The sequence below is a fragment of the Zosterops lateralis genome (genome assembly GCF_965231275.1).
Source record: "Zosterops lateralis genome assembly, chromosome: 2".
Lineage (NCBI taxonomy): Eukaryota > Metazoa > Chordata > Aves > Passeriformes > Zosteropidae > Zosterops > Zosterops lateralis.
In genome coordinates, this window is record NC_139763.1 from 27,087,718 (window position 1) to 27,523,464 (window position 435,747).

General features: G+C 40.6%; 7 protein-coding genes across 12 annotated transcripts; 4 read left to right on the forward strand and 3 right to left on the reverse strand.

Annotated features, from left to right (window-relative positions):
- Window positions 1–1,992: 1,992 nt before the first annotated feature.
- Window positions 1,993–8,229, reverse strand: ATP4B (ATPase H+/K+ transporting subunit beta; the record flags this gene model as incomplete). The annotated part of the gene is made up of 7 exons (XM_083855167.1): window positions 1,993–2,151; window positions 2,325–2,414; window positions 2,939–2,995; window positions 4,286–4,485; window positions 5,288–5,401; window positions 6,563–6,691; window positions 8,118–8,229. The coding sequence occupies 7 exons, from the start codon at window positions 8,227–8,229 to the stop codon at window positions 1,993–1,995; spliced, it is 861 nt and encodes a 286-aa protein (XP_083711293.1).
- Window positions 8,230–34,024: 25,795 nt separating this feature from the next.
- TMEM255B (transmembrane protein 255B) lies at window positions 34,025–99,800 on the forward strand. The gene is made up of 9 exons (XM_083884748.1): window positions 34,025–34,118; window positions 40,830–40,972; window positions 45,620–45,682; window positions 60,925–61,014; window positions 82,968–83,048; window positions 86,937–87,022; window positions 89,801–89,960; window positions 96,260–96,403; window positions 99,182–99,800. Exons 1-9 carry the CDS (start codon window positions 34,064–34,066, stop codon window positions 99,347–99,349), a joined length of 990 nt encoding a protein of 329 aa, XP_083740874.1. The 5' UTR covers window positions 34,025–34,063; the 3' UTR covers window positions 99,350–99,800.
- Window positions 99,801–104,033: 4,233 nt separating this feature from the next.
- Window positions 104,034–144,042, reverse strand: GAS6 (growth arrest specific 6; the record flags this gene model as incomplete). The annotated part of the gene is made up of 15 exons (XM_083854479.1): window positions 104,034–104,614; window positions 107,955–108,180; window positions 108,970–109,142; window positions 110,721–110,889; window positions 112,386–112,550; window positions 117,826–118,015; window positions 118,440–118,558; window positions 118,677–118,798; window positions 120,026–120,151; window positions 122,156–122,275; window positions 123,969–124,091; window positions 128,766–128,828; window positions 129,602–129,626; window positions 143,424–143,690; window positions 143,878–144,042. The coding sequence occupies 15 exons, from the start codon at window positions 144,040–144,042 to the stop codon at window positions 104,463–104,465; spliced, it is 2,205 nt and encodes a 734-aa protein (XP_083710605.1). The 3' UTR covers window positions 104,034–104,462.
- A 46,787-nt stretch (window positions 144,043–190,829) lies between these two features.
- Window positions 190,830–362,267, reverse strand: RASA3 (RAS p21 protein activator 3). 2 transcript variants are annotated; one of them, XM_083854658.1, is made up of 25 exons: window positions 362,153–362,267; window positions 351,252–351,323; window positions 283,208–283,325; window positions 271,853–271,956; window positions 259,946–260,040; window positions 248,357–248,433; window positions 224,856–224,936; window positions 222,039–222,111; window positions 217,717–217,796; window positions 213,672–213,776; window positions 212,996–213,152; window positions 212,034–212,182; window positions 210,044–210,158; window positions 208,941–209,015; window positions 207,952–208,075; window positions 206,685–206,791; window positions 205,978–206,055; window positions 205,004–205,081; window positions 204,388–204,461; window positions 200,652–200,758; window positions 199,626–199,708; window positions 196,030–196,241; window positions 195,169–195,272; window positions 193,226–193,409; window positions 190,830–192,651 (listed from the first exon to the last, which is right to left on the reverse strand). In XM_083854658.1, exons 3-25 carry the CDS (start codon window positions 283,282–283,284, stop codon window positions 192,576–192,578), a joined length of 2,415 nt encoding a protein of 804 aa, XP_083710784.1. In that variant the 5' UTR covers window positions 283,285–283,325; window positions 351,252–351,323; window positions 362,153–362,267; the 3' UTR covers window positions 190,830–192,575. The 2 variants fall into 2 exon arrangements, with proteins under 2 accessions (XP_083710784.1, XP_083710783.1); XM_083854657.1 differs by lacking the exons at window positions 351,252–351,323; window positions 362,153–362,267 and adding an exon at window positions 320,874–320,969.
- Window positions 362,268–363,940: 1,673 nt separating this feature from the next.
- CDC16 (cell division cycle 16) lies at window positions 363,941–384,013 on the forward strand. The gene is made up of 18 exons (XM_083884688.1): window positions 363,941–364,063; window positions 366,678–366,732; window positions 367,631–367,728; window positions 368,215–368,253; window positions 369,077–369,217; window positions 370,603–370,762; window positions 371,163–371,257; window positions 371,890–372,023; window positions 373,089–373,168; window positions 374,757–374,806; window positions 375,480–375,553; window positions 377,477–377,602; window positions 378,308–378,460; window positions 379,066–379,129; window positions 379,579–379,640; window positions 381,712–381,847; window positions 382,454–382,544; window positions 383,620–384,013. Exons 1-18 carry the CDS (start codon window positions 364,016–364,018, stop codon window positions 383,883–383,885), a joined length of 1,872 nt encoding a protein of 623 aa, XP_083740814.1. The 5' UTR covers window positions 363,941–364,015; the 3' UTR covers window positions 383,886–384,013.
- Window positions 384,014–386,599: 2,586 nt separating this feature from the next.
- Window positions 386,600–413,293, forward strand: UPF3A (UPF3A regulator of nonsense mediated mRNA decay). Of its 5 annotated transcripts, none has more exons than XM_083854763.1 (10): window positions 386,600–386,934; window positions 389,151–389,257; window positions 397,412–397,518; window positions 399,451–399,549; window positions 399,636–399,746; window positions 403,154–403,209; window positions 403,302–403,460; window positions 405,314–405,474; window positions 408,582–408,656; window positions 411,761–413,292. In XM_083854763.1, exons 1-10 carry the CDS (start codon window positions 386,716–386,718, stop codon window positions 412,104–412,106), a joined length of 1,440 nt encoding a protein of 479 aa, XP_083710889.1. In that variant the 5' UTR covers window positions 386,600–386,715; the 3' UTR covers window positions 412,107–413,292. The 5 variants fall into 5 exon arrangements, with proteins under 5 accessions (XP_083710889.1, XP_083710891.1, XP_083710890.1 ...); XM_083854765.1 differs by having other exon boundaries at window positions 408,582–408,820; window positions 411,761–411,958; XM_083854762.1 differs by having other exon boundaries at window positions 386,642–386,934; window positions 408,582–408,876; window positions 411,761–412,054.
- A 7,485-nt stretch (window positions 413,294–420,778) lies between these two features.
- On the forward strand, window positions 420,779–432,330 carry CHAMP1 (chromosome alignment maintaining phosphoprotein 1). The gene is made up of 2 exons (XM_083885215.1): window positions 420,779–420,842; window positions 428,652–432,330. The coding sequence occupies exon 2, from the start codon at window positions 428,711–428,713 to the stop codon at window positions 431,546–431,548; it is 2,838 nt and encodes a 945-aa protein (XP_083741341.1). The 5' UTR covers window positions 420,779–420,842; window positions 428,652–428,710; the 3' UTR covers window positions 431,549–432,330.
- The last annotated feature ends 3,417 nt before the right edge of the window (window positions 432,331–435,747 follow it).

Consider the following 435,747-nt stretch of genomic DNA (forward strand, 5'->3'; position numbering starts at 1 on the left):
CATGTTTGTACATTGTGTTGGGCTGTGCCATGCAGTATTACAAAGTATTTGCATGATGAGCATTCTGCTAATTAAGTGTGCTTGCATTTGGGGTTTGGGCATATATTAACTACACTTTTCTACTTCAGCTACACTAGCCACAAACCTTGCTATTTGTTGTTATTATTTCTGATTTCAATAAAGAGAATAAACTCAGATGGCTAGAAGTTCAAGAAGCATTTAACTTCAGGATGGCAATCTTTGTACGTAGAGAACCAGATTTGGTGATCTTTTGATGTCAGAACACATCATCATTTGGTCAACACAGGGACACTTCCCTTTCTCTGTTTATCCCATCACAGGTCTTTCTGTGAAGCTGGTCTAGGCTGTTCTGAAGCTGTAGTTTTGCAGGCACACAATGCATAGGGAATTTGTTCAGAGCTTGTGCCCCTGCATTGCCCAGCTTAGTGCAAGCTGTAGATACTAAATACAGTCAAGCAGAGTCTGACCGTGTTAAGAGCACCAAGGGAAGAGTTCTTGGTTTTCTTGGAAATATTTGAATGTTCTGTTTGTAGACAACATTTAACCAATCATGAACGTGAGTTACTATTTTGTTATCAAAAGTGTTTTATTGTGTTCCGTGTTATTTTGGAAAGATGCACAGCGGGAGAGCTGTGTTCCAAAAAATATATAAAATTGATTTTCATTGTCTCTTAGAAGAAAGGCAAAGCCACACTGTAAAAATCAAAACGGGAAAGGCCAAGGGGAAAAAGTTTTTAAATGAGGAAGAATTTTCTTACTGTTTTTGAAATGCAGATTTTTTTCTATGAAAGGCTCAAGTATAATTTGTGGCTTTGAAGATGAAATATTCGCATCCAACTGGGGAATATTCTGGATTCTGTCTACAGGCTGGCTGTGGCTGAATGTTGCTGCAGTAGAGGAGGTGATCTGTTATATCTTCTCGCCTTCTGAAATGTTTAGGCAGTAAAGGTGTAAAACATTTCTGCTCTTGAAGATCCTTTTTTAGTGTGCAGTGTTTATTCTCTGGCTGGTGCATCCTGGACATCAGGTACATGAACATACTATGCAGACATAACAATCCTCTCTCTTTGTATTATATGTGATACAGTCAGACTTCTCAAAGTTTAGATTCACTTCCAGAATCTAAATCTTCCAGATTACTCCAAGTAACCCAAACTCATCATTGCAATACAAGGCTATTCTACTGGATAAAACAAATAAAACCATCACAAAAACAACAGACACAAAACAACAACGAAATGCCAAACAAGCAAAAACCCCAAATAAATTACAGCCTCTAGTTAAATTAATAGTTTCCTGGATGTAACTGGATGTTACAGACTTACCATTAATTTTTATTAGATTGTATACATAGAGGTAAGTGGTACAGTGAAATCTGTGAGCTAGAGGACAGATTTCAAGTTCACTTCTTTTGCAGTCGTTGATTTGTCAACTAAAAAATCTGACTCGGCTGACTAGTGCAAAAAGCCAGTGCATTGGGGTACAGATAGTTTCAGTAATTTTTACACGTCCTATACATGAGAGATTGAAAATTTAATTACTTGCTAGTATTTCATATTGATTTCTTTTTCAAGGTATCTTAATCTCTCAATAACAAAGATTGAGTATCATACATCAATTAATTATTGTGGTTTGAAAAGTGATTGAAAATGATAGTTTGAGTCTATACTTATGTTCTTTGAAGTCAGGGCTGCACCCTTTAGGAGAAACTTGTTTTGTACAAATATTTGCATGAAGGCAGCAGAACCATCCTGTAGCCATGAAATATTAAGCTATGTACATTGAGATAATCTTCATCTTTACACACTGAGAGTAGGATCTTGATTTTTAGCTCTAGAGGCCATCTTGCAGTAGAAAATATCTCTGCACTGTAATTTATATGGGAACCATAGTGAGAAAATAAATATAGATGGATGTGGTAATAATTAAATTTACTCTTCATACATTTTTCAGAAGTGTCTCTGTTGCTGCTCAGTCTTCTATTTTTAGTTTAAATTCCACTTTTCCTTCATATGGATCATGAACATCAAAAGTAATTCCAGCTCCAATGATTTTGCACACTATTTTAAGTTCTTCATTCCTTGTAATGTTGAGAAATTTCACAGCTACCAAGGGATTGCTGTAGCTGGGCTAGGAGGAGAAATAAAAAAAGAAGATTAAAAGAAGAAAATCCTTAAATTTTACACTACCAGTTTAAAAATGAGGTCTTGAAAATAGCCTCTCCAGTTCTCATAGGATTGGAAAGATACTCCATGTTTCACCTTACATAAAGAGAAAGAAAAGTTAAATACAGAAGCACCCACCTGAGCCTTTTTCCCATAGTAGGGGAAGTAGTGCAGGTTGAAGGTGCCGTTCACGGGGTAATAGTCCACCTCCAGTGGGCGAGACTCATCCTGTTTGTAAAACAAGAGAGAGAGAAGCTCTGTTGGTGAAGAAATCATCGCCCGAGGCAAATGTTGTTCTAGGGCTGCTAAGTGTGTGTTCAAGCTCAAGTTCAACAGGCTGTTTAGCACCAGTCTTATTTTTCAAATGAAAGTGGGAATCTCCTGCAGTTAGTATTGCCGAGAAAAGTAGACAAGTGTCCCTTAATAGTAGCTTGGAATTCAGGGAGTTGGACCTGCTGAGAGCCTGAGGGGGCTGTGCTGCAGTGTGAGAGTCACTACAGGGGGCTGAAAGCAAACGGCAAATGTTCTCTGCAGCCCGAAAATGCAAATTTTCAGGTGATCTAAAGTAAACTTGGAGGTTTTTTTCCTTAGCATGTCAGCTGGTGCAAGAACTTGCACAGAACTGAGAATATTTCAAGTATTTGGGATCTGATTTTCAGAGCTGCAAGTGTATTTTTTTTTTTGTCACCATTACACTTGCTCTCAAAGCCGCAGTACTTGAAGTGTGTGAGACCCAAACCTCATACCCTTACCACATATGTGCAGTTCACCCTTGGTGCGGTGCCATTGCCAGGGTAAAACTTGATAATCTGAAAAAGAAAACATATTTGGTCATCTTGGAAATAGTTTTGAGATAAAATTCAGCAATCAATTATTTGAGAACTAAGCTTCAAAGGATGCTTAATATGTTCTTGTGTAAGACTCAAACAAATAATCTCATTTATGTAGGTGAAAAACCGTTGTGGCTGGATATTTGGAAGCTGGACTCAGCATTACCTGGGATGAGCACTGCTGATAGGCACTAGGCTGACCAGAGCCAGTAACACTGCACCTCCTCCAAGCCCAGCTCATTTACCCTCCCATACCAGCTGCCCTTGCTAACGCCCAGGCAGCCAGGGGTCTCTTAAAGCACTTAATTGTGTCAGTAAAGGAAAAGCTGAATGTCCATGCTTTTGATCTTACCCTTCTTAGAAAACCTTGGTTTTGGCAGAAAAACCCTTGGGTTGGTTTGATCCTACAAAACTTGGGGTTGTAGTGGGGTTGCATCCTGTAGAGGCAAGAGTGATAGGAGGTGATGCCTCGTGGTCGCTATCCATATCTTTTCCCTGCTGGGGATGGTATCCAGTCTTGCTAAAGAAGTTTTTTGGAAAAAGCAGCTCCCCTCTCAGTTAGGGCTTGTACAGATTTTTGGAAATGCCTAAGGTGCAAGCCAAACAAAAAATGCAGTGGTTTTGTGTATCAGAAACTGGAGGGGAATTTGAGCTCTTCACTTTCTACCAAAACTGGATCAGAAGGCTCAGAATTTTACCCCAAAACAAATACAAAGTGCTTATGCCTTTGACTACATCCTGAAAAAATTAAAACACTGACAATTCCCTTTATTCCTTTCCAAAAAATGTGTTGGTGGTTTTGACCCTGAGAAAAATACCCTCCAGGTTTGAATTTTGGTTTTACAGGTTCTACTAAAAGTTTTCTTTGCTGCTTGAAGAAATAAGATACCACCTCTCTGAAACCCCATCAGTTATTGTCACATCCTGGTGCCTCAGCTGAAGGCACAGGGCTGTGGTATTGCAGGAGGAAACTCTTCTGGTGCTAGTTTGTAGGATGAGAACTCTACAGAGGCTCAAACTAAACTAAACTTGACTAAGCTGTAGAGAGTCAGTCCGGAGATCACTGCCCTATATTACTTTCATAGGAATGGTGAAAAAATCTCGGGATTTTCCTGGTAGCTCCAGAGGTCTGTCAGGGAAAAGCACAAGATTTTTGATTCCCAGTAGAAAGCAGAGTGGAACCCATGGCAGCAGAGACACAGCAGCTCCCCAGCAGAGACTCAAGCTACTCTTAATTTTTTCTGCTCAGCACCTCTAACTTGTACTTACCCTGTTCATTTTTATAATAAAACAGGGTTTTCCTTCTGGAAATCCAAAAGTTGGATCTGTGATGCCAGAGCAGTTTTGAAGCATGTCTGAGGTAAATTTGCAGGATAGTTTTGTTTTATTCGGGCCATCAAAGGTGTCCTGGATGAAGTAGGTATTATTGGTGCAGTTGATGTTCAGATGCTGAGCAGCTGGTGTATATGCTAGATGTGTGAAGGAAGAAAGAAAAAAATCCCCTCTGAAGCTTTTCATATGCAAATTATACATTCCAGCATCAGGCTGGAGATTCTGTCATGGGAGACTGTACTTCAAGTGAAATTGGGATTAGAAGGAACAAGGAAAATTTAAATTATTTAGGGGTTTGGTTCAATTTTGTTGTGGGTTTTTTTTTTTTAAACATCGAAGCAAAGCAAAACAAAAGAGATTGAATTAAGACTGGCAGCTTGTGTCGATAGCTCCATATAAAGTCAATTTCAAATATAATTTTTCTCAATATGTGTGTGAGAAACATGAAGAATTACAATATTAAGGCTCAATAGGAATATAAATGTGCTAAGACATGAACAAGCAAATGAAACACATAACCTGCTTTGACTGTATTCCCTGAAGACACCATGCTTTATGAGATTTATTATGGCATTTTGATGTTTGTAGTCATAGACAAACTAATTAGATTAATTTAGATGAGACTAATTTTGAAGACCTTTTCTCCTCCCTCTTCCTTCAGACTTTCTATTGGTCTGTTTTCTTAAGGCTGTTTAGGCTTAAACAAAGTAAAAGCCCTAAAGCAGTGCCTGGATTTTAATAGATGTGTATATATATTTGATTTATAGATTCATGAGATGATTCGCTCATCCCTTTTGGAAGATGCACTTTCCACTCAAAATCTGTGATTTGAGAAGGACAAATGTAAAAGGGAAGCACTGACTTAAGGTCCTCAGACCTAGTATGGGAGATAAGGCAGCACATTTTTTTTCAGTATTATGCAAGAAACTTCATTTTTACCTGTCAGAAAAGTGTGAAGAGTTGTCACTAAACCTTCCCAGGTTTTGTTGTCAGATACGTTGTAATAAATTTGTAGTCCTCTAGCCCCATAAACATCGGGTCGTAAGGTTACGCCTTCAGGAGAAAGAAAGGGGAAGACAAAGCAGAGGAGAGGTGCCAGGCACAGATTTGTTTATTTAAATTGAGAGTAGCAATTATGCTGCATCAAGTCTCATTTTAAGTGTATAAGATTCTCCAGCCTTTTTGGGAAGGATTTAACCAGGTAAACCACCTCAGCTGTGAGTTGTTCAACCCAAACCCTGAAGCCTGTGCTGCTACTGAATTATTTTCTTTTCACATATATGCATGCTATTACAAGAACAGCTTGTTAAAATCATTCCAGCAATTGCACTGGATTTCCCCAGGACTTGTTAGCAGTAACAGTCACGTTGGGTTAAAGAAACAGATTGTATGGCAGCATGAGAAACAGCTTTTGAAAAACCACACATAATATGTCACAGGAATTATTTTCCCAGCAAACACCAAACTTGCTCACTACTGGGAGTGGAAACTTCAAAATACAAAGGCATCTGAGAGAATAATTTTTAGGGCTATTTTTTCCCTCCCTTTGTAGAAACAAGCCATTGAGGTGTGAAGTTCTAGCAGTGTGCATTGATGTCTCTGATCATCTCCTCACTCTCTTTTCATGTCCCACAAATCTGTATTCCTAATCCCACATATTTGTTTTATTTTTACTTCCTTGACTTCTGGCCCAGCACATCCTGCTGGTAAGGTATTCCTGCTCTCCCAGAGACTTTCCATAGTGCTGGGCAAGTGTGGAAATACCTACTCCAGGCTGCTCACCCCATTGCTTCTACATCTTGTTGGGCACCCCAAAGCCCTCTCTGGTGCTTGGGGGTTTGAAATAGAAACTAGGACTTCCCCAGGGAATGATCCCTGCCCATGGGGAGAGAAGGGGACCTGCTACAGGCAGGCACTGATCATCCCAATAGCAAGATGAAATAAATGAATATATATATAAATTTTTCATATTATATGTTAATAACTATATGAATCTATAAATATATTCAAATATATTCATCAATATGCAAATAAATGTACCAGATTTTTTTTAAAGGCTGAAAGTGTTTTCAAGCAGAGGTTAAACTTTGCAGAGATCATCTGGGCAGAATTGACCTGATTTATTCCACATTAGTCTCCTCTCAGCCCTGGGCTCTGCCAATGCCTCTCAGCCCTGCTGAGTCCTACACAGCTGCTACGGGGCCCTGGCAGTACCTGGGGATTTCAGCTGGTCCTGGTAATCCGGCTCATAGGGATTAATCGTCCTCATTAAAGAATAAATGGAGAGTGCAAACAGCCCTGACATCACCACGTAGAAAGCCAGGTAATAGAGGCAGATCCACACTGTGGAAAAGAATAAGGGCAAAATTTCAAATTTTGGGCAAGGCTGTGCAGTGCTCTCTCTGCAGCCAGGATGATGCTGGCAGCAGCAGTTGTCTCCATTCCACCCTTGTTCCCAGGGAAGTTCTCCCTGTGAAGGTGCTTTGGAGCATTTTCTTTACACTCAAAAAATATTCTTATGGAAAAAAAGTATAGTTCTGTAAGGATTTTTGAAGGAGTCGGTGCTGAGCTCAGATCATTTAAAGCTTAAAGGTTATGTGGCATCTTGAAGTAATTTCACATATTAAGACCATTTATCTACTTATTACAGATGGACTAAGTGACACAGATGATGAGGTATTTCTTTGACAAACCAAAGTTGCTCCTTGTGTTATTTGGATGACAGATGACAGTACTTCAGGCGTGTTGGTTTAAGACCCATATCCTTTCACTGCCTAATACAACTGAAATCACTAACAGCAAAATGTATCATCTTGCTACTTTATTCTGCTGTGAGATAATGTAAGATTATTGATGTGTTTCCATCTGTATGTGCATAAAGTGTCTTACACATGGCTGGTGCTGTACAAGCAGCCAGTGGTTGTTTTGGAGAGGTGCTATTAGAAACCTCTATTTGTAATCATAGGTGCCTTGTAGCACCTTCTTCTCTACCACCTGGTAAGGCTCACATTTCAGTTGCATCGTCTGTAAAATTCTGGTTTTAGGAGTGGCCAATAAACTACATACACAGTCAGAAAAAATCACCTGGAAACTTGCAGCTACTCCTACAGTCTGTGGGACGAGTATGGATCTTCCTTACAATGGTCCTGGCTGCCCTTACCAGAATGTAGATCATAATTGTAGATCATCATTGCAGACACAAGTCTGACTGTGGGAAGGGAGGCTCGGCTGAAATACTTGCTAGTATAAAATACAATACGTACTGGTATGAAATACCTGCTACTGTGAAATAAATGCATGTTGGTATGGAATACATGCTAGCACACAGTGATAAGACACAAGATCTACTGAGCAGACAATAATTCAGAAAGGAATTTCAGAAAAACAGAACTTGTTTCCAAAGAATTGGGCAAACTCAGCAATTAAACAAATTTCTCCAAGTACCTGAACCCCCTTTTAAGTAGCAATGTAAAACCACACTGTAACCATCATCCCTAGCTATTAATAAGTTCCCTGTTAATGTGTTAATTTTTCTCCTTTTGAAGTATTTGGTTCAAAAACACTTTGAAATCCTACATTGGCAGAACTACATAGATCAGTGTTTTGATCTACTCGATTCAGCTCACAGAGCTGGCCAAAAAGTGGCTTAGAAGCAGATACAAGAACTGCTAGCTTCATTGTGTCCCACTCATTGGGATGACATCCCCCCCACCCCCCAGTTTTTAAGTATACCAGAAGGAAGAGAAGAATCTTGCACGTGAAAACCTACCCCAGTTAATCAAAGACCTTCCCATGAAAAGCTTTGTTTCTGGATTCCAGACAAAACGACGGAAATCTGCCATGCGTTCACTGCAGGTCTTCTTTTCATTTAAAGTTGCCATTTTCTCAGAAAATTTTCTAACAATGTGTCCTCCTTGGAAACTAAGAAATTCAACAGGTGCCCAGACAGTCGACCAAGAAAAAGACTTTGGGTTTTATACCTTCTTCTCCACTGAAGGTCACCGAGATTTCTTCCTGTGCCAATGAAAGCCCCTGCTCACCACTATCAACCTTTATAAAGGGTGTTGATAACACTGGTAAGGGAAAGTTTGTTCCTATCAAATGCCCTTCTCCTTTCTCTTGACTGCCTTAGCAGGTCAGCAGTTATGCATTTTGCCAAGCACCCATAGGGTTTCTGATTGATTCTGTGTGATAGCCTTTATCAGAGCAGATAAAGCAATGGAGAACTTGTTTCTCTCTGTGTTTTCTTTTTTATTCTTTTTTTCCAAGTAACCTGCAAGTAGTAGATACAGTTCTCCCACTACAATGTGTAGCCATTTATTGGGACATAGGGTATTGCAGGGTGGACAGTTAGAAAATAAGTAATTACTTGTTAAATATGCAACTATTTTTGGAAGCTGTTTGCTAGCAGATGGAAGGCAAGAAGGTGGTCAGGATTTAATAACGGTGAACCACATCCACCAGTCAGTGAGACAAGTGGACTGGTTGGCAAACATGGAGGTTTTCCAATTCCACATCACCCTGTTTGACATCAGCAGAGCTAGTGACACAGCAGCCAGATGGGGAATGACCAGGGGATAGATGGCAGCTGTATGACAGCTGGGGCCGCAGTGCAGCACTCAGCATGTGGATGTCCAGCTGCAACCAGTATGGAGTGGTGTCCCTGAAGAGCCAGTACTGATACTGGGACACAGCCCAACTCAGTCAAGCCAGAATCATAGAATCACAGAATGGTTTGGGTGGGAAGGGACTATAAAGATTACCTAGTTCCACCCCCACTGCCGTGGACAGGGTCACTTTCCACTAGATCGGCTTGCTCAGAGATCAATCCGACCTGGCCTTGAACACTTCAGGGATGGGGCACCCAGAGCTTCTCTGACAATCAGTTTCATTGTCTCGCCACCTTCACAGCAAATAATTTCTTCCTAGCATCTGATCTACAGCTGTTCTTCTTCAGCTTAAGGCCATTACCTCTTGTCCCTGAGCATGCAATAGGTCTCCCTTGTTTTATATCACAAAACACCCTGATGGGCCGCTCTCCCCTCTTTTAAGACCTAGACCTGGGAGCGTATGCAAAAATATTAATTATGTCTTTGGTGAGATCCAAGTGGCAACATGAGGGGCTCAGAGGGGGCGCTGGGCTTCGTGCTGCATGCTGTGTATGTGGACAGCGTTCTCCCAAGCCATGTCACCCTCATGGACTTGTTCCCTGTCTCTCCTCTGTTTTGCAGCAACAGAAACCATGAAGAAAGGAGGGCCATCAAGAGCAGAACTTTTGTAAGTACAAGAGTTCTGAGTGTAGAAGTTTCCATGAACTGGGGAACCTGGGGATTTTCCACCACCTTACAAACAGGCTGACTTGGGACTTGGTGAATTGCCAGATGCTTGGCATGGCTGAGCCATGGGCAGCATCCATGTGCAGCTGTGACATATCTGAGATTCTCCTGGAAAGTTTGTGCATGAGTGAAAATGAATGCTACCTGCCTGAAGTGGTTTATAAACCTAGGATGGAGCAAATGCTATTCTATGGGCTCTGTTTAAGGGCTCCTGGACACTGCAGTAATTTGTCAGGATACTTGTTACTGACTAGTAGGCCACTCTTCATGGCCCCACAGGAGGGCTAATCTAAGCTCATTCTTGCTTTATAGTCCATTAGGATTAATCCAGTGACCCCTTTCCTCACCTGCCCCTGCAGGGCTGCCCATCAGCATCCATCCCTGTTACAGTGCCCTGGCATTGTGGCCATTGCAGCCTGCCCTGGTCCCATTGCAGTGCCAGTCCCTTGACCCAGAGCCTTTTGTTGTGTTTAATGTATCCCAAACTGCTCAAAGGGGAACTAATGTTTGCTTTCCTTGGCTGGTTTTTTAATGCCTGCACCACTGACCTTGGGGTGGCCACCAAAGGGAAGGACAGCTGGCAGAGAAGGTCACACAGGAGAAAGGGAAGGTTGCTCAGGAACATAGAGTGGCACAAGGCTGGAGGTCAGACCGTGGCCTGGCTTCCCCTCCTGCACAGCCCAGGCATGGTGGTGGGCAGGGCTAGGCAGGACCCATTGCACTTTTTCTCTCTTGCTGACCAAGGCACCAGCAAGACAAAGCCTGGCTCAGGGAGACAAAGAAGCTCCAGTAGAAACCAATGGAGAATGTGTTTGCAAGGGTCACATTCCTGTGACCAGAGATAGCTGAATGATAGATACAGACAGGGAGGTGAAGCCCCTTCCTGTTCCCATGGTTTGCACAATTAGCAACTTGAGTAATAAGCTTGAAGACCACTTTTGCAGCATTGCCTAAAAGGTTAGATCCAGGCTGAGATGTTATCCCTTGGAGATGTTGTCCTGAGCAGACCTGTGTGCCAGCACTCCTTGGCACACCAGGCCTGGCTTTATCCCAGGCTCCTTACATGCCATTCCAGCTTGAACTGCTCCAAGTTCACCCAGTGCTGACTGAGAACTTAGTGTCAATGTTAATAAAACATTAACTTTGTTTACTCATGATAAGGACACTTATAGATTCCTCCCTCTTGTGGAGGCTGTGCAGGAGGTGGTGGTGGGGAATACCAGGAAAGACAGCTCATTGCCTGAAGCTTCACTGGAGTACTGCCAGCACTGTGATGGGGGTCAGCCTGCTGAGTGGTTCCATGGTGCTGCCTCTCCAAGCACCATGATTTCAGCCTGTCTCCTGAAGGAAGTGTTCATCCCCTGATGCCTTGGTGACTCCCCAGTGTGCAGCACAGATGGCATCAGCTGGGAGGAGAATCCATCCTGGTATAGGAAGATGTGGAGGAGCATCCCATGGGCTCCCTCCCTCATGTACCTGGGGGCTGTACACGAGGCTGGCATTAGAAGCTCATCTTCCTTCCATGGTAGAAGTGAGGTTTATACCTTTGCCTTTGGCCCATGTCTGCCTTCTGTATTAAAAAGTCAGAAGGTGACTGGACATGTCAGGCTTTCTCTGCCTTTCTCGTGGAGAGGGCAAACATTTCTCCTGAAAGTTTTCTGAAATAAAAAATTTAGTATGTAAGAGAATCCCAGTCCCTCAGATGGTGTGGCGCAGTGAAGGAACTGTCTTTGCATCCAGCTTTCTAATTTCAGAGCTTGAGGTGTGATTTTTTTGTGTGTATGTGTGTTATGGTTTTTCCTTTGCTGCATTATGTTTCACTAATAATTCCTCTCATTTGCCTCTCTCCTGTATTTTGCAGTTTGACAGAAGAAAGCACACTGGCATTTTTTCAAGCTAGGGAGCACAGTTATTCTGTGTTTGAAATAAAGACATCTGATCTGCAGCCTGAGTAGTTCAGGGAAGTAAAACAGAGAAAACATCTTGGAGTTGAACTGTTGCTCCTACTGTTTTCAGCCTCAGGGAAAGCAATAAGAGCAAGGAAGGATATAGGCAATAGTGTTGGGTTTATGATAGCACAGCATGATCAAGCAGTGGAAAAGGCAAAGCAGCCTCCCTTCAGGGCTTGGCTGGTCTCCCTTTTTCTGTCCTGCTCTTGTTTGTCAAGGGCTGCAGACCCCATCATGAGCCTAGCCAGATCCCTCTACTCCCCCTCTGCCTCCTGGGAATCCAGAAGAAATTACTGCTACAAAAAACTGCTAAACTGAATGCAAAAATAAACCTAGCAAAGCCCAGTGGTGTTTCTTTCAGCCAAATCCTGCTGTTTTGGGGCAACTTACTACTGCTTGTGATGTATTTCAGATGATTGTGAATAACAGGGTCCTTGGTAATACTAAAAATCCCATGAAGCATCTCCAGCTCTTCTGACCTCATCACCTTTTACTGAAAAGGTATCTCTGTCTGCACAGGCTATCACAGGCCATAGAGTTTCAGGTGGTATTCCAAGAAAATAAACCACATGCCCAGCTGGACACCCATCTGCAAAGATGCACCTTGGCTCTCATTACACTCAAAATCTTGTTTGTGGACAAAATGGTTCATGAAGTAAAGCCAACATAAAGGAAATTTGAAGAGTCTAATAATTTTTACTCAAAATCTAGCTGTTACAGGAAAGAATTACACAGTAAAAACCATACACACATTTTCAGCCTCTGTGCTTCTTTCTTGATTTTGCATTTCCCCATCCACTGCTTCTTGGGGTCCTAAGGTGGTCCTAAGGGGTACTGTGGGTGGCAGGGACAGCCAGGGGCAGAGACATCCAGAGACATCCCTCAACTGGCTCAGCCTTCAAACCTGGGCTGCTCCCAGCCTGACCTCACTGTGGCTGTTGTGGCACTGTCACCTTGTGAGATACTGCTCCCCTCTACCTTTTGCTCCTTCCTTTATGCCTCCTTACTTCAAAGACTCTTGAGATATGCTTAGCCAAGCTATCAATAATTTAATAACTCTTCAGTCTTACTTCCTAAGCCAGGTACCTTAAACTCTGTTATTGCCACGTTCTTTTGAACTCCTCCCAACTTGTCAGTGGCTGGGGGGTAATAAGGTGTCCGAAATCGAATGGTGTTCAAGATGTGGCCTCACCAACCTCAAATCCTCTAAAATCCATGGCAATATGCCTGCTGGCTTAAGTTTACTTTGAGATCTGACCTAATGAGAAGAATACTGCTTTGTCAGCTTGCTAGAATGATGTCTCAGCATGAGCCACTCAGAATTACCTATGGATTTTTTTTCTTACACAGCCCTATCAAGTTGCAAATTCACATGTATTTAGAGGATGTAACCTGGTGTCAGCTGAAGTGCACATTCCCTGACCATGGTGGAGCCTTGCCAGACCCTGGTGAGAAGATGACTGGTTTCTTTGTCACATATTCATAACCTGGTCCCCAGCAGGCACTGAAGGCTCCTGCCCCACCCAACACCACAGGGAGCCCAACTAAGGTCAGGAAGCCCAGAGCTGTCAGGCTTTGCCTGCACACAGCAGGTTTGCAAAGCCTTTGGCTCTTTTGCTTTGGACCTTAAGTCTGCATCAGACTATGCAGGGAAAGGTCAGCTCCTACCAGGTGAGAAATCAATACCAGTGGAAAGCATTGTCTCAAGCTGTGGCTGTTAAAATGCCACTGGGAAAATCTGCTTTTACAGATGTCTGTCTTCATTGAAAATTTTCCTCAAATATGCATGGCTGTTTCCTCCATTGATGTCAGTCTGATTAATACCATATTTGTTAAGAGCTAAACCCCCATAGGCCCTATTCCCCCTACAGATAACAGTCAAGTGTGTGTGTGTATATATTTTATATATATATTTAAAAGATTTTTTTAAAAATACATATATATGTTCCTTTTTTTCCAGGCTGATATCAGGAAGCAAGGGCTAGAAAGTTTAGAATTATCTTCCAGTACAATCACAGTGGCTCGTTCAGCTGTTAATGAGCTCACTTTAGCATGCAGACATCCTTTTACAGTCCTTGTCCCTCTGGAGCTGCTCAGCTGTCCTCCTGGCTTTGTTACAACAAACCAATGCTCTTTTTATTGATGTGGCTGTTGTTGCTGCATAAAAAGATACTTGGTCGAATAAAGCATTCTGAGCTATCAAAAAGCATATGGAATAGTGCTACACTATAAAGCATCCCAAAATCCTTTCCTTTTTTCCAAAGACTCAACTCTGACTGTCCCCCCACAGTGGGGCTGTGTGGTGCTGACCTGCACCCATACAGGCAGCACAGCAGGGTGCTGACATGGGCAGCAGCATCCACAGCATCCCTCTGGGGCTGCCCATGAAGATGGAGTGCAGGGGAATCCACCCCCAGGGTCCCCCGTGGTGACTGGCACATCACTGCACAGCTCTAGAGACCATGACCAATGTCACTTTGCACATCTCCAGAACGGGTCATGCTAAGGGCCATTTTTAAATGGTGTCTAAATGAATCAGGAAACAGCAAATATAATGCATTCAGTCTTCATCCAGGGGCAGAAATATTTCTCTTGTTCCAGTAAGTGTTGGTAAGTGGAAAAAGATCATGGAGACTTTTCCTGATAGATTGACTGTAAGTTCTAAGATCTTCAACAGAAAAGGAAGTGAGAGAAATTTGAGGACGAGTCTGAGAACAAGCAGATTTTAGTATCAAATTATCTCTGTGTTGTACCTACTTGTACGGCCATTAAGCCTAAGCTACACTGTCTTCTGAGAAAATCTTAACTTTAGCAACCTGGTATTAAATTGTACACAGTTAAAGGTGAAATAGTTCTATTTTTGGCTACTTAGCTACAGGACTTAGAAAACTGAGTCTTCAGAGAGACAAGGTGAACAGTTTTATTGGAGATACTATTAATTCAAATGTTGTCTGAATCAACATTTCAAAGGAAGGCCAAAAATTAGAAAAATTATATAGAAATTATAGAAATTACAGGAAAATTGCTATAAAACTGAGTGTTTCACTAAAACAGATCAGAAGCATTTATGGCACTTTTATATTTAGCTGTCATCCTGCTGGGATTGGAACATTTCACAACATGCCTATGCATTAGAATTTCTCTATCAGTACATGTTTACATTGATCTGAGTGCCTGAGATCAGCATCCATAATGGATACTGAAGCTTATGATCCCAAGGCACCCTCATGAAATACCACGATTTAGAATTTACTACTGCTATGAGCAGAAATTGTGAAGATACTTGTGAAAGCCAGGCCTGAGCCTCAAAATATATTCCAGTTGTTATAAAGAACTTGTTCTGTTCCTATGCTATAATACTGACTCAAATATGTATCTTTTATAAATTTATCAATTTATAAATTGCTGTGAATATGTAGCTAGACTTATTCCTTCCTAGAAATAAGTATTAAGATTGGTGGATTTGGCAGGGTGTGTGGCAAAGCTCACCAATCACCTCACAAAACAATGCACCTTCTTCTGATCTGACATGTACAGCATTGCCTGATAGCCAAACTTGAACCTGAAACCCTCAGCTGAAGAGAGAAAACAAACAGTTCAGCCTTCAATCTACCCAAATTACTTCAAAGACCCTGTTTGAGACTCATGACACAGAGTTCAATAAAATCCCACTCCCTCAACCATTCATCCTCCACTCCTGCGGGGTTACTCAGTGGAGTGAGAGACATCTGTATAACGACAGTTCTCAGAAAACTGCTGTTATCAGGGGAAAAACCAACAAAGAGAAGGAAACTAAGAGATCACAGAACTGTTCATTGGCATCTTTTAAACAAAGGAGTCTAATTTATCTTTTTCAGTAGTTTTTATACAAAGAGCAATTAACCAGAGGCACACATGGCAGGTTTATTGTGGGGGGACACAGACACAGCAGGCATTCATGAGACTCGTCAAAAACTTATTTTGGACATGGCCTTGTTTGATAATTCTAGAAGGGCTTTTTCCAGCCCTAAAACACACATGTCCAGAAATAGATTTTATCTAGTATTTTTATTTTCCTCCCTGTCCAGATTTTCATAATGTTCTAAAATTCAATTGCAATCTCTCTTCTTCAGCTGTGACAACAATAGCATCATTCAGTGCACCAGGACAACAGAGCTGAGCAGGCCATTCCTTCCCACAGCCCCAGGACAGCAGCACCCTCTTAAGTGGAGGGGTACAGGACAGAAGGTCTCACTGATGATCTTTGATTTCTGTGCCCTTGTAAACAGCTGTTTTTTCTTGACTCAGTAAAGCAACTGTAAATGCCAATACTGCAAAATGCAGTTATCGATATATGAATCATTAGCAGGTGGCTCTGAGGATGGGTAACATGATCTGGAGATTTTAGTAAGAGGTCACGGGAGGTGAGGCCAAGGTGCTCCTGGGGACACACAGCACTGTGGTTGCCTGCTGGGCTCCAAAGCTGGGCATGGGATGCAGCTGCGTGGGTGCAAAGGCTGTCGGCTACTCCTGCAAAGGAAGCTCTACAATGTTTAGCTGCTCCCCTCCAGTCTCCCAGAACTACTGCACTTGAGACTGTTTCCAAGCCCTCTTATGTCCCAGTGACGCTGTTTACCTCAGTGCACTTAATTGCCACTTTTTTCTAACCTTGGATTATTTCCAGAGAGGCGTTTCTGCTGCTGGACTGGGGGAGGCAGTATCTAGCCAGTATCTGAGTAGGTGGAGCAAATGTTCCCCTGACCTTTGGGGCAGCAACCTGGCCTGCAGCCCTGACTGGAGCTGTAGGGGCAGTGCTGGGGGCTGCAGCATTTCCTCACATGCCAGTTCTTCAGGTAGTGCAGAACCACAGGGACACTTCCCCAGGGCCCCCTTGCAGCAAGAGGCACCCTGATTACCATGATCACGTTACACCCATGTGGCCAAAAAATTGGGGAAATGTGGGTTATTTCTGGTTTCACACACATCCTCAGGGACCCAGAGCTCTGGCAGTGAGACCTGGATGAAGCTGATGAGTTTTGAAAGAGAAAGGAAAGCTCTCAATGCACCTTGAGGATAGCAAAGAATGCAGTTTTGCTGCCTGATGAAGTTGCTCATGCTTTCTCCTCACTTCTCTTTCTGTTGCTCTGTTTCCCTCCTGCATTTCATCTTCTACTTCCTTGCCTCTCCCTGCTGCTTTTGCAGCTGCTCAGAGATCCTGCTGGTTATCCCGTGTTCTCTCCCACCACATATCCCACTTGTTTTTGCCTGTGTCCAGCTGTGTCTGGTGCTGCTTTTGGTGGGGTGCTTCTGGTAGGGGCAACTGGCCTTGTTCCTGGACACAGCAACCATCTTCACATCACACATTGCTGTTGGTTGCTGGTCTTGGGGATTTCCATCTCAGTTATACTAGCTGTTCCTGGCACAGTCAGAGCCCAGAACACAGGACAAAGTGCATTACCTGTGCTCCCCATAAGCCGCCACCCTAAAGCTCTGCATAGAGGATGTGCTTGTGCTCTGCAAGTGAGAAAATGCTTGCTATGCTTATGATGAAAGTGTTTGTTGTCTAAGTGCCTGAAAAATGTGGGCTCACTAAAACTTTGTCTTATATAGAAAGTAATCTAAAATAATTTTTGGAAGTATCCAGAATGTTCCTAGTTGAACATCTATTTATATCCCCAACAGTGCACTGCAGGACTCACAGATACCAACACTCCTCCAGAGCTGCTGCACCCCTAGACATACTGGACAGAAGCAGGGTAGGTGTGTATATATACAACCTATACATACACACCCATTGCTGATTCCTGTGTAGTGTCATTCCATTGAAATCCCAAAAGTCTAGCTGTTTGGATCCTATATTGCTGGAGGTATGGGAGGGGGATTATGGATTTAGGCTGACATCACTTCTCTATTTATGCCCACAAGGAATGCATACACATGTCTGGACCTTCCTAAATATTTCTGCAAATACATTTATAAATCGATGTCACTTCAGACAGACAGACAGGAGGATCAATATTCACTATCACTCAGTGTCCTGAACAGCATTGATCCCCCTCATACCTGCACAATAGGGGCTAAAAGCTGAGCTTGTGTGGTAGCTGTTAGAAGCTGTCCTTCAAGCTACATGTTTTAAGGATGCACATGTGGAATTGCACTGATCTGAGGGATTAAGGGATAACTTGATGAATATACCCTCCTCCTAGACAGTGAGAATGGATGAGATAGCAGGTTGTACCCTACTGTCACTTCTGTCACCTGATACTGAGACCAACAGCATTAGTGAGAAAGTTCAGGGTGAAGAGGAGCAGATGGAGAAACCTGTCAGGTAATTTTTTTTAACATGGGAATAATAGCTGCTGTGGGAGGACCCATCAGCAAAATCAAACCTTCTTCTGGAGGTGAGGACCTGCTTGTACAGGTGACCTCAGCACAGAGCAGGGAGAAGAAAACCAGTCTTTTTGTACTGGTGTGTTTGACCCTTAATTGTTGGTCACCTCGCAGAAAGGACATGATTAACAGAAAAAAATCTATATACTTATTAAAACCTGTACAGTCCTTTTTACATTGAAGCTGCTTTTACTGCTACTTAGGGGACTTTGCTGTCTTAAAGCTAGGGAAATTAAATTTCTCTGCAGCCTGGTGTAAAGTACTGAGTATCAAGGTGTTATGTGCTTATGCCCTCCACGGGAACTTTATCCACAGTTCTTCTATTCAGTTGTATATAGTTTCTGAAACTGTAGCTATGAGTTCACTGTACAAAGACTGGGTAGCATTTCTTGGTGTGTATTGCATAGCAAGGAATAGGGGAAACCAGGGTGGCTTACTCTAGCCTCCAACAGCAGTGTGAAGCCATATGGAAAAGGTAAGGAAGAGCTTTTTGAGGGCAGTACTGAAAGCAGAGCTTCTTAGCATCCCTCCCTTTTGGCTCTCAGGGTTGATCTTGAACAGACTTTCCTGTTGCCAAACCAAGGCAATACAATCAGTAAATAATGTCAATCTGACTATTTGAGGAGGAACCCGAGCAGGGCATGTAAGGTATCACTAGTGCAAGTATGGGGTGCTAAATGAGTTGGACACGATCAGGTGTCCTTTGGGTCCCAGGAGCAAGGCTTAGAGGCTGGGATGTTCATATCTGAACCAGTGGTGATGACCCTCTTTTCTGGTCTGTGTCTTTCTGAGCCCAGGTGACCTTGGAGCCTACAAAGAGTCTTGGAGTCTCTGCCAAGGCAGCCCACAAATTATCTGCATATTGTATGTGTAAGTATTTTTCTATCATTTGAAGCTTCTGCCTGACAGGATCACTTGCTGCCCTGTGCTGCTTGGATTAGAAGAGACAGCTGGCAGCTGCTCCCTGCTGGCTTTCTTACTGCCATTCGTGCACTTATTGATCTCCCTCAAGCCACCCCCTCTCCTCTTCAAACAGAAGAGCCCTCCTGGATTTATTGGTTTCTGGGGCAGAGGCCTTTCAGTACCTTTGATTATCCTCACTGATGAGGCACTGGTGCATCAGGAGTATCTTCACATCTTTTCCAGTTCTGCTGTATCTTTCTGGATGTGGGGAGAAGCACACAGTATCCATCTTAGGAAACATCTGCCCCTAAAATCAATGTGTTTGTTCTCTGCAATATTACTGGTGCCTGTCGGTCATGTACAGAGCACAAAGCAGAATGCGTCCAGGAGGGGCAGACAGATATTCAATCTCATTAAATCCCAATAAATAAATGATACATTGCCTAGCAGAGCAATCTGGGCTATCAGATGTCTTTTCATAAGAAGGGAGTGTAAAGCCTTCTGTCCTGCTGGGAGAAGGTCCCCCTGCAAGCAGCATTAACATCCTGGGAGGTATCACCAGCCACTGTGTGTCACTTTGCTGAGTTCTGATGGGAAATTGCCTCTCCCTTCCTATACCTCCACAATTTCTTTAGATGAGTTTCAATTTTTTCAGGACATGTATGAATATTGTGACACAAATCAGCATATTTGATTTCTATTCAGGAAACCACCCATTATGTCATCACTTTTCCTCAACATATGCTGTATGGACTGTGTAGAGAAGAAAAGCTATCCTCTTCTGTAGAGTGGGATAAACTGAGAAACACAATCCATGACAGGAGAGGAAGGAAACTGACTTAGTTTTTACTCGATAGCTCTTTTCTGGCAATGCTTGGTTGTAAAACCTCAGTAATTGATTCTTGTAGGGATCAGTGCCAGGGTTACCTTCTGAATACTGTCTGTTAAAGTTGTTCACAGAAGATCAAAACTGATTTTGTAGATAAAAGAATGCTGAGCTGGACTGAGCTACTCCAGGACACCCATCTGTTTGTGAACCTATTGGAAAGCTGGAAAGGAACTTTGTCTACGTGCAGACTTGATGTTGTCTGTGTGAATGGTCCATCTGGGGTTTTGAAGCCAACACTCCTCAGACAAGCTGCTCCATGATGAGCAGAGTCAGCACTGGCTGTTTCCCATGTTTCTCTCTGTGTATAATTTCTCTGGTGCTTCCCAATGTGATTGACCTCTCCTTGAAACCCTTCTGCAGTGAATGCATTTACTCCCTCTCCCTTCATTGTCCGGTTGTTTTTCCCCAGATATGTTATCTTTGAGATTGCCAGCTCTTTAAAAAGTGTGATTATGTTTGGCTACTGGGTTCAAGTGTTATTACAGGGGATTGATAGGCAGCACGATTGCATAAGTCCAGCTTCAGGAGAAACAAGGATAAAAATCCCTCGGAGAGAACAAAAAGGAGAAAAGTAACCTCATTTAACAAACCTCCATGCATTCAGTGATTAAAGGCAGAGCCTTCCCAGGCAACTTCCACTTAAAGATGTGGAAGAACATCCCTGCACTGCAGACAGAGTTATCATATGAGGCTGGACATTCAGATGTTGTATTAACAGATATATTATCTGCATACCAGCTAATAATCTGCAAAAGAAAAGGGCCTAACAATTATTCATAACGTAGAGACTCTAAAAAGACATGTTTGGTGCCTCTGATGTCAATTTTGGAGTGGAAAAGAATGGTAGGCATATCACTTAGTGGGACCTCAATTTCAAAGGGGCCAAATCTCTCCCAGGTTTCAACAGGTAGATCAGCTGCAGGGAGGAGTTTCATTTGTAGCTGCACATGCAAATCCCTGTACTTTACTTACCTCACCTAACCCAAGCCCACCAGCCCTCAACCTCTGCATATGGGTGGGTGTGCCTGTGTAGATGCTGATGTGCTGTATAGCCCTACCCAGGAGATGTAAACTCTGGTTTACTTCTGCTAGGAACTAGCTCCTCTCAGGGGGATGTCAGGCCTCCTCAGAATGCACAGGTTTGTTTTCTCAGTTCAGTAAATGTGAACCTGGAACCAAAGTCCAAAATACCAGAGCATTTCTACAGGTGAGCTCAACATTTCAGTGACTGGCAGTCTGGCAAGTAGCTATCTCTGTTTTCAGCCAGCAAAAGGGCTGGAGTCTCAAGTTTCTTCTGATACAGGATGAAAAGTAATTTTTTCCCTGCAACTGATTCCTGCTTTGAGGCCTTAGAGCCTCTTTCTTCAGTGATGCCTTTTAGACCACATAATGTATTAAAGTAAGGTTTTCTAAAGGAATGAGATACCACCCCAGATAGTCTTAGAGCTCCTAACTGGCAACCTAAGCAAGCCAACATTATTTATAAATGAAAGCAAAGTAATTGATAGCAGCAATACAGACTTGGTATTCTGTTTCTCTGTCTGAAATTTCTGGCATTGCAGCACTCAGCACTGCAACTCAAAGCTGGCTGCCACAGGGTATTTAGTGATCCAATAAGCAATGTTAATTTTGTTTTCATTGAATATTTGCTATCTATTTGTGTAGCATGCTTGCAGTACTTAGGGATTTGAGGTATTTTTGCTCCTCTGGAGAAGTCTTGCCCCAGTCTTTCTTGCTTGTTTCCCAGCTTCCAGACCAGTTTCTTACATGGCAGATGCTTGCCAGTTTTTCCCCTTTCATGATCTGTAATATGAATAGAGGGATTTATTATCGCTTTCATTTATTCCTTTACTCTGCTCCAGACTCCAAGTGATGGCCTAATGAATTTCCTGGCAAGAAGACCTGTCTGTCTCCTAGGAATTTAAAAGAGAAATGTATTTACTTCAATAACTTTAAGGCAATTCCTGTCTGGTTGCATGGATGGTTGATGTTTTTAGGAGGGTTTTTAGGAGACAATGACTGCATATATGAAGGATTTCTTAAGAGTGCATTTCATAACCTGTGGCATGCACTGCTTAGACTATGCCAGAGCCTCTGGAACACGGTTCAAAATCATTGCTTCAGCTAACATCTGTGGGCTGGCAGCCACCACTACATTTTGTATTTGCCCTGTTGAGGACAGGCAGGGCAATGATTCCAATTTGGTAGCTCACAGTAACTTTGCTGTTGGGCCTGCCCAGCCATTTGAAGGTTGTTACCACATGAAGGTTGTACTGGTTCAGAAACTTCATCTGCTATCACCAGTGCCTGTAGGAACTGCTTCTGCTCTTGGCCAGTGCTGGATTGCCACAAAGTCAGTTTCAGGAAAGAGCTGAGCAGCACAATGATGAGTGGAGACACCAAAATCCCCCAAACAATCTGTTGCAAAGACAATAGGAAATCATTTGTGGCCTTGAGGCAGGTCAGTTGCAATTATAGAGAAGCAATGCAGAAGATGAAAAGCAGATAAGGGAAGAGATGGAGCATGATCAGAAGCAGTTAATAATCAGACAGAAGGTACAATTAAGAATGAGTGTTCTGTGATGCCAAGTGGAGGAAGGGAGATAATTCAATTCCAGTTGCACTGCCAGAGCACCAAAACACTCTGCCTTCCATTTGTTTAGACAGCAGGAGAGCACTACCAAATACACATCATCATTATAGAAAGAAGCACTCATTTCTCTCTTATTCACTGTGAAATTAATTAAAAAGTTATCTTTTATTTGTAAAGCCACTGTAAGGTTGGGGTCAGTTTATGTCTTTCTGAAAGCACAGTTGCTATTTGAGGAGTTAAAACAACAGAGCATTTATTTCCTGTCTCTGACATGCCTCTTCCTAAATCATTCCTCTAGCGTTCTCCTTCCCTGCCAAGGTCTTGTCTTGGCCTCTTGTCCCATATGACCCTTGGTCCCTCATGTCTGTGCCTGCCCTTGCACGTGTACACCCTAAACATCTCAGAGGTGTTCAGCCACCTGTGTTATGTGCTCTGAGCTGAAGTCCTGATGTCCCTCTTTGGCCAGGGTTCAAACATTTTTAGTGAAACACCTCTCAGAAAGCACTCACAGGCAGCATGACTGCTTCAGCCACATTTTCAGATGAGAAAATCAAAATTGAAACCTCTTGAGTAAGCAGCACCAAGTTAAGATATTCATGTCCTATTTCCTCTCTTTCCATTTGTCTTTCTCCTTGGGTTTAGGCTTTCTAAAGCATACTCTGGTTCTTTTATCCTCACATGATAAATCTGTACATGCAGGGTGCTGCATGTACAGCATGTAAGCAGCAGACTAATTCTATGTGAAGTTTCCACAAACAGCTGCCATATATAAATAGATGAAGGGGTAATATTTAGATTGAAGACCTGGTATCCTTGCTTGGTAGGGGAAATGTAGGATGCTCTGTAGTAGAACATTTTCAATAGAAGAAGAAAAATGTGTCTTTATAAATCAACAAGCAGCTTCTCGTTAAAAACCAAAAGTCTAAGTAAGAAATAAAAAATGTAACAAAATATTCTAGCAAGGAAATTTTTCATGTTAAATGTTTCATGCTTTTATTTATGTCCACTATATTTGAAAGGGTAATAAAAAGGAAGACATAGATGTCCAAAGCAGAGGTGAACACCCAAATGCATGCACATGAAGACTTTGCTCATAATTAAAAGTCTCTGAAGGCTGGATTAGATTAAGCTTTGCTGTCAACAGGTTGTCATAACCTTCCAGACTGATGAAGGCGGTTTTGTTTTAATGTGTGGAAGTCCTCTAGATTTATAAGGATTCTGTAGTAATTAAAAGTATTGAATGTTTATGTTCAGAAAGAACAACATAAATAAATCTGAATGTTTTATATTTTTATTTGACTTCTTCCAAAAGCTGTTTACATTATAGCAGGAACCTTGGTCTCATCACTTGCTTTATTCCTATAGTTCATACTGCTTTAATGTAATTTTTCGAATTAAATGGTGTTTTCCCAGTGAGCTGGAAAGGCCTTGTGTTTATCTTTGATAACAATTACATACATGAGCAAGTCAGGAATCTGATATACACATAAAATCTAACTCTAGTTTAAACCATAATAAGCCAGATATTTCCTCATGAGCTGAAGATCCTTCAAATTCTGTCCAAATTTAATTCAGACCTCTGAAAGACAGGCAGTCCAGGGACTTTTATGCAGAGTATGTGGAGTTAGGCTTTCCCCCGTGGCTTTTTAAATGTTGAGCACACTGACGAGGGATAATGTAGAGTGGTTTATACCCCCCAATGTCGTTTCAGTACCAATCCTTAAGCTGATTCTCCTTACCCTAAAAGGTTACAGCATTTCATACTGGGTACTCAAGGCCAGCTTAAAATGGCCAAAAGAACAGAAGGAATTTGTCTTTGCAGGCTGTATTTTGCGGTCACTGTTTCAGATGTAACATAGAAACATCTCAAATTGGAAAGGACCCAATAAGGATCACCAACTGCAGCTCTCTGCACCTTGCAGGACTACCTAAAACCAAGCCATATGACCAAGTGCATCACCCAGATGTGGCTTGACCTCTGATGGACGTGTTGCTCTAACTACTGTCCTGGGGAGCCTGTTCCAGGACATGACCACCCTCTCAGTGAAGAAACTTCTCCTAATCTGGACTTCCTCTGACAGCTTCATTCCATTTCCTTGTGTCCTACAGTTGAGCACTGAGAGAGGAGATCAGCACCTCCCCCTCTGCTGATGCCCTTGAGGAAGTTTTGGACTGTGACAAGGTCACCCCTCAACCTTGTCTTCTCGCAGCTGAAGAAACCAAGTGACCTCAGCCACTCCTCCTGAATCTGGCACTCAAGGCCTTTCACCACCCTTGGTCACCCTCCTCTGGACATACTCTAATATTTCTCCTCTCTTGTACTACAAATGAATGAAAATGGGGCTCAGTTTCTGCCCAGAGATGCTTGTGCCAGAGAGAGACATGTTCTAAAGGCATCCAGGAGAGAGAAGCTCTTGTATTTCTATATCTCATCACAGCCAAGGGTTACTGAGGACCTGAATCAATGTGTGCCTGCTGTTAATGGTAAGGACAAACCATTGTCCTGTTACTCTCAGGTGTCTGCTCATAACAAGGGAAGTATAAGATTTGAGGAAATAATTGCCAGCAGCTTGAAGAAAGGTTTTCCCATGTTCTGATGTTAAATAACTTTCACATTAAGGCCACAGTTTATGAATGACTTCTGCTGGTGTTCCAGTTTAGTTGTCTCTGAGTGCATTCAGGAAACCTGTGTTCAGTCTGAACCCTGAACACCATCAATGCCTCCCTTGTTTTGTTCTGATCTGTTGAAGTTCTGGTTTCCAAAGCTTTAGGCTTACCTCATTTCATTTTGCTAATCTGAAGTGTGCCAAATTCTGACATCATGTATAAAAGCTCTAGTATAGAGAAAGGGCCAGAATCAAAATCTTGAATTACCCTAAGTGTACTGTCAGAATAGAGAGCCCTTGGAACTGATGCCACTTCCCTGATGCATGCCATCACAGGCATCACTTAGCAGGAACTTGGATGCAAAGGAAATGAAAAAATAAAAGCACACTCGGTTTAGGACATAAATGCTTTTGAGTCACTAAAAAGTGATATTGGAAATGTGCATCTTCAACCTGTGATCAGGAAGCCCTCTAGGGATAAGAGCCAAGTGAATCAGTAAACTTGGTTATTAGTAAAGGAGTTGTGCAGAGAGAAAAATACCTTTAACTTGAAAGAAATTAAATCTAATTTTAACAGTGAAATTAAGGCCCTTTTGAAAGTTTTATGAAAGCTTTATGAAAGGACAAAAACCATACATGGTCTGTGAGGCAAAAGGAACATCCTATTTATCATGCTATCTGTTTACTACAATCACCTCATCTCCAAATACCATCTATTTTTTTCCTTTAGAAGTCTATGAAATCAAACATGAATCTGGGCTCCATTTGCACGTTTATGTTTGCAGGTGTTTCAGTCTATCCAGCCCACACAGTTTCACCCCTTACTCTACTTTTACTCCACCCATATTCCAGTGACTTTTTTTTCACTGTCACTGAAAAAACATGATAGGGAGTCTGATTTCCTGCTCTCATTCTATTCCTCTTATGCATCTGCTTTCATACATCCATAAGCAAAGAATATATCTTGTTCTGCTACCCAGTGCTGTAGTTTGTTTGCTGAGGAGGAACAGAACAGTTAGCTAAAAGGGGGCTCTCCCCAGTGGCTGCACTCAGAGTGCAGGCTGCACAACTCCTCTTATGCCATGGCATTTTGTCACATTTGGAGCTGACCCTCCCAATCCCCTGTGCAGAACTTTATTCCAGGGTAGCAGAAAGTTCTCCATGGAGACCAAGCAAGCTTGAAAAGCTTTGGTTTTGTCCTGCTCCTTCAGGAGCACCCTCCTTAGCTCTGCACAAAATACATCTGGTGACTTGAAGGCTCCATCTGTGGGGATGCACCGACAGGAAAGGGGTCTTATTACTGAGGATTCAAGCCTTGCAAATACCAGTCTAACTCTTGGTCATTTTAACTCAGTCTCAACAATTGCTCATGGCTAAGATCTTCTCAGCTTAGAGAGGTCTCTCTTGGTTTCTTGTGTGTGCTGTCCTATCCCGTTGAAAATACTGGGTTTTTTTGGTCTAACCACATAAGGCACAGGGACTCTGCTGCTTAAGAGACAGCTCTAAGTTCAGGAGAATTGTCTATGACTGACATCAAAAGGAAACAAAAAAATTAGAAGAAAGAGAAGTGATAAGTGCTTCCTAGACTGAGTTTATTTCTGTTATTATTCAGCATCATCATTCTGTTATTATTTCAGCATCAAAATGTGATAATTTTACAGAATACTTTGGACAATGAGGTCAAAAGGAAATACAGGAAAACATGTAACATGTTCCACTTAACCACTCTGAATATGAGGGCCTCAGAGCTGTAAAAAAAAAAGGATGGGGAAGGGCCAGGTTAGGAGAACACTATTTAAAATCTCCAAATAAAATTTTCTGCTATGCTTTTTTCCTTTGTGAAACACTTTGGGCTGCAATGGCTCTACATCTTTCATCTTCTTGTATGTCTAAACATCCATGGCAGCAAGCCATAGTCCATCTTCTGGACAGTTAAATCTCCTTTGCAGCAAGTCATGGTCCACCAGCTACTTTTAACTCTTTTTTCTTTATTGACAACAGCATTTTACAAAATAAAGTACATGTAGGACTCTGAGCTGCTGCTGAAATTGTCTTAACCCTGATGGTACAGAATGCATTTTAAAACCTGTCACCTTTTTTAATTTCAACTCTACATCTCCTCCTTATCTCCATAAGCAGCCCATGTCACCATATGCACCATTAATTCTGGTACTTTCAAATCAAGCATAAGAAATAAACTAGGCTGTAGCCCTTCCTTTGTGCTGCCATAATGAACCAAGCTAGGCATTGAGAAGACAGAGTGCTGACATTTTAACTTTTAATGGAAGAATTTTTTTCCCACGGAAAGTAACAACAGGGAATGGAGGATCATCCTCCCTTTTAAGAGTAAAGGCCAAGTTCCTCAGCTGTCTTTGAGCCAGCATGGTTACAGCCACAAGTGGGATGGTGTAGAGATGACTCTTGCAGGGCTGAAGGCACAGCTGAGTTAAGAGGTGGACACTGTAAGTCACTGTTCCAGCTGAACATCCTTGGATCTGGCACTCAGATCCCACCTGCTGTTTGCATGTCCTGTACTGTCTCCAGCTAAATTCCAGTGATTCATCTCATTCACTGCCTTATTCTGTCCAGTAGCCAGGAATCCTCATCCCGCCGCCATGACACAATGTCCTGCAGGAGGACCCAGCCTCTAAGTCAGGTTTTATGGCCTTTATTCTGTTACACCTTCATATCTTTATTAAATCCCAAACACAAACACAATTTTAAGAATTGGCAAGCTGCTTCTCTCATGTGTGAAAGAAATGCTGCAGTTGTGATCTTTTCAATGGATGTGAGTGCTGTGAAAATGCTGAAACACTGGACTGCAGGCAGAGCCTGATATCTTATTCCCCTCTAAACAGGTAGGTGTTTCCTAAGGATCCACTGGGAGAGAGAAAGAGACTCGCTCAACATTACTGGGATACCTCTCCATGGTAGATTTTCTTCTAGAACAAGCTTCAAAGTTGACCCACCTGTCTCTGCTCACCCTCTGCCTCTTTTCTCTTTTTCCCAGCTGAGCCACCCTACCACATCTTACAGAATCCACTGTTCTCCTTACCAAGACATTTTGGATTCAGAGGAAACTGCAGTGCATGTCAGAATATGGCTCTAATTCCATATTTCATTGTCTAGAGTTTATGAAGAGTACAGTGAGTTCCTGCAGTTCAAGGAGTACATCAGCGAAACAATTAGGAGATCAGTTTGACAAATGTTGCGGTACATTACAGCTCTTGAGGGGTTGTCAGTGTGGAACTTGGCTCTTGACTCTCCTCATTTTCCATTAAACTTGTGAAACTGCCTGTCAAGGGAAAGGAGAACTTTGTAAGTGAGACTTTAAAACTCAACCAAGCAAAGCTGCTCAGAATATACGGAGGAAACAACCTTGTCAGGATGGGATAAGTGAGGGGCAAGGAGCTCTTTTCCCTCACTGAGACAGCACTACACATTGTCCTTGACTTTGTGTCACTACAGCAGACATGGATGGAGGGCACCTAACTGGCATGAGAAAATGTACAGGTGTCTCACTTACTTCTGGGCTTCAAAAAACTGAATTTGAAGGGATAGTACAATTCACTGTGTTACCAAAGGAATTTTTAAGATTCTAACTAGGAAAAATAATTAATCAAGCATTATGTTAACTATTTAGAAGTGTAATTGAAATTAATGCCTGTTATAAAAATTTCATTACTACGTTTGCGTTCCAGATTGATTTACTGTTTAGGTGATGGCATAGTTTTGAAATTTAAGAGGCGTTTTCCAGAGGAGTTTCCTCATTCATTCCAAAAATTGATGATCTGTTCCTGTTTGGACTGGTATAGATATCCCTGTATAGACATTTCTACCCACATACAAATTAATGTAACTATTCACAATACCAACAAAGTTTTTTCTGTTTTTTCTTCAATTATGCTTCTGATGTGTTATTGTTGGTACCTCTCAAACACACCTTTATAAATCATGTTGCAGAGGTACATATGCAGCTTATATAATAAACTTTGACTCTATTAGTATGACAATATTTCAAAAACAGGTACTTCTCTGAAAACCTTTTCTTTACTTCAGTTTTCAAAAATTTGTTGTCTTGATATGGTTGTGAGCTACAGCACAAGAATGGTCTCCATTAAATTATCCACACATTTTATTATCTAGCTTTATTAACAAATTAATAACACAATGGCTTTTGGTATCATGCAATTGTTTGTTTGTTGTGGTGTTTTTGTAAGGGCAATGTACCTGTCCTCAGGTGTATTCTCCTATGACTTTAGATATACTTGACATTTAACTTGACTTTTATTTTGCTCTTTTCACTTTGCCTCTTGTTCCCATTGGGCTATCCCATGTCTTTACACAGCACACATGGAGCTCCTAGTCACAAAACGTGAATGCTGAAAGTTTATAGAATTCAAAAACTGACTGCATCAATTAGTGGGTGAAAAGTGTACTGAAGGCAATTAAAGAATGTAACTTGCTTTTCACAAACATATACCACGAATGAATGTGTCATTCACTTATTTTGGATGCCTCTGAACAATGCTGTAAATAGCTTTAGCTTTTCAAGTCCATTTTAAAGAAGTCAGAGAGAGTCTTTTAAATCTTGTAGTAATAAAGCATACCCTGGATACTGACTGGCACCAGGAAGCAAAATTTTTAGAGAGAATTGCCCAGAAATTGTCTTTTAATAGCCATATTTTAGTCAAATATTTAGTGGCCATTTACCTCAACCTCAAGACTACTTCTGTTGTTCCTTTCACTTCCTGCGTGATTCCCTTATACTGCTCAGTTGAATTAAGGCAATGCATTTCTCAAGGAACTGTACCAGTAACCATGCCAATAAATACTATTTATATACCAGGAATCAAGGAAATTTGTTGTCATGACCCTGTGTGACTGGGCAAGCCAGCTTATTAAGCATCCTGAATTTCACCTCAGCAATGACTGGCTTACCTTTCTGCTGGGCATTCAAATAATGAGAGGAGGAGACAGTTCCCAGATTTTTGAGGAATACAGCAATAGTCCAAGTATTTTGCTGTAGAGTTAAGTGCATTTGGGCCATTTAAGCTGCTTCACACTGGTAGTCTCTGTGACTGATTTCAGATTTCTTTACAGAGAAACACTATAAATTACAGTAGTACAGAAGACATGAAATAAGTAGCTGGAGAGTCGTACCTAGCAATGGTCCTGGAAGATGGAAAGGGCTGAGATGCTGTCTGGTATTGTTCAGTATGGTCACTAATGACCTTGGATGTAAAGTACATTGAATTAGCAGAGAATAAAAAGTTGGGACAAACTGTTGAGTATTTTGGAAGGATTGTGTTGTTAGACAGACTTATAATTCAAAATTATTTTGAAAAATAATTGTTTTGGTTGTGGAGTCTCCCACACTGGAGATATTCAAGAACTGTTTGGATGCAATCCTGTGCAATGTGCTCTAGAATGACCCTGCTTGAGCAGAGAGGACGGACCAGGTGATCCACTGTGGTCCTTTCCAACCTGTGATTCTGTGAATATTGCCCAGTCACTGTGCATCACCCTTGAAGGAAGATGTGGCCCACAAAGGGTGTGATGACACAGAGGCTAGAGGGAAGCAAAGGGAATGTCTGCTATCCTAGAAAACATGATCTGAGAAGAAAGACCAAACAGATTGATCATGTTCAAAATAAAGAAGAAAATACTTCAGGAACATACAGGATTGAAATCTCACATGTGACCAACCGCAGTTCCAAAGAATGCACTACCACAGTGATGGCCTGTAGGAAAAAGGCAAAAGTCCATCAAACCTGCAGTGTGCCACAGTAGAGGAGGAGGAGAAAACAAGGACATGATGGAGACCTCCAGGCTTATCATTGACAAGGCACTTTTTGGGTGAGAATGGAAACATTATCTTGACAAATATGCCACAAACACACATATTACAAGAACTCTTAAGAGCCCTTGCCAGCCTAACCCTGGAGTGTAGGAACTCCTTTTGGGCACAAATCTCACAAATTATTTAATTCTGACATTTGAACAAGGTACATGAGCCAGGCATCTGAGAAACAAATATCTTAAGAATACTAATTAAGAAAATTCAGGTCCAAGTTACACATCAAAATGGTGAAAAAACCCACAAATTTTTTGCTTTTGAGCCATTCAGCAACATGAATATAAAAAGAAGTACTATCACACTTGCAATGCATTGAACTGATTAACAAGGATTACATAACACATCCAGAACATACCTGTTGAGCAGTATTCTCATTGGTATCATGCAATGATACATAGATCTTTCCTCAATTTCACTGAGGTGGGGTCGGGAGACTCCAAAATTACAGTAAAAGCTCCCACTGTTAGTTTTTCAGTATGTAAGCTCCATTTCAACACATTTTTGACATGCTAGTATGTTCTTGCTCCCACTGCCCTGAGTAACAGCAATTGTGATAGCAGTAATAGAATTGTGCCTGCCAGCTTTGTGATGGGCACACACTTCATGATCAGATATACACTCCTTAAACCCAACAATATCAGTGATCTTGCCTCCAGACTGGTCTTTGTGCCCCTCAGGTGGCCTGCCTTTATCTTGACTTCTTGTTTGCAACTGCCTGATGATTGTACCTGATGTTGATCCATACTTGCAGCTGTCCTCTCCTTGTTAAAACTTCTCCTCTAAAGGACCCTATTAATGTGTAGGCATCCAGACAGATTTTCTTCCCTGCAATGCTTTTGCCTGAGGAATCACTTACCTTACCAGACATCTTGGTAGATGATCTGGCTTTGATGAACCATAATGCAGCTGAGCCCATTTTACACTTACCTCTAAGAATTTTCTCAGTCAAATTAACAGAGCATGGAGTTGCTGTTCCTCTCCCTCCCTCTGCCTTTTTAGAAGACAAGTTTCCTGTTCTCTAACAATCTCCAATAACAGCGCTTCAACCCCAACTTCACTGATTTATCAGAAGTGTTGCTCAGGCCTTGACACCATAGATACGAATTTTTTCAACATTTAGGGTAAAATTTTCCAGGACCTGTCACAGGAAACAGCCTAATTCATGCTTCCACTTCACATCAGCTAATATAATCTCTTACATTATCTTGCTTACCTTATGCTCTCGTAAATACCCTCACCTTATTTTTTCTTTTCATTGAAAACTGTGGCAATGTATTTATTCAATATTTGGAACAGCCTTCTTCTCATCCATGGCATTTAGTCACCACGTATCTTGCTTCTTTGAATCACTTCTATTTATGTAGTTAGAGAATTCTTTGTTATCTGTTACCTTTTTGTTTGTAACATCTGGTTCAGCTATATTTTTATCCATTCTTTTTCTCTGATCCTGCAGTTTCCAACCCAGCAAACTGTACTTCTACAATTTCCTGTAGGTTCATTTGTTTTCAGGTAGTTACTTATTCACTAGCTCTGCAATTATTCTTGATCTATCCCAACCTCTTTTATGGGATGTTGGTGCTATACAGGATTTTCCATTTTGGATTTAAGGTAAGTCCATGATTCTTCCACACTCAAATGCTAGGTCCATGCAGCCTCACCAACCATTTTTCATAGTTTCTTAATGTTTGCCCTCTGATACCCAGGACTGTAGGATATTCCTGTAGATCTATTCTTGGTTCTCAAGAAATTTGCAGTCAGTAATGTTAGTCATTCATCAAAGGTTATTTTCTATAATCAAATTATTTTTAAAGGATTTATAATATCCTTATATTTTATTGAAAATAATTATAGAACAGCTTCCCTTTAGTCTGATCAGTGACTGCTGGTAAAGGTTTACTGCCCATCAGACCTGATATTACATGGTGTGTATGGTGTTTGTCTTGCAGCTGTCTGGGGAATTGAACTTGCTGTTATTTACTGTTGATGAAAACTTCTATTTGCAGCCATCCTCAAACCTGAGAGTCTTTACCAGATTTTGGGGTATTTGTATCACTCTTATCCACTACCACTTTCAAACAAATCTCTTATTTGTACCATCACCATCTCTGTTTTCTCAATCTATTACTTCATTAATTTATATTAAAAACTAGTAATTAATACTATAAATACTACCTCTACTTATTTTTTTTCTTCTTTCTTCTACCTCTTCAGGTTAGAGGATGCAAAGAGAAAAAAGTGGATTCGTGTTTGGCCTTAGCTCCTGGCTTACTCATCTTCAGGGACTACAGGGATAGTACCTGACAAAGTTGTCTCATTCCATCTAACTATTTCCTGGGGAAATCTGCTAAAGACTGAAGAACTTAAATACATTTACACTTAGCAGTTGAAACAGAAAAGTTGTGCTTTTTTTCACGTAGGAGAACACAACATTAGCAAAACACTTGTATCAAAAACATTTTCCACAAAATGTATTATCTTCTCTGCTGTAGGGAAGTCAGGCAAAAGGAGCAGCAGATAACAAAACAGCACAATGCCTTTGGCTGTTTCTCCTCAGTTGTTGCTGGGCTCTGTTGCAGGCAGAAGTCACACAACCTGCAGTCAGTAGCAGCAACAGCTGGCAGTTCCTGGGAAGCAGCAGGACAAGAGTCAGGATCTGCAGAAGTAATAAAATCTGAGACAGTAAGGTTGAGAAATTGATAGACACCATGTAAGAGAAAGAACCGCCCTGCAGCATCTCTTGACTATTGACATTTCCTGCTTAGCCTACACCTGCCTTAACCTATGTCTCTGAGATGCCAGCTTTTGTAATTCAATTAGTATTTCTGGTTGCTGTTGCATTTTATTTCTGATTTTTATATATAACTATATTTTTTTAAGGAAAGAAGAAAGATGAAAGGAAAGTTCGGGACAATTCTGATCTCCACCAGGTGTCAAATTGGCCAAGAAGAAACCCAGAGGTGACGCCAAGGCGGAGACACGGGCAGGACACGTACCGAATTAAGTGGCTGAGCGCTGCACAAGGAAAGCCCCGGTCCGGGGCGGTGCGGGGCGGTCCCCCGGGGCGGTGCGGGGCCGGTCCCCCCGGGGCGGGGGCAGCTCCTCTCGCCCCGCCCCGGCCCCGCCGCGCCCCGCAGGGCGGACCCGCCGCTCCCCGGGCAGCGCCGGCGGCCGGAGCGGAGCGGAGCGAGCGGGGCCGGGCGCCCTTGGGAGATGATGGTCCCGCCGCCCGCCGTGCCGGGCCCGCTGGCCGTGCTGGACCCCACAGGTGAGCCCGGCCCCGGCGGGGGATGCGGCGGGCGGGGCTGTGCGGGGCCGTGCGGGGCCGTGCGGGGCTGTGCCCCCCAGAGCGGCGGGCAGGGGGCTCAGCCCGAGGTGTGTCGCTCGTCCTCCCTCTCGCCGAGGTGTTTAAAAATACCGGTTCCTCTTCAGAGCTCTCAGCTGCGCTCGGTGAATGCCCGTGCTGGAGACTGAACACTGGAGGAGCGGCTCGGTGCGGGACGCGGGGAGAAATAGAAATGAATGCGAGAGCCCGCGGGGGCAGGCGGGGTGGGGACACGTGTGGGCTCCTGTCCATCCTCCCGCTTCTCCTAACTGAATGGCTTGTGTCCTGAAATGCAAACACATAGGCTAAAGAAAGGTCAAGTATTCCCTTATTCCAGGGGAATTTGTTGAAGTTTAGAAAATACAGAACTTACTGCTGGGAATTGCTCCGCGTAGCGTTTGAAAGGATAAGCAGAGACTTTGCTATGCACTCGAGGATCTTAACAGCTGGATGAAAAATGTATCCGATCTAATTTTTTTTTTTGTTTTAAACTTGGAAGCAAAATTATGTTGGTATTGAAAATGTGGCCGTGGAAGATGTGCTGTAACTTAACAACATTTTCAGATAGTCATCGGAAAAGGAAGAATCTGTATGGCAGCTTTGAATTAGTGATTAGCTGCTCATTAAATTATTTATTGGTGGAACAATTGCTGCCAAAACAATGAGGTCATAGTGATACTGCATGGTATCATTTACTATAGCCATACTACACAGCGTATGTGGGCTTGTGGGATTGTTCGTTCATTTTGTTCAGTTATGGATATTTTGTAGCAGAATTGTAAACTGTTTCCCATGGTCTTGAATATATAATGCACTCGTAGAATCTTACTCAACAAATTAATAAGAAAGGTAAGAGATGGGCCCGATAAAAGCTGTTGTCTTGTGGCTTGAAATGAATGCTCTTGCATCTGGTTTAATTAGTTCAGCACTCTGGACAAGTCAAGCATTTAATCAGTAAAGGGAAAGTGATCACCAACAGCAGGTGTGAGTGTCTCTTTTAAGCATCTCAATCCGTCACATTTAATTTTGGGATGCCATGTAGGATTAATTCAATTTCACTGGCATGAAACAGTTTTTAAAACACACAAAACTGTAGCTGAGAGAGATGTGGCACTCACACACAAGTGAGTGTTGCAGTAATTAAAAAATTATAATCTAGCTCCAAAAATCTCCTAAAAATTTTCTCAATAGTAGCAAAACAGCGGATATCTTGGATACTAAGATTTGTCTATGGTGAATTTCCACTTAAATTATCTTATTGTGTGTTTTTAATGCCACTCTCTGAAACATCTCACAATTTTTAGTAGTATCCATGACATAATGAAAATGCACTATTTTTTTCCTCTTGCAAAAGATTCCTTCTTTTTCTCATAGTAAGATGCTAATAAACGTCAGGCTGGGGCATTATTTGAAAGAAGTCTTTCCATTTTGATCACCAGAACTACATTAAAGAAGAGGTATGGAATTATGTAGGGCTAATATACAGCAAATGTGATTGTAATCCCAGCTAACTGCTATATCCTATGGCGACCTTTTTCCTCACCAAAAATTATTCCACACTTTTTAACTTTATAATGTCTGAAGATCAATTTTAAAAGGAGTAGTGAAGTTAGCAAAGTATAGTTTCTTGGTCTAAATGTAGACTTTTTAAAATTCACTTGCAGGTTGTATGGAGGTTTTCCAAGGTGGAGAGGTGCTGTTTCATTCTATTTTCTCTTTCTCTTGGTCCCTGGACGCATTCTGTGCCATGGACATGTTTCATCATTAATTAGTTCATTCTTCTTTTAAATTCACTCTTTGCTTTGTTCAAATCCAGACCCTACTGTTCATCATTATACCCACCACTTTGCCATCTCATGTATACCCTCCCCATAATTCATTGGTCCATGGTCTTCCTACAAATTTAATTTAATTTAACCCCCACCCACTGCAAACAGAGCATTGTAAATACAATGGGGTTTTTTTGCAGCTGATGAACAGACAGAAGTTTTTTCTGAGTGCAGCAGAGTGTGGTCTTCAGCAGGCACTTTTTCTTTTTGTTCTCTGGAGGGTGATCTCAACTTCCTTCATCACAGGACTTTCTTTGTCCCAAGGAGACAGCAGTCTGGTGTCTCTCTTCCTTGTCCTGGTGGTGTTTTCTCACCTTCCATTGTGGAAGCAGGGCTCAAGCAGATACTTTAGTTAACAGATGTTTAGTGAGCAAAGCAGAGAACGTTTCTGTGACTGTTCCTTTTTGTGCAGGATTTAGGTCTGTGCCAGGCAAAGCACAAGCCAGTCATGTGGAAGTTCTGTTACCTCTCTGATTTATCTGCAGTGCCTATTTCTGCAGTTAATACTGCAAAAAACTCGATGCCCATGACTCAGTCAATACTTCACTGGCCAAAACTGCTGAAGATTATTGCCAATAGATGTTAATGACATATTCACACCCTCTACTGACCCCAGCCTCAAGCTAATGCTAATAAGGATATGACAAGGTTTCTTCCTACAAGCTTGGGTTTTGGCATGCTAAATATAAGAATTTTAAGTTATAATTAAATTATAATAAGGTCCAGACTAGGAGTTTAGTAATATTCATACCAAGTCATTGTTAAAGAAGTCGAAGGTAATAAATGTCAAAATTATTCTGAGAGTTACTTCAGTACTAAAAAATTGAAAAGCGAATAACCTCCATGAACTGTTTCCTGCACTCCAGGAACATTGATGTTGAAAGAAAATTCAGGCTACAAATATTGACTGCAACATTTCCTCTGCTCTTAATTTAACTGCTGTTCTTGTATATGGCCAGCCTTCAGTCCAAGCCTTGCCACAGAGTGTCAAGGAAGAAGGCTGGGCCAGGCACACTGCCTGGGCTGGAGACAGGGCTTCCGAGTCTGGCATTGGGTTTTGGCTGGCAGGTACACTAAAAACAGATCCAAATAAACTGCATAGCAACTGCTACAAACAGCAGTAAACAAAAGCTTGAAAAGTCTTGGGACCCAACATGGCTGAAATTGCAAAAGGAAGCTAATAGTGGGAACCCTTTGCAGCTGTAATTTCCGAAGATATTAAACTGCTTTGCAAATATTATATAGGCCTCCCACTATGCTGGTGGCTTATATGCAGGTAATTACACATATTTTGATGGAGCAAAGATTTTTATTGTTATGACTAAGAAAAGCTGAACAGCCATGATAAAAAACAATTTAGGCCTGATTTCTGCCGATCTTCTCTGAGCATGTGGAATTCTTTGAGAATAAGTCTTTGCATGTGCCAGCCTCTTCTCCAGAAAGGGCCTTTGTGTGCTCCTGCACATAAGGCATCTCTCCTAAGGGTGGAGTTCATAGCTAAGGACGTGGTTATTTATCAGAATTTCCAAACTGGACTGTGAAAAAGGGGGAAAAGTGTTGAAGAGTATTGCATTCATAAATTTCTTCTGGCATGTGTAAATTTAAATGTCAAAATGTAATTCATACCAAAAAATGTCCCTACAAATAATGACATCTTTTTCTATTCCGTCTCACTAAATCCACATCAGATTTACTCTAATTACAAATAAGAGCATGCTTTTCCTAAGACATTTTCCAGAAAACTCAGTCAGGACATTTAAGATCAGGTCTTTATTATTCATAATAAGAACTCAGGAGGGTGGGTTGGACCCATAGTTTATCTCCATCCAATCTTATCAACCTTTGCCAGTACAGGTGCAACTCTGAGGAAAACGTGGAGACTTGGCTCCTCAGGCACTTTCCAGTGCTTTCAAGAAGTCTTGGCTGAGGAGCATCCGCCCCACTGGCTTTGGGAAGTTTTGTGTTCCTATGTCCCTTTAGAGTATGTCTACATTGCAGCTGCAGTTTCATATCAGTGGATATGAGCACACATACCCAGCTCACTTTTAGTCTAGCGGTCTTGACTGTCATAAAACCATAGAAGAATTCAGATAGGAAGGTACCTCAGTTGCAATTCCAACCTCCTGCTCAAAGCTGGGTTAACTGTGAGGTCAGGCCTGGTTGCTCAATGCTTTTTCTGCTTCAAAACCTCCAAAGCTGGAGAGAGCACGAGTTGTTTGGACAACCTGTTCCAATGTTTGACTGTCCTAAGGTTGATTTATTTTCTCCTTATACTCAGTCTGAAGCACATTTTTGTATTTCAGTTTGTCTTCTGTCTTTTTTCCTCCTGCTGTGCACCATTATGAAAAGCCCGAGTCTGTTCTCTTGACAACAACTCAAAAGAATTGGAAGACTGCAACTAACCCTGCCAAAAGTCATCTCACCTCCAGGCTGAGCATGCTCTGTTCCTTCAGCCTCTTCTCATACAGAGATACCAGCCCCTTACCTTCTTTGCCATCCTCTGTTGAAATCATTGCAGTTAATTTATATATTTCCCTATACTGAGGGCCCAAAATTGAGTGTAATATTGTGTGGTCTAAAACGTGCTGAATGGAAAGGTGTAGTTGCTCCTCTGATCTCCTAATGATGCTCCTGTCAGTACAGCCCAGGATTCTGTTGCTAGGGCACCCTGCTGGTTCATGATCAGCTCATCATCTACCAATACTCCCAGGTCCTCTCTAGCAGAGCTGCTTTGCAGCCTGGCAGTCCCTTACCTGTATCATTGCAATGCCTTGTTCCTTCCTTTGCTCAGGACTTGGCAACATGTTAAAAACCTTGCTAGAATTAAGGCAAAAGACATCCAATGCTCCTCAAGTCCAGTCTTTTTGTCACAGCCAGCACCTGGGCTGGTCAGACATGACTTGGATGGTAAATCCATCCTGACTGTTGCTAATCACCTTTTTCTTCTGTACCCAGAAATGTCTTACAAGATAACTTACCCCACCTTTTTGGTCCCAGCATCCCTGGAACCACAGTGAGGTTGGTTGGCTTATAATTTCCTGAATCTTCATTTCCTTTTTAAAAACAGGTGGAGCATTTGCCTTTCTTCAGTTTTGGGGATTTCTTAATCTCCATGACTTTCAAAGATGATAAGGTAGGGCAAGGGTATAAGATATTACTTACAATCTGGTAGATATATTGAATGAATCATTTTTGTTTGTAGGAATGACAGCTGATTTGGAGGGCTGCACATATGAAACCTAGTTTTCCCTCTTGACCATGTGAAGCCTCCTGTATTCAACTCCACATACTTGGTGAAAAACTGGTTGCTAACAAAGAACTTCTCTGCTTCCATATGCCTAGTGACCCTCCATGGATTAACAGGGAATTGCCAGAGGAAGACAACAGAGACACAGGCTGGAGAAGAGGTGTTTGGCGAGTCTTAGGAATTATTTCTTTATCTTTAGAAGGAAGACTTTGTACATGCAGGTGAAAGAGACTTTTGTAAACTCAGTAGATGGTATTTGTCTTTAGGAAAGTTGCTTGTATTTCATACTAAAAGACTGGAATCGTTTTGACTGGTTGTTCTACTAGAGAAATGTCAGCAAACATATATATTCATTTTTTTTACTGATTGAAATTTGGCTGAGTTTGCAAACATCACTAATCTTGTTTGGCTTTTGAACTATAAACATTTAACTGAGTTACATGACTTTAAAATTGCCACAAAACTCCAGTGACTCATTGGAAATGGCTTGTTTGTGTTTTGTCTTTCCTGCATTTCCTCTGCTTTTGCTTCCAGCAGTGCCCCCAGAGCCTGACCCATGCAAGGCTGTCTCCCCCTCTCACCTCCTCATTCCTGCTGAGGGCTGCTGCCTCCAGTCTTCAGTGCAACATCACAGTCTCTGCCTTCTCCCGAGGCTGGGCAGTCAGGGAGCTTTGTGAGGCCACAGAGGGAGAGAGACTGGCTCTGCTGTGGCCAGGTTGTGCTTTCTCAGGAACTCCATCCTGCCCAGGTGCAGTGTATGGTGCCATGGCATTGCATGGCCCAATGCTTCAGGGTGATCCTGCACACTCCTGCCTTGCCTTTCAAAGTGGGAACACCAAAAATGAGGACCACAGTTTGATTCACTTGGGTGTCTTTTGTTAGGTAGAGTCATGTATTAATGGCTTTTTAAAATCAGTCTTACTAAGTCTGTGCTATGGGCTGGGGTGTGAGTAACCTCTGGCTACAGCTCCAATCTGCTGCTGGGTAACAAGGTTAAGTGCCTTGGAGCAGCCTGCAAGCTGGAGGTGAGGGTGCTGGTTTTCACTTAGGGCTATCTGGATCCAAATCCCAGTGAGGCAGAAAGGATTTCACTGAGCAGCCACTTAGAAAAGTCTCATCTTTCATTACCTGATAAACTCTATTACAGCTTTGCTTCAAGGATACAGATTTCTTACCCCAGTAAATATGAAGAGCACATTCATTTTCATGATAGCATGCAGAACACCTGCTGATCTTGTTTAAAATATTCATTTCTATATTCAGGCCAGATAGAGTCAAATTGGCACTTCACACAGGTAAGAATTTAGGACCTGTAGGATCTCACTTACCAATGTGAACAACAATTATAAATGTTACTGAAGACAAGGCATAATTATCATTGCACTGACTTACACTCTAGCTAACTCTGTGGGTTTTAATTCCTTCTGTTGTCTGGCAGCAATTTTCCTTAGGGGAGAACAACAGAGGGTTATCTACAGAAAAGATTAACAAAAGAAAATCTTTCATCATTTTGTATTTGTTCTGCCATGATTGCAATGAAAAGCTCTTTTTCTTTTTCCTCCCCCCCACTCCCTACAGGACAGTTTGCAAAAAGGAAGAAGACTTCACTTTGGTTCACAGTTGCACTGCTGGTGGTGTCTGTTTTCATACTGACCATAGGTCTGGCAGCTACCACACGAACAGAAAATGTTACTGTGGGAGGCTACTACCCAGGCATTGTTGTAAGTAAAAAACCCATTTTAGAATATTAGGTACATCCAAATAAATTATTATCAGATGTAAATGGGAAGCTCTGATAGATTGAAAAAAACCAAAACAAAACAACCAAAAAACCATTAGTCCTGTGTCATTTCACAAGAGAGAGCTGCAGCTTTGTCTTGATCTAGTTCTAGTGTACTGTAAGGCGGGGGGGTAAACTATTTTCCTGAAGTGCCCCAAAGGGGAGGCAGTTAGGGGGTAGAAGGATATCAAGGTTGCATTGCACTGCACTGTGCTGGGCTCAGGGAATTGTGTGAAAACCTGTGCTAGACTCCCACTAGTCTCCATTCGAGGTAGGTGTCTGTGTGGCTGGACAGTAGGCATGGGATAGATTTGGACAACCTTTTAGAAGTTTACTGCTTTGATGGAAGGAAGAGTCACTCTGCTCCTGTGTCTGTGTGCCAGGAATTCTGCTGTGTCCATAGCAGGGAAAGCCCTGCAAAATTGACATGTGGAGGCTTCTCCCTAACATCCTTTCCTGTAGGCTTGCATTGTTCCTGTTTCCAAAATCCTTAGTCTTATTTTTGCCTTGGAAACAGGCTGCTTAAAAGCGTTCCTCCAGTGGGCACAAGGTTTGAGCTCCTTTGACTTCTTTGCCCTCTGGTGCCTCTGTGACTTCTGGGGAGGAGTAACCCTCCCAGCCCCTGGCTGGTTCAACCCCCAAGCCCCTTCTGATCTCAGGAGAAGGGATCAGTTATATCCAAAGTGTGTAAATGTCTGGAGAAAAAAAAACAACAACAACAAAATAATAACAACCAAAAAACCCCAAATCAAAACAAACAAAAACCCCCCAAAAATCAAACCTAAACAAACCAAAACAAACATAAAACCAATCTGGTCTGAGTTTTAAATAGGAGGAATATGGGCAGCAAATAGAGAAGGGCAGAGTCAGCCAAGGGGAGGTAGAGGTGCAAGGTGAAGAAAGAAATTCACGTGCTTAGAGTTAGACACTACTTAGGTGTGTGGCTCAACTACTGCCAAAGTATGTTGCAAGGTACCATAATTTCTTGCTCTCTATGGAATGAAATGCCCAGAGAAGAGGAATATGCATCTTCTAGTACTGTGCATACACCATTAATAATTTGTGAGCTAGAACTTCCTCTTACATCTTAGTGTTATGTTGAGAGCAGGACTTTCAGAAAGATAATTTTAGGATAGTGATCCATAAGGAGGTGGTGTTTTAAAAATAGAAGAAAAAGCAGTTCCAAGAATAAGACCTTAAAAGAATGATTTTCCCTTTCATTAACCTAAAATAGATAGATTACTACTGATAAAGTTCTCTTCTTCTTCCAAAATTTGACATAAAATCTTTTGCAAGACCACATCATCTGCATTCATCCCTAGAAAGAAGTTTCATTTTTAAACTGCTGTTTTTAACAAGTGTAATAAGTAATAAACCCATGTGCACAAAACAGTGTTTAGTTTCTTGTAGGAATAATGCAATGTCTACTGACTCATGTGAAAAATATCACCTGCTAAAATATTTTTTGAAAGTCTTGTTTTCATTAATACCCAGATAAAAAAGCAAAAATTTATTAGAATACTTTGAAAACAAAACCTGTTATTAATAATTTTTCCTTTTAACTTATTATTGGAGCCAAATAATTTTCATAAAATGCAGAATTCTTTTTGTGCACATGTGATCGATTATTGAAGTAATTGAGAAAGAGTAATAGGTAATTGCCAATGTAAATGTTATCAAGATATTAAATATCACAAACATTTAGCAAGAATTAGAAGTCGTATGCCAGTCTTACATGATATCTTGCCAAAAGCCTGGTCAGAGGTGTGTGACAGCACTGTTGTGTTTCTCCCTCACTACCAGAAGTGAGTGACTCCAGTGCAGCATTGGCAGATGGATTGTCATAGAATCACAGAATGGTTGGGATGGCAGGGACTTTAAAGGTTTTCTCAACTCCTCTGCTATGGACAGGGACATCTTCCACTAGACCAAGTTCTCAAAGCCCCTTCCAACCTGGTCTTGTACACTTCCAGGGATGGGGCACTCACAACTTCTGTGGACAACCTATTCCAGTTCCACCACCTCCACAGTAAGGAATTTCTTCCTAAAACTAATCCAAACCTACCTTCTTTCAGTCTGAAGGCATTACCTCTTGTCCTATCTCTTCATATTTTCCTGTAAGGCACCTCTAGGAACTGGAAGGCAGTAATTAGGTCTCCTCAGAGCTCCCTTTTCTCCAGGCTGAACAATCCAAACCCTCTCATCCTGCTCTCATAGGAGAGGGGCTCCAGCCCTCTGATCCTCCTTGTGGCTCTGCTCTAAACTCACTCCAGCATGTCCATTCCTTGCTGTGCTGGGTGTCCCACTGAAGGCAGCACTCCAGGTGTGGTCTCACCAGAGCAGAGAGGAGGGGCAGAATCCCCTCTCACCGTCACCTCTTTCAGGGTGTACTGAATAGCCCTCAAAAGGTGCTTCTCTTCTCTGCTGACAGTAGAGGGAGCTTAGAAAACCAGCATAGCCCTGATCCCAGACTCCTAGATATACCTAAGCCGGGGGAGTGATTTATCACTACATATTTAACTGCTGGGCTCAGAGAAAAGCAAGAACATGAGGACAGACAGGCGCTAATTTCAATTAAAAATAAGGTCTGGTTCTCCTAGACTTCAGTAGTAAAATATTAATTTCACAGCTGGTAGAGAGATGAAACCTCCACTGACCTTAGGTAAGCAATTTCTGTCTTAAAAACCATGCAGAATTAACTCTGCCTTGAAGATACCTGTGAAGATGAAAAACAATATCCACTGGCATAGATTTACTTGTTTCTAGAAGTATTTACAGAACAAGTCTTCAGGGTTAGATCTATAATACACTTTGGCTTCTGGCAAGTTCCCACTGACTTCAAGAAGAGTTAAGTGCCTTAATTTCTCTGCATATGTGGTCACTTATAATTTGTTTTGAAAAAATCTTTTTTTCTAAATACATCTTTATTGTGCTAGGTATTACCTGAACTTGTGCATCCAAAGTAATTGAACATAAAATATTTCTGTGTGTAGATGAGTTAATATAATGTAACACTTTGGAAGGTATCTGCAAGCATTAGATTACTGCTTGAGCATTTATTTGGACTGCATTTTTGGAATGATCTGCAAAGACAGAGCTGGAACTGTTTCAGCCTCATTTCCTTATAAATATTATTTATACTTAAATATTTAATGTCACTTCTCTGTGACTACTTACTGTATTGTTTTTGTTTGCTATTTTTATACTCTTTCAACAGGGTCCAGTTGTCCCAGCACCATACTGACCTGGACTCCCAGAGCTCTAAACAGACAAAAAACTAGCTCATATGACTCTAAAACAATCTCAGTAATGCTGTGGCTTTCATCATGATCTCTATGGTTCTGCTCCTTCTGATTTAATTGTTATTATTCTGTGTTTGGTCATTCTTTTTATTCACATGGATATTACTCATTTTGTGTTCCCTGCATCAGCCATAACTGAGGCTTTATGGATTGTTCCTGTTGGAATGAAAAATGGGGCTTGGAACCAGATGTCATTTTGCTGTAGTTATCTTAATTTACAAAGTTGCTGTCCCCTGAACAGAGTGTCCTTGCTCACAGTTCCAAGTATCTCTACTATTTAGCTGTCAGCATGGGTGCGCTTGCCTACTCTTTCAAAGTCTCTGCTTTTAGTCCTTGTGCCTCCCTTTCACATAAATTTTCCTAAAGCACTCAAGAGCAAATCTCCTTTCCCTACATTTGCTTTCTTGAAAGCAAGTGACGGATTCCTCTTGTGATACTGAGCGAGTAAAGTGCTTGCAGGGGATTTGCTTTCTGCTGGGAGCACTTGTGCGGAACAGCAAGGAATTTATGGGCATTGCTTAAGCCCTTGGCTGGGACATGTAGTCCTTAAAAACTTAATTTGTGCTTGGAGGAGGGGCTCTGAGTTCGGTTCAGAGGCCTCATTACAGAGAGGGGCTGGAACTGTGAATCCAAGGAGTTACTACTGCTCCAAAACTTCATGGGCCCATAATAAGGAGGAGCAACACTGGAACATTAGGGCCAGCTTACTTCAGTGTCCCCTCCTCCCCTCTCTCTCCTGTGGCTGTTGGTGATACAGCTGACTGTACTGGTCCTTTTAGCATTTTAGCAAGGATTTTGTCTGGGTTGTGTGATAGTGTCTACTCATTAAAATCAAACAAGTGTAACTCTAAGGGTTTGAACTTTGGGGAACACATCAATTTTTTGAGGAAAAACTGTCTGAAATTGCCTAGAGCTTTGCAATTTTCAAAAATTATGTTGTGTGGACTAAATGTGTTTTTTTTCTCCTACTTTACTTAGTTTTTGCTTTACAGTGTGTAAAACTATACGTGACAATGGTAACAGTAGTCAGGTTATAGATGCATGTCTATACAGACTTCTATTTACTACATGACAAATTTTGCACTGAACTATCAAAGAGCTGCAGTCCTGGCCATTTCCCATTATATTATATGATTTATGTCCAACAGTAACTTCCACCTATTTCCTTCAACTGCCCCATTTAGCCCATCTGTGTGGTGCATTAGCTCAGATATCACTGTATGTGTTGGTATGTTGTCCAGATAAGCTAACCTCATGCATTTCTCTTGGTTTTGTTCTTGCCTTAGCTTGGCTTTGGATCTTTCCTAGGGATTGTTGGAATCTACCTGGTAGAAAACAGAAGACAAATAGTAAGTAACAGCCCTTTTAATTTTTCTTTTAAATTTTTTTTGCTTTGTTTTGTTTTGTTTTTCTTTTGTAATTAGACTGTATTAAATATGAAAAGCAGGGATTTCCAGTTGACTTAAAACTGCTTTGTCTGCTTCAAAATGTTAGTCATTTGTTTCACCACTTCTGGGAAGTTTTAGAGAAGCATGGATGGGCTGCTAAGTTCCTTTGTACAAGGCAAAACAAAAGCACCTTACTTTGTTTTTACTGAATTTACTTTCTTGCTAGTTTAGTGAGTTGAATTGACTGAAGGCAGAATCACTTAAGTGCCAGAGCTTGGCCACAACCATGTAAGTGGGAAAAGGATGGGAAGAGAGCAAAATAGCAGTTTGAGCAGCAACAAGCTACATGATCAGTTCCACCCTAGCAGATGGTCTCATCCTGTGCAAGAAGTTTGTCAGGAACACTTTCCTGAAACTATATGTGTTAAATAGAAGAAAAAATTCTTTGCTGTCAAGATTGCCTGGCTATGTCAGACAGGATCTGAGATACTGTATAATTTGCTTGTAGATTTAGCTTGGCTTCCCAAATCCTTTGCTTTTATTTCTGTGAGGAAGTAATAGGAAGTTCTTGGGGCATCTGGGTAAAAGAAGGTGTAAGAAGGAGGAAAGCATTTGTACAAATTCTTAACAATTTCCTTCCTCTCTCTGCAAAAAGTAACATGCATAACATGAATAATAGCATGTCTGATGGGCACTTCACAGTAGACTGATTATAGCCAAGCATTATGAAATATGATTAATTTCATAATGCAGATATTTCACTGGTATAAATCAAGATTGGTGTTAAGATCAGAGGAGGAACTGATGGATTTAGCTTGTATTTGACTAACAAGTAACTACTTTACTTACAAGTAGTCATAATACCAGTCCTTCATAGTATCACTCTTTTTTTGCATTACCTGTAAGTGCCAATAGTGTATCTGCAAGAATTCCCTTCCTTTTAACTTCTGTTTCTAGCTGAGTTTCATAAAGAAATATGATTTATAAAGCTGTGGTATTTGTCTCTGTCTTTTTCTGTTCCCTATTTCATTTTTTAAATATGTTGACCAATTTCAGGCAAATTCAGGAGGGAGGTAGAGACTTCAAAGGTGTGCAATTCTATCAAGTTTCATGAACATTCACAGGTGGGTAGAGGAGAGAATTATGACTTAGTTCCCCCATAGTGATAAAGGCTGCAACGTCAGTTCAACACTATTTCAAAGTAGAGAATCCAAATGGGACATGACCTGTGAGACAAAAATCTGCAGTAGGTCAGGGGGCATTAATTTTGCTACTAACAAAACACTTAATTAAGAACTATTGCTCCTGATTTCTACATCAGAGACCAGGATGAACAGAAGGTTCCAAGTTGCAGGTTCAGTGCTGAGCAGATGAAAATAGCTTTATTTCCACAGCATTCATGCTACCTTACTAATAGGCATAACATTTTAGGATTGTTTGATTTTTTTACTTTTTTTCTAACCTACCTTGTGGTTTTCTATGCTGCTGTCCTTAGCAAAAGTAAAATGTCTGAAAAAGCCATAAGGTGGGTAAGCAGCAGTTAAAGTATGAATTCCTTGACATGTTGTGTCATTTACACAAGGACTATGGAGACCTAAGTGTCCAGTATGCTTGGGATTAGTGCCTACTTGCATTTCCTAGCATGGAACACTGGAAACTGCTTCCTGCTTATAACATTTACAGATGATTTGGCTGTTGGAAGATTGGGTTTCTGGGGAACAGACTAAGAGAATAACTAGAAAGTTTAATTCTGCTTCTTGCCTTGAGAACTATCCACAGTGGGTCTTTTAACACTGCCTTTGCTGAGGCTGAGCTGATGGTTTTAAATGTTGTGGAAATGAGATTGAAAGGGTTTACAGCAGAAGACGGTAGTTATTCCCTGGGACATAACTGAGTATATTTGATTGGAAGGGTTTAGGGCAGCTTTAACAAATTTGCAGCCATCAGTAAGATTGTAAAGACTTACAAAAGCACAGAAATGTAGCATAAATATGTTCCTCAACCTAAAAATTAGATGTATTGCAGCAGGACAAAAGGGAGTAGAGAGGAAAAGAAATTTCTTACTCAGTTGCTTCTATTTTAACTAGACTACCTTTGAGCAGATACTACAGAATAATTTGAATTTAACCCAGTGTAGCTCTGACAATTATCTGGTCCTTGTAATGACACAATACTTCATTTTTGATTTGTTATTTAAATTGAAAATGCATGCAAATTCTATTGCACTAAGGAAAAAAAGTCTGTTTCAAATTGACCATTCTACTTAAATCTATTTCTCTTTTTGTCTTCTTTTTGTCTTGAAGTTCTATTTCACTGTGACCTGTCCATTTTAAGTCCAGGTTCTTTCATGATCGATGAAATGCTAAATGCAATATAAAATATATCATGATTAGCAGAACCAGTACAGCAAAACCCCAGCACACAGTAACTGATGAGCATGGAGTTTGAGAAAGAACAAAAGCACAGTTAGGCAGAGTGGACAATGGTTTGTTCTTAAAACATGCCATTAATAATGTTGCACTTCTTTGACCTCCTTCTTGGCATCCCAAGCCTACAGTGGGAGTTCGATGTGCTGACCAAGGTATAACCCTTAATTGAAAGGAACTGCTGCTTGAAGAAGCAGGCTCTGCCTCATTGACTAGCATGATTTCACTTCAGCTCTTAGCAATTGTGGTTGGCTCTGATATGCAAAGCTTGGCACCAGCAGAAAAAAACGTCCCTTTGACTAAAGATTTGCATTGATTTGGGATGTTTCTGACTGGCAAACAAAAGGCATTTCAAGCATAATGTGTCACTGTTCCCTTTTGCCTCTCTTGCACTGTACAAAGCAGGTTATGGATTGAAGAGCTGTGTGTAGCTGTATTTCATTCCAAGGGCACACTTAGTCCAGCCGGATGGGTGAAAAACATGATACTGCTCAAATCAAATGGATTTGATTGTAAGACGTGAAGTGTTCCCACTTGTTTGCTTGCTTGCCATCTCCTCACATTACAGTACAAAGTGTTTCCAGTTAGGAAATGAGATGCTGAAATTATATACAGGATTGGGGAAGGCTGGGTGTGCAGCAGCAGAGTTGAGCTGAGAGCAGGGAGTAGTGGTGAGGGGGTGCTGTAGCAGATTTCTCCTCATAAAATATGTGGAGGTGGCACGAGCTTACACCCAGGAATGAATCACTCCCTAAATGTGCAGTGTTGACATGACACCATGCATGTAGTTTTAGCAAACCCAATGGATAAACTGAGCAATGGCTCACAGTTTCCACTCACACGTCTCTCCCATGCCAGCCTCACCAAGCCATGCTGTTTGCAAGGCTGAAAATGAGCACCCTGAAGCTGTGGTGCCTACAAGAGTGAGGGGGGAGGTTCAAGGGCAGCATAATAGCTGCCAGGGATTTGAATGTTTGCAATATCACAGTGCTGCCTGCAAGAGCCCTCACTAGGGCTGTGGGAGCTACAACAGCAGCACAGCTGTGGCAGAGAGCAGGCAGGAAAGGCATGGGAGGAGGTATAGGAGAAAAAAGGACACAGGGAGGATGGGGTGGGGTCACTGGAGCAGGAGTGACCCCTCATGAGATGGTGAGTAAGCACAAACCTTGGTACTTAGGATGGAAGCAATTGCATGCAGCAGGTCTGACACGCAAAGTCATCCACTGCTGAGTCTTCCTCATGTTTTCTTCATGCTAAAAAGCATTTAATTTTCTCACTGACATGTCTAGGATATACTCAGATATAAACCTAGTGCTCAGCCTCGTCCTTAGCTTGTTCAGAGAGATGGAAGCAATGCTTCCAACAAAGTGGAATTTGAAAATTTTGAATGAGGAAGGTACAAACGCGGAGCTCTGCACACAGACAGAAAAGGCAAAGCTATTTATTCAGGCTTCTCAAGGGATGCGAAGTTTAGGTCCCTTAATATGCTTGCTTCCCAACCTCTGTCAACAAGAGGTAGATTTCAAATGAAGTGTTGAAAAGACACTATAGCTGAAGTTGGAGAAACAAAGCAATAATTTTCTCTTCTGTTTTCAGTTGATAGACTTCCCTGACAATGCAAGCACCCCTGTCCTGCACTGACATTGTGTGAGGTAGTATTTTAATATCATCTCTGATTATTTTCTTGACACCAGACTTTACATCTTTTTCAGAACAGAGGATTTTTTGAGGCAGTTACATGTGTGAGCCAGCTTTCAGAAGTGCCAAGCCTCTTTCACTTTTTTCAAAACCAATATATCTTGTAAATTATATCCATCAGAAAATGCCCATTTTATGTAAAGGTGATGGTTATTAATATATATGCCCTCCCCCCCAAAATACTACTATATATACACCTAATTAACTCTGTTCAAACATGTTCTGTTTCATTGGCTGTTTGCAAATCAAACATTCTGGAAGAAATCTGCTTTAGTGCAGATTTTGATCAAAGATACTAATTACTGATTGATTTCACATCATATATTAGGGTAATTAAAGCAGCTTGTTTTAATAAAGAAAGACCACTGAAATTCTGTAGAACCCCTGAGACTATCTTTGATGTTCCTGTGCAAATAAATGGAAGAAGCCTTTACTGTTGCAGGGGAAATGCAATGAAAATGTAAGGGCAATCTTTGTAATTACCAAGGCATTATTTTTCTCCTAAACTCAATTTTCTGACAAAGTTAACAGCATTCTTTCTTTTAGTGTTGATTTTCTGTATGCTCGTATTTCACACAGTTCAGAGAAAAACAATTAATGCTGAGGTAAAAGCGTTAATAATCAAAGAAATTAGTAATCATGCTTCTCTTGTTTACTAATACCTTTTCAGGCACAAATGTTTGCTAGGTTTTGTGGTGTGATCTAACTGCACATTTCAGAAACAGACAAGATTTATATAAAGGTATTCAGAACAGGTTGACACTGACACTTGAATGAGCTCGAGTGGCTCTTCTTTATGTATCTGCATTTTTTCAAAATATAACAGCATCTTATTAGCTGTTAGGTTGAAGCAGCTTATTCTTTGAGAATGTCTTCCTGCTCTCATGACTAGCTCTTCAAGACAGTAAGGAAGTGCTCTTCAGGGGCATCTTGTTCTCTCCTTATGTTCTGGAAGACACCTTGAAGGGTGGTTTAAACTAGATTCTGGAGTTTTAGTTAGCTAAAGTGCCATAAGAAAAATCCTGTGTTAAGTGACAATTATATTTCTCTTCTATAATATTGAGGATATTATGAAAGATGTCATACTATAATTCTGTCTGGTTTCAAATTGAGAATAGAGCAGCCTACGTATAGATGGCCCATAAGCATGGTGTAATCTTGGGTATTAGCTGCCTTATTTTACAGGAATCAGCTTTGAGACCCCTTTTTAACCCTTTTTGGAAGGGATTTGGAATGTGGTCTATCCATGGTAGGTCTGTGAAATCTGTGTTATTCCCTGTAATGCAGGAGAATATTCCACAGGAATACAGGAGTAGAAGTGAGAGAAATAAATGGAGATATTTTGAAGGCTAAGTTATTTCAACTGCAGAGGAAGAGGATAGGTGATAAATCAGTGGGTATGAAAGCACCATCCAAAATGAAGACAAATAAAATTAAAAGAAGTTCTGTGGGCAAGTAAAATGTAAATAAGTAGAAAAGTTGTTTCTAATAGTATAATATGCTGAGAGATATTTTGCTGTTATTAGTGTTATATATTCCATTAATAAAGACTAAGTAAAATACTTTGGATTTCTTTATGCAGTTCTTTGACCTTGTGAGGATTTCCAATTTGTAGTAAATGTAAATACCCAGCCACACAAAGAGGTCTTTTCTCTCCTTTGCTCCTTTCTCTATCTTGCTGACTCCTTCTGCTCCTCTTCCCTGCCCAGACTAAAAATACTCTCCCCTGGTTAAGTGAATAAAAAGGTTCACAGCCAAGTGAACATCAGGCATAGCAAAAGTTAACTGATGGGGCTGCATGGGTAAGGGTGGAGAGGAATCTGTGGAAGGAGGGAACAAGACTTGTCCCTTTTTCTAGGAATAATCTTATATCAACTCCCTATGGCGTGAAACCATTGTCTAAGTGTTGTCAGGGAGTTCAATGCCTGAAGATAGGTAGCATAAATTTCCCAACAGTGTTTGAGAATTTTGAAGTTCAAGGGCTCAAAGACAAAAATAGATACTTTTACTGTGTGAATTACCAAAGGAAGTGTGGGAGATGTTTCAGCTCTTCTGTGATCTAGTTCCTTATGGATTGGCATTTCATATTACATGTCTACAGGTGTATGCTTTCAGATTTTACCAGTGCAGATTCGTCAGCTAGGCATGCAAATATTTATTTATATGTAAATATTATAATATAGAATCTACTATGATATTATAACCGTATAATACATAACCTGTAATATATGCTCACACATATACATGTATGTTTTTACAGCTGACATGTCCTGGCAAATACCTGTAATAATGACATAGAAGTCTGTGCCACTATTCCACTGACATTATGTCTTTATTGCACAAAACACTTTTTACACTCTTCATAGATGTGTGTGCCAGGTTGCTTCAGCTGGTAAAGTTGCAATGGGAAGCACAGTCAGGTCTGTAGCAATCTTTGTGCTCCATCATCAGGGCTGCATCTGTCTGACATAGCTAGAGAGAAGACACCAAATACCTCCACCTGCAGCCTAGCACTGCAGTTCCTTCCCTCCCACACAGCCCTGTGTTGGTTCACTGTTTGTACCAGTCCCAGGTCCTACCCACCTCAGTTTTCTCCCCTCTTTGGAGGAAAGAAATGCAATATCGGTTACAAAGGTGAGAAATTTTGAAAGAGATTCTTTGGTTTCTATTTGAAGAGCTTCCTTTAGTTTAGTTTACTTTAGTTTACTTCTGGAAGCTTAAATTCTATAGAAACAGAAAGAAGATGCGTACCTATATTAATGAAAATATGTCTTTCCACCACATTATTTTCAATACTGCAGTTTTTAAAGGCTGTCACCATTCTTTTGAGCCAGAGACTCAAGCCACAAAGTCAGTTTGAGTTCTGTCTTACTGTGTGGCAGTCTTTTGGGTTGTGGTCCCTTTCAGATCTTGCTTGGGAACAGCACATAGGATTAACAGCATGATAAGACACTTTTTAACTGCCAGTTTGTTTTCTTGTGCTGTTTATGTAATGAAAGTGTTTCTGTCACGCAGTGGAAAACAAGAGTAAACAGTAATGCATCTGATATAAGTTCTGGTGTGTGAGTAGTGAAGAAGGTGAGGTGGGGTGTGCCCTGTTAAAAGGACAGGCAGTTTCTGAACCTCTTGTCGAAGAATTAGCTCAAATTAAATAGCTGAACATCCCTGATAGACTGATACAATCTTCCAGACTCTGCAGGTAGAATTTCACTACATGAAATCTTGTAATTTATGCATTTCTATGAAGAGTGTGTATGTCTTGAGAAACCAATGCAGTTACTGTATAGGGAAAGAGGATTTGTGAAAACAGAGAATTTGGTGTAAAAACAGTTCTTGCTGCTAAAACAGTCAGCTCTGACAGTCTTGATCAGTGTAAATTCCACCATTTTTTACCAGGAAGCATAAACTTTCATAACACATGGTATGCTACATATTTTTGGTTTATTGTTCTCATGATGCTCTGAATGGCTGTTTAAGTGATGAAATGACCTTGTTTCAGCTTAAGAAATAAAAGAGCATCCATAAAAGGAAATATGTGATGAATTCCTATAACATCAGCACTGTTGACCAGTGAATCTAAATTTGTGTCACTTTTGTTCCCTTCCTTTAATGCTGTGTTTGGCTTTTTCTTCTAGACTGAATTTGATGTCCTTAAACGTATCATAATTTTCAACTGTTCTTATCTAAGTGGTTTTGTTAATGTTTGCAAAGGGGAATTCTTATCAGTTTGAAGTGTCTACTGGACTAAGACTTGATTAAGCTAGTTCCAAAACCATTTGGATTTCTCCAGCTGTGAGATCCAGATGATTTTTTTCCTCTTTTCTGTATAAAGGTGGCCAGAGAGTGGCACTATCTGGAAAAGCACACTAGACTGAACTACCCTAAGAATCTGCAGTGCTGCCCTCAGTAAGAGTCTAAAACAGAGGGAAAGGAGTTGATCATACACTCAGCACCTAATTTAATGGGATGGAAGAAAAGTAGAGCAGCTATTAAAAAAAAAAAAAATCTCCCTAAAAGGAGCTAAAACACAAGGGGAGCAGAGCATACGCACTGCACCTCCTTGAAGTAGAGAAGGTCAGCCAGTAGGGTGGTTGGATCAATTCAGACTTGGGACAAAACACAGCAGTGTTATTTGAATGAGCTGAGTATCACCAAGATGTGCTGCTACCAGGAGGACATCAGTAACTGCAGCAATGGTTACTGGAATGATCTGGGGTTCTTAGAGGTTGTGGAGGCTTAAAAAAGCACTGATAATAAAGCTAACTCTGCACCAGGAAAAAACCAAAACTTTTAAAGTTTTTCTTCTGTTTCTTGTCTTAGAAAATGTAAACCAAGTACAGTTCAGTCTCATTTTTTAAAAAAATGTTTTAATAATATCTGTTGGACTCCAGTGAAGTCTCAGATTGTACCAAAATCCTAGGAGACTTGATAGTGCATCATCATTGATGGCATTTTAAACTGAATCAAGACAAGCATTTTACTCATCAGTGAATGAATTATCTTGAATTTAATATGTGTTCATTTACACATATATCATATTCATTCCCTGATTGCAATGTAATGGTGGCTCCAGTTTCAAAGTCTTAAGTGCACAGAAACTGCTTGATATAGGTTTTTTATTCTGTAGATTGGTCATTCTAGTAAAGATTTGCTTGTAAAACAATTTGAAATCATTTCCTAGCTATTCTAAGTCTGGTTTTGTAGCTGATATTACATTATGAGAGACGAAAGAATATATTAATCAGGTAACTTTTCCCAGTAATTTTGTTTCATGTTTCATAATGGCTATTGATTTAATTCCCACCAAGCTTTCATTAAAGATAAAAATATAGGAAAATTTGTCTTTATTTCATATAACATTTTTCACAGAAAATGTATCTTTGTATGTTTTATGAAGTTAGGAAAAAAAGACAAGATGAATTACAGAAAGAGTAAAGCAAATACATTCGTATAAGTTAAGGACTAATGCTCAAGACAACATTCCTAGAGAGTGAAAACAGCAGAAAGACCTAGGCCAGGGAACTATTAGAGTTAGCAAACAAGGTTTTATTTGGGCAGTACAATGTTAAGGCAAAACGTTTCCATGGTACCTTTCTAGGGGCAGTTTTGAACCATGGGCTTTTGTGCCCTAAAGGGAATAGCAATCAAAACCATCACACAGCCCCGGGCATGTGTCAGTGGGGTCAGATGCTGAATTCCCCAATCTCCATATCAAACTGCCACAGCAAATGCCACAAGGAAAGTTCCCAACAACTCGAGTAGTCTGTTCTTCGGATCACTAAAGAAGTAGTCCCTGTCCTAATGATATCTCTGTGCGCTTTTAGGATCTGGAGTGAGCAGACTCAGAGCATGTGCTCCCTTTCTTTTCTTACTCAACTGTGCTGCATAAACCTTCTTGGGCTGGGGGACAGCCAGGACCACTAAGTCACCCTGTTGCACATTTCCCATCCTTGGATACTTCTGCAGTCCCTTGTTGTTGTGTGTAGCCTAAATGATGAATTGTCTACAAAAGTTGAGCAGCAATACCACTGGAAGAGAAAAAGAGAAAATAATGTGCTTACTTTTTTACTGATGCCTACATATGATAAAAATTAACTGTGAGTACCTAAAATGTAACAAAAGATGTTGCAAATCCTGCCTTTCACAATTTTGCCCTTCAGGATGTGGGGAAAGACAAAAAAGATAAATTTTCCAAATGAAAATGCTACTTTGATTTTGAAAGTGGATTTTGATCTTGTTTTTTCTCTTTGGCATAATAATTTATACTTCTCATGTGGTTTCTGTATTCTTTCCCTTGTGTTTATCTAATTAATTCAACCTTTTTATGCATGTGAGGTTGCTTAAATTTCTCATGGGATTTCTCTCCTGCCTGTGTTATACCAACTGGCCTTTTCATGTTGCTGTATTTCCTAATTATCCCTGACATGGTACTGGGAAACAGCAGACTTCTTCACAGGCAGTAAAACAAAAGTCTCCTTGACCACAAACAACAAAACAATCCCAGTTCTTATGATTTATTAATTACAGCTAAAATCTAGCTTTTACTTTGATAATCCCTAGGACTATAAACTCATGGAACAGGTGAAACAACCTGTTAGTTGCTGTCAGCACTTCTGCCTCCTTCCCTTCTGCCCTGGCTATGGTGTCACCTTCTCATTTGCACTGAATCCAGTGCTCGTCTCTCTCTGCAGTCTTCTGATTTAACTCCTGATGGAGTGAATTTCACTGGCTTTGTGTGTGTTTGGGTAAGCACAAGAACTGGGACGAAGGGATCCAGCCCTTTGGGACAGAGAGCAGGAGAAAGGATTGGACAGCAGGAAACCAAACCAAGGATTGGAGAAGAAGATGCTCTTTGAGCTGATAGTGAGCAATCACACAGGTTCAAGTCTATGCCCTGAGGTGCTATTAACAACAGAGAGAGGAAAGGAAATCTGAATCAAAAGATCTCTGGTTTTGCTGATAATATTGAACAACATATGACTGGAGTTGCTGAATTCAACAGTGATTACTGGAGGCTGTGCAATGCAGAAGTAGCCATTTAGCATGAGCAAAGTGAGTCTGTTATATGTAATGTACTTTGCATTTGCTACAAGGTGATTTCAGAAACCTGAGTCCGTGCATTTTTCAGTCTCAGATCAACTTGGTCTAAATCAAGAGCATGAGGCATCTCACACAGCAGCCAGTGCTAGAAATGACGGTCATTATCTGAGAAGTTGTGCTTTTTGGTTGAAGATAGGTAAAGCCTAAATTAGAATCATGAGGAATCCAGGGATGTGCCAGAATTGAGAGTCTAGCTAGCTCCCAGAGGTATTCCACAGGGATGCTGGAAACAGCCAGAGAGGTCCCAGCCTGTAGCCAGCATGTGCTTATGCTGAGGAGCAGTGTGGTTTTCTGTGGGTCTGCTGGCAAACGCTGGCTGCAGGTCTCTGTGTGTCACACAGCAGGGACATGGCACCATCAGGGTGTGATTCAGCACACAGCATGCCTGGGGACCTGAGGTGTAGTGTTTGTGTGCAGTGTGTTCACGGAAGTTTGGCTGTAGCTGGGGTGGCCTCATCAAACCACCTCTTGGGTCTGGTCTCTGGCCAACCCTTGACTCCAAAAATGGGAATCGTTGTGGAAGGCTTAGCTGCCAAATCCCCTTGTCAGGTGCATTTCTGGCAGCTGAACAAGTCTGTGACCAGCCTCCCTGGCCACTGTGTGTCTCCTGTTGCCTTCACTAGTCTTGCTTGCACAGGAGGGTGACCGTGCAGGCAGTGCTGTTGTATGCCTACTGAAGGATAGAACGTTGTCCAAGACAGGTGATTTCTGAGAAAAAAAAAATGCATGTCTTTTCTGAAAGAAGACAGTATGCAAGGATTTAGCAGTTCAGCCTTTCACTAGTTTTGTATTTTTGAGTGTTTTCATAGTTCTGTGACACTGCTGAAGATAGGTAACAGCTCTTCAGGTAATACTGTGTACAAAAGTCCTTCATTCCATCTGCTATTTTGTTCTCCCTATTGCTAAAACCCCTCTGTTAAACAACTGTCTTTTGAGTTTGATTGTTAGGCCCACACAGTACATTTTTCAGTGTTTAATAACTGGTTTTATGGCTCCCTTGTAAATAATCAAATTATTGTATTCTATACAAGAACCAGGAGTAAACATGTTCTGATGGCAACAGCTGTAGAGAAGCCTGGCTGCACATCAATGGAATAGCAAGAGCAAAACTGTTACTTGAATAACTGTTCAAATATATTGCTCTAAATAATGAATAGTTTTCCTGACAAAACATAATGCTGTTGAAAATGGAGATAAGATGATGTGATGGATCAGTATTTTTTTTTAAAGTGCTGTTTCTTTTACCTGTCAGCAGACATTCTCTATCTTTAAATGAACTGCATTGCTTCTCTTTCTAGACAGTCCTAGGCTTGTGAACTCACTGCTCCAGCAATCACCTACTACTCAGGAAAATTAACTTTTGAATTTACAACAGATCTTCATTTGGTTGTCTTGGCAAATTTCAGACGTAATTCATTTTGTACTTGATGTTTTTATGTTTCTCACATTCTTAATAAGCAATGAGAGATTTAAGAGAGAATATAAATCTGTAATTTTATTTTAAAGAATTTTTTAGTGGTGGTCTAGTATTATTACTTCTTTTGTTGTTCAGATATATATAAGGCAATTTAAGTCATAAAAAGCTCTCAGTGTCATGTTCTGCCACTTTGGCATGATTATAAATATTACTTCAGTGAGGAAATTATATTGATTCTAAAGGGACTGCTGATTTGAGTATTTGCTGGTAGTCATGGATAAGAACATCAGGCTCTGGCTGTAAACGTTTGACTTGCACACAACTCCTTGGAAGGGTAGATGATCTCCAACATGACTGAGGAGTGCAAAGCCAGCTCCATAGCTCCTTTCTATGCTGTGATTTGGTGCACCTTTATATGTGGTCTCCTAAGGCTATATGGTGAAACTGAAAGGCCAGCACACTCATTAGGTGGTTTAAGCTATCTCAATGAGTGGAAAATCTTGGTTTGGGGATTGTAGATCATCAATAAATTGTTCATGTGTGAAATGAAAAGCCACCTTGAGGTCAGCTTCCAGTAAATTCATCTTGAGCTCAGGCAACTTGGAAACACCTGGCTTAGCCCACTAATTATTTGATTGACTGCTATGACTTGAAAAACAAGATAGAAGTATCAGACAGTAATGGCTTAATCAGAACTTTTAAACACTGCTGCTCTTTCAAATAAAGAGATCAGGATCTATGGCAAATGCAGCTGCCCCAGTGCAGCACAGCCCACTACTCTGCAGTAATAGGAGTCCACAGCCTTCTCAGTCTGATGAATTGCATGCCAAGATCTTTAGACAGCCAGATTCATGAGACATGAGACATGGCTTTCTACACTGGAGAGCCATGGAATAGCGGAGGTTGAAGGGTGATGTAGCCAACAGTGTTTTCTTAGGGTTTCAGCAAGATGGAACTGGCTACTGGGGAAATACAGCAGGTTCCCAAGATCAACCAGTACCATCAACCTCAGCCATATTTGTGTGCCCTTTTTCTCCCCATGCTGAAGATTCCCATTCCACAGCAATCCCTGTGGCAGGGCTGACTCACCTCTGATTGCATGAGACATGAGCTAAGGGGAGATTAAAGGAGTGTGTCAGAAAGCATTGTGATTCTTCTGCTTTTAAGTTGTACTTTTTGCCAATTCTCCAGGAGCTCTTATCTCCAAGTGAGTGCATCCAACCTGTGGGCTTATATGGTTGTAGTTTATCACTTGCCTGCTATTAATATTTTTGAGAAAATCACCAATGCTGCATCCCCTGGAAGTACTATTGACATTTTACTGTTCTTAACCTAACACAAGCTAAAGAGTCCATTTTTCAAGTGAGTTAGTGATGCCTTACAAATTTGTGAAAATGGCATCTAAGTAGTGCAGATTTTGTATAGGCAAAAGTATATATGAACTGTATGGATATAGTTTTGGTAATCTGTACCTAGGCATTTCAGGAATACATGTTGGGAAGGAGAATTTAATGACTAGTTAATAACCAAAAGGTTCCACATTCTTAACTGAATCCCTTCTCTATGTGCTCTATCAATAAAATAATGCTTTTCTGTCAGTTTTCAAGAATTTTTTTTAATCTGTTGTTATTAACTAAATTCTGTTGTAAATTGAAATCAACCTATCACATAGCATGTTTCAAAGGGCTCTTCTTGTGACTTTGCCTAAGACATGCCAGAGACATGACAAGTATACATTACATTACATTACATTACATTACATTACATTACATTACATTACATTACATTACATTACATTAAAAAAAACATAGCCAGAGAGTGCACGTTAGGTTCACCTAATACCCTGCAGGAACCCACTCCTTCAAACTCAGGGTGCAGAGTCCTCAACATCACAAAATCCTCCAATCTGGGAGAGGAAGGATGGTCAGCATCTCTCCCTCATCTGATGGCATTGGAGCTAACAAACCCAGGGGAGCACATTGCCAAGTGTACAGTTGGTGTTTCAAGGCTTCATCTCACCTGGCTTACAGCCCTGCACCCTTCTGCTGTGACCTCAGAAGAAGCCAGTGTCATCTCAGAAGTGTGTGCCAGCAGCACACTGGTTCCTGATGGAGATGCATTCCACATTCCTTCCAAGTCCTGTAGTTCTCTCCAGAGTGAATTGGGCAGGAAGCTCATGGTGTCTGGGGTTGTTCTAACCCTGCAGTTGCTGTCAGAGCTGCAGCACAGTGAGCAGGGGGCTCAGCATGCCCAACCTGCACAGCCTTTTTCCCCAAGCCCTCCATACCACCACTGCTTGTGCCAGACCACAACTCCAACACTGCACCATCTGCAGTCCTGTTGAGAGAGAATTAATAGTGCTTAATGAATGAAGCAGTTTGGGAGGTAGAAGGAAGTCTGAAGCTGTGGCTAATAGGTTGATGAAGACATTGTGCTGTCTGTGCTGCAGCTGGGACACTCCCTGAGCTCTGCTGTGCTCTACTCTGCCCACTCTGAGACTGAGGGGCAGGCTGGAAACCCCAGCAAGGGTAGGGGCAAAGGCAGCACACCCCAGCCCTTCCACAGGTACCAGTCCTCTGAATCTCTGATTTTGTTGTGGCATAAGCTATTTGAGATGATAAAAGATTTTTGATTGTTCACAGGCTAGTTATTAACTTACTACAGATGCCTTTATCAATTGATGTGAAGTACTACCATGCAGTAAAGCTCTAAAGATTTATGTGAGCCAATGGGAACATGACTTTTTGCCATGTCCCTATGGAAGCACTGCTGTTTTATTAAGTAAATTGATTTGGAAGAAATCACTATTGAGTTTAACTCTTGCAGCTGACCTAATTTTCTCTTGAAAGATTTAAACTTTTCTAGTAGGTTTGATGGTCTGTCAACTCAGCATCAAGAATTTCTGCCATTTTACTAGTGCATGGCTATCATCCTGACACACTGACCTAAAGTGAATTGCAGCAGTGGGAACCATCATTTCAGAATACTAGAAAAACTAGTGTAATTATTTTGCTTAAAGAATTATACTGAAGAGATTGCTCAATCTATTTTTCTCTTCTCAGTTGGTGGCCTCCATCGTGTTTATCAGCTTTGGTGTTGTAGCAGCCTTCTGTTGTGCAATAGTTGATGGAGTGTTCGCAGCAAGACACATAGTAAGTACAGTGATTTTGTCATCTTTCAATTTTGATTATTTATGTCATTTCTAGCAGGAAAGTATTTTCTTTTGGTTTATGTGTAGCAGTATATTAGGATTTTTGATGGTTCTTGGTGGAGATTCCAAACAGAAAAGTGATATAAAATGATGTCACGAAAGGCATGCTAAAAGGTATATCTGCTTAGAAAAGGAAGACATTTCAACCATGACCAACATTTGTTTCCTATTGCACAAAGGCTTCGTGAGCATGGTAAGAATTTGGAATGCACACAGTGATGAGCACCAGAAGACCTGATGGGATTTGAATATGCTATTTTATATGTTATAAATGTGTTATTTGCTGTTCTATCATTTGTGATAAATACCTAAAAAATCAATCTAAACCTTAGCTTTTTACTGAGCTTTGATTTCCAAAATCATCAGGAAATAAGGAGTCATATGTGTTAACAGACATTAGAGGTCAGATGTAGTATGCTAAATAATACAGCAAGTGTGATGGTATATGAGCCTCTCTCTGCTATGAAATACCATGGGCCTACTCATCTTTCTGCTTATGTTCTTTGAGGGGTAGCATAACTCCAGGCATCAGTGAGACCCTACTTGAATTTCTATTAGCAAATACCTCAGAATAATTAGGCTTTAGATGTTTTGGAGTATAAAGTTACAAACAGATTTATATTTTGCTGTTACTGAAGAGGGCTTTAAATCAAATGTGGGTTTCAGAGCCTTATGTGCATTGCACAAGACAAAAACATCTATTGGTATAAACAACTGAGGTGTGCAATGTGGGCAGGGATAAATGCTCTGGATTGCAGTCATATTTTGCGCTATACAGATCCTACAGAATGCTTTTTCTTGGATTTACCCTGTAGTTGGTCTGGATGACACCTGATTTAACTGTCTCTGGCTAGCATAGGCCCAGAGAGCATTTCCATGGGATCTGCTTAAAAGAGAAGGGTAGCAAATTCCTATTTAGATTCCTTACTCCAGAAAATTCAGTGGTTGTGACCTGGAAAACCACTGCCACTTATCGAATTTTTTGGATCTGTCCTGGAGTAGGTGAGGGAACTGGGGTTGTTTAGTCTGGACAAGCAGAGGTTATTTATCTGAAAGGAGGTTATAGTGAGGTCAAGGTCAGTATCTTCTGCTAGTTGAAAGTTTCAGAAGAAATGGCCTTAAGTTGAGCCAGGGGAGGTTCAGATTGGATACTGAGAGAGTGGTGAAGTATTGGAGGAATTTGCTCAGGAAGGTGGTGGAGTCACCCTTTCTGGAAGTGTTCAAGAAGTATCTGGATGTGTCACTTAGACATATGGTGTAGAGGTGATTTAGGGTTGATGGTTGGACTGGATGGATGATCCTGAAGGTCTCTAACCCTGATGATTCTGTGATTCTGTAATTTCCCAGGAACCTGACTTATTTCTGTCCGCTTTAATGTGATCATTAGGAAGTGTTCAGATGGTGCTTGTACAGTCTTACACCTTAGAACTGCAGTGCAGCTGTGCAGCCACAGCCCCCACGGCTGGGGATAGATGCCGCTTCTCTGAGGGGAGGTATTGTGTCAGGGCACAGACACAGGCCTTGCTCCTCACACCTTCCTAGGTGCTTTCAGTAGGAAAACACCAAGGCATAAAGTCATTGCACTCACCCAAGAAAAAAGCATCTTACCATCTGGAGGGCAGTTCTGTATCTGATTGTCAGTGGCTGAGTATGACTGCATCCCCTGAGCAGAGCTGGAGGCTGGAAGGGGCTGGTCACCATCCAGTCATTCCCAGAGCACTGGAGATGTATAACCCAATAACATGATCCTGCTTCAGTCACATCATGACAGGCTTCATGGAAATCCATGACCAGCTGTTAATATTTGAGCTTAGTTCTGTCTGTCACATCTGTATCTTGCTGCCTCCTTCACCTATTACAGAGCAAAGAAATACTGAGTAGCACCATTTGTTGGAAAACTAATTTGCATCTCAGCATGATCACACTCACTTCAGTTCATTCTCCTCTGTCTAATAAGGAGCTTGATAGGATCAGGTGAAGTAAAGATGTACATCACCAAGTTTCTCTGACTAACACACCTGGGGAAGTCTGTAGGGATGATAGAGTAAGTGTGCTCCCAATTAGATTTACAGTAATGGTGGGGCCTTATCTAAAGATCATGTGCCATGCAGACTACAGTGTCACTGCCACTGTGTTACATCCTCTTTGCATCACAGCTCATTTCCTTCAGGAAGAGCAGCAACACCATGTTCAGTCCACTCCCTACAGACCGTACCAGCTTTTTTCAGACCTGGATTGTGCTGCTGCCATTTTGTCCACTGCCTTTGGGGCATAACTGTTGAAGAGTTGGATTAGACTGTCCTCCAGTCAGGGAAAAGACAAATTCCTGCCATGTCGGAGCAGGTGCCTGGTCTATACTAAAGCCACAAACTTTTTTCTGAGAAATGATAGCTGAAGCCAAGCAATCTTCAGACTGACTACAAACACATCTTTCACATCAATTTGGAATAAGAAATGTGTCCCCTTTTTAATTTTGTTTTTAGCTTCATTTGAGCTGGGAAGGATGTGAAGAGGACAAATCACACAATTACAATTTTTTCTTAGTGTGTGCCTGCAGTGGAATGGAGACTATTATTGTTGCACATTTTCTCCTGCTCTTATAAAACTGTGAATAGAATAATAAAATACTTTTCTCTGTTTTATTTCCTTCCCAAGAAGGCATGAAATTGACAAAAATTCTTCCAGGAAATTGATGTATTTCAGAAAAGAGACACTTAAATTATTTAAGACTTACTTTGCTTTATAGAAAGCTCTGGATCACACAATTTATAAAATTAAAAACACTGAAGGAAATGTAGCTTGATTTAAAATAGCAGTAGCTTATTTTAAAAATAATGCAGATATAATTCACCTTAAAAAAACCCAAAACAACCAAACCAGAATCAAGTGAAATAAATCTAAGTTGAAATTAAAGTGCAGTGATGTTATTTCAGGAAAATATGGTGATTAAAGGAATTTATGTGCATTTGTCTTTGCTTGAGACATTTTGTTATTTAGCAGATGAGAATAGTCCAAGTATTCTCTTGGAGATCATTTAACAACCTCCTCTCCCCACACAGGGAGATGCCCTGTCCCACCTCAGGGACACATTCTCTGCAGTAGCTATGACCTATTCATGACTGCAAGCTTTGACCATTGCCACAAGATCTTTAGCTTTGCAGTTGTGTTCCAGAAAGAACCTAAAATAGCCAACAACAAGAAATCCAGGTATGAAGTGAGGAAATTGCCTTTTCCAGCTGGGTTTATTCTGTGATTCTGTGAAGAAAAAGCTGGGTGCTTTGAAGGCAGGGTTGCTTGTCCGCTGTGAGATATAAAATGCACACCAAACCAAGCAGTGTCAAGTTGTTCCTCTCCTCTTCTGCTAAGCCACTTCTGTGTAACATTGATTTAATTTTCAGCTGACCTAGTTTCTTCCTCTTGATAGTGATGGCTTAAGGAATTAATTAGAATAGAGCACATCATCAGGTGCTAAGCCCTGAAATGAACCTGAGAACAAACCTAGCTGAACTAGAGGATATGGAAACACTCCTAGATTTGGATCTTCACCCATATGGTGTAAGTGCAATTTGTGGACTGCTAAAGTATATTAGCTGGGTAATTACCTACTGATTTGGGAGCTTAGAAATTAAACTTGAGATATTTGCGTTCTCTTCATATATGTTAACGCAAAATACCATTTAATAAGGCATTATGTAAACTCACTTTCTTGTGAGGCACAGAAACAAGGCTCTGGGAAAATGCAGTCTTTGATCTGGGGGATGCTCATGCAAGTTGAGCTCTGGTAGGAAGAACGCCAAAGCTGCTGTATTAAGTAATGTCAAGTTGGCAGCGCTGACCTTGTGAAGAAATAGCTGCATTATGGACATGTTCTGTGTGATGAAGATCTGCTGATTTCTTTGTTAAGAGCAATTCCCTGGCAGAGATGCAGAGACCCTGCCCAGCAGTGACCCCTGCCAATCTGTGACCCCTGCCCAGCAGTGACCCCTGCCCAGCAGTGACCCTCCCCAGCAGTGACCCCTGCCAATCTGTGACCCCTGCCCAGCAGTGATCCTCCCCAGCAGTGACCCTGCCCAGCAGTGACCCTCCCCAGCCATGACCCCTGCCCATCTGTGACCCCTGCCCAGCAGTGACCCCTGCCCAGCAGTGACCCTCCCCAGCCATGACCCCTGCCCATCTGTGACCCCTGCCCATCTGTGACCCCTGCCCAGCAGTGACCCCTGCCCAGCAGTGACCCTCCCCAGCCATGACCCCTGCCCATCTGTGACCCCTTCCCAGCAGTGATCCTCCCCAGCAGTGATCCTCCCCAGCTGTGACCCCTGTCCAGCAGTGACCTCTGCCCAGCAGTGACCCTGCCCATCTGTGACCCCTGCCCAGCAGTGACCCCTGCCCAGCAGTGACCCTGCCCAGCAGTGGTCTGTGGGGCCTGGGGCAGAGGATGCTGGTGGTGCTGTGTGCCCTCAGGAGCCGGCAGCAGCACCTGCTGGTTGCACATGCAGTGACCGAGGATGTCAATCCCCTTCCCATCTTTGGGGCTTCTTGTGCAGGTTACACACACTCAGGCAAGGACAACAGCAGGGGTGACCAGCAGCTTTCCTGGCCACTGCTGCATTTTTCTACAGGGTGATTTCATGTACCCATGTAACACAGGACACAGTCTTGCATGCTACAGGCCAGATGCTCTAAAAAGCCATTTGAAAATGTTCTGAGCAAGCCTGTTGGCTTTCCTGTTAAAGAGAAAAACAAATAGTTGTGTTCCATGTCTAACAAAGTTGTTACCTTGACAACTGGTGGTAGAAAACACAACTCAAAGCATAGTTTCTCACTGGAATTAAGTTAGGTAGATTCTCTGGAGAGCAACACTAAATGCATTTTATGTTCTCCATGTTGCCACATGAGACAAAATTACACCTAATTACTTTTAATTCCATTTCCATCCTGTATGACTCATTAATATAATAGCATGGCATAGCATATACCATACAAAGCATCAAAAAGCAGCATGTCCAGCAGGTCAGGGAAGGTGATACTGCCCCTCTGCTCTGCTCTGGTGAGACCCCACCTGGAGTGCTGAATCCAGCTCTGGAGTCCTCATCAACAGAGAAAGGGTATGAATCCCTTGGAGCAAGTCCAGACAAAGGGCCACAAATATGATCAGAGAGATGGAACAGCATTCCTATGAAGACAGGCTGAGATAGCTGGGGTTGTTTAGCCTGGAGAGGAGAAGGCTCCATGGAAACCAGACAGGTTCCATCCAGTACCTAAAGGTCCCTATAAGATAGAGATGAAATTTTTAGCAGGGCTTGCTGTAATAGGCCAAGGGGTCATGGTTTTAAACTAAAAGAGGGTCGATTTAAATTAGATATAAAGAAGAAGTTATTTACAACAAGGGTGGTAAAACACTGAAACAGATTGCCCAGAGAGGTAGGTGGTAGGTGCCCCATCCCTGGAAACATTCAAGGTCAGGTTGGACAGGACTCTGAGCAGCCTGGTCTAGCTGAAGATGTTCATTGCTATTAGGTGGGTTTTAAAGGTCTCTTCCAACCCAGACTATTTTGTGATTCTGTGAAAGGCTTTGCAGCTGTATTTTTCTTTTTTTTTAGTAGAGTGGGTACTAATCATTTATAACTGAAAACTGGCACTAGTTCAGTATGATTTTTATGTTGATAGTCCATGGAGGTGAAATTGTTTCATTGGTGAAATTCCTAAATACAGAGTACTTAAGTTTGCAACCAGTACATTTTGATGCCAATGGTAAACTATCCCACAGTATTAATTCTAGTATTAGACCTTGCATAAGACTCTGAGATGGGAAGCACAGATTGCATTCCTAGAGTACCAGCCATTTACAGGGTGGGATTAGTTCTTTATTCTGAACTTAGTTCAAGGGTTGGAGCAAAAGAGGATTCTTGCAACCAGCTGAAGCCCATCTGCCAAGATTTCTCTTTTGTACTGCAAGACAACCCCATTCACATGTGGAATACACATCCAAATGCAGTTGAGTATACTTTAAATCAAAGGGCAAATATTTTGAGAAAGAATTTTCCTGGAGGGCCTGAAAAGCTTGGACCCTGATGTACTATCATTTTTGTTCCTGTTACTCAGATAGATATATTTTCCTTGTGAAGCACATTACAGCTTGGGAGTGCCCAGTCCTGTGAAAGGTAAATTAGTCAGAGGTGTATAAATCTTCTGACAGAAGTCAGAAGGAAATCTAGTAGAAGAGAAGGTATTCACATTAGAGAAGAGTTTCAGACCACCCCCACAAGCTATTTTGAAATCAGATCTGAACATAGACATATAATGCTAAGCTGTGTTAGTGGTGGGACCGTGTGGAGTTTAGTCTCTGGCTTTTATTTGGCAATGTAGGAATAGCCTGTGGGACCACTGCTAGATTACTGACTCCAGCTCTAGTATTTCTTGGTGCTTTGCCAAAGGCCTTATTGACTTGAAAATCGTTTGGAGAAAAAAAAAAAAATCCGAAGTCTGAAGAGGTAGCTTTTAAAAAATGTACTCAGAAATTTGATTTATTTCATTTGACATTGAAAAGGCTGACAGGTATGTATGGTATCTGGGTAGTCAAAGGTTCTCTGATAGCACAGGGCTTTTAGTCTCTCACACAAAAGCAGACAAAATGCAGTGAGTTGAAGTCAATGCTAAAGAGATTCAAACCATGGAGTAGACATGGTTTCGACAATTACAAATTATGGAGCAGCTTTGTCAAGGTTATGGATGATTCTCAATCACTGAAATGTTTAAATCCCAAGCTTCTTTTTGTGTAATCTTATGAAGCATATCCAGAGGTTATGAACTTCAAGCATAGTCTTGGGATGAAATTATTTAGCCTTTCTTATTCAAGAGGTCATTCTAGAGTTCTAGGGTCTTCAAGGAAGTCTCCTGTGAACTATTTTTACGGTCAGGTAGAAACTCTATTATCTCTTGTAAAACCTGTCTGTGTGGTGCCAGGACCTGTTCTCTGCTGGAAAATGTTTAGGATTTGATAGACTAAAAACACTTGAAAACCATTTACCAAGATTTCTGATCTAGGTTTGCTGGTCTTCAAACCAACAGGAAATGCAAGCTTTAAAATGAACACAACTTAATTAATATCTCTACTAAAGCCGCTGTTCCTCACGTACTGGATAACATACAAGACAACCCAATGATGAATACATTCAATATATTAATATATATATATGAGTACATATATATTGAATATATTGGATGCATCCAGGGACCTGTCAGCAAAACTGCCATCTTGCTAATGTTTTCTGGTCTAGAGCACAGATACAGGGTTTTTGTACCCACAAGTCTGAATCTGATATTTGTCTGTTTCCAGACAGATAAATATTATGCATACAGCCTGAATATACATCACAGAGGAGCTGGTAGTATGCATTAGTTTGGTTACCAGATATTTTGCCATAAGAAAAATAATGACAACCACTTTTTTTTGGAGAACCTCCTCTGATTCCCCCTCAAGTTTGCAGAGCCTCTCACACTGGCAGGAACAAAGCCCCAGTTTATACAACACCTTTTTTTTTTTTTTTTTTTTTTTTTTTTTTTTTTTTTTTTTTTTTTTCCCTGAAATTCCTTTCAGGTTTAGCCAAATAGCAAATTCTTAAAATCCCTTTTTTCCTTTCCTGCTGTGACTTGTTCTCCTGAGGGAAAAGGGCTGGTATTGTGCCAACCAACAGAAATATCTAAACCATTAGGCAGCACACACACACTGTGTTTGGATACCAAAGAGGAATTCACTTATTGATGAGAAGGGAAAAGAGAGGTTCTACATTCCTTTCCCATCTGCCCCAGTGTGTAGGACCAATGCCTTCACTGCTGACAAAACCAAGGGTTGGTCCAGGATTCCCCACCTCCTTGACATAAACACTGGTCCATTGGCTTCCCTCTTTGAGATGTAACATCCCAAACTGAGATCTCTCATTAATGTCATTGCTTTGGTCGTTCAAAATGCAGCAAAGCATTTTTTTGAGAAGCATCCTTGAGGGAAGAGTTCCATGAGGATGCAGTAAGACCATCTTACAACAATTACATGCAATAGGTAGGGAGGAAGACTACTCTTATTTTAAGTTGGGAGTTTGTACTGTGGGAAAATGTTAAGGGAATGACCCACACATTTGAATATTTGAAAGCTAATGTTAAATGCCACTGCCATTTAATTGCATGATCCTGTTGCACAGAGGCCACAATGTCAGTGTACACTGGGCAGAATTTTTAGTGCATTGGAGTAGTAGCAAATCTGGCCTTCCAATTTCCTTGGCTTTGAAAATTAAATTATTTTCTTTTAGCTTTGCTTCTAGTGTACTTAGATAGGCTTGAATTCCTTTGAGTAAATCAACTCCAGAAATAAGGAAATAGGATAGGAAATTCTACACATTTTACTGATATTATTAATCATATTATTAATGCAAGAAATAATATGAGATGTGAGAAAGTTAAAAGGATTTGATCTAAATTTAAAATTACACCGGTATTTTAGTTCCCACAGATTATAGTCTTCTGCATTTGTACATAGATTATTGGCTTCTGCATCTGTGTGGCTTCTATACATCCAAAAATCAGGTGAGTTGCAGAGACAGCATAAATTGTTCAGCAATGTAGAATAGCAGCTTGAGTCAGGGGAGATTTATTGCCTACTTCCATCTTTACTTTGTTACTTGGCAAAGCACAGGCCATGATGGAATTTATGCAAAGTGTACAAAGAAGTTAACTACACTTTAATTCTCAGAAAGGTGGGTGACAGGGGCAAAGGGCTGCAGTCTGTTCTGAAAAGCATAATCTATTTCACTCTGATGTGCTGCCAGCAGAAGATAATTTCCTTTTTTGTTTCCTATTCTCAGAAATGTTTCTAGACTAACAACAGATGTTTTTTACTATGAAAAAAATCAAAGCTTCTACACAGACATATAGAGGGGGAGAAATTAACCACCTGCAGACTTCAGATGGCAACAAAAATACTTCATAATTTTTTCATCATTTCTCAAAGGAAAAACATTGTTTTCAGTTGCTTAGTGCAGAAACTAGTGGAGTTAAAAAAAAAAGGAAAACACATTGTTTATTCATGTGAATCTGAAGTCCTTAAATTCTACTAGAGTAAAAATTAAGGGTGTTTCACTATGATTCAATTTGCCCTAGCAAAGGGTTTCATTTTCTTCAGCTTTAAGAAGAAACCATGTTGAATATGATCAATATGAATAATCATATCATGAAGCAAGAATTTCTCTGTCTGTAAGTGGATGATTATTCAGTTGCATATAATATCCACGGAAAGTATGTTCCCAAGTATTCAGCAGAGTTTAGATTGATGATTATTTATGGCTCTGTTAAGAGCTTATTAAGATATGTTGCATCGCTGCTGCTAGATTATGGAACTTCATACTTGTAATATATTTATTTAGTCTTTTATCATAAATTCCAATAAGGTAACGTACTTTTTTTCCGCCAAATCTGCCTAGAATTTTCTTGTATGGCTCAGTGCAGTTCTCTCCACATTTCCAGCCATCAGTATATCCAGTGACTATTTTGCGTCCGGGGCACTGAGCACCATGAATTTCAACATTTCTGATCTTCTGAAATGCATGTGAGCTTCAAAATGACAAGTCATTGGAGATAGGGAAAAGCTAATTGTACCTAAGCAGTCTCGACATTCATGAACCATTTTGCTAATTGTTTAGACTATTTTACTTTTAAGACTCATGTCTTTTTATTCATCTTGAGGTCTCTCTCATAGATTTTTCCCTCTCTCATGTTTTGGGTCCCAGTCCTGCAGTTCCTCCCATTTGAATGAGCCCTGTCATCCTGGCTGATGTGTGTCAGTGGGGGTCTCCCTGTTCCAGGAGTGATAGGGAGGGTTGATGGCAAATTTCTGGGCATAAACACTTGCTTTTTGACTGTTTTCTGCTCAATACCTAACATAAAAATGTTGTGCATGAAGTTATTATTACATTAATTAAATTATAATAGGGATATGTTGTGCCATGCCCTGAAAATTAAAATCAACACTGAAATGTTAATTAAGCCTCCAGCATTTTGTTTGTAGATGTAGATGTTCAATATATTTATATATTGCTTGGTTAGGTGTATTTAGTGCAGCCTCTTTTCCTTCCCTTCGCTATATAATAAATGCGAAAGATCATTATAAATTAAAGCCCTGTACATTTCAGTCAGCAGGATATTCAGCATTTCAGATAATATTTCAGATGTCTAAAGACTAATGTCTTCCAAAATGGAGATTAGTGCAGTTGGTTAAAGCATGGTGCTCATAATGCCAAGGTTGCAGGTTTGATCCCTGTGTGAGATCATTCCATTCACTTAAGAGTTGGACTTGATGATCCTTGTGGGTCCCTTCCAATTCAGAATATTTTGTGATTCTGTGATTTCTTACACATTCTGACAGCATTAAGCCAATGGGAAGGAGATGGAGCAGTTTTTCGTGTATTTGAGTTACATTACCAGAAACAGAATAAAGAGTCCTTGTGTTCTTGTGGAGACGTTAATTATTCACAAGGCACAACATCATTACAATCAAGACAGAGCAATCAGTTCGTATAACAAACCCTATAATCAAAGTAATGTAATCAATGCAAGTAATCAACTATAATAAGCAATTAAATACCTAACTACATCAAGCAATAACTAAAATTACAGCCTTGAATAGTATCAGCTAATTGCATCACTAGAAACTTGTGTAAAAGCCATCGGTAAGTTTTTTAACTACACAACATAGCTTTTACAGGTGTTGTGGGAATGTCTATAGCCTCATCTTGAGAGACATTGGCTAGCGAGACTTGAATAAACTAAAGCAGACCTATTCTTGAGCCAGGCTTGGGTTTGCTGTATTAAGGCAGGAGAGGCTTCCTCACTGGAGCCTTGTGTGGCCTTAGCCCCAGAGCAGGCAGAGCAGCTGCCCCTGAGCAGACAGGCACCATGTCACTCAGCAGCTCTGCACACACTTCTTTCCTTCCTGCCACCAGCCTGGGCCTGCTTCAGCTCCAGGCACTGCAGGCACTGAACCTCCTTGGGAATGTGCAGGGGAGTCAGCTCCCTTTTCTTTTGCCTGCTCCACTGCACTCCATCCACTTGTGAAGGCTGATGGGCCTTTCGTGGGACCAAAAGTCACTGAGAGAAAATCACCTGTTTTGAAGAGGTCTTAACCTCTCCTAACAGATCTGTTTCCATCTGAGAACTGACCTGTCAGTCCACATCAGGAAGTTTTCTGTCTATGCCCGTTGTCCAACAATGGGGCAGCTCCAGCATCTGGAGGCTTTTCATTTGACTGTAGCAGTACTACAAGAGCACAAACCTCACTAAAATATAGAAGAATAAGACTAAGGCTACCACTGCAAAGTATTTACATAAAATAAAAATCAGTGAGGAAATATAAAGTGAGCCAGAACCATATATGTGTGTTTTTCAGCCATGACAGTGTACAGATATTCTGAATATTTACTGGTTTGAAAGACCTGGAAATGACTATGTACTGCTACCAAGTATTAAGAGAAGAGGATTCTGTAGGATCCAGTCCTTCAGATTAGATATAAATCCTAAAAAGAGACCCTGGAAAGCACAATGTGAAGTAAATCTGGTTTGTGAGAGTAAAGTTTTAAGCCCCACCAGCTGCTTTTCCTATTTTCAGCACTGAAGTTGGGTTGTTTCAGCATAGCAGACAAAATAGGCAGGGTCTCTAGGCTGGAGTGCAGCATTTCTGAAAGAAGATTAGCTCTTAAATTCATGCAGGGCAGATGTAGAAGCACAAGAAAGGGTAAGTGCTGTCTGCAGTCTGCAGTGGGATTGCTCTCATGGCATGACCTCACCTAAAGAATGTAACCAGATACCCTGGCGGCTGTCTCTGAAGTGCTTAAACAACACTGGGAATGTGTTATTTGCACCAGGGGATCACTAATGTGCTGTAGTTACAGTAGCAGTATGGCATGAACAGAAGCATGTCTCTGTCTCACTCTGCATCGCTTTGGAGGGTTTGATCAACTGTACAGTTGGGAACCCTCGACTCCTAAGGCATGGGCAATATGAGTAGAAACTGAATTAACACACATTAGCCATGTCTGCAGCTTAGATAAAAAGAACACTTGAAATACCAGTTCTAGGGCTTAAAGTTTCATAATACACTTTCCTAATTTTTGGATAAATTTTGAAAAAAAAGAAAAAAAATTTAAAAAAAAAGAAAATATTCCATTCCTGACAGTCCAGTCCATTGCAGCCCTTGGCAGCAGCATGACCTTGGGGCTGGGCTGCTGCAGTGTCACAGGACTGTGGGAGTCCAGAAATGCCTCATTTGTTTTTAGCACTCACTCTTCCAAATCCCACCCAGCATGTGCTATGCACACCCAGACAGCCTAGGACTTTCCATGTCAATAGTCAAGGTGATGCTATCAAGAGGGCAAAACATCAGAAAAAGTAGGAAATGATCGCCACTATCACAGAGGAGGAAAACGGCTGAAATGCAGAAATGGAAAGGCCTGGAGGCCCACTTGATGAAGTGAAACTGAACTGGCACATTTGGATTCAAAAGCTGATTATGACCTTGGTGACTATGAGATAAAAGTTTTAATAATTCTAGAAAAGACTGTCTTAGTGCATGGTCAAAAGATGAAATAGAAAGGGATTATCATAGAATGGTAAAATTATTTAGGTTGGAAAAGACCTTTAAGACGAACAAGTTCTATGTAAACTTAACACTGCCAAATCCAGCAGTACATTTAATTTTCTAACCATAACTGTACTTTCCCAACTTGGGTAATTCAAAATTTTAAATAAATAAATAAATAAATAAATAAATAAAAGTTTTTGTTTTACAGTTTCTGTCTTTCAGCCATCTTTCCATAATGTCCATGACTTTATTTTCTAGTACCTGGACTTCCTTTTAGGGTCACAGTGGTTTTTAAACCTGAGGTTTTGTAGCAACCACAGCATTCCAGATAGCTGCCAGCCAAATGCTTACAGCCAATTTATTATGTGGGTTGAATTTCTTCATGAATAAGAGAGGTGGAGGTGCAGTGGAGACTTCTTTAGAATCGCTGGCCCTGATGGAAAGAGCACACCCTGGCAAAGGGCAGGGGCTGATGCCTGGCACTCCCATAAGAGCTGTCCCAGATATTGAAGGGAGAGAAGAGAAGCCCACTGAGCCCCATGGTGATGGTGGGCAGCCCAGGACATTGGCCTGTCCAAGGAGGCAACATTTGCTTTGGGAGCACATGATCTGTCCTGCCCAGAGGCTCCTGACACACAGTGAGCAGTGACCCCTCTCTTCCTCTATGTCCAGCTGCTGTATGAAATAGAGAAGGTTTGAAAATAATGGTATTATTTACAGAAATAAATTTTAATGACGCATATGAGGAATACTATGTTAATAACTATATGTTAACAATTAATTTACAAAACAAACTGTATGTAGCTATATGTATGCAAAAATTTGGTATCTCATGAATTATGGGTAAGGCATTCTGTTGGATTACCCAGAAGTTAAAGATTCTTTACCAACACAAGAGAAGATAAAAGTCTTAAGGAAACTAGCCATTTTAAAATTGTTATTTTAATTAGTTTTCTGACAGTTGATGTGGGTTCAATAATTGGAAATACAGACTTGGAGACTTCAGGAGGTATTGTTTCTTCTTTTTCCATATAACAATGAAATTTTGCAAGTTAAATTATTTTCTGAAAGCCATTTCTACTTCAGAAATTACAAACTGAAAACTGAATTGCAGGTTTATCTGCCAGTGAGTAAAAGCCCAAAACACATTTTTAAAAAATCCACTCCTCTTTCTGATTCTAGAGGGGCATGGTCATGTGCTCTATGTGGGAGTCACAAGGCTTGGGAGCAAACTGAAGTATAAAATGTTTTGTTCCACAAAGCTGACACCCCCTCACTGCAGTATTGATATTACTGCCCTTGGACTCAGAAGTTCCTAATATCAAACTGGTCAGAGCCAATGTGGAAACTGTTCATAAAAGTTTTTTTAAATGGACATATTTGTTTATGATTGAAAGCACAAAGATTTTTGTATTAATCACTCCTGTGAATGTGTAGGATTTTCTAGCAGTCTTCCTCAGGAGAAACCCATCTCTTTGGGAATGCTGTTGAAAAAAGATGGAGGAACAGCCCTCGATCAGAGAGAGACAGGAATTACAAAAGACGTGTAGCATTTCCTCTCATTGTTTGTACAGGGTAGGATCCAACCAACTTTTGCTTGGGCCCCCGGACAGTGATCCAGTCTGCCTGCTTTCCCAGGCTCCTAATATGCTGGCCCCTTCTTTTAGGAGCTTCTTTTATCTTTGGTCTGAAAGCTCTCAGGTTTTTATGCTCCCATGTGCCATGTGCTCCCAGCCAATGTGGGGCAGACACAGATGCTCCATCTAGCCCTCCAGAGGAGCATAAAAGCTAATTGCTTATAACTTCTATTTGTTCATTTTTGCATGCCTGTTTTCAGAAAGTTATCAGAGAGTGTGATCTTGAAGAGAATTATAATCTCCAGAACACCCAGCTGTTGGCACAAGGCTGAGCTGGCACTGAAGGGTGATGTTTCAGTTTGTTTTTAGGATTAAACTTGAAAAATCTTGGCAGCTATCCCTCTCCTATTCATTACTAGCTTTGCTAGTAAATGAAAACAACCGACAACAGAAAATTAAAACTTGACTCTAATGAGACATTGAAAACATTATTCTGGTTTTGGACTCCTCAATTTTATCTATATTCATCTTTTACATGTGACCAGGATGGTTCCTTGCTCTTCAGGCCAACTGGCGTGGTGAAGCCCACGTCCTCATCTCAAAGTCTCTTGGAATGTAAATGGCAATGTCCAAATTACTTACTGGGAATGGTTCTTGGACCATACTAATTTACAAACCATGCCCAGAAATTATTTTGGAAGAGTGATAGTTTGCCCAGGCCAAAGCCATCACCAGCACAGTTCTAACAATTTAATGGGCTTGATGCTCGAGTTTCAGCCCTGGAACATTCCCTGGCACTGATTAATCTACACCTCTCTCAATGCAGCTATGGAAGCTAAGACTAAATAAGTACTGTAATTGGAAAAAAATAGACCTCGCTGTATAATTATTTCAACAAATTATTAGCCATGTTTTGTGAAGTATGGTATATATTTCAGTCAATACAGTTTAAGCTATAACTCCGTTTTCTGGAAGTGAGCTTACACATAAGGGAGATGGAATTTTCCCTGTGTTACCCAAAATATATCTGTTCTCCAAGGAAACAAAAATTGGCATATAAAAACTTCTTTCCATACCTTAGCTAAGATCCATGCGACCTCCCCACAGACATTTTATCAAATCCACCAAAGATACTGTTAAAGGAATACTTCTCTTACACAAAAAACATACTGCAATTCTCTCACCATCAAAGAAAATGTGGGGTTTCTATTGAATGCTCTTAAAATAAAGCAATCAGCCAAACCAAAACCCTCTATATTTGGACCAAATCTTCTTCTCCTTGGCATAAAGCCTTCCCTCCTGTCTGTCTGTCATCCTCAGGGTTTAATACACATACTAGAAAACTATTGAAATAAAAAATTCAAAAGAGGGAAAGCTGCAGTTTGCCTTGTAGGGTTCAAGGCTGAGCAGTTCTGATTTGTCTGAAATTAAAGGGAAGTTCTAGGTGTCCGGGTTTTTGTTTTGTTTTGGTTTTTTGACACATCTGAAAATTTTCTAAACTTAGCTTGATGGCATTCTGACTGTACCTGCCCAGTATACAAACTCACTCAAATGTAGTTAGCTAAGGAATCATCTTTTCCAGTGCTCAGAAGGATTGAATAAAACCTGTCCATTTTTCCTTTGCATCAATAAATAAACAAACCTAAGAATACAACTACATTTTTATAGAGAAGTCTTCCTGTTTTTACCAGCTTCATATTTTGTCCTCTGTGTGCATCAGCAGAGCATTAGCCAACAGAACTTTCCCACCTGCCCATTTCCACTTAAAGGGACTTACTCAAAGAGCAGAGATAGGGAATGCATTATTTATTATACATTAATATTACACATTAGTGGGAGGGATTGAGTAGCTCTGTTTCAGTAATAGTGTTTGAGGAAGTTCTTGGTATCAAATGATATTAAATTAGTTTAAAAGAACATTGTTGCAATATACTTTAGAGTTACTCTTAATAGATGAAATGTACATATATACATGCACACACATATATAGTATTTAAAAGTGGGTTTGTTTCAACTACTATTTCTGTAAGCAGTAGAATCAAGAAGAATCAAGGACTGGTAGGTATCCGCTATATTCGTACTCTATCTGTTGTAAGCAATGTGAAATATTTTAAGACCAGTCTGTCAGGAATACTTTTATAGCTTTAAAGGATGTCTCATTTGCCTTTGGTATTAGACACTGCTATAAAGTCCAGCGTGTGCTTATGTGGTGTGACATACTGTTGGACAACTTTTCAACACTTTTTAATATCTATGTGGTGCCTTATTCATATAAACACCTTAGTAGACAGACAGACCATAACACCTCTGTGGCATGAAAATGGAAGCTTTTTACCAATGCAACATTTTGGCATCCCCAGTGTACCTTTACTTAAAAGCTGTGTGATTTAGGTGTTAAATTTTGTAGGTGTCTGGACAAGACCAATGTTATCTAATCTTTGTTATTTTTGTACACTCATTTATTTGATTGCATGTAGGGATGCATTTGGGAAACGGACTGAATGTAGAAGGCTGGCTGTACTAGTGCAGCAGGCTTGCTGTTCAAAATTGGGTGCATGAAGGAAGGTACTCCTTTGCCATGATTGTGCATGCAAGTGTAATAACTGTACTCACTGTAATTGCTCCAAGTCACAGCTCTGACCTCTTTGCTGCACAGCAATATCAAGCCATAATAGCTGCTATGGATTAATCAATCACCTCCATCCTCAGAGAACAGTGCTGCTTCCAGTCACAAGCACACTTGGATGAAAAGTGTGCTTGTCTTCTCCATCGGAGACCAAACCAATAAAACAACCATTTTTTAAGAGGAAGAAGGTGTAAGAGGTAGAAAAACTGTGTAAGCCAAGAGATCAAGGCCAAAAGTAAGGGTCTTCCTGTACTCGATGGAGGCAGATTAGACAGCTCTCTCACTGCCTTTTAGAAGATATATAATGGTGTCTGTGGGGAGTATCTTAGCATTCAGGGTCAGACTCAGCCTCATAGTGTGACATGGTGGTGTCACTCATCAGCAACCTGTAGTAAGATATGAATGCCCCGAAGGTAAGGCCAGGGAGCATCTGTCTCCAGGTGCTAAGGCATATCTGCTGAACTCGTAACTTGTGATACTTTGAGAGAACTTCTTAGTCTGCTCATAGCCTGACCTAGACTCTGACCCTTTTCACAGAATTGGAGTTGCTGAGACTGGGCAGAACCTCTGGAGATTTCTAATCCAACCACCTGTGCTTAGAGCAGTGTCAACTGGCACAGGTGGCTCAGAACTGTGTCCAGTTTGAGTATCTCTGAAGTTGGAGACTCCACAATCACTCTGGGAAACCTCTTCCAGTGTTTAATCGCCCATAGAATAAAAACAATTTCTTACTATGTTTAAATGGAATTTCCCATATTTCAGTTTGTGCCCACTGCATCTTGTCATTTTTCTGGACACTACTAAGAGAAATGTGGCTCCATCTTTTTCACTTCCCCATCAAGTGTTGATCTGTATTGATAAGGTGCATGGGTACCTTCTCTTATCTAGGCCGAACAGCCCCAGCTCTGCTTTTCTTATGACAGATATTCCAGTCTGTTAATTCACAGACCATGTCCATGGTCTCTCTCATACTGGGGAGCCAAGCACTTTATCCAGCATTCCAGATGTGTCTCACCAGTGTTAAGAGGAAGGATCACCTGGGCCTGCTGGTGGTGGTCTTCAAGGATACTGCTGGCTTTTATTGCCACAAGGACATATTTCTGGCTCATGTTTAACTTGCTACCCACCAGGACCCTCTGTAAAGCTGCTCTCCAGCCAATCAGGTCCCAGTCTTTTCTGATGTATGGGATTATTCCTCCCCAGGTGCAGGATTTGACATTTTCTTGTACTGAACTTGTTGAGGTTCCTGTGGACCCTTTCTCCAATCCAGGTGTCTCTGAACAATGACATGGTCCTGTGGTGTTTCAGCCACTCATCCAAAATTTTTATCATCTGCTAGTTAGCAGAGGGTGCAATCTACCCATCATCTAGTTCAGTAACTGAGATGTTACACAATATTGTCCTGGTTTTGACCCCTGGGGTGGACAACTATTAAGTTACCTCCAACTGGTCCCAACACTACAACCTTAGCAGTTCTACCAGCTTTCAGTCCACCTCACTCTCTATTTATTTAGCCTATATTTCATCAGCTCATCTGTGAGAATGAGAGACTGCCAGAGGCATTAGTGAAGATAAAGATCCAAAAGCAGGTGAGCAAGAATTTTCACTCATCCACCAAGCCAGTCACATCCTTGTAGAAGGTCAACAGGTGGGTCAGATGTGACTCCTTTGTAAATCCATTCTGATTACTCCAAATCATCTTCATGTCCTTGAGATATTTGGAAATTGTTTCCAAGATTACTTGTTCCATCCCTTCCCATCAGTGTGTAGTTTCCTTCATTGTCTTTCTTGTCATCCTTGAAGACAGGATGTATCACCAGTCTGTTTAAATGTTCTCTAAACTGATCCCCCTTTGGCAAGGGTGATTCTTTCTTGTGCCAGATTTTCCCACTGGTCTCCACTGTAGACCAAGGTAAAGAAAGCACTGAATGCCTAAAGAAGACATGAATCTTTTCCATGTCTTTGTGCTATGTTGCCTGCCTTATCCAGTGTTGTGCACTTATTTTCCTGATTTCTCCAATAGAAGCCCTTCTTCTTGCCCTTTGCAACCCTTGCTGGACTGAATGCCAAGAGAGCTTTGGCTTTCCTAACCCCCTCCGTGCATGCTCATGTAATTTTTCTATTTTCCCTCCTGGTGATTTCCCCTTTATTGTACTTCTCATAGACTTCCTTTTCATGTCTGAGTTACATCTGGAGCTCCTTGTTTATCCACACAGGCCTCATGCTGCCTTTACTTGATTTCCTGCTAGATTGGATTAACTGTTTCTCAATTTGGAGAAGATGAACCTTGAATATCAACCCATTTTCCTGGACCTTATTGTTTTCCATTGGCTAGATACAGAACTGTATCCCATAGGATTCTTTCAAACATATCACTGAATAAACCAAAGTCTCCTTTCCTCAAGTCCAGAGTTGGGATCCAGCTCCATCCTCTCCAGATTCTGAACCCCTCCATATCATTAGGGGCAAGGCTGCCCCTGACCTTCACATTCCTGAGCAATCTTTCCTTGTTTGTAACTATGAGGTCCAGCAGAGCTCCTCTCCTTGTCAGCTCCTTGTTCTGGCAGAGAAACTGCAATCCTCTTAGACCTCCAAACTAGATCTGTCCCTGGTAGTCATGGCTAAAGTCTAATGCTTTCCCAGGACTGTGGAAGAATGTTGACCTAGTTCAAGACATGGCATGCTGTTCATGTGGTATTTGCTTTTCCTCTAGAGAAAAAGTTACTGAAGCATTTTTTCTTACACTTGTGTAGTATAAATAAATACATTTTGATGCAGGAAGCTAACCTTTCTCTAACCCTTGAGAGTTGGTGCCCAAACTTGCTTAAGTTTGCTGGAGTAATCAGAAAGGCAAACAAGCTGATGGAGGAGCTTTATTCATTGATCTGTCTGCATTCCTGCCTAGCTCTGCATTTTAACTAATTATGTATTTTGGATCAGCAGGTTTATACACTTCACACTTCATTATCCAACAAGCAGCGAATACTCTGCTTGTGATCTGAAGTAGTGTAAATCTTCCTGCAAAATCTGGGTTATTCCTGGATGGATCTTAAAGCTTTAAAAAGTAGTGTAAGTTAATCAGCAAAGACTTCTGCTAAAAACTTAAATAGTCCTTTGCTTGTAAATTGACATGGAAAGAGGGGATGGCAGATAGCAGGTTTACATCTTCTGTATTGGATCTGGTCTGACTGACATACTGAGAGGCAATGAGCACTTGAGTGCTTTCACAGAGTTGCAGAATTGCAGAATGAGTGACTAGATTGGAAGAGACCTTCAAGATCATTGAGTCCAACCCATGCCCTAAAACCCTAACTAAGCCATGGCACTGAGTGTCACATCCAGTCTTTTTTTAAACACATCCAGGGATGGTGACTCCACCACCTCCCTGGGGCAGACCATTCCAATATTTTATCACTCTTTCTGTAAAAACTTTTTCCTAATATCCAACCTATATTTCCCTTGGCACAGCTTAAGACTGTGTCCTCCTGTTCTGTCAGTTCCTGCCTGGAGAAAGAGACCAACCCCCTCCTGGCTACAGCCACTTTTCAGGAAGCTGTAGAGAGTGATAAGGTCACCTCTGAGTCTCCTTTTCTGCAGGCTAAACTCCAGCTCCCTCAGTCGTTCCTCACAGGGTTTGTGTTCCAAGCCCCTCACCAGCCTCGTTGCCTTCTCTGGACACGTTCAAGCATCTCAATGTCCTGCCTGAACTGAGGGCCCAGAACTGGACACAGCACTCAAGGTGTGGCCTCACCAGTGCTGAGTACAGGGGAAGAATGACTTCCCTGCTCCAGATGGCCACACTATTCCTGATCCAGGCCAGGATGCCATTTGCCCTCTTGGCCACCAGGGCACACTGCTGGCTCATGTTCAGCTGCTGTCACCAGCACCCCCAGGTCCCTTTCCTCCTGGGCACTGTCCAGACACACCATCCCCAGCCTATGGCATTGCAGGGGGTTATTGTAGCCAAAGTGCAGGACTCGACACTTGGACTTATTAAACTTCATCTTGTTAGACTCTGCCCATCCAACCAACCATTCCAGATCTCTCTGCAGAGCCCTCCTACCTTCCAACAGATCAACATACGCTCCCAGCTCTTCATGCTTTTGAAGGCACAGATGGGCACAGATGTCACTAGATAAGTGACAGAAAGTTGAAAAAGTCTTTTTTTTTTTCTCTTTGTTTTTTTTTTTTTTTTTTTGCAAACATAAGTAATTCCAACACTGCTTTGGATAGACATTGGATCACAGAGGACTCAAGCTGTCAAATCCTCCCAAAACAAATACGGTCTAGTCCTGAAACTGACTGAGGTATGCACCCTCCAGCCTTCAAGGTGGCTGTTTGCCAAGGTCAGAAGCACACATTTTCCATCTGGCCAAGGATATTTCATTGTGTTCTTCCTTTATATCAGTTTATGGGAACGGTTACAAGCAAAATATGAAATATGAGCAGTGAATGCATATTTTGCAATAGCATAAATGGAAAATAAGGCAAAACCAAACAATGTAAATTTCTTTCTCTTTATGCCCTAATTTCTTCATTATTCTTTGTTTTACTTCTGGAGTTTGAAGTGTGTGTTATAAGTGGAATACTCAAACTATTATCTGTTTTATTTTGTTCTCACCATGGACATTGTTTGGACATTGTTGAAATTCTTTAAAAGGGAAATCCCTTGAAAAGAAAGTATCTTGAAAACAACCTGCAAAATAAATCTCAGTTCTTAGGTAAGAAACTGTGTCAGAAAAAAGAGTGACTGGACCATTCTCAGATCAGTAGTATTTGATGTCAGGTGTGGTTAAATGACATCAAGTGGTTAAATGCCAGAGGTGATGTCTTTTAGAGAAAAATAGATGATGCTCACATAGCTTAGTGGTGGAGTGAGGATGGAAAATGTAACCCTGCAGAGAGCCATTCTGGAAGGAAAGGCAACATAGGAGGTTGTGAGCCCTTTACTCAAGTGACTGCATTGGTTCAGCTCCACAGAGCTGTAAACATCTGCATGGAAACATGGGACATGGTGCCTTCCACTTCCTCCAAACCAATCACTTTTTGGGCTGTTTTTCTCTTTACAGGAGCCCAGGCCTCTGTATAACAAAAGATGCCAGTTTTATTCAAGTGGAATAGGATTCCTGTATGATGCCTACCAGACTGAGGTAAACAAACTCACTATGCCATGTGTTCATTTCTGCTGTGCTGGGGAGGAGAGAGGGAGATATTTGAGAACATGTCTGTGCATGTAGGTCATGGGTAGATAGACACCCCACTGTTTTTCTCCCTGCTTGTCCAAGCCCCTGATGATTGCAAATCACTAACAGTCAGTGAGGTTTTGTGTCATCATCAGTGCTTGTATCCAGTACATTACTCTGGGACTGGAATGATTCCTAGACCATCTATGCTGTAGAATAACTGTCTGGGCTAAGTTTGTCACATTGTCATCTTCCTCTAAGAAGGCTTTTGTAGACTCCAAGTGGAGTAGGAAATATCTAATTCATTTGTATCATCCAGAAGACTTCAAATCTGTGTATTTATCCAGCACAGACCAAGAACATCAGTGGTTTGAATGCAGCATTTTTATTATCTCAATGACAGTAACATGGTCAGAAAAGTGCCTATATCTAAATGGCTAGCTTTCTGAGAAATCCAGATTTAGTTTTCTTTTCCTGTTTTATTATTGGGGCAAATTGGTGGGAATGAATAGAAAAGCAGAACAGAGAACAGCTAAACAGTGGTATAACTTTCAAGAAGCTAGTTGTTCTTCATCACCATTCCTGCCATGAGTAAGAAAAGGTGTACAAAAGGGGAATGTTACCACTAATATTTCTAGAAATCTTAGCAAAGTATACAAGTTTAGCAGCTCCTTAAATCTTGCTGCTAGGGCATCCTGTTGTTGATCCCAGAAAATATATGACAAAAATATTTTACTGATCTCCTCATGTAAAGACTGACCCAGACAAACTTCTGAAGTGTGACAACACCGTTTCCTGTAAGATTTACTCCTTCCTCTTCGAAAGTGTGCGTGCACGCTCAGACACAGACATGGCCTGAGAAATGCTCCTGACTCCAGTAATAAGCATGTGGTTGGTGTCACACTGACCACAACTCCTTGCAGGTGACCCCAGCCTCAGGCTTCTGGCCAGACAGTTTTCCACAGCTCTGCTGATTCTGGGAATGTCTAAACTTGGGCCACCCAGAACTCCTTCCTCTATTCTGGAAGAAGACCAAACCGCATATCTTATAAAAGTGTAGGTAGTTTCTAATAACATTCTTGTCTGGTTGTTCACTGATTTAGAGTTAGGGTATGCTAATTCAGAGTTAAGGATCCATGGCATTTATACTTGGCTTTTGCTTTTCCAGAGGTAGCCAGGTAGTGAGTAGGACACATGCTCTGCATGTCAGGCAAACACTTAACTAGGAAAGCACATTGCTTACTGACTGCAAGTTTCCTTTTGATTGACATCTCTCAAAGTGACATCTCTGTAAGTGGTCTCCAGCTCATTTGGTGTGCCTGTTTCAGTTCTCTTTGCTCAAAGCAGAAAGATTTTTATTTTCTTGCAATTACCATGAGAAGAGAACATATCTTCAATTGGTGCTGAAGAGATAATTACAAATGTATAGGGCAAGAAAAAGCTGTGTGTCTGGTCACTGAAATGAAATAAGAGGTCTTGACATGCAGAACACCCACAAATGGCCTGTTTCCACCACCTTTGCTCACACCACACACTGATTTGTTTATTTTGGTTTATTCACTGTTCTCCTAAAAAGGAGTGTCTTGTACTGTGCATATTTTAAAAATGCAGTAATAAAAATAGATAACTAGTGTAACTTCTTGGGCCAGGAATATGTGTCTTGTAGTGTAGAAGCAGCTAAAAACATATATAATATAATGCTGATCTCCCTGTTTTGTACTTCTAGCCTGATCCATCAAAACAGGCAGACTGGTCTTATTATTGCTTGGAGAGGGAAAAACTACTTTTATTTCTTATCAGAAGTGGCCCCCAAACCATGCATCAGAGCAAACCATTTTTTAGCAGCCCATTCCATCTTATAAAACCCTCCTATCCTGATCATGAATGCATAACCAGAAAAGGATATTTTAACTCAGCATGTCCTAGGCCATTTTCATCATATACAGGAGGTCAGAACCAAAGTCTGAAGATTCACTAAATGCAAAAGCATAGGGCATCTCACAAAATGGCTGAGGTAGCACACTGTGCTCCAGGATTGGTTTTCAGCCTGCTTTGAGGAGTAGCCAAGTGGGATGGTTCAGTCACTGCCTTAATTAAGCTGATGCAGTCAGTGACAGTACGTGCTCCTCTTCTGCAGTAAACTGCAGCACAGGCTGACAGCTGCAACTGAATGTGACTTCAGGCCAACAAAGCCCTTAGGTTACACTCCAGTAAGTTCAGACACAATAGAGCAATGGTGTTGAAACAAGGTCCTGTCTCAGGGTGAGATGCCCTTGTGACAAGTGGGATGTGTCTGTATCAAACTGTGAGCTCCATTTCCAGATTGCAGCCTAGACTGAGGCTGTCCTTTTATAACCTGCCATTTTGGGATAGAAGAGGTGAATCGTATGACACACTAACCACAGGTACAGCCTTGTCCTGAACAGCAAAACAATCCCAAGGAATTATTTTAATCTCTTTCTAACATTAATTTTGTCACCCATCTTCTACCGCTCAATCAAATCCTACTAAGGACAAGTGTGGCAAGCTGGAGATCAGTTGCGAGATAAACTTCCTCTGCTGCTGAGTTTGTGTGTTTAAGGCTTTCCTTTTGCTGGGAACAAGCACATGAGAGGTACAGACTCATCAACAGTGAGTTTTAGTTTTCGTACTAAAAGAATACACAGAGCCAGGACTTAGGAAGTGAGAAACATCTGGTTTAGCATCTCTGGTGGACACTATTCCATAGGGTAACACATTGGTGGCTGAGCGAGAATTGTCTGATAAACTTGTCAAAAGCAGGCATGTATTCCTAAGCATGATCCTTCTGCTTTTTCATTATGAGGAATTTTCCATTCAGTAGTACATTTTAATTGCATTTTGTGAACAAAATAGTTCCCAGTGGTTACAGAGATTTTTTTTTTCTATCAAATAAAAGCTATAGAAAGAATGTATTTTCTTACTGCTAGTTTACATGACAGTTTCTCCAGAATTTCAAAGTCAATAAGCTAAGACTCTCAGGGAAAACAAAACAAAAAACCCCTTACATATAAAGTATTTTAATTGGTCTGTAGTGCCAGATAGAAGTGATTAATGCTTACCACACTTAACCAGTCATTAAAATGATTTTGTGTCTGGATGGAGAGTGGCTTACGTGTTCCTGCCTTTATTGTTCTAACATCTGTCCATCTCTGCAATTCCTCCTCACATAAATAAACCTTTTTAGTTTTGTATTAGAGAGCCTGTAATAAATGGTACTTATTTGCTGGAGTGCTTGAATCTTTTCTGAATTATTCTGTTTGTGGGTTTGAAGATTGTTCTTGCTGTTGTTCATACATGTTGTTACTTCCTTCTTCAGAAGAGTTTCACTGAAAGGGAAGAGCTCCCATTTATTGGAAGCTGTTCAGATAAATTGGCTCCCTTGCCATTTTCCCACTGTAACAGACTGGTTCTCTCATCCACTTCAGTGTTTGCTGTAGTGGATCTCTCCAGACCCACAGTCAGTTCATCACAGCTGTAGAGATCTGAATCTCATGGCTGCACACTCTGGGTCTCAGCAGAACAGCACCAGGCAGTGCAGCAAAGGGCTTGAAAACTCTGGCAGCCCTGGCTGCAGCCTGGTTCTGGGGGCTCTGGGCTCCATAGTGCAAATGCCCTCAGACCCAGGGGCTGTCATCCTGGTTAAAATTCCTGTGAGCTCAGGGATGTCCTCCTGGCTTCCAGTCATGAATTTTGGAATCTCAGGATCCTGCTGCACAACAGATAAAACAACTTGGCAATGTTGTAGTAGCTGGTTTTTTTGTGGTCAGTACAGTAGGATGAGTCACACAACACTGAAACATTGAGCATAAAAGTAAGTTTCTACTCTTTTGGCAGGTGACATGTCATACCTTAAACAGCAAGTGCCAGCTGAAAGTGAAGAGTAACACATGCTATTGCTGTGATCTGTACAACTGTGAGAAGTAAGTACCTGTGTGCATTCTGTGGCCTCTCAGAAATTCTTGGTTGGTTGTCCTTACTCTTAGATGGTAGGGCCTGAAGAAGTAACACAAGGAGCTTGTATGCTGAGAAATCCAGTTCCTCTGCAATTGAAGTCCTGATACAAACACGAAGTAGGATGGGAGTTGTTTATTAATGTTGGTATTATTTCAGTTTCTTTTTCTTTAAATATGTCCCTAAGCTTTTTGCTGTATGATCAAAACTGACCACTCAGTTACATCCCTGTTCAGATATACTGTTGGTCTGGCAGTGCATTTTTCCCATTAGATTTACTGAATCTTCTGCTTGTCTCACCCTTTGCACATCTCACTGTCATTGAATCAGAGAATGGTTTGGGTTGGAAGGGACCATAAAGACCATCTAGTTCCACCTCCTTTGCTATGGGCAGGGACACCTTCCACTGGACCAGGCTGCTCAGAGCCTCATCCAATCTGGCCTTGAACACTTCCACTAATGGGACATCCACAACTTCTCTGGGCAATCTTGTTCCAGTGTCTCACCACCCTCACAGTGAGGAATTTCTTCCTAATATCTAAATCTTCTCTGTTTTTGTTTAAAACCATTCTCCCTTGTCTTATCTCTACCTGCCCTTGTATATCATCTTACCATGAAACCCCTGCAATTCTCTACAGTTCACCCACAGTCTTTCTTCTTTCCCCCTCTGTATTTCTCATCTTTCTTCCTTCCTACATCTATTTTATTTTGGTTTTGCCTCCACTTCACATGCTAGCAGCCCTGAATAGTCCCAATGCTCTGTAAGACTTGGCTAGTGTGATGCCAGACATAAACATTTTAGGTGTAGGGCAGCAAGACATGAACAATCAAGCTTCTACACAAAGCTTCTGCATGAAAAAGTAACTCTTAGCCAGATGATATCTCAACTAGAGAAGTAAAATGACATTTGGGACTAGAGGGAAGGATTTATGCATGCATGTTTCTTATGCATATGAGAGACACAAAGTGAATGAAGGTCTATGGAATGGATTAAAAACCTGTGTAGTCTTTTGCTTATGTAAGAAGTGTTAAATCTGTAGATGATGGAGGTATACAAAACAAGTGGGAAAGGTAGAGATTGTTCAACATTGTTACCTTTTCTATGACAGACAGATGATTGAACATCATATTTGCAATGCAGTATATATCTAGTGAGAATGCTTTCTTCGTTGTATGCAGCTAACGCCTGGATGTTAACACTGAACCAAACAGCCCAACTCAACACAGAAAGGAATAGGGGTGTTAAAGGGATGAAAGTATTTGGAGTTGTCAAAAAAAAAAGTGACTGAAACTGTTGCTTAAAGTATAAAGTAACCTCAAGGAGCGATCAGGCATATTTCCCTTTCAGATGGAGATCCTCAGTGCCATTTTTCTAAGACATTGAGTTTGTTTGAAACACTTAGGTCTGATCACTGCTGGGACATTATTTAGTGATATAATTGAATGTGTGTGTTTTGCTATTATCAACATTCTACAGTGGACAGCAAGATCTTATGGCACTGGCATGGACAAATCCAGGGCAAATTAGCAGTCACACTGCTGTGGAGACTTGGCAATTCCAGTTCACAGGATAGTTAGAGAGAAGTAGGAGGAGGCCCACAAAGTGATTTGTTGTCAGCCATGGAATAGACATATATGAAGGCAGGATTGTAAATCTGATTTCCTCAGCCTTATGGCAGCGAAAGCTGTAGGTTTATTTAGTTAAGATGGGTTCATGGCAGGGCCCATGTGAACTCAATGGTAATGGTTCTTCAGTGCCAGAACCATGACCTGAACCCATTGATTGGATATTTCCAGAAGTTACTGTGCCTGGCTTGGTTCTTCCCAGAAACATGAACTGCTCTGCAGAGCTTTCCCTAACAACCACCTCCACTGCTGCCCCATGCACTGGGGATGGAGGAACAGAAGAGTGAACACAGACTGCTCACTTCTGGTTTCCACCGTAATCTGATGGCAATTTGGCAATTTCCAAACAGTGGAAAAACAGGCTTGGCATTTAAAAAAAAATCCAACTCAAATAGCTGCCCTAGGAGCTCATTAGTGGGCTCAAATTAAAGCAGGTGCTGGAAAAAACTGCAGGAACATGCGGTTCCAAATTTTGTAGTAGGATATTTCTGGCTTTTGGCAAGACAATGAGGTGTAACTTCATCACATGCCTGATTTTCAATAACCGATGTGGTGTAGAAATATGAACAAAGATTTTTGGATAGTACAATCCAGAGTGTAAAGATATCTTTATACTGTACTGTGTTGCATTAATTTGGAACCACAGGCACCATAAACAAATATAGCCAGCTGGCAATATCTCTCTTCCTGTGGTTGAATTAGTGCTTAAGCAACTTGCCTTCCCCAGCTTCTGAGATGCCAGCAGATTTCTAGGTGAGCTAGGAAAAAAAGCAAAGCTAGGCAAGTTTTATCTGGTAGCTAAATGACAAGGGCAGCATCTACATACCAAGATTATGTCTCTGTTTAGAGACACTGAACAAAAGATAAAGGGTCCATGTTGGTAACCACCAGCAATCAGCCAAAGTCCGGTTGGTATTAGTTGGATTACATTTGATCCTGGCCTTAGCAGAGCCAGTTTTTCAGCAAGGTTCTCCAGTTCTTCTGAGCAGTTTTTGGTGGGATCATAGATGTAGTACCTTGCCAAAGAGGAAAGCAAGCAGGAAAAAGTCAGATCCTGCAGTGCTCTGTGTTATGTGCAAAGCCGTTCCTGCTGCAGTGATGTTGTCTGCATTGTCTTTCAGTTCAGACCAGTCCTCCAGTTACTATGAATTTCTGGGCGTGAGCAGCTGTCAGGATGTGCTTCACCTGTACAGACTGTTGTGGTCCTCCACAGTCCTCAACATCATCGGCTTGTTTCTGGGGATTATCACTGCAGCCATTCTTGGGGCATTTAAAGACATGGTAAGGCTCACAGTCCTTTGCCTTAGGGCAACAAGCAGAAAGACCCTGGTGAGGGCTTTCTGCTTATTGGCATTATCAAATTAGTTAAAACCAAGGAAGTATAAATGTACAAAGGAGGTGCTTTAAATGTGTTTCCTGGGTGTTGTGGGAGCCTGGAGTGTTACGAGCCACTGCAGAAGGTGAGTGTAACCAGGTTTTGTTAATAGCTCCTTTGGGGCAGATTAAAATGAAACAACATAGTATGATCAGTATTTCTAAATAAACAGCATAGGGTTTATCATAGAACAATTTGGTTGCAAAGGAACACAGGTATGGAGCTGTTTTGGTGGTTATTATCTATAGTAATACAACGATACAAAAGTATTGCAATATGAAAGCACAGCAATGTCACCTGAGGACCCAAATGGGACAAAAAGAGAGAGAGAGAAAGTACAGGAGTGTGAGGATTTCACCACCTGCAAGCGACAAGACTTGGTTGATGTGCAGTCTTGGTTAAAGTGGTGGTTGCTGACCACATCTGTCTGGTGGAGGAGTAAATCCTGAAGATGTGATGGAATGAAGTCCCCAGAATACAACATCTCTTGGGTCTATATTCACTCTGGTTCAGGTGGGAATTCTCAGGTACCTCCCACTAGGTAGGGGAGCTTGATATAATGATGTGAATCATGGGATGCTTTGGGAGTCCTTGACACCTTCTAAGACAACACAGCTGCCCATCCTAGCAGCAGTTGAGTAAGTCCCATCAGCAGAGATAAACATGCTGAGGCCACAGGCAAATGTCTTAAATTCCCTGGTACTTCCCCGGGGGGAGGAGGGAAAGCCCTACAGCTCAGTGGTCTGTGCAAGGGAGCACAACTTAGCATGACAAGGGGCACAATCCTCCCCACAGGATCCAGCTCATATCTCACCCACAATCCATCATTCACACTGTGCCTTATCAGATCAGAGGTTTAGCCACTACAATCCAAAAGTTCACTTCCTCCATCTTAACCCAGCACCCTGGGGTCTCAACAAATGGGGAGATGTTTTGAGTCATTGTCCCTTAACAATTCAGCCTCTTTCATGGATTTATACTTTATGCGAAGCTGTTGCCAGCTGTTCGCAGCTAAGTGGGTCAAGCCCAAAATACAAGAATGGAAGAAAAAAACCACAACAGTGTGAACAAATGCAGGCAATTCACTTAGTGGCATATTTTTTTTTCCCTCCTAATTCATCACCGAATGTGTGGGCCAGCACGGGAGTCTGAGGATGCTAGTTTGTAGCTAACATTTAAAGTGAAGTCCTACATGTGACTGTTCAGCCTTGCGTAGTTCTTTTCCCTGAGAATGGGGATGAATTCTGAAATACCAGTCAAGGTTTTATTTAAACAGTTGTGTGCTCCGGACACTTCAACATCCTCTTTGTTTCACGAAGGAATGCCACCTTCTAGCTACTCCCTGTGCCACACCACCATGTTGTTTGATGTGCACCACAGCATTCAGAAGGGACCATGTGGTGGGAGGGGCTCTCCAATGAAGTGCATCATATGGCTGGACTTACTGACATGTTAAAGGTTGAAGTTGCTGTTCCTGCCATTATCACTGTCAGTGGCCACGTTTGCTAAAGCAATGCCTAAAGACCAAGCAAGAGGCTCATGATTTACTGGGCTCTCAGGAGAGTAGTAGAACTAAGTGGCCAGAGGCATGGAGATGAAGGTGAAATGCAGGAACCAAAGGGAGGTGTGATAGCAACACGGATTATTTTAGATCCATGATGTGTCTGGTGACTGTTGCAGAGGAGAAAACTGAATAGAAAGATGGGTAAAATGAAAAGAAAAAAAAAAAAAAAAAAAAAAAAAAAAAAAAAAAAAAAAAGAGAGAGATAGGGCAGGGAAGAGAAGGCAAGAGAGATAGCTGAGATGTACATCAGCACAGGAGGGAGAGTAGACTGGCAGGAAGGGGGTGCTCAGAACTGGCACCCAGTGAGCCAAGGACCCAGTTAGACTGGAGGCCATCCAGACCCAGCTATGATCAGCATTCCTTAGAAAGCATGCCCAGGTTATCTACAACATGTGTTCGGTGCTTAAAACCATGCTTAAAATAGAGCAGGGCCATATGAATTGTTTGAAATTCACCTTTGTTAAGAGTTGCAACACTTCCTGGAAATATTTCTCTGTCCAGCTGAAGCCCAACAAGCACACTGAGCTAATGCATGTAAGAAATGTGCAGCTGAGCTCTCCTTTATGTAGGGGACTCCTGCAAAAGAGTCCTGATAACAGATTGCAGCCAGTCACTAAAGAGTTGCAGCTGCCCAAAGGGAATAAAAGCAGTTTTCACGTTTTAATTCATCCCCTCCCTGTGAGAGGAGCAGAATGGGAGCAGAAAAAACCACAGGAGGAAATGAGGGGAAGAGCAGCTTGCATGTGGAGTGAAGGCAGCCATCATCTGCAGTTTTTGGGAGAGCACTGCAGCTTAGTGCTGTTAAATGTTTTCTCCTGCCTAGCAGATGGGTGTGAGTGCAGCTGTGGGAAGCGTGCAGAGAGCCAGCCTCAGTCCACCTAACATGTCTTGCTCAAGCCTAGGCTTACATGAGATTTGGGCTGATGCTTTGATATAAAGCTCTGTGCTTTGCAGGGCCATCACTGCACTGCCCATGAGGAACATGGAGCCAAGGAGATGCTCCTGGGAGAATGGCAGGCTCCATGATCTGGCACATTGCCTTGCTGGGAGGCAGAGCCTGGGTCAGAGTCTGGATCCTCTGACTGGGTAGCATAGAAGCATAGAGGGAAATTGCAGCAGCAGTGGATGTGCACCTTGACCCCAAGCTTAGCTGGAGTGAGTCTGTCAGGTCTCCAGCTAAAAACCTCAACTGAATAAGCTGTTCAGTGTCTCCACTGAGTGTGAGCAGAAAAAGGATCTCATAGTTCAAGAGAAAGATGAGTTTGTGTCAGTCACCTCAGCTTGTGAAAGTCTTACTAAAAAGCAGCAATCCAAAATGCAATAACTGCTCCTTGCTCCTGCTTGTGCTTTTTCAGGGTTCTTTTGAGCTAGTACCAGAGATAATTTGCTAATCTGCTGCTTCCTTTCCTTACAAAAGGAGTAGCTCTTGGGGGAAGACAGGGACCAAGAAAACATCAAGCAGAAGAGGAAAAGAAAGGGGCATGGGACTGAAATAAAAAGAGCAAAACCCCCCAATTAAAATATGTGAGAGAAATGTTTACTTTGCTTTAAGATTTCACCTTCTTACATAAATGCTCACTGGCATTTTGCAGGGAAAACTGCATAGCCCCCTGAAATGCCTCACAGCATTGCTTTGGGATTGACTTCCAGAAAACGCAAGGCTGAGCTGACTAGTCAAACAAAAACATCATGTTTATCTGTGGGGAATGCTGGCAGCCAACTCATGTTACAAAGGGGAGAGTTTGCAAAACAGTGCCCTTTCCTTTAAACCCATCATATTTCCTGGACAGAAAAAAATAGTGTTATTTTGGTTGGTTTAGCTTTTCTTTCTTGTGACAAATTCCCTGCAGACCCTGTCACGCTCCCTGTGGTTTTGCTGCCTACCTGAGGGCTGTGCTGGCTCAGTGGGAAATATTTCATTCTCTCCTGACCCCCAAGGTGTCAGCTCAGTGGCTGCTGTGTCACCCATGGGGCTGCCCTGTGTGATCTGCAGGGTGCTGGGGGAGCTGCAGTGTTTACAACAGGAACCCTCCTTTTAAGATCTACAGTGTGCTTGGGTATCAGACATGGAGGCAGTTACCTTAAAGTCACCTCTAACAAAAAGCAGATTAAGATATTACATCAATAGATGTAGCCAAAGTACTCAAAATGATAACACACTGTGATTATTTCTTACAGAAATTGCAGGTAAAGAATTACATGGATAATTTCACTTGCTGATGCTGAGTTAATCTAGAAACTCCCTTCCCTGGCCTGGTATTCATTTGAGGACTTTTGGATGTTTTTCTGACACACCTTGCCAAGGAATCTGCCTGCCCTGAGTTTAGGGCTGCATTAATCTGAACTACTGATAGTCCTGATGGGAGGATGGGGGGTGGGATGGGGATGCCTTTTAAAAATTTTTTAAATTAGTCTCCTTCTTGCAGTCCTTAAAGGAATCTGAACAGAATAAATAGCATTGCTTTATCCCCTCTCTTCTTCCCTCACCCTGCTCTAAAAAGAAAAGCAAACCTAACCCCTCATTACTGAGCTACTTGCCATGAGTTTATGTCTTAGCACTCATGCAACTAAAGGTGCAGTCTGACGTGAAAAGTAGCTGGAGCTCAGACATAAATGTTCCAGCAGGTCTGAGGCCAATGAGCTGACACTGTTAGCATTCCCTGGCTAGTTCATTACTCCTTATCTCTTTGACTTGGGTGTTGGTGCAGTTTAGAATGTCTCAACTTACTCATGTATTTTAGGTGAGTAATTTAACACAGAATGATTACTGGAATATTTGATAAAAGCATCCAACCAGCTTCAGTAACCGAAAATTGTTGCTGGCCCTGGCTGAGACCAGATAGCATGATAATATGATGCTTTGATTAGTAGATGTGGCGTGGATGACTCCCCAAATTTGTCTTCTAGGGCTGCTGAGATGTTCATCCTTAACAATTAGAGAGCATTGCTTTATGGCTGGATGGAATGTGAGAGGGCTGAGAGAGGTTCCCAAGAGAAGAAGCCAAAAGGAGGGCAAACAGCAGCACCCAAAGGGACCCACACCAGAAAGTTGGTGACAGATGCAGAACAGGCATCTATATTTCACATCTCTGGGTAAAGCAAGTGTTTCTTGACTAATTTATGTCAGAAGGATCTGATTTAATCCCTCCCCTGAGGGAGGAAGGGCACACTCTGGGGCTGTGGCACTGGCACCAAACCTTTGGGTCTGAAACAAGAAGGTTACCTGCTCCTCCCTACTCCTGAGGCAGGGTTTTTTCATCTCTCCCCATCATATCCACCCAGCAGGGCAGGTAGGGAAGTGGGTACTTTGTAGATGAGAGTGTTTTAAGTAGGGTGCCTTGAAGATAAGAGACTTGTCTTCTCCCATGAAATAAGCTCTCTGCCTTTGATCCCAGCCTTTCTCCATGCCAGCTCCTGAAATGACAAATTTCTCCAGGAAACTAAGGCCTAGATTTTTCAGTAACCTTATGTGGTACCTCAGTGACCTAGCTGATGTTTTCCATGTACAAACACAATTAATACACCTCTTTCTCAATCACAGAGAGATCTCACACTGTCTTCAGAGGATGCAGTGGTTTATATCTACCACCAATAAACTTGAAAGGAAATGCAAAAAAAACCCAAAAAACAACCAACCAAAACAACAACAACAACAAAAAACAAAAGCCACCACAAAAAAACCCCAACCAAACAAAAAAAGCACCACAACAAAACCAAAAAAACCTCCCAAAACCTCCCGGTTGTTGCTTTCAGCATTTGATTGGCAACTACCATATTTTATTATTTTAGTGAAAAGAAAATTCCATGCCTCTCATGTGGAGGAATCTGCTAACAAAAACAAAGGAAAGGAAATAAAAGAAATCACTTGATTTATCTCATGAAAATATTTCATAAAGCTCTGTTGCTCTGTCCTTCACAAGTTGTTATATAGCACAGGGTTTTAGGGTTTAACACAAACCCTCTTTCACATTTAGCTTTTTTTCCCCTGAAGCTGGTTTAATGTGAGCTATTACTTCTTCCTGCAAACTTCATTTTGCATTCTAATTAGAAGACATGCCAATAAAGCCATGAGAGAAGGATTTTCTGCAGTAGGAATGAGGTAAGCACATTGAGAGTGATGCTGGTGGACCAGCAGCAAATTCCATTTCTCAAGTGAGAGTGAGCTGTGAAAGAGAGCAATTGATCTGGAAAGGGAGATCAAGGTAAATCTGTGTAGGAAAGCAGAGAAAAAAAGACTTGAGGGCATCAAGTGGTTGCTATTGGAAGGAATCTGCAGCAAATGGTGAAGGACTTTGTGCTTTGTGCTGGATGAATAGGAAGAGGCAGCCAATGCTGTGTGCTGTGCTCTTCAGGGTGTCTCAGATCTGGAGTCCTGCCAGTGCTTCTGTAACTTTTGCTAGGGAAGCACCAGCAGCCTTTTTCCAAGGGAAGAAGATTAAAATAGCTGTGTATTTTTACTCAGAAAATTCATTCCGGATACACCCTCCTCTCATTCTGTCTGCTCCTTGGTTTTTTGTACTACTGGTATTGTGTTGGAAAATAGAAAGTTGTTAAATTGTCTTGCTGCTTGTGTTAGGAGCACTTCCTGCTCCAGCCTCCACTACATTGTATTGATATATTGTTGTCTTCTGTGCTCAACAGGTACCTCTGTCCCAAATTGCTTTCAGTGCTGCACCTCCTCCTCAGATCCTGTACAATCCTGCCCAGCAGATCCTGACATACGCTGGGTTCTGTCCTTCCACGGCAACAATTTCTACATATCCATCCTACCCATTGCCTCTTCAGGTACAGTGCAAAAACACACCCCTCTCACATCATCAGGAAAGCATAGGCTGCTACTCAGTACACACTTTGCAGGGGTAGGTCTTAGCTGGATCCCAGCTCCCAGGCTTGTTTGTGGGATGGCTTAGTCAGTGCCTAGTTTTCTAGTCTGTTCTCAGACTTCAGGCTTTCTCTAGATGTCCTTTGGATTCTTACCTGCTGATGAGGTAAGAGTAGTCAAGAGTAGAGAGAGAAGGGGATAGAAATACATGAAATTAATCTGAAAAGATTCATGTAAGTAGTCATGAGGATCTATAGTGACTGTTCAGTCCTGTGTCCCCTGAGAAACAGAAATATGTTGCATTACCCCAATTTCTTATCTGTACTCCAAAATAAACACAATTTTCCCCCTAGATTTCTACTTTTTCAAATAAGTGTTTTCATTTATCTTCCTTCCCCTTCATAACCTTCAGAGGCAGACACCACCAGCTGTCCCCAAGTCAGGAGAGGTTAGTAAGAAACACTGGGATCCACTGGGATGGTTAGTAAGAAATAATGGGAAAACTTAAGTCTATTCCTGGGAAAAAAAATAAAAGCAAGCCACCTCCCTGTATGCATGAACTCATTATGTTGCAGTTCGGGGAGAAGTAATTTCTGCATCAGCATATGAATTTAAAAAATCATAATAAACTTTTTCAAAGGTACAAATTGTGGATGATGGAAGCAGGAATGATGAGGAACAGCCAGAAGCTTAGCTGTCATCTGCTTCCATTGCTTGAGAGCTGTGGGCTGAATCCATTGGTCTGGAGGTCTGAGGTCCTCATGTTCCATCTAAGTGCTTCAAGGTGCTGAATTCAGACCTTCACAAGCCCTGCTCAGATGGTTGTAGTCCTTAATCCCAGTCTGACTGAACACAGGGGTTGTTGCCATGTAGGGATCTTGTACTGCCTGATAATGAGATCAAGTAGCCACCTGTCCCCTGCTGCTACTCTAAGAGGGTCCAGGCTCAGGTCCTGTTGTCCCCAGGTCATGTCTGTGTGGACATCTGGGTTATCCCATGGCATCCCAAAAGGGATGGACACTTAGATGGGGGAAACTGAATTAAGTTTTAGCTGTCCACAGACCTTGCTTGAGCTGATCTACCCTTTAGAGTCACCAGTGGATTAGCTCAGGCTAGAGGTATATGACATTCATTCCTGGTCCTCTGGTGAATCCAGTATCTCATTGAATAAATGCTTGTCAGAGAGGCAAAGTCTATAAAATAAATCAGCCAAATGGCAAAAATAAAGTGTGATAGCAGGAATGCATTTTGAAAGGATGTAACCAGCATTTCTTTTGTTTACTGTGACATGTGCCAACAAAATAATACATCCCTTACTGGTACAGTTCAGCCACAACTAATCTTGGTAACAGGCCTGCCAGCTGGGCAAGTAATGGTCCTGATTAGCTGGGCAGGGACTGGTGGTGATGACAGCAGTTGTGGGTTGTGCCAGTTATTCCTGCTAGAGAAGAACTCACTGCAGAAACAATTCCAGGCAAACAGATGGAAGCAGTGGTTGCAGTTTTAGAGGGGTGTGAAGCAACAACTCCAGAGTAAATAAAACCCCAAGCCAACCCAAACCCACAACAGCTAGGTTTGGAGCTGTATCTAGCAGGTCTGTCAGTGTATCTGCACTGCCTCAGAGAGTTAAAGGACATAAATGAGCCTTCCTATGTTGGGATGTCCCCATTCTCACTCACTAAATCATTGTGTGGTACAAATGCAGGACAACATTCTCCTTGCCAGGAGGGTTTGATCCAGGGCAGCAACCTCTGCTCACATGGAGCCCCATGGAGGAATCAAACACCTTGGTATGGGGTCTGCCAGCCCTGGACAGCTCTAAGATGCCATTGTCCAAGGGCTAGCCCTAGCCCTGGCCCTGGCCTTCTAGATTGGGGCTTAAAATTTTTTAGCAGCAAGGAATATCACTTGCCCAGATTTTTCATTTCCCTTGAAAAAGATCCATGATTATTTTATCTTGTTTTTAAATTCCAGGCACTTTAAGTCACTTAAAGTCTGAACCTGAGGAGAGCTGAGCCTAAGCCTTCAGCTGAACCACATAGACTGGCATGTGGTGGCATATAAGAGGAGTAAAATCCTCACCCTCTTGAAATCAGTCACAAAACTTGGTTTAAAGTAGTAGGATTTTATCCTGAATATTTTTCCCTACATGTATTCTTTTGTTTTAATTAATCCTGCTTGTTCCTAAAGATGGGCTACTTCCCAAGCTCTATTTATTTTTCATGCCTTTTTCAGCCAAAGCCCCATCATAGCTGAGAGCTAAAGAGGGAGACATGCCTACCTGTAAAATACTGTCTTAAGAGGAATCTGCATTTGGCAAATGAATAACACCTTGCATTTATGCAAGAATTATAGCTGAGATTAATTACATCTGAGGTAATTTAAATTTCACAGTGATGCCTGGAAACAGCAGCTACATGTAACATAATCAGTTGGTCAGGTGCTGTGCCTCACCCAGGAAGCAAAGCATCTTTTCCTGCAGAAATTCCTGTTCTGCTGTATTGCCTAGCTGTCTGCACAATGTCTATTAAAAATGACTTGGGTTACAAATGGAATCTGTCTTGTTTCACTAGATACCTTGCTACACTTAAGCAGGTGCTTAAGAACTAAAGCGATTGTGCGGCAATGCATGAGAAATTTAATCATGGGGCTTATTATGTAATACATGGCAAACAACACAAAACTGCAACGGGGTTGCATTATTCAATACTGAAGAAGTTATTTTTCTTTGTCTGATACAGCCTGCCAGCAATTTTCCAGGAACATCATCTACTGATATTTCTTTATCAGAAGAAACACAGCCTCCATCTCAGTCCAGCTCCAGCTATGGTCTTCCCCCAAATGCTCCAGCCCTCTATACACCAACTTACTGCTTGCCTGGAGAAAAGCCTCCACCATATGCACCATAGAACAAATAATTTATTTTAGTAGGTGGTAGGCTTTTATTTTGTTTTAAAGAAACCTCTGGAAACTGTGCTGTGCAGGCAGTTCCCAAAGGAACCCAGCACAGAGTGTGTTACTGCCTCTCTGCTTTTACCCACATCTCCCTGTGAGCAGGGCAGAGCCCTGGAACTGTAAGGGCAGACACATCATCACTCAGTTTGCCTGCAGTCAAATGTAGTAGAACTTTCTGGCTACTGTAAGCATGATATTTCCCTCTCAGTCCACTGCAGAATAGATTTTCTTCAAGAGGAAAAATGAAGAAAACACTCCGGATATGTGTTCTGCTTTCGTAAACCAATATCAAGAGGTTTTAGCCTGTGCTATCTGAGTAGGTAGCTGGAAGCTCTGAGAGTCAATAATTTTGGGTAGCAAGAGTTTGTTTGCTTGTAGTGTTTAATAACTCTTCTGGTGAAAGTGTACCAATAAAGTGTGGCAATTATTTTACAATAAAGTCCACTGTGTATATTTATACAATACCTAAGGCTGTGTATATTTTTAAGGAAAGGAAAACAAAAGAACAGAGGAAGAAGTACCCTACCAAGTAGTTTCCCTTTTCAAGTCTCAGATACAAAGGCTAATTCTACTGGGACTGTTTTAGCTGAACTTTGTGCCAGTCTAGTCTGCATAGTAAAATGTCACATTAATGCACTAAAAATACCATCTCCAGACGTGTATTTTAAGCTATACTTTAGTGTTCAAATTAATTCCTTTCTGGTCAACAGAGCACCACAACCAAAACCATTTTAGGTTAAATGATTCTTATTTATTTTTAAGTTAATCCAAGACATAATGCAGGTATTTTACAATGAATGAAACAGAGTAAATGAAGGGGTCTAATTACTTTTAAAATTTATTTATTTTCTCTAAAGGCTAAGCAATAATACCTTTGGCAGTGCCATTGACAGGAAAAAAGCCATGTCCCTGTTGTCTGCACTCTGCCTTCTTACCATGCACATTAGCTAGAATTCCTTCTGGCACACACCTGCCATATTTTGGGACAGAGGTACTTATGACCAGCATGAAAACCCATCTAAATGCTGCATCTTTTCACTGCATTTTGCTCCTGCAGGAAGGATGTTGGTGCTGCTTGCTCCACAGATTTTACAGTCTAGACAGCAATGAAGCTCTAGAAATTTCCTGAAATGCCAAAGAGTAATACAGGGAATGGAAGGTATTTCTTACTAACATTTTAAGCAGCTGCTCTGTATTATGAAAATATTGAAAAAAACTACACAACCAGCTTACTTGACAGTTTCCTTTGAAAGGAAGTGACACCATTAGATGTGCTTAAAATAGAAAAAAGAGTGATCATCCTTCTACATAATACTTTGCAACTTCCAAGAAATATCTGGTAATTCATGTGTTTTACCTCTATGTATACAAAGCAGATTCAGTACTGATACACATAAGAAGAGAGATTAATTTATATGGACCATAAAAGATACCTTTTGTTCAATTAAGGTTTTTCTGAGATGCAAACATTTAGGCCAGTGAGCAGTGATGAGGTGCCTTGTGTGTATTGCTGACAAGGTGAGTTTTGCAAACGTGGCTGAGAGAAACAGAAGTCAGAGAAGAGACCATTGGTTTTGTTTTAAACATTAATTTAATGCATTCAAAATGCTTATTTCTTGTGCAAATACATACTGTGAAAAGCACAGTCACTCTGATTATTAAATAAGTGAAGCCACATATTTACTTCTATTTATTTGCTATGAATACTACCAGGGGAGCCACCTGGGTTCATTTTGAGGACTCAAAGTCCAGAATAGACTTGATCCCTTTGGGTTGAGCACCTAGACTAAGTGAACAAGCATGAAATCAATGTTTCTCTTGGGTTGAAACAAGTGACTGAGAAAGAATAAAGGAATGCTTATGACAGCTACTGCTTCCTCCAAACCTTTCCCCAGTATGGTACTGTGACAGGGTATTAAAAAATTCACCTTTACACAATCCCTCTTCCTGCCTTTGCACCACCCTCCCCACCCCCACCCCCCCTTCTGTCATTCTCCAGACTGAGAAATTCTGAGTTTCTCTTCTAAACAACATTTTGAGTCAGGGTGCATTGTGGTCTATGCAAAATATGTTCACATACATGCACACATATGCAAAGTCCAGGAGCAATTTCTGCTCTGAATTAGAAAATTAAATGCTCTTGTACACATCACATTTAGTATGGAACTGCAGAGTACTATAATGTACCACAGGATTCACATTTCCAGGACCCAAAATAATTCTGGCTTCATAAATAGTGTCACTTACATTAACACAAAGGTCAGACATGTTTGTGATTCATTTATGCCACATGGTAGTTTTTTTGTGAACTACCACAGAGATTTTACAAAAATACCAGACATGAAACTATTTTGCTAGCATGTTTCATTTGAAAAGAACAAAGTAAAACAGGGCTTGTTTCATCGTCTTGGTTTAAAAATAAGTGTCTTCTGAGTCTGTATTTTTTTTCAGTGGAATTACTCCAAGTTTAATAGATGGGAGATTTTTGTGGTTGAACCCCATCCAGCAGCCCAGCCCCAGGCAGCCACTCATTCACTCTCCCTTGCTGGGATTGAGGAGAGAATCAGAGGGGTAAAAGGGAGAACACTCATGGGCTGGGATAGAGACAGTTTAACAGGTAAAGCAAAATCCACACACACCAGCAAAGCAGAACAGAGAATTCATCCACCATTTCCTGTGAGCAGGCAGGTGTTCAGACATCTCCAGGAAAGCTGGGCAATGGCACGTGAAACAGTGACTTGGGAAGACAAAGACCATCACTCTGACTGTCCCTCCCCTGCCCCTTTTGTCCCCAGATTTATATGCTGATCATGAGGCCATATGGTGTGGGATATGCCTCTGATCACTTGGGGTCAGCTGTCCCAGCTGTGTCCCCTCCCAACTCCTTGTGCACCCCCAGCCCCCTCACTGGTGGGGTGGGGTGAGAAACAGAAAAGGTCTTGGCACTATGCAAGCCCTGCTCAGCAAAGCCGAAAACATTCCAGAGTTATCAACATTGTTTCCAGCACAAGCCCAAACTACAGCCCCATACTGGCTACTGTGAAGAATATCAACAAGAAACAAGCACAGAGCTGTATTTCGGTAAAGGACTAAAATAACCATGAAAAACATACAGCAAAAAAACACTGCAGTATGGACAGTCTATTAAACAGAATATCCTCAAGATTTCCAGCTCTTACTGAAGATACTAATCTAATCTTTCTTGGATACTCCATCAAATCACAAATTGATCCAGAGTCATCAGCCGTAACATAAAGCACTTTCAGGAACACGGTGGTTTCTCTTGATGAACTAAAAAAAAGCAAAAACATAGAACTACTCCTGGGATTTCCTATCCATGAACAGTCTGCCAGTAAGTTATTACTGTCTAGTGGGAAATTTCCTTTCAAACTTGTTCCTGGTCAGACCTGACAGTAGGTCTTCCTCAAAGTATAAGTGAGTAGATCGGTTGAAAGTGATAAAGTTCTGTTCTTTTCTGCCCTACAGCATTAATGCTGATTGATTTGCTCATGATAAGATGTCATGTCTAATGGCTAATAGAGTACCTTCTTTTTTGCTAAATAAAGCAGGGATCCTTGCCAGAAAATGTGCTTGGAATAGTCTTCCCCTTCTTTTTTCTTTTCCTCTGGGACAGTTGTATCTTCACAGTTTGGTCACAGATGTCATCACACATGAGGACTATTAGACTGATGTGTCATCTCTTTATCTGCTTAGGGAAAATGTAACATGACTGGCCAAGAATAATTTATAATAGATCTTGTAGAATTAGACCTTTTTCATGCTAATCCTCTGAAGGATGGTGTAACTTTAGCCACCCAGTACTTGGATTTTGCACTACAGCATATTGCAAGATTACTCAGTTTATTAATTTGATGCAAGACAACGACCAAATAAAACAAGATTTAAGTGACTCAAGACAACCTAGGCAAAGCTCATCCCAACTTCAGAAGGATAGCTGAAAAGCTGAGTACACTTTATGGCTCTAAAACCTTTCCTGCATAAACTCCCACAGATATTCTCACCTCATGCAGTTCAGCCTGGCTAACTCTCACAACTCAAGCCTCTCTGCTCCCAGTAGGCTCACAGTGAAATGAGGCAGCCTAAAAATGCAGCAGCAAAAATATATCATCACCAGATAATATTCTCCAATTCTCAACACCTCATCATTTTCTCCAGCAGCTATTGACACACAAGCCGTATGGCTTTCAGCTTATTGAGTCTTTTCTTCTAAATGTTTCCTGCTGACCAAACTTCATTTTCCATTTTCTGTTGACCAAGAGTTTTTCTAAAGGTCACAACTGAGTCTTCTTTCTGTGGTACCAGAAAGAGAAACTCTAGCAATAAGAATAGTAGCCACCATTTGCTCTGCAGCTGAGAAGATATAAAATACTGATGTAAGCATATAAACCTCCAACCTCCAAAAAAAATTTTAAAAAACTCCAAAACAACAACAACAAAACAAAACAAAACAAAAAAACCCCACCAACTCCCCTCTCCAACAAACAAAAAACCCCAGCCCTTCCCTCTCCTCCCCCTGCCCCCCCCCCCCCCCCCCACCCGGTGTAACCTCCACATCAGGCGTAATCTGAGTCATTGTCTCCAAATAACAGAATACAGAATAATCTCAGTACAGGTAAATTAAAAACTTGTATGCAAATATTTTATTCTCTCATATTTTGCAAATCAGAAAGCAGTGTTTGGTAATAAAAAATAATACAGAATTATTATTTTTCTTCCAGTCCACACTCACATATTACCAGGTTTCCCACATTACAGATAAAACTGTCTTACAGTTTTAAGATAGTATTCACTTTCAGTATATTCTGTAGTTTTGACTTATTTAATATTAGTCTTCTGAACTATTTACAAATATATTACAATCTTTAAACCTCAAAGCAAAGAGTATTTCAATAATCAATCTGACATAAGGATCAGTAGCTTCTACATAACTTCAGTGTTTAAGAGAAACTATACACGCAGTGCAGTAGATCTGAATAATTTATATCTTTTAAAAAAAGAAAAGCACTGAAAGTTTCTGAGTATAAAACTTTTGCATTGCAGTGGTACCTACTGACCCTCCTGGACTGGAGGGCAGGAATGTGAGGTGATGTCACTGTGCCTGTAGAGAGCCTCATCTAAGTCCAGTGCCGTGTTGCTCAGCTTGAGGGTCATGCAGCCGTGGTAGGACGCGGTGACCGGAGTGGAAGTGACAGGAACGTCTGTCGGAAAGGAGAGATAAACATCTCTGACAGCTGCTTTTAAATAAATACCTACCCCACCTAGGCTCAGATGGCTCCCACTGCATTGAATTCAAGTTCACCTCTTTCCATGCTAGGGTTTCTACCTCCCCCTGCCCTCTCGCCAGAAGGCAGGAGCACAATCCCAGACGTGAGGAAAACACCATCTGCTCTGGTGCACAAAAGCCCTTCTCCCAGGCTGAACCCTTCCCCAGCTGCTGTGTGTCTGCAAGGCCTCCAGACCCGGTGAAACCATGAAACTTTGTGCTGCACAACAGCAAGGCTTCACTGCAGTGTCAAAATGTGTTCACACAGCTCCATGTTTTCCCTCCTCCATCTCTGAACCTTCTGCTTTGTTATTGGTGGAGAAGTTAGACTTTTCTCTAAAGCTCTTTGTCTTCAAAATAGCTTCCAAAGTATTATAGGGAGAATTTTATGACAGGAAAGCACTTCCCAAATGCAGCCTGTACCACTTGCTGGACTAATCTTTACCATGATTTTGCTGTGCATGAGCACAGGAAGGTTGCTGGCCTTCATCAGAAAGTGCTGGAATGCATCAGTTGAATTGGTCAGACTAATGAGACTAATTTTTACTGTGGAGATCCACAGTGATGCTCTTTTAATCAGTTTACCAGGGGCAGAAAACAGATGGCAAGGAAGAAGACACTAAGTACAATCCAATAGACTAGAGGAAATTTGTCAGTCTATCTACTAACTTCTGTAATATCATATACACACTGACGAAAACAAACAACAAACCTCCACACAGTAACATAACAACAAGAAAATCTACATGAGCTCTGTCCTCTACCCTTCCCCAAAGGTCATTAGTTTATTTACAATCCAAAGCTGAGCCAATCAAACTAGTTGTGCAATGGAAAATAATGGAAGTCTCAAAGAATATTTAACTTTACAGTGATTCAGGTAGCTAAATAAATCACTTATCTTTACATCGAAGCAAGGACAACTTGAACAATAGGTTGTCCTGTTGACCCAAGATTATATGAAATTTAAAGTGTTCTGCCTGGAGTTATGCAGGGCTGATGTGATCAGATACAGCTCAGACAGAATTTAAGACTGAGTGGGAGAGAGAACATTTGTGGGAGATCTGTAAGTCACAAAGAAATACTATAAATCTCTTCAGCTTCCTGGGGGAGAAGTACCGTTGCTCGGTAGTTGCTTTAATTAATGATGTTATCTATTTCCCATTCCTCCCCATTTACTTAAGTTTATCTGCAAAGGCTGCTTAAAGGAATGCAACACCCCTGTTGTAATACTTCAGATGAATGTAAACTAAATTTTGAGTCAGAAGGAGTTGAAGTTGTGACTTAACAGCTTGAACACTGATCTAAGGAGTCAAACAGATTGCTCTTACATGTGCCACAGGCTGACTGAAAGACAGTGTGGGCTTTTAGATGGATTTGTAAAGGATTAATTTTTTTTTTCTTTGTGTTGTAGCTGTAAATTGTGTGAAATACTTCATTTTCTATTATGACTAGAAATGGATCTGTCTGAAATGTGGCCATGTAAAGATTTGGAAGCCTAGTTTAAAGCTTCCATCACCTGGTGGAATGCATATTTTCTGAAAAATCACTTATGCATCACATAAATAACATAATTTAGGATTTACCAGAACTGAAAAGCCTGTGGAAAATGTAATACATGTCTACATGTTCCCTCTTATCTGTTGCAACTCTAAGTAGTATTTCTTCCACAGCTGCAACATTAGCTGTGCTTGGGATCGGCCTTAGTAAACATCTGAATCCAGAATTCTTTCTTTATTTGCAGCAAATGGAATAAAGACTGAAGTTTGACCACTATACTGCTTTTTCCACAGGGTATGGAAGCATGGAAAAACCAAAAACTATGGAAATGTTTTCAAAATCTGAACGAGCCAAACTCAGATCGGACCATTTGGTACTGTTACTTAACCCAGAGTGATTAATCCAACTGAAGTGCTGAAATGTTTATTTATTTGGCAAATGACAGGGTTTCTCATGCAAGTGCTGGGTTCCTCTCAATGGCAAAAGCAGAGTGCTGGCAGAAATTCCTGTTGCTAAGCACAACACATCAAAGGAGGGGCAGTAGCTAAACCCACAGCAGCCATCTGAGTCTGAGCTGCCACAGCCATGGTATCTCACACTTAGTTCTGGCAAATTTAAACCAGTGCTGCACCCAGCACAGGTAGTCTAAGCAAACCACAGAGAACTTGGGACAGTGACAGAATGGAATGATTTTCTGAGCTATGGAAGTGTCTGCTGTGCATCTGAGAGCTACTTAAAAGAAAGCAGGCAACCTCTCCTGCCTGTGAAATGGCCAACTTAGATAATTCAATCTGAGACTGGAAAATGCCACGTTTGGGATTTCAGCCTTGTTCCTGCCTGTGTGTAAATGTCCCAGAGTATGTGGCCTCTCCCTTTCAGGTGTGACTGGTAGCCATTTGCATCATCAGCATAAAACCTCTTTAAACTCTTGCTCATGGTGGAGACAGCTGCACCATGTGTCCTAGTACATGTGGCAGCTCAGCCACCCTGTTCCAGCCTGATTGCTTCAGCACCTACCAAGAGGCCAACATTTGCACCTCTCCCTTGCTTGGGCAAGTAAGGGCAAGATTTTGTTTAGCTACTGGCATCGTGTGCATCAGAGACATAAGTGTTCCTTTAATAGCATTCCTCAGCAGAAGGGACTGATAAACCTGTTCAGGCAGAACAAGAAACGAATTCCCAAATCTGGCCAAAATTCATGATTGAGGTGCAAGTTTGATCTTACCGGTTCAGAAAAGAGGAGCAAACTGCCCTTCCAGAAGAAACCCTGCTGTTGCTGAAAAGCCAGAGAAACTATAAATGGTGTTAACCCCTTGGTTGCGCCCTACATGCTCTCTGCTGGGAGGCAGTCAGTTAACTGAGTCGTGCTGTAATAAGTTTCAGGAAAAACAACTTGAGGCCCTAGTACTCCCCTCAAGGAGTGCTCCCATGGGTTCATTACATTAATGAAACTTCAGGAACCTGCAGTCCAGCTCCTATGGATTTTACCAGGTTTAAGATAATAACGCAGCTTACAGCAAGCCTTCAGATTAAATCATTCCTATTGTTGAACAAGTAAAAGCTCCTCTTCCTATTTTTGCCTCCAGCTGCCCTCAGAAGGACACAATCATTCAAGGAAAATGCAACCCCAGACCTATTATGTTCCTGCATTGCAGACAAAGCCTGCTCAAGCAGAAACAGAGGAGTCTCACAGCTTGAACAGAAAGAGTTTTCCTAACTCCCAGCTCAGCAAAGTGAGTTGGAAGTCTGTGGTCCATGGTACAAAACTGGAGGCTCACCTGGCAATCCTCCCACGTATGTCTTCGTTGACTGCAAAGAGCTCTCCAAGATGGACAGACTGTCCTCCAGCTCAGAGATGCTTAGTTCACTCTCTCCTGCTACCCCATCTACCCTCAGGGATAAATGATCTTTCTTGAGGATGATGTCTACAGAATGTTCCTTCTTATCACACAGATTTATTGCCAGTCTGGACACAACTGTGTTCTCCAAGGCCACGATGATAAACTGAACAGCAAGGGAAAGAAAGAAAAACAGGCAGTGAGCAGAAAAATATCTAGCTACACTTACCCAGTACCCGGATGAGCCCAGTGTGCCTTTTATTACAAATATTTTGCAGAGGCTCCAGAGAATTAGGCTTATTACTATTGCTGATTGTGTTCTGAGCTCATTTGCATAGATGAAAAAGCAATGAACCAGTGGGACTAATTCCTGAAACCATGTTTTCTCAGACAGAGTTCTTAGTGGGTCTTGCAGAAGTCATTATATTGCACTGGAACCAAACCAACTGGAGCTGCTGTACTATAAATGAAAATTGGCTCATGGAATTCAGTGAAATCCTCCCTGATTTACCCTTGTGGAATGCCAGAATCTAGCCCTTTGTTATAAATGCCATAAAATAGTAGCTTCAACATTCCACCGTAACTGGCCTTTCCCAGCACCTTTCCCACACCTGTAGCCTGTCTCTTGGCTACTTTGGGGCACTTACTGATGAGAATGGAAATCCCTGGTTTATGGCACTAAATAGTTTCTGTGCCAGAAAAATAAAATATGCCTGCATTCAAGATATCAGTTCTATCCTTTATCTAGGCCACACTTGCCAAGAGCTCCTCATTAGCATCTGACACACACCTGTAAGAGGCAGAATTTCAGGCAAGCACTGTTGTTTCAGACCATGCCTTGAACAGGTGGGACAAATAATGAGGCAGGCAGCAAACCTGACAACTGTTTCTGAAAGTGACTTCCAGTTACCAGGAAACAGCAAGGAAACTTCTCTGAAAAAATACTTATTTGTACCTGTTGTTTCAGTTTCTTTGTGGAGTGATAGTCAATCAGAGATAGTGATAAAGGGACAGATGCTTTTTCTGTAACTAGGGCAAACAACACACCAGTATCTGTTGCTGGTCTAATTACAGCATTTACTTCAATTTCCCAACTTGTCTTGGTTTCATTTCCAGAAGAAGGTTGCACTGCAGAAAAAGAAATTCATAGGACAATGTGTCAAATAGGTAAGCTGTTCAATTTCTCCCTGGAGAAGAGCATCTGGAGGGACTGCCACATATTTTTTAATTAAAAAAAAAAAAAATTCAAAAGCACCTGAACATAAAATTGGACAAGAAAATGGCATCAGTTTCCTCTTATTACCTTATGCATTCTGCTGCTTTTCAGAATGTCAAAGAATAACATTAAGCTTTTTTATCACAAAGACTTAGTCAAATTCCCATGGTTGCCAATCTGACACATTCAAAGAACTTCTGCAAGATAGGTCAATCAAAAACCAATTTCTGAACCAGTCTGCCCAAAGATCATTGAGAAATCTAAGTTGAAATTTGACACACAGGAAACATTTCTATGAAAGGCTGTATTAAACTCAAAAATTGTATAAGCACACCACACTTATCACCTACTCAAACTCTTCCTGATCACCAATCTCTCAGAAGTGTGACATATTTTATTTCACCTGTTGAACCCTGAATTAAACTTTCTGGTGTCTTCCTACTGCCTTAGTGCCCTTATAATTTAGCAGGTAATGCAGGCTGCAAAAAAACCTCAATCCTTCTCCTGCAACCTTTCTTCACAGGAGTATTAGCTTTGTTAGTTCACCACATCTTGAAATACAATAATCCATTCTTTATAAAGCTTAGCACTGCAAAGGAAAAAAAAAGCAAAAAAAAAGGAGAGAGAGAGAAAGAAAATAATTGTTTGAAAAAAAATGCAGGTGCTGAAGCCTTTGCTGAGTCCTGCCATCTGCACTTCACCTGCACTTTAGATGCTGCCTTGTCTTTACTTTGCAACATTTGAATCCATGTGCTAAGTAATATGACAGACACCTGGAACTCCCTAATTTACCATGGCACAGCAGAAAAATCCACATAATGCCAAACAGATGGCTCCAGCAGAGCAGGACTTACACACCACACTGAAATAGATGATCAGCATTTGTATGGGTTCAGAAATACTGATAGTTGATTACACAGATAAGCAAATGCAATAACCTAGAACAATAAGATGCCTTTCTGAGTGCTACATTAGTATGGACAAGTTTGACCTGAAACCTGTTATTACTGTATGGCAATTTCATTGGCTTCTGTCAGAGATAGGCTTAGTGCCTTTGTCCCAAGTGTAAGTAATAACACCCCATGATTAAAAGTTAATCCAAGACAATAGAAAATATCAATTATTCTGTCCTCAAGCAGTATGGCTTGCAGCTCTCCCTGTTGAGCAGGAAAAAAATGGTAAGGACTGGAAAAACCTAAGCTGCTGACAGAGAGATGTAAAGTCTCTAAGGCTGAGGATGAGCTGGAGCCAGTCTGGGTGCGAAATGTATTACTGGAGCTACACAGAAAGAACCTAATCCATGCTAGGCATATTTGCACTGGCTCAAACTATCATATATGGGCCTTCCTTCACTAAGAACCACAAGTTTAGTCTTTTCTGCATCAATCAACAGTGAGTCTGGCATACATCTAAGTTTTACACTGTTTATTAACCAGATATGGTTAATGGCAGGACAACAGGCCAGAAATAAAAAATCCCAGCCTACTTACTGTAAGTCAGATTAAACACAGCAAAACCTCGGCCAGGATAGAAAGACCCTCGTCCTGCTACAGCAAAGCATTGCATCTTTTCATTCATCTTTATGGTCTCTTGGATAGAGGTGTCCTCCCCATTCAGCCAGTTCCATGCCCGCATGCAACCATCCAGCCGAGGGTTTATCTAGGAAGATAAAGCAGTATCTTATGCCTCAACTATCGTCCAGTGAAGTGGAATTGGGTGCAAAGGAATACTGAGTTTTATTATGATACTAGACAGTAAAAATCATTTTGACATCTTATGCAATGCAAACCAACAGGTGGCAATCCCAATCCTGCAACACCAAGCAATGAGTGGTCAGTATTTCCCCAGGAAACTCCCCTGAGCTCAGCTTGACTCCACAGGCCAGAAGGGCACTAGCTAGTGCAGGTGCTGATTTGGTTGTATTGATTCTGTAAGCTTCTCTATGTGTTTCCTGTCATTAGTACAATTTATTTCTAAAGCTCTGTAGCTCTACATGGCAATGCTGGAGGCTAACTTAAGGCTGAAAATCCCAATCCCTTTTGTCATTGCAAACAGCCTGCATGACACACAAGACAAACATTGGAGCTGATCACGGTATAAGTTTTTGGGTTCTGGCTCAAGTAGGGGCACCTGCACCACAAGACCAGCACACCACTCTGTACACACCTTACCCCTTCCAGCTTCTAGTTAGGCTATCCTGTACCAAACATCAGCATTAAAATGTGAGTCACTGTGTAAAGAGAAGACTCCTTGCAAAGCCTCTAAATCAGCACCACTACCCCCAATTAACTGAAGAAGAGAGACAATTAAGCGTCTGAGCCAGGATAAAAACCTGAGGAGTTTCTAGCTCTCAATCCTAGATTCTGACTACAGCCTGAGCTTACTGTTTCTGACATGCAGTGGCCCTGAATGACTTTTTGTGAGGCACAGGAGCTGCGCACTCAGCTGCTGCACTCCTAGTCACAGAATCACAAGCTCGTCACCTCATTTAGGAATAAACAGATGCAAATTTGGATTTCAAGGTGCCAACTCTGCTTGTGGTGGACATTCAAACCAGCCTGAGCAGCAGCTATTCCAGAAACACAGCAATCATCCAGTCTCACCCAAGGAATGCCTTAACTTTTATTTATATGCTGTATCTACTTCAATTAGGAGTAAATAAAGAAAAATAAGCTTCTGTTTTTCCTTGGGTCTTACTAAACCAAAACAGCAAACTGTGATATGTTATACATGAAACACAAACTTTGGTTGCAACACAAAACGTGCCCCAGATGTTGGTTCCAGACTTAGCAGGCACAGTGGCACCCTCACACAGCAATGTGCCCACCAACCCCTCCCCTGGGCCACTCATGCTCTCCAAGCCAGCATCACCACTGTGAATTTTGTCATCTGCTCCAGTTTTGCTGTTCCCTAACTCCACAGGTGGGCTACATCTCACCCAAACTTACCAATCAAAAAATCTGGAGTCTCAACTTTGCTATATGCTTAGGCTCCTGCTATAGTCAATGGACAGAAAGCTGTATCCAGAAGGTGATAATTCCACTGTTTCAGGGCAGGTTGAACTGCTCTGAGGAAGGATCTACATTACCCCAAGAGAAGATGAAATCAGGCCCTTCAGGCATGCAAAGGAACACAAGCATTCATGCTATACTTACCGGTAGAATAAGGTCCTTTGTTTTGAAAGGAATGCCTCCTACTGTCAAATTAAGCTGATACACTCCCTTGTCTAGAGTAAACAGGTCCCCTGAGACAGCTATTTTCATAACTGCATCCCTGTTGACCTTTATAATCAAATTTCTTTCAAGTTCCTCCACAGAGATCTGAAAAAGTAAAATTCCAAATTGAATAATTCAGTAAGAAAAGAACTTAGGATCTGCAGTCTCAGCTACAGGACAGATGCCGGTGAAATTCCCAAGATAAAGATCAGACCCCAAACCTCTCTGTTCACTTTTTAAGTTACATTCCACCTTGATAGGTAAATCTACTCTAGAAAGCAGTCAGTGATTACCCTTAATGGTGAAGACAGTCCATCTACTTCAAAACAGCTACGGAAAAATGTGAGTGGGTTAAATACATGACTTTTGTAGGTTGCTTTATTCAAAATGTAAGTGCAATAATGAGTTATTAATGAGAAATTTCCTATTGAAACTGAATGTGAAAGGAAAAACTGGAAGGACAAACAAAATGTCTTTTGTTAGATCAGTGTAAAATAATGTAGAAACCTCCCAGACCCAGTCTTTGAATGCCAACCTCTTCAAAAAGTACCACAGATGATGTAACTTTTGAGAGGGTAATAAAAATGTGTAGTAAGCAATAACTTTTCTCTCAAAAAATCATCTGCAGGTTTTCCCTCCATGTCTATGAAAAGCTACTTCTAGGAAGTACTTCTATTACCACTGAAATGTTTAAAAAATCATTATTTCGATTATGACCAGACTGCACAGAGAAGCACTATAGAGCTTCTGTGGAGGGAGAGAAGGTGAAGCCCAAAGCTGATGCAGCAGACTGCTGAACAGCAGCCGAGATTCTGCTGCTGGGACATAGGTCCAGCTACCAGTGGGGTGTTCTGTGGCTGTAGCAGAAGACAATCCCAATCTTCCTGTAGAGAAGAAGAAAGGAACACATCTCCACTATTTCATAATCTTTTTCCCACTCTATGACAAATACTCCACCTACTCACTCTTCATCTGTACAGCTCCTGGGACACCCAGATGCTGCAGTGAGCTGCTCTACAGAACCAACTATCTATTTCAGAGGATATTTAGATATGCCCTTCCCTCTCTCTGCTAGCAGGCCAGGTTCTCTCTGCATTTTGACTAGCTGTCCTGAAATTGCACTCATCAGCCATTCTGAGCTCTTGCTCTGTGTCTGTAACATAAAGGAGGGTTGAGCAGGTTTGTACCTGGGCACTCCCTTTGGAATGCAGTCTTCACTAATGAAGATAAAGTGAATTTGATAGTAGAAAAGATTATTCACAGACTTTGCTCTTCTCATGAACCTTTTTTCTTTTCTTGTGGACTCCAGTGCAATCTGGTTTATACTCCTACAACACTGCACCTGATGTGTTGCCCTGTGCCATATCCTACAGGACAGGAATTTATTTGTCTGGAGCTTGCTTGTTTAAAGTAGCACCTACACTTCCAGACTGCATTCCATGGAGACACACGAGCCAGTTTCAAACAGGGTTTTATTGGGTATTGGATGGTTGTAAAGCCCATTCAGTGTGTGGGAACACAAGCCCACAGGTCCTGGCAGCCACAGCCCAGCTGGCTGAGCTACACAGGCTGTGTAGCCAAAAACTCACAAAGACACCTCTGCTCAGTGTCATGGTCACCACTGCCCTAATGCTCAGGGCTACAGAGTGCCACAAGGAGCTGGCAGAGACCATCTCCCTGCTCCTGGCACAGACACTGGGCAGACACAGAGCAAATGGGAAATGGGAAAAGCTGGCTGCAGCAGTGCCCATACTGTGAAGAAATATGGCTACTTACAGGGCCACCAGAAATTCATGGCCTTCTCAAATTTTATTAGATTGTATAGGAAGTAATAACATTAAAAAAAAAAAAATCTGAGTTGTTAGCTGCATCTGATCTTTAATACAAGCAAACCCAAATCAGTGAAAACTTCCATTAGAGAAGGGGTTAATCCCTGTGGGAATTCTCAACAGATCTCTGTCTAGGAAATTATATTCTGCCTACTTTACAATGCTCTCTGGCTGTTTAAGCTCTTGCTTCTTATATTGAAAGCTTAACAGCTGGTGCACCACCATCACATAAAAACCAAAAGAAGCATTTAGCATCCTACTCCAATTCCCTACTCTTGTGGCAAGGAGAAGCTACTTGCTGCCTGCCACCATGGCTTAGGGACATTCAGGAGGACAGTTTCATAGCTAAGGGTTCCTGTATGGTTAGCCATAAGGGCAGTCAGCTTTGTGTTTTGGATTCATACCCTGGATGGCTCATAGCACATAGGCAGCTTGTCCACTGTCTGCTGAAAAGCAAGTGGACAGCACTGAAAAAGGACAGACCCATAGTCAGCTGCAGGGTTAAAACCAAATACCAATCTTGTGATTGCTTAACTTTCAGCCCTGACATTTAACAGTACAGGTAAGTTATTATTTTTGCTAACCAGACTGTGTCCTCAGAGCAGTACTAAACTGAACACTGAAAATAAGACAAAATGATGACTGTTTTTGGAAATGCAAAACAAACAGAAGGAGAGTGCATTCTCTAGTATCATAGTTTTATATGTGCCACTTCATCCAGCTGGACTACACAGAAATAACCACATTAAAAGTCTTTTCTGAGGTTTGCTTGTTTGTGTTTTCAATGCTGGTTCAACGCTCATTTCAAAATATCTTAGGAAGAATTAAACCAGAGAAAATACCTAGGTAGAAATATTGGCCTGAAGTTTTGAAAATGCCATCATATTTCCTTTAAAGTATGCAACTTTTGCTCAAGAGATGAGAACATTGCTGGTGCTTTTTAATATATTTTGCTTTTAAACACTCATTGTTTTTCCATCTGCTGGAAGTTAAATAGTAAAATTGCTGTTTTCTCACCACCTATATGAAGTTCTCTCCAGTATCCAAAGTCCTCTGGTTAAGATCTAACCAAAACCAAGGGCTTGATTCTGTGCATACTGAAGTCCAGACTAAAGCTCATAACTGCACTTGAGCCTGGACTGTGACATCTGAAGATCATTGGGCTTGTGCTTCATAAAAAGTGAGGCTACAAAGTACACACAAGTCCATGCTTAAAATGAAATGTGTGGCTACATGTTTTATAATAGGAGACAGTAAAAAGACATCCTTAAACAGGATTTCCTAAATTAAACACCAGAGAGAAAAATGGAGAAATGCAGGAGAGGATAAAATGTAGGAACATATTTATAGTTGTATCACTCAGCCATATAGATTAAATTGCATTTAGAGGTGTGGGACACTAGATGTCAAGCAGAAGAGAGCCAAGTATCTCTAGGGTGAAAGCAAGAGATAAGATAATACAGCAGAGAAAGGAGAAATCAACAGCCCTCCAGCACACCAGGCAAGGTCCCAGGTGTCAAAGATATAAACTATGAAGTCAAGAGACTAAAGGCTCCTTCCTCCTGCTGCTGTTCATCCATGGGTAAATCCTTCTGCTTTGGGGCAGTATCAGCACTGCACAGTTTCACTTTGGGAGACAGTCACCAGAATTACGGCCATTGACCTGCTCCAGGCACACATTCCTGTGCCAGGACTGCATGATGCTCTCTCCTCTACTCCTGCCATACTATCCATGCCTCTGGCAGCTGCCCAGCCCTGTGCAGCCCACATGCAGGGCAGCACCCCTGGCTGCAGGGACACCTCTGCCCCCACCCCATCTGTGTGGGTCCTGCCCACCTGCCCCACACAGCACCCCCACAGCTTGGTCTGTACTGTCCCAAAAAGGCTTGGGGAAGGATTTCTGGGGGATTTACACAATCCCTCAGAAAACACACAGGGTGCATTTCTGCAGCCACTCAGCCAGGCAATTTCTTGGTTAGGATCATACCTGGGGATTAGAGCCCTGACCCTGATAGCTGGCAGGAGACATTTAATTCTTGCCTAAACATGACACTTTTATCATAGTGCCTTCTCTCCCTGAAGAAAGAAAACACATTTCAGCTGTATCCCCCCAGACTAATTATGGGGTAGTTTGTAACAATCTCATAATGAGGTCTGGCACTTAACAAGTATATTAGCTCCTGTGTTAAATGAATTAGCTTGATGAGTGCTGATTTTTGTGACTTCCAAGTCACCCCAGTGGCATCCACTCTGTTTTTCACATCTTCTGTCACCATCCTCTCTTTGCAGGCAATTACAATTGTCATATTTCAAATTAGCAGAACAAATCTTACCATAAAATTCAGTAGGAACTGGCTTGAAGCTATTCCTATATGTAAAGATATAGCATGTCACACATTTTATCTACAGCTTCACTGAACCTCTACAGTTCTCCATTTGGAATCTAAAATTGTTTCACTGACATTAAAGGAAGTGCACCAAACATCATGTCATCTGCTAGAAACATTACCAAATATCAGTAGTTGATAGTGAATGTATTCAAGGATGTTTTCATTTATTAATTAGAAACAATTTTTTCTCACCTTGCTTATTTCTTTAATGTATAATTTTGAGGTTTTATATACTAAAAAATGTAAACCAGAAAATGATTCACAGTTACCAGTATCTGCATTTGTCTCGTATGTGAGTTAGCTGAAAACTTCCCACCCACTCCCCAAGAGGCACATCAGCTTAAAAGTTAAAAAGAACCAATTAAGTAAGAAAAAATTAAAGGAGAGGAAAAGGCAGAAGTGAGAAAGCATGTATAAACTGCCCATCTAGTGTGGATCATACTGCAGGATGTTTTTCATGATCCTGGCACAAATGGCAACAACTGTAACACTCCCAAAATCACCAGTTGATGTTCTGTGAGAGTGCCAAGAAGAACATGAACCCTTACAATCCTCACAATCTCATGAGATTGCTGGGATGATGATATCAATAAAAAGATGCTTTAGGGGTTGCAGTGGTAGCACTGGGTTGACAGTTGGACTTGATGATTTTAGAGGTCTCTTCCGACCTTCTTTGGAATTCTATGACTCTATAATACACCCCAATATCTTTACAAGAGAAACAGTCTATTTTATATATAAACAGACCTGAAGACTTTATAAAAAGTATAGTGTAGCATAAAAATTTTGTCAAGGCCTCAGAAAATCTGAGTTCCTTCCCTCTGACTCACTTCCAGCATTCAGCCAGAGGGCATCTTCTTGAACTGTTGTGAAGTCATCTTAGCCCTACTGCATCTCAAAGGCACTGTTTGTGCAAGTGGTTGCTCTGGTTGTGCAAATTAGAGATGCAGTCTATATTACAATGGATATAAAGTATAATTCAATTTATTAGGAAAAACATCCTATTCTTCTCTTAGAATGTATAACACACTGGCAGGCATTTAATGGATAGATAGGTTGGAAAAGCATTTCCCCATGAATATACGAGGTTTCTCTGCACTTGAAGAATACATCCCAAACAAGCCAAGAAGGGGTAAGACCTGGGCAGGGGTCTGTGCTCACCGTTTGCCACATGCCATGGTTGATGAGGGGTCCGGTGCTGGTCACGCGGCCGATCCCGTTGTATTTCAGCTGCAGCTCCAGCCGTCCTTTGCGCAGAGCCAACACTATCCATGTGCTGTCTTGATGGCCTCCAGCAAAGAAAAGGATACCTTCAGGATCAAAGGTTCTAAAGTCGAACTCAGCCACAAGTCTGACCGCACAGGTGCCAAGAAATAAATTAGTTATGCAGAGTTCAAAAACCACAGAGTACTTTCCATATAGATAGCATCAATTCTAGCAGCTCTAAAGCTCTGTTAAAACATACTAGCTTTTAATGCACTCCTGAAAGCTTTAAGATGTGAATACAGCTTCTAAAGCATCAAAAATAAAGATGCTTCAGTAATTATTATAAGTATGATAAGTAAGTATTATAAAGATTACTTCAGTAATTATCCTAGCAGCTCTGTGGTCAAGGCTGCTTTTCTTAATTACTGGTTTAGATAACATTTAGCCTTACAGGACCTCATAATCCAAGGAAATAATGAGGGATGTAGGGTCAATTATCATTGTAACAACTCCCTTGCATGCATCAAAGCCAGTCAGAGCATTTCACTGTCATTCTAAATTGCCCTCACCTCGTCAGTTGTTTCCTTTTGAAGCGCAGCCTGATAACAGGAGTGCCGCTGAACATCCTCCCCAGGTGCAAGGATTTAACACTCCTTCCAACAGCAAAAGGCACACATGGTATGATGTTCTATAATCAAAACACATTTCTGAGTGCTTATTCTCTCTCCTCACACATCAGAAAGAGAATCAGAGAGTGCTGTAAAGTAAAGGTCTGTTTGCAGTTACAGCAATGAACACTGACATACCTCACATGTATTCATGTCCTGGGAAAGTTTCACTCCCCCTCTGCCATCACAATGACAGGTGTAACTCCCTGGTGAGTTGACACAGGTCTGTTCACAGAGCTTTTCTTCGCATTCATCTATATCTACACAGGACCAGCGAAGAAGAGAGACAAAAACACTGAGTTTGTTTAAACATGACAGAACTGAGGGAATGGCCTGAAGTTGTGTCAGGGGAGGTTTAGGTTGGATATTAGGAATAGGTTTCTCGCCCAGAGGGTGGTTGGACACTGGAACAGGCTCTCCAGGGAAGTGGTCACAGCACCAAACCTGACAGAGTTCAAGAAGTGTTTGGACAATGGTCTTGGGCATATGGTGTGACTCTTGGGGATGGTGCTGTGCAGGGCTGGGAGTTGGACTCTATCCTTGGATCCCTGTGGGTCCCTTTCAACTCAGCTTATTCTGTGAAATCTATTTTCACAGACAGATTCCAGCTGCCCAAAGATATACAGCAAGTCAGTGGGAAGGCTGGAAGCAGAACTCAACTACTTGTCTGCTGGAGCAGAGCCCTGGGCTTCAACTTCTAGACAAGACTTCCTCCCTTCAGGCCCCTTCTGTTAGGCCTGTACTGACTGGCTCCTGCTCCTTGCAGTCAGGGACTGCATATAAACCCTGAGTTTCTCATCCACTGTTTTCTTTTCTTTTTTCTTCAGCTATTTTTTATCTTCTTCACAAACAAATGCACACTGTGACAGCCCACAGGGATCTCTTCCGGCAGAATTTAACACATAATGCCCAACAGGACTGGTTGGAGTGTGATTTGAGTCCTTACGTTAACTTAGACAAAAGGCAGGGAACAATGCTGCTTTTGGAATGCTTTCAAAACTTACTCTGTTGAGAAAATTTGTGGCAGTGTAGCCAGAAGAACTGTGCATGGTTTCAGTACATATTAAGTTCCTAGTTCAGAGTAATACCAAAAGACAAGTTTTGATAAAAGAGCTACTGCTTTGTAACTTTTCCTGTCCTATGAAGAGAGACAGCAACATGCACAGATGCTTCTGAGCTTTCACCAGACCTTGCACTTTTTAAAATTTCAAGAAATCTTACTGCTTTGGCTCATACAGCTTGATTCAAGTCATCAAAGATGACTGCAAATTCACTGAACTCAAAGGTGACAGCAAGCTCGATGAACTCAAAGGTGACCGCAAACTGCAAACTCACTCCCAGCTAGGGAAAGGGAACAGAACTCCAGTCCAGTGTAAGCAAGATTAAAAAAGAAATAAAAGAAGCTTTTACTGAAGTCTAAAACTAAATTTCTGGGGTTCTACAGATTTAAATGATATAACAAATGCTAACATATTTCTTGAGCTTACCCTGACAAGTTTTTCTCACGTCATCGTACTTGTAGCCTGCATCGCAGAGACATTCATATGAGCTTAATAAATTTTTACAATGAGCTTCTCCACAGATGTCTGCTGATGTTGTGCATTCATCTATGTCTGCAAAACAAGCAGTTAAACAACATGACTTCAGAGGAGTATAATCACTTCACTGTTCACATGGAGTGAGCTTAGGGAAAGGAGATCTCTGTGTAATTTTGGAAATTGAAAAAAATAGTATCTCTAAGAATCTACTTTTAGGGTTAGCTAGCTATAAGAAGTGACTTTAGGCCTCAAAAATCAGTTGGTCTTTTTTAGCTTAAGCCATTAACCCCTGTTGTAAAAAGCAATGCAAAGTAAACCAGGTGAAAAACTGTAAAACAAAGCAACTACCACAAAACCAAAAAGTCCCACCTTCCCCAGTCAGGGGGGCTAAAACTGCAGGTTAAAAAAAGCAGCAGGCAGAAACTTAGAAGTGGCAGCATGAATTTTGCCAAAATGCTGAAGGAACACTCAGCCTGTGGCACTTCAGAGATTTCTGTTATGTGTCCTCAGACAGGCAAACAATAAATTTTCATATATTCACAAAGCTAAGACCTAAATCTGCTGGTCTGTAGTGGTAAAAGAGGATTGGAGCAGCCCAATTTGTCACAGAGAACAAACCATGCCAGAGAGATGTGGGGTTTTGCCATAATGAAAGGCAATGAACTGGAACTGGAAGTCCATAAAAAACCTGAGTGTTTTCCTCACATGGTAACTAATACTCTGCAGAATCCCACTGTTGACAAAACATTTCAGTATACCTAGAGTTTAATATTTACTTTTGCTTTCTAGTATGTGTTAAAACTACAATTACACATTACTCTTGTTGATTTTCCCATGTATGAGTGAACTGGCTGAGTACCCCATGAAGCTTTGCCAACAAATCAAGATGAGGGAACTTTTGTGTGTATGCCCATGATGACAGGAACAAACATAAAAAAACTCAAAATGCGATGATAAATCTGAGCTATTAATAACCACACCTGACAGTAATGTTGGCAGCTGGAAGTCACACATTGAAGCTACAGAATGCTTATATAATAGTGCTCACAGTGCTCTAGGAGACTGTACTAGGGTATGGAACAAATGTACATACACAGGAAAACCAACACATCTGTGTTTGCCCCTTGTCATCCACTTGTCCATGCTGACTGGTACCAGAGGACAATTCAAAAGTGAAGTTGGCTCTTCTAAGTTGCTGCTCCCATTAGAAAGGGATCAGTCATCACTTTTTAGAGTGGAAGTGACACAGAAACAAAATCTTGCTCTTTTTCTTTTTGCTGGTAGTATTAATAAGTTGTTCAGATCATGTATGCAAATTATTTGGAAATATGTCATCATATCCATCTCTAATAGATATATACCTGTTTTTTCATAAGATGAACATAACTTTAACAGCACCTATTGTTGAGCTATTGAGTCTGTCTCAGCATGCAGTTTCTTAACACTTTTAAAATCTCAGTTGCTTAAGTTTTGGTTATGTAAATTCATTCAACAGTTTCAATCACAAACTTCAGGTCCTCACTTTCTGTTCTCAGCTGGTATGTAAAATAGCTGCCAAACTTTGCTAGGCCCTTTCTACACCTATTAATTTTGAGTTGCAGTGAATTTAGCCATCTGTATCTATCTGAATTCATTAGCTGCTGCACACATCCAAATCTAAAAAAACAAAATAAGAAATGCACAAAAGAAAAACAAATGGCTTACATACTACAACACTGTGAGACTGGAAAGAATCATAACAACACATCTGGCCAGCACTTCCTCCTCTCAATGTTAGGATATGAGGACTGATCAACTAAACCAATTTAGCACAATCCAAGCCACAAATCCTCTGTGAATCACGTCTGTGTTATGCTTTTGAGAGCATCACGGTCCAACTGCTGACAAGCCCAGGCATGTATACTGGCTGGAGGACCCAGCAGAACTCCAGTGGAGTAAAGCTAAGAGAAGCTACCAGCAAGTTTCTGCCAGGCTAGGGAGCAGACCAGGACTGCTCAGGGCAACCCAGCTCTCCAAAACACAGACACAAGTCACAAAGTATCCCCCCTGAAGCAAACTGAGAGTCCCAGCAAAGCTTACCTTCACATATTTTGCTGTCTTTAAGAGCATAACCACTGTAGCATGAGCACCGGTAGCTGCCTAGCTTGTTGAGGCAGAGCTGGTTACAGCCGCCGTTCTGCGTTCTGCATTCATCAATATCTACATCAAAAGAAAGTGTCACAGTCAGCCTTTCACATCTGTAAATAATCTACAGAGTGAGAGTGGAATAAGCATTGGGAATGAGAAAGACCAAACAAGAAACAGTATTACAGATGATACAACATAGTGATAACAAAAAGCACACAAAGATTTCATTCAAACATTTCATTGCATATAAGCTCAAGTTTGTATAACTTCCAAAAAAACCCCCAAAAAACCAAGGGAGAGAGAAGGATCTGTAACTAAATAATATCTCCTTCACAGCTCTGAGAATACATAAAAGTATCTTTAGTCACTGTGGAGGCAAAAAAGCTTGTTTGCAGAAGTAAATTAGTTATGCATTTTATATCATATCTAAGTACTAAAATTATGCTATGGCTAGTAAGTTCAGGACAGAAGCTTTAAATAAAACAGGAACACTATATTGTTACTATACAACTCATGAGAACGCAGGAAGTTCCAAGTTCACACCTGCTGAACATTGTGAGCTTAACTGTGCCCCACTGAAGTTGGCAGCAAAAGCCTGCAAAATCCAGCAGAGCCTGGGTTTCACCCTCAGTCTACCCTACCTGCTCTTTATGTCCTGATTGTCTATGGGACTCCAGTTAGCTGATGGGTAGAAGAGCATGTCATGGCATTTTATTGGAAAGTAAGAAAATATGCTTCAGACTGATCAGTGTCTGAGCTCTCAAAGCCAACTGGATACTGACTGGCCTGCTTTCTGAGTTGATTAAATAGGATGCTTGAGTGAACCTATAAACTCATCTAAGTATTTACATGAGAAGGAAAGGCTTGGATCTCCTGCTGTCTCAGTTGTCACGATTCCGGACTGTCTGGATATGATTTCTAGTCATCACTTACTATTGGCAAGCAAAAGAGCATTGGCCCTGACAAAAAGCTTTGCAGGCAAAAAAAAAAAAAAAAACAACCCAAAACCAAAACAAAACAAAACCAACAAAAACAAACAAACAAACAAAAACCAACAAAAAAAAAAAAAAAAAAAAAACCCAAAAACAAAACAAAACAAAAAAAAACCAACCAAAAAAACCCCCAAAACACCAAAGAAACCAGAAAACAAGAGGAGAGAAGATAACTTGTAGAGAAAGCTCTGTGGGCAGCTGGAACTTCTTGCACAAATAGTTTCTGTCTGAAATTCTCTTTTGAGGTGATAGAAATACACCAATGGAATATGTGTGATTAATTGGACATGGAATGAAGTCCTACGAGCAAGGAGGCTTTAACAGACTAATTTTATCAGTTTGTGTGTCATCAGACAGACCTCAGCTTGCAGACTGAAGGTCATTATTCCCACTGCAGCGATGCTAGATGGGAAGATGGGCCAGCTTCTCTGGCTCTGCGGTCTGTGATCTGTTATACCAGGGTTCACAGCAGCAGCTGATGCAGTTCTGCTTGAAAAGCCATTACTATTCTATTTCTGCTGCTGCTTTCAGAGGGGTGGAGCAGAAAGCTGGAGAGTAACTTCTTGGATTACCTTGCCAAGACCAAGCTGAGCTCCACTAGAGTAATTTAAAAATGTTGATGTGAAAAAACTACCTGTTTCCCAGAAGGGTAAAAACACAACCAATGTGTAATCCAGGTTCAGGTCTGTGACTTTTGAATCATGCATCACAGTAACAGTGACCATTTGAGAATACAAAATATCTTTGTTACAAGAATAAGGAAATGAAATTACCTTTTTCACATTTTTTTCCCTGCCAGCCACGCTTGCATTCACAATAGAAATCCCCCTTGAGATCCTCGCATTTGACGGTCCCTTCTTCATGACAAGGATTGGGAGAACACTGGTTTGGCAAATCTGATTTACACAAGGAATAAAAAAACCAAAACAAAACAGAACAATATATTGAAGTCACTGACAACCAGGTGTTTCACTCCCATTAGAAGATGGGAAGCTTAAACAGTACTGGGGAATCACTCAAAAATACTTGCACCTAGCAAAACTATAAGCTAATTCTTAGTGCTCACTAATGTTTAGTGCCAAACAAGCTGTGCCACAAATTTTGCTAGAGCACGTGCAGTGGAATTCACTTCATTGTAAAAGGGAATGAGATACCACCCCCATATCTGAAGGACACATCACGGAAGGAACAACTCAAAGTACCTTATTTTTCTACTCTCACTAATTTTTGAGGAAAAAAAAAGCAGTATCAACTAAAGTACTCAAGAAAGGATGGGTGCTCTTTTCAATCACTTTCGGTAGTTCAACAGAGGATCTTACCAGGGCTGATAGGTTTCTGGCTAACAAAAGTTTATAAATGAATGTTTTGTTAGATTTTTCTATTACATAGAATGAAATTAAAAAAAGGAATACCCATATATCAACAGCCAAGGAATAGCAAACCATTAATCCAGTTTACAAAGACCACAATGTTCCTATGGGGATCTTTAAGCCAAGTTCCGGGATTTGGCAATGAGTTTTCTCATTGGAAAGAAGCAGGGAAGTAGTCACCACACTTTGGGAATGACTGGAGGAAAAAAATCTCAAAGTATCATGTAACTACTCACCGGCTGTAGCCACCTGTCCAAATTCACCTACCCACTTACCTGCACAACACCCAGTGACAGTGCTTCACAGAGGTAGCTAAAGGAAGGATGAGAGCATACCCTTGTTTCCACAAAAAAGTGAGCTGGTAGCTATCATGCAGTAGTAACCTGTTGACACCAGTGCTCTAGATCAGTGGTCTTCAAAAACATGAATGTATTAACTGTTTCCACAACTTTAACCAGAAGGAACAGTGCAGAATCTCTTTCTGCAGATTGCAAAGCTCACCAGTTCAAGAGCCTTTTTTTTTTTCACGTACCTCTCCCAAGCATTTAAAAGTGTCCCGTGTATACACATTAAGTGAGCAGCAGCAGAAAAGACCTGCACTGGTTTCCATGCACTGGTTCTGCTGAGCCCAATACTCTTGATACTCTGAAACTTGACTTTGTAGTATGGTAGGGAGGTTTTTAGAAGAAGAACTCCTTGTAGATTAGCAGCCCCATGAGACTTCTCAAACTAAGAAAAGTTAAGACTCCTACTTTTATCAGGATTATTTTACTTCTACCTGTCTCTTCTTAGCTTCCTCTGTGTGATTCTGTCACTGTCTTGATGAGCTGCTTTGAAAGAACTTTAACACTTCTGTGAGTGCAGGCAGTAGCAGCTCCATTTGATGTCTCATAAAGCACTGAACAGCACTTTTTGTTTGCACTGACTGTCTTGGATTTAAATCTCAGGTGGTTGAGGTTGGCAGGCATCTCCAGAGGTCACTTGTGCCACCTCCCTGCTCAAGCAGGGACACCTGCAGCCAGTTGCTCAGGACCATCGCCAGAAGGTTTTTGATTATCCCAGGGACGGTGATTCCACAAGCTCCTTGGGCAATCTGGGCCAGTTCTGGTTCACTCTTACAGTGAAATAGCATTTTCCAATGTTCAGATGAAACCTTCCAGATGTGCAGGGCTGGGGCAAAGCCACAGCCAAAGAGGCCAGGCCACACAAAATAAAACATAGCTACATGGGCTGTCTTAACATCCACCTGCCAGAACAGCTCCCAGTAAATCACTGCCCAGCTGACACACTTCTGGAGGTGGAGGAGCTGGGAAGGAGAGGCCACGTTAAGGTGGCAATGAGCCACAATAAAGTAAGTCTGTCCAGGATCTTCCTTTTCCTAGACGGATCAGAATGTGTACATTAAACAGAATGATTTAGGTATAGTAAACCAATTTTTTTTTTTAGTAGCACACACCAACTCTCCTAAATATGGCAGTATTTTCAGTCATTTGATAAGCAAATCAAGTCAACAGGGTTATGCACAACCTATCTGATATATCCACAAGTTTTTGATTCTTCCCCTTAGACTGGATTCTGACATGGCTTGCAGAGCCAGATGGTAATAGTAACACTGCCCAGCAGGGTAACAACCCATGGAATAATCCATGGATATCAACTACAGAGATTTCTACCACATCAGCATTGTCAGCTCCCTCCTGTCACGAGAGTTTGAGAATGTAAGACACACTCTTATACTCTTCTGGTGGCTTCACAGTTGTGTAATTCTGCTGGCTTCATAGAAGGTGCTCCTGACTGAAACCATTGCAAAAGAAAAAAATGGAGCTTTTGTTTCCATTCATCTACATGACAGATTTTAGTAAAGCTGTTACAAGTAGTGATGAGCACGACCTTTTCATGTGCTCTTGAGCTGTGCCTGATAGTACTTATAAAGCTCATAAGTGCAGACAGAGAATAGAACAACCAATGCCATCTCTGAAAACAATACTTTGCTTATGCTTGCTGACTGTCACTTTCAGTTCACTACCTTGTTCTGAGAATTTATTTTTTTGATACCCACAAAATGATCCATATTGAAACTTCACAAAATGCTAGGCTGTAAATAATATTACACTAAGTAATTTAATAGTAAAAAGCAGGCACATGTGACCTAACAAAAATCTCATTGTGTTTTCTAAGGCCACGTGAAGCTTCATTCCCCAAAAAGTCCTGTAGAGTTTTCCAAAGCTTTGCGGAACCAAATCCTTAATTCCTAGATGACCTGCAGGATCTCTTTTAGAAAGAGATCCAGATATGCAGAGAAAGTGTAGGTATCTGTGTGGTAAGCATCTATTTGCAAAGCAATTATACCCATTGCAGTCAGTGGAGATAGCACAATAAACAGAGTTTGAAGAAGGACTTGGGCCTCCCCAGAGCAGACACAGTTTGGTTGGGGTAATCCCTCTAGAAGCAGAGGAGATTAACTCTCTGCTAGCTCTGATGGGAATACTGCTCATATAAGCATCCGTGCTGGAAATACCTACTTTACACACTGAATCTGGAGCTGGATCCTAGCTGTAACATGATCTCAAGAGTTTATGAAATTAGGAATCCTCATATATTCTGTCTAAGATGTCTAATCACTGTCATACTTAAAATTTCTACCTTATTTCCAGAATAAATTAGTGCAGTTAATCACCCTCCAGCCCTTAGGCTGTTCAATATCTTTGAATGACACCAGGTTAAAAGAACCTTCCACAACCTTGTTTTGAGAAGAGAAAGGCTGTTAAGAAACAAAGTTTAGAAGTGTCTTGCAGGCACAAACCCATAGAGCTATATAGTCTTCTGGTAGCATCTGTGAAAAATTAGGAGGCACACTAGAATTGGCCAAGCACAAAGCCTGTCATTCTTCCAAGCACATTTCAGGCTCCTTCTCTGTTACTTCTCCTGTGAATTGATGACAGCTAGCCAAAACTCAGCCATTTAAAAACCTTTTAATATTTTAATGGGGGAAAATATTATCATTTTCTTTCCAAACCACTGCATCTGCAATGGGCAGAAATCCCTAAAAACAATTATTCAGCTTTTATTTTTTTCAGATTTTTTCATCACTACCCTTTAGACTTTCATTTCTGAGACACTAATTAGCTGTTTGGAACAATGTTCCCAGTCAATATCACCATTTTCAGCAGAAACTCCTGCTTCTTTGTTGTGTCATATGCACAAGTAAATGTAAGCACTCAGCCTCATGTCCCACTTTGGACTAGCTGGCATACTGCAGCCAACACAGGTACTACAGGTCTGAGAATTCCCAGTTCAAAGGAGTCAACATCCATAAGTGATACTGCTGCAATATGTGAGGGAAATTCTTCACATACCACTTATTAACCTTGGAATTAATTCTTCAAAAAGCTTGTTTTAATGCAGTATATAAATTTGAAAAGTTGACTAAATACTGATCTTACTTTGGTAGCACTTTTATGAACAGATGACTAATTAAACTTGATCACAATAAAAGGGCTAAAAAGAAAATCAACACACATAGATCTGATTTTCTCCACATTTGAACTGCTCATAGGACATATTTAGAATACTTATGCAGTCTTCTACGTTTAGCACTGTAAAGCTTCAAAAGGCAACTCGAAATGTATTAGAAGAATTCATTAAATTCTCTTCTCTAGTGTTAGTGAGGGAGAAAAAACTCTTCACCCTCCACAAAGTTATCAGTTTGGCTTCAAAACTGATTTGAGGTTTTAAAGGTAGCAATATTCAAAGCATAGTCACATGATGCATGAAACTGATCTCTTAATGGAAGAAGGCTGACACAAGCCTGGCTTGACTTTAAACTTTTCTTGAGGTTCCTTAATGGGGTGAGCCAAAATTAGCATTCAAGAGAATAGAAAATGGGGGGCCACACATAGTGTGCAGCCTTATGGTACCTCCTATTTCTAGTCCCTCTTGTTTCTCATATTATTCAAACCTTGGGAAACTGGTGTGAAAGAAACTTGCATTATAAAATATCAAAGCACTAAAACATGACAACAAGATGGCATTAGGCCATAAAATGGAAAAGATTTTGTTTAGTGGGATGAAGTCTTAAGCCTAGAGAATATGAAGACCAGTATTGAAATACTACCAAAAAAAGAGATGGCTGAGCTAATCCCACATCTTCAAGTAGAAGGAGAGAACATTTAACTACAATATAAAACCAAAAATGCTTACTATGAACACATGTAAGGAAATCTGGATTTCTGCTATACGGCGACCCATATTTCTTAATACAAGCTGAAAAACAGAAAATGAAATTGTTATTGTTACAATGGCGAAGGACAGCTTTCAAAGCACACAAAATGATACCCGGTCTGCAAGGATTTGGATGGTGGATGCAAAATCTATGCAATAATATCATCTCCCAGGTGCCTTAAAATTCTGAAGTTCATCAAAATCTTTTAGCTTTGATGCATAGCAGTTAAAAGCCATTTCAAGAGGATGATCACTTAACCAGATGCTACTATGATTCTAAAACTACAGTAGTAACTACTCCAATTTGACCAACTAAACTTTTTAAAATATCTAAAAAGCACATGTTTTTTTCTTTCACTGTGGCATTTGTGATCTTAAATAAAACATATTAAACATGATCAGAAAACAGTATGATGCCATGGCTATGATACAGTTAATAGAATAAGCCAGTAGTTCAGTCAGGCACCTTTTTTTTTTAATTACATTAGTTAATAACTAACTTAATTAAGAAGGGGAAAAGGTAGAAAACTACAAATTATTTCGTAACACTGCAAGTCACAGATATATATACAACATCAAGATTTTAACATGCAGAATATACATAAAGCATCTCTGTCTGCAAATGTACACATAAGTAGAAGTACACACCTCAAAGTACAATAAGGAACATAAAGTCTATCTTAAAAGTTAGCAATGCACATTTATTGCAATCAGATTTCCATCACTTTCCTTAGCAGAGACTTCAGCTGTGACAAGCTCCAGTGTTAGGCACATACCCGCACTCCCACAAAACAAAAATAAAAGCTGAAACTCACCCAAGTATTTCGGGTAAAAATATTCCTATGGAAGAAAAAAAAAAAAAAAAGAATCATATTTGCTTCTGTTTTCATGCTATTTAAGAGCTGCTGTTACTTTAGTGGTCTTGTATGGCAGTTGTTTAACAATTCCAAACACCTGATTTCCTTTTATTTAGAACCAGAAGCAGCACAGTATTACACATGCATTTTGTCATTTGAAAAGGAAAGAAATGTTAGCTCATCTCAAGGTATTTTTTGATAGCAGCTGATCTGGTCAGTGGCTGAGCATGAAGACACCCTCCAAGAGATAAAGCTGCTGCTGATGGCATGAGGTAGGGGAAGGAATTGGAATCCAGGGACAAAACCCTAGAGGGAAGAGTAGAGGATCATTCAGCCACCCTCGAAGGCATTCTGCTGATGCAGGACATGGCCAAGACATGAACACCACAGCCACTAGAAAAAGTACCTTTTGCACTTACGAGGAGTAGGCTACAACGCAACCAACACCATTGCTGTTCCACCCACACATCACATCCTGGATGCTCAAAGAATGGAGCAATGACACTTTGCAAGAGGGGGGAAAATTTACATCCGTTACTCGAAAACCAGACTGCAAAGGGCATTGCCATTCCCCTCATGATACATGGTCATGCATTGCTTTTCCCTACTTTGCATCAACAAAGTGCAGCCAAACTGTGAGAACAGCATCATTTTGCTGATGTGATGTGAATCTAACCTTGCATGTCAGAATAGTCACCCTGGTGAGGCCTTACAAGTCACATGACTGCTTGCACCAACACAGGGAAACTGCAGAAAATGCAGCTGTGCTGCATGGAAGAATGGGAGATTGGCTGAAGCTGACAATTGCATCCCATTCCTAAAAACATACAAAACTTCATGGCCAGAAAAAAAAGCAATTTTTTTTCCACCTTCATGCTGGTTTTCATAATATAAGTCACTAGTTCAAGTGCTGTTAAAATGGTAGTTGGGGCATCAAATAAAGAAAAAATTATGCATTGTATCAGTGCTTATTTTTTTTTTTTTTTTGTTTAAATAAACCACTTCTCAGCTAATTATGAAAGCTTATGCATAGTATAATTCTCTTTTATGCAAAAGGAGCAATTTCCCTGTAACACTATCTTCAATGAGACTGGAACAGAAAATAGCCTGCATTCTACAAAATTAAATTGGTCAATACAATGTGCAAGAGAAGAAACTACTTTATCTTCTCCTCTTGTTACAGATGTTTGGATTGGATCTATACAGGCATGTATAAATAACAGAGACAGGCACACATCATGATTCAGTTTGTTCTGGACTGTCCAGTGCAATCAATTGCACTGCTGTCATTTACCAGAAGAATCAATTGCTTCTCGTAAATATGCTCCAGTTACTGAAATGCACCATGCAAATATTCAACCTAAATTATGAGAGCATCACCAAAGAAGTAGAAGCAGCACCTTACACTTTTGTTAATTTTCAATTCTGACACAAGGGTGATATGTTTGGCATCTTTTGGGGTTGAGCTTTGAAATGTTTTTTTAGCTTGAAATGTTTCATCAGAGTGATGAGCTCAGAACCCACTATGGTCTTTGTTCCCTCTTTGTTTTTTTAAGGTTTAGTTTGAAAAAGACAAGCCAAAAAAATGCAGTCAAAATAAAAATAAATCTAAGCAGTCTAAGTATTCAGATGGGTGCCCATTTGTGTCTGAACACAAACTGAACTTCAACCAGCACTTGAGGAGAAAAAGATAGGAGTATGTAATAAAATATTCCAAACATTTCTTTCATTACTTCCCCTTTATTCCATGTACTTCACAAGAATGTGCAGATGTATTTAACCACCAACAGGATAATCCAGACTTTGGCAAGAACAACTGGTTTGGCACTCACAGGACAATAAATAGGAGCTTTCATATTCATGGCTATTAGCCTAATTGTTCCATGTCAGTGGTGGCAAAGGCATTTTCTCCTTGACCTCTGATGAATGAGTTGAGTGCTAGAAAAGTAGTATAGAATTTACTTTTGTAAAAGTAACTTCCAAATTCAAACTGACTGTGTATTGATTCAATGCCAGTTGAACAGCAGATAAGTGAAACTCCATGGCAGTGTACCACCACAAGCCTCATTCCAGAAAGTATGTAGCCAAGTGATTGAAACTGGAGGCTATTAATAGAAATTTAACTCTTCTTTCCCTGCCTTTCTCATTTGTTTATGTTATACAAATTCACTTCCTGATGCAGGCCAGCACTTCTCCAGGTTTACCAAACCTGGTGATACTACCAACCTAAAATAAAGACACATGCTCACAGGTTCTAACATTACTCATTCTTGTATGATTAATTTTTCATTTTTTTCCATACTCATTTTTTTCTTACAGCTGGCTTCTGTAAATACAATGACAATATATTTACATTCAGAGAAAAGATTAATCAAGAATGAAGGATGAATGATCTTACACCTTGAGAAAAGGAACCTGCTTAAACTGTAGCTCCTTTTCAAAGAACACTGATGAAAAGTTTTCTCAGTTAAAAATTCAAGCTGCACCTAACCTGATAGAGATGCACATTATTTCTCATGTGAACATTCAACTCTTCAATGTTTTCAGAATCTTTTCAGTCTTCTGTGATGTACTAAGGTTTAATGACCCCCAGATGTCAGGGAAAATGAAAATCCTGCACAGGGTTAGGTCTCTGTTAAAAGTGTGCAACTCATCTTCTTTCTACTAGAAGTGTTGAATTGTAATTTCAGGATTCTACAAAAATGCCGAGAGAAATGCTTTGAGGCTTGCTAAGAAGGAGTTGGCAAAGATTCTCTGTTACTATTTTGCTGATTTCTCAACAAGCCACCTTCAATTTCAGGCTCAATAAACTTCTCACCATCCAGAACGTCACACACTATTCACAGGATCAAAACACAGGAAGTTATTTAACTGTTACCACTAGGGTGGCAAAAACCACCACAGAATTATGTAAGTGTTAAATTTGCAGGTCAACATTTAAGTGTGGTTACCCCTTCTCCTTTAGATCTGCTTCCTAATTACTGCTGAAAATAAAAGCAGGAGCAATTGGCTTATAAAATAAAAAGCTATCAACAAATATATAAACATTGGACATAAACAAAACGTTGGACATAAACATTCTCTGGACAGGTTGCTGCACAGATACTGACTTCACCAAGCTCTCTAACCCATCTGTCCAGGAGTAATGTCCCAGTGCAGGCAAAAGGAAGACAAAGGCTGCAGAAGCTCTGACCTCCACAAGAGACCAAACATCACAAATGTAGCTTCAAAAATTCCAACCTTTGTGACTGCTCCCACCAAGAAAACTTTCATCTATTTCCACCTCTCTTCTTTGTGACCCATTAAATTTTCTGTCTGATTTCCACATATCAACCAGCATGGCTGGGATGGCAGAAGCTATGATAGTCAAGGGCCTGGCAGCAGGACACTGGCAGCCTGTGGTGCCCCAGTAACATGAATGGTCCTTCTGTAAATTACATATTTTATCTGCTGCCACTACAGGTCAAACATGTACTTTGAGCTACACCCCGGAGCTGTAACTCACCTGTGAGTTACGTGCCATGTGCCACCCAAAGTACAGCTCAGCAGAGATCTCAGGTAAAGAGGAGGAAACAGGAGAGACTGGGAAGTCCCTAACATCTACACATCTCCACCCTTTCAGTGAGATGGAAAGCACAGCATCAGGCCAGTCTCTCCAGGCAGGTCTTGGCTTGCTTATTTCAGCTCAGTTCCAGAGACCTTTCTCTTGCTGCCCAGGAGACAGAGCTGTGCTTTAACAGAAAAGACTTAAACTCTACAGCCCCAGCTCCTTTCATACAAATATATGTACATGCTAGAAGCAAGTCTTCTGATGCATTAAATGCAATTATTTGTATCCACAACAGTGTTGCAAGATCTAAGATGGCATGCTTTTATTTCAAGGTAGAGTGACAGCAAACATAAGAATTCTGTTCATGGGGCTAAGCTTTTCCTCTCCCACCTGAAGCTGGAGCTTACTATTACCCTGCTGAAACAGCCACTACAACACTTAGTCTGGATACTTAAGAGAGCATAATTTTAAAAGTGTCCTCAAAAAACTAGCACAAGCAAACAACCCCCCTAATCTCCGGGTTATTCATTTTTATATTTGGCTTTTTCCCTCCAAATGATAAGAACAGCTTCTCTGGGGATGTCCTCACAACGTTTCCCACTTAAACAACTGAAGAGAACAGCAACATGAAGGTAAGAATTCACAGCCGTGCAGTGGAAGGGGCAGATACACCTATGTCAGCCTCTCTGCCAAAGGAAACCTACATTGTGACTGTGGTCACCATCTATTTTCAACTCTATGGCCAAAGTCCATGGTGGTAAAATCCAGAAGTTAGTGTAATTATACAGGGTATGCATTAGTCCTGCTGTGTTTTCAGAGAAGATGGAAAAACACCAAATCAGAACAGGCGTTAACATGAGTCATTGTACAAAAATAGCCCTTCTGAAAACATAACAATGACCCTGTCAACACCAGGAAAATGTTCTCACTGTTGCTTTATTTTAAAGCAATTGGTAACACTGGAGACCTCAGAAATAAGGGCCTGCTTACCGCTTCTGTTTATTTTGCTTGAGTACCAGGTCAGGTAAGACCGTAAGGCACGGAATCTAATGAAAATCATTTTGAGCTCTAGAAGCCACAAGTAAAAGATGCAGTTCATAGGAAGGCTGCTCATGTTTCTGGACATCTGGCTCTTGGTGGCCCTGCTTGGACAAGGAGGATGGGTCAAAAGGCCTCCAGAGGTGCCTGCCCATCTCAATCAGTCTGTGAATCTGCGACTGCAGTGCCGCTAACACTGGAGTGTTTCACCGACTTGTGTTAGCAACAGTGATTTCTAAAAAGCACTTTCTTAGTTACCTAGTTACATCTAAGAGAGTAGCAACAACTCCCACATTATGCCCTTTTCTCATTTCTATATAATGACTCTCTCTTTTCCTCTTTCCTTCAGGACTGAATGTTTGTCTTGAGCATGGCCAGACCTCATTTATAAAAGTTCTTCATGTTTCTGCACTATGGGTTTGCATTATCCTTGAAGAAATTACTGCTTTCAACCATAATTGGCTATAACTCAGTGTTTACCAGTTTTCAACTGTTACAACCTGAGAATGCAAATCTCAGTAAGGCTCAAGAACCCTCCTCCTTTTTTAAAAACTCAGCCCTAGACTTTAGGTGCATAGCAAACCTCACACTGCATGACTGGGCCCTTCACCTATATCAGGCACTAAGCAGTTCTGCAATTCATAATTTTAAATATGTAGAACCAGTAGTTATAGAATTTATGCTCAGATGAATGCTGTGTTGCCTGCACAAGTTTTCCTTCTCATCATGAGAGACCCATCACTCAGTCAGGTTAATTTGCTTCCAATTTTGCCTTGTGGCAATCTATATTCTCTATACAAAGAGCAAAGAGAACTTCTCTCCACCGTTTGGTAAGTGAGGCATTAGAAAGGCAAGTAGATCACATTACGATCCAAAAGCAGCCTCCGAGTTTCATCTCCTACCAACCAAGTTACAGCTGCCTAGGGTAGCTTTTAGATTTTTTTGTCTATTTGTCAAGTATCCACTTCACACTGTCTGGCTATTCAGGTGCACAGAGACTGTGACTGCCCCTTCTACCAAGCTGTAAAACTTTCCAAAATAGACGCATTCAAGACCATACTCTCCAGCGTGTCTTCCACAGAGATTAGGCACCTCTGCAGAATCCTCAAGTCTGAAATAAAACCCATCTATTGTCATAACTTCCTTTGCTCTCTTCTGGACAGCAAGACTGTTTCCCAACAGCTTACTGAGGTGCCACTTCAGCAAAAACTTTCTCTGCAATGAGGAAAAGCCCACCAATGATTAGAATGCATAATTAAAGGTGAGAAAAAAAAACTACTGAAAGGGAAGAAATGACGGGGGAAAAAAGTTCATGTGTGTCACAGATACTTTACATTTTGTAAAGATGCAGGGGGCACAGAGACATGACTTCTATAGGTGGCCTGAGGCAGGGTTTTATTAGAGTAAACAGTGTGAAATGGATATAACTGGTGCCAAATACTTCAAAAAATGCTGCCAAAAAACTTACAAAAATAATTTGTAGTGTGATTCCAATTGGTTAATTGTGCTTTGAAGTTATTCTGACAGAAATCTGATCACAAATGCCTTGAGGTTCCTCCACTGCTTCAGAACTGAAAGGCTATTTTCCCTGCAGCTGCAATAATGTGCAAGTTCTCAATTTGGTGACAAATGTTCATTCAATGTTGCTTGTTTGAATCGTTAGTTGTTGCAAGAGTTACAGGATGTGTATGTGGGTAAACTAACACTTGCTCGGATAGTTTAGTCTCTGTAATTATCTTAGCCATATTTAAAACAGAACATGTCATATATCCCATCAAACATGATTTAAATATCAATAATCTCTCATAGATTCTGTGACATCTTATCCATTGAAGTTTTTCCCCTCCTTGTAATGTAATGACACTGTTTCTTTGGGTCTTGCTTATCTGCAGAGATTGCAACTCATACTAACAGCATTCAATCACATTAAGGCATTTAAGGGTTTGGACTGAGAGTGCACAGGCAAGTAAGGAATAGGGAAGTGACATCTTAGATGACACCAGGCGCTTGTGGCAGAATCTGATCTCATACTTCCCTGTAAATTATTTTAATAGTTAAGTAACTTCTGCTTTTCTGTCTATGTCCTAAATATTTTCTGGAATTGAACTAGAACTCCCTTTTCCAGGAATTAGCCAAACATGGTAGCTTTCCAGGTACATGTGATTCTGTGCAGTGCAGGCGTGACCCATTCTCCTTTTATCTCTTCACTTATGCACCCTTCTGTCCTGGCAGGTGTGTAGAGTGAAGACAACACCAATACTTGTTCTCCCCCCTGGGTATCCTCCCCACATCCCAACTTTGCCCTTCTTCTAGTTCCCACTGCTGATGCTCAAAGGAACCGGGAGAAAACACAAACCCATCAGTAAGTAAATTTCTCCACAGATGTCCATGTGTGGGGGGCCTGTAGAACAGCAGTCATAACAAAACTATAATGAAAGCAAAGATACAGAAGGGAGACCTGCTGAAAAACTTCAGATTCTCCAAGATTTGGTTGTTCATTCATTGCTTTGACAGGTAGAGCTGTGACAATCATTTCTATTTCTCTTCCAGCACCCGGCCTTCCCATCCTAACCTCAGGCTGTCCTTTCCACCGTGCTAGTCCCTGCTGGATTGGGGAACCAATCCAGCTGCAAAATCACTATTTTTCTCTGCAGACTACTTTTTTTAGGTTATTTCAATTGGTCCATGCAGTCACCCAAAATGCTGTGTAAGAAGGGTGAAAAGAAGAGGCAAAGGAGTTGCTTATCTCTACTAGGTCAGCTGAATCCCCAATGTGAAATCCACCAAAGCTTGAAAGGCAATGAGAGGAGAGAAGTAAGCCTTATTGCTATGTTCTTTCTCAGTTTCTTCAAAATCTGTGGTAGTGCTTCTGTCCTTGTTCTTCATATTTAGTGGAAAGTGACTACTTCTAGTTCATTAAGCTCACTCAGAGCATGAAACACACATGAATCACAGCTGTCAATTTATACACTTTCAATGTTTCTCTTACCTGATTTTTAAGCAGCTGCCCTAAAAAATTGTATTAGTTCCCAGTAAGCTGCTCCTTTATTTTTTATTCAAAAAAGAAAATGAAATCAGCTCATGGCCACAAAACTGTTTTCTTAATTTTTAATTGTCTTTTTTCACCTCTATCATATTTATTAAAACTTCTTGTACTGCTCTAGAAAACTTACCCTAACTTCATCTACTTTCTCCATTATCATCCATCTTGAAACCAGTATAAACACTCCCCCTTCAGTTTGTCATTCTTAGCACCTTTTTCCGCCCTATCTTCAAATAGCCCCTCAGCATAATATTAGTCCCTTTTGTCTTCTCTTGCTCCTTCCCTCCTGCTGCACAGGACATTTAGTGTATACTACTTCTGTGAAGTGGTGTCAGTATTTCCAGGTGTATGCTGAATTTTTGGGCTGCTCTCCCATGAGTGGAAACTGATACAGATCAGGTAGGTATGAGTCCAGCAGAGTTGAAGGAGTTGTGTCTACTTCCACCAACAGCAAACTTTGCTCACCCTTCTCAATAACTCTTGATAGAGCAGCATTTAGCCAATAAATGCATAACCTGCCTCTTAAGGCAGGCAGGAGTATTTTTGTCACCCTCCTGCTACTGAACACCACCACTGCCAACAAATGCTGTGTCTGTACTGCAAAGTAGATGGGTGCATCCTGATCCACAGGCCCAATCTTTTGCCTTGCAGATCAGTTAGACCCACTGGATTTTGGTACAAACCTCCTTTGTCTTTTATACCAAACTACAGGGAGAAGGAAAGAAAGGGAAGGGAGAACACCTGGTAGACACCCAGATCTCATCCCAGCAGGCTGGAATGCCACTGTGGCATATACCTGGGCACTCAGATTTTTACTTCCTTTTTCTCTCCTTCAACCCATTCCTGGACAAAAGTCTAAATATCCCTGTATTTTCTTTCTCAAAGCTATAAAGCAGGTACCACTGTGCTGGGGAATCCGTTCTTCCATGTACTGAGTCCAAGCAGATTAAAACATCAGCACAGAGTTTTCCAATAACTCTTTCTCTCCCTCTGCACCAACAGGAAGAGATTAAGAAATTTACACCAGCTATAGATCTAGCCCTTTCTCCATGCTCTGCCAAAATGTCAAAACAAATCAGTATATTGAGAAGAACTGTCACAACAAATAAAACCAGATTCTTGCCCGGATCTAGAAAGGAATATTCTATACAGGGATGATGACATCTGTATCTAAAGATGATATCAGTATTTTTCATGTCTAGACTACACAACATTCACTAAATTACTTAAAGAAATTTTACACTGCTTTACTCTCCCAGTAACTCGTCTCCTCCCTCTACATGCCTTCATACTTTCCTGATTAATATTTACAAGTGTGTATCTACCATGTTATTCTTAGAAATAACATCTAAACACTGCCTGACAAGCATGCCTTCTAAAAGATCAGAATGAAGTTTGGATGACCCTAGTCCATGGATGAAGCTCATCTGTGTTAGCAAGACCATGTTGTGTTATGGAACACATAAAAAATAAAACCAAGTGAGCCACCAGCATGCTGAAAACTGACCAAACTGACCCTTATCACACCCTATACATTGCTTCATCTGCATTTCAGCCTCTCAATAAACCCAGCCTAGCAGAAAATGCTGACATTGCTGGATGTTTTGTTAGGATCAGTAATTTTCATGACAAGATTGCTAAAAGCCCCCAAGAACTTGATCTGGTGTCACTGTTGCCCTTGCCATGAGTGGGAGAGTGGAGTAGATTCCTCTCCAGTCCCAAGTTACGCTGTGATTCTCTGCCGGTGTTTTGTGTATCTGACAAGCCATGGATTTTAATCACATTTTGGATGCAAGTCCCTCAAAAAAACCAGAATTTTCATGTGTCTGCCTATGAATCAGATGTCCATCCTGCACGCACATGGAAACCAGCTGGCTTTCCTCAGTGCTCTACTGAGGGCCAAATCCATAAACAGTAAACACAGGTGGCCAGGCTGACCTACATCAGTGTTTCTGGTGTGCCTAACAGTTTTCAATGCATTCAGGATGGTCATTTCAATGGTGAGCTGGAAGAAGAGCAGTAATTCCTCAGCAGTAACAACAGCAAGCAAGATGTGCAGGGACAGATGCTGTACTATGGTACCAAAGGATAAGAGGCTGCATTCAAACATCTTCCCTGTGCTGAGCCTTTCAAAACAGAGAAACTCCTTGCACAAGGACACTTTTTTTCTTCAGTGAAATACAATGTTTCTGAGAAGATCAAGATCTACACTCCTTTCTGCCCTTTGTTTTACATGCTTGGATGACCAGATTTTTAGAACAAGTCAACCAAATTCCAGAGTAGTTTATCAGTCACTTAACAAGCTGTAATACCTTGACCGCATACCAAGGTCAAATTTTTCTGCAGTGCTGCTCTTATAAGGCCTTGTCAACATCTTAAATAAGATAACATTCTTATCTCTCTATCCAAGATATTTTGCAACTTCATCCCATCTATCACATCTAGCATATATTTTGAATAGATCACATTTAGAAACAGTCTGCATACCTCTCATCAAGATGTTTTCCATCCTTCTTCTTTTTACCACCATATTATCTTTAAATTTTTCTGTTTGGCACCTGTAGCATAAATGAAATTACAAAACAGGAACGGTCCCAGAATTCTGCAGTAACGTTTAAGGATGCTATAATCAGCTTCATGAAAAAGGTAGGCTGTAAGACTCATTAATCCCAACTACTTGCTTTTACCATGTATAGTCATACAAGTGGCACAGAGTTTTGTTCTGCCTCTTAAAAAAAAACAAATCTAAAAATGTTTCAATTGATCTTCCTTCCTCTAGTCTGAGTGAGCTGATATTTATATTTTCCGTAACATAAAAGACAAAAGCTGCACTGCCCTGCACATGAATGGCCCTTGGGCCCGGCCTCATAGACTATTCTTAGCAGTTGGTGTAAGTAATCGCACATGTGGCAAAATCCACATTCAGGTTTCAGAGAATGTGCATCTTCTGCTGACTGCCTGCAGATGTTGCTTTGGAAAGCTGATCACTGAAACAATGGAAGGCACAGAAAAAAGGTGCTCTGGTAGAGGTATGTGACACTTCATTTCACTTACTGGTCTGTCCAGGAAATAGGTACTTTTTGTAAAATTCTTGGCTAGATGTTACAATTGGCTGCATAAAGACATGGTTTTACCTGGAAAGCATCACATGAGCTATGTTACAGCCTTGCTTCATCTTACCTCAAATTCTGGATTTGTTTTATTGAATCAGTTAATGCAATTTCCTATCACATCTTTAGGTCATAGGTCTCAAAATTAGGCCTTGAATTTCTCCTCACACAACCACAGGATAGTCAAGAATGGCAAGGTGGGTAAGGAAGACTCATATATTTCATCAGCATCTAATGAAGAGGAAAAGGGAAGAGGGACAACACTTTTGGTCTGATATCACAAGCCTTTCTTGAGACTGAACTGAGAAGCATCAAGATTGATTAACTAATCTGAAACTTTCAGTTGTCAAGGCTGCAAGACCATTGCTCCTGTGGGACAGTAAACAGCCAAATGCCTACACAGATGCTCATCTGGTGCTTTAAAGCATAAAACCTGGGAGATGCAACAGGACAGATTGCACCACTGTGTTCATCGTGGCTTGCCTGCATAGCCTCACAGAGCTCAGCACAGGGCAAAAAGTGCTGTAGCTGCTTCTGCTACAACCTAAGCAGTTAATTCCTGTGACCAGGTTCAGCAAGCACATGCAGAAATTTCAGCCTTCCAAAACTACAAGAAATCATCCTCTGTCAACAGCAATCCGTACACTTCCCTGGTCAATAAAAGCTCACTTTACCAGCATGGATCAGCTGCAGCCTGGCAATACACTGAAGAAGTTACTGTAATTCTTCAAAAAGTTTGGTGTCGTTTACAACAGTTTTTGGCTTTCCTAGTCAGGTCTGTCTCAACTAGCTTGCTTCTTCTGTCAGTCACTAGGACTGGATGTACAACAGTATCTGAAATGACAGCACAACTCCCTACCATTTAAAATACACCTCCATGGTGAATTAATGCTCTGTCCATGAAATCCACAGGTACTGCTGGAGGAGGAGTCATCTATGCCTTACAAAACAGTGAAGTCATCCAGCACAGAGTAACAACAGCCCTCATACATGACCTCTGCCATCATGCATTAGAAAGCTGCTACTGAACAGCAGCTGCTGCTTTCATATCACATACTGATTGCAAAAGGGATGGGAAGAGCCATAAATCCCCCTGATATATTACAGCCCACTTGCTTCTCAGTCAATTGAAGCAAAGTAGTGCAAGGAGTAGGACATACTGCACTTAACAAGCAACTTCAAAGCTCTTGGGAGGTTTGTGTCTCAGAAAAGGTAGGATCTTATGTCACTGCAGATCTAAATATCCTGGTGTAGAAGGACATATTAGGGGGCACAGATACTAGAAGCTCATCTAACCTTTCTTCAGGTTTTCAGGATGGAGTGAAACCTAGCAGCAATAGCAAAGGAAATGCACCAAAAAATCAAAATCACTTGCAATGACAGAAATCCAGCATTGTCCTACAAAACACACTGAAAATATGATGGTATCTTAAAGAATTTATACGTAAAAAGACTTTAAACCAAAATTATTTCACTATTGTCATTTCAGCAGGAGAACTGTGTATTCTTTACAATTTAGAAAATCAGTTCCAAATACTCAGTTAAAAATACTCCTGACATACTTGCACACTATTCTACCCTTAAACTGATTTATCAATGCATTGCCTTTGGCTGCTTTCTTGGCCAGCAGCCAGTTAGCAAAAGTAGTGACCTTAGATCACCTTTATTCCAGAAAGCTACAAAATCCCACTCATAGTCTTCCCTGTATTCACTGCTATATGATGAATATTTACATTGACTTTAAAGTTATATTACTCAACACAAATATGGAAGTAGTGCCAGCCACTCTCACCCCATTACAGTTATCCACATTCTGAGGTAGCTCAGTTTTTGCAGAACAGAGGCAAACACTGCTACATGCAGATGTGACTACACATACATATAAAAGGTGTACATTAAACACTGCCTGGGCAAGTGTTCCATATTAATCTTGAAAATAAAGACTGTCAAAAATCTATCACTTTGCCTTTGCTGTACTTCCTACTGCCTTGTGACAGCAAGCTACTGCACTGTCTATCCAGCGCTGAGGCTGCTAATGAGGCACACATGTCAAGACTTGCCTTACTGAAGCATAAAACATCTCTGCTGAGTCCCTCCCTTGCCCGTGGTTTGTGTTTCTGTATACACACACGTGCTCGCTCTCTCTCTCTCTGTCCTATCTTCTCCCTAGAGCATCATACCATTAACAGGAACATGCTGTGCAGAACTGAGCTTCAGTTTGAACACCAAGAAAATCCACTTCCCACTGCTAAATCAATGCCAGATAGTCTTTGCAATGAGAGCAGCCTATCCAAAACAGTGTTGAGAGGAGGTGTAAAGTGACTGGAGGAGTAAGCCAAGCTTAATAAAGCATCCGCACACTGCTCAAAGTGAGAAGATTGAAGTGAAAGTCAGTCTTGATAGGACTGGAAAAGACAGCTCCATGTGTGGTTTGCAGACTAACTGTGTGAATCCACAGTGTTAGAAGTGCAGCATTACCACATTCCACCATATTTGTGCTTGCCTGCTGTTGTAGTGACAGGTCCCAAACCTACTGATTCTAAGATGCTGATCAAGGTGAATTGGCCGCCATGGATTTAAGACACAGTTAGGACATTCTTCTGAGAAGCCCCAGTTGTGACATATGCTGCAGCACTAAGGGGATTTTACACACAGCTGGGATGGGAAGCTGGAGGGAAGAGCAGGGGTGATAAGGTATCCAGACAAAGCTGTATCATTATGTTGCACTGGTCTTGCTCCGTGGATTTAGACCATGGCCGAACAGGACCCTTCCACCCTGCAGTGACAGTCCTGCCAGGCCAGCCGCTGCCAGGCTCGGCTGCTCACCCAGACCACGCTCAGGAGGCGCTCCTGGCTGGACAGCCCTGACCCTGCCCTTGCGCAGGCTGAGCACTCGTGTGTCTCCAGCCCTTCACCCGATGGCCCTGGGTCCTCCTCCTCCTCCCGATGCCTTTCCCAGCCGTGCCGGTAGCTGGCATCCAGCCGCGCACAGAGGGTGGGACAAACCCCCAGATCTCCGCGGCGGCTGGGCGTCCTTACCGTCTCTGGGTCATTCTCAAACACCTCCCGGGCCTCCTCCTTGCTGCAGTGCTCCTCCACGCACTCCCTCTCCAGGTGCCCTTGCTTGGTCTCCTCGAAGATCTGGTACGCCCGCCGCTGCCTCTGCCGCAGGAACTGGGCGGCCTCCGGGGCGCGCAGCAGCACGGCTGGGCAGCGCCGGGACGGCGGGAGAGGCCACAGCAGGACGAGCAGGAGGAGAGGAGAGAGCAGGGGGAAGGACAGGCAGCGGTGAACAGCTGAGCCCGCCTGGTCGCCCCGGATCCCCCGACCCCCACCCCTCACCCCAGACAGCCCCTCCGGGGGCACCGAGCGCTCTCCTGCTCGGGCGCCGCCCGTGGGTCGCCGCGGCCTCAGCGCGGCCCCTCAGCCGCATCCCCCGACCCCGCCGCCGCCCTCCCCGCAGTGGCGGAGCCGCGCATCCCCCGCAGCCCACCCCGCCCGGCGGCACGGCCCGCACCCGCACACCCGCGGGGCGGCGGGGGATGCTCGGCGGCGTGTGCGGAGGGACGAGCCCGCCGCGGTACTCACTCTGCCAGGAGTCCGCCGCCAGCAGGACCAGCAGCAGGGCAGCCCCGAGGGGCGCCGCGGGATGCGGCATCGCGATGCGGCGGCGGCCGGGGCCGGGGCCGGGGCGGGCGCTGGCGGAGCGGCGGGAGCGGCGGGAGCGGGAGCGGCGCGGGCGGGGAGCGCGCTCCGACTGCGGGAACGCGGCGGCGGAGCCCGGCGGGGGAGCCGGGGAGCCGCTCGCCCGCCCTGCCCAATCCTCGCACGGCACCGCCGAGCCGCGCAGGGACACACCTCGCCCGGCCCGGCCCCGCGTACCTGCCCGGGAGCGGCGAGCGGCGCTCGGGCCGAGGGGCGGCCGGCGGGACGCGGGGAGACTGCGCCCTCACCGCCTGGCACATCGCTTTAATAGCTCCGGGGCTCATCGCCGGGAAGGGAGAAGCTGGCACCAAACCCAACCCAGTCCTGCCATAAATTAGAAACTTGGGTTCTCCCGCACACCAGCAGAGGTTTCCGTCAGAAATTAATTTTCGGTTTGTTCCAGTATTTGAGAATGAACTCCGCAGGAAAGAGATGAATGTCGTTTATTACCACTACGTTGCGAGCCGTGCTTTACTGTCCCTTGTCCATCGGTGGTTACACAGGACACGTCCACTGTGGGAAAGCCAGTGGTTAGCTCGGTGAGCTGTAACCTAGAGCTGTAGGCTCAGAGCTCAGAGCTGCACTTGGGCTGTCTACTGCCACTGCTTTAAAGCCATCCCTTTCATCTGTACTGCTCTGTCCGAGGGTCGATGTGACAGATTGCTCCAGTAAACACAGCTATACACTGTTCAGGAAAACTTAAGTGGCATAATTTGTTTCAGAAAAAGATCTTGTCTAGTTTAACTTTGTTATTTAGGTATATCTAATATGGACTCTGTGTCTCCACATGAATTACTGCAAATATAATATAACAAATGTATTCATATCACATATAGTTGAAGTAAAGTAGGTGAAAACAGAAGAGCCAGCCCCATTCAAAGCAACTATCCCTAGGCTGGTATCTTCTGTCTGACAATAGCCAAGAATAGAGAGATACAGGTAAGAGATATAAAAACATATAAACCACCATTGAGTGGCCTTTTCTTTCTATTTTCCGCTCTTGAAATGCAGAGGAAAAACTCTCAGGTGAAAACAGTATCCAGTGCAACCCTAACAGCCACAAATGTACTACTATTTGTTTTTACCATTCGAGTTTATAGACCTCTCTCATATTATTTCAGAACCACCCCTTTTCCTGAACTACAGAGCTTTGGTCTCTTACTTGTTTCCAAACCCCTTTGAGCTGGCATTGCTCAAAGGAGCAGTCCTTCCAGTCCCTGTTGCTTTTTCCTGTCCTTTGGCCATATCTGTTTCTTGTGCTAACATGCTGCAAACTCAATCAGAATAATCCAACAAAAATAATTAATTTTGTTTCAGATCAGTTCCCCCACTGAGTTGCTGAACAGCTGCACAAACACCAAAAGGGAGAGGCTTTCAGAGGTGACAGTGAGTAGCTGCAGGCAAAGGAGATTGGGCCTAATTTCATCAGCAAAGCTGGCCAAAATGGTTTCTGAAGCTGCAGCTGAAGGCAGAGGTTTCCTAGGACTGGCTGCCACTCTCCTCCCTCTGTTGTGTGTCCCCCAGCCCACGTCCACAGATGTGGCTGTGGCATTTCAGCTCAGTCACCTGGCAGGAAACTTCCTTTTTTTTAGTGTGTGTGTGTTTTCAGGCAGGTTACTGTGCTGAAAGAGCTCAGTGACAGCATGAAGAAGTGTGGAGTGGGATTGCAGCAGTAAATCCGTAGTCTGCTCTGGGATTGCAGCCTGAGCCCCTCCAACAGAAACCATTCCCCATTTTTCATCCTGCCTTGTATTTTTTTTATTTATACTTCTTTTCAGACAATGTGGACAAAACTACATGCAACAGTCAAGATATTATTTTATAGTAACAGTGTCCTGCTTGTTTCTTACTTCTGTTTTCTTCTTACTATTTTCAAACATTCCATGGATCACTTTTTAACCTGTTCTTTCCAAAGAGCCATGAACAAGAGGTAGGTCTGAGATCTCTTTCCTGAGTGGAAAACACTGTCCTGAGTGCTGATTTACCAGTGAATACAGAAGGTGAGGGTTGTCTTTCATGGGTGTGTCACTTTGTGTGTCTGTATATTAAATTTCACCTGTCATTTATTACCCTGTCATGTTAAGAGTGTTATCAAGTGATACAGCCAAGCCAACTGAACAGCTTCTTGCTACCAAAACAGGTTGTCCCACTCTGCCTCCCCTCTGTGCTTCCACCTTATCCCCAGATGTACAATCTTGGTATACTTTTGTCACTGATGTCACCTCTCAGTAAGTCAATTCAACTCACTCATTCAAGATAAAAGTTGGGGTTTTTTTCTAAAAGTCTTCTGATATTCTTGATTACCAGTTAAAGATTTGTCTGTTCAGATGAATTCTGTATTATCTGCCAACTGACCTCATGGCATTAAGCTTCTCAATAAAATTTCTGAAGATGTTGAACAGCAGAGATTTTTGTGGGTTCTGGAAACTGCATTATATTGTGTAATCTGAGTTTTCTTTCTTTCAGATTTATTAAATCCTTTTCTGTTTATCCCATATGATCGCACTTTGAGAACATATGGTAAAAGACCAGCTCAAAAGTTTTTTAAAATCCAAGTATCTAATATATCAGAACTATCCTTATCTAAATAAATATCACTCCTTGAATCTCAAATGGGTTTGCAAAACAAGACATCCTTCTTGGTATGCAATGCTGATTCTTCTCCAACATATCATTCAGTTCACCAGTTCTATTCGTTATTATGTTTTCCAGTAAGTTGCTTGGCACAGACATCAAACACTGATTTTGGTGAGCTCAGAAGCCTTTTCAATAGCTGTATTTTCCACCTTCCATTCTTCTGGCATGGTAGCATTTAAGGCAGATTTAAGCAATGAGTTGAATAAAGCAACAGTTTAATTTTCTTCAGAATTCACGGATTTTTTGTTGTTGTTATCTGGTCTCAGCCATCTCAGTAATCTCTTAGGGAACATGAAAAACAAGATAGAAAAATAATGCTGAAAATATTAAAACAATGTTATATGAGCTGCTTGTACTCTCAGCATGTCCCATTTTAGACTCTCTTTCAATTTTAGAGTACTCTAGACACAGAGGTTTTCAAATATAAATCTGAACCTCTAGGATTAGTTTCCACTGGTTTTTAGACACTAACCAGAAATATGTGCCAAATTTAACAAGTTTTGAGAGAAGTGACTAAAAATACAACTAGAAGGTGTTCATTAAAGATCAAAAATCTTAAAGTGATTCATTGGTTAACGGACCTTGAGAAACTTACTCCAAATTCCAATGAATATCCTTTGGTTTCTCTTCCTTAATTAGTCCCAAAAGAAACCAGTGTGTAGTATGTAGCTAAGCTGCAGTGGTGTAGCAGAAGAAGGTTTAACTGAGCAAAGTTCCTTTAGGTTCCTGCAACTAATTACATTTGTAGTCACCAAACTGCAGAATGAAATTACAATGTCCTGAAAAGAGTACATAGGCCTCACAACTTTAGAGCTGAAGAAGAAGGTGAAGGGTCTGGAGCACAAGTCTTATGAGGAGTGGCTCAGGAGGCTGGGGTTGTTTAACCTGGAGTAAAGGAGGCTCAGGGGGTGCCTATGACCACAACTACCTGAAAGGAGGTTGTAGTGAGGTAAAGGTCAGTCTTTTCACCCAGCCAACAAGACAGAGGACAAGAAGAAATGGCCTCTAGTTGTGCCAGGGGAAGCTTAGATTGGATATTGAGAAAAATTTATTCACTGTAAGAACAGTCAGGCATTGGCACAGGCTACCCAGGGAAATAGAGGAGTCATCACTCCTGGAAGAGTTCAAAAAATGTGTGGATGTGGCACTTGGGGACATGGTTCAGTGGTGGACCTGAAAGTGCTGGGTTACCAGTTGGATTTGATGATTTTAGGTTTTTTTCCAAACTTAAACAATTCAATGATTCTGTATATTCATTGTGGACAAGAGGATGGGATTCCCAAGCCTGCCCTTCCTTCCTTCTATCAGTGCTCTAGCCATGGACACTATGAGGTGCACAGTTCTTGACTTCTGAAGGACTCTCTCTTCTGTGTAAAGTACTTTTTTGACCTCAAGGAAGAATTGGTTGGACATGTCCTATGAGTTGTCTCACAATGCCAAAGTATCTCAGATTTTAGAGCAAACAACTGTGTCACATGCTCATTCTGCAATCATTTCATGTTATTTTTCCTTTGAAAGTGTTCCTAAGGTATCTTTCCTATTTTTTCTTGTATTCTCTGAGTAGGGAGGAGTAAAAGGATATGAGATTTCATCAGAATATTTAAGCAATTAAATGATTGTGGAAGGCAGCATACTTAACCAGAAAATCCCTCTGAGAGTAAGAGAGGTGATTCCATGATCCTTGACCTGAATGCAGTACAGGCTGGCCATATGCTAAATATACTCAGCACATTAAGATCTGGAACTTGCTGCTTAGTTGTGAACTATAATTCACATGCTGATGCCAGGAAATAAACCTTCCAGGTTCAAGGACATCTGAAGAAGAACTGTCATCTTGTTCTCTCTGTGCCTGTCTTGGTCCCAGGTGAATGAGATTTCCTTTCATTAAAGGCTAAAAAGGTGGCTGAAAATGGCCTTTTAGGCACTAGCAAATCCAAATTGCTTATCTGGACAGTGGCACTCCCTCTGCAGCAAGCAAGGCAACAAGCAAACGCCTGGGCAGAATGTGCCACTGCCATCCATGGGTGAACTCTCAGACTAAATGGCACTGGCCAACAGCACCAGACCTCCTGCCACAGCCTACAGGACATCACAGCTCCTGGTTTATTATATATGTCTGCAGGACATTGAAGGGTTGAGGTGGGGATGCAGGACCAGAGGGTCTGTTTTCTGTGCAGAGTCATCACTAAGCACCTGCAGGTGGGGAGACCAATGGAGCTGTTGTATTTACCATGACAAGATGTTGAGGAGAAGAAGGAGAAACTAGAAGAGAATCTTCCATAATTGACTCCGCTTTTTACTTCTTACTCCCTTTAAAAATAATACCTTTGCTTCTCTCCATTTTTAAAACAGCCTCTGTACTTCTGGGATCCAAGCACTAGATTGTGAAGTTAACTGCACTGTGGAGGAAGCCCAGTTCCTTTTATCTCACTCCTGCCTTGTCTGTTATCCAGTTGAGGATATTAAATTCAGTTGTAATAGATTTCTTGTTTGATGATTAAGCGCTTGTTGTACCATCACTAAATGTTTCTCTAGTGTCTCCTTATGTTGCCATTTTGCATTAGAATTTTGTAGAGTTTAAAGGTATCTTGATTTTCACCCACACATGACAAAGCAAAGAAGATCTCAAAACTGTAACTACTGTGGTCAGCAGACCAAAAATAACTCTAGAATGCCCCTGACAGGTAATTTACATTAACAAAGCAGAACCCCAAATATCCTACTGTCTTCACACACACACACACACACACACACACACCCCTTGATTGTATGGAAAAATTACACAAAAATTTCTTACTGAAGCAGTATCATTTTGAAGACCTGAGAATTTGTAATTTTGTTTCATCCAAAGATGAAAAAGCTCCAATAGCAGCATGTGTAGCTTGCCCAGGTGGACCTCAGTTAATTAGACAAAGTATGGGTTCCCACACTAAAAAATTAAGATTTCTTTTTCTCATTAGCAGAAACTGAACCCAGACTGCAAGACAGGAACCTTTCATGGTACAAATGCAATCCCTGCTGCTTAGAAAAGTTGTTTGGTACAACCATCTGGACCTTCTACTAATGTGCCGCTGCCGCAGATGAGCTGGAGCTTTTTGCACAGCCTGCACTTTCCTTTCTAAAAACAACAGAATTTTGAACACATCAGCTTCATTTAATGCCTGGCTGTAAAGCGAATCAAAACAAATTAAAATTGTAACGTATTTGTGATGATGAGAAGTGAAATTTGTAAGTTAACAAAAATGAGATGCAAGCCTTCTAAGAACATTTCCAGGCACTCAGCATGATGCTGGATAGTCACACAGCTCCACTGAAAGACATAACTAATGCATATGTGAAACCTTATACAAAGACACACATTGATGTAGAATGAAAGTGGTGATGAAAAAGAATGTCAGAAGGATGAGAAACTGCAACTAAAAGCAATTAGAAGCCATGCTTAGATTCAGGGTATTTTCAGATTCAGGGATAAATATGAAAAACTACTTTCTCCTCTTCCAAATATAAGTCCTTCATGGAACCATACAAACATGCGCCTTTGTTTAGATCAGACCAATATTTCTGTGTGAGAACATGAAATTTCATCCAGAGGTCTTTAATAATGTCAATGGCATAAATTTCCTCTTCTCTTGTGTGTTCAAATTAAACATTTTCTAATAAAAGCGATCACAGAAAAGGTGCCCTTATACCGCAAAATTCTTTTGAGTGATTAGCATATATACTCAAGAAGAAAAGGGTTAACTTTTCTTTCACTTTTAAATATGCTTAATTCTAGTGATGATGAAATGGATGAGAACAATAAGTAAATGTAGATTAGAGAGAGAAACAAAGACTTGGGTAAAAAATGGAGCTGAATGCATGGAGAGAAATGTAGAAGAAACATTGTTCATCTTTCACACATGTCATTTATTCAAGAAGAAATTTCATAAAAGACTCTCTAATTGATGTCTCTCTTCAATAAGGGATCCAAACACTGTTTTCTGACAGTGATGCATTATGCTTGAAGGAGAAGGAGAAAAGCTTCTTTTCCTTCAGGTGCTGGTCATGCCCGTGTCCATATGCTGAACTGAATGACCAGAGAAATACCTTGCAAGGGACCAGTTTCTATTCAGGGGCATCAGCTTTCCTGCTGGATGCTCTGCAGCTGAGACAACTGAATCTTGCTCTAAAGCATTGCACCAACATGGACGTTTATGTTTCTTCTGTTTTCTCTGACAGCCTCAACCCAGTGGAAGTGTGCTGAGTTAAAACAAGGGGCACCCTGATGATGAAGAAATTATTGTGACCTGCATGACTGTGGGGAAAGAGTTGAGAGAAAACACAGCAGTGTCAGCAGATTGAGCCCAGTTCTGACTTATACCGAGGACAAGAGTTCAACAAGCCTGAATCCCAAACCAGACTTTGAGTAGGAATGAACTTATGAGTGATGTAAACATTGCTGGTGAATGGGATTTGTGTTTTATTAGGCCATTCGTATATCAATATACTATGAGCTCATCATGGCTTCTATTCCTATGCATTCCACATGTGCTTGTGTCCTAGAGGATTTTTAGTTGTTGAATAAAGCCTAAAATAAATATAAATAAATTCAAGGGTGACAGGAGGAGGAGAAGGATATTGCAGCAAAACAGTAAGAACAAATATAAGCCCATACAATGCATTCTACCCTACAAAACCTCACGAGGAATGATATAAACACCAGGACGGCAAGTGGAATTGCTGAGATGTTACTTGAGTTGGAGCTGTCTCTCCAAGGCAGGAGGGAGAGTACTGATATCCATTGCTGCCTTTGAAAAGGGCTTCTTAGCAGATGTATGATGTATTCTTTATCATTCTCATTAACTCAAAGCAATAAACTGCATAACTGAAAAAATTACTTGTGCATTGAAAAGAAAATTGGCTTATCAGAAGTCAGTGGCTAAACTCCCAGCTGTATAGTGACAGTGAGAGACAAAAACAGAGTTTTAATGAGATATAGCTCTTGCCAATGCTTTGAGCTCTTAAAGGGAGCTCTGCTTGGAAGAAGGCAGAAGAGCTGTCACTGCAGAGCAGCTCTCAAACCCTGATCCCTGGGGCAAGCTGCTGGTGGTTGGGAAGAGTTGCCTGGTAACAAGATGCTGCTGCCTTCTCACTTCCAGCTGTTAAACTGCATTGGAAGGAGCTGAATAATACCAGAATAGAAATCTAGCTTATAATTTGTGGTTTAATGCAATGAAATAGGAATCATTTTATAGCATGTCTAAATTGTTTAGGTCACGAGTCTTTACAGCAGAGTTCTAGCAGGTCCATGTTGCAAAATGGCAGGAGGGCTTTCTGTGATCTTTTGTTGATCAGCTTCTTGCTCCAACAAGATTTGTCAGTGGAGTGCTGTAACCTCTGGTGTGTGTAAAGGATGGGGTAAAGGTAATAGCAGAAGGGATTTTTAACAGAGCAGACAAGAAATAGACATAACCAAGAAAACAAAAGTCATTTTTTGGAAAGAGTATGCAAATATATGTATAAAAATACCAACATTTATATATAATTTTTGAATGGAAAATACAATATCTGGTGTGCTGATTTCTCCATCCAAATGGAAATGTGTACATTTATCTATTGTTGTTGTTAGTAATAATCATAATCATAATAGCAAAGGTCTGAGTTTAATTCTACAACGGGTGTTCTGCTTTCTCTTCTGGAAGGGAAATTCTAGTTAGCCAGTTTGAGAGGGACTGAGATGTGAATGAGGCCTGTTAACATCTCTGTGGGAGATCAAGAAAAATGGGAGTGTGGGTCAGGCCAGGGCAGAGGGTTATCCCACTGTAAGACTGTCATCATTGAGAGAAGGAGTTTCCAGATATGTTGTTGGACAACCTGTACTGACTGCTGTGAAGTTTCCTTCTTCAAAAGTTGGAGCAAAGGAGAATGCCTACAAAAACCCAAAGCAGCAAATGAAAAGGAGGGGTGAGTCATCCTCTGAAGTTCTGGGAACAAAAGGTGGCATTGATGTGGGCTTTGACAGCAAAGGCAGTCGTGGGGCCTGCTTATATTCTTTCAAAGGGTTGTAAGCAACAGAAAGAGAATATCAGCTTTGGTTTAAATTCAAAAAATCATGGTTCCATGTGTTGTTTTAGCTGGGGTAGAGTTACTTGTCTTTACAGTTGCCAGTATGGCACTATGGCTAAAACAGTGTTGATAACTTGGGATGTTTTAGCCATTGCTGAGCAGGGCTTGCACAGCACCCAGGCCTTTTGTGCCTTTCACCTCACCCTGGCTGTAAGGGGGCTGGGGATGCACAAGGAGTTGGGAGGGGACACAGCCAGGACAGCTGACCCCATGGGAGCAGAAGGAATATCTCACTCTATATGGTGTCATGACCAGTATGTAAAGCTGGGGAGGAAAAAAGAAGGCGGGAATGTTTGGACTAATGGTGTTTGTCTTCTCAGGTCACCATTACACAAGATGTTGCTCGGCTTTCCTGGGTTGACTGGATACCTGCCTGCCCATGGTATCCAGTGCATGAAGTGGATGGGAAGTGGGAATGAATTCCTTCTTCTGCTTTGCTCACATGTGTGGCTTTTGCTTTCCCTGTTAAACTGTCTTTGTCTCAACCCACGAGTTTCTCACTTTTACCCTTCTGGTTCTCTCCCCCATCCCACTGGGGTAGAGTGAGTGAGTGGCTGTGTGAAACTGGAGTTCAACCATGACATTCAGAAACATGTTATTTTAACCAGGAATAATAGGGAGGGAGAGGGATATCTAGGTGAAGTATGACTTCCCTTTTCCATTACAGTTTGCTTTGAAAGATATGGTAATGTCACAATACATTGCTAGTGAGAGCTGATTTTGAGCCTGTGTTCTGCTAATTTTTTCAAATACTAAAACCTTCTAAAATTATGTCAAGAAAATATGTTGCATTCATGTGCAATCTGATCTTCAGGTAAATGTACCAGCATTCTCTTCTCTACAAGAAATATTTATGTTTTAGGAAGATAGTGATATTGTGAAAACAAAAAACAGGAGGCACACAAAAATAAAACCAGTCTGTACCCCCATCCATAGACACATACAAATATGCACATATATGTACCTCCATATTCCATGCATGTGTTGCCATGTTCCAACATCCTACAAACATGAATCAGATAAAATTCTTACAACAGTCCTCTGAGACAGGAAGGTATTATTCCTGTTTACAGATTAGAAAGCAGAAGTCTCAGGGAAGTTCAAAGGTAAAACCCAGGAAGAGCTGGAACTGACTTTATTTTTTAAAGTCCAAGGTGGGAGGTTTTATGTCCAAGATTCACAATACCATCTTTTCTTTTTGCTGTTTGTCTTGATTTCAAAATTTCTATGGCAAATAGAGAAAAAAAATAATGGGAAAGAATAGTATTCAAGTAAAATGAGAAAATTACTGTTTCCTTTTAAGCTGAGAGAGGGAAAATCTTTCCTTCATCTTAGCTTGTATCAGAGCCATAATTTAAAAATGAAGTGCTGATTCTTCAAAATGAAATTTAGTTTTGCTGTCATTGATGCCAGCTGGGTCTACAAGCTCTTCCACAGGAAGAGATGAACAAGGGGTTGAGAAAACCCGAATGAATTACACTCAGACTACAATAATTAAAGCCCTTCTTGGATCTTAAGGACTGGAACCAGAAAAACAATGGTCCAAGAGACCCAGTCCAGCACCAGTGCATTTTGGTGCGGGCAGTCCGGTGCATAATAAAAAGTCAGCAGCAGTTTGCTTTTAATGGAATAAATGGGGCAAAGCAGGTCTGGAAGGGCGGCAACCCCCTCTACAGACTGGTAAAAGGGGCAAATAAACCCACCCCCACTGCAGGACATGGACCAGGGCTTCCTTCAGCCTGTGGTGCCGACTCCTTGTCCCTGAGGAGTGCACCCTCACCTCATAGGCACTGCTGTGAGGCAGTGGAGATGATGTGATACTCTGATGTATGGAGAGGACACTCAGGAGGGAATATTGTGTTTCCTACATTAGCCTCCTTTAGAATTTTAATGTTTTTTGTACATTATATTATATACAATATAGAGTGACTGTATATTGTACACAGACCCATCCTAACACTGGATGCTGGCCTCTGCTGCAGATTCTTCTCTAGATTTACTCAGAGATTACTTATATTGACTCTCTTCAAAGGAAACCTGGTCACTAAGTTGTTGCCCTTTGTCTACAATCACTTTGCTTTCATGTATGGTTTGGCACCAGCTGCACCAGGAAAAGGCACATAATTACAGTTTGTTTCTAAGTTATTTGACCAGAAGTCCAAATTCCAAGTTCCAGAAATTACACATTGGTTATAACTAAGAAAAAAAAATAATCAAGTATTCTGTTAAGAAAATGGTGTTAAGCAAAGTACTCCTGAGTCAAACCTACTGCAAGAAAAATGCCTTAATATCTGAAAAAAAAAAAAAAAAAAAAAAAAAAAAAAACAAAAAAAAAAACAAGAAAGGACAGAAATTTAAGTTGTTATCTGGCTATAAAATTAGGTTCAGCTGTTTTCTTACTAGACTTTCTTATTTTTATTGTGTGCAATGTTTATATATTGTGCTCTAGAAATATTTTATTGCATAAATGTTTGGCTTAAGGGAGGGAGGAAAGGATGGGGAAAAAACCCAACAAATAATCCAGTGTATTTAAGGTATTCAGTCTGTACATATGCTTCAAGGATGATTCCAACAGTGTGGCGTACTATATGCCGGGTGCATCTGCTGCCTGGAAATGAAGCTCAGCTTTCCACAGCACTTGCCACTCTGTTGAAACTAGAAATCTTCAATATGCCAATCACTTGCACAGACACCAGCTCTTAGGGCAAGTGTAGTAAATGTACAGGAATACACATTTTGGGGATGAAGCACCCTAAATCTCACATGCAGTATCCTGAAGCAGTAGACTCACTGCATGTGGGCTGAACGAGTTATGTACCATGAGCAGAGGAGCTGCCCTTGCTGTGCAGTGGGGGGTTTGCAGCGAGGCCACCCAGTGCCTTTCAAAGCACTTGGTGGGACATGAAGGGGAAAGGTGCTGTACCTGCTGCACTGCTGCCGTCCTGTGTCTCCCATGGGCAGTGCCACACTCTAACTTCAGGTAGAAAAGGGCACGAGGCCAAAACTTTGTGTTGGGTGCCAAACAAAAAGGTAAAACCCTGGGCAATGCCACTGGTGTGAATCCTGCATGTGTTAACCCATAACACAGGAACTTGTGTGGCCCCAAGTGCATAGATCTCACACGGCTCTATAGACTCTGACCATGGTGAAGTTGATTGCCCTCAGCAGTGCTTCAGGTGTCTCAACTCAAAGCTGTGGCTGCATCCTGAGTGCCACACAAGGAGTGATTAAATCTGGGCCCAGGACCTCCCCAAGCATCAGCACACGCTTGCCTGGGGGGCAGAGGCATAGAACCTCCAACAGCCCTCTCTGTCCTTCCCTCTCTGTGTGCCCAGATATCTCCTGATTGACCCCTTTGATGACTGGAGCCACAGAGGAGCTGCAGCACAAGCTGTTCCCATGTGATGATCCCTGAACCCCGATCTTGTCTCTACCTCTCTTGCTGCAGTGTCCCCATACTCTCCCTGTGGGTAAAGGGACGGGCTCCTCTGATGCTCCCCCAGCTCCTCCTGCTGTACCTGGGAATGCTGTCTCCACCCCAAAAGGGCTCCCTCCAAGTGCACTAGGGCACTGCCTTCTTCCTTCCCTGTGTTCAGCTTTTAATATGCATCCCTATAGCATTGTGCAGCTTCCGATGGGGGCTGATAAGCAGATTGCCTTTTTTTTCCCTTTTTTTTCTGTAAAGGCAGAAAACGAATGCAAATGACATTCACTGTGGGTTTTGATGTGTGTGGCTTGATGCTTATCAGCTCAATTATACTGCAGGGAAAGGAATGGCAGGATTGTTCTCCTAGTGCTACATGGAATTTAACAAGAAAAACTGTTAAAGTCTTTGTGTTACAGTCAAGTGTAACTGGGGCCTCCACAATTCCAGAAGTAAAGTGGGTTCTCTGGCCAAATTAAAGAAAGTGGACTATTGCCAAGGAAAACATTTTTGTCCAGTTTAGCTTATCTGATGTTACCAGCATGTAGTGATACACTATCATAGAGAGTTATTTCCTCTGTTAAACATAGAAGCAAGAGCAAGGATGGATAAACAATGCATGCAAACAAACCCCAAGTGTTTAATTATTTTAGCTTACCATGACAGGAAGCAGGGGTGGAAGGGGAAGGAGATAAAATTATTAAGCATTCCTCAAAGAGCCCAGCTACCGCTTTCTATGTTGGAATTGTCTCAGAGAAGGAAGCCTGAAGCACAGAGCAAGTGGCTGTCCAGCAGCCAAAAGCTCTCACAGAGCCCCAGTCTGCTGCAAAGGAGGAGCCCTCTGAGCAAGTTGGGGGCCGTGACTCAGGGTGACCCGGATCTCATGGCCTGGGAACTGCACAGGAGAAATCAAACATCTTGCCTGCTTTTAGATGTGTCTGGAGGAATGTTTGTGTCTGATCCACTCACTCCAGGCTTTCCTCATGACAAGCAGGGAGATGCGGATACCATTAAAGGCATGGTTCATCTGACACTTCAGGTGTCTGGTCTGGGGTTAAATTATTCACACCCTGAATACATTATACATTGGTTAAAAAGAGACTATTCCGTAGTAGGTGTCTGTGTTATAAATATCAATATTTCATCGAAAGGGACTGTAGGGCTCCACAAGGTTTCTTTGTGGCAGTGACCATCAGTCTTGGTGGTGGTTGCCATCATTGTTGGCCACTGGGATCTGCATGGCTTTGCACACCCAACAGGCAAAGGGAGGCACAGGAAACCAGAAACTTTCCTTTCTATGAAAATGATCCTAACCCTTCAAACCAAATTAGTGATTTTGCACTGCAACAAGGAGTGACAAGGGTTGTCTACCCAGTTAATGCAGTTTTACAGGTATTTATCCCTTTAAGCTTGAATCCCATAGCTGAAGTATTTAGATAATTCCAGTTCATCCCAGACCAGAAGTGTCTGAGCAAATCAGAACTTACAAAAAAATTTCAAAGAGAAAGTATATGTACAGTAAATATTGCTAATTACCACTATAAATCAGTCTTAGTACAGCAGCTTTGCTACAGAGCTGTTTGTTAGGATAAATTTTTATACAGGCAAGATAGCATACAAAGGACCAAAGGGATTTTCCATGATGAAGGGCTAGAAATATGTTTGTGTGGCTGAGACGGGGGGTTTGTGTGGTGGCAACCCATTACCTCCATACCTGGAAGATGAGGAGCAGAGCTTTGGCTGAATGTCCAGAACAAGTTCTGGGTTGTGAAATCTCTGTGTGAGGGAGCAATGACAGCTCAGCTGACTTTCAGGTCTGGCTCAGGTAAGGCTGTGTCAGCATGCTGCTTCCCCTCCCATTGCTTGGAGGGTAAACTATGAATGGGGACATCATTTCCTCACTGATAATCTGCAGGCCACTGGATCCTTTTCGCACATAGAAATGTACGTTGACATGCAAAAATATATCTCCTGTCTATACCTTTTTCAGTTAAATTGTGCAGGGTGAGACACAACCTCTTCCAACAGCATATTTTGGTTCATAAACTAGGACATTCACTAGCACAGCAGCAGCAAAAAAAAAAAAAAATAGTGTTTGATAACCCCTATGTACAACAAACAGGTGTTGATGGCAAAAAACTTGTTTTGCAGAAGGTCCCAAGTAACCTCAAGGCTGAACGGAGAGCTGTAGAGTTGTCTCATTCCCTGCCAGTGATCCTGGGATGTCATCCAAATTTACCTGTGGCTTCTTAAGTTTAGTTCAGTTAAAGCTGAGAATCAGCAAAAAAAAAGCATCTATATATGTAGAAGGGAAAAAAGTGACATATTGAAGATTGTATCTTGATAGCCTACATGTAAGTCCAGAGGAACACCATAAACAACAAACACATGTAAGCATGTATACATTCTCCAGTAGTCACTTGAGAGCCACAGTTTTAATTTGTGATGCTGAAAGCCTTGATTCAGAATGACATCAGTCAACACTGAGTGCCTGTCAGAAGCTGGTGCTTTGGATTTCATTGTTGTCTCACAGTGGTGTGGAGCAATATCTTATGGGGCTTTCTGTACTAGATCCAGTCCAGACAAGCTAGCAAGACATTTATACATCTTGATTTGAGGCAGACTACTCATGTTCTTTTGTGGTGTGAAGCTGAACATCTGATTCATGAGTGGGATCCAGATCCTAAACAAGAGTTAAGAAAATTAATGCCTTTACAAAATTAAACCTCTCAGTCAAGTCCTGGATATTTTCCTCCAGATAATCCTCTAAACTAAAAATTAAAAAGAAAGAAACCAGACAAATCTTGACTCTAGATGCAGTCTAATGAAATTTGAATTGGCAATAAATTCTCCTATTTCATAAGAATGAAATAAGATAGGGAGAGTATGGTGAAATCAGCAGAAGGTATCTCTAAACCTAAATTTCTTAAAACTCATAAAAAAAAAATAATGACTCAGTGACATAAAATCCTAATCTAAGCAATCTCTTTCTCTCTTTCTTTAACTAAATTCTAGAAATTAAGCTAGAATAAGTCCCTGCAGTACAAAAGGCTCCATACCTCACAGGAATTGTTAGAGGTTTGCAATAGGCTGTGGTGGAACTCATCTGAATAGGACAAAAGGATAGGATAAACAGTTGATGGACATTTTTCCTAGTGTGCCTGTGGGCATGTCCATGTACCATCTAAAACTGAGTCTTGTGGATGCCAACAGTTCTGTGGGTATGAGCAGAGGAGATAGAACTAAGCCAAACAAGCCAACAGAGAAGCTATTCACCATTTATGTGGAGATAGAGCAGTTGCTCCCACATAGAAACAGCTCATCCCCACTTACCATGCTCCACATGCCAGCTACAGTGTCACTTCAGTTCATAACATCAGTTCAGAGCTCTTGTGAAGCTAGGAGAGGGGCATGGAGTATCCCCTGCTTTAAATGTATTTGGACAATAGGTTATTGTAGGATCCAGCTATAATATCTGCAGGAATTCTCGAGATCAGCCATCTGGGCTTGCTCAGCCAGCACTGCCATGCTCAGCAGTTTGACTGCTTTCACCCATTGCCCTGACAGTGGCACGGGCAGTGGTAGCAGAAAGCCAAAATTGAGTCAGTCTTTGCTATTGTTTCTTCATCTGTGGGAAGTGTACAGAGGGCTGAGACTGCAATCAAGATCTGCAGTGGGGAAAATGAAAAAGTCTAAGGGATTAAGAGTGGTTTGAAAGACTTCACGTTTGTTTACATCCACTAGTTTTTCCTTTTTCCATTTTCTCTGTTGCTCCAAGAGTACTGTAGCATGGAAACATCTTAGACTGGAAAGGCTAGGTCAGTCATGGAAAGATATACACTGAACAAGGTTCTGGCATCAAATAAAGGTCTTCCTACCGCAAGCAATACTAGCATGGTCAGGGTTAATTTCATGTGTGGGATTCAAACTTATGCAGCCTATTTTGAATCAAAGGACCTTTTGGCTCCCTGCAAGTAAAAATGGAGCTGATTGAGTTTTTCATCATCCTTGATTTTTTTTCATCAGAATATTTACACATTCTTGTTTGGTTAAAATTTGGGACTTTTGTGGGCCATTTGTGTTTTGCCTCTGTGACTGGCATATTAAAAAAAAAAAAAAAGCCTGAAATGTCAGTGATCTCAAGAGGAGACAACAGTGACTGTCTGAGATTACTCTAAGCACTCTCTTTCCTACAAAGAAAGAATAGAAAGTTCGTATCTACTTTTACACATAGGATAACTTATGAAGCCTTTGAGGAATTCTGTACTGGTTAAACAATTTTCATTGTCACTGGGGGAAACAGCAAAGTTTGGTACGTTGCTGAGAAATGTTTGTGCCTTTAGCATCTCCTGAAGACTCATGTGCAGTTTTATTGTACAGTGCTCCATTCTGCAGGTCGCTTCAAGCCTAATTCTGATTTTAATGAGACTAATGGCAGTTCCAAATACACCCTTTGGGAGCAAGTGAATACAGCTCATTTTGATTGACAAAAGTTAAGTAAATGTAACATTTTCCTTCTGAAAACAAATGGAAATATCTTTAAAAATGAGCTTAAAATAGATATTTACATAATGAAAAAGACAGTTCCTTATGTTCTTCCAATTTGCATTCATTTTGGTTCCTTCAACAGCAGCTATTGGGGATGAAGTAGTTGAAAAAGAGCATAAGTCATTGAATCAGAGTTAAGTCATGTAGTACCATGACCCATATATTCCTTGCATGGTTCCAAGTTGAAAGGAATGTGTGTTTCTCTGGGAACATATAGCTTGGAAAAAGCATATAGATGATAATAATAAAAAAGCATGCAGCTGAACATGGAAAGACACATCTGTCAGTAATTGCTGCTGTATTTTTTTCTCAAAATCCATCTATTTCTCATAAATTTTCATGTCTGTGCAAGCATATTAAGAGATATTGAGTGATGTGGTACTTATTGGAATCATTACAAAACCAACAAACCTGAGGAGAAAGCCAGCTTTTCAACATTCTATTTACTATACAGGACAAGCAATAGAATACACTGGTAAAATTTTGAAACTTCACAGTTACAGTGAGTAAGCACTCAGTAAGGAAAGCACAGTTTTGCAGCAGGTTTCAATTACATCCATAGTGGATTTCAGGGCAGTTACATCAGCTCCTATATGCTGGGTAAATCAAGAAGCTGATTAGCATGGATGAATGGTGCAAATAGTAGCTTGTGCTTCTTCTCTCAGTTATTTCACCTCCATTTTCTCTGTGAACACACAGATTTCTCAAGAAGTCATCAGTGCTTTCAAAATAGGCCTGTAATGAACTGTAGGCAGGTTTTGCCTGTTCAGTGTTCAGGCTGCTGATGAAATTACCTTTCCTGAGAACTCAGGAGTGTGTGATCATGTTGGCTGTATATTTAGGATGTCTGTTCAGAATTCTGTTAAATTCTTGCCTTATGCAGGCACAATTTCTATTGCACTATTCAACAGAAAAAAATAAATACTAGCAACACAAGCATTTTCCCAGTTCAATCATTAAGAGGCAGATTGTGTGGTTCGGAAAGCATGTTTTAAATGGGAGAAGGGGGAGACTTCACAAAAGATTATATGTAATTTGATGATGCTTTAAAAGCAAACTGAGAATTGGAAAAAAAATCAGTAGGATAAATATGGCCTCTATGAGCTTTTGAAAACCCCGGCACAGAGTCCTGCTGGCCTTTAGGACTACAATCATAAAATCAGCAAGCCAAATATCCTGATCCATTGCTTGTGTAGACATAATCTTCCCACCTCTTTTCAGGCCTCCTCTGTCTCAATAGGCATTCCTGACAAACCTCAGCAGTGACTGCCTGCACATCCTTGTAGACAAGCAAGGAATCCCCTGTGATGGTCTGGACACCCCAGTGATCTGTTTCATCCTGCTCTTTGACTCGGGGAGCAAGCTTCCTCTGAGGCAAGAGGCAAGGGAGGACAAAGCATAGCTCCAAAATGATGAGCTGCCAGTGGGAAAAGGGGAATGCAGAGCAGGAGATGTTTTAAGCAGATCTGAAGGGACTGGTGTGTGTGTGTGGCTGTGGTGAAGATGGTGAGGTTGTCAAGCTGCCCAAGTTGGGAATTGTTGTTGACTTCACCAGTGCTAGCAGGTGCAGCAGTGGAGGCTCGTGTGGGTGTGGAGGCTGTAAGATGCCAGCGAGGAGGAGGCGAAGCAGCCTTAGGGAGACTCTTTGGCTCTACTCCCTTTTCCTTGTCTTCCCCTTCTGTTCTCAGCAAAACCTGGAGTGAGGAGAAGAGTGCAGGAGCTACAGACAGAGGATGCAGCTGAGGTAGAGGCAGGTAGGGCAGATTCTCCTGCCCACGGAGTGTCTGTCTATGGCCATGGGCAACACAGGCTCTGGAGTTCACAGTGGCCGCAGCAGATCTGATTCCAAATATGGGAAGAGGTGGGTGGGATGAAGATTGGTTCCCAAAGAGTCCCAGGACTGGTGGAGAGCACAGTCCTTGTGTGAACACTGTGAGGGCAAGAGGCTGGTGGACATAAAGGGCTCTCGGTGGTTAAAGAGGATGTGAAAAGAAGTTCTCTGGGAGCTGGGATAGAGGGCTGGCTTTGCTGGAGCAGGATAGGGGTGCTGTAACCCACAGAACTATCAAAGGAGAGCATGCTGAAAGGGCTTCAGTTGATGGAGGACTACAGTGACCTGTCAAAAAGAAGGACAAATTCCCATCCTGTCATTGCATGGTTGGCCAATGACTTCAGAAAAATTCAGTACAATTTCCTTTCCAAAAGAAAATGTTGTTTTGAACTAAGCCTGTGCATTTCACAGATGTACCAATATACTGGCTGATACAACTCCTATTCCAGAAGAAGAATATATTATTTCTTTTTGATAGGAGGTCAAATAAAAAAGGGAATGGACTGAAACCAAATTCCAGTATATTTGTTATTTCCAAGCTCCTAATTCCGAAAAACAGTGTTGCACAACATTTTTTGCATTTTCATCCATGATTGTTCTCTGAGGGATTAACATTACAAGACACACTCATGTGGACAGCCTGGGCAAATATCTCCTTAAAAATTCCATGAGGATGAAGAACATGACTTTCTGGAAATCACTCAATGCAAAACAGTGTCCAGATTCCATTTGAAGAAAAAGACATACACAAATAAAGCACAGAAACTTTCAGACTTCAGTGGATAAATCTCATTTTGCTTTTACCTCTGCTCTCAGATAGGAAGGCTCCTGTGCTCTTAAAAACTCTATAAGCACCAACACCTCTTCCTTCTCCCTCTGCCCTGCCCCCTCTCCAACAGGATCTTCCAGTTTTAGCTTCTCACTTTGGGGTCTTCATAGCTATTCTACTCAAGGAAAAAGGGCAGGGGCTCAGCTAGAGCTCTGTATTGCCTCCACACTTCATGTTTAGCTGTGTTCTGGACTGTCCTGCACAGCTCTCTGCAGCGTAAGCCTGACCTAGAGAGCCTTAACCAGCACAAATGTGACCTGAGTTCTTCAGTGATCCTTGGCTCTGATACGTGGCCCTTGTCAGTTTAGCTGAGAAGAACCATCCTCTAAATCCTGCTTTTGTGAGAACAAATCCAGAGAGCTCCACCCTTACCAGCCCATGCTGCTGACACCAGGTGTGGGTGCTGTCAGGCAGCAGAGCTGGCAGGGTTGCACAAGCAGCTACAGGTGACACGGGAAGGAACTGGGAAGAGGCTGGGAGTCTTGGGAAAGACACAGTGATATTCCTTTGGTTTAGAGTTCTAGTTTAGTCTGGTTTTGAGTTCTGGTTGTTTTCCCTCATCTCAGGCTTTCTGGTGTTTTGGGTTTTTTAATAATGATTTATGAATTCATCTGTACATGGGATAGGCAGTAAGCATAGCCATAAAAATAAAACTAAGTGAAAGAAAAGCAAGTGCAGAGGATGGATCAGTACCTGGAGTTATAGCAATAGGATGCAAAAGGTCACAAAAAAAAACCCAAACAAAACAACATGTGAAAACAGATTTTGTTGACTCTTCTGCTTCCAGAATCAGCTTGGGTTATTTTATGGGACTTCTTTTGCTCTTTTTATAACTTTCCAGGATGGCTAAATTTCTCACTAACTCTTCAAATTCAAAAGCAAACTGTGGCAACAGGAGCACATCTGTCCCAGCAGTCACAGAATCACACACTCTTGTTTTCTCCTCCAGCACCACCAAGCACTCTAAAGTCACAAAACTGAGGTCATTGCTTGACGTTTTGCACAGTTCAGCCTGAGCATGCCTGGGACTTTGCAACATGAGGATGTCAGCTGCAAAACACCCACCAAAACCAAAATGGCCTGAGGCATCATTGTCATGCACTGAGGGTCATTCTGTGTTCCACAGATCAAGGGTAAAAAATGTTACCAAACCAGAGCATTGCCCCTAGCCCTGGGTGAGGGGGAGGTTGAATGCCTCATAAGTTGTGGGAAACAAACTACAGAGAGCCTGGGGCAGGTTCTATACCTCTTCTGGGTAGCAATTTTCTGCTGTAGTCACAAGCTGTCCTGAATTCACCTACTTTTAAGCCTACTGTAAAAATTATCCTTAAACAACAGCAGTTTTGGGCAGTGTTTACAGGAAGCATTCACAAAGTGTTAGAGCAGCAGTACCTTAAGGGAAATTTAGGTTTGCTTTTCCTCCCAGGTGGCATGTGCCAGCTATGCACAGATGAATGTGCAAAGGTACAGCTCCAGTCTGCCTTCTTCTGAGGTTCCCAACATATATCTTTTTGCCACCCAGTAAAGAGCATGTTCAGCTTTACCTCAAGCTACCTCATTGTGTAATCTCAGACATCTTTATTCCCTCAGGCATAGCCCATTGCAGCAGACCCAGTTTGGAGGAACTATCACCTCACACACCAGAGACTGCATCATGTTGTGCATCTGGTCTGCATGGTTCCATCCCTTCTAATGCTGCTGATATTCCTGTTAATCCATGCTGCTGGTGGGGGAAAGCCCATTCCAGATGTCCCTCCCTTGATCTATAGCTATGGAAGCTGGGCTCCCACTCCCCATTCCTCTGTGTCACATCAGGGTCAAGATTGTTTCATCTCAGCAAGCAGGAAGAATAGTTATTTCTTTCTGAGACAAATACTAAAAGACTCTTAATTGCCTTTTAGCCTCAATAAAGGGAAAAGAGTGAAAAATTACAATATTATGTATTTCATCTCAGGGCAACTTCATGGTTGCCAGCTTCTCCTGAGAATCCATCCTGGGCTATGGCTGCTTCAGTAGCTCCCTCTCATTCTAGCTGCAGATGTGGCCTCATTTTCTGGAACAAGAATCAACACTGTAAATGTTTACACTGCCATAAAGCCTAAGAAGCCCTCCATTTCTCAGCATCTTCAAGGTGATCACTAGTCAAAAGGCACCACTGAGCAGCCACTCCTATCTGTCAGCCTGCTCTCTGCCATGCAAAAGTCAGTGATTTCTGCTTATATGCAGCAAAGAGAACCTTATTGTTTCTGACTCAGCTCAGAGTATTTTGTCATGTCTGATTTTGCTGGAGGCTCCAGCCCCTCATGCCAAGTTATGTTATCACAGCAAGAACAGCTAAATAGCCCCAGATGGCCTGGTTGGTTCACATTAGCCTCCTAGGTTTTTAGCAGCACTGTCATATACCCCTGTTACTCTTGGACAGTGCAGAGATTGCTTTCTGGAGCCAGGTTTCTGAACAGTCTAGGTGGATGCTCCAGGGCTTCGTTCTGAGACTCAGAGGGCTTTGGCTTGGCGTGTATTTAAAGCACTCTGGGTTTGAATAAATCATATCCCTGTGTACTACCATAGAGGAATGTGGAAGATACTTTTGCGGTCATCCACAACATCTTTGTGGAGATTCTGGGGAGTAAAACAAATAGCACCCTTCCAAATATTTTGAAATGATACCTCTGACTGTGAGGGAGAAAAAGTTTAAAGAGAAATTAGGCTGTTATGAGTTATTTGGACTAATAACCACAAGTAGAAGAATAAGTTAACTTCTAAAAATATTGTTCAGCTGAAACCTCTGTGTCTGGTTTTGGGGGGAATTTTTACTGTGCAGTAATGCACACACTGCATTAAGATTAAACATTCAGCAACTTGACAGGCAGATTAAGCTCTAAGACAAAGTCATCACACCGGTGTTGTCCTGCATAAACTGAGAGACATGGCATGGTTGGTACCGAGTGCTGTGGAGAAACATCATCACCCATCATCTTTTAAGGCGGCTCATTTTATTGGTAACAATGCCAGCTGTAGTCTCAGCCAGATATCTTTTGCAGATATTCTATCTGCAAAAGTTGAACTGAAAAGATCTGCAGAGAGTTCTCTGTGTGGTGTAGTATAACAAATTTCTAGATTTACTGAAGTGTTAGGTTTGGAATTTGCTATTCAAGCATTCCTTCAATGGGACGCAACAGATACTTTGACAGCTTGTTTAAAAGAAAAATCTGGTCTCCATTATGTGTTAGTGCTATGTCATATAAACTTCAAGTAGGAAGACACCATTCTTTTAGCTCAGTTTTGGTCATTATGACTATATCCTGCCATTGATCTATATCTGGGTCTCTAAGCTGTGTCCATTAAAAGGCCTGAAAATGTATCAATGGCAGGATATAGCCCTTTGTTCTTTCATGTTGCAATCATGAGGAATTAGAATGGGATCTGGCTCCCAGGACTTTGAGCTGGCCTGCAGCTTTATGAGAGTGGCTTGTATCCCTCAATGAGGAAAGCCTTTGGAAAAACAGGCTGCCATCTGATAGCTTCCAAGCTCTGACACTGCCAAGTACAAACTATTTCTCGCTGTATGAGGCTACTAGCCATTCTAGAGCTTTGGTGGTGATTTGTAGTTGATACCAGGGTGTTCTTGGATCTTTCTGGCAACACTTCTTGACCCACCTCCTTTTATTATGTTTTGATCCCCCATCAAACAGATGTTTGATTTCCCAAGTGCTCTTGCACACTACATCAGCCCTGTATGTGCATGGTTGGCTGGAGAGCAACAGTGGGGAGGGAGGGAGAGCTCTGACCATGCTCCTCTTTGAGTGCCCAAAGCCGCCTGGTGGCCTAGGGCCCCTCAGACTCCATAAATTCCAAATATCCTTGCCACATAACTCCATAAGCTTGCATCTTCTGTGGTACGCACTGTGCAAAAGAGAGGGCTATACACCATTTTGGTGGTCCAAATGTCATAGCCAGCACCTTCCAGTGCCAGGAAAGGGTAGAGCTGGAAACATTTCAGTCCTCAAACGTGGGATATATTTATTACAGCCAGAGAACGTGGTGTCAGCTCAGTAAAGCAAGATCTGCTATGCTGCCGTAAATGTCCCTGTGGAAGTAATTCTTGCCAATAATGAGCCAAAGAAAGGTGGCAACCTTGCAATCAGTGATCAAAACTGCTTCCACTCACTTCCACTCACAACCCATTTCATGTTTTGCATTTAATGCCAACCAGAAACCCATTAAAGCTCTCAAAGTACTTGACCACTTGAATTCTAACTTGACATTTAGGCCAAATAACTTAGACCATTTTTTAAAATAATTTGCTTGCAGAAATTCATTTTTGTCCAGAACACTCATGTGAAAATTATTTAGGCATTGATTCTGTACTGAAAAAAAATGTCCTCTATAATTTTGCAATCTTTGGGGGTAGTCTAATATTGAATACTATTAATAGATTAGGTTAAAATTAAGCACCTTTTTAAAAATTAATGTCAGGAATTAAGATGAAGATTTTATTCATACAGAACAAATGCAAGGTCACAAGACTGTGCTTTTATATATATTATACTATTAAAAGAGTCACAATACCCTTCTCAGCCATTCCAGAAGTCAGTTTTACAATTAGATACTTGTTAGTGGAAGGAGAAATAATTTTGATGATGATTTTATGGAGAAATATTTTCTAATCTCAGAAAATTTGAAACTTATTTTTGATTTTTTTTTTCCTCATTTATGTATGATACTAACAGATGTGAAGAACATCACAGTAAAGGAGAATTCAGAGCAAAAGATCTTTAAGCATAAGATTACATGATGTTCCAGTGCTTGCTCAAATGGACTTGGATTCCAGAGGATGTAGGACTGACCAGCCTACAAACTCCCAAATAACAAATACTAACATATTGTTCATATATGACTGCTAATGTAGCTTTTTTAAGCCTTTTATACTTTAAAACAATATTAAAGTGAGAAGGTCATGGTGTAACACTTTTCAAAATAAAGCATTTTACTTCACTATCGGTCACAATCTTTGCATGCCACAGTCGGTGTCAGACTGATAGAGATAACGTGCAGTCTGCAAAATGTGGAAAGCAGTTTCAAAGCTGCCTTCTTTGTCAGGTGCAAGGCTCAAAATCCCAGGAAGGGGCAATGAGCAGGGCACACCTGGAGCTCAGGTGGGTTCTCCACTTGCTCTGTTTCTTGACTCTTACACGTTCATTTCTGGAATCTCCAGGTCCCTGGTTACTTTACAGCTCATGTTCATCTGCATTGTTTTCTTTTGCTCTTTCTTTTGATCAGTTTGGAAGGAAGCACTTGCTGTCACCAAGGGCTGAAGGCAGTGAGCCCTGAGCAGCACAAGTGTGGAGCTGTAGGTTGCCTGGGAGCTTTGCAGTCTGTAAAGACATGGTATATCCTCCACCACACCCCTTTCAATCCTTTCCTTCCTGGCTCACTGAAGGAACCTGTAAGGTGTGCAGGAACACTTTGAAATTTGAACACAAATAGGCAATTAAAGGGTTCAGGAGAGGACATAAGCTTGATCAGTAAAACACCATCACACTGAGCTTCTTTACATTGTAAATCTCCTGAAGCAAGTGAAGATGCAAAATTATGCCTCCTGATGGCTCCAGTCACCCCTGCATAGGAGAACGGTTCTGAATTCAGTTGCCACATGAAAGACCACTTTTTCTTTTACTTGGATAATGGTTAAAAACAATATTTGGGTTTTATGTTGCTTCCTGCCTGAAACAACACCTCCCCTGTGTGTCCCAGACTGTTGCTGCTGTATGATGGAGAAGCAAAACACAGGCTTTTGTTTTGGACTGCTTACTGGTTTGGAGGCATTTCATGCCTCATCATTAGCCAATGCTCAGGGCTCCCTATGTTGTGCACACTATTAACCAGCCAGCAATTTTGAAAATATTTTTATTGCTGCTAATTACCCTTCAGGGAGACTGTAAAACAGAGTCTTTATGGCAATCTCTGAGCTGTCCATGCCTGGAGGAAAAATATGAGAATGATTAGCCACGTTTGCTAACCAGAGCATCACAGTGATTGTGTCTATGTTCCTGTAGCTCACTTGTGCCAGGCTGCTTGGGAGATGTTTACAGCTTCCCTTCTCACAGCTATTCTGAACAGTGATACTCACATGAGAGGGAAAAGAGTCACAGTTCCTTAAATGTGTTTCTGTTTCTGAAATAAGCACTTCATCCAACCTTCCACCAGTGGACTGAAGATGTCCCAGTTTAAAATAACTACACCCTAACTGCAGTGGCTTGGTCTAAGGCAGCTGAGGGATTTGGTGGGGTACTGTGGGGAGAGGTAATCCATGCAGTCTTGAGTCCATCCAGATTTACTCCTGATGTCTGTGTCCACCCTATCACCCACGATATCCATGTGGGTGGGGTGCTGGGGAAGGAGCTGCTGTGGCTATCCAAGGGATTTCAAGAGCTGTAGCTCTGTCCTGACCTGGGCTGCCCTGCCAGGGCTGGGTCCACATGGAACCAAAACACAGTTCGCCCTCTGCTCCTTTACCTGTGACCATGTGGGATGTCCCCCTTTTTCAGTGCCAACATCAAGGATTGTAACTCCACAGCTGGCATGTGGGCCAGAGATGTGTGAAAGAAGTGTTCAAATGGCTGGGGACTAGGGGAGGCATTAAGATGCCTCCTTTTGTCACCATATAGATTCTATACCGAGAGAGAGAGGTTATGGCAGAACTGCATCATGAAGTCTCACCAGGCTGTGCTCAAGCCACACGCCTGGCCCATCTGTAGAATAGGTGTTGGCACCTGGTTCTTAGGGTCTGTATGACACTGTGAGGAACTGCAGCAAAGAGCCAGCACTGAACACTGCTGCAGCAAAGAGAGGGTTTATTTGTGTTCAGGAAGAAGAGGAAAGAAAGAATTACGCTCAAAAAAGGAAAGAGAAGTGAATAAGGACATTAGCACAATTCCTTCTAGGGGACTGAGAAAAGGAGGGATGAAAAGTAAAGCTACTGAGACAAAATAATCACATCTCTACAGCCGTGCATGCCCATGGAGAGCCTTACCAGGACAGGGCTGCCCAACATTGCTGAAAAATGTCAGTGGGCAGCACACGGCTGGGGAGTATGCCTGATCCATGCCCTGCTGCCACTCCTGCTCCTCTGAGTAAGCTGCCTGCTCCTCACTGCCCTCAGCATCCCACAAATGGAGATGCAAGTGCAAATTGCTCCTTTCATGCTTTCTCCTTGGCTGCCACACAGACACTGAAGATACCAAATGCTGGTCCCTGCCTCCACCCATGGAAACCTGGATCTGCTTCTGGGCCCAGCACAGGGAGGTTAAGGGATGGTGAGTCACCATCAAGAGGGGTGTGAATAGCACCTCGTTTTGTGGATTTGAACATTACAGGGCAAATTAGGATAAAACACTTTCTCTAAGCTTAAAATTACATATTTTTGCAGGACTTGAGTCACACTTGAGCTATTTTAAAACTCTCTTAGAATGCTTAGTTTTATTTTTCAGGAATAATAAGTAAGATGGGACAAATTAAAAGCTGTAGCCCAAGCAGTGCTGAGTTTGTGTGAGGGTCAACAGAAGATTACATTGCAGTTTTCCAGTTTGGCTCATCCTCCTTGTAGGAGACTTTCAGAAACTATCTTGTACTAGCTCTTTGTGCTTGAGGTTTTCCTTCCACAGCTAGAAAAGCCCAAGATCAGGTAGATCCCTGCCAGACTGAACTGCAAAGTGGAGTGAAAAGCAGCAATTTTGATTTGAAGTCCCATATATAAAAACCTTTCTATCCCAGGGGATCTAGAACCCAAGCAGCCTTCTCTCTTTCAGAAGCCAGAATTTTTTCGCATGAAACTCTTCCTGGAAAGATTTGCTTGCCCTGATGTGATCATACGAAGAAACTTTGTCAGTAACCACAGAAACTGAAAATCAGAATGTATCTGCTGAGCCTGAGCTCTGTTTCTGTCAGGAAACACCCTCTTTTGTTAGGTCTGGATGCCTGCTCCTTCTTCACCTGTGCTGTGTTTAACTGCCATGAGCACTGATCCACCAGGAAAGAGGTATCCAGCAACTGCCTGGTTTTATCATATCAGTTCAAGGTTGGAACCCACCTCATTGGTAGGTTACCCACTCCCCTTGATGTCTGATTCTTCTTGAGATTTGAGGCAGCAACCTCTGAGGTCCTGAGCAGTGAGCAGCTGTATTTACAAACAACAAAGTCAAATTACTGTCATCCCTGAAGTGCATTTGGCCATGTAGATGAGCAGCAATGTTTCCTGTGAGTGCTGCCAGCTGGAAATGGGTAAGAGGTGTGGGGTTAGTGGCACACTTCCAGGGTGTGCCTGCTGCTGGGATGGATACTGAAACCAGCTGCCAGGAGCCCAGGAAGCAATGTGGTAGGTGAGACTGGTGCCACAGCAGCACAGGAGCTGGGCTGGGCACACAGAGACAAAACCAGTGCTGGCTGAAGGTCTGCTGGGGTGGAAGGACACATGCACACGACACACACATGCATCTCCTGCTGTCCATGCCACACTGAAAGGACTATCCCTGGACTTTCTGGGGTGCAGGGAGTCCTTTGTGGACCAGAGACAGAAGAGCTGGGGGTCAGTTGAGGAAAACATAGCCTGATGCCTTTGTCATTTCAAGCTTTGTTCTTCTGTGCCCTTCCCTCAGAGTGTGAGTCTCATAAATAACCCACTCAGAGGGTTATCTTTCTCTTGACAGTCTTCTAGGCCTTAGATTTGAAGCCACAAAATGCTTCCAAGCAATGTCAAATTCAAGGAAAGCAGGTATCTGCTGCTAGCATTTAGCTTTTCATGATAAGCTTTCCCAGCACACAGAAGCAACATGAATTTTGAAGTTGTTGAACACAGCACCTTCTTCTGTTCACATGTATTTTTCTGGACTCTGTAAAGAGCAATGACAGAGATGTTAAAAGAAATTAATATAAAAGCTTGCCGGGAGGTAATTGAAGACAAGCCTCTCTCCTGACATGTCTCAACTTAGATTATCGATTTATCATTTGTGCACTACACACCTTGATGTTTCAAAGGCCAGGACATTTTTTGCAGCACTGCCAAAACATGAGCAAATAAATTAAATATCCACAAGCAGAAATACTATATAGGAGGTTCTGTCTCAGGAACAGCTCTACTTTTGGGTCCTGCCCAGCATGGGCCACTAGCCCAGGGTGCCCTGTGGGATAACCTCACTCAGATAAAATGATAGATTGCTACAGGGCCTTTCCAAGGAAGTTGCATGCTTGCTAGGAGCCTTTGTCAAAATGAAATCCTATGGAATCATCCCACTTCAGTTTTTGGTTTAGGCCCATCAGCATCCAAGGTTGAAGGAGCATAGATGAGATAATTTTCAGCAAGATTAAAGGAGAGGAATAAATGTCTGCATCACATTTTCTCTGGAAATTTTCTGTATAGAAATTGGAAGTCCCAGCCATAAGCACACCCAAGTCATTATGCTTTGTTTCTGGAAAACAGAGAAAATGAGAAAAACACCAAACTCTGATCACAAACCATTTGGGTACCTTCCCTGTGAGAAGCCTCTTTCTCATGTTATTCCAATTTGATATCAGCTAGTGGGGTGAGATGGTTAAACACAAATCTCCGCTTTCCATGTTCATTGAGTAGACAAGGTTCAGGCTGGTAGAGTCCTTAACAGTAAGACTTGAATGGTGGCTTGTGACCCATCTTGCCATCCTTAGAGCATGAGGATAAAAGCTGAAATCCTGACTTTAGACAATAATTCACAACAGTCAGCAAAATCAGACAAAGTTCCCGTTGACCTCACAAGGGCAGGATCAGTCCCAGAGGAGAGCGTAGCTTGCTTTGGCCAAAGGCTTACAGTGTTTAATCTCACGCTTTCCAGTGGAGACAGCCACATAAGCCCTCACTTACATCATCATGTCTTAGTGCTCTGAGGCTGCTTCAACAAAACATCTGCTGAAAAAAGCATGGAAAGAAAGGATGGGACAAAGTGGGCCCAATATAGGTACTGAGGCCACTCAAGAGTTTCAGGTGCCCACTAAAGCCACTCTCTAGCAGTAAGGGCCAAAGTGCCCCACACAGCTAAAGGTGATTCTGCAGGTGAGTCCACACAGAGGACCCGCCAGACAAGGAGCATGGGTGTGTGAAGTGAGGCCACGGGTGTCAGCCCTACCCTGCAGCTGTGGTGATGGCTGAGCAGCACCTGGTCCTGGGCAGTCCCCTGTTCCTAAACAATCTCTTTGGTGATAAAACAGTAGGGGGGCAGCAGCTGAGAGGTGTTTCTGTGGGCTCCTGGTTCAGCACGGAGGCAGGCAGTTAGACGAGGCAGTGAAGGTATTTGGATTCCCAAGCCCTTCTGTTGTGAAATTCTGGCCATAGCGAAGCCGGTGGGAATGCCGCCACTGCCTTCCACCAAACCATGATTTCACCCCATAGGTATTAGTTTTTCCTCTCCTCCCACGACCAGTGCAGATATTAGAAAACCACATTTATCAGGGTGTTGCAAATAAATACTCGTTGTCACAAACCTGCTTTCTTTGTCAAGAAGGGCCCAATGAGCCTAAGAGAACAGGCTGAAGAGCAGCAAGGATACAATGCAACAAAGCACAAATAACACAAGAAAAGACTAAGAAAAGCAGATTCAGTCCTTAGGAGGAAATAACCCTGTGTTCTGCAAAAATAATCAGCTGACATATGCAGCTTAAAGCACTCTACGAACTTTGTTTTCCTACAGTAACAAGCAATGTCTTCCTGCAGTACCCTGCACACAGGCTTTGCTCTCTGCTCAAGAAGCAGACTAATCAGATGAGATGGTTCATGACAGCATGACAGAGAGAAAAGCCTTTCCTGACAAAAGATCATTTTTTTGCTGAGCTAAGTCTAAACACAAACCAAGCTTGAGGTGAAAAAGGAGAGAGATGGTGGTGTGTGGCATGGGACCAGCAGGACAGAGATTCTTCTCTTCCTTTTGGGCTTTGGGCTTTCTCCAGCCTAGGCCAGGACATGCACCAGGTCCAGCTTTCATGTCAGGAGAAGGAGAACATTTATATTGACTAAAACTCCTTTTTTCTGTTTTTTTTTACATTCATGTGGCACCAATTCACCTGTTCATTGATAGGGATCAATGACACACATGACACACATGGTCACAAAGCACTTTCTACAGGTAACTCTCTCAGGCTGATCCCTTGAGTTTGATAATTAACTGTTTTAAGGCAGGATGGTTATCAGTGTCTGGCACTAAGAAAAATGCTGCACAGTTAACATGGCTGCTTTTTAACAGCATCTCATCCTAACCTGGAGTGCTGCCTGTTTGTGTTGGACATGATTAAAAAAAAAAAAAAAAAAAAAAAAAAGATGCTGTAGCAAGTATAAATAAACCAAAAAGGGAAGCAAAACTGATGGTAACATAAAAAAAATGGATTCGAAAGGACACTTCCTAAGTGACATTTTTTATTGTAGGACAGAGGAAATTACCTATGTTGCATATTTTTAAAAAAGGGTTCAAACTTGAAGTCTGCCAAAATATCCAAATCCCACGTGAATGCAGGGGAACACAGTCCACAGCAGCTGCCAACCCACAGGTATGGAGGGAATTTGGCTCAGTATTGCATCTGGTAACATGGCCTGAAGACCAAAATTTTTCACGGGAGAGCAATTCCTCCTGGTAAAATCTGCTGCTCTCAAGACAACTGCTGAAGATACAAATGCATTTACATGCTGCAGTCAAACATGACCTTCTTATTTCCAATGTTCCTTTCATTGATGTGCATATGAAAATATGCAGGTATGCTGAGGGCTCCCACCTGACCATGTCTGAGGACCTTGCACAGACAAAAGCTCAACACTGACCCTCTGGCAGGGCTGCAGCTTCCTGCAGTGACCCTGAAGGAACCCAGCCTAGTGAGCCAATGGGGTGTGGATAATGTGGAGCCTTTGCTCCTGTCACCACTAACTTTCTAATCCAGAGGAAAGCTCCTCTATGTGGAACATACTGGACTCCTGGAACTGGTTTGAATCCACATTTCCCATTGAGGTATTTTCCCTGCTTGGAGTTAATATCAGAGTTTGGTGATGGGAGGACAGTGTTTCAGAGAGTTAGGCTGTGAAATTTGCTCTGATTTTTTATATCTGCAATGAACAGGGGACATGAGCCATGAGCTGGGGAAACATCTCCAACACCATGAGGCACATGAAGTGCAGTGGCCAGGGTAAGAAAGTCACCCTGTAGCATGTCACATCTGATGCTAGCAGGAACATGCCTTAACCACAGCTGGTGTGATGCTCCTGCAGAGCAAGCTGGAGGTCCTCAGAAGGGTTTTCCTCATGCAAGATTGCAGGAGGCAGCTCCCCAGAGAGTTGTCCTGCCATCAGCTGCTTGGAAAGGAAGTCTTGCTGATGTAAAAGTTCAAAGGAGAAAAGCAGGTCTGTCACCTACTGATTCTTATGCAAATCAGCAAAATCCTGCTGGTCAAGCACAATGTAGCATCACGTTTTGTGACTGTGAGAAAATATGCCCAGAGCACCATGGGCTTGAGCAAGTGGGATCCATTGAGGGCTGTCCCAGGGCAGCATCACACACAAACTCATCACAGCAGAGACAGGGAATATAAAGGGAACAATCTGTAATCTCTAGGGGCTCACTCACACAGCCTAGGTCCACTGGTCATGCTCCTAACCTAGGACCCAGGTTTTTTTGATTTCCAAAGGAAAACAGGAGCAATATTTAAAATATCTTGTTTGTTTGTTTATTTGTTTTTTGTTGTTTTGGGTTTACCATTTGTTTTTTGGAGGTTATTGATATGTATTAAAACTGGAACATTCTTGAAAAATGGGATTTCAAGCTCATACAGGTGGAAAACTCTTATTCTGCAGCACTGCAGCTTGGGTCACACTGCACTGTGGGTCCTTTCTGGAGGGTGATGACTGCTTATAAAGGGTTCCTGAAAGACACTAATAGAAGACAGGCTATTGTTTGTGGAAGTAAATAAATTCAGGGAACCCACTCTGACACAAACAATTGTTTAGAAGTCAGACACAGACAACACACGGTTTGTATTTCTGGCTGCTTATCCTGTGTGGTTTGTCGTGTGCGAGCTTTTTTTTTTTTTTTTTTTTTTTTTTTTTTTTTTAGCATGGATTACTATGTCTTGCTTGTTTTGACTGTCAGTTGGAATAGGTATGCCACTGACAGACAGTGGGATAGAGAGTGCTATTTGCATCATGTTATGTGAAAACAACTGGTTTTCACACAGAGTCATGCTAAATGCTCTCTATATGCATTCTTCAGTCAGGAGTCCTCGGGGACCCAGATTTATGACAAAGTGCAGTGATACTGGAAAAACTGTCTAACAGCCCTATACTCACTTCTATGGTTAATCAGCTTTAGTATTCCTTGCTCTCCCTATTGTTTCAGGAGCTATAAGCACATAAAAACAGATACGTTGGTGAAAAGGGAAAGGCCTGTTCTCAACTTGAGAATATTGAGTATTTTTTTTAATACCAAGAAGGACTGGATCATATTTTGCAATTTAAACATTAATGTTTTATTTTCTTAAGCTGAGGCCGCCAGAATTTCGCACTTATGCAAAAGTAGTACAATTACTGTGTCTCTCCGCATCAGCACCACAGAAAAGAAGTCAAGCTAACATTAAACCTGTCCAAAGACTGGAACTTTCTACACCACACATCAGTCAAAAGCTCCCAGAGGAGCAATACCCAGCCTCTTCCATGGGGTTTTCTAGTGACAAACTTGCCAGTTTAAATTTCTATTTCTCAATGTTTTCTGAAAGAAAAATGTGCCAAAAAAGTTCTTTGGCTGAGCTCCTCCATCTCAGTGGCTGAGCGAATGTGCAGAGCCAGCACCTCTCCTGCCAGGCAGCAGCTTGGTGCCTCTCACATGCGCTCAGGGGATTCTTGGAAACTCTGTGTCCCCACAGCCAGGAAGCAGGCCGTGCTGGGACATTGTGTAAATCTTCCTGTAACTCACTGAATGCTTCTTCAAGGTCCCAAACCAGAGGGGAGGAGCCTTCCTCAGCTGACTAAGCATTCATCCATGTTCAGCTGAGAGGTAGGTGATCTTCCTTAGCCCTCACAGATCCTCCCTTCCAGTGATGCTCCTCCAGCAGGCTCCAGCTTAGGGAAAACATCTCCAGGGCTGACTGCTGTTTTAAGGATACACCATGAAGCTCTGATCAAACAAAAACATTCACTTACCAATTGCCAAAAGCAAAGAATTTCAACCAGGTTGGAGCCTTGTCTGTAGACCTGCTCCCATCCATACAATCTCTTTCCCTGTGCCTCTGCTGGGAGGGAAGCTCAGGAAGACAGAGTGCCCTTAGTTCCAGTGCAAGGTGTGAAGCATTGTGTGTTTTTCACATAAGTCTGAAGACTGGCCAGTATTAAAATCAGAGTCCATCTGAGGACAGTTCTACAGCTCAGTTCCAAGGGTGCTGGCACTGCTGACACAAAGTTGTGGCTCCTCCAGCCAGCTCCTGTCTGCTGGTAAACAAAATCTCATGCAAAATAAAGAGCTGCAAACACTTTGTTATGTATGGAAGCTTGGCTTAGTCCCTTGGTAAGACTGCACCCCAGGTCAGTCCAGCTAACAAGGGGTGAGTACTACATCTCCACAGGAAAGCAGCAGAAAGACACCAGTTACAGTGGTCCCAGCATAAATTTCCCCAGAGGGTGACTTTTTCTCTTACAAACACCTGATGTGCCTCTGTCACTGGGACCCCAAAATCTTGCATCTTATCAGGTCCAATATGGTGTATATGAGGCTCATTTTGCAATATACCTCTAACTTTTTTCAGAACCACTGAAGGAGCTTTTGGCAGACAGAGCTAACTTCTGGTGCACAAACTGGATAGCTATCACTCTGTCTGCTACCCCACAGAGAAGCTTTCCTGGCCCAGTGGCTGATTTGATGAAGGAGAGCTGGTGCTGGTCCCAGAGGAGCTGTGGGCCCAGCCTCAGTCAATGTAGAACCACATCAAGCTGAGCTCTGCAGGCTTTGCTCTCCATCTGATAGAGGCTTTGAATCTTCCTGCAGCAACTGGAGTTAACTCATAAAAGCACTGACTGTGGGGACACTCTCTCCCACCTTTGGTCTGGCTATAAAGCAACTGCTGGGGGCTGCACTGTGAGGCCTCACGGTATTTCTGTATTTCTGACCCTTTGCACCAAAAGGAGACAGCAAAACACAAACATGTTTTTGGGTCCAAGAGGTACCACCTGTGGTTCAGAAGAGACCCAGGGTGGGTGTGATACAGCATGAAAGCAATCATGCTTTTATTGCTTAAACCTGCCTAGCATGGGGCAGGTAACAGCCAGTGGCCTCATGGTGGGTCCTCAGTCCTCTTTTATTTAGCAGCATAGAAAATCTCTGTGTCAGGGATGGAAACAAGGAGGTGAAAGGGAATGAGGGGTTCCCATGCCAGATCAATTTTCCAAATCACGAGTCGCTAGTATGCTTTGGTGCTTGATCTTTTCCAGCTAGTATTGAAAAGAAGAAATCCAGTGGGGGGAAAGAACAAAAAGCCCAAAAGAATCAGGCTTCCATTGGCAACATTTTTAGAGGCCTTGAGCAGATTCTTTTTAGCTTGTTCCTAACTTTATCTTTCCCAAGATAAGGCATGGTGTGTGTAGGGGCTAGCTGCAATACCAGCCAGCTGTGGTGGCTGCACCACTGTGGCCTCCTCTGCAGGGATCTGGGCAACAGAGTTCAGGAGCTGCTCCTGTGCCGAAGACCTCCCTGCCTGAGATGGTACAACACTGCTAGGTAACAGGAGAAGGACAAACAGAAACTTTATATTCAACAGAAGAACTCTGTGAACTCTTGTGACTTTTAAATCTGCACTCTACCTCCGCCAAAATAAAAAAAAAAAAACCTTGTATGCAGCTGGATACTTGGATGTACTTGGAAGATTTGTCCAGTAGTAAGAGACTCCAGTGGCAAGTCTGTCACTTACAGGACAAATTAAAAATTTAAAAAGAAATAGAAGGGTGAAGTAGTTTTCTCTCTGGCCATGAGGTAGCACCATTGAGCTATTCCCAGCTAAACCCAAAACTAACCTGCCTCAATTTTACATGCAGTGTTTCTGCAGGCACAAGTTGCCTGTCATTTTACACTGACCATTTCAAGAGATAAGGTTTACCACTGTGCTAATTTAGTGACGAGTCAGGCTATGCCAACTTCTCTTGGCCATTTCCCTCCCTCTATGATCTTTCCAATTCCTTGCATGAAAATCAGCATTTTGTTGACTATGCTCATATCATATCCTTTACAAAATGTCTCTGGGCTCCTGGTGAGTGCTGATGAATGCAGACTCTGCCAGGCTCTCAGCTGACCAGGGCTACCCTCAGCCAGCCCCACCACACAGCTCCCCAGGGTGAGCAGAGAGAGTGGGACAGGCTCAGACTGCAAACTGCAAAGCAGGAGTTCCAAAAAATATTTACAGGTTTGAGTAGCAAACTCAGTTTGAGCTCCTAGTGGTATTTTTTGTGTAGTAAGTAATGAAAAGACAGCTAGAAACAGACAAGTCAAATCTATTCTTGGACACCTATTTATTATATTATCCACCTCTTAAAGACATTGACGAATTGGAGAAGAGTGCACTTTGCTGCCAGACATTGTCTGGAAAATATCAGATCATGGCCTACAGGACATCCACTTTCCTCCAAGGCAGCTCTCTGCATTGTTTTTATGTACTCTTGCCAAGAAAATCCACTGGTCAGAACAGGGTGAAAAGACACAGCTTGCAGAGATGGCTTGCTGCAAGCCCATTGCTCTGAACAACATATTTCCTACAGCAAAAATTATCTCAGGGAAAAGAATAGAAAAAGAAAGATTATCTTATGAAAAGCTATTTCCATCTGCACCTGTACAGTTGATGGGACTCACTCAATGGCAATCAAGGAAACACTACCCTTAGTCTTTCAAGAAGGCTGCATGAACATCAGATTAAATTAATTCTTCTGTCTTGAATGGCATTTATGTCAGGAAAAGGGAATTATGCTTTCCAGAGCTTCTAGGGACACAGACTGTGCTGACATCCAATGATATTTACTTTTCTGTAAGTTGTATTGCCGGGGCAATACAAAAATTGCCCAATATTTGCTGATGATGTATCTGATACACATTTTTGTGTTTGTGTGGGGGTTTTTTTGTTTTTGTTTTTGTTTTTTTTTTTTTTTTTTTGTGATTGATTTGGTTGCAGCAAGAGAAAGTATTGTGCTTTTGAGGAATACAGCAGGACCTTCCATGAGAATGGAAAGTTTCTGACAGATGTATGCTGGCAACTTGGAAGAAAACATGTCAGCCCCATTGACAGAGGCAGGGCAGAGAGGGGAAAATGTTACAAGAGAAACATGGAGTAAGTGGGAGATTTTACCCAGCCTACCCACTATGCTGCAGCAAGCCTTGTGCTTTATGTGACGGAAAATTATCTGTAGTTCCAACAAACACCACAGGGCTGCTGACGTGGAGGCAAGTCCTACAGGAAGGAAAACAATAGTGACCTTGGAATGTATTTTGGATGCCTCAGTCTGAGCTGGAGCAGCTGTGCTGCAGACAGCCCTGTACCATTGAAGACTAAGTGGCCACCCTCAGGGATCAGCACTGCTCAGACTCTTCAGCCCTCTGGCAACCTGACTATGAAGGTTTCCTGGGACATTTTGGAGGAATGCAGATTTCTCATTTCTTTCATAATTTTAATAGTCAACAGACATGGTGTCTTCAGACCCCCCTCACTGAAGGGCCAGCTGACAGATAGAAGTTTCATACTTCAGTTTCTGCTAATTCTCTGAATATCTTGCTGAAAAACAGTCCTCTAGGTGAGATACTGCCACAGCTCCAATAGTGCTGTTGGTAGGTCCCAAGCACAGACCTGTCTGTGGCAGCAAGAGAGTGTTACTGAATGTGACGGGGGCACCTCCACACCCCCAGCAATTCTCCTACATCTGTCTCTACTGAATTTAGGTTAACAGTGGTGGCAGTGGAGTCTGGCTATTTTTACACCTTCTGCCTCAGAGATTTACAGATGCAAGCTCACAGTGTCCAGAGGGTTTGTAGGGCCAGTGGCTCCCAGTAAAAAAAATTGGCATAGGCAACAGAGAAGTTTGGGAAGTGCTGTCCTGTGCTTATCGGGGCTTTGAGGTGCCTTTTTTTTTTTTTTTTTTTTTTTTTTTTTTTTTTTTTTTCCTTGAGATTAAGATGCCAGCTCTTAGTTTTGGTAGGATTTGAAAGGATCTAAGACTGCACAGGCCTTCCTCCCATCATGGAAATCTGAGCAGGATGCTCAGCTCCTCTGTTTCAAGGGAGCTGAACGATGACTCGCCTGACTCGAGTTTCTCAGGGGCCTTTAAAGTTGTGTCCCCTGGACTTGTTCCAAAAGCTGCTTCTTGGGGTCAGGAGCTGTACAGGCAGTGACAAGTCATTTCTGCTTCTCCTCTACTACAGCAGAAACACATCATGCTGAGGAGCAAGTGCTTGGGATTGGCTCAGGGCCCAACCAGGGAAACACCAGCAGCAGCCCTCAGGGATTCTGTGAGGTGCAATCTGTTGTATGCAGTGAAAAGAATACACATACAATCCCCTTTTGCCTCCAAAAGCCTTCAGTCCAGAGAATGGCTTAGGGGACAGGAGACAGTGGGATGCTGGAAATATTACTCCAGGTGAAGCATAATCCACCAAGGCCTCACAACTGAATCCAAGTCTTGGTTTGTTTGCTGAATATTCAAAACCCTGGAGGTAAAGCTTTCAAAACTAATTTAACAAGAGAAAGTGTTTGTGACTTGGGCTGATGTAAGTGCTTCATACACTCACTGTACCAAAAACATCTCCCAGGGCAATTTTCAGATCTCTACTGAGTGAGAGGGGAAGTCCTCTGTTAGTGAATGCTAGACTGCCAGACAGCCCAGCTATCATAAAGTATATCTGGCTAAGGAGTAAAGTATATCTGGGTAATGAGTTTTTGGCTGTGTGGCTCTCACTGCACTAGGAAGAGGTGGTTTACCTAGACCATTATGCTGAACGTTTAAAGCAAAGTTTACCTAGAGCATGCAACACCTCTCTCACTCACCCACAAAGCCAGCATGCCCTGCAGGGCAGCACAGGCAGAGATTTAACCTCCAGCAGGTTTCTCGTAGCTGAATTTGCTCTTCATTCACCCTTTTCTTCATTTTCAGTTGCAAATCGCAGGTAGTTGGAAAATGTTTCTGCCAGGTTTTAGCCCAGTAGTGCCCTCCCCAGCCTCTGAACAAACACAAGGTAGCACACAGCTCTTATCAGTGAGATGTGGCCTTTTCACTTTTTGCTGTGTAAATCTTACATCTCACCTGTGTCTGTTATAAGAGAAACAAAGAGATAGCAGGGGAGAGGAATATTGTATCTAACACTGGTTTCTTCTCTCATAGCTTTTTGTATTTGCCATAGTGTCACCCTGAGAAGAGCAGCTTGAGCCAAACCCACCTTACTGTTCAAAATAAACCTAATTTTGTGCTTTGCCTCCAGCTCTTCCCGCCAAAACCATACTTTGTACTACAAAACCAATGACCATGGTGAAAGAAGGTAAAAATTAGATGATTGAAAATGAGTGTGAGACAGACCAGCAGCAGGAATTTAAGTAGCAAATGGAGTGAGAGCATACACTCACCTGAACACAAAGCCACACATTGAAGGAAAAGGAGCATGGCTTCAGCACAGCCCTTTAGAAATAAGCATTAAAGATCACAGCCTCACCCTGCACCAGCCACAGTACAGGGGGTAAATCCTCTGTATAAGGTGACTTGGACATATGGAAAACCAGACTGAAGCTCAGTTTTTGTTTTAATTAGCATCTGCTTCTCAGCTGGTCCATGTCAACCCTAACAGCCAAGAATGAGATATTCCAGCATCTGGAGACAGACATCTCAGCTAACCAGTGCACAAAATATCCAGTCTCTGACAAATGTAGCTGAAAGCAGCCTGGGCCACCAGCAGGCAGGTCCTGCAAGCCCTGTCCCCGTATCTGCCCGAGGGAAAGGCACAAAACACTGAAATTTAGGGGTGTTGCAGAGGAGGAGCTGGGTGAGAAGTGCTGTACTCCCAGTTCCAAGCATTGGCTCAAATATCCGGCAAATATTTCTTAAGAAGGGATATCTGCAGGTCACGCGTCCCAGGGAAAAAACACAGAGCAAACAAAAAGAGATCAGCTGATCCATGCAGAGCACTGGGAGAAAGCCACACAGCCAGTGTGATTTAATGCTTCCTCTTCCAGGATGTGCTCTAGAGAGGTGCTCCATGGCCACATGTTACAGCCTCCCCAGTGCCAGCTGGGCATGACTCTGGCAAACTCCCTGAACTCACATAGTCCTGCCAGGGGTGGCTGGTAGCCTACAGAGAGCAGGACCTGCTCCTTCCAGGAGAGCTGCCAGCAGCCATCCCCCATGCCATGGGAGGGCTGTGACAGCAGCAGGGGCTATGGAGGTCAGGGATTGATTAAGGCATGCCAGGAAAGAGATCTGAATGTGTGATGTTCAGGAGGGGACATGAAAAAAAAGCTGTGGAGAAAATTTCTCCCCTGTCCCTTCCCATACCAGATCTGAGCAGCTCCCAAGACATTGGTGCCTGTTTAGCACTGGCCCTTCTCTCTCCTGCCTCGTCCAGCCTGGGAGGCAGCCCAGCTTCTCTGGTGCCTGGACATCAGCACAGAAGCAGAGGTGGTTTGCCAGCAGCTCCCTGCTAAGGACTGCACACTGCTGATAACCCCACCTGATCCCTGCAAACAAAACAGTAAGGCACAAAGGATGCTTTCTTTGTCTTAAGGATGCGCTTGAAAGTTGTTCTTGGTCAGCTGAGAAGCTCTAAAGAAGTCTCACAAGATTCAGGACTCATAAGATTGATCAAATATAGTAGTATTCTTGTTCTGCTAGTGCTTGCAAAAACAATAGAATGATACACCCAGTTCCAAATTTAGGAATGCTAGTATTCACATTGTTAGTATTTTCTTTTTTCAGAACATGAGTCCTTTGGGCCAGCTCTAATGTGGATAGGGATGCACTGTATCAATGCTGTAAGGGCCTCTGGCCTTGGGATTTCTTCTGAGCCACCCCAGAAATGACCACAGGGCCACCTGTAGCTCTGATCCTCACCACAGGAATCACTGGAGACACTGGAGACTTAAATACACAGTCATTTTCCAGTGTGAATTTAAAAATAAGGATGCACAGTTCACCAGTCAAATGTGTTTCCCTTTGCACTTTGGAAAAGAGGACAGAACAGCAAATCATGGGACCAGAGATTGTTAAAAATGAGAACAACATCCCACACATGAATATAAGAAGTACACATAAACCGAAAGCAATGACCAGGAAATTCACTACTGCTTTGGTGCTCTAGAACATAGTGGTACCACATGAGAATTGCCACTCTCCTTGTGCTGAAGCAGGAGGGATTTACCTTTCTCATCTGGCTGCCCTCTGCCAAGCAGGAATATTGTTTTATCTGGCATGCAGTACACAGCTGAAAGCACTGTGAACTCGCCATGCAAAGCTTGAACCAACCTGCTCAGATTCTGCCAGTCCAAGTTTGTTTGGGAGGGCTCACTGGGTCCTGGCAGTTTCCTGCTGCATCAGGGGCTGTTGGAGCAGCCCCAGCTCGTACCTGACCGGGAATGGTCCTGTCCCACCACAGGAGGCAAAGGAAAAACAACCCAGCTGAAGCCCTCAGAACATGGTCTGGCAAGTCAGCGGGAACCCATGATGGGCTCACATCCCACCTGTGCCGTGTGTGGCACCAGCTGAGCCAGGAACGCGCGGAGCCAGTGCCGATGTCCCAGGAAAGCGCTCCCGAGCTGCTCCTGCTCGGCATCACCCCTGAACAGCACACCCTGAGCCGGCCCGGGGCTGTGGGACTGATCCTGCAGGAGATCCTGCACCCCCATCTAGCGGCCTCAGCCGTCCCTGTGCCACCAAAGGCGAGAGGGAAAACCCTGTGAGGACATCCAGGGCTTGCAAAAAAATCATCGACTGCACAACGGGGATGAGTAAAGAGTGACAACACACATCACAACAGCTGGGATTCCCTGCTGTCACCCTGGCTGTGCTTCATCTCACCAGCTTCAGATGTCTGCACCCTAAGAGATCATGCCAGGTTCTTTGCAGTCTACAGAATGGAACTGAAAAATTTTAAGGTTTGATTAATTTCACCCTAAAGTAGACATTCTAAAAAGTGTTGCAAATCACACTTTAGAGAGGCCTTCTTTCCCCTGACTATTGGAGGATGAGTAACTTATTGAAATGCCAGCATCTACATGTGGACATCTGCAACTGAGAGGCAGATCCTGTTTTCTTTGTCTTATGACATCTTATTGAATGAATTAAAATACAAATCTTGCTTCTCATGGGTATCACAAGAGATCTGAGATTGGTTGAGTAACACACTAACAGTGCTATCAGAGTTGTGTATGAACATATTCAGCAGAACATCATTCCCCATTCCCTGCAAAAGAAAACTCACTTCTGGTTTATGCCATTTCAAAGCCTGTAATGTCTGGTTTTGAACACTCAGCCCCTGCCACAAACAAATACTCAGATGAGTGAAATTTTACAGGCAAGGATGTTGGCATAGTTGCCTGTGGCATGGAAATAATTGTCTTTGCATCCCATTACCTCTAAGCAGCACTGAGATTCTTGTAAGGGAAGAATAAAACTTCCCAGAGAGCTCACCAGCTTTGTTCTTCCTCCACTGCAGCATTGTATCACTGCCCAAGTGACCTCCTTCACTGGGTGAAGACAGTGGTGCTGTCTCAAAGACAAAAGCACCATTAGGAGCAGTCAAAAGACCTGATTTGAGGGGCAGGTGGGATGAGGGGTCCCCTAGAGGTCCCTTCCACAGTGAGTGGTGTGATTAGTGATGACAGGATTAGGGTAATGGTGAACACAAGGTCTGAGACCCCAGAAGGGGAAACAGGCTGGGCCTGCACCTTGGACAAGAGGAAGGTGCTGGTAAGTGGGGCCTGTCTCCATCTATTCTGTCCAGGCACCAGGGGAGGAGAAGAAATTGGGATAGTTTTGGAGGGGCAGGGCCAAGGAAGGAAGGAAGGAAGGAAGGAAGGAAGGAAGGAAGGAAGGAAGGAAGGAAGGAAGGAGGGAAGTCAGACAAAAGAAGTTGTGCTAACCTTGCCTGGAGAACCTGGGGAGACTCGTGGCAGCCCTGTCCTGCAGCACTCCTATGCAGGGAGCCAGGGAAGTGCCCCACCCTCCTCTTTGCGAGCCCTAGGCAGCTGCAGGTGGTCCATGCACATGTGGCTGCATGGTGGCTCACAGGGCTTTCAGCTCTAAAGAAGCACAACAGAAAACCTTCACAGCAGGAATTGCTTAGGCAGGAGAAACATGCAGAGAAAATGAATTACTGGACAGCTCAATTAAGAGAGCATCATGCAGCTTTGGGAGCCCAGTGGGCAAAACCAGTACTGATTTTTCTATTTTAGGCTGCCCATGGCCTCCTGGCTCTTTTTATATTGACTGTGTCAGGTCCCACCATAAGACCTGAGCAGGCCCTTAAACACCAGAGCACTTGGCCTTTTCCAGCCCAGGAAGATGAGTCCTGCCTCCCAATGAGGATTTTCATAGCTTTCTCCTCTTAATGAAACTGATACTATCTGCCCAGGCCTGCTAGTATCTCCATCCCCTCTCCTGTAGTCATAACTTCCAAATAAAGTAGAAGCATCAGCCATCCCTGACCCAAAATAGTTTGGGCATCAGCTACTCTTTGGTGAGATTCAATGTAAGTCCTATCAGAGGGCTCTACAAACTACTCCCTATGAGGGCTTTTTGCTTACTGTTCCCTCTTCCTGCATCTTTGACAGAAATTATACCAAGGTGACTTCTCCAAAATGAAAAAGAATGACAATATTCAAACGAAGGAGATTCAGGCCCAGATCTCTAGTGGGAAAACTAGCCTGCATTCTCACAGTCTTCAGCATGCCAACTCGAGGCAGCAAAAGGCTGGTGGGGAGGATGCCCAGAGCAGCTATCACGTTCTCTCTGGTGGTAAAGCTCTCCAGGTGGCTTGTCCTCATCTTGTCAGCTGTGCTGATGCAAGTATGTATGAGACTGCTGTAAATCTGGTTAGGTAGATGCTCCAGGTTTTTCTAAAATCTCCTCCTAACAACTCCCAATTATTTCACTGATTCATTTTCATCAGTGCTATTAATGGGATGCAGGACCATAGCCAGGGCAGGCAGCAGAATCTCTTTAAGGGGGCCTTACCACAAGAGGAGACATACCACGGCGTTGTTCTCACAACACTGCAGCGCAGCGGGAGGCAAAGCATTTGCATCTCCAGACACCACAGATGAGTCTGTCTATTTTTAAAGTTGCTTTTTTCAGCTGTGATCCTCTCTAGTCATAGGCTGTCATGGCTGCCAAAAATATAGCTTCTATGGAGAATGAGAAGTAGGAATTCTAGCTGAGTTGAAATGCACAAAAACTTGCCAAAGAAAGCAAAACACAAGGCATTTCAGGGTAGCCTTCCCTTTTTTTTTTTTTTTTCACCATTTGTATTTTCATCAATTATTTCTTTCTTCACCTTTAATTAATAAAATTCACTTCTTGTATTCCCATCATCAGATTTCTCTACACAAATGTGATGACTACAGTTTTAGTTTCCAGCCCCAGAGAAATAAATGGCTGCATTTATCCAAAGTATCTTTCTTAGTCAGTTAAATTTACAAATTCATACCTTTGGTACATGATGGCAATCCTGTGCACTGCTGTCATTTCTATGAAAACTTAACTCATTTGCCTGTAAGAGTCCTTATCTAGATAGTACTTTCGTTATGGCCTCAAGTAAACAAAAAGTGTACTTCCTTTTGACAGCTTTAGGAGAGAACAACTGTGCAACTGTGACAGAAGTTAAAGATGATTAATGAATTTAGTAAGGTAAGTCAGACACCATACAGACTCCACATTTGCAGAGAGAATTTGCTCTCAACACTAATCAGACTGATGTCATCTAGGGCATGTTTTCAGGTTAAGATTCAGCATAGCAATATTTCTTAACTAGTAAAAAGCCAATTTCTGTTTTCACCATTTCAACCTTTCTTACATCTAGCCCAGGCTGCTGGTGAGCCTTTGGTTTAATCAAGACTTCCACGTTATTTTTGCAGGCAAAGCTACTAACACCAGGCAACTTTGTGGTTGAAAGTAACAGCTTTGCACAAAAACAGTAAACCTAATGATGTTAAATTTTCAGGTAAATCAGAGTGGCTCAAAGGGAGTAGCAGAAGAAAAATAAGGATTGAAATGGAAAGGCATATGTAATTTCTTCACAAGTTAGGAGAATTGGTTTCTATCCTCAAGATCAATCTCCTAGGATCCTGTTTTATTTTAGGAATCCAGAACAATTGATTCATGACGACTCTTTGCAATCTTTTCTTTCACAGATCATATCCAGAATCTTATCCATACAGGAATTCAGTGCTTCTGTCTTAAAATTTCCTCTGTTCCTCAGTACCCACTAGAGCTTTGGAACAATTTATTTACTGTTTAATAACAGTAGCCCAAGAGCCAGAAGGAAGTGCTGTCTTCAGTCAGCCCTGCTAGCCCAGCTGCAATGCATCCACAGGTGTCTTGTGGGAAGATGCTCTTCTTTATCTCCAAGCACCACCCACTGTCAGTCCTTACACCATATCCCTCCTGCAGCACCCAGTTCCTGGACCTAATAATGGGGGCTGTCAGGATTCACACACTCTCCTGCTATCTAGGTGAGCTTCTCACACAGACCTTTAAAAAGGTGGAACAGCAGAGAGTACTGCAGGAAGAGGATGGGAATCACATAGAAGTGTTCAGGGGCCTCAGACAGCTGTCTCACACAGCCAGCTGCCTTACATATCTGGGTTCTGTCACATCACTCCTGCCCTAGCACATTGCTTCAGCAAGGGAGAAAACAGGCACAGGGAACTTCTTTGGCAGGAGTCACAGAGGGAACAGCCCAGCTTCCAACTATGTTTTCTAGCAAAACTAATTGTGCTGCTTTTCAGCCTTGGACAGAGCAAAGAAGAAAACTCACCTGATGTGCTTACTTATGCCTATGCTTTTTTATTTTTTGCTATTTTCTTCATTCCAGACACAAGAGATGTTGTCCCAAGTTTCCCAATCAAGCTATTTCTCTTGTGGGCTGGATTTCTGAATGTTTCTGAAGATAGCATTAGAAACATATGCTGCAGACAGACAGGAGACAGAGGCTAAGCAAGTGCTGGAAGCCCTGTTTTAACACAAAACCCCTCACCAAACACACTATGTTATGCTATAAGAAAAGCAGATTTCAAAGATTTCCTACTGACTTAAGCTATGTTAGCAGGAGAAGAAAATTATTGTATACATTGGATGAGACTGAGTGAACAAGAGAGCTGGAAATTGTGTCACAGTAATTTCTCATTTCTTACAAATCTTGTGTCAGTTTCCTACCTCATTTTATGTAAAATTTTGTTTTCAAAACAAGGCTTGCAGTTCCGCAGCAAAGCCCCACATTTACACAATTGTGGTTAAGTTCATCTTCACCAGGGCACTGGTGATGTGTCTTCCACCATCAGTTTGGTTTTTGTTCCTGGATGTGGTTTATCTGTTAAACCACTACTGTCACTCAGCTGGAGCACGCCGGCAGCAGCTCATCCCCACAAGCTTCTCGGAAGCACACACCTGGGTTCTGGTGAGAGACACTCACTGCAGCAGTGGGAGTTACCTTCAACATAAGCTTAGTGAGCATACCCTGAATGCCAGCCAGCAGCTTTCCATCCTGGGGGGCCATTGCCCAGCCTCCCTGGAAACACTCCCCAGGAGAATCAGTGTGTGCAGCTTGTCACACATCTCAGAGCCAGAGTTCTGTGCACAATTATCCAGAGAGGACTGGTAAGCTTCAGGACTATGACTAGCAGGGACCTCAGCAAGTCCAAGGTTTTGTCACAGAACGGGTCCTAATCAGAAGGGTGATGGTTCCATAGATCTATGAGCCAATCCATAGGCATGCAGGGTGCTGTGGGCTCAGCTCGTTCCTCCTGTCCTTTCAACATGGTCTCAGCTTAGTTACTGTGCAGTAACACAAGGAACTAGTGCAAGATGCTGACCTGGCTGAGCAAGCTTTCTTTGCTAAGGTAGTTTATGGCTGGCTCAGATGTGCAGTCTGGTTCCCTGCAGAGTCCCATGGGTGCAATGCAGACAAGAAAAGATGTGAGTGGGGATGGGAGGAGGAGCGAGGATGGGACTTGGCAGGTTACACTCACAAGGATCTCTCTCCATGGTCTCACTCTGAGCAAATGCTGTGCCAAGAGGCATGCTGGTGGCCACTGTGAATTTAAAAAGACTCCAAATGTGGACACAGTTTTCAGAAATAAATTCATTTCTTTTAATTGGCAAGTAGAACACACATTACAGGTCATTAGTATTTTATAAACAATATTAAGTTACAAATACATGTTAAAAATTGCAGTTCATGGCAGCTAAAAGCTTGGAGTCCTAAATGCATCTTTGCAATGCTTCATTACTTCCCTTTCCCCAGTCTGCTGGATGAAGATGAATAAAATATCATTTATCATCTACTAGAAGGTGGTCTACTATATATTCAAACAAAACCAAAACTTATTTCCTAAGGACATCACTAACAAACAGAGGCATTCAAAGTACTTTAGCCATCTTAAATCATATCAGATGCAATGAGGACACAGTTAAGAATTATTCTTTAACACTTGAAGCAAAGACACAGACATCTTCACATTAAACTGATCAATGCTTTCTGATCCAACTCAGCTTAAAACCTGTACTAGCTTCTACCCCACAGAGGCCTGAAGTCCATCATGCAGGCTTCCAAGCCATCAAAGCTAGACGTTTGTGTATCGGACCCTTACGCAGAGAAAAAATTATGGTGTACAACTAAACAGCATACATAAATATGCACTGAATATTTAGAAGATCTTTATTCTTCTCCTTTTGTTGGTATTAGTGAGATACACAGCTCATTCCATTTTTACTACACTCATAGTATTAACAAGTTATCATTATGCATGTTAATATACTAAATATCATTTAACAAGTCTCTTTTAAAAAGTATTTAAAAACATTTTTCGAAAAGTAGAAATCTATTTTCCAGAAAAGCAAGTGGTACTAGGATAGCATGGACTCCAGTGCATAAACATCCTTTCAGAGAAGACCCATCTTGACGACTTTCGTGCCTGGGATTCAGCATGTCTTAGCTGCCAGATCCATATTCTATTTGTCCTTCTCACTGTGGTGATAGAAGGTCATCAAAATCAGCTTACCTTGCCTTTGGCAGACTTTCAAAGACTACCATTCACTGGACTGTGTAAGAGACACGTAGCTTTGACATGAGTTCATTTCTTTCTTACTCATATTTATGAGAGTCAGTTTTATTATACTGCTGAGATTGTATCTTCAAATCCAAAGTCTGCTGAATGTGCCTGGAGAAATTACTTCGTATCTCAAAAATATCAAGAGTACCATTCAGATTTGAATTTCTATTAAAAACTGTGCACAGTTAGCAAAAATTACACTGCTGTAAAAACAAAAGGCCTGCTCCTTGGCCTGCTCAGAATACAAGCTACAATGTAGATGATTATGCCAGAGGGATTTTTCTCTGCTTCTTTTCTAAATGCAGGCATTAAAAGTAAAGTGTTACTAAGCTTTTCCTAAGAGAGCACGCAGGGGGTGTGGCATAATATACATTAATGAGGAACAAAAAACAGTAACAAACAACCATTCTAGAAAATGCTGCAATATTAGCAGCATGCTTGGTTTCCAAAACACAAGGAATTGCATGGGAGTTGTCAAGATGAAGTCCACACACCTTGATCATTGAACTGATCACTAGATTCCAAGAAACCAAAGCAAATTTAAAAATACACATGACAACTGCCTAGAAGGCAGGGTTTTATCATCTGTCAATAACCAGATGAATAAAGTGCATAGCAACTATTATAACAGTTTCTTGAAAAGAGAATACGTTTACCAAGTCTCAAAGTTTGTAAGCTTGACACTTATCCATACATTTTGCTACATGTGTGGCTTCCCTTTTGTTTTGCTATTTAGCATCACTAATCAACCCTTCAGCACTGTCCTGTGATTTCCTTTGCACTTCATATGGAATGTGCTGAGATCTCTGACTGTTGCCTGATGTATGTCTGGAAGCTCTTGTCACCAATGGGATGTTCTCTAAAAGAAAAAGAAAAGCCAGTATTATACATACAGCTTTCTGTCAAGACATGGAAAGATCAGAACAGAAAATGGAATATGCAAGAACATCTTCCCTAAATTTGATTTCCAAAGTTGTAATTGTAATGGTAATACTGCATTTTACTTGAGTTAGAACTGACTGAATTGATCCTGTTTATTGTCAGCCATATGCAGAATGCTTTATGTGTACACAAAATACAGTCATGTGGCTGTGTCAGCCACTCTTTCCATTTTTAAACCAACACTCCAAGATAAGCTGCTAAACACATGCATCTTCTGCTATTAACTGCTCAGCTCACCAGCATGGGTTCAAAATTTAAAACCAACAGTATAGTCACATTTAAATTTTATGAATGAAACTGCATTAAAAACAAGCATTAAAAAAATCCTTTCAGTACTTTAAAATACTGTTATATAAATCCTAAGTCACAGTGCTACTCTATGTATTTACAGGACCTTTTTTGGACAAAATATGGTGAAAACCAGAGCACAAGCAAGGGAAAAAACCATCTTCCAGAACTGTTCCCCTGTTTGTACAACTCATTGTACTTACTGGCTTCCATACTTTGTCTTCTTAAATTTATCCCTCTTATACTGAGCATGCTCCTGTTCTAAAGTTCCAACACCTTCAATAATCAGCTTTAGTGTTTTATATGTCTCCTTAGGGTCATCAATGATGAATGTAGAATACTCTTCCTCTTCAGGTCCATCATACACAGATTTGCTCCCACAGGCCTCTGGAGAAAAAAAAAGTAAATACAGGAATAGATATCAGGCAGGGGGAAAAAGCAAGAAAGCAGACTTAAAAAAAAAATTCAATCTGGGGTTCATACAGTTTCTTGGTTTGCTTCTGTATGACCACCACAGTTCTGTGGCTGACATCAACAGCAGAAGTTCCCTGTCCTTTTGCTGGGCTGTTGGGAGGCACAGAGGCTGTCCCATGCCTGTTCCCTCCTCCTCATCTAATACAGAAAGGGCAGCAAGCCTGGCAGCTGCTCCTGGCTTGGTGGGAAGCTGCCCTTTGCTGCACAGGCAATGCTTTAATCTCAAATGCCACTATCTGCACCCCATGCATACATTTTGGAAACTCTTACACAGGCCTGCCTCTGCTACTGTGCTGTAGGGTTGGCCTGCACAAAGTCAAGTATTCATTTTTTGGGACAGGTTCCATCCCCAGGCAGCAAGTACAGGCTGAATTTGAAAACATTACAGGCTGAAGTAGTCATGTTTTACCACAGTAGCCCTAAAAGATTCATACAATAAGCATAAGCAGAATATGCCATAACTACTGCCTGGCTGCTTGCTTTTTTGACATATGCAAAGGGGCAAGTGATACTTCAATACCTTCTGATCTTACCAGGGAGCCTTCCTGACTCAAATCTGGACACTGACTACACATGAACATCCACAACATATTTCCCATGTGATCTACTCCTGCACTGTAGCGGAGTGTATTAGAAGGAGAAAGAAGCAGAAAGAGTATTTCACTTTGTCTCTCCTTCTAGCTTTACTGCTGTCCCAGTCTCAGCTTTCAAATTCCCTTCCCCTTGCTGCACTGTCTGTGCCAGACCTGCGTCCTTTTCCCCAACACCGAAACTCGATGCAGGCTCTGGCAGCGAGGACTCGGAACAGGGGAAAGCTGGGCACCAGTTCAGACAGCTCGGAAGTGGTGAGGATCTTGAGTTTGCAATTGCACAGCAGCCAGGAACAGATTAAAGTGCTTTCCAGTCTGTGTGTTTGACACCACTAGCTTATCTCATATTATAAAATAAAGTCCTATTTAAAGATCAGTGCCACAGTGAAGGCTTCCCCGCCACTCCCTGTGCTAAACTGGGATTTCAAGTCTGGCACTGTGTACACCGGATACTTCTCTTGGCATGTCTACTAATATCAACTTCCTCTGCCATCTCTTCTTTCTTTTATCCTTTCCATCACACCTCTGCTTCCCTCAGCTCCTGAAAGTTTCCCTGCCAAAACTCCACTTTTCAACATTTCACAGCCATCTACAGGTCATCCCTGATGGGTAATTCTGAAAGAGCCTTTCCAAAGAAACCATTTGTATCCAGTCTGTTCTTAGGATCTAAATCAGGGAATGTGCATGCACATGACTTCTGGTAACACAAAACCATATTCCACTGAAACCTCAACTTTGTTGGTGCTTCTTGTAAGGATCAGTAAACCTCTGGTTCAGCACTGGCTCAGGTTTGTCAATTCAGAGCACCCAAGCAACGCTCTGTGCCTATGCTATTTTAGGATGATGTGGTTAAGACCGTATTTCAAACAACTGTTATTACGCAAAGAACTTTTTACAGACCATGAGACTACACCAAAAATAATACAACTGCCTCAAGACAGCAGAAGGGGAAACAAGTGGAATAAAGGCCACCATGTTCTAGGATATGATCTGAAAGGCTGGTGGAGCCAGGCCATCCAACTTCTCACAAGTATTTTTGCTTTGGTAAGTGAATTGGAGATGCAATGATCTTTAATCCTCACCTTGCATTTTCTCCAATTTTGGCATATACAGGTTGAAAAGAGAGTAGATGCGTTCAGTTTCTCTATCTCCATCTATATCCAGTTGTATATTTGCTGGCAGGCCTCTGTAAGGCATCAGGAAGAGAGGTAAGTTACATGCAAAACAGTGTATTATGGCACATAAAGCACTTAACAAGGAAAACAAAGTAAAATACAGTTCTCATGAAAGCCAGGAGATTGTGTGTAACAGAGCTCAAAACCTTCCACTTTTTCTAAAAAGAAGAAGACAAGTTCAAACTTCTTTATGCCTCTATTTATCCAGCATTCTTTCACTGACTTGAAAGAGAAGATTTTATCAGTATCCAGACATTTTAGTGAATTAGTCAGCTACAACCAGATGGAGGAGCCAAATCACTGAACTTCAACTACCCAGGTCTTATATTCTATGTCTAACCACCACTACAGTCTTGTTACTTCTCTCAGTTTAGATGAAAACTACTTCCTACAAACAAGGCAGTCCATCTCCATTTAAGAGAGAGCATAAGCAGCCCCATGAAAAGATCAGTTTAGAATTAAATCTATTAGCAGATAAGTGCTTCAGGAATTTACAAACAGGATATTGAAGGGATTTCAGACATTTTCATTAATGACAGATGATCAAAACCAAAGTATTTTTAATTCCACAGTCAACTCCTATCACCACCTCTAACCCTAAAAAGCCAACATTTTGATCAAGACATGCAGAATCAGGAACACCAACAGATGGCCTTTGAACACCTGCACACCTGGCAAATCTCAGTTAACTGTGCACCTGCAAGTCACCCTGCTGAGAGACATGTACCCATGGCAGTAGCTACATTGATGGCACATTAAAACCCTTACCCTGTGCAGGGTGTGCAGCCAGGGGTGTTATCTGCAGTGGCTTTACAGCAAAGCCAGTGGCCATTGAGATAGGCTGAGGGATGGTAGACAGTGAGGCGCTTCTTGTTGCACTGGCTAACTTTGGTGAGGATATCAATCCAGTCCTTGGCCTCCACACAATTATTTGCTTGGATATACAGGACTCTCCTTTCAGGCTGGATCACCTGGAACATCTGCAAATAAACCATAGAATAAAGTACCAGAATGAGTCAGTGAATCTAAGACTAGACTCCGAGTGAAGATTTATTGCAGGAAAAACACAGCATATTAAAATAATGGACCAATAAATACATTTCAACACAAAACCAAGCAGCAAATGTGTCCTTAAAAAACAAGACCTTTCACCTGGTACAAGGAGCAAGATATCATTCCTGTAGGGGAAGATTTACAAATAGCTAATATCAACTTGCTGCTTGGGTCTCAACAAGATTTGTTGTCAGCCTCAGGGAAGCAATTTTAGTAATGCTGCAACTCCAAGTTTTGGAAGGCTGACAGAGGAGCCCAGTGCTGGCCAGAAAGGAAAGCCTTGTCAGCAGAAGGCAGTAAAGAGAAAAATAAGAGTTTGGATCCAGTCTTAGTCACAGCTTTGCTTTAATACTGCCATTTTGCTGGTCCTCTTAGTACCTGTTTCAGCATGACCCTTGCCTTTTAGTAACTTCCACGCTTCTGCAGCCAATTACAGCTGCCACTAGAAGATCACAGAAATACTGCTTCTCTTTGATTGACATCAGGTGATTTAAATAATTACACATTAATTCTGTGTTACGGCTTGAACACTGAAAATCTAAACTAAGCTCTCCTGCCTGTTCAGAACAGCTTGCAACCTAAAAGGGTATTTATTTTCCTCGTCTTAAAGAAGGAAATTTTTGATGCACAGCCTTATTGGTTGATTACACTGAGCACACACTGAAGATTACTAAGCTCAAGTTAGCGATCCTAGCTGCAAATTTTGGAAAGGTAAATTTCCTTCATTTCCTCTAGCTTCTGTAAATACTTAACTTTAATGCATTTTCTTCTCTCTTTCAGGTATGCCTAAACTATCTTTTTCCCTTCTACTTCTTCACGTGATTATTCAGATCATTAGACATTACATTGCCCATATCATACAGAATACAATTTTCCCAACAGCTGGTTGGTTCCGTTGCGTTTCTTTCAAAAATAAAACCAGTGAGGTGCACATACACATAAGCCCAACAAACAACATACAAACAAACCAAACAGTAACAACAAACCAGACTCAATAAAATTGAAATTTGTCTTTGTTTGTTACATACACCTGGCTTGAATTCTGCACCTAGCTGGGCTGAGAGAATGTTGGAGACTAGTACCAAGCACAATCCTTTCCTCCTTTGTGACACTTTTAGATGTGCATCATTCCAAATAGCAAAAGCAAAACTCAAGAAACCATTGCCCTAGGTTTATTTAGTATCCCTATTGGTATCAGACATGGCATGTGAAGGAGCTGCTTGGCGTGATCAGTCCAACAGTGCCAACTACACACCAAAAGAGTCCTTTCAATAAAACTCTTCAGGACATAACTGGCAATTTGAGTTTGGGAAACAGGAATGGAAGCAAGAAAAAGGAAGACAGGAGTGTGCAGTTCAACCCCCTATTAACACAGAGCTACAAGGAAAAGAATTTTAATGTCCGGCTGGGGTAAATGGAGCCTCCTGCATTGCAACAAAGGAACAGATTTAAGGAGTATTGCTTTGTGTAAAGGGATACCAACCAAAGTGATCCAACATATGGCAACAGTTACTGAGGAGCCCACAACTGAGTCAAGAATTTCAAGTGGCTGCAAGACCTTTACTCTACCAAAACCATCACTTGCCAAACAACACAGAAGAGCCAAAGAGCACTTAAAGCCGTACTCATATTCCCAAACTGTGCTTCAGACCAATGAAGGCTACTGGCCTTACTGCCAGACAGGCAGATTTAATGAGTGAGAAAGACACACTTGGTACAATTCTGAGCACAGATACACTGAGAGTATTTATACAAAATGCGAATTTTTATCACACAGGCACCCACGAGGAATATCCATTGCAAATACATCTGCTGTGGTGTTCTGAGAATTCTGATCTTGCTGCAGTAATCTATTTATGTATGGCAAGAAAAATAGGAATATATTAGCACAAGAAGGTGGTAACAGTATTTTCCACTGTTTATGGAAAGACTGAGTCTTACTTTCTGGAATGGATGTAGTCACTTTGATTTCCCAGGTAATACTGAATTTAAGCAACCAAAATAGCACAGGGATTTTGATGTTAACAATAAAGGTGTATTTTTCTGATAATTAATCTTCACATTACAGACATTTTGAATGCTCAGTCTAGCTTAGTAGATTCAGTGCAAGCTGAATCTACTTCTCTCCACTGACAGTGAGTTTTATCTCAACTGTGTGGCTGCTTTCAGTTCAATCAAGTTAGTTTGCAGAGTGCAGTTAGCAACAGTTCATCACATGTTACAGCTGCCTTCTGATAGCCTATAGTATTTTGCAGCTGGGTTGGTTTTTGCCTATGTAGTAGAGTTATAAACACCAGAGCAAATTATAGTACAATTGAGATGTGTTCTAGAAGCAAATGGAACTGAAAGTTACTCCTCGTTTTAGCAGAGAGAGAGAGATGCTACCAGAATAATACCTAAAACTGGGAAATACCGAAGAGCCTAGAATTGTATTTCACTTTTAACAAAGAGCTGTTTGAGTAACCTAATATCTAGGGCAGGATTGAGCACTGCCTGGCATGGTGCTCACAAGCATTGTAGATGGCAGGAAAGACTTAAAGGCAGAAAAAGATAAAAGTCACAACCATTTATGTGTATAAATAAGTCTGTAGTAGATGAATGTTCAGAACTGGAAAAAACTGAGCACTTCTTTTTGTTTAATTTTAAATACAATTTTGAAGGACTAGACTCAGCTTTACAGGCAGAGGTGCATGAAAAAGGCTCCCAATATTACCCAAACTGATCAAGTCTGTTCTTACTCAATACAGAAGTTGGCAGTAGTGTTCCATGCATGAGAAATACAGCTGTATTTTATTCCCTACTGTGGCAAAATCAAAACCATACTAGCACAGTACAGAAGTTATTTTGGTACATAACCTAACCCAAATTAAATATAAATATACAAATCCATATATATATATATATATATATACACACTTTCATGAACCAATAAAGAAACCTAATAGCTAATAAAGAAGTTGTGATCCTTCACAATTATAAGCAGCAAGTTCCTTCCCACCAGAGAGGCCTGGCAGAAAGGGCAGGGACTCGATCATCTTACCTGTGTGTGACCTTACAGAGCTGACAGCTGAGCAGCAGCATTCAGTACTGAGTGTGCTGCAGATCACGAAACCCAAAGGCTGCTGACTGGGCTGTTAAGAATCTGAATGGGCTGTACTTTTGGAAACTCCTGCTACTATATACAGAACAAGCAGCTGTGGTTGTACATCTTTCAACAGAAATCCAATCCAGGTTACAAAAGGGAAAAAGGCGATTAGGCTGGTGGATCTGGAGCAGTCTAACAAATACATTAATGAAGATGACCTACTTACATTTTTCATTTTGAAGGATTCCTCCTCTAGTCTTTCCACTGCCAGAATGTTTTCAATTGGAATGCTACACAGAGGGTGATCACCTGCAGAACACACAGACACACAGATAATGAGCCACTTACTCACAACTCATCTTCACCTTTTGCCCTTTTTGTAAGGGCTGATTCAGTTTCTTTGAAGATCATTTTGACTGCATAGGAAAAGAGGGAAAATATTTCACTCAGCAGGGATTTGCTAGCATGGTCTTTAAGTATTATTTTAAGTACATTTCTGTTTTCAGCTGTGCTACCTTATGCTAGCAAACCTCTTAGAAACTGACTACTGCAGCAGGACACTGTATATTTACTGCAAAGGTGACAAGGAAATAAATCATTCCTGTCAGCTGAGCTGAACTAGTGGCTACGCAAGATCTCAAAGCTGAGTGTGAAATAATGACTGGCATGATCTAAACATACTTCCTTATCCTTCTTACTCCCTATGGAGTACATATATGATGGAAGGAAGTGGTATTTGTTGTGTACTAATGAATAGACAGGAACAATTTGCAAAAAGCAAAATCCTTGCTATTAAGCAACATTAAGTGAACACACTTTGAAAGTTCAAAGATTGCAGGTGAATCCCTGTCTACCACATCCAGTTGTGCCAGTGCTACAGGAATTTATGAACACAGGCCAAGATGCATCTGAGAATGTTCAATACAAACCCAAATTCCAGCTTGAGGTTTGCAAGTTTTGTTTCCTAGGACAATCTAGGTAACTGTGAAACTTACAGATGATGTTAATAACTGATATTAGACAAATGTTAACAAATACTTTGCTAGCTTATAGGGTATTATGCCACCCAAGAAGCTTCCCTAACTGCCCATACAGACACTAAAAAAAGAGCAAGAACATACAGGCTGACAGACACGCCTGCACTGTGTCTTCTACAGTTACAGATCTAGATCTCGGTCTTCTACTCCTACACAATCCTTATGCTTAATCTTTGCTCCAATGTATCAAAACAAGACTGGCAAACCTTCGTTACCTTTGCTTTTCTGATAGGTAAACTCATGGTTTGTCAGGCGAAACCATCTTTTCTTGAAGTTTTTCATACCGAATCGTTTTCTTCCTTGTGCTCTCTTGATCATGAACCTGGTAAACAGGGCACCAACTGTTACAAGACATGCTCATGTACGTAGATTTGTACAGATATGTATATACATACAGATATATGTCATCGCACTTGCAAAGCTCTAGGAGGGGAAACAGAGTGTTTTCTAATTATTGAGGTCTTTTTTGGCAAGGAAAAGAGTCACATTTGGATAGTTTAGTGCATCTATTAGTTAGGTCTGTCCTTTTCCCAGATCTAGATGAGGGGCAAGACAGGTAACTTGAATTGTAGTTAGTTAACTGAGCTGCAGTTTGTGCCCTCTCTGCGGTTACAAATCCATCTAAATGTTTCCTAGTACAGCAGAAAAAAGGCAGAACATGATTAGTACTGCTCTAAGCTCGACTGTTCACTCTACAAGCTTTACTTTTTTTTAAGCTGTGAGAAAGCTCAATAGGTTTAGCCTATGTTTAATAATTAAAAGGCAGGTGTAAAGCCTCAGGAGCACAGGAACTATATCCTTACATGCTTTAATCACACTCAAGCTCTAGAAACAAAATTAGGATGTTCCACAGTCTCATTTGCAATTGCACATAGGTACTGCAGCCAAAATGCAATTTCAGTAACATACAAAGTGATCTTATGGCTAGAAGGTAAAGCACCCTCATCCCTTTTTTAGCAGATTAGGGGTGTTCATTTACTGAGTTGTCAGTTATAACTAATTTCAAACTTGAATGAGTTTATTGTGAAATTAGTTTAGTGGGAAACTGTGATGCATCCACCACTTTCCTAACCACTAAATCAATCCAAAAGCTTCAGTGTGACTTTGGTGATTTCATACTGCTCAGCATCACTTTTGTTAGATAAAAATGTGTGTGCATATGCAGTAGAGAGTTGATAACAGCTACTCTACGCATTACATTAACTACTGTGCCAAATACAGAACTGTATAATGGAGTGGGTAAAAACTACTTCCTACAGAGTAGTTTTTACCAAGTAGGAAGGCACTATACAGCACAAAGAGCACACAAGAGAGAACAGTGAATGACCTGGTTTAAGATTTTTCAGTAACAGAGCTAAAATGCTTAGAACAGCTAATACTGTTTCTTGCTTCTGGCACCTTCAGTCACAAGTAACTACAATACATCTGACCAAACCACAGGTCTGCTAAAGCTCAAACAGAAACCCAGGTTCCTTCAGACTTTAACTATTTTGTAACCAGCTGGGCTGGTGCCTGCTGCTCATTTCAAGCTGTGTGGTCAAAAGTTGACAACGACTGCCTTCAGCAGCAGTTTGTTTTTTTTTTAAACTGGTTATAGTTACACATCTCTCATTCTTAAAATGGTCAGACAGTTACTGTCTTGGTCCTTATTCCTGGAATATTTGAGAAATATTTAATAACACCATGTGATTCAGGTCATCACCAGGCCCACTGGCACTAACCCTCACAATTCCAGGCTAAGGCAAATTTCAAAGGAAGAACCGATACCCTTGGGCAGGACAACATGGTCTTCAAGTTAGTTTCTAGTCGTTCTCATGCCAACACTTAAAGATGACTTAAAATTGCAAACTCCTGCAGAGCCTCTCCTCTTTGAAAAATGCTAAATGTATGTGGCAGAGCTAAGAGTACATTTCTAATTAAATTCTTAATAGTTAACATAGCCAAGACAAAAATGTGCTTTTATTTTACAGAGATAGGTGACCAGCATTCAAAGTCACAGAAGTTACAAGGTCAACTTCTTTGTTTCTAGCATTGCAAAACATATGAGAAATCATAGAAGCATAAAGATTAAACCCATTTCAGTACAAGGTGGTTGGAGATAATGTTTCTTCTCATGCTTATGGAAGACCTGAATCTGGATCTGCCTTAGCTTTACTTAGAAATATTGACATGCTCTTTTCACCAACAACAACAAAAAAACCCTAGTTCTCCTTTTCACTCTCTTCCTTTTGGAAAGAACCAGGCAGGCAGCTGTTAACAGTGATGGCATGACTGATGTCAGCAAACCCAAGTGTCAATGACTAATCTTTTCATTCAAAAGTACTTATGCTATAGATTTCCATTTGATACTCTTAATAGAGGCAAAGATAGATTAAAAACACAAAAGCAAGAAAAAATATTGCAAAGGCAAATAGAACCCCCCTAAACAGCCACTCAGTCTGGAGAAGAATAAAATCAAAGGCTGTGAAAAGTCCCAAAAGAAAACATGGCAATAATGCAAAATGTTAAAAAAAAAAATAAAAAAGACTACTGAAGGCCACTGCTTAATCTTGAGAATAATTTACATGAATACTACTTAAGAAGTGTCTAGAAAATGCACGCTCTGTTCATCACTTTCAGTAAGTTCTTCAGGATCCATACAGTGCTTCATGGTGCCCTGCCTACAGATCAAAATCCTCTATTCTCTATTTACAGAAGGTTTTTGTTTGAAGGAAAATAAAATAAAAGGTCAACATCGAGAAATGTGTAACTAAATGTTCTCTGCTGGGTTTACACAGGCATTTCAGGATGGTTAAACAGAGTACTTCCTCCCCGAAGTTAAGTCAGACAAATCTACTGCTGCAAAGGACATGCTGTCAGCCAGTAGCTACAGCAAAGCAGCAACTGCCTCTACCATCTTACCTGCATGAACTATTACCATCAACTTTCTTTACTGTTAGTTTAAGAGTCCTTACAACAGCAGCCACAGGCCGAGCAAGAAAAGACAGAAAAAAATCAGACAGGAGCAAAAGAAAGACAGAGGCAGAAAAAATGTTTTACAGTTAGAGGATAAATGCTTTAAACTATAAATTTATTTTGAAAACCAAAAGGATGATAAATGTACGGAATTCAAATAGGCAAAATTGCTTCTAAGGACAGAAGTTTATCAGAGAAGTGAACTGTCAAGGTTAAATAGAAGAGGTAGTCACGTTTTCACTGAAAATGTAGGTTTTGTATCACTTAAAACAACCATGAAGGCTTGCTTTCAAAAAATATTTGAGCTTACTGAGCTCTGACAAATTTAGATTTTTTTGCTTTCTTCCTCCTAGCTGAACGAAGTTGTTTCTACTGTGCACTTAGATGATCTTTAACAATCCAGTTTTGTAATAAAAAATGTCAACGATTGGTATCTGAAACTAACACAGCATATGGAACATACTTCCCAAAAAAGGAAAGGTACTAAAACTATAAACTGTTCCAAGTGCATGTCAAATTTTCCTCAAAATGGCCATGATAATAGTTAGCATATGTATCTCATAGGGCAGCAAAAGCAAATTCCATTTGCAGGCTTTGCTCTCATTAAGTTGTTCAGTATCTGTCTTCACAGTCTTCCACTGTCTTCACAGTGGAATTTTACAGCTTTTATTCACTGGAGTTCAGGAAAAAGACCCCAGCTTGATTTTAATACAGTGCCGATCTCAGTTTATTTTGCCTTAGCTAAGCTAATTAAGTTCTACAGGCTTCTCTTTCCTCCACTTATTTCAAAACACATTTATATTAAGATGTTTAGATCAAATGAAAATATGTTCAAATCAGCTCTAGCAACCATAGAGAGCAGAAATTGCAACACAAGAATTTTCCTACATTCCTCTCTGATTGCATGAACGGAATAGAGGTGGCAGAAAAAGAGATGGCTGCCTTACAATGGTATAAGCACATGAGCAGATTGTTTTGTTGCACATGCATACTTACCCTTCTTTAAGCAATATAGGTTGCTCTATGCTCTTGTGATCTCTTCTTCCTGAAGATGAAATTAGATCTAGAAACTAAAACATGAACAAAAAGCAGATGTAAAAATGACAGGGCCACACTGCCCAGATTAAAACCTTTCAACATTTGCATAGCACAGTTACAAGAGTGTTTGTAAAAGTTGTTAAACAGAAAGTAATGGCAGAAGCTTGAGGAATTTGGAGGTTCCCTAGGCTGTAACCTAAAAACAGTGTAAATGCTCTTAAGCAGTAGAACTGCAGATGCTCAATACTTCTTGTGATTCTTTGTTATATGGATCTTTCACTTCCTTTTGGACTAAGCAATTTTCATCACAGATCTGCAGCATTCTACAAAGTACACACATCTCAAAAGCTCTAAGCAACAGCTTATTAATCCAATCTATTTATTAACTAGAAACACATGCAAAGAAATGTTACTATTGACATGTGCATAATTTGATGAAAGTTTCTTGAATGTGAGTTATCAGGAGTCTGCTTTTCTCAATACACTTCCTGGTTTACCAACAGTATGTACTGCTTCTAGGATTCAACTTCAACAGCACAGCAGGATTTTTAGAACCTTCACATGCATTACTTACATTTTTTACTGCATCTGCATATTTCTGTTCATTGAAATAGTCATAAAATGTAGCCATGTAAGATTCCTTGAAATTGGCCTGAAATACAATATTATTATAGAAAATGTTGTTAATAGCAGTAGGTCAGGAGGAAAGCCACTGCAGATAGACAAGTTGGGTTTTTTTGGCCAGAAGTAAAATAAGTGAAGCGCTGCTTTCATGTTATACAGCACACATTCAGTAGTACCAAACTTTTATTTCAGAGGCAGCAGAATGCATTTAATATGTTCATTTACTACCATTAATAATGCATTATTCGAATGCTTCAAAACTCTGCTTTTGCTTTAAAATTTCCTCCTGACAAGAAGTATAAGAAAAAGAATTCTACTGTCTCCTACTCCTTCAAGGATTCGTAACTGAGGTACACAGCCACCCACAGTTGCCTATGTGAAACCTAACAAGACCCCAACCACCCCAAATCACCACCAGCTACAGCAGTGCAGGGCCTTAGGTACATTTATTTCAACCAAACCTCCAGAGTATGAGCAACTAGCGCTAATCTCACCACTGACAGAAAACTGAATGGATACGAAAAGGAAAGAAAAGTCCTTCCCCTTACTGGGTGACTTTTCTCAGTTCAGTTTTAAAATGGTGAAACAATCTACAAAGCACTGTAGAGCTGCTAATCATGTATCTTAGATACGTAGAGAACTGCACAGGTTCTCCTGACCATTGTCTTTCTTCCAAAGGAATGAATGAAGAGCTCTGAAACAGACTTCTAGATTGGTCACACAATTTTGCTTTACTGAAATCTAGTTAAGACAGATTTAGTTTTCCTCTAAACATGAGAGGCTTATAATCAAAACAAACATCACCACTTTTGCATGAGTCTAGTGCAACTCAAGCATTTTTAAAGGCTTAATTACAATTAATGATAAAAGATTAAAAAAATCACTTCCCTAAATTAAGCCATTAAATGAAAACAGCATACTTACAGATTTAGATTTTGATAAGCTGCCTAGCGTTTGAATGGTTTTAGAGATAAGTGTCAAAGTTCGAGAAGTCTGAGGATCCTAGGAAGAAGAACAATATTATATGGACTAGCTATTTAAAATAATGAATAGAGGAAGGTAAATTATATTTTCTCTTTCTTATTTCACTTGCAGAAGAGTAACAAAAAAATTAGAGAAGACCCCTAATAAAACACTGCAGGAAAAAAGTTGCTTTTATATTAAAAGCCGTCATGCTCCATAGGTACTTTACTGACCTTCAGAGATCCAAAGGCAATCACTTGCAAAACAAAAACAAGGCTGTCCAAATCCTCCCCACTCCCAATAAGAACAACTACTAGAAGCCTGACATGTGTTGTTCAATATCCAAACCATTTCCAACACTGCTGACAATCGATCCAGTATTAATATGATGCAGCAAGAATGAAGCAATGACCCTTTTTTCCACAGCAGCTTAGACCATCTACCTTGTTTGCCTTTAAATTTCACTCTTCTTCCAGTAAGTCCCAAGTTCTTCACATAGAAAATCATTCAACATATGCTTCACATCCAAGACAGATATAATAGATTTTTGAACTAACAAAGGTACTTCTCCTAAAAGCTTTTAAAAGAATTGAAGAAAGAATCTCGATAGACAGACTATGGTGACAGAACCATAAACATAGCTAGAAAAATACTGATACAGTACTTACTGGATGGTGTGGTGTAAGCTGAAAGAGGTTTGGAGAAAGAATGGCAGGAGCAAAGAACCTCAGGAAAATAAAGCTGCTGACAGCTGTGTACCTTACATCTAGGTCGCCTATTAAAAAAAAAAAAAAATACTTCTACTCAGCATTTCAATAATCCTCTCTGAAAAGCCTCATGAAATTATCAGAGCCTTGAGAGAGCTAACTCGAGCATGTGCTGGATAATGTATATATTTGCCAGTTACAGGATTAACTGATGATAGAGGATTTGGACCCAGAGATCAGCTAGTTTAACCCAAGGAAATGTCAATGAGACCCTCTTTAAAAAATAAGCAGGTTCACAACATAAGCTGCAGGAACACCATTCACTTTTCCACCGCACAGGGAATTTCACAGACATCTGCTATTCCATATATGCACTGAAGTATGATGAATAATTTACATAGTTTATGAAACGTTCAGCACAGAGGCCAAGTCTCAATTGCCTACTTATAGCCCTGAGCACAAGTGTTGTACAGATTCCTAATGTATTTATTCCAGCTGGTAGTTACAGAAAATACATTTTACTTATTTATTTAAACATAAAATAAAGAGCATGACAGCACAGTCAATGGCTTTCCACTTGAGCTTGCCTACTCTAGAGTGACTGTTTAAAAGCTGAACTTGTGTTACTCTCTCTAAAACTTCCCTACTGTAATCTGCTTCCCTTCATGAAAATACATAGCTTGGTTGTTTTGCTTAATTCTGGTTTTACATTGCCCACTTACTCTCACAGAGTCAAAACAACTAAGAGGGATTGGAAAGAACTATCCCTTGACAACCAGAAAACCTTCACAGCACATGGGCTCCTAGAGCAGTGAGCCTGCAGTAACTCCAATTTATAGACTGGTTTTTATTACAGATTGACATATAGGCACAAAATAATTCCACTGCATGGAATCTGCAGAATAAGCCATTACAAAATTCTGAACATTCGAAAATTGAGTATGCTTTGCAAATACTGAACCCATAAAAGATCATCATAATGATCTTTTTAAATGCTGTTTTCCTTCAAAAAGATGTTTAAGAAAAAACTCCAATCATCATCAAAAATCATGTTCTTTTGTGACATGAATAATCGGTGAGAAAATAGCATTAACATACTGCAAATATTATTTTGGATAAGCTGCTGTTCAATTACTAAATCCAACAGGGATCATGCAGACATCTAGACCACACCTGTATTTAAAAGCTATCAGTTATGTAAAATAAAATAATATATATATAAACTCACCTTGAAAACGTTTGGCAGCTGATTCTCTCAGTGAAAAGAAAATATCGCACATCACTGTAGGGCAGCTTACACCAGATTTTGTAATTACAGTAAAAATGCGATCAACATATTGCCTCAGATTTTCCTGGAACCATGGAAAGATTATGACAAAATTAGTATAATTTTCTGCTGTGGAAAGTGGTACCATTCCTGGTTTTATTCATAGTGGCATCATTAAAAGATTCCCACTTTCAACATTATACACTTGAAAAACAAACTCTCACTCATTTATTCTGTTTGGGAAATGCACATATTCAAGAAGAGTAAAAACATCGTTCCTATCAAACCAAACATTAAACGATACAGCTGTATGGCAAATCATTTCTTCTTCTAGCACTGCTTACTACATCATCAGCAGAATCATAGAATTATTAAAGCTGGGAAAGATCTCTCAGATCATTGAGTGCTATGGTTAACCCAGCACTGCCAAGTCCACCACCAAACCATGTCCCCACGTGCCACATCAACATGCCTCTGGTACATTTCAAGGGATGCTGATTCCACCACTTTCTTGGGCAGCCTATCCCAGTGCCTGACCACCCTTAAGAAATTTTCCCCCAATATGCAGTTTAAGCCTCCCCTGATGCAACTTGAGGTCTTTTCCTCTCATCCTGTCACTTGTTACTTGGGAGAAGAGGCCAACCCCCACCTTGCTGCCACCTCCTTATAGTTGAAGAGAGAGAGGCCTCCCCTGAGCCCCCTTTTCTCCAGGTTAGCCACAGGCTAAGTTATCCTTGCCCTCAGGGCAGCAGGGGAAGTCATTAACTTTCTCCAGGTATTGTATTTATATCATCATGTAAAGCTGTGATGAAATAATTATAAGGGTGGTGTCAAGAAAGCTTACAGTGTATTCTAATGAATGAAAAAATTATTTGCAAGATCAAACTTCTGAGGACCTCAGTTAAACTTGCTGGCATAAACAGACACTGTCCTCAAAATCTAATGCATACCCTGTTATTTTCCAGGTTTTCACCATCTTTTAATTTCACAGGATCAATTTCACAAGGTTTATGCACCTGGCAGATCTAGGAAAAAAAAATAGTGAACAATTGATATATAAGTTTACCTACAAGCACAAAAAGTTTTGTAAAAAGGATAATCTGTTAGCTTTTGAGATGAGAGGTAAAAGACAAAAAAACGCTTTATAAACAGTATTTTTTATTGTAACATCAAAGGCAAATTACATGTGATCTTTATTTTTTTCCAAAAAGTAGAATTAATTCATTCTATCCTTTCCTTTAACTGAAATTTTCATCACAGATCTGCAGCATTCTACAAAGTACACACATCTCAAAAGCTCTAAGCAACAGCTTGTTAAACTAACCTATTTATTAACTAGAAACATTTGCAAAGAAATCTTACTATTGATGTGTATAATTTGATAAAAGTTTTTAACTGAAATGCAGAACTGTTCTTTAGACTCTCTCAAGCATGGCTGTTCAAGAAAACACCTATTTTTCCAAAAACAGTCAACTTTGAAACTATATCCATATTCTTTAAAGCTTGACATTTTCTGATGAAACATTAAGACAAGAACAGCTGAAGAAACTGTCAAATCACTTAAAGGAAGTCTGTGGTCTGAAAGTATTGCCCAATTACAGCACCAAAATACCCACACCCACCATTCTGGACTGGATAGATAATAAACCATTGTTCCAATATGTGCATCACATGCAGAGTTATCTAAGAATAACTGTATCTCTTTATACCCATGGATGAAATGCATTACTTATAGTTTCACAACAGCTTTCTACTGCATATGCTATTTATTAATTTCTCAGAAACAATATATGCTAGTTTTTATAAACAGAGTATTGTGGTTTAATAAACAGGAATTTTCCTTCTCCTTTAGTGCAATTTGACTGTTTCTGAATTGGACTCAGCTATGGCTAACATAACATACAGGATTTTAATGCAGAAAGAAGTTATTAACAGCTATTAATAAGCATTATTCTTACAAGTATTCTTAAAATGAGAAGTAATAATCAGTATCTGTTCCCTGAAAGCCTTTACAATGACATTTAAACAAATAAACAGTATGAACTGTTCTTACCTCATCTATAATTGGCTTTAGTGTAACTTGCAGATAATGCATCCCTGCCAGTTTCATTGTCTCATCAATGCACTTGGAAGTTAACGAGTTTCCTCTGAAAATGGTGTTTGGATCTCTGGAAGTGAACAATTTTCTGTGATTTAGTCTCTTTGTAATGAACTGCTAATACATGGAAATAAAAGCAGCAGTGAAAGGTAACAGAATCCTGGGTTTGAATACACAAGCAAAACCTCCCTTTGACACCAGCCTGCCATTAAATGAAGCATTTAGTGTACTTCCAGGGTATAACAGAAAAGCAGCAGCCTTGGAAAATCCAGAGGGACTACTGAACTTCATTGTATTAGCGTTGTGTGCCCAGTGCACTATCCAAATATATAGGCTCAAATCAAAGAGGTCTACAGCACAAATGTGGGAAACATCTATTTTCACATGCTACTGAACAGTGCTAATTTGAATAAAGGAAAGAGACAGTGATTTTAGTCTCATAACTATACTGGACATTGCACACTTGCACCTACAAAATAAATGCTTGTGAGCTGGGAGGAAGAAGAAAACACAGGCTCCAATGGCACAGCCCTATTTTCTAAGGGACTTAGAGCAATGTTTTGTGACAACACAGCGCAGACCCCAGTTCAGCCCTGACAACTGTGTGGCAAGCTGGCACCTTGCAGACTCAGGTTCTCCTAAAAATCTCTTGCACAGAACTCATCTTGTACTAGACATACAGCCTCTGTGACTGATAAAGCTTCAGCCAGTTGCTCTATCACACCTCCCGGCTTAGCAATTCACTTTATGCAGATAGGTACATAGCCAATGATCTCATCAACAATACATACAATCAAAACCTGTGCTTAGTGACAGCAGATCAAACCTGGATCTGAAGTTATTTTCTTGTGCATATACACACTGATGTCTTTCCTGTTTTTTACAGCTTACTACAGTTGTACTTATTCACAAGCAGTGAGTAACAGGATTAATTACTTTGCTGGATTCATCATTTTGTTTCACAAAAAACCAGTAATCTCACTGCCTGTTACAAATGCCAGAAAACCATGAAAACAAACACCATCTTTGCTGCTTTATCATAGGAACTTGACTGGCTAGGGATCAGCAAGTTTCCTCATGCTGCACCAACTATGCTGTTTCAGCCAACCTGCAGCTCAGAAAAAACACCCCTACCTACAGGAAGGAAAACACTTGATCCCTCAGACACTCTGAAAAGAGCCAACCCACACAAAGACTTGATTTTGTACTAAGGAAGTTTTCAGTCAGTATGTGTCATTCCCCTTGACTCCCAATTGTCTCTTCTACTGTTAGTGAAGAGCATGACTACACAGGCACAAGGACTGTAGCAACAAACATTTTTTAGGATCTGCTTGGTACAAACACTAGATCTTACACTGTTGAACTATCAGCCCACCAGTAAGTCAAACAAGGAACTCAAAAGAAGTAGCTGAAAAAACCCAACTTCATGTTGTGCCATCCCACACCTAATTCAACCCCATCCTTAATCCTTTGCCCTCTAACTGGGATGATTAGACACACAGCTTGCCTTAAATATTCATGATTAGGAAGAAACTTGCTTGTTGTTTTGAAAAAATTCAACAAACACTGAGCATTAAATGATTTATTACATACTATAAAGCTGAAATGAGTTCATATGAACAGCTGAAGGTAATGTAGAATTTCAGTTATCATATATGCTTAAGACTGAGTAAAAATCCCTGGTCTCATACTAGAATAGTCTTGCAAATCATTTTCACAAATGAAAATTTTATTTTACCTCTAAAGGTAAAATAAACCAGATCTTGAGAGCGGTGTAAGAGTTTAGAAAGAACTCTGCCACTCAGCTAGGAAGGAAAGGAATCACTCTGACAATTTCTTCTGAAATTGTATATTTCTAAAAACTGAGTGGAGGATTCTAGCACTAGCCAGTGCAGCTTAGGTACTTTTGATAGCAGGTTTGTTGTTTTTTTCTTTTGGTACTTACTGAGTTCTCTTCACTTCAGCATTCGCAATGGCACTTATGAAAGGCACAATTCTGCCATAGTGTAAGAAAAGCCTGACAAGAGGTATGGCCGCTTCCTGTTTTTCTCTGCAAACTTCACCCAAAATATGTGCAGCTGATGCTGAAACAGGCTGAACAGTGGAAAATAAAAACTTTGAGAAATCCTTCCAGAAAAATCATTCTTCTTTCTATTCCCATTAGCTTCTTAATGCAGAACCCCCCCACAACAGTTGCAACGGCCAGTTACCCAAATGTCTGTATATAAGGTGGCTGGATGTTCCATCCCAGTTTTTGTGGGCTGTAAGCTCTGGTCACAAGAGGGCAGCAATTTAAGAACTATTACAGTACAGTCTGTTTTTATCTCCCATGTTTTTAATGGCTGTCTTTTCGGTAAATGTCACTTGCCTGGGAAGCAAGTGAAGACAAAGAACTCTAACCCTTCACAGTTTCAAGTCCCTGTGAGTACAGAACCCAGTTATTTTACTGAAAAAACAAAAGCACCATTACAACTGTAAAAAGTATAGATAGGGGCATACATGGTCCAAATCTCTGATGTTTCAAGATTAGTTCTTGGTTTGGGTTTTTCTCAAATATGCAAATAAACCTGTTCCTGCCCAGTAAATGAAAACAATTGATCAAACTGAAGCTAACTTGGCATTTTCACATGTAAAATTAAAAAATCACAAAGAATGTGCTGCTGCTAAACCCACTGTGTTCCTGGGTCTGCCTTCACCTACCATACAGAATGTAGATAAAGATCTCTGCAAGGACTGAAAACAAGCAGTAGGGATATGCAGAGCTTAACAAGGCTCTGAGGTCCGAAAAGGAAGAGCTGACCTTTCTGGTAATTACACAACTATGGTGCCAGCAAGATTGTGACAAATATTCAGAGACCTCTGTGAAGATGATCTGCAAGTAAACAACAAACACCACAAGCAAATTACCTCAACATCTGCAGATTTTAGCAGGACGTCTCTCAGCGGACTGTAATAGTCTGAGGAAAAAACATGGTCCTCAGTGTAAACCACATTTAACCTTAAGGAACCGAGGTCATCAGGTTTCAATGACTTGTTACCATTATCTCTGGGCTGCAGAAAATACCTGATATACAAAAAATAGGACAGAAACTTAGTGCTGAAACACAGGATTTTCTTAGGCTATTTATGAGCATTGAGAAACTGTACAGATACAGAGAGTATGTATATATGTATCAAACTCCTGAGAGTTCTGAATCAGACTTTTTTTTTTTTAATTATTTTTTAAATTAAGTTTGCCAGTCTGTTTTGCACCAACTGCAACATGGGAAGTTCTGAACATAAAGATTTATGTAGATATGATTAAAACCCCACACATTAAAACCATAGCACTGCTGATGAACTGCAGTAAATAATATAAAAACAACATACTACAACTCCCACATGCTACAGAGGGGCAGACTAAAACCTCTAATCACATTATCAAAACAACTTGTTCTTACACTTGCTAAGATTACTTTGGCTTGCTTACAAAAAAGATACAAATTAAATCTATTTAAACTTTATCACATAGCAATAATTACTCTTAAGTCTTCTGAGTAGACATATGTTTCTACTTATTTTCCAAAAGAAAAATGTCAAATACCATGCTTCATAAGAACTAGACTGTCGGAGAAATTTCAAAGGAAGTCTCAGTTCTCCTAGAAACTCGTCACCAAACTTCAAGTTACTGGCATTCCAAAGATCAACCCTGTAGTAAAAACAAATAATTTAAAATACTACTAAGAAGTTTCAAAAATAATTTAAAAAAAATCCCAACATTTTTTTCCAAATTTGTTGGAGGTTTTTCCCCTCAAGTCTACGAGTTAGAAAGACTTGAAACTGTACAGCAATGGTTTCCAAACAGCTAAGAGATAACCTTACCTTACAATTCACCTCCATAAAACATTATTGAAAAATATCATTCAGATTAACTTTTTCTCATCTGTACTGTTTCCACTGTCCATATTGAGAAAGATTCAGATGGCTGTGTGGCTATCCCAGATAATGGAAAAATACAGGTTAAATGGACACCAGGGGAAAAAGCAGAAATTTATTTAAGGACTACATATTGTCAGTCCCTGCTTTAATTTGGGATTACTAACAGCTAAGTGGCAGCTTTACAGAATTATTTCTACACGATTTTTCTCAGTTTCTAGCTCCTAGGCAGACTCCTGTGTGAAACATACATACTTACGGCACCTAAACTACTTCTGCAGAGATATTCAAAGCCGTAGGATAGTGCTACCATTTGGTAGAATCTGTGTATTGGCTGAAGCTTACACAAGTTTGGGCAGTCCCTCACATTTGGGAAGTTCTGGTATCTATCGGCAGATGATCCTTTTTTCCCTTTCATATGCTCTTCAACATCTGGATGGAAACCAACTGCACTGAGATTCAAAGCAGAAGTACTGGTGTCCAACCCAGCATGTAGGTACATGCTACCATATTCACCTTGAGGCAAGGGTTTCAAACTCCAGGGTATTTATTTCTGTATGTATTTTAGGTTTTCCCTAACAGCTATTTTTATTAAAAAACAAGATCAGCTGACTATTTTGCAGCTAAGTGACAGCTTGAATGTGCCTTAAGCTTTTGCGGGGGGAAAACAATACATGGAAAGAAATACAGGTTTTCAACTAATGAAAATTTTTAGAAGAGAAACTTTAACTTGGATAAGGTGCAAAGTTTTCCAGCTGTGGACACATTTACACAACTCTCCTGGTGTCAAGCAAGTCACAGTAGAATGGCCAAAGAACAGATGTTGATAGCCCTGTTAAAGGTTTATCCTATCTTATGCAAGAACAGAATACATTATTTTTAAATCCTCTGAGCCTTGTACGTCTCAACAGTGTCTCCTGCATCAGCTGTCATACACTAGACACATCATAAGCTCACACTGCATGCCTGCTAGGTAAAGTTCTTCAGACTCTGGTAATTTGGACAGTATCTCTGCAAGGCAAGAATTCTCCAAAAGAAAAAGACTCCTTTGAAAATTTGACCTTCTCTCTCCTTTCCCCATATTTGATGGGTTATTATCTTGCTAACCAGTTCAGACAACTAAAAGCAGCTTCAGGAGGAGAGGAATCTTTAAGCTTATTTACACAGTCAAACTTACAATTTACCAAGTATTTACAGGCTACTGGTTTCCAGTTTATCCAAACTCTTTTGAGATGCCAACTAGCAGTAACACTTTCAAATACAGACAGCTTAAGGGTTTCCCCACAGTTACAGAAAAAATCAGTGCAAAGGATCTGTACAAGAGGAACTAACAATTCAAAGTAGATCTCACATAGTAAGCAAAGCAGGCATGCAAAATCTGAAGTTACTGGTGTGCACTTGGAGTACAAAGAATAAACAGCACTTATTAAAAATGTTAATACACAGATCTCAGAGTCTAAAATATCACTGTTTCTCAAGATTTTTAAAAGGCAAAATTATGACAAGTGGTATTTTGAAACTGGTCAGATAGTAGTCACAGAAAGAAACAAACAGGAGAGAGGGGGAGGAGAAACAATGAATTCACCAGAACATCTGGTCCCCAAGTGTTGATATGCCCTGCCTACAACTTCCTACACCCACTCAAAAAGAGAAAACTTTTCCTAGCTTTACAGAGAAATCGTGAGAGACTAAGTCTCCTCTTCACCCTGTGGAATTGTATTTTTCTCAGGAGAGAAAAAAAAAAAAACAAATCCCCAAACCCATAAATTGTATGATCTGTCCAGAGGGCTTGAGGGCAATCTAACTCTCACTAAACAGTGGAGGAAGTGAGTGGGAGTGGAAGGGGAACCCAAGATGGAAACAAAAACACACTGTCCCAGAGGGGACAAAAGCTCTAAGGAGAATTTGCCCAACTGAGACTAACACTTTTTCTGCTTTTGCCTGTTATTTAAGTGCTTAATCTTTTCTGAACTATTTTGCAAGCCTCCTCTCAAACTATTCATCTCTACCACACTGGGATATATTGGTTTTCAGGAATGACAGACTTTTCTGAAACTCAGCTCCACCTACATTTGTCTAGAAAATATACTTAGCAAGTAAAACAACTGCATAATTTCATTTAGTCCAGTAGCATAAAATAGGAAAAATTGAAATATTAAACAATTTGTAACTGCTGTACACCAATGTCTAGTGTCAAAACTATCAAAAAAATCTACTAGAGAATCCTAGCTTTCATTTAAAATCAGTGCATGGCTGAGCATCATGGTTATAAAGACTAGACTGGGCCTTCTGAGACATGGTGTAGCTGCCCAGTCCATCATATACATCCCATGAAATATGGGGCATGTTACTTCATACCTGCCTATATGATGCAGAGCTTTGCAGAAATACAGTCTAGTGCTAGGACCAGGTCACCTGCTGTGCTGCAACAGTGACACCACCAAAGCAGCTCAGCACTGCACCTGGCCCCATGAGTCAGCTGTGGGTCGCCCCTAAACCAGCTACCTTTGCAATGCCTAACGCAAATGTTCTCTGTGAAAGAGCACAGCTCTTGCCTCCCTCACATATGAACAGTTTCCCTTTCCTGCCTCAGAGCCACGGCAAACACAAATCTATTAATGCTCTTGTAGTGCTGTGACACTACACGACAGGCTACACGAACCAGCAGCTGTCACATCAGAACAGCCCTCAATCCATTCATGGAAACAGATGTGTTTTGCTTGCTGGGAGTAAGCATTGTTCCCCTTTCCTGGTCTCCCCTTCTTTCCCCAGAGCCAGTTGTGATTCTGAAGGAACTACGGAACTTCCTGGGAGACGCCTCACTGCCTCTCTAGTGAGAATATATGGGGAGGGACGCAGTGCTACTATTCTTCCTCCAAACACTGACAATAAAGGAAAGGGGAATTCTCACCACCTGATGCAGAAATAGCAGTATTCATTTACTGTGCATACAAGATCACCAGATGGTCCAAGCCTCCAAGTTTCAATAGCATGTGATGGCAAGACGCATGTGACACTTTCAAGTTTTGCATCTCCTATTGTTTTCTCACCTCTCTTTATACTCATCTGTCCCCACAGACATTGTTGACTGGCCTCAGCAGGTTTTAAAATAGTACTAAGAGGGTGGCACAGGGTGGGGTGGGATTGTTTTGGTTTTGAAATCAGAATTGCTTTTTTTCCTGTGCAACTGATTTCACTTTTATCATATCAAATCTTGCAATAAAGAGTAAAGATGGAGGGCAAAAGAGAAGAGAAACTGTCTCTGCCCCAGAAAAACTCTGAGTTCAAGAGTCTCCTTTCAGGCAAGAAGGACCTTATACAAGTTGCTACAATTAAGTGATAAAATAAAATATACTCTGTAACTTAAGAGCATCACAGAGCATCTGGGCTGTCCTGGGAAACTGAGGGAGGGAGGAAAGGAGAGCCCAGACATAAAAGGCTGTGCTTAATGACAGCTGCATATTAGCATACACACAGTGCACATGAGAAACAAAGGAAAATAATAAGGATCTCTCCTGCATTGGAACCAATACACATATTCAAGACAGAATCTACAGGACAGTGGAGGTAAATAAATATACAGATACAGTGACAAAAACTCATCTTGATTTATCAACTAAAAAAACCATACTTGCCACTTTGCAAACAGAGTTTAATACAAAGTTACACAACTCTGGAAGACAACTGTGTGCTAATAATGTATTTCATATTACCTAATCTCCATTTTGTCCACTTCATCTACATCTTCAATGTCAAAATGGGATTTCTTGTTGTAGCTACTGGGTCTTGTAACCTAATCAAAAGGAGGAAACTTTTAGCACCTTGATCTGATACAAAAACATTCTGATGTAACTTTAAAAGCTTTGGAATAGCACAGCATTTTACTACCAGCAGTGACTTCAGTCCTGATACTGAAAACATTCATGCAAGTGAATAAACATACAGACTAAACAGAATACTGACTACAAAGTGGTGGTTACACAACCATTTCCAAGGTAAGCAGATACTCTATACTTTTTTTTCCAGAGAAAGATCATCTTTAATATTACTACAGCACTTTAAGTTTATGCACTTTAAGTGTACATTGACAACAGAAAAATACCATTGAAAGGAGCACCACTTTCATGATCCATCTAGGGAAAGAAAAGGGCAATTAATATTTGTGTTTTAAATACAGCTGTACAACAGATGCCCTGAGGCACTCTGCAGAGCACGGGGGAGGAACCACAACCACCCTTAAAAACATTTTGCAGTGTATCCAATTAAAATTGGGAAATTCTTCCTGTTCTGATATCCTGGAAGTCAATTTAACCTGCCCACCCAACAAATACCAAGCAGACCAAGAGACCCTAGCCTGTGTTATGCATATCAGAATATAGAAGCAGCTGCACAGTTCACCAACCATATTTGCAAGACTGATTAACAGGAAAGCACAGGCAAAGAAAAAAGGAAAAAACTATAGAACATTAGCATAGAAAGTTTTTGTACAAACACTTCTTAAAATTTGTTTTCTACCATGATTGTAAAAACTTTGGTGGTTGTATTTTTGCACAGTGCGTCAGAAACTTAAGAAAATGGTACCCCACCCAGCTGAAACCACAGCAGGAACTGATCAAATGCAAGGGTGTATCATGATGTGTGGGTTCAGCTCTTGGTTGCACACAGAAGCTGAACTTTATTGTATGTTTGAATATGCTTGTGGCTTAATACTCCTCACCCACAAAAACTAGTTTTTATTGTAAACTTTGACTACTTGGTTTTGTACAGTACATGAGATGCAAATGGCAATTAAGGGAGGCAATGATACAGTTGCATAAGTGGAGAGGAACCAGAAAACAATCTTTGGCAGAGGACTATATACACTATATATACAGAGGACACATATACTATATCTTTCGTATTTGTGTATGTATGAGGCAGGCAACATTTTCCAAGTGATACGCAAAAACTAAAAGGTGCTACTAGCAGCACTGGAGAACAAGTGCTCCAGACTAATGGAATCAAATGCACCTGGTAAGCCCAAGACCACACTGGATTTAAACACAGTCTACAGCTTCAGCAGTTAAATACAAATTTCCTCACTCTAGCCTTGCAAACACTTCACTGTTTCTGCGAAGTTCTCTACAGGCCTGCAAATGACAGTTTCTACTACCATTGTGAAGCTAATGGTGCAATTTTAATAATGAAGCAAACTTTAAGGTCTCTTACTATCTGTAACACAGGAGTTGTTCCAAAAAGATTTGCCATAGGTGTAATTTATGGCATGTCCCTTCTAGGTAAACACTTTCTCATAAATTTTGCTGGAATCTGCATGTATGATATGTCTCTGTTTACCCACATGACTACTTAGTGCGCCCATCAATACAGCTCAAGAACGTTATTCCAAAAGGGATAGCTGTATGGAACTGCAGATGAAGAACTTCACAGTCCACAGTGCTAAAGTAGCTGACCCATAACATTGTACAAAAAAGGGGGCACAACTCTGCTGTGTTGGTCCTTTCATCTGGGAAAGCTGGCAAGCCATTAATCAGCCACTCAGGTTTTTTCTCAGCACATACAAATTTAAAAACAGGTCCCCAGCACTTCACTCTTGAATTCCTGTAAGATGACCGTTTTCCTGTGGCTGCACACACAGCTCCATGCCATGCTGCAGCTGAAGCAGTGGTGAAAATGGCTCCTAATTATCAGGTGCAAGTTTCACTCACCGCACCCCTTAAATAAGCCCTTCTATTTCTCAACAATAACAAACAATAAGCTATCTTTCATTTAGAAAATTAAATCTGTGTGACTTTTTGTTTGTAGAAAAGAAAGTAGCCATTCACTGTCTTTTACAGAACAGCTTCATCCTTAGAAGCTTGGACAATCACTGTGCTAGCAGGCTGCAGAAAAGCTGATGAAGCTGTTCAGAAGCAGAAAGTGACACCGCTGTCAACAGCATGAATCTCTCAGCTCCACAGGAATCAGAGCTTTGCATGCACCAGCCACAGGTCTGCCCATGTCTCATTAGTGAATTTATTTCCCAGTCATAGCAGCTCTACTGAACCTTGTTCCTTGAACACGTTTAGCCTAATATGTCCTAACTATTCTCAAAATGAGATAAATGATGGCTCTGTCTACACTAAGGGTATGTTTATATTTCAGAGCTCTGGCTGATTCAGTCATTTCCAAGCTCTGCTCTTCCCAACACAGGATTCATTTTGCTCTGAGTTAGCAGAAAAAATGGGGTGTGGGCTTGAGTTCAGGTTTTGCTTTTGCTGGTACTTGCACATAACCCAGCTCTCACATTAAGGCAAGCTAAGCAAGGCCCCAGCCCCCTCCCTCCCAACTCTAGCTGGAAGATGCTTTGTTTCTCTCCTTCCTCTCCCAGTATGGCATCACCTGCCAAGTTCAGTTCACTGTTTCTGCAGCACACACAAGGCCAAGCAATCAGGTGAAGTTTTTGTGGCTTACAGTCTGAATTCCCAGATTGCATTCTCATTAAAAAGTTCTCACTAACAGGCTCCTCCAGAACTGCCTATATCAAAATAAGGTAGCTCATTTCAGTTAATTTACATATAACATCACTGCCAAAGACCACAGTTCTGGGCCAGGTGAGGAACTGAAATCCTGGGTGAACACACAGACCCCTCAGTGCAGTTTCAGCACTCGGTCTCACGGGATCTGTGCCCCGCTAACTGTGCCCATGCAACAACTCCACAGAGTCGCATGGAGCCAGGGAGCACAAAAGCTCACTGCAAACAAGGCAGCTATATCCTAGGATGAGACAGGCTGAGCTATCCTGGCCTGCCCTCATGGCTTCCAGCCCTTCAGGCACTACAGAAAGTGCTCCTACCAATTAGCAACTTGCTAAATCTGTTCTGTGTATCCAAACACATTACATCAACAAGAGCATGTTTCTGCTGGTATGACAGACTTTAGATTGGTCAGTACAACTATTGGCTTCTAGGCAAAGACAGTGGTTTGCAGGAGAGGGAAGACAATGTCAAGAATGACACGTGTGCTTCAGATCTGCACAGTGCACTGGCACTTGTATGGCTCCTCTCTTCCCAGCTCCCCTTCCTGATGTGGCTGTGGCCCAGAATTGATTTGAGAAACCACATCCCTGGGTGCCATCCCTATGCCAGCAACAATTTCTAATGCAAATGTGACCTGAATGATGCAAGCCATGCGAGCAGAAAGGGCTTTTCAATCTATGTCAACTGCACTGTGCTACTCTAGCTTTTTTTCATCAACTTCATAATTACAGATATTTTCTTGAGGTGTCTACTGAAATAGAGCAGTCAAGCATAGACCAGCACAGTGATATCCAAGAGAAAAAGAAAATGATACACATAATTTAGAAGACAAAATTAAAAGTTTCAATAGAGATCTAAATTATAGACACATGCACATTTATGTATGGACACACCGCAATTAGAGCTACTCTTGCCAGAAAAAAACAAGATGAGGAGTTTCATATAAGTTATACTTTATCTTAACTGGACCTGTTGAAAATGCTCCGTATTAAATAAAGCTATAGAGGTTTCACCCACTTGGAGAAAAGGCACTGGTATTGCAGCAGACTCAGTAGACAGCCAGAACAACCAGTTTAAATGTATTTTTCCTCTGCAGTTTTCAGTATTCCTAAGGAGATAACCTTCCTCCCATTGACTGGGAAAGACAGGGTGGAGCAGCTATATAAACACAGACTAGGAACAAAATATAATTTCTCTCTGTGTGTGGTTTGTTCAAGTTTTTTAAACTCATTTTTAAATGTGCTTTTTGCAAAACTCTAGTGGGATGAGTTGTGATTAAAAGTAAAGCCTATTGCTCAGAAGTGCCCAACTTGAAGGTTTTCCTACAGAACACTAGAGGTGAAAGCAGGATACTGCTCCTTCAGCAGACAGCCAGTCTGAGCTGGGGTACTTCTTTACCCTGTACCATGCTTTGAAACAGTCTTCAAAGATGACAGCTGGCACAACATGGAGCAGGATGCTGTGCCAACTATCCACAGTATAGTATTTCAGCTTATCACCCATTCCTTTGAAATACCAACCTCAAAATAAAACACTTCATCAAAATGTGGATTGTTGGTCTTCTTTTTAACTTTAGTCTTTTTGGCTTCTGATCTGAATAAAGGAAACAAAATAAACAAAAAAGGGGTAAGAAACAACATGAGTAAAAGTGTGATCCTAGAACAGAGCCACTGAAGAGGAAATAGCCATCCACTTGATTTGTCTGATAAAACTGGAATGCCATGTGGCTCCAGCACAGCAAGGCACAGACACTTGCACACATTTAAGAGAGAGATCCAATGCATTCCTATTTCTCTAAAGTGGCAGTAATCACATTTTGTTATCCTATTTTAAACACAACTCCTTAACCCTTATTCTATCACTTGCTTGACATAGTAGAATCTTTTATCTTTACAAACCGGCAAGAATGGGGCTCTGAGTAGCAACATTTGGAGGATGGTCTCAGTCTTGACATGACTCAAAAATTCCTCATACTCTAAAAACACAGGAGACAAAGACTAGCAATACTAGTCTCACAGCTATTTCTGTGATTCATATTTTATAATTCTGGTCTGAAAACTCAATCACTGCTTTTCAGTGACAATCAAAAAATCCAGAATGGTTTCTTCAGTAAGAATATTTTTATTGCTGTACTAGCATTCCTTTCCCTGCAGCACCAGCAGCACCCAGTTAATATGGTGGTGAATTATTTTGACTAGTGCTGAGCAGAAGTCTCTATTTCAACTGTTCTGTAGGTGTAAGATGAGGCAGAGCTCTCCTCCCAACCACTCAGCAGGCCTGACCAAGTTCAGCACTGCCCATTCATCCCCTAAGGGCTATGCCATCCGCCTGTGCCTGTCTTTGAGAACACAGACATTGACTGCTTGGTGCTGGGCTCAAGCCAGTCAATGCATTTCTCACAGGCCAGCCAACAGCTGTTTCATGGTTTCCAAATGTTATGAACCTATGCTTGATTTGTTCTCACTACCTACAAGAGAAAAGCTGTGTGCTGTCCTGTGTCACCATCTTACCCTACAGCTCTGCAGGCATAGATAAAACAGACGCAGATGGAGAGGCACATCAGCCATGTGGAAAACTGACCTACTAAATAATTTCATTCCAGAATCTATCATTCATTTCTCATGCACCAAAGCTGCTTAGATAGCTCCTAACTGCTTATATTTATTTGACAACTCTGTGTATTTCACAGAGGTCAAGTAAAGCTGGGTCCAATTCTCAGTGCTGCTCCAGACTTCCCATGTGAAAGGAATGGGCCTGTCCACCAGTATACAATATTTTTCCATCTACAATACAGGCACAGAAAGAGTTTTGTTCAGGAAGTCTGATGAGTCTAAGTACAAATCACATAATAAACAGCAGCATGTTTGTTGAAATCTTTATGCTTGTCATTGAATAATTGCAGCTGAATAAAGCAGCTTTCCTAATCTAAAATGAGAGGTACTGGAAAATCCAGAGAGGAGAAATGATGTAGAGATTAAGAATATCCCACTATTCCTAGGAGAAGCTGAGAGATAAGAAAGACTAATCTCCTCCAGGACACAGGACAGATTGCCAACCCCATCTCATCAGTCACACTTGCCAATCAGCCTCTTTACTGATAAACCCATCTGGGAGGGGGCTGGGAAGCAGGATGTAGAACGGGAGGCGATTATGGCAGCACAATTATTGAGCAATTACAAAGCAGTGAATGGGAATAAGCTGCATGCTGCTCGCTGGAGATAGGGGGCAAGCCTTCTCCCCCCCACCAAAACCCAGACAGGAATAGGATAAGGCTATGCTCCTTATTCTGAAGGGAGTACATTATCAATAGTCATACATTATCTAGACTGGGGGACATAGGGAAGCAGACAAAGGTAAATTTGGACATTCAATGGTTAGTCAATCAATTTCCTCATAGTTTCAATAATAGCTATCCAGCCAGTCATTTGAAACAAGTTACAGGCTTAAAACAGAGAGTACAAGTCAAACGTACAAGTCCATTAACAGAAATAAAGCACAACACACCTAGACAAAGAAGCAGAATACAGACGGGCTCAAAGACTTCTCCGCATGCGAGGTAAATATTTGTCAAAAATGCTTCTTATTTATAGTATTTTTAATAAATTGTAGTAAAACATTATTAATAACCCATGCTACCAAATCTGACTGAGATCACAGCAGAGCTGTTTTGTTTCCAAAATGACACAGACATAAAAGATGACTAGATAAGCAGAAAAAAACAGTGACATCCAACAGTACAGGAAATTTTTATAACAGATGGGAAAATTGAATCCCAAATTTAAACTGAAAAGTATTATGCAAAATCTCATCACTAAAACCTCATTCCAAATTTTATCCATGCTATTATGTCTGCATATATCAAATTACAGGACTGAGCCACTGAGGGTTTTTGACACGCACATTAATTTGTCACACCTTGAAAGTGAAGACACTCTAAATATTCACATGCAAACGTGCATACTCGGCAAGATGTTGATGTATTCACATTTCTCTTCCACCCTGCCCAAAATCAGGCAATGAATTTGCTCAAAAACTGGCCTCCAACTGTGAGGTGAGAAGATGCATAAATTAAGACTAACCACAAATTATATACTCTGGGATATTCAAATTATTTAGAGATTATTCAGATCTTTACATAAATCAGAACTGAAACAAGTCTCAAATTACTCATTCTAGCATAATTCAGTAGCTCATACACACACCCACCCCAACACTTAACACATTCTAGCAGTGTCTAAATACTCCCAGCTGTCCATTGGAGAAAGCAAATTTCTAATAGACAAAGGAAACAGAAACCATCCTTGTAAAATGGAAGCTCTTGACAGTGCAATACTTGCCTGGAGGGTCCTGCTAAGGTAACGGTGGCATAGGGATCACATTGTCCATTCACAATGGGCAGCCCTTGGCACTCCAAAACTCTGGAAAAGAAGAAAAAGGAGACAAATAAATTAATTAAATGGAAAGAAACTGGAGTAAAAATAAAAGTGAAGCATTTTTGTAGGGCTTTTTTTCATAATACTTTACACTAGGGAATTGAAATATCACTAATATCACATTTAATTTATACCTGAACTTGAGAACACATTTTGTTCTTAAATACTAACTTTAGTAAGGGGTAAAAATACTGGTAAATTACTGAGAAACCTTAACTCAAAGGAACCTTATTATGCAAGCACAGCAATTTAAGGTTAATGGAGTAGGAGTCTGCTGTCAAGATGGAAGCTGTCAGCACTTTAAAATTCTGTGACAACTTATTCACCAAAATACATAACCAGAATTTATTCTGCAACAGAAATATAAAAAACCCACACAGACAAATCTCAGAAGTAGTTAAGTAATTTCTCAGAATAACATTCATGAAGACCACAGTGCTTCTGCAAAATTTGGCATGGGCTTATTTGTAAAGTTGTTTTAATTACAGACAAGGAAACAATATGACACAGCCATCCTTCCCCATGCTTAGCAGCTCTGCACTCAAGTAGTAGCAGAGACATTGGAGGGACAAAATGGAACAAATTGGGGTTTGCAGCACACAATGGTGGGAAAGCCACCCTTTTGCACTCTCATTTCAACATCTCTTTGGGGAAGAAAATAAAAAGAATAATAATAATAAAAAAAAGAAAAAACCCCAACACAACTACCCTCCAAATGTGAAAAAATGCTGCATGTTTCAGAAGTTAAAACCTACTGAGGAATGCAGCACCAGATGGAAACAAAGACAGACAAGCCAGTTTCCAGGACTCTCCTGCCCACAGCAAATTCTGCTTCCAACAGGTAACCTGCTGGGCAAATGTATTTGCAGAATTTTACCTGGAAAATTTCAGCAAAGACAAACCACAAAGCTCTTTGGGCAAGTGAGTCATACTTTCATTGCAATGTAAAATATCATGCAAAATTCTGGGTGCTGTGACATCACATGCAAAGTAATAGCCATTTTACTGTTTTCAGTGATGGTAACTTCAATGCAAAAGAATAATAGGATGAGCAAAAGAGAAAAATTCAGTAACAGATAGTGCTCCACAATTTCATCCACAAGGCAAGTTATTTGGTAACATATAGTGTACACTTTAAATACAGTTTAACTACAGGCCTATTATTATTTACTCTCCATAAAGAGAGAAAAAAAAGTAATATTCTGTATCAATACAGGAATCATTTTTGTACCAGAGAAGGTACAATCTAGATAGGTTCACACAGTACTACAGGTAGAAGAAGACTGAAGATCACATTAAGGGGCACACACTGGCATCTGAAATGATACATTACATTCATAGCTGAATTGTCCTGCCCATGGTCCCTCAGAATGAAGGCTAGGTAGCTGTCTTTCAATACAGACAGCCCCCAATAATGCACCGACTCACAGGTTTCTCAATTGCACAGCTCTAACATCGCCAACTCCTCATTGCTAATTCACTAACACTAGTACAAAATTATGTCCTGTTTTCTGGATATCCAAGTGGAATCCTAGATCAAAATCACAGAGAAAGTTAGGAAAAGCCTGGATCGCACAGGCCATGTGCTGCTTTAATGTCTGGACTTCTATTATTTCACTGCAAGTTTACCACCCACAGAGACAGAATTTAGAAGCCTCTAAGCCACCTAGTTTTAGCAAATATCTGATATTGCAGAGTGCTACAACACAAACAGTGAAATTCAAGCCACAAATTCTATCCTAGCACCAGCTGAAAATACATGCTGTAACCTTCACAAACTCTCAACATCAAGCAGCACACAAAACACAGTTTGGTTGCCTCAGTGCAATGCATATAGTGCCATTTGAGATGACTTAGTTTCTTCCACCATCTCTCGGTGCTACTCCAGAGAGGCAAGAGGTACCCATGAAACACAAATTTGGCAGCTCCACATCTCTCAGAGGCCTCATAAATAGACCAGATCCCTATTTACAAGCAATCAAATCCTACTCCAAATTCACCTAGCTTACCTTACAGAGGAAGTGTAGAATAAGCTTCTTTTTTTTTGCAGTAATTTGTAATAATACAAATACTCAAAATTTTAAGGGAAATACCACTTTTTAAACTTAGAAAGGGCAGATGTAAACAAAGAACATTACAGCCTTCTGACAGAATATCTGTCAGCGTAGGAAGAAAAAACAGTAACAGCAGAAAATTTTTATGGAGAGACAGGTGCAGCTTGATTTTCTTACAAGTAAAGGACGGACCTTTAAAGGACAGTCCTTTTAAAGTACTTTCCTTTCAGTGGTCTTTACACTAGTAGGATCACATTCACAGCAGAAACACTTTCCTAGTGGGCTACAGCAAGACTGCTGGTAATTCTTTTAGGATGGCAGATGTAGCTTGCATACATTCCTATTTAACAGAATAATTGTACACCAAGTGTCAGTGTCAAACCAAACTCCTGGGTTCCAGTGCTTCCTTAAAGCAGTCTGGAAATTACTTAAAATGAAATAGTAAATCAATGGCTTTATAGCAGTCAGCCAATTTTCTGCTGCTGATGAATGGATTCCAAGTGAGCTCTCATCCATCCAGGAAGAACTATGTGAAATTTAAACAGAGCATGTGGCCAGAGAGAGTATGACTCCTGTTTTAGTAAAAGCAGTTTTTCACAAGAAAGAAAATATTAAGTGATCCTAGAGAGCATAATCTTCACTTGAGGACTTACAGGGTTTGCAAATGACTACACAAACGAAACAGAAAATATATTAAAAAAAAATCACAGATGAATTTGAATGATATAAAGTGTGAACTCATCCAAACAAAAAATATGTATACACTAACTGTACACACGGACAATGACAAGATCTATTCTAATATTGCCACATTGGAGAATTTAAGGCTGATTTTGTGGGTAGCCTTTTGTTATCAAATCCATCATCAGCAATCGTTAAAAAGGCAAGCAGTATCACCAGCTGGTTGGAGAGAACACAGCAATGTACATCATTGGGCAGCTACGATTTGAATCGTGTGTGCTCTCCAGAACACATGGAGAAGAACAACAGATGGCTTCTAACCACTCATAGCTCTCCCAGGTCAGTACTCTCCAGCTCAGAAAACAGAAGTTATCCATCCACAAACAGCTTACAAAATCATGAATGGTGTGAAGAACATTTCCTCACAAAACAAGAATTGTGGGGCACATAATTTTGAAATTACCAGGCAGAAGGTTTAAAAATAAACAAAATGAAGTACTTTTTCCACACAATGAAATTGCAAAACTTATTGCCATGGGGTGTCATGGAGGCTGAAAGAATATGTGGATTAAAACCAGCACTACAGAAACTCATGGAGTATAGGTTTGTAGGCAGCCATTGAAGCTTCATGGTCCAGAAGCCTCCTTCAGCTCAGGAAATCCCAAATTGGTGATCAGGAAGAGAGCAATACGGGAGCAATCATACCACTTGAAGCATCACTCACCAGTGAGCATCAGTACTAGGCTAGACTAGAGGGGCATTTTACACAGTAGGGTAGTTGTTCTGTTCCCTGGAGAAAAAGCAAAAACAATAGGAAAAAAAAGAAAAAGAATAAAACAAAATACACAGATGTTCTTGTGCAGTCATAATGACTTAAGAGTAAGATGCTTCTTTGTGTGCAGCTGGAATAAGAAAAGCAAAAACAACCTTGAAAGAAACAAAATGTGGGAAAACAGGAAACAGACACCGACAGACATCACAAGCCTTTCAGGTAATTTAAAAGCAGTTATTGTTTAAGAATGTTGAAGAAATTGGGCATAAGACTGAAGACTTAGGATTTTGAGGAAGGAAGGCTGTGACTGGAGAGATGCTCGTTCTGGTTCTTGTCTCTTACAAAGCATTATGAGGAGAAACAATAAAATTCAACAATGCACAGGTCTGTTTGACTCATGTTAGAACACTCCTCAGCTATAGGATACTGTAATGTTAGGGCTGTTTTTGTTGCAGTCATTTTCTTCAGTCATGGGAAAGTTGCTAAGTCAATGCTTGTCTCTCCCAGCCTGGTACCAAAACACTGGCTTTACTTGGCAAGCAGGAAAAGAGCTAGAATAAAATGTCAGCTACTTAGAGACAATAAAATGGAATCTCAATTATGTCACATGGCCATCACATTATTTAGACTGACAGTTCATATCTGGATTAGATGAAAAAGAAAAAAATATGTAATAAAGGTATGATCTTGGGAAAGGGGAGCATAGTGGGAAGCAGTGAACAAAGCCAGTAAAAATAAAATACCCTTGCTCTAGTCATCTGCAGAATTAACTTAACTTACATGTACTAGAATAATGGAAAAAAGCCTAGACAATCAAGATTATTCAAGAATTACAAGTCAACTTATCAGACCCCAGAGGATAAAAAAAAAAAAAAAAAGTCTGGTGGCTGCCAGATTCTTGTCTACCCAACTGGTAATTTCTCACCATTAGCTGTCTGGAGCCCAGATGGGGCAAAGTGAGCCATCCCTCACAGCTTGCCTGGCTGGGCAGAACTAAGGTTATAGGTTATAAGTGCTGGGTCATATGAGAAACCTCTCAATGCAGCTGCCTCACTGTATTTTGCTTGTGGTTTATAAAATTAATAGGTTTCAAGAAACAAGACAGTTCAGTTTTCAGTGTGGTTCATGACCAAAACTTCAGAAGAGTAAATAAGCTATGGAAAATTCCCAGTGGGTAAGAGAAAACCTCAAAAACCTAAACTTATCATAAGCATGCCCTTGTGTCTACAGAAGCCAAGAGGGTGACAGAAGCAGAAGGTCTTGAAAAAAAATAAAGAGATTTTTCAACAAAGACTGAGTAGCTCATATCTGACAGTACAGGCATTTCCTCTGCCTCTGAGTTGCCCACTAAGTGCTGTAGGCTGTAATTTCTGACACAGCCCCTACACAAACATACTGAAAAACAGGCTTTACACAGGTGAGCAACATCAGAATGATCCAAGCCCACAGGCATTTCATGCTCCTGCCCTGGAACTGCAAAAATTGTTTAGAAATTACAGGCTTTGTGATTACTTCAAGATGCATATGTGTCATCAGCCTCTTTGTGTGCCAGAATGGCCAAACGAGGCAAAAACAGACAAAAAAGAAACCAGAAGGGACATAGCCATTCTTAAAACTTGTACGCGTATTTACTGTTTTTTCCAGAATAAATCACCTCCAGTCTACCAAATCAGGCTTAGTTGTTTCCCCACTTTCAGCCTAGCGTAGGGACCAGCACACCACTCCCATTCTCCTTCTCAAATCAGATGCCTCAAGAGAAAAAAATATACATAATTTTTTCAATACAATTGCTTTCTATTGCTGTACCATATATTTTAATTGCTTGGTTTCCGAGATCAGTATAGATACTTAGCAAGTTTGCCCATCTATCTTACCATTCCTCTATTTCCATCCTCCACTTGTTCCACCTCTCTTTTATTTCTTTATATTAAGACTTCATTCCATCTCATATGCACATTTTTTCAGCCATACTGGTTCTGCTCTGCATCATTTTAAATACAAGAGACTTCCTCCTTGCTTGCTCTAGTGATCTAATGATTACTTGAACACTCAGAACTTTGTGAGGTAAGCCTGACCAGACAAGTACCAAGTAAAAAGCAAACTTGTGATAGATTTGTCAGAACTGTCATCAAAATAATGCACCTTTGGCTTATGCTAAGTACTTGTTTGGTAAATCACATTTCCCAGAGCTGGGTATATGACTTAGCTTCTTCAGTCTCCCTTGATCTCTTGGTTTCTTTTTTTATTTCCTTCCCAATTTTTCTTTTCTACTGACTAGAGTCATCTTGTAACATATGTACTATCCTGAGAACTTTGTCTTCCAGGGGTAACAGAACATCTCTAAATAGTCTCTCCTTGTGATTGGGCTTCTCATGGTGCATAAAATAAGGCTATTACTCTTTAATTTCATCATGGAGCACTCCAGTCATTTTTCCTAATCTGATAACAAAGATGTGGTGTCCCTTCCTTGCAATATTTAGTTCATTCCTGAATCCTTTTCTTTTGGTTCAGCTTTGCACCATGAACTGAGCTGCTTTCTCATTCCCAGTGGTTTAAGAGGAACTTTGCTGTAATGCTGCATGACAGACTTTCATGTACACCTTGGCCAACTTCACACCTGGGTGGGCACGTGGTAGCTGCTCTCAGACCAGTGAACTGGCATACACCTTCCACTGCAAGCAGGAATTATTACCAGGGCTCCTTCTTATTCCCTTTATCATAGCCTTAATAAACCAGTTATATTCACATGTTTCAGAGGGGCTCTGTCTAAACATAATTCAGACAAAGTGTATTCACCACTAATAAGCAGAAAGGTGCCACGTCTAGCTAGGAAATTCCCTGAATCATAAATTTTTGGAGGCCAGAAGAGTGTGTCACTGTATGACTGCTCTCATAAGTCTTCATCTCCAAGACCGACTCAGAGTCAGGATCCTGGGTTGAGTCTGACAAAATGCTGTATCTGTTTGTGCACCTTCAGATAAGCCTTGCACTTCCTCTTTGCTTCCACAAAGTAATCTATTGGATGTCCACTGAGGATTCAACATAAACACACAACCCTTTTGTCAAGAGGCTGACAAAGTGGCCAGTTTCTTCTGAAATAAGACAAAAAAATTACATTTACTCAATCCTGGTTTTAAATTCCACTTTGTCTTCATCATCAAAAATACAATTATTATGCCCCAACCCTCTCAAAATTTCTTTACCAATCCATATTCTGACTTTGACTTGCGCCTGTCCCTAGGAAATAAGGAGGCTAAGAATATGAAATCCACATATTGAATCAAGTCCTTGTCCTCTGGATGATCATGTGAAGCTAAAGGATCATGCCCACTCCCAGTAAGTGAACTCCAGTAAAAGATTATTTCAAAGGTGCCTATTCCTTGACTTTTGGAAGTGATCTATTTGTACCAAAACAAGATTTCCTACTATTCTTCTCACCTGAATGTTGTTTTGTACTGGGAACAGATCAGTTTCCTCTGACAGCAGTTCCCACATCCTGGGAATTGCCTGCAATGATGTGCCCTGGTTCACCTTCAAGCTATGTCCCACACAGACACAAAATGTTACAGTGCTGCCTAGTGTCTGGTGACCACTGACCATGCCACCATGGCAGAATGAAGCAGGGAAAGGAAAGGATGGGACAATGTCCAAGTAGATATAGCCATACTGAACAAAATATACATCAATACTTGCTTTATCATCATGATTTTTCAAGACATTTTCCCATAATATTATTTCATCTCTTCAGAAAACCTGAAACCAGAGTATTTATCCAATCCTCATCCACACTGCTGCTCTCCAGTCTAGCCTCCCACCACTCTCACTGCCCCTCCAGGAAAACCATTCCCCTTGAGGAACTCCAGCAGCACCCTATCTTATCTGGATAACACCCTCCTCCTCTTGAGTTTATTTTGGTGAACAAACAAGTTATAAAGCAAAAATAAACACTTGCCATCTTCTTAACATTTGAGAGGATTAACAGTTCACTGGAGCTACTTTCCCCCCCCCTTCGTGTGGCAACTCATTCTGCCACAAAGGTCTGTGGCATTAAATGAAATTCTGCCCCATTCAAACAAATGGGGCTGCACCTGAGTCAGCAATTTACTCACTGTGTATTCCCTTAGAATAAAGACTTTTGCAGCATTTGAGGCATTGACTCTGAAATATTTACATACAAAGTATATTTATACGCTCAAAATTACTCCTATTTTGATTGACCTTAAGGACATCAGAGGAATAGGCTGTACAGGCAACTACTTTGGGTTTTTTCCCCTTCAGAATACTCTCCAAAGCCTCTACAGCAAAAGCACAACAGAAACTTTGAAACTGAGATTACAGCTGCAACCCCATGTAAGCACTACCTTTTCTTTCCCATTTCCAGTTCAGCTGAAAATTGTCATAGTCCAACAAATTTAAACATGTTCTTAAACACACGTTACTCTGAACAGATTCCTTCCCAAATATTCATACAAAGCCAACAAGTAGCATATAAAAAGCTAATGAGCACAGCCCCTACTTCCCCATTCTACCAAATCCTACTACAGATATTACAGTAAAACTACATCCAGTGCAAAAAATCCTACTTAATTAAATATAAGGAAGAAATACTGTTAACACATATGCATCCCTAAAACCAGTATTACTTCAAATAAACTGCAAATTTCTCATGCCCTTAAACATTACACATTTCTTAGAAGTTTAAAAACAGACTTTTTTTTCTGTTATTAATATAGGAGCTATCCTCCATACTACAGTTCAAAACATCCCATTTGCTCTCCAATATCAACTCTAGAAAGACCTTTAAAAGCACACATTTACAGAGCACCATCTGTACTCTGCACTAAAGAGAGCAGACTAAAATGTGTCAGCCATCCTGTTCTCGCAGGACAAGGAGTTAATCCATTTGTAGTTAAGCCAGTTATGAGCAAATTACAGGAGAGTTTCCTAAAAACCTCTTCAGAAAACTCCTCAGTTATGTCAATATTAAAAAATGGTTAAATTATTCTCTATGACAGTGCCCTGAGGATTTAGTACAGACACAAGCTCACTGAAATTTTGAACTACACTGATGTAGTGACTATTCCTGGCACTGACATCATCATTTCCTTCTGCCTTGGTCTCAGACTGGCAACTCCAGCTATTAACAGGGAACAAGAACAGGAGACAAAGGAGAAAGGCTAAGCAAGAAGTTATTTCTAGTACATGCTGATATTCAGAGAAGAAAAAAAGATGCAAATAAAAGTTAAAGCAAAGCAAGTAAAGAATATGAAGATCATAATAGGATAGCAAAACAAAAAAGAGGTACAATCAGGAAAGAATAAATGTGCTCAATGATGGTACTATATGGATTCTTGTAGGGGCAAGTGACGAAATTTGAATTTCATGTAGTATGGCAAGAAGTCAAGGAATGGGTCAACACATCAAGGCAGCTGCAGAAGCACTCAGGTTAATGCAGCATGGTGAGAAATGCAAAAGGAGTGGAGCACAAAACAGCAACAATTACAATACACAGCAAATTATTAGAGTCCAGCTAGCAGCTTTAGCTGAGCTGACTGTGGCCTGTGGCAATCCTAAATGGAAGCAATGATATCCTGTCTGTACAGGCTGATAAGAAAATATAGAGGACCAAAAGGCACCTTGGGAATCAGAGGCAGAAAGGCTGTTATGGCTAAATAATGAAGCCAGACCATGACACAAACATCTCCCATGTCATTTTTATTTGCTTGGAAAGATATATGGTTCTCAGTGTTCTGTATGGGAAATATAGGTTTTATGGAAAGAAAACTGCAATGATCTCTGACTTAAGACCTGTCCAAGCTTAACCTGCTCCCAAGCAGGAGCTGCGGGCACACAGCACAATCTCTCCCCTCAGACAGCACTTGCATGTCATTGTGTACATGTGCATGAGCACGTAAGAAAACAAAACAAGCTGCATGAATGTGTCCTGATTTCTGCCCTCCACCAGCCAGCAGAGGCTAGAAAGATCTATAATTATTAGATATTTGATACCCACAGGACAAGAAGGAAGACAAAATGAAGAAGGTATTGGAATAACTGACACTCATCCCTAAGAGGGTGTGATACAAGGCAGAGCAAAAGTTAACAAATCACTCAAAAGCTTTTGAGTCTACTAGCAGGAATCTGATTATGAAGTAAAAGATAAGGAAAAGGTTAAAAGCAGAAGCTTTAAAGAATTTACAGCAGAGAGAAGGAAATAAGGCACCCTGGTGAGGAGTGGGTAGGTGTAGATATGTGAGTGGGGGTATGCAACTCTAAGAAACAAAAGAGACAAACAGAAGCAGCTCATCCTAGGTCTTTCCTACCTAGCTGGTGAGCAAGAGTTTCTTCCCAAGTGCTGAGTATGGTCATGTCAAACAGATATCCCAGGCTGGCCACAGACATAGTATTTTAAATAAAAATTTAGACATGCTGGTGAGTGACCTGAACTGACATGTTCTCCCTGAACCGGGAGAACGTGAAGTATAACAAACTGGAAAAGAGCCAGTTTCACATACGCCATGACACATTTGAATCACAGGGCCCAACCACCCAGAACTCTTGGGCCAAGAGGATGCTAAGAAGCATTTTTTGGTGATGGGGGATGCACAGAGGAAGGGAATACAAGGGAATGAGATGGCTTAGTGAAAGCAGTAGCACCAACAAAATGTAAACCCAGATCATCCCTATCCAATCCAAGTATAATGATTTTTCTACTAAATAAATTCTTGAATACTCTTCCACAGAGATTTTCATATCATATTTAATTTGAAATAGTAACAAATACACCTTTCTAAATTAAAACAAAACAAAAATAGGTTGCAATTTATAAAGAAAAGAAGTAATTATTTGTGGAACTAGAAAGCAATCAAAGGTGCCTTCGACACTTCACAGAGGCTACAATCTTCTGTAATGAGAATGCCTTGGCACACTGGAGGTAGGTGGAACCTTTAATACTTTAAAAACTCAACTTGAAACAACTCAGAACAACTCTTGATTACATTTATGTGAATAATCAGACTATCTGGGATCTTGTTAACAATGGTTATTAAAGGGCAGTGATCTTCATTACATGTCACAATACCTTCATTAGGGAATTCAAATTAAATTGATTCATCAGCCCTGCTGAGATCTGATGGCAGTTATGTTGCCAACTAAGTTCCAAAGTAATGCTGATACACTGAATTTGTTTTGATAAGAGAACTGGGCTAAAGTTATACAGATTGTGTCAGAGTGAACATAAAAATGCTCTCCAACTAGAATTCACAAAATAATATTAATAACTTGACTCTGTCAGGACTAACATATCTAAAAAGATGTAAATGCATCTCATTGCAATTACGGAAAATGCAGTAATCAAACACAGGAGGCAAAAAATAAAAAGCACACAGTATTTAACATGGAAATCAAGCCACTGTATCCTCAAAAACTGCCCTTTATTTTAAAAAAAGAAACCCAACCTAAACCAGAAACATTCAATTTAAACCAGATACACCAAGTCTGTAAAAGGCGGGAAGCAGAACAACAGAGTCTTCTTCAGTAAACCAAATAGCAACATACAGATCAGGCTTGTTAACTTTCATTTACCTAATTTTTTTACACTGATGCAGATAGAGCTATTCGTAGAATAGTATGGGTTGGAGGGACCTAAAAGATCATAAAGTTCCAACTCCCCTACAATGGGCATGGACACCTTTCATTAGACCAAGTTGCTCAAAGTCCCATCAAAGAAGCACAATCATCATAAGGATCAAAAGGCACATTTTGTAATACACTTTCCTATGAAATTAACTGAAAAACTTCTATCAAAGTCCCTGACTTGGCAAAAGGAGAGATTAAACAGGATTCATAAACCATTTATTTCAAAAACAGCTGTCACAGGAAGGTGACTTGCCTAATTCAAATCATTCCTCCGGTCCTACAAGGAGATGTCCAAGTGTTCTGTGCCTGAAGGATCAAACTGTGAATGTAATACAGAAATTCCATCAGGGATGTTTTGTGGCCATTCTGAAACCAAAGCAAGTAGGTCCTGCAGACAATATCTTCCATTAGCAGTGAAACCTCCCTAATAAAGCATCGTCCTCTGCAATGCTACAACTATAAAGCACCAGACTCTTAAGACTCTCCACAATTTTTAAGACATTAGGAAAATACCTACTACTCAGCAGTAGGACTGCCTACTACTGAGTCATCATGGAGCAAAACCCAGAAGGTACCTGGAGAGGAAGACACACAGTTCTAATAGAAGACACAATCCCTTCGACCTGTCTGACAGGAAAAAGCACCAGTTGCGATTACCTGCACAACAAAAGCACATCCACCAAATGGTAAACCTGGTAGCCCCTACCAGGAGCTAAGCATTACACAAATTGTAAACAATTTCCCCTGGCACACTGTCCCATTTGACTTTCTCTCTGAAAGGTCAGTCATGTCATAGGTTTAGCTAAAACTTATGATATCCCATCCAAAGAAGAATGTGCTTCACCAAGTGGTGGTTATACCATTGCTTGTAGAGCACTATGCCTCTAGAGATGAAAAGCAATGTAAAATGCTCTTTATTAAAGTTTTTAGTGGCTTGTCACATCATCTTATGGAAAAACAAGATGCAAATTAGGGCACAGTCAGACAGGCATGTTGGTATAACCAGCTGTAATTAGTAGCCCGCACCAGCTTTTTAAATTCCAGTTATTGCAGAAAGAGTTCATACTGGTGTTATGTTTATCCTCATAGTTTGGGGCAAAAAGGGATCTCAGAGATCACACAGTCTGACCTCTTTTGAGACAGGGATGAAAGCTTACACCTAGTAAATTGTGAAAGAAGTTCATGATGCTTACTTCATCTTGAGAGAGTATTTCTGAAGAGCAATCGAGGCCTAACTTGAAGGAATCACAATTATTAAAATATCCTGTGTTCCACATGAAATTGTGTGCCGATTAATGATTATGACAGAAACAAACACACACAGAAATAAACTCCCCACCTCCAATGGTTTTACTACTTGTTTCCCACTAGTCTTGAGTTTCCAAATATTGGTTATCAATTATGGTAAGAATAAGTAACCATAAGTTCAGAAGGACTCTCTTTTAAATAATGTGCATACTGAGATTTCACAGAAAAGACCTCTCAGACCATCAAGTCCAACTTATCACCTAACACCACCACATCAACAGACCACAGCACTCAGTGCCACATCCAGTCTTTTCTTCAGCACCTCCAGGGATGGTGACTTCAGCACCTCCCTGGGCAGCCTTTTCCAATGCCCAATCACCCTTTCTGTGAAGAATTTCTTCCTAATGTCCAGCCTAATCCTCCCTGGCACAGCTTAAGCCTATGCACTCTTGTCCTGTCACTAGTGGCCTGGGAGGAGAGGCCAACCTCCACCTGGCTAAAGCCTCCTTTCAGATGGTTTTAGAGAACGAGAAGGTCCCCTCTGAGCCTCTTCCTCTCCAGACTGAGCAATCCCAGCTCCCTCTGCCACTCTTCACAGGACATGAGACAGGACCCCAGACCCTTCATCAGCTTCATTGCCCTCCTCTGGACACATTCCAGCACCTCAAGGTCCTTCCTAACCTAAGGAGCCCAGAACTGGACACAGTATTCAAGGTGCAGCCTATATTGTTGGATTCAGCCCATTGATCCAGCCTGTCCAGGTCCCTCTGCAGAGCCCTCCTACCCTCCAGCAGACCAACACATCCCCCCCTCCTGGTGTTATCAAAGCTTTTCTTGCACAAATCCAGCAGTGAATCACATATTTACCAGCTCTTCTATTTTCCCTGTAGCTCTGCCATGACCACTTCTGAGTTTAACAGTATGCTTTTTAGCCTGGTCTCCTAAAGATAAAAGCTTAAGAGAAAATGCTTTCTGTCTATACTTGTCAATCAATCTCTTGCTGACATTCTTTTTTTAGTCAGTTGGCATCTTCTACAAAATTTGAATAAGTGGTAGAGATTTCAAAAGATACTCTAGTTCTACAAATTTACTAAACTCAACGGCTACACAGAGAAGAAAGCACCCCTGGATATCCCTAGGGAAGCAAGGGCTGCACACAGCAGTTCTCAGCAGCTTCTGACTGAAAAGCACATAAATAGAGTCTCCTGTCACACTCAGACACCTTTTATAAATATCACGTTTGGGCAGGTGGGGCATAAAACTGGACAATACAGCAGTGACTGTCAAACAGCTGAAAGGGTAAAACCATACACAACAAGTACATCTGCAGTTGTACACAATCTAGCTGAATTGTTGCCTCTGTCTGAAGCTTGAATGAAATTATTACAAAACCATCAGCCTGGGAGGAGATGAACAGTAAGGTAAGTTAAAATTAATTGCAGACATTACTGCCTCCAAAAGCACAGACTCCTCAACAATTTCTGTGCTTACTGCAGCTTCTTTCAGAGTATTTCCCTTTTCTCTTAGTGTTTATGAGAACAAAATGATTAGAGAAACTAGCAACCTATCTTTTAGGACAGAAAGGAGTGGGACAGTGAAAATTACATGTCTCAAAGTGCCATTAAATTAAAAATGTGTATTGAAAGATTTTTAAATCTCACTCACAAGTGTTTTTTATGTTACAATTATATAATTGGCAAAATAGGTTAATTTTTCAATCTTCTCTTACTGAAATTTCCAAAAAATGGCATCCAAGTCAAAGGTTTACCCCAAGACAAACAAGTGGGGGACATACAGTTGATACCAGGTTATTTTAGCACTGTGGATTCTGGAAAGTACTCAGTCATAGCACATAACTAGTTGCATTCTCAGTACAATAATGTACCAAGAAGCATGAACATGATTCCAGAGGGAATAGGGGAAGTGATACTTTCTCATTATTTCTACATCCACTGTATGACTTTTTGCAATAACTTCCTCTCAACAAGTCCCTCTGTGAACAATGAAGTTAATTGCAAGTGTTTCCTAGGTATTGTGTACCATGTCTCTACTCTCTGTATAACTGAAAAAAACAAACAAACAAAAAAAAACAATGAAAAAAGAAATCATCCAACCTCAACACCTGGGGCCCTGCAACTTCCTCTCTACCCTCCAGCTTCCCCTATTTCTAGCCTAGCTTGATGTGTGTCCCTAGTTCCATTTTGCTACCTAAATATCATGTTGTCAAGTGTTACTCCTGGAGCAACAGATAAAAATTTTGCGGAGACAACCATGATTTGTAATTTGTGCCTCATCACATTGCTCCTTTAAAAACTTCTCCAGCATTGGTTTTGGATGGTGCCTGCCACAGAAGCTGTAGAAATCCCAAGAGTCATTCAGAAAGAAATAGGGTACAAGCTCACCCTTGTATTATGCTAAAATAGCATGTACTCCAAAGAACCTTTTGATATAGGTCATGTTGCAAGACAGCTAGCTGGTTTTCCTAGGGCCCCACCTCAAATGTAATCGAACTCCTCCAGCTGATAATCGTTAAAGGACATGAGTGAAGTAAAAACTGCACACATTTGGGGCACTGACAGCCTGCTGAAGGTGCTAGCAATCCACAATTCTCAAAATCCATGCACCTTTTACAATGGATACTACAGGAATGCTCTCTAATGCCCCGGAAGCACCCTAACACTGTGACCTCAAGCACATTTAGAAATTAAATCATTTACCATAAGGATTTATGCTTGACTAATTTGCCTCCACTTATAATCCCAGTCTGTGTCTACTCTGTGTAAAACAGAAAGTAGTCACATTATTTACACAGCAGCATTTACTGCTGAAACAGAATGGCTTAAGACTTACATTTGACTCTTTAATTACAGAGTTTTATACCTATTCCAGAGAGTCATGTGATGACTATGCAATCTCAAAATGGTGAGCACTTTAAAACATGTTCTCTGGAGGAGAGTCTAATCGAAGTTGCCGTTGATTGGGATTACAAATAAAATTACACTTGTATGTGATTTGCATAAAGAATTTTGTGAATAGAGGAGAAGCACTGAAGAAACAGAATACAAAAACAAAGAAGCATGAAACAGACTTCATTTAGTGGGAAACAAAGCAGTAGCAGAAGACAGTATTTCTATATATCAGAGGTCTAATGGAGAACAATTGAAACTTGATTTAGGCTGCAGAATAGTCAACAGAGGCTATGGTGGGGATGAAGAAGCACAGCAGAGACAGTTTAAACTCAGTGTTATGAGAGCTGGGAAGAAAGAAGAAAAAATTGATTCACTATGTTAAAGCCTTATAAAGACACATATCTCTTCCCCTCTGTACTCCCAAAACCCACAGCACTACAGCACTTCATGATAAAGGTATCAGATACTACATGATTTAACCTCTGAGCACATTCCCCCCATCAGTTTATTATGAAACCCATACAAGATTAAAAGCATGATCAAGCTGCAATCCTGCAGGAAAAGGCACAGCTTGATGCAGAGCTTGCTCTCCAGAGAAAGGAGATTGTAACACATTTAATGGATACATGAGTTTATTCAAAATGAAGCCGTGAAACCGCTTTATGCCTTCATTAGCATTTCTTCCCAGGAGCAAACAGAAGCTGAAATTTTTCAAAATACTGTGAGTTCACCTGCTTGATGCAGGCACTAAACTGGCCTTCTTGTAGTCAGCAATACCTTTTTTTCCCCTAATTGATGCAGGTCATATTTTAGGCAGGAATATAAACTTCATTTGACCCTGAAGCGAGTTCAAAGCTGGCTGCAGGTCTCTGCAGTGGAATGGAAACGTCTCTAAAGCAACACAAATGTATGTTCTCTATACTGGAAGCAGCAAACCCAAGAGGGCTGAGTGGGCCATGGACCCATTCTGGATGTAGGCAAAGAACACCAAGAGCTGTAACACCACAGGAAAAGCAGCCACTGCCAGCTCTGGCCTCAGGCTACCTCCACACCCAACAGGAGCTGCTGCCCTGCACCACACCAACATAACCATCAAGAGCCTGAAACTGAGCACTACTGTCTCACAGAGTAACAAAACATTGCCTCCATGAAGAAAGACCTCCTGGTTCCTGCTGACACTTTGGCAGAACACCAGCTCCAATTTCTAAAAGGAAAATACTGTAGATGGCACATCACACTCAAAAGAGAGGAGCAAACCCTCCTCTACACCACTGACAAGTAACTAGACTTCACCACCACCTATTAAAGAAAACCAAATTACTATGAGAGATTAAAGAAATTTCATCAGTGAGTCCATTAATGAGTCCAAGTGTTTTCTGCATTAAAACTGAATTCAGAAAAAACAAACAAACAAAACCCTCTCAACAAAACAGCAGAGTATCATCTAAAACTTCACTGGTCACTCTGCCTGCACTCCTGCTTTCTGCTCTTAGCAGCACTAGAGAGCACCACAAGAGACGCCAACAAAATTTGGTCTTGAGCATCAATAGGTAAATACAGCCATGCATTTCCAAGCTTTCTCTTTAATCCAAGAGATCCTTTAGACAAATTCTTTGCCTATTCCTGGTATTTGATTAAGATAGTTATGTACTAGAAAGTAAACTAGCTCCAGCATAAATGAGGAAAGCAGGAAACTAGATAGTAAAGGGAAATTCTCAGGTGACTCAAAGATGATGCCTGTATGTTTACACAAATGCATTTAAGCATATTCTATGATTGAAGGACTAGCTACACTCCTGTAGTTTTTACAGGTGTCTCCAAATGCAATCACAGGAGGAAACAGCAAATCTGCACCAGACAAGATGGGATCATGTTTTCCTCTTATGCTTTAGATTAGGATCCAGGCTGCTGACCCAAAAGCAGGAGTGGCCATTATCTCAGCCCTTTCAACCAGACTTGATATATATAAAACTTTGCCCTTCATGAGTTGTGACAACAAAACCAAAAGGCTGAGCCTCTGAAATTTTCAAAATTAAGCATCATTTACCTTAACCTTAGAAACATCGTATTGCATAAGAGACTTTAAAACAGCTACATAAAGTCAATCTGGTTTAGGGCAGTGATTGTCAACCAGTGAGCAGCAGTGCTCATGGACAAGGAAATTCAGATCTATAACGTGAGCAATCAGAGAAGAAGATCAAATGCTGTTCACTGCATGCTCTGTACTCTATTTATATGGCAGGAAGGCTTGGGAACCATCACCAAGTCCCAGGGCTCCCACCCCTACAAAGAGACCTTCTGCTTTAACCCACACCTGACAAATAAAACCTTCTTCCTTACCTCCCTCTCTTCCTCTTCAGAAGGCTTTTAAAGCCCACAGATCAGTCACTGTTCTTTCAATAATCCCTGAAGTGCTTCTGTTAGAGATGTCATACCTACTTATTGTCTCCTTTCCTGCTTGCCCTTGTAAACTGCCCATTCAACTTTGTTCCACATGGTTGGAATAAACCCTGTGGAGCCCTCAAGAGAGTTGCACAGCACTTAATTTGTAAATTAATGCAGAGCAGCCACGTCTTCCATACCAGAGCCACAAAAGCTTCACTTACCAAATAAAATTTCAGCATTGATAATGTATTTGTAGACTTATGAATTGTTTACTGGAAAACTGTGTTACTACATATGAAAGACAGCAGTGGCCTCTGAAGCACATATGTTGTTATTTAGCCATATAGATTTACTGGGTGGGAGAATAAAAGAAGCAGAGGGGAGGAGGGGTGAGCTCTCCAAAGCAGATGTTTCCAAGCTTTTTTAAAACTAAGAGACAAGACATAAGACAACACTTGAAGGAGCAGCTGGGGACACTGAATAAATACAGACATTTAAATGTGACTAATTACATACACATGCTGGAATTCTCAAAGGATGATCAGGGAGCCAGGCTCCCAGCTCACTCTGACTTTCAACAGGAGTTCAGTGGCCTGTTCCTTCAGGCATGCTGCAAGATGTCATCTTGCTAAATACAGAACACTGCCTCTAAATGTTGCCTCTAGTAGCTTAACCACAGCAAAGCCTACAGATTGCCACAAAGTCATCTACAGGAGCCCTCCTCTTTATTTAATAAATACAAATGCATGTATCTGCTGTTCCTTGCCTGTGTGGCTCTGACAGATGAGATAAAGTTGTCTGGACAGCCCAGAGGCTCTGGGGAACCATCTTTCTGTGCTAAACACAAATATGTTGCCCAAAAACTGCTCTAGCAACAGTAGGGAAAGGTTTACAAAAGGTCTATGGTTCCTTTCCAAGTACTTTGGTTGTAAAGCAGGAAAAGTTTCTGTATATGGGAAGTGGTGGCTCATAAAAAAAATTTAGGGAGAAGTACATACCACCGATTTTCAGACGTATTCATGTAATACAGCTAGACACACACTGTTCATTGCTTAGTTCAAACACTTCCACCCAGTATGGCTGCAGAAAGAGACTCTTACCCTGGTCATTTTTCATCCTCTGCATTACAGAAAAAGAAAAGTGCAGTTTCTAGGAGACACGGGATTAAGGCTTGTTTCAGCTTAAAAAGCATGAGAAGAAAAAAAATAAAATACAACATTGCTCAAGCAGCTGCCAGCAGCTGTGTGTCAGTACAAAGAGGTGTGTATGGACACGAGCACCCGGAAGCATGGGAAAGTCTTGACCACTTCTTTCCATGGCCTATCTTAAAAATGTTCATAAAATTACATTTTATGTAATAAAATGATATTTTATTTCTGACACATAGATTTCTGACAGGTGACAAACAGGAAACAACATTCACTTCACAGCCAGTGGAAGGTGAGGCCAGATGTTGGTAGTCACAACAAGCAGTGGCTGACTATGCAGAGGGCCAGGGAAGACTGTGGCTGTAAAAAGTGTAGAGGAACACAGCAAGATCTTTTGTGAGTGAAAGACAAAGGGGAGAAGCCAGACCTACTGAGTAAGACTTTCTTTTTCCCTGCACTGAAGGTAACTCACTACATGGCACAAGAGTATTTAGTACAAATGCAGCTACAGGAAGGTACCAAACCACAAAGTCCATGAGCATGTTGTTTTTTATCTGACACACTTGGGGAAGGCTCTGTGGTCAGCAGGCTGTACATCTGCTCTCTCTGTATGGTGTGAACATACACATCAAAGTCTGCATCCCAAGTCCTGTAACTGGGATACAGGAGACTTATGGGGGCCAGTCACAAGGACCACCAGGTTTTGCACCAGGTGCCACAGGGGGAGACCACAAGTAGCAAAATCTTCCCAGAAGGAACATCCAAAGTGAGAGTTGTGGTTTTTACAGAGTATGACAGAAGACGTTGCTGGGGGACACAAGCAGTGTGAGCGTGGTGCTTACATCTGCACTGTCAATATAACTTTTAAATCCACTAATGCTTCTCCTTTTAATCTCTTTTGCAGGGTTTCAGTCCCTGAAGAGATTGTGCTGTAGCAGCTGGCTGAGACTATGGCCTCTGATGAAGCACAACAGCTTAGTGGTTTAAGACTAAATGAAAGTACTGAATGCTTCCTAAGGAAAAGCTATTAGGTAACAGTTTTTGAACTGAATTGTTTGCTTCCTCTTCAGGGGCTAAGGAAGCACACTTGCCTTTTGCATTTTTTAATAATCTACTACTTAATATTCAAGAGCTCAGCACTCAAATATTTTAATTCGCCCTTCCATTCAGATGAATTTTTCCATCCATTCATCCTGCTGACTGTTCACCACATGCTCCACAGGCCTGCAGGCTGGCTCAGCCCCAGATGCTTTCCAGGCTTTCTGGAATGCAGAGGTGGCAGTAATATGAACAGGCTCAGAGGGCACACTGATAAAGACCTGTGGGTAAGCTCATATCTTCTGGAGAGGTAAAAAAGTTTCCTAATTGGGCCAAGTCTTCATTTAGCCTACATACGTGGTCTTTGAAAACAAGCACTACTCTGGGGCTTAAAAAAGCAAGTGTCTCTAAAGTATTTTTAAACAGCTGCCCTCTGGATACAGCTTCTGTTCTCCCTGCAAACCTGAACTGTTCAACCAATTATATGTATGAGGTCATCTGCAGGGTATTGTTTATCTTTGTAGCTAAATGCTTCATTTAAAAAAAAAAAAAAAGCTATTTTTTTTTAAATGAAGTCAAAGAAGTTCACAAGACAAGCATTAGATTAATCAGAACAAGTCAGTTTTTAAGATGAAGTGACTCTAGATTCTTGCACATATTTTTACAGCCTTGTCTTATTCATTCACTGTAACAGCCACAAGAGAGTCACAAGAAAATCAGCTATTTTCACAATACTCAATTGGAAGCTGCACTTCCTTCCCTAAAATACCTAGTGTTTGCTTTTCACTCATGACCTACCTCTAAGAAAGGTTCTGCCTCTCCTGCCTTTGCTGCTCTCCTCACTGGCAAATTCCAGCTATATAGACATTTAGCTGAGCATTGCCTAATTACCACACTCTTTTCTTACATGCTGAAGCACTAGAACCAAGATGTCTATGAACAAACCTGAAAGAGATTTCAGATCATGTTAAGAAAAATGTTAAGAGCTGCAGTTTGCTGTAGACCTTCCTGAAGCAAGCAGTGTGGCATGAAGAAAATGCTGGACTACATTCTGAAATGCTTTTATTCCCCCCCGATGTACTCATTCCCCTTCATCATTTCTCTTCTTCTTTCTCACAACTAAGACACATTGCCATGAAAATCTGCATCAGCAGAACTACATGCTCTAGAAATATCCCTCTTTCCCAATTTTCTTATTTGAACTGCTAAGCTCTACTGTCACTTACCACTTAAATAACAAATAAATGTGGAAACTAGACAAAGCCAGAGTGTCCAGGTCAGATACCAAAGAGAAGGTGGCAATAGGAAAAGACAGTTTCAGCAGACAAAAGCTTGCTTGAGCTCTGATTCTCAAATTTTGTTTCTAAGACACCTGGGCTCATTATGATTCAGTTGTTAAACCTCATGATTTTTCTACACATTGCAGCTAATACACTGAACAATACCTAGCAAACCATGGTTACAGAATGCTTCACAAACCAACCTAAGTTTTTTTTCTCTGCATTATAGAAAGTTAATGAAATAGTCTTCAAATCAAGAATTTCTAAGCTAAAATTTGAATAAGTTCTTAAAAGTTGTCTGGCCAAATGAATAGAAAGCCAGAAAAATCACACTGTTAAAGTAGTCATTGCCTTAGTGCTATTCATGAAGCAAGAAGCTGCACATATCACATATTAAGAAGGACCTTTTCAGATACCTATTGCTAGCATTTCAGGAAGTTCACTGAAAAATGCATTGGTACTGTAATGTTAGCAGGTCCCACTTACTTGAAGACAAAACCTTTAAAAGACAGCTGGCTGTGGTATGACACACTCTCTCAGAATAAAATAAACAGAGGCCAAAACTTCTGAAGATTCTTCAGTACACCACCTAACTATTCAAAACAGATGAGAGCAGAAGGGAGTTTCAATTAACCTATGTTTGCAGAGTCACAGACATCACAGGATCTCAACTCACAATTAGGGTTCAAAGGATATGGACAGAAGGCTCTGCGGCTGCATCACATCTAAGGAGTGCAATATACACTTTCAGAAAGGCCAAAGGAAAAAAACCTCAATGTGGCAATCAGGACAACTGTGCTCCTTTTTCCCTCTCTGAGCACACTATCCTCCAGGCTTGCTTCAAGGAGAGTCCAAGCTCAGTGACAAACACATTGTCCTGTATGTCTCACACACATACACCCTTCTCTGACAAAGAAATTGCCTTTTCCCACTTTCTATTTCCTCCCTGTCCTGCAAAGCCTTAGGACCAATAGCAATACAAACAACACTTAAAAGATGCCAGCCTAGGACTTGGTAGATAGAGGTTTGAGCTCTGGTTCCTCAGATTGTGTGTGACCATCATCACTTGGTCATATTCAAATTGTGCAATGGAAAATGACATGAGAGTCCTCAAGCAGCAGTTAGAGGAAGGGTGGGCCCTTCAGGTGGTGCACAGCTATACTGACATGGCAATTTTTGTTCTCAAAGAGGTACAGCTGTGTTCCAGCAGCATTGTGCCCTGGTTAACAAGTTCACTGGAGCTCAGAGCGCACACAGCAATTTACAGCAAACTATCCCCTGGTATTTGCTCTGCCTCATCACAGTAGACTAGAGAGAGAAAGGGTTCAAGTGTATCTGCTGCAGAGCTCTGCAAGGACCTGCATGGCCAGAGGGGATATGCACAGGCAGGCAGGACCACTTAGCCCAGCATATCCTCCTATCAAGAGTGGGCCTAAAGTGCTGGAGGTCACCATATGGGTCACCTGCATTTGTGATGTAAAGACTACCAGGACAAAGCCTTAGCAAGGCAGCAACAAAATGATAGTAAATACTGGTCTGAAAATTCAGCTGGTCAGAACATTCCCAGCAGAGAATTTATCATATTGACATGATTGCCAAACAGCTAGAAGTGTATGATGCCAGCAGTCTGATTTTGACAGCTCTTCTGCCAGAGGACACAAAGCATTCCTCATAGAAGCCAACCAGCTCTGCCACTACTTCTGAGATAACCTGAAAGGCTTTGATGTGGCCAGAGAGCAGTGATCTTCCAGACCCCTCCTCAGAGGACAGAGAAATTTTTACTGCCATTTGAGTCCTGTGGCATCTCTGTTTCAACTTGAATGAGACTGAATGGCTGATTCTGAGGCTGCCTTAGTAAGTGATAGCAAAATTTTCTTTTAAGTCAGCTCTGTAACACACTCTCACCACACAAGTTGTGCTACAAATTTACTTAGCTGGTTATGTCCTTAATGCAAATTAGGAGGACATTAACATTACCCTTTGATGTCTTTTTAGTATTTATGCCATGACTAAATTGGATAAGGGATTTATTAACATTTAAGACTATTAGGAAGAAAATAACAGATTACGTGGAAAGAAGGAAAAGGGGAAAAAAACCTCACACCCTATAAATTCAAAAGATATTTCTGATTAAGAACATTCAATGTCCAAATAAATGTGTTGATTCCTCCAGCTATTTTTAAATGAAGCACTGCACTCTGTTTGCAATCAGTGTGTTTCTCATAACTTCACAGCTGCATTTCGAGTCCTACCGTGTTGCAAGCTTATGGCAGACAACGCCAGTGTCTGTTATGACTTCACTCAGTCTCAGCTCCAGGTGGACCTTCCCCTGAAACACACCAAAAACACCATAGGAAAAGTTAGTTTTATGCATAGGCAGGCACACCATTCCAACTTCAACCAAAGCAAGCCAGTTTGTGCAAGTAATTCCAGAAGAATTACTATTACAATTTAATCTGAAGATAAAATAAGAGCTGTATAACTAAGGTCTTTCAACTGGCAGAGAATCCAGACCAGTAGTCATGCAACTAAATTTGGGTGCATAATTCCCAGCATTATGTTATCTCTATATGTTGTACTAATTGAAGGTTATGGAGTGTCCACAGTCGGACACAGAAATGTTGTGTTGAAGTTGTAATTAGCATTTTAAACATTAAGCAAGTATCTACAAGACTATAGTTAAAAATTATATCACAGAACTATGTTATAAATTAACACCTATACATTTTAAATAGGATAAAAAAATTATTAAGCAATATAAATTGCAAGCCAAGTATCAATAAAACTATATTGAACAGCTATTAAAAAAAAAACCCACATAAAATGTTCAATCATGTTGCTAGCATTCACAGCATCTACTGTTACAGTTTCCAACTCCTTTATCATCACATTTTTTTATTAAGACATGGACCAAGATATTATCCTTCAATATGCTAAGAATATAAAGGCAAACATGAATACCAACTGTATTCCTCTGAATTATTCCATTATATTTCAAAATGTGAGTAGCCACTCCCACTGACAAATACTCAGCATCACTTTTACAGTGTGTATACAGTAAATGCAAAACATTTTGTTATTGACCAAATCTGACATGCCAGCAGTGTCCAGTCATCTTCTACAAATTATCATAGCCAAAACTGAGCCTTTCATTTTCATTACTCTCCCCTCTACCTTGTACTAAAGGATGCTAAAATCCGCCCTGCTAATTCATCACAGCTCTAATGTGGGTATCAACTTTACCTCAAATCACACAAAATTCTTTTGCCACCCCTTTTATAAGATCTTTACTCTTTTTGCACAGGACCAAAACTCCTGCCAGCAACTTCCCTATCTTTTGTGACTAATTACTACAACCTCCTGCTTTATGGAGATGTCTGTCCTGGGCAACAGAGGAGAGTGAAGATGAAACACTGGCCTCAGGGTTTTTTGTGTTTCAGTGACCCAGGTATTCTTTTTCACCCTGTCAGTGTGTGCCAAAGTCAGCATCTGAGATTGGCTTCCAAACTGAAGGCTATCCTCATACATAAGAGCAGGACTTCTCTACACAAATGCATAAAGCCACTTCTAGAGCCAGCTCTTAAGGACTCAGTACCACTGCAATGCCCACTGTAGCTGTACATGACAAGGGCTGGGCACATAATCAGCTAAGAACTCTGCTTAAGCAGAACAGATTTCTTGCTTTTGTTTTACTATATTTTCCTTACATCTCAATATTCTCTCTCCCACTGGGTGCATATTCTGTTACAGGATCTAAACCATTAGTCTCTGGAGAATAAATTTATATTATGAACGTGTAAAATCCACTACTGCTATCTTTGTCGATATCCTGCTAACTACCAGAGAAATCAACATTAATACAAGTTTTGAAGAAATTAAGAGACAAGAACAAGAGATTTAGCAACTTCAGAGAAAATATCCCTTTGCAGAAAAATACCAATGTATACAGATGTTTTTACAGAAATATTCCTGCTGGTCTTAAACAAAAGCAAGACTGACCTTTCTCAGGAAAGAATGCTTCAATGCACTTAGATGAGCCTGAGAGCGAACTTGAAGTGGCCATTTGCTCAACACAGACTGAATAAAATGGAAGCTCCCTATTTCAGAAATTAGGTTGAAAAAATATTTTTAAAAATAATCCGTATTTCACGCATTTTTCTAGCTACATTAAGCATAAAATGATAGTGCTGCCTCTTCTGGGCTAAAAGCCATTTTTTTCTTGTAGCTTTCATCTTCCTCTTGTGAAAGCTTTGAAAATGGTCAGCTGCTCAAAAAGTGACTCCAAGCTTCCTACAGCAAAACAGAGGTCGTGGGATCACTGGGACCAGCAGCCTACAACTATTCCCAAAACTACTCCAGTGTTTTACTTCCAGCTAAAAACTCACATACCTTGAAATGAGGCTACAGTAACACACTTTCGGGCTTAATTTACAGAAAATGTTACTCTTACATAAACAGAATGCTTTTCCCCAAAACAATTATACTATTATGCAAAACATAAGGGATTTGTCTGAATAAATGCACTCCTGAGAAATGGCATTAGTTTGGTTTACAAAATACCAGATAATTCATTTTGCAAAGAGAAGAAAGAAAACTGCAATAAATCAGTATCATAAGATCAAAAGTTAATCTAATCAACAAGAAGGTCAACTTATTATGGATGAAATGTACTAAAGAAACAGAGAATTGCCATGATCTTTGACTGACAGTTTGTAAAAAAAAGTTTATATTTTTATTATTAAAAGAACTACTGTAATAATAACTATAGTCTCCTATTGTAGTAGGTCTGCAGAGTTTACAAGCAGGAAAGATTAGACAAAGCAACAGAACAAAAAAAAAAAAAAAAAAAAAAAAAAAAAAAAAAAAAAAAAAAAATTCCCTTTTACCAAAAGCTGGAAGAGTGGCTTCATCCTGCTCAGAGAGAATCCCTCCTTCAGAGCCAGTCGGCTCAGTCCTGCATTATGAGGTTATTATGCTTTTTTCCCTTTAGCAGAGAAAAGAAATTCTGAGAAAAAGTCTGGAGGTTTGACAATTCTGAAGCAGCATGTATTAATTACTCAAAACATTTCCACTAACAAATATATTTCAGGGTGTTTCTAGAAGCAGCTATGGTTATTAGCATAACCTCCTTTGGAAGGGTAGGACCCCTTTTCAAGGAACAAGCTGAAGGAGGGCCAGTCCAACTGCTGAACACTTCCTTTTCCATCAGCTCTGGCTGATAGGGAGGGTGGGTTCACAGGTGGCACCTCCTTCCTAACCACATCTAACACCATATAATGGGGACAGCCAGTTTCCAGTTTGCAGTTATTGATTAAAGAAGCCATTGGATGACTGAATTTCTTGTAGGGAAGCAGACAGTACTCAAAAGGACCATCAGTAACAAAAAAAACTTTTGAAAGGCCTTACTGAGGAAAAAACAAATTATACTATACTTGTTAAACAGAACCTTTACTACACACTCTGTTATCTGAAAACTAAACTGAAACTGATTGCAAGTTGGCAAAGAAAAGAAAAAGCAGACTCAAAGTTCTGGTTTTATAGATACAGGAAAAGCCTGTCTTCAACCACCTCCTTTCTGCCTGGAATGCAGCCATGAGTCACCGTGGATTGAAACACCAGAAAACAGTTATAAAGCAAATAAAAGTACACAAATCCTACCTAACTGTATCATGTTTCCAGCAGTTGCAAATTTGTGGTTTAATTTAACCACAGTACTTTGAAGGAAAAGAAAATGCATGACCACAGATTATCCTAAAGTTACTGTTATGACAAAGTTCAGCCATCCTGAAATAAAGCAGTTTTAGCATCTTGAACATGACCTCAGAGGCAGTGTTTGCGAGGTCACCAGGACACCACTGGGAGCACTGTCAGAGTGCACTTAAATGCACACATTTTGCCCCGGAATCTGACACACCCCACATGAACCAGTGACTGTAGGTTCAGATGCAACATGCAACCTAGCTCAAAACAGATGTAATCTGGTTTTTCAGAGAAATATTTATGAAAAAGTACCGACAAATACCAGGAACTTCCATGCCTATCTGAGGCTCTAGAAGGTACAAAGACTGTCAGTCTGCCTAAGTTCAAGACAGGAGCCAAAGCTACCAAATTTCCTAAATCATTTTAAAGCAAGTATCAATCAGACCTCCATCATTTTTGTTATTGTCATATTTTTAGAAATCTTTCACTTTTTACAAACATCAAAGGAAAAGATCAAGTCTTTACTGCTGATTTTAAACAAAACCAGAAAATACACAGTCTGCTTGAATATTAGGTATCAGGTCCAAAGTCTTAATATCCAGGGCTCACACAGCATGATAATTTGCTTCTACCAAAAAACAATAGTTGGTATCACAGGAACTCCTAAATAAGGTATTTGTTTACTATTCAACCTGCTGGACAAGAGGTTTGTAGTCACCCACGTTTCTACTTCTCACTAGCCAACCCAATTTTGCTGGGAATTTTCCTCTCCAAGGTGGGAGTGCACCTGGATTAAAGTTTTTCCAAACATTTATTCCCTATGGGGACACTTTTCCCAACACAACTCAACTCTGCTCATTGCTCAGTAGTGTGGAAAGAGAGACTGGGACTCACTTTTGGCTCCTTACTCTTTATCCTGCTGGTAGAGTGTGACTGCAAGAAGTTTCACGCCAGCTCCTGGAGATGGAGGAGGGAAGAGATGTAACAGACATGAGCTGTAGGGGAGGACAAGGCCAAGCAGGTGACATGAAGCACAGCTCATGACTGACTAATGCCAGCACTGCTTTTTTTTGGAATCTCAAATTCAGGATTGTGATAACACTGGTGTGTGTTCCTTTATTTTTCCTTACTCCAAATTGTCTGGAAAAATGAGCATTGGAAGAACTCGGCGCTGCACAGAGACCATTCCAAACTAGGGAATAACCTTGTGCCATTGCTTTGTCAGTCTTTCCAAATTTTATTTCCAGGATATGGCAAGTGTTATTGGGCAGATTCTGTCTACTCTAAAACCTTTTTAGCCAGCTTCCTGAGAAGTCACTTTCTGCCAGCAGTAAAACTCAAGAGCAAACAAGAAAACTGAGACAAACCCTAAGGGCTCACTAAATGCTGCCCTTGAGGGAATACGAGAGGAAAGACCAAGGGTACAGCTACTGCTTTAGGTAGATCCAGCCCTGCAGTATTATCAGCAACCTCACATAAGGTCAGGCCTAACAGCAGGTTTGAAAGCAGGAGAAGGAAGGAGTTTGTTTGTTGTCTACATTTGCTGCTCATAACAGCTGCTCCTTCCTTTAGCAGAGGGCAACGGGCGGCTGGGAAAGGTCCCAGGATCATGCTAGAGATCACAGCCTGACTGCTGGACCAGAGTGCAGCTCACAAGGAACTGGAACAAAACCCAGCTAATGGCTGAGGAGAGTGCAACAATTCTATTCAGCACTGCAGGGATTCATAAATGCTAAGCAAAGCGGAACTGATATCTGCTTGCTCTCCATATGTGCAAGAATGTCAGAATTGCTCAGTAACTGGCAAACAACCTCACATGGCATTATGTTAACCTTCCTGTTTCTCTTCTAAAGGAAGAATACTGCCATATGGTCAAAATCCTTAAAATTAATCATGTTTTCTTTTCAAATAGTTTGATGGGATATAATATATACATGTTGCAAGTGAAAGGGTTTCATTTCCCCAGATAAATTATGTTCTGCAGATACAAAACCCATGTATGTTACTTTAAAACCATGCACACTCATTGTTCAGCAGTAGGTGCTCCTCACCACATCATGTTACAGACTAGCTATTGAAGAGTAATAGACCAAAACTTGATTGGCTGCCTTTGTGCTGCTAAGTCTGAATACTGTGCTCTTACATTCATATAGGGAGGAAGTCTTGCCACAAAGCAGGATCTGGTCAATAGCTGCTCTTTCCCTTTACCACAAACATTATTTATCCTAGCTGATGCATGGTTCAGTTGTCTCAAAAAATTTTGTCAATAGGCATTTAGCCTTGAGAATCTCCCCACCCTACCAAAACAGACATGTCATCTCTCTTCAAAACAACTAAAAGATAGAAGCCTAAATGCCACTGTTAAAAATATAGAGGGTAGCACCCATTTATTTCCTGTGTGTGGTAGAAAGCTGATACCAAATCTAGAAGCAGCTTCTTCTTTCTACAATTTGCATTTACCCATGCTTACAGTAGATTGTACAAAATGCATCAGTGACTCATTTTTATGCTAGAAGTGTTTTCATTACCTACACAAAGATAGTAAATATCAGTGTTGGACAGTGGGCATGCAATGCTCTTAATTGTTCAATGGATAATGTAATTCTATCAATTACTGGAGTAATTGATAGAAACTACCCTATACAGTTGCTCCCAAAGACAATTATATCTTGTATCTTCAAACACACATTCTTAATTAACAATTAGCAACAGAGCCATCACAGTCCAACACTACTTGCTCCACATATACAAAGAGCAGTGATATATATATATAGAACAGGAAGCAAGCAGACATGAGAGAGACCTTGGAAATTTCAACAAGGTGAACAAAAATAACAAAGTAACACTTCCAGCTTCTTCCACAGATCTGGGATAAACTTCTCCATCACACTACACTGAATGAAGAAGAGCTAATTAAGAAGCTTGTGGTGAAACCTTGGCTCTGATGAAGTCATGGCAAAACTCCCACCCCCAGAAGGCCAAGATTTCATTCACAAAGCCAGACACTTAGGATACAGATTCAGCATTCAGGGGGACGGTGCTGACAAAAAGGACATTTTTTTTTTGAGGAGCACACCATGCCTTAACTAGATTCTTCTATCTAATATACAGGCAGCAGCATTTCAGAGCCAGTAATTAAGTCCAGCAAGACAAGAGGATTTCAGGTGTACTCTCCAAACGTACCCATAAATAATGTTTTCCACCAGTAAAGTATAATACACCACATGACACTGATACCAGTCCATACTCAAGAACAGGCATGTTTAATCAACAAAAGTCAAAGGCCGGCACAGACAAAATGCTAATGTGGAAAGGAAGAGGAAAGGCTTTTGGTGTCTGAAGAAAGTACTTAACATCAGTAGATCTTTGGCACAAAGCTTTGAGTACAGAAGGTTAAAATGTGAGACAATTTGCTTCCTCAGTGTTGGTTATCTGCCCTTTACATGTCTTTTATTTTTATTAAGTTGATAGCCAAATAGATATCTCAGACACAAAGTTCTTATGAGAAGGAAGGGGAAATGAGCAATTTTCAAATTTTTGTCAGACTTTTTCTACCCCGACAATGACTTCTTATATAAGACCTTGAGCATAACTGGCTTTGGAAAAGCATTCTGTCATTTAAAACTGAGAACTCAGCTGTAAGAGGACATGGCTATTTCATATTTGTCAATGAGGTAGAGGAAGTAACTCAAAGCACACTTGAAAAGGGGAACTTTTAAAACAAGAGCCTGCACAGGAAAACATGTCAGAATAATCTAACTCTCTCTGCAAGTCTACCCCACTTTGGCATATACAGACAACATGGTTTGGAGTATGCTGGTGTATACAGGTGTTAATCAGACTATCTCTAGATCTTTAATCACTTCACTGATTACACATACACAAAGGGTATTTTGGCAGCAAAGCGCAAATTTCACAAAACTTGAACTATGAACTCAATGTGAAAAAAAAAATAAGGGTAAAGCTACTCAAAACCAGGAAAGGCCTTTAAAAGACTGCATGTGCACTTGGGCTTAAATTCCACCGAGAACACATGGACCACTGAGAGCATGTGTCATCTACAGCCCTAGGCAAATATCTGAATCAGTTACTGTTCGGTAAACTTCCTTCTGTGAAGAAAAGGAAAATATTCATGGATCAGAGGAGAGATATGCACAATAGCATGGCAATTTTTGCTTCCAGACCTCAAAAAGTATGATAATGAGAATACAGCAGGTCTTGAAAGACAAATAACTAGTGGAAAAGAAACATGTCCCATATAAAGTATGCAATATCATGTTCCTACTGACCTCAAGCAGCTTACAATGTTGTCTCTTCTGCTACTAGCCCTTTCCCTCCAGCTGAAGTTCATAATGCCTGATTGTTCATCATCTATTTCAACGCAAAAGTTAAATCATCCTCAGTAATGGCTCAATTCCTGTTCTACTTCTCACTAAAATACCTGGGCTCATGTACTGTCAGACACTGGGCATTTAACTCTGGGCACAGTACTGAGGAGAAGGCAGGCTCCATCAGAAGATGGGAACTTAAAATTCCTTTAGCTAAATGCACACAAACCCACCTGGTTATAGCTTTATACTTTCAAAACAAGTTTCTCAGTTTGGAAAGTTAAGCCATAAATTAAACATTAATGGTTGCTGTCAACTTCCATTCTGTACTCTGTATAAGAAAACTTCCTGATCACATTTAACATTTTACTCTATATTTAAAAAGGAAATATTCAAATATCATATTTGTATGCCAAACACAAATACAAGCTGCAGTTTCATCATTTGTTCTCCACAGAGCAGCTCAAACTTAACCACCTAGAGCACAACTGCTGCTTCATCACCCATCTATATCTCAACAGCATGTGGGGTATCCACTGACATCAAAGTATGAAATGTGTTATTTTCAAACTAGTGAGAGCAAAACCAGCCAGTAAAATTTAGGGGCATTGATGTACCAACAGAGTAAAAACCTGTCAACTTCAAGGGGCAGTTACAGCCCACTGCTGAATGACACAGCACTGTGCTCTGGTAGCTACTGTTTTCTACCAACTCAGATTAGGGAAAATTCAAATGCACCTGATGATGCTGATTTCCTCACTGTGTAGGTTTGCTAGACGAAATGGTGAACCAAACCTACAAAAGGCATGTGGGTTGTAATGCCTGTTCTGTATCTGTGGGCTGAGCAGCTGCACAGTCCCACCTGTACTGCTCCATGTGAGACTGAACACAACACGCTGGTGAGATCACAGGACTCTGAGCAGCAGTCAGCCCAGACACACAATGCCCTCATTCTTTCTTCAACATTCTTCCTTTACTTGCTGTCGAGCAATAAATGGAGGTGGCATTAAAGCATCTGACAGCAATATTCATATCTATGTAGTCTGACAATTAATGTAGTCCTGCTGTAAGTAACATCCTTTTCTGCAATAAAATTTATGAAGCCATAATCTCATTCCTGACAATACAAAGCACCTTTATAAGACAGTAAGATTGTAAAACCATAAAACTAGATTCAAAGTCTCAAGTTAAACACCTGGGAAACACTCTGTGATGAAGTTCTACAACATTAACATTTATGTACTGATTTTTTGAAGTATACAGGAACTCATACGAATGAGGTACAAAAACTACATTGAATAAAATTTTAAATTCTTCTCATTAAACTTCAGATAGCTTAAAATATCAGCTTTACATCACAAATGATATTATCTGTAATTTCAAATCAGTCTTTCTGTTTTGAAAAATGAGGCACCGTGTCCCAGAAGTGGGCCACATGAAACACAGCATCCAATATCACTAATATTTGAACACTCCATTGTTTTTAAGGTGGTTTTCAGTTTCTGAGTGTGCTGGCTATTCTGTTTAAAATCTGGGTATTTTCAGACTTTGCACAGGGTAAAGGTAAGACCCTTCATAGGTTTATTATTCTTACCCAGTTTCTTTCATATCACAGCCTAATGTATTAGAAATAGTTAGAAACTCGATCTCTTCTTTCTTTTTTAACTTCTGACTGCATAACCCCAAACAGGTCACATTCTTCCTGACATTTACTCTCACTGTATTCAAAGTGTGGGAGTGACAATAGCTTACCTCAACAGAGTGCTGTGATGCATAACTAAATAACCATGAAGTGATCTACAACATGGAAAATAGTACAACAGCCACCGGCTGACAAAAGCAGAAGATGCAGGAGTTTCCTGGCATACAGCTCAATGTTCAGTCCATCAGATTACATTGGAAAAACTGCTAGAATGATAAAACTAATAGTTGGCACATTAAAACAGCCTTTGTACTAGTATTTGCATGATTCATTGCAAATGCTAGCTATTAAAAATGTCTTAAACTATTTTCTTTAAAATTGGAGGAAAACTGTGTAACATTGTACAAATACTCATCATTAGCACATGTATTCTATTTTCCCTTACAAATGAAAAAGGGCTTAGAAGGACAACTGAGATATAGCAAATGTGTAACAAACACAGAAATATTTAATTTGGCTATCTTCACTTTCATAAGAGCTCATACTAAATATTTACAAACCTGCTCCCACTATTATGGAAAATTGAGCCCTCTTGCAATCTCAACATAAAGACCAAGGAACATTTAAATAAATGGATAAAATCAGAGTATTGTGTAAACTATGTTTACACTACTTGTAATAAATGCACGAGGCCCAGAAACAGCTTTTAACAGTTGGGCTCTGCTAAGGATGCAAACAGAGGGAGTGATAAACTGTACAATTACAGAGAACCTGCTTCCAGCAAATCCTGTGCTCCTCATCACTCCAAAAGCTAGAGCTGCCTGCAGCTTACATTACCAGTGCTGCCCTAGAAAGCATCCTGGTCTAAAAAGCTTCCACAAACTCACTCTGTACAAATATTGTAACAAAACAATGCAGAAGCTTATCTAAATATTGGCTTTCTTCAACTGATAAATTACAAATGGAAAGTTTTCATATCCTACAGGAAATAAACAGCCTATTGTTCTAAAGGCACTGTCATGAGAAGCTTTGGGTTAAGACAACAGGGACACCAGGATAAACAGAATAGATCTTATAGTTAAAAGCCTGTTAAAAGCCCTTCCATCACCAGTGACACTGAAATGTGGCATTAAAGAAGATCAATATTTTACAAGAGAATGTCACAGGCTGAACAGGCTGTCCTGTATCTTGTATCATGTGCATAACAGTGTATTATTTGTGTCTTCAAACAAAAAGAAAACCTAATCTTGCATGTACTTTCACATATGCTTCACCATATATGACCACACACTGTATGTTGGAAGGTGTGTGCATTTTAAGTATCATTTTCCAACCTGGTATGGGCAGACCTGCACACAGACTGAAAAGCCAAGATATTGTGTCCAACCCTACCATACAGAAGTATCTAAGAGGCATTTCCCCTTGCATTTATCTGAGGACTATCTCCTCCTAAACAAATATTGTGGTTCAAAAGTGATCCATAATATATACTTACAAGAGAAAAAAGAATGTAACTGGCAAAGTACCCTGCTATATCATTTTGATTTCTTGCTTTGTTATAATGACTGTTTTCACAAGACCTAATGTCATAATAGAAAATAGAATCTGCTTCAAACGAAGGCAAGTACAGAAAGAGGAGTCTCACTGTACAAAAATATGTGAAGTACTAAACACTAAATGTAATTTAGGGCTGAAGTAATTCAATTAGCAGCATTTCCATGGTTTGGAAGAGGGCCTAGAGATCTGGCAAGGAATGTTTTTCACATTAAAGATGTACTTGTTGCCATTCCTGTGGCAACCTGCCAACATAATTACTTAAAGCAGTACCTGCAGATACTATTTTCAAGATGGCTCCACTCCCTGAGGAATCAACTGTTATTTATAGGGCCTGAAGTTATTTGATACTTGAGATAAACATACCCCTCCTTGTATCAGTGACCTGATAGTTCACATAGTTTTAATTATTTCTGTAGGCAGAATCTTGACCCCCAGTGATTTATGCACACTTGTAATCGACCCTACACTTATCATCAAAACCCAAACCATACTAATGGGCAACACTGCCTTTTGTAGGCAAGCAACACATCTGTCCTAGAGCTATGAAACCCACGAAACTGCCATGGCCTTGTTACAAATACTCCTTTGGCAAGATACTTGTTTAACCATCTCACCTGTACTTCTGAATCAGCATCAACATGCTGGAGTTGAAACCAGGTGTCTCTGTTATGATACTTCTGCAGATCTTCTTTCTGTATAGCTACCTTTCCTGAAATAAAACAAACCAGAAGCACAGTTTAAGACATGCTGTAGCTTTACCAAGATATATTTCCACCAGAACCAAGTTTTAAAACAATGATTTAGGGCCTGCCCTATACAAGAAAGGCTTTAGAGCAACAAAGGGGTTTTTTTGGGAATACTTCTGTACACAATACATAACGATGAACACAATACTGATGGATCATACAATTCTAATGAGCATCATTTTCCACTGAATTTTGTGAATGACTTGAAAATTCCTGAAGTCACCAGAGTGAAGCACTGGACACTATGGACAAGCTTGCAAATATGCTTATAACAAAAATGCCATTATTACTTCTCTGACACGCAATTAAACTTCTGGGAAGAAAAGCTTGGAAACTGTTGCAGAGGTTTTTTTTTTTGTGGCTGATGTCTTGTAACAATCCCAAATTAAATTTTCCATGCATATGTTATTGCCAATAATATTTCAGGATGAGGCATTTCACTGTATAGTTTTGTAGGAGAAGGGAAACAATTAGAGATGTCAAGTCACAGCAGATTCCCACATCTGCATTTTGGGGCCCTGTCAACCTCCTTCTCTCACTCCAATCTTTCAGACTTCACATTATGCAAGCCAGAGCCACCCAAGAGCTATCTCTGACTGTAAAGAAAAGCCGGGGGGAAAACCCACCCCAAAACACTGAAGAGTTTTAACTTTCATGTTTTTATACCCGTTTCACCACTATCAAATTAGCTGGTTTGGTAGGTACGGTAACAGCAGCCAGTTCCATGCTGGGAACTAAGAGCCCACATGAGAGTGAAGGGTCAATGCAGAAATTCCTGTGCTGCCCAGTCTCTCCCAGGCAGTATGTAAAGCACTCTCTGAGGGGCAATGAAACCTTTTCCAAGCGTCTTTCTTTGTATACACAGAGCTGAGCGTGGCATGCCTGAGGAGCACGTGATCCTCAGAAAGCTGCTCTGGGTTGGGTGGCTCCCCAGGCACTGAGCAAAGCAGCATATTTGAAGTGAAAGAATCCAGGGCAGTCAGAGACACTGACAAGGCTCAAGGAAGCTGGGGTTTGGCAATATGCTTGGGTAGACTTCTGCTGCTAAAGTGAGTTGCTCACATACAGTTTGCAACCACTGCTTTGTCATAAAAACACAGACTTTCTTTACCAAATGTTGTTAGATAAAACTCAACAATGGATATAGTTTTGTGGGAAAAAGATCACCAAGGCTACTAAATGCATGCAGTTTGACCAGATGTCAGTAAGACGTTACCCCAGCAAATGTTAACAGAACATGCTTGCAAAGAAAAAAAAGGAAAAACATATGATCGAAGACAACAAAAGTGGCAAACACAAAGCACTCTCCCTTCTGAAATCTAAAAGTTTACAGAAGTCCTAGCAGTAAGTTATTACACACCAGCATTCCCTCTATTTATGGCCTTTAGTTGGATAGCTTCACCCAGCCCTCCTGTTTGCTGGGCTACACCCCATACTATGCTGCAGCTGCATTCTTCTGCCACCTCAGGCTGTTTCTGATGACAGTTTCCAGAATTCCAGTCCCAGTTCTTAAATTACCCTGCCATTCTTCCACAACTGCCCTCCATAGTATCTGCCAGGGTTTCTGCTCTAGCTTTCCTATCAAAACTTCTGACCCATTATTTCTAAGTCTTGTTCATTCTGTTCTCAGCACCATCTTCTCACTGCTTGGCCTGTAGAGATTATCAAATCCATCTCCTGGCAAACATTTAACCAGAGATTAACAAGGGAGACTGTTTATTGGATATGCAGAGCAAGCCACTTGAAACTTCTTAGAAAAGCAATAATTAAATTACACAAACTGACAAAATTATATGCCAGGAATGGTAAATAAGACATCGGAACTGTGCTGAACATGTTATTCTGCTGAGAATCCATGGAACGATGACTCTGTTTTTTCAAAGTTTCTACTTTTATTCTCCAACCACAGTGGTTTGTGGGGAACCTAGTTTCTCTAAAACAGTTTGAGAGCATTGAAATGCATGACCTTCCACTAATTTCTTTGGACCTCACTTGAAATTGTTTACTTTCACTGCTTGCTATCCTCATGCCACCCTTTAATCTCTTGCAGAAATCCTCCACTCAGCTGCAGCGTTGCACACACTTTCCAAACACCGTCACTCACAATCAGTTTCATTCAGTCATCTCCCATGTAAGGAGTGCCTTGCAGAAAACTCAAGGATGGTTTCCCAATATCTGCACCTGTACATAGAGTATCTGGTGTGATCACTGCCCCCTATTTCAGCAGAGAGTTCCTCTGCTCTCTGCATCAAGGATGGCAGCATAACCCAGATGGGTCTGGCCACAAGGTGAGTACACGACTGCAGCACAAAGTGTTCACAGGCAATGGCACTGTTAACTCCGAGGGAGTTAACGTGATGATACAACTGTTTTCATTAGGAAACTGTTTGAACAGCACTGTTTGCTCTGCATACAAGCAAGTTTTATTAATGACTGGAACTTATTGACTGGGTTGGCTGTTACCCAGGTGTTTTCATTGCATACCAAATGATCCACAAAGAAGAAAAATCTACTAGGGAAAAAAAAAAGAGGGTGGCAGTAAAAAGAAGGCCTACAGTTTGGCCAGTCTAAACATACACGAAGATATATTACTGATAAGGCAGAATGCTTCATCTGCCCTATTAAAGAGTTCTCTGCATATACACAGAGGAGCTTCCCTCACAATTTGTTAATAACTCTACCTGCATCAGCCATCTCCATATGCTCATCCACCTCACACTCCTCCTCATCACCAGACACAGTGCAGGTGCTGAGCATGGTCATGTTTCTACTCTGGTCTACACAGCCACTGCTCTTCCACTGACTGACCTATGTCTGACCTGGCTCCAACTACTTCCAGCAGCACCAGAACTAGGTTAAATCTAGGCCAATAATCACAAGCTGTTGGCACCTGTCACTTGACCTGACACTACACGATAAGAACCTGTAATTCTCTTTTGAAGATAAAACCCGACATGAGAGGTCAGAAAGATTTACCACCACTTATTTAAAGGATGTTTTCCTCCTTGTGGTTCTTCAGCATGCTCCAAAACACGAGCCCATTGTCTTGCACTATTTCTCAAGACTTGGGTGGCTTCCAGACGGCATCAAGAAACTCTAAATCTTGAACCTGAGGCACCCAGCCACTCCTGCTGGTTTCCTCAGAGTGGCCTCAGGCTGCAGAGTCTGCATCTGTTTAAGCTTTTAGACACTGTATGGGAAGAGGCAGGAAACAGCCAAGCTTGTTGAACAATATAAGGTGTAATTTCAAAACTCAGTGTAAGTTACATTTTTAGAAGCTAGATTCTCAGCAATAACCAGCAAAGATGAAGTAAAAACAACCTTCTCATCTGAACTACTTTCTTTCTGAAGCCTGATGTTCACCACAACCTCAGACTGGGGGAGGGTAGGAAAACCTCACACACTCCTGTGTGTTTTCCATCCATATGGCAGCATTTTCCCTATGACTGCCACACGCCCCCCCCCCATCAGACTGAACAGATCTTCACTGGAACATTTAAATCCTAAGCTCTGTGCTCAAAACAAAGGTGCAACATGCCACAACCGAGCTCTTCCTTCTGTGAACTTCTCTTTAGGAAAAAACAACTTATCTATTATTGAGGAGACAACTTACAGATTAATAAAGTTACTACCAAGGCCCTGGATGATTTTAAAGCTGCAAATTTTGCTTTAGAATCCCTGATACAAACTGATTTAAGAGCCTCCTACATTCTCAACCCATGCAGCCCTGTCCTCTCAGCAGGGCATACTGAAACTGTTCAGGAAATCAAGCAAATGTAAAAAAACACCAAACAATGAAAATAAATACTCTGTGCAAAGAGAAAAGAATTAGAAATAAGTTTCATGTATCACATGTGGGTGGTGTTGGCATTTTTAACACAAAGGTCGTTTCAACTGACCTGTTTTAGAGCTTCCCCACTCAAGAGCCACATTAATATAGCTAGAAGACAGTAGGACATCAGTAATTTGGGCACAGAGGCAGAGATTTTGAATGGAGAAGGGTAGAATTTCTGGCTACACTGCCTGGGAAAGTACTTGTGGAAGCACTGCACCTTCAGTGCCCATCCCTCATTAGTTACAAACATTTTTACAAAGCAAGTCGATGCAGCCCACTAACTTGTCCCTGAACATGCCTAAGCAAGTCAGAGTCAATATCCCCATACAAAAACTTAACAAAATTGATAATTTGGCCCAGGTATTCTCCAGCCGTACACAACCACCTTCTGTCTGCATTACCTGTTGGTGTCAAAAGGGTTAGGTATTGGTTGAAGGATTACATCCCACCTTTTAAGAGTAATTTCCTACTTTGCAGATGATATATGTGAATGTTTATGACAGATGCTAGACTAGTAGAAGATTTCTTTACTGAAAAGGTAGTCACAGCAGCAATAGAAAGGAGCCTATCATTTTAAGAGGGCTCAAGGCCCTACCTGAACCATGATCCAACATGTCTGGATCCAGAAGTAATTTTACAGAAGCCTAAAATAAGAGTATTTCGGAAGCTCTTGTATCTTCTTTTTAGGTTATCTTTATCTTGGAATACTTACACAGTGAAAACAACAGAATTTTACACACTGATGCCAAGTGAGCTGAAATAATATATAATATATATTATATAAAATCTTTCATTATCAGTGACTGCAGTACAGTTAATTTAAAACAATGGGTTAGGTCTGAGTCACATATTAAAAGGCCCCAAAAGTCTAATCAACTGAGTCTTCTCCCAGCTCTGAACAGAGACTTTGTCTCCTTCCTATATAATGCAGAATTAGGCAATAAGTGGGCCTCAAAGCTACTTCAGAAGTTGTTTCATGTTAGCATGTTAAGTGCACAGACACACCGTGTCACTGTATTGATTTAATAGAACTGATATGAAGGTATACAAAGAAAGTTGCTTTCAGTAGTTGGAAAGACTAAGGACAAATCAGAATCAATTTTAATCAACACTTTAGGCTGTGAGAGCCTAATTATCTTGAAGCAAGAAGCATCACTGCTATTCCTGCCTACCTAGAGTTTTATAATTACCTTTATGAAAGGTTATTTGTCTTTAAATGAAAGTACAGAAACACTGACTACCTTGTTCAAGAACAGCACAAATTCACTTACCTCTTCCATAACACAGAAAAAGATCAAAACAAGCAAGCTCCCTATTTCAGAGTTACAAAGATAAAGATGAGAATTAGGGGCAACATAAGGCTTCAGAGCCTTGGAAGCAGCAGAATTACTCCCTCATGGCTCCTGTGCAGTGCACCATGAAGCACAAGCACTATTAGACCATCTGCTACAATGGGTAAGAATTTAGTGGCAATAATAGCAGAACATTTCCAGCACAGCATTAGTGCATCCACAGAGAGCACTGAGGTATGTGATATTCATGACCCCAATTTCATTTGTTTGGGTTTTTTAAACTAGTCCAAATATACTAAGACTATCACTTATTAAATCCATTTTTCCCCTTTGTGGGATTTATCTTGGATAATAAGGCAGAGAAAAGTAGGCTGTGGACAAAACATAGCTTCTATCCTTAAAAGTTACAAGCTGCAGCATTGCATGAACTATCTATCTTCTATCAGGGTTGTTTTGCTGGTCACAATGCAAGAGATCTCACATGTCTTACATCTGAATTTCTGCTCTCCCTTCCTGTTAAAAACAGCAAAACCCCCAAACAAAAAGAACCCTCATCAATCACACCCTCTGGTGTAACTCTCTGCCAGCTGCTCTCTGGGCCCTTAAAATGGCCCTACATTTGAGACACTGGGTATAGCCTGTGGTTGGTTGCAATGGGAGAGCAGTCCTGAACTCCAGACTTGCAGTCAATACTGTCTGCCTTACAGCAGGCACCAAAACCCTGAGCATGCTGCCTGCACTGAGCAACCGCCTCATTCATTCCCTCATTCTACATACAGACAATATAAAACTTGTCATCACATCAGGAGGAGGGCTGCATGAAAAGACAGTCGAGGTTCTAGCACATCATGCTCAGTAGTTTTGTTTATATCTGTACTTCTAGGATGAAGAAGAAAAAAATGCCACTTTTTGAAAGCTCAACTTTGTCTTCCTGCTCTTGGGACCACCAATCAGGTGAAAACATACTGTGAGTGCATCCTAACAACTTATTCTATGCAGAGAGTATTTACTTTAGCCTTTCTATGTAGCTGCAGAGAACCTTTCCAGGATAATTCTAGTTTGAATCTTTTTGAGACTTGTCATTGAGGAAGAGTCATCTGTTTCCTTTATTTCATTAGTAGTTATATTTATACAATACTGAGTAGATACATTACTCCCACATCATCCAGAAGTACATTACAGAAACAGTATACCACTGTTTACTGTTACTAAGCCATGGTCAGGCTAGAAGAAACCAAGGAACACTATTTTCTACTGAAATTTTGATCTCTGCTTCATGCTGTATTGGAGGATCTTTCCTGCACTTAACTAGCAAGAAGCACAGTTCATCAGGGATGATTTCTTTACAATTTTTTTCCTTTTAAACTGGTAAAACAATGAAATAAAAAAATGTGATGCTTCAGCTACATTTGGAAACAGTTACCTAATAACATTAGATGGTTTGCTTGGATGTTTGGTTATAAATTGTGGCAATTCTACAAACAGTCCTCCTCAGCTTTGGAAGTAGCTATTAACAAAGGCAGAGTTAATTCAAATATGCAAGCCTTAAATAACTTTGAATTCCAAGGTGTTTTCACTTTGTGTCTCCAAGAGCTATGATTTGGTTTCATCTACTTTAGTCCAGATTAGTTAAGCTTAACTACTTCTGAAGGCAAATTAGTTTTAGTGCTTTATGTTGCTTCACTTCATGCAGCATTAAGCAGGAAGAGAGTTACAACCTGCCAGGATACAATGGCCACAAGAATCTCAATTTGTCATACAACACATCTAATAACCTGTAATGAAGGTGACTTAGAGCAGTTAAGTTATTGTAAACGTAATTAACAGAACCACACACTAGTCTTCTCCCACTGGCTTCCTGCTCCTTCACTGAAATGCTTTACCATTTCACATCTGTGCTTTATTCAGCACCATTCCATCCCCATCAACACAGCAGCTTTTTGCTCTGTTCGGTTCCTGCTTAGTACAGAAGTTGGCAAGTCAGTTTCATGTATCTCCTACCAAAACAAATGAAGTGCTGAGGTGAAAAAAAAAAAAACAAACTGACTTAAGCAGAGGATAAATAATTGTGTATTTGTCACCTGAAGGACAGATGATATCAACTAATCTCTCACCAAAGTGTTAAGTCATTTGGTGTGGTATATTTCCTGTTTTTGAACTGATCTGTATGTTTAAGGTCACAGCCTGGCAGCCTGAGCTATTCATTACACAACTATAAGAATACCAGCTCAGGGCGTGTCACAAACATGGTTTTCTTCACTAAATCTAGCTCAGTTATTGAGCTGTGAGAAGCCCAGTTTATTGTTATTGCAGACACAGCATGTCTCATCCAACTCTAAAAAGCTGAAAAATATCAAAGCAATCATTAAAGAATAGCAGCACTATTATCCTAATATTCTTTCTGCTGCATCTAGCCAGAGACACTTTTTATCCCATTATTACTGGAGGGGCACCTATTGACAGTTTTTCAAGTTATTTCCATCTCCTCTGTGTTTTTCTCATTGTAACAACAAGATGGAAATAGCTATTCAACATAATATAGACACATATTCCAGTAAATTGGCCTACTACTGCTATTTAATCATTCAGAAACAAATGTGATTTTAAACTGCATTTACCATTGCTTTCAGTAGTATATTTCCTACTCAAAGCATCTCAACATATTATACAAATCAGTACATAAACTCTATCCCAGTAACAGTATCAATTAAACGACTTAAAACTAGTTTACTTTCACAGTAACTATTTGCTATATTTTATCTAGAAAAAGAGAAAAATAATATTTCAGATCCACTGAATTCTGCATTTTCTTGATTGTATTTGCATTTCAACCAGCATCCAAGATTCTTCCAAGACACAATTGTTCAAAAGTTGTGTCTGGTAAACTAACAAAATCCCACATGACTTAGCAATTATGATTAAGAAAATGCAAATGTAATAAGCAAACATGCAAACTCAAAAGATATCTTTATCTGCACAATCCTCGCATCCTGTATGCCGAAATACTACAGTATTTTCCAAAACATATCTGCTACACATGTTCCAGTTTGAGTTTGCTTGGCTTTTCTCGGAAGTTTATGTCAGGTTTCAGGGGGTTCTTGTTTTCCTATTCTTTCTCCCACATCTTCTGCTTTTGGTAGCTTAACCATTCTCATCTATCATACCCTGAGCTGCATTTCTGAAGTTAAAGAATTTGCCATCACAAACTTACACATCATATTTGAATAAATAAAAGCATGCCTGAGCTCCAGTAACCCTGGAAGTCTTGTAACACCAAGAGAAACTCCTGGAAACATTTAACAGTGAACCAAAAGGAATTCTGCTAACCAACCATCTTCAAAAAATAGCTACTTGCCAAATTCTCACCATTTTGACCCATATGCACTCCATTCTCTGTCTCAAACCAGCCAAAAAAAACAATGCAAAGAGATGTCAAACATGGCAAATCGCACACAGGTAAATTCACAAGCTCAGCAACATATGGACTTAAAATCAGTCTCTCTTGGATGGAAGACACAACCCCCCAGCTCCCTCCTCTGAGAAAGTTCATTGCTGGATGAGCATGAGTAACCGCATTTTCTTCGACAGAAGTCTCTCAGGATAACAGAATGTTACAAGTGATCTTTTGAATGCAAACAAAGGGCCCCTGACTGCAGAATTTGGTGGTTCAGTGGAAAAGAGCTCATTCTAGCTTTACTATGACCACCCTTTTCAGTAGTGAGGTCTTCCAAACCTTCCTTGCTCAAGCCTCTTCAAGAAAATATTTAAGTCTTAAAACTGAGCTCAAGATACACATAGAGCAACTATTGCTTTTAAATGTTACATACTTTTATCAAATTAGGGAGTTCTCATGTTCAAAAAAAATCTACTGTTGAACTTTGTGGCTGCTGACTCCCATTCAATAGGAACTACTGAGAACAGCCACAAGCAGTTACTCCAGAGTACTGTTCTCTTTCCAGAAAATTTTCCTACTACAAGCAGAACTTAGAGAGTAGCATCAAACTGACAGTTATGCTGGATTTTTTTTTTTCCTTCATCCCATTGCTATTTATTACACTTCAATACCTTTGAAATGCTTTTCAAAATATGTCTGCAATAAAGAGCGAGGGGAACAGAGAGAGGAAGAGAGTAAAAAATTCCGCAATAGATAATATGTACTGTAAAATCTCAGTGTAGACAGGAAACAGCAGTTTTGACTTCTAGTGCTACATCAACACTGACAGCACACTACATGGTTCGGCTGACACACTGGAGAGAAGGAACGGCATCCAGGGGGACTTGGACAGGTTGGAGAGGTGGGACCATGGGAGCTTTGTGAAGTTTAATGAGGCCAAATACAAGGTCCTGCACATGGGTCAGGGCAATCAAAAGCTCAAATACAGGCTGGGTAGAGAATGGATTCAGAGCAGCCCTGAAGAGAAGGACTTGGCAGTGTTGGTGGACAAGAAGCTCAACATGATCCGGCAACACGCACCTCAAATTTCCAAGTCAAGTATATCCCAGGGCTGCAACAAAAGCAGTGTGACCAGCAGGTCTAGAAAGATTACTCTGACCTTCTAACTCTGCTCCTGTGAGACCCTAGCTGGTGTACTTTGTCCAGGTCTGGGGCCCCCAACACAAGAAGGATGTGGGCTGCTGGACTGAGTCCAGAGAAGGGTCACTAAATTGAGGGCTGGAGCACCTCTCCTATGAAGACAAGCTGTTCAGCCTGGAGAAGATATGGCTCCAAGGAGATTTTATAGCAGCCTCCCAGTGCCTGAAGCAGGCTGACAAGAAGTCTGGAAAGGGACATTTTACAAAGCCTGTAGTGATAGGACAAGGGGGCCTTAAACAAAGAGTAGGTTTAGAGTAGACATTAGGAACGAATTCTTTTCTGTGAGGGTGATGAGGCACTGGAACAGGTTCACCAGAGAAGCTGTGGGTGCCCCATTCCTGGAAGTGTTCAGTGCCAAGCTGGATGGAGCTCTGAGCAACCTGGTGTCCACCATGTTTCAACCAGGGATGCTGGTTGAAACTAAATGGCCTTTAAGGTCCCTTCCAACCCAGGCCTTTCTATGATCCTAAGACCAGTATAGTAACACACCAGGTTTGCCTACCTGTGGATTCTGCAACACATGCAAAAGTTAACATTGCCATCACCTGAAGAGGGTGAAAAATGCAAACTGGATCAATCATTTGAGCATGCAAACTAAAGTCTTAATATTTTATGCATGTCCTCTTCACAAACTGCTCCCAGTACCTTTAAGATTACTCCAGCAGCTCCTGAACAATTCCCCTCCAACATCAGAGCTTGATTATTAAAACATGAACTTAGGAAACATGGAGAAAACAAAAATATTTTCACTTCTCTCTCTGCAGTTTCACATGTCTGACACATATTAAGTGGTTCAAGAGACTGTTTTTCCAAGAGAGGGAGTAAAGCCCGGAGCAAGAAAAGTCCCTGGCCCATTGATAGGTCACTGCAGCTGCTGAAAACTGGTGACACACAAGAGATAGGATAATTTCAACAATGACAACTCACCAGTTGAAAGAAGGGAGGTGTTACTTTCAAAGTACAAGGGAAATTGGACATTAGAGAGAAAAAAAAGCTTTCCAAAAGTTCACTCAACAATCAGAAACTGACTCCCTCCTTCCCAGGATGCTATACACACATGAGCTCACTTATGGACAGAGAGAATGACGACCTACTTTCCCAGCTCATATGTAAAACAATAATTAAAGAAAGAGCTTGTGTGACTGCATGACAATTTACTGTAATGTAAAGATACATGTAAAATATCTGCACCACCACCCCATGGTTTAAGATAATACATTTTATGCCATCATACAAACTCTTGCTCAACATTTATACAAACTCTTGCTCAACATTTGACAACTTCCTCTCTATAGCCTCTCTCAGATAGCTATAGCCATGGTAGTCACACACAGCTTATTTCAAAATAGATGAGTAACTGAAAAAAAAGTAAGTCCAAAGTGTTCAAGTGACTTCAAATAGAAACTGTTCCCCTCAGTAACAACTAAGCTTTTACAAAGTTTTCACCCCCAAAGAGATAAATGGAGTGTCACACATTTTGCTGCAGATGAAATGCACAGCAAATAATATCAGGAAAAGCAGGAATCTTGTCAATCTCAAACAGCCACTGGAAGTCTTTTGGAGCTCTTCTGTAGGTGACAGCTTGCTCTGATACACTCCACAAAATTCTGTCATCATTGTACTTGGGGTACCTATGGCCACCTCCTCTGCCTGTTAAGGCAGCCATCGTTTAACAATACAGGGTGCAGGCAAGTGTGAGGGCTCTGGAAAATGGCAAAATTAATGGCCTTGCACACAGGAAAAAAAAAAAGTAACATTTGCAGTAATAAATGAGGTTGTTAACATTTAAACAAGGTTTTATAGCCTGTTTTAGTTAAACTGCAATCTGCATTCACTGTCACAACAGACAGTGCTTATCTCTCCAACTTTTTTATATATAATATGTAATATTGAAGGCATTTTTGACGACCAACAAAAGGACAATTTTGAGCAGCACTTACCATTATCATCATCAGTCCTATCAAGACCCCCAACTTGTAAGACTACATATGATGTAAAAGTCAAAATCCAAGAGAAATAAGCTGTAAGGAAAGTAGCAATTTATGAACACATACCTATGATGGAATCCCTTCGAAAAACATCTCTGTCAAAAATATAAAATGACAGATGGCGAAAGGTCCGAGGAATTTCACAGTAAAAATCTTCTCCATAGAAGGGGCTGAGTGAACAAAAAAACCAACATACACAAACACATACACACATGAAAAGAAAAGGAAAATAGATTAGTGTTGGTATCCTAGACAAGCCAGTGTGTTTATATTTCATACCCAGAACATCACTCTGGACTGTGATGATCTTTCCCACCAATGAATGTGCACTTTCAAGCACAGTTCCATTTTGACTCTTCCTAAATATCTTAAATGCCCACAGAACAAGATTTTTAATGAGCAAAAAAGAACAGATACTTCTTTCTATCTGGAAAACAAGTGTCCCTTTACAAAAGGGGCAGAGACCACATTATTTGTTAATGTACAGTACCTTGAAGGATAGGGGGAGGCCCCTGCTGCCACAGAATGTTTACAGTAGAACGTTAGGATAGAGATCACAAAAGCATACACAAACAGGATGAGAAAAATACAGTATGGTTCCTGGCTTTTTTTTTTTTAAGCATTTAGTATATTTAAAATAAAATGCCTACAGCCATGGCATCTTTGCTCATCCCCTGCAAAGTTTCTTATTTAAAGTCAGATTCAGTCAACTGATGGTAACTAAGCCTTGAAGCTGGCATCATGCTTGTTACCTCAGAGCACTGAATATTTATTTTTGCATAGTGGAATTGTATTGATTTTTTTTTTTTTTTCAGTAAGACCACATTTAAAAAAAAAAAAAAAAAAAAAGAAAATACTATCTCAGTATGAAAGCTCTTTAGGGACCTAAGGGGCTTTCTTTGTATCCTACCAATTTAAATGGGGAAAAGAAATCTCAGACACCTGACAGCAACCCTTTCAGTTTCTATCAAATTACATGGTTACAGATTTACTCCTAGGAACCATAAGCATATATCAACATTATTTATTCATTGACAGGTCTACCATTTTACACAGACCTTTCATTCCAAGTCACTCATGCTTCAGTAGGTCTAAATGAGTGGATGCAATTCAAGTAACAGGGACAAATACAGCAAGCACTGCAGATGTAGACTTTAAAATAAATCTAATACCAACAGGCCAAAAGCCAGCAAATTTTTTCTTCCTCACTTAAACATCGACCTCCTTATTGCCTTGGTTGAGCTCAAAAATGAGACAGAATTGTGCTGTAGTTTAAATCACCATTAATTTTTTTTATATCAGAAAATTAGATATGCAAAAGTTATTAACAATTCCTTGGATTAGCTTTTAATTTTTTTCTATTGGAAATAGAATTTTGTCAGGAAAGGTGATTCCCTGGCTTCTTTAGGGGATGTTTTACACCACCATATGTTTTTGCTAGTATTTCTGCCTATAGGAAAAATATGCTCCCTCAAAATTACCATGTTCCCTCAAGAGCTGGCTAACAAGTCTCCCTTCAAACACAAACACACTGCAAATTAGCTAATCAGCCTGTGTTTGAAGGGAAAATGCCACATTAATTTCATGAAATCCAGAGATATCACTCAGTATCCACCAAGAACATTATTTATGTCACTACTCCACTAGCCACACGGAAGAACACATCAGATGAACAGCAAAGCCCAAGGCACACCCACAGGTTAAACTTCCACCACTGAAATGGTTTCCCACTCCTCAAAATAAATGCATCCATCAGTAAGTTACAACAACCAGTGTGAGGCTCACTCAGTCATCCCTACCTTGAGGGCAGCAAGGAAAACCTGACAGCTGGAAATGGCAGCTGGTTTGACTGTCCCAACTGCCCCATCCAACTCAGCAGCCTTTGTTACATCCTCTTTACCCATTGTACTCTGAGAGGCCTTATTTAGAAGCAAGAATTTTACAGTCACCACTTCAGGCACAAAATACCTTAATGCTTTGTTACAGGCAGCTTCAACCAAACTGGGAGCTACATGACTGTCCCAGCAGCCATGCTGCTGCTGGAAGCCCCGAGGGCCTCTGCGCAACTTTTTACGTGTAGGCTTAACTCTAGGGGGCCAAACAAATGCATTAATATTGCCCAAATACCTAGTGCATTATACATGCAAAACACTTTCATCATTCTGAGCTTTAATACTCTATTCAGCCATAAAATTGTCCTTTCTGCTGGAAGAACACGACAGATGAATTTATTCACTAATGACCTTAGAATGAAATGATACTTAATGAACTGTGGATTATACATCCATTCCTCTATCAGAAATACAAGGGAAGCTTCAGTGTACTGCAAGTCTAAATGCAATATGAGTGATCAAATACAAGTGACTTATATTGAGCATATTTTAATGATTCTAGGGGGAAGAGCAGGGAAGAGACATCAACTGGCAAGTCCCCCTATTAATGTTTGCCATTGTGTTGAACAGAGGCAGAAGTCAACTAAGATCACGGCAAAAGAAACAAGAGTCAGAATAGCAGTATGGACAATAGGAGGTACATAGCCCGGTGCACAGAATCAGAAAGAGACTCATTAAGAGAAGAAATGTTAATTCCGTGAAGGCTGACTTAGCCATGCAGGGACCATATCGGGTCACTACTACTGGGACAAGGTTCTTTAGTCTAAGCAGTGCAGTCTGAACCATCAACAACAGAACAGAAGCTTCATTCTGCTCTTGGCTTCACCCCTCTGAGATCTTGAATCCCTTGCAGATTCACAACCTCTCATCACTCAGGTAACACCCCTGGGGTGCACTGCTTCTTAATTAATTTAAGCAAGCAGATTTCTAACACAAGCATACTCCCTCTGCACTGGATAATTAGCCAGCAAAGTTTTAACTGCAAGAATACACATCAAGATAAATCCGATATGTTCCCAACCCAATCTTGTGTAGCTCTGCAGAAACAGTAACTTCTTTCTGAAGGAATCAAATGCAACCACAGAAATACTTCCAGCTTCCACTTAAATGTGTGCTTTTTCTCCATGTATCTCTTCAGAACAGTACTCGCTTTGTCTCCCACCAAGACCTAAAGAACAAGAGGTTGCAGCAGTCAAATCCCATGATTTATTTCCCAAGCTAACTCATCTTGAGCAAGAACCCCAGGGCTCCAGAATTATTTTTCCAAAAGAAGAGCTAAATCCCTCCCCCAGCATCTCCTCTCTCTGAAAAACCAGAATTTGTCGGATGGGGATTCAGTGAGGACTTTTATTTTGACAGAACAATTAATAAAAAGCAGCAACATCTGCCTACCCAGCCCTCAGGAGTCTGACAACATCCTCCAAAACAAATACTGGAACTAGCCTGGCCGAAAACTCAGAAATCTTTCAAGAACCAAGTGAGTTCAGATTCACTTACAGGTTTTGAGTTGAACTTTCCGTGTAGATGAATCAGTCCTACACTCAGGAGAAATTTTAATCATTCAAAGTGGAGGAGTAACAGTGAGGGCCTCCTCCCCAACCCTGGCAGCATAGACTGCACATGAATATGATCACAAGGGAAGGGCATAACCAAGACTAGTGCTGTCATTATTTCAGTTTCTTCTAGACTTCAAACAAGTGATAGGACATAACTGCTGAGAGCAGGAACTTGCAAGGCCAGAAAAAGTGGATCTCCCCTGAAAATGCAATTCATCTTCTTCCGAACTGAACATAACTGCATTTTCAAACTCAGCTCCTTCAGTAAGGACTGCCGAGTTTAGAACAGCTCTGCTAACTTTGTTTTAGTTTTGCCATCACAGCAACGAGAAGAGTCTCAGTGCAGGTATCAGCTAGTCTTTAGTTATGAAACAGGGCTTGTTCTTAAGTCGCTGTCTCTTGTTTTCCTGATGGGGTTAGAAATGGAGAAAGACCTGTGCCAATTTTTAAATCCTTGCTCCAAGCTTTCAGGCTCACAAGGGCCTGATTAGTCTTCTATTCCACATACTCTCACTTCACATCCCCTTTCCATTTCTTTTTTGCATCACTTTAATATGTCCTGAAGAGGAAATCTCAACCTCAGCAGTCCTTTCTCCTCAGGAAGCACAGGGCTCTCTTACTGCACAGCTTTTGTACAGCCTCCACCACCAACACACACCCTGATCAGTCTCTCCTCAGGACACTTTCCCTAGTATCCTTCCATAGCTCTCATCACAGAAGAGATAAACACAAAAAATAAAGTCAGATAGATGCATAAACAGTGCAATGGATTTGAATCTTCAGGCATACTCACTCTATCCTCACCAAAAACTTTCTTGTTCTGAATGTTCATGGCATGGGAGCAGGAATATCAAGAAAAAAAAAAAAAAAAAACACCTAGAAGAGATCCCTCTAGGTATTGTTTCACTTACTTACAGCTGTCTAGCCCTCCCCATTTCAAGGTATCCATTTCTGAATGTCTTCTAATGCATGTTTTGGCAGTGGGTATTTTCAGGAGGAGAGAGGGAAGGAGAAGAGAAACAAAAATTTCTGTCCAGATCAAGTGGAATGAAAGCAAATAAGGAAGAGAATCCTTACTTCAAACACAATAAACCCTCTAAAAAAGGGTTCAAAAATAGTTCACATCTGCATATTTTACTAAATTCCAGAAGCATACTTGCAACTTTATTTCATAGCTTCATATATCTACTGATATCGTCACAAATAATATTAATGGAGAGGAAGAGATTTCATAAAACAAATGTTAGTGTAAAAACATCTCTTTAGTTTCAGGCTGTGTTACAAAACCTCATGCTTGTTTCTCAATACTTAGGATTCGCTAAAGCAGTTTTGTTTTTGTGTTGGCACCAGTACTTCAGTGGATGAAGTGAAAGAGTTGCATGATGAATAATAATGAAACCCCTCAAACCAGAATTCTTTGTTTATGGATTTTTTTAAACTGCTTTTGTGATTAAAAGTAAGGACTATTAACATGCCACAGACAACTCCACATCCTCTGACTATTTTAAAAGGTTTAGAAATACTGAATTCATCCTGCTGCATGAACTGAACAACAGAGTTCACATCACCATGTGAGCAGGAAGCAAAATCAGTCTGTACAAAGGGGCACACTTGTTTGTTTCTACTACTAAGCTTTTTCTATTACTTGGCTAATACTTTTTACACTATGCTTTGCAGCATATGTAAAGGGAGTGGGGCAGAAGAGAGAAGGTTTATTCAAAGCAGATATAGCAAGACAAATAAAATCTGAATGCACTTCAGTCTCCTACTAGACACAAAACTGGAAGACAACAGGCAAGTTAGACAGACTCTGTAGAAGCCAGAGTCATCAGATATCACAGTAGCTTTCTGACACAATTTATTAAAAATCACTAATATTATATTTGAAGCACAGACTTGGCAGAGGACATGCAAGAGGAAGTATATGGCACAGGAGGCAACATGCAAATCCAAACATCACTTGTGCCCACTGTTGACAGTGCTGGCTGCAGTCTATCAGACACCCACTGAGCATAAGTGATTTTTTTCTCATGTCACTGTGCAGAGACACTCAGATGAACAGTGCTTTGTTACACGCATAACCAGCCCTACTGCACAGAGGAAAAAAATAAAGCAGTGTGCATTTTCTCAATCCCGTGCTCAGAAGAGACTGTAGACAGACACATGAGCTATAGTTATCAACCTCACTTGACAGTTGCTGGTTTGGCTCAATGAGGCTTACAAGGATTATGATAAATTGAAGCAGCAGCCGTTTGGCCCCTGGTCACCTCCCAAAATATTCTGTAAGACGACACACACAAACAGCAGAAGTCACATTACAGCTGCATTTACTGTTTTTTTTAAATCACTCAAAGCAGCCTACAACACCAACAATTGTTACTCACATGGGTGGCTTTTCATATAGATAAACGCTCTCATTCATAAACCCTGCCTTATGGGTCTCAAGGTTCACTTCATTCTCCATCTTCCATTAAGTCTTGCTTCCCTTACTGGCACTCTTCCCAGCTATATTACTTCCCTGCACAGCCATGCAGTCCTTGGCTTCAATATCCCTGACCAGGCTGAAGTTGTACCCCTATCAATCTTAAGCCTTTCTCTTAGAGGCTTGGGGAGTTCCAGAACTAAAGTTTATTGTCATTAGGAATTCAAGCCACGGTTAGATGCTGTCACATGCAAAAGACAGCAGACCCTGGGAACAGGCAGGAGTGAAACTGCAGAACACACTACAATATCCTCCTCAAGGCCTCCCTGCTTAAGGACTCTGGGCTGGGGAAAGTTGTTATTTCAAGGAGGTGAGCTGGCAACATAAGAATGTAGAAACAGCTAATGGAGCTAACTCAAATACAACAGCTAATTTTGGCAATGCTCCAACTAAGGGAAACAACTTTGTGTTTAAAATTTGAGAAGTGGCCTGCATCCAAGACGTTATCAGAACGCGATGTTTAGCTATGCAGCCATAAACTCCAAACACACAGGGAAAAAGGATTTAAGTAAACCTAGAATTAGAAAATAACATTAAATATGGAGGTAAAATAACTTAAAAAGTTCTGAGAGCTACTGGCTGAATTTGTTACCTGATCTAATTCTAAAACAAAGACAGAGCAACTTCTTATTAAAGAGAACATACCTTTAACTAGGAATTTACAGCACATTTCAATATACAGTCATCAGCACACTGAACACTTGTAGCTCTCATTGTTATGTTCACCAGAGACAAGTGGAAAAAACAAACAAACAAACAAAAAAAACCCGACCACTGGGGGTGAGAAAGTGGGGAAAGTGCCTATGGCTTAATTTGCTGTTTCATTCAGGCTTTGATCACTATGTTTAGCACGTGAAAAATTCCTCAGTGAAATAGTGGTGAACTAAATAATCACCAACCCGAGATGCTTGGCTCACCTCTCTAAAGCACACACTGTCAGACATTTGATTCTTAGCGTACGACAGATTTTGCCTTTATTCATATCCTTGAAACAAATTTAGAGATGTCACATTCCTTCCATTCTTCACCTATGATTTGAGAAGCTGCCTTGATTTCCTGTTGCAGCTGACACTGCCCTTTAAGTGAATGGGCACATTTGATGCAAACTGCATAGGCAAAGTCAGTTTTAACACCAACAATCCAAGAAAGTTCATCCTCAGGAAATATCTGTAGCTGGGAAACACTCCTGGATGGTGGAGCCTGAAGTAGGGAAAGCTACTAATGGGGGAGGATAAGTAGTTTATTGAGCAAAGGAAATTAATAGGCAAAATTCTTGTCAGGCTGTTTACTTGCAGCTCAGAACTAAAGAAAATTTGTAGATCTCTGCATTTAAAAAACCACAGTCTAACATGTTCTTAGGACATAAAATACATGAGTCCCTTCACGTACATATTTGCTAGGTTATATGGAATGGATCCAAATCTATTCAGTGCCTTTGTAGATGACGGTAACATAAATATTGAATGACAAATACAAAACAGAGAAGCATATTAAATCTTGGCTCTAACTGACCTCTCCCTCATATCTTATGACTTGCATGTGACCTTCTTAGAATTTAGTAAAAGCCTGTGCCAAGTTTACAAAAACAGTACTGCTTGAAGAGTTCAAGATTCTCTCCTTGAGAACCTGGATTTCTCGGTCTGACCAATTCATGCATTCACTATTCTTGCCCAAAGATCCCCAGAGAAGTGGGATGATTCTGAACTACTCACATAAACAGTGCTTTCATGTTGCTCCATGGTTTTGTTAGGAAGGCCTGCCCCAGTGGTAACTAACCCTTGTCTTGTTTCAGTCAGACACTACTAAGTTTATCACAGCAGCCCTCGAAATCTTCCAGCACAAGGCAGCAGGGCCCACCCTTCAGTTAAGCAGCAGCCAAGAGGCTGGATGGCAGGAATGATTTAAGTTCCATATTGTAATTTATGAGCCCCACCTGACTGCTGAACAGAGGAGGTAAGATTCACCATGCTGGCTCCTCTCAGTTTTTGAGACACTAATTTAGATAAAGGGCATCAAGCTCATAGAGATTCTCTTCAGAGCACTGGTAAGGGCACTTGACTGGACAACAGGATGTGCTGGTTCAATTCTTTTGAGTTCTGAATGATTCATGCCTTGTTGATTTAAAAGGTTACTGCTCTCAGCTGTCTTCTCATGCCTCTGCCACAGTCTAATAAAAAAAGAAAATATGCTGCAGAAGATTAGGACAAAGCTCAGGGAGGCAACTTCTTACACTGTCCCAGCATAAAACAGGAGAGGATGAGTCAGAGCCTGAAGGTTCTATAACAGATACTCCAAGCAAGCCAGAATTGGACATTCATCCAAGTCCCTCTGGGAAGGAGGGATAACTGTTTCCTTTTTTCCATCTGCCAGTTCTATTTAAGCTTTACACCAGGAGTAGGCCTGCATGGAAAAATATACATTTATGCAATGCCTAGTAGAAGCCTAAAGAAGATCAACTGAGGGAGAAAAAAAAAAAAAAAAAAAAAAAAAAAAAAAAGAGGGGCGGGGGGGCAAGAACTGATTCTCAACTACACCAGACATTGTATCAACTACAAGCCTTTTCATGCAGATGAAGAAAAAAAAAAATCAGAAATGCTGCAAAAGATGGACTTCTCCAGGCTAAATCTGAACAGGAAGACATCATTCCAGAATCAATAGTGCTAGGGCTGCATATGAAAGACCTCGTAATTCAGATTTTCACATAAAGTATTTTGTTTTCTATAGAATACATAAAAATAATTTTTGAGCTTATTGGAAGATGAGGGAGTTACCAGCATTAGCAAAAATACAGGCAATCCTTAAAACTTTACAGCAAGCCAGTCCTGTGCCAGACATGAAGTGATAGGAAGTATAAAACAGGTATAAACAACAAATCAGAGCCAGTGCTCTCCCCTTCAAACTGTAGGGGAGAACTGTGTCAAGCTGTGTCACACTCCAATGCCAGCCACACAGAGTTTCAGGCAGGACCCAATTAATTCAGTCAAGCATTGGCCCAGCTTCACATCCCTGTTCCCAAACATTGTGCATCACTGCATCAATACCTCCAAAAAAGGACCAACAAAAGTCACAATTAATTCTCTGCTGCTCAGAAATTACATGGCCCATAGGGCACATAAGCTTCACCTGCCCAGTAACTCACTCAATGGGTCAAATCAATCTGCACACGAGCATTAAAGAATGGAACAGCATAACCAGCTCCTCAGCTCATCCCAGAATCCTACAAGAAACAACAGGCAACTGCAGTATGGTCTGGTATCATTTGAAAAACATCTTCTGGAAGTCTATGTACACATATGTTTTAAAAGATGTAAACACAGTCATGAAAGATAAAACAGCTGTTTAAGTGTGCTTCATGAAGTAAAAGCAACTCCTACCCACAGATTGGGAAGATATCCCAAGATTACCACTCGTATTTGGGATTTTTGTCTGCTTTTCTATAATGTCCCGGGAAACACCTATATGGCTAAATGCAAAATTGAGTTGATATCAATGTCTTTAAGAGGATATTCAGAGACTGTAAAGCAGCAAGTTTTCCAAAAATAGTATTTGAAAGCAGAAGCTCACATAGGAGAAGGCAGGCTCCGACTGAAGACAGGAATTCACTAGAAGAAGAAAGAATGATGAAGGAGACCATCTTTAGTGAAGCCTTAGATCATAGAAAAGAGGTCCATAGTGGGATTTTGAGAGGTCATCTTGTCCCACTACTGTTTCAAAGCTGGAAGATCCCTATTATTTAGTTGAGACTGATCACATAGATCCCTTTCAAAGCCATCATCAATAAACACAAAAACCAATAAAATCTACTCTAGTGCTTCAGAACCTTCAACAGATATTTTTCTTCACAGTTAACCTTAACTTCAACTTCCTTCCCCACTGCAATTTGAGTTCATTATTACGTGCAATATCCATACTGGACAGACAGACTAGTTCCCGCCCTCTCAAACTTTTGTTTTGGTGGGGGGGTCTGTTTGGGATTTTTTGGTTCTGTTTAATTTTTTTATTTATATATTTATGTCTATTTCATCCCTCTTCTCTAGGCTAAACAATTCCAGAATTTTAATCTTTCCTCACAGTTACACTTTCCAAACCTCTGATCATTGCTCAGTTCTCCCCTGAATTCACCTCAATTAACAAAATGAACTTAGTCCCATCAGGAAACTAGAAACCTTCCAGTTTTGCAGAGCCCCAGTGTACCTCTCCATCTTTATAAGAAAGTCTAAAGAAAGATGGAACTTTTCCCACTGAAGGAATTATACTTGTTGCTTGTTTTTATTACCAAGAGTTTGTTTTTTCAATAGAAAAATGCTTGGATTAATTCAAGGAAATGACATCAACTATTCTCACACATCCTCACTTCTCATCTTCCATTTCCCCGTGAAGCACTAATGATCATCCAGGAAAAAAAAAATAAATCCCAAAAAGAACAACAACAACAAAACAATGTATATGACTTACAAAATCACTTTTAAAGAAACAATTGACTATTAAGTTTAGGGACACTACATGTCAGCTACAGGGGTGAGGAAGAAGGCATATGGAGCCATTTTTGGGTTTTTGTTTGTATACTACAAAATAAAAGACCATTACCATCATCACTCAAAAACACCAAGGCTTAAAGATGACAAAAATTTATGTGAAAGAACAATTAAGGAGACTTACAGGAATAAATCCCACTCACATTCCTGAGTGTGCCAGGTACTTCTGAGTGGTTGGGAGTGAGGTCTAGAGATACTTCCTTAAGTACATTATTTGCAATAACAAGACAAATAGCAAATTCCTAACGTATTACTCAAATTGGGAAAAGGGTGAGAGTTATCTCTTAAGATAAAAGTTATAAACTTGATTGTTCCTTGCTGCTTCTTTCCTCTACACTAAAAAAAGCCTTGCTTACCAGAATATATGTATATGCCCAGCCTAGCTCCCTTTATTTTCCTGATGTCTAAGGATTTTCAGAAGAAAGCATTTTAACTTTTGGTACATGCTTCTCATTCTGTTTCATTCTACATTTGACCTCTGCAGTCCCACAGGAAGTGTCCAGGATAGTCAGACAGGCATCTTATGTTCAAACCTCTCCTTTCAGTTATAGCCTCATGACAGGAAAAAAAAAAATAAAATTCTTAACTGCCTAGGGCAGCCAGACCAATGCAAAATTCTAAGCCTAGAAATATGCAAAATGAAGTTTTGTGCACCTTTTCTAAATTGAGATTTTAAAAGCTTAGGGAAGTACAAAACAAATATTGCAGAAAGAAAGGAGCACTGGTGGTACATTGTTAGGAAAACATTAATATGGGTTGCCTTGGTGAAGGCATTTTCCCATAAATACAGATAGGTATCATGACATTACTGTTTTTATGACTAGTGTTTTTAAAACTGGAAGAAGAATCCTATTCATCCTCTTCTCCCCTCAAGAAAGTATCTTTGGAATATTAAACAAACCTAGTAAGCAGAGAATGAGAAGAGTTAACAGAAGATTTATATATGGGTGTGTTACCATAATGACTTCTCCACTATTTTGGTCCTGAAAACCTCCTCCTGGTCCAGGTTTACAGTACAGTAGCAATCCCTCATCTTGTTTGGCCCTGGATATGTAGGAAGATTTTTGGCTTCACCTAAAGACAAGAAAGAAAAAAAAAAACAAAACAGAAAGATCACATATTAAAACATTGTCCATAAATTAGTCATCTGCCAAATAATGCAGAGTCAGTATTATATTTTCCTTCTCAAATATGAAGTGTCTATTAAATTTTGCAGCAGCCTCCTGTTTTCAGTACAGCAGGTCCTGACAGTAAACAGGTTTAGAGCTCAGCTAAGAACTCAATTCTCTATGGCATCCAATTTATTCACATGTATTTGGATGCAGACTATCTCCTTCCATAAAATGTTTAGGTTTTGATCAATGTTCCCTTAAGATACGAACCACACCACACAACATAGCAATCACACTTCTCAATACAGCCCACTAATTTTATCCTAAAGCCATTACCAGAACATAGCAAATGAACTGTGCAGATCACAGCTCCATCGCTCACCACGGATGTGAAGATGGGAAACAGTCACTTTAGATACAGCCAACAGCCTTAGATCACAAGTTGGACTTCAAAGCACTTTGACAGGATAATCAGCACTTGTGAAGGTGCCTAACGTCCTTGCACAAAGGTACCACGCAACTCATGAATATTCTTCACAATAAACATTTGTTTCAAAACTACAGCAGGAAGTAAGTATGTATCATTAACAACAACAATAAAATGGACAGGACTGAGGAACCCAGGGTAACCAAGAGAGCACCAAACTCAAGCGTACGAAACAAGAACAAAACCACGGTTTTCCCCTCTACATATACATTAACAACCAAAGCAGAGCACTAAATTTCCTTGGCTGACTGATAAAAATCAAAACTCTCCAACAGGAAACTGGACAATGCCCCTCATCATTTTGCTAAAGTACATATCACTTATGTGGACAAGTGATTTAATTCTAAAGACAAAACTCAGACCTAAATGTAAGCCTGAAATTCTCATGTCTTATTTACTGTCACTCTTCCAATTGCCAGAGATTATTAGCACATAGCATGGGTACTAGATCATTCTCTCCTGGTAAAAATATAAGGAATAAAACTAAAATTTCACAGACCAAGGGAACACAGGCCTGTTTGCCAGCACAGAAGGAAACTCTAAATGATGGTAACAAATATAACTTTCTATCTAAACTCTGAAGCTCAGCTTAAGTACACTTTCCTAGACACATTGTTTCTCAGTCTCCAGCGCCCAAAAAGCTTTATAGTATTAACACAATCACCATGCTTTTTTCAACCCTGTCTTCAGTAAAGACACACTTTTTCCTTTTGGCAGATTTGTTCCACAGCAATGTGATGCATGTGCCTGTAAATGCTGAAGATGCACAGCAAGGAAATGCTGAGCCAACCTGCACCCTCAGCTCAGGAAAAGCATAAAATGACACAGAACTCCATGTCTTCCTGCCTATGATCTCTTTCTGGCACGCTGTTCACACACTTTTGCTAACTGACTCATGGCACACCCTTGGAAACATCACACAAGCACATTTCTCACAAATGGCTTGTATATGGGTGACTGTATGTGCATGTTTTCTAAAGCTAACCATAGGGGATATATAGGGGCACTAGAAAGGGACTTGAAACTGTTGCTTCAGACAGTAATGCCTCACTTCAGAGTTCTTCTAAATAAGTTTGTTCTCTCAGCTCAGCTGATACAACTTGATAGCATTCTTCCCACTTCCTTCAGAGTTGTGAGACACTACATTAAAAAAAGCTGTCTCCACTGTAATCTGAAGGTGTGACTGGAACATCTGTTGGCACCCTCAGTGTGGTGTTAAACTAAGCTGAATGTTAGCAATAGTTTAACTGCAGCAGCTCCAGACAAAAATACACTGAGGATTATTGATGGCTTGCTCAGTCTGCACTGAAGTCTAGCCTGCCATACTAAACCTCCAAGTTTTATTCTTGTTAGTCTGAGTCCAAGCAAATTACAAATCAAATGCACTACTCTCATACAGATTGAGGCCTCCAAGTCTGTCTTCCCTCCCCAAGCAATCAAATTCCTATTAATTTTTCTCCATAAAATCACATGAGACCAGCCTCTTTCCTGGATAACTGGGTACAGTTCCCCAAAGAGACAGTGTCAACAGGAAGCGTTTCAATAGCAGACTGATAAGGAAGTCTTCCTCCAGGGCTGGCACACTGTTCTCACGGCTCTTCCAAGAGAGACACAAAACTTTTCAAGCTCAAAATCAAACCAAAACAGTAACATAACTTCCCTTTTTCTTTACTCTTCCACTTCCTACTTCAAGATTAATGTATCACATGAAACCAAATCTCTATTTCTCATCTTGATTTACATTTTTTAAATGTGCATAACATTCACTTAAGCACTTAAAGGTAATAGTTGTCAAGTACTCTGTAAGAACCACACTCTGAAAACTCAGTTCCCTTCTTTCTTAAAAGACTTACAATGGGAAAGCCCACAATATTGAAACCTAAATGCAGTGTGAAAGAAGACACCATTTAGACACTAGAAAATGGCTGCCTGCACAGTCTGTACAGCAAATTAAAGGTCACCACCATCACAATGTTAGAAAGTGCACAGAGAGAAGATAGAGGGAGAAGACATTTTACAGTAATTTCTTTATTCAAAATGAAAAAGACCCTGAAAAACCACTGAGACTAGAACAAGGGATTAATTGAACAACTCAATATATTAATCATGTTACTGACTTGAGTAGCTTACAAAAAAAAATACGGTTTCCTCCCAACACTGGCAGCAGCCAATGGCTGTTTAGATTCCTCCAGCACTGAGCAGTTGAGAAAGAAAAATTTATCAAGCTTTCAAGCATAGCTTAAGACGCAGCTCTCTAGCCAGACATTTTAAGTCAACAAACACGCTCTGTTAGAGCTTCAGTTGCTCTTTAGATTCCTCCAAGACAAAAAGGTTCCCTCTGTGGCACTGTTTTGCCCTCCACAATGAAGCTGAACAATTTGATCAGTATTTTTTTGGATTTGCTACCAGCAAAATGGAAAAAAAAGAAAGTCCTGAATACATGACAGTCATGCACCATTTCCATTTTCTCAAAAAAACAGAGCTAATGAGATCATTTATTTTGGGCAAGAATTTAATCATTTAACCTATCTGTGTGGAAGAGCCATCTTTACCAACTGCATTTTCAAAAGCCAATTCCCTTTTTTTTTCCTCCCCTCTTCATATGTGTGAAGTACCTGTACACTAGAGAACTTGGAGAGGGTTTGCAGAGGAAAGGTCAATACACTCAACTTTAAAACCTTTAGTTTTCCACTTCCACTAAGAAGAAATGGAATGTTTCTTAAGATGTCTAAGACCCTGACAATTTAGACTACATAAGCACTTTGTTTTGGAGCATAAGGCTTCCATTTGGAGCCACAGCAGCAGAATAATCTGTTCAAGTTTGCAATAGCTTTTCCCTCTACTCCTGCACTTCTAATTTACATGGGTCCTAATTTAACTGTGGGCCAAACTCAATTTAGCACTAAGTACTTAAACCTTGCAAAGCTGATTTAATCTATGGAAAACTTAACATTAGGTATTTTGGACAAGTCTTAAAAAATAGACTATACAATTCTGAATATGTCACTGGCTTGCTATCTTCTCCCCATTCTCCTCATAGAATTGCTACAGGGTCACTGCAGCTCAAAAATAGACTGCCAGGGCAGCACAGATAGCTTAGCTTGAGCCAGGCACAGGGAATGCAACAAGCTGGAAAAAGATGAAGAAAAAACTCAAACTTGTATTCATCTTCCTTGTTCTTTCCTATGTTGCATATTCCTGGCCTGCTTAAAACACCGGCAATAAAAGGGAAGCAAGTAAAAAGGGCTCTCCTACACATATGGCAAGGAACAGCACTGGGAGCATAACTGGTAGGAACTAAAGAAACTTGAAAATACTTCTAGGAATAAACAAATATACATACATTTCCTTAAGGTTTTGCCAGTTCAATTTTTTTTTTAAGCATCTAGTATTTTTTAATTGAATTTAGATACTTGCCATTGTGTCATCTTTGCTTCTGATACGTTTTCCCAGATGCAACTTTCAGAAAAGCAAAGACTACATGACAGCCATGTATTATATCTACCTTTTGAAACCAATTTCCTGCTCTTGTACTGCCAAATACTGGGTCACCAGCACACATCTGCCAATCTGAATGCATTAAGGCAGACTTTGTAATGCATTAACAAATTTAGCTTGCTGTTTGCTAACAGCAACAGATTTGACCACAATGGTATGAGAGAACCATTTCTCAAATTGTATCAGAAAACAAAGCAAACAGAAACCTACCTCCAAAAAATAAATCCAATAAAAGCAGCTGAGCTTTCAAGGCCAGAGCATTTGACTTCAGGGAGAATGCCAAAAGACTTAAGTACAGAAACAAAATACCTAAAACCTGAAAAGGGCATCGTATCCGAACCCACAACAATCCACTTTTTTTCTGCTATATTCAGGAAAACATTCTCCAAAGAAGCTTGCAGGGAAGCATTTCAAGAACAAAAACAGCAGCAATGTATGTCAAGAATGAAAAGCTTCTCCTGTTCTCCTTTAAGCTCTCTATCTCAACAGAGATACTAGAAATCTTGAAAAAATATCTCAAGCACTCCTTTCAAGTTTTCCTTCTTCTGAAAAAGCATCATTGCTTGAACATCCACAGATCAAACAAAAACAGAAAAAGAAAAATGTTTGTACATCCAGACCTCTGATCACCACAATTTATGCTTAAAAAGCTCTTCATGCACAAAATTCAGCATATACGTAAAATATCAAGATGACAGCAAGTTTCTAATTAATATTTAATTTTACCTGAAACATAATATAATACCACTCAACACTGATTAGAACACACAGAAATAGCTAGACTTTCATGCCTTTGCCTATCAAATTTAAACTGAACAGAAACAGTTGCATTTATGTTGAATGCTGACAAAGCAGTTCATTTTCTTGCAAATAGAAAATCATCTTTTTTGCAGATGAGATGAGGAGTAGGGGAGGGATATGACTGCAATACCTCAGGAAGAATGTACTGATAAAATAAACCCTTTTAGTATTGAAACGGTCACAGCTGAAAAACTTCCACTCGCATTAGAAACCAATTTGTTACTGAACAGTTAATGTGATAATTATATGACATTAATTTAATGTTTGAAAGCAGAATAGATGGTTACATTTGTATACAATTCCTACATGTAGATATACTGTGTGTATCTCTCAGAAAAGGGAGTTTGAATTATTTTTTTCCTGCCCAAATAGAAAATAGCAACAAAATAAAATAAAACATTTTAAATGTGAAGTTCCAAGAACTAGTGTACTCAGCATGCACCTATGGAGCTATGTAAGTAGCTTAGTGCTCTTTTGTACATCTGTAGTAAAATAAAAACAATAAATACTTTCTAAGCAATACATGCCAAGTGTCAAAAATGTTCTTTTCCCTCCACTTCTGTGCATAATTCTCACAGCCTGAAAATAAGAAAAATATGTGAAAATCAAATATTTAATAAAGGAAATTGATATATTAAAAGAAGTTTTTCTTTTAAAACAAATGAGGCTAGGAACGCTACTCGTCCAACAATCTCTTTTTGCCTTGACCACTGGCATTTATGTAAACACACATACACACAACTTTCCTCTCATGGAGAGACAGATTGCATTAGATTTCTAAACCAGGTCAAAAATAGCCATCTGTGAAGAGATTTTGATGATCTGGAAAATGAGAATTTTAGATGACCTGTTCTTAATCTAAAAGCCCTCGCATGCCAGCCGCTTTCCACGTGAAATGTCATCACATTATCAGGGAAGGCACTTCCTCAACAAAACAACACTGAAGACCCAGACATTAGCAACAACTCCTGAGCAGCTCCATACCACAGCCTCAAAACCTCAGCATTGCTTCAGCAAGCAGCCATCAAGGAAAGCACGCTATGTTAATCACAACTTTTTAGGCAAGAGTATCCTGTGGAAACCCTCTTGGCTTCAGGGAAAGAGCATCAACCCCAAATCTTATGGCATGAAACTGAAGACCAGCACCAGCTGATACCTCTACTCACAGCCTGGTGACAGGAACATTTGGCATCTGTTAAAATCCCATCTGCAGAATCCACTTCATCAATACATCCCTTGCCATGCTACTGTACTACCTCCTTTCTCCCTCACATGATTAAACTTACTCTATACGAGTTAGGAACCTTCATACAGATCCTTCTCAGATCTGGAGTCTGTTCCGGCACAGCAAACAGGCCTGTCACTGTAACAATCGCTGAGCCTAACCAGCCACAGCCTGCATGGTGAGCAGATTCAGACTCATCACTCAGAATGGCAAGTAGCCAAATTCCCTTTTTCCTATACACGTGTGATCAGACATTCCAGTTCTCCTTTTGCAGCCCCGAAAGTCCAATAAACTGTCCACATATCTTGCTTTATTTTTCTGGGTGTAACAGAAGCAGCTGAGGATATTTTCACTGGAGAGCAATGAGAAGCTGCAGGCTGACAGTCTTACTTCTCTTGTAAGAAGAATGAACAGAAAGAAGGCTTAAAAGATCTTGTCATGATCTTAAGTACTTAAGTGCTTACAGCACAAGGGCTGTTAATCAAACCCAAGGGCTGAGAGGAAAGATGCCTATAAAGCAAGTTTCATGAGAGCTTATTGCAAAATTAAGATTTAGCTTGTACAAGAGAAGAAGCATAATTCTCCTCAACTCTTTAATAACTGGTTGTGTGCTACTTGCCAATATTGTGGTCAACAGCAGGCATCAGGTTTCTCTACAGATCCCCTTAGAATAGTAATTTAATCCCACAAAATAAAAAATACACAGTCCAGCTGCTTTTTAACAAAACTGAAGCTATTCTTAGTAAAAGGACAGCTTGAAGGTATTCTACTATTTTAAAGTAGAATACTGCCAGGAAAAGGTGTTATCAAGGAGTTTACATTTGAATTCAATTTTCCTGTGGCATTCTGGGGTTAGCATTATAAGTTGCTTTGATGTGATTTTTTTTTTCATACTTCTGCAGAAGAACTGATGAATTAGCTAGACTCTGTATTGACAAAGTTAGACTCAGTTCCATGTTTTTTCAATCCAGCTTGTGTTTTGATGATGGTACTTTGCATCAAGATGTCTCATGCAACTTCCCAGCTGCATTTGATAAAGACTTGTGCGGTTTTTTTCTTACAGTTTCAGTACTGTAGGGACTGGCTACAGGTTGTTCCGAAACCTCTGAATTGTGGCCTTTGTTTAGACTGTGGCTTGTGCAGCTCTCGGTAGGTTTTTTTGTTTTGTTCCAAGGTGGGGCATTTGTGAGGGGGAGTTGTTTGGTTTGGTGACACTTGTTTTTTAAAAAAGAAAATCAGCTTCCTAAAGTTAGTAAAAGACCTTCTCTCAGCAAAGTTTAAGTCACTGAACATCTGTTGTGCGAGGCCATGAGGGAGAGATTTGGGCTGCAAGAGGGGCAGAGCTGAGAGGAAGTAAATTTAGACAGGCTATTCCATCATGGAGCTGCACTGTGCAAACAGTGAGCAATTTCAGCTATTTTTAGAAAAACAGTATGACACCGGAAATACAAGCAAATTATGTACAACATCAAACAACAAAATCCAACAACAATTCAAGTGTTCCCTTTTGAGAGCCTCTGTACTTCATAATAATTTAAGACTGTTGCTCTGTAGTAAGGAACCTAGTCATTGCTAAGGAATGAAAGTACTGTTCTCAAAAACATCAGCATACACAAAAAAAGTCTGTGGAAACAAGTATTTTTTCTTTCATTTATATTATTTACAGACAAACCCAAAAGTTGCATTACAAAAAAATAAGAAAAAAGAATTTTTATCTATGTACATACCATTCTTTTTAATTGTAGATCAAAAAGCAACAGCTGTGTGGAAAAATCAGCAAAATACAAGCAATGAAAAAGGAGTGATCCCCTCTCTCTTCCAGGACACTAATCAATTCTATAACAACAAGCGACAGCAAAAATTTTTAGAGTAGAGTAGCATAAAAAGTACAAATTTGCCAAAGGCTGTGTTTTGCTTAGTTTAGAAACTACTAACCAAAAGCAAGAATTGCTGAAAAGTCAAAAGTTTACTGGTACTATTAAGAAACTGTAACTGTTTCCTCTAATGATTCTGCTGTCTACAATGGCTCTTGCTTTAGAATTACATCTTCACCAAGCAGAATCTCACAGGATCAAGTTTAGATCAAGTTCAGTTTGGTCCTCTAGCTCTAAAATGTCCAAACCAAAATAAAACCTAGCTATTGAGAAATTGGGTGGTTTTGAGCACAGAAGTTCAAGGCAATCTTGAAAACCATCTAAGATTCAGGAATTAATTGAGAAAAGAGTGTCTTCCTCCACATTCAAAACACTCTTCCTAATAAAAAATTAATCATCATAAGGGAGAGAACAAAGTTTTTATATCTCCTCAACGTGCTTTGCTTTAGTCTTTCTTCAAGAACAGTGAAAATAGGTACTTTCCTACAATGAGATCAATTTTTTTTTTCCCATTTAAATATTCCTTATGTGTTTCTTCACATATGACAAGCATCCTCTGCACTAAGGAATAAGATAAAAGGAAACCCTTTAAGAGAAGTGTGATCATAACCTGCTCTCAGTCTACATGATTATCAATGGGTTTTGAATGAAAAAGGGAAATCATACTTTTCTAGCTGTAGTCTAAGGTGGCTGACAAATGCTATGTTACAAACAGCTCTCAGATTAGGGCATTATCAAACTCATCCACTGTATTTGTTTTACTTTAGTTACCAGGCCTTTATTTAAATAAGACTTTTTCTGGTAGAGTGGAACAAAAATAAATTCCACTTGGACATTACCAAGGTTGGTGCTTTACATGATTATAGGTGACTTTAAAACTTTATTTCACTGTTGAACGGCCTGTATTGCACAGATGGATGACAAAAATACACAAGAATTTATATAAATTATGCTAATTTCTTTTTGCTAGCTTGCAGTTCCATTAATGAAGCAAGACCAATGGCATCTCCCCCTCCAACATTTTAAGGTGCCTAAAGGCGTTTGAGCTTGACTATCAAAGCAATCACTTGCCAGCTTGCAGTGCTGTGCAGCTAAACTCTTAAGCCTGCAGATGCAAGGATACACTGCAACTGATCTGCAAACCCACTGATTTCCTCATGGAAAGTAAGAGGACAACATGCCTCTACTCTGAAGCCAGACTGGCTTAATTACAGCCACCCATCACACAGTTTGGCCCAAAAATTTCTAGAAGTGGCTACTTCCAGAACATCCACACACTGACAGAACTGGATCATCATCACCATCCAAGATACTAAACATTCCATTTATCATGCCAGCAGGCTTACTAAACAAATATCTGTCTTTTAAGAAATCTTATCAGCACAGGATTCCTGGCTCCTTGTTGAAATAAAATTTTCACTTCGAAAATACAGGTGAAGACAAACTGACTTAAGTATAGGGAGGAAATGACACTTGTAGCTACCACTGCCTTTAGCCTTGGAAAGTTTTCAAATTGCAGGCTAAGAGTGTATGAGATTATTTTTAAAATTAGCTGCAAAGATCTGCCCACAAATCTAGAGCAGTATAAAGGACCTGATTGACTAGCACTGAGCAAAATGAACTGTAAAAAAACAAACAAGAATTCCCCCATCCAATTTCCCAGTGTCCCAAGTGGTGGCTGGGGGAAGAATCTTTCAAGGAAATGAAGTTCACATGCACAAATACCTAAGCATTTACTTGTTCTTGCTTCATCTGCAGTCACAGGATCAAGTCTTCATCTCACAGTACATAAGATCCAACATCATACTCATCTCTGCACAAAGTAACTGCCAAAATGCATGGTTATGATGTTTTCCAGGGGAAGCCAGTGCAGCAGGATTAAAGAAACTTCAAAGCAACACAGGTCTGTTCTATACCAGTGGATATTCACATAGAAATAAGAGCAAGACTCAAAATTAAATTTTGGTTGCAGTTAATCACCTAGAGGCTGAGTATTCTGCAAATCTGGCAACGTTTTTTGGAAGCTGGGTATTCCCTATAAGCTGCTCATCCACACCCACAAAATTAATCCAAAGTTGAATTTTAGCATATCTCTTTAGTCACCACAGGCACGTCTTACACAGAATGACAGGAAAACTAACAACGTGAACTAGTATTTGTAACAATTATGAGTGTCTGATATCTGTGAGAATCAGCTGAAAATTGGAGACAGAGCAAGACCACCACAAAAACCTTCACAAAAAAAAAAAAAAAAAAAACCTCCAAAACACCACTATTTGGATTTCTATAGATAATCTTATTTTCTCCTACACTGGTCTGCACCTTCACCTACTTCTGGACCATTTTCCTGTCAAAACATTATTAACAACTTACAACATGAAAAATGAAGCTGTTCATAAGAACCAGAATCAAAAGTCTAATGTAGAACATTATTCATCTTTCCTTCTATTCAGGTTTTCATCTATAAACTATTACAAAGTTTATAACCATTTATTTCAGCAACTCCCAATCCTTTACTGTGTCATAACCCTAATCTGCTCTCAAGGCACAAACCAGACATTGGTCCTGAGGATATTCATAAGATGCAATACTTTGCACAATTTAGGTGCCTGCATTAACATTTACTGTTGACAGACTCCTGTGTAAGAGGATTTGGGCCATGAACATAACTTGTTTTCTGAATCATAATTTGTTGTCCATTTTTTAGATAAGGAGCTTAGCTATCTAACAGCAACATCTGGGTTATGCACTTACAACCACACTGTATATATTTTCCCCTCTCTCTTCCTACTTCTGGTCTGGCCACCACACATTTTCTGCATTAGTTTGTCTTTCAAACTGCTACTTCCCACAATGAAACACTATCCTTAAAATCTTCTAGTACCAAGATAAAGAACTTCAAGAGCTTTCACAACAGCATATCGCATAGTAGGGACTGGGAACTGCTGCTGTCCTAAAGTTGTATGAAACCTCCATTAAGTCTCGGCTCCATCAAACCCTTCTAGGTACAGATAACCCAGCAAGAAGAGTTTCTGCCCTAAATACTAAAGTCTGATTCAGGTACCATGATAGTAAGCCATCTATGTTAACGATATTTGTTATTACCACTGCTTTTATAAATCACAAAGTTCAAGCTACTACTACATTTGCAATGTAGATTTTGTTCTTAACAGTATAATGAAAGAAGCCAAGTTTAAGCAAGATGTGTTTCAGCACATTGAATTACTTAAAATTCACCTTATAGACAATTCTTTGCCAGTTACTATGAGCCCTGAATTTAGTACACTAATTTCAGTGGGACTCCAATAATATGTCAGTTACTATGACTGTAATATATTTTTCAATATAACGATGCTGCTGAGCCCAAACAGTGAGCAGTGGGGGAGCATGTAACAGGCAAGCAAGGCAACAACCTGTGGTGCAATTTATTTTTTAAACAAGATTTCAAACAGAGACTAATCTGATTGCCCAGAGAAGGGGAACATCACATGAATCCTGGCCTGAGGAACAAACCTAATGAAGAAAGCATGACTCATTGTGCAGGTAATGTGATGAGAACCAAATGCTTGATCATCCAACTTCAGTAACTATGGGAAAACACATTTACTTCTTCACTCCTCAGCACAGAGTATAGATAACACAGGTACAACACTGCAGAAAAAGAAGCAAGCAGCTGAATATAGTCATTTATTTACAAGCAATGATCAAAACTACAGACTTGAGAAGTTTGTAAGTAGCTGTGTGCTCCAAAAACGCATCACTTGATATAAGCAGCTGACATTCTGAAGAAACATCTAAGCCAAAATTACAGTATTCCCCTGCAATTTCTAAAAACATTCATATGATTAAAATTTGCATTTACAAATGCCTAACTTTTCATGAACTATCGGCAATCCTGTTGGGGTTTTATGCAAAGTATAAAGTGAGTATTAAAAATGGAAAGTGACCTTTCCTTTTCTAAATTATGCAGTGTTAATATAATGAAACTCAATTGATGTTGGTTTTCTTTCAGTCTTCTGGTTTCAGTTTACAAGTTAGTCATATCAGCTGCAGAAAATGGGGTAAAGTCACATTGACTGTGAAGTGCTCATGAAGCGTTAAATATTTTGCATACCTACTACTAGTGAAAAAGCAGAAATAACTTGTCTATTCAGAAGTGAAGGAATTCAAAAACATGAACAAGAGGAATAACGGACAACTGCTCCAAAATACATTCACAGTTTTATTGTTATATGCATCTTCAGTTTTCTGGTTCTAATACAGCACAAACTTACTCTGACTTTGCCTCAGAGGTCCAGCAGTAACAAGAGCTATACCAACGAAGAAGACATTCTCTTTCTTAAAATGCTTAATCCTACACAAATATTCATACACAATAAGGGAAGATGAAGTTTTAAAAAGGGAAGGGCAGGTAAAGGACATTTGACAGGATGGAGGTATAAATGCACAGCATTCCTAAACATAATGCAATACAAAATATATACTGAAATGCAGCATTAATCTTAATTTAGAAGTCATATTCTGAAAACTTTGCCAAATCAAACCAAGAGCCAACTTCACAGTCTTTGAGCCAACACAACTAGTTGGTGACAGTGGCTTGCTTTCATGACACACAGGTGGAGAAACCATTGCAACCAAGCTTATTCCTCAGCCCAACAACCAAAAAGAACAACACACATTTAAGTAAATTTAAACTCTCAGTTTTGAATCACAGTTATGTGGTGCAACTACTAGTCATCAAAACCCCAAAATACACAAAACCCTGGTTAACTCTGTCATCAGCACTTTACAGAACATATCAAGCAGGCAAAAAGTGATAATATACCCACACACATCAACTTACAATTCATCTTCTTCAGAGCCCAACAGAATTGAGAAAAATCATGTTTTTCTTGCTGATACAGCATGTACTAGTTTTATCTCAAATTCGAAAAATAGAAACCAATAAATCCTTTCTTATTTATTGAGGGTCACATGAAGCTATGCTATCACATGCAGCCAGTGTCAATAGGTATCTAAAGCCCAACCTACACATGTGCAATATCAAGCTGTCTTGAAATAATCTCCTCAAACCCCTGTGCAAATTCATGGCTTGCAAAAGAACAGGAGACTGGAGTTAGGGAATGCTTCTGATAATCATGTGTAAAGTGAAGCTGATTTCTGGATTATATCACACACTTTCACAGACTGTAAGGAAGTTCTTCACAGACATTTACAATAACCAGCTGCAAAAGCTAAAGCATGTAAATAGACATGCCCATCCAAAGACTATTTGTTGGATAAAAATATTCCCCTTTTTTACCTTTTAGGGTAGAACACAAGTTACACAGAGTAGATGGACACAAATCCATGTGCACGCTGTAGTCATAACTTTTAATGCTGTGGGATGGGGATGAATACATCAGAGATTTGGCTACCAAAACAAATTAATCCTCTTTGCAGAGATCACCCAAGAATGGAAAGTCATTTATTCAGCCTCAGTTAACCCCTTTCTCATTTCATGTGGTTTCAAAAGTGGTCCATTTATTTTTCCAAAGCAATACCACGCAGCAGAGCTGTTCTGGACAGGAAGTTTCCATCCCCATGCAAGAAACTGGCTCTTCTGGTTGAAGACGTGGATTCCATCTCAGTTCTGCTGCAGACTCCATCTGTGATTGTGCATAGTAAGTCACATAGCAAACTTTCATGGTTGAATTCCATTCCTCTCCAGTACTGCATAATCAAAATGCAACTTCAGATGAGACTACATGGGAGGAACGCATTACAGTATTCGCTAATGCAGCTCCATGAGAGATTGCAGAAGCTGCATCTGAGGGCCAGCAGAGCCATCTCACCCTGACCCGCATGTCTTACACCAAAGGGCTCTCCTGTGCAACATGTCAAGATCAACACCTTGGAGTGGGAAGCCTCTTGCCTGCTGTCATAACAGCACAAGGGGGGAAATCAAACACAAAGCAGAATTTACCAGTGCAGAGCAGGAGTAGACAAAGCACCCGGTCCATTAAACAAACAGGTAAGACAAACAGTTCCCATTAAGCATGACAGGAAATATCTTACTGTTACCAGTATATACTTCCAGCAGTGCTATCACATCCATACAGAGAAAAAAAAAATAAATAAATAAGGTTCCCAAGGGCTTTATTGTGGAAAGAACACCAATTTAAGCATGAAAAAGGTACTATAACTGTTCCAAAGAAACCTGGAAGAAAAACACCTTGTGACAGAAATTACTTGGATAGGAAAGACATTCTTCATGGGAAGCTGCCTGAGGTATTCCATACCAAAACAGAAAGGCAGAAGAATCCCAAGTGGAGAGAGGGTACATACATACAACAGAACCACAGAGTATCACAGACATAAGCCGAACAACTAAGTTCCCACTAAGGCAAAGTTCACCTCTACATACTCCAGCACTGTTAGATCTCAAATAACCATGGCAAAAAACACAGCATAACCATGTTGCTACCAGCTATGGAGTTAAGGGATCCAAAGAAAGACACTTTCTTCTCATCTTCCCAAGATGAGCCATTTGTGAATAGGAATGGTAATTATTTCAAAAGACATGCAGTCAGAATAGATCTTTCCTATTCTGAAGATTTTTGACTCGTGAGGGTTTCTGCAAAAGAAACTACTTGTTTCTTATTTCCAGCTCTAACTTGTTCTGAAATTATTAAACTTGCATTATAAATTCCTAAGTGAGGGAGCAGGTATACCTGCAAGCAGGAAAACAAATGCAAGTTTGCTATTCAACCAAATAAACTGCCTATAAAGCTAAGCAAAAATATCAGTCTTTAAAGAAACATCTGTATAGGTAACAATATTCTGGGTCACAGCTATTTGCTTATTTCTTGGGAGTTCTTATAGTTCTCAATCAAAGTTTCTCTCCTCTGAAAGGCAGATAGATTTCTGTACTAATATGTTCTTAGCCTACATAAGATATTCCTCCAGAGAAACAGCAAACACTATTTAATATCCTACCTTTGATAAGAAAGCTCAAAAGCAAGTATAACTGATTTTCAACTGAATTGCAAGTCAGTGTCATTTCCTGTACTCCAACACACTCATTCTGTGTCAGAAGACAAGAGTTATAAAGGGAGGTTTTAAGCAGGGAGCAGCAATGTTCTCATCTGTTTCAGTAACACTGCAGCTTCACAGCCACTTGAAGCCATCACAGGCCAGCTGACTGCTCACTGTCCATCTTCCCCCACGTGGTGCAAAAAACACGTTCACGTGCTACATAAATCCACTAAGCAGAACAGACCACATCAGCTCACAACAGATCTTGCACAGCCACTAGCTCTGACACTATAGAGGTTCCTGATGGATCTACACCACAGCCTTTTGCAAGAAATGGGGCAACAATGAGAGTGAACAGGACAGGGCTTGTGCAACTGCATGGCACTGGACATACTTCACACAGGTTTATGGGATGTAAGCTCCTGGAAGATCTGAGGCTGCAGTCTCAAGCACTTGAACTACAGACTCAAGCTGCTGGTGCTGTTCTATAATGCTGTTGATCTAAATACTCAAGCAAAAGCAACCAAGTTTCTGAAAAAAAGAATCTGGTCTACTTAGGGAAGATCCAGTTCAATTCACCATTCAACTCTCTATTACCTGACCACCACTTAATGCTCTCTGCTAGCATTGGCCTCTACACTCTTTTTACTGTTGAGGCCTTTGAAAAAAACAGCCATTAATCCTGCAAAGCTTTTCAGACCTAACAAAGTCTATCAAAATCAAAGAGAAATAAGTGAAGAAAGCCAATCTATGTAAAATAGTACCAAATCTTGGCCATTCTGTGATGCTTGAGCTCAAATAAACCAATTTTAACTTTTTTCCAAGGCATTCTTTGACAGTCAATTGCTCTACTTTCATTTATCCTTCCCTTTATTCAGTTGAATCACCACTGTGATTGAAGCTTATACTGTATGTCACCTCTTTCATGAGGTTTCTCGCTCCTTACCAAAATGAAGTCTAAAATACAATCAAGAAACCCACAAGGTAATAATGAGCTATTCAAGTGCATCCATACCCTACTTACCATCAGTAACACTGATTCTCCATTGGAAAAATTAATATTTTCCCCAAACTGGTGCCACCTGCTGAAGCATATGTTACTTCTAATTCCATACAACTCCATACTGTCAGCTGAAGAGGCCAGGTCACTGTCTCTCCATCTCCAGTGCTTTCCCTGAGGTCAAGTACAGCTACAGCCTCCAGTGGCTCAGCACACTGAAGATGGCATGGTGTGGCCATGAGTTAGTTTTCACATTGGATCAGCAGGTTCAGCAGCTCCACAGCTGCCTGCCAACCACTGCACTCGAGGGCAGAAGGGTGCAATAACAGCTCCTCTACAAGACAATGAATAGTTGTAGCAAGTGAAGTGTGTCCCATTAACACTGATTTCTCCAGCTGTATTCAAATCCAGATATGGAGGAAATATATCAGAATCACTGCTTTACCAAATACATTATAGTTCCTACTGCAAAACCACATTTCCCTCTTAGCCAGCACAGTCATTCCCTGTGATGCACATGCAAACTGAAGGTAAGCAGACCTATTAGACTGTATTAAAAATACTGTCTTGAGATTATTCACAACAGCTGTTTCCTCTTCAAGTTAGTGGAAAACAGATGGCAACATAACAAGAGCTAGATAATTTTAAAAATTAACTCTAAAACATGACACTTGTACAGGATGTCTTCCACTCATGCGTCTCCAAATGGGATAGTAAAAATAAATTGATGCCAAATGTCATTTTGCTAGTACAATATAGCATAATTAACATATCAAGAAGGGCAGAACAAAGAATACTTCAAATTGCACAGAAAAGCTGCATGTTGTGTAGAACACAAAGCTGTTGTTGTAGATTCCCTACAAAACACTGAGAATATTATTTAGCTCCTCTGTCAAACACGTACAAAGCCTGACAGCATCAAGACACCTACAAAGCATCAAGACAGTACAATTACAGGTGTGGAGAACAGGGGTGTATACTTTTTATAATCATTAGCAATTTCATTCAAGATTCACATGGGTGGGAAACAGCACGGAAAATATTTAAAGTTATACTAATTATCTCTGTGAACATAATGAGGGGATTTTATCTGTGTCAGTCTGGCTCAACTGCAGCCAATCAACTGCATTTCATGCATATTCCATATGCTTAAGAGTAGAATTTAAGAAACTATAAATACACCACTGTAACAGTTTAAACACACATTGAGCTCAATTTATTATTGAGCTACTGCATGTTGAAACAATTCCTACCAAAACATCAGCATTTATGGACAGACAGCAATGAATCCTCAATCAGTTATGCATCCACAGGACCAATTTAGAGCCAAAGGAGAAATTCTGGACAGAAATGAAAGCTATGCTTCCAACCACCTACTTTATGGAAACAGTTTACGGTAAGTGGTTATTTTTTTTTCTTCCTAATATGTTTAGCACTGAAATGCAGTATGCAACAGACCCCTGAACTACCAGCTCACATTTCAGAATCTACTAATGCCTCTGAGTCTCAAATTTAGAGTAGTGAAGAAAACAATGCTACAGCACTTCATTTTTCAGACTCCTGGAAGTGTCCACTTAAGTCTGGTATACATTGAAGAACTTACAAGGTGCAGCTTTTTTTCCCTGGCGGAAGAATTCATTTATTTTAAAAGTTAACAAAGTAGTCTCTGCCAATCCAGACAACTTTCCAAACTCCACTGCAGATCTGCCGAGAAATACACTCTATTCTCCTACTCCATTAACATGCCTGGTACGAGCCTCCACCATCTATCCTATTAACATTTCTAAAAAACTAGAAAGTAAATAACCAGAGCAGTTAGACACCATCTTTACAGTACAGCAAAACTAGTCCAAAAGAATAATTATATGTAGATATATTTGTTCATCCCCTTTAAAAAAAAAAAAAAAAAAAAAAAAAAAACAACTACCTCAAGCATAAAACAAACCATATACATAAATTGTGCCAGATGGTTAGCACATTTAGAAACAGAGATGGTCCTAAAATCAGCTCTGGATACACTCAACCCTATCACTGACAGCAAAACCCAAGCCATAGTCCCTGTGACTCTCCCACCCATTATATTTATTGCTGTAATTTGAAGCCAATGTGCCTCAAAACAGCAACACTTGTGATCAGTAAAGCATATATACAAACTGAAATATTATTCTCCACATTAATATATCGCATATATTAATAAAATACACTGCACATAGTCATAACCTGCAAAATATATACTGTAATAATAACATATCTGCTTTACATTATATGGTTTTTATACTGCATAGTCATGAGTTACAGAGATATAGAAAACCCTACACAACTTGCAAACAACTTTTAACTTTGAAACTCTCTCTGTTCAGCTGACATTTAAAAACCTTACTTTCATTTCTGACTATTTATTCTGCTAGGTTTTGATACAGCTTTATCTGAGATGAAAGCATTCTCTATTCTCTTTCAACAAGCATAATCAAGTATCACATGTTGCTAATCTTTTACTACATCATAAATACATCTAAGTGTCTGGAATAGTGAAAGTGTTTGGTGTATTGAAGAGCCAACCAGTGAAAGAGAACAATTATAGCAAAAAAAAAAAAAAAAAAAAAAAAAAAAAAAAAAAAAAAAAAAAAAAAAAAAAAAAAAAAAAGATATTTCTTTCCATGCCATTTTATCTTTCTGACTTCCATTCTAAGGGTAGAAGACTGAATTTTGCAACTTGCCCACCACATTACTCAGCAAATTTGTGATCTCAAGCAAGACAGTGAAGTTTCTGACACACTCATGTACTCTCTAGCTGTGACTGTATGAATCAACTTCCTCTATTTATGGAAACTAGGTATTAAATTAACTCTTGCCTTGGCATTTATCATCTACAAGCTTCATTCTCAAATTCATGGGATATCCTCTGTCCAGCACAGTCTGCCATTCCAAGTTGTGTAACTCCTGCTGGCATGGCTACCAAAGTTGACACATGTTCATATTGCAGAGGTAAAAAAACCAAATCAACAAACTGTTATCCTCTTGTGAAACACAAAACCCAAGTAAATTACACCCAGACTGCCATTTCCCATTATCAGATCCACAACCAGACCTGTTCAAGTGGTATCTCTTTCATTGATTCTCTCCCTTTTGTAAAGGCGAAGTAGACATAGACATATGTATTGAAAATTTGTCTTGTAGATTAGGAACTGAATTTCCAAATCTTCAACATAAATCCTGCCTATTTTTCTTCAGAAATCAGAAGTCATAAATGCCACCAGTCAGGCTTACATTTAAATGGAAGGAGATGGGGAACATGTACAGTTGATAACTGTAAAATAACCACCTAAAATAAATCTGCCAAGGAATCCAATTACATCACTGAGCTTTAACCACTTGCAGGAATGAGAAGGACACCCATTTAACAAGCTTCCTTCCTCTTTAACAAGCTTCCTTCCTCATCCTTTTGCCCCTCGACAGATCCCCATTTGAAATGCTTTACAACAACTGCCTATATCAAGTGGATTATCTAAAATAAAGTTCTCTCACTTGTTATCATTAAGAGCTGCAAATTAGCAGCACAGCTAACACCCAGGGGAAGATGTTTACTGAATAGATAGTACAGCTCTGTGGTCTTCCCAGCAGGGAGGAAAAAGCCACTTAACTAGATAAGCCCTCCTTTCAACTTCTCTCCACTTCCACCTCCCTGCTGTACCCTTCAGCTCAAAGGAGCACCTAATCTAACTTATATGGTGCCAGAATCAACACTGCACTTAAGTAAAAGAACTCTCATAAAACTCCAGCACTAACAGTCAAGCCAAGCTATAAACATTCAATAACTTACTGAACACATCCCATGGGTGCTCTCTGCTACTTTGTTTTGGGAGATCCTATACCACTTTCTTTACATAAGTTGTGAATATCCCCCCCCCCCCCCCCCCCGCCCTCCAACTGCTGTCTCCTTAATCTTTGCTTAACTTGTTTGCCTGTCATATCCCTGCTCTTACACAAGCAGGATACCCTTAAACATATGAGAATGCTTGATGTCATGCAGCAAGGAATTACTAAACCCACAAACTGCAGACTTTATGTGCATCTTACGAGAAGATAAAAATCTCTAAGCAATTTGATTATGCAGAACAAGCCTCAGATGCACTTAATAGTACTCCAGTATGTGAATTTACCATAATACACATTTAGGCTACAATTCAAAATATTTTGCATGACTTATCATTGCCTTTTCAGAAAAAAAAAAAAAAAAACCAGCAGTAACTTCTAACTCTTTTAACCAGGCAGAACTAAAGAGGAAGATGAGGAACACATGCCTATCTATAAAACACTGGTCATTACTCTCCCTTCTGTGGAAGGAGCATATTGCAAGTATTGCTGTTCTGAGACACACCACTGTGTTTCAAAGCAGCAGGAAACTTGAATGCAAACAGAACCAACCCTTTCATCTCAAGTACAGGTCTGCAGGGAGAACCACGATTGAGTTCATAAGCTAATTTCCACACAACCCTCTGCTGCAAAGACTCGTTCAACAGCTCCCACAGAAATAAGACCAAGAAGTCTCTAAAAAATCCTTCTGGGAAGGGGGAAAGAAAAGAGGCAGGAAACAAAGGAATATTGAACTCTAATAGATCTCTTCTGCTAATCAACAGAATGCTGCTGACATGATGTAAGGGCAGACTTGACACAGCCTGGAGAGAAGTAAGAGCATGCACCAGAAACTTCACAAAAATCAGACCCAGTTTTCAAACCACAGAAAGAGGGAAGAAGAATAAATCACTAAAAAATGTTATAGAATGAGAGTGAGATACTAGTCAAAGTACATGGATGAATAAAGGCACAAAAACACAGCTGCAAAAGGTTAAAGAGACTTCAAGAGAATTTACTTTCCGTCCATCCCAACAGTCTAATTAGCAATCATTGTAACATACTGTATCAACAGCTACCTAATACCTAGTGCCTCCCACACTTGCCCTTATCCACAAAGAGCTGTGGAAATACACACCACCCAATGCAAGTCACAGTGGCTGCAACAATCACAAGGGGGGCTGGCTCCCCTCACACACAGGATGCATTTTATTGCCACAGCCAGTGTTACAAAACACGCAGACCTATTTTCTGTTATTGCATCTCCACTTCCTCTTTTCACCCTTTACGATTCACACCATGGTTATCCCAGGATCAGGAACTGCAGAAGGTTTTATGTGATTTAAGGCTAGCCCAGACAAGATCTTACCCAAACACGAGCAGTGCCAGGGCGCTGAGCAGAGCCTCCCCCAGCCCTCGGGGGTCTGGAGGCCTCGGCTCCAGGCCAGCTGTGACACAGTGCAGCTGTGTAAACTCGGAGCAGGCTGCTGGGGAGGCAGCCCTGGGGGAAAGCACTGGAGGAGGCCTCACTGGAAACCCTTCCCCACTTCAGGGCTGCATTCCAGCCCAGACCCTTGTCAGAGCTCTGCAGGTTTGTCTGCACCCAGCCACACCAACCCTGACTCTGCCCTGATGACTTAAATTCTGGTATTACCTTGGACCTACTCATCACTACAGAGTTCTCTGGTGGTCACCAGGCTCTTGGTTGACCCTGGCTAACATCATGAACCTGCTCTACCCTTGTTTGGCTGCCATACCACCTCACTGGCAAGATCATTGCCCTGCCTTTGTTGTCACGCTCAGCTTCCAGCCTGCCTTTTTTATCAAGTAATCCACTTTGTGCTCTGTGACAAGTGCAATAGGATAGTCTCACATTAAATTAATCTTTTGTTCATTCAGTTCTGCTCTAAATATTAATAAAACACACTCTTACACCAGCAGGGCATTGGAGTTTTGTTACTAAGGTCACAAGGATCAGTGGAGTATTTAACCACTGTTATTCCAAACAGGGCAACACTTGTCAAGGCTAAGCAAAAGGTTATGTTGTAACATAAGTGAACAGCAGCTTTTCAAAAAGGTAAGCAGCTAAAATACAAAATTAAAGTTATTACTAAGGTTATAGCAGACTTCTCTACATTGTTTAGACGACAGGCAACTAGAACAGAAGTTATCTGCACAAAACAATGCTCTACACCAGGACCGAGACCTTGGTAGTGCAGTGCTCAGAATTCCATTACTGTTAGCTTACAGAAAGGCAAAAATTGTATTAAATACTGCAGATGAGGGACAATCTAACAAGCATGGGAGGATGGGGTACACAGGGGAAAGAGAAAGCATCAATTTAGTACCAGTTTCTTAATAATAGCTTCCTCTTTAGCTCCTATTCTTCAGAACCAAATAGAGTACTAAAGCTGTTTTTTGCTAAACTCTTCCTACACCCCTCAACTGTTTCAGCTAAAACAGGCAACACCAACTCAAGAGAAGTCAGCCTGTCCAGCAAATGTCCAGGTGTCAAAATGAAGTATTAGGCAGCCCTTGGCTTTTGACTTTAAATAATTCAATCAAAATCTCCAAAAATCCCAGAGAACAGAAATCATCATTTTTTCTGATCCTTGTAAGAAATACTTGCTCTAGTACTGCATTTCATTTCTCCCATACTGGTTATGCCAGGCAGGATTTTCACTGCAAAAGCCCCGTCGTGTCAGGAAGACACAGAAGGCATTTGACTCCAAGTGCAGATTGACAAGAACAGGATCTTGAAAGGAAGGAAGCAAGACTTGACTAGGCAGAGAAACAGAATCCTGCTTGTCCTCCCCTGTCCCTTCTGGCAGGGCTCTCTCATCACTCTGGGCACTGCTTAGCCAAAGCCAGTTGATTCCATCTCTACAAATAGCTGGGAGAGGTGCCTGTGAGGCATCTGCACTCTACATCCTAGTGGGGGAAGGCACATCACAAATGAAGTAAGAAGATTGCCACAATGGAATAACAATGGCTGGATACATAATTCAGGTCCAAGACCCTTAGCACTTCGACAAAATTGCCTTCCAGAAAAAAAATAGAATTAGATGGAAATTGGCACCATGAGTGGCAAATGCCATTTTTCTATTCTGTCCCCTACTTAAAAGAGTCAACTCTACCTTGAAAAAGGCTGGATGATTAAAGATTCCACCATATAGTAAGAAATGCAGCAAAAGAACTCAACAATACCAGAGCAGGTTTTGAACTAAATATATGGGCAGAGAACCATGTATTCCACTACAAGAACAGAATACAGATGATGGCAATGATAATAATAATAAATAAATAATAATAATAATTACACAAGTACCACCCATCCCATGGGCTGAAAGCAGTATAGTGTTTTCCTTTTAAAAGTAAATATATAATCCTGTAAAGGTAAGAATGTTGTGTACACAAAAGGACTCAAGATTACAATGAACAACCCTCATGATGGTAACCCTCAGTTTCAAGGGTTTGACTCTGGAAGCTCACCGGCACTCAGCAGACACAGGTAAACAATACAAGCCTTTTAGACACTGCTTCCAGCTGCCAGGAACATGAATGAAGACATATGTCTGATGTCATAATGTCACAGTAAGACAAATATTCAGGCTGTTTTACAGGCAGAACAGCAGCTATAGTGTTTCAGTGACTTTCCTAAATCAGGCTGTCTTTCAAATGATTAGCATAAAAACTCATCTATCATTAAGGCTAATTAGGCAATTAATGAACTTTAAAAATGACACCTGAGAAGACTGCAAAATGAATTAAGTGGGCCAGGTCAAACTTACTCTCCTATATGTTGAAGGTTTGGGGCTGAACCCCCTAATCTGGATTATTACAAGAGTGCAAACCAATTTTGTATCACAGTGATTACACTATCTACAGCTAAGCCGTAACTCCTGATATGATTCTGAAGCCTGGGTATAACTAAAGACCTTTCAGAGGCATCACTAGTACTACAGAAGATGTAGAGCAGCATCCTTTTGAGATAGTTTTAATTTACAGAAGTCTCAACCTCCTTCCCTTCCCCCTCCCAAAAGTTCTCAATCACAGCCCTCCAACAGAATTCATGTTAGTCCCCATCAACATCCAACTAAGTGCTCCATTCCTCAAAAGAAATACTTGAAACACACTCTTGATATCAAGCTATTTGTTCCAAAGATTTTACTTGAATGATTGGTAAAAAAAAAAAATTAAAATCCTGATTAAAGTAAAGCTAACCCATTGGCTCAAAATCATGTTTAGAAGCTTTATATTGTCGTCATCTTCATCCTATGCTGGCCTATTTTAGTGCTAATCTCATGTTCCCAAAAGAAAACTATCATTCAACAAACAGAAAGCAATGCAAAGCAAAAAAAACCCCAAAAGTAGCACACAGTGGCCGAGCTATGGCTCATCCTTCCCACACCCTCTTCCCACCGCAGCTGTGAAGGCTCAGTACTCCAGCACAGCTGGTTTCAGGTGTACCACAGAGGTCAGAGGAGCAACAAACCCTTTGTCAGGAAAAAAAAATAAATGAAGTATCCATGTCCAAAACAATGGCAAAATGGCAAGAAAAAATATCAAATAAATGCACATGATACCTGCACTAGATCAAAGTGCACGGTGCTTTGCCTCTGTCAAAACCCAACCTACCCAAAGAGAAATATCCCAATTCTATCTCCTGCTGGCTGATCCCCCTAGAAAATAAATACACTGCAAAATATGTTAGCCTTTCACCATGACACTGAAGACACCAATGTTATTCCTAAACAAAAGCACTGATAAATCATCAAAACTGCCTCCTCCAGAGGTACAAAGGGAAGCAAATTCCTCTCTTTAGGCACAGCTACAAAATCCTGCCTTGCTGCTGACTCCATACTCTGAAGGAAGTAGGTAGAAGCTCCTGTCCACATCCCATATTGTGGAGTTCAGGAAAGCAATAGGGAATCTGACCTAGCCCCATACCCAGTGTTTTCCCACCACACAAGTAGTGGGTTTTTCAGATCACATTTTGTAGCACTGAGTTAACCCCATGCAAAGCCAGAGGAGTTTTGGCATATCTGCAGCCTGGCACAAATTCACAGACATGTAAGCCCTTATTTGGTTCTAAGCCCTTCCTGGATAAGATATTCATGCCTGACCCCATTTTATTCTGCCACTGCATGGTCTGTTAACCACAGAACTTGCTCCTATGTGCAATTTGTATGGTTGTGCTTAAGTAGAGACCCCACCTTACAAGCACCTGGTACTTCCAATTATAGCTCAAACAGCCACCAAACATTAAAAAAAAAAAAAAAAAAGCACGTTTGACACAGTACACCTAAGCCTGAATAAGATTCCACTGGATCAGAAGAAAAATACACCTTAAATTCCAGAGATTCACTCTCCCCAAGAAAGTGAAGCCCATATTCAAGAGCATGCAGTACAAGTTATTTCCAGGACCAGATTACCAATTCCCATTACCAGAAGCAGGGCACCAGCATACCAATAATCTGCAGGTGTTATCAGGAAACTTTACTAACAACAACATTTTCTACTAGACTGTTACAGAGACTAGTTACATTTAATATTGAAGCTGGCTTTGTAAGTAATTCAGCTCAGTTTTTTTTCCACTTTCAATCTCACAACTTTCTGGAATACTGTCACAGAATCAGATGTCAAAACACACTATCAGAGTATAAGAGTTTCACTTTTACTGAAATGATTTTGCTCTATTGCAACATTCCAAATTCCCCCAGGCACATTTTATTCCCTGTCAAAAATCACAGAATCACCATTCAAAAACAGACAGGCAGGAGTATTGGTCTGAATAAAAACTAGCTTTTTTCCTCCCTCTCAGGCAATTTTGCTTAGTAGGCCTAAAAAATAAAAAGCCCTGAGGGAGTAGGGAGAGGCACACTATCTTGAAATCTAGTTCCTTCCAACTCTAACATGCAACACAAATTTCCTGAAGTCCATTCCAGGCACCACAGAGCACAGAAGTTGGCTTGACACATCAGTAGGAGAGGGAAGGGACACTAACAGTCCCCCCAGCTTTAAACAGGGCTGAATTTATGACCACTGATCACAATCTCCCATGATCATTTCTGAAGCACCTAAGCCTTTTCTGCAGCAACTACCTGGAGCTCCTGTTAGTGGGAACTCTGGTGTTCACAGTGGTCAAGCAGAGTCACCCAAGAGCTGCTGGCCCTCAGCATGCAGCAAAATTAATTATGTGGAACAATCTACAAACACGGGGTAAGACAAATATTTACAGAAGTTAGAGTAGCACTGGTCAACTCCTACCTTACACTTAGGGCAAGAAATGCTAATAGAGTACAAATGTGGTTCTTCAGGTATCTTAACAATTTGAAATTTGAATAGTACGCAATATCAGCCAAAGCCTTAAACATGAAATATCTACACTGTAAATGTGACTACAAGTTTATAAAGAGGAACAGGCCACAGAACATTTGCAGAAATAGCTGATGGGTCCTTTCTCTTATCTACCAGGGAATATTTTACACAAAACTCAGAACCTGAATATTATGTTCCTGGAGGTAAAATGCAACTTATCATTTGAGGAACTGAACTAACAGATTAATGAACCAGTGCTGCAGGGATAAGTACTCTGAAGGAAGTCTCTTAAGGACCAGACTTGGTCTAGACTACTGTGAACTTGCATAGATCAAGATGAGGACCTTACTGTCAGTTACACCAGTGCACAAAATTCACAAGAGCACAGCTCCTCTGACTTGAGCAGAGCAGGTGCAAGTTTTCTAGGACCTTTACTGCATCCCTGAAACAGGGCATAATACAGCCTAATAGCAACAATAATCACCTACAGAGCAAAATGGCTTTTGGGTTTACTAAGTTCTCAGACACGCTGAGCAGTACGGTTACCTTTATATAAGTGCAGAAAACATGAGAACCTCAAAAATGGTTCTGTACCCATACAACATGCTGAAAGACACACAGCTGCTGGAGTTTCACAATTCTGTCACTATTTTTGCATACTTTGTGGGAAACAAGTAGCTCTTCCCTCGGCTTCTTATAATATGTAGAAAAAAAAATAACATGCAACTACCTCCATGTACAACCATTTCATGTAATCAATTATATATCTGCTGTCAGGGACATCTGGAAAATAAAAATCAAAGGAAGACAAGAAACTGTACCAATCAGATTTGTAGAGGAGCGACAGTCTCAATGCTAGCATTCCTTGCTTATCTCTGCTATAATGTATTAAAAGCCCCTAAAAATAAGAGAAATATTTCCCCAATATTAAGTTCTCCATAAGAGCAAATGCTGCCATTTCAGAGAAATTCCACAAATCAAAAATGGAAGGGAAAACAGCAAGTGCATAAATGAAGAGAAAAAAAACAATGCTTCAAATGCAAGTCTCATCTTAAGAGCAGATGCTTTGTGAAGAAGTTTTTGAACATATATTGTACCACCACAGAGTTTTCATGACTAGTGACAGCAAAAAGAACGAAAGCTGCAATCTCAGAAACAACACAGGAATAGCAACATCAGAAGAGCCAACCACTGGACTATGAAGAACTTCCATCTGTTCTGGAAAACTTGGGGCAGCCACTCAGATACATAAAGTATTCATAAAGACACAATTTTTTTCAGGAAGAACAGAGCAACTACCTGCAAAAAATTAGAGCAATTCTGTTAGACAACAGCATTTCTTCTCTTTTTTACTGACTATGAACTATCTGCAAGAATGCAATCCCAATCAGTAGATTTTATGTAAATGCGGCTGTTTCGGAGAGGACGGATTGGTTTTGTTTTTAGACACAACACAACTCTCACAGTGTCAGAGCTCAATTTTCCAAGGTTGTCTTCATGCATTCTATAGCAGTCACCAGCCTTTCAAACCAAAATCAAAAAGCAACTGTAGGATGTCACACCCTGTGTCTCCTGCAAAATAGATCTAATTTTCCATTACAAACTGGTGATTGTTCCTGGGCAGGGGGAGGGAGAGAGGGAGGGAGGGAGAGACTAAGAAAGGCAGCTTTTGTACTATCGACCAGATTTTTCTTCTATTTCTACCACTCTCCTTCCTACAATTCTACAAGCTGAACGACAGCCAGATAAATCAACAAAACTATTTTTCACTGAAATATGACAACAAAGCATCTGAGAAGTTTCATAATACAGTTCAATTTCACTATTCAATTACACTGTTAAACACAAGCACATATAACTACCTTTAAGAACTCACCAATTGGTTTAAAATGCACATCTTGAAAGATGCTAAGAGAAATAGCTTTCAGAATGTTGCACTGTAGTACTCAATGAAACAGGAAATGAGGAACAAAGAAAGGAATTTCATAGATTCCAGATGTACTCTAACACCAGCTGGGAAATACAAGCAAGAATCAACTACAGCCTTGTAAAAAGCTACCACTAACTAACTGTTTTCTTCTAGAGCTCTTGAACAAAAGTAAGTAGCTGTAAACAATTTGTAAATAGAAATATTTTTAGAAGGAATTTGAAACAGTAATAAAAATAAACTTCTTACCCTCCCTCCTATTTTTAAGGAGTTTAAAACTCAGTCACTAGTTCATCTGGTTTTTTGAGTTGCTTTTTTTAAACATAAGAAATCTGTATAAACAGTCATAACAGAAGCACAACTGTAAATAAAGTACTTCAAGTTGGCCATTTTCCAATACTTAGAATATTAAAGCTGAATAAAACTCAAAAGCAAGGAAAATTTAAAAAATAATAAAGTTGATTTATACTACATGCCTTCTATGCAACTGGAACTGGATGGAATTTAAATTTGCAAACTGCTATAAAAAAAGTTATCAGTCATTTCAATTTTTTATTCCTATATATATAAATTAAAAAACAAAAAAACAGTCAAACAAAAAGAACAACCAAAACCAAAAACACTCCAGATTAAAAATCTTGGAAATAAAACTCCTTCACAAGTTCCCTTCTGTGCCCTGCGTAACACAACATCTCCAATGTTTCATCTTCCCTTTTTATGAAACACAAACTCAGGCCTTTCAATGCACACTTCTTCTAAATGGATTTTGAAATCTCTTAGTAACAAGTTTAGAGACAAACAGACAAGTATATTTCCTCCCAAAGTCACTGTAACGTATGAGAAGAAAGCTTAAGCATGCATCTTATGGAACACAGATCTGCGTCCTCCTCCTCCCTTCATCACAGAAATAGGTGTTCTTCCCAGCTTCAAGACTTTTCATTCATTTGCTGCACATGGAAGAACTGAGACACTTCACCTATTAGGAGCATATAAAAGCACATTAATATTTATGAAAATTAAGCCTTGCATCAAATGCTACCTGTTCAAACCTACCAGTCATTCTTTAAAAAGCAAAACCCTCTTACCATCACATCATACTAATCCATTCAGTGGCAATGCAGTCACAGCCACACACGCCAACAACAAGGAACAGCAAGATTCAGTTGTTGGGCTAATGAAGGGACTTTCATTTTGCCCCAGTGCTCCCTGAGAGGTAATAACAGGCAAATGCACAAGTGTCTAGCGAAGTAGAAAAAAAATGTAATGCTTCAGAGGTCTGGAATGAAAACTGAACAGCAGAAACATTTATCAGAAGCCTCAGAAGTCTTCAACATTTGTGTTCTTTCCTCAACAGATTTCAAAAATACAGATACACTATATTTTTTTCCCTTTCAGACAGAAGGGAGGAAAAAACCCCAAACAAACCTCAAAGATCTCAAACTTTCCACTGAATATATGAAGTGTTTTACAGTTGGCAATGATCCATTAAAATCTGAGAAAGGAAAATCAGGCAAAAATATTCCAGCTCTTCATAATTTTGAAGCTTTACATTTCATTTTGCAAAACTTTCACCCAGAAAGTCTTCTATAGGAGGAAAACAACATGAGAAGTTCCAGGGAAGTTCCTTTCCCCTTGGTAGAGGTTAGGATGGGAGAGGAAGGAAGTTAGATTTGTTTTGTTTTTACTCCAAAACAAAGCTTTTATTTGGCTCCTAAATTCAGTCATCAGTCCATTACGTTGAAGAAATCAGACACTTCCAAGGAACAAACACTTCATAAGGTTTAGCAAATGTCAGTAAAATCAGAAGGTTAGAATGGGCAACTCCACAATCAGATTAATAAAATATAACCTGCTATTAACTCCAAGCTTGAGTTTTTCCTTGATGTAACCACAAAATACATAAACCTCCAGTACTAGAAAGTTTAAAAGCACAGCATAAAGACTTACTAATGCATATTTTGACTATTAATATAAGCCTTAGGTGACTTGCTCCCAGAAGCATTAATAGTCCACTGGCACACACACATTATTTTTTTTTTACATATCTGGCTGAACATTTGTTGGTCCAATCAATATGAGCAATGCAACTGTCTGATATTTACATCTTTTACAGTATGAAGCCAAGTCTACAAGCCTCTGATTTTATTCTAGGCTTCTTGCTCTCACAAGAGCTAGCTGTAAGATTTATTCTCCAAACACATCCCTTTGCGAAGTGAATTGTAATAACATGAGAGGTATTAAGTACTCCTTAACAATCCAAAGTGGATTTTACCTCATCCTTCCCCCCTCCCCATCCTCCAATAAAAAAAAAAAAATTGCGACATGAGATACTCAAAGACTTAATTTGACTCAGAGAAGTATAATTACTGGCTTTAACAGAATTATTCCTAATTTACACTCCTGTAATGGAGATCAGTGAGAAAGGAAAGAGGGAATTTTAACCTGATTAATACTATCAAAGGTATTTTTGATGCAGTTTTTCAGCTCTATTTTCTAATCTTGGTGTAGGCAACACTGTCCATGAGGTCTTCCTCAAATAGAGCATCACTGCAACAAATGACTTCATATGATAGCAATGTTTGACAACAAAACCACATAAGTAGAAATTTTGATTTGAGGCAGAGAAAGGGGAGAGGGAGTTCTGTCAAGCATAAATATGATAATCAACATTAGATGCCTCAGCTTTAAAAGACAAGTGTGTGATGGATAAATGGGGCAGCATGTGTGATTATTAATTAACACCAACTAAAACACCTAAACTTTCATAAACAGCTAAGGCTCCTGAACTGAGTGTGAGATTCAAGTAGTTCCCCAGCAGAAGGTCAAAGAATATAGATATATCAGTCTGTCAGGTAATCCTCTTGCTGCTCTCACTGGAGTTTCAACATTTGTTCTCCAGGAGCAGCTGCCAAGCTGGTGTGTATTGCAACTAACAAATACATCAAGAAAACCTATAGTAAGGAAAGGGAGTGAACTGAAGAGCACAGAGAGTCAGGCAGTGTCATGATGCTGCCAGTACTCAGACATGAAAGCAAAGGATGCACCTGCTTTCCCTCACGTGCACACTCCCAGTCAAGCTCTTGTCCAGAAACACCTCTGACTACCACTGGAGTGCACAGCTCACTAAAATAGAAGAAAACTAAACCCGAAAAGAAAATTAAGTTGTATTCTTTGGTTCTGCTTTGCAAATTGAACTGGATTTTCTTTTCTGCGAGCAGAGAATCATCAGTCAACAGCAGGTGTGCAAAGAGCACTTCATGGCTGGGAGCAAGATGAGTAGGGAAGGGAAAAGACAAGACCTGCCTTCTCAGCAGCATCAAGGTACTAATTTGGGTGAGCATATCGGGATTTCATGCTTTGGACTGCAGCTACCAAACAGAATCGAAGCAATATGCAAAACATAAAGAACAGCATCAAGCAGAAAAGACACATGAAAACAGAACAGGAGAAGCTAAAACTGGCATCTAACTAACCCAGCAATTTCAGAACTAAAAATCTGGTTTTAACTAATGATAGTGAAATAGTAAAAAAACCCAACAAAACAAAACAAAAACACACCAACAAACCAAACCCAAAAACCATTGATCAGTCTGAAGGGTAATTCAATGCAATGACGTTTTCAAAAGCATTTCCTGGAAAAACAAGAAAGATATGCAGCACTTTTATGCCCTTATGTAAGAAAATTTGGCACTCTGGACACCAAACAATCACTTCCATGAAGAAACAAGAAAACACTTACTTCTCATGAGACACATTAAATACCAGTTTTTTCAAATGAACCAATTCCAGAAGAAGACCAAAAAAACTAACAAGTTTGCTTATTGACATCAGAGGCCCTGAGTAGATTTGTTTAACAGATTCACTCCTGGGAATTTACCTCTACACACTCTAAAAACCAAAACCCATGGGCTTCCACTCATATATGAACCCTTCTCTATTTAAAAGAAAGCAAGGCTATGGAATTTGGTATCAGGCTGGCAGACTCAAACACAAGCATCTTCTATTTCTTCAAAACTACATTCACTGCAGCATTTTCCTCTGCTACCTCTGTTTCCTCCTCTCACTTGCAGAAAACATGGTCTCCATTTTTGCTCCACCATGGCTGTTCTTGACAGTCCATAAACAGCCATTGCACTCTACGTCTAGAAATAGCACTGGTCCCAGACCTTTTCCACTCAGCACACTGAACACAAACTGGTCAGAACACAGCCACCCCCAAATCCAGCAATTTTAAGTAGTGAACCAGCAGTGACAAATCTGCATAATTTATTCTGCACCTTCCATGGCCTGTGAGACTCAAGCCTTAATTAGCATTGCTACAGTCAATCAGTAAGAACATTAAGTTGCCACTTTATTTTACCTATGCAACATCAGTTTAAGCTGTACTTGTTAACTTCTTAATGTGAAGAAAAGATCTTGAGAAGTCTTGAATATATTCAGGGTGAGATGCAAATAGCTTTTCTTTCTTTCTCTCTTTCCTTCTTGGTCCTCTAACTTAGAAACACCAAAAAAAACGTTGTCTTTATAAGAAACACTTCACACTTCCTAAATAATAATTTTCCATATACGTATATATATATATATACACACATTTTTATATAGTGAGAGAGAGAAAGATACCTGGGAAAAATTCTCCAATTCTAAAAATATCTATTCCACAACCTTTTGCCCCATTTAAATGGGAATAAATCCTTTTACAGTATTATGCAATGAACATATTTAGTCGTAATTACTTCTACAAGTAACCACTTAAGACAAGGCACTAAATCCCAGCAGACATTAAAAGGGACATCTTCTCAAGACAAAATGGATTTCCTTGAACAATCTTAATATTATTAGACTTAATGAAGACCTTAAATTTGTCAGGGACAAGATAAGTTTCTTTTTAGCCTGGAAAACACAGAGACATCTCTTAAACATTTACTCTGTACCAAGTTTAACGGTGGAAGCCTGTGAATACCTTCTCTTGGCAACTGACCTGCTTAAATACCAGTAAATTATCACTTAAATAAATACTCTGCCTGACTTCACCCAAGACTCTCAGTTTCACAATTTAACTGCTTTCACAGTGTCTTATACTACATAGCTCTGCATGAATTAGTAAAGAAGGCACACTAAGAGGCAAAGAGATGGCACATCTACAGACCAACCATACTCGTTTGTTAACTGGACATAAACAAGGTCTTACATTTCCTAGAAAATGGGGTGAGTTTAGAACAGGGTAAGCTATGTGTGAAGCACCAACCTACATCACGTAGGAGGCAACTCTTATCACAAATATTTCACTGCTTTGTGATTCTGATCACACTCAGTGCTATCCTTAGATAGCTTATGCTGCTGGAATTCCCGTATTTTAGACTAAGACCTCAACACCTTATAGCCATAAAATGGCCCTTCTGAAAGATGACAAAGGAAAGCTTTAGAAGCTCATGAATGTCTTAAATTGCAACAAGCACTCACCGTGCACAAGTGGATTGTTATTATCTGTCAGGTCAACAGAAAGATGAGCAAAGGGTCCTCCTCATTCTATTATAGCCCTAGTAAACTCTCAGTGTGCAATATCCTCCTGTCCCAATTACTACTTTCCAACTACCAGACAGAACTATAACAAGCTCTACTACTGCTAGAAAAAATACTATTTTAGAACAGAGCCTAATGCCGCTAAGTACTAGATTTCAGGGACATGAAAAGCTTGTTGAAGTGAAAATTCACAAATGAGCTGTTTCTTTGGATTTTTCAAGTATAAACAATTTCACAAAGTAAAATCTAGCAGCAGGTTCTCTGCTAGCCAGCATACAGCTTTCAACAGCAGAAATGTTAAACATGAGCTTTTATTTTTCCAACTGAAAGTTTAATAGTCAATGCCATTTAAGGAGAAAAAAAAGTAGCAATTAAGTATAGCATATTTATTAAATATTAACAGTACAACAAGTCATGTTGTCAAGCAGAAGGACTCTCTTTGTAGTTTTTCCAGCCAATCATCAGCCATAGAGCCTTCTGTTGTTTCCTTTCAGGTTTTGAAACACTGACTCATGGAAATATCAGCACTGCACACTTCCTCAAAGTGACAATCTTATAGGAAGTGTTTGTTTAGTCTTACATGACACATTGTTTTGTTTATGTATAAGGGATTCCGGTAAAATAATTTTTAATTAAGGAAAAAAAAAAAGACATAAGCACAACGGTTTCAGTTATGGGAAGCCAAAATAAATCAATTTCAACTAGACATCCAAACAGCACATTCATTAACACAAGTACTACTTTTTTTCTTTCTACTGTACATTACTTCCTTGCAACATGAGCAGAAGTTGCCGGGCATTAACTTCTTCCAATTCAACTAACCTCAAAAGAAACTGGACAAGAGGTAGAACAGTAACAACTCCTCTTAACACTGGTACCCACATCGACAGAGTTCACATGGCTGCTCCACAACTTCAGCATCTCAATGAGACATCTTTGGGAGATGCCACACCACTGTCAGTTTAACTGAATGAAGCAAACACACAGCTTCCTACAAAGCTCAACTGTTTCAACATTTTCAAAAAAGGAGACAGATGGCTCAAGCTAAATCCAGGCATGATTAGAAATAACACTCCACAGAACATGGAAGCACTTAGGAGATCCAGGACGTAATTACCCACCTAGCTAAATGTGGCTAATTCCATGCAGCCCATCAGTCCCAAAAGAGCAAGTTATATGAGCAGAAGAAAATGCCTTCATTTACCTGCAGCTTCTTGGAAATACAGGACAAGCCAGCCACAGCAGTACATTACATTAGGGCATTCAAACACCTGCAGGCTACAGATGTTTTGCACAGCCAAAAGCCTCCCAACTGCATCCACGTCCTCATTAAGAGAGGCATGCCAGCATGGGTGTCCACTCCATTTGCACTGATTCCTCAGTGCATCAATCCTACGTTTCACCCCTTATTCTAAGGTACACCTGTATATCAGTGTCCCCATTCAAGATTTGTCAGCAGAGGTGCTACAGAGAATGAAACATATTATCAGATCAAGCACAGAATATCTAAAAGTCAGATATCAGTCAGAGCTTGGCTATGAAACAAGCACCCAAAGAACAGAACTGACCATTTCTACAGCACGATAAATCAAAACAAATCAACATGGAGAATTACTTATCTTTTTGCCCTCAATTAACTTTTCTCTTTATTCATTGAAAGATTCAAAGCCTCCTGTCACTAGAAAAGAGAGAAAAGTACAAGATACCCATGAATGGGAAGTGCTAAAAGAAATGTAGTACTGGGAATAGCTGAAGAAACTAGTGTCCCTCCAATGCTCATCATCTTTTCAGTGGTGCCCAGCAACAGGATGAGGAGCAGTGGCCATAAACAGAAACACAGTAAGTTCCACCTCAACATGAAGAACTTCTTTACACTGAGGGTGGCAGAGCACTGGAACAGGCTGTCCAGGAATGTCATGGAGTCTCCCTCTCTGGAGACATTCAGAACCCACTTGGAAACTTGCCTGTATAACCCACGCTAGATGACCCTGCCTTGGCAGGGAGTTTGCAGCAGATGATATCCAGAGATCCCTTCCAACCCTAACAACTCTGTGAGTCTGTGACGTCCCTTCAGATCAGTCACAGGACCTTTTGCAGGGAGCCTACAAGCCTCCATACATAAATTCTAGAAGATTAGGATTGCTTTGCGAGGCCAGCGTAATTAAGAACACTCTCTCAATGCACCCCAGCAGTCCTGACCCTTTATTTTTCTGGCAATCGTCCCAGGAGCGGGTCGCTCCCGCGTTGTGCGCCCCTGAGCAGGAGCGGAGAAGCCGCGGAGCCGCCGCGGCCCCGGCCCGCGCAGCCGGGAGCGCTCGGGCCCGCCCCCTGCCGGGCGGCGGCGGAACGGCGGCCAGCGCGGGCATTGTCCTCCGCATCCTCCGGGAAACCTCCCGCTCCTACCGCTGAGCCCGGCCCCGCTGAGCCGCGGGGCTCCCGGCTTTCCTCTCCCTGTCCAGGCTAAAAACAGCGGGGATCCCTGCTGCTCTTCTACACTGATCAAGTGCTGAGCTCTGATAGGGGTTCCGCTCCATAGCTTTAGTCCGCGACATGAGGAGATTCATCGCAAGACTTTTGCTGCTGTTACTGTTCGATCTCTGCAACAATTCAAAGAAATTCCCACACTCTCGTGACTTCAATCATTCAGGTATAAGATCATCACTGCCCCCTTCTCAGAAAACCCCAACTAATCACACACAAACACCTTAGCCACAAGTCATCATCCTATACGCGAGATACGGTCTTAGTCCTTTTACTAAAAATCACCAGAGAGAAACAACCTGCAATTATCATCACTCACATGGTGTCCCGATTTCTCCCTTGTGAAAAGACCTTTTTTCCTCCCCTCCTCTCTTTGAAAAGAGACAGAGAACAAGTCTCCAACCATACTCTGTAATCTTACTGAATCTCTTTTCTGGATGTATACAAGAGCATAAAAGGAAGACGTTATTTTTAGTTTAGATGATAAAATTTTAACTCTTAAAAACTGCCATCACTAAACTACCTGTTGACAATTAACGAGGAAACGATGCTGGCAATGGTCTCTTTGAAGCGCTAACGCCACTATCCAATAACGAGATTTTCTACGTAATCTCACGTTTCAGTTTGATCTAACACGCCAATCGGTGGCTGCAAATTTACTTCCGAACGAAGGGAAACGCAAAGGGAGATTGTCCAAGAGCTCTATTAGGAAGCCCCACGCCCCGGGCAGCCCCTGCTGTGAGCCCGGCTGAGCTCCGCCGCTCCCCGCAGCCCCGAGCCCCGTCCCGGGAGGAGACCCGCTCCCTCGGCACGCGGGACCGATTGTCTCACGGAAACGAGGGATTTCCCTCCCGGCCGGCACACTCAGAACTCGACCAAGGGAGAGTTTAATCCGCTCGCTGACATCTGTCGCTTACTTTCTAATAACGTGGTTTGGAACTCGCTCAGCAGCCAGAGGAGCGATCCCCCAGGCGCGAGGGGGAGAGCTGTGCGGAGGGCACGGCAGCCCCCGCCCGTCCCCGCACCGAGGGAAGGGCCGAGACAGCGGCTCCTGCACAGCCGCCTCCGGGCCGGCTTCGCCCCGGCCCCGCCGGTGACACACAGAGCTCTGCCTCGGTCACCGCCTGCGAACTTTTAGAACGTAGCTCAGCAACAAAAATTAAAAAGAAAATAAGAAAAGAAAAAAGCACCCTAAAAAGGAAAAAAAAAAATTTAAAAAAACCAAAACACCTACAAACCCCGCGAAATGGGCCGAATATCCCGCACCGCTGGACTCCCGCGGGTGTCACTCGCCCGCCGGGCGCCCCGCGCTGCCCGCCCTGAATGTCCCCCGGCCCCGGCCGCCCCCGCCCGGGCACCGACCCCGCGGAGCCCCGCGGAGCCCCCCCGGCCCCGGGCACGGCCCGCCGCGCCGCCCCAGCGGGGCACAGAGCAGCGCCAGGGGCGCTCGGCACCTCGGGGCGCTCCGCTCCGGCGGGGCTCCCTGCCCACTGCCCCGCGCGCTCACCGATTTTAATCCTGACGCTCTGGAAGACCCGCAGCCCCTCTTCCTCCACCGCCATGGTGCTGCCGCCGCCGCCGCGCCTGACGCTCAGCAGTGCTGGAGCCCCGCCGCCGCGGAGGCGCGGGGAGCGGGCAGGAGGAGGCAGGCGAGATGCTCCGCCAGACAGGAAGGAGGGAAGGCGGCCGGAGGGCTCGGGACGCGCGGCGAGAGAGCGGGCTGGAGCGAGCGAGGCTCGGAGCGGCCGCACCGCGCAGCCCAGCGCAGCGCCCGCCTCTCCCCCCGCGGGCCCGCGGCGCCCGCCCCAGCGCCGCCCCCTCATTGGCCGGCGGGGCGGCGGCCGCGGCGCTCATTGGCCCGCTGCCCGCCGGGGCGGGGGGAGCGCGCGGGGGGAGCGCGGCAACAGCTGGAGCGCGGCCGCCCCCCGCAGCCCGGGCCCGCCGGGACCCCCGCGGGCAGCGCCAGCGGTGACCAGCTCCGGGGCCCCGCTCCAGGGCCCGCCCGGCCGGAACAGCCGCCGGGAACAGCCCTTGGCGTCACGGCCAGAGGGAGGGAGGGATGTGCGACTCCTCTTTCCCACACAGCCATAAAGAGAGGGCTCTAGCGATGCCCCGGGTTGAAAGCCATTCATTAGTGAGGAAAAGAAGACCCGTGTTAAATAAACAAACCCGTTTGGGCGCTGGGAGCAGGCCAGTCTGTCTCCTGGCTCCATTTGATCGGTGGCAAAGCTGGCTCTACCTGATTGCACAGAGAGAGCAGGGGAATTCAGATTTCAGGCTTGCATGATTGCACATTAAACAGCAAGAAATAGGACCTGTGTCAGTGTTCAGTGCCAAACTTTGGGTCTTGTAAAGTCAGTAATTGGAATACACCTTTCCTAAAGGTCTGGCAACAGCAAAGCACAAAGTTTAGTGGAGGTCTACAGACTACATTGTTTCAAAAAGTAAAAAAAAATCAAACTACCTTTGTTGCAGTCACAATCCCCCTAAAGAGGCTCGGAGCATCCCTATGCAGAACAGTCCAGCACGTCTGATAAGCACAACAAAATGCCCTTTCTCAAGCCTGCAAACAAACAAACAAAATAAAATTAAATAGTTTCCTGTTCTAGCTCTAATTTCAGGAGTGAGAAAAAGGCAAGCTCAATGAGGACAATCTATACATATATTTAAAAGCTAGAAGGACCGCAAGAAATCAGAAGGCAAATCAATCCCATGCAGTATGAAGTCTGTACCAAGAGGTGCATGCAAACCTGACAAAAACAGTTGAGCAATCCATTATTACTTGAATCATGGAAGGTATAACATGTAATAAATGCCCTTTATTAAAAAAAAAAATAAAATAAAAGGTGAGATATTGAAATAGAGAAGAGCAAATGAAAAGCTTGTAGGAAAGCCTGTGGCATCTGAGTTTTCCCATACAGGTATGGGCCTAACTGAAGGAAACTGGCAAGCTCACAGCCAAAAAAGGAAGCAGTGAGTTCTTAAGGAGCTGCCTGACTTACTGTGTCTTCCTTGTCTGCATAGCCAAGTGACATATGTAATTTGATAAAAATATTTTTACAGCACAGGACTCTAAAGAGATTTTATAAAGTACAGGCTTCCATTTACCAACATCCATGCCGTCATTCCTTCTTCCTCACTGTAATATGCCCAATGTCCTGTAACCTCATTATACCCATTCCACCATGTGCCATCCTTTTATAATGCTCTCAGCAACACTTCAGCTCCTCTGCACGCTGGTCCTTCACATCCTCCATGATACCTTCAGTGCTCCCTGCCCTAATAACCTTTAGCATTTTCTGCACCATAACCCAAACTCTGATTGTCACAATACTTCTGATTCCCCTATTTTTTCCCACCTTCCAGCTGAACAAGAGGCAACACAGCAGTCTGAACAGAAACTACAAAAATGCTGATCAAAGAGTTTGCATTTTAAGCAGGACATTGTCTCAGACTTGCTAACCTGATGTTGCCTCTTAGATGCTGGATATGACAAACAAACAATTTTGGGGTATACATATCTGTTTTAACACTCTGTGCATGCTCAGATATAAAAAAGAATATACGAAGTCTGTTGCTTTTGTTACTTCACCACCACACATGCACACTCCTTGAACATATTAGTACAAAATAAATACAAGCCCACTGGGCCACCTCACTGAAGAAAAACGGCAAGCAACTGTTACACACAATGCTGTATACAGGCACAAACAAAGAATTACAGCTATATGGAAGTAATGCTTATATAATAGGCTAATGTTTAGCTATAAGCAAATGTAAATGTATCCTGTGCTTAGGATCTTTATAAACCTTCCTCAAAAGCATCAGGGAGAAACCTGCTTCCACGCTTCAAATAGTAGGGACATCTTGAATAAAATATTTTATTTCTGTGTTTGCCTTTGCTACATAAGGATTTCAGCTGGCCTTGTTTTTCTCTTGGAAGCTTTTCTTATCTACAGAAAGTTGACCCCAAAATAGTCATTAAAAAAATATTAAAAAATCAATTTTTCAATTCTCTTCCCAGCACTTACTGCTGCAAGAGTTGTTCTCAGCAGATACTGAACAGACTATCCTTCCCAATTTGCCATTGTGTTCTTTTCAGACAGTTATGGCACTTCTATCTATACCCTTTATGCCTAGGAAATGAAAGACTATATCTACCTATAATACAGTCATTGTATGTTCACAAAAATCAAGCTATACATAAATTCCCCACCCCTTTATGTGCACCCAAATTTGCAGTCAAAGCCCACTACCTTAAATCTAATGTCATTTGACCCAGCATAAATTCACCTTATAATCTAAGGTGCTGATTTTCTCCCACACCCTAACCTCAGGTGTTACTTGCAACCTCTCCCTGTGCTAACGCTGGTCTCACAAGGATGTGTGGTGTAGCACATTTGTTGGGTAAAAAAAAAAAAATACACTGTCGTGATTCCCATTTGTATATTTTGAAAAACAAAAGTCTCATAAGCCATGGCACTTGTAAATTCTTTACCCACGATCATAAGCAACCTGATGAGAAAGCATCTCAGTCCCAAGGCGTGGTCAGGGCACATTGGCATGCTGGGCAGCTTTAGTAACACATACCTGCCCATGGCTGCACTTCCAGGCTATTTTTCAGGATAGTCTAGCTTTGCCAAGAGTGCAGATATGTCGAGGAAAACTATGGCAAAATTTAACCATAATCCCAGATTTTCCTGTGAAATGTGGTGAAGCAAGACCAACTTCCACACTTAAGCATGACAGAAACTACTAAGATGCCTACAGAATCAATTAACAACAATTGGAACAGACCAACATTGAAAAACACACAAAAAATTAGTAAATAAAAAACCAGTGTATAGCAAGAAAAAATAGGGGGGGAAAGCTGGCACCTTCTTATACATTTTGCCATGGAATAAATTAATATTCCTCACATGAAAATCTCTAAATGGCTGCTTGCAGCTCTCTGTGCTGCCCAGCTATGCTTCTGGTTTCCCACCAGATCTTTTCTGCTGAAGCTCTTTGTCAGTGCTTTTGCATGTGGTAGTTTATTTTCTGTCGGATCTTATTTTCTTGACACACTGCTGAAAGCTTGTTGCTTCCTCTATAATAAACTTGTCTCCAAATGTTATACAGTCCAACAATGTAAATGCAAGCACTGTTTCAAAATTCACATGAATATATATCTTTAAGGATGTTAAACACAGTATAAAACCAGCCAAAGAGGTGTGTGCTGCTTTTTCAATTTCTTCATTGCTGGAATGAAACCTCAGCAGCAGCATCACATATGTAATGTGTATATTACACATAAGATGTGCAGGCAACATGAGGTGTGCAGCTGCAGCAGCCTGATCAAAAAAATCTAGGCAAAGTGAAATACTGCTTTTTAAGATGTGGATGAGTCTGTTAGTGACAATGTCTATCCCAACTTTCTTCATCCAAGCCATATGGGTTTATATTATCAGCTCTTCAGAGGATTCTTGAATCTAAATTAGACTACAAAGAAGGTCATTTTCTGTGACTCATTTGTGCCAAGCAAGGAAATCATTTCCTCTCTTGATCTACATGATAGCTTTCTCTTGGGAGGAAACAGAATATAAGAAGCTCTCTAATCTCCTTTTGCATTATGCAAGAAACTAACAAAATATGAACCTTCTATCCCCAGGGTAGCACAAAGCTGCTACCTATATTTATGTGAAGGAACAACATATTTAAGACAAATCTAAGGAAATATCACTGTTATAAAAAGCAAGACTATGATCTGATGACTGAGATACTGTAAGTGAATTATAGGAAGACATAGACAGTTTTAACTAATAATATCTGTAGCAGGCCTAAAGGCAGCTACTCTCCATGTAGAGATGCTGCATGATATGACAACTACGCTGACTAGGGTGACCCTACAAATATTTTTCCCTGGTAAAGTGAGCGGAGAAGCAAAGAAGTCTTTGTTAGAACCTCTGCATTCTGTTCTCTGCCTGAGTGGTAAATCCAGACCTTGCAGTGATACCTCTCACAGGAAGACAGCAAAAGTCGCTGGGTATTTTTGCTCCTGAAGTCCTAGAACCAATCAGCTGGTCAGGAAAAGGCTGCAGTCCTTTTCCTCACTCTCCATGCATAGTGAGATATGGCAGAAATATACTATGCAAGTAGGAAATTAAGACTGAGTCTGTGATTACCTGTGTCTCCCCAGGCTAAGAGTTCACATCTGATGTAGCTACAGAGGAATGATGAAACAGTAGTGAAATTGCTTGTATGATTAGTCTGGCAGAAAAACACTCTGGCCATTACATTAGATAAAAGAAGAAAAGAAAGAGAATGATGGCAAGAAGAAACATTTAATTAGCAAAATGTTAGCAACTGTGACAAGAAAGCACAGATTTCACAATAATACAGAAGTGACAAAATTTAATTAAAGGAGAAGCATGGGAAAAAGCAGATACTACTGAGGTGGCTGTTACTGAACTCTTTGTATGTACCAGTATATATGCATGTGTGGTACACTCACACACTGGATAAAAATAGATCTATGCATCAGAATCAGGAAAACTGGGAATTGCATTGCAGTTATTACACTTAAAGAAAGCAAAGATCTCCCCTGTGACCCTGAGTACAGGAAGTAAAGCATGTCTACCTGTTTTTCTTACTAGTTGCCTTTTAAAAAAATCCCACATTTTTGCTGCTTGTTGCTGGAACACAGGGCCAGGAAGAGGCCAGAAGGGGGAAGAGAAAAATGACTTTAATTACAGGAAAAAGGGGCCAGTAAGAACTGGTTGTTACATTAGCCAAGACAATACAACTAACTTTTATGGTATATGTTTTTTAACTTTTTTTTTTCCTCTTTTAATTCTTGTTCTTCACTTCCAAAAATCTGTTGGTCTAGATTTCTCCTAAAATATATATCTATGTTAAAATCCAAGTAATTTCAGCAGCAAATACAGAACATTCAGAGTTGCAATGAAGTTCACCAACATGAAATACTTTCTGGTTAAATTTGCAAAAGCATTGTGTTCTGGGCCATATCTGTTTTTCTTGAGCCTGTAAACTTAGCTTTCCTATTAAGGAACAAATGCCTTTATCCTTCCGTAAAATACTATAATGTAATAAAACTGAAATAAGATCTTACAGAAAAACAAAAATAAAACCAAACTAAAACACTAATAAACCCTGTGATTATGTACAAGAATGAAATATGGTGAATTTTCCTGCAGTTTAAAAGGTATGCATCTATTCTCATATCTTCCACATTAACCTTCTATGAAACTGCTAAGTGAAAACAGTAAATAATATTGAGAAACAAAAACTGAACAGCGATAGGACTTGCTACTATTTTAAAAATACTGAATATGTCTGTTTACACAAGCATATAAACAACCATATTTCATGAGTCATTGCATATTGGCAGTCATAATCATAATTTTCATATCTCCTTTGCTTTTAAGTCATCAGCTCATCTGCAGTTTCTCTATTCTTTATGAGAATTAATTTGACAAAATAAGACTCCATCCTTACTCTTCAACTCCAAGGCAAAATTTCAACCCCCCTCAGTTTGGCAGCACCAGCAGTATCTGTTTTGAGGGGACTGCAAGGAGGCCTTTTACCCTATCTTCTCCCTCTTATCCATGCAGGGGGGTGTATAGCCACCCAGAGGAAAGCCATTGGGATTGTGTTATGAACATCCACCCTAAAACACACATAAAACAAACACTTCTCAGCCTCTGTGATGTGTTCCAGTTCTGTGCTATAAGCAAGACCTATAAGACAGATGCTCTGAAGTTTACATTGCCCCTGCAAAGGTTTGCATCATTCATCCCCAAGCAAGGGCACACAGCTATCCCACATGCTGCTGCAAACCTTGAACAGACTTTTCCATGTAGTCACGCCTTTAGCATGGGTCAGGTCCTGTGGTCTTCCATTTGCTCAAACACCCCATTGAAGCCAATGCTGGAAGGTCAACTTGCAAATGCCACCCTCTCTCTGTGTAGTGAATAGCTCCCATTGAACATACTGGGATTACTCATGTGTGTGAGTGACTACTAACAAGAGCAAAAGGAGCAAAATCTGGTCCTCATTAAGGACTGCTAATCTGAAAAACCTCCTTCAGTCAGTAGTAACACTCAGGCAGAGCAACTCTGCCAGTGAGAAGCCACATAGGAAAGGCAATATAGCACCGTTTGTCACTATATTTTAACACATAAAATACTGATTCTTTGAAGCATCAGTTAATTATCCAGGCATAACTACATGGAGGAGCTCTACCCCACCATAATTAATGAGCAAAGATAATCTTTTACCATGAAATACAATTACCCAAATGGTTATTTGGAGGTTTCTGGAACAGAAGAAATTTCTCTGATCTGGGAAATTAAAAAAAATCAACGCTGAATTCAAAAATAAAAATCACCCATACTTGATACCCAAGTATTTAATTACATATTATCATGGATAACTACTAATGGGCTTCAATTACGCAACCTTATTTTATTGCTTTTGGAAACATTTATAGCCACTAGATAATGTGTAGATTTAAGTCAATATCTGAATAAACAGCCTGGAAAACACATCATTTTTACCCAGACTGGGTTACTACCATGATTATCATCTGCCACCTGCTGGAAATAGCTGTGATAATGCAACTAAGTTCCACAGATGGAAAGTCTGGTCACTCACGGAACAAGTGGAAATGTCAAAAAGCAAAAATACATTCCTTGTACCCGATAGTTTATTCCTCTTGCACCCACTGGGAAAGTTTGATTTGCCCAAGAGGGATATTTGTGAGCATCCACAAAGAAGTCTTAACATGACTTTGTTTAAACAAACAGAAATTAATTTGCTATTGAGAACAACATTATCTGCCTATATCTGGCCAGAAGGCAAAATATATAGTCTGAAACTAATGCACCTAATTAATCCCATCTCAGGCTGGAATATCTGGCTTGCCACTCTTCTGGAAATGGCATGATTGCAGGTCCCCCTGCACCATCCCCACATTGTTGTTGAGTCTCATTCAAAGATATTGACCACTCTGGCTTTATGGTGGCCCATAAAACCCTCAAGGATAACAAAGCCTGCCCATTCAAGACATCTGCTCTCACTCAAAAAAAAAAAAAAGGGACAGTGTTTGTATGCAGTATTCTTTAGAGCCAGAACCTTGTAACTTGCTTCCTCTGTGCCAGCAAAACAGAATGAGTAATCCAAGTAAGCCAGAGGGTAAATCCAAAGGCAGCACTGCAGGACTGGCCTTCATCTCTCCCTTGTGCAGAACAGGCTGAAGAGTAGCAGGACACACAGGTAAGACTAGCAGTTCTTGTCAGGGGGCTGGCTTACTGTGTCCCACTGGCTGATGACAGAACTAATTGTATTGGTGTGATTTTGCAATTGGCAGGTGTCCCCAAGCCAGTAGGGAGAATGAGACAGGTGCCACTATATTAGAGATTCAGACTGGTTTTTTTAAACAAAATCAAACTCAGGCCCTTAAGCAACCAATTTTTGCATGCCCAAGAGGTTTAGAACATCAGCCAAGAGTTAGTGTTTAGATGGTTCTTGCATTCAGGGAAACAGTGGCTTTCTCTGCATACCTTTCAATTATTTCTGAGGTCAAAAAAGGAGAATAAAAAAGGAAGATGGAGAATAAAAAACTAAGAAAGAGAATAAAAAATGAAATTATTTTTGAAGGTTATCCAGGTCTGTGGGATGGAGTGGGAAAAGAAACAAGGATACACATCTCAGGACCTAATAAAATTCTAATTAATTCCTCATTTTCTCCACTAACTTGCTTTAGCCATTATAAAGCAACCAGCTGTTTATAGCAGTGAGAATTAATATCAGCCTTGAAAGCAATATAAAAAAATCTAAAACACTGAACCACACATTAGCAAGAATTAACACAGGCATGTACTGCCACAGGCCTTCTGCCAGGGGAAGGGCCAGGCCTGCAACAGCACCATGTCCCACTGCAGTGTACAGCATTCCCTCCAGGAGCACTGGCCACGGGCCATGCACCCAGAACAATGTTTCTGTCAGCATTTGCTTTCAGTTGAAAGCCTTTGTTGCTTCACCCTGCTTTGACTATTCTAAGAAGGTTGCTGTTCTTCAGGTCCCTGAGTTTCCTCCTCTGTGCTGCTCTTAGGAGTTGACACCACTCTTACAGCAACATGGTCCTTGCCTGCACTGGTAAGTGGACTTCATTGCAGCCACAAATTTAGCTATGTCTCATGCAGACAAGTTGGCTGATTTACTCCTGTAAAGCTTGGCAAGGGTCTGATATAAAGAAAATACCCAGAAGTAAAAAACCTGCCAGCCGAAGAATCTGCAACAGCCTGCACGCACAGAAGTCTGACACCTTTGCTGCAGCCATTGCTGCAGTGACATTTGTCCCCAGGGAGGCATATGGCTGAACACACACCCTCCCCTGGGAGCATATGGGGCTGCCAGGAAAATTCACCCAGCCCTCTGTCCTCAGACATGCTGGCCTCTGGCTACAGACCAGCTGTTCAGCAGCCAGAGCCTACCCCACCCAAGTGCCTTCTCCATGACCAACACCAGGACAGGGAGGTCATCACCCAGAAAGTGTCCCCCTCCTCAGGCAAAGTGGGGGACAGGGCTCTGGCCTTACCTCTGTGTAACTACTCTGTGCCATTCATCCATGCAGCAAGACCAGCCTTCCCCAGAATGCTAAGGACTGCTGCACAAGCAAACAGACCTCAGTGCAGGAGCTCAGTCACTGCTCAAGAGTTTTGTACTGCCCTATCTTCTCCCTCTGTGTTCTCCTCCCACATTAAAACTACCCAGGAACATTAGCTGTCAGTGCTAGTCTTCTTGGCAATTTTTCTGGAGATCAAGGAAATCATGTATTTTAGTAAACATAGTCCAAAAGATTTTAAATTGGATAGGTTGATATAAATATGTATAGATAAACAGAACTCCGTGTGATTATAACAATGTTTGTCCCTTCCTCTTCCTCCCTTCCCACCCCCTTTCCCTTCTCCCAATTTCTCAGACAATAAGTGGGAAACAACCTCATTTTCTTCCCTAGCCAAAAATTAATTCTTGTTCAAAACTTCCAGAAGAGGTCAAGTCTAAAGGAAGCATCTGGTCTATCTGCTTTTGTACTGCAGCAAGAGCTGTATCCCTGACATTCCCTCCCTCTGCACCACTCAGCACTGCAAGGCCTTGAGCCACTCCGGGGAGGCTTTGCTCACACTCATGCACGAGGGCACCCTTGGTGTGACTGCAGGCAGCTCTTAGATGGAAACCCCTAGGTATTCTGCATGCACAGACAGAGCACATCCCACTCATCCCAGCACAGCTTCCAGTTGTTTTTTTTATCCCCGAGTACAGATGGACTCTTCACCTACTGAGTTGGGTCGTTTGTTCGTGAGTTATCTGATAAGGGGGTGTGCTTGCAGGGTCAGAGTCACAGGATGGGTCCTAGCATGTAACTTACTGAACTGACCAAACAATAATTTGGCTTCTCTCAGCATCTTAAACACACATCCAGGGACAGGCAACAAGTGAAGGCAGACTGAGCTTGATCCTCAAACACACCCACAAGTGGCTTCCATTCTGTGGTTCAGTCTGTGCATATGTTCAAAGTCAGTCAGTGTAAAACACTTCATAGAGCAAACTAAGAAATTGTCACAACTTTAAAGCTCTCAAAAAACCCCCCCCAGAAACAAAAACAAAAACAAAAATCAAAACAAACAAACAAAAACCCGCACCAAAAAAAAAAAACAAACCAAAACAACCCCACCAAAAACCAGCTCAGGACATATTTTCCTTTTCATATCTATAGAAAAGCTTTAAAGCCTTAGAAAATATACATTCACCATCTTTCATTTTCTTCGTAAATACATCAAGTTCACGGCAAATGAAAAACTTGAAAAAGGCACTTCTGGTCATGGTGAGCAACAGTACCTCCTGTTAGAGAGCATACGATCTCTATGGGGTGTGCAATGGCAGAAGAAGCATTTTTTTACTTATTCAGTAACTGGGCAGTAAACATGAGCAGTTACTGTAGCTAGCAGCTCCTGAGTCAGCCAAAGCTCTTCTGCTGGCAAAGGGGGTGGGAGAGGAAAGGGCAGCCACTCACTAATTTGCAATGCAGTGGGAAGTAACTCAAGAATCAAATTCCTAGCAGTAATACCACCTGCAGATTTGCAGTCCTATATATTTTATGAAGAGGTTTGCTTAAAAATCAGACCAAAACAAAATATTAAAAAGATTAAAAAGCAAACCCAGAAACCTGTGAGAGCCATAGGGTGCTGAGACCTCCAATGAGAAGCTGAGCACACTCCAAGGTTAACAGGTTAACAAAGCAGTCTGGTATTGACTACCATGCTATTATGCTGCAGAAAACACAATTCTCTCTGCTGTGTGTGAAAGCTAAATGTATTTGTGTCTTAATACATACTGAAAAATCCATTTTTTGCAAAACTAAAAATATTCTTACATTCATTATCTACTCATTTCTCATCTGTTTTTAGCAAGTACCTTTTGCTATTTAAGAAATTATATGCAAGTCTAGTCTGCAGCTTTTTAAGGATACTTCAGAAGACTGCTTTGACTAAGCAGTGAAGCACCATTCTAAAGAATTCCCTGCTGTACCTCTAAGTTTAGAAGTGAAATTAGAACTAGAGGTAGGACCGATTGTCCCTGTCTTCAATCACCATCTTCTGATAGAAGAGACCTGCTGGACCTTAGGTAACTCAACATGAAGACAACCATCGAAACTGCTGAGTTTTTCTTCCCTTATGTCAAAATAAAACAAAACCCAGCAATACCAATTTCTCCCAGAACCCTGTTTAGAATGCATACATGAACAGTTTCTGAGGATAGAAAGAGAATAGGCAACCAAGAAGAAAGTTTAAAGGCACTTGCCTTCACAGAATTGAATTGATAAGCAGCTGAGAACCCATGCCAAATGATTTCGATTTCTTATTGGGCCATGTTTCCATCAATCTAAGAGACAATGTTTTTTCTTATATTTTAAGGGCTACATCAAAATCAGTAAAGTAGATAATGATGTCCTTCAGATGAGTCTATAACAGATCATTAAACATATAGCATTTAAAAGATCAAGGCCAAGGCCCTTCCAAGCAGTTTTATTTGCTCAAGAGCAAAATATAATTGTGTTATGTGCACGGTTCAATTTTATATATGTATTTGAAAAAAATGCACTTAAATTCTGTACTCTTTATTATTTTAACTGACATTCTCCACATCTCTCTTTTATATTAACTAGAAATTAAGAACACAAACAGTGGGGAAAAAAACCCCACTCTTCATTTCCTTCCATCATTTGTCTGAAAAGAAGAATATTTGCCTTACAGCTCAAAATTAGTAGGTATCAAGATTTTAATTATATGTCTGCTTCTGCTGTTTAAGCTCCATTTCACACCAAGTGTAATAAAAACCACTAATGCCTATAATCAACCTTACTTCAACCACTGATATGAAAAAGATAATCAAGATATGTATTAAAAAGAGCACTGGCCCTGATTCTGTGTTGGGTATTTGTGTGATAGATGTGTTGCTACATCCAATTGAAACACTGTGTAAGATCAACCTGCACAAACAGCCTTGTAGTAAAAAGGAATATCCCCTGGTTCATCCTTGAACAGACCAATTCTCGTCAGTGAATTTTGGCACTATCTGCCAAAGGTTCCCTCCCTTCTTCCCAGTTCTCTTATATAATGTGCATTTATCTACCTGTTTTAAAAGACCCATGGCAGCTGCAAGTTGTAATCCAAGTCTTCTCCTTAGGAACCAAGGACCTTATAAAGAAAATGCATGAACCAAAAGCAGACTTCTTTAGCAGTCTGCCAGACCTAGCTTCAGGGTGCTCTATACCATGAGGACAGAAACCTCAAATGATCTGCGTCAGCTCAAAGTCATCTTTGGAGGAGACCAAGCTGATCTCAAATGAGCTGAAGAACCTCTCTTTTATTTTTGAGAGGGCTTGAGGAAGCATCTTCACCCATTCACTTTTCTTCCAAATATTGCCTAAGAAGAATGAAAGCCAAGGTGGTCTTGGATGAGAACCAGCAGCCAGCTTGGTAAATGGCTTTTGGAAGTCTGTTTCTCTGTTTTTCTTAGCAGTCAGATATTAAGCAGATGAAGAAACGTGAAAAGGCTGTTAAACCCCAGAACTATTTCAGTATGAACACATTTTGCCCAGCTTTTGAAAAGAGCATTTTAAATCAATTAAATAAATGTTTTTAAAAATGTATTGCAGAGGAAAAGACCCCACTGAGGATTTGTTCAGAGCATTACTTAGGTGTGCCATACAATTCAAGACTCAGTAAATGTAGCCCCTTATGCAGTCCTTTACATATTTGTATGAATTATTTGTAGAATCATAGGTTCTTTGGGTTGGAAGGGACCTTAAAGATTGCCTGGTTCCAACCCCCCTGCCATGGGCTTACACCGCTGTCTTTCCTTCACCAATGAGAAGCAGAGCTGGTTTGTGAGGTATAACTGGTAATCTATTTAATGTATGAATAAAATACTCTCTGCTATAACATTCAGTTCTTGTTTTCTATTCGTTACGTGCATTGTTTGAAATGCTACCACCAGCTATTCATTCCTTTTCTGAGCAGTGATGCCATGACAACCCCCACGTGACTGGCTACAAGCATACCACAAGTCTCCAGGGCTTTGCTTTAGAAAAGACTCAGATTGGTGTTACTCACACTTTTTTCTTTTTTTTTTTTTAAAGAGCCCAGTTTCAGAGATGCTTTATTTTGTGGAAGATGCATCAAGCTTACCTGTCAATTCCACCATGTGGCAACAACTATTTCAGCTAAAATGGGACAAAGCAAAGTATGAAGAACTCAATAAAGGGGTGGATACAACTGTTTAATAAAGAGCATGTTCTTTAAGTCTTCATTAAAGAATGTGCTTACTCAAAAGGACTACAGCATCTCTCTCTTCCTTCTTAATGTGTTGTGAAAGTTATTGATGAGTAATAGGGTGGAAAATACATGTTTTGAGAATATCAAGGAAACAGATGTATAGCTTTTGTGTCCATTTAGGATATCATAAAGATTTTCACCAAATTTAGAAGTGAAAAAGATTTGATTAGTCATTTACTCCAAATCAGTAATAATGCAGGACTTTGCCCTCTTCAAAATCCATAAGCAGTGAATAACATCAGTGATGATTCAACTCCATTGCTACCTTAGGAAGATTGTATCACAATACAATTAGCTTTAATACGAAGAAATAGTTCTTCATTATTTCCAGACTGGGTCTGCTTCATTAACTGTGTAAAAATATCTTCCTTCCTTCCTTCCTTCCATTGTTCCCCTAATTTGACTTGCAGGTGGAAAGAAGTTAAAGATGAGGTAGAGAATTAAATTTGACATATTTTTCTAACTAAATTGACAATATTGAAATAAATAAATTTCTTTCTGCATGGATTAGCCTCAAGAGGCTCACTAGTGTTTATAAGCATGGCTATTTAAACAGTGGCTCTTTTAAAGCAGAGAACTGATATCAGCGTAGCTGAAATACCCTCAGCATCCACTGTTCATACAGAACTCTCCTTTGTTCAGTGTATGGAGCATTGCACTTCATATATACATGAAGGGCCAAGAATAGAGGTTAGTGATCACCGTGATATATAGTGAAGAAATGTATTTATAGAGAACAAAATATTTCCCATTACTCAATTGCTCTTGGATTAAAAGCAAGTATTAATTTCTGAGTGCAAGTGAAGAGAAAGAATAACTATCATGTTGAGTGAGGGATGGCTTAGAAAGTACAGAATTTTGTTTTTTATTATGGGATTTGCACCAAGCAGCAATTAACAAGGTCCCCAGTGACCAAAGAGTGGCCTTTTCAAGTGCCCCTGCATTGTCACGCTGGTGCTTCTAAATTCCGATTCTGGTTTCCCAGAAAATCCACTGTGCTTTCTCCTGGCACAAACACAGACTTGCTGCAGTGAACACCAGCTACTTGAGCAGAGGTACCTGCAGCTGTGGTACCTGGGGGCAGCAGGGTGATTTGGCAGGTTGTCCTGAATGACAGAGGCCTCTGGGGCCTGGGCTTTTGATCTACCAAGAGAGATAGAAATTGCTCTGAGAAAACATAAGGGTCTCTGTTTGGTGATGTGAAGGCTTTACATTGAAAGAGCTCACAAAAAATAAAAATAAAATAAAATAAAAAATTAACCAGAGCAAGAGTGAAAGGGGGAAATAGGAAGCCAGGAAGAAAACAAGGTAACATTCTTGGAGAAGACCACTGAAAAGATGGCAATGTTTAGGAATAAGTTATCATTTTCTCCATGATGCAAAGGTACAAAAAATGTCAGCGTGTTTTTATGAACCCAAGAGCAAATGCATCCAGTCTGAATAATTTTGCTATTTTCTTAATAGAAAAAAAGGAAAAGAGAAAAAAAAATTGAAAGTAACATCTCCTCTCTGCAACATTCTGCATAGAATTAAAAATAAAATGGTTCCAAAACCCTCTGTAAAGTGCTGCAACAGAGATAATGGTGGGCTTATAAATGGCAGGGTTAATATTTTAGTGGTGTGCATATAAGAACGAGACAGAAATTGTTAACAACGATTTCCAGAAAATGAAATTATATTGATATGAATTCTACAGAAGAAATCCAGTTTCTAAATCATCCTTTTGTTGTTTCAAGTTTCAAACAGTTTGCATATATACAAATTAAGAGTTTGCATAAATATCGCATTTTGTTCTTCACACTGGTGATTTGTACTGACTGGTACAGTAACAACCCTCTTTTACAAATTGTATCTCATCTTAAAGATTTTTTTTAATAACCTATTAGTATGATAATTAAAGGAACCTGAAGAATCAGAGAAGATAGCAGCAGAAGCCAAAACTCTCACAGGTTTGCCAAGTTTAGTTTTGCTATCCAGTAAATGTCAGCTACTTAGCATGATGGGATCTAGAAAGCATGCAGATGAGCCCTGTCATCATCCCCTGAAAACAGTTGGAGTTCAGAGCAGTTTCCTTCTGGGATCCCACCTCCTCTGAGATGACTGCCACAAGAAAAGCAGCCGAATGTTTTCACAGAAAGCCAAGCAGCTCAAACAAATTTCAGACAAAGTTAGAAACTGCTAAACATTATCCCAGTCAATGCTGTAAATTATTCACTCTGTTCTAAAAGCAAGGAACTTGTCCTGGTAGCATGTATGAAAAGTCTGCTATCAGGGATTCAAGCCTGATTTTTGGCTCAATCACAAAGGTGTTTCAGGAAGAGACATAGAAGACTTCTGTTACATTCAGGCAGTGCATTAGTCATGTCTTACACTGAGGGGTTTGTGTTGGTGATGTGCTTGCTGCTTTTACTTGTCAGTCTCTTATTTTTCAAATAGCAAGTATTTCTCTCTTCTTTACATATCGCTGAGTCTGCCTGAGTTGGAACAGTTCACATGTAAGTTATGAGAGAGGGAAATGTATTTCATGACAAAAAATCATTGTTTCAACTGATCCAGTGTCACTCCCTGCAGAAACTCACTCAGAGAGAAAGTGGTCTCCCCTCTTAACCTTCTCTTACTCTACTCCATTACTAGATTTTCTTCTATGGGGTTTACTTAGTCTAATACAGCTCACAGATTATTCTTCTTCTCATATGTTGCATGGCTGTGTAGGTCAGATGGAGATAAATATTATTATGCCACTAAACTACCAACTCCATCAGAATTATTAAATCTACAATGTGCTCTTAATGATTGTTTAAAAACACTAATAAGAAGAGACCTGGGAATACTTTCAACACAAGAAGTCCTTTTCCAGTATTCTTACTGCTCTGGTAGCATCCTAAAAAGTATCCTTTTGGAAGATCTGACTTATCTCAGAAGTACCTGGTCCTTTCTTACACTAGTCTTTTTATTTCTGCTGGATGCCTAATGAAAAATGCCTACCTTCTCTTAGACAGTAATTTCTGTATCAAAATATCAACACAACTGTAACCAGACTGTATGCGTTTTCTGCATTTTTCCATCATAAAGAAGACTTTGCATCTCCAGCAGACTTTAGAACAATTTTCTTCAATGTTTTCATTTCTCCACTACTCTCCTGGGCAAGTCTGGCTTTGCCAATACAATGAATCATGTGTTTAATAGTGTTACTGCTGGCTAACAAAGCAGAACACTGGAATTAAAAGATCTTCCATAATGATATGGAAGGATATTTCCAACGAGAAAGGATAAACATTTCATTTCTGTTGCAGATCCAGACAGCAAAACCATTAGTGGACACGTGTCCCAACAATATATAGCCACAAGCTGAAGATATAGTATTGGCTATTTTTCTGGGCCTTCACATCTCCTCTCAAAGGAAATAAAGAGCCTAGCAGATGGTTACAATTTCAGGGTCTTTTTTTTCCCCTCAGTGAAGTGATTGTTACAACAGGATTATCAGGATTCATGAATAGCATATTCCCAGCAATATTAAATAACTTCTTTTATCTTTATGATTATTGATGAAATCAGAGTTTCAGATTAACAAGTGCTAAAGAGTTCAAATAGCCTCCTAAGATGTATTTCTGCATAGCTAAGAAAATACCATTGCAAATAATAAGACTAGCCCAATCACCAAGATAAAGAGCAAAGAACTGAATAATAGGATGTTAACATATTCAAAGCAGAAGAAATAACAATGGGTAGCCTTGACTGGCAGTTATCCTTCAAAATCTTCCTGCTCCCAAGAGACAAATTTTTAATAAAGGATGAGAGTGGAAAATAAATTGTTAGCTAATTATCTCTGTCACTAAAAGGAAACAACAACAATTAAAAAAAAAAACAAAATCAAAACCAAAACACCAAAACAAACCCAACCAAAAAAAACCACCAAACATGAGCAAAATAGAAAATGCATGCAGCTAAACCCTGTCAAAGACTTAATTTCTAACACAGTGCCCCCCAGGCAATGGGAGCATAACCCATATAAGGACTTCAGAATTAATTTCCTTAAAATTGTTTATCATCTCACTGTGTGACATAATAATCCCCAGGCACCTTAAAACAATTTCACTAGCAAAACAATTCATTTCTTCTTCATGCATAAATTCACGTGCTATATTCGGATGTGGGTTCAATTGCTGATGTTAATTTTTTCCCCATTACTGTAAAAGTAATTGCTTAAGTTCCTTTGAAAATGAAACACTGTATAACCCCCCCACCCCCCCCCCCCCCCCACACACAGAGGTTAACAACAAAAACACCAACAGGGACCCACTAGTCTTAGGCATGCTCCTTAAAACTACAGGTCCTGATACCTCAAAGTGAGACTGGTTCTTTCTCATCCTCCTGATTTCCATACTCCTATAGAAAGAAAGGAGAAAAGAAAAAAAATGTGATCTTCTGGTATCCAGTTCTTCTTTACAATTATCCTCCTCAGGGTTACTTTGTCATGACCAGTTGACCATGTTTGACCATGACCAGTTTGCATGACTCAATGCACCAGGTTTTGGTACCTTTACACTACAGTGTGACCAGCATCTGGCGCGCTTTGCTTACAAAGCCCAGCAAACAAGGCAGATGCACTAGATTTCCTCCAGAAACCTGCTACTCTAACATTAGCCACTCAAAACTGTCAGATCTGGATGAGCAGGATTTACTATTTGTTTTGAATAGGTCTTGAAGTATATTTGGAGTGTCTAGAATCAAATATGGGGAAGGAAAGGCTGAGAAAGGAAAAGACTGAATTATTATGCTCAAAACAAGACTATTCCTTCAGCAATTCTATCCCAAGAGCCTTTTGAGGACGAGATGTTGAAGTCCAGCTATGAAAATTGTGCTTTCCCTGCTTTCCTCCATCTGACCTCTCTCTGGTTATCCTCAATTCAGCCTTTCCAGAAAAGAGATTGTGACAGTAATGTGTAGTTGGACCTCAGATAATTGTATAAATAAGTTTTTCTCTTCACCTCTCCCCCATTCCTTCCCAATCCCCTCAAACACACTTTCAGCATGGATATGTGTTCTTTGAAACAACATGATAACATCTTTTACAAATTAAAAAATGCCTCAGGATATCCAAAGAGATTCTCTCTCTTCCACTGGACTATTTCCATTTTTATCCACTGTTGACACTTTAACTTTTTTAACACTGTTTTAACTTTAGAGATGGAGATTATTAATACCTTCCATTTTAAAATCAAAATTTAAAATGCTTAAAAACATGATAATGATGGAGAGAACTAGCTTATACTTCCTCATACTTCTCTCTCCATTTGTTCATTACATCTAGTTGTTGCTTCTCTACTTAAAACAGCCTGCAGTCCCTCCAGGATGAAAACGGCCTGCAGCTGGACTTAACCCAATTCTCACTGAAGTCAATGGAAAAGTTACTATTTGATCCAAAGCCCATCAAAGATAATGGAGAGAATCCCTCTGACTTCACAGAAATCTGGACAAATCCCATCACGTGCTTGTACACTGTCCATAACAATCCCAGCTTTTGATAAGAGCCTATGAAGGCTGCTAGAGACAAAAAATATGATGATGATTCTGGAAAATATGTTGACAAATATTTACAGAACTTCTGCTTACACTGATGAAATGCATTCACTAATCATGCAGGCTGCAGCTGTGGTTGCAGGAGAGTGTTTCAGGGTCTAATTCACAGCATTGCAAAGGGCTTTGTCTCCCTGTGTCACTATGCAATGGTGAAAAAATGTGTTCTCTCAATAACAGCACTGAGCTTTACCTGATCAGTGTCTGTTGCATACTGTGTAGAGAAGGGAACAGCATGTTTTGAACACCTCATTGGGCATCCATGATACATCACTGCTACTTGTTATGCCCTTGTAAAAACAATCATTTCTTTATCCCTTCTGTACACAAAGTTGGAGGAAGACCAACTCTCTGGCACTGAAAGAGACAACTGTTTGCTGCTGGAGAAGATGTCCTGCATCATGAGAACAAAGGGAGAAATTTACAACAAAAATGACTACAAGGCCAAAAAGTAACATCAGCAGCACTATTTCCATGTAGTTATCAAGTTTCCTTTCCAGTGATAAACATGGCTAAGGATAAACTGCTCTGTGAGGACACATTGAAAAGGCAGCCTAAGGTATAATCAACACTTCAGAAAGCCATTTGCTCATCCTGTCACATGAAATCTAATGCCAGGTCATTTTCCTCCTACACTCTGTTGAAGAGAAGTTGGCTTTAAATTAGTTTTTCACTTTAATAACTGAGGGAATAAAAACAAATAGAGGGGGAGTAATGTTGCCCTACTTTAAGAAAATAAGTGAAGCAAACCTGTTATGTCTCAGCAAAGGTGTTGATCTTGCCAAGTGAGTCATTGCTGCTGACTTTACCAGTTGTTCCTACAGACACCACCGGAAAAAGGGAGACCCAAAGCTGAGAGATGAAATAAAGTCAGAGCAAAAATATAATTAAAATTTAAAAAAAAAAAAAAAAAAAGTGGAGCAGGAAGCAGGCAAAAGGGAAAATTTAATTTACTGCTCAATGGAGACCAAGCAAAATGTGCCTTGAAGATTTATCACTGGAGAAAACCATCCTAAATATATTTGATTCAGCAGGAAATTCACAACCCAGTAGGGCACAGCAAACCAGCTGACAACAGGGACAGGTTTTTGAAATGAAGGGTTTGTATAGTTCAGGTGGTGGTTGTCATCTCCTCTGATTCATTTGCAGCCAGTCTACTTCTTGATAGACTGAATATTCACCAAGCCCTAAAGTGTCTCCAAAATGCAAATGCTGCTCAGCTGAAATGACCCAGGTAGAACTCACTACACATTACTGTCACAAATATCCTGACATTTACACAGTTCCTTTTACCTGAGGCAGAGTTGGTCATGGCCACATCATGCAAATCCATATCATAGCACTTATGGCTTGTCACTAGTGAATAATATCCAGATCTGTGCAGGCATCAACAAGAATTAATTCCACTGCTGAAGCTGTGATTACACAAGGTACAGAAGAAACAGAGCATCCTCCTCCTTTCTATTCCTTCACTCTTTTCATGATTCAAATAGCAAACTCCTGTTGTTTTCTTTGGATCAACTCTGGTTTTCACCAAATCTCTCCATTAGCTAATTAAATTTGTGACAGCAGCAGAAAATTAACACAACAAAACAAAAAAAAAAAAAAACTGGATTGATTTTTTTTTCCCCCATTTTCTGCAAAGTCATGAATTCCAGGACTGTTGCAAGAGAAGATCATACAGTGGGAGCAGGGGGGAGAAGAGTAGGAGAAGGAAAAAGGGACTTTGCGGGATGCGGGTCCTTTGCTTTTTGGTGGCAAGAGACTGTTGTGAGATCAGCTCAGCTACCTGGAAAATTGCAGCCTAAGAAATCACAGAATATTTCCAAGGCATTTGAGGCAGTAGACTTATCTTCACTCTCTTCATGCTTCTCAGCTCAGTATATCAGATTTGTACACAAGAGAAACTTATAAACCAAAGTAACAGAAATCAATGATTAAGCATTTCAGACATCAGCTATGCCCTCACCCACAGTACTGCACTACTGCAATTCTGCAGGATTGGCACTAATCTGAGATAAAGTTATAGAATTGTTCCTCTTGTAAAATGTCCTAAAATTCCATATAGGCAGGAGTGTGTTTGGAAGATACTGAACAAAGTCTATTATCTTAAGAAGGACAAAAAGATTGGCTTACAAGGGCCAGTTAATGCAGATCAAGAAGGAGCAAGTCCCTGTAGCGGAGGTACAAAATTTCAGGTGAAATTCCCCCTAACAGAAGATTGACAAACACTTCACATTCTGGATTCCTAGGCAAGTGTGAATAAGTTTGATTCTACTTATATGGTTTTCCCCTCCAGTTTAATTGAAGAAAAACGAAAGCAGGAGTTGTGGAAAGTGAATCAGGAGAACTGAGTCATTTTGGATAGAATTACAAAGTCCCAGCCTCAGTATCAGGTTCAATGATGGCATGAGGATTGGCAACAAGCTGAAAAATACATGGCCAACATTGCGAGATATCCTCGTGAGCAGCGTAAATCGCAGAGCCAAAAGGTAGCCCTGAGCTTCTGTTCTTTCCTTCACAGTTATTTCTGGATCAGAACTGCTCAGAGAGCACATTTTGCTGCACTTCTGTACCGGGGATTAACTGCACAAGGCAGCCAGCCACACAATTAACAGCCTTTCACTTAATGCAGCCACTCTTATCAAATGAATCCCAGAGCACTCTTCAGACTTTATCAGGCGATTTGTAACTGCTGTAGTTTCTACATTCAGACTGTGCACCATGGAGAAATGGCACTCTCAGAAATAATCTAAAAATTGTTGAAAAAACCAGAAGCAATTGCTTACCAGTTACCTGAGAGAAACAGCCAGACACTACAACAACATTTGAGGTGACCAGAAGGGCACATGCGTTAAGGGCTCCAAAACCTACACTGGCAAAGTAACCAGGTTCTTATTTTAATCAGTAACAGAAGTAAAGAAAATCAGCAACAAAATGACTATAGGAGGTTTTAGCAAGCTTTTCCAGAGAAAGAAAACAGATTGTCTCTTGCTTTTCCATGTCCATCTAGTGGGCTTTGAGCCCTCAAAGTCAGAAATTCCCAACTTTCCTCCCACACAAACCAGAGGGAAGCTGCAGCACTGCCCATCAAGCAAGGAGCTAGCATCAGCTTTGCCTTTACCCATCTTCCCTGTTCCCTTGGGTGCTAGGCCTCTGTGGTCCTGTGTCTTTATTTTTGAGACATGTCCTCTGTCAATTGAGTTTGAATCAGTATGTGGTTCATACTATCTGTATGTTCACCATATTCACTTCTTTACCCATTACCTCTAGCCTGAGATCACTGAAATAAATATTTTTGAAACCAATACTTTCTGAACACATGTAAATGGATTTTCAAAGGTGTAGCTCATCAAAATTCGCCTGAATCTTTGGAAGACAGTAAATGGTACTTCTTCTATCCTAGGACTATCCTTTTGTCAAATCTTTGGTCCAAGTTCAAATTCCAGAGGGCTTGTTCAGGAAAGGCAAAGCAGTCAAAAGAAAAAAAAAATTAAATTGTGGCACTGAAAACAAAAACTACCTCAGCCTCTCCCCAGTTTTTGTCTGGACACAATTCTTGAATCCAGATATATCAGTTTTACTAAAGCTTCCCAAGACTGTTTAATCAGAGGCAGAAAGCAAAACGAAAAAGCTTCAACTCAAACAGTTAAGACTTGACCAAGAAACTTCCAACTAAAAGAGAAGCTTCTACAATGAAAAAAAAAAGAGGCAGCTTTAACTGCTGTGGAGGCAACATTACAAACCAAATAATTATATAAAAAGTAGTGTTGTTGCAAATCCAGGAGCTTTATAGCCAGAAAGTTCCGAAATTACGGAAAAGTAAATATATACTGCAGCCCTTCCCACATCAGCTGTTAAGTCTGTGCTGTAATTAACAGGTACTAAAACATCTGTAAGAAGTAGTCACTGGAAAACACCTTTTCCACTCATCATTTCAGAAATGGTTAAGCCATTTTGAAGGACATTTGTCTTTTGACAAATAAGCAAACATGATGCGAATACCTGCTGCAAACCTCTTTATCAGCAGGGGAAATTCAGTAAAGTTGCACATGAAAATAGGATCAGTGGAAGTATTTGGCAAAATCTGCCATAACATCTGCTGCTCTGATCTCTCCGTGATTTTATAGTTCACTTGACACCAGTCCACAGTCAAACTTTATTAAAGTACAAGTCATACCATTCCTTGTCAAGCATTTTTCTACTCTCCTTCTGTTGCAATTGAAAACTTTTTAACTAGTCATATGTATGCTTTAACAGCAGGAAAAAGTGAGAATCTTTTTTACATAAGGACATTCCTTACCAATCCAAACTGAAGAAAGAATTTATCTGAACCAGCCTTTCCACTGGCCTGACTGAAGGAAATTGCTCTGACTCTGGTGGCTCAGGCAGTACTCATGAATGAAAGAAAAGGAGAATTCTCGTTCTTTCCTCTGGAAGAGGACAACAGCTGTGTCACCAGCAAGCACTTGTCAGCTTTCTTTGCTAACTAAGCTTTGGTGCCAAGAGAATAATCCTGAAAATAAGATACATAAGGTTATTAAATCAAGGCAGAGAGAGGTTCCTTTTTTTATATTTCTCTTTTCTGTCTGGAAGAACAATTTAAAAAACATACATCTAAATGAGATGAGGGAAAAAAGAGAAAAAACATCTGAAACAAGTGTGAAAAGTAAAATGAAGGAAAAAGAAAGAGATCATGGTAATCATGGAAAGCAAAGGAACAGCTAGAACAAGACAGAGTTCCAGAAATAGCATTATTCCAGTAGTCTCCTGTGAAAGCAATTTAGGAAGTAGCAAAGAATTCTTACTCCCTCTTGGATAATGACAGCATTTGGAAATTTTACTGTCCTTAGCCTTCCTGCTTTGTCCTTATTCTGAAAGTCAGTCCTTTTCTGGCATAGTGAACCGGGAGAATAGGGATCACAAGCCCAATTTGTGATTGCAAACATCACAAATGTATCAACATATTTTGATTTCTGTAGTTTAAGTTAAAATACTGTTGTTCCTATGCAGATGATAACTTCCAGCATTAAAAAAATGGACTTGCGAGGGTATAACCTTTTAAACTACATAGCTAAACTTAGCAAAATTTGTAAACTGAACTGTAGAATTATCAGGAGTGTGTTGGACAATCAGGTGAAAGAATTCATATAGTTTAGGATGCTAGGGGTTAAGTATTCTGCAAAAGTGTAGATATTAAGGACACTATGTCTTCAGTATAGGGAAAAAAACATGAAGCAAAATGACATAAAAGCCATTTCCCCTACAATTCCCATCAAAATTCCTTTGAGATTGTAACAGCTAGTAAAAAAAAAAGCCTAACTGGGAAAATTACTATAAGCCAGCAGTAACTGTAGCATAACTAATTGATCTGACTACAATTTGGACTTTTTTTCCACATGACAATTTTCATCTAAGTATCTAAGGTCTCTCCAGCAAGGACCCAGTTGGGTGACAGTAAATACTTCAGAGTGAGATTTTTGGAAATCTTCAGAGGCTCTGAAGCCCCTAAGCCACTTGCCACAAATGGAGGAGAGTTCTTAGCAAACCAATTCCCTCCCACTGCAGCAACACGTCCTTCTTTACTCATGATTTCATGCAATTTTTGTGTCTGTCACAGTAATTGCATTCATGGAGTGAAATTACTAAAAATACATAAAATTTGTTTCAAGCTTCCCTTTTAATAGGATTTAGCAGCTAGAAACAAGAAGAAAAAACACCACATGACTGATCAACTCTCTGCATGTTACAATCTACCACTCTGTTACACAACCATTGATGTATGGTCTAGGAGGCAGACACTTTTGTTCTGAAGCACACATTCTGTATTACTAATTTTTAATTACACTTCTCCAAAAGAAAAAGTGTATTAAAATCACCAATTATCTTAGCATAGCCAAGCAGGGTAGCAGCAATTCTCTCAGAAGGGTTACAATCAAAATCAGAACTTAAACCAGTACCAGCTATTCCTGTATTTAACATAGAATTTCATCTGCAGCCATGATGGAGGCTACACTTGGATGTACTTTCTCATGTATTTTCTCCTTTGTTATTTGCAGTATGGATCAATAGAAAATGTTTGAAATGCTATTGATTAGAACATTTTCTAAAAGACAGAAGCTCTAACATGCGAGACTGTGATTTTTAGTACTGAACTAAGAGTAGAAGTACCACCTGCCATAACCAACACCTTACAGTACAGTGACTGCCACACAACTGCAAATTCCTGGCTTCAGAAAATTGCCAGTTTCCCAGGGCAGGATCCCCAAACTCACCAAACCAGAGAGAAAAGCTTCACCATACCTAAGTGCCTGGGTCAAGAAGGAAAAAGGATTCTTTTTTGCCCAAAGCAGTAGTGGGACAGTCAGTCCAATGTGCTGCAGCAACACCCATCCTAGAGTGCATTGAGTATGTCCAGACCCTGTTGGAGGAGATGGCCACTGTGCAGTGGTCAACCACAGAGCTCCATGGCTGGATGGAGGTCATCTCAAGCCACCAGCCATGACAGGAAAGTGCCAGGACAGACAAACTTCGCTTCTGTTGTGCACCTCTGTTACAGCAATCACACTGGGCAAGCATATATGTTTCCTTCAACAGTAGCTCATTTCTATAAGAAAGATTATGAACCCTTTAAGCAAGAGTAAGAAAGTAATTTAATGAACCAAAACTTCCTTTGCTATCAGAAGGAAGATTTGGAAGCTTTAGTAGCAATTCTATTTTATAATAAAAATGTCCTGTGACCTTTGGGCTGAACTGAAACACCCTGGAGATCCCCTGCTTCACGTGGTTTTAGATTGGATCATCAGGGCACAGCTGGCACTGTAAGGGGCCAGCTATCCTTAACAAGTTATATCACTGAACCCAAAAATTTCTTATTTCCTTTTCTTCTTTAAAAGCTTCAGTTTGGGATAATAATAACCTAAAACACTTGACAATATGCCACTTCCCTTATAATTAAGTAGAAATCTGACTCTCTTCAAATCCCTGGCTCCAAAGTTAAACACTTTGCTACTGAAGCACTGGTATGATTACAAACTAAATACTTGAAACAAAAGAGAACTAAAGTACCACTTATAAAAAAGAATGTCAAGAGTTACAGGAAATGTTAATCTCTCTCAGGGTCAAGTTCTTCTTTCATTTTCACTATTGTAAATCCAGGCTAGCAGCTTTATCTTCACTGCAATTCTTGTGGATATTGTAGCCTCGCATTAAAAAAAAAAAAAAGTCAAAAAACCCTGATTAACTCATTTTGACATTTTAAAGACATCTGAACTGAGATTAACTACCAGCTCACTGCCATGAGAAACAAGAGGTCACTCCTCCCCTTTAATGCCAATCCTTGTGCCTTTCTTCCATTCTGTTTGTCTTATACTTGTGCTCTTGAAATCCTGAACAAGGTCAGCTGCAGGAGAAAAAAGTTGTTTTGTTTATATTTTTTGAAAGGAGAATAGTTTTCCAGGGCTTAATTAGCTGAATCAGTTCATTAAAGATGAATTTAAGACTAAGCAAGGAAGGAAGGAAGAAGTAAAGCCACACATTCCTTTGGTAAAGTAGAAAAACATTTACTCACTGCCTGGCAGTATTTAACACCAAAATAGTTCTCCTAAGGGTTGACAGAAACACATGAAATCCAGGAAAATGGTTGCAACTCAATAATCCATGTTGGTTACCATGGAAAAGCTATGAATATAGACACAATAAGTGTTTGTCCAAGTCAGGAATGACTAATCTGGTATTCACACACACACCCCTTTAAACTGGACAAACACCAAGTATGAGTGTATTTATTTTACTACTTTTAATATTTACCACAATAAAAGGAATATTACTTAAATATTCCCAATTTGTTGGGGGTTTTTTTTAAGCAGATTTTTTTATGATTTTAGGATAAAATTATTCACCTGGATTTCCAGGCCCAAATTTAAGCAAGAACAATGAGTTGAAACCATATTGCCTGCAGTTTTAAAAAAATGAGTTGGGCCTTCTAAAAATGTTGCACTTGTATAATTGCATTAAAAGTTATGAAACTGAAATATGAATTGTGTTTATTTTTAGTTGCTTTCTAGTTACAGAACATGCAGTGTTCATGTTTTCAAGTTTTCCTTTCCTCTTACGAAGTTAAGAAACCTTCTTTTGAAGTTTTCAGTTGATGTGGCAGCAGGAACATGAAAGAAAAGGAGAGAGAGAAAGAGCAATACCATGAAAGTTGTAATAAAACTGCAACAGTGGTGATCTTTTTTATTAGATACCAGGAAAGAAAAATACTGTGAGGCTGGTGAGGCACTGGAACAACTTGCCTAGAGAAATTCTGGCTACCCTATCCCTGGAAGTGTTTACAGCCAGGTTCGATGGAGTTGAGAGCAACCTGGTCTACTGAAAGGTGTCCCTGTTCTCAGCAGGGGGTTAGAACTAGACAATCTTTAGGGTCCCTCTCAATCCAAACCATCCTATGATTCTATGGTTCTATTATCTTTGTTCCTAATTCTATGATCTTTGTTTCCAACACTTACATTTGACTCAATTCTAACTTCACTGAAGTCACCTCAACCGCTCCATGTTTTGAATGTGTTTCTAAAACTAAATTGAAATATTTTTTTTAAGAAGGGATGTAGAATTTAACTTCTATGTATTTAAAAACTACATCAGCACAAAAGAAGAGCAAAAAAAGCATCAGTGTCAGGCAGCAATATTTAGAGGTTACCAGGACAGAGTACAGCACGATGGTTTGTTTAAACCTGTGGTTTGATCTGTCCCTTCAGTATTAAAATAGTTTCATCCCACCACACATCGTGCTGTGAAGGATGGAAATGATACCTTCACCTCAGAGTTGAGGAGTTCTGGCATAAAGTTTACTGTCACACTAATCAGAGGGTCATATTTGCACCTGACACTATTCTCACTATTTGCATCCCAAGACAAGCCAACTAAGTCACCAAGCAAATCAGCTCAGGTATAAGAAAAATTGAAACTCTTCTCTTGAGTATAACAGTTATTCCACAGTCCTCAGCTACTACCACAAATTCAAGCACATTTATGTAAGACTGGACACAGAGAACCACAGAGTTCAAGGTCCAGGTTCACAAGTCAGTGAGAGGTTGGTGCCTGAAATATCATCTGAGGATGTCACTTCCTTGACAACAAGAGGTGCAAATAGTCTTTTGCTCTTCTACAGCTGAAAAGCTGGAGTCTGAACAAACATATGAGCCACAATATGTGGAAGCACAGGAGTTTGTTGGGCTACAGGAAGGCACTGTGTAATTTGTCATCCTGAAGTTCTGTTACAGCTCTCCAATTTACAAACTCATTTCTACTGGGACTTTGTGAACAGTAACTACTAAACTATACCTGGGGGAAGATACAGCACATCAGGAGAAAGAAAACCCCCATGGTGGGAAACAAAGAGCATGTAGGAAGGAAGGTGGAGATGTGATGGTGATGTGTGGTGCTACTGTGTCAGAGGGGCAGGTAATGAAAAACTCCCATGCCTGCTGTTGTTCCAGCCCTCAAACATCATTTCTAGCTGGAGCAGCCAAAGAACAGTTAAATGAGGAAGGAAAGCTGAAATGGAACATCCTGGTCACCTCCACATCCGGCATCATCCTCTGTTTCCTTATTAACCAAATATAACCCAGATTTATTTCACTGTCATATTTTCTTTCGAATCAGCAGATTCTTTATTTTTTCAATTAAAGCAAAGCTTGCTAAAGCTGCTGGAAAACACACAAGCTCAAGCACAAGGATAATGGTTACAGTATATATGTGTATGTAGAAGTGATACACTACCACCTCCTAGCAATTCCCTGGTCTGAGAAAAAAAGCAAAAGGAGATAATACTACAAAAACCATAGGGAAGTAATAATTTTCTTATATATTTAAGTAATGCTGAAATTCAGCCTGTAGAAGCTCGACATTTACATGCACTGTTAAAGGAATAGAAGAAAATCCTTCTTTGGTATGAACAGAGATGCAACTTGTGAAGTGAATCACAGCTATCTTTCTGCAGTGTTTTCTTTCAGTATTTTTTGAGACCGTTAATAACCAAAAGGAATTCAGCTACAGATGAGAAAGAGTTTTTGCTCTTTCTTACCTATTTCTTTGTTGCTCATGACCAATAGAAAATTAATTTTACATTCTGCATCAACCAGCAAATTTTGAGCCTCATTTCAATTTTAAAACTCACAGTTCTCTTCATGAATTAAATATGGCATCTAGTAATACAATCGCTACGGTAAGGCTGGAATTTTTGTTCCAATAATACACTGATTAAACTCTGCCCTCAGGAGTTTCAGCTTTCAGCATGACAAAGGTTGCTTTGATTATCCCATGTCTGCATTATCTATGTATAAGGGCTTAAGTACAGTGCCATGATTTGGGAGGCATGTGGAATCGTGCCTGTCATATATAATCTATATGCATACACACAAATTAAATCCCATTGAGCTGGATTCCCTGGTGCCTCCCCGGAGCTCAGCTGGCATAGCTGTGCTGAAAATTGGTCCCATTCTCAGGAGACAGACAATCACTTCTTGCCTCTGCCTTCCCGCCCCCATCCTCCAGCTGTCCCTCCCGGAGCCGCTTGCTGCTTCATTTGTGCACTGCCAGCACTTTATTGCGGGAACCGCGGCCTTCAAATTGCTCCTGCCACTTCATTAACACCATCAGAAACAGAAGCATTTGCTGAACAGCATAATATTGATAATTGGTTTAATTTGGTCTCACTATCTCTGCCAGGCTTCCCTGCAACAGAAGCATGCAGAGCAAGCCTGGCCAAGCTCTTTTAACAGCCTGTATGGCACAAGTTTTATTGCACTCTTAGGCTCCTTAGTTTGAAGCTTAGCACAAATTAGAATACAAATTAACAGATTCCAGTGCAAGAGAGCCCAGCCTTAACCAGGCATAGCTTGCATCTCCCAGAGGACAACACACCTTGGATTTTGGGCCAGCTGGTACAAAGCAAATGGAGGGCAGCTATAGCCTGGCCACACTCACATAAATACGTGTGAAAACACACAAGTAAAGACAGGCAAAGAGGGTGTAAACCCTCAGGAAATACTGGTTACCCACTAGTCACAGTCTCTGCAGCTTTTCTATTTTCTGTCTCTTTTGCAGTAGTTCAATCTGTCCTTTGGTACATATGTTCTCACAGCCCTGAAAGCGAGCTTCTCGTGAAAAGTGCAAATTACTTCATCTTTGCTGCTGCTCCAATTTCATAACTGTGTTTTGCAGTACCAATACATCCTGCATCACACTTTTAGAACATACTAGTAGTCACCAGCTAAAGCATTTCAGCGTCACATCTACATCCTAGGCTAGACAAAACGTGACTGGTAGATTAAACAACATGGAAAGACACACAGATTGGCAGACACACAGTAAGGATACAGAGCACCTGACTGGTTCAAACTCACTGTCAGTGAGAATTCACATGGAGGCAGCTCTATTCACTGGACTGTGTAGGACATCAGCTGATGTGAGTCTTACTGTGAAAAATCAAAGCAAAATTTGCAAATATCAGCTAAAGAAGGTATAAAACACAGATCACATTATAATGCTAGGCATGAAAATTTGCAAAAGTTTGCAAAGCTTCAGATATGGGGGAAAATAATATTCACATTTGCTGGAAAAATCAGAGAAACAAAATTCTAGCAAATGGGTGCAAGTGCATAGAGCTAGTCTGGACTTAAGATCAATTTCAAGTACTTTAGAGATCCAATCTGAATGTTTTGAACAACGAGTTTCAGGATTTGAGTTTCTGAGCTGAAGTCAGGAGCCCGTTTCCTCTAGGCTGAGTGCAACTAATAACAGCTGTAAAAGAGTTCTGGCTGCCTGACAGGGCATACTTTCATCCTCTGACCTTTCTGAGAAAAAGAGCAAGGTTGGCATAGATGTACTGGCACATTTTTTCCATCATATAACATATTATCCTGATGTAATTAATCACTACACTGTAAACACAATTTTATTTTTATGTTTATAATTTCTCAGACTGATAAACACTTTCTGCTATGGAGTTAATAAATACATACAGTTTTTGAAAATCTTGTTTGTAATTCAGAGTTCTTGTAAAAGGAAGAATATTTTGAATGATATGTTACCTCCAATACCAAAGATAGACACTGGAGTTTGACATGCTTGGGCTCCATGTTCTGTGCAATGAACATTCCCAATACAAAATACATGGCCTACATATGAAACCAACCAGGAAGTGAGGGGAAAAAACTTGGGAGCTTAAATTATCTGCCAAAATAAAATATCCTGTTTACAAAGGCGCTCACACATTTTCAGACGGAAAGCAAATCAAAAACCACAAGCCTTCTTTTGTTGGCTAAGTATGGTTCTATATCTTAATTAGATAATCAAATTTAAATAACGATGTTTGCCTCCAGTTTAGAAGTGTTGTTTTCTGACCACACTTGTAAATGGCAAACAGCTCAAGCCACTAAAATCAAAAGGGAGGCTAATTGTATTAGGCTAAAGCATGCAAAGGGCTTGACTTTACAAGCCTTTCACATACAGAACTCCGACTGCCTACAGGATCAGAGTCTTACATGTTTATCTGGGACCTTCCTAGTCCTTTCAGTTCTATTTCTTATGCTTGAAGAGCTAGGTTGCCATCTGGCATAGGCTTGCAGCAGCTGCACAAAATAAACTCAAGCAAAACATATCGGCACAGGAGTAATTAACAATTAGAGTGGGCAAGTACTGCACATTACTTTATCTAAACAAAAGCTCGTGGGGAGTCCACACTCTTAAGTACATCATGATCATGTACCACCCTTGCAGTTGCAGAATTTATTCTTCAACCTTAGAGGTCTGGAGAATGCTTCATCCAAACCATTACTCCCAAGTATATTTTGGGCTAAACTTTTAAGATTAAGTTTTGATCTTAAACTATGAATGCTCCAGTGTGTGTGTGTGTGTGAATACAAAAAATACATAAAAACTGGAAAAGCTTTTTTTATAAGTTCAGTAAAATGCCTGGATTTTTTTTGTTTGTTTGTTTACTTGAATTTTGTAGTACTTTCAAAGCTGCCCTCTAGTAAGCATTCTGTTTAACCTAAAATACAATTTGACCCAATATATGCAATTGAAGAAATAAACTTATTTTATAGAATAAAACAATAGCCAGTTCACAAGCTGGAAAAGGTATTTAATGGCTTTAGAAAGACTGGCAAATTATCAAGTATCATTATATTGTTCACAAAAGTGACTGGGATATTTGCAGATCTTTCAACGTGCATCTTGGAATGTACATTGAGCAAATCTCTCAACTAAACACAGAAAATAATTTGGGGTGGAAAAGATCTCAAAAATCAAGTCCAATTACAAGTCACAACCACATTGCCAGGTCCACCACTAAATCATGTCCCCAAGTGCCACATTTACGCATCTTGAGAATACCTCCAGAGATGGTGACTCCAATACTTCCTGGGCAGCCTTTTCCAATGTTTGTCAAAGCTTTTTATGAAGAAATGTTTTCTAAAATGGAGTCTAAACGCCCCCACAACTTGAGGCCATTTTGTTTTGTCCTATTGCTTATTGTTCTTTTGTCCTATTGTTACCTGGAAGAAGAAATCAACTCCTACCTCCTTTCAGACAGTTGTAAAGAGATGTAAGGTCCTCCCTCAACTTCCTCATTTCCAGGCTAACCCTCAGTTGCTGCTCATAATATTTGTGCTCCTGACCCTTCACTAGCTCCCTTGCTCTTCTCTGGACACTCTCCAGCACCAGTGGAAATAGTGAGGGGCCCAGAACTGAACACAGGATTTGAGGTGTGGCCTCACCAGTGCTGAGTACAGAGGGACAATCCCTGCCCTGCTCCTGCTGGCCACACTATTGCTGATCCAGGCCAGGATGACATTGGCCTTCTTGGGCACTTGGGCACACACTGGTTCATGCTCAGCCACTGTCACCAGCAGGTCCTTTTCCACTGGGCAGTTTTTCAGCCACTCTGCCCCCAGCCTGCAGTGCTGCAGGGGGGTGTTGGGACGCAAGCACAGGACCCAGCTTGTTGAGCCTTGGCCTTGACCCATCAATCCAGCCTATTCAGATCCCCCTGGAGAAACTTCCTATCCTCCAGCAGATCAACACTCCCATCCAATTTGGTGTCTTCTGCTGAGGGTGGACTCTGTCCCCTCATCCAGAATATTGATAACAATACTGAACATATCTTTGTAAGTGGAGGAAAAACCAGTTTTCTCCTTACATCAAAGAAGTACGTGCTTTCTAAGATTTAGGTAAGGAATTTTTATCCCATGAAAGTGAAATGCATAGGTCCTTTAAAGTCCAGCTACTTGTGACTTGCTTGCAGAGTGACCATGTCAATCTGACTGTGGCAAATGTGTGAAGTACTAGAAAGCGGTTTTCAAATCCTCAGTTTCTACAAGGCCAAACAATCTAACTTAGTTGAATCTAGTAGGACTAAAAGCACAGACACTGGACTGAGTTCATTCAGAAGAGAGCAAAGGCTGTTTAGATTTGAGAGACTGGACAGGAAGAGAGAGAAAGTTGCCCCATGCATGTAGCTTTGTGTTTAGACAGGACTACCAACTCTAGTCCCTTTAATCACCTCTCCTTCTCCTGCTTTGGACATTACACTAGAACTTCACACATGCAGCGACCATTACCTGTGATTCTTGTGCAGAGCAACCCTGGTCTGTATGTACAAAGGAATCGATCTCACAGGTACATCAAGTTCTACTCATATATGATAACTGATGGATTTTGGACACTTGGCATTACCATGCTTAGAGCAAATATATGTCCTTGAGCAGTAAGCCTGGACTACCCTGGACATGCATGAGGCCTAATGACACACAATCAACATCTCAAGTGCAGTAACTCTCACAAATTTCTACTGCACTGTTGAGCAGAAACATAAGCAAACATGTTAGCTGAGTCTGTATCCTGGGTGCCCAAGCAATTTATGCTGCCTGTAGAAAATGCTGCCAGAGGTGCTTTGGGTCAGGGTCTCCCTTCTAACAATGAACACAAGAGAACACAGCATCTCTGAACAGCTCCTGCCTCAGAGACCTTTGTGCCAGATTGCGATATCCCCAGTTTCACATAGAGATCAGTGAAATACTCTTTTCTAAGCCTCAGTCATTTCCTACTAGCTGCTGCCAGGCAGAAGGAGTGGAAACAGAACTGCATGTAGAAGCTGGATCTGTGGCAGCCAAGATATTTCCTGCTCCAGGGGAATTACTTACTGGTCATTTTCAAGCACAGTTTAATCTCCTGCATCAACTGGAAAATGAAATCTGATAAACTTAACAAAGTTGATAATGAGAGACAGAACCGGGTACCTCTCTGAAAGTCACTTCCAGGGTGCACCCATTCTCCTTTCAGCCATAACAGCTGGGATCTATAAAATCTCCAAGTAGGTTTTGATTAAGGTCCAGGTAGATGTCTACATGCCAAGAGGTCAGCTGAGTGTTGTACAATCAAGAAGTCAACAGGTGTTGGTCTTGCCAGAACCAAAGGAAGGCATCACACATGCCAAAGGTGAGTCAGTTAGCAAAAATTGTAACATTTAACACTAAAACACACTGAGGCTAGTTTGCTGTGGTTCCAAAAGAGTGCATTGATCTAGAGACTGGAACAATCAAGGCAGCAGTTAGAGAAAAAACCTCCTTCTTGGTACTCTTGCCAAACCAACAGAAATGCCACTTACATTCTTACAGTTAACATCCAAATAACTGATCACATTTCATCACGAAGAAACATGTTGCTATTGCCTGAGGCAAGCATAGAATCTACTAAAGAACCAAATAGGAACAAATGAAATATTAAGCCTGAACTTGACTAGCAACATTCCAGTTCCTACCATATTTTTTGGGGGGGAGGCGGGGGGGGGGTGGTGTATATTAAGAGGACAGATTATTCTATGGAATTCGTTACTTTTCTGTATTGCATCTAACTAGAAAAGTGCAACTCAGCGAATCAGGACATGATTTATCTCTCTGGCCTTTGAAGGACAGATGGGGTGCTCTTGGTTAATGTACCAAGGAATGCAGCTCAGGACAAAGACCTGAGACGGATGCAACCCTCATTTTCCATTATGCTAAAAACCAAGAGGATTTTCAAATTTATTTTCAAACAATTTTTAAATTTCCAGTATGTGTGAAGAATTCATCAGCTGCTGATTAAAAAAAAAAAAAATAAATATCCAAGGAATGGAGCTCTGTCTGCTTAGCCATGCTGAACAGGAGCTAAGGACACTGATTCTGCAAGAAGCATCCTCAGCCTCTGTGACTAATGTGACTCAATGGCACTTCAGGTATTGTAGAGTGGTTGGTGTTTGGTCCCATGAATCTAGACTAAAGGCATTTATCTCAGTTTGTTCATAACAAAAAAGCCCCTAACACTACTTGTAAGATCATCACACGCTGTGAGAAATGAGGACTGAGGAGGGCAAAACACAAGTTCCACTTTTATAAAGATTGCTGACAATGAATCCGAAGATATTCTCTCTCCCAGCTGAACCTTGGTGTCCATTTGTTTATCTTCTTTCTGGATGAAAAAAAAAATAGCCAGAAAAAACCAAACATGGCTAAGTCCTGGAATGGTCACCATATCGGCTTGAGGAATACGGGCTCAGTTTGCAAGTTGACTACTCCAAGACTCAGTGAAATCGCGTTTAACAGTGACCTCTAGTGTTGTTCGGCAGCATCTTTGCTTTTTCTTGGGCAAAAAAGATCAAATAACCTGTAATAAAATGAACCTGCCTTTATACTACAGGGCAGTATCAATGCCCAGCCTCTGTTGTGGATGAGTTGAATGCACCTCAGTCAAAGCAGAGAGGCGGCAATACGTTTTATTGAGGTAAGGTAATAATTTGACAGAGTTCAATAAATTCCATGGAATTCAAGGGTGGTTTAACAAGGTTCAGTAAGTTTGATGGCAAGGCTCACCTTATTAATTCATGCATGGAAGAAAAAGGCGGGGGGAGGGAAGGAAAGGGAGGGAGGAGAAGAGGGGGAAGAGAGGAGAGGAGAGGAGTTTTAATTCTGCAGTAACTATTGAAAGCTCTAAAAACCTCTTAAACTCCCGTTGTCATTTTCCACTTAGAAGAATAATCAATTAGTAAGTTTTCAGTTTTCTAAAAAACAGCAGAAACTCGTTCGCACACAAACCCTCAGTTGATTCGAAACTTACAGTAACACTAGAGGGCAGGAGAGCAGCTTTTAAACCCAAGTGTTGCAACTTCATCTGGCTAAAGATGTGCTGAGGAACGTCTCTTTTGTAAGGGAACAAAATAGAAATGAGGTATTTCTCTTCTTATAGACTATTTAAATCTGCTAAAATATTTTTATTACCGCATACTAGCACAAGCAAAGTAGTTCAATTTGAGCTAAAGAAATTAGTTCACAACAAAATATCCTTTCATAAACACTCTTTATTTTTAAACATAAAGCATCTCTTCATTCACTTCACTTATGCAATCTTTACTGGAAGATTTAGTTAATGTTTTTTAGGCTTCTCCTCCTCCAGAAAAGAATGTTTACATATTGTTTTATACATCCCAGTCAGTTGTAAAGTGTTCTTCAGATTCATATGCTGAGGACCACCAGGTTCTGCTCTCACAACTAATTTCCTTCATAGTCAAGAGGAACAGACTCTTCTTTGTCAAAAGTGTTTCTGCCTGCTGTACAAAGATGTGAGAATTAGTGTCTTTGAACATAGTATTTTGCAGAATCTCAATGTGGCTGAGGTTTGCAGGCACCTCTGTAGGCCATGGGGTCCAATCCGCAGTTCAAGCAGGGCCACTGGGAGCTGTTTGCCAGGCCCATGGCCTCCAGGGATGGAGGGACACCTCCAGGGACGGAGACTCCACAATCTGCCTAGGCAGCCTGTTCCAGTGCTCAGTTACCCTCACAGTGAAAAGGTGTTCTCTGATTATCAGATGGGCTCTCCTCAGTTTTAGCCTGTGCCCACTGCCTCTGCTTAGCATTGGCCCACTGGGCACCACTGACTACAGTATTTATTTATAAGATGCAGAGCTATACACAACCATTTGTCACATCAGAACATTTTTAAATGTGCAATCTGGCACTAAAACAAAGAAACCAAAACCAGTCTGGAACCTCAGATTAGGAACTTCTTAGAAGCCAATGCTGTTTTAAAATGGGGGTTCATAGGACCTCCCCAAACAAGTCTCAGGCTCAGTAGTCAGTCATGAGAAAAAGCATACTCAAGTCTCAGTCCTAAACAACACAAGTGTCTAGGGATGTAAAATAAAGAGGGGATTCACACCACGAGCACAAATCTGAGAAAATGCAAATGTGATTATGCAAAATATCAAAAGCGCCTGCAGGAATAGTCACTGTGATCTATCTAATATCTAGACAGCATGAGAGATTTCGTCTACTTGTCGTGGGAACATGTTCTAGTTTTGGTGGGGGCTTTTTTGCTAAAAAGTTTCCATGAAATAGTAAAGTGCTTCTCTGACGTGCATGCTGATGAAACTACAATAACAGGAGTTAAAAAACCAGCTGCAACAGCAGTGATAGGATATAGAAGATGACTTTTAGAGGGTAATGACAGAGACAACAACAAACATGGATATGGAAAAAAAATACAAACAAAACTTATCCTAAACATGCTACAAAACTGCTTCTCAAGGAAATCAAAGGTATACATATTTTAGCTATTTTCTGTTTCACACAGACTGCTCCTAATGCAGCCATTGATTAAATTTCTTTATGGAATTGAAGGATACAAGTGCCAAGCTATAACATCTCAGTACAAGAAAGCTGCGTCTGTCTGGTACAGTGATCTGAAAAACGTAAAAGTTGTTCTCCGGATATGATTATTTCAAATATTGCATCTTGGCAACAGGACAATCAAAGTCCTCATTTCTTTAAAAAGAAATGCCAACAACCTAGGTTTCATGTTAGCTAATCAGAAAACATGTAGTGGATTTTCTTGTCCATGCTGGTGATGAACTGCAGTGGTGAGCAGCTCTCTTCACAGTTAAAGGAAATGAGTCACAGACTGCAGAGCTGCCCAAGCTGCAGCCCGTGCAAGATATGCTAAGTCTCATAGGCAACAAAGTGATGACACTACTCACTACTTCACTGTCCCAAAGTTTAGAGGGCAAACTCTTAAATGAGCAGGCACATCAGCAGACTAGTCCCATATGGACGTCACAAACACTCTACAGCAACTGAGATAATACTTAGATATAACTACACTCCTACATGTGGAGAAATTCATTGAGGTCCTAGGGTAGACTCCATTACAACACATACATTTGGATAACTATGAGGCAGGTGCTGAAGGTCTCATTCTAGGCAGCAAAAATCTAATTAACACAAACAACAGAATCCAGAGAGCCAGTCAGCTCCCCCCAGTGCAGACACATACGCTTGATCAGCCATATTATTGATATTGAGCCACTAACAACAGAAACTCTCAGGAAAATGACAAAATCTAGACTCATGGCAAAGCAAGCCCCAAGCACCTCATCTGCCTCCTGGTACATCTAGCTCAGCTCACCACCCCTGGCTACACAGATACCACAAGTCTTCTCAGTAGAAATCTAAGGAAAATAAGATGTAAATAAAACCTTAATGAAGCAGAAAATAACTCTTACAGCTAAGTCTTACTTCAACACATACTCATACAATTTCTAAAAATGTATATAGAGGAGTCTAACTATAGTTTTGTAATAGATTTGTAATAAAAGTTTTATAGCTTTGCAATAAAAATTGCTTTTTGTGATGCAAATATTTATTTATTTCTCAGTGTTAAAATTTATCCTGAAGGTGTTGCATTTTATTGTGAACAACATGAAGAAACAAAAGAAAATTGTGTTATCTTCATTTCCTTAAAACAGATTTCTCTTTTTTGGATTCCTGAGCAAGAAAGATGAAGCACCCTCAAACTCATCCTATGCACTTCTGTTAGCTAAAAGGGAGTAGTATGGCATGAAGGAGAGCAATCAGCATGAAAGAGGACACTCTTCTAATATTAATCTCTTGGGAAAAATAAAACCAAATGTGATCTTGATCATTTTGATACAACCAATGGGGTTCAGTCATCACCACTGCAATGAGTAAAAACCTGCTGCAGAGAACAAATACCAAGATTCTTTGCTTTACAGCAATAGGTTTGCATCACCTAAGTAACTGCAAGACAAAAAATGTTCTATGAGCAATAAACCCACTAAGGTGGTGTTTTAAATTACTGACTCACATGGCCCCAAATTTATTGGCAAGCCCCAGATTCTCTTTCTTCATAGTAACTCCAGTCTCTGTCCTTGAAGCCTTCTGAGACAATCTCTAATTGCAATCCTGAGCCATACACAATCCTCACTGGACTGCTGGCAGGCCAAGTGGAGCAGGTAACTTCTTAGTTGGAGCCGTAGTCTTCCTTGAGGGAAAAAGGGCACTAGTCTGTCCACATTTCTCTAATCCTGACTTCACAAAACTTGCAGAAAGCAACTTTGCTTCTGGAGACCTGTCAAACTTACCTGACAATGGGATGAAAGATGTTTGGAAGAAGCAGGCCTGATTTACAGCAGTTGTGTAAGCCAAGCTAAAATAAGAAGCAGGAAACTTAAATAAAGGCCTCACTTTAATTGCAGATTGTGCTTTTGACAGCTCATGTAGTTCATCATGAGCAATCAAATCATAGACTATCAGGTACAGAATTGTCATGCTAACAAGCCTAGAAGTAGAAGAGATGACACAATTTCTGTATGAAAAGGCAAGAATTCTGTAAGATAATAAAGAATGCCATTAGGAGACAAGATAAAGCCAACTGCTTTCCATCCTTCTCCCCTTCCATGCATGCCACAGGTGTCCTCAGTTAATCAAGGTCAGTCTATTTCTTTTTTAGACCCACTGAAAATCAAAATAGTACCTTTTTCCAAGTTTAGCCATGCTGCAGGCAGCTGAGGGAGAGTCACACCCCATGGGTGCAATTCAGATATCCTGTCTCTGGAAAGTGGAGATTGCCAAGGGCTGCCCCTTGGCAGGTCTGCAGCACTTACACACAACATTGGAAACAGGAGCCTACGTGGGTTTGGGGTTGCAGGGATGAAGAAGAAAGACTTCAGAATGAGGGCAGTAGGAAGGTCACTCACTTTTTCCATTCACCTGAACAAAATAGCTGAGTTAGGGGCCACCTTTGAAACCTTCCTAGAAAGATTGTCATACACTCCTGGGCTCAGAGAGAACTTCTCCCACCTCAATACACACATCCATTTCAGAGGTCTCACTTCAGTTACAGTACCCAAGCCAGAAACAGGGACACTTTCCAATATCAAAGAAGACCTTTTTCATGTGCAAACTGAAAGTGAACATGCTCACTTTTACTTGATAAAGGTTACCTAACCTGGTGGAAGGTGACCCTGCCTATGACAGGGAGGTTGGAACTAGGTGATTTGAAAGTCCTCTCCAACCTGAATTGTTCTGTGATTCTATGAAATGTGCAAGCACCAAACCGACTCAGAAACAGTAATTCAAAAGCAGCAGAAAGAAGCTATGTGATAGCACCAGCATATATCATGTCTATAGGTATTTTTAGAACAAAAGAAAGAAGACATCTGAAAGTAGATAAAAATATAGGAACTTCCAAAAAGTGAGAAAGTCTTACTATGACTGTGGAGCCCTTCACTTCCTCTCAAGATTTGATACTTGAGTGAAATTTGTAAATCAATTTATTTTAACTGACTCTCCATACTCTCACCACTGTTAGAAGTATTATTAAGCAAAGCAGTAGGTATATCAACACCACTTAACCATTACATTAATTTTGCTCTCTACTGGTTTTGAATCTGAAAGAGAAACTTACGTCTTATTTGAAAGTACATAACATTCAAAATTTCCCCTGTTGACACCTAAAATAATTTTTAAGCCTCAGCCACCAGTTCACAAAGATCTTGCTGTTCACAACACGATATGTCAGCCCCATCTATTTGCCCACATTCCTACGTAACTCTCAGTGAAGGAGTAAAACCATGGAGTCTGTCCACAAGGGTGCTTTCTTTGAATGACCAGTTACTTCATGAAAGCTGATGTCAGACCAGCTTCCTGTTGAAGAAACAGGACTGGAGCCCACCTGAGCAGAGCCCCTGGAGCTGCACTGCTGTAGCCCCCCAGCATAACTTAAGCAACCATTCCTCTGAGCTCCAGCCCCAGAAATAGCTCACTCAGAAGAGCTAAATTTTCAGGAAAACATGAAAAAGCAGCACATAACACATGTTAGGAAGCAACATGAGATGATATACTCTGCTTTGACAATGTAAGAACCAAATAGATGCTAACGGAGAAATAACACTCTCTTATCTGCATTTCTGTACCTGTTTCCTCATGTTCATAGAGAGTTCCCTGGACCACTCCAAGATCCTACAGATGACAGGTCCTCTCTGTGCTTCAGAGCAGCTCCCGGTGACCATGGCTGTTCTTAACAGTCACCCATCCCCAACAAGAGCATTTTCTTCTCTTCCAACCCCCACACTTCCTGTGCATCTTTTTTTTCTTCCCCAGACAAGATTTCTATCTTAGTGGTTAGCACCAGCTCCTAATTTTCATATTTTATTTCATTTTTTGCGCATTTCATGAAGTATCAAACTCAGTTTCTCTACTGAAATATTTAAACTAAAAGAGGGTAGATTCAGACTAGATATAAGGAAGAAACATTTTATGATGTGGGTGGTGAGGCACTGGAACAGGTTGCCCAGAGAAGTTGTGGATGCTCCATTCCTGGAAATGTTCAAGCTTAGGTTGGATGGGGCTTTGAGCAACCTGGTCTAGTGGAAAGTATCCCTGCCCTTGGCAGGGGGATTAGAATTTGATTATCTTCGGGGGTCCTTTCCAACCCAAACCATTCTACGATTCTATGATTTTTAAATTTATCTTGTTCCATCTGAATTACTGCAGTTTGCTACCCTGATGTCTCACACTGAACAGAAGCCACTGATCTCTGGTGAGTTGTTATTATTACACCTGGTCTAAGAGGGAAACATGCCACATAGAACACACAAATCATGGGCTCCACCATTCAGCAGTTTCTAAATGTTATCAAAATCTCACTCAAACATCTTCTGTTGTACACAGAAAGACCAACAAGCTGATGAATACCTACGCTGTTATTTCCATACTGATTTCAAAGAGGATTTTAAACCAACAAATGCAATGAATGAGTGGAATGGTAGTACTCATTACAAGCCAGAAGTTTCTGAGAACTGTAGGTACAAAAGCTTGATTGCCTCCTGCCATGGAAGGTATTTGCACACCCAGAAGCTGTCTTTAAGGAAGTTGGATAATAACCCTCACTAGATAGGACTGTTGGATCCAAAGAAATCACTATCACATGGATTAGTTTCTTCATTATGGATCTAATGAAAAGATAAACAAAAATTTTGATTTCCCCAAGATGTTGGCTACCAATATAAGAAAATGTAGCAGACCTACAAATGCAGTTGAGTAATCCCTAATCTGTGCTACACCAAATATGCTTGGGAGAGGCAGGACTCCTAGAAAACCTCCTAACACACCATCCACCACTGCAAAGTCCCGAGGGAACATTTTCACCACACGGCTGCAGCAGCTGAAGGGAGCTCCCAGGGCAGCAGATCTCTAGGGGAGCGCTGGCAGAGATCACCATGGGATCACAGAGTGTGCTGAGCTGCAAGGGACCCAAGGGTCACCGAGTCCAACCCCGGGCCCTGCACAGCACCATCCCCAAGAGCCACCCCATGGGCTTGAGAGCACTGTCCAAAAGCTTCTGGAACTCTGCCAGGTTTGGTGCTGTGACCACTTCCCTGGGGAGCCTGTTCCAGTGCCCGGCCACCCTCTGGGTGAAGAGCCTTTTCCTGATATCCAACCCAAACCTTCCCTGACTCAGCTTCGGGCCATTACCTCGGGCCAAATTCCACAGACAATCTTTCACTTCGAAACTGAAACACCACAAATTTTTCTCTCTCTACAGTATGAGCTGTAGAGAAAAGTCCCGGGGCACGTTTATTTCAGGGCGTGAGGAGGCAGGGCCTGCGCGGGGGGGCGTCCCCGGCGGCCCCAGCGCTCCCGGAACGCCGCGCTCGGGGCGCTGTTTCCGGGAGGGAGGGAGAGAAGGCGGGGGGCGGGTTTGGGCGCTGCACCGGCGGGCGGCCCGCGGTCCCTCGGCGGCTCCGGGATTCAGGGCGGCGCGGGAGGGACGGAGGATGAACCTGGAGCGGCTCCGGAAGCGAGTGCGCCACTACATCGACCAGGTGAGCGCCCAGCTGGGGAAGGGGCGGCAGGCCCCCGGGTTTTCCCCGAGGAAAAACCGCTCTCGGCGCGGCTCCCGCAGCCAGGGAGGCCGGGGCGGGGCGGGAAGCGGTGCCGGCCTCTGCAGCGGCGGAGAGGGCGGAATTCTGTGACAATGCCCCGTTTTCCCTGGCAGAGGAAGGAGCGGTGGTCAGAGAGGGGCGCGGCGGACCGGAGGTGCTGCCTGTGCCGGGGCCTCCCGGTGGGTTTTCCCGTTCTTTCCCTCGTGCGGAGGAGGAGGAGGAGGAGGCGGGAGCCGCCCTGGGGCTGCTCTGTGGCCGAGGCGTGTTTGCAGGATCCCGCCCTCTCGGGTTGTGCAAGCTGGGCCCTACTTACCTAAGGCAGGGGAAAATGACCTCTATTGCACCAGGGCTGGTTCAGGTTGGACATCGAAAAAAAGAATCTTTTCTCTAAAATGGTGATTAGGCGTTGGAATTGACTTCCCAGGGCAGTGGTGGAGTCACGCTTCTTGGAAGGGGACATGGCATTTGGTGATATGGTTTAGTGAGTGTAGTGGGTTCTGGCAAAGGTCGGAATTGGTTATCTTGGATGCCTTTTCCAACCTTTATGATTCTATAATCGTTACAAGGGGGAATGGATTCAAACATAGAGAAGTTAGGTTTAGGTTAGATATTAGGAAGAAATTCTTTAGCGTGAGAGTGGTGAGGGTGGAACTTGAAACAGGATGCCCAGAGGAGCTGTGGATGCCCCATCCTTGGAAGTGTTCAAGGCCAGGCTGAATGAGGCTTTGAGCAGACTGGTCTAGTGGAAGGTGTATCTGCCCCTGGCAGGCTGGAACTAGACAATCTTTAAGATCTCTTCTGACCCAGACCATTCTGTGATTCTCTACCTGGTGATTAAGCTGCCCATCACGCTCCTGCAATGCTGCAGATGGCTCTTAGGAGGGCAGGGTTGTTTTCATTTGCTGATGGAGTCAGCAATTACGTTGCTGCAGGGCAAGAAAAAAGAAAAAAAGGAGGCACAAGAGGAAAAATACATAAATAAATTAGATTAAATGCAGCATCAAACTGTTCTGCTCTCCTTCCAGTTCAAGCTTGGTGCGGGCATCACTGCTGAGAAAGGCACACCCCTTAAATCAGCAAAGGCATTTCTCTGTGTGGCCAGCAAGTCTGACTGAAAGGCTGATTAGGGACCCAAGATAATTTAGTGGGTTTGATTGTTTTGGTTTGCTGTTCTCATTTGTGTTAAACTGTTTCACCAAGCTGCTTTGCCACACAGTGGTATAGACAGCTCTGCACTTCTGAGGAAGGAGCATCAGGAGGAACATGAAGTTGCTTTTTTGTGTAATAATGTGTCATCCTATAGTACTGTAAGACTGCTCAACAGAAGTCATGCAGTGCCTTGTAGGCCTGGGTTATACGTTTCTTTTGTAGTGTTGAGATAGTAATTTAAATCTCTCTTCTTGTGGACAGCTATTAAATGTGTGTGGGGCTGGTTTGTGGGGGGGGGGGGTTATTTTTTTTTCCCCCTTGGGAATGCAGATTGAAACCAAACTATTCTCTTGACAAATTTTCTGGGTATTATTAATCCCCATCAAGTAGGAAATGTAGGAACACGATAGAAAAGACCACTTAGGTGATGGAGTGTGGGGCTTTATGAGGACTGGGATACCATCAGTGTGTGCATTTCGGAACAGACTGCCAGACCTGTACTCCAAAAGCATAAAACAGTCTCTGAGGTTCTGAACAAACTCCACAACTGCAGTGGTGCAGGAGAGGAGAGAAGCCATCAAGGCTTTCTTAGTCTTCAGAGAACAGCAGAGTGGTTTGGGTTGAAAGGACCATAAAGACCATCTAGTTCCAACCCCCTGCCAGGGCCAGGGACACTGAAAGGCTGCTCAGAGCCTCATCCAGCCTGGCCTTGCAGACTTCTAGGGATGGGGCATCCTCAGCTTACCTAGGCAACCTGTTCCAGAGCCTCACCACCCTCACAGCAAAGAACTTCCTCCTAACATCTACTCTAAACCTACTCTCTTTTTCAGTTTTAATCCATTCCCTCTTGTCCTCTTGCTACATGATGGTGTAAAGTCTTACAAATCCTTGCAATGGCAGGGTATTTGTTAAGTGTCCAGCATATCCTAGGAATCATATTAGATTTCATTGCATGGAGTGGGATAAAAAGGAACTGCAAGAATGCTTGGTGATCTTCTCAGGAGATAATCCCAGCCAGTTCTGTGAGATTTTGCTTGGCACCCCAAATCTGGTGGCAGTTGTAGCTGGGTTAGTGGGATATACCTGCAGGTTCTGCTTTTTTAATGGTGGCAATCAAACTAATGACCTGTTGCCATACTTACACAGCACATCACTTTTGGTCAAAGATACCTGCATTTTATTGTAGATAAATGAACAACACCAAATTACTTTTGGATATGCCTTGGAGGTTACAGTATTGGTCCTTTTAAACTATTTAAGTTACAAAGATCTGAAATGTGAATCACCATTCATTAGAAACTACATGCACAAGATATTAAATATGAGTGATGTACAATGTATTTCAAAATTATCCAGAAAAGCTAACCCCAAAGGAATACTAATTACTTCTATCATGCTTTTACAGCAACAGTATCAAAGTGCCCTGTTTTGGGCTGACAAAGTAGCTTCACTTTCTCATGGTAAGTGGTTTATTTTTACATTGTATTTTTTAAAAATTCTTTCTGATAGTGTTCTCTTTTGGTGGGGTTTTAGGGCTGTTTGGCCAAATGCTGATGTTTTGAGTTTGGTTTAAATACATGTTAGTGGTGTTTGGAATGTCATTCTCCTAAACAGAGCAGAGCTCATCTTTCTTCCCTTTTGAACTCTGTGTTACAATTCATATTTGAACACACGTTAAGCTTTGCCTTCCTTAAGAAACAAAAAGAGCAAGAGCAACAAGAGGCCATGGTGGTTTCCCACAGGACTCAGGGTTGCTCTGGGTGACAAATGCAGTGTGGAGGAACACACTGTACATTGGGAGGGAGTTGATGCTGCCCATGACCACCAGCACTTACACTTCTTAAAGTGATTCCAGGGACTGGATCCCACAAAAGCTTTGGTTGCCAGTAAGGTAGGAGGGTACTAACTGTACTTCTGAAATTGCAACTCCAAGCTATGGAAGTCCAGTGCTTTCACTGTTGTTAGGTTCCCACTGATCATTTTATTGAGAGAGACATTTATGGGGTTTTTTTTTTACCCTATGTCCAAGAGCAGGGTAACCTGCAAGTGCTGCTTTTTTAATCTGTATCATCGTTGTCTCCTTCTCATGATACACCTCTATTATGACATTCTTTGTATTCACTGTCTAGTGCACTATCTGAGCTCTTTAAAATTAAAATCTGATTCTTTTCATTTTAATCTCTCACTGATAGATACTGTAAGTACTTTATACATATTTATAAATAAAATTTTGTAACTCAGTAAGATGGTAGAGTGGGGGAAGATATGTCTCTAGTGAAGCAGAAGTGAACATGCTGTATTAAAATGTTTGAAGTTGTATTGTAAAACAATGGTTTATAATTTGTTCTTTTACTTCAGAGGAACCACAGGATATCTACTGGTTGGCCCAATGTCTGTACCTAACAGCTCAGTATCACAGGGCAGCACACGCCCTGCGATCGCGGAAGTTGGATAAGGTAAGTAATTTTAGTCAAAGACGTGCTACTGTTACCCCTCTTTTAAGGCTCTGCTGCTAACCACAGTGACTTCACCATCACAGGATTATGTTTATAAGAAAAATAATTTAAAAAGCTGCATTTTTTAGTTCATAAGGTCCTGTGTTTAATTGGTCAGGTTTAAAGCATTGCCCACAGATAAGATCACAGAAAAGAGATGGGTCCTAGGATGTAATGCAGCAGGTATGGAAGGTGGATTTTCACTTCAGATGTAGTTGTTTCAATTTTCCTTCCACTCTGATAATGAGTGGTAAAGACAAGAGTCAAGTAAGTGTTCTTTGAGAATTTAGCAGTAGAGAAAGTGTTACAGGCTTGGTCAGGAAGGACTTTTGGTGGTGAAAGGGGTGAAGAAGCCATAGAACTGAAAAAGAGAGCAAAAGGGACTCCAGCAGTGTAAGCAAACACATTCTCTCTTTATAATTGATGTGTATGAAACTTCTCTTTCAGTTGTATGAGGCATGTCGCTACCTTGCAGCTAGATGTCACGTGAGTACACATTTTAACCCCTACTGGAAGCAAACTAAACTAAATAAAAGGCACATTTTGTGAAGATTAGATACCTAATAGGCAATGTAGATATATGTTCATTGGAACTACAGGTTTAAATTTTTTGACAGTTGATTTCATTGTTTAACTTTCAGTTGGGTCACTGAAGTATCCATTGTGGCACTAATCTGAAGAAATCCAACTCACCTTTTTTCCCAGGAAATACTCCTCTAGTATTTTGTGGGCAAAGAATGTGAACTGTTTTTGTCTCATGTCTTCATGTTTACACTTTTATTTGGTTGGTTGTAATCTGACCAGAGGAAATGTGATCCATAGTTGTATAGCTATAGTTAGCAGCTTTATACTTCTGTATAAAATGTCATACAGAAGAGGTAAAATGCAGTTCTTTCAGAAACAGAACTGAATCAATTGTTAGATTAAATACAGAAAATTGAAATAGAATAATGTGCTATTTATAGAGTAAGATTATCATGTTTAATTAAAACCTGTGTTAACTGGTTTTAGAACCACACCTGTTTCTCTGACTGCATACTGCTGAATAATACATTTTTCTGTACATGCTTTATTTTATAATTTTTGCACATTTTTATAATTTTATCATTTTTGCATATTATAGATGACCAGTAAAAGAGCTAACTGCAATTATAAAATGACAAATGGCCAAATAAGAAAATGCATGCATGAAAAACCTGCTGATAAACACTGGTTGTTATAACCTATGCCCTTTGAAACATGATGCTGTTTGTTGGTGCTTTATGTACAAAATTTTCAAAACTTTTTTTTTACATGCACGTTTGGTTAGTATGCTGCAAAAGAGCATCAACAGGCCTTGGATATTCTTGATATGGAGGAGCCAATCAACAAACGACTTTTTGAAAAGTACTTGAAGGATGAAAGTGGGTTGAAAGATTCTGCCACAGATTGGGAGATGTCACAGTCCTCAGTAAGTGACATTATTTTAAAAAATATTTTTGTAGGAATAAAACCTCTGAAGTCAGAAAGTGATTTCACAGCTCTATGAATCTGAAACTTGCATTAAAGCTTTCTTTTTCAGATAAAATAATTTTTGGAAATGTTGAATCATTCTTTCAGTCACACATTGTGTATTAGCTCGCCTGTATGAAAATAACTCAGTATGCAAAAATAAACAGTGTTTTGCAACAACTTCTTATACAGTATTTGCAGACACTTTGCAGGAACTTCATGGTCTAGCATTGGTTTTTACAGTCTTTTAGCTCTGTCGTGATAATGTAGGCTAACATTGCTTTCAGTTGGGCTGCTGGGTTCTGAGATAACAAACCAAGGGTTTTTTCTCATCCAGTTATTTTTAATGAAATTCTTCATAATCACCCAAGTGTTGTTCTCAGTGGGATATTCTTTGATCACATTTGTGAAAATTATGTGAGGTGAAGTTGAAATTTTGAAGCTCAGTGAAAAAGTTCTGTGTAGACACAGTTTAAAGAGATTGGTACAATGTGTAGACTGAAGGGTCTGTGAAGATTTGCCAGTTTCACACATACAAATTAAAATTTATTAGCTGCAATTACTGTGTAGGTGATTGACAGCATTTTCCCTGTAAGACTGAAGTAGCAAAGTGGGTTACATTGCTGATGTGAACTGATTTTGAATGCTGGTATAATTGGACTAAAGGACTATTTAGTCTGATGATAGAGTTGGATGATGTGTTAACTTTCTCTCTGCTGACACTTTTGTGGCCTTCTGACTAAACTAAATACCCATCAAGAGAATTTGGAAAGAACATCCTAGTTAATAACTTTGTAGCACAACTAGCAATTACAGGCTTTCACGGTTTTCTTTTCTGCAATATCTATGTTTTGGATTGAAAACAAGGATATATTTTTCTGTTCAGAACAACTGAGTCCATTGATTTGGCCTTTGTCATCTCTGCTGTGGTCATTCTTTTCTTGCATGAAATATGTGATTTAATGGTCAGCAAAGAAGTGTATTGCCTTTGAAAGTGACAATTTCTCTGTGTTGAATATGAAGGGAATTCAGTATAATTAGGTTCAGTATCTGATAATTCAGTATCAGAGAGCTGGATGGCAGAATTAGAAAAGGAAAACTCTGTCCTCTTTTTGTTTATTTTAAGCATGTGTTTATTTGGCAGTAGCTAACCTGACAGAGCATTCTTTGGATTTTTCTTTGAGATAGTGGAGACAACTTTTTATTTAAAGACAGCACTAGAAAACCAGGTTCTATCATACATGAAATACTTTTTACTTTCCAGGGAGCACATTTGATTTGTGCTCAAGACTAAATTACAAACACTGATTCAGTCTTTGACCACCAGTCCTGCTTTTCCACCAGATCAAGAGCTCTATATGCCTTTTACGAGGGAAGATCTATGATGCTTTGGATAATAGAACCCTGGCAACTTACAGCTACAAAGAGGCCTTGAAGCTTGATGTTTACTGCTTTGAAGCATTCGATCTTCTGACATCACACCATATGCTGACAGCACAAGAAGGTCTGGAGAGAAGTATCTCTCAAATACAAGTAAAATTTACCTGCTTTCTCAAGACCTGTTTTCCTAAATAAAATTTAAAGCAATACAATGAGTAACAGACTTCAAAATGTTAAGAATAGAAAATGTATGAAACAAGGGAAAATTACTATTTGCACAAATTTGAACTTTTATTTTTCAGTCCTGCAGTGGTAAGAGTTGAAAGAAACGCAGTAAGCAGCTGTCCTGCTTGTTAGCTCCTGAAGCTCTTCTGCTCTGCCCAGCACAAAGTTTCGTCCTTGTTATAGTCCTTGCAGTTGGGATGACCATCATAAAATCCTTTGCATCTCTAAGTTCTTGAAATGTTGCATCTTACTGTTTCTTCTGTAATATGACCACTTCAATGTTTTTTTAATTCATACAGAAAAAGAACTCCTTGAATCTCTACCTCTTAATAGACAATGTACGGAAGAAGAACAGGAATTGCTTCACTTTTTATTTGAGAATAAATTGAAAAAGGTAAGCCCCAAAAATATGGAGAATTGGTTGAAAGTCTTGGCTTTGGGTGTAAATTTTTCTTGGATCCCATTTATTCTGAACACTGAAATAAATATGGACTTTGTAATTTTTAAAAATTTTTGATGCAGTACATCTCACTTTAGGTAATACTGTAACCGTTTTCTGTTAATTGTTTTCTGCTGTGGTAACAACTTGAAATTCTGATTTATGTTTTTGAAAATTTATTTATTGAGAAACTTCTAGGTGGGGAAAAAGAATGTTAATAATGTAGACAAGATGTCAGTTACCTGAAAATATTAGGCTCTAACAACATCATTCCAGACTATACTTACCCAAAGATAAGGTGATAAGGAGCATTAAAAGTACCTATTGCTCAGTTTTAATTTCTACAGCCTACATGAAACATATTGACTATGGCAAGCGTCTTCTGTGTTCTAAATGAGCTTTTAAGTACATTTTAAAGAAGCATTTTATCAAATACAGGTTTTATGGAGTTTCGGTTAAAAAATAAAAATTTTAAGAACTTTAAAGATTCTTAAATATTCTTTTAGGACTAAAAATATTAATATTATACCATCTAATTTTAGTTTAGTTTAGTTTTTGTTTCAAGTGTTGTTTCTTTTGTCTTTCAGTATAATAAACCCAGTGAAACTCTGATTCCTGAATCAGTAGATGGTCTTCAGGAAAACCTGGATGTGGTAGTATCCTTAGCAGAAAGGCATTATTACAACTGTGACTTCAAAATGTGTTATAAGCTTACTTCAGTGTAAGTGTACAAAGCAACTTTCAGGGTTTTTTCTCATATATTGGAGTGTCATAATTATTCCTGGACTTACAGCAAATATTGTTGTTCAATGGGTAAACATACAGAACTATTTGATATGTATTGGAATATACATGTCATGTGTTATATATGTCTCAGGTATTAAAAATGTGTAGTTTGTGTCTGGCAAGACATGGTATTTTTATAATACATATCAGAAGTATCCAAGGTAAAACTCAGCTTAATCAGCTCTGTGCTGAACTTCCCTTCATCCATCCTCTTCCTTGTTCTGGTACCTTCCATTTTGTGTGCTCTCTACCTACTTCTTGTTTGGCTTTCAGAATGAACTGGTTTTAATCCATTGGTTAGTTAGGAAGTTTGATTTCTCTGGCCAATCAACAGTTACAATCTTATTGATAATGATCAAAAGTTGTTATTAATTTAAAAACTAGCATGTTATTTCTAATTTTGATGGGGGAGTATCGTGTATCAGCTGCTGCCCAGCCCAGGCCTGCGCTGCTGCTCGGGTCAGAGGGGGCAGAACACTCCCGTGGTTTGTTTGCTTCTCAGCTGCTCTGGGTCTGGACTCATGGATATGTTTCTAATGCCACAGGAAACAAAATTTTTACAGTTGCCACAACTGAGCTAAATCTGACTCTGAAGGCATACTGCCAGGTGTTAACCTCAGGAAGTTGAGGAATATTGCTTGAAAGTTGCTGTCAAATGTATGGAAAAGATGAACAGAAATGTTGTTTGCTGTCTGCTGGTTAAATTTGAAGTGACTTGCAAAACAAAAGTGTGTTTTATTCTAATTCTGATTTTCTAATTGTATATTCAGCTTGAAAGAATTTTCTGTTATCCTCTTTTGTTAAGCTAAATTAACTGTTAGATTTCTGGTTTGAGGAGAGCCTTTATTATGTTGTAAGTAGTTACCTTTTAGTTATAAATAGTTTTCTAATACCTAAAGTGGTAATTAACTGGAACATTACATGCTATACAAGCAGTTTACTTTTAACACATTAAAGTTTTTGAAATGTGCATTACAGGTTTTTTTAATTTTTCTTTTAGAGTGATGGAAAAAGATCCCTTCCATGCAAATTGTTTACCTGTACATATAGGGACACTTGTGGAGCTTAACAAAGCAAACGGTAAGGAACACAGAATTCAATACTCTTCAACAGAAGGCTGTAAAGCCCCAGTTTTTATAAAGAATTAAAGATGCCAAGAAACCCCCTTATATACCATTTGAAAAATTACATATATATATTTCCTCCTACCTGCTGTTTCAAGAAAACAGTGGTAACTGGTAAAGAAGGGAATTTCAGAGCTGACAACAGGATTGAGGGTTAGGGGGAAGTAGATGTGCAAAGAATTCATAGTCATGAGTGTTGCCATCTTTTAACCACTGGACTGTGTAGCCAGGAGGCCCGTGAGCTACGCTGCCTCATCCCTGTCATTGTGATTTCTGTTTCCAGGTGGTCTTTGTACAGTATCTGGCTGTACTTTTTATGCTCAACAATAAAATATAATAAATAAAACTAGAAAGAACTCTTCAGCAGTTGTTTATGCTTAGGTGGAGATGATTATTCTGTGATAGAAAAAAATCTAGACTCTCCTTGCCTTTGCTGTTGTGAAGGCCTCTCTTTAGTTCAAATAAAGATAGATATTATAATAAACATGCAACACCTTCATTGGAATTACAGTAATAGCTTACTTGAAGCTGGGGTGGGTTTTTCCTATTCCAGACTGCATATAAATCAAGTGAACAGCTTGAATGTCTTTAAAATCAGTTGGAAAATAGAATGAGCTCATATGCTGTGCAGTCTCTCGGGATGGTGCATTATATGTACACAAATAGGTCATTAGGTGTACTGCTACTTCCTGGTGATTCGTGAATCACCTCCCAGTTATTTTACAGTTAAGTACATCTGAAAAAGGGGCCAGTACTGTGATTTTTCTTCTAAATCTGCCTTGAGAAGCATTATGTACATAAGTTAATACTTTGTGAGCCAGTTGTAATATTTTTTTTTCTGGAGCTGAGAGTTGATACAAAGTGCTCCAGGACAATCTCATTGGTTTAAGAGCACTGTGCTCTGAAGAAATAGAAACTTTATGTGCTGAAATGCTATTTCCTTTGAAATTGCATAGGCAATAGAATTATTATCCTGTAGGTGATTACTGCTGCTATTGTTAGAAAATCTGTAGTAAGTTATTCCAGTAACTAGAATTCTTATTTTTACTAAAAAAGTAATCACTTGGAATTATTCCAAATAATATATAATAATTTATTTGCTTTTGTCCTATTTTCAGCATATTAATGCACAGGACTCTACTTTGAAATGGATCTAGCCAGTATGTTATACCTTTTAGATGTAGGAAGTTGAATAGTATTTTACCTTGACAAGGTACATTCAAGTGTAATACTACTGGCATTTATTTTAATGTATGTTAATGATGTAAGTTACAGAATTCTTGAAGGGTGGGAAATAGAGCTGCTTATATGTCTGCTTTGAAGACTTATGGGTTGTTTTGGTTGGGTTTTCTTTAGCTAATTGCAAAACTGAATCTATTTTGAGGCTGTTTGAAGCATTACCACTAAAAGAAAACATTTTGTTCACTTCTGGATTAATAATGTTAGGTGTTTTTTATATTTTGTATGGAAAGCTAAAAGACTTGAAACAGCTGAATGTTTTAGCATGTTTTAATTTTCTTTTCTTGTTTCTTCCCACAATGTAGAGCTTTTCTATCTTTCTCACAAACTGGTGGACTTGTACCCAAATAATCCTGTAAGTTGTTCTAAGTTTTTGTTGTCAGGTAGTTTCTTTTTTAGGTGAAAGCACATAAAAGTTGTAATGTATTAGTTTGAGCTACAGAATTCAGAATCTGTTTCTGGAGGAGGCTTGTAGAAATGGTTCACTCCTTTTATTTTCTCTGCACTGTAATTCCCTCATACCAAGGTTCTTTTTACAAAACTAAGTACCCGTAAAAGGTATTCAGTGTGAGTTATTTACTTTGATTAATAATTTAAAACAAATGCTACAGTAATAAATGTCTACACGTCTCTGAGCAACCTTTTCCAGTGTTTGATCACCTTCACAGTAAAAATTGGTTTTCTTTGACTTGACCTTAATTTTCTGTGTCGCAACTTGTACCCATTGCTTCCCATGCTATCACTGCACCCCTGAAAAGAATCTGGCTCTGTCTTGTATTCCCTACCAGTAAATAATCGAGGACAGCAGTAAGCTTTCCACTTAGCTCTCTTCAGGAGGATGAGTAAGGCACAGTTAGAAAGGTACATGCCAGCAGTTCTAGCTTGTCTGTAATACCAAATAATTTGAAGAGCTGACTGTGATTTCAGTGAAAATGTTCCTAACTTCTCTAATTATTATGTCTTCCTCTCTTTTGACTAAAATGAGTGTGATGTATCTAATAATATTCTATTTTGATTTTAATGTGTAGGTGTCATGGTTTGCAGTAGGATGCTATTATCTCATGGTTGGCCACAAAAACGAACATGCTAGAAGATATCTTAGGTAAGGTTTTTTCTGTTTTCCGTAGTGAATCTGTTGCTCGCTTGCCAAGTAAACATTTAATGTTCATGATTGTTTGTAACCTCATAAAGAGAAGCCTCAATAAACCGATTAGGACTTAAATACTTCTGTTGCCACCCTTTTTTTGGTATAGCAGTTTAGACCTCATACATAGAGATACTTTAAAAATGAGGAAGACTTATCTCTCCAGGCAGTCACCTTCCTGTTCTGGGCAAGTGTAGTTCCTGCAGTCACTCATGCTGCTGAGCTAACTACAGCTGTAGCTGATCAGGCCTCAGTTCTCAGCTGAGGGACACTCAGACATTTCTCTCAGGTACAGGTTTCATATCTGAAAGGGAAGAGTTATATGGAAAATTCTGACATTTGGCTGTCCAGTTCTTTCTGTGCACAAGCAACAGTGGGCTTTTTAGGTTGGATCAATGCGGTTTCCTGTATGTCTTCTGTGTGTGTAGTGAATATCAGCACTGGGGAGCAGGACTTTGCTGTGAAGTAGGGCATTTGTTCAGGTGCTTTAAGCTTAAACTGGGAAGGCATAAATCAACCTGTAAGACTAAGTTTTCCTGAGACCTTTACAGACAATATATGTAAAGATGGGTTAGTCATTTAGACGTTTTAAATGCCTGGTTATTATGAGTAAAGTATTTAAATTCCTTACAAGTAGCACTGTGAAATTCTTCAAGTAGCTATCCTGAGTGATATATTTGGTTTTGGTGCTGAAAAAAAAATATCTTTAAATGTACAAGCATTCCTAGACAGCAAGAAAGGATCTGTAGAGGTTGAAGAGAAAAACAAACAAACCAAAAAACAACAAACATCAAAATTCAGAGTAGTTCTGGCAAAAAGGAAAAGAGATCTGCTAAAAGTGAAATAGTAACAAGATGCTTAAATTTCTTGGAGAAGAATAATAGTGTAAAGCTAACAAGGCTAGGGACAACTGTGGGCTACACTATGGTTTCCAGAAAAGAAACTTGAAGACACAGTCAAATGCTCACTTACCTTTCATTGCTGTCACGGGTGGCAAGATACAAATGTTTGACTATGTAAAGTTTTGTCTCAGAAGACAGAGAACAAACTCTTTTGTAGGATCTGTGATGAGAAATAATGAGTTTATACTGTGACAGACAAAATTTAGATTATATGTTAGGGAAAAAAAAAAAGTTTTTAAGGATAGTTAAGCAATATGATAGAAGACTTACGGAACATTTATTATCTTATGTCAGAAGCTTTTAAGAAGATTGGGCACACTTGTTATGAGCTGTTTAGTTATGAATGCCCTTGCCTTCAGATGCAGAAAATAATCTACACAGCTTTCTAATGTTCCTGTCAAGTCCACCTTTCTGTAAAGTCTCCAGGTTGATGTCTTGATGCTCAGGTTGCAGTTTTCAGCTCAAGACTTGAATGACATTTTGTATATTTCTCTGGTGTACGGACTGTGATGAGACAAATGCTCATCTGCATAGCTAGCCCAATTAGATTGCAAAATTTCAACCTAAATGTTCATTTGGTATTTTCATATCCTACTTCTTAAACTTGGATTTGATAGAATATATTCATTTCAAAATGTATAGCTAGGATTTTCCAATGAGTTTTGAGTCACTACTAATGTGTTCTGTATTTTACTCAATTCAACTACTAAATAATTGTTTAGGTTCAGTGATATCAAATAATTCCTCCTGTCTGTGAACAGTAGCAGAAATAATAAAATCAATTCACAAGAATGTGTGATACTTTTAAGTACTAAATAGTTTGAACTTTTAAAATGAACTATGTTTACCACTGGTCATTACAGACAATTTCTTAATAGATACCTAACCATGTGGCACAGCATTGCTATCTAAGTAGTCATGTGAAGCAGATGAAATGTAATTTCAGATGTGTTTGCTTGTGACTTGCTGTTGTTTTTAGCAAAGCCACCACCCTGGAGCGAACCTACGGCCCCGCATGGATAGCGTATGGACATTCATTTGCAGTGGAGAGTGAGCATGACCAAGCAATGGCCGCGTACTTCACAGCTGCACAGCTCATGAAAGGGTCTGTACAATCTTCACATTTGGGAAGATTCAAATGAATCCATAAGTAATGTAGAATATTGACTTACGTCCCTTTAAACAGTAGCAATGCATTTGCAACAATTACCTGGTAGAGAACAAGGGGAGAAAAAACCCCCAAATAATTTAACCATCTGCATTTAACTGCATTATTTGGGATTATTGTTCTGATTTTATAAGTTCTAAAGTCAAGTTTTATATATAAGTAATCTAAGTTCTGCCTGCACATCATACCAGCTCATCAACTGCTGTATAGTAATAGCTTGAATAGCTCTTTGATGCTGTGTGAGGGGGTTGTAAAATGAGTCGTGAACTAATATTGCATGTAAAACTATTGCATTTGATTGTGGTTACTGGTAAATGTAATTATTTTATTGATTACTTCTTCCATATTCTATTTGTAAATTAAATATATGGATGAAATTAGGGGGAAAAAACATCAGAACTAAACTTAAGTGCTGAGAAAATGCATGTGATTGCAGAGCAGGTTACAATTAACTATTGGAATTCAATCTCTTGTTAAACACACTGGTAAAGTCTTTTAAACTTCCTCTTAAACGTCCATTCAAATCAGCTTTACTTGGATGTACATAAACATATGCAAAGATTTGGTATGACTTTATAGTTTGTGACTCCATTCTTGACAACCCCACAGAAACAAACATTCACTTTGTTTTATGGTTTTTAGGTGTCATTTGCCAATGCTCTATATTGGACTGGAATATGGTTTGACCAACAACTCCAAGTTGGCTGAACGGTTTTTCAGCCAAGCTTTAAGCATTGCACCTGAAGATCCTTTTGTTATGCATGAAGTTGGAGTGGTAGCATTTCAAAATGGAGAGTAAGCTTGCAAAATATGATCAAATACTATTTTAAACATGTATTATTCTGAATTGTAATGTGCCAGTATATCTACTAAAGTACTTATATTGAACTACAGTGTCTTTTGGTTATAGTTTAGATGGTGTTCACCTTCAGTCCTTGCTTTCTACATTGTTCTTCCTTGTTTAAGATGGAACAAGAACATAATTTAATGCTTGAGGAGCATTCGGAGATTGATGCCATCTTCCATGTGGCTGTCATTGTGTAATTTAATGCCTGAGAAGGCAACTATCTGCACACATACTGTAAAGTTTTGTACAGCAAAACATTTTATCAGCTCAGGAGGTTCCAGATATATTCTGGGGGGAAAAACCTAACCTATATAAGAAGTCTTTAGTTAATATTTTTAGTTTGATTCTGATTTTTTTTTTTAGTTTTGTCTTGTTAGCTCTTAGGGTCACAATGCAAAATATAGCCAAATGTAAATTACTGGGCTTTGTATCTAATGTCACTCATATGATGAAATAATGTCATAGAAATATTTCTTGAATACAGTTTTCTCATACTGCTAATAAAAGCTCTTCACTAATTTACTTTTTTTTCCCCCACCCCTTCAATCCTTAGCTGGAAAACTGCAGAAAAGTGGTTCCTTGATGCACTGGAAAAAATCAAAGCTATTGGAAATGAGGTAATTATTCTAATAACATGCAAGGTCATAAATTTGTAAAATTCCAGCAAATTCTGTAATAGCTTGTGACAAAATATGTTGTGTTTATTTTAAGATAAAAGTAATAGAGTATAAATTTTATTTTAAAACTGTCTTCAGTGCTCCTAGGCTGAGACTTAACATGACTTTTTCCAGTTAAGTGGAAAACAAGTTTTGTTTGGTTTGCATCAAGTTTTAATATCACTGACCCTTTAAAGAAATATTATTTGATTTAGGGAATGTAAAAAATAGAAAATGAGTTACTGAATACATGTTTTGAGCTTTTGTGTTCTGTTAGGAATTTAAAATGCTTGTGGTATTTTTCGTGTTCATAAATAAAATTCCCTATTCATTTGTTTTTTTTAAAGTAGACAAAATTTAGTTACAGTCTAGGAAGCTGCAGTTATTTGAATTGTTGCATTATTTTGCAGGTGACAGTTGATAAGTGGGAGCCTTTGTTGAACAACTTGGGACATGTCTGCAGAAAACTCAAGTAAGCAGAGAGTACTGGAGCTCCATTTCTCTATAATGCTGCAGAGATGTGTTTTCTCTCTTCTTTTTATCAAGATTGTGTATCACATGACAGCAGTGTAGAATTACCCTGTAAGAACAAGATTTTCTAAATCAGCTTGTGAAAATAATTACATTAATCACCCGTTATATCCCGTTTACTATGCAAAAGCTAAAGTACTTAATGTAAAAGCCTTTCTTTAACAGTTGATTCTTATTAGGGAATTACTTGTAGGCTTCTAGATGCTTGTATGGGTGTGAATTTTAACTCTCCACTGTCCCAGTCCTCACATACTGAAATATGTCCATTGATTTAATTAACGTAAAGCTGGGTTTGTGCCAATTATAGCTTGGATTAGTATTTACTTGGTTTTACTGAATTCAGTGACATTATAACACAGAAAGGGAGTCTTACTTCATGTTTTTAGAACAAAATTATTTAATATTTCGTTTCATGTTTCCATTCCATGAATAGAAAAAGTGCAAAGTACACATAGCAGCTTTAACAGTTTTAACATAGAGATTTTTTCTCATCCATTACTTTAGTCTGACTGTAACCAGTGCTTTCTTTTGTTCAATCAATGCAATTTTTAAAAAAATATTTTAAAATTGGTGTACACTGTAATTTTTGTTTCAAAGTTGCAAAGGAGAATGTGATTATGGTAGATGAAAACTGTGCTTCTCCTTTGGCTTTGGTAGTAATTGCTTTGTGCTTAAATTGCCAATTAGTCTTCATTTTCATTATGAAATAAGGACGTATAACAGTTACTCCTTGTGCCAAGCTCAAACAAAAGGCTTTCTGAAATCTGTTTGTGAGTATAATTGCAGGGTTTTTCAAATATTTATTTTTTTTATAATTACTTTTGTCTTTTTTTTAATTTCTACAGTAAGTTACTAACTGCTTACATCAGGCTTTGTACAACTTCTAATATTTGCTCAGGTTCAGAAATCAAAGCTAAAATATTTTTATATCCTTGTAAACTATCTTCCAAGAAAATCAAGATGAGAATTTAGGCAACTGTACATATGCTTTGACATCTTAAAAAACTCTGTAATAACTAATTTAGTTAGTGTCTGTAATACTATGGCTATTATGAAAATATGGCTATTATGAAAAACTTACTGGATATATGTTTACTCACTAGTATTATGTGGTTGAAATTTGAAAACAGCATATTCAAATACAGTGGTAGTCAATTGGACATGTAAATACTATGAGTGAAAATGAAATCATGTCAAAGGTTAGTGCAGCAAGCAAACTGTTGCATAATTTTTCTGCTTCAATTGTTACTTGATGCCCTCTAACAACTTCATGTGTTGCTCATTGCATAATTTCATCATCGCTTTAGATGTTAAACTTTCTTGTGAACAGGTGGTATCTATCTTTATTTTTTAACAATGTGGAACTAGGATGTCAAATGTGACAATTTAATTTCTCAGTATAATGTTGTAGTATACATTTAGTCCTTGTTTTATAAAATGACGAATGCAATAATCAGTGTAATTAATAGATAATTTTCAAAGGTTGGTATTTGATAGATATCATGGATATGTGTAAACCTCCTTTTCTGATAGAATGTGTTGCAAAATGACAAAGGTACCAGTGTATGCAGCACTTAAGGGTTGTGAGATTTCAGCCCAGGGAGCTTTTCTCAGTTTGAATCATGTGTGATTTAGTCTCACACTGCTCCTTTTCTCCCTTGGAAAGAAAAATGAAAGCTGCAGAAAGAAAGCCAGTGCTACAATGAGCAAAATTAAACATCTAAAGCAATTTATCATATCAAACATCTAAGATCTCCAAATGGGACCTAGCTGTATGCAGCTGTTTTGCTACACAAAGGAGAACAGTGATTTCTCAATTGCACTGAGGAAGAAAATTGTCAATATCCATGAGTCTTTTGTACATTCTATTACTATGTTCAGAGTGAAGCAATAATTTGAAAGTTCTGGCACAATTGTGTTCCACTTTGCTAAAGAAAATACCCACAGGGTACTGTAAAAACACCTTTCACCATGAAGCTTACTAATAGATGTCCTGTACTTAACCCTACCAGGAAGTACGAAGAAGCACTGGAATACCATCGCCAGGCTCTGGTATTAATCCCTCAGAATGCTTCTACTTACTCTGCCATTGGCTACATTCACAGCCTCATGGGCAATTTTGAAAGTGCCATTGACTATTTCCACACGGTACGTAACTGCCTTCACCTGGAGGGCTGGTCACAGATTCTGTTATTGACTGTTTCATTCTAGTTTGGAGCAGAGAACCAGCATTTGTTTCCAGCCTCCAAATGAGTGTTTATTTTATAATCTTAGTTTGTTTTTTCTTAAATCTTCTATATTTTATTGATTAGGTAAAAAATGGCCTCTTTGGCAAACTTTGAGTTGCAACTTATATTTTATATACGTAAGCTTCTCATGCATCTGAAATTCTAAATTTTTAAATATAATTTAAATATATTTTTTAAATATAATTTAAATAATATTTAAATTTTAAATACTTCCAACCTAGAAATTTTACAGTAAGTAAACAGCAGCATGTGTTATATCTCATGATATGTGAATGATTTCCTGTCTGTATATATGTTCTTTTCTGATTTTGTTTTTGTGTTTTACTTGCTCACTACTTCAGCCAGTTCATATGATGGTGTTATTTTGGTTGTGCACTGTTTTGCTTTTACAGTGAAGACTGTGCTCAGATAGCATCATGGAACAACAAACCAACAAATTGAACCATTGCAGACTTAAGATGTAATTGTTTTTATTTGCTGCTAAAATTTTTTTTCCTATATATAGGCCCTTGGTCTCAGGCGAGATGACACGTTTTCAGTCACAATGCTTGGACACTGCATAGAAATGTACATTGGTGATTCTGAAGCCTATATTGGTAAGTCTCTAACTTAAGTGTCTCTTAAAGTCATTGAGTCCTTTGAGAGGATTGTTATTCTTATGTCAAGGAGTGACCACTACCTAATTAACTCACAAAGTAAAGGATGTTTTTGTTTGTGTTTTTTTGGTTGTTTTTTTTTTAATGGCTAAGTGAGTCAGAACATAGCAGCAATTGCATATGATCACTGGCTTTTGTGAACATCATGACAGTAAACTCTCACCAGCATATAGAAACACTTCGTCATTAAAAATGCCAGTGGTTTCTTTTTTAGAAAATACTGATCTTAGATTGCAAAGGGAAAAATTAAACAGAGGTATGGAGTTAAGAAAACAGAGAACTAATGCTAATGTTGCTGTTGAGCAAGGTATTTTCACTGTGTCAAAACTTGTTTCTGTGCAGACAGGATAGGTTCTTCTGAGTCAAAAAATACAGCTTTATATATAGTACAAAAAGTGCTTCATAACAGTAATACATTATATTGCCGTAGGCTAAATTTTCTGTGAAAGTTTTTTCTCTGGAAAAAATCTTCTGTATTTTTTTATAAATTTCTGCTTCATTGAACTTAGTGATTTATCTGTAGCAAAAACAGTTAATGTCTTGTCAAGCGTGTTAAGAAGGCTGAAGCCTTAAAGTAAAAGCCATCTGTGTGCTCTAGTGCTTTTCCTGCAGATTTGTCTCATAATTGAAACAGATGTTTCTTTTCAATATTGTCGTGCTCCATATGTAGTCATTTAACACATCTGGAAGAACCATGCAGCCATGTGATATGCATTAATGCAAACCAAGCTGTGTGTAACTTAAACAAGAGAAAAAGCCCCTTGGAGAATTGGGAAGGGAATTGGCAATTACTTCTCAAAACAGACTTTTGAATCTGAGTTGTACTTCTTGTAATATGCTTTTTTGAGGAAAGAGGCTGCAGAACAACTCATTCAGCTTCAGTCATTAAGCAGCAGCAGCTCCTTGATGGTGTGAAAGCAGAGAATTATAGTAGTTTCTGAATGATAGTTTCTTTGAGATTACATTTTTGGGAGTATTAATTTGAAATAAACTAATGGTTTGTCTGTTTTCCTAGGAACAGAGATCAAAGACAAATTAAGATGTTATGACTTCGATGTACACACAGTGAAGACATTAAAGAACATAATTTCACCTCCCTGGGATTTCAGAGAATTTGACATAGAAAGACAAACTCTGGATGAAAGTGGCATAGTAACATTAGAGACATCAAATCAAAGGAAAAGTACAGATACCAGTCGCCCATTGGAAGAAACATTTGAGATTGAAATGAATGAAAGTGATATGATGTTAGAAACATCAATGTCAGACCATAGTACGTGACCATAAATACTGGTAGAGAGCTCATTTTGTCTAAGTGTAGTATGTTTGTTTTAGCATTTTTGTTATTGTGTTGTACTTTCATGAATTTGCTATTTTTTATATGAATTCAAATTACTATGTACTAAACACCAGGAGTTTTATAGTTCCTACTTTATAAATATTCCTTTCCTGACAGCACTCTCATGAAATCCCCACCTGAATCAAGAAGACCTCATTGCATCGAAGCAGGCCATATACATTAGTTTGAATCCAGAGTATTGGCTATTTTGCACGTCTGTGCATTACTGAACATGAATTCAAACTTTAGACACAACTGCACTTTGGAATTCAAGAGTATCAGGGGAGGAAAAGCTTGGGGAGGAGTCTGTATTTTATCAGCAATTGCACACACACTTACTGTGGAAATCTGTTGGGTCCAGGTGATCCTATTGCTTTCCTATGACGACCAGCACAGCAGTATAGAGAAGTCTGGCTCTGTCCCAGTGACAATCAGAATTGTGCTGTGGCTCCACAAAGGGAACTGAAGATGCCCAAATTTCCCTTCTATATGTTAGAAAATATGGATTGGACTTTGCATTGAGTGCAGAATTCAATACCAATTCCATATATTCTTAAACATGAGAAAATAAAATTAACAAAAATGTTTTACTTCCTAGTTCTAAAACAATTCACCCATGTTCTCCTGAAAAACACAGTATGAGCCATGAGTCTTAAGTGAAAAAGTATCCAAGCAGACTGTTGGAAAAATTAATCATTTAGGAAGCATATGCATCTCCTGGGTAGAGTCAGGTCTCTCTTCTTAATGTGGCTGGCAAAAACAGTTTATACAAAGGGCTTTCTTTTGTTTTGGAACCTGGTAATTGAGGTGTGGTGCAGGGGACTTCTTTGAGGTAAACTGGGAATTTTTCCTGGACATCTGGAAGAATCTATGATGAGTGTGTCTCAACAGCTGCTTTAACTAGGCAAGTCTCTTCCTTTAAAGGATCTTTTGATAGTTATTTTTACATCTGTGCTTATGTATCCTGAATGATTGTAACCAAGACTATGTCATGGATAATATGACCACAAAGACTTGTTGCTGCACACAGAAGGATATTGCCAATAGTTTCTCAAAGATTCTCAAGGATACAAACTCCTTTTTCTCTATAGCATTATTTTTAATCCACCATAATTAAATCTAGTTTTCTAGTAAGACATCATGGCAATTTCTAAATGGAAAGTTGCAAAACAGTCTTCTAGAGAATCAGGCCTTTTGATTACTGTCAGACATGGACATAAATCTTGCATTGTTTTCCTCTGTTACTATTTTTTTTTCATTGGTAAAACAAAATGGGTTTAAATATTGATAAAAGTTCATCTTTCTTCCTGTACTTCCCAGTTACGATCTGATGCTGTGTCAGCTGTGATAGCAACACTGGTTTATGTTATTCCTGCCTGTAGGAATCTACTGTGCTACTTCCTCAGCTGTGGTAATACAAATCCTTGTGTTACACTGCGAATGAAATCAGGGAACTGGAACAGCATTTTAAAATATTTTCTAGATCTGATCAATTCTCAGATTCAAGGAGAGCAAGCCACTGCTGTGTTATTTGTCATCAGTGGGTTGGAGTGGGAGGAAACAGATGGAATAGCAAGAATGGGCACTGCTGTAATGGCAGCCTGGGGTGACACTGTGCCTTGGCACCATTGAAGGTTTTTTGGCTGGCTATTGCTAACCTTCGTTTATTGGTATTAAAAATTACCTAGTAAGAAATGTATGCAGAGTGTCCTAGATTGTGAAGGACACTTTTGGATGTCAGAGGAATTCTTGATATGGCATGGCTTGGCTTGGCTCCAAGCCTTTTAGGCAGCAACAGTTGGGTTAGAGTTTGTGAGTTCATGATGTATGTCTCAGACAGGACTTTCAGGGAAAGTTTTTCTCTACACATTTATCTTCTGTTCAAATCCCTGCCTTTGTACTGGCAGCACCTGCTTGCCCTGGTCTCCTGCATCTCCCATTACCTGTCGTGGTACAGTCCTGCTCTTCCTAGATAGTGCTTGCTGCCTTTCTGGGTTACTATGACATTCACCCTGGCTCTAGTTAAATTGTGTATTGTCCTTGTTCTCATGAGGACTTTGGTTATTAGTTTTGGCCTGACTTGTCCCTGCCACGTTACTTAAGGCCCTGTCCAACCCGGCTTTGACCACTGCCAGGGATAGGCATCCACAATCATCCACAATCTCTCCACTCTTCCAGTGTCTCACCATCCTCACAGTAAGTTGCTTGCTAACATTTAGCCTAAATTTCCCCTCTCAGTTTGTACCCGCTCTCCCTTGTGCCGTTCCTGCCGCAGCCCGGCAGAAGGGCCCGGAGGCGCCGTTTGGAAAAGCTCTCGCCTGTGGCCCTGGGGGCTGGGGCTGGCGGGCATTGCCCGAGTGCAGGCACTGCTTCATTTTCACAGGACCTCCCTGCAGGCTGTCCTGGCCTCACACAAGTGACGATTAATGGCCTTTTTTCCTTTTCCCCACTGCTTTCTCCCCAGAATGTGGCTACCCCTCACCCTGCATCCCAAACTGAATAACACACCCCCACGGTGTCTGTGCCCTTCCCGCCCTACGAGTCGCTCTGAGGCCGGGGTGACACGGCACCCGTGAGCTTAGGGCGAGGCCGTGAGAGGAGAGAAAGGGGCACGTTTCTGTGTCTTCTCCTCGCACGGGCACAGTGGGAGCCCCGCGGAGCTCCAGAACGGAGGACGCGACCGGAGGCACCGCTTCCCGCCGGGGCTCCGCGCGATCCCGCCCCCCGCGGCCGTTCTCGCGAGGTTTCCGCGCGCTGCGGGCGCGGCGCTCCATGCGCTCGGGGCGGGGGCGGGAGGCAGGGCCGGGGCCGGGCCGAGGCGGCCGCCACCCGCGGCCCATGGACGCCCCGCTGCCGCAGGAGTCGCCGCGCCGCGACACGGACGCTCTGCCGAACCCGGCGCCGCCGCCTTCCCCGCCGTCCCCGCTGCCGCCGCCGCTTAACCCGGCGCCGGGGAAGCAGCGGGAGGAGAAGAAAACGGCGCTGAGCAAAGTGAGGGGGCGCGGCGCGGGGGTGGGAGAGGAGGGGAGGGAGGCTGCGGTGAGGAGACTGACCGAGCCTGGTCTCAGCAGGTTCGGGTGTTTATAACCTCTTCTTCATCTGCAGAATGAGGGTGTTCATTCCCTGGAGTACTGGGGGACCCCCAGCGTCAGCGCTGGAAATCGTTTCACCTTTAATTGTGAAGTCAAGGCTGGCTATTGCTGTGCAGATCAGCTTTTGTCAAGGGCAGGAGCACATCTCTCTCTTCCCTCTTTATTCGAGCGCTTTTCAGATAATGCTTGCAGGCTGTAACAGGTTGTCCAGGGATGTCGGAGTCTCCCTGTCTGGAGACATTCAGAACGCCCCTGGACGTGTTCCTGTGGCACCTCCTGTCACCGTGCCTTGGCAAGGGGTTCCAGCCCTGACAGTTCTGTCAGTCTTTGAGTACTGTGAGATTTGATTTATTCCTGGGGTTCTTTAATTGGAAACCTGAAGCACTGAAAATGCCTTTAACTCCGAGCTCAGTAAAGTTAAATTCAGATATCTAAGTACTCAGAAATTAAAACAGATTGCCTGAAGCTTGATGGCCATTTTACTGCTTTGTGTGCTAGTATCATTCAGCCAGAGGTTTCTACACCGTTTCCCAGCCTTTATTATTGGGCAGTTTAGTATTTGGGTGTGGTGGGTTGACTCTGGGGGGCTGACCTCCAGCCAGGTGCTTTCGCACTCCTCTCTCAGCAAGACCCAAGAATAAGGTATGATGGAAAAAACGAAGTGTCATCACAGGAAAAACAGGCACAGCCGAGGTAGTACCTCATAGCAGCTTCTTACAGCTTCCTCACAAAGGAAAACGGAGGGGCAGGCACTGATACTTCCTCTGTGGTGGCCAGTGGCAGGATGCAAAGGAATGGCAGGAAGCTGTGTCTGGGGAGGTTTAGGATGCCTTGAGGAAAGGGTTCTTCACCCAGAGGGTGGTTGGGCACTGGGACAGGCTCCCGGGGAAAATGGTCAGCGCTAAGCCTGACAGAGTTCAAGGAGCATTTGGCCCATGCTCTCTGGCACGTGCTGTGAGTCTTGGGGCAGGGCCAGGAGTGGGAATTCAGTGATCCTTGTGGGTCCCTTCTAACCAGGATACAGTATGGTTCTAACGTGGAGAGAATTAATTTACTTAAATGGCTAATTAAAAATTAGAGAAAGCTGTTGACAAAAAAAGATTGCAACTAAAACACCATCCCACCTCCCCTCTTCCTTCCCAAGCTCAACCTCCTCTGCTTGGAAGCACTGCAGAAGGATGAGGAATGGGGGTTGCAGACAGGACATAACCAATCCTCTCTGCTGCTCCTTCTCCCTCACACTCCTTCTCTCCTCTGGCATGGGGGACGTGATGTGGGACACAACAGAATACAGTCCTTCATGAAGTGCTGCAGGAGTGTCCTTCCCACATGCTGCAGTTGTTCATGACCTGCTGCAGCATCAGTCTCCTTCATGGGCTGCAGGCCTTCAGGATAAACCTGATTTAGTGTGGGCTTCTCTGCACAGGCTGCAGAACCCTTCAGGGCATCTCCAGTTTTGGTGGCATGGGGTCCCTCATGGGCTGCAGGTGGAAGTCTGCTCCACTGTGCTCCTTCATGGCATGTGGGGGAACAGTGTGTCTCACCGTGATCTCCTTCAAGGAACTCTAATTTGGCACTTGGAGCACCTCTTTCCCTCCTCTCCTTTTTGTCTGCAGGGCTGTGTCTTACAGTTTGTTGCCCCACCTTTACTCCTCTGTCTCACCACTGCTGTGCTACCTTTCCTATCTATTCTGAAATACCTTTCCCACAGTCACCTCCGTCTTGGCTTAAGGGGCTCAGCTGTGTCCTGGGGTGGATCCATTGGAGCTGGATGCACTCAGCACTGGCAGCCCCCAGCATCCTCTCAGAGACTGCCCTGAAAAACCCCTGCCAGGAGCAATTGAACACAGCCACCTATTACACTAAAATACTGCTGTAACAAGACTTAAAAGCTAGTTTAAATCATTTTTTAGATATACTTTATTTTTTAATGTAATCAATATCTATTAGGTTGTTGATGATTAAGTTGCAATGGTTCTCAGGCTGTTCATCAGAATATGTCACTTATCCTACAGTTTTAAAACAATTGCAGAAACTGAGTCAGGGAATTTGTGCCTTCTGTTTCTACAGTATTTAGATCAAATATAAATCTCCATTTCTTTTTTATATATGCAGGTGGTTATTCGAAGGCTTCCTCCTTGTCTCACCAAAGAGCAACTGGAGGAACAGCTGCATCCTCTACCTGCCCATGATTATTTTGAGTTTTGCACTGCTGATCCAAGGTGAGGATGAGCTGTTTCTGTAGGTTTTCAGGTGCTGAAAACCTAATCAAGGTATTTGGGACATTCCAAATCACATGGTTTTCCTCTTTTTCTTATTTTTGTTTAGTTACTGTTATGGCCCACATCAGAAGGTAGGGATAACCCAGGTTTGTGTTACTAGATCTCTCGGGGCACATTGGTGTGAAATGACACTGAATGATCAGTATTTGTAAATAAACAGTGTAGGGTTTATTACAGAACAAGTTGGTTGCCAAGGAAAACAGTTATGGAGCTGTTTTGGTGGCTATTATCTATATTAATAAAACATGAAAGCATTGCAGTATGATAGTCCAACAACATTATACAAGGACACACAAGGAGAAAGAAAGAAGGAGAAAGAAAGAAAGAAAGAAAGAGCAAGAGTGTGAAGCACAAAAGAAAGAAAACAAAGTACAAGAGTGTGAGGATCTCAGCACCCGTAGGTCCTGCAGTAAGACTTGGTTGCTGTGCAATCTTGGATGCAGATTTGGTAGGAGGAGTGGAGTGGGAAGTCCTGAATAAATGGTGGGGAGAAGATGGTGGAACATGCCATCTCTTGGGTCTATATGCACTCAGGTTGAGGTGAATATAAATCCCACCCCACTGCAGTGAGGAGCTTGATGTAAAATGTGGATCAGGGGACACCTTCTAAGACTACCCAGCTGCCCAGCACAGTTGAGTCAATTGTGCCCTGTTATGTCCCATCAGCATAGATAAATACTCTCAGATCATACAAGAACTGCCAGGCATTTCCCCGGGGGAGGGATGGGGAGCCCCACAGCCAAGTGGTTTGTGCAAGGAGGCCCAACTTAGCATGACAAGGGGCACAATCCTCTGCACAGGATCCAGCTCCTGTCTCACTCACAGCCCATCATTCACCCTGTGCCTTATCAGATCAGCGGTTTAGCCATTACACAGCTAAAGGTTCACCTACTGCATCTCAACCAAGCACCGGGGCATCTTCACAAATGAGGAATGTTTTGAGTCATTGTCTCTTAACAGTTCAGTCTACTATTTAAAATATTTCTGAAAGCTGTCTACATATGCAGAGGCAATGGCATTCCTGCCCTTTTCTTTTACACTGGAAATTTTAAAATGGAATGTTTTAAAATATGAATAGGGCATAATGTAGTTTGAAACCCTGATGTTTCTTTTAATCTTCATTGTAACAGCCTGCTTAATTGGCTGTAAGATTCAGTCTGGGGCAAACAATCACAGAATGTTTTCATGAGTTCCATTTGAGTTTACTTTCTTCTGCATATAATTTTTAAAATCATCTGGTTTTATTCGGTTTTTTCTCATGCAAAATTACAAAAGAAGAAATACTGGTTGATTTAAATTAAATCAGAATTCCTGGTATAGTTACGTAATTTACTCAGTATCACAGTGGTAAAATGCAATTCCCTTTTGAATAAATTAGTTTCCTGAAGAGAAACAAAACACAACGTATGCTCAATCTTCACGTGTTCTGAAAAAGTAAAGTATATGATCCACCTTGTCATATCTTACTGTGTGGTGAATCACTGGCTCGAGATTCTTTCCACTGCCTACAGAGGGATCCCAGCTATATATTGCTGACCATATTTCAAAGTTAAGGGTTCTCTCAGAGTCAGTTTCACAATCAAGAAGAAATAAATGTTTATTTAGAGAAATTATGACAGTTTCTGACCTAGGTAGTTGCACATAACTGTAGCAACAAAATAGTCGGTGCTTCAGCTTTTCTGTTAAGAGCACAAAGGATGTGAAGTGAGGAAAGAAGAGAATTTATTGTGATTGTCAGTCTTGGTAGTACCTTACATTGCTCTTCTGAACTTTGTCATCTCTGTTTCCAAATGGGCTTCTTTAAGGCTTCTGTCCCAGCTATTCATTTGGTAAGGGGAAAATGCCAAAGGCAAACTCTGAAGAAAAGTCAGTTCTCTCTATGTTTAGATGCACAAATACCAATTAACAATTTTAAAAATTCCAATTTTAATTTTCAAAAAAAGTTTGCATAAGAATTTTGGGAGTCTGCCTGTTAGAAAAGAGAAGGCACTGACAGCAGTTGCCTATATAAAGTTTCATTTTCTCTCCTGTGTGATGAAATTTGGATTACCCAAAAATCTTGTTGTTCACTCATTTAATTGCATCTGTGGCAGGTTACCAATGAAGGATACTGTTTTTTCTCTCACGCTGGTATTTGTCATGTTATTCTCTTGTGCCTTCACAAATCTAAACTCACCAAAAAATCATTTGAGTTTGAATTTTTCAGAATGAAATGTTTTGCACTTGCTCCTTTTTTTCTTCATCCTGCTTTTCAAAAAATGTGTTTTCAGACAAAAGATAGATTTTTTCAGAATGAGTTTATCTTGACCAGGTTTGTATGACTATAGCTTCTTTCAGCAAACTACACAACTTACACTGGCATTTTGCTGCTGTTCTGCAGTGTTGGCTTGGCTGATTATTTGTCTTTTGACTGACTCGAGATCACCTTGCCTATTTTGTCTCCTTTGTTCAAATGCTGGCACATACCCATGTATATATTTTTATGAGTCTCTTTACATTACCCACTCAGGAATGAACAATAAACTTTCAGAAAGTAAAATTTTAATCAAAGGTAATATCAGTCTTCTCTTACCCAGCAGAGAACACTTTTTGAGTATAAAGCATTGTATTGCCATAGTCTGTCATGTTATGGACAGTTCACAAGATTTCAGCAAACTCTGTGCATGTGTCTTCATGTCATCCCAGCCAGCAGGAAAAGCTACAGGACAAGGTGGGCATGTTTTCTCTGTCTTCACTGACTAGCTTTATTCTAGATCCTGTACCAGGTGCATAGTGGCAATCAATCCAGAGAATTCAGTGATAACAAAAACATGTGAAGATGAAAAGAAATACCATGTCACCCAATGAGAAGGATTTGAAGAAGCTGCTCAGTGAAAAGGATCTGTTTGTTGGAAAGGGAAAGGGGCACAGAGATGCTTTGATACAGAAGCAGACAAGTTTCCTTAAGAGCTGTAACATCTCAATTTAATCACGTCCTGTGTACCTACATCACAGAAGTTTCTATAAGCTCGTTCAGATTTTAGAACTTGTCAGAAATTCATGCCACAAATGATGGATGTTGGAAATGATTCAGGAGCAGTTAGACAGATACTTATTTAGACAAGTATTTAATCTATGAAAACCTATTAAACACAAGGTACAGGTTTGGTATTACAAAGTCCCTAGACTGCAGATATTGCAGTTATGAACTGGGTGAATTATTTGTACATTTTCCCCTTTTTAATAAACTTTCTCTTGGCATTCTCTGTTAGTTGCTGTTGGTAAGGGCATTTTTGGTCTAGACCACTAGAGAGGTCTAACTGTAGCTGTTTCTACATTTTATTTCCAAGATAATTCATCCTAGAGGACAAAACAAACAACAATATGCATATCAAATCCAGTTTCTCTTTTTTTGTAATATTTGTAATATCCTTAAATGTTACATTTAAATTTACAATATACTATTATAGGCAAGCTATAAAACCTGTACAAATTTCGTGTGATTAATGTAATTTTCACTTTTTCAGTTACATCCATTTCAGTAAAGTCATTTCAGAAAGTGATTTGTGTTTCGTTCATTTTTCAAAATCATCTGATTCACTGCATTACATTTATTTTCTCTTGCATATTGACAACAAAATGCAAACAAAACACTGTTTATGGGTAATAAAGACTCTACCTTCTTGACTGACTGTTGTATACTCAGACTTCAAATATTAACTATTTTCTCCAGATTTTTTTTTTCTTTTTTTTCTGTTTGTAAAGGTTCCTGAGCCTGTTCCAAAGATTTGACGAACCAAGTCAAGTAATTGATCTCTGGCCCTTCACGGTTTGGTTAATCTCTCTGGACCGGCACTGAGTGCTGGGAATTGTTGATAGTGTTGTGGGGTTATGAAAGGAGAGAAATCTGAACACAGGCTTTGCCTGGCATGAAAGCAGTTCAAATAGTCAGTGCCATGCCATGGGTCACAGAGAATGATGAAGCTCTTCCAAAGAGCACTCTTCCTTTTCCCTCCATTACTTCTTCCCAATTTTGTGTCCGGGATTATTGTAGGTAAATAGCATTAACACTGTAGGATGTTAGTTTGCACCCAGGACCTGCAGCACTGAAGGGGCAGTGCCTTTAGTGTTTCAAGGGAACCACCACTACTGTGTTCTGGGTGAAATAATTGACAGCCTTTGATTGACACAACTCTAGTGTTTCTGCTTTTTCTCACAGGCAAATTGCTCATTTGTAGCTATTAAAGGAAAGACTAAAATTATTTGAAATAGTGACGGTTCCACCCATTATGTGAATGACCACAGAAGATGACAAGGATCAAGGCCAGGGGATTTTAGCTTGACATGACAATGTTGATGATGAGTTATCAATTACTTTATGAATGGGTGGAGGAGTTTTTTGACTCCAAAATTTAGTTGTAGAGCTCTATATACATATAAGTATATATTTTATAAATTCCCACCATGATTCATAAGTTGATAAGTACTTTACCAAGATGAGATTGCTGGTTTTATTATAGTTTATATGTTGCTGTGTAGACTGTAAATAGCTATTTGAAATTGCATTCCTGTAAATCAGTCTTTTTACACAATTGTGTTAAAAGATACTTTGTAGAAGAAGTAAACATTTAGAATGTGTTTGTTATTAAAGTTGCTAGAAAAATAGGGACTTAAAGAGATGATAGACTAAGTGTTACAGAAATAAATGTACCCTGAAAGATTGAATACCTTTGAATGCAGAGCAGAAAAAAGAAGAAACTGTTGGAATGAATAAATATGTACACTCAGACTCATCTGGGTTATTTCCATAGAGATTGCTTCAAGTGCCGACATGTGCAGTGCATCTGTCCAAGACATTATACGTATGGAAAGCAGCATTATAGACAGGAAACATATGGCAAAATGGAACCAGCTCTCTGATGATAAAATTGAATTTCAGATCCTGAATTAAATCTGTGGTGGTGGTAGATACTTAAAAAAAGGAGACATACAGAGTTCACTGGTCCTTCCATAGGACTCAGCTGGAAGACAAAATCAGAAACAATAAAGAGTATTTTAGCCAGTAACTGCTAAATACTAAGTACAAAAATCAAGCAAGACTTTCTTCCTAGTAGGGTTGTTAGCCTCAGAGTGCCTGTAGCCCTGTGCATTCTTTGCTGCATGACCATGCTGCCGAGTTCTGAATGGATAGGTAAAGACATAATCCAGGGTGAGGAGTAGCTGCTGGAAGTCAGGTGTCTGAAACCTAGAGTAGAAGTGATATATATGCAAGCCAGTGCTAAGTATTTTGAATTTGCTAGGTTTAGTTAGCTTCCCACCTAGAGTGTTGGTTTTGCTCACTCTTAGGCACACTGCACACTTTGCTGGGTAAGAAACCTAAGACAAGGGTTTGAAACACTCAGGTGGGTTTTGTGCACTAGGCATTCTGATAGCTAACACACATGTATATGAGAACCAACTCTTGTAGAAGTGGCTCCATGAGAGAAGGAACTTAAAACAGCTAAGCATTGTCAGAGCTCTGTTGCTGCAACCTTCTACCCTGATACATAGCAACAGTAATGGACAGACAGTGCTGTGTAATTGTGCTGCACATCAATATCTTGCTGTGCTCAACCATGCTTTTATATGGTATGTTTCTGCTGTTGTATGTGAAGTTCTTGAAGATGTTAGTAATGTATAGCAACAGCCTTAGATCCCTTACTTGCAATGTAAATTCTAAATCTCTATTTTCCAGACTCCTGTTTATGCAGACTCAGTTCTTTCTTACTAAAAAGTGCATAATAACCATATTAAATGTTCCTCAGCTTTGAAAGATACTCATTCTGTTAAAGCTGAAAAAGCTAGAAAAATATTATGTACCAGGAAAAGATTATGCTGCCAAAGCAGGTGAAAGAGATGGCATTGATATACCAGCAAAAGGAAACAAGGAACGAGCAAGCCTTTGTATTTTCAGTTCTGTTTCACAGTGTGTCCAACTGTACGGTTCTAAGTTCCTACAGGAAAAAAAATCCAACTGTATGATGAAGCTGCTTGCTGTGCACTGAGGCAGAGAAGTGCCACAAAAATGTAGGAGTGGACCCTTGTCCAAGTAACAGTCCTTAATCCACAGAAAGTTTTAGTATTTTACAGAAGCTGAAGATGGAAAGAACAGTGAAGTAGTTATTTAGACTGGGAACTAAAACTCAGTTCCTCAATCTCAGATAATAATAACTGGAATGAAAAATAATGTTTCCTCAAGATTCCTGGTTTTGTCTGATGAATATTTAGCACTTCAAGTATACAATCATATCAGTCTAATGTCAGGCCTCATTTAATTTAAAAGCACATGAAACATAAGAATAGTGCTGTTGATATGACAGAGAAGGAAGTTTCCTTCTTCATGGGAGTACCCATTATCTGAGACTTTTTTACTGTTGTAGCCATTAGGCAGCGCAGAGACATTGCTTCCAGTACAGCTATAGATTGCCACAATAAAATTCCCTCCTTTACTTACACATTTTAAAATACATCTTTTAACGCTGTGTAATTATGAAAAGTGTTAAGCTTTGTCTTCTTTGAAATTGATGAGAAGAAATCTTTTTAGATCTGCTTTGCATCTTGGTGGTAATTCTACAGCCATGCTATAGCATCTTTCAGCCCTGGCCATGCCCTAGCAGGCATTTTTACAGTTACCCACTTAGCGTTCATGCAATGATGTTCCTGTCCTAGAATGTCAAAATGTACTGGGTATGTATGGATAAAATAGCTCTTCCCCTCTTCCTTGGAAGTAGTTTATCCTCTTCAAGCTGTAGAAACACTTAAGAGCTGGTATTTGCAGAGCATCTAAATGAAAAAAACCCTCTAGGTTGTTTTGGTTTTTTAACATTTCTTCTGGCTACAGGATCAAACATGAAATTGATGGGTATACAAAACCATTGGTTATTGACAGCACTGCTCTTTATGGTCTCCTCCTAACACTGTAAGTGGAATCCATATGGAGACATATTTTTAAAAGAAAAAAATTACTGGGGAGCAGTGTTAGTTTGAGCTGCCACATGCATGGATCATGTGATCCAATCCATATTTTTGCTCTTTCTCACTCATTGTGAAATCTGATTTTGAAAGATTTATGGGATTGAAATACAGTTGCAGCTGTGTGTGTTTCTTGTCTCCTGGTGCCAGCAGTGAGTTGGTCTGAAGACAGGCCACAATTGACAATGGAATTATGAACATAGATATTTTAAAGATACGGGCTTGTGTTAAGATTTGTTCAAAAACCTGATGTAGTATGTAGTGATCATTAAGTCGGTTTAAGACAAACAGCTACAGGAATTTAAAGCATGTACATGCCATGACTCACAATAACTTAGCTGATGGGTTCTAATTCATTAAATTACCTCAGTTTCATCATGGTTGTGGTGTGCCAGCCCTGATGTTTTTATCAGGCACACTAAACATTTACCCATGGAGCCCACTCTATGCCAATAAATTCTTGAAGAATCAGAATTATTTTAAGTACCTGTTTCTTTTGCTAGAAATGCTTTGGATATTCACAACAGCTGTTGGTCATAGCTAGATATTGCATGTACATTGATAACACATGGATGTCCAATGGAGTTTATTTATTTGTGTGTAATTCAGTGGATTATATTGCCAACTATTAGATTTTTTATTCTTTCCTAAAGGTTGAAATCTATTTAAATACAGTGACAGCCTGGAAGCTGCCACTTCACTGCAGACTTTTACTTAACCTTTTCTGTTTCAGTGACAAACAATTTTTCTTAGTATGCCCAAGAAGTTCCCCAAAAGCACTGCTGTTATTCATAGCTCTTAAATTGGGAAATATTAAAGTTTTGATATTGCACAATTGGAAATATATATTCTGCAATTTAGGGGGACAAAATAAACTGGAAATATTTGTGTAAGTTCAGAATAAATTTCACATTTGCATACAGAACTCTGATGTTCTGTTAGTTTTTATCATATATATAATTAGATATGTAAATGTAAAGGCTGCTTAAGGTAGCAGTTTCTTAAAGAAGATGAGAAGTACAATGTGTTCCTTCTAGTTTTATGTTTTCCCTAGCCCTGAAAAAAATAGTAAGTAACAGAAAATAAAATTGTTTCTTGTTGCAGCCTTTATCCTCATCTCTACTCAAGAGCATACATTAACTTTAGAAATCCTGAGGACATCCTTCTTTTTAGAGATCGCTTTGATGGCTATGTCTTCATTGATAATAAAGGTTGGACTATTTGTAAGATATTAAATGTATATATATACATATACCATTTCAGAACATCAGTTTGCTTCCTTTTTGCTAGTTATGCCATTATTTCCTCACTATGCAGATAATTACATAAAAATAAGCTAACATTTATCACTTAAAGTATAATAAAGTGCAAAATATATTTGTCCATGCAGTCTTGCTTGTCTGTGTGGTGTGCGTGCTTTATGTGCATTCTTGTACTTTAGACAATGCACTAGCAAGATCATACTAAGAAAATTACCTTATGCAAACTTCACAATTCATTACAGTAGTAACTGAACACATGAATATGGTTTTTTACATCTTCAGTGTTTTTGAGATAAAGTTCTGCCACTTACTTGCTTTGGAAAAAGCAAGATGAAGCCTTCAACATTTTGGTTGCCCACTTTTGAGACATGTAAAGATTGAATTTTTAGGGCCTTTGCAGACATCTTGAGTTGAGTTCTGAGAATAAGAATGATAAAATTGATTGCCAGTTTTAAAATGTTCAGTCTGCAAATGTTTGTCCAACAAAAGAAAAAGTCTGTAATAGAGGTGTGGATAAATTCACGACTCCTGCAGAAGTATGAAACTGCCATTAATAAGAAGTGTTTTAGCAAAACTTCAGCAGTTCCTTGCTTCATTTGGGCATACCTTCTGTAAAAAATAGCATAGGTTATGTAAAATAGACATAGATTTGTGGCTTTCTTGTACAGACATTTTCTGTTCTGTACACTCAGTGTTGTAGAGGTCCTGTGAAAATCATCCTGACCACTCTTTACTAGAAATGGAACTCTAAAGAAGCTGTCGAACTCCTGAATTTCTCTTCAGCATTTCCTACCTGAGATGTTTTATTTGCTTTTAATATCCCTCAGATTTGGATGATTTTTGTAGAGATGAAGAACAACACATTCCTAGCAGTGTGCATTTCCCAGATTTAAAATTCTTGGTGTTTTAAGATTAAAACTAGAAAGAAGTTATCTTTATGATTCTGCTAAGACTTGACTTTGCCTAAATTCAGCACGTTCTTCAATATTATGCTGGGTTGAAGCCAGAATACTCTGTAAAGCTGAGCTTGGACACAGTTGGCCAGTTTGACGTGATTGCTTGTATAGTTAAAGAGCACAAGGTTTGTTCTGAATTGCTCTATGGCGAGGCTTGTGGTAGTCTGAATTATGAGTCTAAAACTGAAACAAGGATTAGCAGGTTCAGTAAGGTCAACAAATGTTCTGGCAGACTGAAGACCAGTTTTCCATGGACTTGAGCGAAGTGTAATCTTGAACCTGCTGCAGGTGGAAACGAAGTGAAATTCAAACCCCACACACAGTTCTGGCTCCAATCCAAAGAAGAAGCCATTGTTTAAGGCACAACTCAAATCAAAGAATCCCTGCCAGTAAACACAGGGGGAGTTGCACAGTCCATCGTAAATAGAGAAGTTTCACACAATTCTGTGTGCTGAGTTTTCAGTTGTAATTCTGAAAAGAGATGCCTTCTTATTTTATTACATATTACTCAACTTTTTTTTTTTTTTTTTAGACTTTTAGGCAACAAAGCCTTACAAAAGCAACTCAACAGTTAGATTGATTTCCCAATAGTGCTTATTGTCAGACTGAGATTTTGTGATAGATTTTTGTAATCAATGTCTGTGAATAATTAAAAGGGAACTATAAATAATAATGCAAGAATTTTATTTTGCAACAGTAGTCATCCTCATTTTCAGTCTTGTCAGCATACCCAAATAAAAGTTGGTGTGGTTTGTTTTTTTTTAACCTCTACATGTTTTCATTACAAGTTTAGGAGTGAATTGTAGAAACATTTACTTTTATTTTCATGTAAGACTTCCCAACACATGTTTGAGTTTTGAAAATCTTACTTGAATGTAGGGAATGTTTTTGCCCCTCAAAAAATTAAGAATTAATTTCTTTTAAGGTTTGGAATATCCTGCAGTGGTTGAGTTTGCTCCATTCCAGAAGATTTCAAAAAAGAAGCTGAAGAAGAAAGATGCCAAAGCTGGGAGCATTGAAGATGGTAAACATCTTTTCTTGACATTACAATGGAAAATTTCTGTTATGCATTGCAAAGTGTTAACATAATTCAAATTTTTTTCTTCACAGATCCAGAATATAGGAAATTTTTAGAGAATTATTGTGCTGATGAAGAGAAGATCTGTGCCAATCCTGAGATTCTTTTGGGAGAGATTGAGGCCAAAACAAGGGAACTCATTGGTCTGTTTTCTTGATTTTTCTTATTATTGAGAATATTCAATATCTTACTTTTATATCTTTATGATATTACCTGCAAGACCTGACCTGTTCAGTCTACCAGAATTATAATACCACAGTTAAATATTTGTTTTCCAGGCAAGTAGTAGCAGAAACCTTTAAGTCTCTATGCATGAAATCACTTGGCTTCACTTGAACTTTTGCATGCACACACACTGGCTTCAGAAATAGACCCTTAGAAATTCTGATTACTTCCAGACGTACTAGTAGATGGAAGATTTATTTTTAAAATACAAAATAGCCGAATATTTAACCACTGATCCCTCATATTAGCTGCTTTTATTAAGAAACATGAAATGATCTCTCTCTGTTCTCACGGTCAAGATTCTGGAAAAACTCTGAAAGTGAGGCAACAACTTGTTTTCTGTATGCATGCAGCATGACTTCACAATCCTGGGGGGAATTTAAATAAGGTGAGCACTGAAATCTTCAGTGCTAGTATGCAGTTTTTAGGATGACATGGAATCTTGATGTATCTTCAAGTGATAACATGTAGAACACTTAGTGTTTCCTTAGGTGTGACAATTGAGTAGGAAATAAAATTGACCTTTGCTGTTATTTCTTTACAGTGAAAAAGTGGCCACCTCCTTTGATTAGAATCATAGAATCATTTAGGTTGGAAACTTGCTGTTCAAGAACATCAAGTACAACCATTAACTCAACAGTGCCAAGTCCACCACTAACCATGCCCTCAAATGCCACAACTGCATGTCTTTTAAATACCTCTGGGGACAGCAACTCCACCATTTCCTTGGGCAGCCTGTTTCAGTGCTTGATAATCTTTTGTGAAGAAATTTTTCTTAGTATCCAATATAAACCTGCTCAGTTGCATCTTGAGGCCATTTCCCTTTTCCTGTCACTTGTTAAGTGCTGTTTGAGAGGTGACTGGAGAGGTTTGGAACTCTGATAGTTTAGAGGAAATGGAAATAGACATTTAGATAACTGTTATCAATAAAACTTGTTTGTTGCTGTTTTAAATGGGGAAGTCACCCAGTAATTTTTATTTACCTCAAATCTTCCATGGTATTTGACAGTAGAGTAAAGGCAGTAAAAAAATTTTAGTAAGTTTGCAATTTACAAAAGGTTTACAGTTTCAAGAAGATTTATTAACTTAAAAATATTCTATAAGTGAAGATGATTAATCTTGAGAGTTGCAGATTTCTGAGTAGCAATATTAACTGAACGGAGCTTTACATTAAGATCTTTAGTGTTTCATTTCTGTTAAATCAGAGTAAATCAAACTAGTTGCTTTATTTTGCCTGCCATTCAAAGCTGTGGCCATTGCTATCAATACACAACCAAAGATTTCTTCAGCAGGTAGCATGTTTATAGCAAAATTATGTAAGGGTTTAGCTGTGTGTCCAGTCTCAAAAGTGTTACCCCTCCTGATGTCAGTGAAGGTTGTGCCCAAGACTTTGCTGGCAGAATCAAGGCTCACATGTTCAGCATTTCTCCATGTGAAGTTACTGCAAACCAACATTTTATGCATCATGCCAGATGCATTGACTGTTCAGTTTCTGTGTGACAGAGAGATGTAAAAGAGATTTTCTCTGTAGCAAGATGAAGATAAGATCTTTTTCTGGTTGGTTTGTAGACAGCAAGATGAAATGTAAAGTTTTGCTGACATGGCTCTTCCAAAAAATTTGGTAATTTATTTTCTTTTAATGATTCTTATACATTTTAAGAAAATGCTTTTTGGTTTGTATTTGCAGGAAGGCCCATAAATAAGATGGGTAAGATTCAAATTTGATAAACATTGTTTTTTTCCATTCCTCTTTTGGTAGTGTTCATCACACTGCCTCTCCCTTGAACTTCAAGTTATAATTTCTCATTAAATCTCTTGCACTACAGTCTTAGTCATGACTAGGGTCAAGTTCTGAACTCTCAATGCAGCTTATCCTTTCCCCAGACCTTCCAGTTACAATTTGTGATCTCTTTCAGCACATAAAGGTGCCCAGAGGCAGCCACTGCTCAGGTAGGGGAACTTAGGGAATAGGGGAGAGAAGCAAAACTCAGATCTGAGGGACTGGAAGGGGGCTCTGGGGATCTAAAAACTTGTCAAAAATTATGGACAGGTGGGGAGGATGGGGAGGCATGGAAAATCTAGGGATAGAGGGAGGAAAATATCGAATCGACAGTCTTCATTAGTTGTTGATTCCTACCATTGATACTTGCTAAAAAGAAACAGTGACTCCTATCAGCCTTCCCATTCATAACTGTGTAACAAAGTTCTGTTATTAATGAATGGGTTGCCCCTAGCATAACCCAACTTCAGTGCAAAAAAGTTTAAATGTTTTTGGGATATGAATTGTGTTTAGATTTTGGTGTTGTCATTTCAAATTTGTTGAAAACATTTTAATTTTTTTTTTCTTTCAAATTTTATCATGCATTTCAATAGGGAATGTTTCTCTGTGGTTTGAGGGAGAATCCAATACATAACTGTAGAGCAATTTCAAGTAGTAAACATTTTCTATTTTGGGACATCTAAAACGTACAAAATCTGTTGTAACTACTCACAGCTGTAAGTACAGGCTGAATTGAAGTCTGAGTTCTTTATTCATGACTGATAGTCATGAATAAAGAATTTGATAAGAAACATGATAAAGAATTTGATTATGTTCTCCAAGTTTTTGTAGAATTTGGGAATGGTTCAGACCAAGGTGACTTGATTTCAGAGCATGGAGACAGCTGTGTAATAAAAGAATGACTGTGTGATCCAGTACACAAGACCTTTTATTAGGAATTTGGGAAGCCAGAGCTTTATTTGATCTGCTGATACTTTGCTATGTAACCTGGGACAAACTGCTTATCTCTTATTCCTCCTGTTTTCCCATGGAAAGGTGAATACTAAATGTCAGGTAAATGAAAATGTTATATGAGACTGAAAATGTTTCCTTCATGATGTACTTTGAAAACTGGGATTGAAAAGTGCTATGTGAGATTACAGTAATGTGGGCTGTATATGAACAACAATATAGCTGGGTTTTGATGTACAAAAGTAAAACGTAGGAATAGAGTCTGAACACATCTCTATTTTTTCGGTGAAACAACCATTCAATGTGCAAGAGAGAAAAGCCATTATCTTGAGCTGAAAGGATATGATCTTTAATTAAACATCAAATAATGGTGCAACATTATTTCTGTTGCTTCTAAAGCTAACAGCAAAAAAGCAGTGAAGTGTTTCTAAAGTAGAATGATGGGAATGCCTTCAAAAATACATGAAACAAATAGGTTTATCAATGATTTAGCTCCCTTTCAGATAAAGCTAGAAAAAGGGGGTTAATACTAAAGTAAAGAAATGAGTACATTTTAGAAGTTGAACACTATATCACAAATTTTTTGTGTTTTAGCTAGAAGAACAACACCCCTTTTGGAATATATTAAAAATAGAAAATTAGAAAAGCAGGTACGTTCAGACTTTTGCCTGAAGTTCCACATTTACATTTCATATGGTTTTCTGTTGGACAATTTGCAATTAATCATTATTGAACTCTTCAGAGAATACGAGAAGAGAAAAGAGAAGAACGAAGGCGGAGAGAATTGGAGAAGAAACGTTTGCGGGAGGAAGAGAAAAGGAAGCGCAGAGAAGAAGAAAGACGTAAAAGAAAAGAAGTGGAAAAACAAAAGAAGATTTCTGAAAAAGAAATAAGGATCAAGGTAACTGAGATCAATGAACAAGGATTATTCTTCTTTTGAAGTTATCCAGAAGTTCTTTGGTATCTCAATGTTTATTTAGTGTAAAACAGCACAGTGTGGAGACACCAAACCAGTTTTGACTGGAAGGGACAGTAATGTAGGGCTTTGACTGTGCTGTTTGAAAGTGTGACTGATGGCCTTACCATGATGTGCTGGTGCAATTACAGCAGGTAAATCAAATATCTTCACAGAACTCTGCTGCATTCTATGTCAGCATTACCTGACAGAACCAAATTGTTCTGTGCCAGCCTGTTGGAAAATTATTGTGGGTTTGATCCCCATGTGGGTCATTCACTTAAGACTTGGATTTGATCATCCTTGCGGGTCTCTTCTAACTTAGAATATTCTGTGATTCTGTGTTTCTGTGAAACATAGCTGTAACACTTTTTGTCATGCAAATCTTCATTTGGCCATATGTGCAGAGACACATTTATGTTTATGCTCAGAACTGATCTATTTTAATTGTATGCTTAGCCAAGTTATAGCAAAGTCTTGCTAATTTCAGGTTGCCCTGCCTTTCAACAATCTGAAGGGATTTTAATGACATCACTTAGGAGGGTGTATCTTGTGCTATGAAGTCAGACCATATAAAACCATCTTATTTGTATAAAATTACATAGATAAAACTACTCATCTAGTTATTCATCAACCAAATTTTGTGTTATTGGAAAGGCTTTATAGGCTGTTTAGAAGAGGAGATTTGGTATAAGAATCTGTAGCATAAAGCAAGCATACACAGACTTGACTCAGATTTAGTGGTGGGGAGAAGCCACAGAACTGTGGATATCTTTCCTCATTTCTTCTTGGAAAACAGTTTTCTTCACCTAAAAGTATAAAAATAGTAAATTCTGAGGCTGAATTATGTGTTTTTCATATCTTGGCATAAAAAATAGAAGTTAATAAGAGAAGGGACTTGATCCTTAAAATATATTATCTAAAATTGCTTGTCCAAAAAGCTCCAGTATTTATGGCATATCTGTGGTGATATGACCCTGAAAGATATTTCTGTCTCTGAAAGAAAAGGAAAATATTGCCTGAGAGAAACATTATAGAAGTTTTAAATATTGGAGAAGAATAACCTGTGCTCATTTCAGAAATGAAATGGTAGAATGGAAAGACAGATGTTCTGGCTAGAATTGATATATTAGGGTAATAATTTGAGACAGTTGGTCCTTTTATAAAGGTTATGCCTGTAATACTATACACTGCTGAAACCCTGTGTGGATTGCTGTGAAAGGAACAGACTTCTTGAAAATCCTAATCTTCAAGGAGAAAATCACAAGTTTTTCCTCATCTGCAGCTGTGTCAGGAGGTACTAAGCACCTACTTCTACATGCCTGTCTATTCCAAGTAATCCATGTGACACACATATATAATAATTCAAGGAGTGAAGTATTAATCCTACACTCTTCATAGTATTGTAGAGGTTCTGCTTCTTATTTTATGGGCAATCACATTGAGTTCTGTTACACGATTTCTAAGAAACCATAGACCATAATAATGTCTTTATATTTATAACCCAGGAGAGAAGAGTAGGTAAGTGCTCTGAGAAGAATAGGTAAGTGCTTTCTCCAGTATTTTCAGCATACTTGAAAATGTGCAGTTGAATGCCTGTTAATGACTGTCACTCCTTAGTAAATGTAAGCCACTCATTTAAAATAGCTTTAAATTTCATACTTTGTAAAATACATTCCTAGCATGTAAATAAGGTATCTCCAATCTTAGCAGGTTACCAATATATTTAGCACCTGTTAAAATGTCTGTAAAATAGAGGAGAATAATTTTGCATCATAATATAAACAAATATCTCTTAGCTTCTCAAGAAGCCTGAAAAAGGAGATGAACTGGCCAGTGAAAAGCACAAAGAAAAAGGTGAAGAAGCTGACATTGAGGAAAGCAAATGGGATAAATCACCTGGATCTGGAAGTATAAAATCCAAACCTATGGAGAGCTCACTGAAAGAATTTAAGGAAAAGTAAGTAATATTTATCTTTTAGTCTATAATTTAGATCTTAAATGCTTTCATTGCAAGGCTTAAATATAAGTGGTGCATTGACAAGATGTTCTGTCACCGAAGTACCAATTTCATTCTGTGTGTGAACAAATCTCTTCCTGTTGTTTTGGTAAAAGGCATTCCATAGCAATTTACTGATCTGGTGGCAGTATTAGTGGATACAATTTGTTATTGGTGAAATGTTATGAAATCCCAGACTGGAAGGATTTCTGCATGAAAATTCAGGTCATTCAAGTCATTTAGTTGTTATTTTACCTGTTCCCCATCAAGAACTCAGGTAAGGCTCCCCTTCCATTACTCATGTCAAAGACTAAATTGGCCACAATGCCATACTTTTCCTTCACATATGGGTTGGCTGTAATAAACATATAAATATATTAGGTTAGTGGGACAATGCCAAAATAGTGAAGATGTGAATGAAAGCCTTATGATAGATACATACATGTAGTAGGCTGTCTCCCACTGCCTTTTGTGTTACATTTGCAATGGTAGGAACAAGAGGCATAGCTCAGTTCTATTACTACTGTAGCCTGAAAATTACTTATCTTACAAGTGTTTTCAGCTATTAGTTCTCTTTCTTGTCCTTTGACACCTGAGTCCCATCCCAAGCGGGATTTACCCATGAGATATGTAAGATAAATAATTAAGAAAAATATGTGTGTTCTGAATGTTCCTGAAAACTTCCATGTCCTGTTGAAATTGAAAATATTCAGCAACTTCTTTGTTGTTGATCATCAAGAAAGGAAACAGAACAGGCTCAACAGAAACACTTGCAGAGGCAAAATCAGTTGTTTGCTACTCACAGAATCTTTCAAGTTGGAATGGACCCTTAAGATTATTGAGTCCAATTGTTAACCCAGCACTGCCAAACTACCACTATAAACTGTGTCCTTAAGTGCCACATCTTATTTTTAAATACCTCCAGGGATGCTGACCCCACTACTTCCCTGGCTTTTTGTGGATTAAACTTTTGGTGGTGCCACGTAACATTGTTTACTATTGATCCTGTAAGTTTAATAAGGCATTAATGTAGATTTTGCTCATGTAAAATACAATCCATTTGGCTGCACAGCTACAGTAGGCATTACCTTGTGTTTCCAAGTGCTGATTTCATCTTGGTTTTGAGTGGGTAGGTAACAAGCTATGAGCAATTTCAGCTGGATTGAGATTTAAAGTTGAAACTACTTTGACTCAGAAACTGGTAATAAGCTGTAACTGCCAACTCTACCTGCAGGAGGCTGAATTGCCTGTTTGAAACCATGTCAACGGCTTGGTAGCAATAGCTTCCTACCACAAATCAAAATCTCAGTAGGTTCATAAGTCACATGGTCAAATACAGATTTGAAACTACACCAAACAAGGTATGGTTCCATTCCCTGTTCTTCCATTAATTTCTGCTTTCTCTGGCTGCGTAACTTTGTCTTCTACCTATACTCTACCTATACCCTGCCATTTCACTCTTGCCTGCCTGTTCACTGTGACTGAATTTTAGGAATCTACTTTAACCACACTTTGAACAGGAGTTTGTATCCCTGTTACCTGCCTGCCCTCAAACACAGCACTTCCTTCCCAACAGTAACAGACAAGGGAAGAGACAAGTACCAGGAAATACTACAGCAACAAATTGAGGGGATCTTTTAGGTTTTTGGAAGGTCATGCACTGAACCGTGCTAAGACTTGGAGTTAGTTCTGGAATAGCATATTAAACATGAAACAAAGCAATTTACAGCCACGTACCCCTTGGGAGCTAACATAGTATTTTATATAAATGCATCCATGCTACAGGTACAGGATCAGTGTAATTGTGGTGGTTCAGATGTCTGTGACAGCTGGGACTTTGCTTCTACTTGGTAAATGTGTTATGCTGACACAAGCTCAGTCTGGCGAAATGCTGAATAACTTACCTCTCATTCAGGTTCTGCTCTGACTTTCAGCTCTTCCTGAGATAAGGGACCTGCTTTTGGCTGCCCCACTAATGCCCAAGTTCATGGCAGATGCTAACACACTAATGCCCAAGTTCATGACAGATGCTAACAATTTTCACATTTCTGTTATATGAAAAAAAAAGTTTTATATATATAGATACACTTTTATTTGTATTAAATAATTCTTAATGAGAAGCATATCACTATTTGATCACTACACCATTAAAAAATCACCATCCTCTCTGATTCTATCCAGTTTCCCAAAATATGAGACTATCAAAAGTAACTTACTGTTTCAATTTCAAATATTTATACATCCATAATAAAAACAAACTGCCTGTATTTGTTCCTTTTGAAATTCAATCTATTTTGTAATCTTCCTTCATTATTTGCAGTTTTGCTATATGAGAGAAACACCCATTTGCTGAACTGGAACAATGAAGTGAATAAGAGTGAATATCAAACAGGCAGCAAAATGTTGCCAATAGTCTTTACAATATAAACCATTTACAGCATAGCAGAAATTAAATATCATGTTGTGGTAAGGTAATGGTCTTTTTGGAAATAAAGTATGCAAAGGCAGGCTGGATTACTTGGAGACACAATAAAGAAAAGCCTGGAACATAAGTATTTATTTTCACAAATGTCTTCTGCAAGTTAAGATGTCAGTAAATAATCTTTGTTATACAGAGACATAAAATTTAGAAATTGATACATGATACCTGCACAATTCCTTCAGATCCTGAATGTTCCTGTTCAAGGGAATGCTTACATGCATGACTCACCTTAACACCAGGCTACAAGAGCTAATAGTGCCGAATGTGTTTATGTGAAGGGTATAGGGGAACTATTGATAGGATTTCAAAGAGGGATAGAAGGTGAAGAATGGGCTTTCCACAACAGTTGCACAGAAGCTTGGTAAAGCTTTGTCTGCTGTTCTGAACTGAATGCATGGCCAAGGGCTGGACATACATGGGTGAGACATTCAGCATATAACCCCTGTGTAATGAGAAGAAAACAGCCTTGCCATATAACTTAGCTGCACACTTAGGAAGTTAAAGGAGGGCTTTGACTTGCATCTTTCTGTAGCTCCTTTTTGTTGTTAATTGCTTGGATTTTCTTCCTTTTTATACGTACTCATAGGTCACAAAATGATAGTGACAAAGAGCAAAGAGATTTGGAGAGAAGATTTCGAGAAAAAGAACCTGAAAGACAAAGGTATCGACTGGATGATGGCAGAAAGCATAGAACTCACTATGAGTTTGACAAGTTTATGAGAAGGAATGAAGAAGAGCTGAAATGGGGGAAAGGATACAATCAAGACAGAGGAAAGAAAGGGAACTACAGCTACAGCTTCACTGTGGAGGCAGTAGACAAACTGGGTAAAGAGGACAAGTGTGATGACATGGCATCCAAAAAGGAGCGCATAAGAAATAAGGTTCTTTTATTCATTTAGGATAATCTTTCATTAGTTAAATGTGGTTCAAGATCACAGGTTTTAACTTCTGCAAATTCAGCATAAAGATGCTTTTTCAAAAGAATACTTTATCTCATTTTCAGTAAAACCCAGATTTCTTTCTGGGTTGTTGTCAAAGGACAACAGCAGTTAAAATAAGTTCAGGTTCCAGGCTCATTCATATTCACAATATATAGAATACTTTCAGTCTTCATTTCAACTCTGTCATTTTTCAAATACTATTCTTGGAAGCCTTACATTTTATAAGTGTATTAAAAAGGGTTACACTTCTGATCTGTAATGAAATTAAAAACTGTGGCATGTTAATCTTTTAAAAATGTGCTTCCATTTCTCTCATAAAATAATTATATTATGGATTTGCCAGGTATTGCTCGGTAGAGCAATAAGGATTTAAATAAATAGCTAATTCAGAGAGCGTGAATGTATGGATTCTTCAGTATTACATACCTGCCGGTATGAAAAAGCTGTCATTTCATCAGGATAAATTTATCCTCATAGCTGTTGTCAGGGAAAAGCAGATGCGAGACCAGTGTGACCAGGGCCTGTATCAGGGTGTAGTAGAGGCGTCCCTTACTGTCTTCCAGAGAGAAAAGTATCATTTTCCTCAGGCTGGCTGATTTCACAGATGTGCCAGAGTCTTTTCACGATGTGGCTCTCCTTGTCAGCCCTATTCTCTCGTGATCCTACATTTTCCACAAAAGATGACCAAAACACTGTTAGCGTAGAAATTTATTCTGCATGTGAAACTCTTCTTTCAAAGCAAGTGACTGATCTGTACCGTGGGCTGAGGCTGACAAGAGTAAACTGGTCACATGCAGAGTGAGTCTGCGTGGAGCGTGTAGGGAACAAGTTCAGGTGGACTCACTGTGCGTGTCAAGGAAGTCATCTCGTGCAAACAAAGAAAGCCTGGTGTGCCCCAGGTTTGTTTTCTGCAGAGGTCAGCTGGTCAGGATGGCTAAGATTTATCTGCATTTACACATGAGCCACTTTCCTCATCAGTGGCTCTACATTTTTCTGTAGAACGGACAGAAAAATGGCTAGTTCAGAAACAGGAAGATGGGAAAAATACTTATTTCTCATTCTTGCCGTGCTCTTCTTGAAATCTGTCAAATTAATCTCCAACCTTGGAACTGGATGATAGGTCCTGGGGGCCTTTTTGGCAAGTGTTAAGAAGCTGTCTGATTATTTTTTTTTTTATACTTCTGGTAGCTTGCTGAATCCATATTTAGGACTAAAATGCTAGATTTAGTCTCTAAAAAATTAAGCATCATCAGTAAGGTATTTTTCAGTGTGGTGACTCTTTTCCTTAGAGTATTTTTCACATAGGTGAGATTAGGGGCTCAGTTTTACAACTTAGGCATAGCATTGACAATGCCAACCCAAATTTTTAGTCAGAGGTGGAACCTCTCCCTGAAGTTTGTAGGAATTAAATAGAAAATGGGAAATTTCCAGTGTAAGTAACGTGATAACTTTTATGCACACCACAGGCTACAGAGGCTGTGGTACAAAAAGTCATTTGGACCCTTTATCATAAACTTTCTAATGGTCACTGCTTGTCAGAGGATTTACTTTTATGCAGCTGTTTGGGATATAGAAAGGTGTGTTATGCATTTTATACCACACTGCAAAGCACTAACTAGAATGATCTAGTAATAAGGCTCAGTAGTGAATCTTGACATCTGGTATAAAGAGAAAAACATGAATGGGAAAAAGACAAGTGGGTCAAAAAAGATGAAGGTAAAAGAAAAGACAAGGGGAAATGCATATTGGGAATAAGAAAAAAAGAATGAAAGAACAAAAATCCAGAATTACTTCAAATTATGAAGGCAATTGAAAATTGGTATAGTTTGATGTAGGACAATTTCAGTGCTCTACCACTGTCTTTAAGTAGGCTGTGTGCTAAACTTAATACAAGAGAGATCAAAAAGCTCAGGTACTGGTGAGCTTTCAGATGCTCCATAACATTATGTGAAAGTAAAATACCCTTACCAGGAAAAGACCTCTTGAGCAGAGTTTCTAACTGGTGTGTTTTACTAATAAAATTTAAAAAAAGAATGCTCTGAAGAGCTACAGAGCATCACTGTTTGCAGGTTTGAGGTGTCTTTTCTGTGTAAACTGGCTCCTCCTTCCATTATCTCAGGATCAGAGCAGCATGTGTGTGATTGGGTCACTCACGGAGCCTGCACATGCTCAAATTGTACTTTGCTTATTATCAGTGCATGAATTCCCCTGCTCTCATACTCAGTATGGAAGGCAAGATGAAGGAGTAATAACTGTGCAATTTCATTTTGATGTGTATAATTCAAATGTGCATTGCATGTTTAAATCCTGGTAATGATTGGGTAATGATTGATGATCATTTGAGGATAATTTTCTAGCTGCTACCTGCTGAGCTGTCCTCTGGTCTGTCTTGGATTTTTATGCTTATATGTAATATTTTACATTCATCTGCAGAGTTGCAAGTGCACAGGCTATTGTTCTTCTCAGCTGATGTTGGGGAAGGTAGCAACATTTCCTTTGTTTTACTTGTAATACCATGCTTGATAATTGTCTGCAGTATTTCTCCTTGTTTATGTCAAATGTATCATAGAATCTTTAATTTTTACAGCATTTTTCATTTATTCAAAATGTTTGGCTCCCAAGAATAGTGTTATGAACAATACATATTGAATAGTAGATACTGAATACCCAGTCAATTTTCATTACACTCCATATTTCCTGGTTCTCATGAAATAATTTAACACAAAATGGACTTCCTTCATAAGATTTAAAAATTTTAAAATTCCACATATGTGTCCCACGTGGGTTTCTCAGGGTGTTAACCATTATCTCTCCTTCCTTCTAGGATCGTCCAGCCATGCAGTTGTACCAGCCAGGAGCTCGCATCCGAACACATATGGGACCTACAAGTAAAACCTATGACTGCAGTGGGAAATCCTTTGAAGATGCTCTTGATAAAAAGTATGAGGCAGATAATTCAGCTGGAGCTAGTTCTGAAAAGACTGAAGAAGCAGAATAAAACAATCTGGGGGAAAAGACTTGTGAAAAGGAATGAATTTAAGATTCAGCGTCATCACAAAAAATCCATTGGGCTGTTTCAGAACTCCACAGGCAATTGTATCAACAAAATAATAATAGATCTGCCTCTTACTTTCTGTAAAATAAAGGGAAGAGTGACTGGAGATATATAAAATATCTTACAGCAAAGGAGTATAGTTGCTTTTTTAAAAAAAGCAGTTCAAGCGCTCTTTGCCTAATTTAAAAGCAGTTCACATATTTTATTAGATTTGCCTTGAAATAGAAGACCCTCTAACAATTTTAAAGGAATATTTATATAAGACTTTACAGAAGCTATGTCATCTTTTTGAGTCTAAAGAAATGAAATGTAAATTTGCATCAGTTTGAAATCTGAGGCACTTTACACGTATTCAGTGCATGACATGAGGGTCCAAGGACCCCTCCTGCAAATGGCAGGGGCAGGGGTTGCTGCAGGGTGTTGCAGTCGGATGCGGAGGGACAAAGCTCTGGAGCCAGTGGTGTTTGTACGATGAGGCCCACAGTTTGCACAGTTGTGAGGAATGTCCAGTGGTATCTGTACCTCATGGTGTTTACATTGGTTTTCAATTAACCATAGTGTCAGATAAGTGTTAGTAAAGCTACAAGTATGTTGTTGGAGAGTTTGTCATTTTCTGAGCCACTTTTGCCTTTTATGTTTTAATAGATTCCTTGTGCTTAAAACAGAAGACAGCTAATGCAAACATCAGCACATTAACAATAAATCTGGTTTTCATTAATTAGCTGTTTTTTATTGTTCTGACACTGACTTTTGGACAAAAAAAGAAGTGGTTGTAAAGTGATGACTTTTTATATGCTAATGTTTCATATAAATTGCAGTAACAGAATTTGGAAAATGTAAGATACATGAACATTCTGCAGTTTTATTTGTTAAAAAATTTAACGTACATGAATGTCAATTGCAAACTACCATTTTGTAAGCTCTAGGCCAAATTCTGCCCTCTAAGGCAGGCACATGCGTGTGTGTTTGTGTCTTCTGTTGGCTTCAATGATTGACGTGTTTATGAAAGGGCAGGATATCTTCATTTATCTTTCATAGCTGAAAATTTCTCAGTTGTCTGAAACTGAGACCTGCTTTGTCACTGAAGTTAAATAGTAAGATATTAATTTATTTTTTACATCCTCTCTGAACATTTTATTATTAAGCATAACATCTAATTGTCCTAGACTGAAAGTTATTTATTGTATTTTTTCGAGATATTAAGCATTAAATAGAATAAAAGCAAAAAAGATTTTGACTATGATTTTGAGATGTGATGCTGTACTATTTTTTCATCTATTACTCCAGAAAAAAATAAGTAAGATACTATTATACTGCTTTGCATGCTTCAGAAGCAGATAAAAATACAGTTGAGAAGAATTTCAGTATCAGGTTATGTAAGTCAGCTGCCAACTAAAATTACTTCAAGATTAATAAAACTGCTGCTAGAGAATCATCTGGGTTTAGCTCCATTAAAGTTTATCTCATTTGCCAAGCTTATCCTGACTGCAGGAGAAAGGATTTTGTTTTGGTGGCCTGAACACTGGGAGAGCAGGTTTCCCCTCAGTGAAAAGTCCTGGCTTGATCCAAGGAAACTTGTCAGGGAAATTCTGCAGTAGAGCTGGGCAGAGCTGGGATCTTCACCAGATGAGGTTCTGCTCAAAAGGATTTCCCACCTTTTTGGATGCCCTGTGGTGACTGGGGGAGGGCACAAAGGAGCTGTGATTTTGCACATGCTCACAACTTGAGTTTGACGTTTTGGTTTTCAGGCTTCTCCTCCACCTGCACCCGAATTATTTGGTTATGAGCACATCTTGACAGCATTATAGAGAACATTATAGAGAACTAACTAAACAAAGTAATTTTGCAGTATTTTGCCATTTGGGACTTCTCATTCAAACCTCATCTCAGTAAAAACTGTCAGAGCTTAAATGCTTGTGTCCATCAGATCAAGCTGGAGATTCAGGTCAAGACAGAAATTCCTGCAGCCTTTTGACAAATAGTTGTGTTCTTGTAAATGCAGCCTCCTGCCCAGAGGGGCAGAGAGCCTGTCCTTTGACTTAGGTATTCACATAGAAGGAATATTCAGGACATTCAAATTTGAATGTGGAGAGCACAGTAGTCAGCATCTGCACACAGCTTCAGCCTGAGCTGCATCCCAAGGAGCCTGATGGCTTGGCAGTGCCACCCAAGGAGCCCTTGGGACAACCTCTCTTATGTAGCAGGTATCTATTCTTCCCACATCTGAGAGGGGCAGTACGAAGTACCAGCCACCATCAGCAAGAGGTGAGCATTGCTATGGCCAACCACACCTGCCACATGTAGCTCAGGAGAGACAGGAGCAGCGAGGCAGCCCCAGGAACAGCAGGAGCCCAGGGTGCCTGGGAGTGCTGCCTGCAGGCTCTGCTACAGTGTTACCCCTCCTGCCGACAGAGAAAAGGCCATTGCTGAGCTTCCCCTCTCCGCGCTCATGGTCTTCTCGGGCAGTGCCATCAGGACAGCCTGTGCGTCTGGAAACAGGAATCAGGACGGGATGGGAGCTTGTGCAGCCATGCTTGAAGACTGCCCGATGGAATTGAGCATGTCCCTCATGGGGATGCTGCAAAGTACAATGGCTAAGGCAGCAGAATACGTTTTCAAGTCCGTGCGCCAGCGTCTCCTGCACAGGAATGTAGCAGGGCCTGAGCTTGCTTCCCTTGCCGGGGCAGCCAGGCAGGAGGAGCTACCACCTGCTCTGTGCTCACTTGATCTTTTATGCTTCTCCCGATGACATCAAATAAATGCGGGCTTGCTGCCTGCCTTTGTGCAAGCTCATCGTGGCGTGAGAGCCTCATTGCCACAATAGTAACTTTGTTTTGCAAATTCAGCTTAGCTGAAAGTAGAGACAGCATCCCTACAGAATGGGAATCGTGTCTGGTTACATCACAGCTGACTTCAGTGCCATCTGTTTTCTTGCTTTTAAAATATAATGTTCTACATTTAATTAAAAACCTTCACCCACTCGATAGCTTCACCAAATTTCTGTTGCCCTGTTTCTTATTTAATTCAAAGGTCATTGACACGTAAGAAGATGGAAATCACTCTGTCAGATGGAGATTGGGCTCCATTATATCGTGAGCTATTGTGTTACAGGAAACTGATGTGGAATGTAAATATTCAGTAAAAATCCCTACATTTGTGCTTCTTGCAGCTTTAAAGAGAAGCTTATTAAACTCCAAACATTGTACTGACAGCCTCCCATTCAGTTTTTAAATACACTCTGTTGCTTCTTTTAATTTAAAGCCAAATGACTGAAAGTTGTTTTTGGAGAATTTTTGGAGGTCCATCTGTGGTTAAGCCAACAGTGCTCTTCATGCTGAAGGGAGTTTCTCTGCTGGCATTTATTTGCAGTATTAGTCCTGAACAGCCCAAACAAAAGCCTAAAATATGAACATGACAAAACCCACTCATGGGGCACAAAATAATACTGAATATCAGAATAAAATATGCTTTAAAAGGGAAAATAGAGTAGTACTCCTGTTCTCAAACTTGATGGAATGTTGAAAATCAGTGGAAAATTTCTTGTGAGTTGGTGATGCTGTTTAAGTCTAATATGATGAGAGGAGAGGCTTAAAATTCTCGAGTTACTTATTTATAACTGTTTCATTAGAAAGAAAAAATATCTGAAACAAATGGGAAACCAGAATCTTATCTGATAATTTCTAAGTGACTTAAAGGCATTCACTCTGTCTTCTGTGCCTCTACTTGAGCTTTTCATTGAAGTTCTTGAAGACTGAAAATCTCATCTTACCAAGTGCTGTTTTCCCTCTTAGCAGTTAAACCCTCTCCCAAACTTCTTCATTGTTACATAACTAAAAAAATGTAAATATTTTCCAAATATATTTTGAGATTTATATTTCATTAGGCCACACCTGATCTCCTGAATATGCCCCATTTGCATATCCCATCTACATTACATAAATACTATCAGAGGCTCATTACTGTGACATAAATATTACAGTATTTTGATTCAAATTGACACAAACACACAAGACATTGGACTGTAGTGTTCTTTGCTCCATTCCAATTAACAGCCTGGATTATTAAAAAAAAAAAGTTCTCCAACATGCCCCAAAAGGGTAAAGTTTAACAAAAATGGCATATAGACTCATGGTCCATGCAAGTTCCATAAATGGCTCCCAGCTTGTGCAGAAGGCAGGAGACACAAAAATATGCAGAAATGGGAGATTCTTTTTTTTTCTTCTCTTTAAAAATGTTGATATCAAATCAAAAATCAAATATAAAGATTCTGCATAAAAGTTGAAGGGGGGTGGAGCGGGGCTGGGTCTTTTAGGGTATTGGTGTTTTGGATTTTTTTCTTCTGCCAGGATCTCAGTTGCCAACTCTAGTGAACTCTGATTGAAAAGCAATTCTAGAAGGCTCTGGGAGCTGGCCAGACAGGGGGTTTGGGTTTAGATTGTCCACAGCATGGAGGGCTTGGCCTGTTACTACTGATCTGTGCCAGGTATGTGTGTGTTGTGCTGCTCTCTGTATCTGGCTGCGCAGAAATGCAGATGGTTCTGCTGCATGAGACTGAAGGGAAGTTCCACTTCACCTTGTTTATTAACAATAAATTTGAATATGGGCACTGATATATGACATTACCTGCTCGGAGTGCTTGCACAGTTTTGACAGCTGGTGAAGGTCATCAGCATCCAGAAACAACACTATGTGTCCAATTACGTTCTCAGGCATTTAGTCAAGAAAATCGGGATATCAAAGGAAAAACGGAAACATTTCCAGGGCTGAACAGGCTCAGTCTTGTTCCCTTAACATTTAACAACATCCTGAAATACAAAGATTAAAGCTGATTGTATATTGGAAACTTTTAAATTCCTTAATTAAGGATCAAATAACAAGGAGGAAAACACTTGGGAATATGTTACATAAGGTAAAAAAATTATTCAGGAGGTATTTAGATGTATCTCCAATGAATTGTGAGCTTTCCATAGCTACAGTGTTAGGTAACAAATTCATTGCTCTGTTTCTTACAGTTACTACCACATAATAAGAAGAAAAAGGCCATTTCAGAAAGTAATTTAGAGGCCTAATAGAAGGAATTGAATAAAAAAAAATAGCTGTCTTGGATGATTGAACTCCATGCCTTCAAATGCCTGCTGGCATTTTTACTAGAGACATGGCAATTTTTTACATTTTGCTTATTAAAAAGAAAAAAAAAGGAAAAAAAAGACAATCTAGAACTGCAAACTATATTCAAATGTTTTTCACAATAATATTAACTGAAAGTAGGGAGATATATAAAATTTTAGCATGATTTCATAAATCAAATGAAATCCCTAGTTGTAAAGGAAAAAGTTCTTAAAAAGTTAGAAAAGAAAGTTTAACCATACAGTAAAAAAAAGTCTATTAAAAAAAGTTATTTACTGTGGTTGAGATGTGTTCTTTATCTATTCTCTGTTTTCTAGTGCAATTCTTGCTCTGTAATTGCTAGTCCAGCAAAAAAATCTATGTGGGATTTCTTTATTTCCTTTGAGAAAACTTCTTGGCTAGGTTGAAAGGAAATCCTCCAAGAGCTCCAAATCACCTACAGGTAAACAGTACCATGGAAAAAGAAGAGAAGTTTACTTAGTCTGTCTAAGAAGAAACCTAATAAATGGGGTACACCCAGTTTTTCTGGAATTTAATAAAGTGTTTGATTCCATTCTCAATGGAAATTATTCTATTAACTACAGAAGCTAGAAATTAATTCAAAACTGTAGGATGAGTGAAAGCACTGGCAGACTAGAAAGAGATGAAAAGCTCAGGATCAAGTGCGAACAGCAGGTTATTAGCTGGCCTTGGGTTGACTTTACATGCTATTTCCATGAATGAACAAAGCAGGAGTCAGCATTTTGAGTAATAAAAACCAGATAAAATGCAAGTACCAGGGGGATGAGTAGCAAGAGCACTTTGAGCTGAAGATTTGGATGGAAACAACCAGTTGTTTTTTGTTAGTCATGGGAAAACCACAATCCCTAATGATGAATGTATAATCTGTAATCAAAGAGGTATGAGTCTGGGACATGACTACACAGAAGATTGTGAGAGTATCTAGCCTGCAGTGCTAGATTTCTCCATGACATCTGGATGTGGAATAAAGAAAGAAATTCCTCATCAATCAGTAATTGCAGTTGATCACTACACTTCTGCTACATTTCCAGAGCATGGGCAGGATTGATTTTGTTGGAAACTTAGATACACCTGGTGAAAGGTGCTTCTATCCAACTGCCAGGGGATGCAACAGATCACTGCTAAATGCTGCCTGACACAGAGACCACCTTCTTGGTAAGGAAATGCTGTCGAATGTCCAGCCCGAATCTTCCCTGAAGGAGCTCTGAGCCATTCCCACATGTCCTCTCAGTGGGTACCATGGAGAAAAGTTTAGCGTCTTTCCCTCTGCTTCCCTCCTCTGGAAGATGTAGAGAGCAATGAGGACGTGTGAGAGACTGAACTATTAAGAGACAATGACTCAAAACATTCCTCATTTGTGAAGATGCCCCGGTGCTTGGTTGAGATGCAGTAGGTGAACCTTTAGTTGTGTAATGGCTAAACCGCTGATCTGATAAGGCACAGGGTGAATGATGGGCTGTGAGTGAGACAGGAGCTGGATCCTGTGCAGAGGATTGTGCCCCTTGTCACGCTAAGTTGTGCCTCCTTGCACAAACCACTTGGCTGTGGGGCTCCCCATCCCTCCCCCGGGGAAATGCCGGGAGGGGAGTTCTTGTGTGACCTGAGCCTGTTCATCTCTGCTGATGGGACATAATGGGGCACAACTGACTCAACTGTGCTGCTTGCTGCTCGGATGGGCAGCTGTGTTGTCTTAGAAGATGTTCAGGACTCCTTAAGCCTCCCATAATCCATAGTATTAGATCAAGCTCCTTGCTCCTGAGGAGGTACCTGATTTATGTTCACCTAAACCTGAGTGAATATAAACCCAAGAGATTATGTGTTCCGCCAATTTTTCCTCACCGCTTCTTCGGGACTTCCCTCATCACTCAATCACCACTTTAAGCAAGACTGTACAGCAACCAAGTCTTGTTGTGAGGCTTAGGGTGGTGAGATCCACAAACTCTTGTTTCCTTTTTTCCTCTCCTCTCCTCTCCTCTCCTCTCCTCTCCTCTCCTCTCCTCTCCTCTCCTCTCCTCTCCTCTCCTCTCCTCTCCTCTCCTCTCCTCTCCTCTCCTCTCCTCTCCTCTCCTCTCCTCTCCTCTCCTCTCCTCTCCTCATGTTCTTTCTCTTTCTTTCTTTCTTTCTTTCTTTCTTTCTTTCTTTCTTTCTTTCTTTCTTTCTTTCTTTCTTTCTTTCTTTCTTTCTTTCTTTCTTTCTTTCTTTCTTTCTTTCTTTCTTTCCCTTCCTTCCTTCCTTCCTTCCTTCCTTCCTTCCTTCCTTCCTTCCTTCCTTCCTTCCTTCCTTCCTTCCTTCCTTCCTTCCTTCCTTCCTTCCTTCCTTCCTTCCTTCCTTCCTTCCTTCCTTCCTTCCTTCCTTCCTCTTTTCTTTCCTTCCTTCCTTTTCTTTCTTTCCTTCCTTTCTTTTCTTTCTTTTCTTTCCCCTTGTCTGTGTCCTTGGGTGATATTCCACTTTCATACTGCAATGCTTTCATGTTGTATTACTATAGATAATAACCACCAAAATAACTCCATACCCGTTTTCCTTTGCAACCAAGTTCTATAATAAACCCCACATTGTTTATTTACAAATACTGATCATTCAGTGTAGTTTCACACTAACAGATCTAGTAACAAGACTAGATAAGGTGGGTTACCTACACCTTCTGTCCAAACAAAATGTCCCTCAGCCTCCAGGGAGTCTTTCCCTAAACACCTCCAGGGAGTAACTGGTCCTGGAGGTGTTTAAGGAAAAACTGGACATGATACCTAGTGCTGTGGTCTGGTTGACATGGGGGTGTTCAGTCATAGGTTGGAGTTGATCTCAGAGGTCTTTTCCAGGTTAATTGGTTCTGCAATTCTGTGAGTCTGACATTCTTTCCACACTGGACAAAAAGCACTGCAAAAACCAAAAGAAAAAGCAATTCCTGAATTGAGGGGTCCAGAACTGGACACAGTACTTGAGGTGTAGCCTATTAGGCACTGGTGAGCCCACACTTACAGTCCTGTGTCCATTTCTGGGCCCCTCAATTCAGGAGGGATATCGATGGGCTGGGGCAGATCCAGAGAGGAGCGATGGAGGCGGTGTCCCCCAGGGAGCGGCTGAGGGAGGTGGAGCTGTTCGGCCTGGAGAGCAGGAGGCGAGGGGAGAGCTCGCCACTCCACAGTGACCTGTGGGAGGCTGTAGCCGGGTGGGGTCAGGCCCTTCTCCCAGGCAGCCTGCGACAGGATGGGAGGACACAAACTGCATCAAGGGACTTTTAGGTTGGCTATTAGGAAGAATTTCTTCACTCCGAGGATGATTGGTTATTGGAATGGGCTGTCCAGGGAAGTGGTGGAGTCACCGTCCCTGGAGGTGTTTAAGGAAAACGGGGCATGGCACCGAGGGCCGTGGTCTTGTTCACAAGGTGGTGTTTGGTCATAGTCGAGGATCTCAGAAGTCTTTTGCAGCCCAGTTTGTGACTTTGTGACTCTGTGTTTCTGGGAATCTGGAACTCCCCCCGCCCTGGCCGAACCCGCTGCGGCTCCCGGACAGGCCGGGCCCCCGGTGCGGCAGCGCCCCCTGCCGGCGGGCGGGAGGCGCGCGCCCGGCCCCGCCCCGTCCCCGCCGCCGCGGCCGCGGCACGTGACCCGGCCCCGCCTCCCGCCGCCGCCGCCGCCGCCATTGGCGGGGGGAGCCCGGCCCGGCCCCCCCGGCCCCGCGCCCGCCGTCCCGGAGGCGCCGAACGGTGAGTGCGGGCGCCGCGTCCCGCTCGCCCCCCGCGCCCGCCGCCGGGCCCGCCGCGCCTCCCTCCCTCCCCCTGGGCACCGGGCCTGGGCCTTCCCCTTGTCCGGCCCCCGCCGCGCGGGGGGCGGCGGCGGCCGCCGGTGCCGGCGCGGGGGGAACAAAACCGGCGGGGCCGCGCACGGGAGGGACGAGGGAGAGGGGAGGCGGCGGGGGAGAGCGCCCGGAGGGGCGGGATGAATGGGCGGGCGGCGTGGCCCCGGCCCCGGGGGTGCGGCCCCGGGAGGGCCGGGCGGGGGGAGCGGCGGCCCCGGGAGAGCCGAGCCCGCAGGCAGCCCCCGCCCGCGGGAAAGTTACGGCGGGGCCGGCGGGGCGCGGAGCGGGAGGGGCGCTGCCGGCCCGCTGTCCCGGGATAGCGAGTTGGGCACGGGACGCGTCCCCGCCGGGACCGGGCCCTTCCCGGTGACAGAAATAGCTGCGGGACCGCACGTGGAGCGGAGGAGCAGGTGCAGGACCAGCTCACAGCAGTTCTGGGGAGCGTGTCCTGTGCGGAGCGGCTGCGGGAGCCGGGCTGGGTTGGGCTGCAGAACGGGAGGCTCAGAGGGGAACTTACCGCTCTCCACAACCACCTGAAAGGAGGCTGTAGCCAGGTGGGGGTCGGCCTCTCCTCCCAGGCAACAAGTGACAGAAAGGACATAACCTTACATTGCACCAGCGGCCGTTCAGATTGGACATTAGAAAGAATTTTTTCACTGCGAAAGTGATTAGACATTGGATTGGGCTGCCCAGGGTGGTGTTGGAGTCCCTGTCCCTGCAGGTGTTCAGGGAAGGACTGGACGGGGCACTGAGTGCCATGGTCTGCTTGACAAGGTGGTGTTCAGTCATAGGTTGGAGCTCGATGATCTCAGAGTCTTTTCCAGCCCCAGTTATTCTATGAATTTTTGCAAGTGAGGAATATAGAAACCTTAGATTTCATATTTCTCTTCTGTAACCTTCCCTTGAACCCCATATTCTTTCAGGGTAGTGTAAATGGAATTCCTAGGCAGTCATCACCAAGTTTCACAACCTTAACTCAGTTCTTGGTTAGATTATAATAGTCTAGTGGCACTTCATTAGCTCAGGTACAGTACTGCAGCAGTAAGGTTTTAGGGTCTGTTTTTGGAAGCCAACTAAGTGGAATTGTGAACTTGGAGTTAGCTGTGTCAGAAGTACATGGAATTAATTTCTTCTGTCTTGAATCTGTCAAAGGTACATTAATTTTACTCTGCAATTTGGACTGTTGTTAGATCTTCTGTTGAGAACTAATGTTGTGTAGACTTGTCATTCTCTTAAAAAAGATTGAATTATTGCAAAATTACTGCAGTTCTGGATGCTTTGTGTTTCTTAAGTCATCTGCATGTGCATCAAGTATTGTCACTTTGTAGATCTCCCCTGACTTGAACCTTTCCTGGAAACGTGGAACTTCATAAAACAGCATTTCCTGCCTGGATCTGGTGCCTCCCGTGTTCTTAGCATATTTTACTGTTTCAGTGGCTGGTTGGGTCGGAGTGTTTGTGCCTTGTGTAGCTGTGTAATTTTAAAGACCTGTTCAGCAATTGTTGCTGATGGAACTTAGCCTGAATGGACTGTCTGGTAGCTGGGAGTTCAGATGTGAGGTTGTAGTCAGATGCTGTGGACACTTCTGGACTAGCAGGAGCACAGGGCTGCCTGTCTTGCTCCTGGTGCCTTGGAAGTGATGCCCTTACCTGCCTAGTGCCCTGTGAAGTGTCTGTTCTGCCCCGCTGTAGGATGTTTGTGTGCAGCTTCCTCTGGGAGCTAAGCTTCTCTATGTCAGTCACAACACAGGGATGCAGCTTCAAGAGAAGCATCATGCTGCCACCAGACTGCCATTTACTTTTTGGCACTGCAAGAACATGTAATTTTTCCTTTTGCTTAAACCCAGCAAAAGTCTGGATCTGTTTCATTGCTAGCAGAGGCAATGATGCTGCTGTGTCTCGCTTACCCAGTTTTCTTTTGGTGGAAACAAATTTACCATTGACCACCCTCCTCACTGACAGAAGTTATGACTGAACCTTTTGCCTGCAAGAAACTTACAAAGCTAATCAAAATAAACAGTGATCCTTCCTGTGCAGACTGGTATAGGGAATCCTATGTGTGATTGTAGGGCATTGCAGAAAATCACAGGACTTTCTTCTGGGCCATTTTCCCAGCTATGTTGGTGTCATTAAAGTATGTTTCATGTCTTCTATCTGCTTGTGTTTCACCAGGCTTGATTGTTTATTGAGAGAAAAAAGAGTTAGAGATTCTTCTGCCACTGGGAACCGAGACAGTCTGATTTTGAACAATGGTGTCGCAGACTACTTGTTGCTGTGCTTTGAATTTCTCCATGTAATGTTAAAAGAAATCTACTTTTCTGTGCTCAGACAGTCTAGATCTTTAGCTTTGAGCCCTTTGTTCCTTCCCTCGAACAGTCAAAGCTTGTCTTCTGTAGAGGAAAAGTGCAAGTATATATTAAATGTTGCAATGCTAAAGTGTAGAATGTGTTTATTAAAAATTACCAGGAATGATTGGAAGACTTGTAGCTATGAAATTGGAATGGAGTTAAAAAGTAGAGACATCTTGTTCACTGCTAGAGTCTTGTAGTGCCATCCCCTGTTTGGATTCCTTCTTATATGCAGATATCTCCTCTGCATTTTCCCACTTCTCTTCTACTGGGAGGTTTTTGAGAGACTGTAGAAGGCATGGCTTAATCTTAAGTGGGATCCTCGTGGAAGATGGGATGTGGAATCCAGGAACCATCTCTGACATGGCTGGATGTGTGACATCATGGCTGGAGAGACATCAGGAGGTCTCTCCTCTCTGTGCATTAGCTTAGGACGCTCCTATTGCTCAGTTTAACATGAGCTCAACAGAAACTTCTGATACTTTTGACTCCACTCTGTGGCTGCTTTGTGATAATCATAACCAGCCTTTGGTTGAATTTGCGGTTATCTCACTGCCTCTGACTTCCTGGGTGCTTCTTCTTTCTGTCAAATCATGACTTTAGCCTCTTGGCTGCTAAGAACAAATCAAGAAAAGCACTGATGGTTGTTCATTTCTCAGGTAGATACATGCCCTTGTTACCAATCCTTTCCCCATGCTGTTTTTCTGTTCTTCCTCTGCTGGAGGAGATTATGACCAGAACTGCATTGTTCAAGGGACAGGAACTGGTGTAAGGATTTTCAGCATCTCAGTGGAGAGAGGAGAGAGAGTTGGTGGTAGGAACCTCTGTATGCAGATTCTAAACATGTATGAAAGAAGAGGGGCTGGGGCAGGTGGCTGATGGAGCAGCAGTAGGGACTGGTGGTCCCACTGCTGAGATTTGTTTCTTCTGGCAGCTTTAAACCTGAGTGATGGACATTGATCTGTGCCACTTAGAGTCAGGTAAGAGCTGAGTTGGTGCTGATGCTGTTACTGTGCTTGATATCTGAGGATGTAGTGAGTTTTTAGCCAGAAGCACTTACCTGTTCAGGTAGATTTCAGTGGGAAATGTCACGTCTTAGGAAGACTTTGAATGAGTCTTGGCTACCTTAATTTAAAATTTAGTATTGCAAGCCCCAGAATCTTAGTTGAATCACAGTATTTTGTCTTGAAAGCAGGATGTGTATGCAGGACAGGCATAAATGCTGGGCTTCTGCCTTGGTTGTAGTGTGTTCTCAGAACAGATAATTAGTTCTATTTGGCTGCATCTGTATTTGTTTTCTCAATGTTGCAGCCATGGAAAGTGAGAAAAGTAGGAGGGAATGTAGAAAGAGCAATTAAGGAATGTGTTGTGCTTTATGGTGTTACAGTGGCTTGCAGCACAGCCTCAGTTACAGCCATTGCTGTACTGCACACCCTGTTAACTTAGAGCTCAAACAGGGGAATGTTCAGGTGTCCTTTATGGCCTGGCAGTGTTCAGCTAAACAAAGTGGCCTGGAGCCTGCACAGCAGTTATTTGTACTTGCGGAGGTGGCAGCCTCTTTGTCCCCGTAGGAGTATTCAAGAAGTCTTGACACTTCTGCTTTGTTTCATGGAGAAGCTGTTGCTCATGACAATTTGATCTTCATCCTGAAATTCATACTTGTCCTCAAAGAACTTCAGAGGACTAGAATGATATTGGGATTTAGTACTTGATCCACTTCTCTGCAGTGCACATGGAGCACCCTGACAGATTGATCACACTAGTTATTTTCCTTAGCCTTTTTATGGGTTTGATTTGCAGCAGCACAGAGCTAGTTCCCTCTAATGTCTGTAATAATGCATTTACACAGGGGGAGCACGGTCCATCTCTCTTAGTGTTTCCAAAAAGATGCTGCTGAGCACAGATTACATCACAGTTCATGCAGAGCAAGGCCATGGGGAGCTGCTTACTGAGCATATGGTTTCTAGGCTGGCTGGCTCTGCTGGTGTGGGACTCTGGAAAACAGTGACGTGTTGTTCCTTGCACTTTCACCCAACTAGGCAAGCAGGATCCAGTGCAGACCAAGAGCTGATGGCAAAGAGCAGTATGAAGCCGAGTCATCTCTGTGATAAACCTGAGTACAGAGGAGGGCAGCAACCAAAACCATGTAGAGACAGTGGGATTGGAGTTCAATATTGAGAAGGCTTGACAGGAAAATATTTCAAACTAGCTATTTTGAGATATGCTGAGTGTACCAGCAACATCTGAGTTCATTCTTTCAGAAGTGTTTCAACAAATTTAAATTGATAACATGACTTAGTAGGGGCTCAGCTCTGTTTAAGTTTGTTACTGATCTCAGTAACTATTCTAAAACTAAGTTTACCATTCCATGGACTTGTGGCCTAAGGTGCAACAGTACTGAAGAGTTGTCTTGCACAGTGGGATGCCTCGATTAAGTAGAGATTTCAGCAGAAGAGACAGTTGCTTCAGTGACTGCCAGATACAGTGGGTTGAGTTACAAAACTAAAAATGGTGAGTGATGGCAATATGAGAGAAAGTGCCTTGAGCTCTTTAATGTTATTTCTTATACAAAAGGCTTGACTGTCAAGACTTTTGGATGTCTAGACTGTGCCTGTAACTTCTTTGATTTCAAAGTAATCTCATGGTCACAAAGCTTAGCAGCAACTTTGACAATTTGTGGAAGGGAGCCACTGACTTTTTCTAATCATTATAGAAAAAAAAGTGGGAATTTTCATCATAAAGTGTAAGGTAGAGCTGAGTAAAAGAAGAGGATGGGAGGTGGGGTGAGGTGTATTTCAGTGAATAATAAAAAACTGCAGCAAGGGTGACAGGTGACAGGCGAAGAGCAGGGAAATTATGAAGAGAGTAGAAAAGATTGGTAAACTTTGTTATAAACCGTGATAATTTCAATTTGGGAAAGCCCTTTTTTGGTATTCTAGTGAAAAGAATATGGATAATTCAGGATTACAACCAATTTTGGAATTGAAAAATTCCCTTTCAAGTCTAAAAATGTGATTACCTCAGTATGTCTTTATTGTCCTAATTATGTTCGGCTGTGATTTGATTAAAAAACCCCACCAAACCTTTTTATTTTGCTCATATCAGCAATTCAGAAATTTCTGCTTTCAAATTTAAATCTTCCTTTTCTTTCATTGTCCCAAGTCCTGCAAACAAAACATAAACTGCAATTCATAAAGACTGGAAGCCTTTTGGAGTACTAAGACATGATGCACTATGAATTTCTACAATTGGCAAGTTATTTTCTGTTGCGGAGATATAGCCCACTGAGCACTGCTGTCATCTTTTTGTTTTGTTTTCCTCTTTTACAGACATAAAAAGTTTGTTATAAGATGTTGGGAAGTGTTTTGGGTCAACACTGAATGTGGTGTGGGCTACAATTTGATGTGTCTTTTGCATGGCTGCCAGCAGTGCTGGGAAACTGCAGCTTATACCCCAAAGGTTTGTAGAGCAGAGTAATTACTTCTCATTCGTAGCTAGGTTGTGGTCGGATGCTGTTCATTTGCCTCATGGTTGTAAAGCAGGATCCTTCTTAACACTGTATGTGGTTCCACTGTGCTTCCCTGTTGGAAATCTACCTGTTCCTGTGGCTTAATGTGAAGCCTGTACTCAGAGTGCCTGCAAAGGAGTTGTTCCATGAGGCAGCTGAGCTAGTGAACCTCTGTTTCTTAAGGATTTGTGCCCTCTTGCTCCTTAGCCAATCCTTCTTTCCTGGTTTTTTGCATATCCATCTCATCCTTTAGCAGCACTGCTAATTTGCTTTCAATCTGTCCCTGCCCCAAGCGCAAAGCAGCTCACTGCTGTAGTATTTTTAATTCTTTCCCCTTTTCCTTAATTACAAGCTGAATCAGACACTGCTTGCTCTGAATCTTTCAAGACTATTTGTGTAGAGGCTAAACAGAAGAAGTCGCTGCTGAGTGACATATTCTGCCTCAGTGGAGGCATTGCTTGCATTCTCCAGCTCCTGATTTTCATGAAAGGTGTAGAAATGCAAAGTAAGGCTGGATTGCTTTGTCCAGTTTGATTGGCATTGACTGTAGGGCAATGTGTTTGTGTAAGCCTCATTTCCATAAGAAACCAGGGGAAAAATGCTTTAGGAATAAATTAAGAAAACTTGCTTTGAATGCATATTTTTAGACTTATTAGTCTAATATATATTTAGAGAGGTAAAATAATGTTAAAATAAACCAATTTTGAGTGTTTTGAAGCAGTGTGTTTTACAAGACCCCCCAAAATTAGGTTGATAGCTTAGCATGATTAATCATGTAACAACTGCTTAATTTCAACCTACAAGAAAAAAGTGTGTGCATTTCACTGAAATGTCCTTTTTACCTTCCACTTTTATGTCGATGTAACTTACAGAATATGGCTAGACTTGTTTTTCTGCTTATTGGAGTAGCTAATCTGATTAAATTCTGTTGGAAATAGGGGAATCTAGTCAAATCATTAAAAGCTATTTATGTTTGGGTGGTTTTTGTTTGGGTTTTTTGGGTCTGTTTGTTTTTGTTATTGTTATATTGGGCTTTTTAAAGTGTTGCAAAAAACATTAATTTTGAGAGATTTCCATCTTTGGGGTGAGGGAAAAAATGTTCTGGATACAGCAGACTGTTACCAACTGGGGGGAAAAAAACCCCTGCTGTTTTTCTTAAATAGTATTTTTGTTGCTATTGGGGCAACAGATGAAATAATGGAACAGGAAATGTCCTTTTCATAATAGATGTTTTTATGATCAGCATTATTTTTTTTCATGTAATTAATGAAAGGAAGTCAGTATTTGACAGATGAAAACAGCCTAGGCTTTAGGCTACGGTTTTCTTGATTTTTTTTTTTTTTTTGGTCATTTTCAAAAACTGCTGATTTGTTTTGAAATTTAATGATGGAGATGTATTTTTTAAATGGCCTTATCTCAGTGGCAGTGTTTCAAGTACTTTCCAAAGTACTTTTTGTTTTCATTTTACATGTATAATGTAAATAATACAATGTCAGTAAAAGCACATCAAATATGGGAAGAGAAGAAAATGGAGAAAACAAGTCACATTTATCAAATTAAATTCAAACTACTCTTCATCACCTGGGTTCTTCTTTATAATTTGCTTCCAGTTTTTTACATAGGTTGAAAAGCCTATTGTTAAATGTAAGCTTTGTTTTTTCAAGTTTTACTGATGCAAAATGCCTTTCAGGAGTTGATGACACCTATGTTTGGATTTCTCTATGAAGCAGTCAGTATCTCTGCAAAATTTATGCTAAAAAGGGAGGAGGTGAGCAGGGAAAAGCTCATGTGGTTATTTAGGAATGACAGAGTTGAAATTAACATGGATGGATAACTATACAGATCTTTTTCCTTTGTTGCAGGAACTGAAAATTCCTCTTTGAAAGGTGCAGTGCTGTGGAAACTTACTGCCTATAGAAAAATGGACATGTTGCAGATACTACGTAAAACCACAGAGCGCTTGGAGTGTGACTACTGCAGCTTCAGGGGAACTGACTATGAAAACATACAAATTCATATGGGCACCGTTCACCCAGAGTATTGTGATGAAATGGATACTGCTGGTTTGGGTAAACTTATATTTTATCAAAAAAGTGCAAAACTGTTTCACTGCCATAAATGTTTCTTTACCAGCAAGATGTATTGCAACGTATATTATCACATCAAAGCACAGCATGCAGCACCTGAAAAGTGGAATGAAGAGCAGAAAGAGCAACAGGTAGAGGGAGATTCAGATTCATCCAAAAAAAGTGTCACGTTGGAGCCACAGAAACCTTCCCTTTCCCCTGAGTCACGCAAACCTGCCCTTTCTCCTGAACTCCCCAAATCTGAACCTGTTGTTTCCCCCAACCTTCAGAAATCTTCTGTATCTCCAGAGCCCCAGAAGTCTGCTCAGGTGACTTCCTCAGAGCCGGAGAAGTCAGTCCAGACTGTGTCCCCAGATCCGGAAAAGTCAGCCCAGGCCACATCTCCCGATCCAGAGAAGTTAGCCTCCTCTGTGTCTCCTGACCCACAGAAGCTATCTCCTGCTGTGTCTCCTGACCCACAGAAGCCATCTCCTGTCGTGTCTCCTGACCCACAGAAGCCATCTCCTGCTGTGTCCCCCGACCCACAGAAGCCAGCCCCAGCTGTGTCTCCAGAGCCCCGTTGGCACTCCCCAGCAACGTCTCCAGAGCCCCGTCGGTATTCCCCTGCCATATCGCCAGAGCCTCGGCGCCATTCTCCCGCTGTGTCTCCAGAGCCCCGCAGATACTCCCCAGCTGTGTCACCAGAGCCAAAGAAACCCCCTCCAGCAGTGTCCCCTGAACCACGGAGGTATGCCCCAACTGGATCTCCTGAGCCACGGAGGCATCCCTCTCAAATGCGTCGGCCCGCTTCTGCTGCTTCCCCTGAAGCCCGGAGACCTGCTTCTGCAGTTTCACCAGAGTCATGGAGACCCGGGCCACCTGTTTCCCCTGAGCCCTGGAGGGCTTCACCTCATGAAGTGCAGAAGTCTTCCACAGTTTCTCCCTGGGCTTCAAAGCCTGCCATGTCAGTGTCTGTAGAATCCCGGAGGTCTGCCCCTGAGTCCCGAAGGCCTGGTTCGGTTGTGTTGCCGGAACCTAGGAGGCTTGTTTCTGATTCCTGTAAGTCTATGTCCTTTTCTGAATCCCAGAAGTCTACTCTTGTTTCTTCTGAGCCCTGGAAACCCATCTCGTCTGTTTACCCTGAAGGCTGGAAACCTGTTCTGTCCCCTGACACATGGAAGCATTCTCCCCCTGTTTCTCCTGAGCTTCGAAAGTCTAGTCACACTGTTTCCTCTGACTCTTGGAAGCCTTCTTTCTTTCCTGAGGTCCGTAAGCCTGGTGTTTCAGTATCTCCTGAATCTTGGAAACTCTCTGAGTCACGGAAGTCTATGTATTTTCCTGAAACTCAGAAATCCACCTCTGCTGCTTCATCTGAGATTCAGAAACGGGCTCATTTCCCTGAACCTCGGAAAAGAGTGTTGTTCCCAGAGACTCGTAAATCTAATCCTACTGCTTCTACTGATGTCCAGAAACGTGCTGTCTTTTCTGAGCCCCAGAATCAGACGTCTGCTTCTGCTGTTTCTACTGAAGGTCAAAAACAAGCTCTGTGTTCTGAAACCCAAAAATCCGCTCTTGTTTCTTCTGAAGTCCAGAAGCATACCCTGTTTTCTGAAGCCCAAAAGCTCACTTCCGTTTCCTCTGAAGTTCAGGAGTCTACTTCCTTCTTAGAGTCTCAGAAATCCACATCTCCTGAAGTTCAGAAACACGGCCTCTTTACTGAGTCCCAGAAACCTACTCCTGTTTCTCCTGAGACACTCAAACAAGCTGTTTTCACAGACTGCCAGAAATCTGCTGTTTCCCCTGATGTTCAAAAGCATGCTGTATTTTCGGAGATGCAGAAGCCTGCTGCTGCTCTATCCTCTGATGTCCAGAGACATGCTGAAACTACTGTACCTTCTGAAATCCAGAAGAACATCCTGTTTCCCGAGCCTCACAAGTCCGCTTCGGGCTTTTTCTCCGAGCCCCAAACACCTAGTGAGTCTGGTGAGAGTGACTTTCTCTCTCACAGTTTAGATGATCAGAAACCACTGGATGATTTATTCTCCCAGGATGAACAATCAATATTAGCCAAAGAATCACCTGAACACATGTTATATTCATGCCCAAAAAAGAAGCCCAAGATGGAAAACCAGGAGAACTCAGATTCTGAACTAAATAGCAGTGAGTGTGGAAAAACAGCAGTGGACTCAATGGAAATAAAGGAGCAAGAATCCAACAGTGACCAAGAGCAGTATGATATGGAGGCATCTGATTACAGCAAAGAGAGCAAAATGGATGCAACTACTCCTACGCAGCCACAGTGTGTGCTTCAGTTTACTGAAGAGAAAGAGGCTTTCATCTCTGAAGAAGAAATAGCAAAATACATGAAGCGTGGCAAGGGAAAGTATTACTGCAAAATTTGTTGCTGTCGAGCAATGAAAAAAGGTGCTGTCTTGCATCATTTAGTTAACAAGCATAATGTTCAAAGCCCATACAAATGTAAAATATGTGGTAAAGCTTTCCTCTTGGAGTCTCTTCTTAAAAATCATGTTGCTGCTCATGGTCAAAGTTTGTTGAAGTGTCCCCGTTGTAATTTTGAGTCAAATTTTCCTCGAGGCTTTAAGAAACATTTAACCCATTGCCAAAGCCGTCATAGTGATGATACACCTAAAAAACACTTGGACAGCCTTGAACCACTTGAAGAACAAATTTAATCTTTTTTTTTTTCCTTGTGCTAGAAAAGCTGAATTTATGAAGTGTTCAAAAGTGTTACTGTATGTTAACCGAGTAGTTTAGCTGATCTGACAAGTCAGAAGATGCATGGTTTATTGTACTATGTTTAACTTGTCTTATAGCTGTATTACTGAAAAGATTTACTTTTGAAAGTAATTTTAAATGCGTGTTCATGTCTTTGTATTACCCATCAGTAGAGTCATATTTTATTTTTCAGATGTACTATGTTTTTGAAACCAAAATGGATACAAATTAGTTTTGTAAAGATTTGTAAAACATATAGGCAATTAAGGACTGGAGTGGCAAGCAATCCATATTTTCCTGTGAAGACAACTTCTTTTTTCACATTTGTTAAATGTTGTATTTTTAAAAATGTTTTTATCAAGTTCTCAAATCAAAATTCTCACTAAATTGAATGTGAATGAGCCAGAATATGAGGAACTACCAATATTCCTGGAATGATTTTGCCCTGAGGTTGAAATTGAGTGTATAGACATTTGCTGGAAATTTATTGCACTCAATTCTCTGATTTGTCTCAGATTTAGAAGCATCAAGGTACTTATTTTGTGGTTCTGTATTTTGGCCATGTTTTAGTCATGTACTAATAAACATTAAATTGATAGATTAACGTCAGACTATGTATAGCTCAACACTTTCTCTTGATGATACAGATGTTTGTAATGTCAGACAACCCCTAAATTTCCTGTATTTGGTGAAATGTTATGCTTTAATGTTTTAACAATAAAAGAAACCCAACCTGGTGTTGGCCATAATTTGGTTTTTTTTTTTTGTTCAACTCAGGAACAATACCTTTGTGTTCAAGGTAGTATCATTTAATTATCTTTGGCAACAAGAGATACAAAATTACCCAGGAGATCTGCTTTGAAAGCTTCAACTCCCCGATCATCAGCCTCAGTCGTCACTAAGCAAGGTTGGTCGAAGTTTCCCGTCTCTTTCAGAAGAGCATGTCAGATGTAAATAAAGGAAAACAAGAATTTATGCACTGTTATTTAGGATGCTGACCTTTGTGTGACTTGTGTGTTATTTGTTAAAAGCACATAAGTACTTTATAATCCAGCAGGAATGTAGATTTTAAGTGGAGGCAGCACAAGGAAGAAGGAATTCCTCTCCAGCTGAGTTCTGCCTAGACAAGCTGTTTTAAATACGGGTTTAGGGATATGAAGGTGCTAGTGGTAAATTAATATAAAAAGGTCTCCAAATGTAAGCTCCAACCAAAGAGCTTCAGATTGGTTTGACTGATGCTTGTACTTTCATCTTGTCTTTCAAGAGGATTTCTGTAAGAAGGGCAAAGGTATTTAAAGCACTACACTCAGATGACTTCTTAGTGCTGTTTATTAAGTGAGAGTTGCCTTCCTACTATGTCTAATGAATAATTCAAATGCATTCTGTGACTCTGTATGTCCTGTGGCTGCAGTACAGTGTAGAAAGAGTAGTGTTAACTAGAAGCCAGTAAAAATGACTAATTCAGGACAGCACAGAATCATACAGTCATTCTTTACTTCCCAAGTGTTAGAAAATATTATTTCTTGCAATGGCAAATAATATTTAATAATGAAAGTCAGCATAGCAAAATAATTTCCTGACTTTGCAGCATGTCTTTAATATATTCTTGGGTGTAATATTCACAATATTCAACTTTCAGGTTCTCTAACTTTTTAAAGGCTGTTAGATCAATAGATCATATACATGATCAAGAAAGTGCTTCTGTATGAACTTTTAGGCAGTTCCTTTTATACAGTCTCTATCCTTGCAGAGGAAACTCTTCTGTGTACTATTGGAAGGACACTCGTTTCAGTCCTTTTTGTCAAGAATGCTCAAGGGAAAGTACAAAATGGAAACAATAAAGAAACATCAGAGGATGTTACAGAAGGATGTTAGCTGTGGCCATATGTGCAATCCAAACGTACCTTCATCTTTTTATGGCAAAAATTGGTTCTATGGAATGCTCAGTCATATTTTTAAAGTGCATTTTCTCCAGCATTCATTCAATCAAACTAAAAGTAGTCTTCTACAGAGAACTTGGAGGTGTTGTCAGAAAGCACTGTTTTTTTCTCAGGTTACAATTTCATTTAGTTTGATATTTGTGGAGAGATTCTTGCAAGAATTACTAGTTTCAGTAATATTTTCAGCATAGCTAAGAGTGTCTAAGTAGCTGTCTTGCTATATCAGTATGTTGCTTATCTGTAAGCTAAAAGATCAGAGAAATCATATGGAATGTAACCATTAGAATATGAACATATTACTGGTACTGATTGGTCATACATTAACAGGTAAATTAATTGTGTAAAAAAACCCTTTTAGGATTCAGTGTTTTAAAATAAGAATTCTGTGCTTCCCAATTGTCCATTCCAAGGAAGATTCTAGAAAAGAAGTATTAAATTCTAGTTCATTTAGTAGAAGTCAAGTCAGAGGAATTCTTGCTAATTTGTATTGTCTGGCATACTTGACCAGGTATTTCTTCTGAGCTGTACAGTCAAAAGAGGAGCCTTTCCCTTTCCTTCCATCTCTTCTCTTTTGGACAGTGAGTTCAGATGGGCTTATTGTAACTCTGAAACTGCACCCTCAGTCACAGACATGCTGGCTAAGTTGCTCATGTCCTGCAACTCAGTTGCATTATTTCCTCACATCTGCGTTTTATCTGTCAGTTGTCTGCTGGGTTGGTTTTTTCTTTCACTGCCTCTCTACCTTTTTAGTCTTACTGAATGCTCAGGCGAGAATTTTCTTATACCTTGGGAAAGAGTGCCCAAGCCACAAGTGCTAACTCCCAACAAAATGGATAAACTGTGTGTGTGTGCTCAGTGTTTAATTAGCTGAGCTAAGCCTGGGTGTTGCAGTTGAGACTTGCTGTTCTGTGGAATCTGCAGGGTAGCCCTCTTTGTACCTACGCACTCCATGACTGCAACAGAGGTTTGTGCAGGTATCAAAACCAGATGTTCTGATTCCCTGTCTCAAATGCTTATACTAATATTGACTCATCAAAGTGTACAACCGTCTGAAACCCAAAACCTCAAACTCCAAAGTTCAAGTGAAACTCTGTGGAAAAGCAGGCATTTATTCCCAGAGGCTTACTCCAGTGCTGCAAGAGAAAAAAATTAGAAACAGTTGTTCTGCTCTTTGTATACTCAGTTTTTAGTTTAGTTTAGTTTTATTCCATATTCTTCCTCCATGCACAGATTTAAAACTTGAAACATATTGAGGAAAAACAACTTTTAAACTCCCAAACCTCCTGCATTTTAAAAATAAAAATAAAAATAAATTCTTTAAACCTAATGGGGAAAATTAAATGCCTGCATTAAGGAAAAGGTAGCTAACATAGGTATATGTCATCCTGGCTGCAGAAGACTAGAAGTTTTATCAGTTACAACATCCATGTTATGTACTTCTAGTTAGGAGTAGTCAGATGTTCACAGACACAAGAGGGTGAAGTTTTCTGGAAGCTTCTTACAGAAGATTCCCCCTCTCCCCATAGTCCCTCCCACCCAAATCTGGCCATGCAAAGCCAATAGATACTTCTGCATTAGTGGAAAAAACCTGAGCAAAGATAACAGGATTGTAACCAAGTGGGGTGGATGGATTGGTGGCTGCAGGCACACAGAAATCTGATGTATCCAGTGCTACCTTGTCTGTTTTTTCACTAGCAGGGTCTCCCACACCTCTGTTTAGTCAAAGGGTGGAAGAGCTACCATCAGAGCAGGTTGGGTCAGGAGTGACTCAAGAGAACTCAATTCACACACATCTGTGGCACCCTAGGGGTGGTGTCCAGGGTGCTGTGAGAATTGGCTGATATCCATGGCTATTGTGTATCATCTTTGATGGAGTTTGGGAGAAGTTCTCTATCGTTGAAGAAGAACAAATTTCCCTGGTGGCAAATATTTAATTTCTATAGTTCTGATAAAAAAAATGAAAACACGTTAAAGGTGAATACTTCAGTTATCACTGGCATTCTATAGATGTTAGTACTTATGCTAAGGACAGAATCTGAAAATTAAAGGAAAGCAGGGAGATGTGCATTGAAGAAATCTTAAAGCTACTTCTGTTTTCCCTTATTCTGCAGTTTCCAAATATGTAACATTATAAGGACTCATCAATGCAGTTGCTACAGACCTGAATTGGCTCAGTGATACCCCAGTGTTTTGTTTTGGACAACAGGAGAGCTGGT

Excerpts from the sequence above, each read along its gene's own strand:
- RASA3 (XM_083854657.1), bottom strand. The coding sequence starts at position 320,928 with ATGGCGGTGGAGGAAGAGGGGCTGCGGGTCTTCCAGAGCGTCAGGATT. Across the intron at positions 222,112-224,855 it reads ACCTTAGCAGGACCCTCCAG|ATCAGAAGCCAAAAAGACTA; the intron begins GCAAGTATTGCA and ends TCCTTTATTCAG. Across the intron at positions 192,652-193,225 it reads AAGACAAAGTATGGAAGCCA|AGAACATCCCATTGGTGACA; the intron begins GTAAGTACAATG and ends TTTTTCTTTTAG.
- CHAMP1 (XM_083885215.1), top strand. The coding sequence starts at position 428,711 with ATGGACATGTTGCAGATACTACGTAAAACCACAGAGCGCTTGGAGTGT.
- UPF3A (XM_083854762.1), top strand. The coding sequence starts at position 386,716 with ATGCGCTCGGGGCGGGGGCGGGAGGCAGGGCCGGGGCCGGGCCGAGGC. Across the intron at positions 399,550-399,635 it reads AGCTGGGAGCATTGAAGATG|ATCCAGAATATAGGAAATTT; the intron begins GTAAACATCTTT and ends TTTTCTTCACAG. Across the intron at positions 403,461-405,313 it reads AAAAAGAAATAAGGATCAAG|CTTCTCAAGAAGCCTGAAAA; the intron begins GTAACTGAGATC and ends AATATCTCTTAG.
- TMEM255B (XM_083884748.1), top strand. The coding sequence starts at position 34,064 with ATGATGGTCCCGCCGCCCGCCGTGCCGGGCCCGCTGGCCGTGCTGGAC. Across the intron at positions 61,015-82,967 it reads TGTTCGCAGCAAGACACATA|GAGCCCAGGCCTCTGTATAA; the intron begins GTAAGTACAGTG and ends TTCTCTTTACAG. Across the intron at positions 83,049-86,936 it reads ATGATGCCTACCAGACTGAG|GTGACATGTCATACCTTAAA; the intron begins GTAAACAAACTC and ends CTCTTTTGGCAG.
- CDC16 (XM_083884688.1), top strand. The coding sequence starts at position 364,016 with ATGAACCTGGAGCGGCTCCGGAAGCGAGTGCGCCACTACATCGACCAG. Across the intron at positions 369,218-370,602 it reads GGGAGATGTCACAGTCCTCA|ATCAAGAGCTCTATATGCCT; the intron begins GTAAGTGACATT and ends CTTTTCCACCAG. Across the intron at positions 379,641-381,711 it reads CATGTCTGCAGAAAACTCAA|GAAGTACGAAGAAGCACTGG; the intron begins GTAAGCAGAGAG and ends TAACCCTACCAG.